The sequence below is a fragment of the Elgaria multicarinata genome, chromosome 1 (assembly GCF_023053635.1).
Source record: "Elgaria multicarinata webbii isolate HBS135686 ecotype San Diego chromosome 1, rElgMul1.1.pri, whole genome shotgun sequence".
Classification (NCBI taxonomy): Eukaryota; Metazoa; Chordata; class Lepidosauria; order Squamata; family Anguidae; genus Elgaria; species Elgaria multicarinata.
The window spans coordinates 152,755,133-153,239,317 of NC_086171.1; the positions used below are offsets into that span (position 1 = coordinate 152,755,133).

General features: G+C 42.3%; 2 protein-coding genes across 5 annotated transcripts; one reads left to right on the top strand and one right to left on the bottom strand.

The window, feature by feature from the left end:
• Positions 1–24,737: 24,737 nt before the first annotated feature.
• Positions 24,738–50,442, bottom strand: TSPAN1 (tetraspanin 1). Of its 2 annotated transcripts, none has more exons than XM_063118528.1 (8): positions 50,426–50,442; positions 46,522–46,586; positions 37,148–37,354; positions 35,917–35,991; positions 32,423–32,521; positions 30,073–30,213; positions 28,879–28,962; positions 24,738–25,622 (listed from the first exon to the last, which is right to left on the bottom strand). In XM_063118528.1, exons 2-8 carry the CDS (start codon positions 46,576–46,578, stop codon positions 25,569–25,571), a joined length of 717 nt encoding a protein of 238 aa, XP_062974598.1. In that variant the 5' UTR covers positions 46,579–46,586; positions 50,426–50,442; the 3' UTR covers positions 24,738–25,568. The 2 variants fall into 2 exon arrangements, with proteins under 2 accessions (XP_062974598.1, XP_062974590.1); XM_063118520.1 differs by lacking the exon at positions 50,426–50,442 and adding an exon at positions 47,620–47,721.
• A 25,031-nt stretch (positions 50,443–75,473) lies between these two features.
• Positions 75,474–398,635, top strand: PIK3R3 (phosphoinositide-3-kinase regulatory subunit 3). Of its 3 annotated transcripts, XM_063139463.1 has the most exons (15): positions 75,474–75,922; positions 96,915–97,010; positions 99,278–99,355; positions 172,897–173,028; positions 203,462–203,663; positions 205,697–205,782; positions 384,505–384,616; positions 385,958–386,056; positions 387,263–387,443; positions 388,967–389,092; positions 390,371–390,513; positions 392,296–392,472; positions 393,376–393,450; positions 394,120–394,290; positions 396,156–398,635. In XM_063139463.1, the coding sequence occupies exons 1-15, from the start codon at positions 75,598–75,600 to the stop codon at positions 396,352–396,354; spliced, it is 2,202 nt and encodes a 733-aa protein (XP_062995533.1). In that variant the 5' UTR covers positions 75,474–75,597; the 3' UTR covers positions 396,355–398,635. The 3 variants fall into 3 exon arrangements, with proteins under 3 accessions (XP_062995533.1, XP_062995540.1, XP_062995546.1); XM_063139476.1 differs by lacking the exons at positions 75,474–75,922; positions 96,915–97,010; positions 99,278–99,355; ... (1 more) ...; positions 203,462–203,663; positions 205,697–205,782 and adding an exon at positions 358,169–358,282; XM_063139470.1 differs by lacking the exons at positions 75,474–75,922; positions 96,915–97,010; positions 99,278–99,355; ... (3 more) ...; positions 394,120–394,290; positions 396,156–398,635 and adding an exon at positions 358,145–358,282 and having other exon boundaries at positions 393,376–393,454.
• The last annotated feature ends 85,550 nt before the right edge of the window (positions 398,636–484,185 follow it).

The window sequence follows — 484,185 nt, forward strand, 5'->3', positions numbered from 1 at the left end:
GAATTGAGGGCTGGGGCTTTGCCAACAGCAGATAGGAGGAATGGACAGCAACTAGTCAAATGGATAGGAGGAGCCTAAAGCAACTAGCCAAGTCAGAAGGCCAGGAGTGAATTTATGCACAAAATAACAACACCAGATTAGACCAATCATGCATCCAGAGCAAGTTCTTTTATCCCACAATAGCTGGGATCGCATGCTACAGAGGACATGTATAGCAGCACCAATGGCATAAGGGCAAAGTATGACAGGGCATGTGGTTTATTCGTTTGCTTCTTGTTTTAAAAGTCAAGTTTGGTTCTAGCAACAGCAAGACACAAATTCCATGCTGTCTGCAGGGTTTTTCCCATTCACATGAATACAAATAGGAAAGATTGTCAGATGAATTACAAACTAACTGCCGCCTCATGTTGTGTAATGAAGTTTTTGGATGATGAATTCTAGTATTTCTGAGATTTACATTCTTGGTTTCACACCTATTCTGATCTAGTGAAGTTTTTCATGCCATAATGACTCCAAGGGGAAGCTAACTGCTTGGCAAGGCCTTAGGCCAATTCCTCACAGGTTCAACGCCCGAGCCTCCAATTGCCACCAGCAAATTCCATTACGTAGAACACCCTTCCCTCACTTGGTGTCTTTCAAATATTTTCGAGTCCAACTCCCACCAATCCCATTCTGCATGTCAAATGATCAAGGATGGTGGGTGTTGTTGTCTGAAACATCTGCATGTCAGCAGGTTGGAATGGATGTCCTAGAATGTAGCTAAATAAATTTAATCACTGAATTTAGAAAAATGCTGCATCACCACTGTGCTGTAGCAGTTAGAGTAGCCTTCCCCAACCTGACATTCTCTCGATGTGTTGGGCTACAACTCACAGCATCCCCCCAGCCCGCCATTCTAGGAGTTGTACTCCAACACAACTGGAGAGCAGCAATGTGGGGGAAATTAGGTTAGAGAATCAGACAAGAGCAGGGAAAGCCACAGTCCAATTTTCACTTAGCTGTGAAGCTCACTGGAGGACTATCTCTTAGCCTCACAAGGTTGTTGTGTGGATAAAATAGGGAGGGGCAACCATGTATGTTGCTTGGTGTTCCTTGAAAGAAAGCTGAGATATAAATGTAACAAAATATATACCTGCACTAAGAAAGGATAGCACATGTGACTAAATTAACTCATTTGATCCATTGAGTACTTCAGTGCTAGCTGTGCTGTTGACTGCATAGATACATGGAACCCCTTTGTGAACTAGTGGAACTTGTGCTATGGACATGTAAGTCCCGGGAGGTGCATTTCGCTAATGCAAATTTTATTGCATCAGGGATTTTAAGAATAAAAAAAATAAAATGCAATCAACAAGCAATGGATGAACTTGAGAGGTGATGGGGGAGGACTTTGCTTATCCACCTCCCTTCTCCAGTGTAAAATCATTGCCATAACTAATCACATACCATTTGAAGATTAGATGAAGAGCTCGAACATTTGAGCATTCTTCCAAAGGGGAAAGAGGCCTTCAGTGACCAGGGCAACAGCTTGCCAGTCCTGATTGCCAGGAGAATGAAGTATGCAAAATAAATAGCTATATGCACATCTGCATAATTTATTAAGGTCACCCAGTATTTTCTTAATAGAAAATATGTAGTGCTGCGTATACACTGCCTTGCTTATTCGGTATTGATGTCACAACAATTGATGTCACCGTTACCAAGTCCTGCCTGTTGCCATAATATTTCTTCTCAACCTCTTTAGAAAATATCATTTTTGAAATGACAAAGACTTGAATACTGGCAAGAGTTTAACAACTAAACAAATTAATCCTGTTCCCCTGAGTTGGTGGTTTGTTTGCTTTTGTTTCGGGTTTTTTTTGTTTTGTTTTTGTAATTATTGTTGTGTGTTTTGTCCTTGCAATGCACAACGCTGCCCTTTAAATTAGTAACTTTTTCTGGGTTAATGATAAACCCAGTACAGTCATGGATTGTTAATATTAGCGTTGAAGGGTTTATTCTGTGATCACTACACAGAATCCAGCAGGGATTTGAAGAAAGTTAATGGGAAATTTTCATGGGACTTCTGCAATTTGTGAATCAAATTCAAAGGATGGGTTCCTCTAATTAATTCTCTTTCAAGTCCTCTGAGAGGTCTTATCTGAGCTTAATTAAATGAAGTTCAATTTAATCTTGTTCTAACAGAATATGTGTAACTGTAGTTGATTTGTTCACCCCACAGTAAAACAACAAACAAGTAACCTCACATATACATGTGCTGTAACAGTGAATTCACATATAGTAAGTTGCCATTCGATAAATAAGTAAAATAGCAAATAAAATAGCAAATAGCAAATAAAACAAAGTGTGATTTATGAAAATAGGATTAATGGTATTACAAGGAAGTAAACAATCAATATTGTTCCCATTTTACAGATGGGATAACGGAGACTAAGGCCTTAGCTAGACCTAAGGTTTATCCCAGGGTCGTCCCTGCCTGCTCCCAGGATATCCTGTGTGTCATTTACATGAACAGGGATGACTCCGGGACGATCCCAGGATAAACCTTAGGTCTAGCTAAGGCCTGAGTGTAGTGATGTGCAAAGATTACTGAACAAACCCATGGAACAAATCCATAGAGCAAGGATTAGAAACTGGGCGAGCAAGTAAGTACATGAACAATGATCTTTTGATAAGGGCAAAGTGAACCCACTTCACCGCAAATGCTAAAACTACAAAGAGAAGTACAAAGTCAGACTGACATAATTCCATAAGAAAGTCACAGTGTTGCACTGAGCACTTCCATAAGAGAGTCCCACTTGATCAGGTAAAAGCTTCCAGTTCAAATAGCATCAAGCCAGAGAGTGATCAGTTTCCAACAAGGCCCCTGGAAAACTACAGATTCTGTTGGCTTGCCCTCTTTGGTGAAAGAGCAACTTCAGGAGGTGATTTTCATAAAGAAAACAGGGAAGGGGGCTTAAACCTACCTCTCATAGCACTGGGTTCCTGATCTGAATGGGGGTGTGGTGTAGGCTCACCATGGTTTCTATTCAATGTTTTAAAAAAACATAGTCATGTCTATGTTTTTAGCATTGTCGCTTTCCTGGGGAACAATTGCAGTGATCTATCCAGTGGGGGCTGGTGGCTCGGATGTCAGTGGGGTGGTGAATCTGCTCCTTTAAAGTTCCGAGTGGTTCTGATTCATCACCCCACTGACATCCGAGCCACCAGCCTCCACTGGAGGTATCTGGTTGTGTGAAAATGAAGGAGAAAGTATTCTAAGTTTTTTAAAAATTAATACTGGACACTGAAGAAAATTACTATTGCTCTATCTGGGATAAAATTAGTAATTCTCATACTTAGTGTATCTGTGTATTTTGCCATGTCATCTTAGGTAACTTTTGTATGAATGAGTGTTATGATTAATTATTAGCATTTTGAAAAAATAAAACATTAAAAAGAGAAAAATGCTCTTTATCTGATTAACCAAATATTAAAAGCATCCTTTCCGCTCTATTTTTTCAGCTTATGTGCTATGTATGCATTTTATATGCTTTATATACATTTCTATGTCGATGCTCTGTATGCTCTTGAAAATCAGGTGCGGATGCGTCACTAACCAGTGGTTTGCAACCCTTATTATTCCACAGACGAGCAGTTATGGTTGCTGACTGTCCATTTTTCACTGAGACAGCACATGAATAGAAGGTCCTCCAGAGAAGCTTTTGACGTGATCATTGCAGAAGTAGCAATCTGATTGGCTAGGGCAGTGCACAATATTCCTCTCTTGTCTTTTGACTGAGGCTTTGTCCACACCAGCCGTTTATTCCAGAATAGTATCAAGGTCGTCCCTACCGCACATGATGTTCACCTACTCCCACGATGATCTAGGGACGACCCCTACGTTTTCCTGGGATATCAAGGATAGTTTTTGTCACAGTTTTTTCAGCTCTCTCACAAAAATCCGGAAGCCCACGGCTGGTGTGCCCCCACCCCCTTCGAGAAGCTGTTGCTGTTCAGCACAAGCTCCCAGCTCAGCAAACAGCCAAACCGCTGTCAGGGGCATGTCCAGCAGTTTTGGATATATGCGGGAGTGGGCCATTTTCAGCACATTTTTTGTTTGATTATTGGTGTTTTGGTGCCGATCATGTACATTTTTTTTTAATACAAACATATCAAGCATTTCTGTGTATTTGCGGTGGTGCACATCTCGGAGGAGTTATTAAAAAAAAATTCCTTGCCTGACCAGTCCCGCCCACTTTTCCCGATGTACATTCGGAACTACTATCATGGGGCACACCTCCTCCCGCAATGGCTCTCCTTTACTCAGGGAAACTTCCCTCATGTGTACCCTGTGAGCGACGATCATGGAAGTGAGAAACCTCGCAATTAGCCCTCCTCCATTGCAAAAGCTCTGTGGGTGTAGATTAGGCCTGACACAAAACTACAGGCTCTTGCTTAGCTGGTCTTGGGAGCTGACAAGAGAGGACAGTGAGCTAGCCTAGTGTAGTGGTTTGCTCACTGTTTTCTCCCTCTCTGTTCCTCCCCCCTCCCCTGTCCTGCTCTTCAGCTTTCACTTAGCTTGTCCGTGGTTTGTGCACATTATGCTCTGCTTGAAACCGTAGATAAGTCCCACTGAACTCATGCTAGAAAACCACATGCATAGAATTTTGCTGGAAGGAAGGAAGGAAGGAAGGGAGCCATGCCAGCAAGTGCCCTGGTGAAGAACCCTGATGGATCAGACCAAAGGCCAGTACAGTTGCTATTCTGGATTCTTCATTGCTTCGGGAAACTTGGCCATTTCTCAGCGCTGCACCACCCCACCAATTTCCAAGGTTACCAAAGCATGGACCTTCCAAATCTTCTTTCTACTTCCTGCAATGCTAAGCAGTGTAAGCAGAAGCTCCAGTCACAACGTCCCCCTCCCAGTCCACCTCCCTGGGTTGTTTGTTCCCTCCTCCTTTGCCTGTTCACTCCCTGTATCCTAAGTGCCTTTGTGGTTGGGATGAAGAGCCAACTCTTGCCTGGCACCTTTGTAGCCTGGCAAAAGAACCCATAGTTCTGGGTTCATATATAATAAGCCATAGTTTAAATAACCCAAAGTTCACAACCCAACAAAAACCATGGGTTCTCTTTCTGGGTTGTTTATGGTTAACAAGCCATGGATTGTTAGTGCAGCTATGTTCACACGTCACAACTACCCAGATTTCTACAACCCGTACCTTAGGTAAAAGTTATGTGTGAACCAGGTCCTATTCACATTACCTGCTGCTATTCTAAACCCTGATCTTATTACAGAGCTATTGAGTAACAGCTTTATCTTAGAGTAAATATTTACAAGACTATTTATCTCTCCCAATAGAAGCATACTACTCATTATTGCTCTAGTTAAATCTTGATAAATTTGTGGCATCCAGGGTGTGGCGATAAAAACTTCAAAAGGTTTCTTTTCATGCACACAGAAGGTATATTATTATACTGACATTGGAAAGTGCAGAATCTTTAAAGTGCATTAATGGACATGGGGTTTTTTCTTTATGCACCCGTGTTCCAATTCTATATTAGTTCAGTTAGCCCCAAGGGGAGTTTTCAGAACATATTCATCTGCTTTGGGCCCCAGAGTCATACACTATCTAGTATGATGTCCAGATACAACTTTTCCTCTTGTCAGCAACTTTAGAATGTGGGACTATTACGCTGATTGACAACCTCCCTAGTATCCTCCGTATTATTACGAGGATTGGAGACACAGAAGGCACCAAGATTACTATTATCAGTATCCGTAGGAACGGCAACACGAGCCGTACCTGCGTTTCCGCCAACCACCCTCCAAAGCGATCTTCCCTCCATCCCTCCCAGAGGATGTCTGATTATCTAGATCCATTTCAGTCTGGGTTCCGATCTGGTTACGGGACTGAATCAGCCTTGGTCGCCCTGATGGATGACCTTTATCGAGAGAGGGACAGGGGGAATGCAACCCTGTTAATCCTGCTCGATCTCTCGGCGGCTTTTGATACCATTGACCATGGTATCCTCCTGGATCGACTCTGTGGGATGGGCATCGGAGGCACTGTTTTACAGTGGTTCCGGTCCTACCTACGGGGTCGTTTTCAGAGAGTAGCATTGGGTGACCAGTCCTCGGCCTCCTAGCAATTGAGCTATGGAGTGCCGCAGGGCACCATCTTGTCCCCAATGTTATTTAACATCTATATGAAGCCGTTGGGAGCGGTCATTAGGGGATTTGGAGCTAAATGCCATCAATACGCTGATGACACACAGCTCTATCTCCCTGTGACAACTTAATCAGGTGAGGCTGTGCAAGTCCTGGACCAGTGCCTAGACTCAGTAATGGGCTGGATGAGGGCCAATAAACTGAGACTGAATCCTGGCAAGACGGAAGCCCTGTGGGTGAGTGGTTCCCGAGTCCGGGAGACAGGCTCATTGCCTGTTCTGGATGGGGTTGCTCTGCCTCTGAAAGAACAGGTTCGTAGTTTGGGGGTACTCTTAGACCCATTTCTGTCGTTGGAGGCTCAAGTAGCCGCCACGGCTCGGAGTGCCTTTTACCATCTTCGGTTGGTTCGCCAACTACAGCCTCTCCTGGACAGGGATAGCTTGACCATGGTGGTACAGGCATTGGTAACCTCAAGATTGGATCACTGCAATGTGCTCTATGTGGGGCTGCCCTTGAAGCTGCTCCGGAAGCTGGAGCTAGTGCAGAATGCTGCAGCTCGGCTGTTGTTTGGAGCTGCCCCTTTCCAGCATGTAACTCCTCTGCTGAGGGAACTGCACTGGCTGCCTATTCGCTACCGGGCCAGGTTTAAGGTTCTTGTACTTGTGTACAAAGCCCTAAACAACTTGGGACCAGGATACCTGAGAGAGCGCCTTCTCCCTTACCAACCTGCCCGGTCACTGAGGTCATCCGAGGGCCTGCTCCTGGTGGTTCCACCTAGATCCATCCTCCGATTGGAATCCACCAGGGGAAGAGCCTTCAGCGTGGTGGCGCCCCTCCTGTGGAATTCCCTGCCTCTGGAGGTCAGACAGGCTCCAACCTTGTACTCCTTTCGGCGACTCCTGAAAACATCTTTATTCCAAGAAGCCTTTCTTTAACATGCAGCCTTGGATTTCTGTGTTGTTGTTTTGCTTCTTTTTAAATTTTGTTTTAACTGTTTTATTCTGTTTTTATTTTCACTTTACCTTGTACACCGCTCCAAAAAAATTTCAATGAGGAGCGGTATATAAATATTCTAAATAAATAAATAAATAAATAAAATATTATGGATGAATTCACCAAAGAAATCCTCCTATATCCTGAAACAGGTGGATAGTGAGTACTTTGTGCTTGTCTCTCAACACATCTTTTTGCTCCTGCTTCCAAATTCAGCATCTTGTTCTGGCACCAGTTCCTCTATCTCTGCTAGTATCAGCAGCAAACTGATAACTGATTAACTCACAATTTGCCAGGCATGAGCAGGAGAGAGTGGGCAGGCTGCTGCAGCGTGTCAGCCACTTCCACCTTCATTCAACAACCAACAATCAGCTGGGTCATATGTTATTGGCTAAACATGGGTTTAAACAACCCAGCAGTTAACCCATGGTTTGTTGGGTAAATCACTTGGTTGTTTAGTCCCTAAAACCAGAGCTCTGGGAGTAGGACACAATGTGCTCGCTTATTAAATTGTGAGTTAATTAACCCACAATCTGCCAGTACATGCGAACTGGGTGTGTGGTCTTTGGCAAGCCACTATCTGTGAGCTTCAGCCTCCTATCTGTAAATGTATTTCATACAATGAGTCTCACTTACAGGACTGTTCTAAGGATTACTAAGGCAATGCATCCAAAGAGGGACAGTAACACAATTGCTCAGTTCACATGAGAAAGGGGAGAGGGTCATTAAGGTAACTACGGAGCAGGGAGGGTCAATGAAACCACAATGCATGCCCTGTCACATGACCATGAAACCACACAGCATTGCATGGTTCCCTTACCTCTACCTACTCTGTGGTTACTCCATTATCCTGCCATCAATGCAGCTATGTATCCCAGTGGCCATCACAGTGGGAATCAGGTTGCTCTGGATACTGTAGCCAGTGCATGGTGATCTGATCTCAATCATAGAGAAAGTCCATGTCAGCTAGAGCATCACCAGAAGTTGCCAACACTCTAGGCAGCTGGCTCTGTGGTCACTGCATCCCTCCACCCCTAAAATGACCATTTTAACCATGGGGAGCCCAACAGAGGACACAGTAAGCCATCTGGGGCTCCTTAACCCCACTGCAGGAGTGGTGGTTACCCAGGGCAGCTTATTAGTCATCATTGTCGGGTTTTTCTCCCGCCATACGATATGCTAAGCCACTGTGGCTCACTTCCCAACGCTAACCACAGTGGCAAAGCATTATGTGTGAACAGGGTCAATATCTTTATTAGAATCAACTAAAACTCAAAAGTGCAGCAAAATAGCTTTTAAGTTTCAGAGAACTCTTCATCAAGACTTAAATTAAACAAAAAAGGGGATGGTGAGTGAGAGAAAAAGATGTTGGTGATAGAGAGGCCATGGAGGAAACTGAGTCTGCAACATCTCACAGTTAAGATAGTAATGTAGGAAGCTCTTTGCACTGCAGACTAATCTTAGGTTAGATTATGCTCTGTTCACAGGATCATAGGAAGTCTGCTACTACATTGAAACAGCAGCTTCTCTCTCGATGAAAATATCAAAGCCAGCAATTATTTGAGTCTGTCTCTCTGTCACTTATCAGAATGCATGGAAAGATTTTTTTAAAAAAGTTAGTCTTTATATGAGCAGAACTGTCGATTAATTCTAGGTGATGCGCTAGATGCAGAAATTGGGAAAGCCATAATTTCTTCCTCTGCTCTTCTTTATTTCTGTGAAATTACTATTTGCGAACATTCCACCTGGAGATGATCACTGTGTTTTAATAGAGATTATGGTAACAGCTGCATTTCCGTGCCTTAAGCCTACAGAAACTTTAAATACATAGGATTTCTTTTGGGTTTCTTTTTTTTAAAAAAAATCTTACTAGTCCCACAAAGTGTCTGTAAACATGATCCCTGTGACATGATGCCTGTATAATGCTCTCTCCACAGAGAAATGCCTGTGGAAAAAAATGTTAATGACAGAATACAAGATGTTCATGGATTTTGCATGAAAGATAGTAAGCAAGAACAAAGAGGAATCCAGTCCCTTTCTCACATCCCTTCTCTGGGTGGATTTTTAATCCCCAATCTCCTTCTTGTTCTCTTCTCCTTGAACTGTTTCTATGTAAACTAGTGACTATAAGAGCTTCATAACTTTTAAGAAGTAATCCCTGAATTTGTTTGTGTCCCTTTCCCATTCTTCTTTTTGTACCATCTTAGAGGATCATCAGTCGGGTGGGGTGGGGGGAATCACGATTCCTTTGCCTCCTGCTTCTGTCCCACAATAGGGACGATCAGCTTCCTCTTTCTTCACAGCGGGGAAGAAAGAGGAAACAAGCAACGACCATGTGGCCATACAGTGGACATTTTTATTGCGCTGCTTCTCCTGCACACAGCAGGAAATGGTGGCAAGTTTCATTACAGCCAAAAAAAAATCAGATTTTCCAGGTGGAAAATGAGCAGAAGGAGGAAGAGATGTGCAAGAGGCGCATTGTCAAAAGGACCCACGAACACCTAAGTGGCCAGTAACGAGTGTGCTTTTAGACTCTAAGCCTGCAGGCAAGGAAGGACTGTCATGTTTATGTTCTTCTTATGTAAACTGCTCTGGGAGCCTTTTTGGCTTAGAACAGGGTAGAATAAACAATTAAATTGCCTGTGTGAAAACGAAAGGGGAAAAAAATCTTACATAAGAATCAGGCCAAGTCCTTTCCCAGTTTGGGTTTTGTTTCTTTGATCCCAAATCATTCAAACGTCATCCCTCGCTCATTCATAAATAATTCACAAATGTTTTTCATTTGCAAACTTTATCCCAAACAGAATAAATAAGCTGCCACCCTATTAATCCACTTACTTTAAAATATAAAGAGGCAAGAAATGTTTGAGGTTACACATCTCTTGCCATGTGCATGTGTGTATGTGTACTTGTGGGGGGCTGTCTATATGCCGGGAAAGCCCCACAGTGGCTTTGGATCTGCGCTGCATCAGTTATACAATGCAGGTGCAGCTTCGCAGCCACCACAGGGCTTTCCCAGGAAGCTGCGGATTTAAAAAGTCGGGATTTACCCCAACTTTTTCAATCGGAGGGATATCAGTACAGCTCTTCTGTCGTCTGACGTAGCTCTGGGGCCAATATGGGCCAATCCGGGGGTGGTCCCTGGTGGAAAGCAACCAGTGATTACACCAGGAAGAGGGCGGGGGTGACTCCAGTACCCGGATGGCTCTGGAAACCCCACACACACTCCCTCCTTGATGTTGGGATTACCTAACAGGAGAGGAAAACTGTGGTTTTGGAGGGAGGTGGTGCAAACCTAGCACGTGAAGTCATACACACACACACACACACACACACACGTATATGCACATATATGTACATCTATTCATACTGACCAGAAAATCAACCATATTGATTGATTTACCTTTCACCCATAGCACAGAAAGACGTCGAACATTTCCCTTTAACATTCTTTAACAACCACATAATCTTGGGGGTTTCACAACTCTAGTGACCTCACTGACATGTTCGCTCCAGTTTGCTAATTTTAGTATCAGCTGAAACCTTTTTGTCACACTCACTTCCTCTTGCAAAATCAAGCAAGTGCCCAGCAAAGTGGCCCTTCCAAATGCCTTCTGGGCTGCTGCTGCTGCTGCTGCTGCTGCTGCAGCTTGCCTGAAATGGGCAAGCTCTCCAATATTAAGTAAATGACCTCCAAATACCTTCATCCTACAGTTGTGTGAACACATCTGTAGGGGGCATGATTCTGTTTTTTGTTTTGTTTTGCTTTTTATTTCCCCTTGTATGGGGTTCCCCCTTGTTCTGTTTGGAGTTCCCCTTCTTCAGGGTTTCCCCTTGTTCGGTTTCAATTTCCTCTGGTTCAGGGTTTTGTGTTCTTATGAATGATGAAGAGTATTGCTGCCATCTCCTCTGACCTCTATGTGTCATCCCAGCTGGTGCCAAAGGGATACAAACAGACTCAAACCACGCTTGATTGAGACATCTGGTATCACATTTGATTTAACTTGATTGCCATTTCCATTTGCCAATGCCAGGCATAAGGGCTCACACTGTAGTAATACAGGGGAAGTAGACCAATGTTGCTATCTTTAGTCATGCAGTGCTATGGCCAATGGCAGGCTCCAATTTAGTACCAGATCTTCAAGGCAAACTGTGCATAACTCTAGTCTAGTCTTTTCCTTAATTCTGTGGGTTGATGTTCTATTTAAGCAGGCTGGCTGCCCAACGTAAGACCCACGGGCTGACTGCAGGCCTCTCCCTGTTTGTTACCCCTTGGGGGAATTCTAAATATATACCCAGACATTGCCCACATCTTCAATGGACCTGTCTAAGCCCATCCAAGCCGATTACAAGTGTATGATGAGATGGGAGAATGCCTGCACTGCTCTTCCTCCGCCCAGATTCACGGGCGCAAGGGGGGGGGTTGGCACAATTGTTTTCCAACCTGTATAGCTAGCTATCCAGCCTAGTAGCCACACTGCATAGCCAATCTGTGCCAGGATCTTCTTCTTCACTGCTGGGAATTGCTGGGAGGGTGAAAGCCTTGTGTGCTGTTGGCACCAAATTCAAGCGTGGCAATAAAAGTGAGTCAGACAGAAATAGAGCAAAAGTAGGAGAGGAAGAAAGGACACAAATAGATAAGGCAGCAGGAGATCTGTGCCTTGGATCAACCATGTTTTTTATTAAAGAGCAAATGCAGCTGGAGGGGGCATGAATATAAAATAATACATGCTTCAGATTGGCACTATAGCACTGGGGGATAGTGGTTAACCCTTTCTCCTCTAGATACTTTTCCCTCTTGAAGCTGCTATTTGCCCCTCAGGCCCAAGACATAGAGGTAGTCATATGGGGATGCCAATGCCATCCACCAAAGCAGAGTAAAGGTGAAAGGGCTTAGGCTTACCTTCTCTCTGCACCTCAATCCCAGTCCAAATCCCAGCTGGGGGCAGGAGTGGATTTGTCATTTTTAAAAAAAGGCATGGGAGATCTAGTCAGAGATCTTCTGCTGTCTCATCCAGTCGCACCCAAAGCAAAACAGGGATCAGAGAGATACGGGCAGGCATGTAGGGTGAGGAAAACGATGGGATAACAGAAATTGGAGCATAGAGAGAACGGTGGTGGTGGAAAGCGAGTGCATGCCATGGGGCAGAGAGGGGTTAATAGATAATGGGTTAGAAAGAAATCTAAAAGGCTTTTATGCTGTCCACGCAGTGATATCATCATAAATGTTGGCTAATGTGGGCCTCTGTAATTCATAAAAATACAAAGGTTGCCATCCGAGCGATTTGAGTGGTGCACTGCTTGTCTTAAGCCATCCATGGCAACAATCCCTGCTATCAAAGTTCATGGTATGCCAGAGTGTTTCCCCTGAGAAGGCAAACATGAAACCTTGCTGGAGTCAAGGTGATTTGTGAGCTAGCAGCCTTCAGAACACCAAGGAAGAATGTGTCAGCAGTCATTTGATTGTCAAGCATTTGGAAACCTGTTTTCCACGGGTGCAGCTGAGGACATTGCATTTATAACGTTTTGGGAGCTTGATTGGTATAGGGCCAGACCTACATAGCAAGAGCTTGCCAGATGAGGATTTTCTGATATAGTTTTTTTCTCAAATTGGGGGGCAATCAGTTAAATTCTTCTAAAGGCGCTATGTGGGAGTTCCCTGACCTATCACCAGTTTTCCCCCCTGTTGTTATTGTTATTACTGATATACTGCTGCAGGTATAGGAAGTGACCCTTTCCCCCATATCACTGATTTTCCTGACCAAAATCCCCCCATAAGCTATTATCTGCCCCAGAAAGGAAAAATGTACCCACCTGTATTAATCACAAATTTCCTGTGCAACATGTTTGGGGGTGGGGGCAGAGGCATTATAACCTCAAACTAGTAATCAGTAGAAGGCAGACGTTTAAAATCCAATTAGCCTTCTTTTTCTTAAGCTGTAAGGTTGTTTTTAATTATATAGCTCTGTGAGTGTACTGATGGCACTTTACAGAATATAAGAGGACAACTCCCTCTGCTGACAGTCTAACAGTCTGAAATTTGACAGAAGGGAAACTACAGAGGAGGGGGAGGCTGACCCACTGCAACAGAAGGTTTTAAATCAACTGGGGTTATTGTCTGATAAAGCATACATGCTCAAACTTTCCCTCCTACCAAGCAACATTGGCCATACCCAATCCAGTGCAAGATCCGAAAGCACTATGCTTCCCACTCACCCCTGACATCATAGGGAGGAAGAGATAGTTCAGACTTTTATGTTATCCAACAATCATCTTTCTTGATTGTCGCACACTCAGTTGGTTGAAGGTATTAGAAATACTGCAAGCTTGTCTAGGAAGGGGGCAGTGTTGCAGTTATCTAGTTAATTCTTGGAATCTTGGGCCTACTTAGCCTTAGGATCTCTAAGCTACAGTGTGGCTTCCTGCTCCTTCCTTCCCTCCACCCCTCTCTGCCTTCCTCCATTGCTGGGAGCACATAGCTTGCTCTCTCTTGCACCTGCCTGTGTAAAGGAACACAAAATGGACTGAACAAACTCTCTTCAGACTCTATGCTGTGCCTGCATTTGTGTGTGCAAGAATATTTGTGAGTGAAGTGTTTTTCTTTCTTCACCAAGGAAAGGTGTGGTCTCCCTTTTGTTATCCTAAGATAGCCTGTGTGCATATAGGGACTGTTAATTGCTCATTCTGTTTTGCCCCCACCCACCCCGGCTGTTAACTGGCTTTCTAACAGGAGGCAGCAATACAGAGGTGAGGCTGTCATGACAAGTGAACCATTCTGATGGACACCTGAAGGGCAGTTAAGAAAGACACATAAGGCCAGATGGCATTTTCATATCCACACCACAGCATTTGCACGGCCAAGGTATGCAGACAAAGCAAGGCAGCGAAAGAACAAATCATAAACTGTGCTGGAGGACACACTTGACATTCGACTGAACAATTCGACTTCAGCACTGTTAATGAATAACTCCAAGAGCAGTTCAAGACCTTAGTGAGTTGGGCTCTTGCCTGTTCCTGTGGATGGATTTAGAAGCCACAATTTCTTTCTCTGCCACCTTCTTCCAAAGCCTTGATCCACAGAAAACTAATCAAGCTCTTGAACACGGCTGAAGTTGTTAGTCACAACTTGTTTTATTACAAAAGAACAGCCCTGTAGCCAGCCTTCCTTGTTAGGTGGGGCAGACACATTTCTAGGTAGGGCATTTTTTGATGGAGAGCGCATAGTGCCAGCCAATCCCTCTCCCCATGCCCAGGTGAAGGGAGAGGCAGAGACCTCTCCCATCACTCCTCCTCCATGCAGAGAGTGTTAAAACCTTCTCTCTCTCTCTCTCTCTCTCTCTCTCTCTCTCTTTTTTTAGAAGACAAGTCCCACACTAGTTTTTAACAACTTAGCTATAGCATAAACCATTTCATTTGGGTACCCCTTATTCACTATATCCTCAACAACTTTTTTCTTTTGAAACAAAAAGGTATGCCAGTCATTTAATTCCTGGTGTTCATACTAAATCTTCTGTTAACTTCACCTTTACATAGTCCATTATGTATGGGGGGCGGGGATGTGGTGTTACCCCACAATTGATTATATCTTATATGTCTTGATTAGTATATCTGGTAAGTATTGAATGTTAGAACTGAGTGGGCGTGGTTTATGATGTAATAGGTGGGGGGAAAGGAATATATAAGGAGAATGTTGGGAGTTTGTGAGGTAGTGAGTTTGAGTGTGTGTGAGGGAGAGTTGTTTATTTGTAGAGTAAGAAAAGTTTGGATTCTAGGGATTTAGGATTGGTGTAAAGAGAGTGAGGTGGTTGATGTGTGAAGAGTTTAGAATAGGCAGGATTGAAAGTATTATATTTTTATTTAAAGCTTTTAAATAACAATAAACTTATTATTTTGTTAACTACCAAATACCATGTGTCAGCTTGGCATTATTTACCTGCCTTACAGTTATTAAACACCCACACCAGATTATACCCACGGTATCACTTTTCTTGCCCTGGCCTGGCCCTCACATTATGGCCGGTGGGCTGGGGTATTGGTTAGCGCTATGTTTATCCTGCCCAAAAATGTCCCACCTAGAAAGGTGGCCAGGAAAGGCTGGCTAGAAGGCTGCCCCAGCAATGACCAAGCAGTAGGACAATGAGGATTAGCTGATGGGAAAAATACTGCGATACTGATTAACAGAGGGTTTCCATGGCAAGGAAAGCTCACAGAGAATTGGTGGTGTTTACAGAATCATGTGGATGTAATTACCAAGGTTGTCACTAGCTTCTGCATTGTTTGTGGTCATCACTTGTGCAAGAGGTAAATGTCACCAGGACTGCATCAGGTTTCTATAATGAAGACAAAGAGACTCCTGCCATTCTGTTGAAGGAAGTTGTTTAAAAATGTAGTTTCATGGTATGGAGATATAGAATAACTAAACATTTATAATACTTCCTTGTAGAATGTTGTTAATATTAAAAAATTGTTGCTAGGCTAACTCCAGATTGTTATGACATGTTAGTCACGTGACATAAAAATACAGGTATACTAAAGATAATTTTGTGAATGGATCGATCTATTCACTTGATTTGGTCAATGAGGTTGGGGGTCCTTTTTTCCTCTTGGGTAAAAGGAGAATTTTTATTTTGAATCAAAGTATGCATTTGAAAAGCAACCACTCTTGCTGCTTTTTGTTACATGATATATGAACAGTGCAACCCAGTACATGTCTACTCAGACATAAGCCCCACTGAATTCAATGGGGCTTACTTCCCAAAGGTTTGCAATGTTTGTTTTGTTCCACTTTCCAGCTGTTTCGAGACAGGTTGTTGTGCTAGTCTGCTGCAGCAAAAACAACAAAGGCTCGTGTAGCACCTTAAAAAATAACAAATGTATGACGGCATAAGCTACCATTGGGGAAACAACTTAAAGCGGAATCTCTCCAAATACACAATCAAACAAACACCACAAACCTTTGAAGAGGAAGCTTCATTGAATTCAGCAGGACTTATCTCTGAGTACATAAGCATAGGATTGTGTTGCATTGCTGAAAATGAACTGACATTAGTGGCTATTTTACACAAAGGCCCACATGCTTTCTCCACACATGTCTCTGACTAGTGCATGTCTAGAGTTAAAAGTAGGATGGAGCAAGAATTGTCCTCCTTCCCTATGGGCACTGGATATTTGGAAACCTCCACCTGTAGGATTGCACCCTTAAATGACTGGGTTCGCAACACGCTAATCTACACTCAGTGGTTGAGTGTGGGTTGATGTTAAACCATGAGTTGTTCATTGAACGCGTTGTCTGTATCCAAGGCATTTTCTGCAGGGTGGCTTTTTAACAATGCAATGTGGCTTCTTTTTCTCAAATAAGCCACCTTGAGAACCCATGGCTTGTTGTTGGGTTGTTCAGGGTGGTTAACAAGCCACCCTGCCAGAAATGTGCTGGGTTCAGACAAGAAGCTAACCCACGGTTTAACAACAACCCACACTCCATCCCTGAGTGTCCCATGGCAGGGGTCATGCCAATGGGTGCCAACGGTTTTACAATGTGTCTGACTCTCACAGCTGAGTATGTTTGCTTGAAGCCTTCTCTGTATCAAACTAAGGGCAATTCCAACCCATGTGAAGCCAGGTCTGTTCGTTAGTTACATCGCACCATCTAAGAGCATGGTGCTTTACAAAGAATAGGTATGACCGGTCCCTGCTGTAATCAGAATTGCCCTTGACACAGCAGGAATAGCAACAAGGATACAACAGAGGGGATGGACTAGCTGGCTTTTCTACTCATCGTCTTGTGAGGAGAAGAACACCTGACTAAGGAGTACAGGGGCAGGGTTCAAGAGAGAGATGCATGCCTCATTATGTGCTGTGCTCTCCCAAGAATTGCACGTTCCAGAGTTCCTGCTGGCCTTTATTATCCATAGCCCAGTGGAAAGCCAAGCACCATAATAGTCAGGGACAATGAGATCCCAAGGACAGCAGAAGCTGGTGAGGTTGATGGAAAGTTTCAGATCCCAGAACGTATGTGTGTGAATCAGTTCAGCCTCGGGTCTCCAGAGGACACAGAAGAACTAACATTGGATCACAGGGACAGGGAAAGTCTCTACAGGACGTTTGTGAATAATTAACATATTTATCTGACATATTGCCATGACTGGATATAAATGCAAATCAGGCCGCCAGAAATACAAGGAACTGAAGCAAAGGGAAATAAGTGGTGTTATAGGACATCAATAAATCTTCCAGTTTTTCAGAACAGGCAAGACCTTTCCTGGCAGGGAGAGGAACCCAGGTTATGAATTTGTCCCCAAAATGAATGCTTAGAGGCCCAAAACAATAATATAGACATCATTATTGTTCTATCACCTGAAGGGATGATATATCAGTTATTAAAAACGATAAGTGTTTAAAGTTGAATTATTCTCTTTCTCTTTCTATTATTTATTGTTGTAGCTCAGAAGTGTTGAACCTCTTTCAGCCTGAGGGCGGAATTCTATTGAAGAGAAGCTCTTGGCGGTGCATTCTGGGGCTTGGCGAGGCGAAAGCCCAAAGGGACGGGGCCAAAATATGTATTTTAATACCTTAGCTTAAAGCTCTTACTGCCAGTAACTAAAGCCTTAGGAGAGGCATTTCAACCTTTTAGCATGGAAAAAAAGAACCGCACAAAACTGGGAAGCTGACAGACAATCACTGTTTTGGGCCAGGGTAAGGGAGGGGGGCTGAAGGAACTGATTTGGCCCCCCAGTCCTGAGGTTCCGTACTCCTCTTTAATGAAAAATCTTAAAACGCTACTGATGGGGGAGAGACAAATGAGGGGACGCATGCCAATTCCACACACAGTCGGACTTGTGTCTGAGACCATTTCGTATGTCCACAATTTACTAACTTAAGAACCTTCCATCATGTATCCCTGGGTGCTAAAGCTGACGGCACAGTAAGCCTGTTTACCTTTACAACAAACCAAGGACCTGGGTCTATTCCATCAAAGCCACAAGGCCATCTCTCCCTTCTGAAAATGGTGTGCATTCAGAGGAAGGGCTGGATACAAATGCAGCAGGTAAATCAGCCCGTTCATGGTTGAACTATTGACTCAGTTCCTCTCATGCATATAGCAAAACCATATTTGCCTACATGATCAGAGGCAGCCTTTTGAGAGAAAAAAAGCATCTAGTTGGCTTATACAATTTATCACAATGCTAAGGGCAGTAACAGCCATCTTCGCTGATGGATGCTAACATCCATCTTGGTTGACGCTAGAGAGAGTAAAAGGAACACGAATAGAATTGCCAGACCTGGGGGCTGTCTAAACGGTGTCTTTGCCCCTTGGTGGCTGTGAGTAGGTGCTGCGTCAGTTATATAATGCAGCCACCAATTCGCTGCCACTACGCAGCAAAGAGACGAAGATGTGCATTGGAAAAGTCGGGGACTTACACCAACTTTTCCTGACGGAGCGAGGGCAATAGAGCTCTTCTGCCATCTGTCCTTGCTCCAGCGCCATGCTAGGGGTGTTCCCAGGTGGAAGACAACCTCCCATTGGTTGCCAGAAGCTGGGGGAAGGCCCAGTGAGTGGAATGGATGCCGGAAAGCCCGCTCTGCCCAAAGCCATCCCACAGCTGCAAAGCGCAAGTTTTTTTCTAAAGCGTGGACAAACCAATGATGTCAACACACACCCCTGAACACATTCCAATATTTAGCTTCAGCTAACAGATGATACCTGCCTTCCCCAACCTGGTGCCCTCCAGATGTGTTGGAATGCAACTCACAGGACCAGGTTGGGGAAGTCTGGGATATATGGACAATAGCTATTTGCAGGGTTGGTTCCTAGTGCAGCAGGCCCATGTTTAGCCCTTAAGATGCTGAAGTGTCTGAGATCAACTACCTTTTCCAGTTCAGCAACTGGAACAGTGATTAGTGATTTTATTTATTTATTTATTTATTTATGAGTATTTTTTATGCCCCTCCTTAGCCAAACAAGGCTCCCACAGTGACTTGCAATCAATCAGTAAAATATGTCCGTCCCCATCTACAGGTTTATGGGCTTTTTTAAAAAAAAAGAGATGACATACAAGGAAAAGGAGATGGGGAGGGGAAATGGGAAAAAAAATAAGTAGATTTTTAGCCGGACTGGTGCAATTGCTCTGCTTTCCCTTTCATCTCCTTTGGGGTGGGGCAGTCCAACTTGAGCAGGCCCTAATGTTCCTTTCGCCTGCTCCTGTCTCCCTCGCTCCTTCTTATGCACATAGCAGAAGATATCTGTGCTTTCCTGTGTTTTCCTTTTTTAATGTATTATGCATAACCACAGAGTGCTGTAGGTCATTCTTTGTTTTGTTTCTTTAAGCCAAACAAAAACATGTTGCAAAATAATAGTGAAATAATGTGCAGGCAATGTGTTCAGCACTAGGACTTCCTAGATACTTTGCAGGGTAGGGGCAATTTGAATACCATCAAAACAATTGCTATGCTGGATCAGACCAAGGGCCATCTGGTCTAGCATCCAATTTCCAGCAGTAGGAATCCAGATTACTTCAAAAAATAAACAGGAACAGGCCAAGAAGGGGACAACCCGTTCATCTCCAGTATTTGGTACTCAAAAGATATACTTACCTTTTGAACATGGGAGGTTTTGTTTAGTTATCACAGCTAATAGACAATAACAGATAATCTTCATGAATGTATTTAATCTTTGGGGGCTTTGCATGCAACATAAACATGATGAAAACTTGTTACAATTTCTGTGAAGTGGTAATTGGCCCTCTTCCCATGAAGGGCAGTTGGCCCGCAGGAAAGGCCAGTCATGGACTTTGGTTAGGCCTGTGTGGTTTGCCAAATTGCGGAGCTGGCAGCTTTGCGTAGTGCTGTGTCTTGTGCCACCCAAACCCTTCTCTGCCTCTCTTGTGCAGGTACACACATGTGCAAAGTGGACGAGGAAGAGGAAACAATTCTCAGAGAGGAATCTAGTGAGCAAGATTGAGCCTGCACTGTCAGGACAGTTGGATGGTATTGAAGGGCAATTATCTCTTGGGTGGAGGAGAGAGGGCTGGTCGGGATTCAGTCCTCACTCAAAACAAAGTTGCTGCTGTCAATGGTGATTGTACTGACCTTCTATTGGTGCTGATCTGATCAGTGGAGGCTGGTGGCTCCAATGTCAATAGGGCGGTGAGTACACTCCAGGTTTCAGTCAGAAGTCTAAAGGAGCTATCCAAGGTACAAAGCACTTTGGATAGCTCCTTTAGAGTTCTGACTGAAACCCAGAGTAGATTCACCAGCCCACTGACATGGAAGCCACCAGCCTCCATTGGAACTGACCCAGCAGGAGTCATAACTCTCCCTCTCCCTCTCCCTCTCTCTCTCTCTCTCACACACACACACACACATACACACACACACACACACACTAGATCAATCTCCCCCAAACTGGCACCCAATGAATAATTTGGGTGACAACTTCCATCAGCCCCAGCCAGCATGGCCCATAGTCAAAGATTATGGCAACCTGTAAGTCCTCAGGGCTGGCCCAAGACATTTTGACACCAGAGAGCTCAGGTGCAAAAAAAAGAGATATTTGCATCACAGTTTTCAAGAGCTGTTAAGAGCTTTTCCCCTTCAGAATAAATTCTACTTCACATCGGCAATGCTTCCTCTCCCTACAAGCCTATGCAGAAGGCTTCCTGGAAACTTCAGTGCCGACGCCCAGGAGAGCCAAGCACATCCAGTGCCCACACATTTTCAAGGCAATTAAGCCAGGTGGGGGCCATTGCAAAAGAGCACAGCGAAGGGCACGCCCTGTCCTTGAGCCTCAGCTAGGATCACCTGGCACAGTTTGTTGTGAAAACAGCTTTCTTGATTAGGAGAAGCATCTCTCTCATCATGCACAGTTGCATCTAGAATAGGCAATTTGGATTTTAACAGGGAGCAAGAAATGGGATACAATTGAGTTCTGGAGAAGTTTGACTCTTCCCCATTGATGCAGTAGCACCAGTTGATTGTTGTCTTGGTTTCAAATCCAGCGTCCCGCTCACTTGCCACTGTACCTTTGCTTCGGTATAAAATTTCCACTTCCTCCTTGGCTTGATTATTGGTGGCTATAGAAACCCAGTGATCATCAGAAACAGTCATCCTGTTTGTGGTAACTTCAGTCTAACTTCAGCGCTGACCATCCCAGTAGGACACGCTCACATGAATAATCAGTGTGAAAACAGTTTTATGCAGATACAGGCCTAGTTCTTATGGAGTCAGTAAACCTGTGCCTAGGCTGTACCACTTCATGCCACAGGTGGGATGCTTGCATGATGGAATGCATTGTTCAGCTCATGGAAAATGCAGAAAAACTCCTTTATGAAAGGTCTTTTTGTTGTTGTTTTGTGCTTTATCATGCACTTTCCCAGTTACACTCTGAAGTGGTGTAGCCCAGAGAGAATTTACTGACTCCATAAGAGCTAGGACACTTTGCAGGAATTCCTGTAATTACAGTAGTGCTACCAGGGTCATTGGAGTTGTTGATATATCCAGAATAGCCTAGTCCACACATTACAATATATGCATGTGTTCTCATATCTGAGTGTGTTTAGCAGAGGATACATAGGGAAAATGTATTGTGTCTATTGATTCTTGAGTTCTGGTCAGAGTGGAAAAACAGAAAGGTTATGGGTTTCAGCTTGCAGCTCAAATCTTCCATCTGAGATAAGCAGCAAATGATTACTATATATATTTAATTAAGTTACATTTTTATCTTGCCCTTCCTTTAAGTAGTCCATGGTATACGTCTCTCTCTCTCTCTCTCTCTCTCTCTCTCTCACACACACACACACACACATCACCACCACCATCATCATCATCATCATCATCATCATCATCATCCCAACAATCCTGTGAAGTAGGTTAGGCTGACTGGCCCAAGGTCACCCTGAGATGTTTGTGGAAGGGTGGAGATTTGAACCTGGGTCTCCTTGGTCATAGAATCATAGAATAGTAGAGTTGGAAGAGGCCTATAAGGCCATCAAGTCCAACCCCCTGCTCAGTCCAGGAATCCACCTTAAAGCGTGCTTGACAGATAGCTGTCCAGCTGCATCTTGAAGGCCTCTAGTGTGGGAGATCCCATGACCTCCCTTTGTAATTGGTTACATTGTCGTTCTGCTCTAACAGTCAGGAAATTTTTCCTGATGTCCAGCCGGAATCTGGCTTCCTGTAACTTGAGTCCATTATTCCATGTTCTGTACTCTGGGATGATTGAGAAGAGATCCTGGCCCTTCTCTGTGTGACAACTTTTCAAGTATTTGAAGAGTTCTATCATGTCTCCCCTCAGTCTTCTCTTCTCCAGGCTAAACATGCCCGGTTCTTTCAGTCTCTCTTCATAGGGCTTTGTTTCTAGGCCCCTAATCATCCTGGTTACCCAACTCTGAACCCCTCCTAGCTTGTCTGCATCCTTCTTGAAGTGTGGTGCTCAGAACTGGACACAGTACTCAAGATGAGGCCTAACCAGTGCCAAATAGAGGGGAACCAGTACCTTGCGTGATTTGGAAGCTATATTTCTATTAATGCTGCCCAAAATAGCATTTGCTTTTTTGCAGCCGCATCACACTGTTGGCTCATATTCCGCTTGTGCTCTACAACAATTCCAAGATCCTTCTCGCTTGTGGTATTGCTGAGCCAAGTATCCCCCATCTCGTAACTATGCATTTGGTTTCTTTTTCCTAGGTGTAGAACTTGGCATTAATCCCTATTCAATTTCATTCTGCTGGTCCTAGTCCAACATCCCCTAGTCAGCATTCCAGTTCATATTTCCCAGAGCCATTGTTTAAAATCTTGTTTTGTTTAAGTCTGTAAGGTAGCAAGGCAGTCCATTACCAGAGTTTCCCCATGCTCTTATGTCATGTGACAATTCACACATGATACCAGAGAACTCTTCAAGTAGGAATGACATGACACGGGTAGTAAAATCTGTACCAATGTGTACTGCAAAACAATCCTTTAATTCCAAGTAAGTCCTCAATGTTATTTCAATGTGAATTATGTGCAGACTTACATCTTTTTTTCTCCTGTCCTGTTCCCCCTTTCCAAGAAACACTATTAGACATCTCTACAGATCAATAGAGGGGTTTTCGTCTATGGGCTGGCATCTTTACAGTCACCAGTTCCTTCAGCTTCCTCCCTCTGAATAAAGGGCCAGGGATCTGGACTATGTCATCACCTGCCAGGGACCAGAAGACTCTAATTTACTAGTCTCCCTATTGTAACTATACATATATATTTGAACTGCAAGCCCCTTTGGGGGCCAATCTCACCTGAAAGCAGGGCATGTTTATTATAATAAAAGGAGCAATAAAGGAGCAATAAAAGGTTTGGCCTCCAATTTTTACAAATGGGAAAGTTGGTAAAAATGATGGCCTGGGAAACGGGCCTAGGAATCTAAATTGAGGAAAAAGACTGGAATGCTCTGTGCGACAGATGTCCATTTAAAACAGTATCATGTAAAAATAAGGAATTAATGTTAAAAATGACCCACAGATGGTAACTCACACCTAGAAAAACATCAGTTTTTCTGGGACATCCCCAGAATGTTGGAGGGGATGCTCGGGAGTAGGGAAGTATTTGCATACATGGTGGTCATGCCCTAAGGCGAGTACTTTTTGGATAAAAGTGTTCCAGGAGATTAGCTCAGTAACTGGACAGTGGGTTCACCCATCTTCTCACCTAGCACTGTTAAATTTATACAGAGGATTGGACAGTAAGTTGTTAAATAAGGAATTAATAAGCCATCTACTATTGGCAGCTAGATGGTTGATAGCCAAGCATTGGAAAGATGGCAAAGGGCTCCATATCGACAGTTGGTACCAAAGGGTATGGCAGATTGCTCTTTTAGAAAAATTGACCCCAAAATTGAGGAAAGTGAGGGCATCTAAGTGAAGACAAATTTGAAGGGGTATGGAGGAAATTAATTGATTTTGTGAACAAAGAAGATGGGAGAATGCCTACATCAACATATATAGAGTTATGGAGAGTATAGGCAGACAGGCAAAGAGACTAATTTCCTGGGCACCCTCAATTAGCTATGTTAAATAATATTAAACCCAGGCAGGAACATGTGTTTGTATTGACAAGATTGGGTTTTGTTTTTGCAATGGTGATTATTTAAAGTTGCTTTTTGACCACCATGTGGGATTCTTCTTAAGCACTAGGAATAAGGCAAGCAACGAGACCATAGGAAATGGCCTTATACCATGGCAGACCATCTAGCCCAGTTTTGTCAACACTGGCCAGCAGCAGCTCTCCAGAGATTCAGGCAGACATTTTTCCAGCCCTACCTGGAGATGTCAGGGAGCTTCTGCATGCAACACATGTGCTTTACCCCTAAGCTATGGCTCTTCCCATAAAGAGGCATAAAGCCAAGACCAATACCATCCCAATTCCGTCCATTGTTCCTTGAGTGAACTTTCTAAAAATCTCTGGAGGGTGGTGGAGGTGGGCGGGGGAGAGACATCGTAGTTCTAGAAGTAACCCCGTCATGTGGGCCAGCCGGGTTTCTACAGATGTTCTAAATAATATTTTTCATTTTCTATTGTGCTTCAAGACATGCACGTCTACCAGATTTAATTAAAAAGTAGATTTTATTGCAATAGTCAGTGTGCAAACAATATGATTTTGTAGGTAGATTGCAAGTTAAATTGTATTCACAAAGAGTAAAAAACAACAACAAAGGGATAAGTCAATGTACAATAGAATAAGAGGGGCTCCATTCAGGTAAAGCCAGCTCAACCAGACATCCATAGAGACAAGTCACATAGAGTATGCTAAGAGGGAGGGAGTAGGAGAGTCCTCATGCAGAGAAGGATGGATTTGGCATACTGGCACTCTTCACAGCCATGCACTTTTTCTCCCAGCAGTTAACAGCAGCTCATGACTTTTGCTTGTCTCTTGGGTTGGGCTGGTATTGATAAAGGCAATGCTGATCTCCCCCATTTTATACCACACCGACACAGAATTCTATAATTCGTATAGGAATGGAACGAGAGCCTTTCAAAGCCATTCACAGCATTCTGGGCCGCTTACGCTCCCAGAGAGATTTTGTGTGTCTTAGGATGGCAGGTATCAAAGCCAGCAGAAAAATACCCCAAACTCTAAAGTGGCACAGGCAATTTTTAAAAGGCAGAAACACTGCTACGTTTGGATCTTGCCTCCCCGCTCCCCGCCCGCCCGCCTGCCCGCCCCCCTTTGATTCAGTTATTTCTGGCTTTCAACACAAGCATCCTTTGCATTACAAAAATTCCTTTTCAGACCATTTTTCATTACTTCATTTATGTACACACTACAGATTCCAGCTCGGTAGAGTCAAATAGTTAAATCACATGACGGGCGTCAGGCCCAAGAAATGCTTGATTGTTGCAGGCACAGGTTAAGAAAAGGTTGAGATGTGCACCATCTTCCTAGCCTTCCATCCCGGTTACTTCTCATCCAGGTGGCAGTAGAGGTACATTGCCACAGCCATTGCTGCAATCTGAGGAAGGTGGGGGAAATGAGAGAAAAGGGATGAGTTTCTACTCCTTCCGTTCAAGTGCTTTACACAGGCATTGTAGTAATTAAACCAGGAGAAGGTTCTGTAATTCTTGTGATCCTTATGATGTTGGAGAGGGAGGGGAAGAAGCCGGATAGCGCTTAAACCAGGGGAGTTGAGCCCAGGCCAGTGGCCAAATCCAGTCCACTTGGGGTTCCCAGGTGGCCAAGCTCTATTCCCCCCTTCCACCCCCCAATTGCCTTTTGTTGTTCCCCATTCTACAAGGCTGAGATTCCTCTCCTAAGACTTCATTACTGGCAACAAGAGCCTTAAGCTAAAATATGCCGGTATTTTTGTAATTGGGGACCTGCCCGCTTTGCTTTTGGACCCACCTCCTACTAGAATGTGCCCCACCCCCACACCCAACAGAGCTTTCCCGAAATATAATTCGGCCCTCAGACTGAAAGAGGTTCTGCACCCCAGCCTTAAACAAAGGCCAGGCTCTGCCATAAAAAAGATTTGACCAAATCCCCAGCCATGAAGGAGCTTCCGGGTCAGGATGCAATTAGCCACTCTTCCTGCCCACATCTGAATGACCAACCTCCATATAAGACAGCAACATTTCCTCCCAAATTCTTGGTTCTTCCCCCCATCCAGGCCTGAAGAACCCACCATTACACCCAGGCACTCTGTCCCAACAGGGTCAAGGAGGCCAAGATTTTGTCCATTAACGCTGTACAGCGGCTTTCGATACCACTGTTCAGCGACTTTCGATACCATCAACCATGGTATCCTTCTGGAACGTCTGGCTGAGTTGGGAGTGGGGGGCACTGCATTGCAGTGGTTCCGCTCCTACTTAGCAGGACGGCTCCAGAAGGTGGTGCTTGGGGGACATTGCTCGGCCCCGTGGACTCTCCAATATGGGGTTCCGCAGGGGTCAGTCTTGTCTCCCATGCTGTTTAACATGTACATGAAACCGTTGGGTGCGGTCATCTGGAGTTTTGGAGTGCGCTGTCATCAGTACGCTGACGACACGCAGCTCTACTGCTCCTTTTCATCCTCATCAGGTGTGGCTGTGGATGTGCTGAACCGGCGCTTGGCTGCGACAATGGACTGGATGAGGGCTAATAAACAAACTCAATCCAGACAAGACTGAGATGCTGCTGGTGGGTGGTTCCTTTGATCGGATGGGGGGCGTTCAACCGGTTCTGGATGGGGTTGCACTCCCCCTGAAGGAGCAGGTTCGTAGCTTGGGAGTTCTCCTAGAACCATCTTTGTCACTTGAGGCTCAGGTGGCCTCGGTGGCACGGAGTGCTTTCTACCAACTTCGGTTGGTGGCCCAGCTACGCCCCTATCTGGACAGGGATAACCTAGCTTCAGTTGTCCATACTTTGGTAACTTCCAAATTAGATTACTGCAATGCCCTCTACATGGGGCAGCCTTTGAAGATGGTCCGGAAGCTGCAGCTTGTGCAAAATGCGGCGGCCAGATTGATAGCTGGAACAGGGAGGTTTGAGCATATAACACCGATTCTGGCCCGCTTGCATTGGCTGCCTATATGTTTCTGAGCCCAATTCAAGGTGCTGGTCTTAACCTATAAAGCCCTACATGGCTTGGGACCACAATACCTGATGGAACGCCTCTCCCGACATGAACCTACCCGTACACTGCACTCAACATCTAAGGTCCTCCTCCGAGTGCCTACTCCGAGGGAAGCTCGGAGAATGGCAACAAGGGCCTTCTCAGTGGTTGCCCCCCAACTGTGGAATGATCTTCCCGATGAGGCTCGCCTGGCGCCAATGTTGTTATCTTTTCGGCGCCAGGTCAAGACTTTTCTCTTCTCCCAGGCATTTTAACAGCATTTAACAACGTTAAGTTTGTTTTTAATGGACCCCAGAATTGTTGTTTTTAAATGGATACTGTTGTTTTTATACTGTTTTTATGTTTTTTAAATTTTTGTATACTTTTAATGTTTACTATTTTTAATTGTTGTAAACCGCCCAGAGAGCTTCGGCTGTGGGGCGGTATATAAATGTAATAAAATAAATAAATAAATAAATAAATAAATACAGGAATACAGATTTTGCTCCTCCATGCAACATAGGTCTGCATGCACATTGTTCTGCAATAAGATGACCACCTGGAACAAGTTTCCCAATATAGAAGCTGAAAAAAGGGATCAGGTCTTTGTTAAGAATCCTGTGGGGTGCTTGCTCCTCCCTTTACTAGCACCACATACTCTTTGTCCGTTAGCGCTATACAGGAATACCTACTACATTACTATGCGTAACTGTGAAAAAGACAGGCGCTGCCCATTGGGAATCAGATGAGATTGCACTTCATGCTCTAGAAAGCTTAGCAAGAACAGCCACCGGTGGCTCTTTAGGCCCAAGGTACAATATCTTGTGGCAAGCAAGCAAGGAGAAAGGCATCAAGCTTATGGGAGGGAGGGAGGGAGGAAGAGAGGGAGGGTCACCTTGATAGCCAAGGAGTCACCAGAGGCAGGTCCCGTATCTGATAACAACATCCACCCAGTGTGTCTTGTTGTTCAGTACAAATCACATGAATGCTTCAATAAGAAGAGGGTGTGGTGTTACCTCACAATTGAGTATCCTGTATGCATCTGAATTAATATATCTGGTGAGCATGGAATGTTAGAACTGAGTGGGCGTGGTTTGTGATGTAGGGTGGGGGAAGGAGTATATAAAGAGTGACTGAGGGAGTATGTTAGAGGATGTTAGGTTGGTTATGTTGTAGTTGGGAGTAGAGATTGGAATTGTTTGTAGAGTGAGAGGAGATTAATTGCTAGGGATTTAGGATTGGTGTGGAGAGCGAGAAAGAGGTGGTTGGTGTGTGTGTGTGGAGTTTGGATTGGGCAGGATTATATTTTCATTTAAAGCTTTTAACAAGACAATACACTTCTTATTATTTTGTTAGCTGCCAGTTACCACGTGTCAGTTTGGCATTATTTACCTGCCTCACAGTTATCAAACACCCACACCAGAATATACCCACAGTACATTTAAAAATAGATCCTATATTAAACCTGTTTCCCTCATAGATAGGGGAAAGGTTTTATTTAACCCTCCCTCAGGTTTTCAGGTGGTGGTGCTTGGCCTGAGAAGGTTTTATGCGGTGGGCCTAGTATAGGTGTAACGTCTCAGAGGGCCATCTCTTTTATGGTCACAAGGGCAGAGGAGTGGAGCAGCAACAGGACAGATCCAGTCTCAAAGGGACTCAGAAAGCTCCGTCAACATACCTCCAGTGCACCGATCCCGGCTGCTATGCCACCCACTACATTGGCATTCTTACGTATCTCCTTCAACAACTTCGGGAAGCAGCCCTAGGGTTTGTTGGTTGTTTAAAAAGAGAGAGAGAGAGAGAGAGATTAGTTGTTTCTCTTACAGCACAGTCCATAATAGGGGGAAAGATGGAAAAAGTATTCATTATCTTCATGAAAACCTGTAGAGGTCTTGTGACGCTAGCCAGGGCCACAACATCTGTAGCCTACATGGGCCCCAGAAGAACAGAAGGCTGCTGTACTGGCTATGACCCATTGTCCCCAACCCCATCAAAACGGATCCATGCCCAGGACAGGGACAACAGGGACCACCCAATCTGTACCTTGCAGGCTACAGCCCAAACAGAATGCTCCCACAAATGGGATGCTGCATTGTGAGAACTGTACTTGAATGTACTATGCACGAGCAGAAGCATTTAGGCCCTCTGCACAGCATGAATAGGGCCTTCTCCGCCTCACTAGGAGCCAAATCCACAACCCACAGGCCTCTGCCTCCACAGAGGACATCAGGACAGAATGGTGCCAAGAGGTATCAGCCCATTTTTATTGATTTCAAACATTTGTATCAGTCCCTTTAACAAGGTGCTCTATGCCAAACCAACCATCACCTGTATGAGGGATACGTAACAGACTCGTTTTTTTTAAATTAGTTGTCCCCAGAAATTTCACTCCTGAGAACAGCCCCAAACCTGCCACGAAGTAGGCTGGAATTCACCACCAAATGCTTTCTCAGCCGTGAGATCCAGTTAGCTCATCAGCTAACCGGATGTTGTTTAAATGGATACTGTTGTTTTATACTGTTGTTTTTATATTTTTGATGATTTTAAATTTTGTATACTTTTTTAATGTTCACTGTTTTTAACTTTTGTAAACTGCCCAGAGAGCTTCGACTATGGGGCAGTATATAAATTAAATAAATAAATAAATAAAATGCCTCCACTCTTTTCTTCTACCCAGAAGAGTGCAGTCCTTGAAATTGTTTTAGACCAGAAGGGAAAAAATGACTATTCCCTGTGGTGAGAAGTACCTCCCCGCAATACACAGGCTGGATGAAAGAGTCAGCAAGCATCATTCCGCTCATACCCGTGCCTTCCCATCCTCCTTCTCCACCCACAAATGTACAGGAAAGGAGACACTCATTCCCTTTCATACCTCCACTTTCTCTTTTGTAGCCTGAGCAGAATTGCAGGGAAGTTGACCATTACAGCAGGGTGGTGGATACGTATCAGGGTTTTCTGCTATGTACTTGGAATCGTCAAAGTCTGTGTAATTGAACAGACCACAGCATTTCAGCTAAAGTGGAAATGTTAAGAGCAAAGGAGACATGTTATGAACCACATTACAGCCTTTTCATTTTACATTCCTAAATGAGAACTGGTTACATACTAAGTACTCCAGTGTCCCATCATGAGGGCCTTTTCTACCTAACAAAGCAGGGCAACCCAGTAGCTTACAGCGGAATCCTATACATGTCTACTCAAAAGTAAGTCGCATCAGCAAGACTGTTTCATAGTGTTGCAGCCTTAGAGAAGTATTATCCCGCCTTCCTCCAGCTTGTGGCTTATGACAGAACAGCAGCTATAAAAAACAACAACACATCTGCTTAGGGCAACCTTTCCCAACCAGGTGCCCTCCAGATGTTTCAGACTTCAACACCCATCAACTCAAGCCAGCATGGCCTATGGTCCGGAATGTAGTGATCCGAAACATCTGGTGGGCACCACGTTGGGGAAAGCAGGCTTAGGAGTAAGGGGTGCTTTTAATGTGTACGGAGAGTCATAGAATCATAGAATAGCAGAGTTGGAAGGGGCCTATAAGGCCATCAAGTCCAACCCCCTGCTCAATGCAGGAATCCACCCTAAAGAATCCCTGACAGATGCCACTGCTCAACTTTTAGCTTCACCATCCAGCTGCCTTGCCACATACAACACAATACTAGCAAGGAACCACAGGGCATTTTCAGATAATTGACACTTTTTGTCTGTAGCAATGTGCTTTTCTAGTCGAAAACAACATTTCAATCTCAGGTCCTCACAGGACGCAGGATGCTTGCAAGCCAGCAGCATGGGTGCTTTTACTAAATGGGGCTGATGTGCGCTGCTGGATGTCCTAGGGAGAACAGAGACAAAGAATTCAAACAAATTTCCCCAAATGGCAATGCAGCATGGGAGGAAGGGATCACTTAGCTGCTTAAAAAAAACATGATTCTTGCCTTGCTTGTTATGATTGACTGATTGCATTTATATCCTGCCTTTTTTCCTCCAAGGAACCTGAGGCGGAGTACATAATCCCCCTCCTCTCCATTTTATCCTTATAACAGCAACCTTGTAAGGTAGGTTGGGCTGAGAGTCAGTGCCTGGCCCAAAGTCACCCAGTGCGCTTCCATGGCCCAGTGGGGACTATAACCCAGATCTCCCAACTCCCAGTCCAACACTCTAATCACTATGCTACATTGTCTCTCCTGTTATAGCCATGGAATGGACTTTTTGGCTTAGATAGCAACTGAAGAATTCCCTAGGTTAATACCCATCTCCAGAAGAAGTACATTCCATTGCCAATTAAGCCTTCAATAACAGATTTCTCAGACAACCCAGTTTTCTCCCAAAGCTTTTATATATATCACCCTTCCACCATTCTCCATGGATTTCAATAAGCTTTACTCCGCTGCAATATTAAACACATTACATCTTTCCTCTGTACTCCTAGTGGACAATTCTATCCTGTTAATGGCAGCCTTTTAGAAACTAAAATTCCTAGTCTCGCTCAAAGCTGTTTCTCCAGCTTCCATGTCATCTACTAAAACACTTATTACAATTGCTGCTGTTCTATAAATCTTCTGTTTGTACAACTCTTCAACATTTGTAAAGTAGAAATAGTAAAAGCCAGAACATGGTGTAAGCAGAGCAATGCCATTATCACCTTTGGCACAGCTCAAGCATTTTAGTCTTTTAGCTCTGTTGCTTTAAATTTGCTATTGTGTTTTAAATCTCTGCATTGCTGCTAGGTTTTATTCTGGCTGTGCCTTTATAGTGTAGTTTCAAGCTTTTATTTTTTTTATATTGTATTCTATGCTGTATTTTGTGGTTTTAATTCTTGTGAACCACCCAGACAGATTTGGTCATTGGGCGATATAGAAATGTAATAAATAAAATAAAATAAAATAAATGTTGTTCCCTGCCTCAATCCAGAGGGAGAGGCAGGCAATAAGTAAATATATTATTAAATATTATTGTTGTTATTATTATTATGAATACAACTCAAAATGGCACCTGGGTTTCCTTAAAAGTCAAGCAAAATACCAGGCAGTATTTCACTGGTTCATATTAGAACCAAACACTATCGCTTTATAGAATTACAGGCTTGGAAAGAGCCATTTTGGCCGTTAAGTCCAACCTGCTACTCAGTGCAGGAATCCAGTTTGAAGCATTCCTGACAGATGGTTGTCCAGTCTTTGCTTGAATACCAGCAGTGACCAAGAGACCGGTTTTATGAGCCAACTTACCTCTATCATTGTGGTATTCCATAGCGTAGTAACGTCAGAAGACTTCCCATACTCATCTTTCAATACCTTCGACAATGATCCTCGCAATATATTCTCTGCCTAGATGGAAGGAAAGAAGGAAGGAGGGAAGGAGCTGCACGTAACATGTTCAAGCACACTGGTAAGCCCACGGATAACTGAAGATTCAAGACCATGCTACTGTTTTCTCTAGAATTGTGAGCTTCTTTTCTCTCCCCACACCCTGCTCCCCATCCTTCAAGTGTCCTGCTAATATAAACCAAGGTTCTCAGGCGTTTGGACGCTTCACTGTTCTATTTGCACGAGACTCACGTCCATGCACACAGTCACTTTTCAAGGTCACTCCACTCACACATGCGCTGCATTTGATTAAGAAAAAATAATAACCTCAGACCTCTCCCCTTCTGTACCATGCAAGAACGGAGCAAGCACCTGAACAAACATGGCTGCCCCTGTAACATCTAGTTTGGCCTTCAGGCGCAGAGGTTAAACCCACACTTGTGTACTTGAAGATTCAAAAATGTAGCTCTTCAGCAAGGAATTCAGGCTACCCTGCCTGCTCATGGTTAGCAACTCTTCTTTGTCGGGGACACACACGCTGACTGCACTTGCCAGGAAAAGCAGGAAGTGAAACAGGCTACATTTACTCAGTCAAAGGAGGCTGCAAATGCAAACATGAAAGAAGGCCCAGTTTTGCTTATCACCAACTAAGGAACCCTTTGCTGCGGAGAAGAGAACCTTACACATACACACACACACAATATGTATAATGTTGCTGGGAAAGTGCCTTACTAGCCTCATTATATAATGGAAAGTGTCCCCTATACTTTGCGATGAAGCAGGATATATGTATCTCAGACGTGAAGTGCAATCCTAGACACATTTGCTTGGAAACAAGTCCCACTGAGATTAATACAGCAGTGCTAAACATCAGGCCGGGAGGGGGCAATCCAGCCCTCTAGTATTCTCCTGCCCCCACCTCCATTCCCCAGCTGCCAATCGTTTGTTGCCTTCCCAGCTTTTGCACTGGGTCCCCCCACCCCCCAGTTCTAGAAACCTGAATTATTTTATTTTATTTTAAACGTGTATCCTGCCCTATATTACTAGGATCTCAGGACGGTGTACAGATAAAACATGCCTATCCTAAGGCTTAGTTACTGGCCTTAAGAGACTTAAGCTAAAACATGTGGGTATTTCTGGCCCCACCTCTTTTGCCTCTGGCCCCACCCGCCACTGGAAGGGCTTCTACGGAATGGAATTCGGCTCTCGGGATAAAAGGGGTTCAACATGCCTGGTTAACAGAAGCCTCCCCTGCCTTGCCTACCGCGTTCCCTCCTCCTAGGTGCTTTTCTCACAGCCCGGCTCACCTCTGGCATTGGAGCCAGGCTGGGAGAAAAATGCCCAAGGAAAGGGGAGCAAGCAGCTCCCCTTCTGACGTTAAACTCAGACTTAGCTATCCCTCCCCTTTATACATGAACAAACATGGCTGCACGGTCACATCTAGTAGTGCTTTAGCAAGGAATTCAGACTTTCTAATGGATAATTCCTCCTTTTGTGAGGGATGCATCAATCATGGAGGCATTTTGGCCGCTCGTCCCTTAAAAACCCAGCGGCATTGCAGCTGCGGGATGGGAACAGTTCATTCCCATGGCAGGCGGGAGCACGGGCTGGAGCACACACCCTGCCCTGCCCTTCTGTTCTCCAAGCAACCTACTGTGGGTCTAGATCTGCCCCTGGAACGCCCCCAGCCTCAAACCGAAGTGAGGTCACCACCTACAGACAGTGGAAATACAATGGTGACCTTGGAGCAAAGGAAACAGTCACTGAAAGTCCGTGACTTTTTAAACACGCGGTTTTAGGGTAAAGCCCCGTGGTGGCTGTGAGTTGGCTGCTGAATCATATAACCAACAGAGTGCCACTGTGGAGCCACCTCAGGGTGAGAAGTGAATATAGACACACACACACACACACACACACACACACACACACACACACACCATGTTTATTCTGATAAGAGAGGCTGAAGAACAAACATTAAACGATGAAAGAAAAGTTAGTGTTTGACTCTTATTTAAAGAATTCTTTGAGAGGGGAAAGAATCAGGTTCCCTCACCCACATTACCTCATTGATGTTAAAAAAAAGAACCTACACTTTACATGTGAATGTCAGTCTCTGTACCTTGCCACACATGCCAAGACTGCCCTGACCTAGCTGCTCCCAGCCTATTATGCACATCAAATAGTATTAGATCATGCATTTATGTTCATAACATTGTTTAATGTTCCCTAAGACAATGAACATTAGCATAAATCCAAATGCAAGAGTTCTCTATTTAGAAATGACAAAGGCTTTGAAAGCGGACTCTTAAAGTCCTCTTAAATTACAGGGGAATGGAGCTCTGGCAAGGAAGTCAGGCTTGATCAACCGTTGTAGAACTTCTCAACTGCAATGCAAACCTTTTCCTAGCATAGGAAGCTGCCTTATAGCAAGTCATATCATTAGTCCATCTAGCCCAGTATTCTTACTCTTATTTCTATTATTTATTTATTTTATTAAAACATCTGTATCCCACCCTGTATCACTAGGATCTCAGGGCGGCGTACAGATAAAATTATACAACAACATAGAACAATAAATATACACAGCTAAAAACAAATTAAACCATTAATCAAGCTAAAACCAGTATAGAATTTAAAAGCAGTACAACCAATTGAAACAGTTAAAACAATGTGCAAGCTTGGTGAATTTAGCCATCAAAGGCTTCGTTAAAAAGCCATGTCCATTAACATGGCACCGGAATAAAGTCAGCGTTGGTGCCAGTCGGGCCTCCAAGGGGAGGGCATTCCATAGTCGGGGTGCCACAACAGAGAAAGCCCTCTCCCATCTCCCACCATAGCATATGTCTCGCGTTGGTGGGATGCGGAGAAGGGCTCCTCCAACAGATCTCAAGTCTCGTGCAGGCATATATAAGGAGAGGCGCTCCCTCAAGTATTGACAATGCCTGGCAGTCTCTCTCGAGGGTTACCTGGAGATGCCTGGGATCAAACCTGGAACCTTCTACATGCAAAGCAGGTGCTCTGCCACTGAGCTACAGACCAACCCTCCCTCCACCCCTGCACAAATTATATCATTCTTACAAAAGAGGGTAGGAAGTCGATTTATGCCATTATTTGAGATCAACCACTCAGAAAAGGAGACTTACCATGTGAATATCTGTTTTGAGACTTGTAAGGCAATTACACCAGAGGCCTCTAAGCAACCAATAACTGAAACATCAACCGCCGTATTAAGAATAAGGATGCAATCCAATGCATATTTAGAAAAAAAACATCCTACAACTCCCAGCATCCCCCAGCCAGCCATGCTGGCTGGAGAATGCTGGGAATTGTAGGGCATTTTTTATATCTAAACATAGATAGGATTGCATCCTATGCAATTCACCCCAAACTCATTACTTCTGCTCCATGATACTTACAACTGAGGTGTAGACCAAGGCCAATACAGCAGCAGCCACTTCAATTATGAAGATGATCAGGATAAGTGAAAAGAACTAAGAGAAGAGAGAGAACAGCATTAGATTGTTTGCTCTGCAAGGCATCAGTGTAAAAGGAAGGCAAGGACTGTTTGGATACACTAAGTCAAGTGTGCTCTAAAGCTAGCTTTCTAGCTTTGGATGGATAGTTGGTCACAAGATTGTCAACAGTGGATTTTTCACAACTCCAGCAACTGAGGGAATCCTTATCTGGTGTGACATGCCATAGCCTGGACTTTCTCATACGAAAGAATCAAGACGCCTCTTTAGATCCCTCATTCTGCTTGAACAGCATCTTTTTCCCTTGGATTCTTAGATCTTTCAGCTTACTTGAAAGACATTTTAGTCTCAGTCCATTTGCTTTAGTGCACATTGAACTGATCTTTTCCAGGTCTTTTTGGAGCATATATCTCAACAACTTCCTCATTCCCCAGTCTGTTTACTCAGAGCAAAAAGTAGGATGAAGGGGTGGGGAGGGTGGGGTGGGGGGTAGGAAGACAGGATAGAAACTGTAAGTATCACCACAGGTTTATTTTATGTATTTACTTTGAGTTGCCACTGAAAACAGGTGAATGCTTGTTTACAAGGGCTTCTGAGGTAAGGAAATTAGAAACAAAGAAGTTGCAGCAGAACAGGTTTACACTCCTACCACAAAAGGAACAAGATGGCCAGATAAGTTGCATCTCTCTTTGCCTAGAAGTTATCCAACTGGGAAAAAAGATTAGCATTTACCAGGAAGACCTTTTTTATTTTGTTTTTATCCATCCGCTTTGTCTTTATTATATGAGACCCAGGACAAAAAAACCATAAAGTTTGTGACAAGAAGTGAAAGAACTCCAATTTAAAAAACAAAACAAAAACCAATTTATTATCTGCATAGGAATTCTGGAATCCAAAAATCCACCAGCGAGCTTTCCAAAATATGACATGTGTGTTACAATAGAGAAAAGAGGCATAAATTATTTGCTTAAGGAATTCTATTCTGTGGCTAACTGGCTGGATAGCTCAGGACCTCTCCCTTCCTTCATGAATCTGGCCTCATTTAAGAAGGCAACTTTCCATAATGCCTTCACTGCTCAATTTATAATCAGCCAGTACTTTCACCAAGCAATACTTTACTGGGCAGATATCCTTCAGACAAGGAGATAGAAACAGCTTCACATTTGTATTTTACCGTGATAAGAAGGCATTTGCTTTCTTTCTGAGCTCCACAGCATCCTAGGAAGCCCAGCACAAACAAGATGGCTCCAAGGGCAATGAGGACGTAGCCCACATTCACTAACTGCAAAGCGGTGCCGGACATCGGGCCAAATAATTTGAGGAAGGAGACACTGTCAACAGCGACCCAGATTCCAATGCCCAAAAGTGTTCCTCCACCAATCTAGGAAAGAAAAGAAAAGAATTATTTCCAGATACTGGTACTGGGGACACACAGAGAGACAGGCAATTACTTGACCTGCCCAAGTTGCCACCCACTAAAGTTCACTAAACCACATAGTGTGGCCTGCTAGATAAACACTTGAGAGCTTGCCCTCCACCCATTTGCGCTCCCAGAGGTTGTCTTCACAGCACCGTGTTGGCACCACCTCCCTCTCAAACCCTGCGCTTTCCCTCCCCTGGGGTGGCATCGGGTAATCCTGACTCCGAGAAGGGAGCACAGGGTTTCTGGGTGGCCATCCAGGGATCAGAGCCGCCCCTGCACTCTTCCTGGTGGAAGGTGACCAGTTGCTGGTCGCCTCAGCCACGCCTCCACTGTAACTCTGGAGCAAGGCAAGGGGCGCTCTTGACACCATCTTGCGCAAACCATCACCTCACTATGGAGAAAAAAGTTGGGGTAAGTCCCTGACTTTTTTTCTCTGCAGCTTTGGCGCATCCATCCTGGGGGGTTCTGGGTGTTTAGACAGACCCCCAAACAAGCAACAGAAACAGAGCATTATCAAGTCCACAGTGGAACATCAAACATGTCTAATGGGCTGCATTTCGCATGGTGAGTCACAAGGTGTGCCATACCTATACTGCGCAAACAGTGGTGTAGAAGAAGTCAGGGCTCACAGAAGTGAAGTGCCAGGACATTCTGATAAGCAGGGATGATGTCATCATCTGCCAATCACTTCAGGTTGCCCTGTTCCCACATGTAGGCATACAGATATGGATCAACACAGGCATCTACAATTTTGGACTCCCCTTGAGCATGTGGCAATGGGGACTGGTACCAGGAGCTCCTACACTTCAAAATTTACCAATACACCACTGTGCACATAATTAATAGAGATGATCTTCTATTTCACAGCTTATAATGGTCAGAAAGTGTCACTGGAAGCTTTGTTAAAGTGAGAAACATTTTGCAAGACAATAGAAATTATCGGCCTTTGCAGGGCAATCATAATCAAAGTGTCACCTTTATGGCATGTTGGCAAGCATGTCTGCCAAGGAGTAAGACTTCTTTTCCTATGCAAACATCTTCTCTTCCAATATTATGCAATATTCTTACATAGGTAAGATCCTAACCAGAGTGTGCTTAATCCCACCCACATTCAACACTCAACAGTTTTTGAAAGAGACAGGGAAAACCATGGTTCTGCAAGCTTGGGAGATTTCTCCCATTGCATTCGTTGCACCCAGCTGCAGCAGGGGCAGAGAAGGAAAGCAAGGCCGCAAATCAGCCCTCCTAGGAAGCCTGTTTCACCAGGCTTTGCCTCTCCCCCCACTGTCATCCAGCAGCCATTCTACGAGGCTGTAGGAGAGGGAGAGACAGGAAGTTGGGCCTCTCCATTGGGTCGGGTGAGACCAGCCCTTCTTGGCTCTTCTTCTCTTTGAATTGTTTCCATGGCAGTTGGTCATAAGCCCAACAATGTCCAGCTCCCATCACAGAACTGCAGTTCATTACATCTGGCCATTTTATGAATCGTATAACAACACTAAGAACTGGTGTTTTATTGTTTTCCTTTTCCTTCCCGATTTTTTTCCTTTTGTGTCCATGTCTTTTTAGTCTGTAAGCCTGAGAGCAGGAACTATCTTGTTTTTATTGTTCTGTAAGCCACCCTGGGAGCCTTTCCAGCTGAAGAGTGGGATCAAAATGATCCAATTTAGAACAATGTCATCCCCCTTTATTGTACAAAGTATTACCACTAGGTTGCTGTAAGTTTATTTCTTAAAGCAGTGGCTAGAGGTAAAACTCTGCTCAGAATAATAGGGCTATCGGCTAAACAGAATGCCACGTTAGTGACTTGTGACCAGGATCTCACATGGTTCTTTAAAGAGTTAATAGCAGCCATGCAGCACGCTGAATCAAGCTGGAAACATGGGGTAGTATCCAATGTTAGTTCTACATAGAGTAGACCCATGAAATGAATGGGACCTAAGTTGGTCATGACTAACTTAAGCCCCATTCATTTCAATGAATCTACTCTAAACAGGACTAACACTGGATATTACCCATGACCCTGGGAGTGTGTGTGTTGGGGGTATCTAATTATTTTCCCTTGTGGAGCTAATAACCTTTCGGATGAGGCATTTTAATTGGGAAAAGTAACATGGGCATAAAGGTTACATCCCTCCTGATCCATACCACACTTCCAATATCATTGAAAGGGCAAGTCTGCAATTAACTTTTTTAAAAACACACACACACACGGGACATCCTGATTATGGATCTCCCACATCACTTCCAGTTATGTCTTATGTCTAGTGAAATATGGAGATAAACAGCAAGTACCCACTCGTCTCAGAAGGACAATTATGTGTAGAACAGCCTCCCACAAGATGGCACTCTCCAGATGTGTTCTGATTTCCAGAACTCCAACGTAGGCCTTAGCTAGACCTAAGGTTTATCGTGGGATCGTCCCGGGGTTGTCCCTGCCTGCTTCCGGGATCCCCTGTGTGTCATTTACATGAACAGGGATGACCCCGGGATGATCCTAGGTTAAACCTTAGGTCTAGCTAAGGTCATATACATTTTACCACAGGGATCCAGCAGAGACACACATGCTATCCACCAATATTTTTGTCTACATTGTATATGGTGTCTACACGACATATACAGTACACTTCCATGCTTCATCCAAGTGGAGAACTTTTCTGCGGAAAAATATCCTCTGCGTTAGTGAAAGGGCAGAAAGAATTTTATTTATTTATTTATTTGCAGTATACTGAGGGGACAGGGGCCTAGTGTGAAAAGCGAAGGAAGTAAAGCACCATGTACAGCACCATGTACATTGATGGTGCTATATAAATAAATAAATAAATAAATAAATAATAATAATAATAATAATAAAGCATTCACACCTCTGAAGACTGAAAGCTGCAGCTGCGCTCCAAATAAAAAGAGCCGTACGCAGTGGTCACACCAATTTTATGTTTTAATGTCATATTCTGTTTCTGTACAGCCTACTGATGTGCCATTTTTCACACACACACAGATTCATAGGGTGCAATCCTATGCATGTTTAGACAGATAAAACATCCTACAACTCCTTGCATAAGTTTATGCCCTTAGGAAACAATATTTTAACCCAGTCCCTCCCACTCCCACACAGTCCAAGTCATACTGCGTATACAAGAATCATGGTCAAGCCATACACCTTTTTAGATTACCTCACTCCTGATAGCATTTTGACTCAATACACATGAACTAGAGTTGCTATAACTATCTTTTTCTTCACAGACACAGACAATTCAATTTCTCACATACATACATACATATTGGCAATAGTTTATAGATAGCTAGAACTATGATTGTCCACTCCAGTCTCATGACGTACTTGTTTTTCCTACAGTTAGGCACTCTTCCCATTTCTATAGAAAAGAAAATCACACCAGAGCCTTTATTTCTAAGAAAAGGAAACCTGATCTACTCAAAGATTACCATTAAGTGGATTTGGTTCTTGGGAGATCACGGTACAAGATATGCCTATTGATGAACAGTCATTCATGTTAGTGCTATATTTCAGGAGAGTGGTAAGCCCCACAGCCAAGCTGACATCATTACAAAACTGTATTTAAAAGCTAGATATGGAAGAAGAAAAAGTTATTTTAAAAGTTCAGAAGGATAATCACTGAACCCCCTTCTTGAGCTCAGGAATCAAACCTTCTAGAAATTGGGGGCAAATAATGGAAGGAGGTCATTCATTGCACTGTGAATCGGTTCCTCTGCACTACATCCAGCTAACCGATGTCAGGAACAGAATGTTGAAAAAAGCAAGTCATCATAGATTAGCAGTGGAATGCTCTTAAGGCTGCAACTTTATGCCCATTTACCCTGAAGTAAGACTCATTGAACTTCCCGAGACTGCCTTTTAAGTAGATATAAGAAAAAAAGAAAAGCCATGTTGGATCAGACCAAGGGTCCACCAAGTCCAGCATTCTGTTCACATGGTGGCCAACCAGCTGTCAGGTACCCACAAGCAGGAAATGACTGCAACAGCACCCTCCCACCCATGTTCCCCAGCAACTGGTGTATATAGACTTACTGCCTCTCATACTGGAGGTAGTAAATAGCCATCATGTCTATTAGCCATTGATAGCCTACTCCTCCTATGTATAGGATCGTGCTGTTGCTGACTAAAACAGGGTCAAACGTCTACTCTTGACTGGAAAGGCACAAGGTAATTCCAAGTTTAGAATCAGGGTGTCAAAAACAGAAAATGGAGTTTCGGCAGGTGCAGCTTCTCACACCTGCAGGACAAGGTGTGCTTTGTCACAACTACTCCCACACAGTCATGGGGAAGCCCTGCTTTCCTTTGCCTTTCACCATTCGATTCCTCCCATTGTATTTGTAATCATTCCATAGCCTGTTGAAGTTCAACAAGCTGAGCTGTAGAGAAGCCACAATGCAGGAAGAAGCCTTCTAAACTTCCCGATTCTCTCTTTACACAGGGACAGGCTTTTTTCAGAAGCTACCAAGGATTTCAAACCAGCCATTTATTTTTAAGAGTGAACAATGCACTTGGCATCATACATAAATATTTCTAACAGGGTCAAAGCAATTATCCTTGACCACAGGTGCCAGTTTTGTTTGTCTTCAAATAAAAGGATAAGGCAGGCAGTGACTCAGCCCATGCTTAAGTACAGGTACCAGGCTGGACGCATGGGTGTCCACAAAAGAGGGCAAGCCGGGGGGGGCAGTTCCCACACTCCATGAGCCATAATGCCCAGATTCCCAGTGTTCTTTGTTTAGGATGCAGTCCTGTGCATGTTTAGACAGAAAAAAAATCCTACAACTCCCAGCATTCCCCAGCTAGTATGGATGGTAGGGGAATGTTGAGAGTTATAGGACTTTTCTCTGGTTGGCTGGGGAATGCTGGCTGGGGAATGTCGGGAGTTGTATGGCTTTTTTCTGTCTAAACATGCATAGGATTGTGCCCTTATGAAAGCAAGACTCTGGCCCTGTTAGAAAACAAGACAGGTCTTTTCAGACAACAGGCTAAGGCAGGATTAGGTCGCTAAAGTTTTTGCAGCAAATGTTTAGTGAGCATGTTTAAACCATGGTTATGTAGCTACCATAGTTAGGAATGGGTCGCATGACACACTAAGTCATAGTTCACACGATACGCTAAGCCACAATGTTTGGCTCAAAATGCTTAACCACTGTGGCTTAGCGTGTCATCTGAACAGGGTCAATCTGAGGCAAAAGGTGCAGGCACAATTCTGCCCATTTAATTGGTGCAGAACTAGGCTGCTCCTGTGTTTCAGTATTTTTTATCCAATGGATGAAATCACAGCAAAGACTGATACACCCACTACCATGAGAAGGAAATTCCAGGTGCATTTTTAAACCTTAGGGGAGAAGGGAATCTTCCCTGGTGGAAAGGTGATTGGTGCTCCATTAAAAAAAAAATCTAATCAAATCAGAAATCCAGGATTTTAATGTGATTTCGGGTAGACATGCTACTGCCCAAACAAGGGGTGTTTATGATCATTCTAACCCAGGCCTTATTTAAAAATGTGTTTCTCCACCCCATGAGTTTGCATAGCGTTCAGGGGGTGAAGGAAGAATCAAGGTAGTCCAGTAGCCTCCAAGCCCTCTTCCATTATGGTCCTCTGGCAAAGAGGGGAAAGGCAGAGATTGGTTGGTTAAGAGATGTATGCAAGAGAGCAAATACGACTGGCTAATAAGAGGCCAAGAACAGCATTATGCTGCTTTCAGAACACAAATGCACAAGCACACACATTTCACACATTCTGACAGCTTGAGGAGGAAGTGCCTCTGTGTGTTAACCGTGAGGCATCTGTAGGAAACTTCAAAATGCATGACGTTTTTTCTCAAAAGAGATACACGCATACAAGAGGGAGTAAAGATAGGAGCGTATGTGACTGGGATTGCCAATGCTTAAAAAACGACATTCTGATACCTGGGCAGGGTGCAAAGGCAGAACCTCTGAAAATGTTCTGTTCATCTTCCGTCCCCAACCCTGGTGCCCTCCAGTTGAATTACAACTCTCGGCATCCCAAGACAGGTTGAAGAAGGTTGATCCAAGGCATAAATAGCTGCCACACGTATTTGTCTCCTGCTACCAAGCAATGCCATCCACACATACCAGGCCACCACAGGTGACCTTTACAAAATCCAGACTCTCTTACAAAATCACAAGCTCAAAGCAAGGACTACAAAGTCATTTAGAACAGATAACTCAATGAAGTGAACCCAGCTGTAGATTATACCTGAAGTAGATAACACATGTATGGGCAGCATATTATTATGGAATGAAGCATACTGAAAATATTTTACTCAGTGAGGACAAAGTGTAATCCTAAGGGCAATTAGTGAATCCATGGCAAAGCATTTGAGTATTCTACCTACCCAGAAAGTCAACCAGGAGCAGATGTGCCCACTTTATTGCTTGCCACTGTTTACATGAACAGTTGAGGATAAGGCACATCTTCACTTTGACATAAAAGAGCATATGAACTTGTTCTGTTTCCTCCTCTGTCTTGCCAATTCATCACAGGTTTGTTTAACTGACCGCTGCATAGTAACATGGCTTCAGAGTTCTGGAGACTCCACTTCCTACATCCATTTTAGAAGTTGATTCTTTCCAGAGTCACTGTGGTGTGGCAGTTAGACTTTTGGACTAGGACTGGGGTTCAAATCCCCACCCAGCCATGAAGCTTAACATTCACTGACCCCATTCAGAAGACACCTTAAACCATGGCTTTAACCACAGTGATTAAGCCAGAAAGCAGAGCTGTGTTCAGAGGACACCTTAAACCACGGCTTTAACCACGATGAATAAAGCAAAAAGCCTTATTCACCATGGTTAAAGCCGTGGTTTAAGGTGTCTTCTGAAGGGGGCCACTCTCACTCTCTTTCTCTGCCTTGCCAACGTCACAGGGTTTACGTAAAGATAAATAAAATGTGGAGGGGAAGAATCACGTACATTGCCCTGAACTCCTTGGAGGAAGGACAAGATAAAATCTTAATAAAAATAACAGTAAGGACAGAGTTCTGATTTCCCTAGGCCTTCAAGTATAAAAAGAGTGCATAACAATAGCTGAGAAGCAAAGTTAAAACGCAGACTCATAGGACCCATTAAAGTCAGCTAGAGCCCACTTCAAACGTTCAGATTGCGCAATCAGCTGTGTATAGGACAGCGGTGATGAACCTCTTTCAGCTCAAAGGCAAAATTCTATTTTGGAAAAGCACTCGGGGGCTGCATTCCAGCACATTTGAGCTTATCCTTCTTACTGCTGGTATATGAGCCTTAAGAGAGACATTTAAGCTGGAAAAACACCAAACGGTCAGAACTTGAGGGGGAAGAGGTGTGGCCAGGGGAATGGGAAACGGGTGTGGCCATCTGAGGACCACCAGAGGGCTGGATGGGAATCCCACACAGGAGGGCTGGATTTGACCTGCAGTTCTGCACCCTTGATATAAATAAAATCTTTCTTTGGGAGGCTTGAGTCAATTTGTAAAGCGGAGGCTCATGAGAACAGAAGTTTGAGATCCCCTGGCTTGGGGCTGGGTGGGTGTTGACTATGAAACACACTAATAAATGTTGCGAGTTTCCATATAATTATCCATCTGGGTTCACATGTTTATGCACATGCAGATTGTAGCCCCGAGAACACCAATAGCCTCCTTGACACGGTGATCTTATTGCACTCAGCATACCTGGGTCACCAGTGCTTACTTCAACTAGAGTCGCAGTACACTTAATAAGCTGTGTGCAACTGCAAGCCATTCCTGTTTATTCCCCCCACACACACACACACACTTCCCATTTCAGGATAAGGGAATGCCAAAGGAATCTGTTGGTATAGGGGACTTTCTTGAGAGAATTGCCATGGAGGCATCGATGCAGCATGTAGGAGGATAGCTGAGCTGCTTGTTGAAACACTACTAACATGACAAGTAAGCATGAAACTGAATGGAACACCCACAGAAACTATAAAACCCACTCAGCCTGTCCAGAGGCCAGCTAGAGGAACATGAATACATTTTAATGAGTACTTTGGCTTGCATCATGATTGCATTCAATTAGCCCATTGCCATTTTGTGGGCTTGGCCTGCCACTGCATGAAGGCACACCCGCTGCCAGGGTTAATAATTTTTTTCAGTATCTCATAGCCCTGCTTTTATTTGTCCCATGGGTGTGGCTGTTCCAGAAAACAGCCAGAATCACAGAGGAAGTTCCTTGTAAGTCAACCCTGGTATTAAATGACTGCTCCATGTTGTACAGTACACGATTAATCCATGAGACAAAACTCTGGCTAGCGTAGGTGGATAGACCAAATATACTGTGCGGAACACCAGAAGGCACAGCTGACTCGTCCTTACCAGGAATCAGAAAAAGCCAGAAGGTCATCTAATGCAGACTCTGGAGATGTTTACCATGAAATTAAGGCCACCGCTAGATGCGATTCACAATTCTATCTTCCATGGCTTTTTTTTTTAAGGTAAATTGGAAAGATTTTAAAATCCTTTCCACCCAATGCTCTTTTGCCAATGCTTGTCCTCACCAAGCTGCTATTCATCCTGCAGGGGAAAACGTATACTTGTACGGCATCCACCCTCTTATGTAGTTGCGCCCCAAGAATATTCAGAAGCTGTGTTTTTGTGTGAGAGCATATTCATATCTCTTAGATTTGCAAAGTTGGTAGTTAAACCCTTTATAGTCCCCCAAGAGTTAATCAAATTCAGTTGGCTAAGGTGATTGCAGCATGTGATCATTAGAGATTAGTTGTAAGATAAAACACATATCTAACCATAAACATGCATTACATTAATAAATTACATGTGGCTGACATGATGTCAAGGAAATGACTTGATCTTTCTTATATAAGAACGGTCCATTCTGTCCTTCAATTTGGGGACTGTTGGGCAGGACAATCCTAAGCATGTTTACCCAGAAGTAAGAGTGCTTAGGGATTGCAGCCTCAACTACATTTCATCTCAAGTTTATTAAACATACAGACACGGGGCCTTTAGTGTACCTATATCTAAAGAAGGACGGAACCTAATCCTCGAGGGTTGGCCTCACCCAGTCGTACATTTACAAGGTCCCCAGCTACCTCATTGGTCATTAGCAGAAAAATACAGTAAGTACTTACAACTATGAAGAGGTTAAACAAGACCATCATGACCTTCAAAAAAGTGAAGCAGCTCATCTTGGTATCTGTAAAACATTTAAGGAGGAAGTTAACAAACAGCTACTGAAGATGCTTTCGAGAGTTCAATCCAACTCAAGCTCCAGAGTTTGGGCACAAAGTTCAGTTCAGCCTGATCCTTTATAGGTCTCACAGTGAAGCTCAATGTAGCTTACTTTCTGGTAAGCATACACTGGACTGCACCCTTAGAAGCACCTTTTGGGGCAATATTCATACCACATGTGATGCCATATGTGTGAGAGAAAGAAAATGCAAACTAGAGGCAGGGGTGGGGGGGATATACATCATCCCAAAAGAACAGAGGCCCTCTCAACACACTAGATTAAAACCATTCTCTGCCTTCGACCAAATATTCTTTTTAATAGACATTTTAGGGGGAAAAAAACATTACATTCTCCAGAGCATTAGAAAAACATTTTATCGTACAAAGGGGTAGCAGGCTTTATGCATATCTATTGTCCCTCCCTGTGGTTCCAACAGCTGTTTTCCCCACCCACAAGAGTTCTAAGAGGCTGGTGTAATCGATAGTATCTGCCCAGAACAGCATTAGTGGAAGTAGGAACATCTGGTGGGAAAGTACTCTAAAAAGATCTCTATCCTATCCTCACACCACACCACACCACACCACACACCACCTCAAGACTTCCCTTTTCCAGCAGCAGTTTTGAGGGAAACAGACCAAGGAGCCACTAGATACCATAAACAGTACTTGGTATTCCAGATTTATATAAAATCTGAGTTTTCCTCTTGTAAGCCATTACGGTTCAAAAGCGGTATACAAATATTGCAAAGCAAAACCTCTTTTTAAATGGGTGGCCTGTCTGCTTCACACCCCTCTACAATTTTTGCTGGAAATTTCAGGAAGGAATAACACAGAAGCAAACCGCCCCCAAACAAACTTCTCATTTTAAAGAAAGGTGCATTCAACAGCCTAGTGCCCTGCCCACTAGCAAACACAAATGAAAACCGTGGTCTAATTCTAAACACACATCAAAAACTCTTCTTCAACAAGGCCCCGTTCCGTAAATAAAAGAGACTCACCTTAAAGAGAAACAAAATACTCCAGAAACAACCTGAACAGTGAACAATCCTAGATCTTTCCAGCTGACAGAGCAATCAGTTTCTTAAGTAAAGCAAAGCAGTTATTGTTTCAGCCTATAAGATACATCCCCCTTTCAGGCCAATCACATCTCTTCAACAGTAAAGGCCACACCTCACCAACTTAAGTTTAAAGAAAATAATAATAAAAGAAAAAAGTAGAGCACTTTTCTCTATTCTTTACTGCTCTCTAGTGGCTAGAGGTGAATATTTGCACTCTAGGTAGTTTTGTCTTTCAGGACAAGACAGAAGTTGAAGTTTATCCGGAACAACTTATACAAATCATATAACGCTGGTTTTAAAGGAACTGCTCGGGCTGCCAATCTGCTTTCACTCCCGGTTAAAGGTATTAATATACAAAGTTCTAAACCGCTTGGGATGGAAGGAACACCTCTTCTGGCATATACCTCCCTGAATATTGAGATCTGCCGTGGGGGATTTTCTCTGCAACCCACCATTGGGAGCTGTAGCTGTACATTATGTGGACATGCAAGAGAAGGCCTTCTCAGTTGTGGCACCCTAGGCAGGAGCTACACTACTGCTCAATAAGACTCCAAAACTTGGATAAATAACCAGGTCTTAAATTGGAGCTGAAGTGAGGCCAACGTCAGCACCAGCTGGACCTCTGAGGGGAGGGCATTCGGTGACTAGGGCTGGATCTACACGGCTGCTTTAAAGCGCTTTTGACAACTGTTTTGACAACTGTTAGGACCCAGGACACACTCCATATACAGTTGTCAAAACTGTTATAAAGCGCTTTAAAGCAGCAGTGTAGATCCAGCCCTAGTCACCGAATGCCCTCCCCTCAGAGGTCCAGCTGGTGCTGACATTGGCCTCACTTCAGCTCCAATTTAAGACCTGGTTATTTATCCAAGTTTTGGAGTCCTACTGACTCTGCCTCAGTTTTTATTTGTTTGTTTGGACTGTTGATGCTTAAAATGGATTGGTTTCATGTTGAATTGTTTTGAAGATAGTACCTCTCTCTGAGATCAATTGATACAGGACAGCTAAGAAATAGTTTAACTAATTAATTAATTTCTTCATTCGGAGCTATTTTATATTAAGGGTTTTTTGTTTTGTTTTTGCATATGAATAGAACACACATGTGGACACACAGCACCTTGAAATGGGTACATGTGTGTCCATATGCAACAATGCTGAGAGAGAAGATGGAAATGGCTGCCACAGAGCTGCAAGGCCCTGCCCTTGGCCTCCCTCAACCAGCAGGTGGGGAATTTTGTGTGGTGGTAGTGGAGAATGACAAGCAGTGAAGAGAAGACACATTGGCAGTGGAGATTGGCTCTGTATTTCAATCAGAGCCCTTAAAGAGCTATCCAAGGTGCTGAACCAATGGGGGAGTCAGACTCAGCACCTTGAATAGCTCCTTTAGAGCTCTGACTGAAACCCAAAGTGGATTCAAAGCCCCACTGACATCGGAGTCACCAGCCTCCACTGAACAGAGTACTAAACTGGCTGGCTTCGCTCATTCAAGCCAGCCATTCACAGTGCCACTGTCACCTGCAGCAACCCTGCTGCCCATCCTGGCCAATCCAGCTGCTCCCCTGCCTGAGCCCTCTCACCCAATGGTGCCAACCACCAGACTATAAGAGTGGAACCGCAGACAGTTGTGGGTGGGTGAGTGAGCACAAGCGCATGAATGAGAAGGTGGGGTGCAATGGGGAACTGTTCTGAAGAAATGCAAGGGATTTGTAAGTGCATTCAGTAGCTGTACAACTTAGATGAACAAAGCATTTATGCCACTTTATGTACTGTCCTGGTGATGTGGGTGGGGCACTTGTTGAAATCCCTCCCATTGAAGTAAATGGGAGAGGAATTCTTTGTGCAGGTCTGAGACTGGTGTAAAGTTCTGCTGCCCAAAGGGATATGACCATGGCTTGAAGGGGTATAAAGATATGGGGTAAATGTGCCCACATCCCACCCATGAGTCCATTCTATTTCAGCCAGTCCACCAACATATCTCTGCCAGTGAATTTGGGATGTTCCACAAAATCCTGTAGCCCTCAGCAGGTATATCTTCATCATAGGATTCTGCCCAATATTGTTCTAGGGACTAGATACGTATGGCCATTTCTACACCTGCCTTTTTCCCCGGGATCGTCCTGGGATCATCCCTGTGTATGCAAATGACACACAGGGGATCACAGGAGCAAACAGGGATGATTCCTCCATTTTCCTAGGATAATCCTTAGGTGTAGAAAGGACCTATGTCAAAGGCTAACAAGTATGACTGTGCTGTATTGATGACATTCCTATAATTATTTCAGAAAAGACAGAAAGTAATCGCAATAAATTACCTTCAAATGCTATTTGTGTATTCCTTTCCATCATGATGGTATTTTTAATAGAAAGAAAGAAAAAGAAATAGCACTTAAAAAGAAAAAAAATCTGCCATTTCAAGTCTCTGAAAACACCTTTATATTAAACATAATAATAATTAACTAGAAGGCTATGAAATCAGTACATAACCACCGGAGGGAGGCTACCAACATATGAAGGTCTTATTGTGCAATCCAGAAAAATGTCCTACATGGCTGAATGGAGAATGCTGGGAGTCATAGGACTTGTTTTCTGTCTAAACATTCTGTCTTAATTGCTTGGCACTGCTGTTCATTTGATCCTATGATATTAGAGTGTAAGTTCCATGTGGATGGCATTGACAAGAGCATAAAAAATAAATCCAAACCTAGCCAAATCCATTCACTTGGGATTGGGATGTGCCTTCTCTTACCATTACTTTTCCAGACGGCCCAGCCATGTCGTGGCTTCCTCCATGAGCCAACTAAATGCTCCAGTGGTGCAGATTTCTCCAAATACTCAGCTTTCTTTGAACCTAAGAAAAATCCCATTTCTGTGGGAAGCAGAACAGTCATTCAATCTTGACTCAGGGGAGAGAGAGAAAGAGAGACTGATTTTTTTTTTTTTTTTTTATCTAAGCACCAAATTACACACGATGTATGTGTTTAAACAAGCATGCTTAAGCTGGCTGCATTTGTTTTCCAAAAATGCAGTTGCAGGGCAGTTGCAGCAAACAGCACTTTCAGGGGCAAAAAGCAGCCAAGTAGGAGCTGGGATGCGCACATATCCCAACCTGGATGAAGTGCGTTTTCCAAAACAGGGCTGGAATTGATAAACCCACAGATTGTAGGGACACGAGTTGCTTCCAATTTCCAGCAACAACCTACAAATGTTGTGTGGGTTAACAAACCGTGGGTTAACTTGGGGTTGTTTAACCCATGAACAACCCCAAGTGCCCAGATTTGGACATTTCGGGAACAACTTACAAATGTTACATTTGTAGCCTGTTGCTGAAAACTGGAAGCAGCTCACGGGGAGCTCACGTTAATTAATCCACAAATTGCCGAATGCAGTTGTGAAGGACAAGGGGCCTGAAATGGTTTCTGTTCTGTTCTGATCTAATGTTGCCTTTTGTGTCTACCAGAATGTGTAATTCATTGTGCTTCAATTTTCACTGCCCCAGGCTCAGGTGGGAGGGAAAGAGCTGGGAGCGCCTGCCAAGGTCGTCTTCGCCTGGTACTTCCAACTCCCACTGTAGCACCTGGGGGTTATCAGGGGTGCTTAGAAGTCAACTCATTTCAGCTGTGGGAAAGAATGTTGTCATGGGCCTCGCTCATGTTGGGAGGGGTCGTCAGAAGCCCGGGAAGGGCATCGGTTGGTTAGTGTGGGTCATGGGGCCAGGTGGCCGAAAAAGGGATAAAATGTCCCGTATCGGGAAGTCTCCATCTTCCTTTGCTGGATGACACGCATGTCAAGGGGAAGATCAGGTTCGAGCAGTCAAGGGGGGCTGCTTGGGGTGAGATAGGCTTTTCTTACGTTTTAATGAGTTGGGGTGTTGTGGACAAGGTCAGCCGCCGCTGCGGCTGGGTGGTGGAACGACTGATGGTTTTATTGGGGTAATTGCTAGACTTTTTCCCCTCAATCTATTTCCTCGCTCCCTTCCCCTCAGCTCCTTCCCCTAACCGTCCCTTTCCCCTCTGCTTAGCTTTTACCGACCAAGGCCTTACATGTTAGCCGTAGTGGTGTTAATAAACCTGCTTTGGTCCCTAATGTGTGTTTGTGCTTTATTCTCGGAACATCTGGCTTGTCCTGGTTGTAGACAGGGCTAGGGAGGCAGGTTGCCTGGGAGTTTAGGTCACTTGGTCCAGGAGCCTACCTTGCAGGGACGTCAGGTGGACCCTGACTTCCATTCCAGCAGCCATTATGCCTGAACAGCCCCATCTCCTGTATAGCCATCAGGTAATGGGTCCAGAGAGCCGCGCAAACTCAAGAGAGGGGCAGCACTGCAGTCCTGTTGCACTTTTAATTGTGGGGAGCCCCTTTCCCTTTTGAAGGGGACTCATGTTTTTCAAGGCAGCCTCTTAAGCAACACCAGGACGATTGGAAGTTATAAATCTGCTGTTCCTGAACTGCACCCCAAATCTACCACCTGAGGCAACTTGTTTCACCCGGCTTCATGGTTAGGCTGGTTCTACACCTATTGAAGGCTAGACTCAGATAAAGGCCCCGTTCAGACAACATGCTAAACCATGCTGCTTAACCACAAAATGGTTAACAGAATGCATTAACCATTTTGATATTAAGCAGCATGGTTTAGCATGTTGTCTGAACGGGGCTATAGGTAGGTATACTCTGCATGCAGGCCTAACACTCCTCCTATTACTCCCCAAATAGCTTAGTCTAACATTCATTCAAAACCTCACTGTGCTTTCTCTTCCATTACTTCAAGAAAGGGAGCCCTGTACACTCTGCCTCTAAGGCTTCTGGGCCATGAAATTCCTCAGCTGGGGCTTAGGGAAGGGATGTCAGAGAAATCCTCAATGGAATCAAATGAGTTTGGATTTCTATGAATCTAACCCATGGATTCTGCAGCAGACCAACCTTTCCTGAGTCATAAGAATTCTGCAGATGAGCAGACCGCTTTTTTATTTTTTTAACTTTCCAGAACTTTATGCAAATATCATTGTAGAAAAGCATGTAAAATAAAAAGTCACCTGCCAAATATGTGCATTTTCTTCAAAGGCTAAAGCATGAACGTGTGCATTTTGGGGAGGATTTGCATATCTGGGAGGGATTTGTGCATTTTCCCCAAGTGTGAATTTGCACAAATTCAGGAAATGGGAAAAACTCCAATTCCACCGATGTGGAGACAACGGAACAAGAGAAACCTGACACTCCATGAAACACAGACGGAACAGAATTTACAAAATCCGTACATCCCTAAGTTAGATACCCCAGGCCTATGGTAGACATTTTCCTCCCACCTTTCACCAGTTAGGCCTGGCTCTTTCCGTAATAGCACATCCTTTTGAGTGCTATATATAGCCAGATGTTTTTGAAAAGCCAGTTACAGAGATCACAGATGGAGGTTCGACAGAATGAAGCGGCAGGACAAGCTGCTGCAGTTATGTGGGAAGGTTGTTACTCACCGGCCCAACTGAGCCAGCTCATGCCTTCTTCCGATGCAAGGCTCCTGCACTGCTGCTCAGCAAAGAGGATGCTAGTAAAAATGCTGCTTAATTCCAGCCTGTCTTCCTATAAGTGCTGCTTTTCCTTTAATTCACAGCCTGCAATCTAGTCCTGCTTTTCCTTTCAGTTTCCTTACTTGCTAGTTTCACATTCCTGGAAAAGAATAGCTGGTTTCCCGGAGAATGTTTCCTGGCCTGAACTTCTGTTTTCCTCTAAGCTCTTGACAACAATGCTCTCTTCAGTCTCACCATGACAGCTAAACTCGTGTCAACTGCAACAAGCGCTTCCCCAGCTAACAAGCCTGTAACTTTGCCCTGAGTAATACAGCTGAGGTGGCCAGATGCAAAAAAGGATGGGGCTCCTGAATCTTTCATAGCTAACTAGAAAAGGAAATTTCTTGCATGCCAAGCTACAGCTGGTGAAATTCCCTCCTCTACACACCTATTAAAGATGCAGGAGCCCCATCCTCTGGCCACCTTATAATACTATGGCCAATTATGTACATAGATTTCTCAATATACTTCCAATGTGTGGTGTAGTGGCTAAGGTGTTGGACTGGGAGTCAGGAGATCTGGGGATCTACACTACTGCTTTTAAAGCGCTTTGAAAACGTTTAGAAACCTGTATATGCAGTGTGTCCTGGGCCCCAACAGTTGTCAAAACTGTTATAAAGCGCTTTAAAACAGTAGTGTAGATCCCCCCCTGGGTTCTAGTCCCCACTCAGCCATGGAAACCCACTGGGTGACTTTGGGTCAGTCACAGACTCTCAGCCCAACCTACCTCACAGGAGGATAACATGGAGAGGAGGAGGATTATGTACGCCACCTTGGGTTCCTTGGGGGGGGGGGGAAGATGGGATAGAAATGTAATAAATAAATAAATATAAAATTGCATGCATTTTTTTTAAAAATCATTACACAATTTTATATTCTAATGCTCTCCTGCTCCAATTCAATATGTGTGTGTGTGTGTGGTCCTAAAACTGGTGCAAGGATACAACTGATGTTCGTCTCCTGCCCCAGCATTTATGTCACAGAGCGGTACTTGCTTGTACCTGATGGCTGGGTAATGATAGACTAGGGTTAGCGATGACCCTGCAATACTGCGATCTAATATCTACTTACCCATTAAACTCATTGGGATTTCCTTCCACATGCATGTGTACAGGATCAGGATACACAATTCATTTAGGCAAACCAGCAATGCAAATAACTATAGGTCTGTCTTCTTTCCCTATAGTAACAGGATTCACTGTAGTGTAAATCATGGACCTCCCTGGCTTCCAAAACTACAGGTTTCCCCCATAAAGGACTTTGCCCTCATACCAAATCAGATTGCTATCCAGAGAAATGAAATCAATATTGATCTGCGTTGACTCTTGCTGATTTTGTAGGCAAAACCCACAAAAGGAAAACCAGTGATATGCCTGGCAGCTGTGAGGGCAGAATATCCTAAATACCCAGTTTGAAAGTCACAATGATGATTAATCACTGGATTGTAAAATAAACCCTGGAGTCTAAAATAATCCTTAGTAGCAAATCCAAGCAGAACAAGGAGAAAAGCCAAGGAATGCTTGGTGAGTAAGCAAAACTACTAAAAGAAGGTGGAGCAATTTTATATGGAGCCAAAAGCCAATATTTCTCACAATGCAGACCAAACTACCATTGTGGGACCCGTTTGTATAAATGTATCACAAATTTGACATCATTCATATGATGGATCAGTAGCCTAGATCCCTTCTTTCCAAATCAGTACATTTTCCTTCAGCAAAACACACTGAGTTCCTCCAGCAATACTGCCCTGTTGTGTCTTGACAATGTTCACAGATGCACAAAAGACTCAGAGCTTGAAGCAAGGGCTCTTTGCCCTTGAAAAACAAAAATATATGAAATGTATAAGTATTTAGCCTAATTATTTACATGGTGAATTCAGCCAGAGTGAACTTTGTTGTATGGTGGATTGCCCATACGGTGGCAGTAAACACTGTGAGTTATAAGGTGCACTTTGCCAAGAGAGAGAACAAAAGAAGACACAGATTTGCTTGAAATTTGCATTAGTTAGTTGATATGTATCACTACAAATTTAGAAATAATTGCTATAATTTAAACAGAAACACAATGCATCCACACCATACTGGGGGAGACTATGAATTGTGTGCCTGCTGCTCTGTCTTCTCTCCAGGTAATAACTGCTCATGGGCACTTCAAGGTTCCTGCTCTCCCTACTTAGGGTTCTTTATCATAAACAGGACTCAGACTAAACAGCCCTTCCAATAGAGGATACCTTCAAATAGTACGAAAATACGTAAGAAGAGCCATGCTGGATCAGACTAAGGGTCCATCTAGGCCTACATTTTGTTCACATAGTGACCAACCATCTGCCCATAGTAAACCCACAAACAACAGCACCCTCCCATCCGTTCCCCAGCAACTCGTTTACAGAGGCATAATGGTATACAAGTCGCCGTTTCGCCCCCCCCCCCGACTAATGGCATTGGAAAACACTGCAGAACCAGTCTCAGCGCATTGTGGTTCAGTCAAAACAGGGTACCCCGAAAGATAATTACAAGCCTGACAAGCTACGTTAGTTGTCATGAAATGTGTATTCATTGAACTGGAAACATAAGCCCTCCCCCAAATCAGCATTGTTTCATGTGATTGCCCGTGAAGAGTCTTCTATTTAGCATGTGGGCACTGGCCTATTATTATTATTATTATTATTATTATTATTATTATTATTATTATTATTTTACAGGCCAGCTCAGCTGGATGTCTTGCTCAGCAGATGTTTTTTCTCAGACTCTGGCCAGCAAAAATTGCAGTTTCCACATGCCTTCCCAAAATCCAGTGAAGCTCAATTCATGTCAGAGTTCCAGAAACCACATCTGGATTTTTGCCTGCTCCTCGGCTACATTAAAGGGAAGCTAAAATAATAATACACCATAGGAACATAAATGGTCTCTTTCCCAGCTGACAGCAGTTTTCCCTCCAGCCCTGAAATAAATAGGATCTTTCTTTCCTCCATCGTCATGATGGGGTGACCCAAAAACAGCAGTCGGCCTTGAGAGTGACTGCTGGTGTTGGTTGATAAATCAAAAGTGCTGTTATTTTCCTGGATCTTGCACCTGCGTTTCAGTGCCATCTGCTGGAAGTAGAAGAGGGAAGTGAAGAGAAAGCCAACACCAACACCTCCCTCAGTGGATGGGAATACAGCCTCATTTTGGTTGCCATTAAAAGGGAGAAATTAAATCAAAGTTAGCAACACTAAGTTTAAATTATTTTACTTCTGAATGTCTTATGATCTGTAATATAATAGATGTAGGAAATCTCTAGCAAGTGTTACTCTATGTGTGACAAAACCACACCTGCTGAAATTCCCTCTTTTGCACAAGGAAACTTCACCTGTAGTTTGCCATGAAGCTAGTAAAGGAGCAGGAGCCCTGCCCTCTTCTACATTTGGCTAACCTTTTGTTTGCTTTTTCAAGGAAGGCACCTGAGAAGATGCTGCAGTCACTAGAGCTGCCAAGATTTTAGAAATGGGGATTTTTCCAATATGACATTCCCCCCTCCCTATGGTCGGCTGGATCGGGATGGATAATTTGTTCTTTGACAAGCTATGAAGACTTTTTTTCCCATAGGGGGAAACTATGTGCAGCTCTCTTTGCCAGTAACTCTCTGAGGGGAAGAAAACAGAAGAACAACGGACTCATCAGGACACTCTCCAAACAGAAACAGATAATGACGTTTTGAAAACAGATTCAAACTGAAGAGACCTAGGGTGTTCTCTTTAGGTCTGAACATCTAGAATTCTGTGAAGAGAATTCAACTAAAGAAAAAGAGATCCGGCACAAATGTTAATTAGAACAATTCAGAGGAAGAGGAACATTAAAGTTGGGACAAACCAGAGACAGCAACAATTGTTTTTTGAAACAACAGGCGTCTGAGAACAGATGAGAGATGGAATAGGGAGATACACCCACAGCAAACAGATGTAGCTATGCTGATGTGCTTCCTGCCCATGCTGCTCCAGACAGAAAGACAGAATGTTGAGCATGCACAAAAGTATTTGAATGCCCAAGAGTCCAGAGTCAAGGTCCTATTTGCCATGCTTTGTGCCACAATCAGCAAATCTCTGGTATCGTGACTTGATTCAACTTCACATGCCTTCCCCAAATGCCCCTTCTATGCCCTACCTCTATGCCCTAGGTTGTCTAACGTGAGCAAGAAATCACGAGCCATGGTATGAAGTTGGTAGCCAGGAGCAAAGAATACAAGGAACGCACAACAGAGCTCAAGAAGTCCTTACTGTTCAAGCAAGGCTTAACTGGAACAGGGTGCACTCAGAGACCTGGTTGGCACGTAACGAGAAGCAAACATGAGTGAATTTTCCTGTAAGGTTTCTCATCACGGCAGTGGCCTACATTTAGAATATTTGAGCCACAGCAAAGAGCACTGTAGGTTGTCGTTACATGCAAAATGGGGAAGATTAACAAGCTACCTGCAAACCTTAAAACAGCCCATAGTTCAACCACCCCAACAACCCACCCTTGCACGTAACAAGCTACTCTGAACTCACTCCCTTAATGGTGGCTGCTGCCGCAATGAGAAGCCCCACAAGAAAATTCACCCACAGTGGCTTCTTGTTACTTGCAAACCAGGCCTTATAGTCCTTCCTATCCAGAAGGATCGAATAACTAGCTTGGGTGGCCATGGTCAGTCCATGGCTTGAGGATATGAAGCATTTGTAGGGGCAGGGGGAATTAGATTTTTAAAAGTCCACAGAAGAGTTTTTGATTTCTTTCTTTTTCTTTAAACTTTGTTTCTTGAAAAAGGTGGCAGTCGTGTGTGAGAGAGAGAGAGAGAGAGGGAGAGAGAAAGAAAGAAAGAGAGAGAGAGACAGAGAGACAGAGACAGAGACACCGACTGACCAACCAAGTTAGACCTGTCTAGGTTCCCCATCTGCAATATGGGCGTGATGACAATACTGGTCTACCTTTTAGGGCTATCGTAACAACTGTGTGATAACGATGTGGAATAATGATGTGGAGTACACTGAACTCCGATACAAGTGCTAAATAAAAGTATTATTGTCATCAGCACATCGCACTTGCAGTAAGCATTGTCACAAGGTATGAATTTTTTTTACTGTAATGAGCCCTTAGTCACCTGATTCCAGCAGCCCAGGGAGACAATCACACAGCAGCAAAGTTCTTTGGGGTGCTGTGCAACCCTCTGGCTTCCAGGCATTTTCAACCTGCATTCTGTGGCTGTTTTGATCCGCTGTTTTTAACACTGTCCGTGCAGGAATAGTGAGATGCTGCTGGAGGCACTCAGGGGGACTTCAACTAGCACACCAATGGTTTGCAATATGGCCAATTTCACTGTGATTTACAATGCACAGCTGTTTTTCTGCACAGTTAAAACAAATTAATCCAAACAGTGGTACTTTGTGGTTAATAAACCCAACCGGACACTGTGTTCCAAAGACTGGGACTCAAATCAGGCAGGGAGCATAGCTATATAACAACTCTCTTACTAGTGGAGATGAGCCTCGTGTGGCACAGAGTGGTAAAGCAGCAGTTTCTGCAGCTGAAACTCTCCCCATGGCCTGAGCTCGATCCCAGCAGAAGCTGGTTTCAGGCAGCCGGCTCACGTCGACTCAGCCTTCCATCCTCCCGAGGTTGGTAAAATGAGTACCCAATTTGCTGGGGGAAAGGTAATAATGGCCAGGGAAGGCAATGGCAAACCACCCCGCTATAAGGCCTGCCAAGAAAACGTCAGCGAAAGCTGGCGTCCCTCCAAGAGTCAGTAATGACTCAGTGCTTGCACGAGAGGTTCCTTTCCTTCCCCTACTAGTGGAGAATAAAATTATTTTACAAAAGTATTAAAAGCAACATGGTGGTTGTTAATCCAGTAGGGAAAAAGGGAATATTCAAGGCCCATACTTTCCGGAAGTGTGGCTATTAGTCAGCCCGTAAGTGTAGTACATGTCATGGGAATGCTGACAACTAGACACAGAAGTCAGCCTGCTCAAAAAGCCACCCTCACAATGGTGTGCAAAATGTAATCTGTGATGATATTGGACAATACTGGAATTCACATGACTGCTTAAATTCAGCACAAGCTAGTAGAGAAGTACAGCTCCCTCCACCCCCACAGGAAGTGTCATGACTGCTTAAAGATTTGTAATTTCACTAAAGTCAGTGGAATTGACCTTTCCTGTAAGCCAAGTTAATTACCAGCAGAAAGGACCGCCTTTCTTCAGACTTCCTACATTCATGGTGGGAGTTTTAGGACTCCTCTAAATGAGCAATTTATTGCATGCTTGTGATTGGCCACTCATTGAAGTTTTCAGGTGAATTTTGTGACATCATCACAACCAGGGTGTCTCCTGCAGAATGCTCTGGAAATCCCAGGATATAAAGTGCCACTTTTAAAGTAGTAATAGCCAGGAAATAGCAGGTTCTTCCACCTCTAGATGGTGCTGTCTCAATAGAACTCAATGGATCTGAACAGAGGGGAAGTATTCAATTCAACCCCCTTGTTGCCCCCTTCCTCCCATGTAATACAGCCCATAATAATCATGCCAAAGCACAAAAGCTCTGGGTAAACAACACAATTTCCTTTAATGTAGAGATGCTCTTTGCCTAGCCGCCAAAGAACATCATATCCATTCCTTCTCCTTTTCCTGTCATTATCTTTCAAGTTACTGGGTTGAATCCAATGTTAGTTCTACTTAGAACAAAACCATTGAAATGAATGGGACTTAAGTTAGACTAATATTGGATATAACTGATTGTATACAGTTACAATAATATGGATAGTTAATAGCTAACTTTACAATAATATGGATAGGGACATCCCTTACCAACACATTACTTATACTGTTTGATGGAAGGACAAATTTTCCATTTACAAACAAACAAACAGCTAGTTAATTGGTCCCAATCATATATGTACACATGTATGTATATTATGCATGAAAGAAGAAAACTGTGTACATACAACAACACAGGGATGAAGCCATAATAATTTTGTGTATTTGCAATCTACATTCATTAATTGGAAAGTCCCAGACACTATGCTCCTCAGTCTCAATGTGGAAATTGAAGTCACCCAGGACTAACAGCCTGGTTGTCTTCAATACCAGATCTGAGAATCCCTAATCTGTCCCGAGAGCTCAACACCAACTATAGACATTCCAGATTAGAACTCACTAAGGCTAGAGAGTGTGGTGGAATTCTTATAGATTAAGATGGGGGGGGGAACCTCTCCGACACTCAAATCTATGCTGTACCAAATACCTGGGTGAGCACAGCTGGGATAAACTAACTCTACCTTTTAATCAGCTTCAGCTGAGATTCCAGCTGTGACCCACCCAGACAAAGATAGCCCGGCTACAGTCATCCATGCACTGGTAACCTCCTGCCTAGATTATTGCAATGTGCTATATTTTGGGCTATCTCCAGAGATGGTCCAGAAAGTTCTGTTAGTGCAGAACAGAGCAGCAAGGCTGCTTACTGGGGCTGGCCATTTTGAACATATTACTCCAGATGATTTATTGTTCTTTGAACAATTAACAAGCATAATGAAGGGAACTCACCTGCAGGTTAGCCCATTGTTAACTAAACAGACATATCACATATGGTGCTAATTGGGAGAAAACAGAATTTGAAATATTGGTATAATCAGAAGGAAATAAGCCTTTGTCAGTACTTTATGTGATAATGATTAAGATATTAAGTCATGAAGCATACCAACTCAAATGGAGCAGATATATACAACAAAATATAGTAAAGAAGATTCTTGATTTTCAGTCTGTTCTGGTTACATAGGAAACTATTATAAGAAAGCATAATAATGGCTTTTACCTGTGTGGAATCTTTTTAAAAGGTAAAAATCATTGGAGGCAAATGTATCCTATAGCTGCCCAGCCACCCTCTTTGGTAGCACAGGATTGTTCCTTAAATTATGCAAGAATAATTTTAAAAACACATTTGCTGTCTCTTGCTTTATATATTTTGAAAACTTTCAAATATACCAGAAGCCTCTGGGTGATTTTATTCACAGGTGGCTGTAATTACTTTTTAAAAGCAGGGAACAGTTCTGACTGCATTACAAAAATCACAGTGTAAACTTATTGCAGTAATTAGTGGATAGTCACCAGTAATACAATATTTGGCAAGTAAATTATTGATCTCCAACTATGAACATTATTTTATGAATATATGTTGAAAGTGCTTTTTATTAATATTCATTGTTTGCACTTTGGTTTTTGGTGGTATGTGTGTGTGCTTGTTTGTGTAACAGTAGTGTCATGTTTTACATATAAAATAATGTGGATGATGATAGAAGGGCACAAGTGTCAGGGATTACAACTGAATCTCCTGCACTTCCCAGCTTCTGCATGATAGAGTTGTATTAAGCCCTATTTTTGGGATATGTTTGAAGCTCCTGTTCAATTATGTCATTTGGGGGTATTGATTAATGACTTTTCTATATAGACCTATTATACTATGTGCCCATGTTTAAGAATGCCATTCTTTGTTGAATTTACTTTGAGTTATACTTCTTGGTTCCCTGCACCACATAACCACAACCTAAAAAATGGTTGTGTAAATTGGCCCTCAATGTATACTCCCAACCTGGCTGAAAACTGTCTTATCCCAGACTCCTCTCCCTCAGAATGGGAGCTATTCAAGAGAAAGGGGCTTCCAGAAAGAGGCTTCTCTGCTGTTGCTAATACCTGCTCTGGGATTGCAAACCTTGATACATGTGGTTGCTAGGATACGTTGAATGTTCCCAAGAAGATTCACTATCAGACCAGACCTCTGTGTAATTTCATCCCATCATGGTACACTCTGCTCTCATGGAGAGTGGTAATAAATAAGTGGCAACTTTAGCATCTCTTTTACCATTGAGGGGTAAAGGAGGGAAAAAGCTCTTCGTGCCAGATAAAGAGCTGCAGAGATCAATACACCCAATTATCTCAGGGCCGGAGGAGGATGGAATAAAAGTAAAAGAAGTCTTCTTCTCTAGGCACACTTTTAGGAGCATTAAGATATATTGAGGTAAAGCTGTAATTAAAAGGCACATCCCTTTCCCCACTCATTCCTGACCAGTAAACCATTGTCCAGATCTAAAGATCTTACCTTTTTTTCAGGAAGTTGTTCTGTCTTGCAGATTTCTGGAAGTTTCAAAGTGGATGTTCCCCCCTAGTGCTGGCTCTAGGTTTGGGGAGCCCTTGGGCATGGTGCCCTCTGTGAGCCTCCTTTCCCTTTCTGCCCCATCTGCACAACCACTGAGAGAAGGTGAGGAATCTGGAGGCTGATCTTCCCTCTCCTTGTTTCTGTCACTGCTCACTTGCTTAGAGTAGATAGATAAATAAGCAAAGGCTGCAAGGAGAAAGTTTTGTGAGGAAGCCTTAGAGGTTGGCAGCAGGCTCCCTGCTGGTGTGTGGGCCTTGGCAAGTGCCCAACTAGGCTGACCTCTACCAGTCCTGTTGCTACCAAATCCAATTTATATGTGCATGAATTTAATTCTATATGTCTATAGCACAAAGGCCATTGCAAAATACAATATATGTGAAATATAGCAAAACACAAATATACAACATGGCAATACAAAATACCAATAAAAGCAGCCACCTTTACACAAGGTCTGTAACAGATCATCTTCTTTACAGTCCACTGCAAACATCTTTTTTTAAAAAAAGTGACCGATTTTCTGTGCATGGTAGCAGTCTTATTTGTGATGAAATTGTTATAATCTGCCACAACAAGTCACAGATAGTGTCAGCTAGGGACCATCCTGCTCTTGTTTTCAAACGATCTCCCAGAAAGTGTGCCCAGGGTTTCTTATACAGGGGACAATATAACAGACAATGCACTACATCTTCTACTCCAGTACTACAAATACACAACCCCTGTGCATGGGTGGGTCCTTTTATGCTTTCCTTCAAGATAAGATGGGGCATTGTTTGAAAATGAAGGGCATTAACGACTTTCTACGTACATAATCTTTGAGTGTATATACCAAAGTGCTTCCCTCTAGCACAAAGTGCTTCCCTCTAGCATAAACAAGATATAAATCTTGTTTATACTAGACAACTTGTTTATGCTAGACAAGGAAGTTTTGCTTGTTTAGTATTTTGCATTCTCTCAACATCTGCTCTCTTGAAATACTGTCATCTTTTCATTCCAAACCAGCTGCACTCTTGAAATATTTTAACCCAGGACTAGGTAATCTGTGACCTTCCAAATGTTGTTGGACTACAACTCCCGTCAGCTCCAGATATCACAGCCAATGGTCAGGGATGATGGTAATTGAAGTCCAACAATATCTGGGAGGTCACGGGTTCCCCAAACCTTTTTAAACCTTTTTCTGCCACACCAATAATCCCATGTAGTTAGCAGTGATCTAGAACCAAATATACAAATGAGCTAGGATAATGGTTTCCTTCATTATGAATATCAACCCAAGATTTACTGTACCTATGATCAAAAATGCATGCAAAAATAACAGCCAGGGATTTTTTTTATCTGAGCACACGACTGACAATACTGTGGGGATAACAGTGCACCAGCCAAAAAAGCAATCTGAACAGGAGAGAGAACATCTCATATAGGTTGCCTAGATGGCCTACATCACTGTTCCAAAGACTGGGGTCATCTTTTGAGAAAGCCCCCGGCATGCCTTTACTGTTTTAACTTAGCGTATGGAGGACCACCATTAAGAGGATATTGGGCAATTCAGTAGTGAATACCAGGTTTGCTGTTTAGGAAACTGCCTTATAGCAAGTCAGAGTATTGGTCCCTTGAGCTCAGTATTGACTGCCAGCAGGTCTTCAGGGTTTCAAATATGAGTCTTTCCCAGCCCTATGTAGAGATTGAACCTGGGACCTTCCACAGGCAAAGCATGGGCGGTACCACTGAGCTATAATTCTCACCCCAAGATGGTACAGCTAGGAAGTGCCACAGCTACTTAGTTATATCCAGTATAGTTATGCTGTGCATTAAGAACATACGAACATCTAGTCCAGCATTCTTCTCATACAGTGCCCACAGGAAACCCACAAGCAGGGCATGAGTGCAACAACACCCTCCTGCCCACAATCTCCAGCAACTGGTGTACATAAGCTTACTCCCTCTGATACTGGAGGCAGCATAGAGACATCATTACTAATAGCCACCAATTTGTCTAATCCCCTTTTAAAGCCATCCAGAAATTGGGAGTTAAGGCTCACAAGCCTTTAACGCCACATCCTCCCTAAGGAGGCAGAAAGTGCCAGTGAAATTCTCATTCTCCCAAAGCAGATAAACCATGAGGACAGGATGGAGAATAGGATATGCAGAGGTGACTGTGGGGTTGTGGAAAACTGTTGACGAACAACTTAGGGCCACCTACTTATCTTTTTTTGTTTAGAGCCGCCCTTCCCCAACCTGGTGTCCTCCAAAGGTGTTGGACTACAACTCCCATCATTGCAAGTCAGTATGTCCCATGGACAGGAATGCTGCGACTTGTACTCTCAAATATGTGGAGGGCAGCAGGCTATCATATGCAGAGGTGACTGTGGGGTTCTGGAAAACTGATCGGGGAATGCTGTTCTAGAGCAAGGGCAGGCAAAATGTAGATCACTAGATGTTTTGGCATTCAACTCTTAAAAGTCTCTGTCAGCATGGATGCTGCGAATGCTGTGACCGCAGAGGATTTTTCTTACGTGTTCAGCAGTGTGAGATCAAAGGCAGAGCTACCACCTAATAGATTCAAGTGTAAGGAAGGATTATTTTAAAAACTATTGATGAAAATGATTTTTGTCCTCACCATAACATGGGAGTTGCAGCGCAGCACATCTGGAGAGTACCAGGCTGGAGAAGGATGGTTTATACTTGGATCCTATACATGTCTTCTCAGAAGCCAGTGCCACTGAGTTTACTAGGGCTTCCCCCCAAGTGGTATAGGATTGCAAACTAATCTCATCTGAAAGGAGTTCAAGACTCCTCTGTTCCTCTGTCACTCTGATGAGATGATGTTTTGTGGAGGGATTGTGGGGAGTGAACAGTATATTTTGTATGAACACATTTTAAGAAAAAACTTAAAAGCTAAAGAAAAAATAGTTCTTTGAAGGGCAGGGTATTTACCAAAAGCTGAAAGTGCCAGCCCTTGCTCTGGTTCTACATCTCCAACAAATAGTGCCCCTTCTGTTATCAATTGTGCTGCTCTATGCAAGATGTGTGTGAGAAAAAAAATATTGTGCAGCCCCTGTATTTGGTAAGGATATAGAACAGCGTTCCCCATCCTGCTGTCCCAGCTTTCCTGACCATGGGACATACTGACTTGCAATGATGGGAGTTGTAGTCCAACACCTTTGGAGGGCACCAGGTTGGGGAAGGGTTGCTCTAAACAAAAAAAGAGAAGTAGGTGGCCCTAAGTTGTTCATCATCAGTTTTCCACAACCCCACAGTCCCCTCTGCATATCCTATTCTCCATCACTGGCACTTTCTGCCTCCTTAGGGAGGATGTGGCGTTAAAGGCTTGTGAGCCTTAACTCCCAATTTCCTTGCGTTTTGGAGTTTGGTTGAAAACTGTAGAACCTTTAACGTTGTTTTGTAAACCGTAGGTTTTTTGTTTATTGAATTAAACTGCAGACTGTCTCCTTCTCCACCACGCTGCTGGTTTCTCCTTCCTTTTTCTCCTCCTTTCTACGTCTTCTTTCCCCTCCTTTCTCCTGCAGCCCAACTTCCCCTTTTCAACAGAAGTTTTGCTCTTCCCTCAGTCCATTCCAGGCCCCTCCCACTTTACTCAGCCAACAAGGCCCTCAGAGGCAGGCGCTACAGCAGCAGCAACCCAGATTTAAATTGTTGCCCTTGTTAACCTTCAACGTGCAACGAATGCCCTTGACGTCGTTAATTTTACTCAGGTAAGTATTGTGTGATGTTTTGAATCATATACAATTCAAAAGAAGTATGCTTTTAAATCCCATTGTTTTGTCAATATATCAGCGTTCTTGAAGCCTTCATTTAATTATTATCATGCACGTAGGGCAATATTTCAGTCTGGCGGGGAACTCATAAGAGGGAATTATTCTTAGGGCAGCGAGCTGTCCCTTGGGCCCAGCCCTCTTGGGAAGAGGTGGTGGGCCCCCAGTTATGGAATGATCTCCCCAACAAGGCTCGCCTGGCACCAACATCGTTATCTTAATGTTTTTAATGTTCACTGTTTTTAACAGAGAGCTTCGGCTATGGGGTGGTATATAAATGTAATAAATAAATAAGAAAACAAGGGAGGGCTGGTGAAACAATGTGTGTATGGGAAGTGCTGGACAAAGAGGTCACTAAAGCTAGAACTAGCATTGGCAAAGAAGAGGCTGGGAACCTCCTCTCTTTGTAGATCAGGGCTTGCTCAGACTCATGGTTTTGATTTAAGCCTCGGGGGCAGTAAAAGAAGGGCAAACAAAAGTTTTCCAGAAGGGAAAATGAGGTTTTCATACTAGCCCTGGTAATCTTTTCTCCAAAAGCACCTTTTTGCTAAGATGTAGCCAAAACGACAACAGAAATCCTGGGTCTCGTTTACACGGGCACTTTACCTTGGGGTATCTTCGGAGTGGCAGCAGATCATCTACATGATGCAGCTTCCACTCCTAAGCAATCCAGCTCTGCGCTAAAAAAGTCAGGTACTAACCCCGACTTTTATTAGGTTGAAGCCAGGCTCTGTGCCACTGTGGAGCCTTTTTAATGGGAGGGGGAATAAAGGGGTGTTGGAAGGGGGCGGACAGGGAGCTCCGGGCTCCACACTGCAAATAAATAATTTTTTTTAAAAAAAAAAGCTGGGGGTGCAAAGTGAGAGGAGAGGAATGGTGCAGCAGGGAGGCTGCCGCTGCTGCTGCTGCTGGGACAAGCACCAGGGAGGGGGAAAGAACAGGGCAGTCGGCTCGCCTCCCTCTGAGCTTGCTCTGGCTGCCTTGTTCCTCTCCCCTGTTGGGTTATTGCCAGAACTTTTCTCCTTCTGGAACTCTGTTTGTGCTCAGAAACAAACACACATCACACAGGTCTTACACAGCAGAGCTGGTTTATTTCCTTCAGGTTTCTGTGCAGTCCAATTCAGATCAGTTCAGATCAGCACACTGAGGCATACACAGAGAGCAGTGATCATAGAGCAGTGATCAGTTCCATTTTACACAAGTGAGAAACTATATACACATCTTACACAATTCTTATCTACATTACATACAGCTGTGATGAGGCTAACTTAGAATCTTGGCAAGGTTCCCAGAACAGCCTCTATCTCAAGGTAATTGCCCACAGATAGACTTTCTCTGTTTAACCCTGAGATAGCCATACACACACAATTTTAATGACTAAGCAAGTATTTCTTTTCATATACTTAACAGTCCTCCTCTTGCGCATGTTGTTTAAATTGTGTTACAATCTGAGACCCAGCTTTAAAAGCATCTCTTTGTGTTTTACCATTGATACTGGTTTTGTGAATAAATCAGCCAACATCATTTCAGATGGACAATATTCAAGCTTAATCCAGCCCTTCTGAATTATATCTTTCACATGAGAATAACGAACATCCACATGTTTAGTTCTTGGTTTACACTTTTCAGATGTAGCCATACTAATACATGCCTGATTATCCTCAAATATGGTTACTGGTGTCTCAATTTCCAACCTTAGATCAGCAAATAATTGTTTATACCACTCAATCTCATTACAAGCCAGAGATAAACTGCTATATTCTGCTTCTGCACTAGAGGTTGCTACACAATTTTGTTTTCTTGTATACCAATCAATCAAGGATTGATTGTAAAAGAATGCTGCTCCACTGGTAGACTTTCTATCAATTGCGTTAGCCCAGTCAGCATCTGCATAAACACAGAAATTTCCATCTTTGTGTGTAGATATTTCCAATTTGTGATTGATTGTACCTTTTAGATATCTCAATACACGTTTTACAGCTGTCCAATCAGTTACAGAAGGTTTTGTCATTTTTCTGCTTAAAAGATTTACAGCAAATGTAATATCTGGTCTACTTAGGTTTGCTAGATAAAGTAAACTTCCAATCACACTCTGATATTTCTGTATGTCTTCCATTTCAGTACTGTCTGTCTGATTTTGAAAATCAGTGACCATAGGAGTGGCAACAATTTTACAATTCTCCATGCTGTGTTCTTCCAGCAATTTTTTAATTTTGCCACTTTGTTCAATCAGAAATGACCCTGTGTTAGAATCTTTTGAAATTTGCATTCCCAAATAACTTTTCACTGAACCAAGGTCTTTTAACTCAAAATGTCTTTGCAGCTGGTTTACAAATGTGTTTTTCTGTTCTTCTTCATTAAAAACCAGTAACAAATCATCTACATAAATCAGCAAATACACTACATTTGAACCATCCTGTTTTGTGTACAAACAATGATCAGCTTTGCTTTGTTTAAAACCCATTTTGATCAATACATTGTCCAGTTTCTTATTCCAACACCTTGCTGCTTGCCTCAAACCATATATGGATTTTTTCAATTTACAAACTAACCCTGGATTTTTAACAAAACCTTTTGGTTGAGTCATGTAAATTTCCTCAGTTAAATCTCCATATAAGAAAGCTGTTTTGATGTCAAAATGAAATACATTCAATTGTTTTTCTGCTGCAATTTTTAACAAAAGTTTTACACTTGAGTATTTTGTTGTAGGTGCATAAACTTCTTCAAAATCTATTAGATATTTTTGAGCAAATCCTCTTGCTACCAATCTTGCTCTGTAACGTTCCACCTGTCCTTTCTCATTTTGTTTTACTTTGAATACCCATTTACAGGTAATGGCTTTACGACCTTCAGGTAAAGGTACTAGCTCCCACGTTTCATTTTTTTCCATTGCTCTGATTTCCTCTGACATTGCTTCATGCCAGCCCTGAGCTTCTGTAGGTTCCATTTCCTGAATTTCCTCAAATGAAGTAGGTTCATAGGCTATTAGTAAAGCTCTATGAGAAACCTGTTTGCTTTGGTATTCATCTGAGTAACGAATTGGAGCTTTGCGTTCCCTTTCTGATCGTCTTGGCATAGTTACAGGCATAGTTTCCTCCTCTACAGTTTCTTCCCCCTCCCTCTCTTGCTGAGATTGTTCAGGAATTTCTTCTGTTTCTACAGCTTTCTGTTCTACAGGCAAACTTACATACTGTTTTGTTTCCTGCATTTGTTCATGAAAAACTACATCTCTGCTCACAATTACACTTTTGTGATATGGAGACCACAAACGATAGCCTTTTGTTTGTGTTTCATATCCCAACAGTTTACATTCCAAACCTCTTTGAGCTAGTTTTCCTGGTCTGTTTTCTTTCTGAATATGAGCAAAACATTTACTTCCAAAAACCCTTATATGTGACACTCTAGGTTTTCTTTTGTAAAACATTTCATATGGAGTTTTTTCATGTACAGAGTGGTAAAGCCTGTTTAACAAATAATTTGAGGTGGACAAAGCTTCTGCCCAGAACAGATTAGACAATCCTGACTCTTTCAATAGAGCTCTTAACATGTTCTGCAAGGTTCTGTTTTTCCTTTCTGCAACTCCATTTTGAAATGGTGAATATGGAGCAGTAAGGTTATGTTGTATACCCTCATCACTGAGGAATTTTTTAAATTGGTTGCTAAGAAATTCACCTCCCCGGTCCGTTCTTAGATTAGCTATAGGTTCTTTAAATCTATTTTTACTCCACTTAACAAAGGCTTTAAACTTTCCAAAAGTTTCACTCTTCTGTTTTAACACATACACAAATCCAAATCTACTGTAATCATCAACAATAGACAAGAAAAATCTGTTTCCTCCTTGACTTGTCTCAAAAGGACCTGCAAGATCTGCATGTATTAATTCAAAAATTCTTTTTGTTGTTCTCTCACTATGTTTTGGAATGTTTGACTTATGACACTTGGTTTCACTGCATACATTACATTCTAGATAGTTAGAACATGGTTTGATTTTCACCCCTTCACACAATTCTGGAATCTTAGAAATTGTTTTATAGTTAGCATGACCAAACCTTTTATGAGTTAAATGGATACACTCTTGGTGTGGTTTGCAATTGGCTATTGTTTTTGTTGTGACTTTGCTGGCTACAACTTCATTTTCTGTACAAGTATTAATCACATACAAAGAATCTTTCATTATTCCCTGCACACACACCTTGTTTCCCTGTTTTATAGTACAATTTTCTTCAGTAAAACAAACCTCATACCCCATTTCTGTTAACTGAAACACACTTAGAAGGTTTGTTTCCAATTCTGGTACATATAAAACACTTTGTAGTTCAACTCCCAGACAATCAAAATATACATTACCCACACCACAAATCTGGATTTTTGTTCCATTTGCAAGGGTAACACATTTTTGCTCTGAAGTAGAAGTTTCCAAGGTTACAAATGAAAGTTTGTCTTTTGCCATACTTATTGAAGCCCCAGAGTCCAAAAACCAAGGATTCATTGTCTCTTTGACTCTTGCTAGAAGACACTTCTTTGTTGATTCAGCTTCATTCATGTTGTTCTCTTCTCTCCACTTTGCTGTTGACTGCTTTTTCTTCTTGTTGTTGCAATCCTGCCGTAAATGTTCCGTGGAACCACAATTAAAGCATTTCCTTGCCTTTAATGCAGCCACCACATTAGAAGATTTATGGCTTTGTTGAAATTCAGCCACAGGATGTTTAAAACTCTGTTGTTTTGAAGCTTGTCTTCTTTCATAGGTTTCCAGTAGTTTTCCAGCTACATACTCGAGGGTTAAATTTTTCTCCTCTTGACTTTCCATCATGGTGACAACCGCGTCGTACGATGAATCAAGACTTGACAAAATCACATAGACTTGGTGTATAGTTGTAAACTCCATACCTCGTGCCCTGAGTTGATTGAAGAGTTCTCTCATGCTTTTCAAATGGTTTGACATAGACTCCCCTAGTTTCAGCTTCATTCCATACAGTTTCCGGGTCAGAATTATTTTACTGCCCGCTGTTTCTCTTTGATATACAGCTTGTAGCGCATTCCAGCACTCTTTTGATGTATTCAAAAACTGAATGAAGGAAATTTGAGAGTCTTCCACAGCTAATGCAATAACTGCCATTGCTTTTGCATCGTCCTTAAACCATTTAGCATTCTGTGGATCTGCTCTATCTGGTGGATCCTCTGTGACTACATACCACAGTTCAGCCTGAATCAGATACATTTGCATTTTGTAAGACCATAATGCATAGTTAGAGTCATTCAGCTTTTCTAACAATTGATGTAAACCAGACATATTAGCTCCTGCCATTTCCTCTGCTTTAGGAATTGGTATCTCACCGTCCTCCTGCTCAGAGTCCTCCTCAGAGTCAGCCAACTGAGATTTTTCCTCACTTTGCAGCACTGGCTTTAGCTTGATGTCTTCCTCCATCAACAGTCTTCTTTTTTTAGCAGACTCCTGGTTCTGGTTCTGATACTGCACCGTTCCCACCAAGTTCTGGTTCTTCTGCCTGGGTTAGGCTGGCGTAGACTTGCCTGGACTGGACTGGGCTGGGCCCATAACCTTTGTTGGGTTATTGCCAGAACTTTTCTCCTTCTGGAACTCTGTTTGTGCTCAGAAACAAACACACATCACACAGGTCTTACACAGCAGAGCTGGTTTATTTCCTTCAGGTTTCTGTGCAGTCCAATTCAGATCAGTTCAGATCAGCACACTGAGGCATACACAGAGAGCAGTGATCATAGAGCAGTGATCAGTTCCATTTTACACAAGTGAGAAACTATATACACATCTTACACAATTCTTATCTACATTACATACAGCTGTGATGAGGCTAACTTAGAATCTTGGCAAGGTTCCCAGAACAGCCTCTATCTCAAGGTAATTGCCCACAGATAGACTTTCTCTGTTTAACCCTGAGATAGCCATACACACACAATTTTAATAACTAAGCAAGTATTTCTTTTCATATACTTAACATCCCCCCCGTTTTTTTTTTTTAATATTTAATCTTTAGATGTGAAGTTCTGTTAAATAGATATTTTGTTTGACTCTGGAGTGATTGTAATCTGCGCCTCCTCATCCTACTTACAGAAACTTGGTTTTGCCAGCAGCGGCAGTGGCAGCTCTGATTTGGCAGATGCTGAGAAGGAGTGTCAATTCGGGAGCCCGGGGTCTTGGGGCGCAGATCCAAGGCCATCAAGATGGGGGCCTTGGGAAAGGTGCCCCCGTCTTGACAGTGGCGCTTTCCTGCACTTGCGTTCCTTCCCAGCATCTGCACAGGAAGGAATGCAAGTGTGAACTTTCCCTGTTCTGTACAAATAATATTTTTTTAAAAAAACAGGAGGGGGAGGAAGAGGAATGGGGCTGTTCCCCCCTTTTTAAAAATTTATTATCTGTATCTGCGCAGCTGCACAGATTCAGATTTTTTTAAAAAAAACGGGGGGGGAGGAACGAGGCAGCCAGAGGAGGACGTGAGGAGAGGGACAGCTGACCTCCCTCTGGCTGCCCGATCCTCACACCCCCATTTTTTAAAACTTTTATTACAGTTAATAAAAAAAAAATTAAAAGGGGGGGAGGAACAGCCCCATTTCTCTCCCCCCATTCTTTATTTTTACAGAGGTACAGGGCCGCCCCCTTCCTTGTCCAGCCCGTGGTGACCATTCAGGGGGCACCATGGACTGTGGCAAGCCACTGCTGTCCAAAAAAGTTGGGGTAAGTGCCAGACCTTTTTGGAGCGAAGTTTCCAGGGTTTGCCCCCAGATGGCTTCACAATGGCGGCTGCATCATGTAGACATGCCCTGTATTACAATCACAGTTTTATGCGTGTTTTCTCAGAAGAAAATCCCCTGTGTTCATTGGGGCTTCTTTCTCTCCTATAAGTGTCAGTGGGGCGGTGAATCTTCTACGCAGCCTTACTTGAGAGTAAGGCTGTGCTCGTATACGCACTTACATGGCAATAAGTCCCACAGAAGGTATTATTTCTGAGGAGATAGGATTGTGCTATAATCCCCGTTGAATTCGAGGAGGGGCTACGGCAGCCATTCTCTTTTACACAACAGCCAAGGTGATCACAGCTGCCTGTTACATCTACCAGCGTTCCTTGCAGTGCTACGGCAGGTAACATTCACACAGGTGCACGTGTGTCTGTACAAGCCCGAAAGGAGTGTCAAGATTGCCAGACGTGTGTGCACCACACACATCTCTGCCATGCACACTGCCGTGGAGAGGACATGGAGCGTACATGCAGCTGCACTGCCAGGAGGGACGTGTAGACATGACTGCATTTCCCCCCAAGCATATAGATAGAATCCAGCCATTGGGAGTCCGATATTGCGAGAGAACACCCTCCCCGCCCCCGTCGCCTGGCCGTCTCTCTTTCGGCAAAGTGCCCTCTTCTTCCATGCCGGTCAGCAACGCAGGTTGCTTGACGAGAGGCGGACGATTCACTCCCCAGGTCCAGTTAGCCCCCTCTGTGCTACTCCAGCCCTAACGTAGGCTTGCCTGGTGGTTTAACAACGCTGATGCAGTGGAGGCTGGTGGCTCTGATGTCAGTTGGGTGGTAAATCCCCTCTAAAGTCGCTCCTTTACAGTTACGACTGGTTCTGACTGAAACCCTGAGAGCGGATTCACCGCCCACTGACATCGGCGCCACCACTGCACTGATGCATTTCTTTTCTTCCCTTCTTCCTTCCATCTGTTCCCCACCTCGCATTGAAATAAATCCCGCTCGCTGCCACAGCCAGCTCTTCCAAATCTCTCCCCTCTTTCACGTCCACTTCTCCCTTTCCAGCCTGCTGTTCTTCCCTCTCTCACTGCAGAGCTGCCGTATAGACCTATATATTTCAGGCAACTCGGAGGTGTGTGTGCTGACATCACCCAATAAATCAAGCACAGCACTGTAGCATGGTTTCTGTCAGGCAGGCTAGGCTGGAAGAGGAGGAGATGGAGATGATGATAAAGATGATGGACGGTGTCTCATTGACTCAGCTGCCTTGCAGTTACTGTGCTTAGGAAGGGGGAGTGGAGTGGAGGTGGTCTCACTGGCAACTTTCAGCACCCTCCTTCTTCCTCTCCCCCCACCCTCCACCCTCTCTTGCTGTCTTTGCGGAGAAGCTCAGAGACTGCAGACAGGACACAGAGCTGGGATGCCCCGCGCGCGCATGAAGTGGTAGGGGACCATGCATGCTTTCTGTCAACCCCACCTTTCCCTCCACTGATTGCCGGAGTGTGATCAAGTTGTGACAGGCAACATGCTTTGGCGTACAGGGAATAAATAGAGGAGCGTGCTTTCCAATACTTCCTTTCTCTGTCCAACTTGCCTTTCGCTGTGACTTAAAGGCTGTAGTTGTGAGATTTTGAGCCACAGAATGGGAAGAAAAGGGGGGAAGGCTTTGTTGAATAGGGTTATCCTAAATGCTAGTGCCTGGATGTGCAGGCTGCATGCAGCCTCGTTTGCTCAGTTTTCTCCGCATTATTTTTGGTTTCTTTTTTGACCAGTGGTGCTCCCTCTCTTGTAAAGCAGTGCTTTAAAATGCAATCGGTTTTTTTGTTTGTTTGTTTGTTTGTTTGTTTTTACTATTTTAGCTTGTTCAGGGAGACCTGGCTTTGGCTGCAGTTCACTAAACCTGTGGAGATGCTGGCTCGGGTGCTTTGAAAAGCATGAGTGTGTCTTGAACTCTTTTCTGGTCCTCTCCGGTGTTTTCTTGCTCTCAGTTAATTGTATGTCCTTCTCACAAACCCACTGTAGTCTTCGAGGTTAAAGAAGGGTGTGGAAATACTCTTGCATCTATATAGGATTGCCAACTGACCAGAAAAATAGAACAACAAAAGCCCAGCCACCTTGGCTGACCTGCTCTTGTGCCTTTAACAGCAGGTTTATTCTACAGCTTTTCATAGCAGGATGTGCCAAATATTATCACTTGTTGATCTGCACATAAATCCATCCACTGTTAAAGGCACAGTTACAGAGGTTGGCGGAAAAGTTGGCAACACTGCATCCTTATGAAAACATTATTAACACTGTCTTACTCTTACAGCAAAAGGAACTTCTCCTGTTAACACCAGTCTCAAACTCTGCTGCTGCCCAAAGAGAGTGAGGAAGAGTCTGCTTTATCCCTTCTCAGCACCACTGACTGTTGCTCGGCCAGTACTTGCAAAAATGACCACGGATTGACGGATTGAGTTTTACAGACTGTGGACCCTCAGAGTTTGCTTCTGATATTTTTTTCCCCCTTGTAGAAGAAGAAATTGTACTTAGGAGTGGGAACCAGAAGAAGCTGGGGAAGGAGTTAAATGTTTTTTGTTTCTGTTTCTTGGGGGTGCAACTTCAGTTCCCTATTCCAGCCTCCTATTGCCCATTCCATCTTTATCCCAGTGACTCTGAAGATGCAAAGGGCTGGCAACGTTTTGTTCTAATTCAGGCGCCTCCCAATTTTCTTGCTATGGCCTCAGCAGATGGATGGCAGTATCGGGCTCTTTACGAGTATGCGAAGGAGCGGGAAGAAGACCTGGCCCTCTGCCCTGGAGACTTGCTCACAGTCAACAAGGCAGGGCTTGTGTGTGTGGACTACAAGGAGGGGGATGAGAGGAACCCCCAAGGCTGGCTACATGGCTTCAATGAGCATTCCAAGGAACGGGGAGATTTCCCAGGCACTTACGTGGAGTACCTGGGCCCTGTGAGGATTGTGGCTGCCACACCAAAATCTAGGCCGAGGCCACTGCCAGTGCCTCCAACTCCCAGCGGAACATCTTCCAGCTCTCTAGGGGGTGAGTTTGTTTGTATGTTTTTCAAATGAAACGTTTCTGTGTGAGACATAAAACACAACAGCTTTCCAGATGCATGGCAGAGTTTCCTAACAATGCCCTTTTGCAACAGTCAGAAGGGGGCTGTGTTCCCTAATTGGTTGGCCTTGAGCCATGTACTTTAGCATGTCGGACTTTCTCAAGTGCTGCTCCCACTAGCCTTGCATAAACCCCATTAAGAGGGAAAGACATTTGCTTTCCCAAGAAAATTTCCTGTTATAATGTAAGCTTTGCTACTAAAGAACAGCTTTCTTGAAATCCGTATGATTGTACAGTTTAGACACTCTGCGGTCTGAAAGAAGCATGATCTCTCAGAGCGAGTTGTATGCAAACCACTCGAGAAGTCAGAGCAGAGCGGGATGGAAATGGGGCACTCATCTTGGGCCAATTTTCCAGCTGGCACCTCTTGTTTTGTGTGCAGGATAATCACTTACATGCAAGCAAGGCAGTGGTTAGCCAGGCATGTGGCTGATGGTTGAGAACACAGTGTTTATATACTGGGATGGAGTTCGGGGGGGATTATGAGGCCATTTCTGGCTTTTGTTTCTATGACAAATACTGCTGACATTTTGAAATGTTTCATCTTAAATTGTCCAGATGACATGTGTAAAGAAAAGTCTGCTATGAATTAAGAGGAAGCCCAGCGGGTGCATCTTCTTCTTTTGAAATGTCTGCAGAGAGTCTTAAGGGCTGGTTGGATGGTTATAATGATGTGGGAGGTGATGGATATCACTGCTTCATAGCTGAGTGTAGCTGAAGGCAGTATGGACCAGAAGGCAGACAAATTTGGCCCCAGGAGAGCTGGGCTAAAATCTTAGCACGGCCATGTACCCACTCTGTGGTTTGGGGACAGTTTTATGCTCTGTTGGAATTAGTTTTCCATCCAAAGGATTAATAATAACCTGTAGGAAAACAGGTGATTATTAGGGTGCCTGAGATGAAACTCCTTGACAAAAAAAGAAGAAGAAAAAGTATGGTCCAAATTAAGGTCAGTCCATTTTTACCCCAAAAGCTGCATGAAGCTATCAAATCTGCAGAAAATTCCAGTTTTCGGTCATCCCCCCCCCCCCCCCGCCCTCCAGTAAGGACATCTTTAAACTTTGGGGATGTGAGATTAAACTGAATAGGACAAGGTTTTCAGTGCTAAACAATAAGTTGCCTACCCTGCTTGAAATGGGGGTGGGGGATGCTATCCTGATCGATATAACACTGAGTCTGTGGCCAGGGCTAGATCTACACTACCGCTTTATAGTGGTATTGAAGTGCACTGATAACTGTTGGGGCCCATTACTCATTCCATATACCGCTTTCATAGTTTTATTTCCTGCTTTTTATTCCACATTATCCAAAATGCAACAACAAGTGCCATTGTGTCCTTCAAGGTATAAATGTGCAAGAGGAATATAGCGCTACCATGATGGGATTGTAATGATTTGACACAAGGTGTGGATGTGCTTTGACCTGTGGATTCCTTAGGGCCTGTATCAGCGTGCAACACATTTTGCTGCTACTCACACCGTGGCCGTGTCTACACAAGCTGTTTATTACAGAATAATATTGAAGTTGTCCCTACATGACGGGATTTCGCTGACTGGTTTTGTCACTTACCCCCCTCTTTCCGTACAATCCCGAAATCCACAACTGCTGTGCCCTCTTTTTGCGAGGTCGCTGCTGTTCGCTGTGAGTTCTGGGATCAGCGAACAGCCAATGACCCGTGAGGGGTGTGTGCATGGGTATTGGCATGTTCATCGCCGAGTTGTCTTTTTTAAAAAATGCAAACATGTACCTGCGCAACATCATTCATTCGATGGACTCCATATCCACCACATGAGTAGCTGTGCATTTGTGTTCATATCTCTGACAAGTCCTAAAAAAAAAAAAATCCCCATAGCTTCATAATCTGCCTATCCCCACCCACTTCTCCTGATCCACATGCGGAAGCACCGTCATGGGGCACACGTCCTCCTGCAACGGCACTCCTGAAAATGTAGAAAACTTCATTCACGTGTGCGCCAGAAGCGGGAAAACTTGCAACCACCCCTCCTCCCTTGCGAAATGGCTGTAGGTGTAGATTAGGCCTGTGACACTGACCTGTAAAGTGGGTGGCTGATGGAGACACATTCAAGAATCCCAAGGGCATGTGCGCACTGCTGCATAGCCTGCATTTGGCCCTGTCACCCATAAGCCTGAGCCAGACCTAAAGGACTCTGCACATGTTCTGACTATAAGCTGTGCACTGTGGCAATTTTGACTTCATAATGCACATAGGCTGGCAATCTGTTCTTCGTTACAGTGGGCAGGACTCTGTTTGGAGGACTGTCTGGTCAAAGTTGGGTTTAAAGATAAAGAACTATAAGAAGGGAGAGACGGAGCCTTGAAGTTGCCCAACAACAGCAGACTGGGCAGGAGTCTTCCCTGCTATGGTGAGATGTATTGTGTTTCTATTTAAGTTACATTCTAAATTTGCACCTAGACATATAAATGGTCATATACACATTTTATGCAAATATGTGTTTTCTTTTGCCCACCATGATACGAATGCTCTTTTTGGGCAATGCATAAATGATCGCCCTAAATGCACAAGAGACAACTGTGCCGTTTGTCCTGGCCTGCCAGACGTTTTGGAGACTGAAATCAGGTGGATCATTTTATTTCCATTCCACTCTTCTGTTCACTGAGCACCCAGAATAGTTTACAAAAATAAAAATAATAGTTTAAAGCCATGATACAGTAAAAGGCAATATTACAATATCCGAAGCCCACGTGTTTCTCTTCTTCACTTCATGTACACTGCAGAAGTACAAACCCCGGGAACTGGGCTGTTACTTTCCCCTGCAGTGTGTTTCCATGGTTTACATGACAGAAGTGAAAAAAATGTATATACTTCAGAGGTTTTGGTTTTAGTAGGTGTTTATAACATGTATGTACTCATAAAAGCCCTTATTTTAAAATAGGAATATGAGCCTCGTGTGGCGCAGAGTGGTAAGCAACAGTCACTGCAGCCAAAATTCTCCCCACGGCCTGAGTTTGATCCCAGCAGAAGCTGGTTCTCAGGCAGCCGGCTCAGGTTGACTCAGCCTTCCATCCTTCCGAGGTTGGTAAAATGAGTACCCAGCTAGCTGGGGGAAAGGTAACTGCGACTGGGGAAGGCAATGGCAAACCACCCCGCTACAAAGTCTGCCAAGAAAACGTCAGCGAAAGCAGGCATCCCGCTAGGAGTCAGCATGACTTAAGTGCCTGCACGAGAGGTTCCTTTCCCTTAAAATAGGAAGCCTTTGACTTTTGCTGTTTTAAAATATGTACATAGTAGGACTAAGGCCTCACTACACACTACTTTAGGTTGCTTGTTTATGAATGAAAAAGTACAGTGTGGCCTGACAGGTGGAGAGCATCCTGAAAAGGAAGAACTGTAAAAGCTGGAATATTTGGCAGCATGAAAGTTCCAGTATTTGATCAGAGAAATAGCTGCTGTGTTGGTCCCACACGATATAAAATACACGGAGCAGTGAGGCAATAACTTTTATTAGATCAACTAAAGTTGTGTTTGTTACACAGTACAGTCCTTCATACGCAATTATTCAAGGCAACAGTAAAAGATCAATGTTATATTCCTAGGCTGATATTAAGTGGTTAAGTGTAAATAAAGGGTTGGGATATTTAAACATATGAAATCTTCCTGTTCCTTGTTTTAAAGAAATATCACCTAATTTAACCTCATTGTGGGTAAGTAATATGTGCTTTCTCTCACTCTATGTGTAACACATGTTATGCTTAGAATATCTGTGCTTCACAGAGAATTTATTACTTCTACCAGTGCTTTAACTTGTCAAAATTCTTATCCTACTAGCCATATTCCAAAACTTCATATTGCTGACAAAACATCCATCTGGCTCTTTAAAATAGATGCTTTGACTTTCGACTTTGGATATGAGCAGTGACTTTAGTGTTCATTGACTACATGAAAAATAGCAGTCCAATCCCTAGCCACATTTATTTGGCTATCAGTGGAACTTCTTTTTCCAAGTCAAGATGTGGAAGATTTTCACATTTTATACTGCTTTTGTACTTTCTACTTTCTCTTTCGCTGTGGGTCCTTTACACAACGGTCGTGAAACTCCAGGGCGTCTCCTGCGCTTTCTGACCTTTATCCTGTGTTTATAAAGATCAGAGATAATGCAGCAAAAAATAAATTTAATGGCCATGTGAAATTGCACGGTTCCGCTATAACCACAGTGCCATCTAGTGGCTGTAAAATGAAACATAGAACTTGCTGAGAAAGGATTCCCCCAATTCAAAGTGTGTGTCTGCCGGTGTAAAGGAGACGATCTTAATCCTGCAAAGAATCTCAAAGCAAAAGCCCAGTAACGATGCAGGGTTTTAGCACTTCCTCATTCCGCTTCCAAGCACTTTTGTGTAATGTTTCAATTGCAGTGTATTCTCCAGTGACTAATAAATGCATTTACTAATGAGGCAAATAGCAGCTTCAGGGGTGGGGGAGGCATTTTTATCATGAAAATGAGTGGGAAGGATTAATCCCTGACATGCTACTATCCTTGATTTCCCACATCCTGTGAAACTGCTATTCACCCTGTGAGAGATGGGTACACATGCCAAATAACAGCATTCTGTAGCATTCACAGAAAGTTGTTTTGTAATCCAAGGCTAATTGAACTCATTTGTTAAAATGCTATTTATTATTTAATAGGTTAATATACCACTGATCATATTTAAGAATATCTCTAAAAGTGGTTTGGGGCAAAACACCCTAGTGCTCTGTTATGAAGAGCAATGACACTCAGCCAAGGAATGGACACGCATGCCTCTAGAAAAAACATGAAGGCAATGACGACATTGTGTTGGCATGAACCTTGCAAACTGATCTCTTGGTGCAAAAAGGTCTTTTCAAGTTGGTGCTGATGCCTGCAGCCCCTGCCACATCCAATACATCAAAGGGACTTAGGTTGGCCAAGTGGGCGGGACCTTAGGTTTGGTGGGGAGGAGCTATTCTTGCTCATTAAAGAGATGTCACTGGGAGAATATCTGGAGAGGGGTATTTTGCTTTGAAAATTTGTTCCTGGTCTTCTTGGCCAGGAATCAAAACAGAGAAAGAATGGGAAGTGGAGAAGTGGGACCTAAAAGCAATTGCCTACAGTGGTCAGCATTCCCTGATCAGCAAGCTTATGAAGACGGGTCCTAGCAAAGGAGCAAACAGGTCATGACACTCATGGTCTTCCCTCTTGTTCACCTCTCCCCCCACCAATGTTTTGTGCTTTAGATCTCTATCTATATCTACAGCTCCCAATCATTCTTGATCACTGGATGGGACTGATGTCAACTGTAGTTCAGCAAGAACAGGAGGGCTACAGGTTCGCCATCCCTGATCTATATGATGAACAACTTTGTGGAGCTTATTGTAGTTTAGCATATGGTAGGCATCTTGAGAGAAAATAGTGGAAGTTGTTCATCCTCCAATACTATTATTTTTCAATAATAGGTAAAAGTTGTTTTGTGGGGTTGGAACATGGAGTTGTACAGATAGATGGTTTCATATTTTTTGTGTGCGTTTTAATTAAGCCAAAATTAAAAAGGATGACGCCACAGCCATGTGATTTCACCATTGTACCAAATTAGCTAAACAGTCCTAGTTTAAGTCATTTGGGACCAGCAGGGCAGGAGCACAAAAGAGAACAGAAAGTTCCCAGTCTCCCCTAAACCACGTAGCCCTCATGGTATTAATTAATAGTAACTACTAATAAATAGACAGGAACGTATGCCCCTTCTCTCATTTCCAGCATGTGACCCATAATACCCACAAGGGATTTGCAACAGGGACCAACCAACTTTTAATAGTGAAAACAGACATAATATACAAAAAAGCCTCACGGTGTATCTCTTTGCCACAAGGAGTTCCTGCTGAATCCACAAATGAAATGCCAGCTATCCATCCATGACGCCAGAAAATTGGATGCTGGATCACTTGTCTTTCCCCTTCCCTGTGCTTCTGTCTGTTTTTTTTAAAAAAATTGTTCATCTGACATTTTTATTCATGTCTTTATCAATTTATTTATTTATTTATTAAATTTATATACCGTCCCATAGCCGAAGCTTTCTGGGCGGTTTACAAAAGTTAAAAACAGTGAACATTAAAAAGTATACAAAATTTAAAACCATCAAAAATATAAAAACAACAGTATAAAACAACAGTATCCATTTAAACAACAACAGTGTTGTTTAATGTGTTGCTTTATTAATCCCTCCCACACACACAACGACACTTTTAAAACTGCAAAACAGCTCCAGGGATGGAAGAGGAGGGGGGGATTTTTTGGTGATATCATGACAGGACAGCCAGTCAGCAAAATATTATTTTGCTTGAAACTTGCAGAATTGTGTTGTTCTTCCTATTTCTACTCAGGTGGCCACGTGTCCTACTTTGCAGAGGGCAGTCCTCTATTTGAAGGTATCCTGTATTTGAACAGAGCCTCGTATGGCGCAGAGTGGTAAGCGGCAGTTACTGCAGCCGAAACTCTCCCCACGGCCTGAGTTCGATCCCAGAGGAAGCTGGTTCTTAGGCAGCCGGCTCAGGTCAACTCAGCCTTCCATCCTTCTGAGGTTGGTAAAATGAGTACCCAGCTAGCTGGGGGAAAGGTAACGGCGACTGGGGAAGGCAATGGCAAACCACCCCGCTACAAAGTCTGCCACGAAAACTTCAGCGAAAGCAGGCGTCCCTCTAGGAGTCAGCAATGACTCAAGTGCTTGCACGAGAGCTTCCTTTCCTTTTTCCTTCTATTTGAACATCTGTCTAGTCCAAAGTGTCTTGAAGATAAAGAACTATATGAAGGATGAGAAGGGGCCTTGAAATTGCCCATTAACACATAACACCTGGATAGCAGACTGAGTCGGTACACAGGTCACCTGTTTACAGTCTTCCCCAATACGGTGAGAAATATTATATTTCAATTTAAATTATAGTGTTTCCCCCCTAAATGTGCATCTATATGTGTAAATCAACATGTACATTTTATGCAAATCGGTGTCCTTTTTCTCTTTTGGTAATGTCTAAGTGACCACTACTCCCACTGGACAGGAACCGTCTTCACACATACTGGCCTTGTTCTTATGCCTTTAGCAGCAGCCTGACCTATAGAAATCTAGGCAGTGAACTTTGTTCTGGCATATAGATGGGATGGGAAATACTTCACTTGCTAAATTTCTGAGTGTTGGGCTGCAGTTAAAGGCGCAGGACTAGGGCCATTAAAAGGTGGGAAAGCCTAGATTTTGCTTAAGAGTGAAGGGTTTTCCAGTGAATATTGAAAATTCCAGTGATTGCCATAAATTTTCTTATTATTAAGTGCTTTTGCTAATTTAGCTTGAATTAAGTGGAGTCTGCTGGTATTACGAAAGCAAAGCATCAACATTGCTCTGAATGAACACAGGTGTTTGAGGATGAAAGGAGGATGACTGACTTCCCCTTACAGTATCAATGTTATTTACAGACCCTAGTATTTGTTGTTCCATATTATCTACAATAGCTGATAATTTAGCTAAGGGGCCAGCACTTAGCACTTACCTAGAGGTGAATGGTTTTTTAATAGCAATAAATGTGTACATACATGGAGATCCCCCCCCCCCACCGCCCTGCAAGGAAACATTAATGGAGATTGGTAATCTGTTAGCTGTAATTTTGCATTGAGTTTGCTATGGAATCCTGCTGAGATGAATTGGGGGTGCTGCTATTTTGGGATCCTTGTGAAAGGATTCTTTGTACAACACTTTCCTTTGTCTCTGTTATTTTTCTCTCCACCTGTTGAAGCAGCAAATGCAGGCGGGATAGAGAAGAGGTCTTGTCCCCTGATAAAGAAGTGTACATAAGTAAATAATTAAGTAAATCAATCAATGCATTTAAAAATCATATTTAACATTCCTGGAACATATTTTCCCTGTGGCCAGGTGTCCTCCTTTGCAGAGGACAGTCCTCTATTTGAAGGACTGCCAGAGGACCACCTGCTGTTTGAAGGTGTCCTTCATTTACAGGCTGTCCTGTTCAAATTGGCTTTAAAGTTAAAGAACCATCAGAACTATTGCCCATTGATATTTAGTACCTGGACAGCAGACTGAACAGGCAGGCACACGGCTGGCCTGCTTACAGTCTTCCACACGATGGTGAGATGTATTGTACATCCCTTTGTATTATAATAATTACTTTTAAATTTGCATATGTAATATTAGGGTGACCATATTTTGGAAACCAAAAAGGAGGACAACATGGTCGCCATGTTAAAATTATTTTTAAAAAATAATTTTAAAACCTCAAAAAAATAAAAAATCCTAAAACTCAATGGTTGGACAGATCTGTTTCAAACTTGGCACAGCTAAAGTCCTTGTTAAGAGCAATCATGGTGCCAAGTTTCATCTCTTTATCTTTAAAAATAACATTTTTTTAAAAAAATTAAATCCTCAATTTTTTAAAAAAATCTAAAAATCAATGGATGAACAGATCTGTTTCAAATTTGGTATGGCTAAAGCTCTACCTAAAAGCTATCATGGTGCCAACTTTCATCTCTTTATCTTTAAAAATGACGATTTTAAAAATAATAATTTTAAAACCTCAATTTTAAAAAAAATCCTAAAAAAATCAATGGATGAACGAATCTGTTTCAAATTTGGGATGACTAAAGCCCTTCCTAAGAGCTACCATTGTGCCAAGTTTCATGACTTTATCTTTAAAAATGACGGAGTTATAAGCATTTTTGTTAATTCCCATTAGAGCAGCTCTTTGGGGGGAAAAAATCCGGATTTCCCTCCCCCTCCCGGATTTGGCATCAAAAATTCGGGCAAATCCGGGCAAACCCGGTCATATGGTCACCCTATCATACATTGTCTTCTTTTTTGCTGATACATTCCCTCTTTTTGGGTGATTAACAAGTGGCTAGCCTATTTCACTGAGAGGGGTCAGCCTGTTTGACAACTTAAAGAACAAACGTGTCAAACCATTTTTAGCCCAAGGGCTTAATTCCTTTTCAGAGAAGCTCTGTGGAGGAAGGCCTCGAAAGTAAAAGGGGCAGGGCTAAAATAACAGCATGTTTTAGTTTACACCTCCTATCACCATGTATCTAAACCCTTTAGAGTGGGGAGAGGACTATGCAAAATCCAGGAAACACCCAAACATCTGTTGGTCAGGGGGAAAGGAGTAGGGCCGTTTGGGGAACCCAGGTGAGCCAGATTTGGTTTGTAGGCCTCAGGTTCAACACTCCTGATCTAGAACAGCCACAGAATTCAGACATCCCAATATTAATGGAACGAACTATGGAAAGTAGCAACAGATACTTTTCAATACTTTAATTTTTCGTGGACCTCTGCTATTGGTTCTATTGATTCTGATTGTGTCACCCTCCTGGATCTTCCACTCTCCTAGGGTGATCTCAGCTCAACATTTCAGGTTGAGTTCTTCCATTAATTTACCAATAGCTTTCAAGGTTTCTATTTCCTTTGTGCTTATGAACAGAACTATTGCATGCTATCTGTCATTTTGAGATCAGACTACCCTATTCACCACACACTCATGCATCGGCAAATAGCTCATTTCAGTGGTTCATGAAGATTTTTTTTAATAAGCACTGTAAGGGTAGCACAAGGAAAGATCATTGGATGTGCATTCAGATGTACAGATATATTTTTTTCTCTCTTCTAGCTAAATGCCTGCTGATTTCCTTTTTCAAACAACAATTGGTGGGAGTTGAGTTCATGGTTGTATCATTTTTATTTCTGTAGATTGATTATCCCCAGCAATCCTTGGACAGATGCAGGGCTCAAAATAATTAATAATGAATTGTGGATGTGATTTTTCCAGTTCCTCTGCAGCCTCGGAAGCATTTGCTCTGCGAAGCACAGTGGGCTTAAATGAACTGTTTAATTAAACTGAAGGAAAATTTCTAGGGCTATGTTTTAATTGACTTGGATAACATTTCAGAAAAGCTTAATAGGGGAATGTAGCCCAGAGACTACAAGGAGCTCTTGCTGGCTCCCTGGGGACTTAAACCAGCAAATTATATTCAGCAGACAGATGGGTTTGTTCTAAGTTGAAATAGCTACCAATGATAAGACCTCTTCCTCTTATGCTGTGGTCAATGTGTTTGTCATAGCATAGCAAGTATGTTGTTGGAAAAGAAAATTGTTCTCATCTGAGCTGGTAAATTTCAAAGTAAATAAAAGGAATTAAGGAAATGGACTCAGGTTTGTAATGGCAAAAAAAACAGACAGTCTAAAAACAGACAAAAAAACAGGCAGCCTTCTCCAACCTGGTGCCTTCCAGATGGCCATGCTGGATGGGGAAGATGGGAGTTATATTCCAACACATTTGGAGGGCACCAGGTTGGGGAAGGCTGGTCTAGCATTACAATTATTCGAGTTAATGGTCTGTTTAGCCCCCCATCCTCTAACCCTGTTGAGACAACACACTAAGCCTTGGTGGTCAAGCATTTTGAGCTAAACATTTTGGCTTAGCATGCAGTGTGAATCATTCCTAACCATGGTAACTACATGACCATGGTTTAAACAAGTTCACTAACCTTTTACTAAAAATGGGTTAGTGGCCTAACCATGTTTTAGCGTGTTGTCTGAACAGGCTCCTTCTCTTTCTCTCTGGAGGAAAGAATTGCGTATTTCTTTACCCTCTCTATAGATCCCTTTGGTATCTGTCTTTGAGGTTTGATATTTGATATTAAACGTATTTCCTTGTAAGGGTTTCCAACTATCATGGAAGTGATTGCATTCTTACCAATTCAAGTATAAGTTACTATTGTGTATAATGTTGCCTCTTTTTATGCTTCCTGGAAAAACACCAAGGGTCTGTGATGGAATATATGCCTGTACAGATTTTATTATTTTCTTAGCAACCTATTTCCAGTGTGGGGTCTGCCTGCCAGTCGAACCTGGAGAAGTGGATAGATAAAATGTCCATGTCCAGTTATTATGCCTCCTCTGTGACTCTCAGGAATTGCGAGAGTACTTTCGGGTATGTCATTAAGGAATCCATATTTGGATAAATTGTCCTCAGTGGTAAACTGCTACCGTATGACCCCGAATAAATTGGATTATATTGCTGGAAGTCAGCAAGTTGCTGTGTTCTCATTTTGTCTCAAGTAGCTTAAGAACACTCTTGTGGCCCCATGGATAACATTAATTGCTCATCTAGCACAAGATTTTGACTCTAGAAATATTCAGTGCCTAAATTCTTCAATGGAAACACCAGGATATATGGATAGATCCTTTCCCAGCTATTTCCTTCCAGTTTTTCCAACAGGGATAAAAGATACAGCAGCACATGGTAGCTGGTGTAATAATTATTACCCTCCTGTTCAGGAACTTTGAACTCATTATTGAATCCTGTTAGGCAGATACCACATAGGAAGAGCCAAGAGGTACCCCACACTCCCCCCCCCCCCCCATATTCCAAACTGCATTTAATTTTTCCTCCTGGCTCCTGTAACACTGGTCAACTTACTGGCTCTACACACTGAAAATCTAACTACATGCTGCATGTAAACATGTGTAACAAAACCACAATGGCCACTTAAATTAGGGCAAACAGCTTAGCAGGGAGAGATTTTAAGTGAAAAACCAGTAGATGGATGAGTACTTAACCCTACTTCAAGAAAAGAAGATCGCAATTGCAACATGTGGCCTTAAAAACACACTGCTTTTTGCAACTTAATTTTGAATATATTATGAGTAAACATATTGAGACTTACACAGAAATCTCTCTACACCCACCCACTTCCCCAACTGAAATATTATTATTATTTATTACATTTCTGTACCGCCCAATAGCCAAAACTCTCTTAAAATATTAAATATGAAATTGTGTCACCTTGGCAATGTCTGTCAGTGATTGGTTCTAAGAGTTTATTGTGTAGTGCCTCAGATTCATCTATTGCATAACACACAGATCACTAAGAGGATTTTCAGGTGGGTGGGAAATTGTGTTTCCTTACAGTCGCTCCACTTCCTGGTTCTCTTCCACAATAGGGACAAGCAGAATCACACAGGAAAGAAAGGGGGGGGGAGCAATGACCACGTGGCCCATTCAGTTTAGTGGGACAGCTCCCTCTAGTGGGTGTTTTATAGCCCAACTTCTCCTGTACATGGCTGGATATAGAGACTAATATCGCTATAGCACAGAAAAGTCAGGTTTGGAGGGAATTATTTTGTGACGGAAAAAAGAGTAGAAGGAGCAGGAGACGTGCAGGAGGATCACTGCATCATCATAATGACCCACAAACAACCGTGAGTGGCTGGCCATGAGTGCGCTGTAAAACGTTTGTCTGAAGAAGCTCTAAATATCCACTCATGTAATTTTAAAAGCCAGATTTGTGGCTGGCTCTATCTCTTTAGATGATAGACTACAAGTATTAGCACTAACCACCCTAACAACATTTAGATCATCTGTTTCTTCCATCATGTTGTTGTTGTTGTTGTTATTTGTATCTACAGTATTACAAAATGTGTGTTTACTCAAAACGCTTTCTGCTTCCAGAGGAGACTTTTTATCATACAATTGCCCTGCCTCAAGCACAGAATTTTATGTTGAGTTCAAATGTCATGTAACCCTTCCATGTTCTCCCACTGCTTCTTTTGTTACATGACTGCACAATCGATACTTCTAGGAACTCTCCATCTGGAAACACTTAAAAAAAAAAATCCGATCTGCTATATTAAACTAAGCTTCTCTGTAGATTAAATATGAAGAGGCTGTACAAGTTAGGCATTGCATAACATTCTGTTCTGTTTTGCTTGAAAATTCTATCAACTGTTCAGCATTTGATTAAAGAAATATGGTATAATTATATGTAAATATATCTGAAGTATACTGATAAATACATATGTGTACATTAAATGAGCTTGTTGACCAGCCTTCTATTGAACAGCTGGTCAGCCTTCATGGAATGTCCAAATTATACTCTGGCCATGTGTCTGTTCGGTAGGATATTCTTGTTATACTTTGTGCAGTTTTGGCTGCAATGCCAAAGGATGATTTGAATGAAACCATACGTGCCTTGAAAATTGAAAACAAGGTGGTATTGGATAGCTCAGTGGTGATGCAGTTCTTGAAGTAATGTGACACAGGTCTTGCATAGGTGTATGCAGCACGTTTCATTAGGGTGTGCCCCCAGGGAATTTTATTTATTTATTTATTAAAAGTAAACGTTTATTCATTGTAGTAAATAAAATACTTCTGGGAGGTTTACTACTAATAAACTTGTAACAGAATACTCCTATTGCATGTCCCCACTATTTGGAATTGAGAAGGAGAGGGAGGGAGGGAGGGAGGGAGAGAGAGAGAGAAGGCTATGCATGTTATAATCTCTCAGATTTATCTTTTAGATTTAAGTGTTTTGATGCCTGTTTCTAAATTGGACAACTGTTTTCTGGAAGGTTTTCTACATGCTTAATTCATCCATCATATAATGTATGTGATGTGCTTGACTAACTTTCTTGAGGGTTCCTGTTTTCCAGTTGTCGGCCAAATGGTGTTAATCTGTGATTACTGGATATGATATGGCATTAGGTGGTAGTAGGGGACTTGTAACTAAAGCTGTACACTTCGATTCTAAAGTTTAGAGTGGTGAGGGAGAGGATCATGGGAAGGAGTAGAGGGGGGCCGTTTCCGGAGTCCCTCGAGACAACTCTCCTTAATATTTTCTGCTTCCATTCCCCCCAGCCCCACTGCTTCCATCGGCGATGACGTGCGCACATGCCGCACAGCTCTTTCAAAGAAATAAAGGAGGTGCAGCAGCAGCGCCTCCTCTAACTCCCATTCCTCCCTGCTGACCCAGGTGCCGGCCCACACAGTGGCTGGACAGCTTCCCTTCCCCCAGCCCACCCCTGCTCCTATTGGTGACGGCGCACACAAAAAAAATAAAGCAGTGGAAGGGGAAAGCGGACCCCCGAAGATATTAGGGTGTGCTGGTCATGCACATGATTGAACTTGAATGCTTTCTGGAATCTGCAGTTTCAGTTGTATATTAGCATGCAGATGATGTAAAACTGCAGCAAGGCACAGAATTGATTGTTCACTGATGTACAACTGTTTTAAACTAGTTTGAGCATTTTGTACTGGTGGTGTATGAGTTTGGAGGGCAATTTAAGCACAGAGATTGATGTACTGATCTTGCTGTTGATATTCCTATTCTCCACAGTATTCCTACTTCTGCCTAAAATAATCACAGCTGTGCACAGTTATTTAGTCTGCCCTTTACATTTCAGTTTCCAAAACATACACCCACACACATATATACATACCCCACAAAATCTGGGTCATTTTAATGAATCAGCCAACTTCTGCACTGTACATTTCCTTTGGACTGCACTGATGTTAGGGCAGATTGAAATGTCCGCCTTAACGGTCTATTTCCTGGTTATGCATGGCTGAAGTCAAAACTCCTTAATGTTAAGATCTAGGAAAGATTGGGGGCAAGGGAGGAAGAGGTCATGGTTATGACACTTTAATGTGCAATTTGCCCAAGTCCAACAGGAATTATCCTTCCATCTTCATGGTACTGTTCAAGTGGAAAGGAACATCCATTTTCTAAGAAAATCTCTTACTCTTCTTTGGTTGACATTTCTAGATTTCTGCAGCTGTCATGTTAGCACAGATAATGCTCCAGTGACTAGGCAGCTGGGAAATTAGATCTCACACTTCAAGGCTCTTAAGCAAACCAGGAGAAAAGGTTCCCTTGTACCTCAGGGGATGTTCAGCTTTCATCTGGCCTGGTAAAGGTGCCTTTGCCCCCTCCTTTTTATACCACCACTGCATCTCACATTGGGAGTTAATCTGCATTTGGACATCTTCTGTAGCAAGAGTGAGGAACCAGTGGCCAGAGGTCTGGATGCTAACCTGTGGTGGGCTTCCAAAATGACCTGTAGCCCCCTCCTTGACCCCATCCCACAGCAGTTATTTCTATTAAATTGTACTAATTATTTTTAAATGTGTTTTTCTACATATAAATAGTTTTATGCACATTTTATGCAAATCTGGGCCCTCTTTTGGCTTCTTTTCTGGCAATGCATTGATAGCCAGGAACATTGAGAGAGTGCCTTCTCCCTTACGAATCTGCTCAAGCACTGAGAACATCTGAGGGCATGTTCCTATTGGTCCCACATGGACCTATAGTAGGATTGGAGTCCACCAGGAGAAGAGCCTTCAGTGTGGTGGGCCCCCTTCTTTTGGGATTCCCTGCCATTGGAGGTCAGGCAGGTGCCAACATTGTGTTGCTTCCATGCCTCCTGAAAACATTGATCTGGATTGGGATTGTGCGTGCTTACACAAGAGTAACGAAAAATAGGTTCAACATATTTAGTCAGTGGAGGCTGGTGGTTTCAGTGTCAGTGGGGTGGTGAATCCACTCCGGGTTTCAGTCAGAACCAGCCTGAACTCTAAAGGAGCTATCTAAGGTGCTGAACCCTAGCCCCAAAATAGGTTCGGTTCCTCCACTGATGCAGGATCCAGAGATGCCAAATGAAAAATAGTGAACAGAGATGTTAACACTCCCCTGAAATACAGAGGTCAAGGAAGAATCTTTCTGCTGAGCATGGGGTGCCAGGTCAACTTCTGACAACATACTTGTGGCATCTGAAATACCAGCATGTATTACAATTTGTAGGTTGTGATGCTTTTGGAATATGGATCATGCTTGAGAATAAGAGGCATCAGAAAACTAAGCACGGAGCCTTCAGACAACAAAGATGGATATATTATACAATAATAATACTGAAATTGTAAAATAGCCAGAAAGCCTGAAACTCACCATGTGAAATTTAAGTCCTGCAATTGGGAGCCAGTGTGGTGTAGTGGTTAAAGTCCTGGACTGGGAGCTGAGAGATCTGGTTGTAAGCCTATGCGGCAGGGTCCTGCTATTTATTGTTTTACTCTGTACAGCACCATGTACATTGATGGTGCTATAATAATAATAATAATAATAATAATAATAATAATAATAATAATAGTCCCCACTTGGCCATGGAAGCTCACTGGGTGACTTTGGGTCAGCCCAACCTACCTCACAGGGTGGTTGTTGTGAGGATAAAATAGAGAGGAAGAGGATTATGTATGCCTTAAGGAGGAAGAAAGGTGGGATGTCAATGTAATAAATAAATAAATAAGCTGCAATCCCATACTCAGTAAAGAAGAGCTTGTACCAGGGCTGCTTGTATTGGCCTTGTGCTGATGCAAGCTTTGTGTGCAGGGTTGGTTTCAGCCACCATAGCTGGGCCTCCCGCTGCAGACAGCCAAGTTAGAGCCCCCTTCCTGCCCCCTCCTTGCCCTGAAGGCCAGGGCTCCTTGGCAGCCTTTCCTCCTTGTCCAGCTGCTCCTGGCAAAGGTGTAAAGAGCAGCATCTCTGTAATTCCATCCAGCAGCCAGAAAAGAGCCAATGAAACCAAAGAATACAAACAAGCTTGACCCAGTTTTGACAGGTGTATCTCATGAGAGGAGCTGCTTTAAACCAACATATAACCAAATGGGTTTTTAGCTCAGCTAAAATTCCGTCATTATAGATTTTCCTTTGGAACAGACTGCTCCTAAATCCTAAGCTTGCTTGGAAAGACTATTGCAAGCACCTGCTGAGTGCACGGTTTACACATAAATATGTCCACTGCTATCACTACAACTATTCAGGTTTGAGCCATGTTTTCAGTTTCAGCATGTGGTTTTAAGGTTGCTTTGATGAAAAACCAATCTCTACCACGGTAACCCCTTTGAGCCTGGCCAAAAGCCTGATTCATGAGAACCTGCCTGCAGGTCCAAATGTGGGCTAGCAGTACCTGAGCACATGGTAAGCACATGATTATTCCATTGCCCACACAGTGTCCACTTTTTTGGTATCTTGCCATCTCAGACTAATTATTGGAAGACTTTGTAGTAGCCTGAGAAAAGGTCAGTGCTGCCAAGCTATGGGTGTCCAGTGAAAAAACGGTGTTAACCACTTCACTCTATGCACAGACCCTGTGAGCAATCCACATTTTTTCAACAAATATGTGGGCCATGTGAATTGGTCCTAACTTGGGCAGGATCAAGATTCCTGGAGTATTCTGTGACTTTCATCACAAGCATATACACTTGTATGCATTGATTTTTAACAGCAAACTAGTTTGTAGGTAGATGGCAACGCTGGACATTTTTAGGAGCATTGCAGTTAACAAGAAGGGTTACACAATTAAAGTAAGAAAACAATAATTTATTTATTTATTTATTTATTACATTTTTATACTGCCCAATAGCAGAAACTCTCTGGGCGGTTCACATAAGTTAGGTAGGGTGACCATATGGAAAGGAGGACAGGGCTCCTGTATCTTTAACAGTGGTATAGAAAAGGGAATTTCAGCAGCTGTCATTTGTATGCATGCAGCACCTGGTGAAATTCCCTCTGGGCAGGGCTCCTGCAGCTTTAACTGTTATGGTGAACATGGCTCAAACTGTGGTAGAAAAATAATGGTTAGTTTGTTTTTTAATAAGCAATTAACTTTTAAGATATTACAGTCTTAACAAGGCAGATTTGATTAATTAAATGTTAGTTTTCAGTTTTGTGGCTTTTCTCAGTCGTTTCAAGATTGGGAGCAAAGCTGAGACTTTATTTATTTATTTATTTATTTATTTATTTATTTCATTTATATACTGCCCCATAGCTGAAGCTCTCTGGGCAGTTTACAGAAATTAAAACACTGAACATTAAAAACTGCTATACAAAATTTAAAAGCATAAAAAGCATAAAAACCAGATTAGATACAATATCCATTTAAAACAACATTTCAGTATCCTAGTTTAGGCTGCAATCCTATAGATATTTCCTTGGAAGTAAACCCCATTGAACTCAACAAGAGTTACCCCTGAGTAGAAATGTGGAAATGAATTTGGAGTGACAAGTGCTGTGCCCTGTGCGTCCAGATGACGCACGGGGGATCCCGGGGTCAGGCAGGGTGAAACCTCCCTGGGCACGGGGTAAGTGAAACCCCATTTAGCCCGGTTTTTCCCACAGTCCTGGCCTCAGGTCGGGCTGAGGCCGGGACCGCAGGCATGTGGACCGTTCAGCCGCTTTTCCCAGCTTACTCTACTTACACGCGAGTAGCTGGGAAAAGCGGTGGACGGGCCACAGCGCTCCTTCCCCCGATTCCCCCCCATGACCTCCCATGACCTCCGATCCCCCCCCCGTCCCCACCTCCTGTGTCCTGACGCCGCCATCCACAGCCGCTCTGTCCCACTGATGCCGCCACTGTCCCCAGCCGGCGTTTCCTTTTGTTGCCATGTCCAGCCTGCAGGACATGGTGACAGCAGGCATCACAGGATGGACATGGCAGCAACAGGAAATGTCGGCTGGGGACAGTGGCGGCGGCAGCGGGACAGAGCGGCTGGGGACATCAGCAGTGGCAGCAGGACACAGGAGATGGGGACGGGGGGGATCGGAGGCCAGGGGAGGTCGTGGGGGGGAATTGGGGGATGGGGATGGGGGAGACCCTATTTTTTTAAAAAAACAACCCTTACCTTTCTGGTGATGCGCTCCTGCGCACGCCGGCCCCTTTAACAAAAAAAAAAAAAAAAAAAAAGGCAGACACGACGGGGCTTCATTGCATCTGACATGTAGATAGGCGTGACGGCCCGTGCTAATTGTAGCACGGCCTCGCTGCGCCTGAAGCATCAATTTTCAGGTAGATCTAGCAAGGCCCTAAGATTACTAGATTGCAATTCAACGATCCACATTGTAACTCTATTGTTCCTGATGCAGAAAAAAGGGAACTGTAGTTTCCTGCCTGTTCACCTTAATTTCTATTGTCTAGGAGCACCATCGGAAGGGGGAAAACATGCACCCCTACCGTCACTTCTCCGCCCCCGCTTTCGTTGCTTGATACTTCCTCTTTCAAAAGATGAAGTAAACGACATGCACGTGGCCCATTCAGTGGGCTGCTCTGATCGCGCTGCTTCTCCTGCACACAGCAGGAGATAGCAGCAATTTCTGGTTCTAGAAATATATCAGACTTTCTGGGTGGTTTTTTGTGGCATGAGGAAGGCCAGAAGGGGTGGGACGTGCATGGGACGCAGTCGATGTCATGAGAGGGACTCATGAAAATCCGTGAGTGCCCAGCAACGAGTGTGCAATAAAACTGTTGTGTGGCACAGTTGGAGTCCTGCTTAGGGTGGTGATAGGGAAGAAATGGCTAGGAGAATCCTGTGCCTGGGGAATTTAAAGGTAAAGTGTTGATTTCTGGATTGCAGTCCGGCAACCCTAAATCACTATACTTGAAACTTCCCCCTCCCAAAACTGAAGGAACACTCTCTCCATTACTGAAGAGAGTCATTAAAGAGACAGAAAACATACATTGAAGAGAGTGAAAAGCATAAATGTGTACATACCCAGTGTTTGCTTCTGATGCTAGTTAATATTTTTTTGTATCTAGCACACAGCTGTGTGAATTCACTTCCGGTTTAGAAATTTTAGGTATCCTTGTCCAAGCTCTGATGTCAGTAATTCCAGTTTAGTAGCCAAGTTGGAAGCAATTCCCTGGTTGTCAATTTCACCATTTCTTAAGGATTGCAACTGACTCTGCTTTCTGGAGTAATGCAGCCACCTGCTGGCTGGGATTAGTGCTAGTAAATGTGCATTATTAAACACAGTTCTGTTCTGAATACTGCAGGAGAAAGTTACCCTATGTTTTAGAGGTCTGGAGCTATGGAACAGATTTTCTCCAGCTTATTTAGTATATATCAGAATTGGGGGATTCTGTATCGACACAAACATTTTGCTACTGGAGCATAGCGCAAGAACAGACAGCTCTCATGAACCAATGTGAGTTCCAAAAGATGAAAGAGTATGTTGAGCCAGTCTCTTGTAAGTTGAAGAATCCCCTACTTACATTTGTTTGTTACCCTGTTCCCTCCTTGTACCTTTGTATTACATCAAGATTGTAAACTTGTGGGCAAGGATTGTGTTGTCGTTTTTAATCTTTGTACAAATTTATAATTATTATTATTGTCATTATTATTATTGCAAGGTGGTGATGGGACAAAGACCACAGCTGGGGACTCAACATCAGAATTTTCTGTTCTTCTAAAGTGTAATGAAATAGAAATGAATTTTAGGGTAGATGTTAAAAAAAAATGAACAGAACTTGGATTAACAAGTGATATTATGAACTTTACAAAGTGCATTGGCACAAAAGGCACAGAATATTACTGAGACGAACACATAGCACTTTTGAAAGCAAGCTTAATAATAGTGAAAATGTTCCTGGTCCAGGATAGTCCACAGTCATTTTATTATGACTGCCAGATATAGATATATTTGAAACAAGCTTATAAATGACCAAAAGTACAACATAGTGGCATAGTACTTTTTTGTTTTTAATGGGGATAGCTGTTTGGATAATGTTATGGGTGTTATAGCCCATAGGCACTCTCCACAACTAGCTTCAAATTGAACCATGATGAAAATTTGCAGAACTAGTTTTTCAGAGCTCATCTCTAGTCAGGAAGATGTAACTTGGCACTGAATACAGGAACCTCACTTTTAAACTGTTATACCAGTATTCACTCTGAATTCACATTACAACTGGAATTAAGCTATGGTCTGTATCAGTCTTTCATTCTCTCTCTCTCTCTCTCTCTTTGATCTTCTTTGACTGGAATCTCCTTTCTTCTACAGTGAATTGCTGGTTTACAAATGATGTGTTTGAAAACATAATCTTCTCATTTTCTTTCCATTCAGTTTAGTAGCTGGGAATAGCAACCAAATTAATTTGAATCTTTTCGGAGATGATACCCGGCTGGCTAGCGCCAAACATCTCTGGCAAATGAGGGCCCGAAGGAGGCATTTACCATGCTGCTTAACTGTCATAACTATCATTTTAACTGGAACGAGAAAACATGTGAGTTAAATTGTCTCTATTTCTCTTTCTGTCTTCCCAACAGGGGGCCCTGGGCAGGTGGAGTTTGTCAATCAGTTAAATCTCCCCGAACAAGCACTGCTGATTGTAATGAGACTTGTTGAAGCTTTAGAAAAAGAAGGTTGGTGCTAGGCCTCCCCCCTCCCAGCATCATGCATCCTAAACTGCTGATCAGTATGTATTTTAATTTTGTAAATCACCTTGTCTCTGTCCAGAACACAAAGAGCATATCCAATATTTAATAGTGGGGTACAACTATTCTTAATTGAACAGGTGATTCCTATATCTTCCAACATTTCTAGAAATCAGTACGAGGCAGGCAAAATGTATAGCATCATCAGACGAGTGTTTTATCACATGCTCGTTACTGGATACTTATGGATACTTTTGATGATGACGTTTGCCTCCCAGGCATCTCCTGCTCTTTCTGCCCTTTTTTTCGTGACAAAATAAGACCCAGTAAATCTGTTTTTTTTTTATTGAAGCGAAATGTGTCACCATTTCCTGCTGAGTGCAGAAAAAGCAGCGCAATAAAAACACCCAATGAATGGGCCACGTAGTTGTTGCTTGCTTACTCTTTCTTCCCTTTGTGAAGAAAGAGGAAACAGTTCGTCCCTATTGTGGGACAGAAAAGCGACGGTAGGGAAACGTGATTCCCCCCCCCCCCGTCTGACGGCGCTCATAGTGGGGAAAAGCAAATGTCTATCTTTTTGCTCTTTCTTTGTCTCCCACCCAGCTAAAGAGAAACAGAGATGCTTGAGGAATTAATCCTTTGTGAATTTCTTTATGAAATGACCTCTTGGGTTAATGCATAGATCAAAATGTATATATCTACCAGATTTCACACTTTTCTAAATGTTGTAATGCAGTTCTTGGTAATTTAATATATCAAAATATGCATTTAAGTACATATTTTTGAAGAAAATATACATATAAATATGTATTAAAAACATATTTAAATACATGTTTTGGGATATTTGTACCCCGCCTTGCTACCAAGACAAATGGCACTCAAGGCGGCTGTCATGATTGAGATTTTTCCTCCTCTCTGACACACCTCACAAGAAAACCAGAGTGACAGTCAGTCATCAGGTGCCTCTGAGATTGTTGGGTTCTTTGGGTGATTTTGTTTTGACATTTTTAAAATAAATATACGTAAAACCTTAAAACATGGTATTTTATTCATTTATTTTTACGAATGCAATTTTTCCTTGCAAAAATATAATCAGCATTTGAAAGTTCAGTATTCTGACACTCCTAACTATAGTTTTGAAGCAGATGTTGGTGTGGCATATTGACGCTGACAACAGTTGAATGGAATCATCTGTTGTGGCAACTGCAAAACACACTATTATTTTACTTGTGGAAAATTGTAGTGCTTTCCAGGAAGCTGACATTTCTGTTTTATACCAGCTCTTCTTCATTCTTTTGACTACAGCCTGCCCTTGGTATTTTTTTTTTTACATGTACTGATCCTTCATTTCTGCCCAGTACCTGGTACTATTCCCACGATTTGTTTAAGACATTAAAATCGTAAGAAGAGCCATGCTGGATCAGACCAAGAGTCCATCTATTCCATCACTTTGTTCACACAGTGGCCAACCAGCTGTTGACCAGGGACCCACAAGCAGGACACATATGCCACAGCACCCTCCTGCCCATGTTCCCCAGCAACTGGTGTATATATGCTTACTGCCTCTGATATTGGGGGTAGCACATAGCCATCAGGGCTGGTAGCCATTGCTAGCCTTCTCCTCCAGGAATTCATCTAACCCCCTTTTAAAGCCATCCAAATTCATGGTCATCACTATCATAGAATCAGAGAATAGCAGAGTTGGAAGGGGCCCACAAGGCCATCGAGTCCATCCCCCTACTCAATGCAGGAATCCACCCTAAAGCATCCCTGACAGATGGTTGTCCAGCAGCCTCTCGAATGACTCTAGTGTGGGAGAGCCCACAACCTCCCTAGGGTGGGGTACATCCACTACATCTTGAGGTAGTGAATTCCATAGCTTAATTATGTGCTGTGTGAAGAAGTACTTCCTTTTAGCTGTCCTGAATCTCCCACCAATTAGCTTCATGGATGATACTGGATTCTAGTATTATGAGAGAGGGAGAAAAATGACTCCCTAACCACATTATGATGATTCCTCAGATAGCTTCCCCTCCACCAGCTGTTATTCAGCATGGACCCTCCCCACCCCCCCACCCCAGTACAAGCAAATGGTAGAATCACTCTGTTCACTTGCAGAGGGAGAAAACCTCTGCAACCTGGCCTTAACTTGGCCTTGTGGGTGCAGTGGTGCCCCATGGGTGCCACATTAGAGACTCCTGGTATATGCTAAGAAAATCTGACTTTTATTTCTTCCATTTCTGTTGTACTTACAGGCATAGATAATGAAACTCTCTACCGATACCCTCCCAGTTCCTTTTGTAATGCTCAACTCAAACACATGCTTCTGACAGGTAAGTCATGGCTGTAGGGCCCTGTGAAATAATGACTGAACCATTAGAGGCAACTGGGGAAGTCTTATTTGCAGTGGGCTGTTATAGTTGTGCAAGGCTGGAATAATTTGCCTAGTGTACAAGTGTGTATCCATTGCTGGAGCCATTTTATTGAGATGGAAGGGCCCAAATTCTATGGAGTAAGGTGGCAAAAGGCTAATGCACGGGACATCTGGATGGCTAGGATAGGGCAAAGATGTGGTTGCTGTACAATTCAGAGACCTTTCCCATCTGGTCAGGTGAGCCTTGAAAATAGAAGAAGGCTTTGATATGGCTTTTTCAAAGTTCTAGCAGGACAGAATGCAGCAGGCTGTAGTGCCCAGGAGTGTGAGTTTTTGCTCACACAGAATGATCACTGGGTAGCCCAAGGGAAATAAACCATTTAGTCTGCATCACAGAGTGGTTGTGAGGATGAAATAAAAGGACCCCTTGTCAATTGTCCAGATTCCTTGAGTTTTAGATACAAATGCGGTAAATAACTCCTTTTTAAACGTTAAGTACTGTTAGGTTTGTGATAAAGGCAAAGTGCCCATGACTGCATTTGAAATCAAAATCAAACCTTGCCTGAAAACCTACCCCAAGAAGTGCAGCAAGAATTTCTGTAGCCTGTGTGTTAGGATCAGGTGGAAGTGCCCCTCCTCCTACAGATGGGTGGGCTACATCCGCCCTGGGGGCTACGGCTCTGCCTGTGAAAAACTCTGTGGTGCGTCTTCCCACCAGCAGTAGCATTGAAACTGGGCATTCTGGACAGGGCGCGGGATGCGGGGGTGGGGGTGGGGGTGGGGGGAAGGGCAGAGCCAGATTTGGATCTGTTGATTCCAAGGCTCCTCCATGAGGCTCCAGGATCAGGCCCTTCATCTGTGTCAGTTCCAGGCTGGCATATAACAAAGCCTTTGATGGCTTAATTCATCAAGACTGTACCTAGTTTAAATTGTTTTAATTGGTTGTACTGTTTTTAAATTCTATACTGGTTTTAACTTATTAATTGTTTAATTTGTTTTTATCTGTGTATATTTATTCTTTTTACATTGTTTGTATGATTTTACCTGTACGCCGCCCTGAGATCCCAACAACAACAACAACAACAACAAATTTACCCTCCAGTTGGAATTAATAGGAGGGTTTAGAAAGCAACCATCAGGGTGATTTTAAAAGGGTACATCTGCTGCCTGCCCCCAGCTGCTTGTGCCACCAGGGTTCTGGAGGTGGTGGATGATCCCCTTCCCTCCTGCTCCATTTAGGATTGCTTTGCAAGTCCCTTTGTATGCTTCTTATTGAGAGTGCAATGTGCCAGCCTATACATGTCTACTTGGAAGTAAGCCCCATTGCGTTCAATGGGGCATACTTCCAGGTACACGTGCATAGGACTGCAGCCTGAGAGCTCCATCACACCAGTGTTATAGCCTGCTGTCACAGTGCGTTGCATACAAAGGACTCAGATGACACCATCCATGTCCTGCCCTGATCTCGCCTCTTCCCCCCATCTTTGCGAGGTTTCCAAGTGCAGGGAAGGAATGTTTTTTTCCAGCAATGCGCTTGACCCTCTACGTGTATTTTTATCCCATCGTACTCAATCCAATGTTCTGAGGGTGGGCAGCATTGCTGATGAAAGGGAGGGGGCATGCCAGGGCGAGGTGTCCCTGCGAACAACCAATAGATTGTAAGGGGAGGTACAAGTGAGATCTGCGGGGTGGGGGAAAACAGCAAGTCCAAGGAGAGGTGTGAAGATGAATGAAACGTAAGGCTTTCAAATGCTAAGTAAATGGAGGGGGATAATAAAAGGGCAAACATTCAGGTGTGATAGAGCTTTAAGAATTGATTATGGTTATTAATAATAACAAACATATAATAAGGTAGGGGGAGGAAACTAGCCACATTGCGTGGGTGCATGGTCAGAAAAGAACAAAAAGCTTGTGTTGCATCAGTGTTGTTGGCATTGATTTGATAGCACCTGTAACATCAATAGTATGTGGCACAACACACGTGGGCATGTTTATATTCTTGCTTTAAAAAAAAAAACTAGTGCTGAGTGCTCTCTTAAGGTAGTATCCCGTTGACCCCTGCTTGCACAACAGGGCTTTCATGGCTGTAAGCATAAAGGAGCAGAAATACTTGTTTCCAAAATGGAGCAGCTCAGTGGAGGGTTTCCAGGGTTATTTTTAGAAGTTCCAAAGCCTCATTGCACAACCTGCAAGTTCTGTGGGTACAACAAAAGCAGTCAAGCTGGAGGGGACGCCTTGGACACTGCAACTCATTTTGCACCAATAAAAAATGAATTTGAAAATTTGCAAGAGGGCCCACGCAGAATTCTTTCAAGAACATTTATTTGGAATTTCATTTTTTTCTCCGTCCTGATTGTGCATTCTCCCCTCATACAAAGGCATTACGAGAGCACTTATCGAGGCCTACTTTACAAACAACAACAACAACACACACAAAAAACAGTTGTGAATGACAGCTGTCCATTATGCCTCCTCTATTAATGGAGCGTGAAAACAATAAAGGTCAAAGAAACAGAAATTGAGTGAATGGATTATTTTCTCCCCAGTGCAGAGAACCGGCACATAAACCTTTAGGCTACAGCAGTCTTCTTTGAACCTTTAGGAATTACGTGGAGTGTAGGTCCGAGTTGCATAGTGGTGGCTCTGGGAACTTCTAGACAAGACGTTTCTTGTGCAATTGCCTACCTCATCAATAATAATAATAATAATAATAATAATAATAATAATAATAATTTTATTTGTTACTCGCCTCTCCCTCTGGATCAAGGCGGGGTACAACATAAATGCAAACATCTTATAACTAATTAAAACATTTAAAACTAATACATTATTAAAAACAGCACATTATTAAAAGGCAAATTTAAAATTCAACTGGGTAGGCCTGCCGGAAGAGATCAGTCTTTATGGCTTTCTTAAATTCCGGAAGACTGTTAAATTGACGAATCCCTCCCGGCAAGCCATTCCACAAACTGAGAGTGGCAGAAGAAAAGGTCCTCATAGAATTTTACTGGGGGGGTCGAGGCAACATTCAATTTGTAACCCCCTGGGTTTTCCCACCATCTTCTTCCATCTTTTCTAACCAGAAAAAAAGCCATTGAGAAAAAGGCAGAATAGCTGCACAATGTCTTTCAACTGGTGGCACTAAGAGACCTTCATCTGCAAGCACCTTCTGACTTTCCACATGTCTGTCAGCTCTTGATATGCTCCTCCTAAATTCTATCCATGGTGCCACTATAATTTCCCCTATTCAGCAAGACCTCTTGGGTCCCTCTTTTATTTAGGGATGTGTGGGCATTACTAATTCCATGCAAATTGTCAGGTGTCTTTTGTTGCATCATCCACTCATTGATCAAATTGGATGTTTTCACCAGAATTGTGTTCTCCTTGTATTAATTCAATGAGCACTAATTCACAAATGCGCCAATTCACATTAGTTAACACGAAGTAACACTAATGTGCATTGGCGAAGTAAGACCGATGAACACGAGCACTAATATGAATTAGCACAAATTCCCCCCACCTTGTGAAAAAGTGGTAGACAAGTCCATAGAATCTTTGTGACTTGGAATCCACAGGTTGGATTCATATAAATCTGTAACCGTTTGAATCCGTTGTGGATAGCATCATGTACAATCACGATGCTATCACATTTTGCACTTAGATTTTCTATTTCTCCCTTGCTTCTTTTGAAAAAAATACTTCAAATATCTCTGGGCTGCATGGTACATTTTCTGGCTAGATTATTAACGAAAGAAAGGGGGGGTGTTTATTTTTTGGCCAAGCCTTTTGAATATTTTGCCCACAAGATGGCACTGTGGCATCAGGCAACGTGGCCTTCTTCTCATTTTTTCCTGGCTGACCGTGTAACGCACAGTATGATGCTTTGGAGCAGCACGTGGATCCACCCTCCTCTTACCTGCTCCGGTCCCTCTCTGCTCTGTTGCCTTTGAGCGGATGCTGTTTGCAATGATGGGAAGGATGCGGTGTCAAGCTCAAGCAGCCAGGCTCTCTGACAGCCGAAGCCCAGAGGCTGTCACGCCGGGAGGTGTTGCTATGGAGAGGAATCTGACGGGATATCTATATAAAGAAACATGAGCTCATCCATCCTCCGCAGAACTAAGAAATCAAGTCCCGAGATACCTCATTGTCTGCAGTGAAGCACACAGAAGCAGCAGCAGCGAAACAGTCTCACGTTCAAGTGGAGAGTAATACACGGACAAAGTGTCTGATCTCAACCACAGACCAAGTCACACACAAGACTTTTCAAACTAGACCAGTCTCTGGAAACCCTTTAGCCCAGGTGCACCGGCTGAGGTAAAAGCCAGCAACAAGTATTTTAAAGGATGCTCAAATGTATCCCCCTGCACGTAAACCAAAGCAGGACTCTGTACTTATGAAGGTCCCATACTAAAGACTGGCTTAAACCTGAATCAAAAGTCTGACAAAATCACCAATTAGTAAGGCTGGAAGTTCTTTTGAATGGCCTTTACCCTGACTCATAGTATGCAAGATTCAACAAGGAAACCTGCCACTGTTAAACTGGAGTAAAAATTATAAAGGGTTTGCATAGTACCTAGAGGACCAAAGACCAGCCCCTTGAAGCACACCAGAGCAAATTAACTGAGACATAAGTGGTTGATGCTTTATTCCATTGCCCCCAAATTCTGGAACATTCTTTCTAATGTTTAAAGTAAGCTTGCTGCTGTTTTATGTCATTCTTTTATGGCCTCTCAACAGGAGTCACGGAAAACAATTGCTTTGCCCCTGCTTTAATCAGGCATTTAAATATTATTTGAGCATCTAGATGATTTGTGAACCGCCCAGAGAGCTCCGGCTATTGGGTGGTATAGAAATGTAATAAATAAATAAATAAATAAATAAATAAATTTGTTGTCAACATTGACCTCAAATGGGAACAAACCTTGTTCAAGTCACTATGATTCGCACCCAACCCAGTGTTTTGAAGCAGTGGGATAGATCCTGGACCGGTGGCTTTAAGCTTATAAAAATGTTTTATGCAAATGAGTCATCCATGCAACTTACTTGAAGATGATCCTGTGAGCCATGAAAGTATTCTTGACAGTTTGTGATCTTGGGATTGTCAGTGAACAAGTAGCTTAGATGGCCAGTTCATAACTGCCTTCAAAGTCATGCAGTCACAGGAATCAGTCCAGCTGCAAAATATTACATTGGAACTGGCTCATAGTTTCTTTAATGTAGTTGAATCTGTTTCAGTTCAGTTGTGCTGAATTTGCGCAGCTGATTTCCACTTTGATATTCAAGGCAACTAAGCTAGTTAAAGTCAACTTGGATGAACCCAATGAATTTCGAACTTGCTAAATAAAAGCGGGGGGGGGAACTAAATATATTCAAAGAAGCTGAATTATAAGTGAGGATTCACAGGGACAATGTGAGTTTTCAATGAAAAGTCTATTTAAAAGACTGATTATAGAATTTAGATCCACAAATTATTAAAGTCATTTTTATAGTTCTTTAATCTATAACCACTATTGTTCAGCCTGGATGTATTGCATGGACAAAATGTTGACTCAGACTGAGGTTCACACACGCTTGCATCTCCCTACCCAAGCAGGGATATCATATGTCTGGACTGTCCTGCTTGCAGTTAACACTTTTGTGCTATGGGTGCAGGTCCCTTATAGACATTGTCTTCATTCAACATGAATGCAATTTGGTTCACCAGGAAACAAAATTGGGCTACAATGTACATTGATGTAAATTTTCATCAGGTACTGGAGATAGTGTTTGGACCACAAAGGAGGTGGGCATGACTGAATTGTGTTGTAGTTAAAATGGGTTTTGGAGTCATATCAGCCAAGAAAATTAACACAAGACTTTCTTTGCAGAGTAATTTTGATCTTGGTATCATGGGAGAGGAATGTAGCTGTGGTCTGTTTACCAAAGCACACCCATTTGCTTCTTTAGAGGGGTGGGGAATCCATAAGCCTAACAGATATGCAGGCCTATAGGAACTATTTCGAAGAGTAATACACACACATTCCATTCCAGAAACACCATTTTAGAAGAAGCATTTATTTTTCAGATCAAAAAAAGTGGGAGCCTTCTTATGCTATCTGAGATGACCACCATTTTGAATACGGCACACTTTGATTTTTTGTTGCCTCACTGCAAATGACAGCTCCAAAGATGAGGCTGTCAAGTTATGGTTGTACAGAATGGCATCGTGGAAACTGCTTCAGTTTGAAAATTGTGTGGAGGCTTCTCTCAGCTCCACTGCCAATTTTCTTGCTCCTCCCTCAAATCCCCAGAAGCTGCCTTACCCAAACATTGCTAACTAGCAAAGGTTTGGGTTGAGTTGTAAGTTGGCACAAAAATTATACTGTAGATTCTATAATGATTTTAATTACTCTCCCCCATCAGGAAAAAGTTGACTTCAAAGAAATCTTACTAATTGTAGTTGCTGTAATATGCCCCTAAACCCTTGATACTACCAGTGTGGGAGAAGTTAATGGTACATAGTTAGGCTCTTGTGTGGGAGAGGCTGCCCTGGGTACATTGCTGAGCTCTTGTGAGAGGGAGGCTGTCTTGGGTACATGGCTGGGCCCTTGTGTAAAAGAGGCTGCCTTACAATCTCTCTGGAATTTGGATTATAGTAATTATTAAGGTCTCCTCTGGATTCAGCTGGATGATGCTGTGCCTCTCTAGGGCCCTCCTTGTAAAAGAAGCTAGAATAGATGTTTACAGTAGTGGCTGATAATGATATATGTGTAATTGTAGGACATGTTCATATCCAACGGGCATGATGCTAGAGATAGTAAATAAAATGCTGCATGTCCAATAAACGGGTGTATAACCCCACCTTCTTAACTACTGGCATGTGTGAAACAAATTCTGAAAGGGATGGCTGCTGTTCATAGTCAAATGTAGCAGATATTTTTACTTGATCGGGGTTGGGGTAACCTAGCTATAGAATCCTCCATAGGTAGGCAGTGGAGTTTGTGAGGTCAGATAAGACAGGATGGATAGCTGGAAATCCTTTCATGATAATTCTGTCTCCCATGTGGATTCCCTTGTGTTCCTTGGCTAAATAATCATGGAAGTCTACCTTACAGCTTTCAGTCTCTACCGACTCTTGCTCGTGGGTTCTCTGGGAGTGAACATTCAGTAGCGCAGGGGTGGGGAGCCTCTTTCAGCTCAAGGTCTGAATTCAACTTTGGAGAAGTTCTTGGGGGGCGCATTCCAGTGGTAGGCAGGGCTGAAGGCAAAGGGGGTGGGACCAGAAGGAGTGTGGCCAGAAACAATGGGCAGGATCCCATGGTGCCCTACCACTGGTGGTGAGCACCACCCATTCCCGGTGCGCATGCGCGTCCACTATCGCTAACAATGGTGATGTAACACTTCTGCAGCCAAGTCCCCAAACAACTGGAAACACAAGTTTTTGGATGTGTGACCTGCCCTTTCCAGAAACTTGTGTTTTCAGTTGTTTGGGGGCTTGCTCCCGGGAATGCTGCATCACTGCCGCTGGCAGAAGACATGCGTACACCACCAAGGCTGACCACTCAAGCACTGGGAACTGGCAGTACAAGCCAGCAATGGTAGGACACCACTAGATCCTACCCAAATGCCAGCAGATTTTAATTCAAAGCTCTTAATGCCAATAACCAAGCTTTAGGGGAGGAATGCCAACCTTTTAGAATGAGGGAAAACTATACAGAAGGCAGCAGACCACCAAACAGTTGTGGGGAAAGTAGGTGGGACCAGTGGCTATGGCTGTCTGGGAAATTCTGGAGGCCTGATCGGGACTCCAGGAGGGCACAATTTGGCCCCTGGTCCTGAGGTTCCTCGCCTCTCCATGAGAGAGCCCTTAATAGGTACCTATATCCCCACTGTGTTGACAAGCCTCTCGGTTGCAGGTCTGGGTTAGTGCATGCATTGTAGGTATTTAGGGAACCACAAACTTGAGGAATATTAGCACTATCAATGCATCACCATCCAAACTTGATGGAACAAATGGTTTGCAATTTGCCAGGAAGAATTTTTTATTTATTTATTTATTACATTTCTAGACCGCCCAATAGCCGGAGCTCTCCTCCTGCTTGCTGTATTATTTGGGGCAGGTTCCCAGTGTGCTAGAAAGTTCTGTAGGCCACAGATTTTATCTCTGTAGGGAAAGCAGAAGTGGAGGTAGGGTTAGGAAGGCTTCTTGGAACACTTGTGTTCAGTTTCCCCTAATTATGCATTACTGCTTGGAAGGGTAATATAGAGATCAATCTGAGAAAAATGAAGTCTGGATCGTTATTTTTCCTTCCTTTCTCATTGTTCTGCTCTTTGTTTTTATTGTAGTTAGGGATGTATGAAAATTTTGGTAATGTGCTCAAATCATCTGAAAATGTTGTGTTTTTAATTCCAAGGCAAGCATGGGCAGCAGAATTTTTCCAAGAACTGTCTGTAAATTCATGAAAATTGCGATTAAATTTGGAAAATGCACAGTTTTACATAGAGCCAATGAGAGAAAGTGTGCACATTTGAAAAAAATATGCACAGAAATGTGAATTTTTGCTCTTCAAAATGTGTACTTTCTCATTCAATTGAGCGGGAAATGAAACGGAAACGAAAACACAAGCAAAGTGAAATGAGCTTGAAACTGCATTTTAGAGCATTTTGATGAGCCCTGTAATTGCTGGTTCTTCCATTCCTAATTGTAGTTTAGTTGTATTACTTGGGGAAGGTCCCACTCACAGAACTGAGTGAAAATGGCCTCCCGAATTTCTCCACCCTGCTTGCAGGCAGCAAAATTGTAGGTGAAATTTCATCAAGTATTCTCCAGGGGAGTAGAAATTCGCCAACAGTTTCTGAGGAGTTTGGTTCTTTATGGTCAGTGGCAGCAACATCGCTCCTGCCTTTTTTCTTCATTTTGTTATTTAAGTACTGCTGCTTGTGTTGGCTACCTGGCTGCCATTTTGCATCATGCACAGTGCCCCAGACCTAGCATCAGTCCGGAGCATTATGTGGTAAAAATGGCAGTATGGTTAGTATTCAAATATTAATCTGCAAGACCGTCTTCTTTTTCAGGAGGAGGGCAGAAACAACTTTTTCAAAAATGTTTTCCAAACAATATCTTCTGAGAAATCTCAGTTCAGCACTAGTCATTTCATATTTATTTTCTTTCTGTAACTGGTTTGAGGTGTGTTGAATCTGTAAGATGAAAAACATGAAAAAATAGTTCAGACAAACCAAGGCAATGAAAAAAAGTCCATTAATATCAGTATTCAGAACCACTATAATTAGGGTCATCATCAAAGAAGGACTGATGTCCATAATCATGATAGGAAATTGCAGAATGCTAGCACACAATTTAATGCTTTTGTGGAAGCCTGAGAATCTACACTAATTTTCAGTAAAGAGCCCATTCATAGACCTCATGGTTGGCATAACGACTTCAAAACATGCAGACGGCATTAAAGCGGCATAAGGAGCTCATGAAAACTACTATATCAACACATCTTCCCGTTCTCCCCTTTTTCGGCCTCTTGTCTGCCCTGTCCACTGTGCCTTGCCCACTGTTCCTTTCCACCAGCAGACTCCGATTAAAACAACAACTGCCCTATAGTTTGGTAAAAACATATTTTACAATCAAAATAGTAGTAAAACTGAATGCAATGTATGCCCATTTCCTAGACTGCATAACATATTCAGATATCAAATATCTCTCCCCCCACCCACCCATGCACAAATCTCGAGCTTGTACATGTCAGCACCCTAGCAGAAGGCATCTGACCTTGCATTGTAGGGATGGAAGGCTTGGCATCCTATGACATGGTTTCACAGCTATCCGAGTCATAGCAGTAGTGTAGAGGAACTAGCAGAAGGAAACGAAGGCTTTAATGAGTGAGTAATGGCTTCCAGAGTCTGGCAAGCAGATATAGTGTAAAATCAGATTGGATGCTGGGAGTTGGAAGTCCTGCTCATTTCTGCCTCTTGGGGGCACAACAAAGACAGACTTGATCAGCATGATGTCTCTAAATACGAACTCTCTTCCCCACTTGGAGATAAGCAGACCAATTTTCCAGACATAAACAATTTAATAAGATGCTCTCCGATTTCATTTGGGTGCATACATGTTCTGTGAGTGCTATTGAAGAAAGAGACCAGGGACAATGGTCACTTTAGCTATCTGTATATCTTATACTATGGCTCTGGCTAACAAGAACAAGCGATGAAGAAAATTTCCTTCTTGTCTTTTCTCCAGTGAGAAATGGGAGTACAGTTTGAGGGTGAGGGCTGAGGTTAATTCTTTCCCTGGCCCTATTTTCCTGATGATCCCCCCAACACACACACAGCTGCTATTTGCCTGGTGTGTTGTTGTTGTTGTTGTTTTAAAAAAAGTATATGGACATAGAGCTGCAAAACAAATCTTGAGATGTTGTCAAAGGCAAGCATTTCAGTGAAACAATTCATTCTGTGTCTTACTGTTTCCCCCTCTTGAATTATGGAGAAAGACATTCATGCACTACTTTTCACGCATGTTGTGTTTTCCTAGAGAACATTTTTCGTAAAGAATCTTATGAGTATGTGCTTGGGATAAATTAGCATTATGTTTTTAAATGAAATCCCAGAGATAGTGTGAATTTTCATAGCATGTCTCTAAATCAGGAGTGGAGAACCTGTGGACTTCCTGATTTGTTAGATTCCAATACCATCAACCCCAGCTTACATGGCCAGTGGTCAGGGGTGATGGGAGTTGTAGGCCACAGGTCCCCATCCATAGCCTAGATCAGGGATGGGAAAATTTTGAGGGTCTAGGGGCCACTTTCTACCATCCCCATAGGCACATTTCTGCCACCACTGCCTCCATGCCATCATAAAAAATTAAAAAAATGGCATTTTGCTAACAAACTCTGGCTTCAAACCACTACAGACCCTTACAAAGATAAATTTAGCTTGAAAACTAGCCTGTAGTGGTTTGCCACTGCCCATTTTTTTCCTCCACTGCCAAATTTCACTGGTGGTGTTGGGGACGCACAAGAGGATGGTGGTGCATGCGGCCCCCAGTCTATATATTGCCCACCCCTGCTCTAGATGAACTAAAACTTGTGATCCTTTATATTTAAAGGGTGCTGTTCACTTTGCACATTTGCTTTTGAACATAGCATTTAGGAGAGATGAGATCAGTTCTTCTCCAGAATCTGAATTCTGTTTTAGTTCCAAGCTGTTACCACAGCTCTGTGGCAAAGTGCATGCTTTGCATTCAGAAGGTCCCTGGTCCAATTCCTGGCATCTCTAATTCAAAAGAAGGATCAGGTAGGTGATATGAAAGACCTCTTTTTGCCAAGACCCTGGAGTGTTGCTGCCAGCCAGAGTAGACAGTGTTAGATGTCCACCCTGATGGACAAGATGGACAAATACTCTGAGCTGGGAAGAGTTTCCTGTCACATCTGATGGATATAGGGATGTAAACTTGAATGTGTATAGAGGCTTAAAACTTTTCTGTCAAAGAAACTGGTACATTACCATTAACAAACTTCTTAATAACGGATAATAATTCTGAACAATCTGAAAAGGTGAAGCTTTGTTATATGCATAAATTTAAGTCCAGAATTTAAGCCCAAGACAAAGCCATTCTAGATAGTGCCTTAAAACATCAAATGGGATAATAAAAGAGGTGCTGATCTTGGTTATCATATAAGGAAAAAGAAACACTGACTGGAGGAATGGTTCAGTTCTGCAATCTCTTTTTTATTATTTTGTTGAGGTCTTACTTTTTTTAAAAAAAAAAACACTTTGGGATTGTCGTTGTTTTTAGAAATATCCTCAACTAACTTTCTAAGTGTGTGTGTCCCTACAGCTAAAGGACAAGCGAGCATTTTCACATATGTTGTAGTGAATAAGCAGTACACTGTATGGTACCTTCAGACATCACCTGTTTTTTAAAAAATATAGAAGCCAATCAATGGCATTTTTGAGACATAATCTATTTATTAATAGTAGCTGGCCAGGTTTCCTTTTTATTACAATGATAATATCAATATGTTCATCTCAAGTTGAAGCATTTGAGCTTAAGAGTACAACTAAAAGAAGACAAGCTACCTGGAAGGGAAGAAATAAGAATGCTGGTTTTCAGTGTCATGCAGTGCTAGAGAATCCACACAGAACTTCCAAGTTAGGGCAAATCAGAAAGTGTATCCTCATCTTCTCAGCCCCATTCTTGAGCTGTGAAGGCGGGGAAGCACTTTCAGGGATGGACTGGAGAAATTCAGATTATTTTCTTTGTGGGGTGGGGTGGGTGGGTACAGTACTCCTGAGAAAGGATGCTACAAATAGTACATCTCTTCAGATGTATTGTGGAGCAAGATGGCCCCTGGTGGAGGAGGATTGTTGCCACTGCAGGAAAACAGTAACAAAAGCTGTTTTAAATAAAAAAAAAAAAGGAAGGGGGGGAGTTTTAAAAGAAGAAGCCTCTGACTATGTTACTACCTCTGCTAAAAGGTCCATTGCTTCTGAAAGTGCACCCCTCCAAATCATCAGAGGTTCTCCGCCCTACTTTTTTCTTCTCCTCCCCGCCTCCCACACTTTGAATGTGCTGAAGAAAATTGTCCTGAGAATATTCAGCGAAGCCTGTTCATCTCTGCCTCTTGGGGGCACAACAAGGACAGACTTCATCAGCATGCTGTCTATAAATACTATCTCTCTTCCTCACTTGGAGATAAGCAGACATAAGCAATTTAATATGATGCTCTCAGGTTCCATTTGGATGCAAAAGTAAGCCCACAGTGTAGTATAATACTGTAATAACTTCAGTGAGTGCAACTCAAATCAGAACTGTCTGGTTTGCCTCGAATAAGGGTAGCAAGATGTTTAAGAACACCATAAGTGTTTAGCCAGTACCAAAGTATAGAGGTAGGAGCTAACTATATTGGTTGGCAATCTTGATAGGAAAGGTGTGCAGAAGTAGTGCTGTCTGATACATCATAGCACATGTCAAAGCCACACCTCTTTAAAAAGATGGAAGTGTAGCAATAAAGTGATCTACACCTGTGCAAATTACTCTATTCTTCCATTATTAGTAGTATTTTTTGGGGAGGGGGGAGAACCAACAATTTGATAATGATGTAATGTTGCCCCATAAACAGTTGCAAAAGGGGACACCAAGAGAGCATGCCTGCAAAGCTGAGTGTGTGTGTGTGGTGTGATATCATCATCATCATCATCTCCTCAGAGCCACACAGAAAAGCAATCTCTGTAACCTGGCAGCAAGTTCTGAGAGCATCCAAAATCCACTTCTTTGCATATCTACCACAAAGCATTCCCCACCCAACAAATCACCCCTTACCATATTTACTGTGAACTGTCCAGAGAGCTTCTGCTATTGGGCGGTATAGAAATGCAATAAATAAATAAATAACTCAGTAGCAACAGTGAGAAGCAGCACAGTGCAAAAAATCCACCATGTCTACTCACAAGTAAGAAGGATGGATTACTTAGGAGTAAGCCTTGGTAGCAAGGTCTGTGCACCCAAAATGTACCCCAATATTGTCTCCAATGCGGGAACACAAAAGAAGCAAAGTAACTGGAAAACAATATGAGAAAGGCAGCAAGTATGATGCTGTCCGCAGGCACATTGTTCTAAAAAGAGGCAGGCAATGATTGGGTGCCTTGCAGGATGCCGAGTTTTCACCCATTACAGTGGATCCTCATCAGAATCAATTTATGTTCACTTATGGCAGTGAGGCAGAGCATTCCCTCCCAATTTTCTCCTCACTGACACCTTCCCAAGAGCCCTCAGACTGTAGCAAAATTCTGCGCGCACACACATGCATGGACGGTGTTAAAGGGCAGGGGGACAGAAAAGGGGACTCCAAGCAAGCTTGGTAGCCTGCACTTTTAGATTTTTATTGTTGCTGGTCGGGAGGGATGGTTGAGGGTTAAGTGGGCAGTGCCCTGTGCATCCAAGCATTAGGGCCACCACTTGTTCTTAGTTTGTAACGTGTCATAAACCAAACTATAGGTAACAGTTCAGTCACTGTTGTACACACAATGATAATATAAGTAAAACCAATGTAAGGTGACCAGTCCACATCTTTGCTGGCTGAAGGGTTGTAGACCAGTGAGCTATTGGTGAGATCTATCAAAGGAGCAAGGGATCTTAATGGATTTATTTCTGGCTCTGTTGCTAATTCACCTTGCAGTGAAAGGGAGAGATAATTAGGTTTGGTCGTGTTTGCTTTGGAAAAAAATATCTGCTGGAAGAGCTATATATTAACACAGAGAATGGTTTTGTATTAAGTAATTAATTTATTATATTGTTATAGAACACAGCGAACTGTTCTTACTGCTCTGGAGTTGCTTTCCAGGTGGTAAATGCTTAGCATTATTTAAACATTTCTCTCTCCCCCCACCCTTTCCCTCTTGTTTCTAATTTCTACTTCAGTGGCATCCAGCAGCTAAATGAATCTATCTTTGTGACACTTTTCTCCACCCTGAAATATGCTCCCTAAAAAGGTATAATTTTAGTGCAATTGGTTTTCATTTAAATGCTGTTTGCTTTGTGATTCCTCATTGTCTTTCTGTAAGAGGAGCTGCTCAGTCAATCGCAGAACACGATTACAAGGTGGCGGCTTCAGCAGAGGTGGTAGTTGAAGATGCCCTGAAAAGGCATGTGATCTGTCACAACTTTAAGAAAATGTTCCAGTTTGTACTCATCAACTGGCCTCAGCCAGCAGAGGCTGGTGACTCCAATTTCAGTGGGGCTGTGAATCCATTCTGGGCTTTAGTCAGCACCAGCCAAAACTCTAAAGGAGATATCCAATGTGGATTTATTTCTGGATCTGTCGCTAATTCACCTTGCAGTGAAATGGAGAGGTAATTAGATTTGGTTATGGGGTTTAGTACCTTGGAGTTCTGGCTGGTTCTGGCTAAAATCCAGAATAGATTCACAGCCCCACTGAAGTCGGAGTCACCAGCATCCACTGACATCAGCAATCATTCTATATAGAATGATAGAATTGGAGGGGGCCCTGTAGGTCCTCTAGGCCAACTCCCTGCTCAATACAGGAAATCCAGAGCTAGCATGCCCAGCACATGGCTGCCCAGGCTCTGCTTGAAGACCGCCAGTAAATATTAACTCAGGTGGAGAACAGGCTATAGAATGTTTAGGATGTTTTAACAATCTACATTATGTTCTTAATTCAGTTTTATGTATTTTATATTTACTGGTGTTCCCTGCCTCGATCAAAATGGAGAGGTGGGTAAGAAATTATTATTACTATTATTATTACTATTATTATTATTATTATTATTATTATCATCATTATTATTGAATCAGAGGGGAAATCCTAGAAAGAGCAGCCTATTGCCTTTTAGGATTGTACATGGGGACCATTCCCACACCACTGCCATGACACATACACGCTTTTAACAGTTCAATACAGCTGACCGTGCTCACCTATTCTGTCCTGGGAGTTTACTATTGCTACTGATTTTCTATGGCAAATCCATGGGAAATATGGATTTGTGTTGTTGTTTTTTTAAAAAAATGAATCTGAGGTGGTGTTATTATTTCTTTATTTAATTTTTATCCAGGCTACTTGGAGGTTCAAAACAAGGCAAAGTTAAAATTATCAACATATGTCAACCACAAAAGAAAAATAAATTATTTGAAAATAACACATGTCAATAACAAGACAGATAAAAAAGAATGCATAAAGGCATAGAGCCAGTCAAATAAATGCTTACCAAAATAATAATTATAAGAAAATCTTTACTTGCTCTGAGACCAGATTTCATTGTCAGATTTCTAATGCAACGATGTTCCACAGGAATTGACTTACCACTAAGAATGTCCTATTCCTTCTTAGGAAGGGGGAGAAATGCTTTTGGTTTGCATTTTAATACTAGCCAACCTAACTTGTACTTTTGAAACTAATATACAGACTGGAATGCAATTATCCTTCAATTTCTGCACTTCTCCGAATTTTGCAATATAGTTCATTGATCAAAAATGTATAGAAACATGTATACATTAGGGTAAATTGACCACAGAAATGCGTATATTAGGGAAACTTGCTTGCTAAAATGTGTGTATTAGGATAAAAGTGCATGAAAATGCATCCAAATTTTCATGCTGGCATTTTATCAAAGAATGTACAAACCGATGCAGAAGCAAGAAGGAACAAACTTGTGCCTCAAAAAAAAATGGAACTTAGAATCATAGAATAGCAGAGCTGGAAGGGGCCTACAAGGCCATCGAGTCCAACCCCCTGCTCAATGCAGGAATCCACCCTAAAGCATCCCTGACAGATAGTCCAGCTGCCTCTTGAAGGCCTCTAGTGTGGGAGAGCCCACAACCTCCCTAGGTAACTGATTCCATTGTCGCACTGCTCTAACAGTCAGGAAGTTTTTCCTGATGTCCAGCTGGAATCTGGCTTCCTTTAACTCGTCCATCCATCCTTCCACCTTGCCCCCGCAAGATGTTACTTGGTAGGGCATGGGATCCTGGATCAAAGCCCTATCTGAAGATGTAAGAAAATGGACTGGTTCAAATGGAGAGGGATGTTTCCTTCCCTAATGTATGCTACAACCAAGGCATTTACATTGTTTGTAGTGCAATCCTTTGCTTTGCATGCTCTCAGAACATGCTGTTCATGCCTACTCCTGAGAAATCTAGTCCGTATTTGAGAGACGTGCATAATCTCTATGCTACTTCTCACTGTTACTTCTGAATAGGCCTGCAGAGGGGGATGCTTTGTGGTAGCCATGCAAAGGAGTGGATTTTGGATTCTCTCAGAACTTAAATGCATTGCTAAGTAAGAATTGTATCACACTTTAAGGTTGTTATCCTACCTTGGCAGGGCTATAATTGCACAGCTACAAAGCTCCACATATACAATTTGCAGTGTTTGTTTTAAAAAAAATGGTGGGGGAATCATATATTTTGCTTTTGCACTGAAGGTATATAATAATATTTCAATTCTGTAGTTATTCTAACTACCCTCTTATTGCCCCCTTGCTCTTTTGACAATTTATTTATTTATTTATTTATTACATTTTTATACCGCCCAATAGCCGAAGCTCTCTGGGCGGTTCACAAAAATTAAAACCACAATAAAACACCCAACAGGTTAAAACACAATTACGAAATACAGTATAAAAAGCGCAACCAGGATAAAACCACACAGCAAAGTTGATATAAGATTAAAATACAGAGTTAAAACAGTAAAATTTAAATTTAAGTTAAAATTAAGTGTTAAAATACTGAGTGAATAATATATTTAAAAATATAGTACTGGCGGCTGTATGTATGTGTGTATTTTACAACTGAAAGCTGTCTGTCAGACCTGGCAATGTCCCAACTATTTGCTATTCAAACTTGGATCCAGTAGTCAACAGTTGAAAGGATAGGTGATTAGAGATGTGAAGGTATGGGGTGGGGTGGGGAGAAGAAAAATGGGTATGGGGAAGACAAGAAAAAATGGGAACCAAACATTTTTTCCTGTTTACTGGGGATTCGTGTGGGGGCAACGGGGAGATGTTTTTCAGGTTCCCCCACCCCCAGCCTTCATAAGAACTTTAGAAGAGCCATGCTGAATCAGATCAAAGGCCTATCTAGCCCAGCATTCTGTTCACAGTGGCCAGCCAGCAGCCCATGGGAAACCCACAAGCAGGACCTGAATGCAACAGCACCCTTCTGCCCATATTCACCATGTTCATGTTGTAAATAGTTAAATTGGCGCTGATACTGGAGGTAGCATATAGACATCAAGGCTAGTAGCCATTTTAGCCTCCTCCTCCATGAATTTGTCCAATCCCCTTTTAAAGCCATCCAAAGTGGTGGCCATCATGTCGTCTCTACAAGTGATGGAACAGGCAAAGCCTTTCATTCATGAGCCGTTGTATAGGAAAACACAGATCCCTGAACGTCATAGGGCCTGCAGGCCAATTGTAGCCCTCTCCCTTTGTGTCCCCCTCACAATATTCCAAAGTATCTATTGTGTGTGGTCCTTTGTCACTTCTTTATGGGAATATTTAAGGCCCCCTTTGTACATTAGTTTGGCCATGTGGACATTGCTGCAGCATGGATCCTTTCTGTGCTGTTGGGAACACTCTAGTCTGGAAGGAGAAGCCCACATACTGGCAACTCCTACATACTGGCACACATACTGCCAGCAGTGAATCCTCATATCCACAAAGGTTGTTAGGACTGTTGGGGACCTCAGCATAGAGCTTTCTCCACATAGGCCAGGTTTTTTCATGCAGTGTCTCCCATGTTATTGGCATAACATATAAAGCGCTCCTACAACCTGCCCGAAGCCCAACAGGATTTTTTGATTGCAATAACTCCATGGCTACTCCTCTCTCTGAATTCACAGAGGTCTTTGGTGCAATTGGTGTCTGCTGCAGCCAGCTTGCCATGTTACATAGCCCACTGATGTCAGAGACTCCCTCTCTGTATGAAATGGTAGGAGAGAGAACAATGGGGAGGGGCCATAGCTCAGTGATAGAGCACATGCTTTTTATGCAGAAGGTCCCAGGTTCGATCCCCAGCATCTCCAGGTATGTCAGAAAAAAAATCCTGCCTGAAACCCTGGAAAGCCATTGCTACCAGTTATTGTACTGGGCTGGATGGACCCATGGTCTGACTCAGTGTAAGGCAGCTTCCTGTGTTCCTATATCTGTTGTCATTAAACTCCAAGGGGGACTAGAAATGAGAGTGGAGGGAGACACAGGTATTGAGCAAAGCCAAGGAATTGAGGATAGGGTTGCTGAGGCCCCTGTGGGTGGGCGGAGGAGACGAAAAAGACTGGGCTAACAGAGATGGGGATGCACCCTGTGGTTGTGCAAAAAAAGAGAGAAAAAGATTATCCTATTGGATTAGAATGGGGAGAAGTAAGAGGGAGAGAGGTTTAGAGAGTAGAGAGATCATGGTATGATTCAGAGAGAGAAAAAGCAGCTAATGGACGGTTTTAAAAAGAAAACATTATAGCAAAGATGCATTTCTTCATGGAGCATAATGATGTGGCTCTCTGAATGATTTTTTTGGGGTAAAACTAGCCCCTGAGTGGTTTTGAGTTGTGCACACTTGGCCTGACACCTAGAGTAAAGTGGGCAGAGACAGTCTGAAGTAGCCTGTGTCACTTAGATTCCACAAACAGAGGAGAGAAAATCATTCCCTCCAAGCTGCCCAGCACAAAACCTAGAGAGGAGCATTATACCATAACCTTTGTGCATGCAATGATGCACATCTCGTAGAATTCATGCTTCCCAGTGAGAGAGGATTTTCCAGCCTGAGTGTCTAACTTGAGTTGTCAAGCCTGAAAGCATATATCCTATGTTCCTGAGACCCCCATTTTTCCCCTGATCAAAAGGCAAGTGTCAGTTTAGAAAAAAAAAACCCTTTGACTTCACTGAGATCAAGCCCTAAAATTCCTCTGGCCCCAAAGTTCAGAAAATAAGTCAGAGCACTTTGATCTGGAAGCCCTTGGCACACATTTTCTTGCTTTATCTCGAATATTAGAGAGAGAGAGAGAGAGAGAGAGAGAGAGAGAGAGAGAGAGAGAGAGAGAGAGAGAGAGAGAGATTAATACTCTTCCTCTCAGCCTTTCCTGCCTGCCACCCACTGCAGCACTGATCTTAGACCCATATATGACTTGTGTAATGCCACTCAGCTTCTTTCTATCTTTTTACCTCTCATTTCATTTGCATGGGAGATGTTGGTTGGCTGGTGGTGATGTCACCGTGCTGGAGAGTCAATAAGCAATTAACGCTATGGATTTTGCAGTAAAAGGAGTTGAACCGTACACTGCTACTTAAGCCATTTTCTATTACAGTAATTTACTCTTCAGCTCCCTTTCAACAGACAGACCCATTTATCAGGCGTTTGTTGCTGTTTCTCAATCAGAACAGAGAGGGATCTTGTGAGACTCAGAATGAGGGATATGCCGATGCAGGCTGCAACAGCAGATCTCTCCCAAGAAAGAACAACAACCCTGCATTCAGAGCCACAAGGATTCTCCGCCAACATATGTGTATGAAAATACCAATGCATGCTGACAAGATTTACAAATTGAGGTGTCCCCACCAAAAAATCTCACGATCCCTTAATTGCTTGCCCCAAGAAAAGTGACCAAAGCCATATCTTTGAGCCACCAATCTTTGTGAAAGGGAAAAAAATCCTTCCTTCTTTCATCAGCCCTCAAGCAGCTGAGGCTAAGTCCATAGCCAAGAAGGTTACAGCATATTGGTGAAATAATTTTGGGGAGGGCGAAGGCAGGAAAGTCATCTGACAAACGACTGCTTGGCAGATTGGCACTCATATATGCTAACTGAGGCTATAAGCCCCACTTTCAATCAAATATTGGCTGCTGTGCCAGAAACGGAAAAGAGAGAGAAGCATCTACTCCAGCTTGCTTCCCAGTCCAGGACCTTGTAGCACTGATTTATTATGGTGTTGATTTACCATCCAGGATGAACATTAATGTCCACATCATGCCGTGGCTGCTTCTTTGTGCTGTCTTCCAAGCACACACAGAACTGCCTGCCAAGATGAGCCTCAGCCTGCACTACAGACACTGATATGTCAGCTTTTTAAAAAGACCTTTCTGTGTTACGCTGTTCCCTCCAGTGTCCCTCCCAATTTACTCAAGATGCACCGCAGTAGAGTGGTGCATCCCATTCCTTAGGATTGTGCCCCTTGAAAACTACAGTGCGCAGATACAGAAGGGACTATGGAACTGGCAAGTTTATACAAATGAACATGTACAAATGTGTCCTCTTAAACCTTCACATGCATAATTTACGGCATGGCAGTAATTGTAGGTGTGCATGCATTTTTAATTCCCTGTGATCTCAAGTGTGCATTCATTTGCACAGGCATTGATACGCATCAAGACAAATGTACTGATTACCATATCAGTGCCTGTATGCAGGCAGGCATGTACACCATAGAGACTGCAAGGATAGGCACACATCATTTTCACTGTGCTCTCCTAACTCCTTCCTCTCCTCCTACATTCTCCACCAATAAATTCCTTCTTCATTCAGCCAATCAGAGTGCTAGGCAACAGATGATATTTTCGGATGAGGGCTCAGATCTACCTAAGCAGCCTCTCAGGGCTCTGTCTGCGCAGAGAATTCAACAACTCATCGGAATGCCAAGCTGAGATAATAATAATAATGATAAAAAACCCTGCACAATCTTCTTTTACTTGTGCTAAGCATGCTACATTCGATTTGTTCTGAATTAATAGTCATGTAGTGGTGGATGGATCAGAGAGGAGCGATTTATTTCCAGATTTGACCCTGTTGATTTCATCGGGATTAATAAAAGGCTATTTTGATTTTATTGTTTTGCTATCTTTTGGGTGTGGGTGTGTGGGTGGGTGTGCACTGATGCTTAGCTGAATCTCAAAAGTGCTTTGCAGATTCTGTTTACTTTCACACTGTTTCTGACAGGGCTGAGCAGCCCCACCACACAGATTTGCACAAATTGGCTTTCCACTTTCGTGAGATGATGGACAACTTGTATGACAAACAGAAGACAGAGTATGTTCTTCTGGCTTAACCTGAAGCCTGTCACCTTCAGCACTCTCCTCACCCAGTGAGGGATGCCCAAGTTGAAATCAGCTCTGGGCCTCAGCAACCCTATCCTCAATTCCTTGGCTTTGCTCAATACCTGCGTCTCCCTCCACTCTCATTTCTAGTGTGTTTGCTTCTCAGCCGGTGTTTTCGTTCCTCAGTTACTTCCTCTTTTCAAAAGAGGAAGTCTAGAATGAGCACGAGGTCCATTGAGTCCGCTGTTCTAATGGCACTGCTTCTCCTGCACACAGCAGGAGAGAGCAGCATTTCCAAGTTTAAAAAAACATTGATCTTAATGATAGGTTTTTTTGTCACACAAGGAAGGCCAGAAGGGGCGGAAGGCACACAGGAGGCAGACAACGTCATGTGATGGACCTGAGAAAACTCCGTGAGTGCCCAATAACGAGCGTGAAATAAAACGCTTGTCGGATGGAGCTCAATGACAGGGTTGGACAAGATCTATCATCATTCATCCTGATCCGAAGGGGGGCAGGAATTCCAGATAGCTGCTTCCCAGAGGGATTGTATGATCAAGTGGGAGAAAAAATTACCTCAAGCAATAGGTGCTAATCTGAAGGCATCATGCAGTCACAATCACGCAAAAATGCCTTGTGTAGAAAGGCACTTAATGGAAGGCATGATGGGAAAGGATATGAGTTGAAGATTATCATGTCTGTACCCCCTGTAAAATTCCGTGAACGAGGCCGGGTGATGGCACCATAAAGTCTGATGTGGAAGCACCTCTGGTGTTAATAGGGGCTGATTATGCACCATATCTGCTAGTCCCTCTGGAATGACTAGAGTCCCAGAAGCACCATTTGGCATTTCAGACTAGTAAGAGGGGCAAAGACATGGGGGAGGTGAGGTTCCATAACATGGTTTAAAAGCCTGTTCTTGGATTACAACCTCCCTCCCCAATAATTTTAACAGCATTTGATTTTTTTATATATACTTCATAATAACTATGTGTGTAAAAATGTGCTCCCGAGGAATAATCACATGTGGTCTGAAATATAAGTGGGGGAGGGGGAGGAAATTGCTCCTCCGTGGATTGCATTTGTCAGGTATGTTGTATTCCACTGAATCAGCAAACTTAACACTTATAAGTATCTCTTATTTCCTGAGTAACTTCCTACATTCCAGTCTTGAAGCTTCCCTGTGCAAGGAGATTCTCTTCTTCTGTGGTTTAGTTTCAGGCCTGCTACTTCGCTAAAGCTGGGATGCATTTGAATTGCAGACCCAAACCTGAACTTGTCAATAGTGCCGTCCCAAGACCTTTTGCTGCCTGAAGTAGAGCTTACTAAGGCCAACACTTTATTAAGCCTTGGTGTGCCATTCAGACACCAGTTTTTTTCCTTCATCTATTAGACAAGCAGGGATGGCCTTGCTTGTCTAATACCCTCTAACAACCAGGTAACAAAGAAGATTCCAGATGGATTGAGTAGTGGCTCTTGTCCCTCTTTATGAGTTCATATATGTCTCTGAAGTATGTCAGAAAGTTGCATTCCTGTGCATGGTTAGACAGGAAAAAATCCTACAATTCTCAGCATTTCCCAGCCAGCATTTATGCCAGAAGTTGTAACATTTTCTGTCTGATCATGCATAGGATTGTGTCCTTCATGGATAACTTAGGCCAGGACAGTGATGACTGTGTTGTGAGAATGTTTAGATGGTATCTGGTTGCACACTCCATTGAAAGCAGAGCAGTACAGATACACACAGGGTCTCAATTCAGAAATACTTCGATGCCCATCTGATTTAGCCTGTCATTCCAGATCCAGCAATGGACATATGGGTGGAAGGCTGCTGATTCCTTGCATGAATCTTTTTAGTTAGATCACACAATGACGTGTGTGCGTGTGCGTGTGTGTGTGTGGAAACGGAGACATAAACAAGGGGAAATGTCCTACTTTTTGCCTTTTCCTGTATCTTGTTCTTTGTGGATGGCATATAATAAAAGTAAGCTAGCAGCAGCAGCAGTTTTTCCTGGAAGTGTGCTTGGGTTTTTTTCTACTTCTGTTCTGATAGTTTGGGATGTTTTCTTAACACTTATCTTAAAGCCCTTTATTTACAAGTGCTGCAAGAGGAGGACTTCAAAGTTTCAGATGTTTACTAGGAGAGAAAAATACAAAAATTCTCTTGTAGGTGCAGACAAAGTACCATGTGAGATAGGTTGCTAAATTTGCTATCTCTCCTTTGATGCTCACATAATGTGGCTAGTGACTATGTATAGTGGAGGGAGATTGAAAGAATAATTGGCACTGTAACTGTGACATATTGGCCAGAGGAGAATTAATTCTTGGAGCACATTCAGCAGCTAATTTCACTCCTATTATTTATTGAAAAGAAAGAAAGAAAGAAAGAAAGAGGGGAAAGTGTGCATGGTTATGTGCGCGCACACACACACACACACACACGTGCTTGGCTGTGCTGTGTGACATGCCTTTACAAAGCACAAATGAACGATGCATATGTGCCATTGCAGAAGACAGTGTAGGGAATATAACCAGGGAATCAATACAAATATATCTCATCAACAAAAGGTTGGTGGTACATATAGAGCAAAGTGATCTCCCAATACACCTTTAGCATAATGGGCCTGTTCACATGTAATGGGAAGCGAACCTCAGTGTTGGGAAGCGAACCTCAGTGGCTTAGCATGTCATCATGTGGAGGGAGAAAAACCCAACAATGATTGCTAATTAACCACCCAGGCTAACTCCCCTCCCCCTGGGGTTAAGGGTCCCCAAGGTGGCATACCGTGTTGTATGTCAGGCTCCCCATGGTTTAAAATGGTTGTTCCATACGAAATGCACTGATCCTAAAGATGGTTGCCTAGCGCGTCAGCCACTTTCGGTGATGCTATAGGCATCGCAGCCAGACTCTATGATCACCGTTGCATTGTGACAGATGGAGCGGCTGGCACACGTGTTTTCCAGGCTCAATGACCACTGGGACAGGGGATTATATATACAACACGGGGAATGGTAAGTAAACTAGACGCGCCATGTGGTTCACGGTCTGTGACGGGCGCATGCGTCGTTAACTTTAAGCATTCTGTAGCTTCTCTAACCACCCTTCCTTTATTCGCATTTGAATAGGTGCAATGTGTAGTTTGAACTTCACTTTTAGGCCTTGGGGGAAAAGAATTCTTACAAATTAGAATGGCTTTTCTGATGTTCCCCCCTGCACCCATACATGCTTAAGGTTATGTAGAAGCAATGAATGACTGGATCTAGGCAAGGGTTCAGGAGTCCACTGCAGACAAAGTTTAAAACGGCACTCCAAATATGCTCCCCTCTATTGAAATTCTGCTAACGTACCACCACCTCATAGCCAGCTGGGCCAACTACCCAAATGCTTCTTCCACTGGAGGAAGCAAGACTGGACACAGAAAGAATATAGGTGATTGGGGGGATTTCCTCTTTCCCCTTACTGATGCTGCCATTAATTCTTGACCAGGAGGGGATCTACACAGAGTCCTGAAGGCACTTGTGTGCGCCTCCAGTGCGCCCCGAAACTCCTTGTGTAGACCTGCCTACCTGGCCAGAAGAAGCGGAGGAGGAGGAGGCCCCGCATCGCCCCTCGCGGGGACGGGGCGAAAAGTTCCCAGGGCTCCTGTCAGAGGCGAGGAGGAACGGCTCCGAGTGAGTGACACCGTTGGTGCCTAGAGCGTCCTTGCCGCCGCCGCCCACCTCCCCACCGGCCTCCTGCTGCCGGCGAAGGCGAAAGAGCCACCCAGGTCAGAGAGTTCGGCGGAAGAGCTCGTCTCCTCCTCTGCCTCTTCTGGCCAGGTAGGCAGGATCTACACAAGGAGTTTCGGGGCGCACTGGAGGCGCACGCAAGCGCCTTCAAGACGCTGTGTAGATCCTCCCCTGCTCAGAAACACGCCTTCAAATATAAGTTGGGGTTCTCTGAGAACATTGAAGTTGGCATTCATTCATTCACTCATTCATTCATTCATTCAAATAATAAATATATGTTAAAAGAGAAATAATGGATACTTCTTGCTGCCAATTTTTGAGGCTGAACAGTATTGTGAAATCTTTTTGTTTTGTTTTGTATTTGTAAGCTTCATTCTTAACAGACTGACCTTGAAGAACTTATATAATCAATGGCATGTAAGCTGGTCTGTTGGCATGTATGCTGGTCTACTTGGCTTGTAAACTGGGCTATTGTGCTGGGTGCTGTTTTATTCTGTTGTTCTTGTGCTTTTAACAGTGTTTTTTAATGCATTTGATTTATTATTGTTTTAACGAAGTGTTTTCTTTTCCTAATTCTTTCTTTCTACTTATATTGTTAGCCATCTTGAGCTCCAATTTCCTGGTGGAAAGGTGGAGTACAAATCAAATCAATCAATAAATGAATCGATCTTATGGGTCTGCCATTTATGGCAGCCATTATGCCAGCAATTTGGCAGCATATCATAATAGCAATTCTATGTATTGTCTTTTATGCCCCTATCATTAGGCAGAGTGAGGTGGCTGCCTCAAGCAGCAGATGCTAGGAGGTGGCATTAAAGGTGGCATTAAAGAGCCATGGCACTGCCCTGTACCACCTAACCTAGCTTGTTTTCCATACTTAGTCTGAGTAACTTGTGCACAGCACAGATGTCTGTAGCAGGGAAGCCTTTGCATGTACAGCTGTATGAGTGAAGGCTCCCAAACAATCAGCAACTCTGATTATGCAAGATTCCCAATTGGAGTTTTTGAGCTGAACACACAAAGTCTTCTCTGCTGTTGACTTCTGGGCAGCACATGCTGATACAGGGGGTTGGCTAGCTAGCTGATTGAATGCTTTGACTGAAGAGTGAGCATCATTCTGGAAGAGGACTTGCCTTTCTTTCTTCTAGTTGTAGGAAGGATCCTGAAAAGGAAGGTGTAAATGGCCCTCAAATTCTTTACTTCTCCCTTTACATAATTGGTTTTGCCTGGAAATCTAATACATAGTAGCCATGTAGTAGCTTATTCCCAGATGTCAACAAAGAGAATTAATTGCAAAACCAAGTCTAAAATCCCATTTAATCCCATCTGAGATCCAAAGTTAGCTTTAACAACATTTTGATTTCAGGAACCACTTGCATCACTTATTAACTCATTGATGTACAAAGGTCTGCAGAACCAGCCATTGGCATTTGATAGAAAGTAGCCGGTCAGGCCAATGATCAGACCAGTCAGTGAACCTGGTTTTGCTTTGTGCATGCATTGACCTCTTTCTTGCAATACTTAGAAATCTGCCTAGAGACAAGCCTGCATGTGTAAGAAATAGGTCATGGCTCTTTAAGGATTAAGAAGGGTTCTGGAAGGCCTTTGTCTTTTCAGCTGCAAGGAGATATTCTCATTATCTTTGATAGCTGCTGTGGCCAGGCAGAGAAAGCTTCTGATAGAGCCATGGTGATAGGCTAAGAAGAGCCAGCCAACTATCCAATAGAAAGAATTTGTATTTAGTTACCTATTGTTCTTGGGGAGCTCTGAGACACATGTCGACTTGTATATTGCAGCCAACACAAAATCTCTCCCTAATCAGCTCTAACCTAGTATTGTGCAATTGATTGGTTAAAGAATAGGATCCAGAGAATAGGAATAAATTTCATGAGGGAGGGAGGTAAACAGTGGGGTCCCACAAAGATCTGGACTGGAACCAGTTCTTTTCAACTTGTTTATGAATAATCTAGAGTCAGGGGCAAACCGTGAGGTGGCCAGGTTTGCTGATGAACACCAAATGATTTAAAACAAAAAGAGTTTACGATTGAAATGGCAAATGCAATTCAATGTAAGAAAGTGATGCACATTGGTGCAAAACTCCCAGCTTTACATATGCTCTAATGGGGTCTAAGCTGGTGGTGAATTACCAGGAAAGGGATTTGGGGTTGTGGTGAACAGCCTGATGAAAACTGTCAACCCCGTGCGTGGCTCGTGTGAAAAAGGTAAATTCCATGTTGGGAATCATTAGGAAAGGAGTCAACTCGAAAATAGAACTGTCAATATTGTAATGTCTTTAAACAAATCCAAACTTGGAATACTGTGTACTGTTCTGATCACTAATCTAAAAAAACATGCTGCAGAACCTGAAAGATTGCAGAGAACTAGGGTTAGAAAAGATGAAGCAATCCTCCTATGTTTGCTGCATTTCAGCTTAGAAAAAAGGCGAATAAAGGCGGATGTGCTAGAAGTGTATAAACGTATGCATAGTGTGAAGAAAGTAGATAGGGTTAAGGATTTTTACTCCCTCTTAGGGGATCATCAGACAAACATTTTATACCACACTCTTTACTGGGCACTCATGCATTTTTGCAGTTCCTATGCATGATGCTATCTGCCTCCCATGCATCTCCTTGTCTTTCTGGCCTTCTTCCCGTGACAAAAAAAAAAAAAAACCTGGTAAGTCTGATTTATTTTTAGAAATGCAACTTGCCACAATCTCCTGCAACTTGCCACAATCTCCTGCAAATGCAACTTGCCACAATCTCCTGCTTTTCATTGCTCCTGCAATGAAAAGCAGCGCGATAAAAACGCTCACTGAAAGGGTCACATGGTCATTGTTTACTTCCTCTTTCTTCTCCTGAAATATTGAGGAAACATTGTGCAACAGAAGGGGGAACGGAGAAGTGATGGTAGGGAAATGAGATTTCCCCCCATCTTATGAAGCCTTCATACTAGAACCCAGGGTCATCCAATGAAGTTGATTGGTCAGGACAGACAAAAGGAAGTACTTAACACAGTATGTAGTTACAGTATGGCATTTGCTTGGTAATGGCCATCAACATAGATGGCTTTTAAAAAGGGAGGGATTAGACAAATTCAGGTAGGATAAGGCGACCAATGGCTGCTAATCATGATGGTCATATATTGCCTCCAGTATCAGACATAGTATGCAGGAGTGCGCTATTGGGCTTATGTTTGTGGGCTTCCATAGGCATCTGTTTGGCCACTGTGTGACAGAATGCTGGGCCGGATAAGCCCGCCCTTAGGTCTGATCCAGCACAGCTCTTAAGTATTTGTGTTAGTCTTAACAAAACTTTTCATCTGCAAAGAAAAATTATCTCCTGGTTGATCATTCTATGAGCGCAGCAATTGTTTTTCACCTGAGATACACCAGGACATATTTTGTATAGATTCTAAAGTCCACAGCTCATCCCAAGACTTGTTGCCACTGATTAGAGCTCAATCTGGATTTCTGTGTGTAAAAGTAGTATGTTAACCTTCATGAATTATCCACGTGAGCTTGAACAAGCAGCCCTAAATGCTTTCTTTTCACCTTTGCATAGTGTCATTGAGTCTCCTTCACTATAAGTACCTTTTATTCTAATGCTGACCTTTTGCATAACTCTCAGCGCTGCCATCTTCACTAAAAGACTCATCCTTTCTATCTTGTTTGACCATTAGAGCATTCATCGTTATGACCTTGGCTTGCATAACACCAGACAGCAATGCTATACCAGTGACACAGTTAGATCTGTAGCTTGGGAGGTCTCCTTGATCCCACGCTGTCCCCATATCTTCAGGTGGCAGCAATGCCAAGGAGTGTGTGTTTGTGCAACTGCACTTGGTGCACTAGCTGCAACCCTTCCTGAGTTGGTCTGACTTGGCAGCAGTTAATCATGCCTTGACTACATCATGTTTTGACTAAAGCAATATGTTAGAATCATAGAATAGTAGAGTTGGAAGGGACCTATAAGGCCATCGAGTCCAACCCCCTGCTCAATGAAGGAATCCACATGAAAGCATACTCAACAGATGGTTGTCCAGCTGCCTCTTGAATGCCTCTAGTGTGGGAGAGCCCACAACCTCCCTAGGTAACTGGTTCCATTGTCGTACTGCTCTAACAGTCAGGAAGTTTTTCCTGATGTCCAGCTGGAATATGGCTTCCTGTAACTTCAGTCCTTTATTCCGTGTCCTGCACTCTGGGTTGATCGAGAAGACATCCTGTCCCTCCTCTGTGTGACAACCTTTTAAGTATTTGAAGAGTGATATATCTCCCCTCAATCTTCTCCTCTCCAGGCTAAACATGCCCTGTTCTTTCAGTCTCTCTTCATAGGGCTTTGTTTCCAGACCCCTGATCATCCTGGTTGCCCTCTTCTGAACACACTCCAGCTTGTCTGCGTCCTTCTTGAATTGTGGAGCCCAGAACTAGACGCAATACTCTAGATGAGGCCTAACCAGGGTCGAATAGAGAGGAACCACGACCTCACGTGATTTGGAAGCTATACTTCTATTAATGCAGCCCAAAATAGCATTTGCCTTTCTTGCAGCCATATTACACTGTTGGCTCATATTCAGCTTGTGATCTACAACAATTCCAAGATCTTTCTCGTTTGTAGTATTGCTGAGCCAAGTATCCCCCATCTTGTAACTCTGCATTTGGTTTCTATATGGGACTGTCCCTGAAGACTGTTCAGCAGCTTCTGTTGGTGCAAAATATAAGATATCAGTTGCTAACCAGTGCACAGTTATCGGGACAGTACCTGAAAGACCTGAACTGGTTGTCAATTGCTTTCCAGGTACAATTCAAGGTATTGGTTTTGACTTTTAAAGACCTAAATGACCTGGCTATCTAAAGGACTATCTGTCTTGCTAAGAACCTGCCTGGGTATTAAGATCTGTAGGAGAGGCATCTTTGGAGTCTGCCATTCCCTGCAAAGGCCCATTTGCCAGGCACATGCAAAAAGGCATTCTCCCCCCCAAACTTGAGAACTGTGATTGAACCCCCACTCTCTTGGCCTTTAGAAAGGAAGTAAACACACATCTTTTCAATTTAGCCTTTTCAAATGTGTAGTTATAACATTTTAAAGTTTTTTACTATTTTTAATATTCTTGTTTTTATTGTTTTGTGGTTTTATTGTTTGAAATTGTTGTATACTACTTTGGTGGGTTTTTAGCAGAAGAAATGGTATATAAATGTTAATAATAATAAAAAGAAGGCCCTGTTCAGAAAACACCGTAAGACACCTTAAACCATGGCTTTAACCATGGTGAATAGGTCTTTTTGCCTTATTCACTGTGGTTAAAGCCATGGTTTAAGGTGGCTTCTGAACACGGCTGAAAAGTTTAAAATGCTGTCAAGTGCAACATTACATTAGTTGTAAACTGTAATCTAGGTATGATTTGCTTAACCCTGCTCAGGAGGCAGAACAGGTAACTAAAAATGCAGCACTAAAGCTGAGCTGCTGGATTTTCTTGCAACATGTTAGAGAATTATTGAGGGAGATGTGTGAACTACAAATTTAAGCCAGTTTGGAACTGGGTGCTAAAGGCCACACCTCAGGTGCTTCCAGACAAAGCTTTTACTGTGCAATCATGCTGCCTCATTCACAGAGAGCATCTCTACATTAAGGGAAATCACATTGTTTACCCAGGGCTGTTCCTGGTTCTTTGGCGTGATTGATATGGGCTTCATTACATGGGAGGAGAGGAGAGAAAAGGGGGAAGATCCTGCTGTTTCCCAGGGCTCCTTTAAACAGTAGACATGTTTCGAGGGAGAGCCTCCCTCCCTCCCTGAATTGTGTACAAAGGAGCAGTGGGGGTGGGGGACTCATGTGCTGTAAGTTTGCAACTCTCAGCACTCTTACTTGGGAATAAGCCCCACTGAACACAATGGGACTTATTCTGAGAAGACACACGGGGAACTACTAGCACAAACTGACAGAAAGAAGAAGAAAAGATAAGAATCACAAGCACAATTTAATGTAGCATAATGAAGGGTCTCCCTTACTTGGGAGTAAGCCAGATCTGCCACCCTTTCTTGCAGGGAGGCATTTTACCCTCTTCTCTCTCCAACAGTAGAGAAAGTCCTTCCTCGGCAAGATTATGGTGCAATGTCAGCTTTACACGCTACTGATTTTGCACCATTAGGGGTTTATTTCAGCTTATCTCTGATTTTTTTAAAAACAGAATAAGGGGGAAACCAAGGGAGACATCCTGTTTGTTTACAGCATCATGAGTGTGCTATAAATAACTCATTTAGGGGGGTCCAGACATCTTAGGGTGACCATATGAAAAGGAGGACAGGGCTCCTGTATCTTTAACAGTTGTATTGAAAAAGGAATTTCAGCAGGTGTCATTTGTATATATGGAAAATCTGGTGAAATTCCCTCTTCACCACAACAGTTAAAGCAGCAGGTGCCCTGCCCTCTTTTAAATCTGGTCACAGTATAGCTGCAGTATAGCTCCTGCAGCTTTAACTATTGTGATGAAGAGAAAATTTCTCCAGGTTCTCCATATATACAAATGACACCTGCTGAAATTCCCTTTTCAATACAACTGTTAAAGATACAGGAGCCCTGTCCTCCTTTTCATATGGTCACCCTAAGACATCTTCCATTTGCAGCGCTCCCATATTTTCCCACTGCTTCTTCCACCTTTTTTCTTATCTCAGAAGACCCATTAAGGAGGGAAAGACAGAAGGGTTGCACGATGCCTTTTGATTAGTAGTGCTAGGAGCCCTCAGTTTGGAAGCGCCGTCTTCTCAAACTTTGTCACTGATTGGAGCGTGCCTCATTAAGTCGTTAAAACTACCTGACAGCTTTCAGTCCCGTTTAAATCTCACAGAGTGACACAAAGAATCCTGTGTGCAGATGCTGAAAAATCTTTGTTAGAGGTCCCTTGTCTTTTTAGAGAACTACAAATCCCACAGATCTTTTGATGGGAGTTTTAGGTATGGCATGCAAGCGTGTTGTAAAGCCTGCATAGCCTGAAGGAGGATTTAGGCTGTATTATTATTACTGGTTTTGTAATTGTTGTTTTATAGGCAATACATTTTTAGAGACATGGAAGAGTACATGTAACTCCTCTTGTATGTTCCCCCCCTCCTTTTTCCTGTATCCAGGGCAGTTTTGGAACTGTTAATCAAGATGCTTATTATAAAAATAGTACATGAGATGGTGAGCACTCTTCTGCTTTTCCATAAGAGTACTCATGTAGAATTTTTTTAAAAAGAAAGTTTAAATCTTCCTCATTTCCCATGATATTTGCCCCATCACTTCTAAAATATCTTATTTTTAATCTGTTTTTCAAATATATAATTCCTTTCTCCAGAACTTGAGCACCTCCCCTATCTCTCTCTCTTCCTCATTTTTAAAAAGATGATATTGGTTTTTCCTCTCCTGCAGCAAAGTTACTCACATCACATCAAGCAACTGATGTCGGGACAGGTCTAATGCCATTATAGCATTATGCGGGAAGTCTCTCCCATTGCTCCAAAGAAATAAACATTAGTTTTAGCTCTGTCAGAACAAAGGCATAGTCCAAAGATCTGGGGTGAGAGTTTAGCTTTAAAAAATTGAATGTCTCCGATAGCTAGTAGGTAGCTAGTAGGTAGCTAGTAGGACTGGCGAAGGCAGTCATGGCAGGATTCACAATTTCTGCATAGGAAAAAAAGAGTGCCTATTCCCCCCTCCCCGAGATACCGCCTTTGCCCACTTTGTGCTTTTCCAGGCTTGCATTTATGCATTGAAAAAATCCCCCCAAATTACTGTCCAGACAGACCATTAGATGCAAGGTATATGATTGAGGGTTGGGGTGAGGGATACATTTTCAGTGAAAAGTCTTTCAGAGAGTGATGCCTGCCTTTGTGATGAGCTGTGACTGAAATGACATCGTAATCCAGGCAACAAATCATGCACAACACAGAGTATACATCTTTGCTCATGGTGGTGGAAAGTGGGTTTGGAGCCTGGGCTTTTTTTGTGTGTCCTGTTGTTGTTTACTCAGTCTTCAGGTTAGCTCACTATGAGATGCATGATGTCCCTGTTTCTTTACTGCCAGCTTTTTATTTATACCTGCCATGTAAATAAAGCCCAGGTCCATCAGAGTCATGAGCTCATCTGTTATATTTGGTGATGATGAGAGAAGGGTAAATAAATGGGAACACCTTGGTCTCTTCTTCCAGACACAATGGGGCCAAACGCCACTCATGACTCATGGTTTCTTCTTGTTGTTCCTGGAGGCAAATTTCAGCCTAATAAGATCCCTGGGACAGAGTTGGCATTTGGAAGCAGTAGCTTTTTCTCAATTTAAGTAGCATTACATCAGCCTGAGCCTCAGAAGTTGCAATGATTGTCATATGCAAAGAACCTAGCTGTGAGCATCTCCACATGAGCTCCACATGCAGGCTGATGATTAGCCACTCAAGGAAGTTTATGGGTGCTTTACATGACTTTGTCAACCTCCAGGATATCCCCCGCACCTTCCATCCCCTGGTAATCTCACTTTTAAAAAGTTCAGAGATAATACACTATTTGAAATTATCTCAGAATATCATTGGCCACCAGATGGCACTGTTTCATTTAATTTTATGGAGCATTGCGAAGTGTAGGAGTTTTTAATTACAAATCATGTGGTTGCCATCTAAAGGAGCCGTAGTCAATGTGGAAAGACCCCAGAACAAGAAAAAATTGTAAGGGTGTGTTTTCCCCCTTAATGTAGAGATGCTCTGTGTCAATCTATAGTTCATGCAAGTAGAGTTTCCCAGTGGCATTGACAGACTCCTCCTCCCTTTGCTCTTTTTAAAAATCTCATCAGCAGAACCAGAACTTGGCCTCGAGTTTCAGATTCCACAGTAAAAAGATTCTATAATATTCTACTTCAAATTGAAGACCCAAAAACCTGCAGATCTATTAATCCACTCCTAGCTTTGTTGTGGGTCACACGATTTTTAAAGCTAATTTTCTATGTTCACACTTTGTGATCTGATTGCCAGAAGTGGCATCTTCTGGTCAGCTTGGTTTTCACTGATGTTTTCTAAACTTTGCTATCCTCAATTACTCTGTCCAAGGGCTCATCTACACCAACCAGGATACTCCACTATAAAAGTGGTATGAAAGTGGTATATAAAAGGCAAGAGCCACACTAGTGCTTTATAGCAGTATTGAAGTGCACTGCAGGATCTACACTACTGCTTTATAGTGGTAAAGAAGTGCACTGACAACTGTTGGGGCCCATGACACCTCTATACCAAGCAGGACATAACACTATGAAAGTGATATGAAAGCACTTTCATACCACTTGTGATGGGTCCCAACAATTGTCAGTGCACTTCAATACCGCTATAAAGCAGTAGTGTGGCTCCTGCCTTTTATCTACCGCTTTCATACCACTTTCGTAGTGGAATATCTGCTTGGTGTAGATGCGCCCCAAGAGTAGTGCTTGCACTATGACAACTCATATCCTTTGAGCAAAAGCTCAGCTACTAGATTAAATCCTTACAAGCCCTCAGCTCTTTTGCAGCTAAGATAAACTTGAGCTACTTGACGACCAGAGCTACCTATTCCAAAGCAGACTTTGCAAGACTTTAGTTCCATTGTCACACAGCTAAGCAGGAGATATTATTATTATTATTATTATTATTTATTTATTTATTTATTTATTTATTTATTTATTTATATAGCACCATCAATGTACATGGTGCTGTACAGAGTAAAACAGTAAATAGCAAGACCCTGCCGCATAGGCTTACAATCTAATAAAATCATAGTAAAACAATAAGGAGGGGAAGAGAATGCAAACAGGCACAGGGTAGGGTAAGCAGGCACAGGGTAGGGTAAAACAACAGTATAAAGTCCGCACAACATCAAGTTTTAAAAGCTTTAGGAAAAAGAAAAGTTTTTAGTTGAGCTTTAAAAGCTGCCGTTGAACTTGTAGTTCTCAAATGTTCTGGAAGAGTGTTCCAGGCGTAAGGGGCAGCAGACGAAAATGGACGAAGCCGAGCAAGGGAAGTAGAGGCCCTTGGGCAGGCGAGAAACATGGCATCAGAGGAGCGAAGAGCACGAGCGGGGCAATAGTGTGAGATGAGAGAGGAGAGATAGGAAGGAGCTAGACCGTGAAAAGCTTTGAAGGTTAACAGGAGAAGTTTATATTGGATTCTGAAGTGAATTGGAAGCCAATGAAGAGATTTCAGAAGCGGAGTAACATGGTCGGAGCGGCGAGCCAAGAAGATGATCTTTGCGGCAGAGTGGTGAACAGAAACCAACGGACTGATGTGAGAAGAAGGAAGGCCAGAGAGAAGAAGTTAGCTTGAGATATACAAAGTAGAATTATAAAGACACACTATCCTGTAAGCATGGCAATATGAAGAATCCTACCATTTTGTTGGTAGTAAAAGTCTGGTTCACCTGATTGTGAAACTAGAAATGCAATACATGCAATGAAGGCAGGGCTTATGGGCATAGTGTTTCCTTCCACTGCACAGATAATGTAAGATATATGCATATCATATGTCCCATGTTTATACTCAAAGTCTGTTCTTTGTGATCCACCCATTTCACATGTAGCATTATGAGAATCAGCTGTGTACACCAAAATGTATACATCCTCCAACAGATCTTATGTCAGGTCCACAGCATGGACATGCAAATCCAAGGCTGCATTTTAACTAGATCTGCATTGTTTAGTCAATTACTTGGGTTAGATTAATAAATTTAAAGCCATTTCAATTGTCTAAAATGGTGCCTCCAATTAATATCCACAGATTTTTAAAAAGTAATTATTTGTAATGCAAATACTTATAAAATTGCAAAAGGCAAGCACCGTCTTAAAATAGTCATTACCACACATGTGTGAGAGAACAGGAAATGCCTCTTTAAGGTGGTGCCTACTGCAGTGCAGATGTGCCTAATCTAAAAGTTAAAAAGTATGCTTTTACTTGTAGAAAATTTCTCCCATGTTCAAATTAATACATATTTAATTCATTAATTAATCAATTCACTAAAAACCCTGCTGTTAATCAATGAATATTTCTTTAATTGGGTGTCTGCCCTGATTTTAATGCAAGTGTCCCATTTTGAAGTTCGGTGTACTGTTCTCTGGGCAGCACAGGCTTATACATTTCCACAAGTGGGACATGCAACAAAATGTTAAGAGCTTAAAATGCTCTTGTTTAGGGTTCCAGCCAACCAGTTGAGCTCTTTTCTAGGATACTCCATTCCACAAACGCACACCCATATCATCAGATAACATTCCATAGCCACTGAGCATGTTCAATTGTTGTTAGGCTGCTTTTGGGTTTCCCAATTCCTTTTATCCTAAATATTTTTGTACTTTTGCAAACCTTGGTGTTCCCACATGCCTGCTGATACCTCCATCTTGTGCTGTTGGTGTTGCGTTGGCTACGTAAGGAGAATGAGTTGGTTATTTGTATATATAGGAATATGACAAGCACCAAGCCTTCCAGCAGGCAAGATACATTTGTCAACTAACCATCAAGTGGGAGGAAGATTAAGGATCCATACTGCATGGCACTACAGGAACAGATCAAGCTCCTGGCTTCAATTGTTCACCCTCGGACAGTGACAAAAAAAGCCAGACCCAGCACCAGTTGAGGCTGGTGGCTCCTATGTCAGTGGGGTGGAGAATCTGCTCCAGTTTTCAGTCAGAACTCGAAAAGAGCTGCCCAAGGTGCAGGTTCTGACTAAAGTTTTCTATTCTGACTAGTTCTGCTTTGCACCTTGGATAGCTCCTTTAGAGTTCTTACTGGTTCTGACTGAAACCCAGAGCAGATTCCCTGCCCCACTGACATCGGAGCCACCAGCCTCTGCTAGCTACTATGCTTGTCCCTGCTGTCTTTCATGTGAGTCTAATCAAGCTGAGTGGACTTTGACCATCACCATTTTTTCCTAGAACTGCTTCTGGCTAGGCCCGGTGATCTAAGTAAACTGGCAGGAAATTAATCTGAAATGGACAGGACTAGAACATCCCTTGCTGTTTTGAACCATAATTAATAATTGATAGTGATGAGTTGTGATGAGGGGTAGGTGTTGGTATTATTATGAATTAATAAGGGAATCCTATGTTTGTCTACTCAGCAGTAAATAACACCAAGTTCTATGGGATTTACTCCCAGGTAAATGTGTTTAGGGTTTTAGCCTAATTCATTAATTTGTTGCGTTGTGAGCTATGAAGCCTGCCGATGCATATGGAGCTTTACAGAGCTGAAGCTATGGCATGGATTCTGAGCAATGTGCAGACTAAGGTTTGACAAGGTAGGGAGGTAAGAGAAAAGGAAGTAAATGAGTAATATTTCATTTAATTTATGTACGGAGAAAGCTGCAGGGTAGAGGAGACCTAGCTGTAGAAGGTGGATTTGCTATGGTCTGCTGGCAGCTTGTTAAGGAGAAAGGGACCTGACTTTTTATATGTTGCTCCAGAGGACAGCATTAGAGCTAATGGGTGGAAATTGCAAAGAAGTAGAAAAACATTAGAAAAACGTCCTAACTGTAATTACAGTTCAACAGGGCATCAGACTGCTTTTGGAGGTGGTGGGCTCTCCTTTATTGAAGGTATTTAAGCATGGGCTGGGTGGTAATCTGTCAGGGTTGCTGAAACTGAATTATTCCTGGACTGAGAAAGGGGTTGGACTAGATGACCTCTAAGGTCCCTTTCAACTCTCTTGCCAGGGCAACAAAGACAAGTGCAAGATGAATCCTGCTGCAGCCAAACAGGTTTAACTTGGCAATCATGTAGAAACATATGGGAAGGGCTATCCTGTATGGTCCCAGTGCAATGGGCGGCCACTACACCAGACCTAATACTAGCACCACATAGTCATGATCGCTCAGCCAACAGCAAAGTTAACAAAATAATAACAGCTAGCCTATGGAAACAAAAATAAATGCAGCAACTCTTTTGCAGGCACACCCTCAGCATCCGTAGCAATGTTGCCACCACCCACCAATTATTGCTCACCAAAGACACCCCCACATTGTCCATGCACAGAAGGTGCCAATCAAAGGACAACAATGGCTGAAACACCCCATGATTTCAACATCCACTCTTTACTCACGCAGAGGCAGAATAAACAACCAGGCTGACAGAGACTACACGGATGGCACATATAAAATCCACAGATCGAAAGCATGCATAGAGACTCAGAGGATCCCCACGAGAATGGTTCAAACCTCCATACAGACAAACTGTCTGCTTCTGTGAGGGAAACCAACATTGTGCAGGGGAGAGGAGAGTGAGCCACAGGCAAAGGAAGAACAGAAGCTATAGCAGCAAGCAGCACTGGGTGCTACCCGTTAGCTCAGTGGGAAAGGACAATGTAATGGCTAATTAAAGAATGTGTGTTCAGGTTTTAACATATATCTATGGTAGAATAGAATTTAGCTGCCCATAGCATTGTCCAAGTATGGAGCGGGAGAAGGGTACACTTTACAAGGCCTGAAGGTCCAGGCTGCAACCCCATTATCACGAGGAAAACCCTGGCGGCTAAATAAACCATAGATCATGCTGGAGGATATTTATGAAAATGTATTTCCCTGTTCCTACATACCATTATTTTCCAGATCTTACGAGATTGCTAGAGTCAACCAGAAGTATTGTTAGAGCAGAACAAACAACATTCTGAACAGTGAATTGCTGGTCAGGCCCTTTTTAGACAGTTTGTTTGAACAGTAAAACTGGAACTTGCTGTCTTAAGAACTAACAGTCTCAAGAGTTCCTTGCGTCTAGGCAGCACCTGGTGAAATTCCCTCTTTATCACAACAGTTAAAGCTGCAAGAGTATAGCTAGAGTGACCAGATACAAAAGAGGGCAGGGCTCCTGTAGCTTTAACTGTTGTGATGAAGAGGGAATTTCACCAGGTGCTGCATGCATAAAAATGACACCTGCTGAAATTCCTTTTTCTATACAACTGTTAAAGATACAGGAGCCCTGTCCTCCTTCTCATATGGTCACCCTACTAAACAGGCCAGGCCTTTCTGCAGTCTGGCTCAGGCAATACACTAACTAGGGAAGTAAATAAACAAAAACAAGATGATTTTTTTCCCCAGTATAGAGACTAGGCCTATTCCGGTGTTTTTTTACCGGAATTATCTAATAACGCGAGGAAAGGAAAAGCTCCACCACAGCCCTCTTCTCCATCACATGTGTCAACCTCTACTCATGGAGGGTGACTGCCTGAAGAGGAAAGCCTCCTGTATCCTCCTGAAGCCTCCTGAAGAGGAGAGCCACTCCTGTATCCACAGTCTGACCCGTGTGGAAATACTTCATGGGTAGAGGAATCAGTGGATGCGACAAAGGAGAGGGGCTGCGGCTTCCTTCCCCTCATGTGTTTGTCTTATTTGGGTTGAGAATGCCTGAATAGGGGCTACTGTGTCTGTGGCAACTGATGATACAGAAAAGTTACTAGATACATCATGCAGCTACAGTCTTCTACTTTCAAGAGATGGTCAGATAATATCACCATTAGTACCACCATATTCAGAACACTTACAAAAAGCATGGATAGTGTTTGCCCTGTGTGATACGTGTGTGTGTGTCCCCAAAGATCCATGCTTTTGACCTAAAAACATAATAGATCATTCATAGATTTGCAGTGAAAAAGGCCAGAAACCCCCCATATATCTTTAAAATGAATTGGTCTTTTAATGAAATGTCTGCTTTATGTTGGTCCAATAGAATAAAAAAAAAACCCAAATCAAACACAGACAGGATAATCAATATGGATACAGGCTAAAGTATCATCATTATGCAGATGAGACAGGGTTCTACCTCTTGTTTCCATTGACTGATCTGAGTGACGGTGTGGAATTTCTGAACAGGTGTATGGAGGCAGTTTTGGGATGTTGAGGGTGAACAAGCTAAATCTTAATCCAGACAAGACAGAGGAAACCCATGAATTAGAATAAATATGTTCAGTAAGTTCTGGATGGGGTTGCACTCCCCCCTGAAAGAGGTCATTTGTAGCTTGTGGATGTTCCTGAACTGTTCTCTGTCAAAGTACAGGTGTGTGAAGCTGGGGGTGCTTTTTAGCAGCTTAGGGCCTCAGGCTGATACATCAACTGCAACCCTAACTTGGGTTGATGGACCTTGCTATAGTTAGTGATCACATGCTAGCCAGACTCAAAATTAAAACCTAAACATTTCTTTCATGACTCACAACATTTTATTTTGCTATGCAATCATGGCATGTGAGTGGGAGAGGACCCATTGTTACAAATTTGTACTGGGCCCCCCAAAATTATGCTTAGTCCCTGGCAGTGTGCCATGACTGCAATGGGATGCAAATTCAGTCAGAGAGCCTCTCTAAATGAGTGATTTATTGCACACTCGTGATTGGCCACTCATGGAAGTTTGCGGGTCCATTACACAATGTTGTCAACACCCAGAACGTCTCCCATGTTACCCCCTGGAACTCTCGTTTTTAAAAAAAACACCACCAAAAAACCAGGGGTAGTATGGTATTATCTGGGAAATTGCAGGATCTCCCTGTGTATAAACTTGGCATTGCACTATGATTCCGCCACTAGGTGATGCTGTTTCAATAAACTCAATGGAGACTTTCTGAGAAGGGAAGTTTTCAATTCAAAATCATGTGGTCTTGTGTAATGGACTGCAGTGTCATGGTGGGAAGACTGCAGAGGACAAAAGCCCTGGTAAAGCTGCAGGATTTTTTCTTTAGCTGTGGGGATGGAGTAGGAGGAAGGCAGCAGTTGTTCATAGTTCTCTGTTGATTCCAGTGGGAGTGTTTTCACTTATACCACCTCTTTTGTAGGCATAGTATTATGCTGTCATCAGGATGCGATAGACCCTTCAGCAAGCATAGGTGATTTCTAAATTATTTCCAGTTCTCCCCCAGCACACCCAAATTCCACCCAGTTTTTCCCCTTGCATAATGGTTGCACAAGTACTAGCCTTCTATGAGGGCAGGGGTATTCTTAAGCAGACTTCTTTTCCCCCCTGCTGCTGTACCATCACACTCTGTTCATGCTAGGTGGCTTAGGACTAATCCTATTCCTCCCAGCAGATGTAACTCAACAACAGTTTTTTTTCTGTTGGTTTGGGTGATAAAGAGTTGGGGAAAGAATTAGATATCTAAAAGGAGGAAGGTTTTGAGGAGGCTTTCAAGACAGAATTGGTTTCAGACGAGATTTGTCTTTAAGCATTGGAAAGAAAATTAGGAGTATATTTAATGGTGAGCGTAGCTGGAAAGCTGCAAATCCAAGTGTGGGTGTCGTGTCACGCTGCTGTCTTCGAAGAGATTTTCCCCGCAGCTGTTTCTGCTCTTCTGCCACCTTCTTTAACTAAACATCCTCCCAGGTTACTGAAAGTAACGTTGGGCTTGCATAGCCACCCCTATTTTGTGTGAGTCACACGTCAGCCTCCTTGCTTTGGCCCCTGTTTTATTTCAAATTGATGGTGAAGGTTTAATACCATTTCCTGTCTGGCTTGAGTCAGCTGAATTCCATGGCTCGCAGCCCCCATTCATCCCGTGAGGCAAAGGAAATAGTGCTAGAGATGCCTGCTTTCCTGTCCCATTTGTCAGACTTTACACAGCACGAGCCTTGACGCTGGGCCTTTGGAAGAGCCAAACAGAAATGGCAACCAGTCCTTGAAGGGTAGGAGTGGGGGAGCTCTCATGTGAATCCCCAAATGAGGAATCTTTCTAGCTGTTCCAATTTTGCTCAGTCAGGCTCAGTGTTCATGTAAAACACTCTGTTTTGTTAACTAATTCTGCTGTTTTGTTCCATCTAAACTTTACTTTTCTTATCCCTTCATTGCTTCCTGTTTTGCCACTTAAGTCGAACACACTTAAAGCAATTACCCATCCCTGCAATCTGACTTTGTTCTATATATCTCAGAAGAGTGGTCAGTTCTTCAGAACCAATTCACATAGCCAAAGGGTGTGTGTGTGGGTGTGTGGGTGTGCGCGCGCACACACACACATGTATATATATATAGTCTACTTTACAGTATTTAATTAATCATAACAATCCTACTGTGGAATGGATCTTTGATATACCCATTTCACAGAGGACAAATTATTAATGCAGTGAGAGTATGAACTGCCTTAGAAAAGGAAGGGAATTAAACAATAATAATTTGCCTATTAGATTCCGCTTTCAGTTTTCTGGGTGATATGGAAGTGTTTTAATCTTTCTGTAGTAACCTGGACAACCTGTGTATCAAGTTACAGGGTTCTATGTTGTGTGGAAGTACCGCGTTTTGAAAATCCCGTGAATCAGCCACTCACAAGTTACTGTACATATCTGTATGATATTCCGAAGCGATTTATAATAGGATTTGAGTTGACCTCTGACAGGAATCCTGTGCCTTTAATGGTTGCAATTCATGCAGAAATGCAACATGTAAAGCTTTTCCAGTTATGAAGATTTTGCCAATTGAGTTTCTGCCAGTCATAGGTGGTGTCTATATGCTGCTGCGTTCAAGGGGATCAGCTCCAAAGCCCACAACATCACTGCTGCGAGGCTGAATCAATAAAGCTAGACGGGGCAGGAGGGAGCGTGGGCTATCCGGACGGAAAAGCCCTCCCCCTGCCCTGGGTCCCCACGCTTACCCAACAACAACAACAAAAGACTCAGTCTCTCTTTGAACTCCCTCTCTGCCATCTTCAGTAGCCAATTGCAGCTTTTTTCACTATGCCCACTAGATGACCGGAGCAAAGGTAAAAATCGTGGTAAATCAAGAGTTTGAAAATGCACCGTTTGGTGAGGGGGAATCTCAATGTGGCTGTGGATTGGTGGCCACGTCATTTGAACAGCATCACTGCACAGCCACTATGGGGTTAACAGAGCACATATACACCCCCATACAGATGTTAAAGGCAGCCTTGCCATGACTAAAAATGCAGGAAGTGTCTCTGGAAAAGACACTGTTTCCTTTTCTTCCCTAACAGGTTTGAGGGGATCTTGCCACCCATGTTGTTCTTTTAATTTCCCACAATGCCCCACAGTGATGGTATATTGGGTGCTGCAGGGCATTGGTGCATGGCCCCAGGGCCAGTGATCCAGTGGTACGCCCTGCTAGGACATTTATGAGAATAACAGATGCTGTCACCAGCCCTGTTCCATAACACCCCACAACCCACCAGGCTGAAAACAGAAACCCAGCTTTGCAGACTCTACAGCTCACTCTGGACATGCTTGCATCACCCATTCAGAGCTGATTTAATGCCATTGTTTAAAGTGTGAGCTCTGAAGTCTTTGGTTGAAACACAAACTCACTAGATGAATAGGCCAGCCTTTCTGGCTCAGCTCTCCTTGAATCATTGTCTGCAATATGAAGGTAATAATGCTGGTCTACCATCTAGGTAGACTATTGAGATGATGCCTCTGAAGCCTGTAGAACACTCTAAAGCACAGTATCAGCACTAGGTATACTTGTTATGAATTGGTGATGGAGTACCAGTATGGTCTACACATGAACACTGGGGGTTGGGTGTGTGTGTGTTAGGGGAGACCAGTGTGGGTTGAACCACTCTGGGTGTCTCTATATTAAGGGGAAAAACCTCACCCTTACCACGTTTTCTTTTTCTCTGGTCTTTCCACATTCACTGTGAGCTGTTTTAGATGGCAACCAATGGCGACCACATGATTGTGAACTGAAAACTTCTCCTTTGGGCAATGCTATTCTGTTAAATGAAACAGTGCCATCTAGAGGCGGGATTATAGCACCATGCCAAATTTACGCGCTGGGGAAATCCCACAGTGATTAAATACTGCATTATCTCTATGTGGGGTTTTTTAAATGACGTTGTGGGGGAAAGCGCAGGAGACGTCCTGGAGACTAACAGTGTCATGTAAAGGACCTGCAAATGTCCATGAGTGGCCAATCATGAGCATGCAATTAATTACTCAGGTAGAGAAGCTCTCAGTGTGTATGTATTTCAGAGATTGAGAGGACAGCAGCACTGCATTTGTTCCTTTAAATAAGAGTCTTGTGGATGTCCCCTGAATGAAAGCTGGGCATGCAGGAATTACCTTCATTCACATTCAGGCTTCAAGGTATGCATGCCATTTTGTCCAGAGGACAAGTTTATTAATTTGTGTTAATATATTTGTGCAAAAACAATTCAAAATAGCTTAGGACTGAGACTCAGCTTTAAAAACCCAACTATAGTACAGGGGCAGGCAATGGAAAATGCTTGAGATCTTTTCTGGAAAGTCATGCCTGTTTAAGGCTGTGCAACAAAGCCCATCTGTCCCTTCCTTGCCCTGATCGTTGAAGGACAGTCCAGTCTTTCCCTTTAAAGGTCCTGAAATGTTTCTAGAAGAAAGGCTGAAGCAGTTTGATTTGATGTTAGCCACCATAGGTCATGTCCGAAGAGCTGGAGTCAGCTTTAAACAAAGCCGCCCTTAAATCCCAAACAGCCAAGCCAGTTCCCTGGAATCTGTAGCACGGAATGCATAATCAAATCAAATCAAATGCATCTGCGCTTAGGGCTTATCTCCTCCCACTACACTTGGCTATTTTGAGCTGCTCAGGAAGCGGTGCTGCCCTTTTCATCTCTTTGTATGTGTGCGTGGGATTTTTGTCTCTCGTTTGACTCACTTCTTCCCAGCGTCATGATGTAAGGAACTGCCTTTCTTCTGAAATTGGACAATCAGCAATGGAAGATGCTTCCAGATGGAGAATATGTGTAGTGCCAATTGTGCTAACTGAACCTACCCCCACCCCGACACCTCCAAATCACGCAAAGACTCTGCTAATCTGTTTCTACTAGCCCAAAGAGCAAAGCAGAGTCTAGGCTATCAGGAGCAGCACAGGCATCAAAGTCCTGTAGCAAATTATGCTCCTGGGCACTGCTAGTGCCTCTCCCACCACCACCACTTCACTTTCCAGACACACTTTTGGTTTAGCACTGTCTGGACAAATCCAAAGGGGCCATCACAGAAGCCAGTGTATGTGTCCCAACTGGAATATTTAAGTTGTAAAACATAGTTTGGGTAGATCAATGCAGCCTACAACACAAGAGCCAGTCTGGTGTAGTGGCAAAAGTGTTGGACTGGGAGTCGGGAGATCCGGGTTCTAGTCCTCACCCAGCCATAGAAACCACTGGTGACTTTGGGCCAGTTACAGACTCTCAGCCCAATCTATCTCACAGGGTTGTTATTGTGAGGATAAAATGGAGAGGAGGAAGAGGATTATGTACACTGCCTTGGGTTCCTTAGAGGAAAAAAGGCATGATACAAATGCAATAATAAATAAATAAATTGAAGCATTCCTGTGTCCACTGCATCACATTCCCAAGAGCAACTCAGCCTATGTTGAATACACCACCAGTGTGGAAAGTGGGGGCTGGGCCAACTCATGCAACAGAGTTACTATGCTCAGTCTACTTTGTGGCAGCTTTTTAATGGTGCATAGCAAATACGTACATGCGCTGGGACAACGAAAACATGCATGCCTTTACAACTGTACTACAGTCAGTATAGAAAATCAATATTGGAATCGTCATTAGTGTCTGCTCTGACTTATCCATCTCAGTACTAAAAGGGCTGTCAACATAGGTGCTGAAGACAGCCATAGCAAACCAGCAACAATTTTCTTTTCTTGATTTCACCCTGGACATCCAGCCAGTGGAAGAACCTTGATTTGAAAATTTGCTTCCAACAGTTTAAACAATAATTGGTCCTGTAATGGTATTGTCTAACTTGCCCCCTGGTTGTTTCTAGTTTTGCAGGACCAAGCAGACAAGACTGTAATGACTTCATATTCAGGATTTAAAACATCAGTGGGGGTGTTGATGCTTTACATAGCAAAAGGGAAAAGGGGGAAAAGTTACATACACACAAAATAAGGTAGCCAGCTGTCTTAATGGTTTTTATAATGCAGCATAATTTTGAATCTAGCATCTCTTTTAAATGTTTGTACAAATCCTCTTTCATAGTAAGACTCAAGTAGTCAGAGATTGAGTAGAATATATGATGACCCACTGGTGCAGGCTTTGTTTTTCTAAATCCATAATTGCTTTTGTATATAAGTACTTTTATGGTTTCGACCTGCCAGTTCAATTTTTGTTACTAGCATCAGATTGCATGGGTTGCAGTAGCCGTCCCAGTATGGTTTGGAGAGAAAAATGCCAGGTTGCCAACTCAGGGAGCTTTTCTCCTTCAGGAAGCATCAGTTGTACTTAGCTGGTGTCTTTGTATGACCTGGTGGCAGTTTTGAGACTTGAACGGGGGAGACTTTTAACTTTTAACTTCTGGCCTTTAAAGCAGCAATAAAAATAGTGGCACGTTGCCATCTCCCTCAAGGCTGACTGTTCATTCCTGGGTGGAGACGAGCGATAGCTCTTGCCAGGCAGATAGTAGCATGGCTGGGATGTTTGGGTTAGTTTGAGCAGATGCATCATCTGACCAGAGTATGTTTTATTTCGTTTTCCTAAAGTTTTATTGTAGCCTAAAACAGCCTTAAAAAAAAAAAAGACACCGCCAATAACCAAATTTTCTCCCTCTGTCATTTTGGGAAGGGTTGGTGCCTCCTTAATGGAAAACTACGGTAATGGACTGTGTTCCTGTGACATCTGGAGAGCCACAGGAGAGAAGCGACTCAGAGCCAAAGCATCATTAACTTATTATAGATAGCTATAATCTCAACCTGATATCTACAGGAGGGCCTTGGACAGCCTAGGCTAGTAATTGGATGGTGGTGGGGGAGGGGAGGTCTCCAAGGTCAACCCTCCCGCTCCACTTGGAAACAGTGCAGGAGTTCTGCTAGTGAGAACTACCTTTGATAAATATGAGATTCAAGCCTCCCTAAATTCATCTGGTGACTTTCACCTCCTTGTGTATACTACAGCTCTGTTCAGATATAACGGCCAACCATGGTTTGTTGCTACGAGATTGCACAGTGGTGAAGACTGTGGTGGACTAAACAAGGACTGTAGTTTGGGATCCTACTTTGAGGACAAACAGTGGTTTATGCAAATTTCAAATGAAAGCTTCTAATCTCCTTCCCTGGTACACAAAGGCAGGGTGAAAAAGGAGGAGAATGTGTACAAGCCCAAGGGTTGTAGCTGCTTGTTTTCATGACAAATTTGTGTAAACTAAGCATATATTTGTAGTTTCCTGCTACATATACAGTCAAGTAATTTGAATCCAAAACAATGTGCAGGGAGACCCAATCTCTCAATCCTCGGTCCAATCCATCCTGGAACTCAAGCCAGCCATAGCCTACCTATAAATCTGGAACCTGTTGCCACTGATAATTATTTCTTGTGCGTGAGAGGGGGAAAAATGACAAGAGATACGTCCCCATAGAGTTGCATCAGGAATACTTGCACCAGCAGTGGTTTGTAGCCTTTTTACAATTTGCACTATACTTTGTCATCTATTCATGGTTGTCCAAAGGTCCTAATACTACCCAATGTACACCTGGAGAGTTGCCAGATCAAGATTTCAGAAAGTAATGAGTGTTCTTAATCTCCACTGTGTTGCAAAGAGTACTAAAGAGTTGGAAAAATTCTAAAAAAGACTTTAGCTGTATTCCACAGGACATCATGTTCTGCAAACATCGGCCATCTATTTACCCTGCATTGTGTTGATAACCTTCACATCCATGCCATACATTTCTGGCAATCGTTGGTGAGGATCCATGTAGAAAGCAGTGCTACCTACTCCCCTTACAATATAAAGCTGTGACCGAGTAGAAGCATTTCTCAGCAGCTTCCTCGTGGAAGCTGAAGCATATAGATCAGTTCTCAGGCTAGCCTTACTTGGACTAGGGTACAAGAAAACTACACAGGACATTCTAAGACCTGTCCCAGACCAGCGGTATGGTATGGAACTCATTGTCTTCAGCATCACTTGTGGCTTTAATAGATTTAAGACAGCAATCCTATAGCCCCTAGAAGCATCTGGGGGGGGGGGGGAAGCATAGGATTATTCGGTTTACTGGCTCCGAGGTCAGAGCCAGTAAATCATGTTCCCCACCCACCCCCATCCCCTCATAGCTGGCACGGAGAGAACTGCACTTGTTACCTCCCTGTTCTTGGAAACTTGAGTGTGGAGACGGGGAAAAAGGGAGTGGTCCTGGGGGCGGGGAGGTGAGGAGATCAGAGAAGCTGCCTTACACTGTTCCTATGCTCGCCCCAGCCTCCTGCAATGAAGTGCTGCAGCTAAAAGGGAAAAATTGCCCATCTAGCATAAATGCAGGGTGCCCAGAGCACAGTGGCAAGGATCACCTCTGTGCTCTGGCTGCTGAATATCAACATAGGATTGTGCCCTTAAGCTACAATTATGAATGATACCTTTTCCGAGAGCTTAACAGGAAGAGCTATCAGTAGAACACTTTTCATTTTGGAGGATTCTAACAGAATACTCTCCTGTTCACCACACAGTCTACCTGTTCCTGACCTGGCCCAAAAGCAGAATTATGTGGATTTCATGGTTTAATTCAAGGTGTGGCCACTTATTGTATCTGGTCACTTTAGGCAGGGCTCCTGCAGCTTTAACTGTTGTGATGAAGAGGGGGTTTCACCAGGTGCTGCATGCATAGGAATGATACCTGCTGAAATTTGCTTTTCTATGCAGCTGTTAAAGACACAGAATCCTCCTTTCCATCTGGTCACTCCCAGTAATCCACAAGTGTGAATGAGTATGAAATTCCTGACTCTGGCTGCTTTCTGCTATCCAGTGGCTGTGTTGCCACTTGAAAATATTCTTGTTGTGCGAGAGAGAGGCCTTGCTTTAGAATGAAAAGGATTTTTAAAAATAATAATCAAGTATTTGCCTTTGAAATCCTTCTGCCAAAGCCTTGTTATGAAGAAATATGCAAATGATCCAATTAGTTGAGGGAGGGGGTCCCCAGGGCTAATAGCCTGAGGCCTGAACCAATTAGGAGCAGCTTCCCCTAGTTCAGAAACAGATTGCTGCTGCTTCACCTCATCTTGTCAATCCTCATTAAAGCCAGGACCCAGTGGCGAACTCTCTGCTGACATGCTGGATGAAGAGCCATCATGCCATTTCCCCCATCCCTGTGGCTGCCTGAGGATTAGGTTGCTATGCAGGGGGCAGAAGGGGTAGGCCAAGTTATGCAGTGTCTCCAGAAGAACTCCTCCCTGAAATAGAATGAAGCTTGGTTTTCATGCTGTCGCCCACACGCACCCTGGAATCATCCACCCACATCATACTTAGCTGGACCGGTTTGCATTGCTATCTGGAGGCATTTACTCTCTTATTAGCCTTGGCATTTCTCAGGCAGATGGAGAATTATCTTGCTCCTGCTCCTGAAGTTCCCAACAGACAAAAAGCTTGTCCATTTGAATGTCCTTTGGGCTGTCTGTTCTTATTAAACTGTGAGAGCCTGGGAGTCACAGGTCACAGGTGGGATCAGAAGCCCCCTTCAGAAATAAATGAGTTGAGGACTCCACCTCCTGAGGGTTATGGCTGCCTGACGTGCTCTGGGTGCCGCTCCGCACTCGGAAAGAGCAAATGACTTGCTATGGCTGTGAGAGAAATGGGGCAAATACCATGGGGTGGGGCTTCCTTCCACTGAGGAAGCTCTGCCTCCATTCACTCCTTGCGCCAACACTGGAGGAGGATTTTTGCAGGGAATTGCATTCCAATTATTTCATAGGAACTATAGGAAGTTGCCTTATATTAGGACAGAGTCTCCGGTATTGTTTGCTCTGACTGGCAGTGATTCGCCAGGGTTGGAGGCAGAGCTCTTTGCTATCACCTGTTACTGGATCATTTCCACTGGAGATGCCAGGATGGAACCTGAGAGCTTCTGCACACAAAGCACGTGCTCTACTAAGGAACTATGATCCCAAAATCAAGACCTGCTGCTGCATGTTCATATTACATTGTCCACCTTGGGGCTCACAGACATCAGCATAGCTGTCTCAGAAAGGAAAGGCTGTGTATGGCAGGTAGTGGAGTGATTGTGAGCAATGTCCTACTGAACAAGGAATAAAGATCCTTATTGGATGGGGAATGTAGCTGTGTCAACTAATGGTCTTTAAAATAATGGGAGCAAAGAACTACTTCAAAGGAACTTTGCACAGAGACATGGCCTCACGAAGCATCTCTTATTTTGACTTCTGAGACAAGATGTCAGAGATTCAGATGAAAGTATGACTCATCATGTTGCCTCTCTAAGTCTGGCCCTAGCAACACTGAGCCCAGGGCACCGTCAGGTCACCCGAACTCGGAGTCACACCAGTGCAGAGGCCAGCAGAACAAAACGCTTCCTGTACCAACATGACTTCATTGGTCATCCTTGCTGGCACAGCATGAATGCTGCTCCTTGTTTTCTGCTTGCAACACATGGCTGATTTCTGCCAAACACAAACTTACGGTCAGGGATTGGATCAAGATCTCCAGGGAGGGGAGATAATCCATGCAGTCCATCTGCTCAACTGGTCTGGGTCAGCTTGGATCCACATGGCTTGAGATATAAGCGAGTCTATTCCAAACCGCAGAAAGTTCATCACTTTTATGGTGAAGAACAGACCACACGCAATAGAACCACAGAACTGATGGGCTGGAAGACCTGGTTCTAGTCCCATGATTCTAAGAGTCAGCATTTAAGATTGGTTTTGGTAGAGATATGACCTGTTTCTTGACCCCTCCTTTCCCCTTCCCTGCTCAACATGTACGTATATGTGCATCTCAGTACAAAATGGGTAGCTGTATGCTCCTCACATGAGTGTTGTTGAATGACCAGTTTGAAAAGACACCTTGCTCCCATCCATCCCCATTTGGCTTCCTACAGGCCCCAGGCAAGAATGATCACCAACAGTAGAGTCATCTGCTCAGTGTTGGTTTTAATTATTCTTGCAAACCCCCTAAAACACCCTTTGGGAATCCATTATTCTGATCCTGTGCTCTGAAGTAAGCTCTTTGAGACCACACAGTTAGTTTGGAGATCCACATAACTCAGATTAAGCTGAATTCTTTAACAGATGAACTAGAGTAGAATCCATGGCATACCAGACCAGAAGTTCCTGTTACTAAGCATGGAAAATTTGCAGGGCTGATCCCCTCGTGGTACCCAAATGAAAATGTAAGCACCCAAAGGGAAAGATTATCCCCCTTGCTGCGCTAGTAAGACTTGCTTGGTAGCAAACATTTTCGACAACTGGAGCTATTGCCACTTTCCTGCCTTCTAGAAAGAATCAGGGGTCTGGAAACAAAGCCCTATGAAGAGAGACAGAAACAACTGGGCATGTTTAGCCTGGAGAAGAGAAGATTGAGGGGAGACATGATAGCACTCTTCAAATACTTGAAAGGTTGTCACACAGAGGAGTGCCAGGATCTCTTCTCGATCATCCCAGAGGGCAGGACACGGAATAATGGGCTCAAGTTAAAGGAAGCCAGATTCCAGCTGGACATCAGGAAAAACTTCCTGACTGTTAGAGCAGTATGACAATGGAACCAGTTACCTAGGGAGGTTGTGGGCTCTCCCACACTAGAGGCATTCAAGAGGCAGCTGGACAAGCATCTGTCAGGGATGCTTTAGGGTGGATTCCTTCATTGAGCAGGGGGATGGACTTGATGGCCTTGTAGGCCCCTTCCAACTCTACTATTCTATGATTTTAAGAATAAAGTAAGGATAGAATTATTACAATGGGGAAAGTTAAGTTATCTTCTGCTCTCACTTCCTATGTAGTGCCTCCTTTAAAAAGAATTACATTCTGCAAATATGGATAAATTATATAAAAAGTTACTAATTGTGGGGGATGTCCCCAAGGGGCATATATTATTTTGAGTGCAAAATACTGAGGGTTGTTCCTTCTGATGGGTATAGAGTAGTAAAAGTGGCAAGGAATAAATAGATAGGTATTCGTGTTAACACACAAGTAAGAAAAGCTAAACATTTACCCACCCAAACAGCAGAAAAAATGGCATACATATGGGAATTAGTCCAAGGGCAAGTGTAGTGCATACACTCACTAGAGGCAACATTCCTATAGCTCCATCACACCTACTTTTTTTTCTGGTATGCACCTGCGATTTTGACCTCCGTTTCATTAGTGTGGCAAGTTCTGGTCCCTTTCATGATCATTGCTATACCAGAGAACTCTCTTTTCATTTGTTTGCTCTCCCATTATTCCCCCCACCGCCCCTTCTCTTTCCCCCTCCAGTTCTTTGGTTCTTCTTGCCCCGGAGGTGGGCGAAAATTTGGTTCACCACCTTGCATGCCTTGACAGCTCCTGAGTTTTTAGAGTACCTTTCTCCTGCAGCCGGTCAGAGGGAAGGTGGCATCCTTGGGAAAGGGGAGCTGCACCTTATGGAATTTCACTTTAACCCCCTCGCCACGGCATCGCAGGGACTTCCTTTCCAGCCCAGAGTTGCCTGGCTGGCTCATTGCAAGGTGGTGCTCGCACGTGACAGAAGGGAGCAGCGGCGGCATGGTGTGTGTGTGTGTGTGTGTGTGTGTGTGTGTGTGTGTGTGTGTACTGCTTGCTGCCTCGCTGCTGTGGCTGCTTCTGGTGCGCTTGGCAGTTTCTGCAAGTCTCCCTAGGAGGAGGAATTGCGCTGCTGCAAAACTCCGCCAAATTGCACTCCCCCCTCTCCGAGTTGTTGACTGGCGACAAGTGTTTGCTTGCCACTTGCAAACTCTCGCAAGTAGCAAGCGGTGTTTGTTGGCTGCAAGCATTGCATTTGCTTGCACTTGCAAACCAAGGCAGCCGAGTTGGAGCCTGGGCCCAGGCTATTGGGGAATTTCATCAATCCCTGGAGTGTCTTTGGCAGTGCCGGGTGGTTGTCAGGGGCTCCCCTCCTATTTGCTTGAGCCTGGCTTCCTGCAGGGTTTTGGTGCAAACTGGAGTGTAAACGGAGGCAACAGCCAGGGAGAAGTTTGAGGGTTTCCCTCCCTCCGCCCCCCCATAGTGGCCACACCTGCCACCTGCTTTTGAGACCCTTTCTGAACTTGCTGCATGTGCTCCCCCACTGGGATGGGAGATGCTGACATTGGGACTCCTGGCCTTGCAACGTCTCCAAAGTCTCCGGCAGGGACGGAGGGGGTAAGACGTGGAATGTACAGCAGCCTGAGCCACGAGAACGGGAAAGATATGCGCTCTGTGCTTTATTATATTGCCTGTTCCTTGCCGTGCAGCTCCAGCAATTCCTTGAGTGTGGGGGCTGCACCTAGTCAGGCCCGCCCTCCTCTTTCATTAGCAAGCACACGTTCAAAGTACATAGTGCAAGGACGGCAATGCACGGGGGCGGAAGGGTGCTTTAATTCCTCATGGAGGAAATAAACCAGACTTTCCCTGCTCTAGGAAAACACTAATAATCGAGGGGAAGAGGCAGGGTAACTGCAGGACAGGCATGGCATCATGTGAGTACCACACTGCAAAATAGCAAACCAGGCATGACAAGAGTGCGATAAAACGCTGATATGATGGAGCTCCTTGATGGAATCCAGCTTCAGTCTTCTAGGGTGGGGTTAGAATGGGTAAACTTTATCCAGGCACCCATCCTGAAGGAACTGCCAAACACCTGTCTCTTATTTTGCTGAAGAGCTGGATGTTGCCATTATTTTAAAACAAAATCCCTATCTTGAAAAAAACACTTCTGGTCCTCTGGGACAGGGTGGGTGGGAAGAGGCACAGGAGACAGGAATAGTCATAGATCTCTAAGCCCTCTTCAAATGGCAAACAGTGGAGTTATCTGGGGTGGGGTGGGGGGTTATGCAGCAGCATGCCCCTCCCCCCACCTCCACACATTCAGCAGAAGATCTGAACAGTGCCTATCTGGATACATGTTTTCGGTATGTAGGCTCCGTACATGGAACTGAAAATCCTGCAAAAAGCAGGATGAACCTATGACGTGGACAGGCAGGAGTGCTGGAGATAGCAGCACCAGCAGAATGGGACAGAACCTCATATGGGAATGCAGCAGCAGAACCTGCAGAAGGCCTAGGCAGGACTGTGAAGTAGGGTTGCCAGCTGGCTGGAAAAAAAAGCAGTCTGGCCTGCTCCTCTGCCTTTAACAGAGCTTAGATATCTAGAAATGAAAATGTGATATTTCTCACAGCCTGGAGATAAGTATGACTGTCTGCATGTTAAGCTGCTGGGTGCACATCAAGGCACAGGACAAAAAACAGTAACAAAAGTTGCTGGCAACCAAGCAGAGAGGTGGGAATACTTAGGAAAGCTGGGGAGTTCATATTAGTTGGCCATCACCGAGACACCTTTTTATTTTTTGGCAGGCTCCTCATGTTTAACAGCTATATGGCAGGCAGTTACAATGTGGCCCTTTCCATGCTGGATTTGGGTTAGGGTTAGGGTGTGGCCACTTATAACATTTTTTAATATTACAGCTCCCTGAGGCAGGCCTTTGAAAGAACACAGGCCAAAACACATTGGACTGTGAAATAAAGAATTTCTTGCATCCTGAGAACCTGGGTCTCCTTTTTTTGGTCCAGAAATGAGGCAACTGTGATCAAAAGAAAGCTGCCAACGCAGAAGTATTGCAATTTTTGGTTGTCATTTTCTGCATAATAAAAGTATTTCTATGGGGGCTGGTCAATTCCCAAAGAAGGAAATTCAAACTGACCAATCAGTGCCAGGGACAACTAGGGACAGACACGCCTGGAATAGATTTTAATGCAGGAAAACAATTCGCAATCTGCTATGGATTCAAATTAGAATGAGTTTTGAGATGGAATTTGGAGAACTCACATTTTGCTGATTCGCACATCCCTAAAATAGAAGTCCTTTCGGCTGCTGATATTCTCTCACAGTATACTGAAAGATTATTTGGCGTTAGGTAAGTCGTATGACTTGTAACTTGATGATCACTGATCCACAGTTATTTTAGACAATCTGTGGTAATTATTTCAAGTGTAAATTCAGGTGAGAAAATGGAAAATTATGCACAAAATGACTACCCAGGGGAGGAAGATAAATAATTGCCACCCATTATTTCCGCATCAGGAGACCTGGTCAAAATTACTGTGCAAAGCAAAGAAAGGCGACATTTCTTCTTCCTCCCACTCTTGTCCAGAGACAAAGAAAAATACAGATCCCATAATTAAAGGTCCCTTTCCCCTCCCCCCCCCCCGGCTCACACTAGAGGGATGTGCAAGAAAGGGGATGAACAGAAAAATAACAGGACTTGTTTTCTAATTTTTTGGCTAAAGGAAAAAGAAGGGGAGGACTCTAAATCAAATATGTAAATCTGAAAACAGTTGTTTAGACCAACAAGGACTGCATTGTTCTAAATACAGGAGATAAGGGCCTGTGTAGATTTGCCAGGGGAACATTTCAAATACAGGGGACGCTGTGGAGTTCTGGCATCTGTTCTCCAAGTTCTATAGAGCTTCAGTATTCTGAAACAGGCAATAGCAGTTACAATCTAGTAGCACTTGGATCTGCTGCCATGGAGGTGACAAACCTCTTTCTGCCTGAAGGCAAAAATGAATTTCGGAGAAGCTTTTGGGGGCTGCATTCCAGTTGTGGGTGGGGTTGAGGGCGAAGGGAGGGGGGACAAAATACCAGAAATAGCAGCATATTTTAGCTTAAAGCTCTTACTTCCAATAACTAAGCCTTAGGACAGGCATTTCAACATTTCAGAATGGGAGAAAAAACTGCAAAAGCCAGAAAGCTACCAAATGATAGGCAGTCAGGTGAAAGGGCGTGTCCATCTGGGGAATTCTGGAGGGCTGCATTGGAACCCTGGGCAGGCCAGATTTGGCCCATCACCCTGAGGTTCAGCACCTTTCTTGTTCTACAAGATGAGATAGTCCCTAAACTTTATATTTTAACACGTACCTAATGTGTTGAAGGAACTAATGTGTGCATGCAGCAAATCTGAATTTTCAACCATGCATATGTTATAGAGCTACATATGCCAGGGAACCAGGATTGGCTAGGACTATTTTTATTGTTTGTGCCATACAGTAGCAAACCAGAATTTCCTGCCACATAGTGGTATAGTAGTGCTGGGACTTTCAAGGACGCAGCACCAACATTTTTTGATTAGCAGGGATGCTAATGTCATCTGCCACCCCTGTTTCTGAACATAGCTGCAATTCTCAAAATAGCTGGGGGGGAATTAATTTCCCATCTACAATATATTGTTGTGCTCTATCCCTGATATAATGTATTTCCAATTGTCTTGATCTTGAATGGGCAGTTGACCCATTAGATTTACAAAAGACCTGCTTGTGATGGAGATAAAAACTGCTAGAATTGGTTTGTTGACATGGATCAACACAGTTGCCTGAATGTTTGGGCTCTTCTTGGGGGTGTGACTATGGGGACTGTCATGATGACCATCTGCACTTCAAAAAAAATTATTTCACCATTGGTACTACAAACTAATACACTGAAGCTGAATCCAGACAAGACGGAGATGCTTTCTGTTAAGGGCCCTGACCTGGGTTTGGAGGTGTGTCAACCAGTTCTGGATGGGGCTACACTCCCCCTGAAAGACTGCGTTCGCAGCTTGGGGGTGCTCCTGGTTCCGGTGCTCCAAATGACAGCCCAGATAGATGTGACGGCCAGGAGTGCCTACTATCAGTTTCGGCTGTTGCATCAGCTGCACCCTTTTCTAGAGTTGGAAGACCTAAAGACAGTAGTGCATGCACTGGTAACCTCAAGGCTCGACTTCTGCAATGAGCTGTACATAGGGCTACCATTGTACCTAGTTCGGAAACTTCAGTTAGTTCAAAATATGGCAGCCAGGTTGGTCTCCAGTACATCAAGGGCTGAGCATATTACCCCAACATTAAAATCACTCCATTGGCTGCCAATTAGTTTCCTGGCGAAGTATAAAGTGTTGATCATTACCTTTAAAGCCCTACATGGTTTGGGTCCAGGTTACCTGCGGGATCGCCTTCTCCCATACAGTCTGCCCCGCACACTCAGGTCCTCTGGGGAGAACTTACTTAAGTCAGCCAAAACTAGGCTGACAAATGTTACCCAGAGGACCTTTTCTTCTGTCGCCCCCACATTGTGGAATGGCCTCCTGGAGGAGATTCATAAACTTAACTCTCTCTCTCTCTCTCTCTCTCTCTCTGAATTTAAGGCAGCTTTAAAGACTAGCCTTTTCTGGCAGGCCTACCCAAATGAATCTTAAACCAAGAATTTTTAAGATGAGTTGATTGTTATTTTAATGTATTGATTTTATATGTTCTTTAATTAATTTTATGTATCTGATTAATACTGTATTTTTGTACTAATGTTGTTCTACACCTCAATCCAAAGGGAGAGGCAGGTAATAAATAAATAATGTATTATTATTATTATTATTATTATTATTATTATTATTATTATTAATGAGCTGGCCATTAGAGACATCTGATCTTAGAGCTGTGCAACCTTGGGTTTGTCAGACATTTTGGATATAATCCAGATTCCAGCCAGAGTTAAGCACTTTTAAGTTCTGTTTATTTTAATGAAAGAGAATTAAGCACATATTTTCATTCATCCACTGGAATCAATAGGATTTAAAGGTGCCTTACTGGCTATATTGAGCACATTGTCTTTTTGTTTTGACAAAATCCAAAGAGATGCAGATTGGCATGATGCCATCCTTATAACAGCATGTTTGAAAATAAAAAAAAAATCAAGAATGGGAAATAGGAAATGAAGATCTTGCTGTGTTCCTGTAGTGCCAAAGCCTCCTCAGAGAAACATATGGAATTGTGGCTGATAAGGTGAGAAAGGTCCAAGTTGGCCACTGTGTAGGAAGAAGATGCGACAAGAAGCTGTGATTGGGCTGGTGATTTGTAGAGGCAGAAGGGAGGATAGGAATGGCAGAAGGGTTCAAAGTAGAGCTTCAAAGTTTGCAATGCAATCCTATGCCTGTCTACTCAGAAGTAAGTCCCATTGAGTTCAATGAGGCTTACCTCCAGATAAAAGTGGACACGATTGCAACCATAATTGATTAATCTATTAAGAATATTTTATCAACCAAACTTGCCTCCTATTAATCAGATACTAGGGTGTTAAAAACTACTATTAATACAAATACTTATAGGAGGGAATGCCTCTTTTACATCATTGCCAGCTTCAACAGATGTGCAAAATCTAAAAATGAAGAAAGTTTGTTTCTTGCCTTAGAAATATTGGTTTCCCCCCCCCCATATTTAGGTTTATGCAACTTTAAGTGATAGATTAATCAATTAATTGATTAAAACCTTTATTATTAATTGGTTTAAATTTCTTTAATTGGGTTATATTCCTAGTTTCAAACTACAAATGAAGGTACTAAAACTCCAAACTGCCTCACCTAAGCAGAAGACCAGTGTGATGTAATGGTTAGAATGTTGGACTAGGACTGGAGAGATGCAGGTGAGGAGATACAGGTGCCACAAAGCAACTTTGGGCCATTCAGTGGCCAGGTTCACATGGCACTAGGGTGATTAATAAGCCACAGAGGCTTCTTAACCAATTCTGGACATGCCCTCTCTGGGTGCAGCTTGTCGTTATGTGTAAACCAGGTAAGGCTGGCTGGCTAAGGTGGTTAACAAACCACCCAGAACCATGCTCTGTTTTAGGGTTCTGTGGTGGTTTGTTAACCACCCCAGCTACCCAGCCTTGTCGGGTTCTCACATAATGAGAAGCCACACCCATGGCTTATTGACCACCCATGCGACTCTACAACAGAACCTGGTTCTGGGTGGCTTGGGTAAACACAGTCATTATCGCTGCCTCAGTGTGGGTGAAAGGATAAGATGAGGTAGAACAGTTAAACACAAATGTAAAAAGAAAGAAAGAAAGAAAGAAAATACCTTGGATTGCTTTTAAATTAGCATTCTCCCTTGACCACCACCTGACCTGGAGAGACAATTCGCAAGCTGAAAGGGTTCATATGGCTTGCCCGGATCTGGTGTGAGTCTGTTTACCCAGCCTACACTAGCCACTGGAATACCACTGCTAATTGTAATATACCTTTTGTTGGCAAAAACAGAGTGCAACTCTTGAAACTTCGCAATAGTCTTTTGCAGGCAAAAATGAAGACCAGAAGCTACAGATTAATTAAAAAGAAGAGAGTCCATATATTCTTCAGTCACTTAGTTAAATTATGGCAGGTAGATGACATCTTAATAAGATGGCAACTATTTTGCAAAATTCAAAGATTTAATAATGGATTTCACTGTGGGGAAAGTAACATACACTAATTAAAGTCAGACTAACTGGTTCTGTACAATCCATTTCTTTTTTACTCAGTTATGGTTGAGTTTAAGTTCTTAGATGTATCTTTTAAAGGAAGACAAACGTTAAAAAAACACTTGTAAAGAGGACTTGCGAATCAGAGGTTTTGGCTCTGCATCATCTCACTCCCTCTTTCTCCAGTCCTAAACATTCTTCCCATGGGAGGGGAGTGAAGAAACAGCTCCAGCTCCAGTTCTTCCTGCTAGTTTCTTTGGCTGGACCTGAATGTATTTAGAAAGGAGCCTATCCATTTCCTTGAGGCTGGCTATTTACCTGTACTTTAACAAGCTGTATCACCTGCATGGAAAGTACAGAGAAGTGCTGGGGTCAGAAGAAGGCCGAGAACAGCAGCACACCCCGACTGTAGTGTAAATTGAGTCTTCTGACTGTGGAAGTAATTTGCTCATGTCCCATGGGGTCTGCCAAAGTAAAATTTGGACAACAGCATGAGTGTTCCATTCTGAAAGATAGTTGGTTAAATGTGTTGGCACTGAAGAGGAGAGAAATCGCAGGTTGCTTATTTCCAAATGCCTTCACAATCCCCCCCTTCAATTCAGTGCATGGCACAGCTTGGTGAACGAAAAGAAGGGAGTGGAGAAACATCCCACATCAATTCTCCAGAAATGAAACCTCTAACCCAGCAGCTGGAGACACTGTCTCATAGTCAAGAGTTACCACAGGAGAGACCACAAACCTTATTGCAATGCCCGTGGGAAAACAGCAACGCTTGGCAGGTTTTATGTGCTTCACGGCCCGTGAGAAAACTGGTAGCAGAGTCATGTCAGGGATACTGCCTGCCCTGGCCAAGTATGGCACAGATTAAGCGATGTGGCTTTGTTTTCAGCTGTTTTCCCAGAAGCAACATACAGAAGTCTGGGAGTGGGTGTAAAACAACAAAACAGGAGGCATAGTGTATACATGCTACACTTGGCAGAAGGACCAGAACTGTAGTTTGACAAGAAATTCTGTGTGTACATGAGGTGAAGTAATGTCTTTCTTTGACACTTTTTGAAGGCCCCCCTTGTTTACTTCAGAGCCTATCATGGATTATTATGCTGTCGCTCCTTCTCTTCAACTTTAGTTAGGGTTGCCATGACTACTGCTACTTGACGTATACTTAGTGACCAACAGAGCTAGTTTATTTATTTACTAGCAAAGAGACCCAGCTTCATGCGGGTTGGAATATCACTTAGTTTGATACGGCGAAGCCTTCAAGCAAACATACACACCTGTCAGAGTTGGACACATTTTGCCAGCCCCACTTGAGCGAAGCCATGCCTGCTGGGGCACCTCGCATGCCCTATGCCATGGTGCACCCTGAGGGAGAGATCTCTCCACTCCATTCTCCTGGGTGGGGCATGCCCCACAGCAGGTTGAAAGGGGCAGGCATATGACTCTATCCCTTGGCCTACTGATCTCTCCAAATTTCTGACTATCTAGAGTGCAAAGCTATGTGCTGGTTAGAGACATCTGCCCCTAGTGACTGAAGATGCTACTGCAGTGTTCAACCATATAGTTCTCTTAGAGCTTCTTTAAACAAGTGTTTTATAGCACTCTTATTACTGGCCACTCACGGATGTCTGTGGGTCATTCTGATAGTGCTGTCAGCCTCCTGTGCATCTCCCTCTCCATTTTCTCATACTAGCACTGAAAAAAAAACCTCAGAAAACCCAGCTCTTCTGGGACAAATCGATATTTGTCTGGTTTTCCTAACGTGTGCAGGCAAATCGTGCTATAAAATTCCCTCTAGAGGGTGGTGTCCCATTCAACTGCATTGAGGCTGTACAAGCCATGTGGTTACCTCTTTCTTTCTGCCCTCTTCCTCGTGCAATTACAGCTTGTTGAAGAAGTGGAAGAGATGGAGGAAGCAGAGCCATGGTAAGGGAACATGATTCTCCCCCCCCGCCATCTGAAGGAGCTCTTAGTATGCATGTCAACTCTCAGGTGTCGAGGTTTCATGGTCTTGATGCAATGGCACTGATGAATGGACAGATAAACACATGCTGTTTTGTTACTACAGTTTTATTGTGCGTGGTGGTGTACATTTTATCTTCACACCAACCCTATATGGTAGGTAAGGCTCATCCAGTCAGCTTCTTGGCTGAGAGAGAATTTAAACTTGGGTCTCTTAAGTCCTAGTCTAGCACTCTAACCACTACACCAGTGGTGGGGCAAGTGTTGCTTTCCAGATGTTGCTGGACTGCCGAGCCAGCATAGCCAACCGTAACGGATAATGATAGTGGCAGTCAAACACATCTGGAGGGCCACATGTTCCCCACCTTTGTGCTATACTACCCTGGCTCCACCAATGAGTCTTCCATTGGTTGGGATCAGCCTCCTGCATATTTAAGAGTGGATGCTACTGAACAACCGAGGATGGCCAAAGTGGTGCAGCCACCAAGTGGCAGCAATTCTTATGCATGTTCAGAAATGTCACTGCTATGTGAGGAGATTGTCACTACCTCCTGGAATTCATTTGAAATTTGTGGTAATCTCACTACTTCACTGCAGAGACATGCCAACGTTCATACCAACAGCCATTCCTTGGGGTCAGCTGTTCATCTGAATCTACCCATAGTCTGTCAAGGCATCTCAAGAGAAATGCTTCCCTTCTGCTCAGTCTTTGCTTGTGTTTGAAACTGCACTGTGTCATGTTAGAGATTAGCGCAGGAAGGGCAGAGATCCAGGTATGTGTAGCTTCCTAACAAGGAACAAAAATTATAATTGATTCCTGGGTATTTGTGCTTGAATGGAGTTGCTTTGCTGTGCAATTCAATAACGAACAAACTGAATCCTGCGTGGTATTCCCATGGGCCTTTCTGCATGCCCTGATCAGCGATCAACATTTTGCACAATAAATGCACAGTGTGTTTCCCATTTGAAATATACAGCTCATGAGTCTCTCTTCATGGTAGTATGTTTGTTATAGGGATGCCCTTTTTCCCAAGCACCCAAAGTGCAATACCTTGTAGGTGACAAAACCTACCTTGTAGGTTCTTCCCCATGATAGCGTGTTCATTGCTATTGTGTTTGCTGTGCAAAATGTTGTAGCATGTGAGTTTTGTAAGCATCCATTGTATATTGTTGGAGACATAATGAATGATTAGCCACTGTGATACTAGCCCAGGAGATTGCTTTGTCAAAAACCCTCTTCTCATTTCTTGGCAGCTGTGCAGCAAAAGGCCTCTGAATGGGAGCCCAGTTACACTGGCATCTTATTTAAAAATTAATACTTGTCTAGCTGCCCTTTAGGCATTTGGAAGTGCCTCAATTGTCATATTAAAAAACCCAAAAGATAATCTGGTTGCCAGCACAGTGAGCACAACAGAGCATTTAAACATGGGTGGGCACAGAGGACTTAAATCTATAGGCACAGGAATGTCGTTGAATAGAAAATAGGTTTATTTTTAGGGGTCAATATCGCATGACATGCAAACAATAATGAAAGAAGGAAATTAAAATTCTAGTGAAGAAGCAAACTTTGTTCCCAGATGGTAAAAGGAAACAAGGCTCATGCGTCTGTCGTTACAAGATGCTAGACGTCAAAAATCCATTTTCCAAAGTCATATCCAGGGCCTCAAATACTGACCACAAACCTCTGTTATGCCCCAGCTGAGTAGGAGCCAAAGTATTTCATGAGTGAGTGCATATTATGATTAACTTTGTAAATTTTGTGTAATTGCTCTGTAGCTTGTATAGCAGCAATAAATTTGATTTGATTTTTTTTAAAAAAGAGTAAGTAGATGGAAGGAAAACAGTCCTGGGGAATGCCAGCAGAGATCTGAAATGCAGGGCAGCAGCAGCCATTCTGAGATCAGTTGCTGGAGTTGAACAAGTAAAATTTATTTGTATCCCACTTCACATACCTGTGAGCCTCGTGTGGCGCAGAGTGGTAAAGCAGCAGTTTCTGCAGCTGAAACTCTCCCCACGGCCCGAGTTCGATCCCAGCGGAAGCTGGTTCTCAGGCAGCCAGCTCGGGTTGACTCAGCCTTCCATCCTCCTGAGGTCGGTAAAATGAGTACCCAGTTAGCTGGGGGAAAGGTAATAATGGCCAGGGAAGGCAACGGCAAACCACCCCGCTATAAGGCCTGCCAAGAAAACGTCAGCGAAAGCTGGCGTCCCTCCAAGAGTCAGTAATGACTCAGTGCTTGCACGAGAGGTTCCTTTCCTTTTTCACATACCTGTAGCATCATTTTGTAAACTTTGCAATTGCAAATATTATGCCAAAACATGAGAGAGCAAAAGAAGCAGAATAAAGAGGTGTGTTCCATTCTTATAGCAACTCATACAACTCAACCTGGATCTGTATGTATGAATATCCTGTGGGAAAAGAGTCCTGCCTTTTAATAAAGAAACCTTTCAAGGTAGCAAAAGGTGTCTGCCACCTCTGGTGATGTGGACCAAGAGACAGCTTACAAGTCCTCTGAAAAGCTGTATGGTGGAGAGCTTGTGAAAAACCAATCAGAGAAGCTGTGCTAATTTGAGGTTTCATTTCTCCTGAAAATGGGTATTTGAATTAAACACTTTGAACCAGCAGTGGTAGGCAGAAGCTAGATGTCTGAATTATTTGCAGTAGATCAGCAAGAGTTTCTGACTTCCAACGGTTTAACAATAGGAACAACAACAAAAAATACTCCTTCCAATTATGCCATTAAAAACTCTGATCTGAAGACTTACATGTATGTGTGTGTGTGCGCATGCAGGCAGTTACATGCAGTCATCCTAGTGTGCAGCTCATGCGGTGTAGTTTGTAATTGGTTCCTCCCACTGAACAGCCATTTTGCATTTGGTTCCATCTCAGACACTGTTTTGCACCTGACTCGATTTAGTGGACTCAGGGGAAGGGGGAGTTAGTGGAAATAAAGTAAATCTAGCACATCTGAATATTGCCTACTCCTGGGGCACTTCCACACGTCGTACTGAGGCCGCTTCCATGCGGCCCCAGTGCGACCCCAAAGCGATCGTGTAACTTGCCTGTAAAAGAGACGAGGAAGAGGCATCCTTGCCGGCGGCTGCGCCACCCCCCACCCCCCTCCTCGACGGCCAGGACGGAGAGCTCGGCAGAAGAAGGCGGGGTGGAGAGTGGAAGAAGCTCTCCACACCGGCTTCTTCTGCCAAGCTCTCCGAGCTGGCCGGCGAGGAGGGAGTTGGGTGGTGGCAGCGCCGGCAAGGACGCTTCTTCCTCGTCTCTTTTACAGGCAAGTTACACGATCGTTTTCAGGGTGCACTGGGGGCGGATGGAAGCACCCTAAGTATGACGTGTGGAAGTGCCCCTGCTCTAAACTGGAGTAATTAAGTAGAATCAGCAAGAATAGGGTGGCTACTTGATACTCTCCATTGGGTAGGCTGAAAGAAATTAGGAAATGCCTCTAGAGAGAGGTTCTCAAACTGAGGTCCCCAGAGCACTGGCAGTCCATGACCTCCAGTCAGGTGGCTTGTAGAAAGGTTGCAAAACAGTCCCAGATATTTGTATTTGATCCCGCACTAGATTTTTTTTTTCTGCTGAGGGTGATCAAGGCCATTGTGACTAGGGCCACATCTAGACCTAAAGTTTATCCTGGGATCATCCAGGGTTCGCCCCTGCCTGAGCACTGGATCCCCTGTGTGTCACCTAGATGAACAGGTTTGACCCCTGGACAATCCAGGGATAAACCTTAGGTCTAGCTATAGCCTAGGTTGAGATTACTGAACAGACTATCAAGGCAGTGGCCTAGGGGCTGGTGATTTACATAAGGTGGCACTAGTACAGGCAACGGTTTTTTTCCCCTCCCCCTAAAAAGTAACAGTTAAAGTAAACCTTCTTAGTGATTCAGGCTTTTCATAATATGGTGCTGGTTTGGATAATGATACTACTGAAGGAAAAAATGGTATTCAAATATGAGTTATGTTTGTGCTTTGATTTATAGAACAACAATAGTTGATTACATGGTCCATCAGGAACCCCAGCAACCGGTCAGTGGGGAAAAAATAACTTTGAGGATAGTTGCTCTGGAGTCTTTACAGAATACTTAAGGCTGATTGAGTAACTAATGGAAAGGTGTGGGGGGGGGTGAGAAATCAGTACATCTGTACCTCCAACCCTACAAGGTAGGACAGGTTGCAAATTACATTTTGTCTGTATTCCTCAGGGCTTCTCTACATTAAGCAAAAATGCAGCAGCCTTACCAGGGCTATGTCTTCCGGAGTCTTTGCAGATTTTCATTCGGCACAACACACACACTTCTCACTACTCCTGTTTTTGCTGATTCCGTCCCACATGTTTTATTTATACCGCCAGCAGATGTTGCTGCTATATTTCACAATTTATATATATTACCACATTTTTGGTGACTTATAAAAAGGCAGGATCCTACTTGAAAAAGATGGGCACGGCATCGGAGGTTGATGACATTGGACCCGCGAGCTTCCATGAGCAAACAATCACAAGTGCCGGATAGATGCCTCATGTAGAGACACCCTCAGTGCCATTACCACTCACGTATATTTTAAAATATCCCTTAGGGCACAATTGCACACTCGATGACTGGAACTCGATCTTTGCCTCCCCGTCTTCCCACCCTGCATTTTTCATTAGATGAGCTTTTCCCCTATTGCTTGCCAATTGCTTCCGAGGGGGGTGGAGGTTGGAGAGGCCGCAGGGGAGCTCATATCCTGGCCTCTCTGGTCTCTTACCTTCCCCACGCACTGAAACACTCCCTTTCCTCCCTCTCCGAGGTCACTTTTCCATCCTTGAAGGGCAGCTGGCTCAGTTATTCTCCGCGGTGGTGGTGAGAGGGAGGAGGTTTGGATCTCTGACTTCCCCTTCCAAGCTCGTAGCACTGTCTCCAACTTCAGAGGGGGAATCCCTACTACCCTATGGCCCTTCTAGGGGTCATTGGATTGCTCCCTTTACTCTGCTGAAGTTAGAAGATGGACATGTGGCTTTTATATGGAACACTACCACAAGATGTAGTGATGGCCACCAATCTGGATGGCTTTAAAAGGGGGTTGGGTAAATTCCTGGAGGCGAAGGCTATCAATGGCTACTAGCCCTGATGATTGTGTGCTATCTCCAGTATTCGAGGCAATAAGCCTGTGTGCACAAGTTGCTGGGGAACATGGGTGGGAGGGTGCTGTTGCACCATGTCCTGCTTGTTCATCCCTGACCGATGGCTGATTGGCAACTGTGTGAACAGAGTGCTGGACTAGATGGACCCCTGGTCTGATCCAGCATTAGGGCACTTCTGATGTTCTTAGAAGGATCGGCTCCCTTTGCAGAGCTCCCTTTAAATACCCTAACAACCAGGTTAGCATGTTGCGGAGCAGTCCAGTGCATGGATAAGGCCACCCTTCAGACTAGGCAAGAGAATCAAATCAACTCCAATTCCCAATTCGATATATGTATTAAAGAATAAAGCAGAGAGAAGTTCAAAAATGCTAGTTTGCTTTTAAAAATAAAAGCACTAGCTCTCTAGTACTAGCTCTCTAGTACTCGCTTATCAGGATTTTAAGAGTAACTTGCCAAAGCAGCTTATGAGGTGGGATGGGGTGGGGGATAAAGCCCAGTTTGGACACCCAAGCATGGAAGAATTTTGGCCCTTGACTCTTTGCCAACCGCCCAAAGAATGCAAAGAAAAGGTTTCACAATGACAGCATTTCTGTGGGGGCTGGGCAGCTCCCAGAGAGGGAAAATTGAAACTGACAAATGAATAGCCTGGAAAGTCCTGGTTTCCAGGTGCTTTCTACAATGCTTTCTTAGCATAATCCTGAGTCAGCCTGCAATGTATATAGAAATGCAGACTTTGGGGTCTATTACAGGCTGGCCAGTCTTTCTTCAGGGGCCTTTCCAGAAAGAAGGGGGAGGTTTGGTTCATCACAGGGGGGAGGAGGGATGTTTTGCTGACTAAGAACTAAAGGAAGAGAAATACATACATTTAAACTAAACCTAAAGAAGAGTTTTGGATACTCTTCAAAACTAGAAGCCAGTTATGTCAGGCTGGCTAAACTTTAGCAATCCAGCTATGGGACAGATTCCTCACACTGGAGAATTGTACATTTGTAAAATGTGCTTGTGAATTTTTGAATTTTAGTTTTTTTGTGATTGTGCTGAAAGGCCCTAAAGATCTGTGGTGATCACTAGGAATGGAAGTCCCCCTGTACGTGCAGTATATAACTGCTTTGACACATAAACTATTCCAAGGAACTAGTGGCCTTGAGGCTTAGTTTTGCGTCACACACCTCTTTTCCAAGGGGTGACATGTAGGACACAGGGAATATAATTAGGTGTCCCCATGGTTTGTGGTTGCTTGCCGTTTCTAATTGTCAGTTCTTATTTTTAGGCAAATTATAGGTTGCTCTCTAAGGAAAAAGAGACAGACTTTTGTTGATGTAATCCTCTTTTTTAAATATATGCCCCCAAAATGCTTTTCATAAATTTTGTTATCTTGAAAATGGGCCCATTATGTTTTGAGTAATATATGATATTAAACGGTTTTGTTAGTGAATTACTATTCCTAAAATGGGAGGGGCCTTCCTCAGTTTTACATGAATGACGGTTAATGATAATTAGCCATTTAACTATCATTAACCATCTGAAAGTGACTATGAATGATTATATATTCAAAATTAAGCTCTGCATGGTGGGGGGAACATCATGGAAATCAGAAATGGGTGTGGTTATCTGTCTTCTGTGATACCATGTGCTTCTGTCCATACTGCAAGGAGTCAGGTATATAACACATTCTGATACCTGGTGTTGATTCGCAAATGAAACCTCACCTTTAGTTTTTAAATAAGACATGTTTTGAACATTCCTGGCTGCAAAAGTGTCTTCAAACGATTTCAGGAAATGGAATTCCACACATACCCTGTATGGGTTCTTATTCCTTCATCGTGGCTGCCAAGATGTATCCCCCTTCTCTATACACTCCTGGAATTGTTTTCTTACACATACTGCTAGTCCTGCTCCTTGGCTACAACATTCTAGGCATGATGCAGCGGAAGAAAACCACTTTTAAGTCCCATTGATGTTGATGTTTAAATGATATCATGCCTCCTTTATCTAGAATTGCGTAGTCTTAGGGCAGCCTTTCCCACCTGGTGTCTTGCAGATGTGTTATACTAGAACTTCCATCATTGGTTGTGCATTGAAGTTGTAGTCTGACATGTCTGGAGGGCACCAGGTTGGGGAAGGCTGTCTTATGGTTTGAGCAGAAGTTTTGGAGCTTTAGCCTCTTTCTCAGCATCTCCAGTGAGGTGGGGGAGGGACCGTAGCTTAGTTATAGAGCACATGCTTTGCATGTGGAGATCCCAGACTCCATCACTGGCATCTCCTGTTAAAAAGATCCAGGTAGTAGCAGCTGATGTGAAAAACCTCTGTTGGAGACTCAGAAAGCTGGTGCTAGTCAGGGCAGGCCAGGGGAGGGCAAACAAAATTGGATGGGTGGGTGGGGCAGATGGCCAAACCTCCAGGGATGGAGCTCTATTTATTTATTTATTGCATTTCTATACCACCCAATAGCCGAAGCTCTCTGGGCGGTTTACAAATTTAAGACAATTCAAAACAAAACAATAGTATAAAACCATAACATAAAATACAATATAAAAGCACAACCAAGATAAGACCTTTGAGGTCCAAAGGTTGCCCCTATCCTGGTTTAGACAGTATGGAGCTAGATGGACAAATAGTCTTAACTGACATAAGGCAGCTTCCTATTTTCCTAAATACCAGGATGAGGAGCAGAATTAAGGGGGGGGGCATTCTAATCTGTAGGGGCCACTTCCATCCTTCTCTCTTCATTCAGACCACCCTTTTCCCTAGCATGTTCCTCCATTCTTGATACATATTTTTTCTGAGTATGGGATAATGACTGGGAGGTACAAACCAGTAAAGGCGTAATAAATCTATTTGAGGGGGAAATAGGGAATGTGGTACTAACTTTATTCAGGAGATCAGCTAGTAGTTGAGAGGCTTGTGATCTGACTGAACACAACTACCAAGTGCTTGCAGCTCTGCACCTTGCTCTGATGGCACAACCTGTTGGACTCCATGCCAAGGTTGAGGGTCTGGCAACCCTAATTGCACCTATTCAAGGTCTGGCAAACCTAGTTGCATTGTACTCTCTATATTTTGTAAAAATCTAAACCGAGATAAGGTTCAACATAAATCTTTTGAATGAAGTGTTCAGATTCATTGATTTTATATGGTGTACATTTCTGGGCATACTGAGTAAAGTGTATATGCAGCCAGGAAAAGCAGGCTTATTCCAGTCTTCGGTAAATTATGTCTTGTCACACATAATAATCCTCTAGGGTTTTTTGTGGATTATGGTAGACTGGAGAGTGATCTTTTTCTAGTTTCCAAAATGTCATACTAAATTGGGAGACATCTCTTCTTTCCTGCAATTCTGAGAAGTATTGTGATCAAAATGGTAGTCCTGGGGGGAGTCTACACCAGCCGTTTATTGCAGGACAGTATCGCAGTCATGACTAACAGGCCACATCACATTCACCGCAGATCGCAGTCATGACTAACAGGCCACATCACATTCACCTGCGGTGATCTCCTCTCCACCTCTGTTTCCTGGAATATCCCAGAATGTTGTGTTTTTTCCGGCTCTCTCGCTTCCATTCCAAAGAATGCTTGTGGTGTCGCTATCCCGCCTTTGTGAGGTCATTGCTGTTTCCCATGAGTTCTGGGCTCAGCAAACAGCCAGTCAACTGTGAGGGGCGTGTGCATAGGCATTGGAGGTGTGCAGTAGTGGACCTGGCCACCATTTTGCCACATGTTTTGGATGGGTATCGGTGTGTTTTACAGCAAGTGTGTTTGTGTGTGTGTATTTTTAAAAATACAAACATATCTCTGAGCAAGAGCGCATATTTGACAGAGTTCATATCCCCCCATGTGTTGCTACATGTATGCGCTCCTGCGCATCCTTCACAAGTCATTAAAAAAAACACTTCTGTCCTGTATCCATCTCCCTAGCCCCACCCACTTCTACCAATATACATGCGCAAGCACCGTAACGGGGCACACATGCTCCCACAACAGCACTCCTGTCCTTGTGATAAACATTGGTCATGTGTGCCCTTTGAGCGCCAATCGTGGAAGTGGGGAAATTCGGAAGCAGTCCTCTTCTGTTGCAAAAGGGCTGCAGGTATAGATTAAGCTCTGGTATGTCTGCAGCTCCAACCCAGAGAGGCAGGACAAGGCTGCAAGACACCTTTTTGATGATATCCCTCAGAGGTAGTTGTTGCCACCCACATACTACTAATAAATCTCATGAAATGTTAATGTTTAATAACTTGTACCCAGGAAATGTGGAAATCCAACCTTAAGGCTTTATATAAGGAGAAGCATATACCTCCGTTTCAGAACTTCCTTTAATTTCCTTAACAACCAAGTTAGCATGTTTTTCAAGCAGACCAGTGCATGGGTGAAGTCATCCGTTGTACTGGGCAAGAGAATTAAATCAATTCCAGCTTCCAATTCAGTATTTTTTATTAAAGAACCAAGCAGAGAGAAGTTCAGAAATAGTAACTTTTTAAAATAAAATGAAATGTCAAACTAGCTCACTAAACCATATTTATCTGGATTCTAAGAATGACTCCCCAAAGCAGCTTACAGTGGAGGCCCACCTGGGCATTGAGCTTGGCTTGGTCTTGTCTTCACTCTTTGCCAGTCAGTCAGACACAAAGGGAAAATAATATTTTACAACCAAAGGTATTTCTCAGGGTGGGGTGGGGGGAGAGTACCCAGAGAGGGAAATTCAAACTGACCAATCAACAGTCTGGGAGGACTTGGTCATGCATCTTCTAGGTGATTTCCCTAGTACCTCCTTAGCAGGAGGCTGGGTCACCCTGGAAGAGAGATGCATATTTTAGTGTCTATAGCAGTGGTTCCCAAACTTTTTCAGGTCACCGCCCCCTTGGTTCCACAAACTCATGCCCAGCACCCCCTACCCTACACTATAAAAATCGTTATTCAGAATAGCGGTTTTCAACGACCCACCAAGGAAGATAATAACAATAAAATTCAAAACAGTTACAATTAATTGAATACTTTATTCAAAATCCAATTGGTGTGCCCTGCCACGCTGGCTGCAAACAGAGGTGTTCGCTCTCTTTTCCCTCCCTCCCTCCCTTGGCAAGCCTGGGGCGGTGCTTCCCATTTAGAGGGGTTCTAGGAGTTGAAGGACTTTTTTCTGTCTAAACATGCATAAAATTGTGTCTTTAACTTACCATGTCACACTAGCATGAATACAGGAATCAAATAGGATTTCTTTCTTCAGTGGAACACACTTACTTAGGAGTAAGCACCATTTTGTTATAGGAAAGGATAATGTATTTTAATTAAAATTTTAAAATAAGTATCTGCCACCTGGTACAGAGTTTTCCTATGGAAAATCTGGCTGGGACTGAAGTAGAGGGGCACTAATTTTACTGTACTTATTGTCTTTAAATATGGTTAAATATCCCACAGTTACCTTGCTATTCTATTTCTACAATTCATTTTCTCCTGTCTTTTCTTCACCCTCTCTTCATTTTCAGGCTGAATCCTATGCACATTTACCTCAGAGTAAGTTCTATTGATCTCAGTGGGGGTTACTTCTGAGTAGACATACTTAGGATTGTGCTGCAGCTCTGTTTTTATGGTGACACAAGATACACACATACCATGTTTACCAAAAGAACGCTTGAAAAAAGGGGGTTGGACACCCTGAAATAAGCAAGGGCAGATAGGAATTGTTTCAGCAAGCATTCTGGAAAAAGGTGCTGCTGAATCTTCTTTAGCCAGGAAGGACCTGGGGAATTGCAATTCTCTCACCCTCACCCTTTTCTTTTCTCTCCCAATCCTGTTGTAGTCCAGATTTTTTGTGGGGTGGGAGCACACACACGGACACACAGCAACACTCTCTCTCTCCAACCCCCCTCCCCCCAAGCCTCACAATAGCTGCCGGGCTGATTAGGACAGGAGGGCAGCAGCTCAGAGGGGAGATGGTCCCAACCTGCAACTCCTGACGGGGGAAGGGAGCCTGGTGATACCTTGCAGCGGCACAAGCAGTCCTGCTCCCCACCCAGCCGGCAGCCACTGTTCTTGGCAGCTGCTCTGCTGCCCGCCCTCCTCCGCATGCTCCTTCCTCTCTGCTGCAGGGCTGCTTCTCCTGCTTTGTGCAGCAACTATCGCGACAGGTCGGTGGTGCAGCTTGTAGGAGGGAGCAGCTCTGGCCAAGGGAACGAGCGGGTGACTGTGGCTCCAGCAGGAAAGAAGCCCTGGGCCCTCCTAGGCAGGAGAAGAGCGGGCAGAGCAGCTGAATTCACCGCTGTTTCCTGCTCTGCTGCCTCCTGTGGGCACTTCCCCACCCCCTATTTCTGCTGGGGCTGCTGTGGGCTTGAGATAGGAGGAGAGAGCGGCTGCGTGAGTGAGAAAGTCCTTCCTGAGCAGGAGCGGTGTGGGGAGAGCAGCTGAATTTGCTGCTCTTTCCTGCTCGGTCCCTGGGTTTTAGGACCTTGGAGAGACCACCTCGAGCGCCCCCCTGCAGCCCCTTTGCCTGTTAGCATCCCCTGTAAGCGCCCCCTGCCATCCCTTTGCCTCTTAACACCCCCCTATGCAATCCCACCACCCCTAAGGGGGCAGTACCACCCACTTTGGAAACCACTGGTCTATAGCTACCTGGCCGTGTTTGGCATGTTCTTCATTCAAATATATTTCCAGAAAAGGAGGGGAAGGTTGGATACATTAGAGTCCCTTTATATGAATTAGTGGTATATTGGAAAAGATTTTTATTTTGGCATGATCTCTCAATAAGCATAGGGTATTAGAAGTCCTCCATACCCTTTGGTACTCCTGTTTGCTAGATGTAAGCACCCAAAGAACAACCCAGTGCAGAAACTCTTCATGTATAGCTTCAGTATATATAAGGAAAAGGACACACCTGGTATATGATTTAGTAGAATCTGTTCTCAACTTAAGGGTTTGTAATCCTTCCAAAGCGAGGCTCCTTCAATATAAGTAATTATTATTTTTCCTTGAAGAAGAGCTTGATTCGCTCCTTACCCCCAGATTATAAGGGCATTTTGGGCTTTGGGGGATAACTTCCCCTTCTTTTCTTCTTTCAGACCTAGCATTGATTGAATTGGACTCATTTGATGTGCAGACATTAGCTGAAATGCTCAGGTGCTACCTGAAGGAGCTCCCTTGCCCCGTGATTCACCCAGGAATATACAGTGAATTAATCTACATAGTTCAAGGTAAAAGTCAATTCTTTGCTATTTACCACATTTTAAAGAAACTGCATTCCAAAGTTCTGTTATATCATAGTTTTCAGGAAATCTTGGGAAACAGGCCTGACTGCATGACCGGAGCATCTGACTCAATCCTATTTTCTTTTCAGAGGGGCTGCAGTCTGACACTGGTGTTATAATTTGATATGTTATTCTCCGAGAACACGGCTATGATCATTTGAATTTGCCTAATCCTGGGTGGTGGTGGTTGTTTTGTGCATATCTGGCTTGCACATAGATCAACAAGACTAACTGAAATTGGGGCAGCAACAATCCCACTAGCACTTTTCAGCCTCTGGCTGCAGAAAACATTAGGTTTGTGCAAAAGCTTTGGCACAGGGCATGACTCCAAAATAAATATTCCAGTCTTAGAGACATTTGGACCACCTCAGAATCTGAAGTTACTTGGTTCTAAAGCGGTGCAAGGTGAGATAGGCTGGTCCGGAGGCCTCAACCCACCTCAGAGGTTTTTTAAGCTTTGTGTTTTTGTCACAATTTGATACAGTTTTGAACCTCCTGCAAGCTGTCTATAAATGGAAAACTCCAAGCATTGGGGGAAGGGGAGAGGGAGAGGAGGGATACATAGTTTTGTGACTGACAGCACTAGCTTCCAATCAGGGAATGACTTTACTGGGGCTCTTTAATCATAGTGCTTTTGGAAGGAAATTTGAAGAAATATATTGGAAGCAGTTTCAGTGAATTCTTCTTCATGGTCTCTATGCATCACACATATGGGCTCTGCGCACACGCTGAGACTGAACTAGAACTTCAAATTGCTTAATATAACGTTTAGGCGGGAACCATCCCCCAACGCTACTGCGCATGTGCATGCAGTTCCCACCTATACCTCAGTTCTTTGTCGTCCGCCATTTTGGCTAGACCTAGAAAACCGACCTCTTAGCGTTTTTCCGTAAATTTCCTCTAACACTTACCCTTTAGACTCGTAGTTAGTTATTCTTCTATCTTGTTTCTAACTTCTTTCTTTCTATCTAAAAAATAAAATAAAATAGTATTTAGAATTTTCACGCTTTCCTTTTCTTCATGATCCACGGATCGCTGGGGCCTACTGGGCATATGGCAGTAAAGGCTCCTTTCAGAAAATTTGTTAGCTGCCGGGCTAAACTCCCTCCGACTGACGGCCATTCGCTCTGCATAATTTGTCTAGGCGAGGGACATAAGGTTGAGACTTGCCACCACTGCACGTCTTTTACCAAGCAGACGCGCAAAAATCGGGCTGATCGATTGAGAGCCATTCTTTGGGAAAAAGCCGTCAAGGCTACTGACGCTCCTAGACAAAAGGATATGGATAAGCCTTCAGCTCCGAGGAAAACCATTACTCTCACTCAACAGAGTATCGAAGAAGAACAAAGCTCTGGCGTGCAAATGTTCATCATCTCGGAAACGACCATGGCAGAAAAGAGGATGGACATACCCGTCATGCCTGGTCGTTCTTTGGTGAGCTCCGTAGCTAAGAAAATATCCAAAAAAGCCCAGACTCCAAAGCCTACTGAATTTCAAAAAGAGAAGAAAAAGAGAAAAGATTCTAAAAAATCTTCCTCTCCACGCGGTTCGTCGATACCGACCGCTACGGTACCGAGCCGGCCAGCATCGGTACCGACCTCGCTACCGAGACCCCTGGAATCTATTTCAGAGGGCGAAATCAGGGATTTGACGCCGACAAGATCGGTACAGCACGATATGGCACCATGTGATCAGGTTGCCATAGAGCCTCGCAGGCAATCTCAATTAAACATGCCTCCAGTTTCCCCAGTCAGGTCTAGGTCACCAAGACCCTTGACTTACAGGGAGCGATCGTATTCACCTCATTCGGATTGGGACAGACACTTAGCCTATTCTGACCCCTATAGACGTCGTGAATGGGGCGACTGGGAATACTACCGCCCACATACCTACTTTCCTGTTGAGGACTATCAATATCGACACTGACAACTGACAGGGAGCCAATTTGCTCCACCGGTATCTAGAAGTCTTCCAGACCCTATGGGACCTCCACTGAGGTACCCTCCACTGATGCCAACATCCCATCAGTACCGAGAACGCTCAACTACGGTACCGAGTACCGCGATTGTCCCAGTATTACCACCTCCGCAGCCAGATCAGATGGTCCAGCCTCAACTACCATCACCGCAGGAGCAACCTCGTTCTATATCCCCTGAGGATGATTACCAATCGGATTCAGCTTCCTCTATATCTGCAACTCCTTCTATCCCATCACCTGACGACGCAGTAAACTCTAAAGACCCTTCATCCCCATCTGAGGATATGGGTCATTTTTCTGAGCACATTCTTAGAATGGCTCAATCATTAGGGCTCATAACTCAACAGCCCATGGAAAGACTAGATCAGTGGTTCCCAAACTTTTTCAGGTCACCGCCCCCTTGGTTCAACAAACTCATGCCCCACACCCCCTACCCTACACAATAAAAATCATTATTCAGAATAGCGGTTTTCAATGACCCACTAAGGAAGATAATAACAATAAAATTCAAAAAAGTAGCAACTAATTGAATATTTCTTCAAAATCCAATTACATTTTTTTTAGTTTATTCAATTAAACATAATTGGTGAACTTGATCCAGTGATATCATCTTGTCAAAGTCTGATAGGCATTTAGCAAGAATGTTAGATATCCCATTTAGTAACTAGGGTAGAGGACCTCACTATTCTGTAAATTCTTAATGTGATGAAGGGATACCAGTTTCCCAATGTCTGGTTTCAAGTCGCTTCACATGAGTCTTAAATCACCACATTTAGTGATCTGGAGTCAATTTCTTTGCTTGGAGAGAAGTAGGCAGACCACACTAAAACCACATTCCACCAAATATGATGTTGGAAATGCAACCAGGAGCTTCTGAACCACTCTCCATAGTGCAGGATAGCGATCAGAAATTTGCTTCTGTAACCCAAACTCCTGGTACAGAAAAGACCACCATGAGCGCCCCCTGCTGCCCCTTTGCCTCTTAACGCCCCCCTATGCAATCCCACCGCCCCCAAGGGGGCAGTACCGCCCACTTTGGGAACCACTGGACTAGATGATCCTATATATGATGTTCTCCATACCGACACTAACATCCCAGTGGCTATCCCGTTTCCACCTACCTTGTTGCAGACTGCTCAGATGTCCTGGAAAGCACCTTCCTCGACTGCACCAACTTCCAAGCGGCTCGAGTCGATGTATCGCATTCAAGAGAAGGGGGCTGAATTCCTTTTCCAACATCCCAAACCAAATTCAATCGTGGTAGAATCCTCGCAGGGAAAATCTCAAAAGATTCATTCCGCACCTGTCGATAGAGAGGGAAGAAAATTAGACTTTTTGGGCCGTAAGATTTATGCCTCCACTTCTTTAGGGCTGCGTACTGCCACCTACCAGGCAACTATGGCACGCTACCAAGTTTTTTTGTGGGGGGAAATCGGATCACTCTGTGATTACTTACCTGATGATAAAAGGGAGTTAGCCAGAGTCTTCCAAGCGGAAGCATCAGCCATTGCCAAACAACAGCTCAGTACTGCTAGACACCAGACAGACTGTGACTCCAAGGCCATGATGGGCTCTATAGCCCTACGCAGGCATGTGAGGCTAGAACGCACACTGAAAACCTACCTTTCGATGGCGATGGTCTCTTCAATTCCAAAACAGATGAGGCGATGGACTCTATACATAAAGCTCGTACGACGGCGAAAAGAATGGGTTTCTTGGCACCAGCCATTCAATACAGACCAAGATGATGGTCTAGACAACCCTACACCCAACAACAGCGCTTACAATACTATAAGCAGCCTAGGCAGCAGGAGCAACAACTCCAGAGGAAGCGTGCCTACCCTCCTCGATACCAACCGACCCGTCGCCAACCAGATTTTGGGAAGAAGCAGCGCCTTTGACTGCCTTTACCCATACCTACCACCATTCGGAAAACGACTTCAACCTTTCATCCAACAATGGGAAAGCATAACTACGGACTCTTGGGTTCTTACCATCGTCCGCAATGGATACAGTATCGAGTTCGACAACGCTCCACCTTTTTCGGGAATAAAGATAACGGCACCCTCGACTCCTTTTCCAAGAAATACAGACTCTCCTCGAGAAAGGAGCTGTCTCTTATGTACCAACTCCTCAGATCAATCAGGGTTTCTACTCCTGTTACTTTATTGGACCTAAGGCAGCTGAACACCTTTATCACGCCCAAAAAATTCCGTATGATTACTGTGGCATCCATTCTCCAACTACTGCATAAGGGTGTCTGGTTTGCAGTAATAAATCTGAATGATGCTTACTTCCATATTTCCATCAGGGAATCAAGTCAGCCTTTCCTCTGCTTTTTTAAATTGGCCATTCCAATTCACCGTTCTCCCATTCGGACTTGGAACAGCCCCTCGAGTGTTCACGAAGGTCATGTCCGTAGTCTGTGCACATCTCAGGCAACAAGAAATCTCTGTATACTTTTACATTGATGACTGGCTGTTGGTAGCAGAAGACAGCGCTACCCTCCAGGGAAATATTGCCATTACCTTGCAGCTCCTTGACAAGTTAGGACTCTGGGTCAATCTAGAAAAATCTATCCTAACACCTCAGGTTAAAATCAGGTTATAGGTGTCACCCTGTCGTCGACGGATGGGAGAACCTACCTCCCGAGGTCGAGAGCCACAGTCCTACGTGAACTGGTCCTCGATATCAAGGACCGCCCATTCGCTACTGCATGGACGATACAGAGATTACTGGGGTTAATGTCAGCAACTACTGCAGTCATCAAGTTTGCGAGGCTACAGATGAGAATCCTTCAGAACTGGTTTCTCAGGTCATTCGATCTTCGCACTGATGTCCGACGAACTTGACTGTGCCTACCACTTTCGGTACGGTCATCCCTCATATGGTGGCTACTGGACAAGAATCTCCTTGAGGGAGTTCCCTTTCACAGCCCGATACCATCAAGGACAGTCGGTACCGACGCCTCCTTAATAGGATGGGGCGCTCACTGCGACTCTCTCCTAGTTCAGGGTCGATGGTCCAGATTACAAAAAGAGGAACATATCAACCATCTCGAATTGCTGGCAGTGGAGAAGGCACTGAAAGCCTTCGCACTGATCCTGGAGAAACGCAATGTGCTCATCGCCACCGACAACACCACTGTTGTTTGTTACCTCAACAGGCAGGGCAGCACAAGATCTCACCCCCTGACACGGTCCACCCTACGCATCTGGAACTGGTGCATAAGGAGAAACATCCATTTGACTTCCATCCATGTAGTGGGAAAGGAAAACACAGTGGCAGATTTCCTAAGCAGATCCTTCCATACCGAACACGAGTGGGAACTCGATCTCGGGACCAGGGAAGATCTTTTTCGATACTGGGGGTTTCCGATGATCTATGTCTTTGCATCGGAAACCAATGCAGTATGTCCCAAGTTCTGCAGCAGAGCAGGCAGAGGAAAGAACTCTCTGGGGGATGCATTCACCAGGAGGTGGAAGGGGACATTAGTCTACATGTTTCCACCATTTCCACTCCTAAGTTGTGTACTAGCCAAGATCCAATGGACGAATCGAACTGCATCCTGATAGCCCCATGGTGGCCTTGACAACCGTGGTTCTCCCACGTCTTGCGGCTATCAAACCACAATTACATAAAGCTCCCATCGATACCGACACTGCTGACTCGGGATGGAGGCAGAGTTTGACATCCAGACTTATTGACACTGAAAATGACGGCGTGGAGGATAACTCCTCGCAATCATGACACACCGAGACACTAACAGTCGATAAAATATTGTTAGCATCTCGCAAACCATCGACCAGAAGGTCATATGCTAACAAGTGGAAGAGATTCTCTATTTTCTCTAAGGACAAAAATCTTCAACCCAACTCTTGTACTATTTTTAACATCTTAGAGTACCTACTCTCTTTACACCAGCAGGGTCTAAAGCTGTCATCAATAAGGGTCCCTCTAGCAGCTATCTCGGCGTCGCATAGGGGCATTGACAACTTCTCACCCTTTTCTCACCCAGTAACAAAGAAATTTTTACGGGGATTGAAAAACTTGACACCGACAACTAAATACATCGTTCCAGCTTGGAGCTTGTCGGTAGTACTGCATGCCCTGACAAGGAAACCTTTTGAGCCATTGGCCACTGTCGACCTAAGACTGTTGTCCTTTAAGGTCGCTTCCTTGTAGCAATAACATCTGCACGACGTGCAAGCAAGCTCAGGGTACTGAGAGTTGATCCGCCTTACCTGACTTTTCATAGAGATAAAGTTGTACTCCGTACTGACATAGCCTGCCTTCCTAAAGTAGTGTCGGCTTTTCACACCACGCAAGATATTGTGCTACCTGCTTTCTTTCCTAATCCTACAACTCCAGTGGATTCTACGTTACATCTGTTGGATGTGAGAAGAGCTCTTGTTTTCTATGAGGCACAGACTGAAAACTTTAGGAAAACAAAGCAACTTTTTGTTTGCTATGGCTCCCTATATCCTGTCAGCGCTTATCGCACTGGATAACTCAGACTATTGAGGTAGCTTATTCTTTGTCAAACATGCAGTTATCAGATATTGTGACAGCCCACTCGACTAGAGCTGTGGCGACTTCTGTGGCTTTCTGTAGGGGTATTCCTCTATAAGACTTATGCAAAGCAGCAACGTGGTCAACTCCATCCACGTTTGTCAGACATTATAACCTTGATGTCCGTGCAAGACAGGACTGTTCCTTTGGAAGAGCGGTCCTCTCCAAAATACTAAGATGACACACCAACCCACCTCCAGGTAGGTCAGCTTGTTAATCGCCCATATGTGTGATGCATAGAGACCACGAAGAAGAAATGCAGGTTGCTTACCTGTAACTGTAGTTCTTCGAGTGGTCATCTATGCATTCACATAACCCACCCACCATCCCCTCTTGGTGGTGGTTTTTTTTTTTTATGGTGGTGTGTTCTTTGGTGTTCCTTATATTATCTTGTCTACCTGTATATATGTTTATGGGGCCACAATGTTGGACTCCTGTAAACTGAGGTATAGGCGGGAACCGCGTGCACATGCGCAGTAGCGTTGGGGGATGGTTCCTGCCTAAAATGTTATATTAAGCTATTTGAGGTTCCGGTTCAGGTCTCAGCACAGGCGCAGAGCCCATATGTGTGAATGCATAGATGACCACTCGAAGAACTACAGTTACAGGTAAGCAACCTGCATTTCTCTGCTCTTCGTAAGTTGTCTCTATTAGGGGGAGTAGCAGAGAGCATCAAAAACAGCCTTCCCCAAATTTGCGCCCATCTGAAGTTGGAGTTGGGGAAGGTTGATCTAAAGAGTTTGTGGAGCTGGTGATTGCATTTTGCTTGTGTGATCCTTCCTTATTCCGATCCAGACCAATACTTTCCTAAAATTCAGCCACTTGCATCCTATTGTGTCTGTCTTCATTCATTCATTTATATTTCTATACCACACCATAGCTGAAGCTCTGTTGAGTCTAATCTGTGTTCTTAGTTATTAGGTAAGTCACTTCCCTTCACACCATCATCCCCCATTCAGGCCCTAGTAGCATTTGATTTAATTTCAGTGTTATTTGTAGTTCTGTGTGGGTGCTTCCAGATGGAGGGCTCCTAACACTAATCATCAAAATGCATTGTGCAACTATGGTTCGCCTCCTATGGTTCGCCTCCTATCTAAAGGGTCGCTCTTTCAGCGTGTCGGCTAACGGCAGCTCGTCCTCCTCCTTTCTCCTTTCAGTAGGGGTTCCGCAAGGCTCGGTGCTTGGCCCGCTGCTGTTTTCTCTATACATGCTGCCCTTGGGTAAACTTATTCAATCTCATGGCCTCCAATATCACCTGTATGCCGATGACACACAACTATACCTCTCATCTCCGGAACTTTCTCCTGATGTCCACGATCGTATCTCAGCATGTCTTTCAGATATCTCAGCCTGGCTGCTTCATCGCCGTTTGAAACTCAATATGGCAAAAACTGAACTGCTTGTTTTTCCTCCTAAACCTTCTCCTCATCTCTCATTCTCTCTCACTGTCAACGATGTCACGCTTACTCCGGTCAAGGAAACTCGTAGCCTTGGCTTTATATTTGATTCCTCGCTCTCCTTTATTCCTCATATCGAGGCAGTAGCTAAATCTTGTCGTTTCTTCCTGTATAATATTGCCAGGATTCGACCATTTTTGTCTGTCTCTTCTGCCAAGACTCTCGTTCACGCACTGGTTATCTCTCGGTTGGACTACTGCAACCTCCTCCTCTCTGGCCTCCCCTCATCTCACATCAGTCCGCTGGTCTCTGTCCACCACTCTGCTGCTAAGATCATCTTCCTTGCCCGCCGCTCTGACCATGTCACTCCGCTTCTGAAATCTCTTCATTGGCTCCCAATTCATTCCAGAATCCAATATAAACTTCTCCTGTTGACCTTCAAAGCTTTTCACGGTCTAGCTCCTGCCTATCTCTCCTCTCTCATCTCACACTATTGCCCCGCTCGTGCTCTTCGCTCCTCTGATGCCATGCTTCTTGCCTGCCCAAGGGTCTCTACTTCCCTTGCTCGGCTTCGTCCATTTTCCTCTGCTGCCCCTCATGCCTGGAATGCTCTTCCAGAACACCTGAGAACTACCAACTCAATCACAGCTTTTAAAACACAGCTAAAAACTTTTCTTTTCCCTATAGCTTTTAAACTTTGAGTTTGTTCTGACTCTATACTGTTAGCTTCACCCTTCCCGGTGCCTGTTTACACTTCCCTGTGCCTGTTTGCATTCTCCTTCCCTTCTTATTGTTTACTACAACTTTATTAGATTGTAAGCCTATGCGGCAGGGTCTTGCTATTTACTGTGTTATCTGTACAGCACCATGTACATCGATGGTGCTATATAAATAAATAATAATAATAATAATAATAACTATTCAGCCTTTTCCTAGAAGAAAGAAAAAAAGATAGAAGAAGTGGTGGAAAAAAGGGAGGGCTACAGATAGGTTAATATGTGAGGTGTGATTTTCAGTTAGTTCATAGAGGATCTAGCCTTAGGGTCCAAACTAGATGTGACATGGAATTACATGGAGCTTTCTTCCTACTTAAAAATAAATAAATAACACAGACATGGGAGATTGCAAGCTTAAGTGGAAGAGCGGCAGAGGAGAGAAGGTCTGCTTTATTCTTTTCTGGTTGACAATGCCCAGCCCCAGTTATTTTTTCTACCTGCAGGGGGAAAAGACAGCATTCCTTTGCCTGTCCTTGGCCACCAGGAATAGCAGCATATGCCAGTGCACTGGACACTGCTGCCAACTAGTTGTTTAAAAATATGCCAAATATTCTGATTTTGCAAAATTTCCCTTCAGGTGTGGATTAGATGACTTTTTACATGTGTTCTAAGAACAAAGGAAATGGTCTTGGCAAACTGGGTTTGCAGATTTACCTATTATTTAGATTTATCCCACACTTTCCTGTGTTGATTCAATTACAATTTATTGCATCATTCATGCCCTTTAAAAATGAAATGGCAAAAGGAAAAATAACAATGTGAAGGTTAGGCATCTCTCTGGTTCTAGTTGCATTCAACGTTAATAGAATTCCTCTCCTATAAAGAATAGATAAGGGGGAAAATATTATTGTTACTTAGTGCATAAGGCTTCTGTCCTGGTTGAGCTGTGTCAAGATTGGTGTTGTGCCACTCAACTTGCCTGTAGATGTTGTGGGTAGTTTGCTGAGGTGCATGAGCATGTCAAAGACAGTTGTAGCTAATGGCCAGCTGATCATCGGTCTTGTTATGTTGGAGACAGCCGGGAGGTTATGGCCTTGGAATAAATTACAGAAAGAGACTGGAAACTGTTAAGAGCCCTGTCCAAATTCCAGTTCACATTCTTCCTATTCTTAGTAGACCGGGAGCACCAGGAGACATGGTGCTGCCTCAAGCACTGGAAAGGATATAAGCATAGATTGTGTGTATTACTCCAGGCCAGAAGCCCAAGTGGCTGCCAAGTCCCTAGGATACTGGCCTAGAAAGAAAGTGTTATTGTAATTTTTTTGGCTGAGCTGCTTGGTAGGTTTTTACTGTAAACGAGTCCTTTTTTGGCTTTATATGGGCATATAAAAATCTCTGGGGCCCTTTTTTAGTTTGACATGTTGGAAGCCCCTCTCAGTTTTTGTAGGGTTTTTTCCCCCCTCTCGCTGTCTGTCTCCTCTTTTTTGGCCCTATATATAAATATGTTTCCGTGTTTAGATTTAGGTTTTACTGGAATTATTTGTTGGAAACAACAGGCCAAATACTTGAAACTGTGAAAGTTAAAAGAAACAGAACTCGGAAGAGAAGTTATCAGTTATCAACACAAGAATCCTCATTCCAAAGCCCTTATAAAATCCTTGGTGTTTTTTTAATTTAAAAAAAATGATGATGAGATGATGATGATGATGATGATAGTAACTATAGATCTGCAGGCAACTGGGTCAACCCTACTGTTAGGCAGAGTGAAGGAGCTGCCTCAAGCAGCTGATTTTGGGTGTCATGAAAGGGCAGCAAATTCTTAGTTATTTAATTTATTATTCTTGTATTTTTGTTGTTAGTAAGGATAAGAGGTGTTTGAGAGATTTTCTGACTCAGATACCAAAATATTTTAGCTGGCCTTGGAACCTATGCACCTTCACTTGAGGTGTGGGACGTAATTTGCTGCTGTGCCTCAGGCAGCAAAATTCTTGGGCTGAAGCTGACAGGCAGCCGGCATTCCAGGACATTCCAGCCTTCATCTGTCTTCTGTGTTCTCACTTATTAGAGATGCCAAAAATAATTATCCAGTTTACAAACAAGAATTTAGCTCCAATATGCTTAATGATATCCCCACATGAAGTATGACAGTTCACTACTTACTTTGTATGCGTCGCTTGTAACCATCTTCTAGGGGTTGGACTCGATGGCCTTATAGGCCCCTTCCAACTCTATGATTCTATGATTCTATGAAATGCATCCATATTGCCCATCAAACTTAGCTCACACTGCTCTTCAGTAACCCACCCCACAACATAGATGCATCCACCAAACAAATGATTGATGCTGTTACCTTTGCCAAAACCAATCACCTGTTGGAGGGGGAAGCCTGGCTTCCTTCCCTCTAAACAAATGACTGCTGATGTCAAGGGTGACAGTTTCAAGCATCTGCTCATTGCTGTGCATGTAGCCCTGATCGAGCAATAAAAAATGTGTTTGTTGCACTGGATGCTGGATGCAGGAATACAGGATGGGCTCCATGCCAACTCCTATTTGCATTCAATAAAAGTGGATCCAGAAGTAGACCTGCATGTGGAAACCTGCTGTTGCTAACAGATTGTCCTTACTAGCCCAGGCTAAGGGTGTTCCTGGCGTCAGTTCCAGTCATGAAGCTAGTGTTGCTCTCTTGCAGCTCATTGTAATTCTATGATAATCACTGACAATTTATTTCGATAAAATACAGCATCTATCAGGTCTTTTTCACTACAACCTAGTTCGCACATAACAACAACCCAGAGTATGGCTTGAATATGTATAGGTTGATGTTGAATTGTGAATCGTTGTTGAATCGTTAGTCATTATTATGTGTGAATTCTGCACTATGGTTTCACCATGGGTTGTTAAACCCAAACAAGCCAGGAAGAAAACCCATAGTTTGTTGTTTGGTTGGAAACTCTGGTTTTTTTGTGGTTAACAACTCATAGTTAAACCATCGTACAGGGATCATGCATAATAACAACCCACAATTCCACGACAACCATTACTCAACCTGTACTCTGGGTTATCGTTATGTGCAAACCAGGTCTATAAGTACTGCCCCATATTTAAGGCTTATCATGCCTTCTATATGCTAACACATCTGTAGAGGCATTTTCATTGAGTCACAAATTGTTATGGTTTTGGCTGACTTTGCAACATGAACACAGCACAGCTTTGCTATGGCTGATAACACTGTGTTTGTCTAATGATATTTTTTAGTTCCTAGAGCAGAGGGAAGGAGCAACCAGGTACTTTACTCGTAGCCAGTTCTCAAGTTTATTAGGAAAAATTAATCTTCACCCTATTCAGAACACTGGGACAAATTTGAAATGTGAAATTTGAATCCAAGTATGTATACTTTAAGGATGTCACATATTTATGCAAGTTTTGAAATGCAAACTTGAAACCTGAATTTCAATGATAATGTTCAAATTTTGCAGGTGAATTTCAAATCTTAGTAGCAAAATCATGTTTTCTAAAAGGTTATTTTTAAAGTTTTGCTTCCAAAAATTTAATCAACCCCCTTTCTCTTTGTTTCTGAGCTATCTGTGGCAGTGGCAACGAGATATGTAATGCTTTCTTTTGGCGGAATTATCTTTATGTGGTAGCGTCTATTGGTACTATTTGCTATAGGAATTTTTCAGTAAAGCACATAAAAGCGTTGTAAGGAAGAATATTGTTCTAGTTTTATAAAATTATCAAGCTCCCTTATACAGAGTCAGACTTATAGCTCCTTGGGTTCCTTAAGAGGAAATAAGGCGGGATATAAATGCAATAATAATAAATTCCGTAACTGGGATACCACAACAGAAAAGAACCTGTTCTTAGTAGCCACACACTTGAGGAAATTCTGTGGAAACGATGTCTGTCCTTTGTCAGGATGCTTCCCATGATCCCGACTGGTATCATGGCCAACTGCCTTCTTAATGTGCCCTTTCATATCTATTCTTTAAGATTTGATGAGTAAATCCATGATTCAGTTTAGATTTGAGCACAGCTCTTCACTCATACTGAGCTACGCTGGCTACCAAAGGAACCCTTTCAGTGGTGTATAGTCTCTAGTCAATGCAGGCCACAAAACACAAGATGGTGTAGAGCCCTGTAATTAATACTCTATCCTTGCTGGAGATAGTGTCATGGCCCCAGGCTCAGCAGCCCTGCAAGGAGCACTCAGGGCCTGATGGGCCACTGATCTCCCCACTTTAGGGAGGTCCCTCAGCACCCTCTCATATACCCCATAACTTCGATTCTAAGACACACTTTTTTCCCCATATAAACATCTCTAAAAATGGGGTGCATCTTAGAACCGCGGGTGTGTCTTAGGTGTTTTTTTTCTGTTGGTGGTACTGAAATTAGTGTGCGTTTTACAATCGATGGCGTCTTACAAACGAAGAAATACGGTGCCTTCCAGGCCTGAGGACATAGACTCTGAAGATGACTCCCCCACAGCTCTTCCTGTCCCTTGGCTATGAGGGATGAGGCTACAGGAAAAACAGTGGGCCCTTTAAGAGCCATAGCTAGCACCCAGCGGGGGCAGCACCTCTGCAAGTTCTGGGCCTGCCAGACTTCTCAAGGCCTCAGTTGCCTGCAGTCCCTTGCTGAGCTCCCCATATGAGGAAACACTCCAGTCATGATTCCCTGCATTCACCTGGCCAGGGTCCTGACAGCTCCAGAGCTTGCTGTGATCCTGCTCTCCTGGACCTGACTGTGCTTTATCAGATGTGACCCAGCTTTGCTTCCTGACACCCAGCCATCTGTGAATGTGTGAGCTGTAGGCTTCTTCCCCTGGGCATCAAGCCAGGCCGAGAGAGAGTGTGTGTATCATTCAGACATGTTCATGGTACTGTGATCCTTTTCATCAGCGCAGTGGAACAATAATGCAGCAATTGTGTTTCTGTGAATAATATTCTGTGTGGGCTCTTGTGTTTTTTGTCTGACACACAAATAGAGAATTAACCACATTTGTTCTGTCATAGAAAGGACAAAAAATGTTCATATATCTCTATCTAGATAAGAAGGAAAGGAACAAGAAACTAGATGGAAATTAGGGTCCTGTCCAGGCATAAATTTTAGGCAAAGATAAGTAATGTGTTTATTCTCACTATTTGCCTGGTTTTCATGCTCAAACACACACACACACGCTCACACACACACACACACACACACACACACACACACACACACAAGCATCCTCCTGACACATTTCTTAATGGTACAGAAAAACACCTTCAAGTCAGGGATTGTCAACCAACCCATCCGCTGCCTCTCTCCCATGAGAAGAGGTACGTGCCCTTTTATATCTTGTATATTCTCCTTGTCTGCTAAGCATTTCTGTCTCTTGGTGGAAAACGAGTATTCAGATGTATATTTCCTGTGCAGAAGGGCAGAGGCAGTCACATCACTTTGTGGACCAGCAGTAGGACTGGTTCACATCATTACAGTTTCTTTCATACCATAGAAAGCCACTGTTTTCCTACTGCATTCCCAGAGTCTTTCAAAGACAGAATTCTTTCAGCCTGGTCCAGTCAAAACACATTCCTTTGAAACCTTGATTCCAGTATCCAAATGTCTTCATATGTACCTAAGCGAGAATGTGGATACTTCTTTTTTCATGTCTAGAATTTTCTTGCTGAAATTGTCACCATCATTGTAGTAATAAAAAAGTTCCATCCTCTCCCAAGGAGTAAGAAAAAATATTTCCCCCTTAATCTGAGTATGCAATATGCGCTCCTTTAAATCACCTTTGGAGAAAAAGCTAACCTGACCAGAAAATCACTGTGAAAAGAATAAAATTGGCCCTACTTCACCAGCCTGCAGGAGAGCTGTGTAAATGATTGGAAAGCCAAATCTTTGCCAACATGAAACTCCCTGCTTCTTCCCTATTACTTAAGTTTGGTTTTTGTTCTTGCAGGGTGCATCATCATCATCATCATCATCATCATCATTATTATTATTATTATTATGTGAAAGGAGAAATAACACTAAGAATTTACAGGGAATATCAACACCATTTTAGAATGGTGGTACCTAGACAACCCAGCAAGGATTTAACTGTGAGTTCGCCGTATTACCTGGGGAACAGGTGCCTAACTTGTGCAGGGCTGGAATCAGTACCTGCCATCCTTGGGCACCTGGCAGGGCCTAATGCTAACACCAGTCCTGCTGCCTTCTGTTGTCCAAAAGGGCTGACTGACAAAGAAGGGGGACTTTCTGAGTTCACTTTGCCCAGGGCCTCTTCAAATCTGGAGGAAGACCTGAATTTGAACAGAACGTTTCTGCCAATGACAGCCATTTTTTTGACTACATGGGTTAGCTGAACAGAAACTAAGTTGATTAAGAATAGGTCCATATGTATTGTTTTTGTTGACTTATGAGATCATGTGCTCCCAGCTACCCAAGAGTTGTGGAATTTCCACAAAGCCATGGGGTTGTTTTCCGCAGAAATCATTCTGAAGAATTGGGAGCTTAGGGCCATGGGTGTTTGAAGTGAAACTTGCAGAACTGGAGTGCAAGAGGCCAGACTGAACCCAGACAGAGCTACTCTCCTCCCTCGCTCCCATGGCTCAGTCAATTTGCGTAATACAAGAACTCACACAAGGCAGGGATTTCCCTTCTGTTGGAATAGCTGGCATCATAGGCTCTTGTTTCACCCTTTGGCCTAGTACTGAGTTCAACCACTGCGGTCTGGAAAATTAACATTCCAGCCAGTCAACCAAAACCTCTTTCCCAGGAGCAGAGGTTGTTTATGGTAGGGTGATCATGGCTGTCTCATGAGAGTTCCTAATGATACAGCTTCTTAGGGCCAAACGAAACATGACAGTGGCAGTTCTGTGTGATCAGGCATGGAATTGCCCTAGTCACTTAGAAAGAGGCAGTGGAGGTATGGTTTACCCAACAAAATGGGCGGGTGGAGAGACATACTGAACCCTCCTCCCGACATCCACTTGCCAGTTGACTTCTTACATCCCTTCTGCCCAAATGTCTTTCATGCAGGTGAGGTATCATCTGGTAGCAGAATTTGGCTGAGGAGAAAACCATGTAGAGAAAAAAAGACTGTGGTGAAATAAGCCACAGGCAGGGAGAGGTTTCTACAGTTTTCATTCATGCACGCCTTGCTATGTAATCAGGGCAGTTCTGTGTTTAAACGCAGAAAAAAAACTTCAGCTGCCACATCTAGTTTTCCCATATGTTACCAAATGTAACTCTGTATTGTGACTCACCCAAAGATGAGGCAGTGGCCATCCTTCCTGAGTTCCTGCATCTATGGGTTTCTGATTCCCAGAACAGAATACATATCTTTGTGTGCCCATGTGAAATGTCCTGTGAACGTTTGGGAGTTGTTTATTTTGTTTAATGTTGAAACACCCCAGAGATACTGTTTACTGTCATAGGGTGTAACTGAGAGAAATAGGTGTGCTTAACTCGCATTAAAATCGATGAGATTTAAAACACACATTAAAAAGTGTCTGTTTATTTCAAAGAGGCTTAGGAGTGCCTCATTTTCTTTGGATTGATTGTGTCCATCATTCACTGTAATAACAAACTCAAGTGGTAAGTGCCAATAGAAAAAGGTGCAAAAATGGGGCCAGTGAGGAACAAGAGAGAGGTCAGTATGCTCATGGTTTACAGAAGTTCAATAATAATTTGCCCAAAACACATAATGGGGCAATCTCAGTAGCTACAGAATGCGGAGTGTCAGTTGGAAAACAAAAGTAAATGACTCAGATATGGAGAGATAGAATGTCCTGCCTATTTCCCTTACAGCTTATAGTATCCTTTAGGAGGGTATGGCTGACTAGTAGTGACCCTGAACAGAAGCACTCCTGCTATGAGGTAAGAATGCAGTGCAAACTCATTTTGTTGCAGGCTGCACTTGTAATCTATAATAGGGACAGCCAATGTCTTCAACCTAAGCACCCCTAGGCATAATATAACCACTCATATCATTTCCCCACACCTTGGTCAAGGAGCACCCAGCCCCAAGGGGAAAATAATCTCAACATTAAAGGAATGGGCATACCAAAGGCCTTTGTGATAACACCAAAGCCTCTAGAGTGTCCTCTCCTACAGCACACAGAAAAGTGCAAACCAATTGGGGAAGAATCCTCAGAGTTACCTTTGACTGGGCCAGCACCTCCGTCAGGCTTCCCTCCCAGCTTGCTGGACCTCCTCTCTGCCTTCCCAGCATAATTGACACCAGGTTTGAAGGGGCTCTGTGCAGCTCCCCCAGTGACCAGAGGGTGGAGGGATGAGTGGCATTGCTGAAAGTTGAGAATGGGACAAATGATAGCAGGTGGGGATGGAGGGCGAGCAGTGCAGGTCCAGCTATCTAGTATTCCTACAGCTCATCACTGAGAAAAGAAGAGGTGAGTGTCCTGACTACAGCCACCACCATTTTCCCAGAATGGGCCTGGACATAGTGAACATTAGGGGCAGAGCCCAGAGGCATTGAGGGTAATGAAGATGGGAGCAGTTGTAGCTTCTTCATACAGCAATTCTCTTCTCAGCATCAGGCCCTGAATTAAAAAAAGATGAAGGAAAAGCTGGTTTCAAGTGTTATCAATCCCAATATTCACCCAACCATGCTATGTGCTGATGCCGGGCCTGCTTCTCAGCATTGGTATGGAGAGGCTGCTTCTGGTAATTCACATGCGGAAGAAGTCTTAGATGTAAGCATGATTGCAGTGTGGTTAGCTGCAACAATCAGGAAAAGCCAAGTTCCTATACCTCTGAATCCAGGAAGAGGAGGAACAATGTAGACGTATTGGATTGGTCCCCATTCTCTTTGAGTACAAGAATGGAGTCAAGACATGTCTTTTAAATTTGGCTTTATAAATCATTGTGAAGGTTTTTAATGTCGTATATGCTTTTATTTGACTATGGTTCTTACGTTTTGAACTTCTTGCAAACCACTTTGGTTGGTCCCAGAAAGGTGGTACAGAAATACAATAGATAAACAGGTAGATAGATAGTGTTTCAGGAAGTCTCCTATCCCCACTTTTGCTGGGCTTTGGTGGGCCTTAAATGTTCCCAAAAGGCAGTGGGAAAGGGATACAAATATTATTTGGAATTCCCCCAGTGGGCTGCAAATATTCAGGGAAATAGCCATAAGCAGTACATAGACTGAAGATTTGTGCAGCCCTTTTATAATGTATTGAGAACAATTTCATTTTGTCCTATTTTAGAGAAACATCTATAGTATCACATTACTCATGGCCACATAACTCTATTTATGTTTTATGGGTCATTAATACAGACCATTGAACTTTTGGCCCTCTGTACCTAAATGTCCTGACTCTTTTTCCTTGACAACTGACTTCCCTCCTCAGCATGGCCAGTGCTTGATTTCCTCTTCCCACCTCTATTAGAAACATCTCTTCCGTCCCCTGCCCAAACTTTCCCACACTTAATTTTATCTCCCAGGTTTGTTTCTGTTTTTTTGTTTTACAACTCATCCTGAATCTGCCCTTGAAGGGAGTGTAGCACTGGGATTGTGTATCTTGTCTTGCACTCCCACATTACTTACTCCAATGGAAATCAAAGGGCGTGTTTTGCCCAAGAAAGAAAAAATCTAATTAGAAAGCAATTAGTTGGGCTTGTTCATTAAATTACTTCAAAGAAGAGCAATCTCCCCTACCCCTTCCTGCTCTCCCCACATCTCTTAGCCAAAGCGTTCCTAAAATTCCACGGTGGCTGTGTGATCCTTCTTCATTTTGGAATGCAAGGAGGACGCCCGTGCCAGCACAAAGAGTCAAACACATGTTTCCAACAGAGAGATTTAAAAGCGTCCTTCGGGAGAGAATTTGAACTTAAACTGGCGTTCTTCCATACAGGCCCTTAGTCCTGCAGGCTAAGAGCCTGGCCACTCTAATAATATCTCAACCTGACTAGTTTAATACGATGCATGTAGGCCTGGCCTTGAAAACAGTTTGGAAATTCAACTGGCCCCAAATTCAGCTTGTAAACCTTGATCTGGAGCTGACCTCAGAAGAGCATAAGAAGAGAGCTGCTGGATCAGACTGAAGGCCTGCATTGTTCAGTGTCCTTTTACCACAGTGGCCAACCAAATGCCTTTGGGAAGCCCACAAGCAGGACACAAACACAACAGCACCTTCCTTGCATGTCTTCCATCATTTATGCTGGAGATAATAATATATAGCCATCATGACTAGTAGCTGTTGATAGAAGAGCCATATAGCACCAATTCTGTTTTATCTTCACTGGTTGCCAATCTGTTCTTGAGCCGAAATTCAAAATGCTGGTTTTGGCCATTAATGCCAGTTTTGATCTGGAATACCTTAGAGAGCACCTTCTCCCATAGAGCATAAGAGGCTGCCTTATACAAGTCAGATCAATGGTCCATCTACCTTTGTAATGTATACACTAGCTTTCCCTAACCTGGTGCTCCTCCAGATATGTTGGACTACAACCCTCATTATCCCCAGGTGATTGGAGTTATAGTTCAACATGCCTACTGGGGCACCATATTGGGGAAGCCTGGTACACTAACTGGCTGTGACTCTCCAGGATTTCATACTGGAGCCTATTCCGGCCCTACCTAGAAATGATAGCAATTGAACCTGGGAGAATTTACATGCAAAGTATGTGCTGAACCACTCAGCTATGGCCCTTCCCCAGTAAATTAAGATCAGCTGGCTGGAGAAAATGGACAATACCTTGTTGAGGAACAGAAATGACTGTTCAGTTAATTTAACTGAATGAATCTTTTAGTGAAGATGTTTGGGGTAAATGGGTTAGTATTTAAGGGTGTGACCCAGAGACTGTCAGAATTGCTGTAATATGAAGAAACCACATATGTCTGACACTGAGGGATTACAAGAGCCATTTAATTTGGGTAGAGGTGTGTGTGTGTGTGTGTGTGTGTGTGTGTGTGTGTGTGTGTGTGTGTGTGTGTAAAATATTTTTGACTGTGGTCTGGGAGATTGGAGAAAGAAAAAAAAGAAGTCCATAAAAAGGGTGATCAGGACACAGTATCTAAACAGCAGCACTGAATCAACAATGTCCATTCTGCTACATCAAGATGCTAGCAGACACAAGTGAAGTGGTGCCAAAGTAGTACATATGGCCACCATCACTGAGCTAGGGTTATCCATTGCAGGGAAATCTGACCCTTTGGGGGGCCAACAGTTTAGCACAACAGCCTTGTATTTGCGAGCTGCGCCACATGAGAGTTCCTGAAACCCAGGAACTTGACCAAGTTTTTTTGTGCAAAGTTGCGGGCCGATGTGTGCAAAATTATGTCTTTCCACAAATTAGACCATTTACAGTCATGGTTTTGTGCAAATTGTGCTATGTATGGCTGTGATTTAGTGCAAATTGTGATTTGCACAACCCTCCCTCCCCCCAAAAATCAGCGAGCTGGCCCGACTCATTGTGCGCCAAGTTGAGCCAACCCTTGGATGTTTGAGCCAAAGTCCAGCTAGTGAAAACTCGCTGAGGTCTACCACATCTGGGGCGTGCTTTAGAGCAGGGAATTTGACCACCAAGAGGAATACAATCAGGGCCAGCCCTGTCATGAGGCAAACTGAGGCGCCTACATCAGGTGATGGAGTGGAAGGAATGGTGAATTGCGCTCCTTCCCCACCCCTGCCACTCCTGCCAGCAGGTGCTCTGGAGAGTCCCACCATATGTTCTGTCGTGGAATTTGCCACAGCAAGAGAGTGACTGGACGGATTCTCCGGAGCAGCTGCCCATTCTATTTCCCTTGTGTTGCATCCCTCTTCCCCTCAGCTTTCCCTTCCTGCCACCACCACTTAAAATAAGATAAAATAAAGATACCTCAACAAGAAACAGTTCAGTACCAACATAACTCAGCTAGCCATGTGATTGCACAAAATTGGAAACACACAAGCAGGACACAGACATCATTTTTAGCATCCGCAGCATATTAATGTTTTTGTAAACAATCACCCTTATCTCTACAAGCCCCGTAGGAGGAGCTGGGAGAGTGTCTTCCTTGTAAAATCTTTAAAATGTGATGCTTATACTTTTGAGCCACTAAGAAAGGTTGAGAAAGTTCACTAGAAATGTTTTGGAAGTGGCTAGAAAGATTGGCATACATCTGGCCAAGTATCCAGAGAGATTTTGAATAATGCCATTATTCAAAGGCCCTGGAGAATGCAAATGAAGATGATCATTGTTAGCTCTTTCCTAAAAGTCCAGGCCAATCCTGTAAGCCCCAACTACTGCAGGCAGCTACTCCACAAGCACTGCATCAGCATAATATATCGTTACATGCTCTCCTCTTCCATAGGAAGTGAGGACTTCCAAGGACACAGCAATTACCCATGTTTGGTTTCCTTTGGATGAAAAGATCACTGGAGACCTATGGTGTTTTGTAAGATCTCATTTTATTAACAAACATACAGGTTGAGCATAGGTGGAGGCAGACAGCAAAATCTACTGCCTCAATATCAGAACTCCAGAGAAAAAGAGACAAAGAGAGCCTGAAAAGTGCTCAAAACTAGCCCTCTGCCAATTTCTCAGTCCTACTCAAAGCTGCAGTCTCTCACAGACATAGATCTTGCTTACATCATCCTTAGCTGGGAGTGGGGGACAGGAAAGGGCTTTGCCAAGATAGATCTCACCTTCCAGAGGTGTCTCCTGCTATTTCTAGTCATTGTGGGCCATTTACAAAGATGTGCCTTGTAACTTTGCCAGCCACTGACTATTAAATAAGTCCAAGCAGTCCTTCTAGGTCCATTGACCCTCATAACTTACAACCATATGCTCTCCCAGTCACAAAACCCAAACCCAAAGAATAGCAGTCGAAACAGAAGTTAACATAACAACACTGACAGCTACTCTCACTAGCTCTCTTTCGGTATTCAAAACAAACAGGTGACCTTTGCTTGTTGATAGTTGTTTAACCCCTAAATAACCCAAAGTTCCTGGGTTCAGCCATCATGACAACAATCCATGAACATCCCATTCCTCAGTTATTGATTGAAAGCAGAAGCAATGAGTGCGCTGGGGGAAGCACACTCGCTCACTAACTCCCGCTTGGCCATGGCAGTTCCTGGGTTAAACAACCCAGGAATTGCCATTATGTGCAAACTGGGTAAAAATCTAATCTGGTATAAAACTATGTAAAATATGCATTTACTCAGGGGAAATATTCCTACACAATACATCCTAAAGAGCAATTGGCTTTGCAAAAATAAAGGCCTGATCTATGGAAATGAGGAGGAATGGACGTTTACCATATTCCCAGAGATCTAAGAATCATAATGCCACGCTCTACAGAGGCCTTAATTGTTGTGAACCACCCTGAGAGCTTTGACTATGGGGTGGTATAGAAATATAATAATTAAGTAGCCTTTGACTCAGTTTGCTTACAAAGAATTTTAAAACCGCCCATTTTGTGGTTCATTTTGTGCGGTTTTGTGCAGTTTTCATTTTGTGAACCGCCCAGAGAGCTCCGGCTATTGGGCGGTATAGAAATGTAATAAATAAATAAATAAATAAATAAATAAATAAATAAAAGAACCAAGTTTCTAATTCCTATCATTCCAGAGAAAAAGTCTAAAAATGTGCACATTCTCATAAAGGACTAGATACGGTCAAGTTTGGAGAGGATTCCATTGGTCGAGGGAGGCAACTCAGCTGCCAATCCCTCTCCAGGGCACAAAATCCCAACTGTCCGTTTCCTATTGCCTCCCTCATGTATGTGCCATCCATCTTAGCACTGCTTCCACCACTCACAGTTTTCCCTGCCAATCCTTTCAAAAGCTGGAAACAAAAACAAAATTGTGCAAAACAACAGTGTTGGAAAGGGGTGGGGCATGGGGAACACAGTGAATGTAGTAAGTTGGATAACTTTTGCTCATTATTATTTGTGTATATGATATGTTATGATTTCCACACATAAGAACATAAGTAGATCCATGCTGGATCAGACCAAGGGTCCATCTAGTTCACACAGTGGCCAACCAGCTGTTGACCAGGGATCCACAAGTAACAGCAACCTCCCACCCATGTTCCTCAGTAACCGGTGTATCTAGGCTTACTGCCTCTAGTACTAGAGGTAGCGCAGAGCCATCAGGACTAATAACTATTGCTAGCCTTCTCCAGGAATTTATCCAGCCCCCTTTTAAAGCCATCCAAAGTAGTGGCCATCACTACATCATGTGGTAGCAAATTCCATATTTTAACTATGTGTTGTGTGACGACTTCCTTCTTTTTATCTGTTCTGAATCTCCCACCCATCAGCTTCATGGGATGACCTCAGGTTCTAGTATTATAGAAGAGGGAGGAAAATGTCTCCCTATCCACATTCTCCACACCATGCATGATTTTGCACACCTCTGTCAGGTCTTCTGTAAGCCTCCTTTTTTTCCAAGCTAAATAATCCTAGCTGTTGCAGCCTTCCCTCATAGGGAAGATGCTTCAGCCCCTTGATCATTTTAGTTGCCCTTTCCAGTTAGCTTATATATACCAAAATGTAAGGGATCTTATGTTTAGTTCATCTGTTTTATATATATATATAAAACAGATGTATATCATCCTTTGCAACCCAGCTCCAGGGAATATATGATCAAAGCTCCTTCCCCCTGCCCCTGCCCCTGTCCCTGCCCAGGTTGTGTTCCATGTAACTGGGCATTTTGCAATAAGAGACATTAAAATGGGGGGAAGCAAGAGTCAAGTAGCAACTCTCAGCATATTTGTCCACAATGGTAGCTGTTGCATCTTAAAGGTGCTGCTGTAGAGTGTTTCTTGTTGCTAGGGTTTCTTTTTTTGGCCCCTTTAAATCAAGTGAGCTCCTTGAATCCTTCGCTAGAGGAAAGGTCAGGCACACAGAGTGTTGCTAATGCTCTAATGAAGAGCTGAGCGCGTGGGGGTGGCAGTGAGACATCAAAGGAGTCTTTGCCAGTACTGGAGAGGGTGTGTGTGTGTGTGCAGAGGGTGAGGCATAGGAATGGCAGCGACGCAGTCCCCGCCAGCCCAAAGGCTTTGCTTTCTCTACTGCTAAGTGGATTTGCCCAGATCCTATTTGCTGGGGAAATGTGGCTGAGCAGATTTCAGCTTTTCTCCGGTGTTTAGGAGAGCTGCCTGTGAGCACTGCTGGAATTTATTTATTTCATTGGAATGGCTTTGCTGAGTTTAATTACTACCCAGCATGGTGTAGACCACAGAATGGCAGGGATGGCAAGGCTGTTCTTGCCCCAGTCATGATGCATTCCCACATCCATTGACTTTAATTTAAGAAAACCTTAACCTGCTGAATCTGTTCAGTGCTCACTTGAGAGAGGGCTTACCGTAATAAAGCAAGGAAAGAGCAAGAGAATTGGGTATTTTAAGATGAATATGTACCCCCTACTGCATCCACAGCATTCATTACCAGAGTAGGGCCTCTTCCATCCTTTTCCAGAATGCCTCTATCTATCCTTGCTTGCTAGTAAGCAGAATGGAGGAGAATTCCAGGGTAGCCTCATGTCACATGGCCACCTTGCGGAGAATAAGTTTGAGTTCATGTGTGAATAGTGCTGAAGCAAAGCACACTTTCTTGAATAAGTTCTTTAATGATGTTTGCTTGTTTGTTTATTACATTTTTATACTGCCCAATAGCCAAAGCTGTCTGGGCAGTTCACAAAAATTAGCTTTTGTTCACAGGATCTCACAACTTAAGACTTGTGAGCAAGGGTCAAGGATGGAAGGCCTCCAAAGCGATCCCTTTGTAACTTCTTTCATGGTTTATTCATGGGGGGAATTCTCAACAGTGTTGGTCTCTCTCTCTCTCTCTCTCTCTCTCTCTCTCTCTCACACACACACACACACACACACACACACACACACAAGGAAAGTCCTCTTTTAAGATTGTGCTTGCCATTTGCAGATCTTATACATACTATATTAGAAGTAATTAAGTTTTTAAAAATCTGCTGAAGATTCATTGAGGGTACTTTTTTAGTCGATTAAAAAGATCTTAAACTGATTCATCAAATAACTGTGTTAACGTCGTAGCCATAATGAAAATGCAGCCTTTGTTTTCCATGTACATTCGATGCACAAGTCTTGATAGAGGACGTATACACTTTTTCTATAAACCTGATCCTCAGGGCCAGCCCTACCATTAGTTCAAGTGAGGCACTAGCTTTAGGTGGCAGATGCTTCAGACCGGGACTGGTAGCCAGCTGTTGGACAGAGCTGCGTGTGCAACATGGTAGTGTAAAGTTTCTAGTGCTATCTCCAACTAGGGTTGGTCAGTCTGCTACTGAGATGAGCTGTTAAAAAGTGGCTCGGCTAAGTTTATACTTTTAGCTGAAAAATCAGAGGCAAATATTTAGAGATCTAGGAGCTTCTACGTTCTACAATGCCTTTTGATTATTAGCTATAGGAGCCTTCCATCTGGAAGTACCCTTTGTTATCACACCAGAAGCTAAAGGGCAATGACACATAGTACAACAGTTCTGTTTGTATCCACTAAACTAAACGGAACATGCCTTTTTGCTGGCCTGAAAGTATAACAAACCTATATCTTGGCATTCCATCACATGAACACTAGGAGTGGTCTGTGCTGTAAGGAGAGAGAGTCTGCATAGCAAAGACAAAACATTACACTGAGGAGATTTGTACAAACAGCGACAGTATGGAATTACTAGTTTAATAGAAGTTTGCATGTCCGCATTTAACCAAGTTCCCTTCCCCAGACACACAATTATTGGAAGCTGATATGTGATGTTAAAGTGGGAAAGAAGTGGCACCCAAGATTGGCTTTGGGTAGCATTTTACCAGCAAAGATTTAAGTTGGGTGAGTGGCTGGGAAACCTTTGGTCTTTATTCCAAGCCTTCATTTCATCATCAATTGCAAATACCCTTCATCTTCTCTCACAGGCATTTAGGGAGCTATAATAACCCAGATTTTCTGAGATTGGAGCCAATGCACTCCCCAGCCCCAAACCACATTCATCTTTGATTTGATACTCTCTTTGTCTGCCTGCTTTTAATTGCAGCTCTGTTTCCTGTAGTTCTGCTGCCTCCCACCCTCTCCCAACAGTCTTGTTTGATGGGCCCTTGGGTCAGGAGTCTTTCCCCACTGCCTCATTAACCATGCATAGCCCAGCCCATTTCACATCCCAGCAGCCTCGTTAACGATCTGCAGTGCCACACCATCAAATCCTGCTTGCTAATTATTATGATCAGCCGTTCATGCTACAGATGTGGTAAAGTCAGTGGTGGCTGAATAAACCTTACCAAGATAAGATTTTTTTAAAGAACAGGTGCCAGCAGCCCAATGATCGTAGCCTTCCAGTTCAGAGGACTGGAAGACATCCAACTAAGGAAAAAATCCTTAAGAAGAGGACTCTACAAAGGCAGATTTTCCCTGTATCACAGAGGCTGCATTCTCAAGAATCATTCATGTTAGCAGTATGATTACAAACTTTTGGGTGGAATCCTAAATAGGAAGGAAGTCCCCAATGAATTTAGAGGGGCCTATTTCTCTGTTTAGGACTAGGACTAGGCTGATGCACACACAATGGGTGTTATCCTATACTGTTTCTGCACTGTTTCTGTTGTGCCAGTGGGACCCACCACTAGCATTTCCTTAGAAGGAAGCAAAAATGCCTATTTCCAATGGGACTCCCTTCTGTGAGCTCCACTGTCCTGCCCCATTCCTGAAATGAATGTTTTGGCCCATTTTTATTTGCTTAAGAGCTACCTCCCATTGCACTAGTGATGGGACACACTAGTACAGGGGCAGCATTGGATTCTTCCCAATGTTTCAACTCCAGAGCAAATAAATTTCACATAAAGAGAACAAACCTATGACTCTAGGCCCATTTCTGTTCCCTGATCGTAAGCATGTTGCAGTCATTAGTATGTTTTCTCACATACCCTGTAAGGCTGGAAGAACTAGAAGTTGAGCTTGTGGCTTTTGTAGGGTTATACATGGTCAAGCAGAGAGCTTATCCACTTTAAAGCAGGGGTGGTCAACTGGTAGTCCATGCACTAGTCCCAGCAGCCCCAACACATTTTAGGCAGCACACCTATATCCACTTACTTGGGAATAAGCCCCACTGAACTTAATAGGGACTACTTCTGAGTAGACATAGAATTCCACTGTTAAATCCATTTCTGATTCATACTTTGCCCATACTTTTGCTTTTAAGGAAAATAAATTTGTTTTTTAAAAAGTGAGGTAAAGATTTTTCACACTGTTACATCTCTCTGGATTTTGTATATAATATCTTCAACATGTGCTGAGCAAATGTGCTGCTTCATAACTGTGAAGTCCTTACTGCTAGCTGCTATGACATTACTATAGGGAATGACCACTAGGGGAAAGGATCATGTTATACAGCAAAGTAAGCTTCCAGGACCTGGACCATTACCTGAAGAATGGATTAACCCCCAAGGACCCAGGTGGTGGCCATCCCTTTAGGGCCATATATAGCAGCCGACTAAATTTTGGGCATAACAAAAATATCCAGAACGGCGATGGGTGGGTCAGTGTGATCACAAGATCAAGCATAACTTTTGTAATTCCAAGAAGTAATAACTTTAAAATGAACTGTTGATATTCATAAGGGCAATTGCTCCAAAGCAAAAAGTTAAATGTTTTACTTTAAAATCCTGCATCAGTGGGATGTAAAGCCAATTTAGCTTATTGTACAGAGTCATTAACCTGATTTTATATGAGTAGGTTCAACTACTCTGTTTGTTAATGTTTCTACCATCCATCTTTCAAATACTTCCACCCTAATGCTGCAGTTCTGTGCATACTAATGGACTTTAGTCTGTGAAAGCTTGTACCATAATAAATTTATTAGGCTGTAAGGTGCCATAAGACTCTGTTATTTTTACTTACCTGAAAGTAAGACCCATTGAACTCAGTAGGACTTACTTTCAACTAGGTATGCATAGGATTGCACTGTAAACCTTGCAAAGTTTGTTTAGAAATTCCCAGGGAAGACCTAAGAGGGAGCAACCGTTCCACTCCAGGGACAAACTTCCAAACTTTGTCCTCTCTAGTCCCAAGAAAAAAGGCTTTCCTCTGTTACTTTGTTTAATAGGTTTGGCGGTTCCTGTGATTGCAACAAGGAGGAGGCAGCCACTACTCTTACAAGACAGGAAAACCAGGAATTTTATAACGAGAGCAAATGGATGTAATATAGTTAGATTAACTAGCTGAACTGTGAGGAAATCCACCAAAGGCCTTTTCACAGGCTAAGCACTAACTTAAAAGTGATACCCATCTGTTCTTTGCTAATATGTATACCAATAAAATAAAACATTGATATGCAAAATACATCAACTAATTGGCAGAATCTCTAATCTTCATGATTGTAGAGATAAGTCGGAAAAGATAATGGTAGCTGTATGTGCTAAATGTTTTGAAATCAGATAGACAGCCTTAAAATGCAAATAAAAAGAATGCAAATAGCTTTAATTTCTAAAGCCGTTTTCTGATTTTGAGTGGTTAACTTCGTTTGCTTTATTCTTTGTTTTTTCCGAATATGTGTGATAATTCTGGAAAGACAATATCACAGATATGCAACATATATACCAGCTGTATATTAGCTGTGCCCCACCCCTACTTTAATGCTTGTAGCTACTAGGGCCACATCTCACCTCAAGATGCTGGAACATAAGAAGAGCCATCTCCCGCTTGTCTTCACCAGCAACTGGTATACACAGGCCTTTTAAGCCCCAACACATCTAGGTCAAAACGCGCGGCTCCCGTCCCTTCTCTGCTGTCGCTCCGACATCGCTTTCTGAAAACAGGAAGTAATTAGGCCCATTCAGTCCAGTAGGAGAGAGCAGCAACCAGACTTTTTCGGGGGGGGGGGTGTGTTGCGGCACAGTGAAGGCCAGAAGGGGCGGAAGATGCACAAGAGGCAGACGACATTATGTGAGCAATCCATGTGCCCAGTAATGAGCGTGCAGTAAAACGCTCATCGGATAGAGCTTACTGACTCTGATATTGGAGGCAAAATATAGCCATCAAGACTAGTAGCCATTGAACTCCAGGGCAAATCTACACAAAGTAGGATAGAACACTTTGAAAGTGTTTTGAAAATGGTGTATGGAGTGTGTCCTGGGCCCCAACAGTTATCAAGACCATTATAAAGCACTAGTGTAGATCCTGCCCCAGTTATCCTTATCGTATGGGAATTTATCTAATCATATAGTAATATTTTTTCTTTGTGTTAAAATGAGAGAGAACTATAAATTAATGAGTAGGTAATTAAAATTACTGGTTTATATAATCAGCTATACTAGAAGTATAAAAAAGAAAAGAGCAGCTATTTTGATATGTGGTGACCATGTGAATTAGCAAAGCGATATTGGAAAACTGTTAGTATACAAGTTGAAAAGGTAATGCACATTAAACATCCCTTAGATCCTTTAATTATTTTATTGATCTTCACGGAACATGTACCTCTAGCATACCAAGAGTTAATCTAGTATGCAGTAGTTGCAGTAGGAATATATTACACAACATAGTGGAAGTTGTCAACAATATGAACATTGTCTGAACGGGAAAATAAACCGTGTGAATGTATATTATTTATTTATTTATAAATTTATGCGTTTTGGCCCAAATTGTGCTTGCATTTTTATACTGTAGTTTTAAGCTATTATGTATTTTATATTGTATGTTAAGTTGTATTTTGTGGTTTTAATTTCTGTGAACCACCCAGAGAACTCTGGCTATTGGGCGGTATAGAAATGTAAGAAATAAATAAATAGCCCCCCAAGGTGATTTACAAATATACTTAAAGCAATTTAAAAGCTTTAAAAATGTAAACATATTAGAACAATTTGAAAACTTTAATAACAATTTGAATACTTGTTTATATGTGCGTGCAAGAAAGGAAACAGATGTACAATAAGTTTTCAAAATTGGGTAATATTTATGGATTATTGGAAAAACAAACCACACTTTTCAAACAGTATGATTCATGCTTTTGAGATATATTAAAATGCTTGCATTCAGATAAACTAGTATTAGTTGATATGTAATAAACTCCATTAAGAGAGAGAGAGAGAGAGAGAGAGAGAGAGAGAGAGAGAGACAAGAAATGGGCACATGTTGAAGGATTTGGGGATTGGCTTTGGCTTTCTGATGTGTGTTTCCATTGTGAACCTGATAGATATACATCTATGTGCCATTACATCACATTCTACTGGACTGGATATAAAATTGTTTGGTAGACTTTACTGTAATTTGTAAATATTCATAACAATTGTGGCACTTTGGGCTCATACAACTTCTCCATGGCAGGCATCAGGTGCCTGTCAACCTCCATATAAGCTAGCCAGGTGCTATTGAGCCAAGATGGAATATTCTGAGGGTTTCTTGAAAAGGAGAGCTATGGAAGAAAAACCTATGTACAGCAGGCTGATAGGAACTGAAGCTTGAGATTCCCATACTGTGCATTATTTATCCAAGTGATTGAAAATGCACACTAAAATCACTTGTCTTGAATATTTACAAGGACATGCATTCTCTTCCCCTCCTTATTGTTTTATTATGATTTTATTAGAATGAAAGCCTATGCGGCAGGGTCTTGCTATTTACTGTTTTACTCTGTATAGCACCATGTACATTGATGGTGCTATATAAATAAATAATAATAATAATAATAATAATAATAATAATAATAATAATAATAACTCTTTTCCCCCCCTCCCACCTTCCATCTCTCCTGAAGAAACACAGACCCTGGAAGAGTGTGGACAACAAATAAAGATGATCCTGGAATCTCCCTGCTTCCCTCAGTGGCACAGAGTCCTGCTACAACATCTGACCAGGCATTTCTGTAAACTGTGCCAGAATGGCAGCAAGAATCACCTCACACCCAGGGTGCTTGGAGAGGCCTTTAGTGAAGTTCTTTTTAAACAGTCCTCATCAAGGTAAGACTGCTGGACCATGTACCAGTCTTCACTATTTACCAGAAACATAGATTGGGCATTTCCTCTCCTTCATGAACAAAGTGGAATTCCATTTTAAATAAGAGCTTATAAAATTGTAATATATTCCCGCACAATAGCAAAAAAAAAAAAAAAAGTTTCAAAATGTATCTGCTTTTGAAAAATTTAAGTAAAAGCCATTTATATTTTAGATTGTGAAACCTATTTTTTTTTTAATGATTTACTCGGCTCCAAAAATTTATGTCAGTGGTAGGCAACCTTTTTGATCATGAGAGCTGTATGCAGTGCTGGGTCAGGAACTGCACACACATTGACCTGGTTTGCATCATCAGAATAGGCCACCGCAGATTGTTTAAGCCACAGTGGGCTGCGGCATGTGCAGGGTGGGGGCAGGATTTGCACAACCCAACAACAGTCCCCACAGAATTTTCATAACCCACAATCTCCAGGTTCACACAACATGACAAGTCACAGCCAGGCATTTAATTTTCAGAATGGCCACTGGCACATGGTGTAACCTTACCATGACTTCAATAAGCTACAGTGGGTTGTTTGATTGTGCAAACCCTCTCTCTCTCTCCTCTCCCACAACTTAGCACACAAGTATGGAGAGGTTTAAACCTCACCTGAGATGGGATCGCTAGGAGATGGGAAGGTTAAAACCTCCCCTGACCCCAGCTATCTTAGCAGCAATAGGATTACTGGGAAGAGGCCTTAACCCTCCCAGCCCCCCATCTCAACTGAGATTGCTATTAGTGGTGGGGAAACAGTGATCTCAGCATCACTGGAATCACTTGAGGGTGCAGAAATGAAGCCCTTGCCGTCCAACAACCCTGATTGGTTACTGCTTCCCTGATGGCATTAGTGGCAGGGAAACAGTGATTCCAGCTGCACTGGGATTGTTTGAGGCAGGATAGGCTAAAAGGCTCCTATTGGAATCACTGTCCTGGAGTTGCTACAAGCCACGCCAGCACAGCTGTCTTTCCCCTATAACCAATGAGCTGCACTGAAGGGAAAACTGGGTGGGACTCCCTGGGACTCAGCAGACACACACAGAGCATCAGAAAGCTGCATATGGCCCCTGGGCCAGGGGTTTCTCACCCCAGCTTTATGTGCTTTGGGCAATGGGTTTTAATGGATCATCATATAACTGCTGTCTCAATGTTATCTGAATGATGTGATCACTGCTTTCACACCATCAGTGGCAATTCTTCCTGGTCATTATGTAACTTCATCGGATGCATTGGGATATGACACTAAACCGTGTTTTCGCATTACGACAATGAGCCAGTCCTCCACCTGGGCATGCATGTGCCCCCATCCCCCTCTGGCATGGCTATGAGGAGATCAGAAACTTCTGCTTCCAGTTTAGATTAGTTGCAGTTTAGTATGTCATCCAAACCCTAAACTGTGGTTGCTTCTAAACCATGGTTTGTTGAAACAAGCTAGCTTTATAACCCATAGTTTAAAGTTGGCTTGTTTTAGTTTGTTGGGTTCAGATAATACGGCGTACCATCGTGATAAGCCACCCTGGTTTATCATGATGTCTGAACACAGCTATTATGTAATAATATGAAGGAGTTTGTTCCTTTTCTCCCCCGCTTCCCTGCTGTTTCCTTTTTCCTTTTGTACCATGTCACTTAGATAGTAAGGCATTATTATAAAATGTGAATGAGCTTGATTGTTCTGACAGAAAGATGGTATATACGTGCAATGAATAAATGTAAACAAGTAAATAATAACAACAGCAACCCCATTATTCAAGTAACTATTAATTCTTGTAAATGCTAAACCGTGGTTAACATTAAATTTGGAAATAGCACTGATGATCCATTAAGCTCTGCTGCCTATGATGCTCTTGCAACTCGGGCCCTCTGAAATATCTTAAGTTGCACAGTTTCTGGGGCTGGCTGTGTCTTGTCATGTTCAAAGTCTTGGTATCACACTCCACCTCCTATCGTAGCCATACAAGCAGAAAGCCTGGCTGACATTGCACTATATCCTTGTCTTCATAGCATGGAGGTGAATCCTGAGCATCATGTGAAGATCATTGAGGCTCTCATTGTAGTTGGTGGAGTATCTGAGATGCAGACAACACCAGGTAGGAAATAGCTTAAAGCACTAGCATCCAAAACATGATGGGATGAGGAGAGTGAGCGTTTGGGTGTTCTGGTCATGGGTGTTCTAGTATGGGTGTTCTAGTATGGAGCAACTGAGCAGTGGTCTTTGCCATGTGACTGTCTGTAACAAGCATTTGATTCACTGTGCACCTAAGGGCTGTGCTTGGGACACATAAGTTGGTCCTCAGCCTTTAAGGAGTGGCAGGAGAGAAAGTCTGCAGTGTGCTTTTCTCTTGATGTGAGGTGTTTCCTTGTGTTTGACTAGCTGCTTGAACTGCATGTTCAGTTGGGTTTTGTTGGATTGCTTTCCCTTGGGTTTGGACACAGGAAATGCATGTGGCCACAGTTAGTGGTATTTGTAAGCAAGACTATTTTATTATTCTAGCAGGGAATGATGGGGCAATTGAGCAGCTCTCCCTTCCAGGTATGAGATATCCTGAAAGCTTTGCATCGACATCCTCTGCTATCAGTTCAACACTTTGGCACTAAACTGGAAGCAAAGAAAGTAATTAGGGAGAGGCCCAGAAATAATAAGACAACTGTCTGCTCAGTTTGCTAGCAGAAAGCTTGTTACATGGACTGTAGCTTTGGTGCTGATGCCAGGCTGATTTGTTTTCCTGATTTAGACTGCCATGATATAGCGGGAACTAGTGCAGAATTGACACCTATGTGTGTGAAATGTAGAGTCCGGATGTTCATAAAATGTATTGCTGCATCAAATCTTCACAAGTAAATGTTTTTGCTGTGCAATAGAACTTCTGAGGCCCCTGAAATGGTCTCTGAAACCTTTCCCGGTCACCATTTTCATTGCTTTTCATGGCCTGTTTGCAAGTTTGATCAGCTGCTGCTTTCATGCCATTATTTTTCAAACCATGTTCTTTTTGCTGGCTTAGGGATCCCAGCCTATTGGAGACCACATAGTCAGCACGATGATGTCATGACGCCATATATACAATTAGTCTTGCCTATGTGACAGTTATGTTTTCTGCCCTCACTCTGAATTAGCTTCAGGACAATACCAATCAGATGTGACTATGTAGCATCATGAGGTAATCATATTGGTGACATAATCCACAATTGCTTGGGATTATGGACAGTCTGATTTGGCTTTGAACAATCTGATCGTTGTCCCAGCTCTGAACATGCATTGAAGATGGAACCATGCTGTAAACACTTTCAACTCTGTTTGCAGCTCCCCAGCAAAATTGCAGAAAGGGGGGCACATTTCACAAGGGTGGAAATGATCACCAAATACACTTTTTTTCAGTTTCAGCTTTTGTAAACCACCCAGAGAGCTTCAGCTATGAAGCGAATGTAATAAATAATAATATAAAAATGTAATAATAATAATAATAATAATAGTAATAATATAAAATGCATTCCATAATCTTTTCAAAACTAAGGCTCTTAGATGCAATAAGTCAGAGGAGACTATTCTGAGATCAGCTACTATACTGCAGGCTGACAGCATAGGTAATTAGAGGTGAACCAGAATAGCCTTTTAATTTTGTTTTTCTTTTGTTGTTATTTTTTTAAAAGGGCGGGGAAAGTACCTCTTTTTTGTGTGTTTTCAATTGCCCCATCAAATTGTTGCCATTTTTTTTATTGAGTCCTCGACAGTACAAGAAAAGAGCTGGTTTTTAAGGCTGTAGGGAACTGCACATTCTCTGAACTAACTCACAGGCTAGCCCATGTAACTATAGACAGGCTGGGAGTGGGCTGCAGTGAGGAAGATATCATTCACTTGAGCTGCAGGGGGTTTTATATTGGCCCCAGGGAGGGCTCAGTTGCTTCCCTGATCTTGGTTAGACAAGCTCAAGGACTGCACAATTCCCTTACTCCCATTGATTGGGATCTCCCCTGACCTATGAGCTAGCTCCGGAACTTATCTGGAACCTTACAAACCAGTCTTTGTGGTCTTTTTGCACAGCACTGCCTGAACTGTGTTTGTGTTCTCAGGCACGAAGGAAAAAGCAGGATTACTGCTATTTGTGCTTGATTTGCTAACTGTTCGATGAAGCGTTCTCCCTCATTGAACATGCCAACTGCAAAACCACAATCAAAACTTACGAAAAATGGGTTCAGCTACAATTGTAATTATTTAAGGAGCAGCAGCGCACACCTGTCTGACTCTATTGTATCTCTGTCTATTGTTGTCCTACAACATCATTGGGTGGGAGGTAAGGGCTCTTTCTCCCCCCCCCCCCATACTGCACCAGAGTCACCATCTGACCTGTATCTCCCGGTCAAGGTTAGCTGAAGTCTCTTGGAGAAGCCTTGTTAATACACTGTTATGTAGCTTTGCTAACGTACTCCTTTCACTTGGAAGTTTCTGATAACCAGAGAGGAAAGGAGTGGATGAACCCCGGGGGATTAAGCACCCAACTGTCAGTTTCCATGCTTGCTTTCATGGCTCTGGCGCCCTCCCCCTTTCTGGCAAGCCAGAAGGTGGTCACCCTGCCTGGGGCTGGGCTGGGAGATCCAAGTTTGCCTCGCCTTCTTGTCTTTGTCCACGGTCGTTAGCTTGATCGGCAGCACAGCTGGCAGCTGGGGATGGTTTAATTGCTCTTCAGGGAATTGCTGAGGTGATGTTACAGGAACGCCTTTGGTGAGGGTTGACTTTGGGAAGGGTCCAGCACACGGAAGGGAAGGGGAAGGGAAGTTGTGTTGCTGTATTTTCCAGCTCACTGTTTGCTCACATGAGGTTTATTGGCAGAAGGGACAGCTCCTGATCCTGTTTGCATTTATCATCTGACCAACAAGGTTCAGCGAGGTTATGAGGAGGTAGTTCTTGAGGCAAATGACAGGACTCTGGCTTTTCCCCGTGAGCATGCCATATCCTGAAGCCCCATTGATTCACTGCCTTGTCAGAGAAGAGGTTTATCAGTACAGGTGTAACTTTCAGATGTACCAAAGAAACTTGCCTGGATTTCTGATCGGGGTTTTCCACACACACAGGCATTGCTTCCCGTTGCTTAAAGATGTAGATTTAGCTAGATTAAACCATCCTGTTTGAAAACATGTAAGTAATGAACTAAGAAACATTCCTTTGTCCAACAGGAATTAATTATTAGCACTGGTGACTTTTGTGTAATCTCTGTTTGCAAAAGCAGAAAATTGAGTGCACTGCATTAAACTAAGAAACAATAAAATAACTACTGGATACACACACACACACACACACACACACACACACACCGGTGATATTTGGTTGAATATATGATACCTGTGAGAGGCTCATCTTTGTTCATTTGTGACTGTGTTATTAACCTACTGTAACAGAAAAAAATGCAGCCAATATTTTTTCCAGTTTATGCTGCAGTAGTTTGCACTGTGGACAAGCCCTCGGATCAACAGTAGGTGTAAATCTTTGCTCCTGGAAACTTTGTAAAATAAAGCCACAGGGGACCAAAGGGTAGGACAAGGCTGCCTCCTCCTGAGATGGTACAATTCAAGGGGGCACAGCCAAGGTGAAACTGAAATATGGGGTTAGCTCTCAGAACTATTGACATGGCTGTTTCTTCCCTAGGTGAACTGAAGAGTATTTCATTCAAATATTTGTATGTGGCTTTTCCAGTTAGAACAGCCCTCTAAAGCATGCCCCCATAATCCTCTGCAGCATCTTAAGTTCTAGGACACACTCAGTTTCTGCTCTTACTTTGTTCAGTCCTACTCTGCTGAGGGTAGATAAAATTTGTGATTTTAACTAATTCCAGATGTTTTAGTAGAGATCTACAATGCAGCTGATTGACTCAGCATTGAGCCACGATAAGTTCCTAATATAAGCAAGACTTGAATCAGCAGGTTTGGCCTAGTTTAATCAACTCAATTTAAGAGATCATCTGCATGAGGTTATAGAAGAGTTCATCAATGTGGATGGGTGCATTCACTTGTGGGGTTTATTTTTTCAGGTTCAGTCTTCATTTGTTTAAGAGTTTCCTGCAGCTTTGCACTGCCTTGTGCACTGACATATTTTGCTTTGGCTGTGTACATCTTGATTAGAAGCACGGGGGAGTGGGTTAGCTATTAAACTCTTGCTGTGGAAGAGAAAAACTTCAGATGTTGATTATGTATTACTAAAGATGCTTATATTAACCCTAAATCCTTCAACTTATATTAACCCTAAACACACCCAGAAATAACCATGTATGTACTTTCTAAATCATTCAGGCAAAATCTCTACTGCAATTCACTCCACTTCTTTCTGATGTCATGTTGGCTTACATTGTATATAATATGTTTATTTCTGGTTATCTGCTCCTAGCATTCCTGGGTCCCTATTAGAAGCTTGAAGCCAAAGAATTCGCTAGTAGATTTATATCACTATGTGAAACTCAGCTCTAATTTTTTTCCTCTCTTATAGTCCCAGTGCCTACAACCTAACACCAACTTCTTCTTCTTCACCTGCCCTTCCCTCAGGTTCCTGTTTCTCAGGTTCTCGGGTTTCATTGCCTATACCACACCTTTCCTTCATCTACCTCATTTCTGAGTACCCTGCCCCTTTGAGCTTCTCTACAAGAGCGATTTATTGCACAATCACGATTGGTCACTCATGGAAGTTTGCGGATGCCATCAACCTCCAGGATGCCTCATGCACTTCCCCCCCTTTATCCCACTTTCAAAAAGATCAGAGATAAGCTGTAATAACCGTTAATGGTGCCACATCAGCAGTGTGAAATGCTGTGTAGCATTATAATTCAGCCACTAGATGCCGTTGTTTCATTGAACATATTGAGCATTGCTGAGACAGGAAGTTTTCAATTCCAAATGACATGTTCACCATGAAAACGAACTCATCATAAACCTGGAAAGACTCCAGAATAAGAAATTCCAATTTGTATTCTTCTTTTTTGTCTAAATATAGGCATTCCAAAAGCAGCTACCAACCTACCCACCCCTGAAAACATTACACTGAAGCATAATCTGTGGCTAAAGTGTCTAATTCACATTTCTTCATGGTTCGGTCAACCTCGTTCACCGTTCAGACAGTGGAGGCTGGAAGAACCTTGGATAGTTCCTTTAAAGTTCTGACTGGTTCTGACTGAAACTCAGAGCAGATTCACCACCCCACTGACACTGACGTCATCAGCCTCCACTGCATTCAGAATACCTGCATGGGGGACCTACATGGACTATACAAGGGGTTCCATTTGGCTCTCGGTACTCAGATGTCACAGGGAGCAAGCCATGAAAGGTGAATATGCAATGTTATACAAAGCAATGCAAAGTTATAGAAAGTAGTAACGCTTCAGTTTCCAGAGGACTGAAATTTTAAAACTGTATTTCAGAACTTGCCCATAAGGAAAGCAGGCAATTAAACTCTGGACTCGATCACCAAAGTCATTCCCACTATCTCCACCACTAGGAAACGTGTCTTGGCCAGTTCATTCCCATTTCTCCTTGAGTTCTGCTTTGCATTTCTGGCTTTCCAGTTCCATACTCCAAAGGCATTTTCAGACTATTTGCTTTTCCTTACAATACATGTGATACAGACATTATTCCCGGTGATCAAATGTTGTGGCTTAAATGGTAGAAAGAAGCAATTCCCTTCCCCAACCACACCCTCCGCCCTAGATAACATGACCATTAGAGATACCCCATGCTTTGTGGACTGTGATTGCACATATTTTCATGGACCTTTGTTGGATGTTACATCATTAGGAGCAACATAGCTCCCATGCCCTTTTGCTTAACTTTGATATATATTGATGTTTACCTTCTGTTAGAGCTGACCTCTTCTTTGCTATATGATTTCAGCATCACTTACCTAATCATTTAATGAAAGAAAATGGTCAACGTCAGCAAGGCTTCATGCTCTCAATGAAACAATGACAGCTATTTCCTAAAACATTTGTCTCCTTCCTTCTCCTGGATGTGGCTTTTTCTTTCATTCTTTGAAAGCTGTGTACTCCCCCACTGGAATACACGCCTCTTCTATAAATATAATTTTAAAAGCAACTGTCCTACTGGAATAAATCTGTCTTTCAGGGCCAGCCCTACCTTTAGGCAGAGTTAAGCGGCAAGGGGCAGGAAGGGGTGTTGAGGACAGAGCTGTATGTGCCATGTGGCCTGTGGGGCAACCACAGAAACTTGCCTGCTGTCCTCAGGTGCAGTGGAGAAGCCTGTCCTGTCACCAGTGTTGAGCTAAGATTCAGCTGCCACTTTAGTTGGCTTCTGAATGTGGAATGGGGGGGAGGGGCATCTTTTCCTTTGCCTCAGACAGCAAAATGTCTTGGGCTGAGCACAGTCCTCTCCTTCCCCTTCTATTATATGGAGAAAGAATTTAACTCTACTGATGCTGAATCTATAGCACAAAAAGGAAATTGCAGTTTGTTAATTGTCTTCAAAGGCCCAGAGAGATGTACTCTGTCTCTCACCTCTTAGTCATCCCACGGCCATGTAATATGCACATGTGTTCCTTCTGGTAAATCCTCATAAATCAAGTCTGCCAGGCTCTAACTCACATTTATTGCTCTACTCAGAGCTCTCACCAATCCATTAAGCAATGTCAGTATGTGTCTTTTCTTTCCAGTTCAGCCATGTGTTAGGAAATCACAGCTTGCTTTTTTCTTTTTTCTGTATATGTGGTATATTACTGCGCCTGAAATGAGGTTGAGAACCACCACCAGATTTTTTAATATGAACCTCTTTAAGACGTTTACAGGAAAATATGATCAGAACAGAAGTTAGGAAACAGGGAGAAAGAGTCAGGGTTTCATTTAGAGTAGGATGAAGATGATGCCATAACAAGTGAAAAAAGGAGGAGAGAATACATTTCTTTCTTACTGAAGGTTATTTGCACAAAACGTCAGTGGAACTGTTAGTTGAAATGAAATTTCCTTATGAGTGAGACAGACGTTTTTGTGAGAGCTCTGAGCAGGTGTCCACATGGACAAATCAGTCAATTTGTTTGTATTCACAATGGTGTGAATTTGCACAGGCCTCTTAGGAAGTAGTCATATACTGATCATTGATCCATCTAACTCAGTATTGTCTGCACCAAGGGCTCTCAAACTTTCTACTCTTAGGTCTGACTTGAACGTGTAAAAATGACTGAAGCCCACCAGTCACAAACAGTGACAGGTTGAGGTGGAGTTTGGCATAAACAGTTGGCAATTGCTGATAGTAATTTTATATTAATATCTAATCCCTCTTTGAAAATTGCTAAATTCTTTCCCACAGATATTTCTGTGTATCAGGGAGTTCCACAATTCAGCTTCCCTCAACCTAAAGTACAGACCTTGGCTCTGGAGGTATCATTCTCAGCTTCTCCATTTCAGGAAGAATTTGCTGATACAGAGGCTCCAAGTCTGGGTTTCCAACATGGTACCCACGGACACCTCTCTTGGCAACCACCAGACCCCCTGCCTCTCCTGATTTTAATTTTATTTCTTAAGATAATTATACATTTTGTTTAACTAGAAGACTGCCATGCTGCAAAGCAAAGTATTGTCCTTTATTTGGATGCAAAATCAATATTTGTATTCAAAAGAGTGATTTTGTATTTTGGAGCTCAGACACACCCACTCTCTCTCTCACACACACATCTCCGCCTTGTAATTAGGTTCTTGGGCTTGTTACTTTTCTATTACTCTTGAAGGTCAGCCAGGGGACAGGACTGGCTCTAGGAACTTCTGGTGCATCCACTTTGAACTTCCATCCTCTTCCCAGGACGTGTGGAGGGGGAAGAGGCTTAGGAACCATCCACAGCATTGTGGGTGCCTGGCCAACAGGATCAGGACTTTCCTGGCTGTAGCGACCCTGTAAGATATAGCAGCTGCAGAAGGACCTCTCTTCCCCACTGGCCTTCACTTACCTTCAGAGTGGACAGCCATGATCTTGGGATTGTGGTGGACAACTCTGTGAAAATGTCAACCCAGTGTGCAAAAAGGGGGAAATGCCACATGAGGCATTATTAGAAAGGAATTGAGAATAAAACTGCCAATAGCTTTCTGCCTTTATACAAATCTATGGTGTGACCACACTTGGACTTCTGTGTACAGGTCTGGTCATCATACCTTAAAAAAGATATTGTATTGCTGGAAAAAGGGCAGAAAAGGGCAGCTAAAATCATCAGGGGGCTGGAGCATCTCCTCTATGAGGGAAGGTTACAACAGCTGGGATTGTTCAGCTTGGAAAAAAGGAGGGTAAGGGGAGGCATGATAGAAGTGTACAAAATTATGCATGGTGTGGAGAATGTGGATAGGGAGACATTTAATTCTCATAAAACTAGAACCCGAGTCATCCCATAAAGTTGATTGGTGAGAGATTCTGGACAAATAAAGGAAGTACTTCTTCACACTGCACATAGTTAAACTTGGAATTTAGATGTAGTGTTGGCCACCAATTTGGATGGCTTTAAAAGGGGGTAGACAAATTCCTGAAGGCTATCAATGGCTACCAGTCCCAATGGTTGTGTGCTACATTTAGTGTCAGAGGGAGTAAGCCTGTATACACCAGTTGCTGGGGAACATGGGTGGGAGGGTGCTGTTGTACCTGTGTCCTGCTTGTGGGTCCCTGGTTGAAAGCTGGTTGGTCAGTATGTGAACAAAATGCTGGACTAGATGGACCCTTGGTCTGATCCAGCATGGCTCCACTTATGTTCTTATGATTGTTATTCCAGCCAGAACAATTGCAGCTAGTGAAGCAACGGAGCTCCCAATTTGGGCATTTATCTGTCCATTACCTCTTCTTCTTCTTCTTCTTCTTCTTCTTCTTCTTCTTCTTCTTCTTCTTCTTCTTCTTCTTCTTCTTCTTCTCTCTCTCTCTCTCTCTCTCTCTCTCTCTCTCTCTCTCTCTCTCTCCACCCCACACCCAGTCTTGTGCTGCAACTGGCTCAAGGCTTTTTTCTTTTCCCTGGTATTGTAAAGCAAGCCTTGAATAAACATAAGCAGAGAGCTGTCTCTGTACAGCAACTCCTTCCACTCCTTGGTCATGGGGAAGGTGTTTCAAGGGGCCTGTCTGGCGCATGCAAACTGTAAATATGAAAAATTGGACCTGATCCTAATTCTGTTCCAGACTCAAGCATTGGAAAATGTAAATTCACTGAAAAAAACAAACAGAAACACAATCACACGGTTCTAGTTACAGTCCTAACATGTAAAACAGGCCGTGACATGAGCCATCTAGACTCAAGGCAGTGGGAGGGTTACTTATTCCCAGCTTTGCTGCGGATTCACTGTGTTACCTTGGCTTGCCCTTTTAACCTTCTGTATGGATTATGGGATTCTATTCTTCTCATTTCCATCACGCTTTAGTGGTGTGAGGCTTCGTTCCATATTTGTAAAGTTCTTTGGAGACCAAGGATGGTTGTGGAGGTGCTATATAAAGCTTGTGGTGTTAATATTAGTATGAGAAGTGAAGGCTTTAACCACTTTGCCATATCCTGTCCTATTCCCACATGCACCCTTGTCCCACATTAAGTCTTGCCTTGTAATTATTCCTATGTGAAATAGCTATAAATACCACGCAATAACACCAAGGCCTCTGTGCAAATACCATATAAATAGGAGTCAATAGTTGATAATAGGGGAAGTGAGAACATGACCTTGCTTTGACACAAAAGTAAAATCGCCTTTTTAAACAGGTTTTTGCATCCTCCTTTGGAAGGCAGGAAAAGGAGCATTGGTCTGTATTTGTTAATATTGACATGTCTCCGGGACCCAAATATGGTCCTCCAGGGGTTCCCCTGATTGCCACATCTCTGCCTCTATCATTTCCACCCAGCTGCTGGTTATTTGGTAGTTTCCCAGGTTTTGCTCTGTTCCCCCCACACACACACACACACATTCTAAAAGTTTGAAATGCCTCCCCTAAGGCTTAGTTACTGGCAGTAAAAGCTTTAAGCTAAACTATGCTGGTTTGTGTGGTACTGTGGCCCCACCCCTTTTGCCTTCAGCCCCACCTACCACTGGAATGTGGTCCCCAAGAGCTTCTCTGAAATGGAATTTGGCCCTCGGTCTGAAAGAGCTTCAACACCCTTGATGTATGCAATGAACAGAGCGTTCTACCTATTCCCATTTTCATATCATTTATGGCATATCATACACACACACACACACTGGTGTGCGGGCAATTTGAATCCCCTGATCTGTGCCAAATTCAGGATGAAGCAATTGTGCCATTACTTTGCCACAAGGGGGTTGTCTAAATGTCTTCTTTGTCCCGCAGTGGCTGCGCGGTGGCGCTGCGTTGATTATATGACGCAGACAATGACTTGCAGCAACTGCGGGGCTTTTCCCCAAAGCAGCACCAAAAAAAGTTGGGGACTTACCCTGACTTTTCCCTTGGAAGTGAGGTCAGCATGGCCCTTCCTCCGCGTGACTTCACTCCAGTGTCGATCCAGGGGCTTTCCAGGGCAGATGGCAACCGGGGATTGGTCGCCGGAAGCCAGGAAGAGGACAGGGGCAGGCTCCAGTACTCAGATGACCACTGGAAAACCTTTTTACTAATAATATTATTGTAGAAGATTACTTGGTTCCACCCTTGCCTTTGGCTATTTTTTACTCCCCTACGAGGTTTTCCTTGCTTTCGCACTCACCATAGTTGAACACTGCACTGTGGTGCTTAGCTCATGTTTACCACATGCAAGGGGTGTGGGTCATGTGCCACATTCCAAATGAAAGCCGATTGCATGTAAAGGGACAGCCCAGCTCCAGTTTGAACCATTTATCGCATGGGCAATGAGAAGAAAGAATCTGTGTGGAAGAATGGATAGAAATGCCAGCTTATGTAAATGTGGGTGACATCATCCCTTCTTTCTCCTGGTGCTATTTATAACTACTTTAATTTACTCCCCTTTGCTTTATTATCTTTCCACAAGCTCTTTATCCCCCAGCATTTAGCATCTCAATTGGCAAGCAGCAGCCAGCTGCATGATATGACAAGAAACTTTTTCTCTTGATGCTGTAAAGCCTTGCTGGCGCACAATCAGGGAAGAAGGTGAGGAAAGGAGGAAGGAAACATTGTGTGTGCGAGAGTGGGGTTTGGAGTACCTTCTGTGGGATCCTGGTGTGTGTGTCGGGCAGGGTGCAGGGGTGGGGGGAGCCTGAGACCCTGTCATGGCTCCCGGGGCTTGTCAAGAAAGCAACCTGTAGGCACAGTAGGAGCTGGAAGTAAGAAGAGCAGTTCTGAATTAATGTGTATGAGGCATGGCTGTAGAATTTAGATACAACCCTATCTTATTGGTTTGCCCTGCTTTTGAAGCCTGGTCAAAGGTCTGCCCTACAAAGGCTGAAACATAACAGATACAAAATAGAGAACACATTTTGATTGGTCCAGAAAAAACATCACACTTGTGCTGTACAGTTTAGTGGCTAAGGCAGAGTAAATGCAGTGTACTTTTAACCACCTTAAGAATAATGAACAGTTATTATAGCCCACAAAGAGTGTTGTGATTCCCCCTCTCCTTCTTCTTCCAGTTCCCACATAAGATCACTCTCCCCCTTGCTTTCTCCAGAACTTCCTTCCTGACATTTCTCAAGATCTCTTCCCCCAGCAGCAACACAGAATTTTTCTTCCAGTCTCTGCTCAAACTGCCCCTTTTCTTGGTCTTGAGAATATTCTTCCTTTCCTTTGCTCAGATCCATCTCCCTTTCTATGTGAAAATGACAAAAAATAATGAAAGTTGCAAAGAAAAGGGGGCAAAGAAAGAAGAAGGAAGGAAGGAGGTCAGGTGTCAAGAAAAGTGTGGTATGGATGTTAAGAAGGCCTGTAGTGGAAGTGGAAGAGAAACACAGGAAGAGAAGGTAGCTAAAAGAGAATCCCTGGTTTGGAGAGACATTGTTGCTCTCATCAATGATGAGACCTAATAAAACAAGAACTCTAAAGAGGAGATGACAAGGGGAAAGGGTGGTGCCTTTCAAATCCATGCTAGCCTTGCCAAACCAGGTGCCCTCCAGATGTGTTGGATTACAGCTCCTATTGGCCATGCTGGCTGAGGATTGTAGGAATTGCAATTTATTTATTTATTTATTACATTTATGTACCGCCCCACAGCCGAAGCTCTCTGGGTGGTTTACAACAGTTAATCCAGCATATCTGGAGGCCACCAGATTGGGGAAGGCTGATCCATACCCAAACTACCATTCTGCTTTCTCCAAGTCTGGTATGGCCATAGCTTTGTGCTTCACAAAGGAGAGAAACAAGTTCCCAGGATGAAAAATAGATTTATTAACAAGACGCCTGACACATTTCGGCCTGTCCTTTATTTTAAGACCTTCAGGGGGTGGAAGGAAGTGTTTGCAAAATTTCTTCCAGCAAAAACATTGTCTCCTCTCTTTTGCTAGAAGAAATTCTGCAGACCCTTCTACCCCCTGAAGAGGGCCTTAAAATAAAGGACAGCCTGAAACACGTCAGACTTCTTGTCAATAAATCTATTTTGTATCGTGAGAACTTGATTCTCTCCTTTGGATGCTCATCTCCTTCTGGTTCTTCATAACGTGCTGCCAACAACATTTCAGCCAGGAAGATGGATAGAGTGGTTTTTTTAATAAGCCATGAAAACTGCAGAATAAATTCGTAGAACAGCTACTGTCTTCAGAGTGAAAGAAGGGCTTGCCTGTGAGTTTTGGATACTCCTTTATTCCTTTAGTTGAAATCGAAGTCAAACAGCACTATTTCCTAGGAAATGCCAGCTGTGCTGAAGATGACCATCCTGGACAACCCCCGCCGGCAGACACTTGTGAGATGCCAGCTGGCTGGATTGTGCCCACACAATTCATGCATGCATGCACACACATAACACTTCCCAGAAGAGACCCTATGAGGTCATGGGCACCAGCTTCCCGTTAGCTTCAAACATATAGCAGCTGCTATTGCACATTAATTTTAATTCAGGAAAACCAGGAAAGGAAAGAGACTGTGGGATGGGGACCGTGACTGAAGTGGGTTCCTGCTCTCTGAAAAGGCAGCTTTTGGTCATTATGGATGACAAACCCTCTTCAGAGGAAAACCCCATGGGTTTTCCCACTGTAAATGGTCTCCATTGCTTTCTGCCTGGATAAGCCCAAAGGAAGCTCTCTTTGATACAGATAGAGACCCCATGTACAGGCATATTATTTACTCATGAGTAGTCTCATTGAGATTACTAGAATAGGTTCACTAATGAATGGGAACGCATTCTCACCGTATCCCTCAAGTATACTTGTTTAAAACCTATTTTTTCTCACTATGTGCACCAGTTGCTGCTGGAGGGCACCATGGGCAAAATCCAGCCTAATTCCTACTTAGAGCAGACCCATTGAAATGAATGGAACTTAAGTTAGTCATGCCTAACTTAAGTCCTATCCATTTCATGCCTAACTTAAGTCCTATCCAACTTTTGTAAACCGCCCAGAGAGCTTCGGCTATGGGGCGGTATATAAATCTAACAAATAAATAAATGGGTCTACTCTAAGTAGGACTTAGCCATGACTAACTTAAGGCCTTTTTATTTCAATGGGTCTACTCTAAGTAGGACTTAGGTTGGATTTTGCACCAGATGTTTACTTAATGGTGAAGCATATCCTACAATCTTTCAGCTATTAGCGGTGAGGTTTAAGTGACACACTGAAAATGTATAAGCAACATAGAACATAGAAAGCTGCCTTGCACCAAGTCTAAACATTTGTCTATTAAGCTGAGCATTGTCAACACTGACTGGCAGCAGTTCTCCTTAAGTGTACATTTTGAGAACATAAGAAGAGCCATGCTGGATCAGACCAAGGGTCCATTTAGCTCAGCACACTGTTCACACAGTGACCAACTAGCTGTCGACCAGAGACCCACAAGCAGGACACAGTGCAACAACACCCTCCCACCCATGCTCCCCAGCAACTGGTGTATAGAGGCTTACTGCCTCTGATACTGAAGGTAGCACATAGCCATCAGGACTAGTAGCCATTGATAGCCTTCTCCAGGAATTTTTAAAGCCACCCTTTTTAAAGTCATCCGAATTGGTGCCTATCACTACATCTTGAGGTAGGGTGGAGAAATAGGGAGGGCCATTTTGACCCAGGCCAATGTGATAATAAGGCCAAAATGTTGATAAGATAAGCTTTGGCCTTTGTTTTGATAGTCTGTTGAGCCTAGAAAGAAGGCACTTTATATATGGCCCTTTTGAGACATATTGCACTCTCCTGCCTTGTATGAACTCCTTTTTTATAGTACTAGTACTACGTAGGTGCATTCTTCAAAGAATAACTCCATCCTAGGAATATGCTGTGGCTGTCTAGCAGTGTCCATCAAAAATGCACACCAATACACATTCTTTTCTCAGAACTATAGATAAATATTCTGGTCAGTTGCTTTTCAGGTGGGTAGGTTATGAGTCTAATATTCTCTGCAGATTGTAAGTGGCACTGCACATTTGCCAGCAGAAGAATATACCTGTTACATAGAGGCAACTGTTTTCGATACAGGAGGTAATATATAGCCATAATGACTAATAGCCATTAATAGCTTTAACTTCTTTTGCTCTCTATTTATAGCATACTTTAAATCAGACACATGTATGTATGTTTGTTTGATGTAGTATAAAACTACCCGCCTCACTCAATTGAGGGGACTGGTGTAAAGAATTCCAGGCCTAGCTTTATGGCTGGGTGATTTAACAAATTCATTATGAATTAATGCACAATAAAATGAGTATGATCTTTGGATGTGTCCAAAGTTCCCTATTAAATGTGGTAGCAAGTTCTGGCAATATATCTTGACACTCCCCCTGTTCTAGCTGTGAATTCATGTTGCATATGATTTATGTCAATGTTGGGCAGCCTGTCTCATAGGAACTGTTGCCAAATTCTCCATTTATTTTGGTTTACAAGGCCTAATTTCAAGTGTTTCCCTGCTGCACCCATTTCACCTCTTCAGCTCAACTTGTAGTAGTAGCCCAACCTCTTTTGCTTGCAGACTCCCAGGCTCAGGGGAAGAAACAACCAAGCTCTACAATAAATGGGAGCAGTTTTTCTGGATCACAATGCAGTCTGGCAGCAAAACTGCCTGTTTCCTATGGGAGACAAATAGTTTCCCTTTCCTTGATGAGCCATGCAGACTATAGTATATTCTCACTGTTCTGCCAACCTTCTTTTTCTTTGTCTTGTGTGATACTTTTTAGGGTCCATCATGTGACACTCAAAGTGCAAGAGTCTCTACATAGTTTTCAGTGTCTCCAATTCAATTCATTATTTACCAAAGCTACAGTTCAAAGCAAACTGCAGGCCTTTTGGCACATTATTTTATATTTATTTTTTTAAAAAAATGGGTAGACAAACGGGCTCAAGTTAAAGGAAGCCAGATTCCGGCTGGACATCAGGAAAAACGTCCTGACTGTTAGAGCAGTGCGACGGTGGAATCAGCTACCTAGGGAGGTTGTGGGCTCTCCCACACTAGAAGCATTCAAGAGGCAGCTGGACAACCATCTGTCAGGGATGCTTTAGGATGGATTCCTGCATTGAGCAGGGGGTTGGACTCGATGGCCTTGTAGGCCCCTTCCAACTCTGCTATTCTATGATTCTATGGTGCTCTCCAGATGTTTCGGACTACAACTCTCATAAACCCTAGCTAGCATGGCCAACGGTCAAGGATTATGAGAATTGTAGTCTAAAACATCTGGAGCCTACCCTTGATTTAGAACATGTTAACTCTGCTCTTCAACCACCACCAACAACAACAACAACTCAAGGCTCTGAGAACAGCTTACTACACATTGCAGCAAAAGCAAAACCAAACCCTGAGCCCTTTGTCTCCATTAATGGGGTTGACTGTGCCTTGTCTGTAACTTTTGAATGGCATTTATCAATCTTACAAGTCAGTAAATGTGGGCTCAGGAGCTTTGATCAAATACCTGTTAAATACAAATGCCCTCCAAATCAGCAGGGATAGCATCTTCAGCTATTACACACAGTGCAGGTAGCAGCTCATATTTGGAGGTAAAGCAAGTGCACTTCTCTCTCATCTACACACACACATAGGGTAGAGTTGCTAGCTTTTGATTTCAAAAGTTCTGACCCCTTGCATATTAACAGGGGTGGAGCCACAACAGGACAAAATGTGGTAGGTTGAGGCAGGGATTATGTTGCACCCTCCTCACTTCCCTAAACACAGATAAATACCTGGGATGAACCAATCAGATTAGTTTGGTTTGGATGGGAGAGCCCTGGAGCCTCAGTGTGCCTTTGTAATATTTGCTTTACTTACAAAAATACAAGCAGATCATAAATGAGGGCAAATGGAAACTCCTACAAGGTAGAAAATCCATCAGAGAGCAAACTTGGGTAGCCCATTTAAGTTGCATACCCTGTTCCATCTAAAAGGTCTCATATTCCCTCCCCTCCAAATTTCTACATTGCTATTATTCACACACACACACACACACACACACACACCGTGTAACCCTTCTCCTCAATTGGAGAAATATCAGCTTCCTGAAGCTTTGATGGATAGTACATTAAAAAAACAGAGAGATTCCCCACCATCTCCTAATCATCTCCCTTTCATGAAACATCAGTGTCAATCCTAGACCAGGGTTGGGCAGAAGATTGATCAGGATCTACATGTACATTGATGGTGCTATATAAAATAAATAATAATAATAATAATAATAATAATAATAATAATCTCTGCATGTTGCAGTAAATCAGGAAAGGTTTCTTTCATTTTTTTATCATGACATTTTATTTTAATTTGAAATAAGGTTAAGAAAATAAAAGCAACAGAAAGAAGAAGGAAGTACATAATAATAAATCAAAATCACTATAGAAAGACATTCATGAATTATAAATCTTAGTCTATAATTGATATTTTTTTATGGAACATCTACAATAAAATGGGCTATGTAGGAGCACAGTACCTAATGAAAGTGAAAATACAAATCCTACAACATATAAAAGGACCGTGACCTGCTGTATGCTATTTTGGCCCTTTCTACACCATATGGGAGTAAAGGGAGGGAGGGGGGCGATCCTGGATTTACCTTCCTCCGGGATCATCCCATGTTTCCAAATGGAAGCGCGACATCCGGGATGGGAAGAGAGATGTCATGTGAGTTGTGGCTGCCATTTTTTTTAAGGAGACAGGAGCTCAAGGTAAGTTGGATAAAAAGCCCCGACCCTGCTCCCCCTTGATTCCTCCTGGCTCAGCTCCTTCCCTGTACTGACCCCCGCAACTCATGGTGAGGAGGGAAGAAGCCGGGACCGGCGCCCACACGTCCTGCGGTCTCAGGACAATCCAAAAATCGCGGGAAGAATTGGGTTTTCCCAGGGATTATTTATCCCTGGGAAAACCCGTGCTCATCCCCCCTTGCCCCCGGGATGCACAGGGACTTGGCTGTGACCAGCCCGGATTTTCGGGCTGGTGTAGAAATGGCCTTTGTGTACTTGTGCATATCAATCAGAAAAAATATAGGCAACTATACTTCATTGGAACTTTATCAAAAGTTTGAAGTGCCTCAACATAAGAAATGAATGGTTTCTGACTCACCCTTATTTAACCAACAAAAATGACTTCTTTCACCTCAATCGGGCTGCTGAAATGAAGAAAGTTTGGAGTAACCAGGAATGGACATGTGTAAACTCAGTTTCTGGTACTGAAAACCAATTTCTAATCTCAGATTATGCTCAGAGGTACCATGTTCTTTAACTTTATTTATTTTGCATCTGGCTCTGATTGGTGGATGTTGGAGTTCTAGTAAATAAAAAAAAAGATGACCCAATAAGCCTGAAGTTTGTTTACTCCTGACCTAGGCTGTTATTAACCAGCAATGCCTCTAACAAAGGAATGGCCAGCCAGTAGTCACAACACTGGAGCCAGGCAAGTTGGGGCAGAGTAAATACAAAACTTGCTGGTTGGGGATGGAGCCTTGGTAGGTTTGGGTTACGGAAACAGAAGCTGCCTTTTCCATGGCTAGTGATGAGCATTAGAGAAATCTGAGACTGCGCAAAGTTTAGCAGTACGGGTTAGTGGTTTGGCTGACTTCTTTTCCTAAAGCTTATAGGACAGAAGGGGTAGGATTCTTTTTTCCTGAATACCCTTTCGTGGAAAGAATTGCAACATTGAAACTGAGCAACAGGCATAAATACTAAATACCTATGGAAATTAAGAAACTGGTTCTTTTGAGATAGATAGATAGATAGATAGATAGATAGATAGATAGATAGATAGATAGATGTCACGAAGGTGGTGGTACCACAGTTGTGGAACTCTGTGGAAATCCACCACGACCCTCTGTTACTGTTTTAGATAGGCTTTGAAATCGTTTTTATTATATCGGGCGTTTTATTTTTTGTTGGCTCAGATTAGATCTTTTATGCTGCTGCGTTTTAAAACAGCATGGTTCTCTGCAATTTTAAATTATTATGTTTTCTTTCTTTGTTTTGCTTTTCCTTTTTATGAAGTGTCTGGCCTGAGCATGTGATCAGAGGCACCTGGTTCTTCTGTTCTATGCCTGCCTGAAACTATTTGGGGGCATGGCTCCAATTGGTGGAACTTGGGGCTTCTAGTGAAAAACAGAGTAGATCCTGTAAGCCTAAAATCTACCCACTACTGATCTAGATTATCAGATTTTTTTCTGGCTACTATTCCACCTCGAAGAGAAGGAAATAGAAGCAATTTCTCATTTGTATCAGTTAAAATATATTCCTTTTTAAATTTGGCAATTTATTTACCTTGATCCTGAGCCTTTAGAACATGGGTGGGCAGAAGATAGATCTCCAGATGTTCGGTCTTCAACTCCCAGAAGCTCCTGCTGTCATGGCCAATGATCAGGAATGCTGGGAGTTGAGATACAAAACATCTGGAGATCTACTTTCTGCTCACCCCTGGCTGAATGGAGGAAACGTAGAGCAGTTTGGAAGTGGGCGGGTAGCAAGAAACCCTATTCATAGCTTATTTGATTTAAAAATTCTAATTTAAGGTCCATGATCCATATTTTCCTGCCCTTTCCCACTTTTGGGGGGAATATTTGTTTTTAATAGTTTTTTTTTTAAAGCAACAAAGCAGAGTGTCCTGCCCTCTAGCTGGAAGGACAACATGGTAGTGTGCGTGTTTCCATGGATTCTTCCCATTTAAGAAGGCAGCCTGGTTGAAGGTTGCTTTTTGCTTTTATTTTTTACAAAGCTGTGGAACAGCAGATGTGGGGCGTAACAACATCAAGCGGCTTTGATGCTTTCTTCCCTTCCCAGCTGCCATGCTCTTTATCAGGCAGTCCAACTCCCCTCCGTTGATCTCTTGGGGCAGTGGCCAAAACCTTGGCCTGAGATCATACGAGAAAAACACACACACACCTCACCCACTGTCCTGCCTCTGATCTCAGGAAGTGCTCAGTAGGCTTTGGGAAAGAGATGGAAATATAAACATGCTGTTACTCCCAAAGTATTGAAGTTGCTAATGCCCGAAACGTTTACCTTTTAATTCTCTAGAGATGGAACTGAGGGAAAGAGGGAGCGTGCGCATGTTTAGACGTGTGTGTGCTCTAAACCACTTGGAACGCTTTCGTGAGGTTCCAATAACATTTTGAATCAGATCTGAGAGAAGTCAGTGGCAAATATGTGTGTTCATGCCTTAGTTTTCTCCATCAAGTCACCGCTTACTTTATTTCCAAGCTTTGCTCTGGGTTGCAGTGGGTAGGAGCACTGCGTGGAAGCATATGGTGACTCAGCATTTGTATTGGCAACAGGGGTGTTAAAAAAAAAAAGACACCATAGTCTTGAATGGTGTGGTGTATGATCTGCATGCACTTGGTGAAGGATGGGGACTACTTCTAAAGTGGCATTCCTTTTCTTAACCTTCGTCTATTGTATTATACTCTACTGTACCTTGGATGCCTGCATCAGAAATGTGGATTATAAATCCTGAAAATAAATATACCTAAATGAAATTTGAAATAATATATTCCATTGAGTTCTCCTGCTTATTTTTAACTGATGAATGGCACAATACAGTCCAAACCTAAACTCAGAATGTTGGTGGAACACACTTCCATGTAGCATGTTTAGTGTTGAAGTGGGAATGTTGGTTCTTTTGACCACCAAATGCAAACCCACAGTGAGGCTGACTTGCATTGACATGCAAAAAGTCCATGTCGTCTCTGTGTGTGTGTGTGTGTGTGTGGTAATGGCTGCACGTAATCAACTTGCCATTGGCAAGGGTCCAGCAGGCGGAGCATACACCTAGCAGTTCCAAACAGCTGCTACACATCTAGTGATCATGATCAACTGCCGGGCCCTATGCAAATCATAATGTTCTTCATCTGTAGCAAGTGATTTCATCATTAGACACTGGGCATGTACTCAAGGATGAAGTCATAAACTCATATTTTATTTTAGAACCGAACTACACACTATGCTTGTTGGATGTAATTTTCCCTTGATGTTTCCTTTCCTTTTTCAAAATGCTGCTACAGAGGCTGCAGTCTTCAATAGAAAACTCATCTGGGGAGAGGTAATTCTTCGTTCTTTTCCCGCTGGTGGTTTTTCTGCTAAAAAGTTGGGCTGGGGGGAGCAGCTGCTTCTCCCACCAGGGCTGGCCCAAGGCATGTTGTTGCCTGTGGCAAATGACAAGATTCCCGTTCATCCATTACACTTGCAGAAAACAACTGGACTGGAGTTTGAGAGCTCCACACACCTTTTTTTTTCCTGATATGCAACCATGATTTTGACCTCTGTTTCATTAGCGTGGCAAGCGCTGATCCCGTTCACGATCAACACTGTACTGGTGAATTCTCTTTTCATTTGTTTGGTCTCCCAGTATTGTGCCCGTCTCAGCCCGCCCCTTCTCCTTCCCCCTCCAGTTCATTGGTTCTTGTCGGATGATAGACGTGGGCGCCTTCTCCCCCTCACTCTTGTTTTGTTTTTTAGCATTATACAGATTCAGCGTTTAATTGGCTGGGTGCCATTTCTATGAGCAATTAGGGTGGGATTGGAGCAGCAAAAGTCCATTCAACTGTCTCAGCACAAGTCAGTTCGTTCAACTGACAGACTCAGCAAGCTGAATGAGAACCGCCCCACCCTTCTCTTTCATCAGCAGGACCACCCCCAATAAAAGCAACATAGCAGGAGTATGGCAATATATGGGGATGGAAGGGCACTTTTATTTTGCATGGAGAAAATAAATTGCACTTTCCCTGCCCTAGAAAAAGACGGGAAATGGAGGGGAAGAGTCAAAGTGACTACAGGACAGGCATGACGTCATATGAGTATCACATTTTAAAACGGCAAACCAGGCAGGACAAGAGTGCAATAAAATGCTGGTGTGATGGAGCTCTGAATCATACATCAGTACAGGGGAAGGGACAGCACCCTCTATTGCATATGAGGGCAGAAGGCTAGCTTAGGCGACACAGGAAAAGTCATGTAGCACACAGCTCTCTCGTCCAACACTTTGCCGCAGCTTGCCACCCCCAACATCTACTGCTGGAAGTGGGGGGAAAGTTCACATGGACCTTTATCTTTCCCCCTGTCGAGAGATGCAGCTTGGCATGAGGGGGCAATTTTAACAGGAAAATGATGGGAAGGGTTAAGAGGACGATTCCCCATGTGGGTTTTCCTCTACAAATTGCACGCTCCCTAGCTGCAAATGCTTTAAAAAAAAATCAGAAAAAACTATTGTCTGAATGTCCACATGTATATTTGGCCTGAAAGAGATAGAATTTCCTATATAATTTCAAGCAGGCAACTAGAACCCCACAATCCTATAATCCAAATGCACGGGATACTGGATCTAAGAACCCATATTTTTGGGAAAGGGTTGGTTTATATTAAAAGATAAATACAAATGGACCGACAGGAACCAGGTGCATTTTTTTCCTGCTTCAGGTGAGCTCTGCTCCCTTTGAGTCCACTACTGTAATGATACTTTTGCCTAGCTCCATATCTAGCAGCAATGATGGTGCCTGACATGTTTATGCAGTTAAATATTGGTTTGTCACTTTTTTCAGCCAGTCCATCGTGGGATATTTCCTCCCTCTTTGAAACACTGGGAAGTAGCTTTGAGATTATCATAACAGCCAGGCAATCAGCATTGTTGCATAGCTGGCTAGGGAGGAGGTGGCTTTGTGATGGACATAAGAGCCATCCAATCAGCACTCTACGCAGCCAGCGTCTGCTGGAAACAAGAAGAACCAGTCGTTCCCAAGTTCAGTTCTCTGAAGAATGTTATGTGATTGACCAAAAAAAGGGATAACTGCAGAGCCACAGCTGGCTTAGCACGAAATTATGTACATCTGTAGGCACACTTCTTGTTCTTTCCTCATGACATATTAAACCTTTGGCATGAAATGCTACATTTTCTTTTTCAAAATCTGGCTGAATACCTTCCTCAAATGATCATGCAAACCTCCTGTCCAGTGAAAGTCAATACAGCTCTGATTGATTTCAGTTTAAAATATTATAGGGCAACTGTATTTCTAAAACAAAAACTCAAGCTGGCCCCAGGTCTGGGCCCCGTCCCCCCAATCCCCCAGCAATGAATTGGCCAGCATGGCCATTTAGTGCCCCTCTGTCACCCAGCCCACAGCTGGTTGGTGCAGCTGCACTGGACCCACAGCTTTCACCAACGCCTGTGAGCCCTTGCCATGTCTCCCTCAAGTCCGTTGCTGGAAAATCCAAACTCATCTGCTTCAATTAAGTCTTCCTGTGTACCTTCCTTCATCTGCTGGTCAGCCGATCTGTTGCTAAATCTGTTGCTGACAAATATCTCCACTGTGAGAGCTTTTCAGAACTGATAGGGAGAGACAAGTCCTCCTCTGAAAAAGAGGCAAGGGATGAATAGGAATGTGGGCAACGGGGCTCAGTCGTTATCCCCATCTTTAGCTGTCAATCCAACTTGCTAAATAACCAAGTCCTCCCATTCGTTCATTCTCTCTCTCTCTCTCTCTCTCTCTCTCTCATATGCACAGAGAGGGATGAGGTTTGTATTGGTTGAGGGGAGGGCTATTTCTTTTACCACCTTCATTTGTGCAAAGCAAATTGTCACTAGTTCACATGAAGCCTGCACACAACCACTTGAAGGAGACAGGCTGCTTTCTCAGGTGAAGGGGGTGATGATGGGGCATTTATACAAACACATTACAAACAATGGGTCATAGGTGCTTTCCCTTGGGTTTACATACAGAGACCTAGTTTGCACATCACAGTAGTAATTCCTGGGTTGTTTGCCAGGGACGAGCAAAGCGATGAGTGTGTTGCCTCCCGTGCACTCATTGTTTTCACTTTCAATTAGCAACCCAGAGTTAACCCAAAACTTGCCCATGTTTTTTTGGTAGATTAACTCTGGATTATTTAACCCTTAAACAATCCAGAGTTTCTGGGTTTGCATTTCACAAAACATTTCAGGAACTCCCTATGTCCTAAGTCGGGCATCTTAAATCTTGTATAAAACTTATAACACTGCCTGATACCAAGTCAAAGCTTTGATCAATGTAACATGATACCATCTACTCAAACAGGTAAAGGCTCTCTGAGAACAGGATCTAAGACCTTATGCATGAAAGGCACATGTCCAACCAAGTGAGCTATTATGGCATTTCCTGAAAGCTTCCTCTAAGGAAATGTGGTGGAATGCTAAGTCATAAGGTTTTGACTTAGTTTTGTATTGCTGTCAGAATGGAATTGCACCTCCCACCGCCTCCCAGATCACCTTTGCTAATAACTATAGTTGGGCAGAGGGTGCCTTCTCTTTGGGGTGTGTGTCTTGTGCTCTTGGTTCATCTGTTCACAGCATCTGGAGCTATTTGCCCTCTTGCTCTCCTTGTGACATGCTCTGGTTTAGACAGCATGAACTGAACCTTTGTTGGCTGATATTTGGGTGGACCTCCCTTGCGGTATTTATTTATTTATTTATTACATTTCTATACCGCCCAATAGCCGAAGCTCTCGTATTGGTCTTGATGACTTTTGGGTCCTTCCAGTTCTATATGCATGCAGAACCGTTACCACCAAACATGAAGTTTCACAGTGGGTAGGTCAAACCGTGCAAAATGTCCTTTGAATGACACACAGCATTACTATTTCAGATCCTTGGAATCTCCTAATTCAGCCTTTCCCAAGCCCTCTAGATCTTTGGAATACAACTTCCAGCATCCCTGACCTGACCATTGGCCATACTACCTGGGACTGATTGAACTTGAAATCCAAAACACCTGGAGGGCACCAGTTTGGAAAGGGCTGTCTTAATGTAGCACCTCAGAGTCTGTTATTTGGAAGCTCCTGAAACCTTCTTCTGGAAAAAAAAATCTTGACTGTTCACCCTCCCTATAATACTAAACAAGCAACTTTACAGGGGGGGGGGAATTATATGGGTAGGCTTACTAAAAAGTACCATGTTCAGCAGCATAAATTTAATCTACAGAAATATGGCAAGTCACACTGTTGGAGTAGACCACCACAAGGTCTCTTGCTTATGCAGCCAGGTGAAATATTTCCATGCAGTCAAGAAAAGTGAGGCCGCAATGCCAGACACATACTACAGGGTGGTGCAACTAGGTGCTTCTAGTTTTCATCTCAAACCTGAGATCTGGACCTCACCTTGTATTGTGCAAACAGGTTGGCAAAAAGACATGCAGTGAGAGCTAAACATGTCAGCTGGCACCTCCTTTGTTTCTCTCTTTGTTTTATCTTTGCCAGTGATCTTTTATTTACATCTAGGCGTTAGCTACTGAGCACTCTAGCTCCAGGTGGATGCAGGCTTGAGCAGTCATATTTGATACATTCTGTGTAGCTGGGAAGGAGAGGAGGAGAATGCTACCATGAAATATCTCATTGCTTTGGCCATTGGGCTGTGGAAAGCAAGGGGTGGGAGGGTTCCTATTTGATAGGACAGGACACAGTCAGAGACTTTTCCTTGCAAGAAACTGTTACAAAAGTAACTAGAATATTGTTCTTTATATTCCATATATTAAACCCACATTAACTGATGAAGGTGCAGATTTATGACCTTGGCTTGAGATCTTTCAGCAATGCTAATCCTGGAAGTGCAGGGAGTGTTATTGGGTTGTTTTGTTTTTAATTTGAGCCCATAATGCAACTGATAAGATATACTTAGAATTATTTTTGCTAACTGGCATCGTCTCGTGTATTAAACCATAGATTGAGTTATTTGGCCTGTCTCCAACAGTAATATTATCAATACTGCATTGAAAAAAGAAAAAAGAAACATACAGCGTTTAAATTTCCTCCCACAAGCATAACAAGATTGGGCTAAAAATCACAGCCTTTTCTTTCAATATGAACTTTTGGATCTTGATCCCTTTCTACACCTAAGGGTTATCCCAGGAAAATGGAGGGATCGTCCCTGCCTGCTCCCGGGATCCCTTGTGCGTCATTTGCATGCACAGGGATGATCCTGGGACGATCTCTGGAGAAAAGGCAGGTGTAGAAACAGCCTAGGATTCTGGTTACTCTTCAGGCACAACCCGATAGCCCATTTATGTCTTTTCATTTGCTAACTATATTTTCCAGCATCCCAATACATGAATAACTGCCCTATTTTTAATGCGTTTGTGCTCCCAGCATGCAGGGGACCTAGGAAAATTGTATATTTTGAACCCTCGTCTACTATTTAAAAACATCTAGTACTTTATTTGTTTTGTAAATAATGCAATAACAATAATTATGGTTATGGATGATTTTTCACAGTTGTTTTTAAGATATATGTTGTCTTCACGTATGCTGTATGTATGTGTGTTATGTAAACTTTGTATTCTGTTTTTTAATCTTTTTAATCTTTGTAAACTGCCCATAGGAGCCTCAACTAACAACAACATACATAAATAAATAAAATAAATAAATAAATAATACCCATTTATTTTAGTGGGACTAAGTCCAAGTAAATAGACTTACAATGCATGTCCACTTCTACTGTTCTACTGTGTTCTCCCAAATAGGATCACAGCTACAATATTTTATATTTTATCTCCTGCTGCTATTTTAAACTGGTTTTAACTGGACCATTATTTTAATTTTAATTACCATTTTAAATTTATTTTTATTTATTTATTTATTTATTTATTTATTTATTTATTTATTTATTACATTTTTATACTGCCCAATAGCCGAAGCTCTCTGGGTGGTTCACAAAAATTAAAACCACAAAAAACATCCAACAGGTTAAAAACACAATTACGAAATACAGTATAAAAAGCGCAACCAGGATAAAACCACACAGCAAAGTTGATTATAAGATTAAAATACAGAGTTAAAACAGTAAAATTTAAATTTAAGTTAAAATTGTTAAAATACTGAGTGAATAAAAAACAACAACACTATGCCTGTCCCATATACTGTTACATATTTTATAGAATTGTTTTATTTTGTATTTTATCTTATTTGTTGCTAGCCATCTTGGGCACCCTTATGTGGAAAGGAAGGATATAAGTAATGAATAAATATTGCCAAACTATCAGGCTTACATCAATTAATATAGGCTAAATATATAGAGCTCACCAGGACTTAGTCCTAGATCCCAGTTGCAGTATTAGCCCTGTAATGGGTGAAGTACAAATAAGGAAGAGTGTTTTGAGCATGTACAGAGTGCCATGTTGCCTCTTAAAAAGCACAATTAGATCCAAATAAGAACTTGTAGAGCAAAGACAGTAACTCTCTGGCACTCTTGAACTGTAGCACCCTCCTTTTAGAAATGTAGTGCTGTATATATCTCTAAGAATGAGATCCCTGCTGAGCATTGCATTCCTGACAAACTGGGAGGTGGGGAATAATAGATGGCTCAAGAACTACAGCTGAGCTCACAGCAAAATCCTTCTCCTGCTTGGGCCATGTGCCTGGAGCAGGTATGAGCCCAATAAAATACAACTCGCTACTTCTAGAACAGCTATCGTGAAATTAAGTCTGGAGGAAGTGTTACTTCATCAATTAAAAAAACAACAACCCTCTGCGCATGGCCCTGTATAAGATTGGTCCCCAACCCTAATGCACACGCTGAGCGGGGCCACATTCTCACCTACTCTTCATGTTACGTTGGAGTATTACCCAAACTGGAACTACCCGATTGACCTGATGCCACTCAGATTAGAATTTTATCCTAGCTCATCCCTGTTCCCAGGACCCATCAAAGCCATGGAATTGGCAGGCTCATGAGCTTGGCTTGAGAACCGGCGCCTTGTAGCAATGCCAGGTTTCAGTCCTGAGCCTCAACACAGTCATCAGTCTATGTGCCTAGGATGGGACATGGAGCACTATGGAAGGACAAGCTACAAGGAAGGAGGGCTATGGGCAGTACAGTGTCTCCGGAGAGAAACAAGGGTTCCCCTAAAGATTGAGTGCTAGGCAGAAATGAGTTGCCAGGCCCTCATCTGGGGATGGTAAATACACATGTTTTTAGCATCATTTAATGTGTATATAAATGTATACCCTCTATATGACTCAAAGGTGATCCAGATCTTTAAATGTTCTGAGGGAGGCCATGGCCACTGTGCCTCCTGCTCTATTCCTCCACTGGCCCTCTTGTCCATCCTCCTCCCCCTGCTCTATGAGGGGACTAATAAAGCATGATGTAGTAGATGCAGCTCCGTTTGGTGCCTTGGGGCATATAAAGACATAGTTACAAGCTCTGTGTAGGAACCTGACAACCTAGACAGCAAAATCAAGTTGGGAGCTGAAATGGAAAGAGAGAAGATCAAGCATGTGATTGAGTGAAGATCAAGATAATCAAATGAACCATAGGTTGAGCTGAGCCATGTGAACAAGTGGTGTAGTTGCACAAAGAACTGCAGGAGTTCCCACAAATTGCTGGGCCCATCCCTCACCTATCCACACGGCAGATACCGGGGATCCTGGGATGACACACTCAGCATAGGAGAAGGGATGTTCTGTTGCTGTACAAAACCTAGAGTTGCTAGATGCAGTAGAAGACAGGCCTCCTGAGCTTTTAAGGGTTCTTCCAGCTGCAGGGGTTGATGACTGAACTCACAAGCCAGCCATGTATGGGGGACTTGGGCCAATTGCTGCTTGTCCAAACAGACTGGCATGATCACCATGGAAGGTACAATCTGTGATTCTAGGACAAACTCTAGGTGGTCAGAGCCCTAGAGAGCCATTTTTGCATTCAGGTACCCAAGTAAGCTCCACTGTGACCACATCCCCCTTTTAAAGTAAAAGACACCAAAAACATTTTAAAAACAAAATAAAAGCCATTGACCCGTGCACAATAAAGATGAACCTTTCTACCCAAATAAATGTTGGGGCATGTGGAGAAAGAACATCTTCTTAAACTTGTCCCCATGTTTCATTCCCCCACCCACTCCGATGTAGTCCTATTTCAATTATTGTAATTATTTCCAAGTTTGCATCTCTACGTACACATTTGCATACACAAATTTTATGCCAACCTGTGCCCTCTTTTGTCCTCCTTTTTAATGAAGATGCAATTCTTCCTTTTGGGCATACTGTAAATGTGAGGGAATGCAGAGCTCCGGCCCAAGCAGAATAGAAGCGTTTCGGTGGAAGAGAGCGGTGGGAGAGCAGAGCATTCTCCCATGTGGAGAAGCAGGACACTAGGACTAGCACTTGAGCACCAGCTGACTCTCCTGCTGCGACCAGTAATCTTAATGCACTACAGTTGGAAGGAAATGCAGTCCTGTGATAAGGGCCATACAACACAATCCTAAGCATATTTGACATTCCATGAGGCTGACACTGAAGTAGTTGTAATTAGGGCATGGCGAGATGAGGGGAGGGGAGGAGGAGGATCTCGCGATATGATGATTGCAAGATCCTCCCCCTCAGTCTACATGTGGCGCATGACGTCCCGGGAGGAAGAAGACATCAAGCCCACCATTTTGTTTTTGTTTTTAATCGAAAAAGAGCGCAGGAGTGCTCCTATGAAAGAGTGAGGGTTGGTGGGTTTTTTTTTTTAAAAAAAAACCAACCTCCCGCTCCCCCCACCCTACCCTCGATGAGCACGGAGCCCCTGAGGAGCTCCGCGCCCCATACCCAGTTCCCGGCTCCTCATGGTTACTTGCAAGGAGCTGGGACGAAACTGGGACAGCTGTCCACACATCCCGCAGTCTCGGGATCATCCCGGGCCCGTGAGAAAAGTCAGGATTAAAGGGTAGGGCGATATCCCGGGGAAAGGGAGGGATCATCCCTCCCTGCTCCTGGGATCCCCTTTATGTCTTGTGGATGCATAGGGATAATCCCTGGGATATTGCCCATCTACACATGCCCTTTGAATCACAGCCTAAATTGGATAAATTCATGAAGACTGCATACTGAAGAGCACTGAGCCCATACTGGGTCCAGTGACTAAAGATAACTGGCCTGAGAATGAGGAAATTTGGGGTGAAACAAGGCCTGGGGAATAAACTCACAGTTGTGGGCTGAGTGCCTCCTTTTGTAGCTTATCTTTCTGTTGTATACAGGTGAGAATGACACAAGCCAGTTTTTCACTTCAAGATATAAAAATGTATAATTTTATTCTGTTTCCAGGACTGCTGTCCTGCTACTTGAGTTTGGAAGAAACACCCTCTCTTACCCTCTCTGGCTCTGTACAAAGCAGTAAATCTTGGGATAGTTGGCATGTGAAGCATATCTCCAGCAGTAAGAATGCACAAGAGTAAAAAGTTTAGCTTCTTGCCTTGTCCCCAACTTGGATTCTTAACTTCTTACTCTCTAGCCTGCAGACAAGAAAAAATATAACCTTCCTGGACTTTTATGAACAGAAAGAGCACATGACGAGACTATTCATACTGAAACAATTGTGGTGGTGTTTTAAGACTTGCAGATTCCAGAGCACCATGAAACCTATTCCCCTGCTCTTCAATCAGGACAAGATATGTATAAATTGTGCCCTTAGATGTGGCTGTGGGGTCTGTCTTTAATGCTCTCAGGGTGTAGGGGATTCTCCTTGATAATGTGAGACATCTCCATTCAATATACAAACCCAGAAAAGGGAGCACTAAGAAGAACAGGGTGCAAGATGAATGCCAGATTGCATGAACTTTCCCTGGCATTTTCTTGAATAAAGTACATGAAAAGTAATTGGTATATCTTGAACCTACAGTATTCTGATGGCAGCAGGTAGGAGTGATTTTTACCAGTTTAGGCTGGTGCGCCAGTTGCACTCGGTCTGGAAAAATGCAGACTTTGCCTCAGTTATCCTTGCACTAGTGGTGCCCAGGCTGAACTACTGCAATGCAATGCACATGGAATTGCCTTTGAAGACAGTCCAGAAACTTCAGCTGGTGCAGAATGTGAATGCCTAAATGCTGGTGGGGGTAAGATGGTTGGACCTTGTGAAACTGCACCAGCTGCATTGATTGTCAGTGCATTTCCAAACCCAATTGAAAATGCTGGCTTTAACCTTAAAAGCCTTAAATGTTTGGGGCTGTATTGCTGGAAGGATTGCCTTCACCCATACTAGTCTTCTTGCACTTTGAAGTTAGCTACAAAGTGCTGCTCATATGCCCACCAGTGAAGACAATCGGGCTGATGAGCAGTGGGGGAGGGGTGAGCTTTTTCTGCTGGGGACCCCCTGGTGTGGAACACCCTCCAACTGGGGTGCATCAGGCCTCATCATCATAAGCCTTTAGAAGAGTTCTTAATTTCTTTTCTCTGAATTTTTTTTAAAGATAGGTTTCCTGGACTGCTGAAGGGAGATGGTTTTAGCAACTATTGTCTTATTATTTATTGGAGTTTTGTATTTTATTGAACAGTACGATTTAGTTTAGGCTGTTGTTGTTTTTTATTAATGGCTGGTTTTATATGTTACATTTATTGTTGAAACTTGCATTTTTCTTACGTTTTGGAAGCTACCTTGAGATGGTTAAAGTTGGCATACAGATATTTAAAATATTTAAAATAATAATTAATAACAAAACACCATGTCCTGCCTTGTTGGTCCATGGCCAATGGCTGGTTGGCCACTATGTGAACAGAGTGCTGGACTAGATGGACCCTTGGTCCGATCCAGCATGGCACTTCTTATGTTTCTAGGAATTCAGTACTTTCACATAGGGCTGTGCTCCACTTCGCATCGGAGTGTAGAAGCAATAGCGAGGCGGCTTGATTCGCCTCCAACGAAGGCAGAGGCGAAGCGGGTCGGGGGGGCTGCAGATCGAGGCGAAGAAGATCGAGACCAAGCAAATCCTTTGCCTCGATCCGCAGCTCCGAAAAAAAGTAAGTGGGGGCTTACCTGGCGCTGCCGCAGTCCATGCGGCGATGGCGGCAGAGCCAGGTAAGGGGGCAGAAGGAGGGGGGCTTACCTGCCTCTGTCGCGGTCCGGCAGCAGCTTCAACTGAGGCTGAAGCTCAAACCGGAAGACCAGGCCACAACTTGTTTGAGTCCTCGGGCTTAGTTGAAGCAGCCGCCAGACCATGATGGATGCAGGTAAGTGGGGAGGAGGGAGGGGGCCTTATCTGGCAGCGGCGCTGCGGAGCTCTGATTCGGAGCTGGAGCTCCACAGCGGAGTGGAGCGGCCCGTAGGCGGATCGACATGGGGCAGAGCGGGCCCGATCCGGAATTTGCAGAGCGGGTGCGGAGCGGATTGTGGGGGTCCGTGCACAGCCCTACTTTTACAAGACTTGGCTATCTTACTTGATCAGTAAAGCTATGGTACTAGTAATCTGTTGTTATAGAATCATAGAATAGTAGAGTTGAAAGGGGCCTATAAGGCCATTGAGTCCAACCCCTGCTCAATGCAGTTATTGTCTTCTCCTTCTTAGGGCTGCCAGTTTTCATAGTGGGGAGTTGAACGGGGTGGGGGAGGCAGTATTCATTAGCAAAATGTATTAAATATACGTTAAATATATTGTATATATTTAAATATTTATATTTAAATATTTCATATTTATATATATTTAAGTATTAAATATATTAAAATGTTTGTAAAAGTTAATTGCCCAACTGGAGGGGGGGGAAATATCCAAAATATAATAAAGGAAGCCAGTGGTTCACTGTGACAGCCCAGCTCCTTCCCCTTCTTTCCCTTTATTTATGCACCCCTTCCAATCTGAGGATTGTTCGGGTAGTTTCAGAAATTGCATGATTAACCAATGCTAGCTGTTTCCTGAATTTATGCATGGCTTACCAAGGAGGACTTACAGAAGATTTGAGCAGGAACAGAAGAGGAAAGAGCAGTAACTACCCTTAGTACCACTGCTCCAGCAACCAAGATTTCTTTTCATACGTCCACCCTCCCTTGTTTGGTTGAAGCACTTGAGCATTTATGATCATCCTTGTTACCTCTTTGCCTTAACTCACCCTACTCAGCAAATCTCAATTAGGGGCTTCCGTGCCATAGATGCTAGGATTACAGGCCCTCTGGGCCATCCACTAAGCAGTGTTAATACCCCGTGAGTTTGCAAACATGGCTTATTTGCATGGAAACCCCTTTGTCCAACAAGAAAACAGTGCATGTTTTCTGAAACGCTGGGCTGTGCAGCACACAAAAGGAGCAGTTGCTTTGGGTTATGCTTCAATTTTTAGAATTCTGTCACATCTCATGGCCCTCTCTATTCTGCTACTCTGCCACTGTGCCCATAGATGTTGCCTGGCAAAGAACCCATCATGCTAATAACATGACAGATGCATATACATGAGTGAACATTATTGTTATGTTACTGACTTCCTGCAGGCTTTGGTCATGGAAGGAATATTTTGCAAATATGTGAACAGAAGACAGAAAAGAACTTGAGGAGTGTGCCTTAAGCAAAAGCTAGCAGGTGAAATGAAATTAATTCTGCCAAGTATTCACTGAACTACCAAACACCAAACTACTGGCAAACCAGAAATTCCAGATGCAGCACGCACACACAAGCAATTCTGCCCCCTCTTGTTTCATTAGTATTTCTCAGAACAATATATGGAATCTACAACTAATGATTATTGCGAAGGATTAATCTATTAGTGGCTGTGTTCACATATAATACTAAACCATAGTATATGTTAACCATGATCTGTAGTTTTAGCCAGAAATTCTCTTGAAAACAAAACATAACTTGTTACGTTAACAAAACATAACAAGACATAACTTGTTACATTAACAAAACATTTTCCCTATTTCTGGTTTGTTTCTCTCCTGCCCATTTTACCAGTCTTCAGAACAGTTTTGTTTTGAAGCTGCTCTTGCTGGAAGCCTTTATTTCGGGGCAGACAGCAGTGCAAACAAGCCACAGATAAACCATGGTTCTGGGATCAGGCATCACAACAAGCAATGGTTTAAACAATTTATTTATTTATTTATTTATTATTTATTTATTTATTACATTTCTATACCGCCCAATAGCCGGAGCTCTCTTCAACAAGCCAACAACAAACCATGCCTTCTATTGTGGTTTGTAGCGGGTTAACATATCATGGTTTAATTGCTGGTATGGGTTTGGACACAGCAGCAAGCCAGATTTCAACAAAACCACACCATGGCTTAGCATTATGTTCAGACCACACCAGTGTGTGCCAAATGTCCCAATACTAATTTGTTTGAGTGAAGCCATGCAAGTACATAGGGTGCTTCCAGGCCGACAGGTCCTAGTGCTACCAGTTAAAAGATATTGGGCAGCTATTCCATCTTGCCCTCCTTAATGGATTTTTGTGGTAAGAAAAAAGACAGAAGAAAAGGTGAGAAAACATGATAGAGTTACAAATGGAAGATGACAATGTCCAGACACTGTTTTAAAATTCCATGAATAAGGCAGGGAGATTGCACATCAAGAATCTCAACTGGAAGCAGATTTAGGGCACAATCCTATGCAGCTGTCCCTCATTCAATGGAGGCCTCTGAGATCAGAGCACTCTGCCCATACAAAGCCCAGCCAGCAAAACAAAGGCAGGGAAGGTGGAACAATGAAGGCAAAAACATCTCCTATTCCACCTTAAAGAACATTTACATCTAAATGGATCTCTCAGCCCATCTTGCTGACATCTCTTGGTGGGTGGGTGGGATGGATGATGGAGAAGTACAGAGATTGAGTAAATGTGGGTCTCTCCCCTCCCTTCCCTGCCCACTAGCAGACTCCCTTTCTACCCTCTGTATCCTCTTCCAAGGTCGCTGTTGCAATCAGATATCTCCTCCTCCATGCCCAAGGCTCTGTCTACAGAAATGGAAGAGGAGATCCATAGCATCCTTGTGGCACCTCAAACACCACCTAGAGACCACAGGATTGCTCTGTCTTTTAGTTACAGAAGTTGTTTCCCACTTTTCTCTTCTTATTCAAAAGGCCCAAAGTGACTTACAAAGCATAAACATATGAAAAATCATTCCATAAAAATGATTAAATCTACTAAAACTATATAAACAGTAGTTGATATTGGGCCAGGCCCAGGCAAGCTTCATTTTGTTATTATTTTAAAGGATTTACACAGCTGAAGCACCACAAGCAAGAAGGCCCTACTCTGGTCTATATTCTCACTAGTTTAATTTTTCAGCTAGATTACAGAACAGATCAGAGCATATCCAAGTGATCGAAATGGATGGTGGCATAAGGCAAGACTGCAAGTACTTTAAGTAAATTCAGGTAGAAAAATGTCATATACATAAAAAATATATTAACAGAAGCAAAATTGTGAACCGCCCAGAGAGCTTCAGCTATTGGGCGTTCTAGAAATGTAATAAATAAATAAATAAATAAATAGTTAATAAATAAAATTGATTACTGGGGGAAAAAACCGAGGAAACACACAAATAAGTACATGTAAAAGTCTTGCAGTTAGCATCATTATTAAAAATCAATGAGATAGTAAAATTAAGAGATGGTAGACAATAGGGTCTTGCTGTTGAATATTGGAGACAAATTTATGGTGTGGAAATTAATACGTATTCATGTTTCCTTTCTTTAACTAATTAGTTTGGTGAGATTTTAACAACCTACTTGTATATGAAGTGTAGGCATGATTGCTCCTGAAAATGTTGCACTACATGCTTTGTATTAGAATTTTACACTTCATGTCAGTTTTCAATTATATGTGCACTTCCTCCTCTAACATAACTTTTTAATTCTGTCACTTTGTATTGCAAATATTGCTTGCTTTTGTATTTTTTTCCATATGAAGGAAAAAGAGTGTGGATAAAGATTCCCCATTTTTGTCTGCCACCGCTTGGTCTTTCTCCAAAAGGAGAACTGATACAAAATCATTAATCAATGTCCCCTGTAGCTAAAAATGATAACTGTGTTAAATTCTGAAAGCAAATGGCAGAAAGTTGATTCTGACTTATTTGACACTCATGGAATGACTGTTTGAAGTGATACTATGAATGTACATTTGTGGAAAATGTACGATAAGAGTCAGGGACATTGCTAGGCACTCAAAAGATCTGGGGCCCAAACTTTTCACTAGCATCAATGGAAGATTCACCCACGCACCTGTTAATTTTCATGCAAACAGAGGATTTAGGTGGGAGTACAGTTCATATTAGAGGGCCTAGTATGGCCCTCTTGAAGGCCTCCCACACTAGAGGCCTTCAAGAGGCAGCTGGACAACCATCTGTCAGGGATGCTTTAGGGTGGATTCCTGCATTGAGCAGGGTGTAGGACTCGATGGCCTTGTAGGCCACTTCCAACTCTGCTATTCTATGATCTTATGATTCTGTGATAGGGAAGGGAGGGTTAACTCTTTCCTCTTCAACTGTATTTCCCCTGGAAATCTGCCCCCACCGTCTCCACCACATGGCAGGAAAGCTTAGAAAAAAAATCTCCCTCTGGTACCAGTGAATTCCCCCACCACCACAAGATTAATTGTCATGCAGGAGATTTGGGGGATGTTGCAGCATGTAAGGAGAAGGTTAACCTTTCCCTCCCCAGTTGCAAACTCTCTTGAAAATTGCTTATTGCATAGCAATTAAACAGAGGAGAGAAAAAACTTCCATTGGCACCAGTGGACACTTCGGACTCTGGGGAACAGATCTGGAGGTTTGGGAAATAAATTCAGGGCCAGGCCTAGCAACACTCAAGGAGAGTTGATCCTGAGATGATCTTTTCCCCCTCCCCCAAATTACATGGATCATGTTTTCCATGATGTCCCACATACTTTTCCCACATGTGTGCAGGGAAACACATCACACAATGATGCCCTGCAATCGCCAAACACAAAAATAATCCCTGAATCCTTGAGGTTTTTTTAGTTACTAAAAAACTTTTTAGTCAGATGGAGGGGGGTCGTTTTTCCCTACCATCGCTTCCCCCCCCCCGCTTCTGTCCCATAATACTTCCTCTTTCTTCACACAGGGAAGAAAGAGGAAGTAAACATTGACCATTTGGGCCATTCAGTGGGTGTTTTTAACACGCTGCTTTTCCTGCAAACAGCATTAAATAGTGGCACGTTTCCCTTCAACCCCAAAAAGTCAGATTTTCCAGGTCTTTTTTTGTCACGGAAAAAAGACCAGGAGGAGCAGGAGACTCATGGGAGGTGGATGGCAGCATCAAAAGGACATACAAACATCCGTAATTGGCCAATAACAAGCACGCTATAAAACGATCGTCTTATGATGCGCTAGAACAGCTTGTGATCCTTTCCGAGCTGAACAAAAAATCTGTTTGAAATATATTAAGGACTGAGTCTAGAATAGTCTATTTGAAATAACTCTGTATTCGTGGATGGCAATACAGCATTCCTGCTCTAGCAAAGCCTCTGCTGTGACTGATAGGCAGCCCTTCCTTTGCCTGGGAAAATGCTGTGAGGGAGCCTCAGGAGGTCAAATTATTGGTTGTTAATAGTGATTAGCACACATGCACCACTTTCATCTCCAAAGCACTTTATGAGCACTCATGAATAAGAAAGAAAGAGAACTGGGTGTCACTGCCCAGGGTGTGGAAGGCCCTCTGGGGAAAAGGATAAGATTAGTATCAAGCAGTTATATGAGTAGCTCTTTGTTTTCCTCTTGGGGTGTATGTTATAAAGGAGTCATTTGCACTAACCCCATTGGCTAGACAGCCAATTGTTTCCCCTGAGGGCTCAATAGAAAAGAGAGGTGGAGTGAAGGAAGAAATTCCAGCATTGGGTGGGTGGGGTGTGCTATTCGTCTGACGTGGGAAGGGTAGGAGGATCCATCCATACGCCTGAAATGTCAGCTCATGTAAAGGGGGAAAACACAGCAGAGATGTGAAGAGTCAGGGAGGAGAAGTTATGAAGGCATGTCAAGATGTATGACAGAGTAGTATAAAATTGCATTACAGCCCACCCCACGCATCTCTGTGTGCCCAGCTACCTCTGAGAACTCTGCACTTTGTGCACAAAGGCCTGTATAGGGGCTTGTAAGTGCATTCACCCAAATGCGCTTTCACAGGGCTTGTCTATACAGCTTGTTTACCCCGACCTAAATGCGCATGTTCACATTTTAGGTTACAAGACACAGCCATCCATTTGCCGCAGCGCCAGGTTTTTAACCCGATAATGCGCATCTTCGCATTCGCGATTTACCACGACTTTTAGTTCACGTCCAGGTTTTCACCGCATTATGGCTATGTGTCTTTGAGGGAGTTAAATCGGATTTTAACATATGGGCGGAGCTTTGAGGGTAGGCCAACGTGATTGGCTGATTTCCCAATTTCGCACCAATCGGCTGCCTCGTTCGTTCACGCCAATTTTAGTTTGAAGTCTCTCTGCGGAGCTCCTCAGAGAAAGCTTCTTAAAACAAATTTATTCCTGTATTTATATATTTAGTGCATTTCTGTACCGCCCAATATGCAAAGCTCTCTGGGCAGTTCACAAAAACAAAGAGGGGGAAACGGGCAGCCAGATGAAGGAGACGTGTTCTGCTGTCTCGTTCCTCTCGCCCTGTAGCCTCGTTCCTTTCCCTGTGCTGCATCTTTCCTTCCCCCCACCCCCTGCTCCTGGTTTGTCTGTTCTATGAATCTGCATACAAAATTTATAGCTTCGCTCCTCTCTCCTCCGTAGCTTCCTACATGCGATCATGAGCATGTGCGCATTTATAATTCACTATAAAAATAAATAAATTCAGGAAATAAATCGGTGTTGCTGCTGTAGTGTGACGCTCTTTACCTACATTCGAAGCAACAAAAATTTGGGTTTATATTTAATGAGGAGCAATCTCGTTGTTGTATAGATGGGGGCACTGCTCCCGCAGTCAGAATGTATTAGAATGTAAGCCTATGCGGCAGAGTCTTGCTATTTACTGTTTTACTCTGTACAGCACCATGTACATTGATGGTGCTATATAAATAAATAATAATAATAATAATAATAAGTCAGGAACCCTGATAAGGCAAGGTTCATGATTGCGGCAGCTGCTTAATGCACAAAGGGCTCTGAGGTAGCTGGGCATGCTGGGATGCTTGGCAGCGGAGCCTGTGTACTTACACACATCCGGTCCCCAGCTTGATTGTAACTGGGTTGCAGGCAAACACCTGTTTAGTCCTTCAGTGTAGCTGACTGGTGGGAATTCAGGACAGACAGAAGGAAGTACTTCTTCACACAGCACATAGTTAAACTGTGGAATTCACTAACACAGGATGTGGTGATGGCCACCAATTTACATGGCTTTAAAAGGGGATTAGACTAATAATTCATGGAACAATAAAGGTAACAATGGCTACTAGTCATGATGGCTATATACCAGCTCCAGGACCAGAGGCAGTAAGCCTCTGTATAACAGTTGCTGGGGAAAACCAGTTGGAGGGTACTATTGAACTCATGTCCTGCTTGTGAGCTTACCATATGCATCCAGTTGGGTGCTGTTGAAATCAGGTACTGGACTAGGCAGGCCTTTGCTCTGATCCAGCAAAGCTCTTCTTATTTATTTATTTATTATTTTTATTATTTACAATATTTATATACCGTTCCCCATTGAAAATTTCAGAGAGGTGTACAAGATAAAATAAAAACAGAATAAAACACTTTAAAATAGACTTTAAAAGAAGCAAAATGTACAGTGAACCGTGGCCTCATTATTAGGGCTGTGCACGGACCTCCCCAAACTGCTTTGCGGCCCGATCTGCAACTTTCGGATCGGGCCAATGCGCTTTGGGGCGATCTGCCCCGCCCCCACCCCGCGGAGTGAGATCCGGAGGGGCAGGTCAACATTTTGCCCCCCCTTTCCTATTTATTTGCCTCTGTGGCAGGCGGCGGAGGCAGGTAAGTGGGGAAGGGGGGCAAAATGGGGCTGAATAAGCCCCCCAACCTCCTTATCTGGCTCCGCCGTCCACTGCCACACGGACTGCACCACTGGTAAGCCCCCTCCCCCCACTTACCTGCCTCTGTCACCAGCTTCAACTGACGCTGCGGGCTCAAACTGGAAGACCAGGCCACGGCCTGGTCTTCCGGTTTGAGGCCACGGCGTCACTTGAACCCGGCGACAGAGGCAGGTAAGCCCCCCTGCCCCCTTACCTGGCTCTGCCGCCGTTGCCTCACGGACTGCGCCACTGCCAAGTAAGCCCCCCCCCCCCACTTACCTGTGTCTGGAACTCCGGATCGAGGTGAACTGCTTCACCTCGATCCGCAGCTCCCCTGACCCGATCCGGCTCCGCCTTTAGCGGAGGCGGATCGGGTCGCTCCGAACCGGATTAGCCTATCCGAGCGGAGCAGAGCACAGCCCTACTCATTATGTCCTTCGTCTCAAAGTCTTGTGGGTTTTGCATCTGTAGGTTCCCTGACTATCTCTGATATGAAAAAAAGACTTATTACACCTAAACAGACACCCTTTGACTGTAAGAGCAAACCCTTTGTAATCTAATCGAGGGGATGGGTTCACGATTGAAATAGCAGTAAAATACAATGCTTAAGAGACCTTGCTTCAGACATGGCAATGTATTCTGCATCGCCCGTCCCCACAGTAAAATATGAATGCTATTAATGCACAAAGCTTCATGTAAAGCCCCTCTCTGAATGCATCAAATGCGCATTTGGCAAGGGGTCATGGCTGCTAACAGTGTCCATAGTGGGGGATGAAGCTACACATAGCCCTGCATCACACACACACACACACACACAGAGCAACAAACTTATAAACAAATACAAGGCTGAAAACTGTAAATGAAATCAAGGGCTTCACTTTGTTCAGCCAGTGAATGAAAATGAGTCTCTTTTTCTTGTCTTAGGGGAATTTCACAAAACATTAAGTGAGCCTTTGAGCTTCCCACACACCAATTGCATGTGTGTGTGAATGTTAATTGGGGGAGGGACAGGAACTGGGAGAGAGCCCATTTTTAATCATTTGTACATTCTAGGCAACATAGGCTTTACATTCATATTGTGAGAAATGCAGCAAGCTTTCTAGTCTCATGTGTGAATACCCCATTGATTGCTATCCTCGGGTGTGCCCATATCAGTTAATCTCTATTGCAATCCTTAATAGTTTTCCCCCCTAAGGCATTGCTGCTATTTGGCCTGTGCAATGTGCTTTGTGAGTTTTGCGTGTTATAACTTGCTTACAATACATGCACCCTCGTCTTATAATAATTAGTCAGTTCTGAACATTGGGAGGAAGGAAGTTTAGTTTTATTTTATTTTTAATAGATCAGATTGGACACAGCCTGATTCGTGCCTCTAATAAACACTGTTAATTTACCAGGTAGAGCAAAATCTTTGAAGCTGTGGTATTTCAAAAATGTTTGGTGTGTGCAAATTCTTTAATATATAAAATGTAGCACATAGTGCACAGTCTGCCAATTATGCTTTACTGGGCAATTGCAGAACACATAAGGATGCAATAGCAAGTGGATGGATGCAATAGCAAGTGTAGCTGCTTAGTCCAACACTTCTCTATAGTGCTGGACAATTTTTTAAAATGTATAATTTTTGTTTAAAAAGATGAGGTTGGCATCAGTCACAGTGGGCGCCTGCATTTGCTCATCCATACCAGTGCTGATGCTGAGCCATGTAGTGTAACAGTACCTGTATATTGAGGGTGGGTCTCATCAGGTAGTGGTCCTTGGTATAAGAATGATATGCTACAAGTGTGTCCTAATGTTCAATGTTGAAATACTGGAGGGTATGATAAACCCACCACTTTTGTGGGACTATTTTGGAATAAAAGACAACTGTCTAAAATAGACCCTTATAATAAAGGATGTCTGGATGCCTTTACATGTAGTTATTTGCTTTTGAATATATATAATTCTCTTCTTGTATATATTCACTTCTACTACATGTGCAATCTTGCGCATGTTTTTATGTTCTGGACATCCATGCAGGGTGTGATTGGTGTATCTTTCATGCTCAGTAGTCCTCCATGAGTGTTCCACTACAATCCAAGTTGCCCTAAGTAGGTTTGACCACATGGATTTCATTTTTCATGACATTCTTCCCACTAAACCTAGAGACGTGTATTGCTATACTCACAGCGTAATTTTAGAAGTACCAATCTCAGACACTGGCTCTTCATCACTTACTTGGCACACTGAAGAGACTATGTTTCAGGTCATCATGTGCCAGCTGTGCTCATTGACACTGCAACACACTGAAAACCCAGCTCACATGCTGTATGATATAGCATTTCTACAGGTGTTCAGGTTGTTATTAAGGGTTCTGCAATACCTTATTTTCATGCTAAAAGACAAACTTGTCTCTTTAAGAGAAAGTAGCCAAGTCAGAGGATTTAAATATCTTTCTTAGCACTTTACTTGGTATGCATTTTAATGGTTGGATTATGCACATAAAAGGGATTGTCGAGATCATAAATAAGATCAGTACATGAAGATCCCAACAGAGTCTTTCCATGCTGTAGCATCAGGGAATCAGAATACTGACCTCTGATAGTCACCATTAAAATGCATTTCAGTCAGGTTTCAGACCTGGTTTTGGCAGAAAGTGCCTGGGTCACCCTGTGAGATGAACTCTGCCAAACGAGGGACAGGAGGACTGTGATGCTGTGGATTCTCTTGGACCTCTCAGTGCCTTTTGATACCATTAACCCTTGTATCCTTCTGGATAGGTTGTCTGGGCTGGGTGCTGAGAGATAGTGTGTTGCAGTGGTTCTGCTCCTACTTGGATGGCCAATTCCAGAAGGTTGTGCTGGGGGTTTATTCCTCTGTGCCTTGGAAGTTTGGCTTTGGGATTCCACAGGTCTCTATTCTATTCCCATGCTGCTCAATATCTACATGAAACTGCAGGGAAGGTGACCCGGAGATGTGGACTGAGGTGTCACCAATATGCAGATAACACCCAGCTCTGTTGTTGTTGTTACCCTTAATATACTAAAATCCCTAAGCAGTTCACATCCAAAATACAATATAACAACAGAAAAACAAGATAAAGTAATAGTTAAAAACATTACAACAAAATAACAATAAAGTAGGGCAGTAATTTAATACTTTACAGGTCAGGGAAAGCTCGTGAGAACAAATACATTTTCAAGTGGTGTTTAAAACCTGCCACCCCTAAACATAAGCCATCTTTACAAGATTCTCTTCCAGGACCATTAGTGGGTACCTATGGTGTTCCCATAATATATGACAGTAATGACTATGTCTAATATACATACATGTTAAAGAGAACCAGAGCCATCTGCACCTCAGAGAAGTAAATATATGCAAGGGACGTGTGATTAAGAATGGATATGTATGCCTCACATATCTTTTGGAAACAGATATGTAGATATAAACATCTATAAACTCAATATATAGTCAGGTGCATAACACTCACTATAAAAGGTGATTCTTTAACTTTCTTGGGTAACTAGTTTTGCACTCCATCCATTCTTTCTCCTAGCCAAACAAAATTTGCTCCAACCTGAACTTAGTGTTTCCTGTTCTTCCTTAATTGTTGGCAAATTAATCTCCTTTCCCTGTTCCATCTGGGCATGTACAAACCATTCCCAAGGAGGGAAACAGACCTTAGTTGTGTTTGCTAAGAGCTGCTCTTTCTAATAAAATATTACTCCTGGATCTGAACCTATATATACACTCCTGATTTAACTCAATGGGTAGTCTAAAAATCCCATTCATTTCAATGGGTCTGCTCTAAATAGGGCTAACATTGGATACAATCCACTGCTTCATATATAACAGCCTGTCATCCTCAGTCTACGTAAATCACACTCCTTCCTCTCTGGAATGCTGATTATAAGAAGATTAAGGATGTTGTTAGCACCATTCCCCAAGCCATCCACATACATTGAATGTACTTGAATTTATACATGCAATTGCTGCCTATGATTCAAGGTGCAGTAAACTTTTTATCAGCGAACTAAATATTGGGCAACCTGTGAATGACTTTGCAGTTTACACTCTTCTTCTTCAGACTCCCATTCCAGAGCTGAGTTGGCCAAGCAATGCCTGCACTCTGCAGGGTTAGGAGAAGGCAAAGGCAGCAGAGCTCTCTTCTCTAACCTTCTCTTCTCTTCAGAGAACCAAGCTGCAAACTGTAGGAAGGAATTTCCCAGGGTCCTAAAGCCCTGTTAGCTTTCCCCTCCTCCCCTTTCTCCTAGTGCTGGTCCATGGCAGGGAGACAGATGTAGAAGCGCCACAAATGAGCTTGTTTTCTAGCTCTGCTCTCATTGCAAATAATGAAACAAAGGTCTTTCTTGCTGCCTTTATTTCATTTTCTAGTACCCTGCCCTGAGCAGTTTGGAGAGGAAACAGTAGGAAGGAAATTCCAGGGGTCCTAAAGAGCTTTCCCCTCTCCTTTAGAGCCCCCCTTTCTCCTAACAATTAGAATGCATGTTTCCTGTAGTGTGTATGTTCTGCTGAGACGAAACATTCCTGGAAGTTGTCTTCTGCATACTACACAGTGACAATTTGGAGTTTATGCTAAAGGGCTCTATCACACTAGCATTTTATCACTCTCTCGTCATGCCTGGTTTGCGGTTTTGCCGCCCGGTACTCACATGACTGTGTGCCTGTCCAGCAGTCACCCTGCCTCTTCTCCATTTTTCATGTTTTCCTAGAATGGGAAAAGTCCAAGTTATTTCCTCCAAGCGGGATTAAAGCACTCTTCCACCCCCGTGTATTACTGTTCTCGCACCATGTCCTTTGTTGGGGGCATGTGCTTGCTGATGAAAGAGGAGGGCAGGATAGTCGTCATTCTCCAGTATGCTCTATCCAATGAACCAGCTTGTGCTGAGACAGTTGAACAGACTTTCGCTGCTCCAAAATTTACAGCTTCCTCATTTTTAAAGATAAATTGATGAAACATGGCAGCATGATAGTTCTTAAGAAGGGTTTTATGCATGGCAAGTTTGAAGCCAATCCTTTCATCGGTTGATTTTTTACGATTTTTTTTTAATTCTCTCTCAAACCATTCCTCCTCCCCAGAAACACACACATGCAGCTCTCTGATTCTTCATTCATCCACCCCTGCATATTTCTGGAGGAAGGTTCTATCCTTTACTTTGCTGATGGGCATATCTCTTTAATGAACTCTTTATTTTGGATTGCTGGATCCAGAACCAAAGTCATGGAACAATTCTTAGGTACCGAGGGAAAATAAAAAGAAAAGGCTCTCTTTAAAGCCAATTTGGCAAGCATCCATGCTGCATATTCCTGCAGCTTCACCCCTGCTCAAAAAGAAAAGAAATAAAACCATTTTATAGTCCCACACAGTTCTGCATTTATGGAGGGAGCTTTTATCCTTTACTTTGCTGATGTAAAGGGGTCCAGCAGAACTCTGTGATTATGAACTGGAGATGCACAGCTGTGCATTAGCAAAGTAAAGGAAAACAGATCCTCCACAAATGTAAACAGTTGGAATTTCGCATTGGTGGAGTGTCAGGAGAATAGTTTGAGGCTTTTTTTAAAAAAAAAATCCTAAAAATCAAGGCATGAACAGGTCTGATTCAAACTAGGCATGGCTAAAACCCTCCTCAAGAGCTATCACTGTGCAAAGTTTCATCTCTTTGTCTTTACAAATTACAGATGTAAGGATTTTGGTATGCCACAGATGTCAATATCAAAATTACCCCTCACCCCCTCAGCCTCTTCCAAATATGGAGATGCTCAATTAAGAAACACACACACACACACAGCATTGATGCCTGAAAAACTGTCAGATAATTTCAGAGACATTAGAAGTTCTGATTGGGCAGTTTCAGGCTGCCATACTATTGTATTTGCCCAGAAATAAAAACAGAAGGAGAACTTAGGGAGCGGGGCAGGAGATTTCACCGGCATTGTAGAGATACAGGTGAAAAGATACATGAGCTGAAATAGCACAACAATGCACAAACATGAAAGTGTCCACCACTAGACTCGCTAAGGAAACAGAGGGGGAAACCACGGACTCAAAGCAGGGGTGGGAGGAGTAGGTGTGATGATGCTCAAAGAATCTCCCTTTCCCCTCTGGGAGCCAAGAAAGTTGTGCAGATTTTGTCTTTTGTATCTGGTCACTCTAATATAGCTCCTACAGCTCTAACTGTTGGGATGAAGAGGGGATTTCACCAGGTGCTGCAGTCAGATGTACCTTGCAAACCTTCCTGCTGTTACTCGCCAGACCAGGATGGTTAATAGTAAAATATGTATTGAGTATTTGACAACTCTGCAAAAGCTTACACGGGCTTCAGGTCACTCACCAAGTCTAACTAAAAGGGAACCGGCCTTTTCCCCTCTCTCTTGCAAAATTCCCTCTTTCCCCTGTAGCTTTATTTAAGGCAGCAACCCATTAATTGTCTTAATAGCATGGCCTGTTCTAAGCAAAGGGAGAACTCCAAATGGGTGTCCCACAGCCAATGGCTCCCACCTTTGTCACCCTCAATTCTGGTTTCTGTTTCCCTTGCCCATCTTCCCACCCAGACTTCCGCAAGCCGTAAATACTCCCAAAACAAACAAACAAACCCACCAAAACCATCCTCACGCACTGTTGCTATGCTCAGGGAGGTTGCTGCGACATTCTATGCAAAAACTATATGCAAAGAGGCCCAATTTACTTTTTAACAGGTTCAAAATGAGCAACCTCCTATACAAGTCCCAATGTGAGCAATGGATCCTGATTTGGGGGAGTAAGATGGGCAAAGAGAACATTGTTTTAAAGGGTAGGGGGTGAATATTCAAGCATTGCTTTGCATTTCTAACCTGTAGGCTTCCTTTTGTCCATGGAGGAAATGGACTGTTTGTCCAGGGAGGAAATCAGGGCAGTTTACCTAATTTGTTTACCAGGAGATAGAGACCAGTGATCTTCAAGCTCACCTAAATTCTCCAAAAATCACTTCAAAGCTTGTTTCAGCTCATGCCCATGTTCATTTTCTAACTGTTTTTTGGCTTGTTCAAATGGGAGAAAGTGCGCATTTCTGTGCATATTTTTCAAAGGTGTTCATTTACCCCCATTGTCTAAAGTGTGGATTTGTTTAAGCAGTGTGCATTTCAAAGTTTTTATTAAAAATTCACATTTTTTTAGCATGATCACAAATTTGGGAATTTGCAAACATTTCCGAACCAAAAACAGTCTTGTTCACGTTCGCATTCAGGATGGCAAACAGGACATGTTCCGCATAATTTGCAAACAGAAGTGAAATTCTCATACATTGCTACCTGGAGATGGAAAGTTTGACAAGCTCACCCATGCAGTTGAGCTGTTTCCACCAGGATGTCATGCCTTGCCACACCAGAGCAAACACAGCCCCCGGACATTTTGTACACCTACTTCTCCAATCTTTGCCACTGCTGGCAGACTGTCTCTCCCCAGACTCTGGGGATGTTGCCTTTTCATGCTCCTATTGAGAAGATGAGTGAAGGATATGCAGCAAGACTTCCTGAATCACTGTTGCTGAAGAGCCTTTCAAGGCTACTCAGGGAAGATTGTGTACCAACTCTCTATGCCAGAGGTCATAAGATCATAAGTATGCAGAGCACCAGCTAAATCCCTCTAAAAATAGTAGACCTAGTGAGGAGGGTGGGAAGAGAGAGACAGATAGAAAAGCCTGCCCCTCCCTTAACCCTCACTGTGAAGGTCAAACATTCTTTCTAATATGTAGATGTTTTGCTCCCTTCTCATTGGAGGAAAGGCAGTGCTTGTTAACAGAAGGGCCAATTCAGTTCACACAAACATACTGAGAGGGAAACCAACATGTTGTAGCATATTTATTTATTTATTGTATATATTAGTCCTCTCATAACCAAAGTTCTCCATACAACGAGCATCAGTTTTCATTCTCAATATCAGGTTGAAGCATCAAGAAGATTGGTCAGCGCCTTGATTAACAGCAACTACCATGGCTTCATGGCATCAAAATGGATGGTCCTCAGAAGAATGGGTAAATCCTTTCAAAGGATGCTGGGCTGCATCTCTCTGGTTGCTTACTGCTTTCTGCTCTGAGCATGACATGTGATTGAGAGGTGAGCACATCACAGGTGGTGCTGAGGCACATCTTGCAGACAATACAGTGCATCTGCTTCTGCAAGCAACATTATGGAGGATGTTGAAAGATGCCTCTAACGTCATGCACTACTTTTCGTATAGGATACGTGAGCAATTCCAGAGGTATGCCCCACCATCTCTTGTGATGTTGTAAACTCTTTACAGTGTACAGGATGACGTTACACTATTCTTGGATTGCATGTCAAAGACATAAGAAATAGCATACACATCTATGTTACACATTTCAATTCACCTCCAAGGGATAATATGTAGTTATAAACCTTCCTCTTTATTTATCCAGCATGCAGGGTGACTTGTGTGTGCTTTTTAAAGAGAAGGGTGGAGGCACATCTTTGGAGTATTAAGGCCAGGAAATTCTGTCAATATGATCAAACTTATCAAGGGATTTGTTGAGTATGATCATGTATATGCCGAAAACGCCTTCCAGTCTGATATGTGAGCATGACTTAAAATTAGCAAATTACATTTCAGGGCTACTGAATATGGGAGAAAGCTGCATATACACGCCAACTTGAAAAATGAATGAAATCACCTACAACAAAACTAATGAGATGAGAAGCCTTTCTTGGACTAGTTAGTATCTCTTGGTGGATGCATGCAGGTGTTCAAAGCACCTGAAAAAGAATTCTGTGTGGACAGTTCAAGAATAATATTGTAGATTTTCACCAATAATAAATATAGATGTGTGTGTGTGTGTGTGTGTGTGTGTGTGTGTGTGTGTGTGTGTGTGTAGGACCAGTGCCAGACAATTTTGCACCCTAGGCAAGGCGAGCTACTTGTACACATACACCCCAAAATTGCCATCTTCAATTTTTAAGAACAGATGTAGAAAAAGAACAAAACTTGAACTTATGTTTTTTCTAAAAACAGCTAATTTGTATAAAATTGTGACCCTTAAAGGTCAGTACTGTGCCCCTCTGAGGTCTGTGCCCTAGGCGGTTGCCTAGTTGGCCTAATGGTAGTGCCGGCCTTGTGTGTGTGTGTGTGTGTGTGTGTGTGTGTGTGTGAGGGAGAGGGAGAGGGAGAGGGAGAGAGAGAGAGAGAGACTTTCTGAAATCAAGGGGGGAGCAGCTAAGAATTAAAATGTATGAATTATTAAATCCCATCAGAACTGCCAGTTCTGAACACTGCTAATTCACACCTCCTCTTCCTCCTCCTCCTCCTCCTCCAAACTCTGCCAGGAACTATATTAGTAGTTGCTGTTTCTTTTAAAGGCAGCTACTCAAGACTCTCACAGTTCCCGATAACTTAAACAGTTGTTATCTAGAACATTGCATCTAGTGTGCTATGTGACTAGGTATGCTGGTTTCCTGAGTTTACTTCCTGGAGATGATTTTGCATCATTCCTTGTTAAGAAGGAAGGAACTGCTCAAAAGTTCCCAGTGGCCGTAGAGCAGATATGCTGGAAAAGACTAGCAGTTATATGTTTAAAGCCACAACAGAGGTGAGTTTAATTAACTGGGGGTCTCCATTTGCCCACCCAAAATCAAAGAAGAGTTTGAATTTGCCAGACAAGATGTTGTTAGCCCTGCCATTAAGGAGTCCAGCTAGTTACATGATCTGGTCACTCATGGGTTAATGTATCTAGGCTTCCCAATTATCATACACAAAACAGGGCTCAAATTACTTTATTTTTATTGTATCTATTTCTGTTTGACTCCAGGCATTATGGAGCTGGAGTTATTTTCATCACACCAATGATGACATGCATCTAATCCCAGGGGCTGCCAGACAGGATGAATGAGTCCTTCTTTAACCAAGAGCATCACTTTGCTGCTGCTCCCATGCAGAATGAGGGTTGCTCTGAGAGGCAGCAAATATTTCCATTAACTGGTTACATTTGCCAGCCAGATCTGGGTATTCCCTAAGTAGCATCTAACAGCACACTGGCTTGGAGAAGCAATGGTTGCATAAGCTATTGGGTTAAATATGGCAGAAATGCATTTTGAGACTTCAGAGAGTTAATGTCTTATGAATGGACCACATTTGCAATGTTTTTGGTATCCTCCACCCCCACCCCCTGAAGCTCTGTTGGATACACTACCATTGGTCCTAACGAGAAGACCTGAACTGGTACTAACAGGTATGTGGCTGGCTGCTTGTACCACAGTGGCCACTGTTCTGCCGATTCTATAACGTTTGTGCACTGGTGACATGTCCAGAAGCAATAGAGCAGTGTGCACACATGTAATAAGTCATGGCGCTAGCCTTCCCTGGATGAATTAGCATGCATGAGCATACAGTCTCATTGCTTCTAAGGAAGAAGCAGTGTGCACTATGGGTGATGTCCGTAGGTGTTGCTCTGCAAAAGAAGAGGAGTAGAGTAAGATAAGGAGGCCGCTTGGGCCTCTGTGCAATGGTGGAAAAAAGAAGGCTCTACTGTTGAAGGATGGGCGGGCAGGGGATATCATAAGTCCCTCTACTGATTTAAACTGCGTCCAGCACAGATTTAAAAAGCACTTCATGGCTAATGAAACCCCTGGATTTTCAGCATGAATGGTACAAAATTCATCAGCAGCCATGGGGCAAATTGCTCAAGATAAAGTTGCATATTACAATTATTGCTGTAGAAACTTTATACAGGCATGTGTCCAGGGACCACGTTCTTGCTTCAGTGATGCTAAGGTGCTTTCCATTAAACCGGATGAGTTGGATATATCCTTTGAAAATGCATGTCTTTTCTTCTATGAAATCCTCAAACTGACATGCTATTGCATCTGCCAGGCAGAGTGCACTGCCTTAGAGCTGAAATGGCATTTCAAAATATTGAAATTTTGCAATATTTCAAAATTAAAAATTAGGATTTCTGTCTTGACATGCAGCAGTCAAATTTCAGAATTGAACATTTAGGTCAAGTTCAGAATTCTCATACGTTCTGGTTGGTTAACTGAATGAAGTTATTATAAAGTTCACAAACTTCTGTTGCAAGACAATTGTCAGCTGCTGTCAAATGTTGGCATCTGCTGCATGTTAGATGTCAAGCAATGTTGAATACTGACTACTCCATGTCAGATACTATCAAATCCTTAAGCACCTCTGCCATTGTGTTCATAGGTCCTTAAATGCTGAATGTTATTGCATGTCAGATACTATCAAATGTTGACTATCACTACATGAAACCTGTGAAATGTTCGCTATTCATATGATATCAATGCAGAAGGCAGCAGTTGACAAAATCAAACAAATATATAATGCACAAGGCACACAACTACTAGTCTATATAAATTTCAAGACTGAGGTAAGGGAATACTTATTTATCACATATATTAATTTTAAAATTTTATACATATCACTGAAACATGAAATAACATTGATACAGTTTATATTGACAAGCTGACACGGCTGAATAAAGAGTGTTTAAACAGTAGTTAAACAGTCGATGATAAGAAGCAAACGCTAAGCGGAGATATTTTATATAAAAAGAATAAACAGTTTTTACAATGTTATTTATAAAGAGAATAAACAAAGAACTACGGGCATCCGGTATATTTTCAACCTGTTTCGTGAGTAGCTTCTTCAGAAAATATTTTATTATTAGCACCATCTTGAAAGCTATTCCTGTGGAAAAATGCAGGAATTCATAACTCCATGTAGAAATTCATTTGAAGTCCCAGCTAGAATTGTAAAGCCTCAGATGTGAAGAGCTCACCAGTGCATAGATTTCCCCGCCCCCAGTCATATATGCACCCTGGGGCAGTGCTGTAGTAGATTCAAGATTCGCAAATGAGTAAGATAAGATGGTTTTCATACTTTCTCTCCCCCCTCCCCCAGATAGTAACTGCATAGAATTTATCCCAATGAGGTGTAAATATCCGTTTTTTATGTCCATTTTTCACATCATTCTTAGGTAGGTATCCTTTCAATTTTGCCATTTCAGTCCCTTTTATTGCCTTCCATGAAAGCTATTCTGCTGACCACTGAGAGTGTGAATGGTGCAGTTTTGCATTTTCATATTTTTGGGGGTGCTTAAATGCTTCTTCACAATCTCTTGTAATGGATCCATTTTAAAATTTTATTTTACTCTGTATGATGGAACCATTGCTTTTTATGAATGCTGAGATCTGGGGGGGGATCCGCACGTCACTCCCAGAGCGCTTCTATGCGATCCCAGTGCACCCCGAAAACGATAGTCTGACTTCCCTGTAAAAGAAACGAGGAAGAGCCGTCTATGCCGTCGCTGACGCCGCCGAGGAGAGCTCTCCCCCAGCGAGGAGAGCTCGCCAAAAGAACCCCTCCTTCTTTTGGCGAGCTCTCCTCGCTGGGGGAGAGCTCTCCTCGGCGGCGGCAGCGACGGCATAGACGGCTCTTCCTCGTTTCTTTTACAGGGAAGTCAGACTATCGTTTTCGGGGTGCACTGGGATCGCATAGAAGCGCTCTGGGAGCGACGTGCGGATCCCTCCCTGCTTTGGAGAATCCATTCAAAAAGCAGGGTACAAAACTGATAAATAAATAAAATGTCCCTTAAGCATCAACTCATGGAGGCTAAGGCTATCAATGGCTACTAGTCATGACGGCTTTATGTTACCTCCAGATTCAGAGGCAGTATGCTGGGAACCATGAGTGGAACGGTGCTATTGGACTCAGTGGAGGCAGCAAATCTGCTCCGGGTTCCAATCAGAATGAGTCTGAACTCTAAAGGAACTATCCAAGGTGCTTCACAGGTGCTGATCAGCATCAGGTTCAGAAACAGGAAGGAAAAACTTTTAAAGGTTCCCCCCCCAAAAAAATATTTTTTTGATGAGGGCAGGAACTGGAGAACTTTGGAGGCGACATGTTGGGAACCCATGTCTTAGGATACTGTCCTCCTTCCTGCATCTATATCCAGATCACAGCAACAATGCACATGGTCTCTCTCCTAACTGCTGGAATGCTGGTGCCTGAAGAAATCACCTTTTTTAAATATAAGAAAAGAGGCCATAAACTTCAAACACCGTTAGTATAACGCAAGATACACACGTGAAATTTAAAATCAGTACTCTACACGGAAGTTGACCTAATTGACTCTCCGGTTTATAGCTGTTGGCCATCTACAGTTTGAACTGTAAGTTATTCTAAAAAGCATGAGGAACATGGAGTTTTTAGAAATGATGCCAACCAACTACCACAGTTGAATCATAATACATATTTGCTGTCCAGTCTCTGTGTTAGACCAAGGTCAGGGAACCTAGAAGGCTGCGTGCTTACAACTTCATGAGCTGTTGCTAATGGCCTGGATTATTATCATCGCTGAGTATATCAAGAGTGACTTCCTAAACAGTTCCTGACATTGAGTCAGCATTGATAACAGAGGGGGGAAATGTAACTTATTTCCCCTGAGAGTTATCCCTCCTGATTAAGCTGTGTGGGTGCAGGAAATCCCTCTCGCCACCAGTCCGATCCTGATGTAATTGGAAACCTACCACCACCACCTTGGAAAAGGACATTGCCTGTATCGGAGTGCAAGGCAAGGCACACAAGGCTGCGTGGGAGCCGGGCATAAAGTAAGGGTCTCATTGGGGTGTGTTCCACAAGGAAATCAGAAGTATTTACAGATGATAAAAGAGTGTTGTGCTGCCAGGAGGAAAAGCAGAATTGCCTGCCTGCAATCTTTTCAGCAACGAGACCCCAGCAAGCTTGTAAAGGCGGTTGCACCAAGGGAAGGGAGCTCCCACACTGCGGGATGTTTCTATATTTGTCTTTTGAAACTGAACATTCTAAATAGGAAGTGATTTTCAGCACAAGCCAAGAGCGCCTTGCTGCCTGCACAGACTCCCACTCTTGCATTAAGGGATTTGACTACATGAGAACTGTGCATTGCAAAGAAAGCCTGATCATGGTCTCTAGAACTGACACTAACTGCCACTCATTCTGTATCCATAAATTTGATTAAATAATGTATCCATCTATGCAGTTTGCATAAGATGCTGGAGGATGTTTTAAAAAAGATATTTTGCTTTTTAGAACGGCTTGGATCGTTGGTGGGTAAATTCTTTTTTTAAAGACACGGTCATCTGGAAGGACAGAGAAGTACATGAAGGAAGGCGATATTAGCCACGTGGAAAACTACAGACACATAATATCTGATCGCACAATCTTCTGACATCATAGTTTTCTCAGCCGCAAGGAGAGGTTTAGAAGCTAGGTTTGTTTTAATTCTGTGGGCTGGAAAAGGTAGAAACTAGGTTCTGTAGTTGGTGTGTGCAGTTGGTAGTTGGTGTCTGTAGTTGGTAGCCTGCAGAACCATATTTACTGTAACTGTTGAGTCCAACAGTTGAGTCCAACTGTGGGCAAGTCAGAGTGCCACAGTATAGAAAGGAAGGTTACTGCTGTATTGTTTACTTTTCTCTAGTGGGGAAGTGTAACTCATGGGCTCTGCCATACTCTTCCCAGTAGACTTTATTATTAGTTATGTTTATACTCCCCACTTGACTTAATAAGTCCTCTAAGCATCTTATATATATGGCAGAGCCAAACAACACATTTGATGTTGTTGTCAGGAAACAATGATTCATTCTCTTTGTAGAGTATTAATAGCTTCCGGTGGCCTTTGAAAGCGGGTTTGCAGCTAAAGTACCTATGGAGTTATAGACAAGAATTTGGAATTCTTTGGAGGTTGTGCATTCCAAATGTTCAGTTTCATAAGCAAATGGGCTCGACTTGGATTCTATATTTTCCTCCCTGATACTACAAAATAATATAAAACCCTCCCTTGAGCTCATACAATCTTGTCTTCCTAACAGAATTGATAGTGTCCTTTATTAGAAGGAACAAGTTGCATCACAACTGGAACAGAAGCGATGGGTGCTCCTGAACAATGCAAATGTCTACCCTGGCTTAATACATGCACAGTCATCCATAAATGGGATACCTCAAATCATTCTCTTCTGGGCAGGATCTGCACTATTCATTACACCGTTGTTTAAGTGCATTGTTGCGTCCTCCCTTGCTACGTTACAAAATGCAACTTGAGCCCAGTCAATCGAAATACCTTTTCTTCTATCGTTTTACCCCGGCACACTCTTCTTTAGAACGTTCTTCATTATGCTCATACCGGCTCTGAAGTAAACCTCCTTCTTCCGGTGACTCTGAGCTAGACCTGCCGGGATAAGCCGGCAGGGAGGCGGGGCAACGCGTAGGGACGAGGGAAGCCCTGCAGCGTCTTAAAGGGGCCATGTGCACCCCGAAAGATAAGCGGTTTGAGTTTATGATTGAGTTTTTCTGCTGACGTCATCTCTGCCAACTTGTTACATTTCATCTAGACAAGTGTAGACGGGCCCTGGATCTGCCATCGTGATTTTTGTTTTGTTTTGTTTTGTTTTGTTTGTCAACAGCACAGCTCAGCACCGGTTAGTAGCTGAGGACAGCTTGATGGTATGCCTGCATAATCCATTTCTCCCTTTTCTTGATAAAGCTCTTGTAGTATGGGGCTCTGAGAATCCAATGCAGACAGCTCATACTGGATTGTGCAGACAGTGGAGCTTACACTGAATCAATTGTCACCTCCATCTGTCATGTACACATATGTAGGTAGGGGAATCGTGGCAGTGTAGCGTGACTCACGGCAGTGTAGCTTGCAGTGAATGCATATGTTGACTAAGCACATCCAACCCATGGAAAAATCCATGTAAATATACTGTGATTGATGCTTTGGAGTTCAGATCTCAGACAAGAAGAATGGACCGGTTCAACTGACTGAACAAAGCCATTCTCCTGGGATGCTCTCTTTCTCTTTCTCCTCCCCCCCCCCTTAAGAGCAAGGAGGCGATTACTTTTTATGCAATCTCTTCGTAACAAAATCACAGTAATCTTTCTACTAATCCTTAATGTTCCCTGGAGAACTCTGCAGAATAACGGAAGCACAGTTGCTGTTGCAGAAGAACCGAAGACCTTTCTGGGATAGCATAGTAGTATCTCAAAGATACACAGCTATGCTTTTAATAGAGGGTTGGATAGTTTTCCTGCCTGCTAATTAAATGACTTTGGGTGATTACAATCCAGCCTTGTAATTTAGCTGTTTAGAGAGGCAGACGTTGGCACATCAAAGCAGCGCACCATATTCTTGTAGGATGTTTTGCTTAGCAGTCTACTGGGGCAGATACTGAGATGAATACTCCACCATGGCGAGCAGGAACCATAGATGTACTCATGTCAGTGCTATTCATACTCTGTGAAAATTGTAAAGAAATGGGAAGTAAAAAACAAACAAAAAAGTGATATATTGGAGCAAACTCTGCTGGCTTCAGAATATTCCATCTTTTGAGTTATACAGTACAGCCTGTAAATCCCTCTTTTACTAGCATGTTTAGTTTTACTGCATTACTAGAATTCACAGGATATATTCTCTGTGCATATCTATTTATATGGGGCTGGCTGAACACCACACATACAAAAATGTAGCTGGTACATGATAAGTGTCCTGAATAAGAGGGGGAAGGTCACACAATGAAGATGTGAAAGCTTGAGTGTGTGAATGATTGAGTGTGTGTGAATGAGTGCCTTTGTATTTTATATAGAACAGTTTAATATACTATGTTGAAGAGGAGTCAGATGGGGCAATTGTTTCATTCCCTCAATAAGAGCAACAGCAGTTGTGAAATGATTTCATTTTTTAAAATATTTAATTTAAAAAAAAAAACCATTTTCGGCTGTAGAGAGAACAAGGTCTTTTATAGCAGAGATTTGCATCACGTTTGGACAAATCCCGAATCCCTACAAAAATTGGACCTCTTTGGTCTAGTTCTTTTGCTTCCAAGGAGAAGTGGGCTTTACTCTGAAGTCAACAGAACTGAACCTGCCCCAGAACAAGGGTTCATATTTCAGATGTGGAGACGCAGAGATTTTATGTCTCCTGCAAACAGCATATTTTGGTTTCGTTTCTCTAAACATTGTGATTATTTTATTTATTTATTAATTAAAACATTTATATCCTGCAGAGTACAGATAAAACCATACAAACAGTATAAAACAATAAATATACACAGCTAAAAGCAAATTAAACCATTAATCAGGCTAAAACCAGTATAGTATTTAAAAGCAGTAGAACCAATTAAAACTATGTGCAACCTTGGTGAATTTAGCCATCAAAGGCTTTGTTAAAAAGCCATGTTTCAACTTGGTGTTGAAATGAGACCAGTGCCGGCACCAGTTGGGCCTCCAAGGGGAAGGCATTCCACAGGGGGAGCAGGGGGAGAGAGTGCAGTTGAGTGACTGACAGGTCCACCTTCTAATCCTAGGCCATTCTTACCAGGAGCTCCAATTGCTGTGCTTTGGTGGATGGCAAAGATGGGACCATGAAATGGCCGTTCTTCCAATGCCACCAAGCATCACTGTGAACAAAGCCTTAAACTGGCTTTCAGTCATCGTATCTTTCTAGCTCCTACACCCATCCTTCTGAATCTTTGCAGGTTTCTTGTCTGTGGACACTGTGGCGTTCTTGCCTATTCCCAGTGAGAATTCCTCTTCTCTACGGCCTTTCCCACTCCAGCAAGAAACACCTTCCCACACAAATACTTGGTTCCACTGTCACCAGCACCTTTCAGTTCAGGTCCAACACACACTCAGTCCTCTATATGTGAGGACACACGGACTTTTATTGTCACTTGTAATGTTCCCTTTATTACTTCCCCCTTATAATAGCCAAGAGCAGGAGGCATAGAATTTTAATAAGCAAAGGAATATTTATTAATTAGAACATTAAGCTGTTGAACAGTACATAAATAACTTCTTAAAACTTTTATCAATGTATATCTATTCTCTCATATACAATAAACCTAATCACTCTTATCAATCACTTCACAATCACCGCAGACCTCCCTATCTCTCTGTTCTACAATACTAACTTATCTATACCCTCTATTATCAGTTCCTTAACTCTATCTTATCTCATCTCATTTACGAACCCTGATTTAAGCATAGCACTCTGATTAAATAGCACACACTCAGCTGATCACCACACATGCAGTTCCACCATTCCTGTTGTCACTCATCCCATTCTCACTCCAGATATGCGCAACATGAAACAGATATAACAGGAATACATTTCTATAATCACAGGTTCACTGTTTACATATCTGTGACGTCACAGCCACTTCTATGAAGTGCTTCATTTCCATACAAATTGCCCCAAAAACCAGGGGAGGTGAGAGAAAGAAGGTGAACTAAGAGTGTCATCAGAGGGGGGGAATCACATTTCCTTACTGTCACATTCCTCCCCATTTGTCCCACAATACTTCACACAGGGAAAAAGAGGAAGTAAGCAATGACCACGTGGCCCATTTCGTGCACATTTTTTTTATTATTATTTTTATTTTATTTTTTATTTTTTCCGCATTAGTGGGGTTTGACCTGTCCAATCCATTACCATATTGAAGTCCCCAGCTAAAATAACATACCCCTCTTTAAACTCTTCTACTTCTTTAAATAATTCCATATAAAACTCTCTATGTCTCTCATTGGGGGCATAAACATTAACTAATGTATATGCTTTGCCTTCAATTTGTCCCTTTATCATAAGATATCTACCATTATCATCCTTTTTTATAGTTTCTAATATAAATCCACTTTTTTTAAAAATCAAAATAGCCACTCCATTTTTATTTTTATTTTTGTCCCCAGTGACTTTTCATAATAAACTGACCATTTTGTACGTATTTCGTTTACTCCATCGAACCCTTGGTGTGTTTCTTGCAGCATAATGATATCAGATCTTTCTCTATTTAACATTTGTTCAATTCTCCTCCTTTTCACGACTGCCCCCAGACCTTTGACATTGAGCGTTGATACTTTAATTTTCTTATCCATATTTACTCTTTTGATACTCCTTCTGATCCCGTGTGCTCTGCAACTCATAATCGTATACATCAAAACACAAAAACCCTAAACCCCCTTCAAATCCCTCCCTCCCACCCCATTAAACCCCCACCCCCCATCCCACCCACCCCACCTCTTTTCGTGCACATTTTTATTGCACGGCTTTTCCTGCACACAGCAGAAAACGTTGGAACAGTTCCTTTAAAAAAAAACCAACCACCCTGGATTTACCTGGTCTATTTTGTGATGGAACGAAGGTCAGAAGGAGCATGAGGCAGACAGCATGAAGCAGACAGTGGTGTCTAAAGGACGCATGAGAAAACATGAGTGGGCAGTAACAAGGAGTGATAAACGCTCGTCTGATGACACCTTGAATCATCCCTCCACAAGAAATTCTAGATAACTCACTGCACCTATCCTTTTGAAAAGGTGTCTCTTACTTAGGGACACCTTTGGGATGTTTGTCATTTTTAGAGCAATGGTCCACAAGGCACACAGGGGAATGAGCGCATCCTCTTTTGGAGACCTTCAAAACATTGAGTCTGCTCTTGTACAACACCTCACCCCACCAGTTATTGTTCTGAAATTTGGCAGGCTTAATCCCCTCAGAAGGAGCAACTATCTCTGCACTTTTCATCCACTTTTCATCCACTTTTCATCCAATTAAAAAGTTATCATCAGTTCTCTTAAAAAAAATCATACTATAAGGGTGCATAGCACAAAGGCCCCTGCACCTATTTTTGTGGCATTAAGTGGCTACTATGCCTGCAACTATCATCGAATTCTGAGCAAGAGCAGAAATGCTATAGCCGTTTTTGGTTTTGGTTTTTTATTTCCCGTGGTACTCAACAGGAAGCATGAAACCTCAGATTTCTGAACCAACTCTCATTCAAGTACTGAGTTGAAGTGGATGAATTCCAAATCAGCCCAAGCATAATTGGGCAGTTTTCGGAAGTGCCAAATTAGGGTTGGAGTTGAAGCTGGGGGTTGGTGCACACCTCTAGTAAATTAATTGTTATTGCAACTCAGTTACCCATAGGAATTGTGTAAGATGTAACCCATCCCTATCTTTTCTTAAGCTGTCTTTGTTCGGGTAAGATTATGGAATGGCTCTTCCAAGCTCCTTCATTCCTCAAATCTTAAGCAAGATTCACAAAATCTGCATGAAAGAAGTAAGGAATTCTTCATCTGGGCAGGCCACATACCCCATAAACCTGCTTCGCAATATTGTCCTTTCATTAGAAAGCCAACTGCTTCTCTACTTTAACAATTTTCATGGGTGTATCTCTGAGTGTTGTTAGCCTTAAGTTATTTTTACACCAGAAGCAGAATGTCAAAACCACACATACACACCTGCCCGTACTCTAGACTTCATCTCATTTTGAAATAACATACAAAGATGCAATCTGGGGGCATGAAAATTGTCCCAACCCTGGAATCTGCTGCCTTCAAAATAGCTTCATGCAAAGGCTAGCTTTGTGATGTAGGAAATATGTCTCTATTAAGACTGACCTAATACTCCTTTGAATTTTTAATCTGATATCATTACTTCTTGTTCTCAAAGGGTACATTTTTTCATAAACAACAATATAAGCAATTAAGATATGCTTTGCAAAAGATGAGCCATTGGAGCAAAGCACAGCCCCTTGCAAAGTCAACTTCTGTGCAGGGTAACATAAATTAAATGACAGCTGGATCCTATGCATGCTTACTTCAGGTTTGCTCCCAAGTTAGTGTCCTTAGGTTGCAGCCTCCATTTTGCCAAGAGCTGAATTGTCCAGTGAAACCAAAATGATGGGCAAAGAGTTCTGCTCCCATGCAAGTTAAAATAACCAAGACAGACTAAACAGAACTTAAAAATAGATATCTCAACAAGAGGCTTAGACCAGCCAAAGACCCAGTCTCTGAAAACTTAACCTTAAGATGATGCTTACTAGAAATGTATACAAATTAGAGTTAGAGTTTCCCTACCTCTAGAAATAAGAAGTGTTAGCACTTTTGCTGATAATATTCACTTAATAATGCAGTGGTGGGTGTGGGTGTGTAAATATTGCCTTTGTTTTAATCATGGCTCAAGGATTGTAGACTTTTGAATCAGGAGGCAGAACTTCAATCAATCTCTTTTAGATTTTCAGATAGAATTCACAGGCAGAAACTTTTATTGGCAAAATGAATGATGTAGTGATGGGGAAGCTTCACTTGTTGAATAACAGGGTGTTTAGCAGCAGCCCTACACTTCAGAAAAGGTAATAAGCCAATTTCAAACATTGGCTATTATGGTATAATTTTAGTTGTGATATGATGTACCCCATGATGCATAGGCCCTGTTTGGCTGGCCCATTGATGCCATTAGCAACCCATAGGCCTGTGCTTAATTTGAATGGCACTTGCAGATTGTACACACAGGGAAACAATATGTTGCACCAGTTGCTGGGGAACATGGGTGGGAGGGTGCTCTTGCACCATGTCCTGCTTGTTCATCCCTGGCCGATGGCTAGTTGGCCACTGTGGGAACAGAATTCTGGACTAGATGGACCCTTGGTCTGATCCAGCATGGCAATTCTTATGTTCTTAATAATCTTAGGATGCAGAAAACTATTTTATTGATGAAATGCCTGATGCATTTCTTTATTGTTAGGCCTTCTTCAAAGGGCTGTAACAATACATATATGCAGCATGAATGAGAAAACACATAAATAAAATATTTCTTAGCAATTAGAAGAGCACATTGTAAGCAAGGCCTATGCATCCATTTAAACAATATAAAACAATTTCATTCTTCCACATACAGCTTTTAAAAATAGACAATAGGGCACATTGCAACCAGGGCCTGTGCATTCATTTAAATACTATAAAACAGTTAAAATATACCATACTCACTTGTTATAACATCTGCAGAATTTTTTTACAACAGATTGTCTTGTGCTATAAACACTGGCGACTGGAAAAGATAGGGTCAAGGCTGTGTTCTTTATACTAATAGACTTTTTCTCTCGCTTATAGTTACTTACAGGTGTTGCCATACCTTAGCAATTCACTCACAATGTTTTCATATCTGGACTGAGCTATAGACACCAGGGAGTGTCCCAAAACTACAAGACACTTACAGGAGATGTACAAATTCCAACTCCTTGTTTAGCCCCTTTGGAGCCAGGGTGTTTAATTTTAAAATCCACTCTAATTCTTTTTTTCAGCAGCAGCTGCTTTTCATCCTTCCGATTAAGTTCTTTTAGTGCCTAAAATTTATCAATAAATTTGTTTTCTGCATCCTGAAACTATGCTCTCCCTTTGTGTTCACTTTGGATGCTCACCCGTCTTGCATCTTTCAGATTGTACAAGCAAAATTCTTCAGGGCATGGGCAACAATTTCCAGCAAAATTTCTGCTGCTTCCAAATACATGAGCCCTCAGAGCAGGTGTAACAGACAATTTGTAAAATGATAAATGAAAGAAATAGACTGACTCTTCATGGGGAGACCCAGAATTCCACAGCTTAGAAGAAGAAGATGTGATGGGGAATGGGGGAGTGAGGGTGAACTGTTTAACTCTCCCTCTGCTACTCATTTGACCTCAAGAAAATTGATTAATTTCCCAATTGCTAAGCACTCTACTCAGCTCCCAGCTATCTGACTACGTAGCTGAGCACTATTTGGAACGTTTGCTACATGACCAGGTCAGCTGATTAGAATTGTGGGAGAGGGGTTCCCTTTCTCTATCCACATAGAGTCTGGCTTGTTATAAGGTAAATGCAAGTTCAAAAAGGGAGCTTAATTCCAGGGAGAGGTGGATCACATGCTGACACTATGCCTAATGCCTGTGGAGCAGTCAAAGTAGGACACCAGGCAAGGCCAGAACTGCAAATGCCAGGCTCTTCTCATAATAATTTCAAGTTGGATGAGCAGATTGAAAGAAAGGAAGTACTCCTGTACTTTTCATAGTTACGTAGAAGCAGGAATCTTAGCCAGCGCTGCTGGCAATACAGGAGTGAAAAAAGCTATACTGCTGAGATACTATTTGTAAAGCTATAAAAGGTTGAGAAATCTTGTCTTCTTGAGCAAGCAATTCTGAATCAACTCCTAGAACTGGCATCTCATAAGTGAGTGACTTACATACAACAGGATACTTTTCCCAGATTTAATGACATATGGGATGCCTTTCTGGAGTACTTTGACTACAGTAATATTGCTAGCAATGATCTGATAATCTGAAAGGAAGGAAAGGAACCTCCCGTGCAAGCACTGAGTCATTACTGACTCTTGGAGAGATGCCAGCTTTCGTTGACATTTTCTTGGCAGGCCTTATAGCGGGGTGGTTTGCCGTTGCCTTCCCTGGCCGCTATTACCTTTCCCCCAGCTAACTGGGTACTCGTTTTACTGACCTCAGGAGGATGGAAGGCTGAGTCAACCCGAGCTGGCTGCCTGAAACCAGCTTCCGCTGGGATCGAGCTCAGGCCGTGGAGAGAGTTTCAGCTGCAGAAATTGCTGCTTTACTGCTCTGCGCCACATGAGCAATGATCTGATAATCTGACTCTGGCCCAATTGACACACAAAAACTTATTTTCCCATACCATCCACCCAATCTCTTGTTTCCCATTTATCTGTGCCTGTCTTGGTATTATTATATTATCTTTATACTTACTTTATTTATTTATTTATTTAATTAATTAATTAATTTTTTTATACCGCCCAATAGCCGAACAAGTAATCAAATTTCTATAATTTCACAAAGGCCAAAGGGTGTTAACAGTAGAGACATAATTTCATTATTAGAAGCCTCTTTTATTCCTGAAAATTTTGTGCCACATGATATACCTGTTTTTCAAAATTCTTTGCTCCTTCTTTAGTTATACCCTTTTAAATTTATTTTATTGTTATAGAGATTTAAATAACTTATTGATAGTTAAGTAGATATCTACCCTTTTAAGATGACCAGATATAAAGCCATTTAATAGAAAATATAGAACAAAGAGTGATAAATGCTGGAAATGCATACAAATAAAAGTCCCAAATGTGAAAAGTTTGCATAGTAAAATATCCTATGTAACAGGATTAGTTCTAGATCTCCCCTTGTGCCCACTGCTGTTTATACCTGGTTATGTGGATGGCAACACCTCAGATGGAATAGCATGAATTAGTCTGGAATCTGATCGACTACAGCAAAGATTTTAGTCACTAAGAACTGGCCTGATTAATGTCCTACTTTGAAGGAATGGTTAATGAAAGTTTGGAAAGTGTTTGAAATGTCAAAATTAAGTGAACATATTTGACTGAAGGATGCCAGAGAATTTTTTTTTAGTAAGAAACAGTCTCCTCTTATTCAATGTTTCGAAAAGATTTTCATTGTTATTTGTAATTGTTGATAGCTACCCACCATGCTTGTAATAAACAGATGAGTACTGAGTATTGATATAGTTTATATGAAAGCTTCTGCAATTCTGTGATTGCATACAGCAAGCACTGATTTCTGAAAAGTGCTTTTGCAAACCATCATTGAAAAGTATGAAATTTGAGGTGTCCTGAAAGTTCTATGGCGGTTGAGCTACAATGACTGCTTCATACATGCAAACCATGACATGATATTACAGAGACTGAGTGATGAGCATACATGTCTGAAGGAATTCATTTCTATTTTAAATAATGGGCACCTTTATTGTAGTTACAGAATTTAGGTTTTCTGTTCACAGAATTTATGTTGGAGCTTCATATAGAATTCTGACAGTTAATTGCAATCAGAGATGGGCAGGCCTGAATTATGGAATTGTTTGGATCCAATGCTAAATGGGATTTGTGATCAATCTCTGCAGAAGGAAGTTTTGTCTTTACACTGGCATACACTCCCCAGCCATCCTCAATGCCATTTCCATAGATGGGGCTGCAAATATTTGGAAAATAAAGTAGTACTGGTGTTTTGTTTTGTTTTCATTTCCTCTGAGAGGTAGGAAGTGCTGGTTGGCTTTTAATTATCCCATGAGAGGGAAAAGATGGAAAATCACAGCCTATTCCCATTTCCTAACTCTCTGAAAAAAGCACACCTTTTGTTTTTTTCCATGATTAAAGTTCCTTTTGGCATAATATATTTGTCTGGTAGGTTTTCTTGTTGTTTCATTGTTGTTTTTGACTCTCCACTATCCAGGGTTTTGCCATGATATTCCAGATTACACGTTTTTCACTCTGTGACTCCATCATATGTATTATGATTTTTGTTTGTTATACTCGCCATCTCAGAGACACACATGTTAGCCATCATTAACTATAGTTAGTAAGCTCTGACACTCATCTTTTGTAGTTCACAATGCACCTGCAGCCACAGAAATTACTTATGGGTAAAATAAGCATACTTCTGGGAAGATAACACACCTTAACTACAAGACTCCCCACCCCCATCCTGTCTCTCCTCAGGTTCAAGCTCCTCACCTCTTTTGCCTTTCTTTCTTGAGGGTGTAGAGTTTACCCCCATCTTCTGTGTAAATCTCTAGCGTTACGGAAACTTAGAGGACCTCTTTGTATCGAACACCCTGAAGTCAATAAGCAGAGTGACCTTACAATGATGTTGTCTGAGAGCACATCCCCATAGATTCACTCTTGGATGAAGAGAAGTTTTGTGGCTTTCGGCTCAGAACTAAAACATTTGCAAGGTTACACATTAAAAAGCTGCTGCTCTTCATTTATGGGAAAGTTATAAAAAATCTAATAAGTTCAAAGCAAAACCTATTTGTATGAAGCTTTGGCTTTTGAGAGATTGTGAGATATAATGGCTAGAAGGGATGAGGGAGAAATTTATTTGCATTTAAATGCAAACTTAACTAATTTGTACTTCTCAAACTACTACGTAAACCAAAACACAGTTATACTTCAATATTTGCACTTTTCAAATTTTGCAGTGAAGATCGCCAATCAAAAAATGTTTCCAAATTTCATATAATAGGGAAAATTGAGCCCAAAATTGTATATTAGTGAAAATAACATAGCAAATCACATGATATTAAAGGAAATAGCTTGCAAAAATGCATATATGTAGGGAAACTGTGTGCAAAAATACATATATTAGGGGAAATCACAAAAATGCTCATAAATTTCCATTTTTTTAAAAAAAAATGCAATCAGATGCCAAAATAGGACTAAATAAACATTAAGCTTGAAAAAAGGAGAAAATGAGTAAAACCAATATTGATGGATTTGTTCCTCCCTAATGGCTTGATCAGGAGTTTTGAATTCTCCATCTGATGCTGCTCTCGACCATGGGAAGAGATCTAAATATACTCCAACAAGCTCAGTGCAGCTCCATTTAACACAGAGATGCAGAGCACAACTGACACTGTAGGAAGTGTCTCAAGGAGAGGCAGTAATGTTTCCTTTCAGCATTCCCCTGCACCTATTGTGGGAGAAGCTGACTGTGCTCTCTGCACACGGCTGCTTTGTCCGCATTCTGAATCAGTGGGCTGAAACTCCTTGCCTTTCTGCACTGTGAGCAGAATGCACTCAATCCCCCAAATTAGTACTGCCTAGACATGGCCTCATGGAGGAGCTTTTGAGGTACATTCTGTGAATGGATTCCCCTGAAAGGGTGTGAACTCCTATTCATTATTTTATCATTGGCTACAAAGGCGCAACCACTTGTTATGAATGACCACCTTCTGGTGCCTACAAAAATACAGATCAGTAGGTTACTTAGGTTCTTAAGAATATGTATATAGAAAAATGTATAAACTCTATTGCAAAAGTAATTTTAAAAATTGTACAAGTTACCACATTGTTTTTCCTGGCAAAGCCAGGCATGTAGGGCTCCCAAGGATGCAGCGCTCACCTGCCCCCATCTCCACTCAGACTTCCTTGTTCCTTCTGAGCTTAGCTGCAATCTCATAGTAGCGGGGGGGGGGGGAGCGGGGATGAATTTTCCCAGCAACAATATAGTGTCCTCTGTTGTAAAGCAAAGTATTTTGGGGTATTCTGGTCTGAATGGGCAATAAACCCTATTAGCTTGATAAAAGACCTGTTCCTCATGGAAATGAAAACTGCTATAACAGTTTTGTTGATAAGGATCAACACAGCCTGAACTTTTGGACTCTCCTTGGGGGTGTAGCTATGGGGACTGTCATGATGAGCACTTGCACTTCAAATTTTATTACTACACCTCTGGGCTGAGCTTGCGCTTTTAAAGTTCTCCTTGCTGTGCTAAAGACCAAATTTAGGGGCTGATAATGTATGTTTGATGCTAGTAAACGGAAGTCCCTACATTCCTTAAAGATTTATCTCCTCCTTTATGTTCTTTATAAAAAACCTCTGAGATCAAACAAACTAAGGGCATAGTCCTATCGGTTGTGTCCTCGAAGATTGTGAGCCCCCAAACCTGGAGGCTCATAAGTATCCTATGCAAGGTGAGAGGAGTAGCAGAGGCAATCTTCACTCTCCTGTCCTCCCACCCTGCACATTTTGCTAGATGGTCTTTTTAGCCCATCTAGCAATGGTTTTTCAGAAGGGGAGGGAGGGAGGCTAGCAGAGGCTCAGGATAGCTCATATCCAGTCTCTTTCCCTCCCTCCCCCACCAAAATGCCCTCTTTCCCTGTTCTCCAAGGTTGAGTCCCCAACCTAGGAAGCCAGTTGACATGGTTCTTGCTGCAAGGGGAAAGGGGTGGATCTCCAACTCCCCCCTCCAAGGTTAGAGTGCTAGAATCAGAGCTGTCCTGTGGCCCCTCAGGGGCCATAGGATTGCTCTCTAAAAGTCTTGGCAAATGTGCGCATGGGAGGTACATAGAGAAGCTTTCCTGATTCCTACTCCACTATTAATGGAATTCTCACCAAAATTCAAACCTGAGCATCTTTCAGACATGCTGTAAATGCACGGTCTGCATTTCATTGGTTAGGACTTAAGCCAGTAAGGGCACCTTTAATCTAATGGATACTAGGATGGAACAGGTTTGAAAAAAAATCTAAATACACTAGGCTAATAAACATTTTGGTGGTTATTTCTGTAGCACTTCCCCAAATAAAAAGCGCTTTCCATGTGGAGCTCAAGTTCCCCTTTTATCACATATACATATTGCTCAAGAGGCCCTGTTATTCATCTCTTGCCAGTTTGAAAGCTTCTGCCTCTGGAATGAAGCTGTCTGCTCTGTTGTAAATGCCTTAATGAGCAAACTGCAGAATCCTAGGGCCACCATTGTGACCCTACCTCCCATCTCAGTTCCTGCTTTTCATTCAAACGTATAATAACGAACACTGCAGAGGAGCCAAGGAAAAGGAGAGGGGAGCACATCGCCCCCAGAACAGCGCATCCACTTAGACCGCAGATTAATCATGTAATGTGATGTGTTTAAAACAGCATTCCTTTGGGGCATGAATTTCCTCATGGGTATGAGGAAGCGGGAGAACATACAGCAAGCAGTGCAAGGGATTGTGGGGAGGGTAGGCACTAATCATGATTATGTTTGTAATTATAATTATTATATTTGGTTTTGTGTCATCTCTGTCAGAGTCCCAAATCATCCTTTCTCCAAGGAGCTGCCTTCACAGTGCCAAGTTGGCACTGCTCTGCCACCAAACCCTACGGTAGCACTGCTGCGGGGTGGCGGCAAGTTATTTATACAAAGGGAGGCAGCATAAGCTTCCCGGCAGCCATTAGGCTCGCCAGGCCTGCCCCCTCCCCCTCCCGCAGTTTCCAGCGACCAATGAGAGGTCGCCTTATACCTGGGAACACCACCCCCTCCTCGCACAGTGCCCGAGCAAGGACAGAGCAGTGACCTCGCTCAGCCAGGAAAATTCAGGGTAAGTTCCTGACTTTTCTGCTGGGGGTCTTCAGCTCTTTGCCCAGGGGTGGCTCCGAATCGGTGACTGTATTGTATAACCAACACAATGCAGATTTGGAGTCATCCCAGGGGCAAAGATGACGTTTAAAAAGCCCTCAAAACACTCTGCACTGATGGGTGGACCCATTGTTGCAGATTGTAAACTTCTCCTTCTTGTTATGTTTGTTTCTTATTGCCCTCTGCAGCTTTTTCCATTTATAGCATGGGTCGCCAACTTTTTTCTGTCAGGGGCGAAATTTCCTTGGTGGTAATCTATCAGGGGCTGTATGCCAACAGTGGGCAGAGGCAACCCCTTTCTCTTTCTCTCATCCCCTTCTCTCTCTCTCTCTCTCTCTCTCTCCCCCCCTTCTTCTTCTTCTTCTTCTCTGGCTATTGAGCTCCGGCTATTGGGCGGTATAGAAATGTAATAAATAAATAAATAAATAAATAAATAAAATTCTTCTTCTTCCCCACTCAGCAGGCTGCTAGAAAAGGAAGAGGTTGCTCTGGAAAGCAGTCTGAACTGACTGCTTGCAGAGGGCTTTTGAAATGAGGCCCAGGGGCACATGCCCCGAAGCTAAGGATCACATATGGGCCACCCTTGATTTATATACCATATATCTGTGATCTTTTTCTCATGTTCAGTGGGTTATTCTTTATATTTCTAGAATGGGATTAAGGCTGAGGATATTTCTTTTAAATAACTCCAGATTTTCCCATTATCAGCTGTGTATCCCTCACTGAAAATGCACATTTCTACTGTATACATATTTAAATTGTGCTGAGGTGTCAGTGGGAATATCTACAAACTGGATTTTGAAATAGCCAGGAATGTAGCCAAATACAGAAGAAAAGAGTGGAAACAATAAGTGGGTGAATAGGTGGATGTGTGCAATGTCAGATTCAAATAAATTTTTGAAAAGGTAGGCAGTGACTAAAGAGATGGAGAAATAGGATATTTGGCCAGAATGAAGACTGCTGATAGACAATTCTTGCCCACGTTAAGAAATAGCTGACAGAATTCCTCCTTTATCTGAGACAGTAATGACCAATGCTGTTTTAAAGAATATAAATATTCCAAATTTTTATTTATTGCATTTTTATACCACCCAGTAGCTGAATATACCTAAGGTTAGCAGTGCCCACATCTGTGCAGTACAGTACCATCTTATACATATTTGCTCAGAATTTAGCTCATTTGAGCTCAGGGAGACTTACATGAGGTGAGCGTGTAAATGACTGCAGTCTTACACATTTCATTTTTTGCTAGCAATTTCCCTTCTTTCCTCTGGAGGCTTGTGGCCTTTATCAATCCTGGTTATTCATGGCTACACAATGCGATTGTCTTCACAATCCCAAAGCTATAGCAGTTGGAATTGCCCACAGTGAAACATTCCCAAGGTTCATCAGGAAGAAGCTCTGTCAATCATAGATCTTCCCACACAACCTCACTCCCCACCCAAAGCAGCAGATTAAACCTTAGCATTGTCAACGGGAAACAAAAAAAACATTCTGTAGCCTTCTGATGACACATCCTCCTTGAAGGAGAACGTACTGAGTCAACTGAATTTGGTTTGACAGGGTGGGCAAGGTATCAGTGGGCAAATGACACCCCTCTAGCCATTTGCCTGATTAGTCGAGCGACTTAATATCCCTTAGAACACCTCTCAGATGAACTTGCCTATAATGTGATTCAAGGCACAGAAGGTAAAAATTAGTCCTCAGCTCAGCACTGGCTAGCTGGAAAATGGCCAGTTTAAGTCAGCATATTTTAAGGATACAAGCAAACTGGAGAGGATTCAGTTGGGAGCAACTAAAATGATACAGAGTTAGCAATAAACACAAGAAGAAAGGCTGAAGCAACTAGGTATGAAGCAACCTTAAGAGATACACACAGGAAGTAAAATGTTATGGTGTATATACATACACACACACACACACACACACACAAACATTTAGGCTTGTGTAAGTGTGGGCAAACTAAAGCTTTATCAGTTTGCTCATTAAGGCATGTATAGTACTTCTTAGGGGTGTGCACAGACCCCCCCGATCCGCTTCTCTTCTAGATCCGCAACTTCCGGATTGGGTCCTCTCCGCTCCGCCTATAGTCCGCTCCGGTTCGCTGCGAAGCTCCGGATCCGAGCTCCACTTTTCCCCCCCATAGGCTTGCATTGAAATCTAAAAAAAGCCTACAACTTTTTTTTCTGTTAAGGTTAGAAACCTCAAATTCGGCACCATGACACCTCATGCACGTATACACATGCATGCCAAGACTCAAGCCAATCCAAGCCTCCCCTGATTTGGGGGGAATTTTTGAAAATCGGACACCCCATTTTCAGACATGGACTGTTCTCCGACATTTTGACAGATAAAAATTTGGAAGCAGGCACATCTGCATTCATGGCAAGTTTCAAGCAAATTCCATCATCCCCTGATTTGGGGGGGGGCTTTAACCTCTAACGCAGCACCCCTAACCCCAATTCACACACACCATGTTAGAAACCTCAAGTTCGGCACCATGACACCTCATGCACGTATACACATGCATGCCAAGACTCAAGCCAATCCAAGCCTTCCCTGATTATTGGGGAATTTTTGAAAATCGGACACCCCAGTATCTCAGGGATTTAAAGCTGCAGACAGCTCAATGGGGGCATTTCAAAGGAAATCCCAACATGCCATGAATTGGGGAGTAGATAACCCTAAATATGAATCTTCTTCCACACTTGAAAAATTGATTTGGAACTTCAAAAAGTTTAAGTGAGCACAGGAAGGACTTATCCCCTGAGACAAAGCAAGACACACACAAATCATCCCTGCGAGGCGGGCAGGGGAGGAGGACAGGTGGGCAGAGAGCCAGGCAGAGATACGCCATAGATCTAGTATGGGGGAATCAGTCCCGGCAGATGCCCCACCACAGAAGCACCCTGGGGGGAAGGCACGCAGGCAGGCAGGCAGCAGGCATTTCTGAGGGCATAAGGAAATGAGGCAAGGATGGTTTGTTTCAAAGCCAGCAGTAAGTCATGCATTGCAAACCATCCCTGCGAGGCGGTCACAGAGGAGGAGGACAGGCGGGCAGAGAGCCAGGCAGAGATACGCCATAGATCTAGTATGGGGGAGTCAGTCCTGGCAGATGCCCCACCACGGACTTGCCCATTTGATTTTCACAGCAGGAGAGGCGGCCTGCTTACTGGTGCCAGCCTGAGCCTTCCCTTAACCACCACTGCTTTCAGCACGCCTAGCCACAGACCTGAGCCTGCTCCCTCTTCTCGTGATGATAATAATATAATACTACTACTAATACTACTACTAATATATATTTGGGGAAATGGGACAAGTGTGTATGCTTTGCCCAAACTGGATTTGAAATGCTCAAACTGTATTGGCTTTTTTTGCACTTCACAAGCAGTGCACACAGCACACTCACACAATAACACACAGTCACACACACAGTCCAAGTAACACAGAGAGAGAGAGAGAGGGAAAATAACTTTTTTTTGTATTTTTTTGTATTTTTTTTTTATATATAGAAGAAAGAAGGAAGATGAAACACAGTCAGGTTTTAAGAGGGGGAAGTGGGGGAACCAAACAAACAAACAAACACTCCAAAAATTAAAAATAAAGTTTATATAAAATCAAAGTAAGGGAAAAACACAGAGCAAACTAACCAAACAGTCAGAAACAAGCAAACAAACACACACACAACCCAAGCTAAATCCTAATCTAATCTCCTCCAACTCCAAACACAGCAGCAGCACCTATAACTAACTCCTCTCTCCACGAACGCCAACCCACAAAGAGACACAAAGCAGAAAGCTCTCAGGGTGGCTCTGCCTTAGTCCCCCCTCCAACGCTGGGATTGGAGGATGCTTCATGAGGTCATCACTTCTCATCAGGATTGGGAGTTGAATCTGTCTCTCAGCACTTCAAAAAGGTACCTCTCCCGCTTTTTTTACCCGATTTTTAAAAAAATTATAGCAAGCGAACTGCACCACACAGAGTGCTGAGAGTAGGCTCAAAATGACCCCCAGCCACGACTCTCTAAGCACACCAAATTTCAGAAAGTTAGCTTTAAAAACAACACAGTTATCCCCTAATCTTTTCCGCAATGCAATCCTTTGGGCGAAATTATCCAAAATGGCGGGCGGATCACTCTGCGAAAAGAGAAGCGCTTCTCCTATGGCCGCTTCTCTTCGCCATGCTTCTCCAGGACCCCGGTTCACTTCTACTCCGCCTCTGGGCAAGGCGGATCAGGCCAATTCGCTTCTGATTCTCCGATTCTAAGTGGAGCAGAGCACATCCCTAGTACTTCTCACCGGTGTTCTGCAATATGGGATCCACTTTTCATGGTTTACAGCAAGAGTCTATCTTTGTCCCCTACTTTTTTCTCTCTTTTCTAGCTTTTCAAAAAACAAAACAAAGAGAGAAGAAGGCTAGGGTACAATCCAATTCTGGGCCCTAACCCTCATCTTGAGGACAAATACAGTTGAGGACCAATACAACAGAAGAGAAGGGATCATCTTTCAAAGAGAATCTTTTAAAATCTCCTGGCCTTTGAGACCATGTAGCAACACCAGCTACTTAAACCTTATTACAGTAAGCCTCCTTTAGGTAAGGAAAACAGACCTGGGTCAAATAGCAGTTACTTTCTGATAAGCAAGTAAATCCCGGGTTGGCAGTCAGCTGCAGCCACAGAGCTTCCCAAAGGAGGGAGCCCCAGGCCAGAAACTGCATTGAACTGTCTGCAGTCTTGACCTTTACACTGCGAGAAGACAGGCCCCTCAGCCACACTGCTCCTTATTCAGACCCAGAGTGTCCTGGGAGATACAGTGTTTCAAAAACAAAAACAAAACATGTATCTGTAAAAAGTGAAATAATACCTCCCGGTCATTTGCTAAAATGCATTCTCACAAACATTCCTTCCACTTTTAAGACGCCTATTCAGTCACCACAAGGCCCACACGGATCCTTATGAATACTCCAACTTATGTTTTGATTTTGGGTGAATATGATTTCAACAGGCCTAAGATTTTAAGTTTATGGGCCAGTACATTTCCAGCTACACTGGCTACCAATCCATGTCTGGACCTGATTCAAAGTACTGGTATTAACTAGGGTGACCATATGGAAATGAGGAGTAGGCTCCTGTATCTTCAACAGTTGTAAAGAAAAGGGTATTTCATAGAATCATAGAATCATAGAATAGCAGAGTTGGAAGGGGCCTACAAGGCCATCGAGTCCAACCCCCTGCTCAATGCAGGAATCCACCCTAAAGCATCCCTGACAGATGCTTGTCCAGCTGCCTCTTGAATGCCTCTAGTGTGGGAGAGCCCACAACCTCTCTAGGTAACTGATTCCACCGTCGCACTGCTCTAACAGTCAGGAAGTTTTTCCTGATGTCCAGCTGGAATCGGGCTTCCTTTAATTTGAGCCCGTTATTCCGTGTCCTGCACTCTGGGAGGATCGAGAAGAGATCCTGGCCCTCCTCTGTGTGACAACCTTTTAAGTATTTGAAGAGTGCTATCATGTCTCCCCTCAATCTTCTCTTCTCCAGGCTAAACATGCCCAGTTCTTTCAGTCTCTCTTCATAGGGCTTTGTTTCCAGACCTCTGATCATCCTGGTTGCCCTCTTCTGAACACGCTCCAGCTTGTCTGCATCCTTCTTGAATTGTGGAGCCCAGAAGTGGACACAATACTCTAGATGAGGCCTAACCAGGGCCAAATAGAGAGGAACCAGTACCTCATGTGATTTGGAAGCTATACTTCTATTAATGCAGCCCAAAATAGCATTTGCCTTTCTTGCAGCCATATCGCACTGTTTGCTCATGTTCAGCTTGCAATCTACAACAATTCCAAGATCTTTCTCGTTTGTAGTATTGCTGAGCCAAGTGTCCCCCATCTTGTAACTGTGCATTTGGTTTCTATTCCCTAAATGTAGAACTTGGCATTTATCCCTATTAAATTTCATTCTGTTGTTTTCAGCCCAGCACTCCAGCCTATCAAGATCACTTTGAAGTTTGTTTCTGTCTTCCAGGGTATTAGCTATCCCACCTAATTTGGTGTCATCTGCAAATTTGATCAGCGTTCCCTGCACCTCCTCGTCCAAATCATTAATAAAAATGTTGAAGAGCACTGGGCCCAGGACTGAGCCCTGCGGCACCCCACTCGTTGCCTCTCCCCAGTTTGAGAAGGTTCCATTGATAAGTACTCTTTGAGTCCGATTCTGTAGCCAGCTGTGAATCCACCTAATAGTTGTTCCATCTAGCCCACTTTTAGCTAGTTTGTTAATCAGAATGTCATGTGGTACTTTGTCAAAAGCTTTGCTGAAGTCAAGATATATGACGTCCACAGCATTCCCACAGTCCACAAGGGAGGTTATCCTATCAAAAAATGAGATCAAATTAGTCTGACAGGATTTGTTCCTGACAAATCCATGTTGGCTTCTAGTAATCAGCAGGTCTTATTTGTATGCATGCAGCACCTGGTGAAATTCACTCTTCATCACAACAATTAAAGCTGCAAGAGCCCTGCCCTCTTTTGTATCTGGTCACTCAAACTATAACATTCAAAGACCAAAACATTTTGGGGCCAGGTTATCTGAAGAATTGCCTCCTTCCGTATGTATCTGCCCAGACCCTAAGATCATCTTCAGGGGTCCTTCTCTGTGAGCCAAAGGAAGTGAGGTGGGTGGCTACCAGAGAGATGACCTTCTCTGCTGTGGCACCTCAGCTGTGGAATGATCTCCCTAGAGGGGTTCACCTGGCACCTACGTTATACTCTTTCCGATGCCAGGTAAAGAGCTTTTTATTTCCCCATTATTTTAGCATCCTAGCCTTTTAATACTGCTGCTTTAAATCTGTAAAATCTCTGCACTGCTGCTTGGTTTTATTCTGGCTGTACTTTTGTAATGGGCCTGTTCAGAAGACACCTTAAACCCTGCTGGTTAAGGCTTTTGGTTAAGCAGCAGGGTTTAAGGTGTCTTGTGTGATGCATTTTGCTAAATCCTGCTCACTCATTAACCACAGTCGGACCATGTGCAGCAGGGTTAGCAGCTCTAACCATGGCTTAAAGTGTTGTGTGTGACAGCATGGCTTGTAGTTAGTGCTAACCCCAGAGAACCACAGTTTCCCTAACCACAGAGCCTGAAGTGTCTGAACAGGCCGATTGTGGTTTTCTATTGGGGTTTAAGTTTACACATTTTATACTTTAAGCTAAACTTTATGGTTTTAATTTTTGTGAACTGCCCAGAAAGCTTTGGTTATTGGGCGGTATAGAAATGAAATAAATGAATAAAAATAAATAAATAAATAAACAAACAAACCTTTAATCAGGCCGTGGATATCCACCATGAATGGAAAGAAACCAAAAGATGTCAAGATGGTCATTGGGTTTTACTCTTGGGTCTAGACAGCTGCCATTGCGAAGCTATCCCGGGGCAAACCCCAGAAACTCCTGTCCAGTGGTGCTTTCCTCCCAGGCAGGCTACCTGATCAGATGTAAGCCCTGCCAGAAGAAAGGCAGCTTGTGGGGAGGCAGTTACGGGGATGGGGAAAGCCCAGGCAGGGTGACTTTTCCCCTTGTCCTACCCGCTGCTTCTCCACTATTAAACCACAAATTCAGCTTGTCTGGTGTTTCACAAGACTCTACATGTTCTAAATGAATGTTTACTTCTATAACTTTTCTTTTTAGTGATGTGTCACTTTTTAAGTAATTTTTTTCAGCCCTTCCAGAACTATTTTCATTTCCTGGCCTTCTCCAGTTGTTTCTGCTTTTTAGCAATTCCAGGAATTGGCAACGGAAATTGGTGCAAAACCCGTCTGCCCCCAAACTTTTCTGTTCACTTCCCAAGACCTCTAAGGGGGGGGGGGATATTTCCATTTCTCATGCTTTGAAACAGAACCATTCCTCGCATTATTAACATCAGTATCTGAAACAGAGTGAAAAACAGTTCTGCCAGCTCTCCTTTTTCATGCATTCCCAGCCGGCAGGCGATCGGCCCAGCCCAGCCCAGCTGTGTCCTGTTCTCACTTTGTTCCTACTGCAAGAGTTTTGGAAGCATTCAACACAGCAGAGAATTGGGAATTGAGAACATGCTGCATTCCTGTAACACAGTTGACTCTGCTAAAGAGAGTCTGGTGGTTATAATTCCCATAGTAGTTCCTTATATAGAAACTGGTTTTTTTAAAAAAAAAATTGACTTAGTTTTCATAATGAATGAAGGCTAGACAAGGCTGGCCAGGTTTGAGGGGGACCTGGGCAACGTGCCCCCTGGTGGCACCGCTCAGGCTTATCTGGCAGTGGTAGCAACACTGCAGAGTTGGCTGGCAGCTGCCATTTTAATTTCCCACAGTGCCCCAGAGCACCTGACATAGTGTCACTTCAGGCATTGTGGGAAATTAAAATGGAGGCTCACTGTCCCAGGTACCTGATGTGGGAGAGCCAGGGGCCTAATGCTAGTGGGCTCTGTTCTTGGGCACTGGGGAGCCAGTGACTGTTGAAGGATGCCATGTGCTGGTGCCAGAGCATTAGTAAACTCAAGACTAATGCACTCTATGTGAGGCTGCTATTAAGGCTGATCCAGAAGATGCAGCAAGTGCAAAAAGCAGCAGCTCAGCTGTTGTCAGAGCTGCCCCTTTTCAGTATGTAAACCCTTTGTTAGGGGAACAGCACAGCCTGCCTATTTGCTACCGGGCCAAGTTTAAGCTTTTGCAGTTGCTATATAAAGCCCAAAACTACTTGAGACCATGGTATTTGTGAGAGTGCCTTCTCCTTCCTGGTCACTGAGGTCATTGGATGACATGTTCCTGTTGGTGACTTCTAGTTTTCATACCTTAAAAAGGAGAGAGCTCATTCTAAATACCAAGTTCCCTATTCAATAGGCTATTCAGCTAACAGGTACACAGGCCTGGCAAGCTTCTAAGAAGAAGCTCCTGTATTCTAAAATCAGCACATATTTATACCATATCTTTTGTGTAGAAATTACCTCATAACTAACATTATCAACAGTCCCATAAATTAGGGCTCATAGTCTTAATTATCTCATTGTAATTAAACATTGTTAAAATTTTAAAGCATGCATAAAAGGTTACATCTTTAAGGATTGATAGGATCAATTTTGAATTATACCTTTGAGAAGATAACACTTTACTCCAAATTTGCCAATTAAACTTGTGTATATTTTTTTCTAGACATCTGTATGTCAAACTTTTTGATGTGTATACTTTGCACAATATTTTTTGCTCATTAATTGATAAGCGAAAACTTTAAGTACACTTTTACCTCGAATAATACAGTCTCGCACTTGTTCATTACTCACATAAGTTTTTGGCCCAAGTGATAGGGCCAAAACCTGCATTTTTTCTTTTGATACCGTTCAGATCATCTTTATCATTATTTTTATGGCAGTTACCCAGAATTCATTGTGAAACTGCTTGTGTCTCTGCGTTGTCTTCTCTTTAATACAATTTAACACAATATTTATTTACATTTTCAAATTCTGAATTATCATTAATATTTAAAAAGTCATCTTATATGGTTTTCTGAGAGGTGGATTAGCATTTTTTCAATTGTCTTCTCAGCATGTCCAATAAAGCAAAAACAGTTATTTCTTAAACCCAGGACAACGTCTCCATATTACCTCTTTACCCATACCTTGTAATATTCATCACATGCAACTCGTGTTTTATATTAAGTGAAGGCCACTTCACACATTATTGCAAAAGAAGATGTGTTTCTGCATTTCCATAATGAACCCTGCGTGTGGACATTGCACTGTGAAGGGCATTTCTAAAAGGTTATGGGTGGGGGACCACTGCAGTAAACACTATACTTAGGAGCCTCCTTGAGAGATCAGTCCTCATAGCAGCATATTTAGCCATATAGCTGGGTTTATTGTCCAATACAGGCAAGGCAGATTAAGGCAGGATCAACACTACTGCTTTAAAACGGTTTATAACAGTAGTAACAACTGTTGGGGCCCAGGACACACTGCATATACAGTTTTCAAACTGTTTTCAAAATGTCATACCCTGCTTGATGTAGATCTGGCCAAACACAGGATGGTAATCTTAAAGCATTACTTGCATTTCATGGAGTCTGCAAGACAAATGTAGGAACACAAGAAGAAGTTGCCTACCTCACTTCTCCACCCATGTTTTCCTTCCTCAAGTTACTTCCTCTTTCAAAATAGGAAGTACATAATGAGCACGAGGCCCATTGAGTCTGCTGTTATAATGGCGCTGCTTCTCCTGCACACAGCAGGAGAGAGCATCAATTCCAAGTTTAACAAAACTTCGGACTTAATGAGGGTTTTTTTTGTCGTGAAAGGAAGGCCGGAAGGGGCGGAAAGCGCGTGGGAGGCAGACGGCGTCCTGTGACAGACCTGAGCAAACTCCATGAGTGCCCAGTAACGAGCGTGCAATAAAATGCTCACCGGATGGATCTTTTATTCGGAGTCAGATTATTTGTCCATCTTGCCCAGTATTGTCTACTCTGATTTGAATTGCAGCAACTCCCTAGGGCCTCATATATAAAAACTATATTGTCTATAGTGGCAATTTATATTGGAAAATTGGCTGCAGTCTGTTCTGTACCCCAGAACAGATTCACACACATATGCAAATAGTGAAAGAGAGTCTTGAGTCAAAAGCATTTTTAGAATTATGTATGCAGGAATGATCCTCACACTGAGAAAAAGATGCTTTTTGACCCTAAAGGGCTTGCAATCAAAGAAACTAAGGAGGAAAACCAAGCACAATTAAAAAGCCAATTCCAGGCATTCTGACCATTGGCACTCCCCATTAAACAATCTAGGGTGCTTCTAGGCAGCAATTCAGAAGTGGTGGGAAAACAAGGAAGGCTTGCAAGTGGAAGACATTGTCATCAGGACATCACACCCACCCTTGCTCGAGGAATAAAGATCTGTGTTAGTTTGGGAGGAATCTTGTACAGGTTGGTGAACAAGCTTGCCAAAACCTCCAGTTCACTGGCCAGGAATAGTGAAGTTGTTAGCAGGAGCCACACCAGAGCAGGCTCCAGCTTTTTCCTTGTCACAAGTACCACCACCACCCTCCATAAAATCCCATGAATGATGCAAGGTGATGGCGTGATAAATACTTCAACTGGAAGCACTCCTAGGCTACAATCCTATGCATGTGAAGAGAGAGAAAAAGTCCTATGACTCTTTTCTGTTTAAACATGCATAGGATTGTGCCTTATATTTAGATCACAAATAAGCATATCTTTTTAGATTTAGATGTCGTGAATGTATATTTTATTTTCCTGTGTGCCACATAAACAACTCCAACATTTGCTATGCTGAAAAGCTCAGGATATACTAGCAAAATGTTTAGATGCTTGTCCTTATGCTGGGTTTTTTTAGGGCTGGTTCTGTGCTCTCAAGCTGCAATCCTACACAGACTCAGTGGGGAGTAAGCCTCATTGAACTCAGTGGAGCTTACCTCTGAATAGAATGAACTTGATGTTGTGCAGACTTCTACTGTTACTTTCTACTGTTAGTTTTTCCCTACCCTGTGCCTGCTTACCCTACCCTGTACCTGTTTGCATTCTCTTCCCCTCCTTATTGTTTTACTATGATTTTATTAGATTGTAAGCCTATGCGGCAGGGTCTTGCTATTTACTGTTTTACTCTGTACAGCACCATGTACATTGATGGTGCTATATAAATAAATAATAATAATAATAAATCATAGAATCATAGAATAGCAGAGCCGGAAGGGACCTACAAGGCCATCGAGTCCAACCCCCTGCTCAATGCAGGAATCCACCCTACAGCATCCCTGACAGATGGTAGACATGTATAGGATTGCACTGAAGGTTTCCATAAGCCTTGTTCTGTTCCCACTTTGTTCCTGAGTAATCATGCAGTAGCCAGTGCAGCAAATTGAAGAAATTACTGGGAAGGCAGATGATACAGCGGCCAAAGGGAAGAATGCACAAAATCTTTAAAAAACATCATGGCCTACTTTTCCCCACATATTTGTTTATGTATTCTAAGAAACTGAAGTGAAAGTATGGCAGGTGCTTGGATTGGGTGATCTTATGTTCCAGCAAATAAGAGATATTCCTAGCAGTGATCAACACCAGGGTTTATTCTAAGCCTCTTTTTTTTAACTGAACAAGAAGCCATTGTAGCCTTCCACCTTTCTTTTTTTTTTCTAATGGAAAAAGTAAAAAAATGAGGGAAGAGTAAATGAGAACAATTAGAGAAATTAAGATAGAAAAGAAGGGGGAAAGGAAGAAAGGCAGGATAGGAAAATAAGAAAAGAGAAAATGAAGATGTCTTGCAAAGAATGGGTGTGATTATCTTCCCTCCCTAAACTATAATTGAGGACTGAGTGCCCCTTCCCACAATAACTGAGAACCCTCTCTCCTTTGATTATAATTGTGGTGACTAAAATTGTGGTGACTAACCATCACAAGATGGTTGTAGTGCTGCAAAATATCTTGAGATTCTGTATGGTATAAGAGGGATAATAGGTTCTAAAGCTATCACGGAATAGAGGCTCCTTACAAAATGGCAGTTCAAAAACTTGCTAGCTACCCTTAACGTGCTCATCTCTTGTAAGGCTTGGGAGCAACTGGTGCAAAAGGAAGATCAGGTCTGCCTTTAACACAAAGAAATCTAATTTTAATGTTATGTGGTAAAACATTTGGGATTTCTTATTGGCTGTCTTGTGTTCTTTGGCCAACCTCTGAGGCCTTGTCTCGGTCCAGGAATCTCTCTGACAGATGCTGCTTCCTGAAGAGCCCGTGCTGAACTGAACCTTCTGGAAGTCCAGTCATGTGATATGAGTGTTTTTCAAGGATTCTACAGTTCTTTGGAAGTGTGAAGGATGAATACTGACAAATAGGAACATCCAAACCCCAAAGGACCCTGGGAATCGGAGTATGACAGAATAGAAACGTGTGCCCTGTACTGTAGCTACTAGAAGTAAAGTTGGCCTGGCCTGTGTTGACTTCTCTGCTGAAAAGGACTGGAGAGAACACTGTTACCCAGTATACATTTTACTGAAGAGCTGAGAAGGAAGAAGTCAGTTCAAGGGCTACTGAGAAGAACTGCAGCTGCTAGAGACAGTAATTGGAGCACAGGTTGCTTTACTGGAATGGAACTCTGCCACTTTGCCTTTGCAATGAGTTTGTTGCATAGACAAGTATAAGGTCTATGTATATACATTTAAGCAAAAAAAGGAAAGTAATTATTCAGCTTTTTTTTAACTCATGTGGTCAATCCGTTGTATATCCTTCCTACCTAAAAAAAATCATTTTGGTAAATCAGTTGTACTAAAATGGGGGCAGGGATCAGTGCAAGACTGCTGGTGCAAAACCAAGCTCCCTGCAACTCTGGCTTATGCCGTCCAGCAATACACCAGCATCACCACCTGCAGCAGCTTTGCTAGCTGACATACCTCATGCACCACCTGGCAACATATCATTCACAGCTAAGCTCTCATCTGTGCCTGCTGATGAACTTCTAATGTTTGCTGTTACTAATACAATGCCTCCTGCTGCACCAGCAATACTCTCAAATGCCTCTGACTCTGCCAACAATCAGGAGGAAATTGGGGAAGCTTACAGTGCAGCTAGAGATGCTGAAACCACTACATCTAAGCCAACCATGTCTGGTGGAGTGTTAGGTCATAAGAGTGTTATGAAACCAGCTTCCAAATTAATCAAGCACAGTTCAAAATACAACACCTTTGAACATTTCATCCAAATGGCCAACACTATGTTAGATGTAGAGCATGTTTCAAGTTTCCCGACGTAGTAAAAATGTTTTCAAAATGTTCTCAAATGCCCCCGCTGAATGCCTCTACATCTGTCACAATACGCCATCTCTCATTGAATGGGATCCTAGGGCATCAGTGTTCCTATGGATGACTAAATGAGAGCACAGAACCGAAGATGCCGCTAAAGCAAGAGTAGATGTGGTTTAAAGGAATCTTCTAAGACGCCTCCAAGCAGCACTGCTCATCCCACCCAGTCCCAGATGGTGACTTTTGATGGGATAGTATAGCGTGAGAGGAGGTACAGCACACGACACAATTACTGCTATGTGCCGTTGTTGTATACCTACATATGCTGTTGCTAAATGAGTTAATAAATGCTTTTGAATAGTCATGCACTTGGTTCCAATAATATATGATTAGTATAAGATTATGAAGATTGAAATGAAAAAGTAATCATCTTAATATTCTGTTTCTTTATCTTATTTTCTTGCCCAATTCCTTTTAAGAAATAACCTTGTTCCATATTAAAATCCATTTCCCCCTCTGCACAGAAACTTAGTTTCAACTGCACATTTTTTTCCTGACTGCACAAAATGTGCCCAACTGATCCACACAATGTGGAATACAGATACAGTTAATATGAAATAATGCAGGAAGACAGGTTTGATGGGAGTCTAACAGGAGCAGGGCTATTTTGATGGTGACACCAACATATGGCATAACTTTTCTAGAGAAGTTGGCCTAGTTCTAACACTGTATACTTTGAGATGGCAGGTGAACATTTGACTTTCCTGGAAAGTATTTAGTACAGTCTGAGGCCATGTCTGGGGTTTTATTTTGGTTGGTGTATTGCTGGTTATTGTTAATTTAGTCGTGTCTCTGAAGCAATATTGTTTTCAGCCTTGTATTGTTTCCTAATTTTGTGACGTAAGGTGATGCTACGTAAGTCTGGTTGGTTGCAAGCCACGTTTTGAGTTTATTTTATAAAGAAAGGTGGGTACATTTATTTCAATCAATCAATCAAAATTCTGTGCCAAAATAATCTGTTTTGCCACCCATCAATGATTTTATTTTATTTATTTTTATTTATTTATTACATTTCTATACCGCCCAATAGTCGGAGCTCTATTGAAATGATGCAGATTTTAAAATGAAAATTTGCTTGCTTCCCCCTCCCACCCCAAAGCTGCCTCTGCTTGTCTACAAGAGGATTATGGAACTATGCAATGTCCTGCATACTTGTGCACTGGAAATCCTGTTCAGACCTTAACCCTGGTTTCTGATATTTCATCAGTTATCATCCACACACTTTCATGCCTATGTTTACCTTCCTGATGGCTAGAAACACTGAAAATCTCAGGATGCACGACTTTATGCCCAATATGAAATTCAATATATGCACTACATGATTGCATAGGGCCTGTGGAGAAAATCTACATAAGCAGAGGAGAAAGCTAGCCACTACTGATTGACTGCTGTGTATGACCAAATGAAGGTTTTATCCTTAAAGGCAGCCTGAAAATAATTTTAAATAAAGTAAAATAAATAAATAAAGGATTTTGTTTCAACAGGCATCCTGTTTAGGAAGGAAGGCCTGAGGACAAGATCTACGAAAAGCTATATGACAGATCTTCTGCTTCGTTTTTTATTAGACTACCATCCTTCCCTTTAGGAACTGAAAATTCAAAGGGGCTGTCTCAGGACCAGAGCCAAAGCACCTGGAAATCCAGAGCCCTCATTACTATGAAGGGAGAAACTGGGGTTAAATTGTAGATCATACCTGAAAATATTTATGAAACCTTATTTCCCTGTACTCTGTATGCTATTGTCCAGATCTTGCTGGAACCAATCAGAAGCAGTGTTAGAGCAGAACAAGCAACGTTCTGGACAGTGACCCAATCCCTTTTTAAAGAGTTTGCTGGAGCAGTTAAACTCCAACTTGAAGTTTACAGATTTCTGCTTCCCTATGTGACATGCTCTCTGAAAAACTACCAGTCACAGAGTTCTCATGTGCACAGCTCTGGCTCAAGCTCTCCTGCCACCTGAGATGAGAGAACACACACCTCACCACTTTGCAATCCTCCAGTCCCCTGCCCTTTACTGTGGCACACCCCCTTCTTCCCCTCCCCACCTTCCTTTTACTACATCTTGACCCTCCAATCCTCTTTCCTTTACCACATCATGCCCCTCCCGCCCCCTTTTTGCATATGATAGAGATGTACAAAATGATACATGGAGAATGTGGATAGGGAGACTTTTTTCTCCCTCTCTCAAAATACTAGAACCTGGGGTCATCCCATGAAGCTGAATGGTGGGAGATCCAGGACAAATAAAAGGTACTTCTTCACACAGCACATTGTTAAACTATGGAATTCACTACCACAAGATGTAGTGATGGCCACCAATTTGGATGGCTTTAAAAGGGGGTTGGATCAATTCCTGGAGGTGAAGGCTATCAATGGCTACTAGCCCTGATGGTTGTGTGCATTCTCCAGTATTCGAGGCAATAAGGCTGTGTGCACCAGTTGCTGGGGAACATGGGTTGCATGTAGAAGCGGGGAGAGTGGTGCAATTTGCCACTCCTCCCACTCTGCCGCCTGAGGTACATAAGTAGGAGGGCGGGACTGCTGGTAGGAGAGACAAACCACAATTTCATGGCTAATTTCTGTCAGCCAATTCTTATGTAAACTATGTGTGAATAGTCTTAATACAGAAGAATCAGTGAAAACTCCACCTCTCCTCACACACTTTGTTGATTCTGCATAGCCTGTGGAGGAGAACAGTGTGCTTTTAAACTGCCATCTCCCTCAATTACTGCTATGGCAAAACATGAACAAAGACACCTCAGCTCAACAGGGCTGCATGCTGCCCCAGCACCATGCTTCACTCCAGTATCTAGAGGAGTTTAAAATCTTTCCCGAATATGCCAGCAGGATACGTAGAGGGGAGCTCGCAGAGGCTCTTTGAGTCACGAGTGGAGAATATACATAACCCCTTTGCTATGAAGCAAGTATTCACAATGCCTTTTCTTAATCTGGGATGTGAAGGCTGCCTTCTGAAATCAGCCAGTACTTTCCCTCAATCCAGGACCAGAACCAAACTGCTATCCTTCAGTTCTGCTTCTGCACACTTGTTTTGACCCCCGCCAGCTGAGTGTGACACACCTCTTCAATCATCACTGTCTCACTATTGCCTGTCAATAATTAGGGAATATCAACCATAATCTAGTTTGTGGGCTAGATGCTATCTATCCAACAAGTTCCCTTGCTGTCATTGGTGCCTGGGGCCTGTGCTCATCATATGATGCACTAAGATGGCACTATTTTTTTATGCAAGCTGATTGTAGAATGCCTCTGACCATGTGTAAAGTGCTTCTACTACTTCATTGAATTACTATAGCTAGTTTCCACACATCTGAAATGAGGGTCCAGGGATTACGCTATGGTAGGGTAATAACTGTTTGATAAACTGCAGCACAAAGTAATCAGCTGCTGAACGGAGTGATCAATTTTTTCTACCTGCTCACTAATCAGTCTCCCTGGGACTAATATGCCAGATAATTATGCTTCTTCCTTCAGTGGCTGCTTGTTTATTTTTTATTTTTTAATCTTTGCCATTTGTAAGAGAAATTACTCTTTCTTTTTCCTTCAGAAGTGGGTGGTCACTGCCACCCTCAAAATCATGACCATCTGTAACAGAGGCCAGCCCTGAAAAAAATCAACCAGCAACAAATAATTTGATGCTACATCAGCCACAGACTTCTACAAATCACGTATAATGGCAGGATTCATAGCGTGAAAGGTTTCCCTCTCCTTTGCAGCAAGTGTATAGAGCAGAGGTCCCCAACCTTTTTGAGTCAGTGTGCACAGTTTGGTTTTGGAGAGAATGTTGTGGGTGCTCTCACAAAGTGGTTGCCATAGGGGTCTTGACCATTTTTTAAATGGCTGCCAATGCCATGGTAGGCATGGCTGATCACAAAGCAGTATTTTTTTTAGAAGGCAAACTGGGGAAGATAAACGAAAAGTAACTTGCTGAAGAGCCTAAGTACAAACAGATGTGGGGGCTGGGCCCCCAAATGCAAAACCACTATTTGAAACCAAATGAAGATGGCATGGGAGGCAGTGCTTTGCTTTGCAGTATGCGAGCCTCTCAGTTAAAAAAAAATGTTAGAAATAAAATAAAAATCAGGAGGAACAGGGAGCCTGGCAGACGCCAAGAGAGGTGTCCACAGACACATTGTTGCCCGCAGGCATCAGATTGGAGACCCCCAGGTGTACACAAATTATGTTCACCTAGTCTCCATCCTGAATCTGTTCTACTGAATTTTGAATCCAACGTTTCTTGTCATTCCCTTGGGGTGGCTTCTGAGAAACAACCAAGGAGACAATGATAAGGGATGGGTGAGCATGTGAAGTTTGCTGTTGAGGTTCTCTGAATTCTTCCTCGAAGCTCATTTCTTCTCATTTGTATTCCTGAATGTGAGCATGGAGAGGGGGGACTTCCCTATTTGGGAAAAATATACATATTTGATGGGGGGAATATGAATTTTTAAAAGTTCGTATTTTCAGAAATTGACAAAAATAGGCATTTTTTAAAATACTGATTTTCCTGGTTGAAAATATACATTTGCCCTCCATAGGCTAAAGTGTTCAGGAAATTGCAAAAAAATAATAATCCCAAGGATTGTATTCCTGCTTGTGTTCGCTATCAGGTTTGCGAACAGGACATGTTTACGTGATTTGTGAACAGGAACAAAATTCTCATACACCCCTAATTATGACAGAGGTGAAACTAAGAGGCAGGCTTGACTGGCATGCTCTGACACATCACAGCCAATGAATGACAATGCAACACCAGACTTTTTAAAGGCATTCCAGAAGGTGGTCAGTAGGGATATCAGAAATCTGCTACGGGGCCAAATGAGTTTAGATTTTTATGAATACAACCTGCAGATTCTGCAGCTGACCGGCTTCTCCCCCATTGGGTGGCTTCTGAAGATTTGCGAAACAGGTTTTTAACCTTCAGGAATTTTGCACAAATTTCATCATAGTAAAATACACACACACACACACACACACACACACACACACACACACACAAAACCCTGGCCAAAAATGCATATTTCCCTGTAATCTAAAGCATGACAATGCATATTTAAGAGAAATTCACACATTTGGAGGGATTTTGCACATTTTTGTGTGCGAATTTGCACAAATTCACATATGTGCTAATTCAAATTTGCACAAATTCAGACACAGAAAAAAATCTGATTCCGATGATGGGTGGACGATGGAACGACAGGTGCCTGGCAAACTGTGAAACACAAATGGAACAGATTTTACAAAATCCGTACATCCCAACTGCTTCTTGGCAATGCCATGCCAGCACTGGAATACAAAGGATGCCTACATTCAGCAGCTTTGTCACTCACCTCTGTTATTTGTCTGAAGCCTTCTTTAGCAGTCCTAATAAAGAGTTGCTGCCTCCCCTCATGACACATATACATTCCTTACTGATACCTTTTTGGTATCAGAGAATGGCCACAGTGTTCCCTTGTGTCCAGTCCTTTCAATCTGTTCTTTTCATACATCACGCAAGTTCTATTTGATGCTTGCTTTTCAACTGTGACCCACTGTAATAAATGTTGTGATGCCATTACGCTCTCCTCTTTACATGTACACTAATCCACAGTGCTATGTGCTATATAGATTTTATCAACAATTCATGTTCAGGTTGACCTGCACAGCTTTCTCTTATCTTTGACTCTCTGAAGTGATGTATATGCCAAGCCAGAATTCATCTCATATGATGAAAAAAAGTGTGTGCTATGCTTGGCAGAATTTGCCTAGATATGTATCTGAAACGCAGCTTCTGCTGTCATTAAATAATGATTGTCTGCTCCCTCTAATTTCCTGCTCTCATGAAAATGTAAGTTCCATAAAAAATGAAAAATAATCTAAACATTGTCAGTACCTGTCAAATTTATTTATTTTCATGTATTTTTCTAATCAGAGCTCTGTGCATCTGTAGTATCATGGTGGAGCTAAGTTTTATTTCAGGCTGATCCTGTGGTCCCACTACACCAGGACTAACTGGCCCTGCTTGTAGACTCCAACAACCTAGTCTTGTGAAAGGGAGAACCTTTTGCTCTCCAGCCCTATGCAAGGTACTGAGGGAATGCAGCCATTTGGACCAAAACCAAGGGCCACTGGTCCTTGTAGCCTAATGGAACAGCACAATACATAGAAACTGGTCCAGTTTCTGACTATAGTATCACAATGGAAAAGGCTGGGAAAACACAGACACACACATAGGTCAAGACAGTAATAGATTTTTATTTTATTTTAAGATTGCGAGCCTTCAGGCAGGAACTGTCTTGTTTAATTGATTATAAGTAAGCCACTCTGGGGGCCTTTTTGACTGAGGAGTGGAATACAAATACTTAAAAAAAACCAAATAAATAAATGTCAGCCAGTCAAGAGGAATTGTACAATGAGCAATGGCTTTATTTAGAAAATAGCCTGACCCAATCGTACCACAGGATGTCTTTCATTATACCCAATGCTTGGTTTAATTGCCAGTTTTTCATAGCGGGCCTTAATATCAGCCTCCATCCCACCACCATTCCCAAATCTATATCCATACAGCAGCGATACTTCTTGCAATAGTTGCACCATTAGCAACTGGGGTTGGCAACATGAGGATTGGAAAGAGTGGGACTTCCCCTTCCCTATTACTAAGGCTTGAATTAAGGGTGCCTTGTCAACTGAACTATCTTCCCTGCTCAGTTCTCCCTCCAAGCTTTACTACCACTGTCCTTGCAGCGACAACAAAAAGTGCAACATTCTGTAAAAACATAGATCTTAGGAGTTGAATCAATTATGCAAAGCAAGAATGGGTAAGTGTTGTATAATACATTGTGAGAACATAATGTGGTTTTCTTTGTTTTTGCTGTAAATTTTATTTTCATGTTTCATGGGATTGCATTTGGTAAAATTCAGCCTTGCTTTTAGAAACAGAGAGAGGTGTGATTTTCAGTGTTGAGGCTGTGTGTGAATCCCCTTGCTTATGTAGCCAAAATGGCACCATCAACACACAAAAGAGAGATATCATCAGGCTTGGGGAAACCCTATATTTTCAGAATTGCAGAGAAACTTTCAAAATAATAAAAACCTAAGGGTGCAGGTGCGTGCCTAATGTACTGTTTCATGCATCCCAGTTCTCTGAGTGGTGAGATTTCAGGGGTTCCAGTGCTTACTCAAAGTTTGGTTTCCTTAGAATGAGATTACTGGAGAGTGGCAGGTGTCTTGTAAATATTTGCATTTATTTACAAAAATATAAGTTAAGCAAAAGGTGGAAGTTCTCTGCATTAACCAAGCCTGTACATAGTTTTAATCATTTTAATCGGTTTTACTGTTTTTAAATTCTGTACTGGTTTTAGCTTATTAGTGGTTTAATTTGTTTTTAGCTGTGTATATTTATTGTTTTATATTGTTTGTACGCTGCCCCGAGATCCTTGTGATATAGGGCAGGATGCAAATGTCTTAATAAAATAAATAAGTACACCGCTCCAATGAATGCCCCAAAGTTTTCTGCTCTTCTGTCAGATTTCTAGGAGGACACCCAGCCCCCAAGCTCAGCTTTGACTTCAGCTGCAACTGCTTCAGAACTTAACTTGCAGCTTCTTCACAAAAGACGATGACATCATCCCCTGCAGTGACTGAAAGTGGAGGGTGGGGGGAGCTAAGCCATGATTTCCAAAAGGCTCTCTTTTTCCAAAAGAGTCCAGCTCTACAGAGAAATCTCTTAATCAAAGGAAAGATATTTGACCAATATTTTACCTAATAATAAAGCCAGAGCTGTCTGGCAAGTTTGACCACATAAAGCAGTCCTTTTATTGTCCAGACCCCACCTTACGACCATAGAATGACAAGGATCACTCAGAGGACATCCGGGCTAAACTACCCTAAGTGTACAACAATATATTCGATTCAATGAGGAATTAACTAGCTTGTGTCTTGCCAGAGAAGCAGATAGCGTGTGTAATTGGAGCTCTTGGAGTACCCACTTTCTCCTCTACCCCTTTTCTGTCTTCCTCTCTTTATCTTACTCTTACTAAGTGTTTCCTTAAAGCCAATAAAACATGATTGATTTGCTATGCCAGTTTACTTGAAGCCAGCAACAGGCCTCAAGATTTCTCAGTAGATCATTATGTGTCTTTCAGACAAGTTAGCTCCATACACATCACATCCTCTGGTCGCTATTGGCTGAACTGCTCTGATGGCACAGCCTCTGATGTCATAAAGAGCCGTGGGCCCGTACAGTTAGCTGCTCTGAGTTTAAGGTGACACCTTTTATTATATACTTTCTGAGATCCACAGACCACCTTTGGCTACACTAAAGAGCACTGGATAGTTCAGTTTGATCGAGCAGCTTTAGGCTTTTACTTAAAATAGAGAGACTGCTCTACCTACTTCTAAAGCAGGAAATATCATATAAAGATGCCTGGGCCTCACTTAGGGATGTACAGATTTTGTTAAATCTGTTCCGTCTGTGTTTGGAGGATTGCATCTTTCATTTCATCATCTGCTCAGTGATTGAATCAGATTTTTAAAATCAGAATTTAATTCTACTTGCGCTAATTCACATTAGTGCTAATGCACACTTGCATTTTAGCACTAGTGCAAAGTAACTAATGCAGATAGTTAATCCTCCTGAAAGCAAATCCCAACCCCAAGTGAAAAACTGGCTCACAAGTCTGCAGAATCCTCATGACTCAGAAAATGCCAGAGTGCTGTGGAATCTTCAGGTCGGATTCATAGCAATCTGAACTCATTTGAATCCATTGGAGATTTATCCAACATCCTTAGTCTCACTAGCTGACAAGGATATCAAAATGGTTAGGATACTTCCTCAACTGATGACTGAAATTTGCTGTCCTTCTCTTGCCCTCTACTACAACAGAGCAGAGAAGGAGAAGGAGAAGAAGGCATGTAATGTCATAAGCTTGTTGCCTAAAAATGTCACTGGAATACTCTTTGGTTTATTTGATGTGCTGAAAATGTAAACATCTGTATTAGTTATTATTTTCTTCCATCTTTCTAACCAGTCCTAATTTATTTGCCTTCTTTCTAGCCTATCAAATGGATATCAAAGTGGTAGCATACCTGGAAATATCAGGCTGGCATTCGTCGTCACAGTGCAGGAGTGGCACTGCCTCTCTCCTCAACTCTGCGCTTTCCCGACACTGAGGAGGGAGCACGGGGATTCTGGGTGGCCATCCGGGTCCTGTAGCCACTCCCTCCCTCTTCCTGGTGGAAGGTGACCAAATGCTGGTCGCCTTTCACCAGGCTTCGCCCCCGGATTGGTCCAATTGGCCACAGAGTGACAGACGGAGGAAGCGCTGTGTTGACATCGCTCCCTTTGAAAAAATCAGGGTAAATCCCTGACTTTTTCAAAACGCAGCATTGTGAGGAATCTCCACAGTGGCTGCAAACCTGTGCCTGTGTCGTCTAACCAACAGGGCACAGATCCACAGCCACCATGGGTCTTTCCCTAGATGTAGACAGCCCAGGTACAGTCTTGTTTTGAAATGAAATGTACTTCACTATAAGGAAGAGGCAGTTCCCCTTAAGATTAATACTCACTTTCCTGTCTGGGTTTTCTAAAGAACAAACAACAACCCCCCACCCCAAACACACATACAATGACGTGTCTCTTAGTATTTTGCAACCCAAGTACAATCAAATATCCCCATCAAATGTTACCCCATCAAATTTTCTTTCCAAAGGACAAAACTCTTTGCTGTAAGATGTTAGAAATCTATTTGGCTCAATCAAAGGCAAACCTGCTGCCCTCTAAGGCCCATCTTGACTTTACTTAGTTTGAATTGCTCCAGGGCATGTTGTCGAAACCTTTCATGTGCCCCTGGTATGAATAGCTCCTTGGTATATATATTTTTAATTAAAATGACGTGGTTGTAGGAGGCTAGTTAAAATACACCATCTTGTTTGAAAAGGCTTGTCCTTGGAGAGGCAAAACCAATACATTCATCTACTGATACAGTCATTGATTTCTTCAGACGGGGAAAATGGACATCAAAGACATCAGGTATTGGAAAAGAAAAGAACTTGTGACCATTTTGTATAGCCTTGCTGTCTAGAAAAGGAACAACAAAAATGCTCAGAAAGAGATTTGAAAAGCAAACCATTTGGATTAAGTCATCAGTTACAGGCTTTAGGAGAGTTGAGGATTGTCTATATGCCCTATTTACCCTGAGGTGGCTGTGCAGTGGCATTGTGTTGGTTATACGACGCAGCAGCCAACTAGCAGCCACCACCGGGATTTTCCCTGAAACTGCGTGTTTAAAAAGTCACGGATTTACAGCAACTGTTTCCTTTGCTCTGCGGTCATGACCATATTTTCACCATCTGTCGGTGGTGACCTTGCTTCGGTTTGAGGCTGGAGGTGTTCTGGTGGCAGATCGAGGCCCATGGTTGGTTGCTTGGAGCATAAGAAGGCAGGGCAGGGGGCGTGCGCCACGAGCTGAATGGCTGCCAGAAAGTCCACACACCCTCCTGCCATGTGGATTAACTGTTCCCACCCTGCAGTGTGATGCCATTGGGGTTTTAAAGAACGAGTGGCCAAACCACCACTGGAAAGTCAATGCCCAGGGTGCAATGCTATATCTACTTGAATGGGAGTAAGCCTCCATTCAAAAGGACTTATTTCTGAGTAGATATTGCATAGATTGTGCTCTTAGTGGATGCCATCTTGGAAGAGGTTATTCCTTTTGCATTCCTTTAAATCAGGGGTGGGAAAATCCCCTTTCCACCCCAAGGCCCACATTCCTTTGTCCTTTTGAGACCACAGGCCAGCTGTGAGCAGGACCAAAGGCAAAGTTGACAGAGCCAAACCACATGCTCACCCCATTCACATTCATTTATGCACACACACTGCATACATTATGCACACACACCAACTTTAAATGGACACTTACTAGAACATTTTCTTTAAATGATAACTCTTCCTATTCCTGCCTACCCACTACTTGTTTCAGGTCCAACCTCTTGGTATGCAGAAGTTCATATCTTAGCCACTATGTAGTAAGAAATACTAATTCAAATAAGAATGGGTTATGCAAAAGCAGATGATGTTTAGGTCTCATATATTGCCATACCCTTCCATAGCCGTGTCTTCATTTTTGTGCCTGTCACATCTCCAAAACCTTTTATTCCCATGAGCACATTTCTAATCTAAGAACATAAGAAGAGCTCTGCTGGATCAGACCAAGGGTCCATCTAGTCCAGCACTCTGTGCACACAGTGGCCCACCAGCCATCAGCCATGGACCAACAAGGCAGGACATGGTGCAACAGCACCCTCCCACCCACTAGGTCCAGGATGAATACCAACCCAATTCTGTTACTAAAACCAAAACATGAATCACACCCTCCACAGGGTGTGATTCACACTCCACAGGTAGATAAGGGACCGTCACCTCTAGCATTTATTATTTATTTTATTTATTGCATTTTTATACCGCCCAATAGCCGAAGCTCCCCGGGATAAAACAAACAGAATAAAAACATGACCAAAAATAAAATATAAAAGCACAACCAGGATAAAATCAGCAGCACTTTATTGTTGTCATTTTCTCCAAATCAAACTAATAAGGACAAAACTGTTAGTGGGATTCAATTCTAGGTAGGAGTGCTGTTTTGTTTGCTTGTGTGTGTTTGTGTGTTTAGAAAATTTAGGGATTAATGAGATTTTCTAAGAGACAACTGGGGAGGGGCAAATGACATCAGCATATACCAGCTCCAGGAGCCAGATTTGGATTGGACATCCGAGGAGGAACCCACTGAAGTCCCCAGTATATGCAAAAGCCAAGGATTTTTAAAAAACTTAGGAACCCTAAAATGGCCATCTCAAAGGACACCCGGCTAACAAGACTGTACAATCCAGGAACTTGCTGCCTGGAAGCTGCTGATACAATGACCTGGTTCGGATTATCATCATAGGCTAAACAAGCCATGCTGCTTGTTTAACCTGTGGCACGATTGCATGACTGCAGCTTGCTGTGCCATCCAAACCCAGCTGGTGTGGTTTCTTTGACGGGGAAACAGTCCATGGCTTGTTTGGGCTATGATGATCAGGCGAACTGGCCCATTGTCTACAGAGCCCAGCTCCTTATACCTGACCTTAGCTACTGGTTGGGCACCGGACAGCCTCCTTTTACTTCAGCACTCTGGCCCAGGAACCTGTCTCTTGCCTTGATCCTTGTACTATTAGACTCTCTCAAGATCCCATGAAGCCACCCGGGTGTGACATTAGCAGGATCATGACAGATGGATCCTGTTCTTTTTGGTCCGTTTGTGATTCTCCCCCCCCCCTTGATTTCAGGCAGCCCTTAATTGAGAGATACCAGGGGTACAGGCCTTTCTGGAATCCATATTCTGACCTGACTCACACCTATTCTTCATATTATTACACTTTGACTGCAACCCTATATACACTTACCTGGGAGTAAATATCATTGAACTCAATAGCACTCACTTTTGAGTAGACATACACAGGATGGCACTGTTATTTATGTATTCAAAATATTTATATACAAAATATTTATATACAATATTTATATACCAGCCAGTGTGATATAGTGGCTAAAGAATTGGACTGGGACTCGGGAGATCTGGGTTCTAGTCCCTACTTGCCCATGGAAACCCACTGGGCGACTTTGGGCCAGTCAGACTCTCAGCCCAGCCTACCTCACATGGTTGTTGTTGTGAGGATGGAGAGGAGGAGGACTATGTACACTGCGTTGGTTTACTTGGAGGGGAAAAGGCAGGATATAAATGTAATCATCATCATCATCATCATCCTACATTCAAACCAGTGTATGTTTAAAAGCACAGCAAACAATTACAAAAAAAATAGTCCCCAAATGCTAGAACAGAGTCTTGCAGCTCCTAGAGAAACAGTGAGTTCCTTATATCTAGCTGTTCCTTTTATCTAAGGTAGGCTAGATATATAGGGCTTTAGAGAAGTTTGCTCCCTGCCTCTTCTGCAACTCAGTCACCAGGATCAGTATCTAGGCACCATCAGTTACTAGGCACTTGGATTTTTGCACCTTAGCACAGAAAGGGACACACATTTAAACCCCTGTACTGCTGTGATTTATTTATTCAAATGATCCTCTTGTTTTCATGATTTACCTCCTTGATGGATTGACCGAAACAGTAGTTAACATGTTAAGATGAATGCCTTGTAACTCAAGCCATGTCTGAAATGCAATTAATCATACATCTACTTTGGTTGAAGTGATTCTTGTTTAAACAGGAACTGCATGGTGTGTGGCAGCCCTGAGTTGATGCTCCTCCTGAACACTCCCCAGTGTGCCAACCCTGAATCTAAAACTGTCTATAGAACAGATGAATACTGGGCTGGTACATGGCGCAATGCAGATTGCACAACTCAGCTGTGCATTAGAGCACACTGGATCTACTAGTGCCTATATACCCCACCCAGATTGTGTTGTCATTATTTGGTATCCTGATATGTCAGGCCATGTAAGAACGAAATGATGAAAGCCATTGCCATAGTGGCAGGAGCTGCTAGGATCTGTGGACAGTTGCTTCATGTGGTGAACCACTGAATTGCAGGTGGCAGATTCTCAGTGAAGTGCCCTCTGACCTTTGACTGACTCCACCCATGTAGGCTGGCTATTCGATCCTCCTGGACAGTAAGGAATATAAGAGGGTTTCCTGTTACAGTTGAACCTTGAATGAGCAACAAGGTCTTCCTGAGCTCTAGTGTGTTCCTGTATTCTTGGCTGTTCTCTGGCCCCCGTTTCTGGCTTGATGCTCCTGGTTTGTTCTTTGGTTTTGCCTACTGGCTTATCCCACAGTTCCTGTCTCTCAGCTCATCTTAGAGTGCTGCTGATGGCCCAACCCTGACACATGGAAGTCAGTGGGTGAATGCTTATTTCATATAAGCAGGGGGAATAAACAGAATGGCCTTCAAAAAAAAGCTGGGGAGAAGTAGGGGGCAGTGAACAAGCTGCTGAGACCTTGAGCAACACATGGGAGCATTTGCTTTATGAGACATATTAATGCTAAAGGCAACAGTAATGAATGTGCTACACGGGAATTGATTACATGGAGCAGTAAGTGCTGTGCGCTTAGCTCATCTCAGCTCTGGATTACAGCCTAAAGAGGCCACATCTATTTAGCTTGCTACTTAATAGTTTATGCAAATGGATGATGGTGTGCCTGTGGAGGAGGGTGGATTTCAGCCTTATCACATCCAGATTGCAGTTTCTTTCTGTTCTCTTTCAATGGGTTTGGAGCAGGTATTATGTTACAGAAATGTAGAACACAGGAAAGTAGGAATGGCAATGAGGTAATATTGCAGCTTGTGCACATCGGCCACTGCTGAGCAGCAACCAGCTAGGAGTAGAGACCCATGCTTTTTCTGGCAGGACTCGCACAGCAGTGTTGGAGAAACAGGGCAGCTCAAGTGTACCTGCTGACTGGCAGTAGTTTCCCATGTGGGTGCAGGTCAGTGATATCATTGGCAACAAGAGGTGTTGTTGGCCATGTAGCAGCCATGTAGCAGCACTGCGCTGATCTAGCCATCTGGATTCTAGTCCCCACTCTGTCATGAAGCTTACTGTGTGACTTTGTACACTGCCTTGGGTTCTTTGTAGTAAAGGTGGGATATAAATGCATCAAGTAACTTACTAAATAAAAAAAAACATCTTTATCCAGCTTCTTCAGCCACTGCCTTGAGTAATAGGCCATTGATGTAGGAAAGAGAATATTACAATTGATAACAGTGTTGTACTAGGCAGGGCCTGTTACCAATTCTTCACACACATTGCTGATCCCCGCATGACCATCCTCTCTCTCTCTCTCTCTCCCTCTCTCTTTATACACATACACACACAGACACAGACAAAGGAACAAAAGTTAAAACTATCAAACAGGGCTTATACTTGGATTGACCACCACAAAGAGTAATTAGTAAAATCTGCAGCAATATTTTGGAACTGTGTCTCTTCAAAAGTTTGCTGCTGAAATTTCAGGGACTCCACGATCACATAAGACTGCTGCTTGCTGCTCTACAGTGAGTTGGTACAGAAGCCACAATATAAATCCCCTTGAAAATACACCTCATCATTCCAAATTAAAAAGAAAACTTCTGAGTTATTTATATAATTTTTATGCCTATAAATATATTATTACATGATTTTTATGGTTCATTTTGTGCCTCTACCGGACTTGCATCTTGAATCGGTGTAGGGTGACAGTGACCTCCCTTCTTAAGGTTCTTTATCTTTAAACCCAACTTGATACTGGGCAGCCCTTCAAACAGAGGGCTGCCCTCTGACAGCCCATTGAGGACTATCTTCTGTAAAGTATGAGTCGTGGGCTCTCTAGTTAATTTCCCTTATTACCCTGCCATAGTTATTATAGTGATTGACAAATACCTTGTTTTGAATGTTCGCTAGACTAAAAGATGACCCATACATCAGAACATTTCAATTCTAAAGCACACAGCCCCTACTGCAGCTGCTCCTCCATTCTCAGATCTGCTCCTCCATTGTTACTTAACTCTCCAATACCCAATGCATTAATCCCTAGCTTCTGTCCATCCCTGTCTTTACTAACTATTGCAAGGCATCTCAGCAGTCTCTGTATCACTTCTGTGTTCTGCACAGTGCCTAGCACAACACTGATACAAGATGTTAATTAGGAGAAGTATAGCAGAAACACTAGCAGACTTTAAGTGTCATTTATGTTTTACATTTGGATTACGCAATCAGAAAATCTAGCTATTGTGAAGATACTGTGGACTGCCAAATACACACAGATGGCTGTTCTCGTGATTTTATTGGAAGTCATGTGATCCCCAAATCACAAGCTCTGCAAATAAATTGTGAAGCTGCGGACTAGTATTGTTAGGGGGGTCCTGTAATAGCAGTGACACATATTGTCACCTCTCCGTCCTATGATCTTTTTGTCCAATTGACTCATGTCCTAGAAACGGTAAGCTCCTTGGGGTACAAGAGTGGGCTGCTATTATGTTTTTGCAGTGAAGTCTGCAATTATCTATGGCATGGATAAGCCAGAGAACTATCAATGACAGGTATATAGAAACTCTCTTGCATCTCAAAGATGTGTTCCCCTTCTCCATTATGTTTGTAGTGCTTATGAAACTATTCATGCTCTATCAGCCACCCCTAGAAAAAGTTGTTTCCCAGCACTAAAGACCTTATCCAGTTCTCCTGCTAAAGTCAACTGGACTTCCCATTGTCTGTAGTGATAACTTGATCAGACCTTCACTGCCTTCACACTTGGATGAACCAACTATACCCATTGGTTACCCAAAGAATAAGAAGAGCCATTCATGTATCTGGTTTAGAATTATGGAAACAGTCTTCGAAAATCATGAGATTTGAAATAATGTAATGTCAAAAATATAATCTATACCTATTCCCAAAGAGGCTATGTGTGAAGATGCTGTCACCTGTAATGTGGATTTTCCAGAATTTCCCTTATTGGATATTTGTTTTCCTTTTTGCATTGGAAATGTTCTGGTGCCCTGGAGAGTAATCTAATTTAGCAAGTTTATTTTACTTGATTTTAATAAACACTTTGTTTTCTAAAAGTACCCCATGTAATGCTTTTATCCCAAAATACCACATGCATTTGACCTGAAATATTTGAGGGAGGTAATTAAAACACACTTAGGATGCAATCCTATCATGAACATTCTAACTCAGGTCTTATTAAAAAAAATTATTGAGTTTATAAACATTTAAAAAATTACCCTGACAAGCTAGGCAGATAAAGTTAATCATATATTGCACATGGCAGGACTGTGGCTGAGAAAGTGTGGGTTACACCAGTCCTGCCAAGTAGCCCAGTGTTGTTATTTCCATTTTGCCAATGGGTGGGGGTTGTTAAGAGTAGTATAAGACAACTCTTCAGTGTAGTTATCTCTGGAGACTTGTTATCCAGGCTCCTGATTTATTGGTGTTTTAGGGAAATACAGATGGGGCTGTGAAGTTTATTAAGGCATAGAGGGGGTTGTTTGTGTGTATATAGCTTTAAGAGAACCTGCCATTTTTAGCTCTTGTAGGAGGCCCATTTGGAGCCTCTCCCCCTCTCTTAGTGAAGGATAGACCTGGTAAATTTCTCAAAGGCCAGGTCTACCTATCTTTGTAGACATGGTGCCCAGGTTTTGTCACTACTCAGTCACCAGATCTACCAGACATGGTGGACCTGCACTCTGGTGCTATCAGGGCTTTTTTTTTTAGAATGTGCAACCATACACAAAATGTGCAGGGAACATATGCAATTCCAAAATGATAGTACTGCAGTTCAGAATTCAAGCCATATAAAAGTTGTATTGTGAGCTGGTGTGAAAAGAGTCTTATAACAATGTGAAAAGTAAAGTGTGTAGTCCAGGCTCCTCTTCAATGCTAAACCCTGACCAAGAATAACTATTTCTGTTTCCACTGCTAAAGACATCCCCCACAGACTCAAATGCTACTCTTTAGAGTTGCCTTCCCCAGCCCAGTGCCCTCCAGATGTTTTGGACTTCAACTCCTATCAACCCCAGTCAGCATGGCCAATTGTCAAGAATGCTTGGAGCTGTAGTTCAAAACATCTGAAGGGCACCAGGATGTGGCAGACTGCTTCAGAGAGTATTCACCAATGTTCCCAAGATGAAGGAAATAATTATAGGCAAGTCATGTGAAGTTGTCAACATTATTATAAGGGCAATAATGCCATAAAATATCTGATACGATATTCTCAAAACAACTGTACTTTGTTTCTTTCTCTTGCTCCTAGGTTTCTTTATCCCTCATGAACTACAACCACAAAACACTTTGCCCCCTCCAAAAAAATTCTTGAGACACCCATGTCTCCATTATGCCCCTGACTTACCTTTTTTCTAAGCAGCCCCCACCCCCGCAAATATTGGAATCTTTTCTCAAAGGAGAGTTGCTCTCTTGCACTGTAAACTGTCCTAAGAACGAATGGAATACAAAATAAATACATAGGTACAGTGGTGCAAAGCCTAGAAGCGCTATCTCCCCTACTCAAGTTGGAATGCATGCATTTTCCTTGGAGATTAGCACTTTAACCTAAATTTAAAATAAAACGGCCCTCATGGAGTCACCAAAGTAAAAAGATTCCTCCTTTCCTGGTGTGCAGGCTTTGTCCAGAAAGAAAATATGTCTGTGTCAGGTAAATCACAGCTTATTCTCCTTGGGGATCATTACTGCAGCTTGCTTACGATTTGTTGCACTTGATTGTAAAAGCTCCACGGTGGAAAGGTGTGTGGGGTGGGAATCCATCCATTAGATTTAGCTGTTTAGAAATTGTTTAGAAATTAAGGCTCCCAATCTTTTCTCCTTGCCAGAAGGAGAATCTTGGAAACAATCTAACGGCAGCTCCTGCATAGATGTTGCGGGGTAGGGGGCAGGGGGGGTGAGAGAAAAGCGGGTGAAAGAAGAAAAAGACTGTGTTTAGTTAAGGACAAATTGTTCTCCTGGCATTTTTTTTCCTCCCATTGAATTTCAATCAGTCTCATCGGAGGGAGAGAAGTACTTTGGGTCAGTATGCAACAATAAAGATGAATGCCTGCAAAGATGGATTTGTGCAGCACGCCCTTTGCTTTCCTCAGCGCCAACAGGGAAGCAGCCAGGAGCACAGACGCCTCATTAAGGGAGTTTTGCACAAGGCCAGGAGGGGAGGTCGCATTGCAGTTGAAGATGACATCACTGAGTTGGCAGCAACCGGGGTAGCGCTCCGTTGCAGGCAATCGCAGTGAAGGAGATGGGCAGCTTTATTCCCCACGGTGTATCGGAGCTAATGGAGCGAGTGCATAGCTGAAACCTATTCCTCCGATAAGAATGAACAGCGCAATCCCCATCAATAAAGAGAAGACAGCATTCTTGGAATGGAGTCAAGAGAAATCGTCATCCTCTGCCCAGAGAAAGGGCGGGGGGAGGAGGAGAGAGCAGATCGGTGCATTCTCAAGGTTGAAAATAAAAGTGAGGAGAAAATAAAGATGCTTGCCTTGTCCCAGAACAAAGAGCTCCCACCATAATGGTCCCCCATGAACTCCTTCAGCACCCATATAGGGAAAGAACACTCTAGATTTGCTTTGGTATGCCCAGAATGTGGATTACCCTAAAACAGGGCTAGCATGGCAGAGCGAGGTAACCCATGTTGTTCCTGTGAGATTCATCCAACCAGAAGTGGGTTGAAACCAAATTCCACTCGGCAGCCGCTGCGTTTCTGCTGCTTGATAAAGCTGAATGAGATCAAGCACAGCAAGCAGCACACTTGTTTTGCATGCAAAAGGCCCCAAGTTCCCTTTCTGGCAACTCCAGGTAGGATTGGGAAAGAGAGCCTCACAGGAGGTTGCTATGTGAGCATGCCAGGATTATGACTTTACCTTTTGCATTAGAAAATAAGGCCAGTTTGTGCCTATTGAGTTTCTGGGTGTTAGGATCCAGGCTGGAATCCATTGTATAGTCATTCCTACTACACAAAGTCAAAAGGCCTTGCGGGCCATCACCAGATTTCCATTCTAGTTCTCTGATGTAAGAAGCTCCTTTATACCAAAGCAGATGGTTGAAGGAGGCTGTTGAACTGCCTAGGTAGCTTTGTTATGGGGCAGTATAAAAATATAATAAACATCTATCTTGCTCTGGATTGTCTACACTAGCTTTCCCGAACTTGGGTGCCCTCCATGTGTTTGACTACAACTCTCATCATCCCTAACCAGCATGGCCATTACCCATCTGGATGGCAAATGGTAGAAGGATGCTGGTCTATGCCAAGGGTGGGCTAAAGGAAAATCAGGATCTACTAGCCAATCTCTAGATCTGCAATATATTAGCAAGGATTTTTTTATTCCCATTTGAGAACGAAACATACTGCAAATTGCAATTTTGGGCAGTGCTGGGTGATAAGAAAATCCCACTCGTTCAGAAGACAGAGAGGAGTTGGACTTTTTAACTTGCTGTACCTGCAGATGATGTGGGTGATGTACTATGCCTGCTCCATGTGCCTTCTGAGTCCAGTCTGGAACAGAACCAGGATAAAGTAGTGCCTTTGTGGGGGCTGCTGCTTCCCAAGGCTGCACACTTGCATTCAGCCAGTTATTATTATTGCTGTTCAAAAAAAATTTTTAGAGTGGAAAAAATCACCATTGCAAATAATTGACACTTGGAGAAGGGAACTGGGGAAGCAGCAACAATGCAGTGGTAAGGGGGGGGGGGGGGACCCAAGATATCAGCCCTAAAAGGAAAGGGGAAAAAGGGGGCTTCTCTTTTCTTAGGAGGGGGAAAGAAAAAGTTGACTGTATGTGGGTGCTAGGGAACCCCCTGAGAAATAGAGGAGGAAAGAGGAGGCTCTTTTGGGGGAGGGCATTGTTTAAAGATAGGAGGATGAGATCAGGGGCATTGGGAAGGGGTTGCTATAGGTTCCAATGGGCATTATTGCCATTTATTTCTTTTTCTGAGCAGGGTGGATAGGAAGGGGAGGAGGTCAGAGGGCCTGGAGGGTTTCCTTGGCAACTGCAGGGCCTCTTCTCTCATCTCCAGGAGCCCACATTTGCCTTTATCCGAGTAAGGCGGCAGCCCTGCCACATAATTCACTGACATTCTCTTGCCACCGCCACCTCCACCGCCACCTCCTCTTCCTTCCCAATTTTATTTATTTATATATCAATAAAGTTTTACCTCATTAATCACAAGCCTTTTCCTGTGCATGCTCAGGATCTTGAGTAGTTGAGGGAGGGACAGATAAACAGGCACCATCTTTGTCTCTGGCAGAGCAGCTGTTCTTTTTGAAGGGGTGATGGCAGGTTGCACCATCTTTGATTCTGGCCGTGTTGGGCTTTTGGTTTTTAATGAAGATGGGGGCGAGGGAGAGAGATAAACTGACCAGTGGGAGCTGCCATCTTTGTTTCTGGCACAGAGGCTACACTTGTTAACATGGCAAAAACAGGAAACGCTAAATAGATCACTGCCAGTTACTCCTGGTCTACAGAAACTGGCAGTGGCTCTCCAAGGTTTCAGACAAAGTGTCTTTTTCTATGCCACAACAGCGATATGGTTACATAATACAAAATGGACAGATGTAAGAGCAGTTACTGAACTGGGAATGAAATGTCAATTACAGGAGCCAGAGAAATAATTAGAGATGGTACCACACTTTGTATTTACCGTATTTCTTCAATTCTAAGACACACTTTCCCCCCCCCCCCCATATAAACATCTCTAAAAACGGGGTGCGTCTTAGAATCGCGGGTGTGTTTTAGGTTTTTTTTTCTGATGGTGGTACTGAAATTAGTGTGCGTGTTACAATCGATGGCATCTTACAATCAAAGAAATATGGTATGTGCTTTCACAAATCATGCTTACCTGATATCTGACACATGCCTTTATTTTTTAAAATTTATATATAGTTATAAACAGTCTTTTAGCTATTAAAATGCAGCTTGCATAATCACAAAACAAAAATACATTAGAAACAAGAAAATCCAGACATTATAAGACTGCAGCATAATTAATTAAAAACAACAACAACCATAGGCCAGTTAATTCCAACATTAATAAAACCGCAGCCTAGATTTCAATAAATAAATAGTACTAAAACTTATTAAGAACAGCTCAATCATTTTAAACCAATATTATTAGGAGGCCTAATATAAGAGAAGGCAGTCTGAAATAAATACTGTAAGTATAAACCAATTATTGGCTTGTAATGTCAGAGCCATGCACACTTCAGTGAAGAAGGAGTTCCATAACTTGAGGGATACCATCACAGAAAAGGCCATCTCTTATGTTAGTCAAGCAGATAAACCTTACATGCAGACGGACAAGTAGAACCTCTGAAGCAGATCTTAATGTCTGGACAGGTTCACGTGTATGTAGGTCAGAGATGGGAAACCTCCAGCCTGCAGGCTTAATCCAAACTATGGAGGTTCCCATCTGGTTTGCAGAGCCACCTTGGATTCCTTCACAGGACAGGGATTGGCCTTCTCCAATGGAAGAATCCGCCCTCCCTCTGTTATGGATTGTGGGCATGAAATGATGTCATTCAGCCCAAAAAAGGCCCACTGGGAGGCAATTTGGCCAACCACCCTAAAATAGTTCCCTCGTCCGTTGTGTAGGCAGGCCTCAGATTACCTAGTCCTAAAAGGTTTAGAACTTTAAAGGTCAATGCTACTACTTCGATTTGGGCCTGGAAGCACACTAGCACACAATGCAAGCTGTAACTGAGACTACACTTTTCTGCAATTGGATAGTCCAACTGCACCACTAATTCTAGTGTGCACTCAGCCTATGGATTCCTTACTTGATCATGACTAAGCAACCTATTCTATGGCAGGTGATTAGCCACCCAACCAAACAATTTGGAGGGGGGGAGTGAGGTCTCCTCAATTGTACCTTATTCTTTTTGGTTTAATTTGTTTTTGAAAACACATGACATGATTTCCCCCAGTCCTACTAACCTGGGTTGAGGGGGAAGGAAATTTCCAAAGCAGTTCCCTGCCATGGAGGTGGGGAGGGGAGGTGGGGTGGGGACATTGTGGTAGAGCAAATCCCCTGCATGCAGAAGATTCCAAGTTCAGTCATTGGCATTTACAGTCCAGAGGCTCAGGTAGCTGGTGATGGGAAAGTTCTCTGCTTGAGACCCCGGGGAGTTGCTGACAGCCAGAGAAGACAATGGCGGGCTAGATGAATAAATAATCTGAGCTGGTAGAAAGCAGCTGTGCTCTGCTAGTGGAGCAAATTATCTGAAGGTATGTAGTGCAGCCACCCTGGTGAAGCAGTTCATGCATATCACCATAAGATCTTAAGACAGGGGTGGAGAATGTGTGCCCCTCCAGATGTTTTTGGACTACAATTCCCATCAGCCCTAGCCAGTAGAGCAAATGATGAAGGATGACGGCAGTTGCAATCCAGAAACATCTGGAGGGCCACATGCTCCACATCCCTATCTTCAGAGAGAAGATGGGAGAAAAATGAAATTGATTGATTAATTAATCAATTCATAGGGTACTATACTTATGGTATTGTTTGTTTTCAATTGAGCTGTTTATTTATTTAGGTATTTAAAATTAGGGTGACCATATTTTGGAAACCAAAAAGGAGGACACCATGGCTGCCCCCAAGGGGCATACCCACCAACATGTCCAGCCCCAAAAGGGGCATGCCCACCCAAACATGGCCTTGGTCACAAGCCTGATAACACTGCACACCATTAAGACAAACCTGTTCTACATAACATCTTAATGTTAAAATCACTGGAATAAAGAACAAGTGAGACATTCAATGTATCTGAAATTAACATCATTCATTCCTACTTTTGTAGCTTTTGCTGTACTTTGAAGCTTTTGCTATACTCTGTGTGATACAGTCTCCCCTTCCCTCAAATGTCTTTTCTGACTGCAAATCCTTCACTGGATGACCATAATCTCACCTTTCCTAATATTTAACACTCTTTCCCCATCACCTTTCTCATATCCATACTCACACATTCAGTATACTGCTACCACTGAACAAATGAAGCAGTTGACAAGTACAGAAAAATCTAGTACAACAAACAAGCAACGAAGCATTCAGAAAGAGTATAAAATACTATCACCCTGCAAACGTTAGCCATGGAACAAAATGGACTAAAGGCTAGCACCTCCTAGCTTGTTTCTACTTCAACCAAACATAACAGTCAAAAAAATCAAGAAAAACACACCTACCTCATTGACATAGCAATACCTAATGACAAAAATGTTGCAGGAAAAGAGAGGAAAATATATACCACTGGCTATGGAAGTTAAAGAACTATGGCAACAGGAAAAAGTTACAATTATTCCATTAGTCACATCAGTCACCAGCATCTCACCATTTATTTATTTTTACAGAAAACCTTCAGAAATTAGGCCTACCAAAATACATGCACGCCAACATCCAGAAAGCAGTCATACTTAAAACATGTTCAGTAGTCAGGAAATTTCTGAATCAGTAAAAGACAGCATGTCTTGGCAAAGCCCATCATGTTCATCTAGAAAAACCACCACAAGCAAGGAAAGAGAGATAGATGATGATGATGATGATGATGATGATGATGATGATGATGATGGAAAACCTGTTAATTTTTAAAAAGATTTTTAAGAAGGATGAGCAATTATCAGCAATTTTTACAAAATATATGTCATGCAATTTATACCAAACAAATTGGAGAGGAAGGTCTATGGGTCAAAATGCATTATTTAATAGGAATGTTACCTCCAAATCATCCCCCCAGCTCACACACAGGAAACTACAGCCCTCCCCACACACACACTGCAAACATGCACATGCATCCATTTGTAGTCAAACAACCAGGCATCCCATTCATACATCATCACATCAATACACACACACAGCCAGCACACAAACTCTCTCTCTCTCTCTCTCTCTCTCTCACACACACACACACACACACACACACACTCAGGATCACATTCAGACATCAATATACTCACACACTGCCAGCACATGCACACACACACACACACACACACACACACTCAGGATTACCCACTCCAAAACACACACACACATCCATTAATTCAAACAACCAGACACCCCATGCACACTCATGCACCCATACACACACAGTCTCTCTCTCACACACCTCAGTCTTACCTCCTCCTTGCTTCTTTTTCTCTTGCTTCTTTCTTTGTCCTCTACTCCAGCTCCCACAGGGCCAATCTGGGCCTTCTGCTTGGCCAGCACGATCGCTACAGCGAAGGAGAATGCCAGATTGTCGCTGGGGCGGGGGGGCTGGAGGATGTGTTCCTGGAAGTCTGGGAATGCATCCTCCGGCCTTTTCCCTGGTGAATTGGGGCCCAGCCCCAGAGAGCCCCGTTTTTCTGGAGGTCTCCGGGGTTTACTGGGTCATCTGGTCACCCTATTCATCCCACACCTTTCCATGATAAAATCAAATTCAATGTGGATTACAAATAAAAAATATCACAACAAAACAATTAAATAATCCTGGCCACAAACACATGCAAGTGGTGTAGTCCACAGCAAATTATTTGCATTAATGTGTGTCAACTTTATTTTAAGACACAGTTAGGATAAAATAAATCCATCCTTAGGATCAGAGTCCTTTCTTTTGTGAGATATTCATGAGTAATAAAAGCAAAATTATCCAGTCTGGTGCTTCAAGAACTCATTTCATTAGCCAGCACATCAGAAGGAAAACCTCACATGGTCTTTAAGCTAAACATCAACCAAGCACACTGAATGCAACTAATATGTAACTCAGCTGATTCTCTGCTGTCACACACCTCATTGTATCCCCCTCCTGAAACAATGGACGGAAACTCAGCTCAATGCAAATGATCTCAGCCAAACAATGTGTCTCCGGATCAGCTGCCAGCACCAGTGGGTTTGACCGGCTGCTGCTGCCAGTCAGTCTGAGATCTCCATTTCTGGGTTGTTCTGAGTTCAGCTTTAGGAACAGAGAAAGATTTTTTAAAAACTTTTGCATTGTTGACTGAATAGGCAGGTTACAAATTTCCCTCTCATCCTGCAGATTCCAGGACTTCCTTCTTGAAAAATGTTGAAAAATCAAATGTTCAGTTGTTTCCCTGTTTTGTAAAAATATACCAGAAATACTAAACGATGTTCAGATACAATATTTTGCACTCACGGGTTCATTTCATAAAGTGAGTGTAAGTGGAATGCCCTCCCCAGAGAGGCCCACATGGCACATTATAATATTTTTGTACTCTCCCATCCCTTTTAAGTTCATTTTAAGTTCTTGTACATCTTAGCTCAGCTGTTTTAATGTTTTGCTATTGCTGATTTTATTTTTATTTATTTATTTTTGTACTGTGATATACAATTGCTGTGTATGTATAAATGAAGAAATAAAGAAATATGGATTTTCTCAGGATTGTGGAACAGACCATGGGAGAAGACAACAAAATAGGAGAGGAATTGTGGGCCAAGGAGACTATGCTACTAAAGCTGCAGTCTTATCCATACTTACCTGGGAGACATGCATAGGATTACAGTATTAATGTTGCAATGGAAGACAGAGAGCCATGCTGGTTACTGAAGCCATGGGAGCCAAGCTTCCTTCAAAATACTGAACCTTCTACAGGCATTGCTCATACATTTTCAAAAGTCTCTCTGGAGTTATGAGGGCTAGAAACTTTTAAACTAAGCAAAACATGAAATCTTTATAGTCATTCTGTATGTGGATGAAGGAATATGCACAATTTTCTGATGTAACATTTTTCATTCATGAGATAACTTCTTTTTAAATGATGTAAAATGAAAACATTACATGAGATCTGGTTTTCTGCATGGCTGCTTTGGAGCCAAATACATGAACAGGACATAATTAAAATCTGTGGAACCATTATATAATAGAAGTATTATATGCACAATCAATTTACATGTAACTATTACATTATATCCTGTCTGAATGATAGAAAATCGCACACCAGGTTGTATGTGACTTGCAGGGAATGAATATATAGAATAGGTTCATCCAGCCCATGACTTATGGCCTCTGACTCAACTGGGTACTGGTAGGTCAGATCATCTGAGGAATAAGATGAGGTGTTCACCTTTCTTGTGCATGTGGTTCCCATTGATTATATTAGGTTGTTCTGCAATTAGAAATACCGTGTGTTGCCATGGCACTCTAAAATGTAACAGGATTAGAAAGGCATCCCTGTGGCAAATAAAAGGAGCCTTCCTTGCCAGAAAATGCTTCCTTCCTACCCTTCAAAAGCACACCATGAGACTGTCAGCTGCTCCAACAACAACTCTTGGATAGGTTCTAGGTGAGGGTGGGAGGATTTTGCGGTCAACAGATTCTCCGTTTCATGCAGTATTATTCAGTCTTTTCAAAAATATCCATTTGTGGAAAACGTTGTGGAAATATGGAAGGAAGTTAGCTCTAAGAGATTTTACATTGTGAAAGTATGACTGGTTATTTATATTATTCTCTCAGAATTGCTGTGCTATGCAAGAAATTTGAAGTGTGTCCTTGCTTGAGACTAGTAGCATCTCCCTTTGTATAGTCCTTACTCTGCATCCCACCTTCCTTTCTGGTGCCCCACAGAGAAACTATTTGATAATCTTTGACAATGAAGTTATGCTCTGAAAATGGATGAGAAGTGGGATATACATTCATATAATAGGACTTCTTTTCTTCTAATCCCAGCAAAGAATATTTTCACAAATCATATATCCACATGCTGCATTTTCAAGCAAAAAAGTGAACAAAACTCTTTGTGTATTGGGGAGGAGGGAGCTGGAGTTTTTCTCAAGGTACTAGACAGTGAGACAGCAGCCCAATTCCAGTTTAATGTTGTATTCAAGTTAGTATTATTATTCTGGTCTACGTGGTTTCATATGTAGCTCCATCTCGCAGACACACAAGCACCTCCAAATTAATCCAGGGATTAATGTCTCAATTATCTCCCAAACAATGATATTCTACATGGTATTGTTAGCTTCAGAACCCCTCCACTTGGGCATGGTCCATCTGAGCAGTTGGAGTCCGGAGGACAGCATACCTACTTTGAGCATCTTAGTGCAGGGGTGCTGGACCTCTTTCAGCCTGAGGGCCGAATTCAATTTCAGAGATGCTCTCGGGGGCTGCATTCCAGTGGTGGGTGGGACTGAGGACAAAGGGGGTGGGGCCAAAACACACACACGACTTGTAGCTCAAAGCTCTTATTGCCAGTAACTAAGCCTTAGGAGATGCATTTCAACATTTTGAAATGGGAAAACTTGCACAAAAGCAAGGAAACCACCAAATGATAAGCAGTCAGGAGAAAGGGGCAAGTCATCTAAGGAACCCCTAAGGGATGGATTGGGAAGCCAGGTGGACTGGATTTGTCCTGTGAGCCTCAGGTTCAGTCCTATGCATGTTTAGACAGAAATTAGTCCTGCAATTTGCAGCATTCTCCAGCTATTTCTGCCTAAATATGCATAGGATCGCACCTTTAATGACTTCCTTGAGCTACTTGTTCTAAGCTAGCATGTATTTTTCAGACAAGAAGTACCTCAAGTATTGAATTTGGTGTTTAAAATTGGCACCAAAAACAGCTAGCATAATCTTGGGGGCACTGATATGACAAGGATCAAGACAACCTCTTGACAAGGAGATCAAAGTATACCCCCAAACATGCAAAACCATGTCTATCTGTATTAAAAAAAACCGTGATGGCTGCACGGTGGTGCTGCATTGATTATACAATGCAGGAGCCACCTTGCAGCCACTGCGGGGCTTTCCCGTTAAGCTACGTATTGGAAAACTCAGGGACTTATTCTGACTTTTCCTGCCGGAGCAAGGTCATTTTAGCTCTTCTGCTGTCTGGCCTCACTCTGACCAGTAGAAGGCGACCTCCGATTGGTTGCCAGAAGTTGGGTGAGGGGCAGGGGGTGGGCCCAGCAAATGGCCACTGGAAAGCCCACGCTGCCTTCTCAGTTAGGATTACTTGCGTCTACCCCACAGCAGTGATACTGCGGGGTTTGGCGGCAGAGTGACACCAACATGGCGCCATGAAGGCAGGGTCCTGTTCCCACAGGGATGGAACTGCAGAAAGACATGTTTTGAAGGAAGTAACCCCAGTGAGGTAGGCCTGGAGAATATTTTAATGCTGACCAAGTCCTTCTTTCTAATAAAAATAAAGGCCCTTCTATCATTCTGGTCTTTAAATCCTCGTAGTTTGTGGGCTTTCTGGGCTCTGTTTCCTGGAATCATTTGTGTAACACCATCATTGACCCCAGTTTGTCAGTTGTGTTATTTATTATTGCAAAATTATTTCTGCATCTCCTTACCTAAGGCCTTGACCTCACATATTGTCCTTGAGAAGATGGAGTGGTAGAGATGTGGAGTCTTCATCCCAGGATCCACCAGTTTTTCCTGGCAACTGCCCAAGAACCCAAGTGCTGTACTGGTTTGAAATTAACCATAAGCAACCTTTTGCCTAGAAATGAAACCTGCCCTGTTTGAAATTCCCCTTCCATATTGCTCCAAGCAGTGTCAAGCGAACCACCTTTGACTGAAGGCTATGGCCCCCATGACATGTGTATATATCTTTGAAAGGTTAAAAGACAATGACAAATACGAGGGAAACATAAAGCAACATGGGATAAGGTGCTCAGCTATTACAGAGTACAGGGCTTCCATACTTTTAACAGTTACATGGCAGGGGAAATTTTAGCACTGCAATTTTGTCCTACAACTGAATGATGAACTGCAGTGGCCAAAATTCTCTCTTCTATAGAACTCTTAAAGATACAAGTGTCCTGTGCTCCCTTGGATCTGGTGACACCAAGGAGAACCACGATGTTATATTTCTCCCTTCGCACACTCGCACACAAAACTGTTTAACAGTAAGTACATCCTTCTGGGTCTCCGTAGGACGAGTGGAAGGAACAGTGCTGACCCAATTTTGCTGCCGGAATCCAGTTGCCTACTCCACTCCACCCTCCAATTCTTCTGTCTCTTACCCACCCCTGTGCAGAATGAAACAAACATGTTTGTTTTAAACATAATAATTAAAACACACACACAAATGAAGCACTTCACATAATGTTGTAGCTGGGGTGGGCAAAAGCTGTAGCCCTCCAGTTGTTTTTACCTACAACTCACATTGGCTATGCTAGCTACGACTGATGGGATTTGTAGGTCAAAACATCCAATGGTGAAAGAAAGGCTGAAAGTCATCCATAGCCATTTGTCTAATCAAATATATATATATATATATATATATATATATATATATATATATATATATATATATCCCTGTTCATATAATTGTCCTCCAATATAGTAACTATAGTAACAATAGAAAACCCAAACTCCATCTTGCTAAAAGCTCTGCTTGTTCCATCTTATGACAAACACTGGGGGTGTTTTCACAGCTTTGTGCTGGTGCAATGTCCCTCAAAAACTCAGTGCTTTCCCTACCCCAGGGAGAGAGAGCGCGGTTTCTGGGGGGCCATCTGGGGACCGGAGCTGCTACTACCCTCTTCCTGGTGGAAGGCAACCAATCACAGGTCACCTTCCACCAGGCACCACCCAGCCATGCTTCCACTGCGACTCCGGAGCAAAGCTTTGGGGCTGGCATGACACCAGCACGTCCTCACCTCGCTCCAGGGAAAAAAGTTGGGGTAACTCCCCAACTTTTTTTCTCCGCAGTTTCAGCAGAAAGCCCCGGGGTGGGTGAGCAATTGCAACGTCGTCATATAATCGACGTCATGCCACTACGCACCCATCCCGGGGCTTTCCAAGCATTTAGACAGCCCCACTCTTCAGAAAGTTGGAAGAATGCTTTGATTTCTTGGGTTACCAGCAGCTTTTCAGAGTGCATTAAAAGTACCGATTACAGCTAGCACTATTATTTCTCTGGATTATACCTTTCTTTATACCATTTACAAAGAAGATGCAACTGATTTAAAACCCTTATGCAAAAAAAAAAATACTCAGTAATGTATAATGTATATTCCTTAAAAACGCTCAGAAAATAGCTCCTTTTGAGTAAGTAGGCTGCATGAGAGGAGAATTTCCCCAACCAGCTCTCCCAATGATCATTTCCCAGAAAAGAAATATATAAATAGAACTTTAATGCACTCTTGCATCATTCCTGTGTCCACTGTGTGTGGAGAAATCTTCCTCATTGAAGACTGGTGCAAATAATTTATTCAGCTTGTCTGTAACCTCCGTATCCTCCTCCTCCTTCAGTAACCCTTTCACATCTTTGTCATCTGTGAACACTTCCCTGGCAGTCTGCCCCTGAATACCAGTTGCTGGGGAACATGAGCAGGAGGGTGCTATTGCTGCCATGTCCTGCCTGTGGGCTTCCTCATCTTTGGTCACTCTACGAAAAAGCACCCTGGACTAGGGTGACCATTTGAAAAGGAGGACATGGCTCCTGTATCTTTAACAGTTGTACTCAAAAGGGAATTTCTGCAGGAGTCATTTGTAGATATGGAGAACCTGGTGAAATTTCCTCTTCATCACAACAGTTAAAGCTGCAGGTGCCCTGCCCTCCTTTAAATCTGGTCACTCTAGTATAGCTCCTGCAGCTTTAACTGTGGTGATGAAGAGGGAATTTCAGCAGGTTCTCTATATATACAAATGACACCTGCTGAAATTTCCTTTTCTATGCAACTGTTAAAGATACAGGAGCCCTGTCCTCCTTTCCATATGGTCACCCTACTCTGGACTGCATAGGCCTTTGGGCTGATCCAACAGAGCTCCTCTTATGTTCCGATAGTTTCCTGCTTCCTGTATGTTTTAGTAGTGCTTCCTTAGCCCACAGAAGACAGAGGCCTACTTGCTGTGATTAAAGCTTTATTCAGAATGAGACAGGATCTGCTGAACTTACTGAGGCTCCTCCCTCATGACCTCTGTACTGGAGTTCAGCTTCCAGTCTCTTTGCAGTCCCCTGATAGGATGGAACTGCTATCTATTCTAACACTGTATACTTAAGGAAATATTTATTGCTTGCTTTAATGTTTTAGCACTTGGTTTTGTTGTGCTCTTTTTTCCTTTCCTCTTTTCTTTTGCTCTTGACCAGATACAAAAGAGGGCAGATCTCCTGCAGTTTTAACTGTTTGATGCAGAGGGAATTTCACCAGGTGCTGCATGCATGCAAATGACACCTGCTGAAATTCCCTTTTCTATGCAACTGTTAAACATACAGGAGCCCTGCCCTCCTTTCCATATAGTCACCCTAATTTAGGCAACCTTTCGGCTTTTTAAAGGAAGACTCCTTCCCTTTTCTAAGTTGCTTGAATCTGCATGTTAACCGCACTGGCATCCCCTTGGATTTGTTTCTACTTTTCCTAACCTATATAGTGTGTTCCATCTGAACTATTATTACTAGTGTAAAGCCTGTGTCGCGAAAGGCCCTAGTAGTCTGAGAATGATTGGATGAAAAGATGTTTGACCATTTCCCTTGTGACTGGAACAACTTTACAGGGGATCGACTGATGTAATTTTTAAACTGACTTATTAAACTTAAAATAAAATTTGAATTGTAAAACAAATCTATTGTAATACTTCTGGGAAGATAACGTTGGGGGTAATCGTGTAGCCATTTTCATGTCATCCTTGGCATTCAGTGTCAATAACTTGAAATCTGATGTCAGAGAAGTGACGAACTCTTGAGAAAGCAACATATAACTGTTTGTGACTGAAAACAGGGGCTGATAGATAAAGGCCAATTTTCTCGAAAGTCTGTCCCTTTCCCAGGGCCATCTCCAGCCTTCCCCCATATTCCCTTCTATTTCTGGCAGGGCTGCTCCCAACACACACCACCCTAACCTTCCCTCCCTGATTCACCTCCATTTTCTCCATAACCCTTATTGTGGGGGGAGGTAACTTGCCATTGGGTCTGAACAGATGGAGGAGGTGGAGTGGCAGCCCTACTCAGTGCTGTTCCCCCTCCTGTTACTGCTGCTGCTGCTTCCCTTGTGGCTATCCTTGCCCTACCTGCTGAGGATACAGCACTGTTTGGCACAGAGCAAATAAACTGGCACGGAAACATAAATGCTGTTTGGTACAGAGCTAAGAAACATACTGTTTTGCTATTAAAGTTAGAGCTTTGAACTTTTTTGAACTTTCAACATGTCTACACTGCTCACGCATCAGCTTAAAATAAAAATGAGCAAAATTGGTCTGGTAATCTCTAGTAATAAGCTTTATACTACCATATTTGTATATAGGCTAGTGTAAAGCCTATGTCACCATGGGCGCTTGTAGTCCTACTCCTTTCCTGGTTTTTTGCCTGTCACCACATGAATAATGCAGATGTGGCCCATGCATAGTGGATCCACCCTCTGAAATGTGCATGTGGCATGGCTCTGCCCCCTCCCTTGCACGCCCTGATTGGCTGCCTCCATCCCCTTTGCCCTTTTCACAAGCAGCGATGGACTTGCTGTATCTGAGGCCCGCTTTCATGCCACAGCCACGCTGATTGCCCAAGCAGGGCTGTCTCTCACCGTGCAGGCAGAGGGGCTGCCCTGCCTGTTTAGCATGGAGCAAATTAATTCCTATTAAAGCTTGAGCTTTGAAATTTTCCAAACTTTCAAAATTTTCTGCATGTCTACACTGCTCAAGGTTCATATTTTTTAAAAATGAGCAAAATTGGTCTGGTAGATCTTGACAAATAAGCCTTACACTACCATATTCTTATATAGATTGTGGTTTTAAATAGCCTCCTCCTTTCCTTTCAACTCAGGGATGGGCAACTTGTGGCCCTCCAATGTTGTTGGACTAAAACTCCCATCATCCCTCACTGTTGACTATGCTGGCTAGGGCTGATGGAATTTGCTGTCTAACACTATCTGGAGGGCCACAATTTGCCCACCCGTTTTAACTAAACACCTCATTTTAAAGATGTTTTCTCTTTTGAAATGAAAAGTGATCATTGGGGGATTTTCTTGGCAACTTTCCACTTACATACATGTTGAATTTGATGATGATGATGATGATGATGATGATGATGATGATGATGATTTCTTACCTGCCTCTCCATTTTGATCGAGTCGGGGATCAACAATAAACAATAAAATACATAAAATGGAATTAAACATAATATACATTGTTAAAAACATCCTAAAAACATTCTAAAAACATCTTAAAGCACTGTAACTGTTTCGGAGCCTTTGACAACATTTACCTTATACTAGATCTTAGGGGCTGACTAGATGCTCTGAAAGCCCTTGTGGCAGTTGCAGAGTGGTACTGCGTCGGTTATACAACGCAGCAGCCACCTCACAACTATCGTAGGACTTTCCTGCAAAGCTGCAATTTTAAAGAAGTCAAGGACCTATCCTGACTTCTTGGGCAGAGTGAGGTGAGTACAGCACATCCACCGTCTACCTTAGCTCCAGCATTGCAACGGAGGCGTTCCCAAGGGGGATGGCGACCCCTGATTGGTCACCATTTGCCCGGGCAGAGGGTAGGCCCAGCAAGCTGAATGGCCGCCATAAACCCTGTGCCCTCCCTCTGCGTTGGGATTAGTTGCTGCCACCCCGCAGCAGGGAAAGTGCTGAGTTTTGTTTAACCCAGCGGCAACCCAGCACTGTATAGGCAGCCCCTTAGACACCACTCCAGGTTTGTCTTCTCTCTGGACAGCTCCATGACTAACTGTTCCAAGGGGCACTCATTTATCATATCTAGAAATGTTGTCACTTACAGCCTGAAATGTCATTTATTCACTATGAGGAAGACACCCATTATTATATTTTCCCCTTTGGCTGTCTCCCTGATTTCTTTTTCCATCTGAAGCTCTTGATCATGGGTATTTTTGGCAGGAGGGAGGTTGTATGCTCCCACTTTAGGGCTATGGAGTTAGATACTGACAGGAGTGCTGCAGGTTTAGAGCTCCAGAGCTTGGGATTGACCTATGATGTACTTCGAGTCAGTTCACACTTTACTTTTTAAACTTTGGTGCAAAACCTACCAACTTTAAATAGCATGTATGTGGGATATTGCCAATTGTGAATGGTGACCTATGCATTTCAATGCAAAAAAATACAAAAGTGATACCTTATTCCTTTCCTGATTGGTTCTTCCATCCTTCATGACAGAGAAACTGAAACAAGAGTATACACATGCACCAGCTGGTGTATCTTGCCACTTAAACTCAAGTATTTTTTGTACTCCAATTTAAAAAGTAGTGTCAATCAAGCTCAGCTCTTGAACAACCTTTACCTGAAGTTTCAGCTGCCGTTCAACGGCACAGGCTTTCTGAGTTGACACAAATAAATGTGAAATGACTGTGGGGGCAGCATACATGAGCCATGATATTTATTTATTTTTCCATTTCACTTGTGTGACATCCATTCCCAAAAAAGTTTTGTATACCACTAATTCTACCCAATGCTTCTAGAATGTTCTAAAATGCAGTTTCCTTGTTACCCATTTTATATATGAGAGAAATGCTGGGTTCTCGGTCCTGAGGCATCTGAAAGTGAGGCAAGGTGCATTAGCGAGAGGGAATGTGGCAGAGTCTAGATGGCCCATCTCTTAACCTGAACCCCCTGTGCTGTTCAGGAATCCAGCCAACATGACTCACTTGGCCATTGTTAAAGCTGAACAAGTATTTTTATGTTGGCAGCAGAAACATGCAGGGCACAGCTGCAATTTACTGTAAATCTGTGAGGTTTGTTTGAAGTACTGTAGGCGGAAAACTAGCCATATCCCACCGAAACAATTGGGCCCTGCTTCCTGTGTCTACATGTGCTCTCCGTGAAATCTCCCTGAATCCTGCCTTGCCTTGCCCTTTGTAGTTCAAGGATTGTTAACACTGTGCTGCTTTTAGAACTTGTCCCCTGATCCCAACAATGTATGGCAATGGGATTAAGTCCTGGAATATGAGTGACCATAATTAGCGGTGTCATCAAGACTGCCTCTTGAGTACTAGTTCTTGAGGGTTGGAGGAGTTTTTGTCCCAAGAGGCACCCCATGCAGGTACTGAATGCTCTCAGTCATTTCTGCAATTATCGTATGACAAAGGCTGTAGGAATCTAAGAGCAACTCACATTTCTTCTGGGTATTGTTGCCCTTAACGAAACGACTGAAAGAGGGTACCTTTTGCAGGTTAACTAATTTTAGACTCTAGATGGAATGGTTTTATGTCTCACCCAAGATAATGATAATGGGAGTTATTTCACTTACTTTAAAATCTGTTAAGCCGCTCTTGCTGCATTTGGGAGCCATCTTGCTTCTACTTACACAAGTCAGGGCACCAGATTTTCACCAATTCCCCCATGCTTACTGCTGTGCCATATTCCATTGTTCTGGAGGAGGAGCCTTGGGGTTGAGTGGCATAAGTGTGTGTGTGTGTGAGAGAGAGAGTGAGTGTGAGTGAGTGAGTGAGTGAGTGAGTGAGTGAGTGAGTGTTATTGGCAAAATAGGGTGCCCCAACTTGCAGAAGTTGAATCACTTTGTGCTAAGGGAAAGCCATCACTAGATACAACCCAGTAGTTTTAATAACTCTATTATGCTGGATTACTCTATTTTACAAGAGGGGAACTGATGCTGAGAGTTGATGATTTGTCCATGGGAGACATGGGATATGATCCCAGGTCTGCCAGTTTCAAGTCTAACTCTGACCTCCTTCTCCTGAACTACAGTGGCTTCCTCGCCAGTCTCTCACTCTATGTCTCCCTGTTCTGTTTCTCTTGCCACACTTTGCCCTCATATGATGCATGATGCATTCTCAGGAGAGTTCTCAACTCCATGGCAGTACAGAACCATAGTCAGAGCACACTTAGAAATTCCACAAGTCTTTTGCGATTGGTAAGGGAATACAAAGCTGGTCGCAATCTCCATATTGTGTGTGTGTGTGTGTGTGTGTGTGTGATTAATCTTAAAATAACTGGAGCTGCTTGGGAATGTACTCTATGACTTTTCCCCTCCCATCCAGAGCAATAGCATACAATCATTCAAGACCCAGCCTGTTTGAAAATGTGCACCTTATATTAAAATAAGACTTGTGCCATCTGCCAGAGAACCAGGTAGCATAATTCACATTGTGTTCAGCATATTCCTCATGCACACAAGTTTATACTCTCCCACACTGCAACTAAATCATTGCTCAATTTGTTTCTAACCATTTTGCAGTGGCACAATGAGTAGCATTGTCAACCAGTGGCAAAACAGCCAGCCTAGACAGTTGGAGGGGGTCTACCTCACCTTTTGACCAGAAATTACCAGAAAAGAGGGGATATGCTAGGTATGCCATAGTTTTCCTGTGGTCATTTATTAATTTTTAACAATATTTCAAATTGTAGTAGTTTTGTTCCTGTATATGTGGCACACGCATGTGTACTGGTCACTGTGGGCTATGGAATGTGAGTCCAGAAAGGCTGTGCCAATCAGTTAGGAGCATCTGCTTGACCAATCAGGAATTACCCTTAAGTAGTTTTGGAAAATCAGATTGTGATTTTGATCTCTTTACGTTTAGCTCTGTCTTCAGTTTTACAAATTCATAGTTTGCTCAGTAGGGACCACTGGGAATTGCTGATCATGAGCAACATATTTCTGCTGTGTACCTGCTTCCACTGTTTCAGTGGAAGACAAGTCATGGATTGGTTTTAAAGACTCAGCAATGTTCAAACACTGCTCCTCTGACATAGCAAAACAAGTTCCCTTTTCCCACCAGCCAGCAAGCCTATGTAACACATTTACAACTAGAATAGGACCTACGTAAATAGCTGCACGGATTCAGTCACTTTAACAATTCTCTCTACAGCTGTCTGCATTTGATGTATTGAGCCTGGCAAACTTTCTGTTTGCACATGCCGTAGAAGAAAGCAAAACATTGTCTAAAGATTTCCAATGACGCCAGTTTGGACTTGGTTTTTCTGTTCTGTAGAATCACAGCCACAGACCCAAAGCTTAATAAGGTTTTACATAAAATGAAGGCTACAGGACATAGGCATGGTGAGATATGAGAAACTTACAAAGCTGCTGCTGTTGTTATCATCCACTTTTCATTAATACTGGGCTCAATAGACTGTTAGTGTAAGAGTTAATTCGAATTATGAGCCTAGCCAAATCCCTGATTTCTTGTAGAAAGGCTTTTATGTGTCTCATGCACCTGCTATTCCAGTGCAAGATATAAAGGTAACATGGCAACTTTGGTTTTGAGTGCCATCCACCTCTAGAAAACAAAGCTATGGAGACAATTACAATTAAAGGAAAAGGCTAAAAGGAAGAGGCTTGATTGGCATATCAAGAAAACTTGGGAGGCCCAACGTAGCTTTTGAGCCACATATTGAGGGAAAGGTACTTAGAACATTGCTCAGTGGTGTAGTGGTTCATGTCAAACTTGAAATAGGGAGAACCAAGTTGAAATCCCGGTTCTCAGTCATGAAGCTCACTGGGTGTCCCGGAGCTATCTCTCAGCCTTACCTCCCTCTAGAGAATGAAGAACTCATGGGGCACCTGCCCTCAATGATGCACAATTTCCAAATGTTCCAGGAAGTACACTTCCCCTCCCTCCCCTGACAATCGTGGCCTTAAAGGCCCTCTTAATCCAAGAGGATCTTTAAGGCCACGATTGGCACGTGAGGGGGAGGAAGGGAAACGTGACTTCTCCAGTGCTGGGCAAATCGTATTTCTTCCCCTCCACTCTAATGGTAGCGATTAGAGTGGAAGGGGGAAATGCCTGATTTCCCCAGCCTTGGACAAATCGTATTTCTTCCTCCTGCCAATGGGGGCCTTAAGGGCCTGGTTAATAGGGCCAGGACCTTCAGTGGGAAGGGAGGAAAGAAACAAAATTTCCCCAGCCTTGGGGAAATTGTGTATTTCCCCCCACTGTGGTAATTGTGGCCACCATAACTGCAGCAGGGGAAAGGACAAAGGGTACACGCAAGTCAAGGCAGAAGTGAGATCCGCCCGGACCTGTGCCCCTGCAGCAATGGGGCGAAAATCCATCCGGTGTGTCCGTTGGGGCCCAGCAGGGTTCAGGCGGATTTTCACCCCATTGCCACTTCCCTTACTGGTTGTTATGACTGAGTGGGTAAGGCGGTTGGGTCAAGAAGAAACATGTACACTGCCCTGAAGTCCTTGAAAGAGGGGTGGGATATAATTGTAACAAAACCTTATAGGCAAGTATTTAATATGGGGTCAAAACTGTGTTATGGTACAAAAATTAAACTTAACCAGGTAGAGTTTATGTGGTTGACATGGTCATAAAATATTTTGGCTTAATATCTGATAAATTAGCAAGGGCCTGAGGATTGGTGTATGTAACTATCCAATAGGTGCAGCCATTTCCCATTCTTCTGTTTGTTATGTAGATCAGCTGTGGGCACAGGTCCTTAGTCTACAATACACCATCAACCTTTTATGGATCCATCTTTTAATAAGATGTAGGAACACTTTCATAAGCTGAAACAACAGGAGTCTATCCTTCATGACTGCAAAACATTCATTTCATGCCTTGTCCTGAACTCAGTTGCCTGCTCCTTTTCACTAAGAGCCAAATGGCACCTCCTGTGCAATCACATGTGATGGGAACTGTCAATGAGGTCCTAATGTGTCCACCACTGGGACCAGCAGTTATCAGTGCACATCAAAATTGTTATAAAGCAGTAGTAGAGATCTTGCCTGAGAATTATATTCTGGTGAAGAGGATGAAAATAATCAGTTACAAAAAACTGGATTTATCTGGGTTTGAAACACCCTGTTGGATGACCAAGACAGGGCCAAACAGAGACACAAAACATTGCCACAGACTCAGAATTTAACTGGAATAAATTAAATACTTTAAGAAAAATTACAAAACGTAATTGTTGGCATGGTGTTTACATGAACGGATAATTTCAACAAAAATGTGCAGATCTATCACTGATATATTAAAACTTCTCATTACATGGTGATAGGAACATAATTTGGAAGAGTCTTTATGATTACACTGGTATCAGTGAAAGGAAACGTAACATAAATTTGAGATAAATGAAAAATCATGCAGTTGACAAAACTGGCATTAGAAAAGAAGCAAGCAAATTTGCTAGCTGGGCTACTACCATACCCAGTTACCCGAAATGACTTCAATTTAACTTCTCTGTCCCTCTGCATAGTATCTAACATTTAGATACCAAAGATAAAACATGCTAGCTATTGTAATTTCTACTTTCCTCCCTCCTGCCTGTTCCTTAACTTTCAAAAGCTAAGCTAAAGTATTACTAAATTTCTTCAGGCACTTGAGATTAAATATGGCACTTAAACGATTAAATGTTTAATCGTTTAAGTACAAAATTTTAAGTACAAAATTTAAGTACAAATTTTAAGTACATTTTAAGTACAAAATTTAAAAACAGTAAAACCAATTAAAACTATGTATAGGCTTGGTGAATATTAGTCACCAAAGGCTTTGTTAAAAAGCCATGTCTTAACTTGCCTTAACTTTAGGCAAATTTAGCTCTCAAAGGCTTTGATAAAAAGCCACCTTTTAACTTGGTGCCAAAACAAAGTCAGTGTCTGTGCCAGTCGGGCCTCCAAGGGGAAGGCATTCCACAACCGGGGTACCATGACAGAGAAGGCCCTCTCCCATGTCCCAACATAATGTATGTGGAGGAGGGCTCTTCCAACAAATCTAAATTTTGGACAGACGTATATAGAAAGAGGTGCTCCCTCAAGTGTTGAGGTCCCAAACCATTTAGGACTTTAAATATCTTTGCCAAAGCCTTGAATTCCAATGAGAAGTGTATAGGCAGCCAATTGTTTCCTCCTAAATCAGCATTTAAAGCAAAAGCATTTAAAAATTTAGCCCTTCATCAACAGCCAAGAGAAATATTTCTCACTCTTAAACGTTGTTCTTTCACCCTTGTGATTCCTAGAGAGATAGGCAGTTCACGCTTCCCTTCCTACTACACAGGTCTCCCTCCAAGCAAGTAATTTTAGAGCATCATGCTGCTGTCCCACAATAGCGATGATTTCTTTAAACAAGAGAAAGAAAAAGGAAGCAGCAATGACCACATGGCGTTTTTATTGCACTGCTTTTCCTGCACACAGCAGGGAACGGTGGCAAGTTTAGCTTTAAAAAAATAAGTCGGATTTACCAGGGTTTATTTTTTTGCGGAAAAAAGACAAGAAGAGGCAGGAGACACATGGGAGGCGGACGGCGTTATCAAAAGGACACACAGAACACAGTGAATGGGCATAAATGAGCTTGCAATAAAATGCTTGCCTGATGACACCCTTAGCGTCGTAAACTGACCATTGTCACGTGGGCACAATCCTGGTATTACGTTCAACACTGGAGGGCAGTAGAGAGTCAAAACAATATGTTTTGTTTCCATGTACATGATGGCTGAATCCATTGTAGCGCTTGTTCCTTTCCTAATCCCACCCCGGGCATGTAGTCCCATGATCCCTAACGGTACTCATAAAGAAAGGCAGAAACTCATCCACGTTATCACTCTACATTTTGCTGTGTTCAGCACAGAGACATGAAATAGTTGAGCTGTCAGGTGGTAACTAGGAGATTTTCCTTGTAAAATTACATTTGTCACTGAATCCAATGGTGAAGTAGCAATGACTTCTCCCACCCATTTGTCTTTGTTCTTAGTTTCATCCCACCCCCCTCTCCTTGCTGTGAGACACATTATGAGTCCTGCTTACTACAGCAGGTGGAGGAAAGAGCAGATGACAGGATTGGGTCAAATGGTGGGGGAGAGCCAACATTGGATCAAGAGCACATTTAATGAGGAATCTCTGAAAACACTAGCAAGGGACAAAAGAGAATATTTATTACCTGTTACATGGCAGTTATGCACGGCAATTGGTTGGTGCCTTTTATGTTCAAATTGAGTATTTGGAGGATGTTCTTCACACTACATCAATATTTTCTCCCATTTCAGTTAAATTAAATGTACATTAATTTACTCTAATTGCAAAACAAGTGAGTGTCATTATGTAATATTGCAATGTTGAGTTGAAATGGTGGGAGCTGAAAACTGAACGATTATACAGAGAGCAATAAATAGTGTTCTCTGCTTGCCATGTGTGCTACTTTACTAAAGCTTGAGACTATTTGGTGAGACTCCATATTGAGTGAATCCTGTGGTTTTGTAGTAATTAAGTATAGTTTAAAAACAAAGCTTTGTGGCACCTTACAGACTAAGCCATTTATTCTGGCATAGGTTTTTGTGGACACGGTCCAGTTTATGCCAAAATAAATGTGTTAGTTCTTAAGGTGCTACAAGACTTTCAATTGGTTTTGCTGCAACAGACTAACATGGCTACCTCTCTGGAAATAAGTATAGGAAGTAAATCTCCACCACTTAGGACTTTTGTCACAAGAATAGGAAAGAGTTGACCTGTACGTTGTAAACACCCTCAGAGGGAAGACAAATTGAGTTGTGGAAACGCCCTGTAGCATATTTGAAAGAGGAAAAATTAAAACCAATAGCTGAAGGCTAAAGTTGGTCCAATTAAAACGATAAATCAGGTATCTCTTTAAGCATTTTGTATGATATTTATCCTGGAAGACATCAGAGAGAAGAACGGTCAGAGAGGATTTAGGAGAAGCTCAGATTAAAAGTAACAGTATTGTCAAAATTAAACAACAACAAATGGTCCAGGGTAACAGGAATTAACATATCAGAGAAAACTGAATGCCAGATAGAAAGGCCATGGAGATGCCATTTAGATTTAAAGATAACAGATCAATAATACTGTGGATAGCACATGGGAGGCATGCTTGAATCCCCATTTTATCTTATGGAAGAAAGGTTGACATTATAGCAATTTGCTTTCAGTGATCTGATTATTAGGTCTGCATTGCTTTATGTACTGACATGTGACACAAGGGAAGTCCTCTTTCTGAGAGAGTACTATATGGGTCAAGTAGGTTACAAGCAATTAGAATTTCTGAAGTCCTTTTAATTTCATTTTATTTTTTTCTACATATGCCCACAGTGCTATCATGTACATTTCTAATTCTCTCCTTCCCCTACTTTCTCCCCACTCGGTTAAAAGAACTAGGAAATTCAATCTCTGTTTTAATCTATACAAAGGAAAGCATAAAGCTGCAATACCAGGACATGTCAAGACTATAATTACTAGAGGTAGTGCCTAGTCTTCTTACTGGGTTGAAAAGGGAACACAAGGGGTTTTTACTGCCCCCCCTCCCCCATTATATATCTGACCCCAGACTCCTCCGAGGATTGGGTCTAAATAACCATGGTTCAAATCAAATGCCACTTCCCCCCGCCAGACCTCCCTTTCCCAAATCCAGTCTTGCAAGGAGAGACGATGTTGGGAGATACTGCGGGGACAGAGGCCTTTGGCTTCAGCTCTGGGAAGCACAGATTCCAGTACAACTGGCACAATCTATTTCCCATGTCTGGTGGTGGCAATAGGAGCATCTAGGCCTTAAGCCTGAGGACATGGCCATGGAGCCTCTCTGCTGCCATTCCACCCCCTTGCCAGAGTATGATGGCGAGAGGGGGCTCAGTAGAGAGAGGTGGAAGTTGGGAGAGGCCTTCCCTGGGCCTGTTTCACTGGAGCTACTTAACTTACAGCCATGTCAAAGCAAGCACAAATTAAGGCCAAGGAAAACATTTCATTGTATTACGCAGACAAGCTTAAATGCATCTCTGTTTGAAAAGTAAGTTGAAAATTCAGGATTTTTTCTAAAGACAATAAAAAATAATCAAAATACATTGTCATCTATGTTATAAAAGCCTGTGGCAACAGCTGTCTAGCATAGCTAAACAAAGTCCAGGGAAATCATTTGATTAAAACTGCACACCAAACAGGACTTATTTAGCCCTGTATGTATCTGTTGAGGTTTGTTACTTTATTTATATGTAAAACAAATATCTCGCCTTTCTCTGCAAAAAGCCCACCTAAGGCAGCTTACAATATCTTAAGATCAAACAAAATAACAAAAGATAACCAAACAATAAAAATTATCAGCACGGCAGAAACAGAGGAGCAAAAAAATAATAATTAGAGGGAAATTAGCAAAAAAACAGAAGTCAGTATCTGCTTAAAAGTGGATAATAAGGAAGCCAGCTGAATCTCTCCAGGTAGGGTAGCGGCCCAAAGCTCACTTCCCCTTCCCCCCTCAGAGTCCCATTCTGAAACCAGCTGAAGCCAGACCTTACTAGGTTGCAGGAAAGTCTTCCTGTGTGACCTGCATTGAAATGATTGTGAGCAGCACCTAAGAGCATGACAGCATCTCAGTGAGGCTTTCACAGAAGACATTCCCAGCAGCAGATTGTGGCCCTAAATAATTATAATGATTTAGAATGTCTCTATTATTGCTGGTGATTCTTCATGCATCCCTGATCCTGAAAGATAAAATTGTAAGAGGCATTGTATGGTTTCAGAAGATTGCTAGAGTCCATTTGTGCAATTAAAGGTTGTGCGCCTAAGTTGTGCGGTGGTGGTGGAGTAACACATGCTACTTAACGTAAGTCTTTCTCTGACTTTGGATTGCTTCACATCAGGGCTGAAAGTTAACTATTTTAATGCATTTCACGTGGAATTAATCACATCTCTGTAATTTACAGGGAGAAGAAACCTCACAGGAATAGAGGTTCATCCATGATTATGACAATAATTCCTCTTCTGAGAGCTAAGCTATATTCTTGCTCTTTAATAGCCTTTATTCCTAGCAGAGGGCATTTTTAAAATGCCATTTTTAAAAAAGATTGAAGAGAGAGAGAGAAAAATCTTTCTCAAGAAGCAGCACAAATAGACTTCTCAACTATCTTCCTGTACTGGACTTTGGTATTTTAGAAGCTCCATTGTGAGAAGCTATAACTATCTAACTGTTTATTGTAACTCATGTCTTCTCTTGCCACTGTACTGCTTGAAGGGCTTATTGGATGTACTTGATTAACTCAAAGTCAGAGAAAAGGTGGGGTATAAATAAATAATTTCTGCACACAGAACTGTTGATGCTGGCTGCACGTGCACATCTAAATATACGTATTTGCAAATTATTACAGTATACATGAGGAATTTCGACAGAAATCGTAATACTTTTGTACAAGTTTATCAGATACCAGTCTGTTCGTTTCCAATGAACAGCTATGAAATCACTATGAGTTTTTCTACACAGGGCTGTTAATCTGCTGTATCTACTTTTGGTTTCGTCGCAAAATCAAGATCTGAGCACTGCATTTCCTCCTGCTTTTCCTCTACATAACCTCGAGGTGGCGCTGCGGTATAACAGAATAACACAAATACAAAAGAGGAAATTGCACTTTCTTTTGCTTTCAATATAAAATGCTGCATTTTCCCTGCTCTAAATAAACTCACCGGAATTGCTGGTTAGATGCAGAAGTAAACATCTAAAGAACCTGGAAACAATGATAAGTGCACAATAAACGCCTCATGTAAAAAAGCCCTCACTGAGTTTGTATCATCAAGATGTCATTTGCAAATTTATAGCATGTAATTGCAAATTTATAGCATGTATAATGCTAATAATAGGAATAATAATAATAATAATAATAATAATAATAATAATAATAATAATATCCCAACTTTTCCCCTCTTACAAGGAACCCAAGGCAATTTACATAGTCCTTCTCCTCTTCATTTTATCCATACACAAACGCTGTGCGGTAGATTAGGCTGAGAGTCAGTGACTGGCCCAAAATCATCCACCGAGCTTCATGAACCTGGATCTCCTGTGTCCCAGCCCAACATTATAACTGCTATGCCACACTGGCTCTCACACTATAGAAAATACTTATACATCTGAATTACCAAAAGTTGCCCATTGCCCTTGTATGTAAAAAAATAAATAAACAAACAAACAAACAAACAAAAACTTCTCTCAAGTCACCTTTGTGCTCCAACACCTAGCCCAAGGCTGCCTATGCTATCTGTGACATCAGAGCAGACAAGCCAATGACAGCAATTAAGCTGCCAGCCTGGGCACCATGTGACATCACAGAATATCAGCCACCTGTTTCTAAATAACACTTGCAACATCTTAGCTGTGAACGTATTCATTATCCCTATGTGGAATGTCCACAGCTGTCATGATTCCAAGCCCTCCCGCCAAGATGTGAGGTCCACTGTGTAATCCACAAAGCTTTATTCCACAAATAAACATCTCTTTAACACCTAATGGGAGTGTGAATGCTAGGAGCTATCCCCTAAGCTTAATTAGCCTAACAAAGCTAGGCAGTTGCCTTTCAACTAAAACTGGACAGTTTCCTTTCAGTTCAACAGGCACTAACTCAGGGAGGGTCCTTTTAGAGAAGCTTCTGGCAAGTGCCTACCTTACGGGACCGCCTCCCACTTGACCCTACAGCAGACTCTGGGATCTGTCAACTCTGATGTCCCAACTGAGGCTGAGTTCCCAGGGGTAGGGAGGAATGGTTTCTAAGCCTTCGGCATCCAGTCCAGAAAGCTCCTGGGAAGATTCATCCTTGACTCCTGAAGAGAATCTCCTCCCCAGCTTTCTATCTTGGCTGATATACTACTACTACTACTGCTGCTGCTACTACTACTACTACTACTACCTCCTCCTCCTCCTCCTCCTCCTCCTTCTCCTTCTTCTTCTTCTTCAGATTATGAGGCTGATTCACACACACCCAAATTCCTTCCCACACCGTAGAGAGATCCTGACAACAGCCCTGGATTTGTCTTTGTCAAATTAAGAATAAGAGAACATATAAGGGCATTTCAAACATTAAATTGTCTTTCAAACTTTACTCGCCTCTCTAATTTCTGCATAACCTAACCTGTCCTTACTGTAGCTATGATGAGAAGCAGCAGCATCTCTACTTTAAAGAGGAAGCAGCTGAGGTCAAAGAAGCAGAGTGACTTCTCCAAGGTCTCACAGAAAACTCATTATAAGACCTAGTCAAGATCTGCTCACCTGGCTTTTGGGGCATTTGCTTCAAGCAAAAAAGCTGCCTGTTACTTTCCTCTGCTTGATCCCTGTATGAAACAAAGAGGATAACTTTGATCTGAGCTGCTCCAAAAGAATTAACTAGCACTGACATTAACACACTCATTAGCTGGATTAAGTCTAGAGTTGCCAAACCTTAATCCAGTTAATGAATGTATATTTTCCCCTGCACACACATTTTATTGGCATTTTGAGTTGCTATTGAGAATGTTCTGACCTGGTGATTAGAGCCTTGGCTGTAACTTTCACCTGGTTTGCATTTATTTATTTGTGACACTAAGATGCTACTCACCTTCCATGGAGCCCCAGGGCAGTTAGGAGGAGGCTTGTGGGTGGCCTCCCATTCAAGGATTGGGAAGATTTGTAGCTGCTTAGGTTCAGACACAAAATGACAACAGGCATCTCCAGACTGCCTTTCTGGACCAAAGGCTATGCATGCTTTTAACTTCTAGGACCTGAGCTTTTTCAGTAGGTCAAGAGCTCACCTTTCCTCCTCCAGCACACAGCACTGGAGAATGACATAACTGCAGATGACCTGTTACCATAACCATCACAGATTGAAGTCTTTGGGAAGCTGATCTTCCCAGATGACTGGCTCTGAAGCTTTAAAGTTGATGCTTTACTATCTGAGTAGCTCCAAAGATTGATGACATAAACTGTGTGTGGAGAGGGTGTTGCTTGGGTCCTCTGTGCAGTAATCCAGATACTGCAAGGCTGTATCCATCTCAGTACACTTGTCACATGTTATGCCCATTCATTCATTCATTCATTCACTTTGCTGGCCTGACATACTTTTCTATACATTTATTTATTTATTTATTTAAAACATTTACATAGCACCGCCTCGCCATTTCTGTCATCGTGGCGCCTTACAATAAAACATAAAACAATTTCCATTAAAAACTCCCAACCTACGCTGAGGGTTTCCACCTTTACTTCAATGCTGAGTTACCATAATTGTATCCGTACACCAACCATTTTACTCATGAAGAGGATCAGGTCTTGAAACAGTATGGTAAAGTAGCTGATTTCTGGAGAGCTACTTTGAATAGGTGGCTACACAGAATAGTGTCAATTAATTTGCACACATCAAAGAAAAGGAAAAATGAGATTCAAACTGTACCAATTGCAGAAAGTACTTAGCTACTTTAAAGTGGTGCATAAGTTTTTTTGCAAGAATTGCAGAAGTAGAGCACAAACACTGGGAATTCATGGGATGCACAGAATACAGCCCTCCTTGTGGCAATAATATCAACGATGGATTATTTATTTAAATACTGCTGAAAGAAGACCTTTCAATCAATGCTGAAGGCCCTATTATCTCTGGTCAGCAGAGCTTCCTTCCTCCCCTCTATGGTTCAGGATAGAGTTATGAGCTGATTTTAGCTAAGCCAGGCCCTAACTCTTAATTAATTTATTTATTTTTATTTTTATTTATTACATTTTTATACCGCCCAATAGCCGAAGCTCTCTGGGTGGGTCACAAAAATTAAAACCATGAAGAGCATAAAAACAACCAACAAATTTAAAACACACATATGAAATACAATATAAAAAGCACAACCAGAATAAAACCACACAGCAAAACTTAGTATAGGTTAAAATATGAGATTAAAACAGCAAAGTTTAAATTTAAGATAAATTAGGTGTTAAAATACTGAGAAAATAAAAAGGCCTTCAGCTGGCGACGGAAAGAACACAATGTAGATGCCAAGCGATCCTCTCTGGGGAGCTCGTTCCACAACCGGGGACCTTTGCCCATTTCTCAGATTGCACTGGAAGAAACTTCCTAATTTTTCTTTCTTTTAACATCCCTATACATACTAGCCTATGTATACACTGCCTGCAAGATTAAATTGGCCTGTGTGCTTGCCTAACATCTGTTCTGCGATGAAGAGAATTGTTAAGTGAGAATGAAATTTGGCCAAAGCCAGGAATGTTATTATTTTTATTTATTTTTCAAATTTATTCATCACTCTATAATTAATAGTTCTTAGGGTCATGTACAATAAAACACACACACAAAAATAAAATTCAAATAGAACAATTAAAAAAACACTTAAAAATAATAAACTAAAACACTCTTTAGAAGGATGAGAGAATAAAACAAGTACCACAAAATGTCTTTAAAATATCATGGAGATAAACTACTTAATGGCACAACATAGCATTTGAAATACAAGAAAAATAAAAGGTCCAAGAGAATAAAAAAGTCTCTACCTGGTGCTGAAAAATAACAAAGTAGGCACCAGGCCAGGCGGGCCTCTCTGGGGAGAATATTCCATAATGGGGGGGCTATTACTGAAACAGCCCACTCCTTAGTAGCCCCCCACAGTCCCTCAGCATGCGAGGGAATTGTGATTCAGTCAGTGCAGTTCATTCATCCATTCAATTTTATTTCTAGAGGGGAAAAATAGTTTTCTGTCATTAGGACAAAATGCAAAATTTAAAGAGAGTTCGTTTAAGGTGGAGTATGTGTCATAGGCTGGAAATAACGTGGTATCCTGAAATCCTTCTTAACCTTCAGGAGTAATCTCCTGGTCTTGCTGTAGGATTGCTTGAGCAACTCAAGCGATGGCTCCGAAGGTGGTACAAGGTTGAGCTTTTGTTGCTGCAGTGATGGTGTGCTCTTGAAAATCATCAGTTCATTCTCCCAAGCTATTATTGCAGTGCTTTTGTAAAACTGTTTCTTGTTTGTTTCTTTTACATCCAGTTAGAATTACTCTCCCAGGAGACTTGCTCTGGCCTGTTCATAGCCCTTGTCTTTCCACGCCTACAGAGGTTGCAAGTTCTTCTCTATCCCGTCGAACAAACCCACCACTGCTGCTCCTCATGGCTGTCCATTCCCCTGCTTTTCCTGTCATCTAGACCAGTTTGCCTGCATCCCTGCATTTCATCATCACCTCCTCATCTCAACAAACCCAAATGAAAACATAGCACTTCCTCCTGTGATATTGTTTTACTTTATGTAATGCTGCAGTGATGTGCAGTCACACCTTATGAAAATAACGAAGCTGATTCTCTGCCCAGGATAGACTGAAGTCTCTTGAGGCCAGACTTTGCCATCTACTTCTCAGGCTAATTACTGCCTATTCCACCAATGTAAAAAGAATTACCCAATACTGTGCTATACAAACAAAGGGGGTAGAGAACTAAGGATGCTTTCATACAGGCCAAATAATTCCTGGATGTAGGCATGCCATTTCAATGGATGGAGGCAGTGATCACATACACCTGGCCACCACTTCATTGCTCATCATGGCACAGATATGGCATGTGGCTATAGAACGCATGCTGCATAAAACTAGCCCTCAGATGACCTCATTTTCAGCAGATTCAGAACCAATCTGGACCATGTAGAAGAATGTCTTATATGTCATAGGAATACATACTTTTTGGAAGTTCAAAACTTTAGGATCACATGTAAGGGCCTACATTTGATCTTCCTAGATTTATCTGTGGCCTGTGTGTGGTTACTGATTAGCCAGTAGAATCCAAAATAGGGACAAATCCACCTGGAGTTGATTTTGCACTAGTACCAGTAGCTTCTTTGTTTGCTGTCTCCATCCCTGCTCTCTCCTCTGCCCCTCCTCATGACAGTAAACAACCAAATACACAAGGGTGGGGTCAGCAATCCTGATGCCTGCTGGGACCTCTGAGTGCACCTGCCAGACACCCATTTTCTATCCCACTAACTCCCCATTGTCTCCCCTTCTCACCTCAACTGTCATATCTGCTTCTGCCTCCCAATGTGTTTAGCAGATAGGAGGCAGGAAGTTGGCAGATTGGGAGACTTATCACCTGATCTGCTGACTTCCTGCTTTGTTGCTGCTGAAGTGAGTGCGGTGGGAGACAGAAGCTGCAGCAGAAGTGACAGTGGGGATAAGGGGATAACAATGACAGTGAGAAATGAAATAGTCAGAAGGAGCGTGGATGAGAATAAGAAAGGCGAGGCAGTGGGAGAAAGAACCAGAGGAGGAGGATGAAGGGGCAAGAAAAGTAGGAGTCCAGGAAGGGGACTTAGAAAATGTGCCTGCGCCCCTCCAATGTAAAATATACCTACTGCCCCCCCAAAAAAGTCAGATGTGTGAGCAGCCAAAGAAAACATTGTTATTTGTCCCCATAGTCCCGAAAAGGTTCCGTACCCCTGCCCTAGGGAAGTTCAAAAGCAGGGCAAGATGATGTTGTCCATGTCCTAAATTTCAAAGGTGTTTGGCTAGGGAATATGCAGAGTATGGCCCAATACAATGTAAAATTAAATTAGGCAGGTGGGCGGGGGGGGGGGGGCGGACAAAAAGCAGAGCAGCTGGAAGTTGAGCCTAATATTGTTAAAGGATAGAAATTGGGTAGGAAAAATGAGACAAGAAATTGGGTGGGTGGGTCAGATAAATGATGTTCCTCAAATGGAGGAAAGAGAGTTCTTAATAAAGGGAGAATCAACCTCTCTCTGCAATCTCTACACAGATTGTAGTATAGGAGTACATGATCAACAGACTCTCTTGCACCCATTCCACACACACATGGACCTGTGCTAAAACCTTATCATAAGTTTTTAATAGTCTTATAGGCCTATATGATTCTGGCTTCTCGGTTTTTCCCCTTATTTATATATCATTGTCATATAAAGCTTCCTTCCATGAATTCAGCATGGCAAATACACTTAACATAATGTTAAATATTTTCAACAATCTCGGTATAATTAAGTTTTGAAAAAATGATAGACTGTCCTTATTATTCCACAGGGAATAATCTTGAAGAGAGACAATCTTATGAAGAACTGGTGATGTTTTGCTTGAAGGATGACTTGTCCTATAAGTTTGCAAGGTTTTTTGGTTTTTTTTACTTATTTCAATGCAGATTAGGGTAAAATTATGTTGGGCTTATTTTAAATTTTATTGGGTTTAGTTAATTGCTCTTAATCAGTTGTATCTTCCTTTTGTATATATTTAAAAAAATTGTATTGACCTGTGATCGCAATAAACCATTCATTCATTTATATTTTAGCATGAAGGATGAATAAAGTAATTAGAACTATGTTGGGAAAGACCAAATAGGATTTTTCCCAGTGAAACAATGATCGTGGAATATAAGCAAAATGATAAATATTATAGCATATTTTTAAAAAAGCATCTGTATGTGTATTACTTTGTAGATGTGGAAAAAGCCTTTGATTCTTTAGAATGGCCATTTATGATAGAAGCAATTTAAAAGTTTGACTTAAGGGAGAAAATTTGTAATTTGATAAAATTAAGTCCCAAAAGTATGGATAATGGTAAATGGCTATTTATCATTCACAATCAATATTCAACATGGGGTGAGATCATCTTCATTGCTTTTCAACATCTGCACTGAGATTTTGGTTCATGGGATCAGAAAGGGCATATTAGGGGTCGTGTGTGTCTGTATGTGTGCTTATATTATCTTCAATCAGCCACTAATGGTGCTAAATTTGATGGAAAAACCAGACCTGAGATATAAAATCAGTTTGGAGGAATTGGAAATATTATCGATTCATATGAAGGAACAGTAGAGGAGCATGATAGAGAATATTACAGGGTCTAAATGTGAACAAAAGGTGCATTATTTGGAAATCTATCTCTCAAATGATATGACAAATTTATTTGCTAACAATGGAGAAGGTAAAGAAGGTATTCCATCTATTATGAAGTTCCCATTTTCATGGTTGGGACAAATAGTGGTAGCAAAGGTTATAGTGTTACCAAAAATAATATTCTTATTCCTTTCACTTCCTATTAACATCTCACACAGGTCTTTGAATAAAATACAATCTGAGATCAATAGGGGTATTTGGAATTATAAAGTGCAAGATAGAGTGGAAATTATGCAACACAATATCCAAAAGTTTATTAAAGATGCCAAATATTATTACTATGCATCATTATTGATGGCATTAACACAGTGGTTTCAAGGACATTCCACCGTAGATGGTAAAACTGACAGGAGTAAATATACGTTTATCAGAATAGTGTGGGGTAACTCCCAAGAAAGAAAGAGACACAATAGTAAGAATATGGGACAAGTGTCTTAGCTTCAGATATTTCACCTTTGGTTCTGGTAATAAATGGTGCAGGATTCCAAATTGTAAGAGAAATAGGAGATTTCAATAAATGGATAGAAACAGCTATAAAAAGCTTTCAGGATGCTATGAATGAGGGGATAATTCTATTCTATAACCAACTTAGACAATATCCTGACACCCAGTTGCCTTTTTTCCAATATTTTTAATTATAAAGTTATATTCAGGATATGACAAGAGGGATAAATATAAATAGGGCATTAACTTCATTTGAAAAACTGGTTAACCAGAAGTATGGGAATCACTTTCTTTAATATGTACGTCAATATTAGAATCTATAGATAGAAATGATTGTATAAAGCAAAATTGGGAGAGAAAAATTAATATCAACATTACAGAAGTGGAAGGGAATTTTATGGCAATTTCATGGCAAATGTATGGCAATTTGGGGGAGACATTTCCTCTAGAGAGAATCTTTATAAATACTATAAAAATTGTATTATTCACCTGTAAAGATTGCTAGAATTTATCCATATAGCTCTGACCTGTGTCTGAGATATGATGGATATAGGGGTATGTTTGTTCATATTTGGTGGGAATACGTGAAAGTGAAAAAATACTGATTTAATATTTAAGATACTAGAGGTTATGAAATACAATTAAATCCTAAATCAATATTGTTGGGAGTAATAAAGGGTAAGGTCAAGAAGGAACATGCTGTGATGGTAAGGTATACATTAAGGGCAGCTTGCATTTTGTTGGCAAAGACATGAAATCACTGACCACGCTAACTTTGGGCCAATAGAGAAAGAAGATCTGGGACATAATGCTGATTAATAAAGCCACAGCTTACAAACAATTATGGGAAGGAAGAAAAATCTCAGCACGAACTTTCCAGAATAATTGGACTCAATTTATTCAGTTTTGGAATCAATATCTGTCAAATTATTTGGCATTAATGGATATTCTGACTATGTGAAAAGCTCGATACTGGATACATCCTAAGTAATTTTATTTTACGTTATTAAATATAAAACAAATGGAAATATATAAACAAAAAAATGTTTGGTGGCTGGCAGTAACTTTTTGACTTTTCTACTAGTCCTACTAATTAATATAAAGTTAGTTCTACTACAATCAATATTAATATTGCCATTCGTGCATTGGATGTTAGTGATTTATTGTGTAGTTTTGGAAGGCTGCTCTATATGTGCATATACCAAAGATGTTAGTATACATATGGTCCTCACTACATGCAAATGCATACACAAGTGCTTATCAATAGCATCTTACTTTAAGGGTACAATCCTATGTGATTCATCCTGGCTACTTGGAAGCTTCCAAACTTGCAGAACAAGAGGTGCATTTTAGCTAGATGGGCATCTTTGCCATCTAGTGGAGGCTTCGAGGAGGGGATTACTCATTTCCCCACTTCCCATGTCCCCTGGCACACACCCTTTGTTTCCTCTAAAAGTTCATATTTATGAGTTCATAGAGGCAGACAGTGCGGTTCTCTCCACGCCAGCTGCAAGGACATGAGGGAGGAGGCCAGGAGCACGGTTTCCAAGCCTTGGATCTAGGAATTTAAAAAATCCTATGCTGTTTTGGGGCCATAGGATTGTTCTCTGTGGTACTAAAAAAAGCTATATGCACCTGTATAAATGGTGGCGAGCAAGCACCACATGTACAAAACTGTTGAATTTTTTAAAAACTGAGGTTTTAAAATTATTATTTTTAAAATCGTCATTTTTAAAGATAAAGAGATGAAACTTCGCACCATGATAGGTTTTAGGTAGAGCTTTAGCCATACCAAACTTGAAATAGATCCGTTCATCCATTGATTTTTTAGGATTTAAAAAATATTTTAGGTTTTAAAATTATTTTAAAAACTGTCATTTTTAAAGATAAAGAACTGAAAGTTGGCACCATGATAGCTTTTAGGTAGAGCTTTAGCGACACCAAATTTGAAACAGATCCGTTGATTTTTAGGATTTTTAAAAAAATTGAGGATTTAATTTTTTTTAAAAAAATGCTATTTTTAAAGATAAAGAGATGAAACTTGGCACCATGATTGCTCTTAACAAGGAATTTAGCTATGCCAAGTTTGAAACAGATCTGTTTATCCATTGAGTTTTAGGATTTTTTTTAAAGTTTGAGATTTTAAAATTATTATTTTTTAAAAATGACATTTTTAAAGATAAAGGGCTGAAAGTTGGCACCATGATAGCTCTTAAGGAGAGATTTAGCCATGCCAAGTTTGAATCAGATCTGTTCATCTATTTTTTTTAGGATGTTTTTATAAGTTTAAAGTTTTAAAATTATTGTTTTTTAAAACTACTGGAGCCATATCCTTCAAACTCAGGTTGTCAAACCTCCTCTTTGGGGTGTTGCACATTGAGTAGTTTCAGCCCTTGGCATTAAGGGGATCTCCAGTCTTTAGGTAAGAAGTCCTGGGCAAGCAGGGCACCTTTCCTGTTGCAGATTTGGTGTGCAGTCTGGTACCTGGAGCTCAGCAGAGGCAAGGCATCCACAAATCAAAATGTGGGAAAGGAGAGGTCAGTCAAAGCAGCCCACAGGGCAAAACAGAATGGGCCAGAGGCCTTTTTCTCAAATTTCCACATCATGGGCGATGAAGGGTCACCTTTAGAGAAAAACTCTCACGACCAACAGTAAGGTGCCAGTCGAGAGAGAGGCTCTCTTCTTTGCAAATGCCCTGTTGCTGCGAATGTTGGAACCTGGCATATCATTGCTTTGCTTCGCTACCACTTCCCTTCCACTTCACTTTGTACACTTGTGAGCTAGGCTCTGACTGCACTGCTGAGATGCAATGCAGAACATTTGAAGTGCATACCAGAGAAAAATAGATAGATTTGTGGCTTTGGCTGGCTGGCATATCTCTTAGAGACAGAGTTAGACTGAAGACACAACTCAGAGATGGCTGTAGCTAAGCCCTGAGAGGCTGCTGTACCACACAGAGCCTTTTTAAGAGTGTATTAGAGTCTAGTTTTGGTGCAGGCAGAGGCGGCTGGTGGTGGAGTTTTTTAAAAAAAACAAGAGTCACCAGATGCAACCAAGCTATAAGCTGTTGCCCTACCCCCAGCCACAGTGTACAAGTGCACAGCCTGGCTGGACCGTTGGGAGACTTTGGCAGAGAGAGAGGAGGATGGGGTATTATTTGAGGCTGGAAATGTTGGCAGGCTGGCATAAGGCAGAGAGAGGCTGAAGGCAACCCAGATGCACCTGTAGCTTGGCCCTGAGGCTGGCTTGCCATGCAGAGTGTTTTAAGAGTGCATCAAAGCTGTGCAGGAAGAGAGGAAGTGAAGGCAGCTGGTGGCAGAGTTTTTTAAAGTATTGGGCAAAAGGCAGGAAATTATTTATTTATTTATTTATTTATTACATTTTTATACCGCCCAATAGCCGAAGCTCTCTGGGCGGTTCACAAAAATTAAAACCACAGTAAAACACCCAACAGGTTAAAACACAATAATAATAATAATAATAATAATAATAATAATAATAATAATAATAATAATAATAATGATAATGATGTAAGAGTCACCAGACATGACCAACAATAACCTGCAATAAGCAATATCCCAAGCCACAAGTGTGCAGCCTAGCTGGACCATTGGGAGACTTTGTGGGGGGGAGGGGGGGAGAGAGAGAGATTGTTTGAGGCTGGAGGCTTTGGCTTGTCTGCAATGACTTAGAGTGAGAGACAACAGAGGCTGCACAGACAATCCAGAGACATCTATTGTAACTTAGCCCCATGGTGCTGGCATGAAACGAAGGGCATTAAGAAGAGGGTCTCAGAGTCGCATGTTTGTGCAGGAAGTAGACAGGAGTCCAAAGTCTGGATGTGCGAAGTGGTGCCAACACACAAGCCTTGAGAAGCTAATGTATATAAGTGAGAAGTGTGAATGGGCAAAGTAGTGTTCACTGCCACAATACCCACCCTATTTATTTATTTATTTATTTAGAATATTTATATCCCGCCCTATATCACTAAGATCTCAGGGCGGTGTACAGATAAAAACATACAGTATAAAACAATAAATATACGCAGTTAAAAACAAATTAAACCATAATCCAAGTTAAAACAATATATAATTTAAAAGCAATAGATTTACTCTACTCTACTCTCTACTCTAATCTACTCTAACTCTAATGTTAGAGTAGAGAAACTTGTGACAATTATACACAAGCTTTTTAAAAAAATTGAAATTAAAAAAAGCCAGCCATCCAGCCGGCCAGTAACAAACCTTGTTAACAACAACAGCAGCTTGCAATGAGTGAAGATACAGTCAGAAAAAATATTTGAGGGAAGGGGAGACTGTATCACATAGAGCATAGCAAAAGCTTCAAAGTACAGCAAAACCTACAAAAGTAGGAGTGAGTGAAGTTAACTTCAGATACATTGAATCTCTCACTTGTTCTTTATTTCAGTGATTTTAACGTTAAGATGTTATGTAGAACAGATTTGTCTTAAATGCGTGCTGTAAAATCAGACATGTGACCAAGGCTATGTTTGGGTGGGCACGCCCCCTTGGTGCTGGACACACACCCTTGGGGGCCGACCATGTTGTCCTCCTTTTTGGTTTCCAAAATATGGTCACCCTAATTAATATATTCACTGCTGCAATTTCATTTAAGTTTTTGTCTTCTCCATTCCATGTATCCACTCCATTGCTTTCTCCCATCATCTCCTATTGCTGGGTTGTTGTTGTTGTTCAAAATGGTGTTTCAGGTGCCTGCCTCCAAGCTGCTACTAATCCAAAATGTGTATTGTTTGATTTTTGTTTGACTAGGAAAAGTAGGAGTTTCAGAGATTTGGATAATAAAGGTTGCTTCTTCAGGAGCTGGCAGCTTTTACAGAGCTCTTACTGTTCCAAAGGGGGAGGGGAGAGTGATGTGTTAACCCAGTCACTGTGATTTGCATAGGAACAATTCAGGTTTTCATTTTATGGCAGGTTCTTGGCCTAGAAACTGTTGTTATTAAACCTTGCACTAGTATGTTGGTCCATTAATCAGCACTGCAGTATTTACCTTGCATTTCCCCCCTAGACAAGAAACATCTCATGATTTTGTAGAGCAATGTAAAGCCAAAGCTAACTTTTTTGTGGTTTCATAATCCTTCTAGAAACCATAGATTTAAAAGTACGAGGCAGCCCTTCCTCCTGGAAATGCCAGCAGTTGCTAGAAGAGCTGAGAGCTCCTTCCGTTGTCAAAAGCACACATCCACTGTGCTAACAGTGACCTTTTCCTACCCTCGCCCATGGTGAGAAGGAACTGGTGGTCAAGCTAAACCCTCACATTTTCCCTCCAGTGTGTAACCCTCATTTTGAAGGGTTGTGGTTTTGGGCAAAATTGTGGCTTCTCTGCTGATGGCAAATGGTTCAAATTTGCCATGCTTAACATGGGTTTACCAGAAGCTCTGGAGTTGGGGAAGTGGCTACAACAGGCAGAGTCACATGGGTTGTATCCAGCGTTAGTCAAACTGAAATCCCACTCACTTCCAGGACTAACACTGGATACAACCCATGTGTATGAGCCCTTTAGCAAATGAGTTTCAAATTAATCTGGAACTTGAGCCTACATCTACTTAGATTTAAATGCAGGACTCTGAGAGCCATTCTGGACAGTGGACAGTTTCTTAAATGAAAGATGTAAGGGTTCCTGTCCATGTAGAAGCAGCGCCCTGCAATCTAGAAACCCTGATCCCAAATGAGTGGGGCCTGGCTGTGGTTATTCAGTGGTAAAATAAATAAAGCCTTCATGTGATCAGAGAAACAATTTCTGAGGCTAGGCGCCTTAGCTTAACCCTGATTCTGGCTCTCATAGTGAAGGATTTGTTGAGTAAACTGCAATCTGTTAAACACTAGAGCCCTCTGAGGAAGAGAAAGGAGAGCAGGTACCATCATCCAATTTATGAAAGACTAGGATAGATTATCATTTCCATAGAAATATGCAGCAAGGAGAAAAATGGAATAGGAACACACAATATACTGTAGCAACAAGACAGGACTCTTTAACTATGTATAGAAGTTTGTTTCACATAAATGTATGCAACATGTTTCTGTGTGCTGCCTAGATTTCTGGATGATGATGATGATGATGATGATGATGATGATGATGATGATGATGATGATGGGAAAATATATAACTTCCCAGTGGATTTCATTCTGCAAGGAGGTTTTTTTTTCCTTTGGAGAAAGTATGGAATTTTAATCTGAATTACAAGTAGGCACAAACCTGCAAGGGTTTCATCTGCAGTATTTTTGTTTAAAGTAGTGCATACATTTTAAAATGAAAGATGCTGGAGCTGAAATCTGAATGCAAATCACTTCCCTCTGATCTAGATGCTCTTCCCCCACCCCCAGAAGAGTACGGGCTGGTTGTAGAGGTGCTAAAGAAAAGACACTCTGCACTTGCTCAGAGTCACTCTTCTTTAGTGTTAGGTCACATGTTCCAGAGCTAAGCTTCGGTGAACACTTTCCAATGATAAATTCTAGTAGCATGCTCCTTCCCCACTCATTGTCAGTGCTTACCATTAAGATGGGGTCATGATTTCATGTCTTCTTTTCTGAATAAAAGAAACAAAACTTCACAAAGCAGCTGCAATTTCCACTTGATGTTAAGAGGTTGCTCTTGTTCCGCATATATCCCTTAGGAAAGAGAAGCCAGGAAAAAGCAGTGTCTTCCAAGCAAACATAACCATGTTTCCATCTGAGAAACTGTACAAGGAGAGTGAACGTAGCCAAGCAACCATGCATTATGGTAAAATGGGTCATTTCGAAGGCACAAATTGCATGCGCTCTACTGGAAGGAAAATGATACCCCCAACAAAGATTTGTTTGTGGTGTCTGCTTCTGGATGTTTAGTTCAACTTATTAAGAAATAATGCAGCCTTTTTAAATGTTTCATGCCCTCAAGGCCTCTGCTTCCTTGTCTCAACTTTGCAATCCCTCTCCACCCCCAACCCTTGGATGATAGTCACGCACAGCAAGATTGCAGATCTGTCGGTGGGAACTGCATGGCAATCCCCTGTTCCCACACCTCTGGGGAGAACAGAACTGCATTCCTAGTTCAGGCAGAAAAGACTCCAGCCTCACAATCTCCCAGAGGACCATAGGAAAAAATGCTAATTTTCACTGGAAGTGGTGTTTACTATGGAGACCACAGGTTACATAATGAATGATGTTGCCTAGAATCATATTTTGTATTGGCATAAATAATTGTGATTCATCTGATGGCTTGCTAATCATGAAATCCAAAATACAATATTACAAACAGGGACAACCCACCTTGAACTTATGAACACAACAAGCTATAGTCAAAACAGGGCTAGCCCAAGACATTCTGATGCCTGAGGCAAATGACAAGACGCCTCCCTTATTCTATATATAAAAGCTAACCAGACTGGTAGTTGAATGACACCTCAATACTGCTGATGTCCTCCACTGCACCTGTAGGCAGCAGGCTAGTTTAGAAGGTATAAGGCAGGCCATGTGGCACACACAACTCTGTTCTCCAACACCTCAAAGCCACTCCCTGTGCCTCCGTATCTGCTTCCTCAGATGTTCACCTCACTCTGCCTAATGGTAGGACTGGCCCTGAGTCCAAACGCCTGCAGTAGTTTCTGCCTATCCTGGTCCCTTGTTGGGCTGAAATAACAGCAGCAGCAGCAGAAGAAGAAGAAGAAGAGCAAAATCTGTTAAATGAGTTAATCAGGACACATGCTGAGAATCAATGACTTTGCAAGTGCAGTCAGAGATGAGAGTCAAGATAATAGGTTCCAATCAGAACCAGAGACAATATGGATGGAGCAAATGCCAAATGGATGGCAGGGCAAGGCAACAGTTATACTTAGTAGCTTCTAGCTTATGGGATCACTCTTCCCAGGGACTGCAAATATAACCACATGAAAGATCTATGACAGTGAAAATTCATCCTATTTGGTATTTTAAAGGTCTCATAATTGGGATCCTAGAATACGTGGTTACTTTCATAAACCTATCCTATATTAACTTGCACACTCCGTGAGATTGTGGTTAAAAATTTCAGATGCAAACATACACTATTGTCAGTTCAGTCATGGGGGTGTTCAGATGCAAACAGAGAATTTACTTGACTGTCTCTTCTAAGCTATTCTGAGAAATAAGGAATTTCACTAGTGTGTTTTGTGGAACTGCCACCTTCTGAAATGAGAGATAATCCTTCACAATCTTTTAAAGTACAAAGAGGGTGAACCCCCAACAGATTAAAAGAACCTAGAAAGCAAACCTTGGGGGTTGGGGGAAGTGCATGGTCATTAATCCATCTCCTGATCCAAATTTTCCTCCCCCACTTCATTTACTAAATAGGCTTAAAATAATGTAGGCTGCAATCCTATACTCACTTACCTGGGAATAAGTTCCATTGAACACAATGATACTTCTGAATAGATATGTATAGGATTGCACTATTACCTTTTGACCAAGGATATTTTTCATTGTGCTAAGAATTTATAGCTTTCAATTTTAGTATACAATCTGCAGTCCCAAAATATATGGGTACTTCATTAAATGCCACCTGTGCTGGATGGCAAACAGGGCATGGTAACATTACATTTGAGGCAGCAGCAGAGTGAGTACGTAGTGTTAGTGGTGCCATCAAGTTTTGAATCTACAAAGGGAAATGAGAGACCGAAAATAGAATCCCACCATTATCTTTTTTTTTTTAAGTTTCAAAGTCAGGCAACTATCTCCTCAGAAAAATTACTTGCCTGTGCTCCCCGCAACTGCCACAGACAACACCATTGATGGCACTGTTGGGGATTGCAGTTGGAATTGCAGCTGCTGAATGAGGAAAAAATCCTTAGCAGCTCAGGGCTCCATCACATGTAATTTTTTCCCCTGCTTTGCCTCCGCGTTTTTTACCTCCTGTGCTTGTTTGTCTTCCACTCCACCCCACCTCTTCTCTTTCTCTCTCCAGTTCATTGGTTGCTCCTCCCCCTTTAACAAGACAGGTCCTGTCAGATGAGTACTTCAACTAGAATGCCTTTCTGCCCGGCAAAAATGGAACGGCCCTTTAGTCTGGCTCTTTGGGGGCATCGAGGGAGTACAATCCTGTCTCTGCAGAGATTTGGGCATTGTACGATTTAAAAAAAACAGTTTTGAGCCTGGGATGCAAGGTTTGGGTTTTATATTGAGGCTTGGAGCCGGCTGTTGGGAGAGATCGCTTTTCCCTGCCAGGACCTGATGCAATCCACTCAATCCAACAGCAAGGCTCCTGTCATAGCACACATACACAACAAAGGAAAACGCACTTAGGGAAAATAATCCAGACTTTAGGCGTTCTAGGAAAAGACAGAAAAAGCTGGGGAAGAGGTGGGGTGTCAGCAGGACAGGCATGTGAGTACCGTGCTGCAAATCTGCACAGCAGGCATGGCGAGAGTGCACTAAATCGCTGGTGTGATGGAGCTCTCAGACATGCTTGCTCACACAGAATCCACTTTGCTCTGTCTCCCCACCCATCCCTATCTCCCTGCCACCACCTCAAACATAAATATAATATTGGAAGAAGGGGAATATTGCTATACTGATTTGAAATTTTCCACTGGGGATGCTTAGCAGACAGGCTTGCCGTCACATGCAGGGTCTGATAGCCATATTTGTTCACGGGAAGGAAATTTATCTGAGATCAGATCAGTTGGCCTGATCCTGAGGGAGTTTTGCTTTCCTCTGTGGTGTGTAAAATGGTTTGCCTGCTTGGGTCAAAGTTAAAGAGTTTTGTTACATCTATTTTTACTGCAGCACCACTGTGAATGTGAGGCAGCTTGTGCTGGAGGTTTTCAGAGTACAGGAAGCAGGGAGTTATGGAAAGATCATGGCTTGACTGTGCGTATGGTTGGCTGGTTATCAGAGAGATAACGTGCAAGAAGGCTGCAAATATCTTGTATATAATATGTATACACACGCACACATATAAAATGTTGGTTTATTTGCATAAGGATATTAATTTTAACTTCGCTCTCTAATTTTATTTTAGTCTCATGTGCCTTACAAAGGGATCCTACTGCTTCCATGTCACTCTTGGAAACACCAAGACAAAAAGAGCAGCTTCAAGTAGCTGTATAGACTGAAGATAATGTTTTATTCCCCACTCTTTCCCCAACAGGTTTAATAACCTACTCATTGGGATAAACTATCATATTCCTAGCTCTTGGGTTTTAAATGAAGCCCACCTACCTATGGGTTCAGTAGGCAAGATTCAGAGTGTATTCATAGGTGCAATGATGAATGAGGGCTTTATCCGTCTCTTACTTCTTTCCCAGTTATAGAGGGAAAGAAGCAAAGTCATACCATGTTTCCCCCAAAGGAGCCTGGTTATGAAAATGAGAGGACTCTCACTCTCCTGTGTGCTTCACAACCCATATCTCCACCTATTAAATATGTCCTTCCACTATGGGCTGTTCATAGTTATGCTTCCACCAGTGCTTGGGTGAATAGTTATTTCCAGAGATTTGGTAATTCACCATATATACATGCACATACGCTCCCTAAATAGCTGTAGGACCTAGCTGGAACCTAAATCAGGTTGCTGGTTATCATGTTTTCATAGCATTGCCCAGAAGAAACTCAGCAGATTGGCTCAAATGGCTTTCCTATGTTCAGCATATTTTGCTGGAAGTTCTGGCTTTTTCCAAAACACATGAAAACACTCAGGTCTTTAATATTTAATCCTGCCTCAAAGTACAAATTGTCAGATGCAAGGAAATGAAAAAGAGTTGATAGCAGCTGACAACAGGAACCTTTGTTGCATCAGAGAGCAGACAGTAGTGTTGGTTTCAAGTCTTTTAGGATCATCATCATAGTATCATCTTTATTATATAGGGCCAAAGATCATGGGGTTCTGCAGCAGTGAGGCACTGATTGGGCTAAGAGGAAATGTGATGTGTTTGGCCTGGGCGTAATATTTATAAAAGAAAACCTTTATTAAAGCAAGATATCACAGAAACGTAGCTGGGATGCATTTATACTGACTCTATTTGAACTTTACTTGTTTATAAAGCAACTAGAATACATATAACCTCGAATACATATAAAGCTACTTTACCTGTTGTGTGTCCAGTGAAGATGTGTAACAACAAAGGACTGTTCTTCACATAGCGTTACATGCACACATACACAGAATTTGTTGTCTCTTGGACTCCTGGCTGGGGAATGCTGGGAGTTGTAGGGCTTTTTTTCTGTCTAAACATGCATAGAATTGTGCCCTTAAGAGATGGAAAATTGTAACTGGTGCAGCTGTTGCTAATATTATCGGCGACATAGTTCTTACTGGTTTAAGAAGGGAGAGGGTTAAAGTCTTAAAGATACAGCCAGAGTGACCTGACCTAAATGCAATAGAGGTGTCTGGGGCTAACACAGGGGGAACAGTATGACATGTTTACAGTGGAGGGTCAACAGTGACTCAGTGCAAAGGACAATACCTCAAGTCATTCGCAGCTTTCTGCCTGGGAAATGTCACTGATCCCATATTTATTATTATTTTTAAAAGAAAAAGAAAATGAGTTAATTTCAATAGCAAACTTTACTTATTGAGAACAAATAAACAATAATGGCATTGAACCTAAACAAATATGATGAATTCTATCATATAATTATGATATAATCCAGACAGCTGATCTAGCAGAGATGAATCGACAATACAAGGAAATCAACCATAGTATCTGAAGTTTATGTTTATACATATGTTATCTGCTTTTCCACTAAATAGCATTCAAAGTGGCTAGAACTATAATTAAAAATAACAATAAAAACAACTAAATATAAAACAGAAAACAAAAAATGTTGAACCCCTCCTCTCTGTAGCAATTGTTCCAGATATTAGGAGTGAACAATGGGTAGAGGTCTCCTGTGCTTTGACAAGTTTTCTATATCTTCTGTGCACCAAATTAAATTCTTGATGCATATGTGAACACAGAAATGTGAGGATGGGAGAAAGCTTGCCTGGGCTACACTCATTCCAGATTAAGTAATCTGAAACGATTTTGCAGACCCTATTTCTGCCCTGTAACCAATATCCAGATTAGAAAAAGGCAAAAGAAACCCAACTTTTTACCGGCATTTAGCATTCCTGACTGTGTGAAAAAAGGATGATCTTAATAATTTATTCTAATGACCAGGATGCATGGCATACAACAAAAACTATGCCAACACAACATAATAAAGCAGATCTTACAAGGGCATGAAAGATGTTACATGATGGTTACGTACATATAAACTGATTTCCAATGTCCATGAGTTAGACAGGGTATCTAAGCAATGTTAAGTAGTCTGATGAGCACTATTTGGGATTCAGTGGGGTTTTTTTATTAGAGGGTGCCTGAATAGAAACATACTCAAATAATTTCTAAGAAATTAAAGTATGAAAAAGGGAATCTATCAGCCTATCATACATTAATCAGAGTGAACAATGATATTAAAATTAATTTATCTAGAGTGAATTACTTGAATGTAAACTCTGTGCTTTCATGCAGCTCTCTCCCCCTCAAAGGAGTATGGTTCCTCTGCTGCAGCTTTCTTTCAGTTTACTTGCTGTAGCGATTATTCAAGCATTAGCAGTAAACTTCAAATTCTCCATTGCTATACTTCTGTAAAGTGAATGTAGGTTTCTAATTATTCAAAAGAAATTTTATCCACTGTTGGCATTCACCAAAATCCAGACCTGGTTAACTGGCATGAATCATCTGAATCTTGAATATGTCTAACAAAATCTATGGTTGGAAAAATTGCCAGTTGCTTGGTTTTCAGATGAATAAACTGCACCAATTTAAAGAAGTGTTCTCTTCGCTTTCTCTACCAATATTATGTTTTAAAATATATTGTACTTAATTAAGTTCTGTGTCTCAAGATGTGTGCAGACATCATAGAGGAAGGGTTGCATCATAAACATTCATTTCACAGCAAAACTGTGGAAGTTGAAGAAACAGTTAAATTCTTTACACACAGAAGTTTATTTTTGTATGGAATATATAGGTATAGAACCATTCTCATGAGAACTTTGCATGCATCTTTGAGTATGTATCTTAAGATTTATGGCTCTAACACTGCCCCACCCCCACCCCCACCCCCTTCTAACACTGAATTGATTCCACCACCAGCCCAACAAATATGCCCTTCCACTCTATGCTCCTCTGCCCCATTATTATGTCGAAATTTCTAGGAGACTCTTGTTTTCTTCATTTAAAGAACTGTCTTTTTTCTCTCTGAAACTGAACTCTGTTTAGGTCCTTCTATTACAGCAGCTAAGGCTGCAATCCTGTACCTATTTAGTTGTGAGTAAACCCACTGAACTCAGTAGGACTTCCTTCTGAATAGACACATATAGGATTGCGCAACAAGGGTAGTTAAAAAAATTCAGCTGAAAAACTACAATATACTGCTGTATCTAGTTGTCTCCTTTTACACTGCATCACACACACTACCTTTGGTTTTGGGTCAGCAGCAACAAGTATAGTAAGTGCTATAAAGTGGTGCATGAAACTGTAAATTATCCTAAGCATGCTTCTGTGGAAGCGAGCTCTGTTGAAATCAGTGGATTTACTTTGGAATAAACCTTCTTATGACCAGGCTGTAGGGGAGCAAAACAATGTCATTTAAATGTGGCTCACGAGGGAGGATACAATTCTATATTAATTAAGAAGTCTCATTGATGACAGTGGGACTTAATTCTGAGTAAGCATTGTCAGAAACATGCTGACAGTCATGGGACTAAACCACAGTTCAGATTAGCTAGATCTTTACAGCAGGTATTCTTCTCTCCCCCAACCCCCTTTTAGTACCTGCTCTCCGCCCCTTCTCTCCATTATTATTCCCTTTGTATTTTTCAGAGACTCTTTTTTTCTTAGCTATGATCAATCTCTGTATATCTGAAGTTCTTTCAAGATGTGTTAAAGGAGCCTCAACACCCTTTCTGAGAGTGATTTAAACGGCATAATGCCTTAAGAACTGGTTATTTTTTATAAAGCCACTTGAAATCCTTAAGTTATATGCCGAAGCCTTGCATTCCAGCTCGCCTCCATCCCTCGTACAGCTGAAAAGGGCATTGGGACTACTAGGCCGAGCGCCAAGAACAAGGGAGGTTATGGGTGAGGGAGTAGCAGCGGAGGTCGTGGGCAGTCCCGTCCACCGTGGGTCTGGGACCAAGGCCCTCGTCAGTACGGCGCTTTGCCTCTCCATTCTAATCGAATAGATTAAATGGGACGGGCAGATCCTCAGCTAGCTACAGCCGTCCCTGGCGGTACCCAGATTTCATCGCTGCTATTCGTAATGTATCACTTGTGTCTATTGTTCGTGTTGGTAGTGAAACACCATTTAGTAAAACGGGGAGGAGGACCGATGAGGAAGACGGGAGGTGGGGACCGCCAGCTCTTTCTTCCCCACTCCTGCTCGCCCTCCCGTCACCCCCCTTTCTTTGTCCCGCTTAGTAACTGGGGCTTCCAACCAATCCCCGGCCGGCCGGCCGGCTTCCTAGCCGTCCTATTCGCTGGTTCTGCTGAAGGCCTTACGACCAATCCTCGAGCTCGATACTTCCTCAGACAAAAGACAAGCAAAGCGGCTCTCGCAAACTGGGCTAACTAATCCGCTCCCCCCACCCTCGCCCCCGCCACACACTTTCCTCCCGCCTGCCGAGCTGGCGTCCATCCTGGCAGCGAGCCAGAGATGGAATATGCAACTTCTTCTTTCCTTAAAATAAGGAGAGGAAGGGTGGGAATGTACGCATATATTGAAAACGACACCAAAATAACACTCCGTTTCTGCAGCGCCCTCAATCCAAGCACTCAGGACCGCCACAAAGCACGGAAAGTTCAAAAACACATCCCAAACTATTTGTTTGCTTTGCCATTTCGCTACCTGCTTAAATAACTCCTCTCCGTTTGCAGCACAGTAAGAAACTTAGTCTTTTAGATACTCACAACTCTCGTGCCAACGGAGCTGCAACAGTTCAAGGGTAGCAACAAGCTGGACCCGGATTTGAGCTTTTGTCCCGTTTTACTTCCCCGTTGTCATATCCCCAAACTAAGGCAGACTCTCATCAAAAGACAACGGAAAGCTCCCAAGCACAACCTGCATGAAAAGCGTGATTTTAACTAGCAAAGTGAGGTGACTGGAGCTTGGCCATATCTTAAGCCTCAACTTGTAATTCGAAACCATAGCCACTACTACAACATATCAGCAGATTGTAAGTCAGTGCCTTTCCTTAGATGAGAGGTGAGGACTCAATTAGCTGCAGCTTCCCAACATGCGTACTTAGCATGAACATGCAGCAAAATAGATAAGTATGCATTCATGAGATGTGGTAGTGCATATACAGTTTTGTTGTGCGGTATTCCTAAGGACCACAGACAACCCTGCAGGGCTTGGGTATTAACCAAAAATATTCTGTGAATGACCATGCACATAATTAGTGTGTGCTGCTTAAAACAAAGGTTTCTCTGGGAATATTCTGATTCCAAATGTACATTGTACTTTACAAATATGTAATATGCATATGGATACTTTCTACTAGACTTTACTGAATACTGTGCAAAAGCTTCTTCAAAATATAGAGGCTGTGCAAATATCAATCTCTATGACCAACCATCAAACATGAACGTGCTAGATTGTGAATTATTAGGGAGGTGGTTGCAGGGAAAGCACAGCAATCTAGCGCTTTAACATCAGTTTTCGCCTGGCATAGGCAATGGACCCAGTTGTGTTTTTTCCAGATTTCACATACTGGCCTGACCCTATCTGGACAGGTCAAACATTCTATTTAAAACACTAGGTAAGTATGTGCCCTTTACACTTTGGAAAGTCATTGTCTAATGTGCCCTGCCAACAAACTATACATCTTGGATTTGACAATAATAACCCCACTATTATCAAATGCATTTAAAAACTACATTGATCAAACACTCGCAGAGAGATTTCATCACACAAACAACTCATCACCCACACAATCTGCCACATGCACAACTATGCTTGCTGTGATCCTATGACCTTTTACTTGGGAGTAAGTCCCATTGAGGAAAGTGAGATTTACATCTGAGTAAACATGGCTCTGATTGGGCTGCATTGCCACAAACTTTCTATCAGTCACCCATGCTCAGCCACATTAGATAGTGCACAGAAAATAACAACACTGCACACACTCAGTCACAGGCATTTTAATCTACACATTTAACCATTTCATTTACTTTAACAGGGCAACTCTGGACTAAATTGCTATATATCATGTGTCTAACAATGTACACATACACCCATAATTAAGGGTAGGCAGCGTACTGCTGCCCAGCCACTGCCATGCAGAGGGCACAGATAAATAGAAAGTGGCACACTGCCACAAAACAAAATCAATCCAACCTGTTTTAAAGCTCCCAAATACACACACACACACACACACACACTACATGCACAAAGATGCAATTTATACTGAACATGCATGTCTGTTTTTGTTTCCCTCCCTCCCAAAAGCCAACCCACCTTATACTCATGTAGTGGGGTTTACTGCACACCTGGACTGCTGCACTGGACAGGAATGACCATGCCAATTCCTTTCTTCAGTTCAGATGAACAAATTAGGTTTCATAATTTATTGGATACTACAACTGTTAGTTATGACACTAGCTTATATCCACCCTGATCACATCCCCACAACCACTGTGTGCAAAAATTCAGAGTTATCCATAAACTATACATGACTGGAGTCTCCACATCCCACGGAATTTAGAGTTAATCCCATTGTTACTGGAACTGCTCTGAAGTTGATGGGCTGCTGAGCATGGCTTCGGTCATATTTATACATACTTAATATATTAAATAGATGTACAATACCACATCAATGCACATTGATGTCTTTCTGTCTCCTATACACAGTATATATTCAAGAGTAATACATAGTCACTCTGCACAACAGAACCGCATCATCTACAAACATTCACAGTCCCAGCACACACAACCCCAAAGACTGTCCATACGAACAAAAAATGTAGGAAGTATGTGGTCAAAGGTAACATACCACTTACTCTTATGCGCTAACAGTCATGCCAGCAAGCAAGGACATACTTTCTTTTGCATCGTCTTCTGTGTGCCGTTTGGGAGGGAAAGGGGGACATGCGGGGGGGGGGGGTCGTCCCTCTGTCTCTGAATGTTCTGATGCTGGCGGATTTACCTCTGAGCAGAGGGGTCTACATTCACATGGTGCAGACGGACGATGGTGAGGGGGGGAAGAGAACCTATCCATCGCCTGCTGCTGCTGCTCCAGTTAGAGGTATCTCCCTCATATCGCTACCAACCCATTCACTGCCACCTGCACTACGTTGTGAACTCTCGAAAGGGAGCCGGGGGTAAAGTTGCAAACACACTTATCCGACTCGCAGCTTTTATCCAAGGTACTTGAATAAAAAAATACCCATTCAGCGCCACTCGCCAGCCCAAACCCGAGAGGGTTAACCAATGTGGGCGGGGCTTCCCTCTCCGCGCTGCCTCTCCCCCGGTCTCCCCTCAGGTGGGCGGAGCTTCATCCCCGGCATAGAGGTGGTTGGGCGACGGTTGGGGCCCTCAGAGTCTCTTTAAAATGAAACCGAGTGGGGCTGGGAGTCGCCGAGCACCAGAGCGCGCGCGGGGGCTGATGCTGGGCTTGTGTGCTGCAGCAGCAGCAGGAGGAAGCGGGTCGGGAGCCACCGGCGCTTGCAGCTGTGGGCGGGGGGCAGTGGCGCCGCTGGACCGGCAGTGGCGGACTCTGCCTTGAGGTGTTAGACGAGCGAGACGTTTTCCTGCATGGCTCACGTTCGCTACGAGGAAGACCAGGAGGATTATTTGAAACAAGCAAACGGAAAAGCTGGCAGCATTCCGTTTCCTCAAATCTGTCTTAAAACTTTCCTTTTTAAGAACAGCTGCAAAAATTTCCTCAAACTGCCTCTACGCGCACGCAGTTTTTGCATATTTTGATCTATCTCACCTTAAAAGAATACTTCTGCTCTTTTTCCCCTCAGCTCCTGACTCCTTCTCTTAATTTGGGTTTGGGGAGGAAGCTGGAATAAGTGGTTCCTTTCCGTCCTCCGTTTCCCCCCCGAAGCAAGGAGGGAATTAGAAAAGAAAAGAGAGCATTTCTTTTGCTTCCTGAGAGGGGAGTGGTTTTCCCGAAGAGGAAACCATCGAGCTATTCTTAAGAAACTTTCTCCCCCCCACTTTTTTTTTTTTTTTTTTTTTTTTTGGACGTGCTATGGGCCGCTAAGCTTTTGTGTGTGTGCGTGCGCGTGTGCCATACTATTTATTATACACACCAAGAAGAAAAGATAAAGCCCACAAAGAGGGATCTCACAGATCGCTTATTTGCCACAATGTACAATACAGTGTGGGATATGGATCGCGATGACACGGATTGGAGGGAAGTGATGATGCCGTATTCCACCGAGTTGATATTTTATATCGAAATGGACCCTCCAGGTAAGGCAGAAAAGATGCTTGAGATGGTTGTTCTTAAATAGAATAGTTTATGTTTGGGGTAATAACCGGGGTGATTTCTCAGTGTCAGGCATCTGTATTAGAAGTTTATTGTTCTCCTCCAGTGGGACGAACTCGGTTGCGCTGCCGAAGGAGCAAAGAACTATACGTAACGGAGGCGTGTAAACTTCGCTCTTATTCTGTTCTACTGCCTATTAAGCAGGCCGTTTTTAAATGCATCGGTTTTATAAAGATTGGGGGGCACCCTGCTTTTAGAGTGGAAAACATAGAACACACGTTTTCTTTCTCTTCCTCCCATTGTTCAAAGTTCTATTTATTGTGTATCTGCATTCATAATCCTACCCACTACAACCACCACCTTTTTTTAAGGCTAGTTTCTACCACTTTCTGAAATTAAATCTTTAGTTTAATGTTTTTAATATGGTTTTGTGTTTAGAAATACTTTCATTTTAGTAGCTTTCCATTCTGCACTGGGTTCTGTTAAAAAAAAAACCAAAAAAACTATTGGGGCAGATCCTGTGCATGTTTACTCAAAAGTAACCTCCACTGAGTTCAGCTGGGTTTACTACCAAGCAAGTATGCAAAGGACTGCAACATGAAGTATCTTAAGTCCATTATAATATTTAATATACATTATTTCCAGTACTTGAGAGGTATCGTTCCTACTTTGTTGTGGCATAGTACTTCTTTTGTGTCTGGGGAGGAACGAGATGTGAGCAGTTCCACTGGTGGAAGCTGGATCCATTTAGAATTACAGTTGTAAGAATTTGAAATTGCTTCAGGCTTAAATTATATTGGAAAATCTGCTGATGAAAATGTAATTACATTGAGAGATGGTTCTGAAAATGAATAAGAGAAACCATCCATGCCATTATTTCAGATTTCTGGTTGTCCTACACATATATAGTTCTTTGTGACCTAAGGAGTTTAGGCTGCTCCAGCTGAATCCTAGAGGTAAAAGTAGCCTCAGAAATCATTTAGTTCAACCAGACTTTAATCATTCAGTGATGCTCATTCAGGCTTCTCTTAAATCTCCAGAGAAAGTCATTCTGTAACTTATTAAGAAATCTGATTGCTGAATGCATATTGAAGTTAGCATTTTCAGACATACAACCAAAGTCTCTTAAGCTGAAGCTTCCACACTCCTCTGAAGTTTAATCCTATCTCTTTGGCGCATGTAACCATTCTGTTTCTTTTAGCATAGTCATCTGGATACTTGAATTTCTCTTAGGCAGCAACCCCATACTCACCTGTGTTTAAGCCCCATTGAACTCATTGGAACTTACTTTTGAGTAGATATATATACAGGTTGTTCATCTCTAAACTAAGTATGCCCAGTTTTTAAGTGTCTTTTCTGTCATGAACTTCTAGTAGCAGTCATTTTGTTCTCTGAATCTTTAGTATGATATATAATTTGTAGTAAAGTATGGTAAACAAGTTTAGGCCAAACTAGACTCTTATAACTGTTGAGATTTTTAGTTAAAATCCTGCTTCTAGTTGTTAAATTCATTTAAACATGTTAAATGTTCACTTTTTGAATTACAGTACATCACTTTTGTAAACTGATACTTAGTCAGATGTAAAGTACATCTCAGCAGTCCAACAAAGCAAATGAATTCAACAAAAATCAATCCCAATCAATTACATTTTCAGTCTTTCTGCAATGAGGGTGAAATATGATCAGAGCTACATGCTCTTTACACTCCAAAGAAAAAACAAAATTCTGGGCTTACAATGGATTATGCAAATCAAATTTGCATGGGACTATTTGGCACAGTTGTGCATCCCAGCACTAAGGCTCCTCAAGAATTTAGAACGTTAGTTAAAGATTGGGTAGCAGAATGTAAAAGCTGGGAATGGTTAGTAAAACCTTGGACTAGGTAATGCTAGCCATAAGAAGCACTAGAGCTCTACACATAGCATCCCCAGAGAGATTTCTGATGCTTCATCAGTTACATTTCTCTTTGCAACCATGAGGACTAGGAACTTGTTTTTTTAAAAAAGGAAGCTGACATTCTCTGCAGTTTTTTGCATAGTGATCCTGTGGATGTGCAAAATAACACACTGTCCTTAATGTGTCAATATCTGTACTTTTTAGATTTGGTAAACTTGATAGGTTTGGGTGACCTACAGCCATATAAAAGCTATAATGTAGTAAATTGTTTACATTCTTCTAAATTGATTTAACAAGATTTGCATTTTAAGTGTTTAGAACCTTTTTAGTTGTGTTTGAGAATGCTTCATTAGTTGTGACACTCTACTACTGAAACAAGTTTGTTCAGTGGACTTTACTCTATCACGGAGGATTTACTAGAGCCCAGAATTTTCCATCCTTTCTTTTGTTCCATAGTTTGCTCCAGAAAAGTGCATCTTGACCCTGTCAGGAACTCTATATCCTATATGTAGGGAGTTGGCTTACCCTGCATTCACTCAATTTTTGAGTAGACATTCCTATTAGTACATGTATGTGTGTGAATTTGATTTCATTTCAAGCAAAACATTTATTATGTTTCCTACTGTAGATTACCTCTACAAATAAATGCAGTGCTAAATTGATTCAGGCCTCACAACAGTTATTTCCAGCATTTCTTTATAGGTGAGAATGCCCCTCTTCAAATTTTTGTGTAATTTGATTAACTCATTAGGATGTACAAATAATCAAACACATCCAGTCTTGATAGAGTAGCTCTGCTCACTTCAGTGGGCTACCAAATTAAATGTCTTGAGAATGGCAGTATAGGCTAATGCCAACAAAACATATTATGGTTCTTTGGTACAATTTATGAGTGTAAGGTCCTAGTCTTCAGTTGTCTAAATATTTCCTAACATCAAGGTGTTAAATGGCTGGGTGGCATCTGCATATCCTACTGTAGTACATGGATTTGGAAATAATGAAATTAAGCATCAACTAAGGATTGGCTCTGAGGAAGTGGAAATAGTTTTAATTTTTGAATATTAGTCAAAAGCCAGACTTCTAAAAATGCTTTTTGAATTATTAACTACATGTAGTTTGTCTTGCAGTGAATTTTAACAAAGAGAATAGGAATATTATTCTTACCCCACTAGTGGTATTTTACCAATGAGCTCTTACACTTGAACATACGAGGAGTCGTGCTGGATCAGACCAAAGGCCTATAAAGTCCAAGATTCTGTTCCCACAGTGGCCAACCAGTTATCTGTGGGAAGCCTACAATCAAGATGTGAGTGTACTGGCACTCCCCGGGTTGTGTTTCCAGTAACTGGCTATATATTACCTCCGTTACTGGAGGTGATATATAGCCAGCATGACTAGCAGCCATGGACAGTCTTATCTGCCATGCTGCTATATATTAAAATAGAGGCACATGCCATGGTTTCTCAGGGAAATTCCTTTACATACTATGTGTGCTGTTCATGTAGGCACACAGGGAACTGGCAAGTCAGACTGTTACTCCAGCTATCTTGGTATTGTCTACACTGACTGAAAGTGTCTTCCCTGGGTTTTAGACAGACTTTTCTAGGTCTATCTGAAGATGCCAGGGGTTGAACCTGGGCTTTTTACATGCAAAGCATGTGCTCTACCACTGACCTACAACCCTTCCTCCTAATACTATTGAGCTATAGCCCTTCTGTATGATAAAGAGAAGACACCTACATTGTCAAGAATATCTTCCTTGGCTTGATAACATTTAATAAGAGATCATATGTGATAAATAGCAGAGCTTGCCCACACATTTCTACATAACATTTTTACTAACTTTATCAAACTTGCCAAGTAGTACTAATAATTTTAAAGAATTTATTAATGGTCACAATTTTCAGTATTTCTCTCCAAGAAATTATTGTTGCTTGGGAAGTTTAGAACATTATTGGACAGACTGTGTTGCCTTAGTTATAGAGCCCTTGTAGCAAATTTTAATTTTTAGCCATAGTGTATGCTTTTAAACAGCCATCTTGTATTGATTACAATTTCCTGAAAGAAACTCTGTAAATATGCAGTGGAAATTGATAGACCTGCCTTGATACAGAAATTCAGTGGTAACATAGACCCCTAGCTTGTTTACAGAGCTAAAAGCCCCTCATTTCATAATACATGTTTGCATTTATTCAATTATTGGCCAAAATTGTTTTTTCTGACAGAGTATTATGACTGGATTTTACAGAATCCCTTCTTATTGAATTACTGTGCTTGAAATAACATATTGTTAAAAGCTGACCTATCTCTTTTTTTAAAAAAAAATACTGTCTCACAAGTAAAAGTAGTATTAACAATCATCAATATTGTTAACCTCTTTTAGGACAAAAATGTGTGTAGACACTGAATTCCAACACACACACCCCGACACCTATCTACAAAGTCTGTATCAAATATACAATGTTTCTGCATTCCCCTACCCTACTTTCCAAATGGCCAAGGAGCATGGCCATTTAAGTTCACTCAACTGTTTGCTATTCCACAGTGGAAGGGAGAGGGTTCTAAATTCTTGAAAATATAGTTAATGATAAGCTACTTAAAATATGCTTCTGCATTAAAACATTATGCACTATAAACCTTGGACCTTATAATACTCCCAGTGAAAGTCAAGGGCAAAATTCCTTTTAACTTGAATTGCTGCAGTAACAAGCTTTGCATTAGTGGATAATACTCTGTTGAACTAGATTTTGGAATGAGTCCTTCTAAAGCACGTTGAATTCACTCCGATTGCTTTTTGACTGTCCAGTGACTGTTGGGACTGAGTTCCTTGAACTAGTGTTCATGACCAGATGATATTTGAAAGACTCCATGTTCTGCTCCATAAAGGCTATTTGAGATTATATAATTTTCTAACATGAGAAATACTTTGTTGCAGGAAGCTTTATTCAACGTGTGAAAATTAGAGGGTCACAAACTAGGAAGCTACACTTGGCCACAGCTCCTAAGTCACAAAAACTGCAGGGAGTACACAGTATAAAAGATACACATACAATTCTTCTCTGATAATTAACATGTAGCTCTTGTGCATTTTCATATTCAAGTATAAGACATACTGCTATTGATCTACTTTAAATCATCCTTACGTGTGTGGTGTTAGGCTAACACAAATTCTGAATCAAAACAACTGCCCATCTCATGTGTGAGCCACCCTATCCAGCTTTCAAAGACCACCGTTGGAAGTGAGTGCGAGGCTTTGCTATGTCCCCAAAACTGCAGGGCAACAGGAAATTCCCATGCAGTTGCTGCAGTTTGCTGTAAGTGTTGGAGGATGCGTCAAAATGAACCTCTAGAAAACTGCTGAATGATTGTGCCACACCCTTTCTAATGCACAATGCTCTCTCCATAATATTGTTGGACCTAGATTCTCAAAATACTTAAACTGAGTGGACTGATTGGCAGAGTACTCGTTCTTTCCCAGCTGTTGCCACCATGGTGTAGCTAAAAGGATTCCTATAATATTAGCTAGAAACCCACTTCAGTTGAATCAATAGCCTTATCATACTTTACATGACCCCAATATACCCTTTTGATGGGGGCTACAACAAGAGCACCTCTGGAGGGTTGAGGCCCATTGGGTTTCTACACATTTGCCTGTGGTCCCATGAGCAATGCAAATTGTAGGAAGGGATCTAATCAGTGGAATTCACATGGATGCCAGATGACCCAGCCACCAAAATTCTCTAGGATGAATCTTGGCTATGCACGTCTAATATGGTTGGTGTCTGAACTATAGATTACTCCAGTTATTTATTTTTATGTCCCTACCCCTCAGTTGACAACAATTATCAGTCAGTAGCTAGAGCAGGCTCACCCTCTTTCTGCCTTCGTTCATTCAAACAGCAAAAGATAGAATCTTAGCAAAAGACTCAGACATCACAATTATGTTATAGACCTCCCTGATTTAAGCAGAAAGTGTGCAAGCATACGTGAAGCTACACACACACACACACACAAAAGTATTGCATGATGCAATGCTATTGCAGGGCAATCCAGGCATCTTTACAGCAGAAGACTTTTACCCATGTTTTCTATTGGTCAGTTTTCCTGTTATTGGCATAGGGTTTTTCTAAGGATTAAATGTGGAGCAGTACTCATGGATACTTATGTAAGCAGACAATACTGAAATTACCTCAAGAGTAGAGAAAATATTTAAAAATTATATGTGTACAGGTAGCCTTGTATGCTAATTTAGCTTATCTGGCAGACCTGAAGGCACAGCATAAAAGAAAGGTATTTTCCTTTACTAAGACACTTTCAGTGGAGGGGCATCAGAGACTAGTGAAGTGATACAAGAGAGCAGGAGAATTGTAGTATGACAGCAAGAAAAATCTCCGATTGGATTTGCTTCATTCTCAGGTGTATGATGATGACATAAAGCACAAACCAGAATGCAATTTACCACAGGGGGGAAAAATCACAGTCTGATGTGGAACTGGGATGGAATGAACTTGGCATTGGAGGAAAATGAGAATCCAAGCAAAATTGAGCTTGATGGATTAGCCTATCCCTACTTGAGAGTTGGCTCATTTGCATACTTCAAAAGAAGTGACTATTGTAGGAGGGTTGGGATTGTTGGCCTAGAATTTTGGGGGTGGGTGGGACTTGCTTGCGTCAGGTAGGTGTAGCATTGCTACCGTTGACACAACAGATCTCAGCCCCCTCCCTGGTATCACTGTCCATGTATAGACAACAATTCTGAGCACAGGGCTTTCCTACCATATGGACTGCCAGTTGATCATTGGAGACAATCTGATTAGTAAAGCAAGGGAGAGTATGATATGGAGTACATAGAGGATTGTGCTCTGCAACCCAGTAAACTAGATGGCTGTCTGATTCTGTTCTACCCAGATCTCATGATTCTGTTCTACCCAGATCTCATGAGTTATAGAAGGAAAGAACTTAAAAATGTCGAGCCTTAGTTGTGGCATGCCTTTAATGCCTAAAATGACCCTGTTTACATTATGGAAGGAAATGTAGAATGCTGAAGGAAACATAGATAAGTCTGAACTTTAAATGTCATGGATGTCTCAATGGAAGTTGATGCAGTTCATGAAGGCATGTTCTAATAGGTACTATATTTCATTATTACTTTCTGTTGGGATTTGAGAGTGTACTGTGTGGAGTGTCTACATTTCACTGGCATTCCTCTGCAGCAGAAATTGCTGGAAGAGTTTCTAAGTACTTGTACCTCTCTGATAGGGGATGTTGTAGCATAGCATGTGGCAACCAATCTCTGACACAGCTCTGAAATCTTGCACATGCTGGGACAGCAGTTGCAGAAACAATATCCGTGCTGCATTGCAGGCCTCCTGGCTCAGTTGCACCTCAGCAAAGAACAGATTATAATGGATCCGTTGCACATCACCGTGCAGTTGATCTTCAACAGATGTGTACTTTTGCACTTGTACACCTTAGCCTAAGTGAATATTTCATCTCCTTGCTGAGTTCTCCACAGATTGTGCTTTAGAGGTTAGCTGTAGAATTTTTGACAAAATATAAGAAACTGTTATGTCTGTCAGTTTCACCTTTTTATCCTGGAGGCGCCAGTGGCAAAATTGAAGCTGATAAACTACTTTTCTTGCTTATATTCATAGTAATGCTATTTGTTAATCAGAGCGTTCATAATTGCATAACTCTCTTAAAAGAGCATTGTTTGTAGGACCACTTAACATTTGTTTAAAATGTTGTGCCTTGCCTCACTCAGCTTATCTCAAGGTGAGTTTACAAAGTTTACAAGATTAAAAATAACTTTCCTGGAAATAATGAAACAATATAGTAGAAAATCAGTACAGAAGGTCAACCATGTACCCCATTTGCCAAAGCAACTGGAAGGCCTGTTTCTGCAGCTCAGTAAAGAGATGGATACATACCTTGCTAGACAGAGTACATTCCATAGACATAGGTTGCACATTACAGAGTGAAGCTCTGTGTACATTGGGGGGGGGGTGTAATATGGGGGAACGGGTGAAGTAGTCATGTTTAGTCAATAGTAATGTATATATTCATAATCCTTATATGAATAAAATCTTCATCTGAGAGAAATTAAACATAACGGCTACTTAAACTCATCAGCAGATGACCTGTGTTAGAGAACCGGTCGTCTTTGATATCTTCCTGCTGAAACAAGCATTTGTTGCATCCTTTTAAATGAAAATGAGGAGCAGCAGGTCATGGCAAAGCTCACCTCATGGGTGGACACTACAATCTATTGTAGGGATAGCTAACCTGATACCACCAAAGTTTTGGATGACAATTCCTGTATTCCCTGTCTATGCTAGCTGGAGTTGATGGGAGTTGTAGGCCAGAAACCATCTGGAGGGCATCAGGTTGGTTTTCCATGTGCATACCTCTGTGGTGAGTTATGTGGCACTTTGTTGCAAAGTCTGTCTGACTTTACCACAAGTAAAGTGTTAAACTGAGAACCTACAGTAGCTGTGCAGTTTTATCTCTGGATGTATATTGGTTACTGAAGATAAAATTGGTTTCCCAGTTTCTCATTTGATATTCTTCTATTACTGTGAGATATCCCTATGTACATAGACATTTGATCAATCCAAAGCATTTGCAATGTGTTGTATTGACTAAAATGTCTTTAGGATTTCATAGTTTGATGGTAGCAAGGCATGGCTGATACATGCAAGCTTGTAGGAATTAGGTTTGCATTGTATCAGAGGAAAAGTTAATTTCTTCTATGGGGAACTGTAAAGGTAGAATGAAGAACTAAATTTAATTGATAATGCAATTCTGAGTAACATAAACTGCTTTGGAAGGTTAGTTTGAAAGGCAGGATATAAATGACTGGAATAAAATTTTGAGAGTTTATCTCTCTGACTAAAATAAAATATTGAGAGTTTGGCTCTCTGACTAAAAAGAATGTAAAACTGCAAAGTTGAAAAAATCATTTTCAGTACTCTTCATAAAATGGGTTTCGGCAACTGCTAGTGCCTGGTCTCAAGCAGCTGATCCCCTTCAGCCTCACAATTAGACAGAAAACATTAGTTCTTCAATGTAACACACATCGTAGAACTCCTTTGTCCCTCTCTGATAAGCAAGCCCTCCTGCTTGAGAAATACCAGGGTAGCCTTCTGCAAGTATCCTAGTTGTGGTTTTGCACCTGTCTTATGCTAAAGAAGTTACTGCTACTAGGTGAGTGAAGCAGAAAAGGCAAACTATTCATTAAAATGTTTGGTAGAACAGACTAAACTGCCTTTTCTGGTAGCATTTTACAGAGGATGTGCAGTTAACCACTCACCTGCTTGGCTGAGGCAAGTAGCTGGTGCCTCCCAGATGAGCAGGTGAGTGACAGCTTCTTTCCCCTCTCTGGAAAACTGGGAGTTGTAGCCACAATAGTGCTGTGGCACTCTTTTTACACATTGAGAACAAGGAACGCTGCAGTGCTGTTTTCTGCCTATGCCAGTTGGGAGGGGTCAGCAGAAGAGAGGGAAGAGGCGGTATGCACATTAACATCACACTACTTTTTTGCAGTCTGTGACTTTATACTTCTTGTGGCCAGGTACTGCAGAAAAAAAGGAGACGTAGCTGGGAAGAGTACTACAGTACTATCAGAGCTGCTTTTCTCAGCGATAAAAGCCTGAGAGATGAAGCTGCGGCAGTGCGGCCCCATGATTCTATCCCTGAAAAAAGTTGTGGGGATTGTATATCTGTCTTGTAATGCTATTGTACCAGTAAAGCAGAAAACAAAATAAGCAAAAAGCACAATCTGGAAAAAGAAAGAGAAGATGGTGGTTTTATTAATAATTTTGAGAATAATTTGAAATAAAGGTTTCCGGGTAAATTCAAATTAATGAGACCATTAAAAATGTTCTCTTGGCATACCCTTTTCCAAAAAAGAAAATAAAAAAGTACAGCGTTTCTTTGGTCTCATTCTTATGCCTTTATGCAGTAGAATCTTGCTGCTTATTCCGAAAATATTTATAGAGCTATCACTTTCTTAAGCGAACTAAAATATGCCTTGTGTGTGCCATATTCATTTGGCAGCTGCTGATATAGAATACATACCTATAATCATTTTATAAAAAGTGGTAAGTTTCAGTACAGCAAATAGCAAAAATAACAAAAAGTCTTGTGGCACCTTAAAGATTAACAAATTTAAACTGGCATAAATGTTCATGGACTGTAGTCTTATTTCATATGCATATTAAATGGATGATGTAGGCTGCATTCCTATGCAGACTTATTTGGTGGGACTTTGGTTATATATGTGGCTAGTGGATCTAGACATAGGATGTATTATTTTCAAATATACCACCTTTTCTGTACAGATATAGGAGCTGTTGCGGTGGTTTCTGCTGCATGTTGATCTCTCCTTTAATGTCCCACTCTGCCCTTTGCTCCTCCTAATGAGATAGAGACTCAGACCAGCACTGATACTTCGTTACCACTTCCCCTCTTGCTGCACAAGGTTATATTTCAGATGCTAAGCATGCTCATCCATTTATTTTAATACTATTGTATTTTTTTGTTTTTAATAACATGTAATTTTATTATAATATTCTACCAATTGATCTGTAAACTACCTTAGGAGTACAAATACCCTCAAAGGCAGGATAGAAATCTATTAAATAAATAAATTAGTGCCTAAAAAAGGGCGAATCTATCTAAAACAACAGCATCTACAACAACGACCTTGAAACATGGCACCAACTGGGGGTAGCTTTGTAATTGACAAAAGAGCCACTAATCTGCATTCTGCACAGCTGGCTTCTGTCAGGAATGGGAGGAACCAGTTGCTCTTGAACTTCATTCTTTGAAGAAGATTGTACATCTGCAGGAAAAGACAGATGTGTCACTCAGGCTGAATACATCTTTATGCAGCCAAAGGGCCAGACTACACATTACTCAGATTGTCTATTCGATCTCCCATTATTTGCTTTTAAAATTAAGTGCAGCCATGGATGGCTATTGTTTTGACTACAGCAGTGATGTGAGGGGAGGGGGTGTTTTTAACCCTTCTTCCTGCAGTTTCCTCAAACTAAATTGCCCCTCCCCAATTTAAAATTGCCTGAAAAATGTTGCTTTCCAAAGTAATTGTTTAGACATTTTTCTCTGTAAATCAAATCTCTTCTATTCTAGTGTTACATGTATACCTGTACAAGTTCCACTTTATTTTGAACATCTAACTAGCGAAGAGGAAACTATGGATTGCTTTCATACAAAACTGGCTAAATGCCCCTCCCATTGGCAGATAATACTGGACGTCTGGAGAAAATCCTAAGGAATTGCAGAATCTGCCCATGTAACACAGCAATGGTGGAGGACCTTCCCCATGTTTATTGGCAAGGGGGGGAAACAGCCATGAGAAACTGTTATATTTATTATCTGACCAGGACAGATATACTACATTCAGAACTGCAAACTTTATTATACTTGCCTTGAAAATCCACCCAAAAGTATCTGGATCAAATACTTGATCTGTACTATCTATATTGTTTATGAGGTGGGGACCTTGCCTTCTGTACTTTAGTGTCTCAATAATTAGCTTGTTTTTGCTGTAACATCCCTATTTTAATTGCTATTTTAATTTTATTTTGCAAAATGGAATTTAAAAGATTGACTGTTTCTTTTTGGAATTTTATGATGGCTAATTGCTAATACAATAAATTATTCTTCCTTCCTTCCCCCAAGCAGCCACACTGTGGTTGGGAATATAAATATATCTCATGTAAGTTAGTTAAGTCCTAACATGCTTATGAATTCTAGTTTCAGCTAAAGATACAGGTCTCTATCCAGCATCCAGATAACTGCTTTCCTCAGGGACAAACAGGCAGCAGAGACTAATTAGTATTTTTCTAGGTACTCTGGTATCTTCTCTTCCTCATTCTCGAAGGACTTTCTGTTTTACATGAAAACAAATTACAACGTTATTCAGTGGAGATGGAGAGAATAGATTCTAATTGATACCTAAAGTAGATTCTATTTCTGATGGCTACTCTGCAATATGTGGTTAGCCTAATGGGTCTTGGGTTCGTTTTCTATCACTGAGTACAGAGTGGTAACTAATATAATATCAGCATTCTTCATCTCATTACAGTTCTAATCAGACTTGTTTCCTTAGTGCACTTCCTGTAGAGGAAGGAGGTAACATTGTCTACCAATAAGATTTTAGCTGGATCATCCCCTTCAAATACTTATCTCAATTGCAAAAAAGAGCAACAGGACAAAACTTCTATTGCTTTGTTTCAGAAGGGCAAGAAAATAAAGGGGGATAGCTGTGCTTATGTTGGAGAACATGTGCTTTCCTGTTAAGAGAACAAGATCTAAGATGAGAGTCTTTTACCTGGTAATTGCTGGAATCTGTCCAGTCTGTCGATTGGTGGCCATGTGATCTCTTTATGTTTGAGCTTAATACTAATGCCAGGTCTTTTATTCTTCCTTTATGTGTCAATTGAAGGTCTTGATTTCTGGGGTTTAAGTTTTTTCCTTGGACACCTACTGATTCTCAAAGTCCAGAAATCACCAAAAATATTTGCTGAATTATGCATAATAGTTAGAGTAGGGTGTGTAGTGTTCTGACAATTTGCTTTATGGGAGAAAAACTATGACATTCGCTCTAGCAGTTTGAAAGTCCTGACAACCAACTTTGATGCTAAGGCTGCAATCCTATGCATATGTTACCTGGGAGCAAAATCCATCTGAGTAAATATGCATAAGATACTCTGTAAGAGTGTCTCCCCCCACACACACACACTGTGTCCATAAGGGAGATTTGCATGCATTATTTTGCTCATCTGAGACCCATTGAGCTGACTAGTTGTGTCCTTTGATGGGAGAGCAAAAAGACTGGCATGGCTACCTCTCTGAAAACTATTTAATTCAAAAAGTCCCAAGAGAGACAGCTACAAACTGTCTCGAATAATTATGTGGATGCATTCTGTCCTGTTCCTCTGCACAAATATGATTTCAGAAAGGTATCATTCGGGCTCTGCTCTTGGAAATATGTTCACTCTAATGCTAGGAAACTGTAGCTATTGCTTGGACATGTATGATATTCAACATCACAGAGATAAGGGATTTTTTTAAAAAAAATGAATTTCAGTTTTCCTTTTACAATTGTGCTGTTCTTTTGCTAAAAACCAAAATCCTGCATAGTAATGGCCTCTTCCTGAACATTGGTACAGTAAATTATATACAGCTTGGTGCCCACTTCACTATGCCTTGCACTTATTTTGTTCATCGAACTAGCATTTCTATGAAAATGGCATCAGTTGTGTCGTACTAGTAAGTGATATCAGTCAAGTTTTCTGCCTCAGTGTCTGAACTAGTAAAAAGTGTCCCCTGCTGATGAGTTTTAGGGATGTCAATACTAAATTACTGGTCTTAAGTACAGAACACTGATCAACTGTTCTGTTCCCCCACCAGTTAAAGTTCCCCCTTAACTATAATTGCTTTGTTTCAGGTTTCCTTTGAGTTTTACTGGGGAGTAACAAACCTGCATCATATTTCAAATTGCTGGGTTGGTCAAGGGAGGGACTGCACCTTCTTATAATGGAAACAGCAACTGTGATGGAGGTCTGAGCCCCCTTATCTCTAGAGTTTAGTGTAGATTTATGTCTAGACAATACTCTGATCTGAAAGAGCTGCAGACATTTAGGGGTGAGATTGCATTGGAACTTAGCAGAGAAGCACATAGTGGAGACCTTGTCTTTGTGGTCTTGCCTTTCTAGCTGATCTGTGTTCAGAATCTTAGTTTTGGAGTGCAGGATTCAAAGTGGAAGTGAAAGAGTTACACAAAACTGTCTGCATGTGCTTGGATTCATGTACAAAATAAAACTGGAATGGGAATATACCCATCCTAAATGGCACGTCATGTTAGTATTTGCATGCATTTGTTGTAAGGGCAACTGCAGAACATTACATCTCTTTAGACTAGCTAAGTTTTTCCATATGCAAAATTTTCATCTCAAGAGTTTAGTGCTAAATTTAAACTGGTAATATTTTTGAAAGGAATTGTCACAACTGAATTTTGTGGGTAGAATGCATAATTAAAAGGCACAGACATCAGTGCAGGATAGGCAACACCCCCAGTTATTTCCTTGAATGAGTTTAAATCTCCAGGGCCAGATGAACTGCATCCTAGAGTAATGAAGGAGCTAGCGGAAGAACTCTCAGAACCTTTGTCTATTATCTTTGCAAAATCATGAAAGACGGGTGAGGTGCCGGACGATTGGGGGAGGGCTAACGTTGTCCCTATCTTCAAAAAGGGAAAAAAGGAGGAACCTGGAAACTACAGACCAGTCAGTCTGACATCCATCCCTGGGAAAATTCTGGAGCAGATTATAAAGAAGTCAATCTGTGAACACCTTGAAATCAATGCGGTGATCACTAGAAGCCAACATGGATTTGTCAAGAACAAGTCCTGTCAGACAAATTTGATCTCATTTTTTGATAAGGTAACCTCCCTTGTGGACCGTGGGAATGCTGTGGACGTCATATATCTTGACTTCAGCAAAGCTTTTGACAAAGTACCACATTACATTCTGATTAACAAACTAGCTAAAAGTGGGCTAGATGGAACAACTATTAGGTGGATTCACAGTTGGCTACAGAATCGGACTCAAAGAGTACTTATCAATGGAACCTTCTCAAACTGGGGAGAGGCAACGAGTGGGGTACCGTAGGGCTCAGTCCTGGGCCCAGTGCTCTTCAACATTTTTATTAATGATTTGAACAAGGAGGTGCAGGGAACACTTATCAAATTTGCAGATGACACAAAATTGGGTGGGATAGCTAATACCCTGGAAGACAGAAACAAACTTCAAAGTAATCTTGATAGGCTGGAGTGCTGGGCTGAAAACAACAGAATGAAATTTAATAGGGATAAATGCCAAGTTCTACATTTAGGAAATAGAAACCAAAGGCACAGTTACAAGATGGGAGATACTTGGCTCAGCAATACTACAAACGAGAAGGATCTTGGAATTGTTGTAGATTGCAAGCTGAACATGAGCCAACAGTGCGATATGGCTGCAAGAAAGGCAAATGCTATTTTGGGCTGCATTAATAGAAGTATAGCTTCCAAATCACGTGAGGTACTGGTTCCTCTCTATTCGGCCCTGGTTAGGCCTCATCTAGAGTATTGCGTCCAGTTCTATGCTCCACAATTCAAGAAGGACGCAGACAAGCTGGAGCGTGTTCAGAGGAGGGCAACCAGGATGATCAGGGGTCTGGAAACAAAGCCCTATGAAGAGAGACTGAAAGAACTGGGCATGTTTAGCCTGGAGAAGAGAAGATTGAGGGGAGACATGATAGCACTCTTCAAATCCTTAAAAGGTTGTCACACAGAGGAGGGCCAGGATCTCTTCTCGATCCTCCCAGAGTGCAGGACACGGAATAATGGGCTCAAGTTAAAGGAAGCCCGATTCCAGCTGGACATCAGGAAAAACTTCCTGACTGTTAGAGCAGTGCGACAATGGAATCAGTTGTCTGGTGAGGTTGTGGGCTCTCCCACACTAGAGGTCTTCAAGAGGCAGCTGGACAACCATCTGTTGAGTATGATTTCATGTGGATTCCTGCATTGAGCAGGGGGTTGGACTAGATGGCCTTGTAAGCCCCTTCCAACTCTGCTATTCTATGATTCTATGTGCTGATGGTCACCAACTTGCATGGCTTTAAAAGAAGAATATATAAATTCCTGGAAAATAAAGCTATCAATGACTACCAATCATGATGGATTTATTTTACCTCCAGTAACAGAGGCATATTGCTGGTTAATAGGAGTGGAAGGGTTACAGAAGGACATTACACTAATGTCCTTCTTGTGGGCTTCCCACAGGCATCTGGTTGGCCACTGTGTGAACAGAAAGCTGAACTAGATAGGCCTTGATCTGTTTCAGTGTGGCTCTTCTTATGTTCTTGATATAACACTTACTAAACTAATAGTTTTCATAATAAGTAAAAAGTTTGGATATTCTAATGTAAGGTTACAAAAATATTTCTTCCTTTGCACTTTATTGCATATGGTGATGTAGACATTTGTCTATGAAATTCATACTATAATATGGATGCAATCCTGAGCATGTTTAGCTAGAAAAATGTCCAAGAATTCCCAGCAGGAATAGGATTGCAGCTTAAATGACTCTTTTAGATGCCACGGTTTCATTGTCCTTATATTTAAGAGCAGCCTTCAAAAAAATTGATAGTGTTTATATTGTTTGATGTGAAATTTATGAAAGACAGTTTTCTTGCCCCAAGAAAATGCAGATGTTAGCTAAGTAGCACATGTATAAAAATAATAATTTTAAAAAATCAACTCGACATTCCCGATATTGCAATCAAATACTTCCGTCAGACAGGCTGGATAAAATGGTCATAAAGTGTCATATGACTTAAGACTGCACCAGTGAAAACACAGAAAGAAAATTGATAATTAATGCTGAATATAAGCCATAGTTCTTGAAAGCTATGATCCTGTAGTTACCTTCTTGGGAGCATACCTCATTGAACTCAGTGGGGCTTACTCCTGAGTAGATATGTAGAGGATTGTATGGGAAGTTACTACTAAAAGGAATATACATTTAAAGAATTTTGGAATGGTTTATTTTAGTAATCATCTGTTAGAATCTTTGGGGGTTACACAAGCAATTATTCTGCCCTAAATTTTCTACTGTATACCTTGAAAAGAATATCAGTTGCACTGGGGGGAAATGCTTCCGCTGCCTTGTTAAGATTATCACATGCCTCTGTTTCTTTTCATTATCTTACACTTCAATTTGTTATGCATTTTGAGGCCTTAAAGCTGTAATCCTATACACACCTAGCTATATATTCCTCGACCTGAGTAGACATTTACAGGATTCTGCTTTAAAGGTCTTCACACAAAGTGATTTGGAAATTCGTGAAGCCGAATTATGCACACGGAAAAGGGAAATCATTTGCTAAAGCTGAGCAGCTATATTAAAACTACCTGATAGAAACTCCACAGATACAGTCTATGCACTGACGTCACCAACGTATGATCTCAAGTACTCTGCTATCATTGGCTGAAGTGCTGTTTCCTTTCAGGGTTCAGTTTTCCAAATCCCAATCAGAGTCAGCTGAACTCTGAATGCAGCAGGTTCGTTGGTGATGCTGGCTTAGGAGTAGAGTTACTAATAAGCAGGCTTTTGAGAAATCATTTCACTGTGAGAAATGGTGTTTGTCTTTGCCTTTGTGAGAAACTGTCTAACTTAGCAGTGCATACCAGCTAGCTATTGAAGTCTGGATCTGATCATGCTTATGCACAGATACAGAAGAAGATATGTTTTGTTGAATCACTCACTTTTTAAATCTTGCATGTCAGGGAGAAAACTAAACTTTTTTTACAACTGGGCATGGGTATTGCTGTTAGTAGCTACCTGTGCTTCAATGAACAAATAAAATCTGAGCATTCTGGTTTTTCAGAAGGATTGTTTTTTGGCAGCGATGCAGTTCCAATCAAATCAGGGGCTGGACAACTTATTTGGCAAAGAAAATCATGCTGGAAATATTTAACATGTTTCCAAACTTGATTCCATGGAGGCAAAAGCTCAAAAACTTATATTTCAAAAATAAAAGCTAGGATTTCTAGGATTCTATCACAAGCCTACAGGATGCCAAAAAAAAAAAAGAAAAGAAAAAATAACTTTGAGGGAAGGAAGTAGCCCATCCATTTGTTAGTGTTAAATAACGTTTGTATGAGATTTGATATTATAGCCCTTATATTGCAATAGTTGTTTAATTGTTGTGAACTGCCCAGAGAGCTTTAGCTATTGGGTGGTATAGAATTGGAATGAATGAATGAATGAAAGGAAGAAAATGGAAAAATCATTCTTTTCAAGAATTACTACTTTCTTTATCCTTCCTTCACAGTAATGCAGTAAATCATATTATGCTTGGAAGCTGTAAAATTAAACTTGGGAACTTATTCTAAGTGCAGTGCTTATTTACATCTTTACAACCTTTACACTCCTGCTTCATCAGTACTGTTTTAATGTTGTTACTTAAGTAATCTTATAACTTACTGCTTGCTGACACTATAGGAGCACCAGTGTGGGTTGTTGTAGCATTGTGTGGAAGAGACCAAAGAGACTTGTTAAATCAGCAAATTAAATACTTCCATCCATAGTGTTTTATGGGACAAGAGATCTAAATTATTTTAACATCCTCTGCAGCTTGGTTCAAACAAATGCTAATTGACCATAGGAGCTGTCAGGTTATATTAGTTGTACAAATAATATCAAAGTGTACATGTGCCTTGTAAACTTAAGAACCTAGTGTCCAGTCTTGAGGCTCCTTCATGTGACTTTTCCATGAATAGTGCCATTGACTCTGGGAGAGCTCTTCCAATGTAGCAAAGTAATGGAGTATTTTGCTTTAAGAAAATGTAAACTATCTACCACCAATTCCTGGAGCAATTAAACCCCCCCCCCACTCATTTTCAACAATATGCATTCCTTAAATAATAATTTTCAGGCTCAAAGTAATCTCCCATTCTTTCCATTGTGGTATCCTCCACCACCACTTCATATTTTGGAGTGTAGATCACTAAAGAAGAGCTACATTTTTTCTGGTATATGAAAGAAATCCAATTTTGCAGTAACGTATCTAACCATGATTATAAAATTCTTGATATTTAGGTTTAGTCTCTCCTTTCTCCTGTTATAGGTGGAAGAAAATTCGACATTTGGTTAGATCTAACCAACAGGGATAAAAACCTTTTACTGAAGGGCAGAAACCTCTCACCAGTCCCCTCTGCCTACCAGACAGAGAGCAAAGTAGGGTTTTTAGGAGATTCAGAGGGATGGGGGGATGTTCTCAAGACTGGAAGAGTTGGACCTGATCCTTCCATCCCACTCTGTGACTTGCACCCTCTCTGCCTATTCTGTAGGGAATGGCCAGGGGTGACCGCAGTAACCATCTCTCCAGACCTCCCTTCACACCATAGAGAATGGCTGGACTCACCATCCCAGTCTGGAGGCAGGGACCAAATGAGCCAGCTTTTCCAAGCCAGCTGGACAATATAGCTAGGCGAATGTTAGAACAGGAAGCACAGCTCTGCTCACTCCTTGGAACTGTGCCACTGCTGCGTACTGCATGGCTGTTTAACCCTCTTGGTATTCCAGATGTTGAGAAGAACAATAATAAAAGTGTGTAAAGGGATGGAACCATGGCATTAATGTGGACTTCCATAGATCTATTGTGGATGAGGAGTCCAGCAAATTCTGCATGTATAGAGCACAGGCTTTTTTAAATAAAAGCCTAGCCCCTCTAATACAGGTTTCAGTCTCTACTTCCTTCAAGGCCAAAATTCTGGTGATTGGTATAAGTTTCTGCCTTAGGCTTTTATTTCAAAAATTAGAATATCTTGTATAAGTTTGTCAAAAATTGGAATGTGTCAAACCAAAAATATCTTGTCTCCACATATTTCCACCAACAGCGAAGAGGTAGTTTGGGGAGGGTAGTTTTGAACAGGAAAAGGACTGGGTGGGATAAATGGTGGTATTGCACCCAATCTTCGTCCACTCACTTGTAGATTGCTTAGTCTACTTTGGGATTTTTTTTAAAAAAAAGTAGTGGGAGGGATCCCAGAGCTCCTTAATATGTAGTTTATGCATAGGTTCAATTTGTTGGTATTCTGTTCAACAAAGTGATAGTGGTGATTTGGCAGTGTGTTAACTTAGGAACTGAGACAGTTTTATTTGTTTCAGTGGGTAATTTTTCATCTGGAGATACTTCTCTTTTAGTTCTTAGCAGTATTTAATATTGTGGGCCATCGTCATCTTATTGTACCATCTGGAACATCTGGTAGAAATGTTGGGGTTGGCATGGACAAATTCCACTTTTTTGTTGTTGTTGGAACAAGGTGTTTATTTGAGATGCTACCACTCCCTGGGAGTGTGTTGGGGGGTTGGGTTGAGGTTACCTATATAACTTAGGCTGCAGTACTATACCCACTTATCTAGAATTGAACTCCATGAGGTTTACTTTTGAGTAGACATCAGTGGAGGCCGGTGGCAAACCCATTTCGGGATAGTGTGTAGCACCTTGGATATCTTCTTTAGAGTTCTGGCTGGTTTTGCCTAAAACCCAGAATGGCATCACAGCCACACTGAAATGAGAGCCACCAGCCTCCACTGGTAGACATGCATAGGATTGTACTGGTCACCTGGAGTTTTGGTGTCATCACACTGATTAATCTTTTAAGTGGTCAGGTTGATGAGGATACCTTAAATACTGCCAAAATGAAAATTATGTTAACTGGGAGGCCTTAGGCTCTGGGAATATGTAATCTACTGGCTATCATTAGTACCTGTAGTTATGTAGGTGCTGATACGCAGCTCAGATCTATTGCTGCTTTTGGAAAGCACATGGCGAGAGGGTCTCTCCCCCATTATATCTGATATGCTAACTGTAACACCTTAGGGAGGTTTAAGAACTCACAGCAGTTATCTGTTCCTTTGTAACATTGTGGATTCACTACTGTAATGTGCTCTGTGTGGGGCTGCTGAAGACTATTCAAAAGTTGCAGTTAGTTCAGAATGCCATAGTCTGCCTGTTAGTTTATGGTGGCAAGTAGTAATATATTCAATGGATTATTTTGCCAGTTGCACTGGCTGCCAGTGAAATTCTGGGCCCAATTTAATGTGCTGGTTTTCACTAAGGTATTTATAATTTTTAGGCCACCCAAGGGTTTTCAGAGTAGCTCACAAATTATTAAAAATATTATTAACCACCAGAAAACAGCAATAACAAAAAAAGCATAAAAACAACAGAAACACAACAATGAATAATAAGAGCCAAGCTAAACTAGAACAAAATCAGAATTCAAAAGCTTTAAAGCCCTTTTTAGCCTGAGGTGGACATGTATTGGAGTGACCTGGTTTTCATATGATGACAAACCATGGTTTAATTAACTTGTTGAATTATTGGTTGCCTTTGCATGTGAACCCAGAACTATGGGCTAACTATGTGTTGTTAACCACAAACTACCCACAAAGAGAACCCATAGCTTGTTCATTTGTGAACTGTGGTTGTCGTTATATGCAAACCCAGAAACATGGATTGTTATGCGAGGCTACAGAGGCAGTAGCCAAGAGTGGGCAAAAAATCCCAACCTCTTTACATGCCAGGACTGCAGTGCCACAAATGCATTTGAGATACTGAAAGCCACTGGTTGAAGGAAGAAGAAAAAAACAACTCAGAGACTGAGAAAACAAACCATGGTACGTTCGAGTGTCTGTCAGACAAATCCTGGGTAGGGCAACAAACTGTGGATTTAACAAACCATAGGTTAGCATTATGTTTCAAACAGGCCAGTCTGACTTCCTATGTGGCCTGGTTTGTACATAACGCTAAGCCAGGATATGTTAAGCCTAATGGTAATTTACTTGAACATCTGATCTCACACAAGGCAACAAGCCATGTTGTTGCTGTTTTGGCAACAAACCCCAATTTGAAAACATGTTTTGAAGTTGGTTTACAAATCCTAGCTTGTTTTAACTTAGAATTGTCTGAAACCATTAAAAAAGAAAGAAACCAATCCCCACCGCCACACTCTCCCCCTACAAACCCACAAGCAAAACAGTAAGAACCCCCCCACAAGCACACATCCACAAAAATACAAAAAACCCATAACCTTCCATATCTCACAAAACCAACAAACACGCACACAAAAAAACCCAAAGTTCATAAACACATGGGCAAAACATCTCCTCCCACAACAAACCCATTCTTCCACCCCACATACATACATACAAATGCTCAGGCAAAACAGTTCTTTACTGCTCCTAGGGCCTTTGGGATACTACCTGGGTATTGGCAGAAGAGGTGGAGGGATAACAAATCAAGAACTGGCCAAAGAAGCCATGATTACTTTACTTGTCTGCAAGACTCTGATTTTCTCAGTAAAACATAGTTAAAACAAATCTTGGCATAGCATTATGTGCAACTGCTGCTTGCTACCCAGGGTTTCTGAAAACATCCTCTCTCTCCCCCATCCCCCCCCCCCCCGGGTTTCATTAATCCTTCATCTTGGCTTTTAGATCCCTTTGCAGAACCTCAATTTTCTGGAAACCTTTTTGTTAGATGCAGGAGGAATGTGCCTTGGTTTTGGTATTGCTGCTTTAGATTGTAATTATCAATTTTAGTGTTTACTTTGAATGAAATTGTTTTAAATTGAAGTTGTGAGTTGCCTTGAGCATTGTGGAAAGTAATGGTTTAAACACTGTAAATTGGGCCAAAATCCGGGTAAACAGTATTCAAGACAGAAAAGGTGCAGAGGAGGGAGATGCAGGCCATTCTGGACCAAGAACATCCGGTTCTCTTACAGACCTTACTCAAGCACAGGGGGGGGGGGGGGTAAACTGCACCAGCAAGCCTGGATTGCAGGGTGCCCTGTGGAGTGGAGCAGAAAGCCTTAGGTTGCCTTCTGTGTTGCTTATGCATCCAGCTGAAATGCAGCATTGCAAAGGCTAAGGGGCAATGTGGATTGAGCCTACAAAATGTCTGTGCAGCCTGCCTTCCATATTTTGATAGTTTGGATATTCCTCCATATTTTGTGGAGGAAAAACTCCACAATTTTTCCAGGAGTTATTCTTTTCCAAGTACTTCACAAATTACAAAGAAGTCAGGAAGAACTCTTACATATGTGGAGGGGGCAGGTCCCATATATTGTACTGGGCTTTGGAACAGACTTAAACTCTAACTAAACTGTATCACAGAGCATCACCTGTGGCTGCAGCTGTAAAAAGTATGTTTAGGGCTTGGTTATCTCTGCCACCTGTGATTCCAGGAGCAAAGCCAGATCTAGCATACATATGCACCCCAAGGGAAGAGTAGTCTCATCCAGCACAGGACAGCCACCCCCAACCAGTCAAACTTCCCATTATCATCGTCTGTCTTATCTGGATTTGGCTTTGCTTTATTGCAATCTTCATGCAATCCGTTGCAGATGCCAGGTATCTATTTAACCACCTCACCTGGTCCTGCTGGAAAGGAGGAATAGGGCTAAGTGAAATTGATATGCTGATAAAGGTCAACTCTAATCCCTGGATAACCTCCCCAGTAGTTTTAAAGAACATGGGGGACAAAGGAGAACGATGTAGCACTCCCTAGCATAACTCCAAAGAGCAGAGCAGCTCTCCCACTACACTATCTTCTGAAATATGCCCAACAAGAAAGGAGTGGAACCATCATAACGCCTTGACAAATGATCTAGAGTAAAACTCTTAATTTTAATACTTCTTCGTAGCTGAGGGCACTACAGGACACTACAGATACTTTAAGAGATCAGCTGGCAATATATATATTTTCATTTGAAGGTGTTGGTAGGTTCTGTTGGGAATTCATTTGGGAATTCATTAAAATGCTCTTCCTGTGCACTACATCCACAGTGTTGGGAAGTAAATGAATAGATTTATAGGATAAAATCTGGATTGTTTGTTATAGTATGTTGTAAATGCATTCAAATAGGTGAGCATGTGGATTTAGCTCTACAGTAAATGAAGAAACAATAACTGGATTACTTAGAATGATAGTACCTCAACATAGACTTAAGTCCTGCCATTGCTGCAGTACTCACAGAAACCCAGGATATGCAATCTGGGAAGTCATTGTCATGTGTTACAATGTCAGTTTTCTGGGCTGGGATTGCAGTGTAGCATAGAGGTACAAAGATAATGCAGAGGTGCCCTAGTCTTTGTAAACATAGCCTTAGACACATTTTCAATAAATTGTTCAGAATATGGCTAGTCATTGGATCCAGGGCTGGAACTTAGATTACACACTGCTTTGTTTTTATACTTGAGGGTGTCAGCCTCATTCATATATATATATATATATATATATATATATATATAACAAAAGCATATTTCAGTTGCTTGGGGAAAACAGGATGAGGTCCCCAATCACTTCAAAGTCAGTTTCACTATTACTAAGCAACTCAATATGCTTCTTTCCATCAGCCCCACTCTTATCTTTTCATTGGACTCAAGTATTGCATTGTGGCTGAAGGCAGCAGTGTAACTGGTCGCTGGTGACAAGTGCCTTCAGCAAGCTCTGTGTCCTGCAGATGTCTGATGGGTGTTCCTGTCTCAGAATTGAAAATTGGTATTTGTGGGGAGGGGAAACACCCACAAAAGTTCTGTTGTAAAGGTCTAACTTTATGGAGGCCCAAACCTTCATTCTAGATAAGCAAATAAAGCTGTAGTTCGTCTGAGTGGTGTAAATTGACACTGCACCTGCACATTTTGACAGAAACCGGTATCCTGGGGTCAGGCTGCTCTGAACCACAGAATGAATGCTACCAGGTGAATCTGATATTTAGTCAGCAACTCAGAGTGTAAATGGCTAGGTCAGAGTTCGTGATAGTTTGAATTGGCTTGATTCAGTAAGTGCTGGTTACTGAGGAGAACAGTGAACTACTGTACTGAGTACTGTTCAAAAGAAGCATTTGAAAGTGAAGTTGGTGTACCAACCTGGTTCTCGATTACTACAGCGTTAACCAAATATGGGGACAGACTTCTAGATGATAACTCTGGGGGGGAAATAGTTACACTATTTCAAAATAATTGTTTTCTGCATAACCTGTGCGACAGAAAAAGTGCATTGTCCATGGAGACAGAGTGCATAGAGATCCTTCACTCAGAAATCTTTTCTGAGTTCCAAGCTAGCTGGGGAAACAGAGTTGAGAAGCAGGGCTACCCCTTTTTTCCATAAGCTGTTTCCAAATTCTACCCCCACCCAAAGCAGCTATTAATTAGTGCTCCTGCGGGGAGGGGGTATCAGGGTGGGGAGGGAGGAGCAGTTATAATATGTGTACTTGTGTTCCCCCTTCAAACCAGAGTTACTAGCAGCTTAGGGAGGGAAGCACTGGGAATCATAGCTGGAAGGGACTTCAAAGGTCATCTAGTCTAATCTCCCAGTACAGGAAACTTGTGATTGATAGGTAGTTATCTACCCTCCCTCTAATGAAGGAGAATTCACCACTGCCCCAAGGCAATCTGTTCCACTTTTGAAAAGCATGTACTGTTAGGAAGCTCTTCTAATGTTTAGTCAAAATCTCCTCTTGCTGGTTCAAGTCCTAACCCTTGGAGCGCTAGCGAAAAAAATTGCTCCATCATCTATGACAGCCCTTCAGATTCAGCATGTAGTTTGGCCCTCAAATTTGGTCCTTATTTCCCATTTGGCCATAAGAAGATTATACTATAGTGTTGGTATGTCATGTCTCTTCCAAGCTTAAGTTTTCCTGCTTATGAACATACACAGCTATCTTAAACACAGCCAGTGAGGTCGTTGGTCCATCTCTAAGCTATCTACTCAGTCTTTCCCAGCTTTATTAAATGATTTCCTTTTAACACAAGATGTCAAGAGTTGCATGTGGAGCCTCACATGTGCTTACGTGCACACCCTGCAAAGTAAGAAAGGCTTCTTACACTGCCTACCATACAGTATCGTCACTACAACATAAGCAGGAGAATACACTTTTTTTGTAGGAGCTCTTGCTTGTCATATAGTGCCACTGTTTGGAGGAATCTTAAGTATTGAAGGGACATGGAGAGTCATCAATGCTGTATATGCATCACAGCTACAAACATGTCTCTATTTGTGTGCATTTATGGTCCGCCTTACACAAGAGCTTGTGAACCTACTTTCATTTATAGCTGTGGCAGCAATTAGCTTGGATGGTTGTTTCCTCAGTTGGATGTCCCATTCCAGCTGTCTCATCAGCACTGCCATCACTACTACTCATCTAGGAAGTCATTCTTGGAACTTCCTTGTCCCTCTTCTTCTCTATTGCTTGAAGAAGCCAGACACTGCTGAAAGAGGGTGGGTGAGTTAATTGAAGTGGCACAGTGGAGAGAACTGCAACAGCTTTTTGACTGTCTTTAGCAATTGTTGGAACTTGAAGCTGCTATAGGTAGTTGGAAGTTCTGGTACATACAGGAACAGGTTCAGAGATGTTTATCTAAACCACCCTAAGTCCACATTTAAATTGGAGAGGCTTATGTGCACAGAGATAGATGCAAGATAGATGCATGGTGTTGTTTTATAGCAAGTATATACATTCATCTGATATGAATAATCAAATATTAGCTAGAGAAATAAGATATACCTTAAGCCTCAAGATGTCCTCTTTTTTCTCTTCAATTCTCACAGGTCTTTAAAAATGCCTTGTCTAAAGTAAATGTCTTTTATCCTAGCTGAATCCCTTGTTCAACATTTTGAGGTTGCAGTGTAAAGTCAGAAAAGTAAATGAGCAATATCTCTCTTCCAGCTCTTCCTCCAAAGCCCTCCAAACCAATAATTCCAGTAAATACAAACGGGACAAAAGAAAATGGCAGCTCAACACTGCAGGATGCAGAATGGTACTGGGGAGACATCACAAGGTAAAGAATGCTGTTTTCTGAAGTAGAAAGTGGCTTAACTCCTGGCTTCCCTTTATATACACATATTACAATATGTGATTATTTAGGTAACTGAAGAAATTAAGTTTAAACTTGGAAATCAACATGAGCAGAAAATAAATTTGAGTGAAGAAAATGAAATTTTCTGAATTATGTTAAGTGTTCTGATACTGATCATTATTAAACAGTAATGAAATCTGTTGAGTATTCACAAGGAAACCAGGTTTTTTTTATTTAAAATATTTCTAGGATTGATAAAACATATTTTAAAATATTTTCTTAATTAAACTGGCTTACTTTAAATTTATATTACGTGTCTCAAATCACCTAGTTTAAAATGAAATTGGAGTTTAATAATTGCTTCATACTGAATCCCTGACCGACTATCAAACACATTTGAATCTCATATCCACTTTTCCATATAACTAGGGGCAAAAATATCTGTCCTTGAAATCAAGCATTATAAATGTGATACGATAGAACATGTACTCCTGGAAGTGTGTGTGAGGTAGGGGGGAATCGATAATGGAGCTACTGCCTGCGCCTTGCCAACTTGATGTGGCCAGGAGATTGTGTGCCTTTGTTCCCGGTGATTTTAAAGCAACCTCTATTATTATTATTACTATTATTATTATTATTATTATTATTATTATTATTATTATTATGTATCTTGCCTTTTGCCCAATACTGGGCCTCAAGGTGGCCTTACAAAATTTAAAACATATACATTTTAAAACCTATGAATAGAAATATACAAAAGTTTAAAATATATTCCAATATTAAAACATTTAAAATACATGACAGTTTTAAAAGACCTCAGCAAAGATGGAGGCTCAGATCAATCGCCAAAGGCCTGCCAGATCATAAAGGGTTTTGCCTGCCTCTGAAAGCACATCATGGAGGGAGCCAGTCTAGCTTCCCTGGGAAGAGAGTTGCAGAGCACTGGAGAAGCCACCAAGAAGGCCCTCACCCGTGTTCCCACCAGGTACGCCTGTGGTGGGACTGAGATAAGGACTTCCCCTAAAGATCTCAAAGGTGCAATCACTTCTGATCAGATAGTGTCAGAATGCAAACATTAGCCTCCATGTAGGAAAGAAGCTTTAGGTACAGCTGCTTGTGGTTTACTTAAGCATGAACGTTCAAACCTACTTGTGGAAATGTTAACATTTCATAGCAAATTTGATGTGTTACTCAACATAGGTCTGAAAGGAGATAGCTTAAAGAGCAAACACTTGATAATTTGAAGCAAAATAGAGAGGAGCAATCAATGCTGCTGTTATGAATGAATGTACATTAAACCTGTACTATGGTTCATTGTTTCAGGGAAGAGGTAAATGACAAACTACGAGACATGCCAGATGGAACATTCCTGGTGCGAGATGCATCAACAAAGAAACAGGGAGACTATACGCTGACACTGCGGTAAATAATTAAGACATTGCCCTGTCTGTTGTCCTACCTTAATTGTGGGTAGCATCTGCTGCTAAATTGCTATAGGTGTAGCAAGAGAGAATGTGAAAAGAAACTGTGTTTTTCAATGTTCTGGAACTTTCCTTACATGTTTGCTAGGTCTTAAAAATACTGCATGGTAGGAATAGGCAACTTGTGCTGCTTCAAAGAATTTGCAAAGTGCAGTGAATCTGGCATCCTGAAACCCATGTCGAGCCTTTATGCCTGCATAGAGGCTTCAAAAACTGAGAAGTTTGAAGCCATAACAGTGTGGGCAGGAGTAGAGTGGCTTTAGGACCTTGCCCGTTTCCTTGTGTTCCTCATGGTTCCTGTTCCTACAGCTTCCCTATAGCATTCCCCCACCCCGAAATCTGTCCCTCTTCCCCACTCCCCCTGTTCTTGCTAAATTCCTTTTGAAACCTTAGAAATATTGGAGATAAAGTAAAAGGAAGCAAAGGAAAGATCTATCTTTGTGTAAAATTTGGCAGAATTTGCCTTTCCTTGGCAATGAATTTGGAAAGTGTAAAATACACACTGGGCCCATTCAGATGTCACTTTAGGCTCTGTGGTTAGCGAAACTGTGGTTCTCTAGGTTTAGCATTAACCACAAACCGTGCTGTTGCACGCAACACTTTAAACCATGGTTAGAGCCGCTAACCCTGCTGCAGACAGTCTGATTGTGGTTAGTGAGTGAGCAGGGTTTAGCAAAATGCATTGCACAAGACACCTTAAACCCTGCTGCTAAACCAAAAGACTTAACCAATTGGGTTTAAGGTGTCTTCTGAACAGGCCTATACCCTTTACCAAATGCCATACCTTGACTTGATGGGAAAGGGAAGGATGGTCCTTTCTTGAATTTCACTCCCTTTACTTCTCCCACACATCTATTTATTATTGAGGCTGTTGCCTCTGCCAGAACAAATAAACCGGCCATACCTATTTTTCTATTATCTTGCCTTGTTCCCTTTCCCTCTGGATATAAATATTCAAAAATTTAAATTGCAACATTGCGTGGCATGATACATACAAAAGTGAAAATGTGTAGTGTGAAGAAACAATGCAGGGATTTCCTTGGCTTTTTGTGTTGACATTGTTAAAATCTTTTATGTGACATGTGCATCACAAATACACAATATGATACGCCTGATTTTTGTTTTGTTATTATTATCTCCCCTGTAGGAAGGGTGGCAACAATAAACTGATTAAAATTTATCATCGGGATGGAAAATACGGTTTTTCTGATCCACTGACATTTAATTCTGTTGTGGAACTGATTAACCACTATCATCACGAGTCTCTCGCCCAGTATAATCCTAAACTTGATGTGAAATTGATGTATCCTGTATCAAGGTACCAGCAGGTGAGATTTTCAGTATTTAATTCTAAGTTGGGAGTTAGTCATCCCTTTTTGACTGCCTTCCCATTGACTGATTCTCATGAAACATACTCCATTGAAAGCTCTTTACATGCAGATTCCATAAATAACAACAATTTTCACTATAATTCAAAGTTGGGAGTTTATTTATATCCAAAAGCTTGTTTTTTAAAAAAAGAATTAGGCTGTCTTCTATAAGAATGTACTATAGTTTTATTTTTAATATAAAAAATGTCAAGTATAATTAAACATAATTAATTGCAAATTGGAGAAAAATAAAATATGAACACACAAAAAACTCTGTACACCTTGATAAACACAAGTGCAGGCCAAAGTCAAATGATACACTAGTAACATACATCTGTAAACAGATCATTAAGGGATTAAGAGACACCTACAGTTAAAAGTAACCCAGCTGAAGTTTAGTTGTTGCTCAGAAAAGAAGTCTCCAGGTGTTAAATTTAACAAAATAACATTTAAAACTCTATGTACACTTTTAGTTAAGTTAAACCTTTCGTTAGATTTGATTTTTCTTCGCAAATGCTGTTCACAGGAAACCAACATGTTATCTATAGGTGCAAGTGTTTTAACAGGAGTTTCACGAACTATTTATTTTTCTATAGACAAAAATTTTAGGTGAACACCCATCTCAGCACTACAGTTAAAATAAATATTTTCAAGGAGACAATTGAACAGAAATCTCTAAATTTTGGGTACTTTAAATTCACTCTTATCATAGTTGTTCACTTGCTTCATTTGCCAAATGCCTAACACTAAAACATCAGCTTGCTGTTTCAGTGTAACAGCCAATGATGTAAAACTATGAAGTGCTGTACAAGTATGATAAATATGGGTGCTTGCAGTATCAAGATGCACCAGAGAACTCACTAGAACCCTATTTAGATTATCATCTTTTAAAACCTGTGAGCTATTTTGGCCCACATAGTTACATATCAAGTTTTTTAAAAATGTGTGTCTAAATCATGTGATATTGAACTGATCATCACCTTCCCTGCTTCTCACTAAATCTGAACTTTGTCATCTTATTTTTTTCTGACATTATTGGCATCTTCTCAAAGCTATAGAATTCACAAAGATAATGTAGTAAAAATATTTTCATGGGGGGGAATTGGAATATTGAAAACCTACCATGCTCTCTCTAAAAGATCTTTTACAGATCTTAAGCAGTTGATATCAAGAAATTAATGTTGGGCATCCAACTACAAACACTTGTTCATACAAAGGTCCAATATCTTGCTTGTTAACTCTACAGCCTTCAAGCATTCTTATGTATTTCTAGAGTAATTGTAAATAGTCACCATTTGAAAATGTGCTAGCAGATATATAGCCCCAGAGGCACTGCATAAGTAGGTAGATAGAGAGGCTTTGTTGTTCAGGATATAAGAAGATTTATGTAATACTTGTGGTTCCATGAGGGTAGTTTTGCAGACAGGTTGGTACTTGAATTCCTTTTGTAGAAAAGTGTATTTATTTTCTACTGTATACAGGATCAGTTGGTAAAAGAAGATAATATTGATGCCGTGGGCAAAAAGCTGCAGGAATACCACAATCAATATCAAGAGAAAAGTAAGGAGTATGACAGATTATATGAAGAATACACCAGAACATCGCAGGTATGTTGCATTAAATTATCATCATGACTTAGTCTGAGCTAGAGTTTGACAGCAAAGTTGCAATCTGAAGTGTGGGAGAGGTGTTTGACCTGCCCTTTCATCCTTTTCCTCACTGTTCTTTGAAAACCTGATATTGAGGGTTGCCGCTGGAGCGAAGGGTTAAGAACATTCTCCTGCCCACCACCACCTCTGCAATTGCCTGCCTGTACTGCATGTCAGGGGCCAACAAAGGATTAGGAATGTGTTGCTGCCAAACATGTAGTTAGAACAGGGTCTGGCTGAAGGGGTTTGTTATAGATTTTGAATGCCATTGAGTGTCTGGAATGCCAACGTACCAGGAAGAACATTTTGGTTGTGGAATACTTCAGCACCGAGCATCCAAACTCTGCAAAATGGTAGCCCAGCAGAGGATGGGCTGAAAAATAAAAGAAATTCCATCAGTCTTTAAAAATATAAAAGACTGAATTGCACAGAGCTGCTCTGGCTAGCTGTTAACATTTAAGTCATTCTGTGATATGATTTGGTGTTCTGTATGAACTGAGCCATAGTTGTGTAGATTCTCTCAAATAAAAAGAATATGTAGTAGTAATAAAGCTTTATTGTTTCAACCAATGGTTTCAACAAGCATAATAAAAACAATACTATAACAAATCATACATGCAAGGTCAGAAATTTTGCTCTATACATTTGGGCTGTAAGAGCGAAGTTGGCCAATGCCAGTATGACAATCTTGTTATTGCATGTAAACAAAAAGAATATGTAAATACAGAGGTCATTGAAAAAGTTACCACATCTTCCCCTAATGTCTTATGCACATAATTGCATGTATCTAATCTTGCATTTAAAATATAAGCTGAGTTCTTCAGAGGTTGTCAGGTGTTCTCCATCCCTGAACTCCCTTAGGTGCCTATAGTAAGGGTTGAATCTGGGCCCCATCCAAGCAAACCATACATTTGTCATTACAGGAGATCATGATGACTAGGGCTAGTCTCACCCAGTTCTGCATACTCATCATGTATTTATTTACATGGTCACTCATTTTGGGGGATGAAAAAAGGCAACGCCAGGGTACCTAACTTACTGGAAGTGATTGTCGATTTGACTTTATTCTCTCAATTTTTTAATCGTAAAAATTTTCAATGTTGTATCACAGCCTATAGTTTCAGGTCCCCAAAGTAATAATCTGCTATGCTTTATATAAAAATAATAAATAGAAAGCAGAAGGCAGTTTGCTTCCAGTTGTTAATCATGTTCTTTGAAATTGGTTTCTCTGTAAAGGAAATTCAAATGAAGAGAACAGCTATAGAAGCTTTTAATGAAACAATTAAAATATTTGAAGAGCAGTGTCATACCCAAGAACGATATAGCAAAGAATACATTGAACGATTTCGAAGAGAAGGGAATGAGAAAGAAATTGAACGGTAAGTCTGCCAAAATGCCACATGTATTGGCAGATCATGGCCCAATGTGGTAACTGAATTTGTCTTCTCCGTAATTTTAATTGCTCCAACTTAATCTCAAAATTTTTGAATCAAATGCAACAGAGTGTACATTTTAGTCAAATTAAATAATGTGCAAAATTGGTCAAAACAGTGCAATGGCAGTATCAAGCTACACACTATAGGAACTTGAAATGTCTCTGCTGGGTTAAGGGATGAGTTGCTCATACATAACCAATGATATAGAACTATTAGGAAGGCAGAATTTCAAGCATGCTGAAGTGCTCCAGACAGACCTGATCTAAAAAAGGAATTATATGACTCTGACAGAACTTGAAAAGTTATAGGAAAGGGCAACTAACCATGATGTTAGTACACCTCTGTTGTGCAAGGTGCTGGGGACAAATAATAGCTGGCCTTCACCATCATGCTCTGATAGAAGTTTCGAAGACATCTGGTTGGCCACTGTTGGAGATTTGTTTGTTAGATTTTGACCTTGGACTGTTCCAGCAAGGTAGTCATTCTGAGCATGTTCTTGCAAGATTTCAATGAAAATCTACACTGTTATTAGATAATGAAACAAAGTGAACTCTAGTGTGGGTGTTAAACGACAGTTTGAAAGACACTGCTGCCATGCAACTTATTCAGGCAAAATGTCTTTTGAAATTTGAAGGTGTATGCTTGCATATTTAAAATTAATTTTAAAATAATCTTTATTCTGCCTAATAAAACCTCAAAGACCGCTCACAATACATTTAAAAATGGTACTTCATAATAAAAACAACAAATGGAAAAATGATAGCAGTACCATTTTAAACCAGCAAGAATCCATGCAAGAAAATAAGAGAATCTGATCCAAGTAAATTTGGTAAAAGAATTTAAAAAGTTAATTTAAAAGGCTAATTGCAAATTTGTCTTGTCAATTTCCTTGTATGTTAACTATGTTCCCTTTGACAATTGAAATGTACAAGGAAATTGATCACTTCTTCTATCCAACAGCCAACCAACAAAAGTACTTCTATTGGACAGCAGGCTGATGACGACAACAACACTTTTGGCTCCAATTGCACATTTTTGAGATGCCAAAAACTTTAAAAAAAATTAAATCCGGGGAATGAAAAGGGGTAGCAATTGGAGCAGGGAAGGGACCAGGATGAGAAGACAAGTCGGCTTCTGCTCTGGAGCTAGCTGGAGGATTAAGTGGGAGATCAATCCACAACAAGCCCAATAGTCTGTCAGGTGTACATGGGTGGTTCTGCAAACAAACCACCCACTGTGGCTTAGCTGCAGGTTTGCCTAGCGTGATGTTTGAACCTGTTCTTACATGTGAGTTTTAGAACTATATTTATTGTCTGCTACGGCATGTAACCAGAACAAGCTCAGAAAACACAGGACTCTGTAGAACAAAACAAAACTGTCAATGCATGTTTTCTTCACATATTATGATGGGATGGTCCAAGTCATGCTGTCTGGTAGACATTTTTACCGCAATCACATGTTGCAAGACCACATGACTTGGCCCATCTCTAAAAGCATATCAGTAAAAGATACATTTAATTAGCACTTTTTAAAAAGAATGACCCATCCTGATGCTGAGTTTGCTAAATTCTCCACTACCACATCTTACACTACTTTCCGAAGAACTTCTTTCTGTACTCCTGGTTTAGTGCTTAAGTGGCAAAATGTGAATAAGATCAGAGCTTATTGTTTTGGTTTGGTGTGTATACCTGTAACTTTATAAAAACATTAGCCATTATATTACAGGATTATGATGAATTATGAAAAATTAAAATCACGTCTGGGTGAGATCCATGATAGTAAACTGCGACTGGAACAGGATTTGAAGAAGCAAGCCCTGGACAACCGGGAAATTGACAAGAAAATGAACAGCATCAAACCTGATCTTATCCAGCTGCGCAAAATCAGAGATCAGTACCTTGTGTAAGTAAGCATCAGCTGGGAACTTAATAGTTAGTTATTGAGTGACTAGTATTCTACTGGGACACTGTAATGAATATCTTTTAAGTACAGACTATGAAAGCCAAACTAGATGAAACACCATTAATGCAATTGGCAATTATGTGAATGGTACGAAAAGTAGGTACGAAAGACCTGATGTGGATTGGGCCCCTGGTGGGGAGCACAGGGTTAAAGCTCCCCTACCCCTCACCAGGGCCCTGATCTGGGTCAACACCTCCCCCAACTATTTACTTTTTAAAAGACATTCACACAATTGTTAACAGTGTCTAATCTAGTTTGGCCATCCAGTATATTAACGGGGAAAAAGTAGAGCCTTTTGACATGGAAGAATTTTAACAGGTGTAATAATCATGTAATAACTGCATGACTTATTAATAACACCAACTCAAAGTGTGCTTGGTAGGGTACAGTTCCGTCTCCAACAAAATATTCCCTTTCGGTTTCAAGTGAAAAGCAGCCTATACAGAGTCCATGTTGTGGAGTGGACTGAGTCAAGGCAGAGTAATAAACTGTGCCCTCATATACTGCTTTCTTACATTAGTGTTACAACTGCCTACCCTAAGAGCAATTAGGGCATCGTTGATCAAGTGGCCTATTTCTGTGTCTTGGTAGGAGAAATAGGAGGGAAAGCATGAGACCTTAGATAGAAGAGATCTTGTTTGTGCTATGGTTAACTCACTTCACCCAATGGATCAATACAGTGTGCCCCCATACAAAGGAAACACAACTGGATATGTGTTTTTCAAATACACTCTTGAGTATATTCCTTTAATAAGGGCACTGCTATAGGAGGAGAGATTATGGTCCAGGTATTTGGGGGGTGTTTAGATAATATTAATGACATGTATTGTATCTCATTGGCAGTTGGCTTAATCATAAAGGAGTAAGGCAGAAACGAATAAATGACTGGCTGGGAATTAAAAATGAAAACATAGATGAGTAAGTATTTTTGTACAACGAGCCTGAATTTTGTAAAATGAATGGACAAATTGCTTTTAAAAAAGTGCACAACAGAGCCTCTAGCTCTGTCTCAGTACCTGTATGTGGCTGCCATATGAATGTTGACACTTTTCTTAATCAAATGACCATGTCTTAAGAGCCATGTCGATATGAATGAGCAGATAACACTAGTGGTAGTTTTCTTCCTTGATTATGTATTCTTTCAGAGGAGTAATTAAAAAAAAGTTACTTCTATCTATAATGGGAATTTACCACGTTGTTTACAACATGACAATCAGACTCTGGTTGTGAACTGGCTCCCTTTAGAGGAATTAATGCTACAGTGGGGATAATGGTTACATATGTATATGATTTTGTTATCTGACATGGATAGAGTGTGAGCATCTAAGATAATGGAAGTCCTTTTTTGTGCACCACAGAACTACTACTAACTACTTCCTGCATATACTTCATCCTGTATATACTTGTAGCACGAGTTAACAGTGATAGTGTTGTACTGATATATATATATATATATATATATATATATATATATATATATATGAGTTAAGCCCATGTCACATTTTTCATGAATTGTTTCACTCAAGAGTAATTTTAATACAGAAAGCAGATTCCTGCATTAAGGAAAGATATATTGTCTCTTCTTAGTATATACTTCACAAATGAGGAAGATGAAAATTTGCCACATTATGATGAAAAGACATGGTTTGTGGGAGATCTCAATCGCATCCAAGCAGAAGATTTGCTTTGTGGGAAACCCGATGGAGCATTTTTAATTCGAGAAAGTAGCAAGAAAGGCTGTTATGCTTGTTCTGTGGTGTAAGTAGTGATTCTATGAATTTCATTCACGTTGAAACCTATGTGCATTTACAGAGGAGTAAACCACATTAAACTTCATGCAACTTGCTTCAGAATAAATGTGCATAGGATTGGGTTCCACGTCTCAGAAAATAGTTTATGTGTTTAAAGTTTGTATTGTAGAGATTGCAGGGTGCAGAAATGAAGATAAGGTAGTCACTCGCTTGAAGAAGGATAAAGAAACACCGAATGAACAATTGCCTTACTAATTTACCTGACACAGTCCAATTGATATTAAGAGGACAGGACTAGAGCATCTTTCTCCCAGGTTTTTTCAAGTTGAGATTCTTTGATCTTGGCATTCTTAGGCTTATTTTCTTGACAAAAGTACTCTTAACATATTCTGTGGTTTCAGATCTTCAGTGGACATACCCACTTAGCAAAAATTAGAGTATTTATTTACCCTTGTGGACAGGTACTTAGAAAAGTCTACTATTCTAGTCTTTTGTGGCTTTTAAATCAAACAGCTAAATCTTACGCAGAAATGTACTACCATGTTACTCTGTACAGCACCATGTACATTGATGGTGCTATATTAATAATAATAATAATAATAATAATAATAATAATAATAATAATAATACTGTTGGAAATTTTGAGATCCTATCTGATAGCCCTTAGATACATCCCTAAATTTGTCCATAGCTTAATAGTACAAGTGTCTTGAGATCTCAACATTTCCAGCTTAAAATTGCTTTGGTAGCAGCTGAGATAAATCTTTGCTTAAAAATCAGTGTCTCTGTCATTTGTGATTAGGCTAGATGGCCATTAGTCTGTCATAAGATGCTAATATAGAATATGATCAAAACTAACCATATAGAACATAGGAATAACAGGATATAACCTCTCCCTTGTTGTCAATATCACCATGGTCAGTGCAATCAATAAGAACTTGTGCTTAAGACAAAAATATAATGGGCTTTTGCAAAAGTTAGAAACTAGATATTAGATAATACGTGCATTTCTTTAGATTATGGTAATTTGTAATTCATGAAATGCTTTCATGGCAAGGGCATTACCTTTGCTTAGGTGGATGATGCTAGTGGTGAGTGAAATTTCCTAGATATTGTGGTCAGATTAATCCCTACTATACAAGTATTTTCTCAGTAACAGTAGCTTCAATGCCACTTACATGAAATATGTTTTTAAAACTGCGTTGATTGAAAGATCAGTCTAGCATATGCCAAAATACTACAGATGGTTTTTTTAATTATAAATTAATCATATGTAGCTGAGCTCTGGAGAATGATATTTAGGTTGAGAAGAAGCCTCTCTCAACCTTTTTGATGAAAGTTCCACAACTACTGGCACTTTTTTTGTAGGAAGGGGGGGAAAATGTGACTCATCCCCCCACCCCCCAAATGGGGTTTGAAAGGACCCTTAGGTGAATCTGGTAGCTGATTTTATTTTTAAAAAAATACTTCAAACATTTCAACTCTGCCTTTCCTCTGCAGAATCGAAGGTGGCTAAGTACAATAGAATATAAAAACATTATAACTAAAGATGAAAAATGCAAACATAACAACAAAACCAAGAACAGCAGAGTAAACATAGGGATCTACAAAAGCAATTTCCAGCAGTTAGGACAATTACTATCTGAACTTAAAAGTTTCAAAGCCAAGATTTGAGACCTTCCTAAAAAGGAAGCTCTGTACTGCATGGTGACAAACTATTAATCAGGTAGCAAACCATTTTAAACATAGAAATCACAGCTACGTATGATTGCTTACAATGTTCCATCTTCTTCATTGTGACACTCCAGTATTTCATTGACTGCAATCCTCCTAGTTGAACATTATATTAAATTCTTTCTTTTTCCTTTACAGAGCTGATGGCGAAGTTAAACACTGTGTGATTTACAGCACTCCAAGAGGTTATGGGTTTGCAGAGCCATATAACCTATATAGCACCCTGAAAGAATTAGTCCTTCATTACCAGCATACCTCCCTTGTCCAACACAACGACTCTCTCAATGTCCGGCTTGCTTATCCCGTCTACGCACAGATGCCCTCCCTCTGTAGATAAATTCTAGGAGGGTGACGTATAAATGAAATGTTGGTTTTCTTGGATTTCTTTTCTACAGTTTTTATTAGAAACCAGAGGGCATTCTTTCTCCTTAGACTGCTTGTTTTGCACAAGAAGTGATTTGATGAATGTGAATTGGAGACCTAGCAGCAAAAAGATCACAGCTTTGGGGTAGGTGCCCTGGTGCTACCTGAAGATCAGCTGTGTTTTTATATAAGGAGATTCTCTCTTTCTGTCTCTGTCTCTCTTGTTCTTCCTTCAAAGAACAAGTAAACTCTCTAAAAATGCATACAAAAACACCTAGAAGTGAAACTGTGGAGAGACACATTTTTGCCAGGCGCCATCAGCGGAACGTCTACTTGGATTTTGTTTTTCTGAGGTATTGGTAACGTCTTTCAGTCTTAAGCTCCAGGAAAATGGGGGAAGTCTCTGTACAGAAGCTTTTCCCTGCTAATTTAGCAGCATTGCTGCAAGTCAGACAAACTTAAAAATGAGGGCTCTTCTTGATGTAGCATGGTATTTGGTGAGAGGAGACCAAAGGAATTATGGGGAGAGTTTCAGGTTCATATTTAAAAGAATATCCTCAAAGAAATGTTGCTTTATATTTTACCAACAATAACAAAGTTTTGGTTTCGACAGCACTCCAAGTCTTCAAATAAAGAAACCAAATTGAACCCACCAAAACTTCTCTCATTGCTGGATTGAGCACTTATGGGGAAAATTGCATTGCAATCGCACACTTGCCAAAACTTGAAGAAAAAAATATACAAGCTAAAACTTTCTTGCGTAGTTTTCAAAACTAACCTGACCTGATGTAACTGCACCATCTTCCCCATTATTACTTTTTTAAAAAAACAACAACCACACAACACATTTCGTTTCTTCCAAGGATGTCAGATTTTGTTTTTAAAAGTTACTAAGCTTTGGAATGTAAACCAGAATGAAGCTGGCACTTGGCATGTTTATAAGATGCTAAACAATGAATATTCTGTTTGAAAACGTTTGTTTGTTAAGATTTTATTTTTTAAAAAGTGCAATGGATTGCTTCTCAGTGGCTTGCTAAACCAAAAAACAACAACAAAACTATGGGTGCAATCTACATATTGTTGAAACTGGTTACAAAACTATACTTTTAATGCATTTGGATTGCACCCTAAATCGTTAATTCCATTGCACAGGTTGTATACTTACCCTTAGAATTCATTGTTGGCTTACATATCATAAGGCAAATATTTGGGTAGCTGAATTCTGTGGGACTAGTCAAGATATAAAGTGGTAGAATCTATCAGTATGTAAACAGCTTTGCTTGGTCTTCTGCCATCGTCAGATTCATCTGGATTATATGTGACGTCAAATAATGAAATTATAGCAAATAGTGAGAACTGGATCCACTAGACTGTGAGAATTTGTGCTCCTAAAAATGCTATTTTGACTTCTTCTTTTTGTCACTACATATATGCCCTTGTTGATTCTTCATTGTAATTCCTAAAGATTATACTTGAGCTAGAACACTTGCTAATGCAACAAGGAAAAATAGGCGGATTCAGCATGAAATCTTTCCTTTTTCGGGTGCAGTATTTGAAGTGCATGCCAGGGAGTTGGGACATGGATCTTTTCTGGCTCCACCCCACCTTCAGTGCCACCTTGAACCCCCAGACTGTTAGACTAATGTTTACACAAAGCAGAATGCACTATATGGGAGCATAGAAGTATTACACAGAATATAAAATTGCTGAACAGGAAAATGATAAATCTTGAGCACTAATCAGTAGCTGGAGGGGCCAAACTAGATTGCTTGACATGTCCCAAAAGCACTTCTTTTGCACTAATCTACCACCACTTAAGCTGAGTGCTGGCAAACCTGCTTGCAGCAGCATCTTCTAAAAATGGAACAGTGGTTTTCAAAAAAACTACTTCTTTAAATTTGTGAGAAGATAGTGAATTACCTAATGTGCCCCCCCCTCTCCCTAAACCTGGAGACCCTGCTTCCCCTTCAGTCACCAGCAATATTTTCTTTCATTAAATGCGGCTCTAGGTTTTGCCAGTTTAAAAAGCCAGCAGGGTGATCCTCTGGAGACCTGACCTGCTTGCACATCCTAATCTGGTACATGCACATTGCTTCATGTTCCCCAGTCACAAAATCTTACCTAGACGACAAAGGCTCCTTCTCAAAATCCACAGAATGTTTCAAAGGCCACCAATGATAAATCTTTCTATTTAAAGTATAACTAAACAATTAAATGAACTAATTGGCAATATAAGGAAACCCCACCCACCCCACTTCTTTGGGGGGGAAATTATCTTGTTTGCCTGTATAAAGTAATTGATTTCTATTTTTGTTTTTCAGAGTATCAATAAACTAAGAACCTTATGCCTCCTTTAAATTTTATATTTTAAATTTCCCAGTTAACTCCATGTACACTTTGCCTCCAAAGCTACCTTGATGCACTTCCCTTTATCAGTACATTTTGATTGGGACAGTGTGCAAGTTAAACATATATATGTGGTTTTCCTTTTGGGTTACCTCTCTTGGTTTGGGTAAATAAGTAACAGCTACTGGTATTGTCCATTTGGTGTTCACCTGCCTTTGCACACCTCTCACATTAGACTTTTGGATGGACTTGGTAAGAGAAAAATCATTTTAAAAGCAGTTGAAATACGTAGCAAGTATGTTCTTCTACCATCCTCAATCAGCTTCGATTAACTTCATGATTTAATGTTCTGGCTTATAATATTTTTTCACACTAGTGAAAGATAGCTGACCTCACGTTAAGATCAGCCCTACTAAGATCAGCTGTCTGAGGCTGAAACAAATGCATAAGAGAAAATGACAAAATGGCAGAAGTTAAATGGATTAATGTGTAAGGCCAAAGTTCAGAAAAGTTCTGTGTGTTTTTTAAAGCCAATGAGCTAGACTTGCTTTAGTAGAACATGTTTTATTTTATTTGATAGCAATGAATTGTATTGACCTCTGTGACCCACCTGTGTAGACTTTTTTTGTTTTCCACAGTGTTAAACAGCAAAGAGGGTGGGGAGACAGTATTTTCTAATATGCACAGTTTATCTGGTGTGTTTGCAAGAATTGGTGATGATTCAGTATTTTGTTTTCTCACAAGTGGAAAATTGCATGTCTTTCTGAAGTTTCTACAGTAGTTGTGATGCTCAATAGATCAGCTAAGAATGAAAAGTAATTGAACTGCCAATATTTCCGGTGATTAGTTTCTTGGTCAGTTACACTTCATAAAAATAAAATACATGCATTTAATAAGAAGTTTCAAAAAGAGTTAATATGGAGGGCACAGAATTGGTTTTTCCCTCTGCTACCATCTTGTACAAAGCAGTTCCTTGAATCTCCTTTTTAGCAGAATACAAATAAATCCAGCCTGAATGGATTCCTTTCTAGTCTATTAACCAGGAATCCATTTTAGGAATGCACAAGGGTTTGCATGCATACGCTGGGATCCCTTGTTCCTTCCCCCTGCCTGCCCACCACAGCAGTTCCTTCCGCTGCATCAGAAACCACTTATGAAACTCCCCTAAACTTCAAAAGTGACTTGTGAAGCAATGTGAGGCTGCTATTAGCGGGAAGAAAACATTCAAAAAAGCTTGCACATAGAGCTGACTGTCCTAAAAGGAAAAACAGTAGAGCCCCAGCAAATTAATACATTTGGGTATTTCATTTATATAAATGTAAGTAATTCCATCCACCAAATCTACCTGAACTCATTTTTGCAAAGAAATTAGCATGCAAGATCCCTCCATTTATAACTGTGTAGATGTTTGGATAAAAGTAAACGTATGTGAGAACCATGCCAAACTACTTGTACTAGACAGCCAACCACCAACCTGCGCAAGCTCAGGAGTAGGGATAGGAGCAGTTCTTTAACCTGTCTCAGAACAGGTGGACAAGAGTCTGTAGGAGCAAATGTAGACTCAGTTAATGCTATATTAAGGGCTTGAGTGGTTTGGGTCTTACTTCATGCTGTCTCTTGCTATGGAAAGCCTTGACAACATGTACAGTGACTTAATGCTGTGTCTGTTCATGTAACAATTTTCCTGTTTTGCTATCTCATTTCTAAATCTAGAAAAGCCCTTTTTGGTACTTGAACAATATTTTTTTCTGTTTGAATGTGTGTGCTTTTTTGTTTTTTAAATTCACAATAACAGGGAATGAAACTCTAAAGTGGTAGTGCATAGTGTGTGTGTGTGTGTGTGTGTGTGTGTGTGTATACAAGCATAAACACAGAACATTTTTGTGAGATGACAGTTTATAAGTGCAGATCTGAGCAAGCATTTTAGTGTATGTTCAGAGTTTTGTTTCATGGTTTTTAATTTTAATTTTCTTTTTTTTACCCTTTTTTAACTTTATTAATGTGAATTCATACATATCTGTTTTTTGGTTTGGAAAGTTTCAATATGTTCCTGAAGTAAAAATTTACATCAAGTGCTTGTTGTGTCCTTTTAGGATACTTGCAGTTGGAAGCAGTCAGACTTCTGGTTTTGGTGTCTTGAAACTTCTCCAAGTGCAGGTGGTGGAGCAACTTTTAACTGTACTTTCAGACATGCACTTTGTTTTGGTATCTTGAACAAGAGTCACCCCCCGCAGCCCCTAAAATTAAGATCTTATTGCAGAGAAGTGGTGTTTTCAGACATTACTATGAAATTTGTTGGGAGATAAAACTACATTTAAAAATAAATAGGGTAGTGACATGTGATGTCTGGGTTGGACATGATCAGGCATCTGTCTGGGTCCGTATCCAGGTAAGAAACCTTCATTAACCACAATTTTCTGCTGCTGCTCCTTCTTGTCATTGTGACACACACACACCATTTACTCTACTCTTACTCCCTGGACTCTTTCCTACTTGCTGAAGAGTCTCAGGAATGTGGGGATGTTCCCTGCATCATAGTCTCTTGGCTCCTCATAAGTCAAGAAAGCTACTCCTTGTCACCATGGTAACCCTGCTTCGCCAACCCAGCAGTGTAGAAAAGCACATTATTTCCCAGGCAGTGTCTGCCACTGCATCCACCTGTAACTAGGGTAGTGCTTTCCATCTTGTTTTTAATGGCTATAACTTCTTGCCCACTGTAGACATCTCAGCCAGCCCTGGCTTTTCCTTCCTGTCCTGTGGGTACTGTTCCCACATAGTCTTCTCAGTGCCCTCATTACCAATTGCCAGTGAGGGGAGAGTGAACAAGCAGCAGCAGCAAATTGCCATGGAAAGGGGTATGAGAGAGCCCACTCCCACCCTCAGTTTCTATGGGCTCTTATCTGAGGGGCTTCAAAACATGCACAACTGGCACTATATGGCCCTTTCATATTATGCAACTACTGAATGGATCAATTGTGCAAACACACACAGGTATTTTTTGTGTACAGCTCCTGCCATGTTTCTCTCCAGGTAGTTTCAAGTTACTGCCATGAATGTTTAGAGTAGTGTAAAGATACACTACACCATGGATGCAATCCTTTCGGTAAGGCTGTATGTACATAACTGCTCACTGTGCAGCGTGCAAAGCTGACATCATTTATAGAATGTCCCCTTAACTTCAATGTAAGATGACATTTGCTTAAGTTTATGCCTTTTTTTCAGCACAATTCATACAAGACAGGGGGAAAGACAGTTTTTAAAAAAGTGAAACATTTGTTTGAGAAGCAGCACTATGGGCTAACAATATATGAGATGGTTAAAAGATCCATGGTCAGATATCTTATGTGTGTGTTTAAGTCAAAAGCACCTAGAGTGTTGTAATTAGATTGGGTAAGTGGGTGTTTTTACTATTTTCTCCTTTATGCTATCTTCTTGATCTAAATCACCACTCTGAATCTGCTCTTTGCAGACATATAACCAGTGACATTGGGAATGTCACCTATGGGGGATGATTGGGAAAATAGGGAAGGTCAAATACACACACTACCAGCATTGCTCCACTAGTGTGATTCGAGTCCACATGGCTGCTTTGGAAAAAAAAGAAAAAACTTATGGGAGATCCTATCATAGATCTCCCAATATCTTGTCTATCTTGGCCTTGGGCTAAAGCTTTGCTTGGCAGGAATATGTTTTGATAGAACAACGACTAACAAGAAATAGCTAAAGTTTTGCAAATCTGATGTTCTGCAGGCAGAAAACCTCCACAGTGAAGGAGGGGATTTGGGGGGAACCCTCACATCTATTTTGTTCAAGAGGTCATAGGAGGATCAATAATCAGTCTGTGACTTTTCTAGGAGATAAAAGAAATCAAACACTGGCATTTTGGGCTGGCTCCATAGTTTTTAAATGATTTTTGTACTAGTCATGATCCTTAGGCAACATGCCTTGTTCCTGTCCTATGGCTATTGCAGATATTCCTGCCGGCTTAGAACTTAACTTGAAGAACTCTATGCAGTGAATGGCACAGAGGCATTCTCTGTTCGGCAGAAGAAAGTCTTACTAAATACACTGAGAGAGTTCACACATCATGATAAGCCACCCTGAAAATAAGCTACGGTGGGTTGGTTGTTCGCTCGCTAACCCATGTTACTCCTTATTCTGCAGCTTGCCGTGGCTTGTTTTCCCCTTCGTCCTCCCGCCCGCTCCTGGCATGTATCCTATAGGCCTTTGCAGCACAACCTCAGCAGCCTACTCCACTACTCGGTTTGTGCTCATTAACAGAGTAAAAGGGGTTTTGTAGAATTTTTTACCTTCGGGGAGAAAAAACAAACATGTTTTTGCACTTTGGGGGAGATTTGTCCTAATTTAACTTTATTATTATTAACATTTTTACTTTTGGGGAGATTTGTGCAAATCCGCTAAAGTGCAGTAACTACTCCACTAAATTAGTTACGGCACTAAAGTGGGGTAGTTCTTGCGCTTTAGCAGATTTGTGAAAATCTCCCCAAAAGTTAACAAAAATAAAAAAGTTAAATATGCACAAATCTCCCCAAAGGTGGAAAATGTTACATTTGTGCAAATTTCCCTAGAGGGAAAAGCAACCCATGACAGGAAAGCTGCACCATGCTCAGACGTCATGCTAAGCCACCATGCAACAACCACCCCTGGTAACAACCTGGCGTAGCTTAGCATGATGTGCAAACCAGATCACTGAGTATTGCATGTAGCAATGGCTTGTTTAAAGTCCACTCTAATATTTCTTAAGTTAGCTAGATCCATAGGAGCATTGCACTTTTTCCAATCAGCACCTCGGGGCACTTTTTTTAAAAAAGGCAGGGAGCAGGAATTTGCAGTGTCTACAAAAAACTACTATTTTAAGACATTTTCAGGGGTTAACATAGGCTCCCTTCCTCTTTGTCATAGGTTGATTACTTTCAGTGGTATTGCACCCTCATGTATCCAGCCAGCTGTGCAAGTAAATATGTGTACTGTCTTTGAAGTGCAGTTATTTTGTCTTTGGGTGACTGACTACAAAGAAATTTGACACTATCTGTTAACAACTTTGTAAGTTTTGCCAGTTTACAGCACCATGGGATTGTACTGGTCTGCAACCTCCCCACACCCCGCCCAGTGTGTGTATGTGTACTGTATGTATATAGTTATATGGAAAATAAATTCTCATACACATGTCATTGGCCATAAGTGGCACTGCCCTTCTGAAAGTTCAATTTCATCATTTGCACTTGCTTTACGCACCCCACAATCTGAAAGCTGGGATCATGTTTTGTTGTGTTGCCCCCTCCCCCGCCCCCCCCAAAAAAGTGGGGCTTATCACTTATACTCTTGATGTGCTTTTTGAATTTTATTTTTTTTCTTATCGTTTTACTTATTTGATCCCAATGCAGCATTGGAGTTTATTCACAGCAAAATTGTTACATTTTATATAAGCCCCACTTTCTTTGAAATGCAGTAACCATTGCACATTTTTAAATAAATGAAAACCCCATCTGGAGCTAATGTTCAAAGGAGAGCAGTAGCATTAACTCTGTACAGAATATATATATATATATATATATATATATATATATATATATATAGTTTGTACTTATGTAAGAATGAGTGGGTAACTATCTTGTATTGAAGTTAGGCCTATGCACTCCTTTGTACATCCACATGAACATTGCATTCTTGAAATCCATTTTGGTTTTCTTTTTAGGGGATGCTATTTGTCAAAGATTTGCTTCTCATGAAGCAATGGGGGTCATTTTTGGTTTTGTTCTTTTTTTAATATGAATTCCAGCATGTAACTTTGGTAGTCTTGTTGGTATGTAAAACCTGTTCTTCTGTCATTTTATGGTGTAGTCAGATTCATGTAGTTTAACTTTTAAAAAGAAACTGCTTCATGAGGAAAACAGTTGTATGTTAGTCATATTGTAGTTTCTAGATGAGTAATGCAACATTGTACTTGTCACCAAATGTGCTATGATCTTACTGTATGTTTCTATTTTTTAAAATAGATGGTTGAGCTTTGGAATCCCACACACTAAGCATTCTGGCCTACTTTGCTTTAGAATAAAAATGCAATAAAAGATTGCAATAAAGCACATTTAAATGTAATGTTTTAGAAGGATGTACTGACCGCTGTTTCTAATAAATTGAGAAATACAGCCTAGCTGATACGATGTGGTGGTAGAACTGTGTTGGTTCTGTTTTGAAACTTTGACATCTGACTTCTTAAAAAGAAACAATTCAGAGAGATCTTAGTATTTGAATGACAGAATATTGTTGAGTTTCCAAAACGCTTACCTTTTAAAATCCTAGTTGGCAAAGCTGGTTTGCCTGTTAATTCTTCAGAATTTCAAGTGCATTTGGGGCATGCAGTCTTCAAGGTCATCAGCAGTTACGGCGGGGGTGGGGGGCGGAGTCAAAGGAACTAAAGGAAGCAAGTCATAACCTATATATTCCACGTTTAACACAGAAAAATTATAACAGTTATAAAGTAATTAAAACACACACACCCATAAAAATCTCAAACCAAGTCAGGAGCCCCTTCCAAAGGGGTAAACTATGGCAATCCAAAAAAAGGGGGCAGAGGGACGTTCTGTGAGCAGTAGCCTTCCTCTCACATTAGGCAAATCCTGGATCCAACCTCTTGCATTGGATCCAGTCTGGGGCATGCTTGGAATAGACTTGAAGTACCATTGATTTCAATGGATCTACTCTGAGCATGACACTGTTTTGCTGCAATGCCTTTGTTAGTTTTCTACCACTGTTTTTGCCCCCCGCACCCAGCTCAAGCTTTTGCCACCAGTCACACATCCACTTCAGCCTTGTAAGCAGCATATGCACTTAGGGCTTTTATCACAAGCTGTTAAACATTGTTTCACACTACTAGTCATTCTCTCTTCAGTTAAGGCAGTGGTGGGGAGCCTGTAGCCCTCTAGATGTTGTTGGACCACAACTTCAAATTTCTGACCATTGACTGTGCTTGCTGGAGATGATGGGAGCCAGAGTCCCAACAGCATCTAGAGGGCTGCAAGTATTCCACCTCTGACTGAAGGGGTTACTCCAAATGATGTGTTTCATTCAGGCAGGCTCTGACTGTTATGAAAGTGGAAAGATGGATCCTTCTGTCAATTCTGTTGCCTTTGCTGTATACATACTAGAACATTCAATAGAGTAAGTTATAGAACACACAAAGGACTTAAAAACAGAAGAGCCCTGCTGGATCAGACCAAGGGTCCACCTAGTCCAGCTTTCTGTTCACACAGTGGCCAACCAGCTGTAGACAGGAAACCCACAAGCAGGACATGAGTACAACAGCACCTTCCTGCCCGTGTCCCCCAGCAATTGGTGTACATAGACTTACTGCTTCTTAATACTGGAGGTAGCATAGAGGCTTAGTGAGGTCATTGTTATAGATTCAGGTCAGTTTTGCTTTCTTAATCCTGATTCTTTGATCTAAGGACTTTGCTGTCCTAGAAAAGCAATGGAAATAAGAGTTGGACTTGGCATATGAACATTAAAACATACTCTGAGGTTAATGCAATTCTAAGATTATGCCATTATAATTATCTCTGTTGCCACCCCAAGTATGATATACATATTGTTGATTTTTTGAGACTTGCAAACTTAAAGGGGTTTTCCAACAGCACTCACAAAACAAAATAGTAATTTCTGTTCCAATTTAGCCAAAGACAAATCCTCAATGCACGCTATTTGCACTCAATAGGGTTTTTACGCTATTGCAAATTTGAGAGCAAGGAGAAGCTAGAAAGTTCCATCACACCTTGGAAGAAATGCTGGCTAACACTGGCTACCTTCGCTGCTCTGTGGACAGTCAGTTACTTCCTGTTTTCAAACAGGAAGTAAACAAGGTGCATGAGGGCCATTCAGTCCCTCATTGTGAACACACTGCTTCTCCCACACACAGCAGGAGAGAGCAGCAACTTCGGTTTAAAAAATATTTCGGAGTTTTTCTGGGGTTTTTTTGTGGTGCAAGGAAGACTGGAAGGGGCACGAGAGGCAGACGACATCATGTGAGCTACCTCCGAGGAGTCTGTGAGTGCCCAGTAATGAGCGTGCAATAAAACACTCGTCGGATGGAGCTTTGACTCTGACACAGTAATTGAGACCCTGGTAATATAGCAAGGGACAGCTGGCTGGCATATTTTCAGTTTTGCTGTTTTGACTCTAAACAATTCCAGGACTCAATGCATTTTGCTATCTTGCAGGACTAAAGCAGTATACAAAACCTTGGGAAGAGAGAGGCCCTAAGTACTATGCACTGAGTGTAGGAAACGACATGTCTAGATTTCAATGCAACCTTTCCATTTTCCTCCAGTCTGCACTTTGTTCAATCTTACCTGAATAAAGCAAATGAGTGAGGAGTGCTCCAGCACCACCTCTATTGCCATTCTCTACTCAAAGAGGATAACTGCTTGAAGAGGAGCACCTCCTCCTGTATCCATAGAGGCTCTTCACACAAGCCAGAACCCAGATTTCCATCATTCTATCTTGCATGAAGTACCTCCACAGATAGAGGGGAAGGTCTCTTCTGCAGTCATCCTCTAGAAGGGGAGAGGGGTGGGGGTGGATCTTTTCCTTCCACAAAGCATTTGGTCAGACTTCAGTAACTCTGGGTCTTGCACTAAGCTAAGGAATCAATCTCTGTTAGCAAGCTAACTCAATGTCTTTATTGATTGCTTTTATGTGTTTTGTGTGACTATAAATATGACAACTATATTCCATGCAGACCCATCAGGCCCACTTACCTGCACCACTGCATTTCATCCACCTATGTTAATAAAATACACACCTCGCTATTTGACCCCCATAAACTGAATCTAGTATTTTAATTTGGCCTTGAGCCTTTGAAACAATTTGTTTGCCTCAATTTGCCTTCTTCCACCTGCTAGCACAAATCAACCACATTCCATTTTTGTACAACAAACAATTTTCCTTACAAGTATTCAAGTTGCATCCCTGCCCCCATCTACCACCCTAAGCAATGTTGCTATTTTACAGGGTTGTACTAGAATACAGACAAAACTGGCCTATTGTCAGTTTAAAGGATCATAATGGGCTCGGTGAGAATATGCCACTTTTTACACAAAGGGGGGGGAAGTGTGTGGGGGAAGTCAGCATCAATGCTTAATTTCAGCTAAGTTTGGGCCTTTTAACCCAATTGGCCTATTAGGTAGTAAGCAAAAGTATGTTTTACTGCACCTGTAAGTGAGCTAGAGAGAAGAAAAACAACGCTACATATGTCTAAAGTCCGAAACAATGTGTGGAAAGCAAATGTCTGGTATTTGAATACTTTGTATAGAGGGTGGAACTACCCTATTGCAACTCTGCTTCCAGGATCAGGATACCTTATCTTCAGGCCCCTTTCATGTGGTGTACGAAGATCCCTACAAGAGCAATCCTGTAGGATGGGTGAGGTAGAATCTGCTGGCGAGAATTGCCTTTCTCCGGTGGATGGGAGGAGGTATCCATGAATGGTTTAACTCACCATCACCACCCAAGAACGGCAGGGATTATGCCATGTCAGCTTTGCCTGAGGCTGGTTGTCCTGTAACTCTATCCCTAGTTTTTCCCTCCTCTCCTCTTGCTCTAGCCTCCATACTCTCAGATTTTTATCTACTCCACCCTTCCCCATCCTGGTGCCCTCCAGATGTATTGGACCACAGCTTCCAGCATTTCTAACCACTGGTAGTGCTGGCTAGGTCTGATGGAAATTGAAGTAAAAAAACAAGTGCAGCAAGTTTGGGAAGGCTGTCTTATCCCAGCAGGCCATGAAAGACCTAAAGGGGACCCTGGTAGAAGCCTCTGTGGTGGCCCTTCTGTCAGGGGCAATTATACCCAAGATGGGCCTGCCACAGAGCAGAGACACTCTGGGTTCTAGTCCCCACTCAGCCATGGAAACCCACTGGGTGACTTTGGGCCAGTCACATACTCTCAGCCCAACCTACCTCACAGGGTTGTTGTTGTGAGTATAACATGGAGAGGAGGAGGAGGAGGAGAACATGGAGAGGAGGAGGTTTCCTGGAGGGAAAAAAGCAGGATATAAATGAAATAAATAACTACATCTTCAGTCCTTGCCCAGGTGTTTCTTCTCTGGATTGAGGAACTAAGACTTAGATTGCAAATTCCTACAGGGCAGGTCCCTGCCATTCCCTACCTCCAAAGCCTTGGCCAAAACTAAAATTGCTGCCCAGGCCATTCAATATTTCATCCAGATAGGGTTGATAAAGCCAGTCTCCTCAGAGGAGAGATTTTCTGACGTCTACTCCATATTCTTTGTAGTTCCAAAAAAGGGCTAGCCTAAATTTGAAGTAAATGAACCACTTCATCACATACTACAAATTTTCAGATGGAAACCCTCAGTACCATCAAGGATGCCCTGCACCTTGGATAGTTTCTAGCATTGATAAGCCTTATGGAGGCATATTTATAGGTGTACATTGCACCTCCTTACAGGAGATCTCAGGTTCTCCTAACAGCAGGTTCATTACCAGTACTGAGGCCTACTCTTTGGAGTGGTCTCAGCCCCCAAGGTATTTTCCAAATTGATGGCCTCCACCTTCGCTTTCAGCATATACACCTGTGTGCATACCTGGACAATGTGCTTCTCGGATTGTTCTTCCTGGTTAAGGCAAGGTCAGATGTCCACAGAACCTTCTATTACCTAGAGGAATGTAGTTTTCTCCTGAATCTCAAGTGTCACCTCCATTTCTCTGAGAGGACAGTACAAGTGAAAATAGCCATAGACACAATTAAGACCTTCAAAACTTTCTCACCAGAATGAATCCTAAAACAACCATAGCAGGCAGGTGAAGGTCAGTAGATTTAACGACAGTAGCTCACACTCTACATCTGATTATCTCTCTCACCTGAAGATCCTTCCCTGGGTCCAACTACATTCTGGGCTGGTACAATAGCTATTGCCTTACCAAAATGAAATGGCACACAACCAGCAGTAGTATTGCTTACCTTACAGGCCAGGTTTTTCCTTCTGAGGTGAGAGAATTGCAACACTCTGCTTAAGGGGCATGCCCTTGCATGGGCTGCAAAAAGTCATAGTTACCATGAATGCCAATCTCTCAGGAAGAGTCCATTCAAGGGACCTAGTCCAGTCAGGAAGCTCTTCATGCTATAAATCGGCTGGTGCTTCACAGAGTTCACCTAGCACCACTTCAATCTTCCCCAACCTGGCTGGGGCATGCTGGGAGGCGTAGTCCAACACATCTGGAAGGCACCAGGCTGAGAGAAGACTGCAGTAGACCTACCGGGGTGAGCAGAGAAATCTCTTCTGTCCATATCAGCTGACTACATAAAAGGGACCTCAACATTGCAGCCCACTTTCTAGGCAAGCAACACCTCAGCCTGGTGTTCCAGTTCCTCCAGGACCACGCGACTCCCTTGGCAGACGTCCTAGATGCCCTCAGCATTCCATGGCCCACAGGGTTGCTCAGTCTTCTCTCCAACGTCCCTGCCCCGTGGCCCACAGGGTTCAGAGGAAAACCAGAATCAAGAAAGCAACAGTCATCCTGGCAGCCATGGAGCCCTTGGTTTTCAGGGATCCTAAAACTAGCACAGTTGGACTCCTGGCACACCTATGTCACCTCCTGTCTTAGTTTCATATGTATTCCTACATAAATACATTTGGATACTACTCTATGTATAACAAAATGAGCCTATTCAAAACAAAACAAAAAAGAAAGCTCTTTTCACTTCCATCTTAGTACTTTTATTCCCACAGACAAATGCCTACCAGAGTTTTTAGTCCAAATGGGACAAGGTGGATTTTGTACAATTCTATTTGCTTAGTTTGAATTATAACATGATCTTTTCAAGGGTTTTCAAATTATTTCCCCCAGATGCTGGATGGGTGCAGTTTATTTGTAGAATCCGCCCTCCAGGGAGAGCTATTCATTTTTATTGAGGGCAAGTACCTTTGCTGCTACTTCTATATAGGTTGCTCATTATAGCAAAGAGTTCTGCCAAAGAGAAACCTTCTGCATAGTTAATTTCCGCCAGCCATCTCTTGACCAAACACACACTGCTCTCTATGGTGGGATCCTCTGAGACATGCAGCATATTTCAGTCACATGGCCATTGATGTCATAGCTTGGGTTCTGTGGTGCTCTCATAAGGGAATCAGATTGTTGACTTATCATTACATGCTGGTTATATTGAAATAAGTTTTATATTGTGTTTTGTTTTTTGTTTTCTAATTGCAATAGTTTTAGACACACACACACACACACAAAATGGCTGAGGAGAGAATGAAGCAATGTGTCCCCCTTCAGCATCTGGAAAGGCAGCTCCAGAGTTGCACGGGAAGGTAGATGCATGGCCGTAGAGAGCCTTCCTGTGGCAAGGATGCCCCACTGCGGAGCAACAGGCTGCTGGATGCTTCAAGCGGAGGAACAGAGGGGCTCAGGGGCTCTGCCTGGCCTGGTATGCAACTTGCCTGGTCAGGTGGAGCCACTGAGCTACTCTGTTCCTCCCTTTGAAGCATCCAGCAGCCTGCTGCTGCTCAGGCTCTGCACATCACAATTGCTTCTGCCTCCAGTGGGAGCAGCCTGCATGTGGAGATCTAGGGAGGAAGAGAGACGCCTAGGTGGCCAAATCCCAGTGATGGGATTGTAGTTCATGGCTACAAGGAACTCCTTGGCCAATATCAATAAGACTTTTTAGTTTATCCACAATAATAATGAGAATTTAACTTCAACATGTTTTAAAATCCATGTTGACTCTTCTCTGTTACTGTAATCAGATATAATCTATATCATAGGATTTCTCCACACCAGATTTTTTATCCTGCAAATTTACCAGGACTTCTGCTTCCATGTTCTTTGGGGATTAAGATCGCCTTTTTCACACACTTTCGCTCTCCCACCCCCCAGGGAGCTCCTTTATCTGCAAGCTTTTAAGTTTCATAATGCAGCCACTAAATGGTGCTGTGTTATAGCACCACTTCCTATTTTCACAGAGAAAATCAACTCACTGTATTTAAATAACTCATCATCTGTGATCTTAACATGGGATAAAGGTCAGAAAGCATAGGAGAGGTCCTGGAGCTTGATGATGTCATGTAAAGGGCCCACAAGCTTCCATAAGTAACCAATCTCGATCACAGGATAAAAGCCCCATATGAAGAAGCCCCAAGACTCCGAAAGGGATGAAAAAGATTATTATTATTATTATTATTATTATTATTATTATTATTACCTGTCTCTCCCTCTGAGTGTAATGTGGTAACTTCTGTTTATTCATCATTATTCTACACATAAAAGGAAATTATGTCTGTCCTTGAATATCCTCAATAAGGCATCTAATCCATATTAAGGCTTTGATTATATAAAATTTTATTTAAATATAATCAACAGTTAAGTGCCAGATGATTAATCAACTAAGATCTATAATTGGTTGACAGCCCTAATTACTTACACTATCATTCTTCTGCTACTGTGAAAGGCTTCCTTGTGACACTTATTATATAATCAAAACTTTAAATTTCTTGACAAACTATTTCCTATTGACAAAACTGCCAAACCAGACAGCATCTCTTCACAAATGAAAGTTCTCAAATAACTTCTGATTAAAAGTTTGTTAAAGCCTCTCATAAGAAGCAAGAAAAAAATAAACAGAATGCAACACCTACATTGAACCACATCCATTTATACTGTTCATTCATTAGATAATGAGGTGGGCATAATTCCACCCCAAGATAACCATTCTTGTCCCATTGATTTCAGGGGCAGAAAGTATATATTTAACTTTCCAACAAAAATCAATAGGACTTAAAATGCTTAATTTTAGTTGGATTGAACTCATTGTCCCACTTTTACTTCAGTGATCAAGAAAACATTTCACCCATCAGTTGCTTGTACAAGTACGTTTTGTGGGTTCTATATAGCCCCAAACATAAGAATGGGGGTGGGGGTGCAGGCTACAGCCAGGATTTTCTAAAAAGCTTTGGAGCAGCCTTCTTCAACCTGTTGCCCTCCAGATATTTTTTTTTGCCTCAAGCAGAAGAGCAAATGGCCCTCACATATTGTCCAAGGGTAGCTACATTATATTGGCATCTGAGACAGAAAATCCCATAAGCAAAAAACCCATTAAGCAAAAAATACAATAAATTAAATAACTAACAATTTGCTGCTCTTTCTTGACACTCTAAATCAGTTGTCTCCTGACGCAGTTGCCTTACCCTGCCTAATGATAGGGCTGGCCCTGTATACTTAAAGTGGGGATGGGGCACTTTGGACCACGCTGAATCTCCACCCGAGACATCTGAAATGGTACCCATAATGAAGGGGAGGGGAAAGTGAGCAGCTCTTTCCGACTCACAGGGCTTCTTTGCTACCATTTGCTCTCTAACAGCTCGTGTCTTAGGATAGGCAGGAAAACAAGGAAAGTCTTTGCTGCAACTCTAGAACGGATTGAAAGAGAGACAGTAAGAGAGAACTCCGCTGCACCACTTCTGCTGAGGGCATTCCATGGCTTGCTCTGCTTGGAAATGTTGGTGTCTGAAGCAGAGCGGGGAAGCATGGGGGATGCTGCTCACTCTGCTTCCAAATCCCTCCATGGTGCTGCTTCAACATGGCCATCAGCTGCAGCAGCAGCTGTGGCTGGCTTGCTCAGTCCTCCTCTTCTTCCCCCCAGACAGATGCAATGGTGCAGCTGCTGGCAAAAGCCTTGTAGACAGGGGCTCTGTGTAGGCTGGTAACCAGTTTTTCTGTGACTGAAGAGCAGGGAATAACAACAGAGGTTGGGGGCAGGGCGGCAGCTGCCACTCTCCCCAACCTGCCACCCGAGGCAAGTGTTTCACCTTGCCTCATAGCAGGGCTGGCCCTGGAGACAGTCCTGTTCAAGTAGACTTTATTAGACTTCTTTAAAATCTCCCTATAAGAAGCAGCATTGAAAAAATTATCCAGCTGCCAAAGATTTAGCCTCTGGCATTAAACCAGCTGCGAGAATATCTACATGTTTTAAACTGTGGTCACCACATAATGACCGGCTTTAATATTCTAGCCTACACCCCCTCTATGAATACCTGACACATTCACTTTATCATCATAACCCTTGGCCTTCCGCTACCAAATACACAGAAACCTCATCCCGAACTTTGATCTGGTCTGAGCCACCAACACCTCCATGGCCCCATTTTCCTTGTTGTTTTAGGGTACCGGTAGTTCTCCATTTCTGCTGCTGTTGCACTCTCTCTCTCTCTCTCTCTCCACAGCCATAAAGTGCTGAGGAGCTGCAGATTTATTTCTGACTCACCTGTGGTAGAGAATGGAGAAAGGTAATGTCAGAGTTTGTACAGCATCAGCCTTTATAAAAGCATGATGGAGAGGGAGTATAGCCCAGCGGGAGTTATAGAAGTGTCTTCTCCCATAAGGACACATAGGAAGTTGCCATATACCAATCGGCTTAGACTATTCATCCATCTAGCCCACTATTCTCTATTTTGATAGGCAGTACTGCTCTCCAGGGTTTTTGGCAGAGATCTTTCCCATCAGCTGCTGTCCTTTAACTGGTTTTGCGGCGGCGGAGGCCCCTGCGCGGTCCCAGGGGCGTGGGAGGCGCCCTCCCCTTTCCTCGCCCGTCCGCTCTCTTCCCTCCCACGACCCAGCCCCACTGCTGGGAGCTCTCGCAGGGCCTGCTGGCTAAAGGGAAACGGAGCCTGGAGCAGCCCACCAGCAGTCTGCGCTGCCGAAGGACGCCTCCTCCGCCGCCTCTTCTGGGGACGATTAAGGTACATACTACACGAGCGTTTTCGGGGCGCCCTCAAGTGGCTTCGGGGCACCTTCGGAACGGTGTGTAGACAGGGCCCAAGTGGCTAGAAAGGCCATTTGCTGCCATGGCTGCTGCAGAAGTGGCTAAATAAAGCATGCTGAATCCAGAAAGTGAAGGGCTTGACAAACTTCACAGTCATAAACAGGCTGAAGAAAACTGTAAAAATAAGGCTGCAGGTCTTAGAGGCAGTTTTCAGGCAAAGCATTCTGGCTAAGGCAGATTAGACCAGGCTTCTAACAACATAAAACCACAACTACTCCTAAATCTACTGATATTTTTAAGTGTTTTTATACAGAAAAAGAATGCAAGTTTAAACGGAAACATATTTGATTCCACCTAGCTGCTATGCAATATCATCCCTGCTTGCACTCAAGGCTCTCTGATAATGCAGAGTTGTTCATTAGCTCTGCAGCCTAAGTGACCCTTGCTAGTGCACCTAATAACTGCTTTGGTGTGATCCCCTGCCATCGCTATCCCAGTATCACACACATTCAAAATGGTGCTGCAAATGCCCGTTGAAGTGGCAGGACATGATCACAGCCTGCACCTACAGGGGATGTTGTATGGGGGGAGGGGGGAGATGTGCCAGCCTTTTGAGTTGCTAGGAAGGGCTATAACCTGTAAATAAATTATCAGTTAAAGACAGCTCTGGGCCCACCTCATAAAATGTGTTTAAGTGTATACTCCAAAGGCTAACTACCCTCTGATCCACACATTTGTCTGGGAAGTGTGGATCTGTTTCAGAATTCAGGCAGAACAAATTCCTCAAGCATTCCTAATTGCAAGATAAAACCAGTGTGGTGTAGTGGCAAAAGTGTTGGACTGGGAGTCAGGAGATCCTGGGTTCTAATCCCCACTCAGCCATGGAAACCCACTGACTTTGGGCCAGTCACAGACTCTCAGACCAACCTACCTCACAGGGTTGCTGTTGTGAGAATAAAATGGTGAGGAGGAGGATTATGTACACCGCCTTAGGTTCCTTGGAGGAAAAAAGACGGGATGGAAATGTAAATAAATAAAAATAAATAAACACTCTATCCCGAATGAGAGGAAATAGTTTGTCTGCCTAAAATGTGAAAGAGAAACTATTTTGAACTTCGGGCATTAGCAAAAGAGGCCAATGTTGCAAAGCCAACATGGATTGGTAAATGGCAAACCGCCCCCTTCTACCATGCAGAAAAAAGACTCCACAGCCCTGCTAGCTAGTGAGCACCCCTCGTACTGAAGGAGCCTCCGCCATTCCTTTATGAGGAGCTAGGCAGCAGCAGACAGTGAATTAACATTTCCTAAACATGATGGGCAGACACAATAGAGCTTTGGTTAGCTCTAATCAATATATGCAAATGGAGGCCCCCTCCTGGCATCTCCATTCTGTCAGTGGGCACAGATGAAAGTGCAAGTAATTAAGAGCTTGCTCCAGTGATACTGAATCGAAATCAGCTTAATGAGAAATTGTCAAACTTGAAGTCTGTTGGGTAAACAGTGCATGAGAGAGAGAGTGGCCTAGCATACACAAAATGAGCCTTTCTCCACTGATGACTTCCCCGTGGGGGGCTTCCACAGAAGACAAGCTGGTAACTTTTGAGGCCACCGTTTATGGCTGGTGGCAGGGGGAGGTGTTTTGTCTTTCCACCTAACCCCTTGGAAACTGATATGGGTAGAACAGCTACTGTCATACAGATCTAGGACCCAGTCAAAATTGTCCTTTGGGTGAGCGTGCAATACAGCTAGGAATGGGTCGATACGATTGCAGGGCAATCCGAGGCCTAGTCTAAACACCCCCAAAGAGAAGCAACATAACAGGGTGCATAATTGCCAAGTGAGGTATTTGCTGCTACAATGGCCACATACTAGACATGGCATGAAAGATATTACTAACACTATTATTGATAGAATAGTATATATGATAATCTCCTGTAATGGCACTGCAAGTGTTTCTTAGCCTGCACAGTAAAGTAGAACAACAACCAGGCGCATTCCTAGGTACTTGAAAGATCCAGGACCCCTCCAGCCATGGCACTGCTTTTTTAATTTTTAAATGGCATATAGGGTGGCTGCAGCATGTCAAAAGTCCCTCTCTCAAAATACTAGAAACCAGGGTCATCCCATGAAGCTGATCAATGGGAGATTCAGGACAAATAAAAATAAGTCTTTCTTCACACAGCGCATAGTTAAATTATGGAATTCACTACCACAAGATGTAGTGGCTATCAATGGGTACTAGCCCTGATAGTTGTGTGCTATCTCCAGTATTCGAGGCAGTAAGGCTGTGTGCACCAGTTGCTGGGGAACATGGGTGGGAGGGTGCTGTTGCACCATGCGCTGCTTTGTTGGTCTCTGATCAACAGCTGGCTGGCCACTGTGTGAACTGATTGCTGGACTAGATGGACCCTCAGTCTAATCCAGCATGGCTGTTCTTATGTTCTTACCAAAATAAGCTTGTTTTGAGCTAATTTAACCCTTGGGTTAAAAAACAAAACATCTGGAGTGGCCATTTTGAAAGTTTTTTTACAATGGGGAAACAACAGGGGCCCACCCCTGGTATATACAGATGGTGTGTGTGGGTGTGGGTGTGGGTGTGGGTGTGTGTGAATAAATGTCTGTGTATGCATGCACATTTAGAATTAGTGGAATTTATTAACATTTCACTAACATTGCACCAATGTGTAGATGTTACAAGGTGTGGTGACCTCCATGGGTCCCAACAGGACTTGAGATCTGTTTTTCAGGTTTGCTCATGCCCCAACCTGTCATTCACCAATCCAGAAAATGATATTTTAGTGAGAAAAGTGGGGAGAAAGAAAAGGGAGAATCAGAAGTCTGGAACATGGTTGTGTGTGGACAGGAGGATCAAAAAGAGACTGCACCTCAGTATTGGAGCTGCCCTATCATCCTCCCTTGTAAACACCCTAAGGACATACACTGGATATATGAACACACATTGGACTGTGTCACCAGACTTAGAATGTAGGACTTTTCTCCATGAGCCTTTTAGCCTGCCACTTTACCAAGGCTTCTGCTTCTGGATTCCTTGTGGGCTTAACATTGGTTCCTTTACACCTGTATTTTTTCCAGTGGTTTTCTATCTCTGCCTTTCTATTTGTTCCATTAATCAAGCACTAGGTGACACTGCGGTATAGAGGAATTGTGCAAATATACCAGGGTTTCATGTCACTGATCACAGAAATACCAGAATTTCTTCCTTAGGGACACACACACACATGCTAAAATGGTTGCAAAGAATGGGAGAGGCCCTGGAGGAGGAGGATGTTGTGTAAAGCACCCAGAAACTACAGCGAGTGAGGAATCACACACACACACATAAATGCTTCATGTAGAAAGACTCAAAGTGTCTGATGTGGTGCTTTCAAAGCTAACCTTGCTATTTAACAATATACCACCTCTCAGGCAGCAGGTGCCATAAACATTGTTACCATTAATTTATTTACATCAGGATTTTTAACCCAGCCTTTCCACTCCATTTTGAACTGCTAACAGCATAAATTTAAAAACACAATAAAAAAAATCAACAGCAAATGTTTAAAAACGTACAATTCCAGGGAGAGCAAAGAGGATTGCCAATGGCATGTTTAAACAACAACAACAACAACCATCAGGTGGTGATTGAAGACTGTTGATGAGCTAGACCAGGATTTGAGGGCCCTGCCTTGACCCCTGCAGGGGCTGCATCCCTCCTCTACTGAGGACAGAATTATGCTAAGAATCAAGGCACGCAAGGGGTATGCACCTTGTTTCCCAGCAGAGCAGGGCAACTGCCAGCCCACCAGACAACTGTTGGGTGGGCTATTGGGAGCCCTAGTCTTCAGAGAAGCAGGGGGTCCAAAGGGGATCGTCCTCATGTGACCTGTTTCTCAACAGAATCTGCTGGAAAATAACACACATGGAAAGCAGGCTGTCCGTAGCCTAATTCTGCTCAGAAACAGAGCAGACGCTTCCCATGTGCCATTTTCCAGAAGACTTGCTGAGATTTTGGCAGCGGCAATGTTAGAAGCTGGGACTGAGGAGGGTGCACAAAAGCCCATGGGGGTGGGCGCACATGCTGCCCACGGGCCACATTTTGCTTGCCCTTAGGTTAGACAAATCTTACAGGGCCCACCTTGTAGACGTTACTACAGTTTGGGCCTTTTCCCGCATTCCCAAACAAACCATGCTTCTCAAGGTGGAAGACAAAAAAAAGCCTCTCCCACTGACCTCAGTGGATAGGTTAGAATCATCTAGGAGGAGACAGTCCTTTAAATACCCTGGTTGCAAACCATTTAGGTTTTTAAAAGCAATAACTAACATTTTGTAACAGACTAGCAGCCAGTGAAGTTGGTATAAGTTACATATTCCAAAAATCCTTGCTTCAGTCTTGCTATTGCACTTTGAATCAGCTGAAGTTTGGGAATGTTGTTCAAAGGCAGCCTCACATAGTGAGTTACAGCAATCTAGTCTTGAAGTAGGTAAGGCATGCGTGACTATAACCCGATCACCATGTCCAAAAAGGGACACAGTTGGCGCACGGCATCTTAAAGCTAGGCAAAGGCACTCCTAACCACTGCTGCAACCTCAGAATCCAGGAACAAGGCTGGGTCAAGAAGTAGCCCAAAATGTGGACCTGGTTTTTCAAGAGGAGTGCCACCCCATCCAAAGCAAGGTTGAATTTCTCTCATTGGATCAGCAGTCCTACTTATCAAGAGCACTTATGCATTTTCTGAATGTCTTTCCCACAACATGCATGCAGAGATAACATGTCTTCAAAGTATGGATTAAAAGTATGCATGGCCTGTCTTTAAAAAGTAACATGAGAAGAGCCCCTGAGCTGGTTCTCACCCTGCATCCACATTGCTATTACTGATGCCAGACACCAGTCTAAAGTGCTGCTTATAATCAGCTATTTGACAAGAGTCCCTTTACTAAGAGTGAAAAATCCACCATAATATTCTTTATAAAGCTCTGAATATCCAGCATGGATGTTATGTTTTGGATGGGAGTGATGCGTTTTTGGAAACATCTCTGGGTAAAACAGCTATTCAAATGAACTCTTCCCCCAATTTAAGGCAAAGTTATGTATGCAGCCTATTATTTTTCTTATCAGCATTGCCAAAAGCATTGGGGGGCACTTTCAACAAAAATACCCAAGGCTTTGCTCCATCTGCAAAGTCCTGAACATCTAATAATTCTTGGTGAAACAAGTTGCTCCTCCTCCATCATCACCTGTTCACTTAAAGTCATTGGTCTTCACATAATGTTACAGTTATGAAGTTTGGGATAAGTTAAGATCAGTGCCAGCTAAATATCGAAATAGTACAATTCTATGCATCCTTACTCAGCAGTAAGTTCTACTGGATTCAATGGGGCTTTCTCCCTAGTAAATGTGTTTAATATTGCAGGCATATGGAGGGGAAATAAGAGCGTGCACAAGCTTTTGAAGTAGGATTTATCAAAGAACGTACTGGCTGAGTTTGGACAACTCAATAGTCAACGGTGGGTTAATAATCAACTTCACAGTTGATTATTAAGGGGGCACTCCCCACATAACATGATTATGTGGCTATAGTGGCTAAAGTGTTGGACTGGGAGTCGGGAGGTCCGGGTTCTAGTCCCCACTCAGCCATGGAAACCTACTGGGTGACTTTGGGCCAGTCACAGACTCTCAGCCCAACCTACCTCACAGGGTTGTTGTTGTGAGGATTATGAAGAGGAGGATTATGTATGCTACCTTGGGTTCCTTAAGAGGAAAAAAGGCAGGATATAAATGAATAAATAAATAAATAAAATAATCAACCGTGGTGTGGATTAAGGCCAGCGTCAAGTTGACTATTAGTCAACGGTGTGTTTGATTGGCACAATCCCCTCTCAATCCTCCCACTGCTATCCCATCACCCATTGCAAGTTTTGCCGCCTGGACTAGAGCGGCAGCTGCCGCTTTGGTCACTCTTTCCAGGAGACTCTGTAGTTGCTGAAAATAACCAACTGTGTGCAACGAAATAGTCAATGGTGCCCGACACACGACATTATTATTATTATTATTATTATTTATTTATATAGCACCATCAATGTACATGGTGCTGTACAGATAACACAGTAAATAGCAAGACATGATAACCAATGGTTCAAATAAACAACTCTGCACAGCGTTGGTTATTTGCATTGGTTATTTTGGCCAAATAACCAACTGTGGTGTGAAAAAGTCCTGCTAGATGACACAATAACCAACCATTGCCTGTTTAACCCACTGTTAACTATTTAATCCACTGTTGATTATCGTGTCGTCTGAGCCCAGTCATTGAATACATTTCAGCCAGAGAACACATATACTAAGAGAATGTGTATAAGTGTGTATATAGTGAAATTAAGAAAATAAAAAATAGCCATGTTGGGTCAAACCAATATTGCTCCTATTAGCTAAGTAATTTTCTGAGAGAGAGAGAGAGAGAGAGAGAGAGAGAGAGAGAGAGAGAGAGAGATTCACAAAAACCCAAAACATGAGACACACATTTCCACAAGTGACAATCAGTAAGCATTTCGCTTTCCTGTATTTTTAAAAATCACATAAAAATAGGACACCGATCTGGTCAAATATTTTGTTTTGAAATATCTTTTTCTGTTGTGATGCACTGGACATTAAAAGGCACTTTTAGCATTTGCTTGGGAATATGCCAATAGAAGCAGCAGCAATGTATTTCATTGGGCCAATTTGTTTGTAGAAATAAAAGAAAGCCTAAACTGACCTTTGGAGTTTCATTAATCTCTTCTTCCGGTAAAATGAGTAGAGCACAAACCAAAAAAGGGAAAAGAGGTCTGAGCTGGACTGGATGGTACATCAAAGGCAAGAAAGTACATTGGTTTGGGAAGATCAGATAATAACATAATTAAGAGCAATGGTCTGTGCCTGCCTTTGCAAGGGAATATGACCTCGTTCATTAGGCAGATGTTTCTTTTACTCCTGCCCTGATTTGAACTCCACAGAATCCTGCTTTTGAGCTGAAAGTGCGGAGAGCCACAACAGAGCTAACGTTAAACCCAGTGAAATACTAAACCTATACTAGGTAAAGAAGTAATTCAGTTGCAATGCAAGTAGTTATAGATATGTGGGAGGGGAAATATAATTGTGCAAGGCTTTCCTCTTTACTGACATGCATGATCTACACTGTGATGGAAGAGCACCTATATGCATACTCATATGTATGTTTTTCAGGATCAGACATTGTCTAAGAGTATTTCTACACGAGGCTTTTATTGCAAGCTCATGATTGGTCACTCACAGATGTTTATGGGTGCATTATACAATGTTGTCAACCTCCAGGGCATCTCCCGCACTTTCTGATTTTATCCCACTTTTAAAAAGTTCAGAGATTATGCACTAATAAATGTAAATCCACTTTAATGACTGTGTAAAACTGCGCAGCTCTGCTATAATCAAAGCGCCTTCTAGTGGCTATAAACTGAAATATATAGAACTTACAGAGAAAAAAATTCCCCAATTCAAAGAACATGTTCACTCATTAAAGAAGCTAATCTTAACCCCACAAAGAATCCAGAAACAGAAGCCCCGGTATGGATGAAGGATTTTAGCCTTGTGTGGTGAAGCTCTAAGTCACAGGTGGGCAGACTTCAGGGTAGATCAACTTTGTTTTTTTGTTTAATAGACCCAGCGAGATCCAGCAACCAGAAACTCATGCAACAGAAATGCACTTAGAATGGGGGAGGGGGACTCATGGCCCTCCAGATGTTTTGGCCTACAAGTTCCATCAGCCCTAGCGAGCATAGCCACTGGTGGGGAATGATGGGAGTTGTAGGTCAAAACATCTGGAGGGTCATAGGTTCCCTACCCTCACTTAGAATTAAAGAATTCTAAACCCAGGAATTTGAGTACTAGAGCTGAACAGAACTCACAACCCTTCCACATTAAAACCCACTCCTCATTACCCCTGCCTTCATTTCAACGGTATAATTTAGCACAGGACAGGAGTCGTTTTATCGTTGCTATTATTAAACAGTTGGGAGTCAGAAATCCCTGCTTATCTGCTAGAAATCATCCAGACAAAAGGGGAGAGATGACAGAGGTATGCAAATTATGCATGGTGTGAAGAAAGTAGTTAGGGAAACATTTTTCTCCCTGTTTCATAATGCTAGAACCCAAGCTCATCCCATAAAGATAATTGGTTGGAGATTCAATACAGATAAAAGGGCTTCTTCACACAGTGCATAGTTAAACTATGGAATTCACTACCACAACACGTAGTGATGGCCACCAATTTGGATTGGGGCTGGATAAATTAATGGAGAAGGCTATCAGTGGCCACTAGTTCTGATGGCTATATATTACCTCCAGTATCAGAAGCAGTATGACTACGTACACCAGTTGCTGGGGAACATGGTGGGAGGGTGCTGTTGCACTCATGTCCTGCTTGTGGGTTTCCTGCGGGCAGTTTGTTGCCCACAGTGGAAGCAATTTATAGGCTCAGGGTAGTCACAAGGTTTAAACAAAGCCTAGGTAGTCATGAACAAACAGGAGTAAGTAATTGCGCTGGCTCCTGCCAGCCCGCTCTGGTAAACAACTCAAGGACACTTTATCCTTCAGTTGTTGTCCATGATGTCTGAAGGCAGAATTGGGGGTTGTTAGGACAGGAATAACCCAGAATTAAAACCCAAGAACAAACCATGGTTTACAACCTATGGATTGAGCTTCCCTGGGTTGTTTACTGCAGCAGGAATGGGCGGGCAGCCAGTGCGCTTGATTGCTTCTTCTTGTTCATAACTAACCAAGTTTTGTTTAGCTATGATGTGCAAAGCAGTTCACATTCTTAGACTACTGATTTACTGGATTGCCATGTACTATTAGAGCCATGTTAGTCTATTGCAGCAGATACAAGGAGTCTTCTAGCACCTTAAAAATGAATTTCTAACAACATAAGCTTTCATGAGCAAGTCATGAACATGATGTAGATTCATTTTGCATCTGATGAATTCTAGTCTACAAAATCTTATACAACAATAAATGTTTTAGCCTTTGAGATACTATAAGGCTCTATTGTTTGTTTTTTATTCTACCAGTGTCACCTAGGATTGGATTTAACAGCATGAGTGGCTGTGGTGTGCCAGCAGGATGAAGTAACAGAATGCAAGCGGATAGCCCTGAGATTACAGCTCCTTTTCCATGAATTGGGCTGGGGGTGCAGCTCCCAAGTTATATTGTTCACAGGACTAGGTTACTTAAGCAAGTAGGTTTTGTATTATGCATGGAAGTGAACAGTTGCTGATTATCAGAACCAAGTCTCAGACACAAGATGTAAAATGCTAAGCAGCAACAAAAAACCCTTGGGACCTAAGGACCAGGTGCACTGATAGAGGCAGAAGAGAAGGGAGAGACCAGGAATCCATCAGAAAGTGGCTAAATATATTAGCCATAGGAATACTCTGCTATGGTTTTGCCAGCTTACAGAGCTAGATTGGGTAAGTGAAAAGTAAAGAGCCCATCAGGTCTAGAAACTTCTGGATGCAGTGCAAAGGGGTGGCTGTAGATATTTTGCTTAGGGCCCCCAAATGCTACCCTGCTCACACCTATTACTTCCTATCTTTCAGTGGAGAGAAAGCGGACGCTTGGTATCTACTTAGCCCTGATAACCAGCCAACATTTGCTTCTGTGCAACTTGTCCCAGCAATCTGCAACAATACCTGCCTGTTCTGCTGCTGCATGTGCCCATTTGATTGGGTCAAGCGATGGTGTTGGAGACTGGGCCATGTAAGTGGAAAAGTAATTCTTTCAGAAGAAAAGTTTCAAAGGGGGCAAGGTGCTATTTAAAATGGGCATAAATTTACATCGAATAAATACACAAATTAGGGTGTCCCAATTTCCAGTTTCCAAAAGGTGGGCAACCTACCAAATGCCCATTATTTTGAGAAAGTGCTCCTTATTTCAAAACAGACCAACCCAATAGAGCACAATGGATGTCCCTTATCCAGCTTCCAAACAGCTCAGTAGAACAGACTAAAGCACCCATGTGTTTTTGAATGGTTAATCTGGCAACCCTAACAACAGGTTATATTTATAGTCCCCAGAAAGAAGCATTCATTGGCCGTTTCCCAAGAATTTGGATTTTAAACTGAAAGGGAAAAGCGTTCTCCCCCTCTTTCCCCCTCCCTACATTCCCCCTACCCCTACACAATGCAACTGGGAGGGAAGCATGAAGAAGAAGAAAAAATAGCTGACACAGCACAAAGAACTGCGTTTTCATCAGGTCCTGTGGAAACTGCTTAGCAACCGGGCCTGCTGGCTGCACATGGGCCCAGTCACTGAACACTGTGGAATCCCTGACACTCAGCCCCTCCAGCACCTAGCAACCAGCCTAGCCAGTGACTGCTCAACACGTTGCAACCCCTTCTCCGCCACTCCACCCAACCCTGTTTCAGCCTACGTGCCAGACACGCCTGCATCTAGCCAAATTAATCCCCCTTCTTGGAAAGCAAGCGGCTTTTGAATGACAGCACTGGAACAGTTTCCGTGTGAACAAGGCAGGCTTGCCTCTCCCCTCACCCCTCTTCTCTCTCTCTATACGCTGAAAGAAAATGAAAACTATAGGTGACTCAGAAGACGGTAACAAATCCGGGAGCACTGCGTGGCTGTTGCTGTGACCAGTCAGAAAGCCATGGCAACAGCAGAGCTGAAACCTAATTCAAATACGCATGGGGAGGGCGAGGGGGAGAAGACAGCCCACAAGGACCACGTTATTAAGCATGACAGCTTTGAAAATTTACTCACTCAGGACATGAGGCAGGAATAGAATGAGAGGAATATCCCCCCACCCCCCACCCTCTGTATGCCAACAGTGGCTGAAATGATACACGTCCCGTCTGGGCACACACACTTTATGGTGCATAGAGAGGGAGAATGCTGGAGAAAACTCAAAACAGAGAGATATAAATGGCCTTGTTGCCATGCTTCCTCTTTCATACGGACACGCATCTTGCAGACATCCTCTTGTAATGAGAAATGAGGGTCTTAGGAGGCCTTTGATCGGAGGTGTGGTGTGCACACAGTCGACCCATGCCCTATGCTCTTACCAAAGTGGGGAATAGCTACTTTTAAAATGAGGGAAACACTCATTTAAAATATAAAAGCAGATATTTCACTTTTTTACAGATGTATGTTCTTAAAAAACATGCACTTTTACAGAAGAGAAAAATGGATTGGTCAGGATACCCAGCCTTTACCACATGGGCCAGAATAATAATTCTAATAGGCCTTAGAGATAGAGAAAGGCATAGGGCTCCATCACACCTATTTCTCCCCCTGGTTTGCCTCCACGGGTTTTTTACCTCCATTTCATAAGCGCTGCAAACGCTCCTTCCTTTCACCAACAGAGCTATACTGGTGAACTGTCTTTTCACTTGTTTGCTTTCCTGCTGCTATTGCACCCATCCCACCTCGCCCCACCCTGCCCCTTCTTCTTCCCCCTCCAGTTCATTGGTTCTTGTCGTTGATGGACATTGTGATCTATGTGGCAGCCTTCCCCCTCGCTCATTGGAGCTCCTATGGGGATTAACCAAAATGCTTACAGCTCCCTCATTTTTAAAGATAAAGTGATAAAACTTGGCACATGATAGCTCTTAAGGGGGGCTATAGCCATGCCAAGCTTGAATCAGATCAGTTCATCCCTTGATTTTTCACATTTTTTAAAAATGGAAATTAACCAAAGTGCTTACATCTGCATAATTTTTAAAGATAAAGAGATGAAACTTGGCACAGTAATAGGTCTTGAGGGCTTTAGCCTTGCCAAGTTTTAATTAGATCAGTTCATCCTTTGATTTTTCAGGATTTTTAAAAATCCCCTTAAACCATTTCCCTGATAGTGCACCAATACAAAAGTCCACCTGTTTGCATTTGTGGAGGAACTATTTCCCTTTGCTTTGATAACATGAAGCTGCCTGCAGTTCATAAAATAGAGATCGGCTGGTTCCCTTACTCAAGAGTAAATCCCATTGATTTCAACTGCATTTACATCCAAGTCATACTAAAATCCGATGCGTGCTTACCTTTGAGTAAACCCATTGAACAGAGAGACTTACTTCTGAGCAAACATCAGACCTCAGACGTAAGCATAGGGTTGCAGAGCACTTCTTTCCAGTTTACTGTTTTAGACTTTTTAAAAAAAGCTTCTGAGTGACCACACAATTAAAAGTCAGTTCTATACCTGTTCACTCAGAAGTAAGTCTCTCTCTGTTCAATGGGGTTTACTCAAAGGTAAGCGTGTATTGGATTTTAGTATGACTTGGATGTAAATGCAGTTGAAATCAATGGGAAGATTCCTAATGCTCTGACCCACTCCAGGACTGACCTTGTTGGACCCTATGCCTAATGCCAATTGTGTCTCTTTCCATTCTTACTGGTTTGTTAGCATGTTTACAGCCCAAAGTCTACAATCACCATCAAGCCACTCACAATAGCTATCCACCATTGTACTCCTTACACTCTGAGCATTTCACTCAGTCTTCCTCATGGGCCATGCCATAGGTTATGCCGGGTGGGGATGATGGGTCTTATAGCTCAACACATGTGCAGAGGGCCAAGTTGTGGGAGGCTTATTTAGCTCTTATCGAGCTCTCTGATGTTAGAAACTTCCATGACACCCTTTGGATGATCTGCTCTCAGATATGCAATTTTAGAACCAAAGTGGTGGAAAACAAGGATCCAAGAAAATAGAATTGTAGAGACTGTAATAAACACATGCTATAAGCAGCTTTACGGTATGTATTAATAATCCATGGACTTTACTATGCCAAAAGCAAATATTTGATTCCGTACAAAAAGGGGGAAAGAACCTCAGAAACGCAGTAAGAATACATTTTTCATTGTGAAAAATGTTAAATCTTGATTAAGACCAAATTAAAATAACCCATACCCCCTTAGCAATTCCACAGAGGTTGCTTTCAAATCTGTATGCTTCAAATACAACATTTGCAAGTGATTCCATAAGATTGTGTTTCCAATGAAGAAAAAGGCTATATAGTACTAAAGACTTTCCTGGGAAGGGAACAATCAAAGGATATATTATTTTCATCTCTGTAAAAAATGACACAATCGTAACATGTATTGAACAGTTTCTGACTTGTAACTACCAAATGGAAATACATGATTCACATATAGAATGCCATTAAATCTTCCTTCACAAATAGCTGAGATGAGAACATTGAAGTAAATGAGTATAAATGCCTTCCTATATTTTGGAAGAAGCAGTGACCTCAAGTCATTAGTACAGCTTTGTAGAACTATAGCAACTCCCCAAAAGTAACGGAGAACAAACTGTCAAAGATCTTAGAGTGCTTGAGGACACAATCCAATTGCAATGCTCGCATGCCTCCCAAACCTGAGGCTTATGATCATCCTATGTAGAGCAGGAGGAGGAGCAACGAGCTTCGCCTCCCCGTCCTCCCACTCAGCATTTTGTGCTAGACAGGCTTTTTTGCCCATCAGCTTTTTTGCTGAGGCTCTTCAGAGGGGGAGGGAAGGAGGCTGGAGAGGTCTCAGGATAACTTGTATTCTGGCCTCTCCAGTCTCCTCCCCACCCCCGCCGCCCAAATGCCCCCTTCTCCCCTGCCCTGAGGTCAAATCCCCAGTGAGATTCTTTCCATGCCAGCTGTGAGGGGAAGGGGGAATGGAGCTACAATTCCCCCCTCCAAGGATGGAGCCTTGTCTCCAGCCTTGGAGCTGGAAATCTGAAATATCTTATGGGCCCTCAGAAGGTGTCTAGGGGCCATAGGATTCCTCCATGAATGTCTTTGACCCACTGGGATAAAACTGATTTTGTTGTAGCCCAAGGAAAAAATAAGGTACCAGCAAACCATTAAGTACACAATTTATTTTCTGGAAAATTCTTCTAATCACTCCTATAAGAGTCCTCATGCACTCTTTTGTAAAATAAAATCTAATTACAGCCTTGCCACTATTGGATACATTTTATAAAACAAAAAGCTTATGAGCTGACTAAGATAAAGAAGACTGAAATCTGACACCAAGGTACTTAAAACTCATCACTTGTACTATATGGGATGACCATCCAGGACTTCTCCACCTTTCACAGTGCTTTTGGAAAAGACCATAATCTTATACTTATCATCATCATCATCTTATTATATTATATTATTTATTATTATTATCTCTTTCTCGCTCATGGCGGTTTTTCTAGACGGACATAACGGGATTTGCTAGGTCAAGCTGTCTTTTGCCGAGTCAGGAATTTCATGACAATTGAGCATGTTTTAAGTATGGCTGTTTTCTGGAAGTTGGTGTGGATGTATTTTGGAAGGCCCAGTTTCTGAAGGTTTTCTGTATAGTTTTTTGATGTGATGCCAGTGACTAATGTGACTAATGGAATAATTGTGACCTTTTCCTGTTGTCATAGTTCTTTAACTTTCATGGCCAGTAGTGTATATTTTTCTCCTGTTTTTGTTGTTGTTATTCTTATTATTATTACATTTATACTCCACCTTTTTTTCTTCTTGGAAAGATCCTCCTCTACTCCATTTTATCCTCACAACTCTGTGAGTTACACTGGGCTGAGAGTCAGTGACTGGCCCAAAATCACTCAAGCGAGCTTCATGGCTGAGTGGTGACTAGAACCTGGACGTCCCAAGTTGCAGTCCAAATCTCTAACCACTACATCAAAGTGGTTAGCGATTTTAACATAATTGATTTGAAAATGGGCATCTTCAGACAGAACTTTTCTCCCATGATTTACTTCTTCTTGTTCTGGATTCTTTTCAAGATTTAAATGGGGTCTTTATACGGCCATTTTTCCTTTTTATGCATAACGCTATATGCCATTTTCACAGGTGGGTGGAGCCTGGCAGGATGTTATTGGACATCCACCCCTCTGGTGTAGCCCCTCCCCTCTCTCAGCGTGAAACGGAACACATCTCCTCTCCTATGGAGAGTGAATAGAAAGGGCTAAAACTTTTCTGAACAGCACGTGCAGAGCAGAGCAACCCCCTTCCCATTGTTAAGTGCTGATTCTTCGCAAGTTCTGAAGTCTGTGTCTTTGGAAACCAGCCTCCCTCCCTCCCACCCTACCCCCGCGTGCAAGTCAGCATTGTCCCTGTAAAAGCCATCAGTGACTTTTCTCATTTGAGTGTACACTGGGAGAGGGGATTAAATGGAAATGGGTTGCATGTCCTCCTCTCTGTTCCCCATCTGCTTAGGCATTCCTGAAATATGGAGCTGAACAGGAGCAGAGGGGTAGGAGGAGACACTCCCAACTGATCCTTGTCAGTACTGATGTCAACGATGCAGTGCCCAACACCTGCCCACTCAAGCAGGACATAGCGTGATGGGAGGATTACACAGGGAGACGATCGTATGACTGCTAAAAAGTATTGTATTTTCCTTGAAGCAAAATAACACACGAAAGGGAGGGTGAGAAGAGATGGGACAACAACTGCATAGCAACGGCGTCATGTAAAGCACGCGGGGAAAACGGTGACCAAACCATGATGATCACACGAAAAATCGCCTGTCTGAAGGACCCCAATAAGAAAATATATATTAAAGCACACCCTGTCTTAGTTAATGATAATGCTGCTGAGTACTCTGTGTAAAGAAGAACTAATGCTAGGATATACCTGCGACGCCACCCCCTCACACATAAGGCTTTGACACACACACCTCCCTCAGGCTAAGCACCACCACTTAAATATCTGAGGAAGGGGTAAAAAGAAAAGTATAACCTTTCCCTTATAGCAGAGGGAAAAGGTAAGGAGTTTTGGAAAAGGCTTTTCTGGGAATATAACAGGCTGAAGGTTTAATGTAATGTGTTTATTTATGAAGTCATAGAGCAGGAGACACAGCCAAACTGACACATGGTTTTATGATAGCAAAATAAAGAAAATGTTTATTGTAGTTTACAGTTCTTAGTTCCTTCAAATTCTATTCAAATCCTGCCTATTCTTAAGAATACTGGTAGTAACAAAACTAATAATAATAATCCGTAGTCCTTATGATCTTATTTTCACTCACTCCTCACACAACTCCTGACAAGAAATCACACAGCTAAACACATCTACCCTCCAAACCCAATCACCAACCAAACCTCCAGAACCACTCAGCTCCCCCATATATATGTACTCCTCCCCCCTTTCCACAGCATCACCAGCCACACCCACTCAGTCCAACATTCCGCACTCTCTAGACATACTCTGCATACCTAAGGGAATAGAAATGTGGGTAATGCCACAATACCCTTACTGACTTCTGTTACTTGGTGAAATAAGGTTAGATAAGATAATTTGTGAGCTATAGCATGCACTATTTGCAGCATTTGAAATGACTACAGAGCTCTTACAAGAAATAGGAGCCAAATATCAATTGAACTTTGAGTCAATTTCCCCTAAATTCTCTCTCAAGAAATGGAATCAAATGTGGATTTCATAGAATCATAGAATAGCAGAGTTGGAAGGGGCCTACAAGGCCATCGAGTCCAACCCCCTGCTCAATGCAGGAATCCACATGAAAGCATCCCTGACAGATGGTTGTCCAGCTGCCTCTTGAATGTCTCTAGTGTGGGAGAGCCCACAACCTCCCTAGGTAACTGATTCCACTGTCGCACTGCTCTAACAGTCAGGAAGTTTTTCCTGATGTCCAGCCGGAATCTGGCTTCCTTTAACTTGAGCCCGTTATTCCGTGTCCTGCACTCTGGGAGGATCGAGAAGATATCCTGGCCCTCCTCTGTGTGACAACCTTTTAAGTATTTGAAGAGTGCTATCATGTCTCCCCTCAATCTTCTCTTCTCCAGGCTAAACATGCCCAGTTCTTTCAGTCTCTCTTCATAGGGCTTTGTTTCCAGACCCCTGATCATCCTGGTTGCCCTCTTCTGAACACGCTCCAGCTTGTCTACATCCTTCTTGAATTGTGGAGCCCAGAACTGGACACAATGCTCTAGATGAGGCCTAACCAGGGCCGAATAGAGAGGAACCAGTACCTCACGTGATTTGGAAGCTATACTTCTATTAATGCAGCCCAAATTGATTTCAGATCAATGAAAGCTGCAAAAAGTCTTCCTTGGTGCTAAAATTATCCAGGGCCCCAACTATGAATCTCCTTGCATACCAAGAATACCTCCAGTTTCATCCCAGGTTCAAATTTATAGTCTAAAAATCATGCATATAGTTTACTAATATTAGACAAAAGACTAACTGGCCTATAATTAATTACTATGATCTGATCTAGGACTTTTCTTTAAAATGGGAATAATGGTAAGGCTACGTTGTAAGAACTCAACCCATCTTGACATGAGCATAAACAGGAAAGCAAGCATAGGGAGCCCATCATGATATTTTAGTCTTTAGGATTTCAAGCTGACTGTGTTTCAGGGCGGGTGGCAACTGCTGACTTGGGGGGATTCCACACGTCGTACTGAGGGCGCTTCCATGCGCCCCCAGTGCAACCCCAAAGTGATCGTGTAGCTTGCCTGGAGAAGAGACGAGGAACAGGCTCTCCACCCCGCCTTCTTCTGACGAGCTCTCCGAGCTGGCCGGTGAGGAGGTAGGTGGGTGGCGGCAGCGGCAAGGACTCCTCTTCCTCGTCTCTTCTCCAGGCAAGCTACACGATCGCTTTGGGGTCGCACTGGGGGCGCATGGAAGCCTTGTTGCTGGAAGCCGGGCAGGGGGCAGGCCCAATGATCTGAACAGCCACCAGAAAGACCATGCTGCCTCTGCAATGGGTATTATCCACTGCCACCCCGCAGCAGGGAAACCACAGGATTTAGTGGCAAAGCGGCAGCAAAGTGGCACTGTGAAGGCATACGCTCTATTTGAAGTCTCACCGCAAGACTTTTCTTTTTCAGGAGAGTCTGAAAATTTACTGAGAAATATTTGCCTCCTCTGACAACCTAACTCTTTGATCCCTATAAGTAAATATTGAATTAGAATAACACCAAGGTTACATAAAGGTACATCAAGATTTACATTAATAGGAAGATTATCACTTTTCAATCATTGAACGATGGGGAAAGTATGGATGTAGCTACACAATTATGAAGAAATGAGTGCATGATCTATTCTACAGGACCACTGTACTGTAGAAATTTGTTGTGCTTGGGTTTGAGGATGCTTACAGCCTGTTATTTTTAGACATGGTAATGTGGTAACAAGAAATGAAAACAGAGGCAATAGCTTCCACTGACTGCAATGATTTCAAGCTATGATTGGTGTTGAGCGCAGGAACTGGTCTCTGTGTTTGTAATAAAGAAGAGTAGGTGAACATGAATGTGCATAATTGAGATTTATTTACAAGATCATCTCTCTAATACAGTGAGATACTGCACTCCTGCAATACTGCAATAGTAATGCTCAGGGTTGAATTATGCTGGCCGAATTCATAGAACGTAATAATGAATTTATGAGGCCAAACCATCACCCTGTTAAGAGCATTGTCTTGTTTGCTGAGCCAACACTGGAAAAACTAAACTTTGCATAGAAGCTGGCTTGGTTTCAGTGCCTCGTTGCTGCATCCCATCAGCAAGCAATCTCTGCTGTCAAGCACACAAGCTCTCAGAGCATGTGTTGCACATGGGAAGTACAAGAGGGAAATGAGGGTGAGATATTCACAATTTGCAAATAAAGGAAAAGCTACTTGCCAAGGGACAATCTTCTTGCAGCAATATAGGAAAGTTTAAATGAGATAGCGAGTTGTGAGTTATAGGCAAAAATACGTTCATAGCTAGATTATTTTCTGTTGCCCAAGTATACATGGGATAAGGTGGGTTATCCATACAGAAAAGCCAGAGCCTACAAACAAACCCAATATGCTTTAAATTATTTAATTATTTATATAGTAATACATTTTTAAAAAAAAAATTTGCAAAGATGCGCTTCGTGGTTTTCTGTGAGTGGTACCTTTGTACTCATGGGTCAGAATACCAGAAAGCAGGAAACCAGCTTTCCTTTTCTTTTTTAATGTGAGCAATTGCTTTCCCATATATATCACTTTTAAAAAGTGAAAGCTGGATTGCTCAGGGAAGGGGCCAGTAATATCCTTTAAGGTTCCAGGCCCCCTTGCAGACAAAGTCCCAGGAACAAAAGGGAAGGCCAAATCTGGCATCAGGAAGTGGCATCCTTGGGCAATACCAAGGGATCACCATTGCTGATGTCATTGCCCTGGGGCCTCTTTTCTGGCCCTCCAATAAATGCCAGGTGGCTGCCATGGTAATTGCCCACGACGCCCCATAGTGATGTTTCACAGCGGAACTGATGCAACCCACACTTAATCACTTGCTCTGTCACTGATTGTCCGTCTTTAGCATTCTGCTTTCACTTTCTTTTTTTGCGAACATAAAAAGAGGTGCAACAACCTAAATTCTGACAGTGGGGGAAACATTTTGGTTCTTGTAAACTGTTTTTATGCAAATATACCCATTCACTTGTTCACTCTTTCCTGTTTTTTGGAGGAGGACCGTTTTTAATCTTGCACAAACCTTAAGGTTTCCCTTCTTCAACTTTATTTGTACACACAGCATAAAAGAAATTGGGGTACCTCTGTGCGCATGGCTATGAGCTGGCATTAAATCTGTACCCTTCCTGTATTCTCTGGTCCATAAATCTCCATGAAAGGAAAACAAATAAAATTGAACTGCCCTCACCCAAATCAAGTCTCCATTTTGGTGAATTATTCTTTCACTTTAACCTTACCAGATGCTAGAGCCAAGCAGAAAAATATTGCCAGCATTCCTCATAGAGCTACAACCTCCTCCATACTAAGAAGTTAAATATAACGTTATGAACATGACAACAAGGTTCAGCGTTCACCTAGGAAGGATAAAAATATTGATTCTGTGCCCTCCTCTCCCTCCCTTCCTGAAAATACTTCGGCATTTGGTAAAGTTTTAGCTGGGTCCTTTGCACCGATTCCCAGGACTGACTAATGAGGTAGCATTACAGGAAATGTGTCAGTCATTAATTGGCTAATAATGTTCAGGGCTTTGACAGCTGAGTTATGAAAGCACTGCAGGGGAAATGGAGGTGGGGGGCAGAGGGAGGGTGGTGTTCCGAAATTTCCATGCTGTCGCACTGTAAAATGACGCCTGCATTAGATGTCCTCTCACAGGCAGACCTGGTGCTTTTTCCATTCTGACTTCTTGGAAGCCCTAAAAGACTGACTATGGCATTTAGCAGAGAGAGATCAAGGAGCTTTCAACATAGTGTATTAGGATAGAGGAAGAGCGTCAACCCAAAGTTGAACTTGAACCTAAAAAACAACTTGGAATTTTCCATAGTGAACCAGAACCGATTCCAAACCTAACATTTCGTCTTTATACCTTGAACCTGAACTCCACTAAAACATAAGCAAGTAACCAGTTCAAAATAAGCTTTGAACTTCTGAAGGTTCTTTGGGGTGTACTATGCACATTGGCCTGGGAGCAGGGCCCAGAGAGATAACTTGGGATAAAACATAATATTGGGGTCCTCCTATTGCACCCTCACCCCCAAAAGCTAAGAATTTAAGTACATGGAATATCAATATAATAAATGTATTATATATTTTAATAAGTAGTGTTTAATTATCAATTCATTAATAACCATTAATGACGATTCACTACGTAGAGAAGCCTAATTTAATGGAATGCAAAAGTAATATTTTATAATCCTAGGAAATTGTGAATCATCTTAATACTTAAAAATATTATTTATGATTACTAAAATTAAGCACAGATTAAATGACCAAACATTCACATAATTCAAACTAAAAGTCCTTTATCACAATAATCATTCCCCTCCATTTCCAATTCAGCACTTCCCCACCTCCTACAAATGTAGCCCATACTACACCATCCACATTCAAAATGGTGGCAGTCATTTAAAAAAAAAATTATTGAAAAAATAACTAAGGGGAATACAAAATACTCCCAAACAGCCCAATGGAAACTTAGAGCTTCTCTACATTAAAAGAACGAAAAAGAAAGAAAGAAAGAAAGAAAGACACCAGTGCTTTCTGCTTCCATTTTCATCCCGAGATTGCAATCTACTCATTACATAGGCGGCCACATGATTACAATGGAATACTTCCTATCTCTCCTGCAAACTACGATGAATGGCCAGTCACTAGTCACTCATTTAGAGACATGGAATTTTGACTGACTGAATGGGGTGAAAAAAAATCTGACAACCAGTTGGGAGCAGGAACAGAATGAAGGGCTGCAGAAGGAGGAACAAGAGACACATCGACATAAAAAGGTCCAAGAAAACTATTCAATTGTTTGGATAGGCCATTTCCGGGTTCACACAAAGAAGCTATTTTTAAATGAATCCAGAGACAGAGGAGGAGAGCTTCTCATAGAAATCAATGGAGAAATCCAAGATTTCAAAGTTTATGGAACTGGGCACAAGTATGTCTACCTCCCAAAAAAAAACCAAATGGAGGAGGAAACCCCCAATACAGTCCAATGAAAACTGAACATGCTCAGTGTGCACAGAATACTGACTGAATACAGGGAGTGGAGTGGGGAAGAAAACCTGGGATGGGGACCTGAATGGAGTGCCTGGAATCCTGAACTGAAGGATATAATAACACTACAAAGGTTGCAGGGCCCTCTTGTGAATCATCACTTAAAACATGCAGCCTACTTTGGTTGAATGATTTCTTCCTTGCTTTCCTTTTGGTTAACTCATCGATTAAATTGTCAAGAGATTTGCTTAGCAAGTGTATAAGGTAATCTAGCCTGCCACATCCTGGTGTAGCTCTTAGGCGATCCTTTACCAGTTTCAGTTCATTAAAGGGGTGTAGGATTCGGGGTATAGGTTTCCTGTTAGACGCCGTAAGCCAGAACTGGGCAACTGGTAGGCCAATGCATCTGAAGGGCCAAAAACCCCAAGTTACCTCACCATTGGGTATTCAGGCTAGGAGTGATGGAGTTGGAGAGTAACAAGTTGCCCAAGCCTGCTGTAAGTCACCGCCTCGAAGATGAAATGTGAAAGGTCAGCTGCAGTGAAGGCAGGTGGCTCTGATGTCAGTGGGGTGATGAATCCACTCCCAGTTTTAGTCAGAATCAGACAGAACTCTAAAGGAGATAGCCAAGGTGGTTCTGACTGAAACCTGGAGTGGATTCACCACCCCACTGACATCAGAGCCACCAGCCTCCGCTGGTCAAGTGAGTGCAATTTTGTTTGTCCACTATCCCAGAAGTGAGCAGAAGGTAGATCTAGAACTGCTGGTAAATGACTGGATGATGTGCAGTAGATTGGCATTTATTTCTGACTCTCAGCAACAAACTAAACTACTGCTTTAAAAACTACTGCTTAAAACGGTTTAAACCGGTATTGACAACTGTTGGGCCCATAACACACTCCATATACAGTTTTCAAACCGTTTTCAAAGTGTTATGTCCTGCTTGGTGTAGATTTGGCCTTACTCTTCCAGGGCCTTAAATGATATAGCGCAGAGCTTTCCAAACTGTGTGTCACGACACGTTAGTGTGTCAGCTGCAGTGTGTAGGTGTGTCTGAGTCTATGTGAAATAAGCAATACCAACTTGCATGCATTTTTATGCAGCAAAGGTGCCGATTAGTATGGTGTACTAGTATATTCCCCTTCTGTTCTATCCGTGTATGCACACCACGGTCGAGGGATCATACAAGTACTGCGCATGCACAGTATGCATAATCAGGTTGAAACAGCTGATTCCATGTCACTTCTGGTGACACGGCTGCACCTGAAGTGACGCATTCGAGAAATTCCATGGGTCCAGGTTTTTGATAGAACACCATCTCAACCACCGCTCAATCGCAGCTCGACAAAATTGGTTCAATGTGAAAAGTCTTGGAAATGTATGTTATCTTGCAAATCATATATTTTAAAAAATATAAATGAAAGGTTTTCATGAGATATGTTGTGTCCCCATACATTTCGTTGTTACAATTTATGTATATGTCCATATCTCTTATAAGGGGTTAGTTTAACCTTCAGTTTGCTAGTAAAACTGAATTACTGTGTCACTAAATGATGCATGTCTAAAAAGTGTGTTACCAACATGAAAAGTTTGGAAAGCTCTGATATAGCGCCTTGGGGTTCACCAGGAGTAGATATTTGTGTGAAAAGGCTGCAAGTTCAGTTCTAGTTCTCAAATCAAAATTCCTGGGCTCAGAATTCTTTAATTCTAACCGTACGTCTTTTGCGCCTGTCTCTGATCAGTGGATCTCATGGTCCTAGGAAAAAACCAAGTAGATCTAGCAGTCTCTCCATCCTTGCACAACCCTTAGGCAACATGTGGGGGCCTAGCCTTATAGAATCCCAGAGAATTTGTCAAGCTTTGTGTGCGCACACACCCCTTCTGACAACATTTGCTACTCTATTTCACGTAGAAAAAGGTCTCAGGCTGGCCCTGTGAGAAAGTGTCATTCTCTGGTCCATCTGCAGGGAGATCCAAGCTCCAGACCAGATACTGGCCAGGGTGAACACAGCCTTCTCTGCGCAAATATATTTACAGCCTCCCATTTTGGACATTACACAGAAGCATGAAACCTGATGCAAACTCACATTTGCTGCTTCCTAATCATCTGATGGCTCTCTCAGTGTGACCCCTTAGTGGTCAAATGCGACTGACAGAATTCCTGGAGCAATTTGCCAGTAATATGTTAATCATTAGGCCCAGCAACCACTACTAGTTCAGACAGTGCCTCAGTTTGTGGGCCCCCTCTATACCTCCCAAACAAATGCATAAATGGCTCCACTCAGTTTCCTACCAGAAACCCAATCCTTGGGAGGGAAAGGAAATGTTGCCAAAGTACACAGAATAAGCACAATGCTTTGGAGTAGTGATAAGTGTCAGGTATTTGATTTGAAAGTGTTCATATCTAAGTGGAAGTTTTTCTGGAACTGAAGAACAAAGTGAATAATTTCTGAGATAGTCATCTCAAGGTCTTTGAGAGAGGCCAGGATGTGCAGCTGGATGGCTCTTGACCAAGGCTGTTCGCCCATGTTTTTTTTCTCTTGAGGCATAGCAACACAATCCTGGTGATGCAATCCGGTGTTCATATTGCATGTGGACACTATGATTGGCTCACAAGGCTATTAATATGTGACATGTGATTGAAGAGTGTGGAGAGTTTGTGTGAAGAGGTTTTTGTGTGTGTAAAGTTCCTCAACTATGTTATGCTCTATGTAAATATTTGTAAACTTAGATTACTAGTCCAAAACGCTGTGTCTGAGTATTCCTTCACTTCGTGAACATCTGCCTGCTGCCAGTGACCTCTGTCTCTGCTGACGTGTGCTTGCACTCTGTGCATGCTCTGAGGGAGTGCAATACATCAGACTCCTAACAATAAGATGCTGTCAGCCTGTGGTCCAAATCTGGCCCTTTATCAGTCACAAGTAAGCCCACCACTATTGTGATTATTTTAAGTAAACAGTAAGATGTCACCTCATTGTTCAGAACAAGTGCTTTCTCTCTCTGCTAGTCCATGAAAGATGCTTCTTGCTGGTTCCTATTGGTTTTGCTGAGTTGTTTCAGAATTTCAAGGGCTGTTTATGCCATGAGTGTGTCAAGACAAAATTGCAATGGGCATGTCAGTTCTTGTTCCAAAGGGGGAAGAGGAAACTTGAACTAATGTAGAACATGTGGAGTCACTTTCTGCTAGGCTCTATTCATTTAGAAAATAAAGTAATAAATAACGAGACAACCGGTCAGCACTGCAAGTGTCTTGTGGAGAGAGCATTCTGTCCATACCTTTATATTACTACTAATGCTTTACAAATATCCATATACTAATAATTTGTTTTGATGCTACATGAATGTGGACACAGCTCCTTCATTTGCTTAGAAATGATTGGAAGCCTGATGTGAAAATTGTGTATTCAACCAATTTCACCGTTACACTGCACCTCCCCTGCTCAGCCATCCTAACAAGCAGATAAAGGCCATAAAAGTCTCCAGAGCTTGCAGATCCATGGCCTATGTGTACTAGCAATTCTGTAGCAAGTGCTCTGCTGATGGCCTTACATAAGCCTGAGACACTGCTTCAAAGGTTCCTCTTTGAATAAATCATTGGTGCACTTAAGGGTGTATGGCAAACTTCTCATGCGATCAACCTTTCTACACACAACTTCCAAGGAAGGCAAAGACCATGTAGGTGACATATTGCTTTGACAGCTTCTTTTAGACCTTCTGCACATGAAGCCCAAAGGCACTATGGTGCTAGAAGATGTCATCACTATCACTGCACAAATGTGGATTCTGGAATGACGGTTCCTGCCTAATGCAGTTCATGTTGAAGAGGCCATTTAGCCGTCAAGCCCTCTGAAGAAGCAAGTCATCCAGAAGCCAAAATGTCAGATGTGGCTTCCTAAACCAATAGAGATTGGGATGCTTAGATACTCTGTAACAGAATAAGTCTGCAATCTTATGCAAACCTACTTGAAAGTAGCTTCCACTGAACTCAGTGGGACTTCTATAATAATGGGATTCTATAATTCATAGCTTTTCTACATGAGTCTGTTAATCCGCTATATCTACTTTTGGTTTCATTGCAGAATTGAGATCCAAGCACTATGTGAAAAGCACTACATAACCTCTAGGTAGCAGTGTGCTATAGCACAAATACACAAGTAGAAATATCATTTTCTTTCGCTTTCTTTAAATAATGCCGTATTTTTCCTGCTCTAAGAAAACTTGCCAAAAGTGCTGTTTAAAAACAAAAGCAAAACTGGAGGATCATATCATCATCTAAAGAACCCATTAACAAGCATGAGTAGGGAAAGATGAGTGCGGTTAAACATCTCATGTAGAAAAGCTCTCAGTCATATAGTTGAAAGGGTTGTTCTGGGTCATCTATTCCAAACCCAGAGCTATAACATCTGTAACAGATGACTGTCCAGTCTCTGCTTCAAGACCTCCATCCAGCAAAGGAGAGCACACTACCTTTCTAGGAAACTTGTTCCATTGCTAAAATGCTATTACGATTAACACATTTCTCCTAATTTTCAACCAAAATCAGTCCTCCTGTAACTTACTCCTGGAGCAGATATCCATAAGATAACATTCTATTTTTATTTTTAAATCTGTGAAAAATTATTGGAAATTATGAAAATTAAATTTACATTTTAAAAAGTCATTGCAGGTACAACATTAAAACAAAGCAACAATATAATGTAATACAAAATTAAAAACCCAACAACAACAAAAATAGCAGCAGCATCAAAAACCAGCAAAGACAAGGCTGCAGTCAATCCTCAAAGGTCAGCTGAAACATAACAAGTTTTTAACACCTTTGAAAAATCACCAAGAGAGAGTTTGCAGAAACCTCCACTGAAAAAAGAATTCCTTTTAGGGCATCAGGGCTGCTACAGATAACCTATACCTTGTTTTTTGGAAATAGATCCCGATTAATCTCATAGTTTGCAGATTATAACATGCTAGCAGGTTTAATCCATCCTCATTGCAGGTAGATGGTTCAGCCAACCCAAGACCAAATTTGAGCATGTGAAAGTATAGTTCAGTTCCATTTTCAGCATGTGAAATGTGTCGGCTTTCATTTATTTTTAGTGGGGGGAGGGAGTTTTCTACCAGTAAACTGGAGGCTACTGGAGTTTGCTAGAATTAATGTTCTGTTTTGTCACCAATTTTCTTTGCCCTAACTATGAAAGATACCCAGGTTAGTTCTGTGTGAGGACAGATTAAACCTGCTAGCATGTTATGAACATGATTCCAACGGCCGTGATTTAAACCAGAGATACTATGGTTACTGCTGCTGTTCTGATTCTATGGCTGGGTAATGCTGCAGAGCTCCCGGTGTCCTAACTTTGAAATCAAGAATGGGGCTTTGTTTCACAGGTAATTAAACACAAGAGAATCAGGCACAGATGGGGCCCTCCCTCTCTACCCATTCAACGGCTCCTATTGTCCCATTTGTAGATAGGAGCTTTCTCTGTTTTAAAAATAGCAAGGCTGGGCAGCAACACACTGGAGATGGAGCAGCCACGTCTTGCTAGTGGTAGGTTCAGCCAAAGCTAACACACTTTCCATGAGTTGTCCAGCAGTGTTCATTTAACTGAGGACGGGAGCTATTTTAGGAAGCGGCAACAGCATCTAGGGAGACAGCCTGTCACCTTTTTATCCATCGTCAGAGAGAAAACTTGCTTTTGTTTATTAAAGACAATGACAAAAATCCCATCATTTTCTAGGATTTCAAGTTGAATATGAATAAAGAGAGGCAAGTTCCTTCATGATCACTCAACCTATTCACCCAGGGCTAGATGTATTACTTCAATCTACAACTGAGAGTAGGCTGCATTGTCACGTAGAGAAGAAATGGGCAGGCTGAAGCTAGATCAGGATCTACTAGTCACTTGCTGAATTATTGGCAGAATATCAGCAAGGATTTCTGACTTTCAATTAATTAACAAAGCAACAACAAAAAGGAGTTTCCTTCCTAACCCACGCTATTAAAAGCTCTGATGTCAGATGGAGATTTGTACTTACATATTCAGGTCGTTCCAGTGTATGGCTTCTGGAGTGCAGTGGGTAATTGGCTCCGCCCCTTGAGCCACCATTGTGCACTTGGCTTTGCCCCTACCCAGCCAGTATTTTGCACCTGGGTTGTTTTTGTAGACCTCTGTATTTTAAAAAGATCCCCAAAGCCAGAGATCTGCCCATACCTCAGTAAGAATACAACCTTATACAGTAAATCTCATTTAGTTCAATGGGACTTAATCCCAGGTAAGCAGATATGGGATTGCAGGATTAGAGACTCTTTTCTGCTGTTCATAGCCAAGCATGTTGCCAATCTTGTTCTTACCATTAATCGAAGGTTATCTCTGAGTATTACGAGTCAGGATTGTTTTCCAGCCTGGAAGTAAAACATAGGGCAAGAAAGATCTGCAGAATCAGTCACAATATTTGAAAAAGTATTTAAATTCCCTGTTGGCATTTAAGGGGCTTTCTGGGCATTTCCTTTTTAAGTGGGTTACCTCATGTTGAGCTCAGTGCTAATCATACAGGCTGACTTTGTAATCTACATGTGAAATTGACATGTAGATTACAAAATCAAAGCTCCATCCCACCAGTGTTTTATTGCACGCTCATTACTGGGCACTCACATGACATCGCCTGCTTCCCGCATGCCTTCCGCCCCTTCTGGTCTTCCTTGCGCCACAAGAAAAACTAGAAAAACTACAAAAAATAATAATATTAAACCGAAGTTGCTGCTCTCTCCTTCTGTGTGTGGGAGAAGCAGTGTGTTCACGCAGTTCAAAACAGGAAGTAACTGAGTGTCCACAGAGAAGCGACAGTAGCCAGCATTTCTTCCAAGGTGTGATGGAGCTTTTAGTCAGGATAACCTTTCACATGTAGGCCATTTTTCCAAGCATTTATGGGAAAGGAAGGAGCAACGAAGTAGTGGACAGTAATCCTGCAGGAAAGAGTAATTTCAGAACACATGCCAAAGCTAGTAAGGCTCACCCATCGCTCTACCAAGCAGATCTATGCAGTAATATATTTTATCATCTCAAACAACTACCGTACTTCTTCGATTCTAAGACGCACTTTTTCCCCCATATAAACATCTCTAAAAACGGGGTGCGTCTAAGAATCGCGAGTCGTTTATTATTTCTTAGAATCAAAGCTTTTTTTCCTGTTGGTGGTACTGAAATTAGTGTGCGTCTTACAATCGATGGCGTCTTACAATCGAAGAAATACGGTATATATTTTTCTTCACTGCCAATGCTACTACCATGTTCTTTTTTTATATTTTCCTTCACTGGTGTCTATAGCCAATGCAACAATTTCTCCAACTAAAAAATGGAAATTCTATGACAGATGAAGAGAGACCAGTGCTGGGATGATGAACAATGTAATAATGGGCACTAGGACAGGCACACACAGGCCCAGATTGACATAGCTGCTCTTCTGCGTAAAGGGCAAAATAAAGCAGCAGTGAAGCTCAGAAAAGCTCTCACCTAAACACACACACACACACACACTCAAAATCTTCAAACCTGGCCTGTGTATGCATAAGAGCATCCAGATTGTTTAGACACACGCTACTATGCTAGCTAAGCCTATGGGAGTTGTAGGCCAAATAACTGGAGGGCCACAAGTCACTCACCACTGCTCCAAATGCAACTGCACTTAGACATTGGTGGATATGGCAGTGAGAACAATACTAGGGACACTGAGAAAGCTCTAACTTCAGCAAACAAAGAGATTCTGAGCAGGAGCTTCTTAGTGAATCTTGATGGAGAGAGGGGTGCACCTATAGAGAGAGGCATTCTCAAATATATACAGGAAGGAAACCACACAGTGCTTTAAAATAAAACCAGCGCAGCAAGTTGTGCCTGGAAACTATCAGCCCCCCAGTACCAACACTGCAAGAGGGACTGAGGAATATGTTCAAGAACGGGCTTGGGGCAATACAGAATGAACAGGTGACAATGCCCACCTGGAAAGATGACACCCTGCAACTGAAAGACAGAATAGAAAGATGCCTCTCCTGAATTAAGCCCTTAGGTTGGACTCCGCTGAGGTGGGCTTTGTACTATGAACTCTGGTGGAAGTAACTAGCCAAAATGGAATTCACACACGTACCATAACCTGCTGATAAATAAGGTCTCATGCTGGCCTGGTACAGCTATTATTCCAGCTAGCTGGCCAGGTGATTTACTTACTAGAATATAGGAATTCCCAGAAGAGATTTGCCCACATGTTTCATCCAGCTTAGTAGGCACCATCCAGCATTTAATGCTTTAGCAGAAAGTTAAAACCCCTTGCCCTGGAACCAGAGTAGCCAGAGGAAAGGACACTTTTGCCATGTAACAAAAGGATTTTCAGCAGCTGCAGCTTTTTTACCACTACATGATAAGCTGCACCTGCCAGCATTTCCTCTTTTATATCAACACTAGCTAGAAAACTGAAATTTGATTCACATACAGGCCCTACAGAGGAAAGCATAGTACCAAGTTGTATGATTTCCTACCACAGATTTGCTCAATCATCTGTATTAATGAAAGCATGTTGTGATTCCCCTCCACTATGCATCCCAATGTAGTGCATAGATTGGGGGCCTAATCAAACGGCAAGGCTTCTCCCACATAAATCACTTAGTGAATTGGTTGTCCATATTCCACCATTGTGCTAGGGCCAAATTAGATGGGGCAACACGAGACCGTTTATTGGATTTCCCACATTTTGAAACCTAATAAAGGGCAGTTAGGATAGGTTCAATTTGTGCAGCTAGGGTGGTGTCAATTTGGATAAAAGCGAAGACACTGGGAGGAGTCTTAAACCTCTCTCTTTGCATCACCTTTCTTACCCAACCATTACAAAAAGTGTCAGGGAAGGAAGAGAACAAAACCTCTGATGCCTCTGGGTGTTGTGACTGAGTGGAGAGCCACATATGCTGATCCCAGTGGCTGGATAAGGGCGGAGGGAAAAGTAATGTGTGAATCTCTGCCAAGCTGGTTGAAGTCCTCCAAGTTCCACCTCAACTTTTGTTCTGAACTGAGCCCTTATCAGGTTTGCGAGCGCATCCATATACAAATAATTCTTGTGTATATCAGTTTGTATTTTTCAACTGTACCCATTTTTCTCCCTTTGACTAGAGCATGTTTTGTGAACGTTTTTTAAAACATACATTTTTTAAAAAGCACATTTTCCAAATAATGATTTTTTCCTAACGTTTTTGTTGTTGCCTAAATCGCATTGCAAGCTTGGAAATGCTGGTGACATTTGAGTCTACATTTGGTTCTGGAAGGTGCAAATGGAATAAATTTTGGTCAAAAGCAAATGGAAATGTATTTTCCCCCCATCCCTACCTAGGAGAGCCTCAACCTCATATTCCTGAGTATCCTGCATTGTGAGGTTTATCTGTTACCAGCATATCCTAGGAAGTGGAAACTGAGCACTTCTACACATACTGTTCCTTCTGATTTAGAATTTTCTACTACTGCTGCCCTTTGAATCCATGTTCAGGAATGTCTGGGGAGATGAGCTCCTTTTAGGTCCTCCTGGGATTCATCCAGGGCTTCCCTGCCTCCCTCCTCTATCTTCCTAGAAAAGATCAATCATCCTTGGCTGAGTAACGATGGTGCAAACATACCATCAAGCCAACCAGAATCCTGGCTTGCAGCAGCCAAGAATCCTCTGCCAACAGGGAGGAGTGTGGGTGGGCTGCATAGGTGTCAGATTCAGGCATTCAGAGCTCCTGGCCTGTCTATGTATGCTGTTTGTACCAAGACAAGAAAGAGTGGATGGGATGGAAGCAATGATTATATTACTGGATGTATAGGCAGTGTGTTGGCGGGCCAGACCTCACCTCATAAAGAACAAGTTTCTGGTTTCTTACTTAGCCCATGAAATCAGGCACACAGAAGGCTGAAATGGACATACATTAGGTGTGTGTCAAGCAGCAATGTATTTCATTTTTACTCTAGAGTAGGTGCAGGGACCCCAATCCAAATTGGGATCCTCACATAGAGGGTAAGGATTTGGACAACCCCCACCTTGTGCCTACTCTAGAGTAAAAATGAGAAGAAGACATAGCTGCTAGACACACATTTAAAGTAATGTCTATTTTGGCCCAGAGTTGTCACTAAAGGATTGAAGTTGTCTACAGTGAATAATGGCAACACTGAGCATCACCAAAACCCAAAGTACAATCATCCTATACAGACCAGCCTCTCCAGAGTATTATTATATATTCAGAAATATCATGTTTCTCTCGATTAAGCAGTGCTTTCATTTAACAGCTACTTCCAAATAACCGTCCCCTTCAGAATATATGAATAATATTTACTGCCCTGGGCTGAGCATGTTAAGAACACAAGCAGTAGTAACGGAGAAAATGGAATTCACAGAGCCCAACAGAGCAGGCGTCTAAAATGGTTGCCCAATGTAATGGAACGTTGGGGAGAAGACTGTGAGTTGCAAAGAGCACATCCTTCTTGGGGCCCACAACTCCCAGGATCTTGAGCTTCTTTAACTGAGCGTTTTATAGCACACTCATGACTGGCCACTCACGGATGTTTGCAGGTCATTTTGACAATGACGATGGCAACCTCCTACATGTCTCCCGCTCCATTCCCCGGTTTTAGCAGTAAAAAATAAACCTCAGAGAACCCAACACTTCTGAGATGTATTGGTATTTGGCAGATACAGGCGAAGTTGCGCTATAAAACATTCATTACAGGACACTGTCGCATTGAACTGTATGGGCCACAAGGTCACTGCTCTCTTGTAATTACAGCTCATTGCAAATGCAGAAGAGAAGCAGCTAGAAGAGCCATGGTAAGGGAGCGTGATTCCCGCCCACCCCGTCTAAAGAGCACCTTGTAAAGAAGGCAAACTCCATGTGAGGTATATTAGAAAAGGAATTGAGAATAAAACTGCCAGTATCATACTGCCTTTATACAAATCTATGGTGTGACCACACTTAGAATACTGTATACAGTTCTGGTCACCACACCTAAAAAAAAGATATTGTGGATCTGGGAAAAGTGCAGAAAAGGGCAACTAAAATGATCAAGGGACTGGAGCATCTCCCCTATGAGGGAAGGTTAGAACAGCTGGGATTGTTTAGCATGGGGGAAAAGGAGGCTAAGGAGGTGGAGGTGTACAAAATTATACATGAGGTGGAGAATATTAATAGGGAGACATTTTTCTCCCTCTCTCATAATGCTGGAACCTGGGTCATCCCATGAAGCTGATGGGTAGGAGTTTCAAAACAGATAAAAATAAGTCTTTTTTCATACAGCACATAGTCAGACTATGGAATTCACTATCACAAGATGTAGGGATGGCCACCATTTTGGATGGCTTTAAAAGGGGTTGGATACATTCCTGGAGGAGAAGGCTATCTATGGCTACTAGTCCTGATGGCTGCTACCTTAGTATTATAAGCAGTATCATACACCAGTTGCTGGGGAACATGGTTGGGAGGGTGCTGCTGCACCCGTGTCCTGCTTGTGGGTTCCTGGTCAACAACTGGTTGGCCACTGTGTGAACAGAGTGCTGCACTAGATGAACGCTTGGTCTGATCCAGCATGGTTCTTCTTATGTTCCAGTCTTGCATAGAAGGTACTTTAGGATACCTGTGCAACCCAGAGGGACTAGCTTTTGCAACATTAAATTTGTACATGAGTGGTTCGCTGAACCAGGTAAGAACTAGATCTATACCAAATTCTACATACGCACAAACAGAGATGGCCACTAGTAAATATATGTTGAACATATGAAGCTGTCTCACAGTGAGGGATTCTTTAAACAAGCAATTTATAGCATGCTGGTGACTGGCCACTCACAGAAGTTAGCAGGTCATTTTGACAACATCGTAAGCCTCCAGAGTGTCTCCCACTCCTTCACTCTGTTACTCCATTTAAAGATAAACCTTGGAAAACTAATTCTTCTCAAATAACCCATTTCTTACTGTCTTGTGGAGGGGATCTACACTAGCATATGAAATGTTGTTTTTACAGTCATTGAACGTTTTGTTTTTGAACGATTTAAAACGTAGCAGTTTTTAAAACGTTTACTTACTTTTCTCTTTCCATGGGAATGCATTCCTTTTGGCCACACTAAGAAAAAAAATCTGTTTGTTCTTTTTCCTCCGTCTGCCAATTTCCCCTCCCACTTCCTCTTCTCTCCAAGAATCCTCCACCGGCAAACAAACCAGCAAGTAGCCTCCCAAAAGTGAAACTAAAAAATGTCTGCAAAAAAGAGGCTTGAAAGAAAAAAACAGCTCCAACTTTGGGCACGGAAATTACATAAACATGCCCCCAGGAATGTGATTGGCTAATTAAGAACTATAGGAAACCCATTTAATACGATGAAATTGGCCACATCATACCAAATAGAATGACTTATTTCAGAGAAGTTCAAAATAAAAACCGGAGAACAGACAACAATAAAACATCACAAACTGAATGTCATGTGGTGAAATACTACCAAACGCACACTTAAAAACGGTAAGACACATTCTAACTTGACTAGTGTAGATCCCCCCTTGCAGTCGAAGTTGTGCTATAGAATGCCCACTAGAAGGTGCTGTCCCATTGTACTATATGACCTGGGAGGTATTAAATTACAGGCTGTGTGGTCGTTGCTCTCTTCCTGTGTAATTCAGCTTGTTTCAAATGCGAAAGAGAAGCAGGAAGCAGAGTGACGGTAAAGAAACACAATTTCCCTTTAATCTAAAGGACATCTGAGTTAAACCATTCATCCAGTGACCACAGTGTTGCCTGTTTTGGACTGGCAGATGCTCTCCAGTTGCGGTCAGAAGAAGGTAGAACTTAATGCATAACCAGGCGATAGTAAATCTACTGTATTCAGGCCCTTTGCACTTAATGGCTAGATGATCTTGTGAAATTCCTTCTATATCTGGGTAGTGAAGGGAGATAAACTAGCCAATTTGGAGAATCAGGCTGTTACAAAACCAATTTAGTCTGCCCCAGATTCACAACCTATTGTATAATAGCTGTAAGTAACCAACAGTAAAGCATACAACACTGACATTCATGTACGTTCATGGTGGGGTGAATATGTGGGATGTCTCCATAGGAAAGTATCATGTTTGAGGTGGCATCTGAACTGTCTCTAGAATTTTATCAGTGATGATTGTTCAACACGTAAATCACTGTTCAATATTTTAACTACCAGGTCCTGAACATACATGTGCCAATTCAGCTTAGCTAGCCTTAAGCTGCAGCTGTGTCAATATCACCATGGGATAATGAGGTCTCTCAGGTACAGATTGTCGCCCTTTGGAAAGGACTGGTGTGCCATGGGCACAGTGCCCCAACACTGCCATCGCTCAGATCCATGCCAGGTTACAGATGTAGCAGACAGGGCTTAACTTTGCAAACATCGTCAACCAATTAATTCATCTTCATGCTGAGGAAAACACACAGCTTATGCCATACTAGTCAACGCCTTAAAACTGGCAAGGATCTAACTAATCAGCTTCTAGAGAGGATTCTTAGTGGCCTTTCAGTTTAGTGTTCCCTGAAAAAGCAAGTATTTATCACTTGGAATGACTGAATAAATAAAAATTGGAACTTATTTCCAGGTTAGTATATGCATAGGACTGCAGCTTTTGCCTGGTAGTTTGAGTATTCCAGACTAGGAGATTGAAGCTTGCATGATAAGGAAATCTCTACACCAGCCTTCCCCAACCTGGTGCCCTCCAGATGTGTTGGACTATAAACCCCATCATCCCCAGCCATTACCAAGTTGAGGAAAGCTGCTGTACACTGAATTAGTCCTTCATGCCTGCACTCCTTTTGAAATTCTGATCCTGAAATGATGGCACTATTTCCCCTCTGGTCTTAACACTAGAGTTTGGGTGTTGTTTTTTATTTTGGGGTTAAGTTTGTAGAATTCAAATATTTCTTTTGCTTTAATTTTGCTGCTGTTTCTGTTTACAGCCAATATGTCTCCCTTCTTCCCTACCCAAAGAAGCAATTATTGGCACAGAATCTATTCAACGAATCCAGGTTTTCGTCTGCACATCCTTTTCCTTATTCAGTGCATATATCCACTAAAATTTCAGTCATTGGGATGCTCAGGGCTGAGTGCAGTAATACCACAATGACAATATTAAAACAAAACTGCTTTCAAAGGGATGCAAGAGAGGAGCCCCACCAGAAATGGAGGAGGATTCAATTCTTCAAATCTCCAAAGAAAGCTGAAACTAAACATGGAGTTCCACCCCACCCACCCTACTTCACGCAGCCCAGCACTAGAGAGATTCCAGCTCCTAACCTGACTAATAAGAAACAAAGGGAATCCACTAGCTTCAGCCCAGGTTTAGCCCAACTCCTGGCTCTCAGCATCCAGCCTTTCTTTCTTCCCTCTTTTACAGAAGGAGAATTGTTGGTGCCCTTTCCACAGTGCTCTTGGCAGCCACTCAGCATAGTGGGAAGGCTTTGCACCTGTATACATAAAGCCACCCGACACGCAATGGGTGCGGACAGGGAGCCTCCTCTATGCGGGCCAGTAAAAGCTATGCACACCCTCCATGCGCATCCTGAATAGTTTTGACTATCGCTCAAGCAAGCAGGAAATGAGACTTGCAGTAACGCCAGCAGCAAGGGGTGGGGGGTGGGGGATGGCGGGGAGAGAGAGAGAAGGGAGAAAGACTACGAGGAACTACTATGGAACTTCTGTGCTGCAAATAACCAAGCAAAGGAATGAGATACCAAAAGCCCCTCCAGACGGATGTTGGCTTTGGATTGGAAGCAACGTCAGGCCACAGCTGCCGAGCAAATGCAACAAGAGAAGAGAAGCACACACTCATATTCATACGTCACTGGGGACATCTGGAACTAATTGGCAGTACCGCCTTCTGCCAAACCCTCATTTGCTGTTTAGTTAAAACACAGGCCTTTGCCCCAGGCAAAATGGCAATATAAGCAGTTTGTGTTCCAGTTGGCTGTTGAGCAGTGCCCAGTTCCCAATCCTCTGCGCCAAGGCAGACCTGCAAAGTTGCCACGGTTCAGGTGTAACCCATTGAGTCAAAGCTATGCCAGAGGGCCTTCCTGTGTCAGTGGCAAAACCAGCCTAGCCCAGGGCACCTCCAAGCCCAGCCTAACCATACCTATGCCACGCCCCCCCCCCCCCACACACAGTGCTGCAATCCACTCATAATATTGACCTTTCCACCAGAAATATATTGTGTTGTGGCAATGCAGACTTTCTTATCAATAACAATGGCCAGGCAAGGATTACCTTTAAGCTACTGTTGTGAGCAGAGCACTGGACTGAATGATCTCCAGACGGTGGTAGTGTGGTAAATTTGAAGAGTAGCCACTCATCATGACAGTCTCTGTAGCTCTGCTCCCAAGGAGAGTCCAAAATTGTAGGTGGCTGTGTTGACACATACTAACAAATCATTTCTAGGAGCTTTGGGGCTTCTTCACGGAAGCAAAATAAGGCACGCTTGTGACTGGCCACTCATGGAAGTTTGCAAAACTTTTTGATGATGCTGTGAACCTCCTGCATGTCTCCGGTTCCTTCCCCTGGTTATTTTGTTCGAAACAAAACAAAACATGGGTATCCTGACTCTTCTGAAATATCTCAGGATTTCCTACTGTGTGCAGGGAAAGTTTGCTACAAAACACCCACTAGAGGGTGCGGTCCCATTCAATACTATGAACACCAAAGTTTTCAGTTACAGACCATGTGATCAACCTTCTCCTCCATGTAACTCAGCTCATTACAACTGTGGAAGAGAAGCAGGAAGCAAAGCATCGGTAAGTGAACACGATTTCCCTTTAATATAAAAAAAGCCATTTATTTTCCCCAGGAACTGATCTTTTGTAAAGTGGATGGGTCTTCACTGCCGATTCAAGACCAAGCCAAAATACAATTACAATATGGAAAACTATACTGTTGCTGGGGGAAATCATTCCCAACCCCCCAGCTACTGTGAGGATTGTAGGTAAACTCAGAGGGAACAGGAAATTCTGAGGGAAGTGGCAGATGACATCAACATTCCTGCACCACTGCTCCCAGCAGAGTCCGAAAACGCCGTTCTGAAGCCGCCCACCCCCCAACCCCAGCATCCTGTCTTCAAAGCCAGGAGCGGCTTCCAGCCGGGCGCTGGCATCAAAGCCAGGACGCTGGGGTTGGGGAGCGGCCGGGGGCGGCGGCTTTGGAACCACTTCTGGGTGCGCCGTTTGGCGCCCTCCTTTGCTTGGCCCTCTAGGCTGCCGCCTGAGCTGCCTCTACTGCAGCGCCGGCCCTGGCCATGCTGGCCGGGGTTTATAGTAGTCCAAAACATCTGGGGGGCACCAGTTTGCTTGGCCCTGCCTTTGTTTATTGAAACCAGTTGCTATTAAAAGGAGTGGAGCCCCAGGTGGGTGGTGCCACCCAAGAATGTGAAGCAGCTAGGTGAGATGAGGTCAGCTTTGTAGAGATGCAAGGCTATGAGGCTCTCCAAAACCAAAGGATTTGAGAAAAGCTGCTTCCAATGTACATATAAAAATAGCCCAAGAAATCAACCAGAGAAGACATTCAAGTCCTAAACCAGCCTTCCCCAACCTGGTGCCCTCCAGCGGTTTTGGCATATACAAATCCCTGCATTCCTGACCATTAGCCTTGCTGGCTTGGGCTGATAGGAACTAAAGTTCAAAACATCTGGAGGGCAGGTCACTGAAGGCTGATATAGGAAGTTAGGACCACTGTCAGGAAGCACAACTCCTCAATCCTTCATGCATGGCACTTTTGCCTTTTGATCATGGCTGGGTTTCTGCATAAACAGTTCCCTTTGCGTATCTGTTCTGCATTCTTTCCAGCATGTTAAATTAGTAGCCCCCAAAACCAGTGCTGAGGGGATTGTGGAAACTGGAAGAGGAGGGGAGAGGAGAGATTGGATTCCAATCAGAAATGCTTTTGCTTTGCTATTCCTCACTTTCCATGAAGTAACCTCTCTCCTTTGTCCTTTGGCTCTGGAAATGGAAAATAAACTCATCTAACAGACGGTGCCTTAATTAGAACCTGTTTCTAAGCAAGAGCTGGGGATGGGGGGAGGAAAGGAGAACAGAACCTGCAGAGTTTTCAATAGCCATTGCTATTAGTTTATTCATTTGTTTTACTTCATTATATTGTTAACACAACTTGCATGAATCTATTTTCACTTCTGAATGATGCAAAACACACATACTTGTGGAATGCACCAACACCTAGACATGCATTTTAATTTTTTAAATTAAGATCAACCAGCGTCCAGAATGTAGTACACAGGCTTTCAAGTTACACAGAACTCATCTCAAGGGAAAAATGTAAGAAAAAAATATTTCTGAGCAAGAGCATAGTGTTGAGTCTTACTTATGTTTTCAGATTATTTCAGGATGGAATAGAGCAAGTCCTTTCAGATTTAGAGTGAACCTATACCCACTTACCTGTGACTAAATACCACTGAAATCAATGGGACTTACTCCTGAGTAGGACTGAACTATTAAGTTAGAACGCTGCCATGTAATGGATTCTCAGGTTTCTCAAAAGAATTCTGGGATGAAGAAGAAATGGATCTCCCACTGAAATTATAAAACTAGCATCCAGCCATTCTTGTCTCACTCAGAACCTAATGCAACAAATGTCTCCAGGTAAAGCAGAGAACAGAAGTAACAGAAATAATGGTAATATTACCTAGTGATCACTCACAATGAAGCATTACTACAGTACATGCTGCCTTGTGAAAATTTATTGGATTTATTATGAGGTGTTATTTTATTGGCCCTAGGGATTTTGTTCTAATTTGCCAACCTACACAAAACAATATTTTTTTCCTTCAAAAAACAAGATTCATTCTTGACCATCCTGTCTGAGGAAGAGCACTGTATAACTCAAAAGTCCATCTACAGGCTTTGGGAACACAGATTGGTCAGAACAAAATATATTTTACTGAACCTGCAAATGTTATCAATTATTTTAATCATTTTTTATTGTGAATTTTTAAACAAAATTAAAACCCTAAAAGAAAATAATAAAAATAAAGTAATAAAAAATAGACATATAGAACTACATAGTTCAAAAGCCTCAGTTTCAAATAGTACAATTTCTAAATGAAAAAGGAGAGAAAAAGAAGGAAAAGTAGCAGAGATTACACACAAACATTCGTAAAGGCAGATCAAATGTCTGAGTATAAGTCCATTCGTAATGTCTGAGTATAAGTCCACTCTTTCAAATGTTGTTAATGTTAAGTCTTCAATACATTGCGTTATAGGGAGTGTGGTATTATCTTTCCAATGTTGTAGAATAATTCTTCTGGTGGTCAAAAGGGCACAAAAAATCAATTCATGTTGACTGTATGTTATTTTCCAAGAAAACGGTATGTTATTTAAGATGATTTGTACATCTGAAAATATTAAAGAGCTTTCTAATACAAAATTTAAGCATTTGATAATTTCCTCCCAAAAGGTGGTGACTATTGGACATTTCCAGAACATATGAACAAAAGAAGCATTAGTTGTATGACACTTCCAACTATTAGTCAATTTGAACAAACCTTTATAAAACAGACACTGTGGCATCCAATGTACCCAAAATAATAGTTTTTGCTGGATAAGACATAACTGGAGATCCATTGACATTTCAGATACCGATGCCAAAATATGGTCCATTGATTCGATAAAATAGGATATTCCAATTCCCTGTTCCATTCCTGCTGAAGCCCTCTTATATCATATTTATTCACTGATAATAAGTATTTATAAACATGAATTGTGAGTTGATTTACCTGGTCAGCCTCAATAAGTGCTTTCAATAGCAAAGGAGATTCTGAAGCAGTAAAAGCCACAGGGCCAAATCTAGATTCCAAAAAGTGTTGCAGTTGCAAATACTACCATTCAGCTATGGCAGGTAATTTAAATTTATCACGCAAAGCTGAAAATAAGAAAAAATCATGCACCCAATAATTGATCCAGGGTAAAACCCATACTTTCTGTCCAAGTCTGCCACAAAAACATTTCCCTTCCTATTTTTAAATCTGGATTTCCCTATATAGTCAGTTTAGCCTGAGAAAATGGATCAAACTGTAATTGCCACAATGTCATATGCCACACATCTCTGCTAAGATTGTGGGAGGAGCTGTTTCCACCTTAATATGCCTAGAACCTAATGACATCCATTTGGAAAGAGGCACCAGACAGGATGATTCCAAAACTTACCAAGGTAGAAAATCAAATCTAAGTGCAAAGGAACAAAATTTGGTGCAGGTGAGCAAATAAACCCAATGGTATATAGCAAGTTCTGGAAAGCCAAACCCGCCATCTTTGATTGGAAGTTGCATCCTTTTCAAAGATATTCTTGGTGGAGAGGAACCCCAAAAGAATTTCCGAAACAAAGTATTACATTTTTGAAAATATTTCCTAGGTACAAGTAAAGGGATTCCACATATAATGTAAACAATTCGAGGTATAGTATTAATCTTAAGTGTATTAACCTTGCCCTATAAACTTAACTTTAAGGATGCCCATCTATCAATATCTCATGAAATATCATTGACCAACTTATTTAGATTTAACTTAATCATTTGAGATATGTCTCTTGGAATGATTATTCCCAAATAAGTGATGGAATCAGGGCATCAATGAAATTGCCAGTTGGCTAATATACTAGAATGTATCTTATCTACAATCAGCATTATTTCTAACTTTGACCAATTAAATGAATAGCCAGACAAATCACTGAAAGTATTAATCAGTTTCATCAAGGCCGGAACCAACAACTGGAGTTTTGAAATAAGCAATAAAAGATCACCCACATACAGAATAATTTTGAATTCTAAGTCAGCATGTACAAAACCGTGAATACTTCTGCTTTGCATAATGGCACATGCCAGGGGTTCCAAGCATAAATCAAATATCAATGGGGAAAATGGACATCACTGTCTGGTACCCCGACCAAGTAGAAAAAAGGCAGAAAACAATCTATTAGTCCTCACTCTTGCTCTCAGGGTTGTGTATATATATATTTACCTATTTCAAAAATTCAGTTAGGAAACCGAAATTAATCGAAGTAATAAAAATAAATTCCCAATGAATTTTGTCAAACACCTTTTCTGCATCTAAAGAGATCAAGGCTGACTGATCAGTTCTTTCAGAATTTAAAGAGACCAGATGACAACTAACCTGAGATTATCTGCTCCCTGTCTATTTTTAATAAAACCTACCTGGTCTGGTTGAACTAATGCTGCAATAACGTGTTGCAATCTATCGGCCAATATTGCAGTCAATATTTTAATATCCACATTAATTAATGATATAGGTTGTTAGCACAATAGGTATGGTCCTTGCCAGGCTTAGAAATCATAGTAATATAAGCATCATTTAACGATGAAGAAAGAGAACCTGATTAAAAAACAAGATTATAAAGGCAATAGAGTTTTGGAGCTAGAAAGCTAGAGAATGTTTTGTACCACTCAATTGGAAATCCATCTGGACCAGGTGATTTCCTAGTGTTCATATTCATTATTGCATACATAATTTCCTCCAAATGCAAAGAAGGTAAAAGAATTGTTGTAGTGATGAATCCAAGTGTGGAAGATTAATATTTGGGGGGGGGGGGAAGCCTTCATGTCTTGCTCTGATATCTCACTATCTTTACTGTAAAGACCAGTATAGAATTTTAAAAATTGTGAGTTTATATCTATAGAAATATATACTTTATTGTTCTCATCTTTAATAAATGAAATAATATTTCAATGTTGTTGCTGTTTAAGACAGCGTTGAAGGATCTTACTAGGACGTTCACCGTTTTCCCAGTATACTTGTCTTAAGAAAGTCAAAGCGAATTCCGCCTGCTGTGAAAGAAAAATATTCAATTCATGCTTAGCACTCTGCAGTTCTTTGTAAAGTTCTGCAGTGGGGGAGATGGCAAACTGTGTTATAAGGGATCTCAGCTTCTTATCTTGATACATCTGTTGATTTCTTTTAATTTTATTTTGATAAGCAGCATAGGCAATGATGCGACCCCGGATAAAAACTTTGCTAGCCTCCCACTCAATGGCACGTAAACTATACTGTATCAATTCAGCTAGCATCTGAGTTTTAAACTAATCATCGAGAAGAGAAAAATTAAAGCGCCATTGGCCGAGGGCCCTAGGAGCATCAGATAATTGCAATTACAGACATACTGGGGCATGGTCTGACACTGCTAATATGTCAATTTTACAATAGTTTATTTGATCTATCAAAGATGTAGAAACCCCAAAAAAAATCTAATCTAAAGCAGCTATGATGAAATGATGAAATAAAAGTATACTCTCTATCAACAGGATGTAAAATTCTCCAAGTATCAATTAAACCATATTCCATCACGTAAACCTGAAGTGCCAGTCTCACAGCTGTTTGAGTCTTAGGAGGAGGTGTACTATCCAGCAAAGGGTCTAAAACCTCGTTAAAGTCCCCACCCATAATCAAATAATCATAAGCAATATCAAGCAGATTGCTAAAACAGTCATGAAACATATCCGGAGCATCAGTATTAGGTCCACATACATTAATCACAGCAATTAGTTTATCCATATACTTCTCAACCAAAATCAGAAAGCACTCCTCAGTATCAAGAATCACACATTGAATTGCAATGGAGAGTCATTTATGGATCAAAATTGCCACCCCTTTACACCACGTTGAAGTATCTGACACATAAACCTCCTCAACCCAGTCCTTTCTCAACATATGTCCATCAAAAGCCATCAAATGAGTTTCTTGCAGAAATGCCATATCAGCATTAAGTTCTTTTAACTTAGAAAGTATTATTTTCTGCTTGTTTACATTTCGCAGCCCTTTGACATTCCATGGCATCATTATAGACCAAGATGTCCCATCTTATTGTCACTTAGAGCTTTCCTACATGAGGCTTTTATTATGCACTCATCATTCCCTACTCATGATTCTTTATGGGCTCTTTAGATGACATCATAACCCTCCAGTTTCACTTCTGTTTGTAAACAGCATATTCAGGAGGCCTTTTCTTAGAACAGGGGAAATGAGGTATTGTTTCTGATGGAAGAAAGAAAACACTATTTCTACTTGGGTATTTGTGCTATTCCACTATACCACAGTGCTACCTAGAGGTCATGTAGCAGGAAAGGGGTTGTGTAGTACTTGGAACTTATTTCTGCAAAGGAACTAAAAGTATGTGCAGTGATTTAAGAGTCTTGTGTAGTAGATCCCTTAAACTCAGCTTCAAAATGTATTCTAAATGCTAGAGTTCAGCCTCTGAACATGTAACAATTAGAAACGAGTGCCTGGGAGCATATGCAGAGTGCCTTTCTATCAGGTATTTACTTATTAAATTTATAGTCTGCCTTTCCACTAAAATAGCACTTTATTTTTTAAATAAAGACATCCTATCTTTATTTATACATCTATATCCTGCTTTTTATTTATATAGATATTTCTAGGCCAACTTTTAAGACAAAGCCTTCCCAAGATAGCTTATATAAGAGCAATCAAAAGCCTACTTACAATGCAAGAGCAGTAAAACATTAAAATGCAATAAGACAATCATAAAACTTTGAAGCTTGATTCCTACTAATAAAAAAAATATTTATTACAAATTTATGCCACCCATCCCACAGAGAAGGTGCTTATATCAGAACAACTCAGCCTCCTCATTCATAATTAAAGGCACTAGTAGTTTTTGTTTTGCTTCTGAAAGAAAGAGACTGACCCAGCATTCAACAGAAGCAAAGGGTTTGGAGGGAGCCTAGAAGAAGAAAGAGCTGATCTGATGCCACTTTCCCTATTTCAACATAGCTCCTATAGCTTTAATTGTTGTGATCAAAATGAAATTTCACCATATATAGAAATGACACCTGCTGAAATTCCCCTTTCTATGCAACTGTTAAAGATACAGGAGCCCTGTCCTCCTTTTCAACATCCACCTAAGGGTACCCTGCAGATGGATTGGAACCTACATAGCTGAATTCTTGGCACCAGGTAAAAATACCTCCCCCACTTCACTGGCTTTAATAATAATAAAAAAAGTACTTTGAATTTTCATAGGTTGCATACTGCATTTGTCTCCTATTCTATTAGTGTAGCTGTGCCTCTGTGCATGTATTTTTATGTTATTTTAATTGAATATTGTAAGCTGAGAGAGCTTTGGCTATAGAGAAGTATGGATACGTAATAAGCGAATGAATAAAATGGAACTGCCCTAAAGAGTAGGATATGTTTAAAAAACAAAAAAACAAATCATGAATAAATGTCAACCCCCCTCCTCTGAATAACAGTAGTTGTGACACATTTTCCTCTCTTAGCACACCAGAAATGTCCTCCTTTGTCCAAGCATCATGCACCAGTAACGCCTCAGACCAATACGCCAGTGAAAAACACAATCAAACAAAGATTGTCTGAACCTCCCCTCATCCTTTCCCCTTGCCATTAAAAATACTAACTCCCATCTCTCACACACAGGAACCAAACATAATCCAACCTTGCTTCTCCAGAAGTGGTTATACTCTCAGTCACTCATTTTTACTGGGTGCTTGAACCATTTTGAATGGCAGAGAAGACTGGATAGAGAACTGGTAATCTCATAACAACAAAATGGCCTGGGGTTAACTACTATACACCATTTTGGAGGAACTTATCCAATCACTGACCAAATAGGGGGAACAGGTGAAAAGGGGACAGAGCTACTGCACCTTTAATAATTATATAGAAAAAAGAATTTCAGCAGGTGTACGCTGCGTGACGAGCTACACCTGCTGCACAACTATTAAAGGCATAGAAATAACAGCAGCTCATATCACTTCTGGGTTGAAGAAACAGCCTGCCTCAAACACAATTTATTTATTTAAAATATTTCATGGCTCCCTTTCAGAGCAGAAACCCTCCCAAGGCAGCAACACACAATAATAAAACACATAATAAAAACTGATACAGTCTGAAAAGCAATTAAAAACAGCAACAACAGTAAACATATCAGGGGAAAGCCAAAGTAAAATAGTATGTTTTCAAGGCCTTCTTAAAAGCCTACCAGGAAGGGGCCTGACAACCCACAGTGGCAACTTATTCCAGGGATGTGGGGCCACTGCAGAGAAGGCCCTCTCTCATGTGGTTGCCCACCTAACTATTCTTACAGGTGGGCAAATGTGGAGACCCTCTGTTGCTGATCTTAAAGTACAAGCAGGCTGTTACGGGTGAGTAGCCCACACAATCACAGGCCTAGTTGAGAAGCTGATTCTGCTTCCATGTATCCGAGTCCATGACGGCAGGGCCTCTAGGCAGACACCTTAAATTCAAGCCTGAAGTCTAGCATTTCTTGAATTTAAACAATGTATTGCATGTTACAAACACAAAAAGAGAGGTTGCCGTAACCCAGATTCTCAGGAACCATGAAATAGAGGGCTCCTCTAAACAAGCACCCTCGTGAGAAGCCACCCACAGATGTTTTCAGGTCAATTTCATGATTGACAGCAACCAAGACTTCTCCCACTGAATCCTCAGGAAATCCCGGGATAAAAAGAACTAATTTTAAAGTGGAAATAGGGAAAAAGCAGGAGGACAGGTATTCAATTCAAACTCTTCTCCCATGTAATTCAGCATATCACAACTGCACCAAAGAAGCAGAAAAGCCCCTGGTAAACAATGTGATTCCCTTAAATGTAGAGATGCTCAGATTCAATTGCAATTTTTTAATTTTGGGCTCTTATGGGGGGGAGGAATCGGCTTCTCAAAACCTTTTTCTTTTTTGCCTCTATTCTCTGAACTACCACAAGTAAAGGAACAGTGTAAATTTATTTCATTAGCCTTTTCCTCTGGAGTTCCCTTGCTGAATTCAACAGGTCAAGTGTTTCAAGGCTACATCTAGAGCAAATGGATTCTAGACACTATCTGTGGTGGGGGTATGTGTGTGGGCTGGGTATTAAGAGAGCAAGAATTTGCCTGCACAAAGGTATATGTATGTAAGTCATATACATTTCCTCACACAAAACAGCTTCTGCTGAACAAACCAGAGGAAAGTAGCTCCTTAAGCAGTTCAGTTCCATCTAAATGTACCTGAAAACTGAGAGCAGGATATGCAAGTGTTTGTATGGCTACTCTGGATGCTGGCAGGGCCAGAGAGCTGATACAGAACTGTGGAAAAAGAAATACAAACCCAGCTCAACCTAGATTGAAATCTTACACCTATTTGCATTGCCAAACCAAAGCAATCCAAAAGTATTCAGAGATAGTTTCCTGAACAATCTAATAGCATTAACAAAACTAAACAGTCAATTCTGCTCAAACTTTGAACTCCAATTGCTAAAAGGTACAGAAGATTCAGGCTTACAACAGAACTCAAACCTATATTCACCATTTTCTTTGATATATACCAAGACAACTGAAAATAATAACATAAAACATTAGTGGCTGGAGGTCATAACAACCGATCAAGCTTTGGAACTGCTACTATTCCCACCCTTGCAAGTCTTTTCTTCTGTTTTACACATAGATCTCACCATTTTTTAGCCTACATTGTCTCATAGTCAGCTGAGTGCCGATAGGACTGTTCATAAATGGGGCTTACCCCAAGCATGAAATTCTAATTATTTTAGAATTTTACTTACTGAGATTTTTTCTTTTTCCTTTTTCTATTATGAATATTAACAAAATAGAACAGAAAATACAATGTGAAAACTGGGGGGGGGGGGAACCACCATACACTACATATATAGGATTATCGTTGATTTCCATCATGTGTACTGTTCATAAAAAAAGAAGTGGGGCGAGAGTTATATAAACGTTTCAAGAAAAGCAGACCAGATATCTGTGTATTTATCCACTTGCAAGTTATTTAACACCCATTCAAAAGTTGATAATGTTATTAAGTCCTCAATCCATTGCATTATGGGAGGTGTAGATTTGTCATTCCAATGTGATAATATAAGTCTTTTGGCTGTCATAAGGGCTCTGAAGATCCATCTGCGCTGACCATGTGTTAACTTCCAAGAAGCCGGTAGGTAATTTAGGAGGACATGGCCATTGTTCCATATTATAGATTGTTTCAGTACAAAGTTCATCCTTATTGTTACCTCCTCTGAAAAAGGGGCAACTACGGGGCATTGTCAAAACATATGAGTTAAAGAAGCATTAGATTCTTTACATCTCCAACAATTGTGCAAGTTAGAGAAACCCTTATTAAAAAGGCGCTGTGGAGTCCAAAAACTCCAAAACATTTTTTTTTTTTTTTGCTGAATAAGACATTACCTGAGATCCATAGAAGCTTCAGATACAGATGTTAGGGCAGCCATCCATTGGTTAGGCAAGATAGGGCTCTCCAATTCTCTATTCCAGTCCAGTCTTAAACTATGGGTATCATATTTACTTACTGCTACTAAATACTTATATATATATGGGTCATGGATTGACATGTCAGTTCAGCTGTTATAAGTGTTTCTAACAGTGCTGGAGGCTCCGAAGTTGTAAAAGCAGCTGGACCAAACCTAGATTCCAGAATGTATTGCAGTTGCATGTATTGCCCTTGGGTTGTAGCAGGTAAATTATATTTAAACATACAAGTCTGAAAAAGGCAAAAACTCATCATTTGAGCCTATTAATTGATCCAGAGTAAAAATCATCTTATCTGTCCATGTCCTCCACAGAAATGCTTTCCTTCCAATTCTTAAATCTGGATTTCCCCACATAGTCAATTTTGCATGAGAGAATGGATCAAACTGTAATTGACATGATATTATACGCCATGTCTCTCTAGCAGCCAAAATTGTAAGAGAGGGGATGCTTTGATATGGCAACAACCGAGTTCTATCCATTTGGGAAGAGGTTCTTCTAACCATAAGCTTTCCAGAACTGACCATGGTGGCAGTTCTGAGGAAGCAGAAAAAGACCAAAACTTAGTACAAGCCAATAGGTAAGCACGATGATACAAAGCTAGGTCTGGAAAACCAAGCCTACCTTCTTTAATTGGAAACTGCATCTGTTTCAGAGATATTCAAGGTGGGGAAGAACCCCAGAAGAATTTACGAAACAAAGCATTAAGTTGTTGAAAATATTTTCCAGGTATAAGTAAAGGAATCCCATGCACGACATAAAGAATTTGAGGTATAAGGTTCATCTTAAGTGTGTTGACTTTACCTCACAGACTCAACTTTAACGGTGCCCTTTTGTCTATATCCTATGTAATCTCACTAATCAGTTTATTTAAGTTTATTTTGATCAATTGCGATATATCTCTTGGAATAAGAATTCCCAGATATGTAATCAAATCAGGGCACCACTGAAATTGGCCATTACCCAACATACTAGAAAATATACTATCTCCAATTGGCATCAACTCCGACTTTGGCCAATTAATTGAGTAACTGGAAAGATCACCAAAGGTATTAATCAACTCCATCAAAGCAGGAATAGATGTCTGGAGTTTAGAAATAAACAATAAAAGATCATCAGCATAAAGAATAATTTTAAATTCTAGGTCAGCATGTACAAACCCGTGAATACTACTATTCTGTCTAATTGCACAAGCCAGGGGTTCCAAGCATAAATCAAATATCAATGGAGAAAGCGGACATCCTTGCCTAGTACATCGCTCAAGCATGAAAAACGCTGACAATCAACCATTGCTCATAACCCTTGCTCTTGGAGTTGAATATAAAATTCTGACCTACTTCAAAAATTCTATTGGAAAGCCAAAATGACTGTGTAGCAAGCATGAACTTCCAATGTATTTTGTTGAAGGCCTTCTCAGCATCCAAAGACACAATGGCTGCCTGACCCATTCTTTCTCTATTTAAAGCTATTAAGTCCACAACTAATCTAAAGTTATCAGCCCCCTGTCTGTTTTTAATAAATCCCACTTGATATGGACCAACGGATGTTGTAATGACCTGTTGCAATCAATCAGCTAAAATTGCTGTTAATATTTTAATATCAACGTTTATTAGTGAGATTGGTCAATAATTACCACAGTTAGTTTGGTCCTTGCCCAGCTTAGGGATGTCTGTAATATAAGCATCATTTAATGATGAAGAAAGAGAACCCCTGTCAAATATATATTTGTAGAGTTGATAAAGTTTTGGAGCTAAAAAAGTAGGAAAAAAATTAAACCACTCAATTGGAAACCTGTCTGGACCTGGGGATTTTCCATTTTCCATACTTGTAATTGCTTTTGTTATCTCTTCGAGTCTTCTAGGAGCCATAAGGTATTGCCTTTGCAAGGAATCTAAGCAAGGGAGTTTGATCTGAGCAAAGAAAGTTTTTATATCCTGCCCTGATATCCCACTACCCTTACTATACAATTCCATGTAAAACCTTAAGAATTGTAAATTTATATTGGTAGGAGAAGTATGAATCATGTTCTTCGCATCTTTAATAGCAGAAATAATATTTTGATGTTTTTGGTGTTTAAGACGACGTGCCAAAATTTTACCAGGATCTTCCCCATTTTGCCAATATACCTGTCTCAAACAAATTAGGGCAAATTCCATTTGCTGAGAGAAAATATTATTTAGTTCACATTTAACTTTTTGTAACTCATAATGTTATGAAAAATAACTGATTTCCCATATTCCCTTCGCCCATTTCTTCTCTCCCCTCCTTCTTCCGAGATCCTTCATTTTCCTGCCCCAAAATGCCATCCTTGGGTGATTTTTAAGTGATTTAGATGAGTAGAATAGACCCTCTACTCCCAGGTAGGGGAGAAAAGCCCCATTTACCTATTTGGGTAAGGTCACTTAGGTGTAAAGGACGGGCCCTAGCCACTGGTTAAATCGCCAGGCGCTTGCTTGTGCAGACACACGCCTTTTCCTTTCTCCACAGCTCGCAGGGGGGGGAACCAGGGAGGGAGTGGTGGACAGGAATTAGTTAAAGACAATGGAATACGTGGCAGGAATGTCCCAGGATTCATTGCTAAGGGAATCATGTGATCATAGAATCATAGAATAGCAGAGTTGGAAGGGTCCTACAAGGCCATCGAGTCCAACCCCCTGCTCAATGCAGGAATCATTGATAATGGAGTTTTCTCTCCCTATCTGAGCATGTCTGGTGACGCAAAAGGTGACGATTTGGGCTAGTAGACAATTGTAAGGGTAGGATGTTTTTCCCTTTGTATAAAACTAAAAGTTAATCTCTGTTCGTGGCCTTCCCTCTCCCATCTGATCTGAGGGGAGGAACTTTGCGCAAAGAGAGGATTTCTTGATATCTGGAGTGGAAAATAAACCTTCCTTTTGAAAACTGCATCCGGATGCCTTTTTATTTGACTTAACTGGGTTGTAATCCACAATTTTCGTAACACTGGTGCAGTTGTGCTGATGGAGAACTAGCAAACTGGGTTATAAGAGATTTCAACTTCTTATCTAAAAGCACCTGTTGTGCTGTTCTATGTCTTTCTTTATATGCAGCATAAGCAATAATTCGGCCCTGGATAAAGGCTTTGCTGGCTTCCAATTCCATGGCACAGGAACCCGCAGTACCCCCACTGATTTCAAAATATTCAGCCAATTCAGCAGTAATCTGAGATTTGAACCACTCATGATTTAAAAGAGAAACATTAAAAAGCCAAAATCCAGAAGGCCTTGGCAAATCTGAAAACTGAAGCTCCAAACATACTGGGGACTGGGGAGTAATCTGAAATTACCTTGATCAGGCTCGGTCTCCCTGCTATGTACCCCAAATCAGAAGCAAGGCCTGAAGAAGAAGTAGACAAGCCTAGACAGGAAGAGAGGAGGAAATTCTCTAAGACTCTTCAGGAGTCGAGGAGGAATCTTCCCAGGAGCTTATTGGACAGGAAGCCCAGGCTCAGAGATAATCCTCCCTGTCCCTGGGTACTCAGTGTTTGTCGAAGGGAGAAGGGTCATCAGACGTGACAGATCCTAGAGTCCACAGCACAGTCAAGCAGGCAGAGTTGAAAGGAGGTGGGAGGCAGTCCATTAAGCTAGCCACTCACCACAGGTTACAACTTGAAGACCCTCAGTAAAAGCCTGTCGGGCATGGCAAGAAACTGCCCATTTAGTTGATAGGCAACTTCCTTGCTTTGTTAGGCTAATTAAGCTTAGAGGATAGCTCCTAGCATTCATACTCCCTTCAGGTATGAAGAGATGTCTATTTACTGAATAAAGCTTTGTGGAATGCATGGCAGACCTCTTTATTGTCTCACATCTCAGCAGAAGGGCTTGGAATCACTTACCTGGGTGACACTTATCTACCCAGAAGACTGGGAGGACAAAACTGCACGAAATTAGACATCATAGAAATTGATATCACTGTCCATGCCTGAATCTTAAAGATATGTCTATATTGCTGAGAGGCAATTTTACAGATTTGGTGTCTGACCTCCTTCCATCCTTTTAAAAAATATATTATTAAAAAGCTTTTTTGAAGCTTTTAATTAGGTTTTATGAAAAAGAAGTCCAAATCTTGAAGCAGAAGTCTTTCTACACAACACTGCAACAGCAATAAAGGCACTTTTGCTTCCCTGGACTTTTTCTTTTCATTTCACATTTGGCTTCAGAAGGGCTATGCTTCTTTCCAAACCCAAATAACTTGTCTCAAAAGTGAGCTTTAGGAGTTGATGTGTGCAATGCAGCACTAGGTTAGAAGAGGAAGAGGAGACAGAGAAGGAAGGAAGGAAGGAAGGAAGGATGGATGGATGGATGGAAAGGAGGCTAGAGGTGGGCGGATTTACTGACTCTCTAATTCCTAAATGTATACACTGAGCAAGCTTTGAAAGGTGTTTCAGCTCAAGGTCCCCAAGGAACATGCAAATCCTGTGGATTTAAGGGGTTTTTCCTTTCGCCAGAGGCCCTCACTAAACCAGCTGGAATGTGCTGACTCTGCAAGGTTTTGAACAGCAGGGCCAAAGCAGCGCAAAGGGCTTAGAGGGGAGAAAGGGCAAGGGAGCCTAATTAATTACAGCTTCGCAATGAATATCAATATGCAGTGGTGGGGAGGAGCCCACTTGCATGCAGTCTCAAGGTTTTGGCCCTGCTGTGAAAAATGCAAAGGGAGGGGAGACGTGGAGGACCTCCAGCAAAAAAGCAGCGGCCTGGTAAAAAGTTTTGGCCAGTTTCAAAGGCTGAAATTACTGACGGATGTCTATTTTTTATTTATGTAAAAAGAAAAAAAGCAAGCCAGATCCATGAAAGTGGTACTTGGATCCCAGTGAAAGAAATACAAGGAAATGGATGTTTAATGTAGTCATCGTCTTTGCAGGAAAAGTGTTATCCCTCCCCCCACCTTTGGGGTCTGATTTAAACTGCTCAAACATCAAGAAACAGAAGGCCAGTATTTGAGAGCTGCTGGAGGAAAGTAGCAGTAGCAACCAGACTGTATGCTCCTGCTATTCCACATATCTGTATTTTGGAACACTCTGGTGTTTTGGTTAGCTTCACATCCTAGTGCCTGGATTCGCAACAAACAGAAGCATGGCTGGAAGAGAGTCTTTGGTGTCCAGCACAGGGCCCCAAGAGTCTGGACCTTTGATCCTTCAGGTTAATGGGCCGGGAGACTGCTGGCGGTAGAGTGCCTTTGGCTGTGATTACAAAAGGAAATAGTGACCTGCTGGAAACTTCTGATGTTTATCATCAGCAGGGACTTTTTTTTTTAACCTAGTCACGGACTGGTTGCTATTAACCCCAGGAGCAACTAGTAGATAGTACAACTGGGTCCTGCAACAAAATTTTGCAGTGTAGAGTACTCCAGGTCAGAGTTCCTGCCAGTTAAGTCCTTTTCTAGAATACTCCATTCCATTCTCTCACATCATATATCCATTTCTTCCCCTCCAGCATTCTGTGAGCAATGAGCATGCTCAGTCCCTATTGGGTTGTTTGAGGGTGTTGGCTTAAGATTTTTTTCTGCTCTTTTTATTTTGTTTTCTTTTTTACTTCTACAAGCCTTGGGGTTCCTCCCAGCCTGTTGAAACCTCCATCTTTGGCACAGATGAAGTAACTTTGGCTACATAAGGATCAGCACTCAGATAATGAGTTCGTTATAATAATAAGACTGCTGTTTTTACATTATGTGAAAGCCACTTTGAGCAACTTTTGGCTGAAGCTGCAGGGTAAAGCCCTTTAAGTAATATAGAACAGATAATAGTGGGTTACATAGAGCAAATTGCCTATCTCAGTATAAAGGTCTGAACTTCAGACATTCAGTATTGGTTGTAGTCCATAGGGCTTGGACCACTGCCCTCTCGATTTGAAAGGCAGAAAGTAGAGTTGCTTACAACTGCTTAGCTGGAGTGCTTCCAGATGGAGGACTTCTAGGGGGATCTCTATGACACTGCTTTGGTAGCTGATTCCAACCCTGCAGCATCACTGTTGCAAATCGGAATCAATACATTTACATGCCAGGAGGGGGTGCAGGCTTCCAGGCAGGAAAAACCCGAAGTGCTGTTGTTACACCAGAAAACCATGAAAAAAAATTCCCTGGCAACTTTGAAACCCTATAGCAGCGCAGATGCGCTGCAAAAGTTCATTTAATTTCTGCGTTATCAATCATAACTGCCATTACTTTTATTCCCTAGAATTTAACATCACCATAGCAGCCATTCCTAGGCTTGTCAATCCCAGTCCCTGCCCTGCATTCCCGCGCTTACCCTGCACTGGGATCTGCCCCTAGCTATGCCCAATTTCTCAACCCAAACTGAAGCCACCACTGACAGATGAAGCAACAACTGTGGTGACATCAGAGCAATGGGAAAAGTCACAGTAAAATGACACTTCGGAAAAGCGCAGCTTTGCAAGAAAAGCCCGATGTGGTAGCGAGTTGGCGGCTGTGTCATATAAACGAGTGGCAACCCTGCAGCTATGGAGCATATAGACAAACCTCTCGTGTTATCAATTAGAAGGCATCATGCAGGTATTCTGTCTTTTTCTCCTTTTCTACAGGAAGAAAAACGATGGAAGAAGCAATAGAAAAATCCAGGAGTTACAAGAGCAAAGATGCAATCGCCCTGCCTCAATCACAGACTTTTATGAGTCTGTGGGTGAGGCTATGGGTGATAGCCTCCTTTGGAAGCACTACTGGTAAACTCTGCTCCGATGACCAGGATTGCTCTTTTACTCTTAAATCCACTTGCATGCCTTTTCATTGCCAAGCCTGCTTTCATGCATGCTGGTTTTTCATTGCTCCAGGGGCTGGACCAGGGGCTGATTAAGAACAGAAATCCAGCAGAGGGCTTTTTGCTTTATTCACCATGGTTAAAGCCATGGTTTAAGGTGTCTTCTGAATGGGGTCAACGACTCATTCCAAACCTGCCTCACACTGAGTGCTGTTTCATTCATAGCATTTGATCAATGTAGACTATAGATTTTAATTAACCTCTTAGTAGTAGCAATATTAATTGCTATGTAACAAATGTAGTCTCTCTCTCTCCCTCCCCTCTATGTGTGTGCCTGTGTGTCTAGGCCTGTTTAAGTGTGTTTGTAATTTCATGTAGTTCTTGCAATACCTGACCAAATTCAAACAGCAGTCATTATATGCTCATGTAGTCCCCAGGCTAAGAACTAAACCATCAGACATCACAATACCCTGGTATATACAGGGCCCACGTACTCCCTCCTCCATTCTTGGTGTGACATGATAAGCAAAGAAGCCTACAAGTAACAATAGTTTCCCATTATGCCTGAAGCAGGAAACAGCATTTCTACACAAGGCTTTTATTACACACCCATGACTGGTCAGTCACAGGAGTTTATTGGTCCTTTAGATGACATTGTCAACCTCCAGGGTGACTCTCGTGCATTTTGACCTTAATCCCACTTTTTAAAAGATTGGATATAATGCAGCAAGGAGTGTTAATCCGATATATCAGCTGTGTGTATGATGGAGTTGCACTATAAGGGCAGCCATAGGGGGTTAAAGAGATGGACACACAGCACTTGAACCACCTCTCCTCCCTTTGACCTCCCTCTGGCTGCCCGTTTATTTTATTTATTATTTATTATTTATTAATTACATTTCTATACCGCCCAATACCCGGAGCTCTCTGGGCAGTTCACAAAAATTAAAAACATTCAAAGTATAAAACAACAGTATAAAACCGTTCCTTCCCCCCCCCCACACACACACACACACTTTTTAAAAATCTGTATCTGTGGAGTTTCACAGATACAGATAAAAAAAAAGCCGGGGGGGGGAGGAACTGGCCCCATTTCTCTCCTTCCCCACCCCACCGCCATGTTTTTTTTAAAATTAACCACAGGGCTCTTCTGAGCTCCTGGAGGTCTGCGTGGAGCTCGTTTCGGAAACTTCTATAGCTGAGACAAACGGTTTTGGCGGGAACCCCTCCCCTACCATCAACTGACTCTGGGTCCCCTCCCTTCTCCTCAGTTCCTTGAGACCGAATTGCTGGCCTCTTAACCAGGAGAGAAACCACTTGGTATCGACGGCACATTGATATCAACACCAAAGTGGGGACAGTGGGGGTGGGGGTAGTGTGAATGCGCTCGAAGAACTACAGTTACAGGTAAGCAACCTGCATTTCTTCTTCGTGGTCTCTGTGCATCACACACATGGGCGATTAACAAGCGACACCACTGCCAGGAAACGACAGTTACAAGATTCAGAACAAGCCAGGATCTTTAACTATGGTTTGAAGTTGATTTAAGATCCCGGCCTTTTCTGATCCTGGTAACTGTTAGTTTCTTGGTTTGGATACAATGAGTTCATTGAAGACTCCCTTGCTTATCTTGATGCACCAAGAAGTAAAGAGGGAAGGAGCGGTGCAAGGACAGAGTGTGAAGGCACAAAACTCATGGCTATCTTGGTTTATGATGCTGGGATATGTATATCCAATGGGCCACTGACTCATTTCAGAGAGGTAGTGAAGTGCAGAATTTGCAAGCAGAGGGGAACAGAGATAACAAGGTGGGGTAAGGGAAGAAATTATAAATCCTTGAAGGTGTCTAGTAACACTGAACCACAACGGTTGATCTTTGGGTGCAGCAAAACTGGAACCACATAGCAGCAGCCTTCCAGCATTGAATCTTCCTCTCTTTCTTCTATGAAGAGCCATATGCACATTGATAGTTTTGCTGTCATGACAGATTGTGATGTCAAATCTTCCCAGAATTCCATTGTTTAAAATGCACAAACTGAAAATCTTACTATGCTTGCTATTTTTGAAATAATTAGTTTATGGTTTTATCAAATATTGCAAGATGGGGAAAGAGACATCCCAATTATGTCAACGTACAAAGCATTAATTAGCAGTCTCAAAACTAACATATCCTTAACTACATTTTACATAATAAAATTGAACTATATAGCAAGGCAGGGTCCCAAATAAACAAATGTATTGGGCAAATAGAAGGTCACAATATTAAACCAAATGTGAAAAAAACAAAGTATGGTTCAATATTCACATCAAATTTTGCCATCTGTAGCCCAAACAATGAACAGTTCTCTATGTTTGTCTCATGGTTGCCTTTTTTCAAACAGAATGCTTTGTTAGACATTGGGGACTGAACATTTTCAATAAAATCTACAAATCTCATATATTAGAACTTTTGGGGTTTTAGATGTCAAGACATGGAGTAGCATGCCACCTAGTGTCTCAGGCTTCCTTATGCCTTTTCTATGCCAAGAGGTGAGATTGTCCCAAGTTTGGATGGCTCGTTATTTTCTGTAGTCTGGTAACATTTTTTTGTCATCATAAGACGGTTATACCTTAAGCTTAAAAAAAAAAACACCCCACAGTGTCTTAGGCCTTAGCTAGACCTAAGGTTTGTCCCGGGGTCATCCCTGTTCATGTAAATGACACACAGGGGATCCCGGGAGCAGGCAGGGACGACCCCAGGATGATCCCGGGATAAACTTAGGTCTAGCTAAGGCCTTAGAAACATGGATGCAAACCACAGCTGGACAAACAACCACAATGCATTTTTCCTTAAGGGGATGTGGAGTCAAAAGAAGCCAAGGGATTAAACTGAGCAGTCATTATACCACTGAACCTAAACAGAGCTTAAAACAATCTTCCCCAACCTGGTGCCCTCCAGCTGTGTTGGACTGCAACTCCCACCATCCCCAGCCAACATGGCCATTGATGGGAGTTATAATCCAGCACATCTAGAGGGCACGAAGTTGAGGAAGGCTGGTCTAGGTTCTAAAAGAGGCTCTAATTGTGACTCTTGAGAGTGGTTGGACACTTAATACAACCAGTATTTTAACACCTAATTTAACTTAAATTTAAACTTTGCTGTTTTAATTCCATATTTTAATCTACATCAATTTTTGCTATGTGGTTTCATCGTGGTTGTGCTTTTTATATTGTATTTTGTATTTGTGTTTTTAGACTGTTGGTCGTTTTATTATGCTTTTCATGGTTTTAATTTTTGTGAACCGCCCAGAAAGCTTCAGCTATTGGGTGGTATAAAAATGTAATAAATATATATATATAAATAAAGTATTCCAAAGAACAAATATTTTCCCATCTGCCTTTGTATATGAGAGGAAGAGACTTTGCTTCCACCATGCTACTGGCAAACTTTGCTAAAACAGGGTCCTGTTCATTCACATTTCTCTTTACAAGAAACTTTAATGCCTTTAAACTTTAATGCTGCTTTTTTCCAAGCAAGCAAGGGTGCAATCCTATGCCTATTTAGACAGAAATAAGTCCTACAACTCTCCCATGCTGGCTGGGAAATGCTGGAGTTGTAGGACTTATTTCTGTCAAAATATGTATAGAATTACACCCTAACATAGTTGAATTTATGGAGCAGAATCCTCCAGCAGGCTCACATATTCACCTAAACTAAAACAGAACAGATTTTGAGAAACTAACATCCTTTTGTCTCATAATAATGAAATGGCTCAGTATATGGCAATTTGGTACAGGCCAAGTATTTTTCTTTGTGTAGTAAAAATGAGATTGTCAAACTTCTCTCCAAATCTTGCAATTCTGAACTGTTGTGAAATACCACAATATTGTGGGTTGCATCCAATAGTGTCTGCCTGCCACAGGAATGAACACCTCTGTGGGACGGATTCCTTCTCTCCATGCATGGCTCAAATCTGCTCTGGATGGGATGCAGGGGGAGTAAAAGGGAAGTCTGCACATGTGGAAGTCCGCTTGCAGGGCGTTGGATTAAGCCTTTTGGATTCCATACAATTCTGTAATGTTGTAACCGAAACCGAACAAGAATTATTCAGGTTTGTATATAATACTATACAGGTTTACTGAAAAGTAAGTCCCACTGATGTCAGTGGTACTTACTCCCAGATACGTGGGCATAGGATTGGAGCCTTAGAGATGGAGAAATTTTCTTGCACCATCCCCATGTAAGGGAATAGAAGCTGTCCATAGAAGCTGTTCTTCACGTCCCGCTTCTCGCTCTTGTCGTGACTTGCAATCTATCAATTATGAGGCTTTTTCCCAGTCTCTAGCCTCCTCCCTTCCTTCTGTCTGTTCGGCTGTCTCCTTGGACTCAGCTGTCTCCTTCTTTAATTCCTCCTTATCTTCAACTCTTGATAATCTTGCTCCATCTACAACTCGGATAGTTCGCCCTTCTCAACCCCAACCGTGGCTCACCTCTTCCCTCCGCTACCTTCGCTCTTGTTCCCGGGCAGCTGAACGCCTTTGGCGTAAGACCAGGGACCGGGCAGACTTTGTCCATTACAAATTTGTACTCTCCTCTTTCTCTTCTGCCATCTCACTGGCCAAACAGCAGTACTACTCAACGCTGATCCAGTCAAATGCTAGGCATCCTCAGCGGCTCTTTGCGTCCTTCAATTCTCTTCTGAAGCCTAATCTGCCATCTCTCCCCGCCTCTCTGTCTGCTAATAACTTTGCCTCTTTTTTCAATGCTAAAATCCAAACTATCCGCTCTGATCTGGCCAGCTCTGCTCCTCTTCCAGTTCCTGTTCCTCATCTGTCAGCTCCTCCTGCAAATTTCTCTGCGTTTCCTTCGGTCTCTGCGGATGAACTGTCTACAATACTGCGCTCTTCGAAGCCTTCCACTTGTTCTCGTGATCCGATTCCTTCTCGCGTCTTTATTAATCTTATTCCTGCTATCCTCCCTTCCTTGCTACATATTATTAATCTTTCTCTGTCCTCTGGTTCATTTCCTTCTGCTTTTAAACATGCTACAGTCTCTCCCATTCTCAAGAAACCTACTCTTGATAGGCTATCTCTGTCTAACTACCGACCTGTCTCTTTGTTGCCGTTTGTTTCAAAGATCCTGGAGCGGGCGGTCTACTCTCGCTGTCTTGACTTTCTTTCTAGTAACTCTGCTTTGGATCCATTTCAATCTGGATTCCGTCCTCTGCATTCCACCGAAACAGCCCTTACTAAGATCACCAATGATCTCCTTACTGCCAAGTCTAAAGGCCATTATTCCGTTCTTATTCTCCTTGATCTAACTGCAGCCTTTGACACGGTTGATCATGATCTTCTCTTAGATTCCCTTCATGACCTTGGATTTTGTGGCTCTGTCTATAACTGGTTTGCCTCCTATCTAGCGGGTCGCTCTTTCAGCGTGTTGACTAATGGCAGCTTGTCTTCCTCCTTTCCCCTTTCAGTAGGGGTTCCGCAAGGCTCGGTGCTTGGCCCGTTGTTGTTTTCCTTATACATGTTGCCCTTGGGCAAGCTTATTCAGTCTCATGGCCTCCAATATCATCTGTACGCCGATGATACACAACTATATCTGTCATCTCCGGAACTTTCTCCTGATGTTCACGATCGTATCTCGGCATGTCTTTCAGATATCTCAGCTTGGCTGCTTCATCGTCGCTTGAAGCTTAACATGGCAAAGACTGAATTGCTTGTTTTTCCTCCTAAACCTTCTCCTCATCTCTCATTCTCTCTTACTGTCAATGATGTTACGCTTACTCCGGTCAAGGAAGCTCGTAGCCTTGGCTTTATCTTCGACTCCTCGCTCTCCTTTATTCCTCATATTGAGGCAGTAGCTAAATCTTGTCGATTTTTCCTGTATAATATTGCCAGGATTCGATCATTTTTGTCTGTCTCTTCTGCCAAGATGCTTGTTCATGCACTAGTTATTTCACGGTTGGACTACTGCAACCTTCTTCTCTCTGGCCTTCCTTCTTCTCACATCAGTCCGTTGGTTTCTGTTCACCACTCTGCCGCAAAGATCATCTTCTTAGCTCGCCGCTCAGACCATGTTACTCCGCTTCTGAAATCTCTTCATTGGCTTCCAATTCACTTCAGAATCCAATATAAACTTCTCCTGTTAACCTTCAAAGCTTTTCACGGTCTAGCTCCTTCCTATCTCTCCACTCTCATCTCACACTATTGCCCCGCTCGTGCTCTTCGCTCCTCTGATGCCATGTTTCTCGCCTGCCTAAGGGTCTCTACTTCCCTTGCTCGGCTTCGTCCATTTTCGTCTGCTGCCCCTTATGCCTGGAACGCTCTTCCAGAACATTTGAGAACTACAAGTTCAACCACAGCTTTTAAAGCTCAACTAAAAACTTTTCTTTTTCCTAAAGCTTTTAAAACTTGATGTTGTGCAGACTTCTACTGTTACTTTCTACTGTTAGTTTTTCCCTACCCTGTGCCTGCTTACCCTACCCTGTACCTGTTTGCATTCTCTTCCCCTCCTTATTGTTTTACTATGATTTTATTAGATTGTAAGCCTATGCGGCAGGGTCTTGCTATTTACTGTTTTACTCTGTACAGCACCATGTACATTGATGGTGCTATATAAATAAATAAATAATAATAATAATAATAATAATAATAATAATAATAATAATAATAATAATAATTCTATGACAATGGCTCTCATTCATTTCAGTGGAGACGTTTCCAGTGGAGTATGCTCCCAACTGCTTTACTATGCCATAGGAAACAACCTATTTCATCAATCCCATAAAGTGGCAGGTAGCTGTACAAGCTGGTTAAAGTGCAATGTAAGGTATTTTAAAACTTATGCTAAGTTGTTAGAGAACAAGAAGAGCCATAGCTTAGTGGTAGAGCACATTTTTGTGTCTAAAAGGTCCCAGGTCCAATCCTTAGCATCTCCAGCTAGGGTTCACAAAGAGTCTTGTATGACAAGCCCTGGAGAGCCACAGTCAGGGTAGATGGACTAATAGCTTGAGAGCGTCCTATGTAAGAAACCACCATGGTGTTTCTACACACACAAACACAGTGCAATTCTGATGTGTCCAGCAGCTGGAATTCCAAAGAAACACACAAGATGCCACCCCAGATTTTTCTATGTAACTCTTGGCAAGAGGAAAGGGAGCAAAACAGAAAGTGAAAGAGGTAAAGGGAAAGTGGGCACATTCTGTGGGTTGTAAGGAAACTGGACTTGTGGGCTCCTAAATTAGACAGAGCTAACGCCAAACACTGCAACAGAAGAACTGGCAGGCATTTAGAAAGTTGCCTTGTACTGGAACATGATTTTAGAGAAAACCTACAAAGGCAAATGACAGTAGACAGAAGAAACAGCGGAGCCCTAGGTGTGATGCCTCGCTTTGAATGTGTCCCAGACCCAGCCTCCTAATGTAATAGCTGCTCTAGGCTCAGGGCACCGTTCCATGCTCTGGAGGCTGACAAACTCTTAACGGGAACAAAATGCATGGAGCGCAGGAATGGGGGCCTGGGAGCAGAACAAATTTTGGAACTGGAAACAGTTCTGTTAATTTTCTGGTCAAGCCCTCTCTGCCATGGGGCACTCTACACTCAGTAGAAGCTGTGACCATGAGGTGCAAATATTTTCGAAAAGGGGCATTTAACCTTGCTAGTTATGAACCAAACATTTGTGTAAAAAAGAAAAAATGTGTGGAAAAATGTGAGTATGAAAAACATGTGTGTGGAAAAAATGTGTGGAAAAGATCATGAGGTGCAAATTATGTTTTGAAAGGGGGCAATTATCCCTGCTATTCATGATCCAAAAATATGTGTGGAAACAAATGTCCTGAATGAGCCTGAGTCTACTTTGCCATCATGCTTGTCTTGCATGGGATCTTATCTATTAATTTTCATGTTTTTGCCTAAAGTTAGCAATGCTCCATCCCATTACTTGTTGTCTGTACCAGGTCTCAGCTCTGAATATGCATGATAAGGCAGATGAGAGTGTCTCTGAACATGTGCAGAGTCCTTAGCTTACCACAGCCAACTCCTACCATCATAAATTAGGGGTAAGGATCTGGGTGTGATTTTCCAGCAGGCTTGTTCCCCAGCATGTTTAGTTTTAGAAATTATGCACTCAGCTGGAGAAGTTTAAAAACTTTGATCCAACCAAGTCCTTCTTCTGTTTAGCTCCTGGCTCTGGCTCTTAGTGCCATGAGCATGCAGAGATTCCTGGGCTTCATCTTCACAAGCATGGGAAGAGGGTGCATTGTTGTTATTCTCTGCAGTAAGATGAAATCAGCTCTACTCCATCATTGTTACAGAACGGAGCCAGCCATCCTTAAAACCCGGCTTTTCAGTGCCAGAAAAGACAAGACTTCCAAGGTGGGGTGGGGTGGGATACAGAATAGAACGAACATCATCCGGAGAGAGGCTTGCTACAACAGTTTAATAAATAGGAATGGAGAGTAACTAACCTACAATATTGGCTCCCTATGACAGCATCCCGGCAGCACAAATAAACCCCACTCCGAAAAGTATCACACCAGCCCTAACACTACATCATAGAAGTGAATTAACACAGTCTCTTTGCAACTCTGGAGCTATGCAGCTCCAGAGCTAACAACACATCAAAGAAGTGATTAACAAAGTTCCGGAGTTAATTACCACAGGAAGTGCATAGACATCTCTCAATGGAAATGCTAAAGGAGTGAATGGGGGAAGGGCCAGCCCATGTCACAGCCAAGTCACAGGCATGCCCAAAATTTAATGCAGAGGCACGGGGACACATTGCAGAGCAAGTGCCTGGGAACCGCTTTAGCTAAAAAGAATGGAGCCAAAGGACTCTCCAATACTGCAGCTATTCCAGCCAGAAGTGGCTGGTTGGGAGCGTGCTGGCCACAATGTCATGTGCTGCAAAAGACTTCACAATGCAGCAAGGCCACAGGAAAGACCCTGTGAAGAGAGCCCCCTGCTTGTCCTCTCTCCTTTCAGGGCCAGCTGAGATGGCAAGAACATTCTGTCTACAGGGAGACACTAATCACTGTTCTATGTATTTCATGCAAGCCCTGCTGAACTTCCAAGGCAGCCTGGAAGGCGCTGGAAGCAATAATCTGTCTTTTCCCATACATTTCCATCTTCTTCATGTGGTCCAGACCTGAACACATTGTTATATGTGTGCATTCCACTACCAATCAGTGAGAAGTTTCTGGTGCTTACCCCGGGTTCAGTTTCTCTAGAAGTAGGTCACTAGTGGCTTGCGATATTTCTGTGATATAAGGATTATCTATGCATATATACAGGTTGAGCCTAAGATGAGGGTTCACAGCATTAGCATTCTAACTAATTTCTGTTCCCCATCGGATTTCTAGGGAAACTCACGGCCCCATCAGATTTCCAGCAAAGCTACCTCTCCCCCTTGTTTTCAGATCCACATACAGCTTTAACTAACTTCTAATTGCACAAAATCCACTCACCCCCTCTCATTGTCTAGTGGGGGATGAATCTTTGATGTATCACGTATGTCAAGGTGAGCAACTTTTGGCCCTGCAGCTGTTTTGGCCTACAACTCCCATTATCCTTCACCATTGGCTCGAGCTGATAGGAGTTGTAGGCCAAAACATCTCAAGGGCAATAAGTTGCCCAGCCCTTTCCTAGCTCTCCTTGGGCCACCCTAGCTCCCACTGAAATATATCACAAGAATGGTACTGGCTATCAGCAGATTTTTTTGGCAGGGTTGAAGAAGTATTGTGTCAGGGCACCTACACTGGTAGCTCTCCTTATAGAAATTTTCAAGTCAAGAAGTATGGAGTTGGAAGGGATTCTAAATCTCTTTGCAATCAGACACCAGGCTGTAAGCGTTCACTGAAAGATTGTTTAGAGTAGCCCCAAATCCATCCCAATATGTACATGTACTTTATCTTCCTGAACCACTAGTGTGGCGGCCACTTAAGCCTTTTTACAGGAGGCACCAACCTCCAGCTTTCCTTCTTTCCATCTAGCACAAGGGCCTTCAGAGTGGAATAATGTGATGTTACTATTCAAAATTGCAGTTATCAAGGGGGTGATGGAAACAGGCTCACAGCTGAGGACTCTGCTATCAGTCCTAATTACCTAACTAGTAATTATGCCTCTGCTTTCACAGGCCCAGGGAGCTACTGCTGCACCCAGTGCTGCCTTCTGGAAAGCAAGAGCGACAGAAGCTTGAAAAGGCTCCTGAAACCTGCCATGTGCAATCAGCAAAGCACCCATCACACAACACAGCTGAGAATTAATGCCCATGGCATGTGGCTGATTCACTCCTGGGCATTTGGCTAATGCTTGAAGGAAAAACGTAAACCAGGAAGGAGAACAGAGCATTTAAAACCCCATGAAGAAAGTACAACAACTCTGAAATCTGTGTCAAGAAAAGGCAAAGCGTCAAACAAACTCTGCAAGCAAGTCTTCCTTTAAAATGATATACACAGACCCCCAGAATGGGGAAGGTGATACTGAATTTCCTAGGTGATTAATATGACCAAGGCACACACTTAAGACCCCCACTGTACCCCATCAATAACAAGTTATAAAGTTCTCCCAATGCCCTTCTTTTGTAATGGCCAGAATCACACCTGCTATCCCAACCCAATAAAGAGCTACTTGCTCCCATCCCCAACTTGCTCCCCTCCAGATGTGTTGGACTACAACCCCCTTCATTCCTGGCTAGCACAACCAATGGTCAGCAGTGATGAGAGCTGTAGTTCAAAAGCATCTGGAAGGCTGGTCTAGAGCAAGGGTGGGATTGACCTCAGGCTTTCATAGCATTTTGTTGCTAAAACTCTTGAGCACCATAAGCATGTTTTAAAGCTGGGAAGAGGAATGTACGGCCATCCAGAGGTTGTTGGGCTGTAACTTCCTTCATCTCTAGCCATTGGCAGTACAGGCAAGGGCTGATGGGAGTTGCAGCCCAACATCATCTGGAGGGTCACATGCTCCCCATAATGTTTTAAAGCTGACAGTTAAGGCACAACTATGCTGTGATAAGCAATACTGAGTACATGCTTGTTCTTAATCGCCTTGCTGGATTATACCTGGTTCATGTAGTCTGGCATTGCCCCCTGCAGTGGCCAGATGTGCACCTCTGGAAAACCTACAAGCAGAACATTATAGCAAAAGGAATATAGGAAGCTGCCTTATACTCTGAATAGCAGGGTCTCCCCATACTTTCAGACAGGGGTCTTCCCCAGTCTAACTTGGAGGTGCTTGGAATTGAACCTGGGACCTTTTGCTTACAAAGTCTCTGCTATATCAGCTGAGCTATTCACCTCTGAACATGGAAATTCGATTTTTGTCTGTTATGGCTAATTCCCACTGCTGGATCTTTCTTCCTTGTTATTTGTCTCAAACGATTTGCATAGGATATAGCCCTGGGAGTGTTCTTGTGTCTGAGATTGAGTGTGTTTGTCTGGGATTGAGACAAGAAGTTACTTAGTACCTGTGCTTCGTTCAGAGACTGTGGGGCAGCTGCCATTGCTAGAGGGATATTTCAGCATCTTAAAAACAAAGTGAGATGACAGGGCCTTGGCCAGAAGAATCAGAAACAGAATGCAACATCCTTGTCCCAATAGCCTTTCCTTCCTACACTCAAAGGCCTCTCTATGAATATCCAACTTCAGGACTTTTCCTTAAAGCTTCTGAAGATTTCCAAAGGAAGAAATGCAACTCCATCAGTCGCTTCCACTCTCATTTCAAAGAGACTAAAGAAGTGTAGAAGGGCTGGGGGCCGGGGATGTGGAGGGCCTATCCATTGAATCCAACATGTTCTCCAGTGTGGAGAATAAGCTGCAGCATGGGATTTTGCCCCTGTATTATTAGTCTGTTTATTAGTCTGTGCCTGGAGGCAAAAGTCCTTCATATCACAGTGAGAAACCAATACTTGTATGTTTCTGTTTAGAATATTCTGCCTGATGGTTTATATTTATTTTTAAAATGTAGCAAATAGGACAGGGAAAGTGAGGAGAGGAAATCTTTCCTGGTGACTTGGGAATGACAGACTGTTTTGTTTACTTGCTGGACACATTCCAGTTGTGACTAGAAAAGTTGTGGGTGGGTTTTTTCTTTTAATTTGAATTAACTATCTTATTGTTTCTGCAATAAACAATATTTATTTTTTAAAAATTTTGAAGACTACATTAGATCTAGCCTTGATCCACTAAAATCAATGGGATTTAAGCTAGTCATTACTAATTTAAGTCCTGTTGATTTCAGTAGGTCTACTTGTAAGTATGACTAAATCTAAAACCAACCTTATAACTATTTCCAGCAAATGAGAATGTGAGAAGGTTGTATGTATGTTGGTGGGGTCAATATCATACTAGTGCTAGCCCAGATTCAGTGTGAACTGTGCGATGTAGGATAGCCAGTGTGCCAGCAGAATTTGCATATTATGGTGTGAAGAGGAAAGCTGGGGGGTGTCTATATGTCTTCTAAGCCCCGCACTGGCTGTGCATTGGCACTGGGTCAGTTATACGATGCAGCCGCCGACTTGCAGACACCGCAGGGCTTTTCATTGAAGCTGCATGGTAAAAAAGCTGGGAACTTACCCCTACTTTTTCTTCAAAGCAAAGTCACCACGGCCATTCCACATGTGACTTTGCTCTGTGATCAAGTCGGGGGTGGATGGCAACCCCTGATTGGTTGCCAGAAGCCGGGCAACGGGCAGGGTTATATTAATTAACTTCTCTGATGCTGTGTTAATTCACCCCAATTGATATCCTAAACTGAGCATTTGTAGAGGGAGCTTTTATCCTTTACTTTGCTGATGCACAGCTGTGCATCTCCAGTTTATAAAAATAGAGATCTGCTGCATCCCCTGGCATTTTTCTCTAATGGGGAAAAATTGGGGCAGGGGTGCTCTCATAGGGAGAGTGCCCCCCATTTCACCCCATTCCAGAAAACAACCAAGGAATGCAGCAGAACTCTACTTTTATAAACAGGGGATGCACAGCTGTGCATCAGCAAAGTAAAGAATAAAAGCTCCCTCTAAAAATGCACAGATCCTCCCTTCAGATCCTGCCCTGGATAACTTGGGACTTTTCCTTCTTCTCAGAATAGTGGACATAATGGGGGGGGGGGAGGGGGGAGCTATTACTTCTGCGTATCCTCCACCCAGAAGTATGTTTTTCCCAGCACTGAAAATTCAGGTTTTAGGAACAGCTAGCTCTGCCGTATAACACTGAAGGAGCAGAGCTAATTTCATTATACTGCGGGGCAAGGACAGAAGAGGGTAGGCTAGCTAGAGCAGGAACAGGAGCAGTACTGTGGGTGTGTGCCTGAGAAGACTTGGATCACTGGATATATACACATTAAGCATAGAAGAACCTCATTATTATTATTATTATTATTATTATTATTATTATTATTATTATTATTATTATATCCCGCCTTTTGCCCAATACTGGGACTCACAAAATCATTTTACTGTGGCAAAGGAACACTTCCACACAGAATACAGCAGGGTAGAGCTAGAATACAATCCTCTGCAAAACTTCATCTTCCCTTGTTCTATCTACATGAATGAGGTGGTGGATTATTCTGAATGGGGTGGTTGGATGAATAACAAACTTTCAATATTTTACATAAAACTAGCTACGATAAAAGACTTCAGCCCCCAGCTGACATGGCATCCCATCATCCCTCCCTTCAACACATCTTGCCCCATTTCCAGCCTTTTTCCTCCCTAATGCTCCCTTTCCTATTGTTCCTCATTTGCCTCCATCCCAGGAGAGTCCTCTTCAAGCCCCAGCTCATGCCCACTGCTCTTAGGGGCACAGTGGGAATGGGAAGAGGCACTTCGATAAAAACCCTGCCTTAGCCATTGAAATTCCTGCCTTCTGCCACAACAGCAAAAGCCTCTACAAGCCCTAAAGCTTCCTTTCTCCCAGTCTCCTGCTGCTTCTCTCCTGAAGCAATGCACAATCCAAATGTGCTCCTGAGAGAGAGAGAGAGAGAGAGAGAGAGAGAGAGAGAGAGAGAGAGAGAGCAAGCACAAATCATTATTAATCCCCGACCAACTGTTAGGGTGCTTCCAGACAAGGCTTTTATTGTGTGGTGTCATCCTGCCTCATTCATGGAATTTTACAGAGGTCCAGATAGCATCTTCAATTTGTAACCTTCCCACGTTTTCTTCTGACTTTTTCCTTACCAAAATACAAAGCACAACATGGGTTAAGAAGGAAAAATGGACTAACTGCACAATGCCTTTTGAGTTTTGATTGGTAGCACTAGGATGCCTCTGTCTGGAAGCAGCCTTAGTGGTCCACATAGCTGGTCATCTGCAGCAACTCACCAAGCAAGTGGGGGGGACATAATGCCTGCCACTGGAAAACACCCAATACTGTTTCCCATTTTGTTTACATGTTCAGTTATGCCACATAGCTAAAAGAGTCCGACAGTAAGGAACAAGGGGTGTGTTAGTCCATACGCTGAATGTGTTTTTGGCAAAGTCTACACACAAGAGATGAAAAATAGATGGTAGTCCTAAAGCAATCATGTGGGTTCCATATATAATTGCAATTTATATAAATCTTAGCCCTGCCGTACAGCAAGGTGAAGTGACCTGCTTTAAGGCAGCACCAGCATGAAGGAAAACACAGGACTGAAAATGCTTTTGTGGTCACCTACATGTCCAGTACAGTATCCTCAACAAGTTGTTACAGTACCACTTCTGGACCAATGGTTTGTTTGGGTGCCAGACGCTGCCAAGCATACTACCACCATGTTAACTGCCAAAGTATGTATAAATGAGTAAGGGATTTTTTTGGGGGGGGTACACTGTAAGCTAAGCTTTTGGCTACCCCAAACATCCAGGAGAGTGATCTCTACAAGATGCCATGGAATTGCATCCAACCCAACACTTCATGTGGGTGAAAGACACCGTCAAGCATGGTGCCCCTGTGCAAATTCCACCCAATGTGCACCGAAATTATTACTGAACTGGAGATAAGCACCTCACAATAAGATTTCAGCTACCCTAAATCATAAACCCATACACTGCATCGAGGATTGGCAAGTAACTCAAGTTGTGCTAGCAATTTCAGCAAGACGTGTGAGCAATCAAAACGTGTCTGTTTGGAAAAAAAAAGCTCCTGTGCATGGATATGAATTAACTCCCAAATGGTGGAAGCCAGGCATTAAATTGAGAGAATG

Coding starts and splice junctions, on each gene's coding strand:
- TSPAN1 (XM_063118528.1), bottom strand. CDS start 46,578: ATGAGCTGCTTCACTTTTTTGAAGGTCATGATGGTCTTGTTTAACCTC. Junction 35,992..37,147: donor GCAAATGCCTTCTTATCACG/GTAAAATACAAA, acceptor CTCTTCTCTTAG/TTCTTTTCACTTATCCTGAT. Junction 32,522..35,916: donor CCTTGGTCTACACCTCAGTT/GTAAGTATCATG, acceptor CCTTCCATCTAG/GCAGAGAATATATTGCGAGG.
- PIK3R3 (XM_063139463.1), top strand. CDS start 75,598: ATGGCCTCAGCAGATGGATGGCAGTATCGGGCTCTTTACGAGTATGCG. Junction 97,011..99,277: donor TGAAGCTTTAGAAAAAGAAG/GTTGGTGCTAGG, acceptor TTGTACTTACAG/GCATAGATAATGAAACTCTC. Junction 386,057..387,262: donor GACTATACGCTGACACTGCG/GTAAATAATTAA, acceptor TCTCCCCTGTAG/GAAGGGTGGCAACAATAAAC.